This window comes from Pseudophryne corroboree, chromosome 8 (genome assembly GCF_028390025.1).
Source record: "Pseudophryne corroboree isolate aPseCor3 chromosome 8, aPseCor3.hap2, whole genome shotgun sequence".
Lineage (NCBI taxonomy): Eukaryota > Metazoa > Chordata > Amphibia > Anura > Myobatrachidae > Pseudophryne > Pseudophryne corroboree.
Window position 1 is genome coordinate 117,704,058 of NC_086451.1, and position 576,716 is coordinate 118,280,773.

Consider the following 576,716-nt stretch of genomic DNA (forward strand, 5'->3'; position numbering starts at 1 on the left):
GCTGGGTGGTGAGACGCAGCGTCCGTGACCTATGATATCACACCGCCGCGTCTTCAAGGCATAGGTCACGGTCAGAGCACGACTGATCCTCTAAGAAGAGCCCGGGCCAACAGTTCACTTTGAAGGTGTAGGAAGCTGCTCTGGCTCCGCGGCACACCTTGCAACTGGTTGCGGCACACTAGTGTGCCACGGCATTCTGGTTGAAAAAGCCTGCTCTACCTGGATCACGCTGCTGTGCACATAGGACATGTGACCTTGCTCTCTAATCACACTCTGTATGAGGCTGCCTCTGTTCTCGCTCCACATGCATAACCAGTGCTGGCTTCTGTGATCCTGTCAGCAGTGCACGTGGGTCCTCTCTCTCTCTGCAAAACAGAGCAGGGTCATATATCACCTCCCTCTGTCCAGGCCAACATTCCACATCCAGGGTTCCCGCTCTTGGAGGAACCAATCAGGTGCAAGTGAGGAGACCTGTGCCTGTTCAGCAGTATAACACTGTTAGCTTCATTAACCCATGCTTTCCCTGCAGTTCCTCCTAGGGGAAAGGCTGTGCTGGGTTATATACAGCCTGCCCCAGCAATTCTCAAGCAGACATGCTGTGATCTGTAGTTCCACAACTGTGGGGTGCCCCAAATAGACAGTGTCCAGTTAGACAGTCAATAGACACCATATGTTACACAGACATTAGGTCGACAGGGTCAAAAGGTCAACATGAAAATGGTCCACATAAAAAAGGTTGACACAGGTTTTTTTCAATTTTACATGTTTTCGGACTCTTCATACCTTCTCTATCCATGTCTGCATAGAGTTGGTTATAAACCTTGTAGCGAGCGCAGCAAGCCCCGTGAGGGGATGCCTTTCTACAATTGGGGGTCCTAGATGAGAAAACTATTCACACAAACCCCAAAAATACAAAAAAATGGTGTCTACCTCTTTTATGTTGACCATTTTCATGTCGACCTTTTGACCCTGTTGACCTTTTGTACTGTGTACTTTTTCATGTTGACCTTTTCACTGTCCAACATGTGGCGTCTATCTATTGACTGTCTCTAACTAGACACTATCTATTATACCACACCCGCCCAACAGTATAGGCCACAGGCTGAGCTCACTGCAGCTGCAGTCCCCTACCCTACCCCTGTCCTCCCCAATCACTCCACCTCTCCCAGGCAGTACCTCAGCAGCAGAGATGGATGATCCTTCAACTTTAATAGTTTTACATAGTAAAGCTGTTTTTGTTTTCTTTTAATGGGTATGGGTCATTGGGTTGACCCAACTTAGGTCGACACTCATTAGGTCGACCACTGAAGATCAACATTGCCCTTAGGTCGACATGCATTAGGTCACTTTGAACGTTAGGTCGACATGTACTAGGTCGACAGCTCAAAAGGTTGACATGAGTTTTTTGAGTGTTTTTGGTGTCGTTTTCTCCGTAAAGTGACGGGGAACTGAAATTAGTGCACCGTGTCCCCTCGCATGGCTCGCTTAGCTTGCCATGCTTCGAGCAAGGTGCCTCGCTCCGCTACTGCTTCGCTCGGCACAGGTTACCGTTCCAATCGTAGTCCACGTGGATCGTTAAGTATAAAAAAATCCCAAAAAAAAATAAATAAAAAAAAAAAAATGAAAAACTCATGTCGACCTTTTGACCTGTCGACCTAGTACATGTCGACCTAGCAGCCATGTCGACATAATGCATGTCGACCTAATGGCAATGTCGACCTAATGAGTGGATACCTAAGTTGGGTTGACCGAACGACCGTATCCCCTTTTAACAGTACAACAATTTTTTACAAAATATGTAAATTAATTAGCAAGTTATGTAAATGATACCTATATAGTCTTGTTTCAGTAGAATTTTATATCAAATTAGCATATCTGTTTAAAACATACTGAATAAGGTTTAATAGCTATTATTATTTATATAAGTTGTTAATAATAAAAGACAAGGGCCCTCATTCCGAGTTGATCGCTATCTGCCGTTGTTCGCTGCGTAGCGATCAGTAAAAAAAATGGCAAAACTGCACATGCGTATGCACCACAATGCGCATGTGCGGCGTATGGGTACAAAGAGCATCGTGGTTTTGCACAGGTTCTAGAGACGCTTTCAATCGCACAGCCGATCGCAAGGAGATTGACAGAAAGAGGGCGTTTGTGGGTGGCAACTGACCGTTTTCGGGGAGTGTTTAAAAAAACGCAGGCGTGGCCGGGCGGGTATCTGACATCATTACTGTGTTATTCGTCGCAGCCATCATCGCACAGAAAAAGTATCTACAGGGCTGGTCTTGTTCTGCACAAAATGCGTTTGCAGCTGCTCTGCTGCAGAGGCGTTCGCACTCCTGCAAAGCAAAAATACACTCCCCCGTGGGCGGAGACTATGCGTTTCCACGGCTGCTAAAAGTAGCTAGCGAGCGATCAACTTGGAATGAGGGCCAATACTGGAAAAAAAATTGGAATAAATATTAGCCAGTTAAGTGTTAAAGTGCCTGATGCTGAGTTGGTAAAAACCTGTTGCAATGAAAGGTGTGCAAACACATCTACTTTATTTGCATGCTGGGTAAATACTGGCTGCTTTTGCATGTAGCCCATAAATACTGGACAGCTTTACATTTACACAAAATTTTGATTTGAGTTTGCACACACTCCTCTCCCATCTAAGCCTCTCTGTACATATTACTTCTGCTCAACCTGCAGTGCAACATGGTTTTGCCTAGGTGCAGTGTTATACCCCTTTTTCACTGTCGCTAAAACCCAGGTTGTTGCTGTGATAACCCAGGTCATGGCTCAATTGAAACGAATCCCTAAATAAAACAAATCCAGGTAATGACCAGTGTTGGGCCTGGGTTATCTGCAGTGCAAACGGGTAACTGGGGTCCAGTTTACAGCATGGGGAGAGACGAATTTCCTGCCGCTTGGAGATGACATCACCTCCAAGCGCTGGCAGAAGACCCAGGAATAACCTTGCCTGGAGCTACAGTGGGAACGGAGTCTGTCCCAGATTGGAACCTTGTTTGTGATGGTGACCACCTATTTAATATTTATGTCCTCTTCTGCGCTATGAGTGGGGAGGGAAATAATAAATAGTTTCCTATACTCTAGTGACACATGCAGCACAGCTTTTTTATTAAACTGCACACAACAGCCTTATTAAAATATGTAAAAAAATCTGAACTTTTGAAAACCCGTTAAAGTAAATGTATTCCGATCTGCCCTGTGCTGTTTGATACAAGTGTTTGTGAGTCAGTCACTACGTAAAGGAAAACAAAATGCTTTTATTTTATTATCATTCTTCATGCTTCAGTGTTTTCAACAATATAAACCATGACGTAAACATCTGCAGAAAAACATAACTTTACCTTCAATGGAAAAAAATAAATGACACATATCTGCTTTACTTGTAACAAGCATGTGCTATTCTAGTAGGTGTAATAGGTGTACACAGTACAATAATGATTGCTTCTGCAAGTGTGCTATAGGTATGACGAGAAATTTAAAACCAGAATATAGTAACTGACAACTACTGTATGTAGTCGGGATGTGAAATGTATCAAGAAAATAAAGCACAGTGTAGTAAAATTGCTATAAAAATAATAGAATCCATGTAACAAGACACAACCATAAGTAAATAAACATTTTAAATATACTTCTGCAAAGTTGGGTAATGGACTTCCATTATTTACAAATAAATGTTATTTTCTGAATTCATTACTTTTCACTAGAGAATCAAGTTTCCTCTTTGCGATTAATCTGCCATTACCATAGTATAGGCTTCCTTACCTGCTGTTCACGTTTTAGTTGCTTGTAAAATAAGACTGAACATGTATACGTATATATGTACAAAACACAAAAGCCACCTGTCAATATTGTAATATATGTTCAAGAAAGGAATCGTTTTGGAATATTCTGTATTTTTTGCTTATAGCTGCAATCCCTGGAAAATGTGTGTTTTTTTGTGTGTGTGTGTGTGTGTTTTTTAATAGCATTCACTGCTAATCGTGCAGTTTTTTAAGTATCTTCTGATTACAATGGCAATCAGAGTCACATGGTATGTTATGTATAGAACAGAGAGGATTTGGAATACCCCGCCTCATGCACAGAGTATCTTTCCAATCCTCATTCCTTTGGCATAACATGTGGAATGAAGGCTCTGATTATGTGACCCTTTCCTTGGGAACAAGCTTGAGTGTTGAAATGCAAAAATGCAAATGAGTTCCACCCAAGAGGCACTACTACCCTGCAGTTACAGCCATATCAGTCTCCCCACAAATAGATTTTGCAAAGGGGAAGACTGAGAAATAGGAGAACATACTAAACATACAACTCACTTTCACTGTAAAGAGAAACAAAACATGCTGTTAATAAACTGGGCAAAAAACATCAATGTGAGATTGCAGCTTTAAATCATCAATTTTTCAGGTACTAATGGTTGACCAATGACAAGGTTTGAGGGTACAAATTATGAGCACACATCAGCCATTCACAAGACACCCAAAAGAACAATACTCCACCGATATATATATTGCTTCAATTACCTGTACATTCACTATGACATTGTAAAATCAAAGGCTGTAGGTCCTATGCCCACAAGACGAGTCACAGCTTCACAAAATTAAATAGTAGAAGTACATATTTTTTTTCTCTGTTCATTTTTTTTCTTTACACTACGTGCAGCATTGTTTAGTTCATTCAAGTTCCTGGAGAAAGACAAGAAATGGTGCCACATCCAGCAAGAGAAAATGTTTAGGTTTTGAAGAAAAAGGAATATTCAGGTTTCATATGGAGCGGAGTAAAAGCTTTAAAAATCGTTTATCACTGTTGTATATGAAACGTGCTAGACCTAAACCCAAGACATATCAGTCAGGCCTGACATTGGAATGGAATCCTGAGTCATAGCAGCTAATGTTAAGCCACCATCCAAGAAAAATACTAGCCATGGAGAAATGAGGCCTGGAGATACTTGAAGTTAGGTGTCACAACATTCCTCAGGAAAACAGGCTGATGGTAATAGACTTGTCGCCACTGTCCGTAAGTAGATTGTGAGCTAGGTTAGGAGACACATCCACTCAACAGTTCTTTTGGTTCAACAAGAGCATTCTTCAGACGAGACGTAAATGAAGTTGGTAATAAAATCTATTTGGGTATATGCGTGATATGTGATACACCATATATTATTAGTCTCCAGTTAAGTGAAAGCTCCATGTAACCGCAATGTTACTACATGGGACTGGTGATGTCTTTAATACCCTGTAGAATCCTCTTCATATGGCCAACTTTGGCTATCCCCAAATCCTATAAAGCAAAGCAAGTATGTTAATATAAATATGCGCAGTATGACAACTGCATTTTACATAGTATTGGGAATATGAAGATGAGGTGGAAAGCAAAACTAGAACACTCTTCACTTTGTGATTATCAGTCTTTCTATGGTGATAACTAACTTACTGGAAAACCAAAAATATAATGTAAGACTGAAGATCCTACAGAAGAATAAGGAGAACATTTTTCTAATGGTCACTTATGTCACATAGTACATTGGGGGGGATGGTATGAATTTGTTTTGCTTCATAGGAGACATGATGATCATGAGTTGATGATGTGGAAAGGAGACAGTGGCTGAAGGAGGTTTAAGACCCCTTGCAGGGTACCTTGAGATCTCTCCTTTCCAGTAACACCAGCTCTGAGCCCTGGATGTCATGGCGGATAAAAATGTCCTTGTACTCCCCCAAACCCAAAACGTCAAGCCAGGCTGCCACTTCCTCTGTGCCCCATTTATCCACTAGCAGAGAGATGAGGGGAGAGAGAAAAGAATAAATGAAACAAACAAACAAACAAACCAACAAACAAAATAAACAGAACAAATGAGAGAACAAAGAAAGATCTGAGGATGAGACATCAAGCAACAAAGCTTTTCTAGAAAAAAATAATAAGAATTCTCGGTGTCTTATGAAAACCAGACTTTGGACAGGTATTTCAGCTCGGTCAGCCAAGCGAGTGCTGACACCCATCTGTACACTAGCCCCTTGTTACTAGGTGGTAACAATGTACCAGGTCATAGAAAACATATGCTTCTATTATTCTTGCTATATTCATTTTGACCCAATTAATACAATTCTAGAAAGTAATTAGATACATTAAAATACCCCTTTTCCACTAGTGATGCGGGGTCTCAGCCAGGAACCTGACACGGGTGCTACTCGGCTGCAACCCGCATCAGAGCCCCCTTTCCCACTGCACTCACCAACCCGGCATATTGCCCGGTTGGTGACGCTGCTGGTGACGCGGCAGGGGCGGCGCTGGGAGATCACATGATCTCCCAGTGCCGCCCTTCCATACACTGTGAACAGGAGCCGTGTCGCATTGACACGGCTTACCTTTACACTGCACAGGTTACCGGGTTGAACTTGTGCATTTACCCGTGTTTTTTGAGATTTTGGAAAACGGGTATAAGTGACTAGATCTAAGTATAGGGATATAAGTTATTTGCATTTGGCTCAGGTCTTCGCTGTATACAGTAATCAGGAGACCAGTAGGGGTTTGTAGCCACTTTTTCGTCGGGATTCCGGCGGCGGTATTTTACAGCTAGTTGGGATTCCAGGGTAAGCATTGTGATGTCCGGGATCACGACTAGAGGTATTGTAACCACACCCCATCAGAACATGTCTTACTGACAGACAAATTCCTGTGGCTGCTCACTGCAGGACTTGTCCAGGACAACCAGCTGACATTGTTATTAGCTGGGGACAAAGTCTGGTCATCACCGCCATAAATCTAAAGTGGTCAAATGGGAACAGTTTAACTAGCATATGAAGATGAAAATGAAAAATAGATAAAGTTGTTAGTAACCAGCTTGTAGGCAGCACAAAGATACATGCACTATTACATATTCCTTTGTCACTAAAGAAAAAAAACGTCTAATTATTCAGTAATTGTGGCGAGTATGAATCCTAAATGACTTTATTTGTGACCTTTGCACAACTAATATACTGTTCATGCCTTTGCCCCAGCAAATTAAAATATTACTTCTTTACCCATTTCTATGTTTAGGGCCTTATCCAGGTTTGATAGCAAACCAAATAAGCACACTAAGGGGCAAAACCATATGCACTGCTGTTGGGGCAGATGTAACATGTGCAGAGAGAGTTAGATTTGGGTGGGGTGTGCCCAAACTGTAATCTAAATTGCAGTGTAAAAATAAAGCAGCCAGTATTTACCATGCACAAAAACAATGTAACCCACCCAAATCTCACTCTCTCTGCACATGCAATATGGTTTTGCCCATTATTGTGCTTTTTGGTTGCTATCAAACCTGAATAATCCCCTATATTCTATGTTACTGCCTCTAACACTATTCTATCTTTCTCATTTTTGTTGTCTCTTACTAACATATGAGCCACCAAGATATTGTACACGTCTATTGCTCATCACAATATGAGTACTAAAGGGGCATTGTATTAAACCTCGGAGAGAGAGAGATAACAACCAATCAGATTCTGTAATTTATCTCTGCATAGTCTCTGAAATGACAGAAGGCTTGATATCCAAAGACCCCATTCCCAAACACAGTGAGGGGGTGTCATGTAGTGTCTACTATTCTTTGCACAGTCTTTATAGCTGTGTATCGCGGTGTTTACCTGTTAAGGAGCTGTTGGATTTCTGCTTTTGACACTTTTCCTTTTCCTTTCTTGGTTTTGAAATAATTCTGAGTTTGAAGCTTCCTTTGCTGGTCTCAACGCCACTTTCCTAAAGGTAGGCAAATGCATTTTCTGTGACTAGCATTACTAATATTAATGTGCATTTAAAAAAAAAAAATGTTACTACATATAGGCCCTCATTCCGAGTTGTTCGCTCGCAAGCGGATTTTAGCAGATTTGCTCATGCTAAGCCGCCGCCTACTGGGAGTGAATCTTAGCATCTTAAAATTGCGACCGATGTATTCGCAATATTGCGATTACACACCTCGTAGCAGTTTCTGAGTAGCTCCAGACTTACTCGGCATCTGCGATCAGTTCAGTGCTTGTCGTTCCTGGTTTGACGTCACAAACACACCCAGCGTTCGCCCAGACACTCCTCCGTTCCTCCGGCCACTCCTGCGTTTTTTCCGGAAACGGTAGCGTTTTTTCTCACACGCCCATAAAACGGCCTGTTTCCGCCCAGTAACACCCATTTCCTGTCAATCACATTACGATCGCCAGAACGATGAAAAAGCCGTGAGTAAAATTCCTAACTACATAGCAAATTTACTTGGCGCAGTCGCAGTGCGGACATTGCGCATGCGCATTAAGCGGAAAATCGCTGCGATACAAAGATTTTTACCGAGCGAACAACTCGGAATGAGGGCCATAATACGTAGTGTGAGAATTAGGCAGTATGTAAACATTCCAGAGGAAAGCAGCGCAGCAGTGCCCTAGTAACAGTTTTCAAAGTGTCATCTTCCAAGTGCAGAGCATGTACAGGCGTTGGAGATGATAGTGGTCATTCCGAGTTGTTCGCTCGTTGCCGTTTTTCGCAACCCAGCGATTAGGTGGAAAATGCGCATGCGCATGGTACGCAGAGCGCATGCGCTAAGTTATTTAACACAAAACTTAGTAGATTTGCTGGTGTTCATGCGGCGCTTTTCAGTCGCACTGCTGATCGGTGAGTGATTGACAGGAAGTGGGTGTTTCTGGGAGGTAACTGAGCGTTTTCCGGGGAGTGTGCTAAAAAAACGCAGGCGTGCCAGGTAAAAACACAGGAGTGGATGGAGAAACGGGGGAGTGGCTGGCCGAACGCAGGGCATGTTTGTGACGTCAAACCAGGAACTAAACGGACTGAGGTGATCGCTGTCTAGGAGTAGGTCTGGAGCTACTCAGAAACTGCAGGAAATTATTTAGTAGCAGTTCTGCTAATCTTTCGTTCGCTATTCTACTAAGCTAAGATACACTCCCAGAGGGCGGCAGCCTAGCGTGTACAATGCTGCTAAAATCAGCTAGCGAGCGAACAAACTCGGAATGACCACTGTCAAAGTCAAAAATATTACATAAAGAGAACATACAAACTACACACATTTAAGTCGCTATACTTGCAAATATGCGCAGCGAGCACAGCAAAATATGGTAACACACGCATTTACATGGACATGCCACAGAGATGGATTCGACACTTATTTCATACAGTACATAATTATAATAATATCAAGCGCCAGACATCATGATGATTTAAAATTACCTAATGAATTAATGTCATGAATGTGTATTATTTGAACGGAACCAGATACACCTGTCATGTTTACTATTAAAACAAGCAGATTGGTGTGTAGATTAATTTGATACTTGTTATTAAGTTGTAGGACATTGCAGCGGATAATTATGATTGAATGTATAAAAGCTAAAATCACTTTTATTTGAACAATAGAAGTTCCAAACAGGAAACTCAGGCTAGCCCCTTTGGATGTCCCCAAGGGCTGAGCATGTTCAGCACATACAAAGAAACTAGTGACTCAATCATGAATGAGAGAGAGAGACCCCTCCCCCAGAAACTAGTTAACACATTTTGCTGGTCACACAGGAAGGTAGTTCCTGTTTTTTGGTCTCAGAGTTAGTTGCTTTTTGGTCTCAGAGGAAGATGAAGTCTCAGCATGATATTACAGAGGAAAGAGAGAGAGAGAGAGTCATATGGAGGGACAAACTTATATGAGAAAGATATGGTATTGTATCGCTGGCATGTAATTGAAACTGCATATAACTGTATGTAATTGTATGTTCTAACTGTTTACTGTGTGAGTTGTATTCATGTAACTATAGGTATACTGTACTTTGTAATATATATTGAATCCATATCCTTTTAACAACAAATATATACATCAATGAGCTTTGGAACTCAGATAATGTGTGGGTGTATTGTTTTCTCTTATGGGATACAGTGTTTTGCGATGTACAGCGCACTTTTATCGTATATGGTAGTAAGAGGTGCAGGCATTTACAATATATATTAGAGCGGGCATTTTAAATATTTGTGAGAAATCAATTTGGCATTCTTACCACCGATGTGTGGGGACCAAGGGCAGAGTGAGTGTGATGGCTGGGCTCCACCTAATGTGAAAGCCACCAGATGCCTGTAATACAGGAACTCCCAAGATCTGCCTGGTATGTGATGTAAACAAGAGCTAAGCTTACTTAAACCACCAGATTGCTCTCACTACATCTGGAAAAAGGAAGACGGGAAAGGATCTGTTTTCGGTGCACTAGTAGGTTAAGATATAACTTTTATTTGTATATTTAAAATTCATATATATTCTCTCAAAAAAGATTATTGTGAAATATTAAAAAAACATATAATTAGACAATGTGAATGACACAATAAAGGGAAAAAAAGAAAACTGGTTTAAAAAGCTGAGTGTCTGTCTTTGTGGTATCCGTTCAGATGGTCGACCATGTTATGGTCGACAGTCATTAGGTCGACCACTATTGGTCGACATTGACATGGTCGACATGGACACATGGTCGACACATGAAAATGATTGACACATGAAAGGTCGACATGAGTTTTCCACATTTTTTTCTTTTGTGGAACTTTTCCATACTTTACGATCCACGTGCACTACGATTGGGAACAGTAATCTGTGCCGAGCGCAGCGAGGCACCTTGCCCGAAGCATGGCGTCACTGTACGCAAAAAACGACACACAAAAAAAACCTCATGTCGACATTTTCATGTGTCGACCTTTCTCGTGGCGACCATTTTCATGTGTCGACCATGTGTCCATGTCAATGTCGACCAATAGTGGTCGACCTAATGACTGTCGACCATAACATGGTCGACCATTCATACCGGAACAGTCTTTATTTGTCTTTGTAATTCTTCTGTGACGCTATATTCAAGGATATTTTGTATCCATTTCAGTAGTTACAAATGTTGCAGTTCTTCCAAGGCATGAACCTTATGGGCCCCACACACAGCAATTACACTGAAAGATATGAAAGATCTCGTTCATATCTTTCAGTGTGTAGGCACCAACTAGGAACGATACGCAGGGCTATGGGGCTGGGTGATGGGGAGTGAAGAAACTTCCCCCCCCGCCACCCCACCGTCAGTGTTGCTACAGTATGCTACTTATCCAGTTCAGCACAATTTCTATACATAAATTCTTAGCAGTCTGCTAGCTGATCTCCTGTGCCTACAATCTGGGTTTATTAATTATGTCTATTCAATACAGATCCCCAGATTATAACTATTACATATGGGAGTATTGGTTTGATAATATCATATATTCTACATAAATGTGCATACACAGTATAGGTGTGAATAAATTAATCACTCGACACTATAGGTAAGAGGATAAAGTATTTTTAGAGTGAGTGTTATACATTACAATTAGACCTGAGCGCACTGTATTAGCGTAAGTGTGCTCTAGACATATAGGGGGAGATTCAAATGTTTGAAAAGTCAGTTGGGAGTCTGTTTTTTCCCCCCATCTAATAGACAGGAAAAAACAGACACCCAACCGACTTTTCAAACATTTGAATCTCCCTCATAGAATGTAAGTACACAGTTATTATGAGCGTTAGTACATAGTATAAATATTAGTGTATCTTCCGATTTATCCTATCACCTATAATGTCAGGTATTTTTAGGGTGGATGCGAGGTTACACTAATAAATGACTGGACTTTAACAATTTTATATATATATATCAGTGTCTCTATGTATCTATCTCAGAGAGCTGATGGTGATCGCAGCCTGCTTTTCTCCTACTGTCCTGCATGCATAGCGGTCATTAGGATCGTATTATGCTACTCAAGTTAGTGTATCAAACTTATTATTATTGTGGTAGTATTCACATAGGTCTACATATAGCACTGTCACCAGTACATTTAAATGTCAGGTGCCACAGAGATCTGCATTCACAGTAACCGCAGCTATTTGTATCCTACAGTCCCTCATTCACAGCGGTTACAGGGATCGTACTGTGTTAGCTAAACTATGGTGTCACACTTAATAGCCTGACAGTAACATTCATATGGGTTTTTTGCAAAATACTGTCCCCTATATATTTATCAAGCATCACAGAAATTTCTGATATTCAATTATGCGGACATGTGAGACATTCAGCTACAAATCATTACGTACGTTTCGCATTTTAGCTTTATCAAGGTAACCACCAGAGCCTGAGTTCACGAAGTCCTTTTATTACTGTTGTGTCCAATCAGGGTAACCCGCAGGTCATGCAAAGTCAATTTAGGCGCGAGTGTCCGTTGGGATCGAACAGCTCTGTGCTCTCGCAATAACCTGGGCTTCTTCTATACATATGACTGCAGTGCGGGATCTACTTTATGCCCCCGGCTTTCAGCAGGTATACATCGATCCAATCGGAAATCCTATTTTGTGTCCTGGATGTTTTGATTACATCCACTCCCATATAGGGCAATCAATTGGTTTGGTCCTTAAGATTACATAACGTGGAGCCGAAACAATGCAGAAAAAACAGGATTTTAATATCAACCGGTAAATCCTTTTCTCGTAGTCCATAAGGGATATTGGGGAATCTAGTATGATGGGGACGTACCAAAGCTTCCAGAACAGGCGGGAACGTGCAGAGACTGCTGCAGCACCACCTGCCTAAACTGGGTATCAAATTTGGCCAGGGTATCAAATTTGCAGAACTTCACAAAGGTGTTCTTCCCCAACCAGGTAGTAGCTTGGCATAGTTGCAAGGCCGAGACTCCTTGGGCAGCCGCCCAGGAAGAGCCCACTGATCTTGTAGAGTGGGCCTTCAGAGACTTAGAAACAGGTAAGGCTGCCGACACATAGGCCTGTTGGATAGTAAGCCTAATCCAACGAGCAATGGACTGCTTTGAAGCAGGGCAACCCTTTTTCTGCTCATCACAGAGCACGAACAAGGAATCAGTTTTTCTGACCCGAGCTGTGCGCTTGACATAGATCTTCAAGGCATGCACAGCATCCAATGCCTCCGGAGGATCAGAAGCATCAGAACTGGACTGAACCACAATAGGTTGATTCAGGTGAAACGCGGAGACAACCTTTGGCATGAACTGCTGTCTAGTCCGGAGCTCCGTTCTGTCCTTGTAAAAGACCAAGTACGGACTTTTACACGATAAGGCCCCCAATTCTGAGACACCTCGAGCAAAATCCAGGGCCAGTAACATCACTGTCTTCCACGTGAGGTACTTGTATTCTACCGTCATCAGAGGTTCAAACCAGGAGGACTGTAGAAATGCCAACACTACATCCAAATCCCGGGGTGCCGTAGGCGGCACAAAAGGTGGTTGTATGTGGAGTACCCTTTGCAAGAAGGTCTGAACTTCTGGCAACACTGCCAATTTCTTCTGGAAGAAAATGGAGAGGGCTGAAATCTGGACCTTAATGGAACCCAGACATAAGCCCTTATCCACACCAGCCTGCAGGAAACGTCCCAAGTGAAACTCTGCAGGCGGATATGTGCATTCCTCGCACCAAGAGACATATATCCTCCAGATATGATGATAGTGTTTTGACGTCACGTGTTACCTGGCCTGAACCATGGTAGCAATAACCTTCTTGGAAAGGCCCTTGTGAGCTAGGATGCTCCGTTCAACCTCTATGCCGTCAAATGAAGTCGCCGTAAGTCCGGGTAGATGAATGGTCCTCGTTGAAGAAGATCTCTTCGTAGTGGTAGAGGCCAAGGGTCTAAGAGCAGACATATCCAGAAGATCCGCGTACCATGCCCTCCGAGGCCAATCCAGGGCAATCAGAATTGCCTGGACACCTTCATTCCTGATCTGCTTTAGCACCCTTGGGAGCAATGGAATCGGAGGAAACAGGTAGACCAGCCGGTACAGCCAAGGCGACGCCAGTGCGTCCACTGCCCTCACCTGAGGGTACCTGGTCCGTGAGCAATACCAAGGAAGTTTCATGTTGAGATGAGAAGCCATCATGTCTATTTGTGGGCAACCCCACTGGTCATGATCTGCTGGAACACCAGATGGTGGAGCCCCCACTCCCCCAGGTGGAGATCGTGACGACTGAAGATTGCTGACATTGCTCTTGCATTTCTTTCCACCCAGAGGGGTATCTTTGACACCTCTCGCATGCAGGCTCTGCTTTTTGTCCCTCCTTGACAATTGATATACGCCACTGCCGTGGCGTTATCCGACTGTACCTGGATCGTGTGATCCTTGTGCAGAGGAGAGGCCTGAAGCAGAGCATTGTAGATCGCCCGAAGTTCCGGAATGTTGCTCGGAAGGAGGGCCTCGTGGGCTGACCACCTGCCCTGGAACGGCACCCCTTGGGTGACAGCTCCCCAACCCCCGTAGACTTGCATCCATCGTGAGGAGGGTCCATTCCTGAATCCCTAAACTCCAGCCTTCCAGGAGATTGGAGGACTGTAGCCACCACCAGTGCCAGATTAAGGTTCACATGGGCCTGGAGCTGAAATTTATGAAGGGCCTATTGTATTGTATCTACTCTACAGCAGTTGTGACCAACATTTCAGGGGTGTGACTACTGATATGGGGGAAGGTAATCAGTGCTTTTGGGGTGTGGTCAACAAACCCCAAAAAGATCTGTGGGGTGTAGCACAGTAGAGGGCATAGCTACCGTCTACCTTCAACTATCTCAAACGCCCTCTCCTCCTAGCTTATATAAAGTATACAGAATCTGTTATATTGTTGACCATTGCATACAAAACCCCCCCACAAACTATAGTTTATTAAAAAATGAAACTATTTTTGATTATGAAGTGCTTTACCACAAACAAACCTGAACATTTTAGATTTTTCCAATATTTACCTTTGAACCAAGTGTAAGGTGCAGAACATGAATACATAATAATACTAAATAAATATTAAATAAAAATAAAATATGTAGTTTGCACTTTATGCAAATGCTGCTACAAAGCCCTTCCCTGTGTAAAAGTGTGCATCCGAATGTGTGGGGACTGAGACGCCCACTTTCATTGTCTATAGCAATGGTTCTCAAACTGTGTGCTTTGGCATCCTGGGGTGCCTCAGGACACTTGCAGGGGGTGCCTCAGGACACTTGCAGGGGTGCCTCAGGACACTTGCAAGGGGGTGCCTCAGGACACTTGCAGGGGGTGCCTCAGGACACTTGCAGGGGGTGCCTCAGGACACTTGCAAGGGGGTGCCTCAGGACACTTGCAGGGGGTACCTCAGGGCACTTGCAGGGCTACCTCAGGGCACTTGCAGGGCTACCTCAGGGCACTTGCAGGGCTACCTCAGGGCACTTGCAGGGGTGCCTCAGGACACTTGCAGGGTTGCCTTGGATTGGTGGTTCAGGACCAATTCAAACTATTTATAATCAATGTAATAGGCAAAACCAGTGCTGGTGGCTGCCAATCATATAATATGTGGACAAACAGAAGCAAATCTTGTCCCTCACCCACAATTAAACCTAGTGATGACATATAAATAAAATTTATGTAAACATTTCTTAATTTCATAATAAGATACTTTTGGCCTAGGGGTGCAGTGAAAAAAAATAATGATGCTCTAGGGCGCCACGATTCAAAAAGTTTGAGAACCACTGGACTATAGACTCTTATACTGCCTGGTGCATCTTTAGATGCCACCATTGGTCACACCATCAAATCTTGCACCAGTCCTTGCAGATTTTCATTCTGAGTGTAGCCTCCATGTGTACAATAAAGCATGTGTACACAAATACTTTAATAGCCACCTCCCAGTCATTGCCCAGGAACACCCAGCACAATTCCAAGATATTTTTGATATTGTGCGTCTCAACTACAACTGCACATCTGTGCATACACACCAAACATCAGCACAACCAACTGAATAGCTCCAGCACCTTACCTGGGAGCTACATCCCCATGATGCTAATTGACTGTACCCCATTGCGTTCTACAACTACCTTAAACACATCAATATGCACTTCAAAAGTACCAAAAAACATACAATGAGCACACCGTATTACACACAAACGTTATCACGTTTACATGCAGGGCACACAAGCATTTAGTTACAATTCAACAACCAAAGGCCTGCCACCCCCACTGCCAAACTTCCACCCTCATCGCCCCAGACAGCAGCTCTTGCTAATCCGCTGCCTACAGATGATTCTCGGCTGCTGCACCCCGTTCCCCCTTTCCCGAATATCTGCAGCATAACAAACCTGGAGCCATTACATTCACTACCCTGGCGTCTTCTATGCAGGATCAGGGGTTATTTGTGCAGTGCCGGCCCAAGCGTAATTATTTTTGTAAGCGAATATAGATTTTGGCACCCCTTGATGGCATCAAATTCTTAAAGGGACAGCTTGCTCCAAAGGGTTGCGCCACAAAAAAAAGGGGTGTGGACTCACAAGGAAGGGGCATGGTCACAAAATAGTACTCCCAAGGGTACAGGATGATAGTGGATGACGGGGAGATAGTGGGTGACTGGGGAGACAGTGGGTGACTGGGGAGGCTGATGTGATATGGAGATAGTGGGTGACTGGGGAGGCAGGGGTGACATGGAGATAGGGGGTGACTGGTGAGGCAGGAGTGACATGGAGATAGTGGGTGACTGGGGAGGCAGGGGTCACATGGAGATAGGGGGTGACTGGGAAGGCAGGGGTGATATGGAGATAGGGGGTGACTGGGGAGGCAGGGGTGACATGGAGATAGGGGGTGACTGGGGAGGCAGGGGTGACATGGAGATAGGGGGTGACTGGGGAGGCAGGGGTGAGAGGCATAAAGTGTCATGGAGCTGTGTCCAAGTTAGTTTAGGTAAATGAAGCCTGGCAGCGGAGGGGTTACTGTGTGTGCAGGTCCCGAGTGCAGTGCAGGCAACATGTGTGGGTGAATATGTCCCCAGGCTCCAGCTCTCACTCTGAGACAGAGGAGGGGGAATTGGTGGTGCGTACACAAGAGGATGCCGGGGAGAGAATCACTGCATCTGCATGGGAACATCCGAGCACACACAGCTAACAAAGCATTGCTTCCCCATCACCCCGAAGCCAGCTGAGACACCAGCCAGCACGGCAGCAGCAGTCCCCCCACCTCGATGAAAAAGTACCTCTGCGCTGCACGTGTCCTTGGAGCAGCACCTTCATGTGGTCAGTGAGGCCCAGGAGCCAGGAGGCAGCAGAGCCACGTATAATCTGACCGGCAATGGGACATGGCACCCTTGCAGGCCTGTATGCTGTACACGCATGCATACTTTGCCTAATGGGATGGCCGGACATGGATTAGTGTCTCCAACTCACAGCCTGGGTACCAAAGCCCTCAGTTCTATGTGCCCTGATCAACGTCTCCCTCTCCTCAGTGGTGCAGAGCCTGCTCGCCATCTCCCCCAGTCACATAGGCTTGGGCTGGGGGATCCATCCACATACCCGGCACCACCAATATACTGTGTATATGTGTATACACAGTATATGTACATTCACATATCCCCCATATATACATACTTTTCCCATATGCACATAACCCCCAATATACTTATATGCTCCCCTCCTGTACATGCGCATACCCCCTATATGCATTTATACAACACTCTGTACATACACATTCTCTCTAAAATACATATATACACACCTAGCCCTCCCTAATAAGCATATATACACCCTCCCATACATACACAAACACCCAATATACAGTACATACTGTATATATACATACACCCCCCCAGAAGGCACTCCAGGGACTTCTTCTAGTGCAAGTACAGTACTATTCAATACCATAGGAGTGCTGAACCTATATATATATATTCTCCATCCTCAGAATGCCACGGTGCACACTATTTGCTGTGCATATAGTACGGGATGTGGCGCTCTGCAGACTCTTGAATCAAAAATAATATGTAGACAATTTTGCAACTTTAATCAACCCGTCATCAGGCAGCTCAAACACATAGTAGAAAATGTTGATGACGGACTGACTAAAGGCCGAAACATTGCAAAAGTATTATTGATTCAAGAGTCCACAGAGTGCCACATCTCGTAATATATATATATATATATATACAAATGGATGTGCGGCACTCCAGACGACTTGAAGTAACGAGACTCAGGCAGTAAATGAAAGCAACGTTTCAATGTTTAACACATCGTCTTCAGGCCTGTGACGATGTGTTAAACATTGAAACGTTGCTTTCATTTACTGCCTGAGTCTCGTTACTTCAAGTCGTCTGGAGTGCCGCACATCCATTTGTATCTATTGAACTATATCTTGCGGGCACCCGGCGCGGGTGTACAGCTGATGGGAGAGCCGGTACTTTCTGTTTTTATATATATATATATATATATATATATATATATATCAGCAAAGCGGGTGGCATTCCAAGGGTATTTATGGCACCCAGATATACATGCTACCAGTGCATAAGTGGACACCATGACCCACCCACACGGTCAGCAGCCAGAAGCACAGTAACAGGAGAAGACAGACACCAATAAGAGTCACCTCGTCTGAGCTGGGTCGCCTCCGTGGAGCAGTGTTGGGTGGTGTGGTAGTATCTATGTGGCTTCATATGGAGGCTACAACACACTAGTATGCAGCGTAGGAAGAACACCTGAATTCTTCACCTTCCACTGCGCTGCCACAAACTGTGCTGGGGTTCGATCCATGCGGGGCCTCCGGCTTCTGTATTGAATGCTCCAGCGGCTGCCATGGTAGAAGGCGGGTCACCGGCTTCTGCACTGATAGAGGACGGGGGGCCTCCGTTTGCTGCACTGGCAGAGGGGATAGTGATTCAGCGGCTGCCCTAGCGGAGGAAGGCAGCACTAACCGGGCGGCTGCACTGATAGAAGACGGGGTAGGGTCGAGGGAGTGCTCCGGTGGCTGCGCTGACGGGAGAAGTGTGGTCTCCGGCGGCTGCGCTGACAGAGGGAGGGTCAGGGGTGCTGTGTCTCCGGTGGCTGCGCTGGCAGGAGGGGGTAATAGAAGCTGCTGTATCAGGGGAAAAAAAAGCCTATATACACCAGCACAGCAGAATGCTGTGGGCCTATTTTGGTTGAGGGGCCTGGAGCTGCAGTTCCATTAGCCCCATTGTTAATCCTGCCGTGGCCACCACAGGAGGGAAATCCTGGCCTGAGGTGACAGCCGAATCATCCGGTGCATCTATAGATGCGATCCGGACCACTTGCTCAGGACATCCAACTGAAACATTCTGGCATGGAACCTCCCATACTGGATCGCCTCGTATGAGGCAACCATCTTTCCCAACAATCGTATGCAAAGATGGACGGACACACGAGTAGGTCTGAGCACCATGTGGACCATCTCCTGAAGTGTATTCGCCTTGTCCTCTGGTAGAAACACCTTCTGGGCCACAGTATCCAGCAACATCTCCAGGAACAGGAGCCTCTGAGTTGGTTCCAGGTGGGACTTCTGTAAGTTGAGGATCCACCCATGGTGTGACAGAAGGTGAATAGTGCGGTCGATATGGAGCAATAATAGCTCCCTGGATCTTGCTTTTATCAGAAGATTGTCCAGGTAAGGGACAACATTGACCCACTGGACCTGGAGTTGGAACATCATCTCCGTCATCACCTTTGTGAATACCCTCGGAGCTGTGGACAGGCCGAAGGGCAGGACCTGGAACTGATAGTGATCATCCAGCAGGGCAACCCTCAGGTACCTTAGAAGGAAGGTTATCCAGCGCTCATGTATTTGAGTATTTAGATTGTCCTAAGGCTGCTACCTATTTTCAGAAGTACCTCAAGTATCAATATAGATATAGTACAATACAGGGTTAGGTGCGCCAAATGGACAATTTCTTTTGGTGCAAAAAGGATGATGATGTTGTTATAATAACACTCAGACTAATTATTTTAAATGTCAAAAATGTCTTTTATTTAGGCTAAAAATATGTCTTCATTTACTGCACGCACTAAGAACTTAAGCAGTTCTATGAAGGGTTGTGATATTAGAGATTGGGGAAGGGGACTGGATGGTGAGGGATGTTGGAGGGGGGGGGGGGGGGGAGAAGAAAGAGATATCCGTGTGCTTTGGATATATAACAAGTCTGTTACTGTAAAGGAGTGGAGACACTCAGGTCGGTGGCATCCCACCTCTGTAGTGCCTATAGTCCTGTTGGAATGTCCAGAGCCTATGATCAGTATTTATGATTTGTCCAATTGGAAGAGGTTTCGAAACAAAAGGGGTACCCCCGGAGGGTCGGTGCGGCAAGGGATCCTAATGGTTGCTAATAGTCAGGTAGTGAGGGCTCCGGACATACCGTCCACCCCTGTGCTCTGACAGTTCACGGTGTCGTTCTTCTGAGCGCACCGTGGTTGTCTGTGCGAATGGGGAAGCGGTCACCGTCTTGGAGAGGGAGAAAGATAACTGCTTCTAGCCCTGCTGGGCTGTCTGCCGTGTCTTTTCCTCTCCTACAGAGTCCCTTACCTTATCCTCGTAGCTCCGTCTTGTACCCTCTTGCCGGCGGCCTGCTCCGTTCTCCTTCAGCGGCGCTGTCCTCCTCTTGCTTCCGGGTTGTCCTGATCACGTGTTTAGGTTACGAGGTCGCGACGTTCTCCTTCAGTGAAGCGGCTGTTCTCCCTCGTCCGTCTTCGTTTCTATGTCTCTTAAGGCTCTGTTGGAGTTAGAGTAATTGATTATAGTAGTGGGTAGGAACTTCGTCAGGGATTCCCTGACGAAGGCCGCAACGGGCCGATACGCGTTGGAAATACACCACCAAGTTCCTACCCACTACTATAATCAATTACTCTAACTCCAACAGAGCCTTAAGAGCATTAATGTTCCCCATCTCCTTGAGAGAATCACAGAGGACACGTGTAGTGTCCTGAATGTGTTTTAGGAGGGTTACCATAGTAACTAAGGGCATATCCCCCGAGAGGCCCCCCTCATTTTGAGTGGCCAAGGAATGAATGGCATGGGTCATCCAGCAACCCGCAATGCCTGGCCTTTGTGATATACCGGCTGCCGTGTATATAGACTTTAGGGTAGTCTCTATCTTCCTATCCCCAGGATCCTTCATGGTAAAGGAGCCCAGGGCAGGCAGCATCGCCATTTTAGACAGGCGAGAGACGGATACATCTACCCCAGGGGGTTCCTCCCAAAATTTTCGACCTTCAGGAGCAAATGGGAAAGTGCGCAAAAACTTTTTACAGACTTGGAATTTTTGTCTGGATTTTTCCAGGCCTGTTTGAATAGGTCATCTAACTCTGTAGAGTCAGGAAAAGTGACATTGAGCTTGTTTTGTACAAAGAAAAACGACTGCTGTGATGCAGCGTCCTCTAGAGGGAGCTAACACGTCCCTTATAGCCAAAATTAGGGGTTCAATACCAAGAGCATAATCAGGATCTCCACTAACGGGATCCAGGTCATCCTCATACTCCTGTATATCATCATCTGTATCAGAGAGTAGAGCAGGTAAACCACGCTTCTGTGGTCCTGCATGAGAGAGGGGGGACTGTGCTTCTGCCCTAGCAGCTAAATCTGCAACAGCTTGTTGTAGTAGCAGAGTCTTCTGCACATTAGCAGTGAGCTGGGATGACATATCTGACATCATAGTCTTAAGAGACCCTAACCAGTGGGGCTCTGGACCCTCTCCCCTAGCCCCTTCACTGATTTGTGAAGATTGACTGCATTGTTCACATGATTCAGAATCAGTAGATAATGGAGAGAATCTAGTGTGACATACACTCTACAGCTTGTGTTTACCAATGTTAACAGTAAGCACAAAACATACACATACACACAGACAGTTATATTGCAAGCCTGCCCTACTGTATGTGAGAGGAGACACAGAGAGAGAGGACACACCCTGAGCTGCACAGCCCCAGTGAGGCTGCCAGCTCCATATAATACAGTAAACACTAACAATTTTTGTCCTAAATAGGATCCAGAAAGTGTACACAAGTGGCTCTCCTCCTTTGCTATACCCTGTCCCAAATATCCAGTGTGGCTGTGTGTGCTGTATATGGCTGCAGTAAGAAGAGGAAGACGCCAAACGCCTTAGGTCCCGCTCTGATGTAGCTCCGCCCCTTCCATGGGTGCCGGAGTTACACTAATATATTATATTGGCAAAGTGTCCTTTTTAGCTCAAAACATCACAACAAGTGCTAGTCAAGCCTTTTGTCCCGTACGCTGCGCCCGTGGTCAGCCACGCTTTGAACCGGGGCCCTCCGGTTTATACTCACCACCGATGTCACCTTCAGGCAGCGTTAGGATTGTGTGGTGTGCTGCGGCTGTGACAGCCAAGGCTCAGTGCCCCGCTGATCAACAACCCCTCAGGACGGTGGTCCTGCCACAGGGAATCGGCTCTGCACCTCGTAGGGCCGGTGACCGCCCCCCCTAACTCCCACGGTGCAGGTATGTTGTTGCCCAGACAGCATACCGAAAATAACAAACATAAAAAAGAAATTGAAGAAAACTCTGGAGCTGCAGAGATATGCATCCTCTCCTGATGGCACTAATTTCTAAACTGCCTGTGGGAGGGGGCATAGAGGGGAGGAGCCAGCACACCCAGTTGAAGAAATTTAAAGTGCACTGCCTTTGGACCCAGTCTATTCCCCATCGTACTAGATTCCCCAATATCCCTTATGGATGCTAGAGAAATAATTAAAAATCAAAATACTAATAGTAACGGAAGACATTTTTTTTCTTTCCTTTTACCGTGACTTGTTATCTGTATCCTATTCAAAGGCTATTATTATTAGGTTAAGCCTTTGTACCATTTATTCTTTTTGTATCGGGATTGGCTTACCTCCTTGCTGATTTTTTTTTTTTTTAATATATAGTCCCATACAGCTCTCATTACGTGATTTAAAGTAGCATACTGGATTAGTAATATAATTTCTACGTGTCCATTTATATGACGTGCAGCATATTGAGTGCAACCAAAAATAATAAAATATATCAATATATATATGCATGTGCGTCTCATTATTAGATTAGTGTATAGACAAATTATTAAAACATATATATATATATATATATATATACAGTATATCTATCTATCTATCTATCTATCTATCTATCTATCTATCTATCTATCTATCTATCTATCTATCTATCTATCTATCCGGGTGTTGGTTCGGCACTCCTCGTCTGAGACCACCATGTAATACATATATCAAGTGATATTAGTGATTGTGTTAAATCAGGCTTGTCCAACCCGCGGCCCGCGGGCCGCATTCGGCCCAGGTCGGCTAGTAATGCGGCCCAGTGCAATTTTTTATTTTTAAAGAAATTCTATACTAAAGTTTTCTACAGTTTCAAGTTTGGGGAGACAGCAGCACTAGACGCGGCTCTCTGTGCTTCCGGGATGCGGGTGCAGGCACATCGCTCGTGTGACATCATGACGTCGCACGCGCACGTGCATGTGCATGTGACGTCACACGTGTGCACCCGGCTAGAGAGAGCACGGAGCTGGAGGCGGGAGTCTCTGGCGCCGGCAGCCGCGGCTACACTAGCTAATCCTGGCTAAAAAAAGTAGGTGCGTGCTGCGGGCGGCTACCTCCCACACTGTGGACCACTGCTGGCTGCAGAGTACACAGCACTGAGGGGGGAGCTTAATAAATATACACTCACTGGCTCACTGACATGTGACATTTTTTTTAAACCAGTATCCCACATTAATATATATATATATATATATATATGTGTGTGTGTATATATATATATATATATATATATAATATATTTTATATTATATATACAGTATGTGTATATATATGTATATGTATTATACTGTATGTGTATATATGTATATGTATATATATATATATATATATATATATATATGTAATGTCTATTTTTGTATAAATCCTAGTTTCGGCCCTGACAAAAGTGACGCCAGCACGCCAGCTTCACCTGCCCCCCGTCCATTTTAGAAGCTCCTACAGGCCACATCTTGCTGCTTGTGCGGAGTGTAGGTGAGCCGGTTGAACTGTATTGCGCTGCGGCCATCACTATCTCGCAGTGCTCCCCCACTGTTTTGCAGGGTCGGACTGGCCCACCGGGGACCTAATGAAACACCCGGTGGGCTCCGACCTGCAATAAATTAGCTCATTTTTGCCGTGATTGATGGCGGCTTTTAACTGCTGCGTAGGCCGCTATCTCTCTGCAGGATTTATTATTCCCCGTATACAATGTCCGCAGCCCTGTTCCTCCTCTGTCTCCTCTGCAATGTTGTGGCCCTTATACCCCATTACTGTCTTACCTTGTACATTATCATACCAGGCACACATCTACGCACAACAAGAGGCAGCATCCTTAACGGCAGTCCTCACTGCAGCATCCATAAAGGCAGACAGTCCTCATCCCAGCATCCGAACTCTCAGGTAAGCCACTTTCTGGTAGTCTTCTGTCATTCTCCACCCACATAGCTCCATATTTAACCAAGATCTTCTCTCCCTCCAGGCATCCATTACTTCAGGCCTCATACCAGCATCCATCAAGGCAGACAGTCCTCGTACCAGCATCCATCAAGGCAGACAGTCCTCGTACCAGCATCCATTAAGGCAGACAGTCCTCATCCCAGCATCCGAACTCTCAGGTAAGCCACTTTCTGGTAGTCTCCTGTCATTCTCCACCCACATAGCTCCATATTTAACCAAGATCTTCTCTCCCTCCAGACATCCATTACTTCAGGCCTCATACCAGCATCCATCAAGGCAGACAGTCCTCGTACCAGCATCCATCAAGGCAGACAGTCCTCTTACCAGCATCCATCAAGGCAGACAGTCCTCATCCCAGCATCCGAACTTTCAGGTAAGCCACTTTCTGGTAGTCTCCTGTCATTCTCCACCCACATAGCTCCATATTTAACCAAGATCTTCTCTCCCTCCAGGCATCCATTACTTCAGGCCTCATACCAGCATCCATCAAGGCAGAAAGTCCTCGTACCAGCATCCATCAAGGCAGACAGTCCTCGTACCAGCATCCATCAAGGCAGACAGTCCTCATCCCAGCATCCGAACTCTCAGGTAGGCCACTTTCTGGTACTCTCCTGTCATTCTCCACCCACATAGCTCCATATTTAACCAAGATCTTCTCTCCCTCCAGGCATCCATTACTTCAGGCCTCATACCAGCATCCATCAAGGCAGACAGTCCTCGTACCAGCACCAATCAAGGCAGACAGTCCTCGTACCAGCATCCATCAAGGCAGACAGTCCTCGTACCAGCATCCATCAAGGCAGACAGTCCTCGTACCAGCATCCATCAAGGCAGACAGTCCTCGTACCAGCATCCATCAAGGAAGACAGTCCTCGTACCAGCATCCATTAAAGCAGACAGTCTTCATTCCAGCATCCTAACTCCAGGTAAGCCACTTTCTGGTAGTCAGGAGACTAAGGCTGGGTTCACACAACGGATTTTGACACAAAATTGGCTGTGGAATTCTGCATCAAAATCCAATTGCATTCCACTTCCCATTAATTTGAAAGGGAAATCTGTAGCATAATGCACATAGTAATCACATTGATTATTAAACCAAGCTTTCTAAAAGTCCTTTTTTTTTACATTCCAGCATGGCTTCTGAAATGTCAAAAAATAAAAACAAACACAAAAAAAGAAAAATTATAGATGAAGGAAGAGTGTTCCAAGAAAAGTGGACAGATGAATACTTTTTTGTTGAGTCCAATAGTAAGGCAATCTGCTTAATTTGCAAAGAATTAGTGCCAGTTTTCAAAGACTACAATTTGAAAAGGCATTACATGACAAGACATGCTGAGAAATTTGCTGTGTATGAAGGAATGTGTCGTAAAGACAAAATCGCTGAACTGAAAAAAATTCTATCATCTCAACAAAATTATTTAAAAAAAGTATTGATTCAATCAGATTCTATTGTCAAAGCCAGTTATGTGGTTGCAAACCGTATTACGATGGTGAGTTTATTAAGGAATGCATGGAAACCGTGGCTGATATAATTTTCCCGGATAAAAAAGGGGACTTTTCAAAAATCAGTTTGTCTCACCAGACTGTAGCCAGGCGAATTGAAGATATAGGAAAATCCATCGAAAAAGTTGTGAAGAGTAGAGCGGCTCATTTTAAATTTTATGCTATGGCGATAGACGAAAGTACAGATGCTACAGATACAGCTCAATTGGCAATTTTTATTAGAGGCATTGATGACAAATATAATATCATTGAAGAAATGGCTGCTTTAGTTCCACTGAAAGACACAACTAAAGCAAGAGATTTATATGAAGCTGTGAAAAATACATTACAGCGATTTTCTTTGTCATTTGCTAACGTATCTGGCATAGCTACTGATGGTGCCCCTGCAATGATAGGTAACAGAGATGGACTTGTAAAATTAATAGAAGACAATGCAATTGCCTCCCAAAATTTCAGTATGATGAAATATCACTGCATAGTACACCAAGAAAATTTATGTGCAAAAGCTTTAAAGATGGCTAACGTCATGCAGATTGTCATCAAGGCTGTAAATTTCATAAGGTCCAAGGGATTGAATCATCGCCAATTCCAGGAATTCCTAAAATGTATGGATGCTGAGTATGGGGACATCATTTACTTTTCTGAAGTAAGATGGTTAAGTCGAGGGAAAATGCTTGCAAGATTTTATGATCTGAGAAATGAAATCAAGTCATTTATGAAATCTAAAACAAAATGTGTGCCAGAACTTGACGATGAAAACTGGCTCACAGATTTGGCATTTTTAGTCAACTTGACCACTCATTTAAATGAGTTAAACATGCGTCTTCAAGGTGAAAACCAATTGATCAGCACAATGTTTCAAACTATAACAGCGTTCGAAATGAAACTGAAACTATGGCATTCTCAAATGAAGGCAAAAAATTTGATGCATTTTAGCACATTGGCTAAACACGCCTCTGTGAACACGGAAAAATATGCAGCCTTGCTTTTCAATTTGGTACAGGAATTTGAGAACAGGTTTCAAGATTTTAGAAAAAATCAGCCATCTTTTCTGATGTTTGCAACTCCATTTTCAGTGGACATTAATATATTACCTGCCAATTTGCAAATGGAATGCATAGAGCTCTAATCTGACATTCAACTGAAAGAAAAATTTGACCATGGCCCTCATTCCGAGTTGATCGGTCGCAAGGCGAATTTAGCAGAGTTACACACGCTAAGCCGCCGCCTACTGGGAGTGAATCTTAGCTTCTTAAAATTGCGACCGATGTATTCGCAATATTGCGATTACTAACTACTTAGCAGTTTCAGAGTAGCTCCAGACTTACTCTGCCTGTGCGATCATTTCAGTGCTTGTCGTTCCTGGTTGACGTCACAAACACACCCAGCGTTCGCCCAGGCACTCCCACCGTTTCCCCGGCCACTCCTGCGTTTTTTCCGGAAACGGTAGCGTTTTCAGCCACACGCCCCTGAAACGCCGTGTTTCCGCCCAGTAACACCCATTTCCTGTCAATCACATTACGATCGCCGGAGCGAAGAAAAAGCCGTGAGTAAAATTACTTTCTTCATAGTAAAGTTACTTGGCGCAGTCGCAGTGCGAACATTGCGCATGCGTACTAAGCGGATTTTCACTGCGATGCGATGAAAAATACCGAGCGAACAACTCGGAATGAGGGCCCATGTCTCTTTAATGGACTTCTATAAGATATATGTTCCCAGAGAAAAATATCCTTCACTTCACAATCATGCCTTATTCATGTCATCGCTATTTGGAAGCACCTACATTTGTGAGCAGCTATTATTTAAGGATGAAGCACACAAAGAATAAAACTAGAACCAAAATATCTGATGAGCACCTTGAGCACTCACTGAGAATTGCAACAAGTTCCATCGAAGCAAATATGGATGCATTGGTGGCTGAGAAACAATGTCAAACATCTCACTAACTTCATTTCCAAGTAAGTTTAATATGTTAACTATGTTTTATATATTTTTTTTGGATGATCAGGTATCGTTACTGTTATTTTATTTTATGTGCGGCCCAAACCAAATTTTCATCTTCTAATGTGGCCCAGGGAAGGTGAAAGGTTGGACACCCCTGTGTTAAATGTTTGTGACAAAAAAAGGGGGAAGGAGGAAGTATGATGTGTGTGACACAGCAAAAGAAAAAACGTTTGTGATAAATAGTTGATTTGAAAAAAGAAGATAAATTAAAAAGGTGAGTAAATGAGAGATAAGGACATTTAAGAAAAGCATTAATTGAAGGTGGTTCTAATCAAAATATTAGCTTTGGGTCTATCCTTTTAATATATCCAATTGATTATATAATATAATAATATTTCTTTTTTCCTTCTCACTAAATCTGGACATGGGCAAAGAGAATGGAGACATTTCTTATATCATTGTTGCCAAAGGCCTGAGAGGATGTAGTAGACAAAACCCCCATCAACTTAAGACAAGCTGTTGAGTGAGTGAATGATTTTGTGACAGTACGGTCACAGCATCACTTCAGCCAGCACCTTTAGCTGGTCTCCACATGGTCCAGAGTAGCCTCCATCGCCTGTGACTGCTCACATTCCATGCCAACCAACAGCATGCACTCAGATCCCATAGCATGTTAGCAGTGCAGCTGACTAGAACATTCAGAATTATTACTCTGCATTAAGATGAATAATTCCGCAGAGCAGCCAATAGGAGATTGAAGGAAGTCAGGGTAACAAAGACACGTCACAGTGCTGGAATCTGGTATGGAGCTGGTGACTAGTATACAGCGATGGACACTCCAACACGGTTCCAGTATGAATGGTCGACCATGTTATGGACGACAGTCATTAGGTTGACCACTATTGGTCGACATTGACATGGTTGACATGGACAAATAGTCGACACATGAAAAGGTCGACATGCTGTTTTTTACTTTTTTGGGTGTCGTTTTCTGCGTATAGTGACCCCAATTAGTGCACCGCGTCCCCTTGCTTCGCTCGCCATGCTTCGGGCAAGGTGCTTCGCTACCACTGCCCTCGGCGCAGTTTACCGTTCCCAATCGTAGTCCACGTGGATCGAAGAATGGAATGAAATGGAAGAATCTGGGCTTACTTTGAGACGTATTCAGAGATGTACGCTAATGCATTCGCAGCTGCACCTTTGTACGGAGCGACTGTGCATGGAGACACCCACTGGTGGCTTTGTGAGTCCCAGCAGCAGGTCAGCTGATTACCTCCCCTAAACTCTCCCTGCCTGTCATTAAATCCTCTCTACGAACGCCACCGCAAGACCATCACAGCACATGTGCAGTGTGAATTAATCAGGGGTCTATGTACTAAGCGTTGGAGGGAGATAAAGTAACAGCCAATCAACTCCTAACTGCCATGTTACAGGTTGTGCTTGACAAATGACAGTAGCTGATTGGTTGGTAATTTATCTCTCTCCAAGGCTTAGTACATAGACCCCTTAAATGCATGCACAGACCACTGATCGTTGCTCAACTGTGAATAAATTGGGTTTGCGTAGAACTTTGGATCAGACACCGTGTGCATGGAAAATAGAATGTATTCTCCCACATAGTAAATCGTATATCTGTGTGTGCCTGGCTTTCTAATAGTTATCAGTATCAATGCGCACATACCCTATACATGGTGCAAACAATGCGCCCCCTAACAGGCATGTTTCCTCTAATGTCCAACTTTGCATGACCTGCAGTCACAATGTAGGATAAAAAGACAAAATACAGGTCTGATATTACTGGCGCACGCCATGTATCATTATGCTGAATCTGCGACTTTATTTCAGATGTTACGGACTGTGGGGGTCATTCCGAGTGGATCGTAGCCCTGCAAAATTTTGCAGGGCTACGATCATGACGATAGACATGCGGGGGGATGCCCAGCATAGGGCTATCCCGCCCCGCATGTCAGCGCCGGCCCCCCGCCAGCAGAAGTGCAAAAGCATACTAACAGCGGCGATGCTTTTGCACTTTAGGAGTAGCTCCCGTCCAGTGCAGCTTTAGCGCGTTGGCCGGGAGCTACTCGTCGCTCCTCAACCCGCAGCGGCTGCGTTTGGCGGACCGCGCCCATGAAACGGTGGCCAACGCCACCATTTCGCCCCCCCCCCCCTGCTCAGCAACCGCCTCTGCCTGTCAATCAGGCAGAGGCGATCGTACTGCAGCGACGGCCTTCGTCCGTCTGGAATGCGCCGGCGCTCTGCGGCACCGGCGCATGCGCAGTTCTGACCCGATTGCACTGCTGCGATAAACTGCAGCATGCGATCGGGTCAGAATGACCCCCTATATCCCAGTGTTATTAACCCTTTCATGCATGAATTACGATAACCTAATTTTAGATTTAAAAAAAATGTTTTTACTGGTCTTCAGGGTTTAAAAAACGCAAAAAAGTTGTATTTTTTTTAAACTATAGAACGAAAGAAGCTATACACATATTCACTTGAGTGGACAGCATGCATCTGTGACATTAAACATTGCCCTATTATGATGGAATGGTATTTGAACCATGAAAGTTTTTTTTTCTATCTGCAAAAAAGTAAGGTAAAATAATAAAACAAATGTCTGGTGTGGTTACATTTTGTTCGTATCATGGGGATCATTCAGAGTGCTCGTTGCCGATTTTCGCTATGCTGCGATTTGTTGCTAACTGCGCATGGTACGCAGAGCGCATGCGCTAATTTATTTAACACAAAACTTAGTAGATTTGCTGGTGTTCGAGCTACGCGTTTCAGTCGCACTGCTGATCGGTGAATGATTGACAGGAAAGGGGCGTTTCTGGGTGGTAACTGAGCGTTTTCCGGGAGTGTGTTAAAAAACGCAGGCGTGTCAGGGAAAAACGCGGGAGTGTCTGGAGAAACGGGGTAGTGGTTGGCCAAACGCAGGGCGTGTTTGTGACGTCAAACCAGGAACTAAACGGACTGAGCTGATCGCAATCTGTGAGTAGGTCTGGAGCTACTCAGAAACTGCAAAGAATTATTTAGTAGCAGTTTTGCTAATCTTTCGTTCGCAATTCTGCTAAGCTAAGATACAGTCCCAGAGGGCGGCGGCCTAGTGTTTGCAATGCTGCTAAAAGCAGCTAGCGAGGGAACAACTCGGAATGAGGGCCCATGTTGCTTATTGTATTTTTTCTCACACAAGAAGAAAACAAAACATTTTTTATGCCTATTTATGGAAATGTTCATCCAGAAACAAAGATGTCCTCAGTATTTATAACACAAATATTTCCATTTACTTCTGAGTTAGCTTCATACCTAGAAAGTTAGTCTTATTCACATCCTGTCACACTGCCTTGAGGAAAGGAAATAGGTTCCCAAAACACGTTGCAGCAGAGACAGGAGTGCTAACTGTATATGTATATTGCAGCAGATCCAGATCCTAGTGAAAGAGACTGGTTCTGGAGCCTATATTATACCTGTTTGGCCCACTTTACATGTGAATCTGGTAAACCTCCAACCAGATTGTTAGTTGTTTATTCTGATTATTGTGAAGAGAATACATTTATGTTACGTTACTATTATATACATATTTTGAGAAAGCTATGAAGCAAAACAGAGACCCACAGAAACGTTTGAGGAACGTTTTGTTTTTATTTCAGTTCAATATAGTCACAGCGCACCTTTCTGATCTACCTTTTGATTTAATATGTTCCTATTTTGGTTAGAGGGGTGCCACCTCGATGTATTGGGATGTATTTAATTTGCCGGTGGTCAGGACACTGACGCCAGAATTCTGGCGTAACCCACTCTTGGGTGTTCACGATACCCATAGAGTGGGAATAGATCCAAGCCCGTAACACAGCAAGCACATCAAACCCGCAAGGGGACTCTTAGCGCTCACCCCGCTGCCGGCATTCTGTCGAGCAGAATGCCGCTGTCGGGATACTGACAGCCGGCATCCCGTCCAGTGGTAAAACATGCTGTATCCGATGTATTAGGTGCTGGAATAGCTATTTCTTGACATCAGCACCAGTACTCTCCTTAATCCCATATTTATTGTTTATACTTGCTCTGATAACTTTGAGTCAAAAGATTTTGCAGAAATCCATGAAGTGCTCGGTGCTCTTGAACTTTTCTCAGACATTTTATTTTGACCTCATTGTTTTTGTAGGAATTAAAAACTGCTACTAGGTGGCATACTTTTTGATAGAACTACTAAGAAGAGGAGACAATGCACAAGTGATGTTAAAAGATAGTTCCTATAGGAGATAGTGACTTAAAAACAGCTGTCCACTGTAGTGGCCTCCATGCATGAAAGGGTTAAGTAAAATTGGACATTTTTATGCCTGGTTTGGTGGTGTGGAAGCTGGAAACAACTCTGTATTAATACAATAGATAACATTAGATAACATTCAGTGCTCAATTAACCCAGTCCCACCCAATGCCCTTACCTCTTCAGCTGGTTTAATGATGTGGCTGATCCAGTGGACATCAGACATTTTCAGCAAGTCTTGACTCACTGCATTGAGAGCACAGAGCAGCCCTTCCTCCTCCTGAGGAGATTCCCAGTGCTATTTACACAAAGGATGAAAACACATAGATGAAAAATAAGCAAATGAGGCCATCATATAGATTCACAGGTCCCACCCCTACACCAGGAAAAAGAAGTGTCACACACAAACACCATATATTTAACTCCATACGTAACAACAGTAACTAACTTCTTGTATCCCCCACTGCATTTCATGATTATGTTCAGCTGTTGTTCTTTTTCTTTCTGTTGATCTCCAGTGTAGGGATGGACATTGACCATCAATGATTCAAAATCATCGATGGTCTCTGTCCGACATTGAATAATTTAGCCATCGATGGGGGAAAACCAGATGGTTTCCTACCATCGATGGTAAAGAAACACCAGATAGGTTTTTTCCCTCTACAATGTGTCGGGACACGGAGCATAGCTCTAACCCCTGACACCCAAGAAGCTCTGCCCCCAGTCACTGATTGGCCCGCAGATCACTCCATTGTAAAGCAGGGATGACCATCGGTCGGTGAAACCATCAATGGTTCCCTTGTAGATGGTTTTATATCATCAATATCCATCGATAGTGTACAAATGTGACTTAATATAAATTATTTGAAAGCCTGTGGTTCTCTAAAGTGAGTGAGAGAGAGACAGAGAGAGGCTGTATACAAAATTCTATGTACTGTAAACAAAATCTAACAATAGTCTCCATCTAACGGGGCAGCAGTGACAACAGAAACCTGTTGATGAGAAGACATGACAGGTAAGACCAGTGCTGAAAGTAGGGTGGTACGGGGTGGTACGGAGTACCATTAAGAAATATGGTGGTGGTACGCACTGGGGCATAATTTGTAAGGGGCATTTTTGTGTGCGGGACATAAAATTGTGTCAGTGACATAACTGTGTGTGGCATAATATGTAATAGGCATTACGGTGTGTGGTATAATCTGTAAGGCATTACGGTGTTTGGCATAATGTGTAATGGGCATTACGGTGTGTGGCATAATCTGTAATGGGTGTTACTGTGTCTGGCATAATGTGTAATGGGCATTACGGTGTCTGGCATAATGTCTAATAAGCATTACGGTGTGTGGCATAATGTGTAATGGGCATTACGGTGTTTGGCATAATGTGGCCATGCCCCTACTGTCATGTAGCCACTCCCCTAGTTTCATGTGACCATGCCCCCTCATGACACGTGACCACGTCCATTTTTACTATCAGTATCACTAAGAAAAAAATTCTGCTTGCACCACTGGGTAAGACTAGCAGGAAATACAAATACAGAAAAAAAATCAATGATAAAAGGAAGCCACATCTGTCAAGTGCAGTGTTTTGTTTTTTGTTTTTACATCAGACAATAATATAATAGTGAATGGTGTCCTGTCTCCATCATGTGCATTGGCAGCTGGAGATTGAATCTACACCACTTAGGGGTTAATTCAGATCTGATCACTAGGAAGCGATTTTTGCTGTCCTGTTCAGATAGTCGCCAAATACATGGGGAGTGTATTTTCGCTGTGCAAGTGTGCGAACGCATGTGTAGAAGAGCTGCACAAACTGATTTTGTGCAGTCTCTGCGCAGCCCAGGACTTACTCAGCCGCTGCAATCACATCAGCCTGTCCGGGACCGGATTTGACGTCAGACACCCTCCCTTCAAACGCTTGGTCCTGCCTGCATTTTTCCAGACACTCCCTGAAAATGGTCAGTTGCCACCCACAAACGTCCTCTTCATGTCATTCTCCATGCGAACGCCCATGTGAATGGATCCTTTGCACAAACCCGTCGCTGTCCGGCGATCCCCTTTGCAGCCGTCTGTCACGCCTGTGCATTGCGGTGCATACGCATGCGCAGTTCGGATCTGATTACCCGCTGTGCGAAAATGCACAGCAGCGATCAGATTTGAATTCCCCCCTTAGTGCATATGCCCCCACTGCTGGGACATGCAGACAAAATATAGAAGGAGATGCTCATCTGATGTCACCATACAGAAGTATGGCCTTGTGTAAAGCTGTGAATTATGGGTCTAATATAGTAGTTAAACATATACTAACTTGCAATTTACATTTTTTTTTAGAGAAATGAATATAATAAAAATAACCAGCGCTACAAATGTATTAGTTATAAAGAACAACAGCCAGTTGTTAGTGCAGTTGGAGCGGGTTACGGTCGTTAGGTCGACACAACTTAGGTCGACACTCATTAGGTCGACCACTGAAGGTCAACAATGCCATTAGGTCGACATACATTAGGTCGACATGGCCGTTAGGTCGACATGTGCTAGGTTGAAAGGTCGACATGAGTTTTTCACAATTTTTTTCCATTTTTTGGATTTTTTCATACTTACCGATCCACGTGGACGATTGGAATGGTTATCTGTGCCGAGCGAAGCTAGGCACCTTGCCCGAAGCATGGCGAGCAAAGCAAGCCATGCGAGGGGACATGGTGCACTAATTTGGGCTCCCCGTCACTTTACGGAGAAAACGACACCAAAAACATTTAAAAAACCTCATGTCGACCTCTTGACCTGTCGACCTAGTACATGTCAACCTAACGCTCATGTCGACCTAATGCATGTCGACATAATGGCAATGTCGACATTCAGTGGTCGACCTAATGAGTGTGGACCTAAGTTGGGTCGACCCAACGACCCATACCCGTTGGAACTATGAGGCCTGTAAAGCCTAATAATTTGAACCATTGGACCTTCCAGAGCTGATCTTCATTTAAACCTCAGTGAATACATTACATTTTACCCATCAGGTACACAGTTTTAATTCAAAGTGAGAACTAAAAAAAGACATAAAACAACTATGCTGCATCTGAAATAAATTATATCAATGTGCTGCATGTCTCGTAAGTCCGGAGAAAGCTGTACAATATTGGTCTCTATTTCAACCAGCAAAGTTGAAAGTGAAAGATATGAATTAACTTGGAATTTCTTATCTGTGCTAATTATGCCTCCACAAACGTGTTTCGCCAACCACGTACTATGCTTCTTTAGATCTCACACATCACACATGTAAATACTTCTGTCAGCCAATGGAAAGGCTAATCAGTTTAACTACTTTTAAACAAGTTGCATAAATGTGTATCTGATTACCTTAAGCTCTAGTATTCACTAAGTTTAGATTAAGAACAACGCTTGTAGAATTTTTGTGGACCTGTTTTTCTGTTAGTGAAAGGGATAGATTAATTTGCTATATACAGAACAATGGGGGTAATTCCAAGTTGATCGCAGCAGGAAATTTTTTAGCAGCTGGGCAAAACCATGTGCACTGCAGGGGAGGCAGATATAACATGTGCAGAGAGAGAGAGATTTGGGTGTGGTGTGTTCAATCTGCAATCTAAATTGCAGTGTAAAAATAAAGCAGCCAGTATTTACCCTGCACAGAAACAAAATAACCCACCCAAATCTAACTCTCTCTGCACATGTTATATCTGCCCCCCCCCCTGCAGTGCACATGGTTTTGCCCAACTGCTAAAAAAATTTCCTGCTGCGATCAACTTGGAATTACCCCCATTAGCTGGTTTATGTCCTCGGATTCTTGCGTAACTGAAAAATAATCCTATAAGGAAAAACCCTTCATGTAATTTGAAAGGTTGCTCTAAGAATTGGATGCTGTCATTCACACTAAGCCCAAAAAAGCAAAAAAAAGTGAGTTGATAATTTTTGTGTCGACCATTGCCATGTCGACATTTTGACAACCTTTTTGTCCATGTCGACCTTTTCCAGTGTTGACCTTTCATAGGTTGACCTTTTGTCAATATTGAACTTTTGTCAGTCACCCTATTGTGAGTCAACCATATGGGGTCGACCTAATGACTGTCGACCTAGACATTGTAGATAATCTATACCACACCTGTTAATTGTATTTTTACAAAAACTAACCATAGAGTGTATAAACGTGGTAGGGAATTTTAACTGTACACTCCACTGGCCAAGTATTCTCTGTAAACAGCTATGGAATATGTGTGCGCTATATAAATGACTGTTATTAATAATAATAATAATAATAATAATAAATAATAATGTTGCAATGGGTGTGTGACAAACAGGGCCAGATTACAGACAGGATGGACGGGGCGGTCGGTGGTCTCCCAGGGTTCCACACCCACTTTGGCAAACATTGCCCCAACCGGGCCTCTCTGTACCTTCCCTGTCCAGCTCCAACCAGTATCGCAGGCGCAGCCAGTGATGGATGATACAGTATTTAGCTTTTGAAATGGAGACAGCACTACTGACTTTTAAATCCCTGCCCCCTCACGGACCTAATGCTGCAATTCACGGGTGGTTTTTGAAAGGGGTGCGGCCTAATGCAATGAAGTGCCCGTCACATCAGAGAACTCATGCTGCAACATGTAGTGTCTCTCCACTAGCTTTCCTCTCTCTCTTCCCTCCCTCTCTCTTCTCTATTGCTCTTCCTCCCTTTCTCTCTCCTTTACACCCTTTCCCTCTCCCTATTCCCCTTTAGCTTCCCTCTCTATCTTTCTCCCTCCCTCCCTCCCTCCCTCCCTCTCTCTCTCTCTCTCTCTGTCGTTCTCTCTATCTCTCCCTGACACCTTCCCCCCACTCTCTCTCCTAGACTCTTTTTCTCCTGCTCAGTATCTCTCTCTCTTTCTCTCCCTGACTTGCTCCTCTCTCTTCCTCTTTCTCTCTCCAATACCCTCCCTCTCCCGTTGGCTCCTCTTCCCTCTCTCTATCATTGACACACACTTTCTCTCTCGCTCCCTGACACCCTCTCTCTCTTGCTCCCTGACACCTTCTCTCTCTCTCTTTGTCATTCCCCAACACCTCTATTTCTCCCCTGACATTCTCTTTCTCACTCCCTGATACCCTACTGCTCTCTGGCGCTGCCCGACACCCATCCCCTCTCTTTCTTTTTTTTTTTTTAAATTCTTTATTTTTCATTTTGTAATATAAAACATTTTCCAAATATGTCAATATACATATCATAGAATAGAACGTAGGCAACAGTCTCACGTCTTATCAACTGTAGTTATATGTATCAATAAATGTTTGCATATATATATATAAAAAAAAAGGAATCAGCAGGTTCATCTATCTTTTCTTAAACTGTGCAACGTTCGGTAGAATTTACAAAGTCTGGAATCAAGAATAGCCTCATTACGATATCGCTTAATAACATAGCTTTTATAGAAAATGTGAGGCAGTAAACATTTGGAAACAAATAGATAAAGAGGAAGACAAAGGGAAGAAGGGGGAGAGGGGGGAAGCAGAACGGGGAGGGGAGTAAATAGGCCACAAATGTAACACATATAGAAGCTAGGGCGGGGGCCCTAATAACCTCCGTCATCAATGTATAGTCAGGGTGCATAATCAGAATAGGTGTTAGTGGTCTTGAATTCAATCCAAGGGAGCCAAGTAGCTATGTAATCTGAGTATTTGTCTAAGGCGGCATAATAAACATCCTCCATATGCATATAAAAGTCAATGCGCTGGAACCACTCCCATATTGTCGGTGGGTTAGTGGATCTCCAACGTACCGGGAGTACAGCTCTTGCTGCGTTATTTAAGTGTTTAAGGAGGGATTTCTTGTAACGAGAAAGGGGTATGTCTGAATGTGATAATAGCCAAAAATCCGGGCCCGGCGGGACAGGGCCACCTAAAATCTTTGTGGATAGATCCATGATCGTATTCCAAAATGGGGTAATTGACAGACAGTCCCACCATATGTGGATCAGTGTGCCCGTATCTCTACCACATCGCCAGCACAGAGGGGAAACCGAGGGGTAAAATTTATGCAGAAGAGACGGGCATCTATACCATCTTGTCAGTAATTTGTATTGCGTTTCCACAATGTCCAGACTAGTGGAGCATTGTGCCATAACCTTGCAGTGCGTATCCCAGTGGATCTTGATTCCCCGGTGTATGAAATCTTTATCCCAAGCGTCACAAAAGGAGGGGACAGTAGGAAAGTAACCCTGCTGAAGAATCTTGTAGATTCCCGACACTACATGTATGGGGGTCATCTCTTGACTGCACATGGATTCAAAGGGCGTAAGAGTTTTATACAAGTCTATCGTCTCTCGTTGCGAGGTAACAAAATGGTGTACCTGAAGGTAGAACCAGTAATCTTTAGTGGGAATGTCGCCCGCTCTCTGTATTTCAGGGAACGTTTTGAGTTTGCCATGTGCAAGCAAGTGACCCACCCTAGTCACACCCGCCTCCTCCCATCTAGAAGCAATCCTATTAGATCCTCCCGGGGGGAACAACGGGTTGTCGAAGATAGGCATAAGGGATGTTCGCCTAGACGAGATTCCCATCTTATAGCGAAGCGTCCGCCATAGAGCTAAAGTAGGCCCCACAGTGGGGTGTGATGAGCGTTTAAATCTAGGGAGCCAGGGCACTGTTTGTAGGTTAAGGCTGGTAGAAGATGACTCCAGTTCCACCCATTGCTTCCTATGTGAGATGGGACGGGACCAGTCTACAACTCTATGCAATAATGCGGCGTGGCAGTATGCAGAAATCATAGGCAACTGCTGTCCGCCTTGGGATTTCAGTCTAGATAAGTGGCTATGTTTGAACCTAGGTTTCCGACCACCCCAGACAAAATGGCTTATCGCCTTGTGTGCTTCAGCTAAAAATTGAGGTGGAAGTTTTAAAGGAATGGTTTGAAAAAGGTATAGTAACCTGGGGAGAATGTTCATCTTTACTATATTTATACGGCCTAGCCATGAAAACCTCTGCGTGAGCCAGTGCCTCATCTCCTGTCTCAGCTTGCGGAGTAGTGGGGTATGATTGATAGTAGTTATAGTGGTGAGTGTCGCTGGAATCTGGATTCCCAGATACGTAATATGGGATTTTTGCCATGTGAATTGGAACGATTGTGATAGGAGGGATGCCGTGGCAGACGGAAGCGTGACATTCATCGCCATAGATTTTGAATAATTAATTTTAAAATTCGACATATCTCCAAACCGAGCGAATTCCATCATAAGGTTGGGTAGAGAGATCAATGGATTCGTTGTGACTGCCAATAAGTCATCGGCAAAGAGGGCCAAGCGATGGTCGGTGTTGCCTACCCGCAGTCCCGCAATGTTAGGGTTGCATCTGATCGCACGCGCCAGGGCTTCCATGCATAAAACAAAGATTAAGGGTGACAGCGGGCAACCCTGGCGTGTGCCGTTTGTGATTGATATGGGCTCCGAAAGGACGCCGTTCACCCTAATCCGAGCGGACGGGGCCCTATATAATGAGAGGATTTTTTGTAAGAAAACATCCCCCAGACCCAGTCGTCGAAGCACTGCCTCCATAAAATCCCAATCCACCCGATCAAAGGCCTTTTCTGCGTCTGTGGAAAGGAGCATAAGAGGCGTATTCGTCATCTGCGCGTGCGCTATTAGGTCGATGACTCTAATAGTATTGTCTCTGGCCTCCCTGCCCATAACGAAGCCGACCTGATCTGGGTGGATTATATCTGGCAGTAGCGATTTAAGGCGATTAGCCATGAGTTTTGCAAATCATTTTACATCTACATTTAATAGCGATATCGGCCTATAGCTAGAAGGGAGCGTCGGGTCTTTGGAGTCTTTTGGAATGACAGTAATATGGGCGCTCAATGACTGTTTCGAGAAAGGGGCCGTTGGTGATATGGCATTGAAGGCCTGTAGGAGAAGGGGGCTGAGTTTATCCTGAAAGGCCTTATAATATGTGACTGGGAAACCATCTGGCCCCGGGCTTTTACCATTGGGAGTCGCCTTTAAGGCAGCCAGCAGTTCTTCCCCAGTAAAGGGGTCATCTAGTGCCCGAGTAATGTCCGGTGGGAGAGTCGGGAAAGAGATTTCATCCAAAAAAAATTGTATGTTGTGTTTGTGATCGGCTTGTGCAGTTGTTGTCCGCTTAGAGTTCAGGTTGTATAAGGCTGAGTAATAAGTATGGAAGATCGCTGCTATCTCTGTGTCAGAGGCCCCTCTCTTTCTTGCACCATGACACACTCTCTCTCATTCTCTTCTCTCTCTCTCTCTCCCCCCCTCTTCCTCTCTGTCTCTCACTCCCCTCACTCTCTCTCCTGCTCCCCTAAGGGGCATAGTCGTGGCAGCGGCGGGGGGTACAGACAATTTTTAATTTGTGGGGGCCCCCACAACTTAGTTGCTCCAGGGCCTTTACTAGCCTGAATCTGGTCCTGGTGACAAATAAATAGTGATTTAGAGAAAGCACACTTGCCAAAAGTCTGGAATGTTTAAATCATACAGATGTTGAATGCATGATAAATGGTAAAGTACTGTAAATAGAAATAGAGGAAAGGGACATATGACCTATTGCTGGTTATAGTGAGAGCTATATTTAGCACCCCACACCTCCACCCTATGAAAACACACATAACATTAGAAAAATATGTAGTGGAAGACTGAGCTGTACACACTGCCATTCTCTGCTGTCACATTTAATGTTTCTATATGTAATTGTACAAATATGAAAACAGCACTTGGGTGTCAGAAATGACTGAACAGACACCTACCTGCTTGCTTCCCATGAAAGCTCTTGTCTCTGTGTACAGAGCCTTGACACTAATGGCCACATCAACAGCAGAATTTCTACTCAACAACTGCTGAAAGAGAAAAAAGATTTTGTTAGTTACTAATTCTGTGTTAGTAGTTACAATGTAGGAAACTACCCAAACATGCTATTCAACTGTACCCCAAATCAGTATTATTATGTGAGATCTTCTCTCTCCTTTGCTCGCAGGCAGTGTTTAATGCCACTGTATATGGCACAGCAGAAATAGGAGACAGAGAATGAGAAAGATCAGAATAAGCATAAAGAGGGGGGAATGAGAACGTAAATGTGCCCCCACAACAAGGGTTGTGTCTATGTTCCAACTTCCCTTCGTGATCAGGACCAGGAAGTGACAGCATGAGGGCAGTAGATAACTTCTGCCCTTACAGCACCTAAATATTTAATCCATTCTCCGTTTGTCTGAGGTTGTTTTGTTTTATCTCTGCACCATTGTCCCCTTGTGGGCTCGCTTCGATCGCCATACTTTGGGCTCTGTGTCTAGCTCCGCTTCGCTCGCCATAGGTTACTATTCCAAATAGTTTAGGACATGGACCCAGGGGTTTATGGGAAAGGTCCTCTCCACGAAGGGTAACTAGACGCTACCCCACAACAAGGGCATGAGAGAAGGTAGCTACAGTATATACAGTACTTTCATTACATTTTATAAAATACAGACAGCTAAACACATTCGTAATCATAGCTCTTCCTTCTCCTTACAATGAGGGATTTCAGTAATATCATCATGCTCATGGTGTTCAATACCTTCTGCAGTGAGTATTCACTCTCATCATGTCCCTCCTTTACCTGAGATGGAATATACTACTGCTATTATAAAACAAAATACGTGTCAACGAAGGAAGAAAAAAGGAAGGCTCTTGTGTGGGCGCACTCTTAATTAGTTGAAATAAAGTTCAAATAAATTTAATTATACATGGTAGTTAATAAAATATAACTTTTAATGGATATACATTAAAAAGAATATCTCATGATTACCCATTAAACAGGATAGGATCCAACAACTAAATGTGATTTAAAATGCATATTAAATTGAAAAAAATTTTTTTTGAAAGAAATTGTTTTAAAAAAATGAAGGAATGTTCTGGTCCTGTCTCACAAGATGTGATAAGAAAGGATGTAGACACTTTGCTGTTCTACATCCGTTTCAGCCCGACCAGCACAGAAAATATGTATTGTTGAGACCAGAATATGGTCAATTGCCAAATATGAAAGAGCTGGACAGGTCCGGTAATGGATAGTGAGACATTACCCACTTTCCACCAGTCACCAACCAAATGCACTGTGTAGTTTATTTATAAATAAGAGCTCAGAGGGTCTTAAATCATTGTATAAACAGAGTATGCATACAAAGGGTAGAGATAATTGAAAAAAGAATGAAATCAAGTGGTGATACTGTTGTTGGTGTCAGATAACGCACATCGCAAGGATAAAGAGTCTACTACACTGTGTATTCCCTGTGAGTCTCCCCCTCAGGTACTGACACAGCCCAACACTGTATAGCTTCCAAGATCGGACGAGATCGGGCACTGGCAGTGTGGTATGGTAGTAGACAAATAGGTGGGTTAGACGCCAATGAGAGTGCACCTATATACCAGAGAGCATGTGACAATGGGTCACAGAAAGGTGTGGATCTGCTTTGTACGTTAGGCTGGAAGCAGTAAGTCCCACATAGGTGGTACTACGCGGTTCTTTCTTCGTTGACACATGTTCCTTCTGGCTCTGGGCGCACCACCATACTGGACAGAGATTTGATAATTTATGAAAATATATCTTAATTGTCCGAATTCTGGTTTATCATCATCTGTTATTTCATTTACACTGAGACCAGTGCCGGGTCGCCCTTGTTCTTTTCTCATAAAACAAAATACTTCAGATTTCTTTCCATATTCCAGATTTTCACCCCCTTCTCTCTGCGTGTTGCAGCTATCTATCGCCCTCCTGGGCAACCTAAACAACAATTTCTAGAAGATTTTTCTGCCTGGCTCCCACACTTCTTATCTTCTGACATCTCCACCATCATTATGGGCGATTTCAATATAGCTCTTGACAGTCCACAATCTGTTCATGCATCCAAACTCCTCTCTCTAACCTCCTCTCTTGGCCTAACCCAATGGTCCGACTCCTCTACTCACCAGGAGGGCCACTGCCTTGATCTTGTGTTCACCAGGCTCTGCTCAGTTTCCCAACTCATTAACACTCCTTTCCCTCTCTCTGATCACAACCTGATCACCTTCACAATCTCTTCCATTACTTTAAATTCTAGGACACTAAAACCAAGCAAGCCTCCTCTAACACGCAGAAATACTAACAATATAAATTTTCAACAACTTTCCACTTCTCTGCAACAACGTCTCTCACCAATCTCTACATTCACCACACCTGACACTGCTGTATCCCACCTGCACCAGACCCTAGAGAGTGCCCTTGATGAAGTTGCTCCAGCTACCCATCACACTCCACGTAGGCTTAGATGCCAACCATGGCACTCTAAATCAACAAGACACCTACAAAAACTGTCACGTAAGGCAGAACGTCAGTGGCGGAAATCTCAGAATCCAAGTGACTTTCTCACATATAAGACTACCTACCACTCCTATCGTCAGGCCCTGGACACTGCCAAACAAACATATTTCCAATCTCTCATCTCTTATCATGCCACCAACCCCAAACGACTTTTTAATACATTCAAATCACTTCTTTACCCTCCCTCACCTCCCCCACTAGCTACTATCAGTGCACAAGAACTTACTTCCTACTTCAAGGATAAGATTGATAAAATCTGAGATGAAATGGTATGCTCTAACTCAGCCAGTGACCTGCTCAAATCCCTATCTGAACCCTCTGGCACTTTCTCTTCATTTGATCCCACAAGTGAAGATGAAGTATCAACACTCTTTTCATCCTCCTACTCCACTACCTCTCCTCTTGATCCTATACCCTCACAGGTCAGCAAAAGTTTGTCTCCTGTGCTTATCCCAACCTTAACTAAAATCTGTAATCTCTCTCTCTCTACTGGCATCTTTCCATCTCTGTTTAAACATGCAGTGATTACTCCCATTCTGAAAAAACACAACTCTGACCCAAACACACTCTCTAACTACCGTCCCATTTCTCAGCTACCCAGTCCCTCCAAGCTACTTGAGAGACTTGCCTACACTTGCCTTACACACTTTCTTAACTCCCACAACTTACTGGACCCACTTCAGTCAGGCTTTCGTGCCCAACACTCCACGGAGATGGCACTGACCAAAGTAGTGAATGATCTGGTCACTGCTAGATCAAAAGGCCATTACACACTACTTATTCTTCTAGATCTCTCTGCTGCTTTTGACACTGTTGACCACTCTCTTCTCATACAAACACTAGAGTCCCTAGGTCTTCAGGACACAGCCCTTACTTGGTTCTCATCCTACCTATCTAATCGATCTTTCAGTGTTCGGTTCTCTGATTCTACCTCCTCTTCTCTACCTCTATCAGTTGGAGTACCGCAAGGCTCAGTCTTAGGTCCTCTGCTTTTCTCAATCTATACCTCCTCTCTTGGTAAACTAATCAGCTCCTTCGGATTTCAGTATCATTTGTACGCTGATGATACTCAAATCTACCTATCCTCCCCAGATTTATCACCATCTGTATTGGCTCGTGTCACTGGATGCCTGTCTGCCATTTCATCTTGGATGACATCTCGCCATCTCAAACTCAACATTTCCAAAACAGAATTAATTATTTTCCCACCAGCTAAGGGTAGTTACCAACCTGATATTGCCATAACTGTTGACAATGCAACTATCCACCCTACCCCACAAGCTCGCTGCCTAGGTGTCATCCTTGACTCTGAACTGTCGTTTGTTCCACACATTCAATCTGTCTCTAAATCATGTTACATGCACCTTAAAAACATATCCAAATACGCCCTTATCTTACACAAGACACTGCAAAAACTCTGATCCATGCACTCATCATCTCCCGCATTGATTATTGTAATAGTCTCCTTACTGGTCTTCCCAAACATAGGCTCTCACCACTTCAATCCATTTTAAATGCAGCTGCGAGGCTAATCTTCTTCGCCAGACGTTCTTCGTCTGCTGATCCGCTCTGTCAGTCCCTCCATTGGTTACCGGTATTCTACCGTGTCAAATATAAAATACTTTTACTTACATACAAGGCTATTACCCAAACTGCACCATCATACATCTCCTCACTCATCTCAAAATATCTCCCTACCAGACCCCTCCGCTCTGCACAAGATCTGCGTCTCTCATCCAGATGTATTACCTGTTCCCACTCAAAATTACAGGACTTTACCCGGGCTTCACCCACTCTGTGGAATGCCCTCCCACGCACAGTAAGACTCTCCACTAGTCTCCAACCTTTAAACGTTCCCTGAAAACTCATCTCTTCAGACAAGCCTACCAAATTCCTGATCCACACACATAACCTTCAATGCTTCCCTATCCAGTTACATTCCCTCTGCACAGTCCCCATAACCTCACATTTTGTCTTCCAACATTCCTGGGTGATCATATCACATACAACCCACTAAGAAGCTAGCAATCTGGGGAACCATTATGTGACAGGTAGCATCTATCCTTGTGTATCAATGCCTATTTCCCTATAGATTGTAAGCTTGCGAGCAGGGCCTTCCTACCGCTATGTCTGTCTTTGCCCTGTTTTGTTCTATAACTGTTGTTCTAATTGTAAAGCGCAACGGAATATGCTGCGCTATATAAGAAACTGCTAATAAATAAATAAATAAATATTACCTTTGTATATATCATTTACCATTGTCACCGCACTGACAAGAAGTGGAGTGCCAAAAGTTTACTGATTTGGAATTAAGGTCCTTAGAAATAGAATAGCTAAGCAGTAACAATAACTTCTTACTGTTATCAGGCAGAACACAAACAGCAAACGGTGGGGTAAATGTATGAAGCAGTGATAAGAGTGGAGAAGTGAGCCAGTGGAGAAATTGTCTGTATTATGGTGGTCATTCTGAGTTGATCGCAGCAGGAACTTTGTTAGCAGTTGGGCAAAACAAGGGTAGTAATTCCAAGTTGATCGCAGCAGGATTTTTGTTAGCAATTGGGCAAAACCATGTGCACTGCAGGGGAGGCAGATATAACATGTGCAGAGAGAGTTAGATTTGGGTGTGGTGTGTTCAATCTGCAATCTAATTTGCAGTGTAAAAATAAAGCAGCCAGTATTTACCCTGCACAGAAATAAAATAACCCACCCAAATCTAACTCTTTCTGCACATGTTAAATCTGCCTCCCCTGCAGTGCACATGGTTTTGCCTAATTGCTATCAAAAATCCTGCTGCGATCAACTTGGAATTACCCCCAATGTCCACAGCAGGGGAGGCAGATATAACATGTGCAGAGAGAGATAGAGTTGGGTGTGGTGAGTTAAATCTGCAATCTAAATTGCAGTGTAAAAGTAAAGCAGCCAGTATTTACCCTGCACAGAAACAAAATAACCCACCCAAATCTAACTCTCTCTGCAAATGTTATATCTGCCTCCCTGCAGTGCACATGGTTTTGCCCAACTGCTAAAAAATTTCCTGCTGCGATCAACTTGGAATTACCCCCTATATTTCTGTATCTGAGAAATTTTTCTGGTTCCAGGATAGAAGACTGGCGTAAGTCATTTCTAGTCTGTTCATCTGGGTTCACTACGATATGCCAGCGGTCGGGCTCCCGGCGACCAGCATACCGGCGCCGTGAGCCCGACCGCCGGCTTACCGTCAGTGTGGCGAGCGCAAATGAGCCCCTTGCGGGCTCGCTGCACTCGCCACGCTACGGGCACGGTGGCGGGCTATGCGCGCCACACTATTTTATTCTCCCTCCAGGGGGGTCGTGGACCCCCACGAGGGAGGATAAGTGTCGGTATGCCGGCTGTCGGGATCCCGGCGCCGGTATACTGTGCGCCGGGATCCCGTCAGTCGGCATACAGAAGACCACCCATTCATCTAGTTGCAGGTAACTCAATTCAATTATGTACTTCAGTATCTAGATCTTTTGTTATATATATCTCTACTTTGGGACATATGTATTTTCTCACCACTCATGTACTCATGACCATTTAAAGGTAAACGTCATAGTTTTTCTGCTCCACTGTGTTCAGCAAGATCTATGGACTTTATTGTCTAGATTTTAAAAGATTTTTGCCTGAATGTGAGGAAGAATCAACCTCAACATTCATCAAACCAACAATCATGATGTCCACCACTTTGGCAACTTGTTTGGGATCCCTTCTCCTGAACCTTCACAATGGCCTTCACATCATCTAACCTTCAGCTAACAGGGTGAGCAGTTTGGGATTCTATGATCTTCATAGGTCTTATTTGTTTCATCATTGTTGCTGTGTCTACCCTGCATGATATAGACAGGTTTTGCCATTCTGTGTAGGAGCCTGCAGAAAAATATTGCACTTGATAATGGACTGATTTTTACAAACATGTATGGACTATGCAGTAAGGAGTTTCTACTATAAGTGATGTAGTATTGAAGTAGCCAGTAGATGTCTCCTGAAAACTTTTACCTATCTGGGACTCAATGTAAGACTACCATCTTGATGTCTTACACATGACTTCTGGTTTATGTTTAGATGCTGAATATTTGTATTGACCTGAGTGGTGTTAGGGGCATTACTGGCCTCTTCAGCAAGCAGCCCACCCAGTAATAGTGGATGCACTTGTATCAGCTCTTCTAATGCAGCTCTTCTCACTCCAGTGAAGCTGTACACTGCCTGGTTTTGGCCATGCTGAATTCCAGACCTGCAGCTGATCCTTTTTGGACACAGATGGCTCCTGAAAGGTTCCAGGTCTGGCTAGTTGTGTAAGTGTAGCTATGTGACCTCTGTTACGACAGACAGTTTGGCAGTACAAAAGCAGTTTGCAGTCTCATCATTTCTACACCTTTCACTGCGATCCTCCAGGCCTACCCTAATGGGACTGTAATTGTTGCCTCAGTGCTGGGTTAAACTGACCCTTCAATTTCCAAAGCGTCTTGTGACCAAGTGTGGTATCTCTTGTGTCGTAAACGGAGATGCTTATTCACACCATCAATACAGTTTTCCTGGTAGTTTTGCAATGGCATGAAGCTGTTACAAAAACTTCCAGTGTTCAGGATTTATCAGTTCATTCTATAGGTCCTGAAAGATTCGGAGTCACATTGCAATTGTCACTGTAGCACAATGCTGTTCCAAAAATTAACTTGTCAACATGTTTGCAATATTAAAACAGAGTTCTTTGTATCAAGAATCAGTTCCAAACCCATTTAACTGACACCACATGTAGCAGGAAAGTAATGGGGTGGGGGTCTGAGGGCATATTAAAATAAAAGCAGGTTTATTTCAATGTCTGAGCTAGGGGAATACTTAAATACAGCTTCTCTTCAGCATCAAAAACAGATGGTTAACAGCACCTCTGTGATACAGTTTTATTTTTTTCAGGTTGGAAGTAGAACCTTTGTTGAGTGAGGTAACACTCCTTCCTGTCCTTTCTAGTTGTTATAAAGGAACTCAGAATAATACTAAGAGGTCTCCAAGAGACTCCATCCACCTCAAAGAAACAGAGGTGAGAAAAAAACAGGAAGAGATAAGCAGACCTGCAATTGACCAAATGATTGTAAAATAAGCAACCGAATAAGAAGTTGGCATTTCTGCTGTTGATGAGCGGGTATAATAAGTTTAACAAATTTACAATCTTGATATGAAAATACTTTTCTACATGTAATAATCTGATTCTCACCTCGGCTGAATTGTTTGATTTGTTGGAGAAGGCCTCATTCAGTACCCCAAAGCTGCCATTTACAGCATGGGCCAGTTCTTGTTCAATTGCCTTGTGAGTTTTGGCTGCATCCCGGATTCTGCATGAGGTTGAAACATAACTAGGATCATACACATAACATGGGTGTGTGCACAAATGAAATATATTCAGACAGCTTAGAACATTAGACCAGTCATACAGTGTAATGAGTGGAGAAGTGGACCAGTGATAGCAACCAATCAGCTTTGAGGTACCATTTATCAAGTTAATTCTGTAAAATGACTGGTAAAAGCTGATTGCTCTGGGAAACTTCTCCACTCTTTTCTACTGCTTGACACATCTCCCCCTCGGTCTTTTAGCAGCACATATTCAGTAACATACAACAGAGTTCAGTTATCTTGGCCAGTTCACTTTTTAAGGTGCATTTAAATAGTGTTCTTAACTAGTGTTCTTTATCTCCTGTTCATCCATTATGGATGAGTATAGAAAAGACAGTACTTGGTGGTCTTGTGAGAGGTGGTGGTTATGGGGTCTATGTACTAAGCCTTGGGGAGAGATAAAGTGGATGGAGATAAAGTACCAAATGACAGGAGCTGATTGGCTTGTTCTGTATCTCCGGCCACATCAACTCTCTCCAAGGCTTAGTACATATACTCCTATGTCATTACAGGCAGGAATGCATCTGACAGGGGCATTGTCATGATTTGGGGAGGAGAACGGAGGTAACAGGAAGCCGAAGACTTAGAATTACATAGTGCGTAGCAGGGTTCCTTAACAAGACAGATGAGTGATATAAGGCTCCTGCCAAACTTATTCTGGAACAAAGTTAATATATATCCAACTTGGTAAAACCCATTTCTAGGGAACAGGGGAGACCTTTGTGTGAGAGACATCATTAAGCTGCCATGGACCACTATAAAAAGTCTATTTGAGCACCTAGTGCCGTCTGCTGGCTGTTAATGACAGATCCCAGTACGTCCTTGTACGTAGAAATGAACGGCATTGTGGATGAACATCTATGAGAAACAGAATGGAAAGTCTGTATTTCAAACTGGACACCAGTAATGGGTCTTTATTTCACATTAGCCACAAAATAGATGGTTTGTATTGTATTGTGTTGTGCTATTTTACTATTACTAGAAGCAAGAAATGTTTTGCTGCTCTTCTGTAGAACTACATTCCTTCATGAGCATCAGGTAGCCATTAGCTGGATATACACCAATAAGCTATCATAAACAGTAAGCTATGCGATGGATGTTATAACTTATATAGCCATGGTGTCTGACATTGCTATACGTTACCTGCTGATGAGATTCTCTGCAGAATTTGCAAGCTGCTGCAGCTGGGTGAACTCCTCCTCGGTAAGGTACTCCATTGATTGTTGGGAATGAAGTCGTGGTCGGGGCATAGCCCTATAATTCTCCCCTTTTCTCTTGTCCTCCCATGATTTCAGGGTGCTCTCAAATGCCTGCCAGAACCAGTGCAGATAAAATGAGTGCTTTATCCAAAATGCCTGTTAACAATAACTTTTCTACTGATTAATATGATTGGGATTTCATTCTGCATAAGGAACATTTCTAAACCACAAAAAATAAGATTTTAAACCTACCGGTTAATCTTTTTCTCCTAGTCCGTAGAGGATGCTGGGGACTCCGTAAGGACAATGGGGTAAAGACGGGCTCCGCAGGAGACACGGGCACTCTAAAACTTTAGATGGGTGTGCACTGGCTCCTCCCTCTATGCCCCTCCTCCAGACCTCAGTTAAAGAACTGTGCCCAGAGGAGACGGACAGTACGAGGAAAGGAATTTTGTTAATCTAAGGGCGAGATACAAACCAGCCCACACCATCCACGCCGTACAACTTGGAATATACGAAACCAGTCAACAGTATGAACAAACAGCATCAGCCAGAGACTGATCTCAACTGTGACATAACCCTTATGTAAGCAATAACTACATACAAGCCTTGCAGAATTTGTCCGCACTGGGACGGGCGCCCAGCATTCTCTACGGACTACGAGAAAAAGATTTACCGGTAGGTTTAAAATCTTATTTTCTCTTACATCCTAGAGGATGCTGGGGACTCCGTAAGGACCATGGGGATTATTCCAAAGCTCCAGACCGGGCGGGAGAGTGCGGATGACTCTGCAGCACCGATTGAGCAAACATGAGGTCCTCATTAGCCAGGGTATCAAACTTGTAGAATTTTGCAAAAGTGTTTGAACCCGACCAAGTAGCTGCCCGGCAAAGCTGTAATGCCGAGACGCCTCGGGCAGCCGCCCAAGAAGAGCCCACCATCCTAGTGGAATGGACCTTTACCGAATTAGGTAACGGCAATCCAGCCGTAGAATGTGCCTGCTGAATCGTGTTACAGATCCAGCGAGCAATATTCTGCTTAGAAGCAGGAGCGCCAACCATGTTGGCCGCATTCAGGACAAACAGTGCCTCTGTTTTCCTAACTCGAGCCGTCCTGGCTACATACATTTTTAAGGCCCTGACTACATCAAGGGATTTGGAATCCTCCAAGTCACCCGTAGCCACAGGCACCACAATAGGTTGGTTCATATGAAACGACGAAAACACCTTAGGTAGAAATTGAGGACGAGTTCTCAATTCTGCTCGATCCACATGGAGAATCACATAGGGGCTCTTGTGAGACAAGGACGCCAATTCGGACAACCGCCTCGCGGATGCCAAGGCCAACAACATGACCACTTTCCAAGTGAGAAATTTTAATTCAACCGTTTGAAGAGGTTCAAACCAGTGTGACTTAAGGAACTGTAACACCACGTTAAGGTCCCATGGTGCCACCGGGGGCACAAAAGGAGGCTGGATGTGCAGCACTCCTTTAACAAAAGTCTGGGATTCTGGGAGAGAAGCCAATTCCTTCTGAAAGAATATAGATAAGGCCGAAATCTGCACCTTAATGGAGCCTAACTTTAGGCCCATATCCACTCCTGTCTGTAGAAAACGGAGAAAACGACCCAGCTGAAAATCTTCCATAGGAGCATTCTTGGCTTCACACCAAGAAACATATTTCCTCCGGATACGGTGATAGTGCTTCGCCGTTACCTCCTTCCTAGCTTTGATCAGAGTAGGGATAACTTCCCCCGGAATACCTTTCCTAGCTAGGATTTGGTGTTCAACCGCCATGCCGTCAAACGTAACCGCGGTAAGTCTTGGAACACACAGGGCCCCTGTTGCAACAGGTCCTCCCTGGGAGGAAGAGGCCACGGATCTTCTGTGAGCATCTCCTGAAGATCTGAATACCAGGCCCTTCGAGGCCAATCTGGAACAATGAGTATTGTCTGCACTCTTGTTCGTCTTATGATTCTCAATATTTTTGAGATGAGTGGAAGTGGAAGGAACACATAGACCGACTGAAACACCCACGTGTCACCAGGGCGTCCACTGCCACTGCCTGAGGGTCCCTCGACCTGGAACAATACGTCCGAAGCTTTTTGTTGAGGCGTGACGCCATCATGTCTATTTGAGGAAGTCCCCAATGACTTGTTATCTCTGCAAAGACTTCTTGATGAAGTCCCCACTCTCCTGGATGGAGATCGTGTCTGCTGAGGAAGTCTGCTTCCCAGTTGTCTACTCCCGGAATGAAGACTGCTGACAGATCGCTTACATGATTTTCCGCCCAGCGAAGAATCCTGGTGGCTTCTGCCATTGCTGCTCTGCTCCTTGTCCCGCCTTGGCGGTTTACATGCGCCACGGCTGTGACGTTGTCTGACTGAATCAGAACGGGTAGGTTGCGAAGAAGACTCTCCGTTTGTTGTAGGCCGTTGTATATGGCCCTTAATTCCAGCACATTGATGTGTAGACAAGCCTCCTGGCTTGGCCATATTCCCTGAAAATGTCTTCCTTGTGTGACTGCTCCCCATCCTCGGAGGCTCGCGTCCGTGGTCACAAGAACCCAGTCTTGAATGCCGAACCTGCGACCCTCTAGAAGGTGAGCACTCTGAAGCCACCACAGGAGAGATACCCTGGCCCTGGGGGACAGGCTTATCCTCTAATGTATTTGTAGATGGGACCCTGACCACTTGTCCAGAAGGTCCCTTTGAAAAGTTCTTGCGTGGAACCTGCCGAACGGAATGGCCTCGTAGGCCGCCACCATCTTTCCTAATACTCGAGTGCAGTGATGAACTGACACTCTTTTTGGCTTTAGCAGGTCCCTGACCATGTTCTGGAGTTCCTGGGCTTTTTCCGTTGGGAGAAAAACCCTCTTTTTTTCCCTGTCCAGAACCATGCCCAAAAATGACAGCTGAGTTGTCGGAACCAACTGCGACTTTAGTAGATTTAGAATCCAGCCGTGTTGTTGTAGTACTGTCAGGGAGAGAGACACGCTTCTCAGTAACTGATCTCTTGATCCTGCCTTTATCAGGAGATCGTCCAAGTATGGGATAATTGTGACTCCTTGCTTGCGCAGGAGCACCATCATTTCCGCCATTACCTTGGTGAAAATCCTCGGGGCCGTGGAAAGCCCAAATGGCAACGTCTGAAACTGGTAATGACAATCCCGTACAGTGAATCTCAGGTACGCCTGATGAGGGGGATAAATGGGGACATGAAGGTATGCATCCTTTATGTCTAGTGACACCATAAAATCCCCCCCCCTTCCAGGCTGGAGATCACTGCCCGGAGAGATTCCATCTTGAATTTGAACCTTTTCAAATACAGGTTCAGGGATTCTAGATTCAGAATGGGTCTGACCGAGCCATCCGGCTTCGGGACCACAAATAGGGTTGAATAATACCCCTTCCCCTGTTGCATTAGGGGAACCTTGATGATCACTTGCTGTTGACACAGCTTTTGTATGGCAGCTGAAACTATTTCCCTCTCTGGGGGAGAAGCTGGCAAGGCCGATTTGAAAAATCGGCGAGGAGGCACTTCTTCGAACTCCAGTTTGTAGCCTTGGGATACAACTTCGACCGCCCAAGGATCCAAATCCGACTGAACCCAGACCTGGCTGAAGAGTCGAAGACGTGCCCCCACCGGTGCGGACTCCCTCAGCGGAGCCCCAGCGTCATGCGGTGGATTTTGTAGAGGCCGGGGAGGACTTTTGTTCTTGGGAACTAGCCGTAGCAGGCGCTCTTTTCCCTCTACCTCTACCTCTGGCGAGGAAGGAAGAGCCCCGACCCTTTCTGAACTTATGCGACCGAAAGGACTGCATCTGATATTGAGGTGTTTTCTTTTGCTGTGGGGGAATGTAAGGCAAAAAAGAAGACTTACCCGCGGTAGCTGTGGAAACCAGGTCCGCGAGGCCCTCCCCAAATAAAACCTCCCCCTTGTAAGGTAAAATCTCCATATGTCTCTTTGAACCGGCATCACCTGTCCATTGGTGGGTCCACAGGGACCTTCTAGCCGAAATTGCCATGGCATTGGCTCTTGAACCCAACAGCCCAATATCTCTCGCAGCCTCTCTCATATATAACGCTGCGTCCTTAATGTGACCCAAGGTCAACAAAATGCTATCTTTATCTAGGGTGTCAATGTCAGATGACAAGTTATCTGCCCACGCTGCAATTGCGCTACCCACCCATGCCGACGCTACTGCCGGTCTGAGCAGGGCACCCGTATGTGTGTAAATTGATTTTAAGGTAGTTTCCTGCCTTGGATCAGCAGGATCCTTGAGGGCTGCCGTGTCTGAAGACGGTAGCGCCACCTTTTTGGACAAGCGCGTTAAAGCCTTGTCCACCGTGGGAGAGGATTCCCACAGTAACCAGTCCTGTGAGGGGAATGGATACGCCATAATAATTCTCTTGGGAATATGCAGTTTCTTGTCTGGAGTTTCCCAAGCTTTTTCAAATAAAGCGTTCAGCTCATGAGATGGGGGAAACGTTACCTCAGGTTTCTTTTCCTTAAACATGCAGACCCTCGTGTCAGGGACAGAGGGGTCCTCAGTGATATGCAAAACATCTTTTATCGCAATAATCATATAATGAATACTCTTGGCCACCCTTGGGTGTAACCGTGCATCATCATAGTCGACACTGGAGTCGGAATCCGTGTCTGTACAGCGCTTTTTATATATATATATATATATATATATATATATATATATATATATAGTGTACAACCACACCATGAGGCTCCAGCAGGGGCTATGTTGCAGAAGAAACCAGCACTCCTTGTATATTCAGACGTCTTTATGCCATTATTTAAGCAACATGACAAACTTTTTGTGCAAAATCAGCAGCTGGGAAACAAATTCATCAATGGTACAGATCTCACATATCCTAGGTCATGCTGGGGATATAGATCCAACCCAGCAGGATCTCCCAACAGCTGTTTCGGCTGGCGCCGTCTTCAGGGGAGTAGTTAACACCAATGTGCCAAGCTTGTACTATTTATACCCACTAAATAACCAAAGTGTGCTCACCTGTCCCAATCGTTCAACCGAACTCCGTCAGGTGTTGTTAAGAGGCGTGTGTACACAGTTACCCGGACGCCGGGATGCCAGCCTGTGACGTCATCTAACATCGCCCATCGCTCTCCACGAGCGGCTCCCGGCCTCCCGGCCGTTTCCATGGTATCGTCGGCTCCGCCTCCTCACGCCATCAAACGCATCGATTAAAACCTTCATGCGGTTGGTGAGGATGGATACGATACCAATTCTACGAAAGAATAGGATTAAATATTCTAATTTAGAGAATGAGGAGTCGTTAGCAATAAAAACTTTGAATAACAATGCCAATATTGTAATACGCCCCGCCGATAAAGGCGGTGGCATTGTAATAATGAACAAAAGTGATTATGTTGACGAGGTAATGAGACAGTTTGTTAGGCGCCGAGGGTCCGCCCGTCAGTGCGGCCCGGCGCCTAGCAACTAGGGACGCCGCATGCGGACAGCCGCCGGCTCCCTAGCAACGCTAGACGCCGGGCGCACGGAGCCGCTCAGACCCTAGCAACGGGGACGCCACTGTCGGACCGCGTTCCCCGTTGCTGGGTCTAGATTAATCACCTCATTGGTATCCTGGCCGTGCAGCATGCAGCTGCACGGCATGATTGTTAATTACCCTGTCTGGCTCCTGATTGGAGAGCTCCCAGTTAAAAGCACTCTCTGGACTTCTCACAGACGCCGGTAATAGCTTCCTGTTTGCTGTGTCTGTTGCAGAGAGTTTTCCAGTCCTGTCTATCCGGTCGTTCCTGTCCTCAGTGGTCCAATACTCGGAAGTTGTCATCTTTTCCTGGAGTCCTGACCGAGCACCTTTAACATCCTGTGGTGTTCGTGAGTCGCGGCGTAGCCGTGTGTTGCGGCTTGACCGCTTACTATTTATTATTTGGTTTTATTGTGTTTCGGAGCTTTTGCGGAGGATTCCGCTCCCACAAATCCACTCTGGTATCCAGCGGTGCTGGATAGGAGTAACGGATTCGTGGATTTTTGGTTGTCCTTTTCCCTGGCGGTTTGTCCGCACATACTTCTGGTTTAAGTTAGTTAGCTTGTAGCCCCTGGCCTGGTTGCTTAGTCAGAGGGCCCCTTGTTATCACCCTGTCTCGGATTTCCCTTTGTCTCCCATTAAGACCTGAGGGGGCATCGGAGTTGGGCAGACATAATCCGCCCTTCAAACGCGGCTGCCATGGGCTCAAGCAACCATAGTCTCGCAGGGGATTTCTGATAACACGGGCGAGACAACGGAGTTAGGGCGCCAGGGGTTACTAGGCTTTCCTGCTCCCGTATCCAGCATTCCATTCCAGTACTCTGACCTCCGTCATAAGATCTCCTCTGGTCAGACGTACTGGTATCATAACATTATTACCGGCCAGACTAAAATTTAAAATTAAACAGGGTTTGATTTTTTTCCCTTATTTCGGTTTGGAAGATTTGTCGGCCTCATGAATCCCACTGGTGTAGGGCCAAATCCTGGCCAGCTTCTAGTTAGTCAGATTCAAGAACTTACTCAGATGGTTCAGGATCTATCCCTTCGGGTGAGGTCACAGGAAGATCTGTTATGGACTTCCCCGAGGGTCGTTCCTGAACCAAAAATGCATTTGCCTGACCGTTTTTCTGGGGATAGAAAGCAGTTTTTTAATTTTAAAGAGTCTTGTAAACTTTATTTTCGTTTAAGACCAGTCTCCTCAGGTACGGAATCTCAGCGGGTCGGAATTATTATTTCTTTACTTCAGGGGGATCCCCAGACCTGGGCTTTTGGTTTAAGAACAGACGATCCGGCATTGTTGTCTGTAGACGCCTTTCTGGGGTCTTTAGGGCTATTGTATGATGACCCTGATAGAGAGGCATCCGCCGAGAGTCATTTGCGTGCTCTCAGACAGGGTAAGAATCCCGCAGAGATTTATTGTACGGAGTTTCGCCGTTGGTCGAACGACTGTGGATGGAATGACCCAGCCCTGCGCAGTCAGTTTCGCCTCGGCTTATCTGAGTCTATAAAAGACAGTCTCCTTCAGTATCCCGCTCCTGAGACTCTTGATAAACTCATGGAGCTTTCTATTAAGATTGATCGTCGTCTCAGAGAGCGGAGGGCTGAAAAAGGAGCATCTGTCGGGTCTACTCCTGGTGTTTTTTCCATTCCTGTGGACATAGAGGAGCCCATGCAGATAGGTCTCTCCAAGCTGTCTCCTGAAGAAAGAACCAGAAGGCAAAATTCTGGTCTTTGTTTGTACTGTGGGAGTAAGGGACATTTTGCCCGTAATTGTCCGAACAAGTCGGGAAACGCCTCGACCAAGTGAATTGTGAGGGGGTTCACTTTGGTCTGCAGCTTATCTCCTCAAATAATTCACTGTTAGTCCCAGCTAAAGTTTCCTTTGGCAGCCTCCGTTCCTCGGTGTCGGCTTTTGTTGACAGTGGAGCTGCAGGGAACTTTATGGACTTAACGTGGGCCAAGGCCTTAGGTATTCCTCAGTTAGCCTTGGGTAGGTGTATCACCATGCATGGTTTAGATGGGAGTCCCTTGTCCAATGGGGTTATTTCTCTCTGTACACCTCCTGTACTATTTTCGGTAGGAGCTCTTCATTCCGAAAAAATTGAATTTTTCCTTACCCATTGCCCAGCAGTTCCAGTGGTTCTGGGTCACCCTTGGCTGGCCTTTCATAATCCCATCATTGATTGGCAGTCGGGGGAGATCTCACAATGGGGTACCATCTGTAATAAGGAATGTATTACGCTTCCCATCAGAATAGCTGCTGTCATTCACGCACCCATTCCTGTGGAATACCAGGATTTTGTTGATGTATTTTCCAAGGGCAATGCGGACATTCTGCCTCCCCATCGGCCTTATGATTGTGCTATTGAGCTAATTCCTGGTGCCACTTTGCCTAAGGGAAGGTTATATGCATTGTCCGGACCAGAAACTGTGGCCATGAATGAATATGTTAAAGAAAGCCTAGGGAAAGGATTTATCAGGCCATCTAAATCCCCTTTAAGTGCAGGCATCTTCTTTGTGGAGAAGAAGGATGGATCACTCAGACCTTGCATTGACTTTAGAGCCTTGAATAAAATATCAGTAAAAAATACTTACCCTTTGCCGCTGATTTCTGTCCTCTTTGATCAGCTACGTTCGGCTGTGATTTTTTCTAAGATTGACCTGAGAGGAGCATATAACCTCATCCGAATCAAGTCAGGGGATGAGTGGAAAACGGCATTCAGTACTCAGTCGGGTCACTATGAGTATCTGGTTATGCCATTCGGCCTGTCTAACGCTCCGGCAGTTTTCCAGGATCTCATTAACGATGTGCTCCGTGATTTTCTTGGAAGATTCGTAGTAGTCTATTTAGACGATATCTTGATATATTCTGACTCTATTGAACAACACGTTACCCAGGTGCGTCAGGTTCTAAAAAAATTACGTGAAAATCACCTATATGCCAAGCTGGAGAAGTGTGAATTTCATGTCACGGAGGTATCCTTTTTAGGGTACATTATTTCCCCTCGGGGATTCTGTATGGAACCGAAGAAGCTCCAAGCCATCCTTAGTTGGGCGCAACCCACCAACTTAAAAGCAATTCAGCGCTTTTTAGGGTTTGCAAATTATTATAGAAGATTTATTCACTCTTTCTCCGACCTAGTTGCTCCCATTGTGGCACTGACTAAGAAGGGAGCGGATCCAACCAACTGGTCACGTGAAGCTGAGTTATCTTTTCAGGCCTTGAAACAAGCCTTTGTCTCAGCCCCAGTCCTCAGACATCCCAACCCAGAATTGCCTTTCATTGTTGAGGTTGATGCCTCGGAGGTTGGAGTAGGGGCTATCCTATCTCAGAAGGATCCGGATTCTCTAGAATTACATCCTTGTGCCTTTATGTCCAGGAAATTCTCATCTGCTGAATCCAACTACGATGTTGGTAACCGGGAATTACTGGCTATTAAATGGGCTTTCGAGGAGTGGAGGCATTGGCTTGAGGGAGCAACACATACCATTTCAGTTTTGACTGATCACAAAAATCTTCAGTACATTGAATCAGCTAAACGGCTGAATGCCCGGCAAGCTCGTTGGGCTTTATTTTTTACTCGTTTCAAGTTTATTATCACCTTCAGGCCAGGTTCCAAGAATACCAAGGCGGATGCCCTGTCACGCAGTTTTCTTCCAGTTCATGATAACAGTCCTGTTACTCCCATACTTCCGTCTTCAGTCATTCGGGCAGGCCTCACACAAGATTTATTTACCCAGTTAAAGCAGCTTCAACATCAAGCTCCTGGAAATACTCCTGCTGGTCGTCTTTATGTCCCTGAGTTTTTGAGAGCAACTGTTTTGACGGAGTTTCATGATAGCAAAGTTGCCGGGCATCCGGGATTCGCTAAGACTTTGGAATTAGTCTCCCGCTCAGTATGGTGGCCTGGTCTTTCCAAAGACATTAAGGAGTTTGTTTTTTCGTGTCAGGTCTGTGCACAGCATAAAGTTCCCCGTTCCTTGCCTATCGGTCAACTTATGCCCTTGAATGTTCCTCTCAGGCCATGGTCTCATATTTCCATGGATTTTGTGGTGGACCTCCCTCTGTCAGCCGGATGCCGAGTCATATGGGTGGTAGTTGACCGTTTTAGCAAGATGGCCCATTTCATTGCTCTTCCCCGATTGCCATCTGCCCAGGGATTGGCAGTTTTGTTCCTCCGCCATGTTTTCAGACTCCATGGGTTACCCACTGATATTGTTTCTGATCGGGGTCCACAATTCATTGCACAATTTTGGAAGTCTTTTTGTGCCTCTTTAAAGATGAAATTGTCTTTAACATCTGGCTACCATCCCCAATCCAACGGGCAGACTGAGCGAGTTAATCAATCATTAAAACAAGATTTGCGTTTGTACTCGGCCAAACTCCAAAATGACTGGTCCGAGTTTCTTCCGTTGGCGGAGTTTGCTTACAACAATGCCTGTCATTCCTCCACCAATGTGTCTCCATTTTTTACAGTTTTTGGTTTTCACCCCAGAGCTAATTCCTTTTTTCAACATTCCTCTGTCTCCTCACTGACCTTGACCGCTCATCTCAGACTCAAAAAGTGCACCTTGCTCTCAGAAAAGCGGCATTTCGGGAGAAAAATTTTTCTGACAGGCTCCGGCGGCCGTGCACTTTTAAAGTTGGAGATAGGGTGTGGTTGTCGACTCGCAATATTAGACTTCGACAAACCTCAGCCAGATTGGGCCCTAAATTTATTGGACCATTTCATATTATAAAAAAAATCAATCCAGTTGCTTTCCGGTTACGTTTACCAAGAACTCTCCGGATCGGAAATACCTTCCATTGCTCCTTGTTGAAACCATACGTTTCTTCCAGTAGATTTCCTCGGAAGAACTCTCAGGGGAAATCACCAATAGATGTACAGGGTCAGCAGGAGTTCTTGGTGGAGAAGGTTCTCGATTCCAAGTTGTCCCGGGGTCGGCTTTATTTTTTGGTACATTGGAGAGGTTATGGTCCAGAAGAAAGGTCTTGGGTCCTGGATGAGGATCTCCATGCCCCGAGGCTCAAAAAAGCATTTTTTCGAGAATTTCCTCAGAAACCTGGCCTTAGGGGTTCCTTGACCCCTCCTCAAGGGGGGGTACTGTTAGGCGCCGAGGGTCCGCCCGTCAGTGCGGCCCGGCGCCTAGCAACTAGGGACGCCGCATGCGGACAGCCGCCGGCTCCCTAGCAACGCTAGACGCCGGGCGCACGGAGCCGCTCAGACCCTAGCAACGGGGACGCCACTGTCGGACCGCGTTCCCCGTTGCTGGGTCTAGATTAATCACCTCATTGGTATCCTGGCCGTGCAGCATGCAGCTGCACGGCATGATTGTTAATTACCCTGTCTGGCTCCTGATTGGAGAGCTCCCAGTTAAAAGCACTCTCTGGACTTCTCACAGACGCCGGTAATAGCTTCCTGTTTGCTGTGTCTGTTGCAGAGAGTTTTCCAGTCCTGTCTATCCGGTCGTTCCTGTCCTCAGTGGTCCAATACTCGGAAGTTGTCATCTTTTCCTGGAGTCCTGACCGAGCACCTTTAACATCCTGTGGTGTTCGTGAGTCGCGGCGTAGCCGTGTGTTGCGGCTTGACCGCTTACTATTTATTATTTGGTTTTATTGTGTTTCGGAGCTTTTGCGGAGGATTCCGCTCCCACAAATCCACTCTGGTATCCAGCGGTGCTGGATAGGAGTAACGGATTCGTGGATTTTTGGTTGTCCTTTTCCCTGGCGGTTTGTCCGCACATACTTCTGGTTTAAGTTAGTTAGCTTGTAGCCCCTGGCCTGGTTGCTTAGTCAGAGGGCCCCTTGTTATCACCCTGTCTCGGATTTCCCTTTGTCTCCCATTAAGACCTGAGGGGGCATCGGAGTTGGGCAGACATAATCCGCCCTTCAAACGCGGCTGCCATGGGCTCAAGCAACCATAGTCTCGCAGGGGATTTCTGATAACACGGGCGAGACAACAGAGTTAGGGCGCCAGGGGTTACTAGGCTTTCCTGCTCCCGTATCCAGCATTCCATTCCAGTACTCTGACCTCCGTCATAAGATCTCCTCTGGTCAGACGTACTGGTATCATAACACAGTTGTCAGATGCAACCTGTTATAAAAGACTTCAATTTGATCCAACGCTCAATTTTAAGAAGGCGATAGATTCCATCATCCAGCTCGGTTCTAATAATGGTTGGATAGATGAGCAAACAGAAAAATTTCTCATCCAAGACTACCCGAGGATCCCGCTCTTGTACATCTTACCTAAGGTGCACAAGAGTCTGGTGGATCCTCCGGGTAGACCGATTATTTCCTCTAGAGGCTCATTAGGGCAACCACTGTCTCAGTATGTTGACTACCACTTACAACTGGTAGTTCAACATACTCCCTATTTCATTGAGGATACATCGGACTTCATTAATAAATTAGAACTGTTTGGGCAGCCGCCCAATGATTGTCTTTTAGTGACTCTAGACGTTTCTAGTTTGTACACTAGCATTGACCACACGGAGGGTATTGAATCAGTCAGGAGGGCCATCACCACAGTCCACACTATGAGGGTCCACCAGTTGATTTTTTATTACTACTTATTGAGATCATTCTACATAAAAATTATTTTTTGTTTAATAACTCTTTTTATCTTCAACTTCATGGGACGGCGATGGGGTCAAACATGGCCCCATCATACGCAAAATTATTTATGTATGATTTTGAACAGAATAATATCATGAGTGACTTGAATTTTGTTAAATTCATACCGTTCTACGTTAGGTTCATTGACGACCTTTTCATGCTGTGGACTGGTGGTGAACAGGCATTAGTACAATTTGTTGAGGGATTGAACAGCAGGCCTGGATCCATTAGATTCACCTACCGGTACAGTAGGATGAATATGGAATTTTTAGATGTGATGGTAGGAATTGAGGAAGGACGGTTCACAACTAGCATTTTTAGAAAACCAACAGACAAAAATACGCTTCTTCTTGCGTCAAGTTTTCATCCACAACCTTTAAAGAAAGGACTTCCTTACTCCCAACTAGTAAGGGTGACACGTATTACCTCGGACCACACCAAATTGCCAGAGGCTCTAGCAAATATGGGGCAGAATTTCATTGATCGGGGTTATGATCCTATGGAAGTGAAAAAAGCAATGACCAAATGCCTTGGGTTAAAACGTGAGGATCTTCTGGTTCCAAAGATGAAAAGTGCTGAAACGGAGCGTCTAGTATTTACGAGTACCTATGCCATCACGTCAGGTCTGGTTAAAAAGTCAATACTGAAACACTGGCACATTATCCAGACGGATCCATCATTAAGTAGATTCTGCGCCTATACACCCCTCTTTAGCTATAAGAGGAGCTAGAATCTAAAGGAACGGATCTCACAATCTGACATTAGTCCTGGAGTGATGTCGAATACAAATTGGTTGAGCTTACAGAGGGGAGCTTTCAAATGTGGTGGTTGTGCCAATTGTACCTTCATGATGACTGGTAAAGAATTTGTGCATCCTACGCAGGGTGACAAATATGTGTTGAGATACAGAATGACCTGTGATACTCGGTACGTGACTTACATCATTGTATGTCCCTGTAAAAAATTATACGTGGGCAAGACGATTCGTATGCTAAAAGAAAGAATATCTATGCACCATTCGTCAATTAAAAAAGCACTTCAAATAGTGGAACCAAGTACACCACCGGTGGCCAGACATTTTGCAAGTTGTGGTCATAAAATAAGGGACTTTAAATTCATGCCCTTGGACCATGTGCCTCCGCTTAGGAGAGGTGGCGATCGGAATAAGCAGTTACTTAAGCAAGAAAGCCGATGGATATATTTATTAAATGCTATGGCCCCACGAGGGCTGAATGAGGAACTAATTCTTTCCTGTTTCCTATAAAATATAGCATTTGGTATCAGGTCTGCTGTTCTTACCCCAATGTAGTCTTATAGTGGATACCTTCTCCACACATTTCTCCTATTCTTGTTTATATTTTTATTTGCTGTTTGTTAGATGTATGTACAGTTTGTGCCAAGTAGGTGTGAAGGCTGAAGATTGTACTATTATGATAGTGACCAATTTACAGTTACCCCTGGTGATATGTTTGCACTGGTTAGACCAGGTTATAAATTAATTGATTAATGAAGAAGCATGAGAGGGAGGCTCTGTGTAAAATGTTGGTCACTCACATAGGTAAATTAGAAGATCTTTTGGCTCGCTCACACAAGTGATGAGAAGCAATTTCTGTGGCATACTATGCAAGCAATTATATGTAGGTTTGTGCACTGACGTTTGTTCGATTCTGCCGCTATAGGTGAGTGGAGGTGTTGTGGCCGGGTTGCTAAGAGACAGGGAAGCCAGCTAAGGTACGTCATATTCAGCAGGCTGACCGTTTGGAAGTGCAGGCCTATCGGCGAGCCGCTGTTTGTCAGGAGGGCGGAGGACGCTGTACACACGTCGCGGTCACGTGGCGTGAGGAGGCGGAGCCGACGCTACCATGGAAACGGACGGGAGGCCGGGAGCCGCTCGTGGAGAGCGATGGGCGATGTTAGATGATGTCACAGGCTGGCGTCACAGGCTGGCGTCCCGGCGTCCGGGTAACTGTGTACACACGCCTCTTAACAACACCTGGCGGAGTTCGGTTGAACGATTGGGACAGGTGAGCACACTTTGGTTATTTAGTGGGTATAAATAGTACAAGCTTGGCACATTGGTGTTAACTACTCCCCTGAAGACGGCGCCAGCCGAAACAGCTGTTGGGAGATCCTGCTGGGTTGGATCTATATCCCCAGCATGACCTAGGATATGTGAGATCTGTACCATTTATGAATTTGTTTCCCAGCTGCTGATTTTGCACAAAAAGTTTGTCATTTTGCTTAAATAATGGCATAAAGACGTTTGAATATACAAGGAGTGCTGGTTTCTTCTGCAACATAGCCCCTGCTGGAGCCTCATGGTGTGGTTGTACTCATATATATATATATATGAATACACCTCTTTGCGCCAAATAAATGTGCCCCCTCCTCGTTTTTGCCCTCTGTTACTTGGTTCAGCAGGGGAGAGACAGGGAGCAGCTTCTCTGCAGCTTGCTGTGGAGAAAATGGCGCTGGTTAGTGTTGGAGAATCAAGCCCCGCCCCCTCGACGGCGGGCTTCGGTCCCGCTCAAATTTTTTATACTGGCGGGGGTTTTATAATATACTGCATCTGCAGTATCTGATACCTGTGCCAGTGTTAGTGAGGTAATTATTGCTGCCCAGGGCGCCCCCCCTGCGCCCTGCACCCATGCTGTGCCTTGTGTGTGTGTGTGTGTGTGTGTGTGTGGGAGCAATGGTACCTCAGTGAAGATCTGAAGTCTTTTGCCGCCTGTGAAGTCTTCTTTCTTCTTATACTCACCCGGCTTCTATCTTTCGGCTTTGTGAGGAGGACGGCGGCGCGGCTCCGGGACGAACAGCGAGGACGACACCTGTGTTCTGACCCTCTGGAGCTAATGGTGTCTAGTAGCCTAAGAAGCAGAGCATATCAGTTAAGTAGGTCTGCTTCTCTCCCCTCAGTCCCACGATGCAGGGAGCCTGTTGCCAGCAGTGCTCCCTGAAAATAATAAATCTAACAAAAGTCTTTTCAGAGAAACTCAGTAGAGCTCCCCTGCAGTGCATCCAGTCTCCTCTGGGCACAGGATATAACTGAGGTCTGGAGGAGGGGCATAGAGGGAGGAGCCAGTTCACACCCATCTAAAGTCTTAGAGTGCCCATGTCTCCTGCGGAGCCCGTCTATACCCCCATGGTCCTTACGGAGTCCCCAGCATCCTCTAGGACGTAAGAGAAATAAAATAGCAAAGAAAAAAATGAAGCCTGCCTAGAAATCCAGCTCGCATGCCATTCTGGGTTCATGGTCCCTAAATACCCATATAATAGTGAATAAATGTCTCTATGTGGCTATCCCTTCAGGCCCAGACAGCAAGCAAAGCCGCCATGCCTACCCAACCTGTCCCTACTGTGGCCCTATCATTGCTGGCCACGCCCTGCCAGGCTCAAAGATGCGCATCCTCAGAAGCCAGTCTCCTCCTGAATAACTTAGCAAATGTAAGCTCTAGCACTCATGGCCAGAATGCACTGACATGGTAACTGGGGCAGAGTGAAAGAAGTCAATCCCAAAATTTTAAAGATGCAATCATTAGAAAGAGAAAACCTTTTGGCGTTTACATTAATGTTACTTTAAAACATTTATCGCCGATGCCCGCAGTTCACAGGTTATTACAATAACCGCATGGAGTTCTGTCACAGTACTGGTTGGGGATCACCGTTGCACAGGTCTTGTATAAGGAAGGGCTTTGTGACTGAAAAAGCTCACACAATCTGTCCTAGGGCCCGATTCAGACCCTGATCACTGCTGTGCATTTCCGCACAACGGGCGATCAGCTATTAACTGCGCACAGCCATTCGCATGCTGATTGACAGGAGCAAGTCGTTTGTGGGTGGTAACAAATGTTTTCTGGGAGTGTCAGGAGAAACGCAGACGTTCCCAAGCGTTTTCAGGGAGGGTGTGTGACGTCAGCTCCAGCAACGAATAGCCCGCTCTGAGCACACTGTAGGAATAAGTCCTGGTCTGCGCAGAGACTGCACACACAGAGCAAATCATTCACTGGTGAGTGAAGTGCGAACGGCTTTGCAGCTGTCCACTGATTGAGGGTTTTTTTAGCAGCTTGTCGTACACATGCGATCGCACACTTGCAAGGCGAATATACACTCCCCTTGGGCGGCGACTATCTGATAGCAGGGTTATAATTTTAGCAGCCTAGCGATCAAATCTGAATCACCGCCCTAGTCTGCAAAGATGTGTGCCCACTTACAGCAAGTTACCATCTGAGCTGAACCACTACGATATCAGTAAAAGAGAGAATCGGCTTTGGACTTTACAGGCTTAGAGAGACCAATAGTTTGTAAAGTGATAGGCATATTAGTATTTATGGATTTTTTTAAAATAATCCTCCCTCCTGGTATCACTGCACACACCCTGTCTCTTGTAAGCATCTGAGCTCGGTTCTTGTGCTGGATCTTCAGAATTCCAGGGGGTTGCACCCACGCTTCTCCATCCACTTGTACAGGGACCCCTTCCTCTCCCAAAATAGTGATCTTTACTACACGGCACTGATAATAGAAAAGAAATGTTTGGGACCATTATGGCAAGTGTGAGTGAAAGCAGCAAACAGTACAGGAAAAGTAATAGCTTTCATTTTATTTGATCTTACTATGACTAACACTAATGTTGTAAAATATATGTAAGTGCAAAATAGAAGTGCAATTTGCTGTCTTTTGTAATTCATCAAAATAGGATCCAAGTGAGACCTTGCTCCTCACTCTACTCTTGATACACTTACAGTTCTTCCCTGTGTTGTATCTCATACATATATTGTGATCTGAAAAATTGATTTGAATATGTTTAATAGCTTTATCATGTTCCTCTATGTTTAGTGGTGTTGATGAGCATGTGAATATTACCTGAGCAATGCGGTGGTGTTGCAGGTTGATGACTCTGGACATAGCCATCTGAATGCTACCAAAAACAGCAACCACTTCTAGCTTCTTGTCATCAAAAGAAGGGGCCCCGAAATTCTGCAGCATGCAATTGAGACAAATCAATAGTTTGCCATATAGCGTTAGTTTTGGAACATTTAATGAGGCGGTTGTATGCTCAGTCATCACTTACATTGTCCTCTTTGGTTCCTCCCCAGAAGTTAATGCCTCCAGCATAGCTAGGAATGTTTAGAACCGCGATACCCTGCAGACTGGGCAGGGAGATGGTCACCCCATCACACTGAAAGAACAAGTAGCATCTACATTTCAAAAGCACATAACATACTGCCAGTATTATAATAAGCAGGGGTGTATCTACCCCTTGGCCAGGATGGCACTGGCCACGGGCGCCGGTATTGCCACCCACGGCCAGGAGGTAGAATCACATAGTAACATAGTAACCAAGGTTGAAAAAAGACAACTGTCCATCGAGTTCAACCTATCTGTGGTCCCCCATGCAGTCTTATTATAGGACTAGTTATTTTTATGTTAGGACTAGTTATATTAACTATAATGCGTGCCCACGCACCATAACCCTGAATATCTTTATCCAATAGGAATTTATCTAACCCATTCTTAAAGGTGTTGACTGAGTCCACCATTACTACTCTCTCAGGCATGGAATTCCAAACACGTATTGTCCTTACTGTAAAAAAAACCTTTTCGCCTCAATGTGCGGAAACTCCTCTCCTCTAACCTAAGCGAGTGACCACGTGTTCTCTGTGCTGATCTTATAGAAAACAGGTCCCTCCCAAGCTCTGTGTATTGACCCCTTACATATTTGTAGATGTTGATCATGTCCCCTCTTAGTCTCCACTTTTCCAATGTAAACATGCCTAGCCTTGCAAGCCTTTCCTTGTATTCCAGCGTCCCCATGCCCTTGATTAGTTTGGTCGCCCACCTCTGAACCTTTTCTAGCTCCAGGATATCCTTTTTGTAATATGGTGCCCAAAATTGCACACAGTATTCAAGATGAGGCCTCACTAGTGATTTATATAATGGGAGTATAATACTCTCGTCCCTTGCATCAATTCCCCGTTTTATGCATGCTAATATCTTATTAGCCTTCTTTGCTGCACTCCTACTTTGGGTACTGCTGCTTAATTTGTTATCTATGTGAACCCCTAAGTCTTTTTCCAGTACAGAATTCCCTAATATTACCCCATTTAGTATGTTGGTGTTATTTTTGGTCTTGCCCCCACAGTGCATTACCTTACACTTGTCTGTGTTGAATCTCATTCTCCATTTTGCTGCCCATGCTTCCAGTTTAGTTAAGTCGTTCTGAAGAGACTCAGCATCCCCCTCCGTATTTATAACCTTACACAATTTGGTATCGTCTGCGAAAATTTATGCCATGCTCTCTAGACCTACTGTTAGGTCGTTGATGAAAATGTTGAACAAAAGTGGTCCAAGTACAGACCCTTGTGGCACACCACTTAGTACTTTAGTCCAATTTGAAAATGATCCATTGACCACAACACGTTACTCCCTATTATCTAACCAATTACTGACCCAAGTGCATATTGTGCTTCCTAGTCCTATTTCTTGTAGCTTGTAGATAAGACACATGTGTGATACAGTGTCGAAAGCTTTGGCAAAGTCTAAAAAGATTATATCCACCTCCTTACCCTGATCCACATTCGCACTTACTGTTTCATAAAAGCCAAGTAAGTTGGTCTGACATGATCTGTCCTTCACAAATCCATGTTGGTTCCTTTTAATGACCTTATTTGCTTCAAGAAACTTTTGAATACTGTCCCTTAGAATACCTTCCAATACTTTCCCCACTATAGATGTAAGACTAACTGGTCTATAATTACCTGGTTCAGCTTTGCTCCCCTTTATAAATATCGGCACTACCTCCGCTATATGCCAGTCTTTGGGAACCATACCCGATTTAACCGAATCCATGAAGATCAAAAATAGAGGTCTTACTAGTTCAGCGTGCAGCTCCATAAGAACCCTCGGGTGAATTCCATCGGGACCAGGTGACTTACTAATCTTTAACTTTTTTAATCGGTCACAGACTACCTCCTCACATAAATAAGCATTTAGCAGTGGGACATTATCTTTGTTGAGATTTTGTATTAGACCTAGCATTTGGTCCTCTCTGGTAAATACCGTTGAAAAAAACTTGTTTAGTTTGTTTGCTATGTCATTATCATTTTTGATTAAGACTCCCCTCTTGTCCTTTAAAGGGCCTATACTCTCCTTCTTTAGTCTCTTGCTGTTGATGTACTTAAACATTTTTGGGGGATTCGCTTTGCTTTCCTTTGCTACTAGTTTTTCAGTTTCTACTTTAACCGCTCTTATTCCTTTTTTGCATATTTTGTTACAGTCCTTATAGTGTTGAAATGACTCCGCATCCCCCTCAGATTTGTATTTTTTAAATGCTCGTCTTTTTTTGTCCATTAATTCCTTTATATTTTTGTTAAACCACATAGGTTTGGGATTTTTATTCCTTTTTTTGCTGCTGGTGGGAATAAATTTACGAGTATTATTATTTAGCAGTGATTTTATTACATCCCATTTCTCTGTAGTATATTTTCCTTGAAACAGAATTTCCCATTCAATGTCCCTTAACGCTTCCTTCATCATGTCAAAGTTGGCTTTGCTAAAGTTTAGAGTCCTAGTTGAGCCAGTATACTGCTTATGAAAACTGATATTGAATGTGACCATATTGTGGTCGCTGTTACCTATAGGCTCTCCTACTTCAATATTTGATACCAATTCCCCATTGTTAGTTAATACCAGGTCTAAGATTGCATTGTACCTAGTTGGTTCCTCGATTAATTGAACTAAGTAATTATCATTTAGCGTGTTTAAAAACATATTGCCCCTAGCAGTATCACATGAATTGATTTTCCAGTTTATCTCGGGATAGTTAAAGTCTCCTATCACTACTATGTCTCCTACTCCTGCTGCTCTTTCAATATGGCTCAGTAACAATTTATCGTCAGACACATAAATACCAGGCGGCCTGTAGCATAACCCCAATAATAACTTCTTTATTCCTTTACCCCCGCATGCAATTTCTACCCATAACGTCTCAATAGTATTTACAGTCCCTTCTTGAATATCTTCCCGTATAACAGGTTTTAGAAATGGCTTTACGTAAAGACATACCCCTCCACCCCGTTTATTTAGTCTGTCTCTCCTGTACAGTAATCCTGTCTAGGGAGTCCTGCAAACCCTGTTCTCTCAGCCTCGCACTTCCCCCAACTCCTCCCTGGCAGAGCAGCAGAGACTTGTCTTCTCTTCGTGTCTTGCTTCCGCTAGCCGTCCAATCACAGCGGGCCCATGAATGACAGCCGACCAATCCCTAGCTTGGAGGAGGGCCCTGCAGCACCTGTGCGTGCTTATTTGTTTGTTTTACCACCTCAGCTTGGCTGATGGCACTGGCTTTATACCATGTTTGTGATCTAATCCGCTTGTTATTGCGACAGTTCTGGAACGAATGTGCCCGGATCGCACTGACTCTACGTGTATGCTGCAGACTGCTTATATAGGACATATTACATGATTGCTGCCGATGTGCCACTAATTATTCACAATAAATAATGACACTCATACAGGTTAAGGTAATTTTAATACAAATGATAGTAGTTTAGCTGTTTCTGCCCCATGTGCATTGCTGCAAGGACGCACGCAAGCCTTCGAAATTTTGATTACAAAAAAGTTTATTACGATAAACATACATACACAGTGCAAGTATGTTTATCATAATAATTAAGCCCAGGGCATAATCCGCAAGGGGCACTACTACTGTGGGCATAATGTGCGAGGGGCACAGGACTCTGGGCATAATATGTAATATGTTGCCATGGTTACCCTGCGATAGGTACAGCAGACTGCCGTCTCCATGTATCAGTCTGCTGTACCTATCGCAGGGTAACCATGGCAACGACCCTATTCATGTGTTGTATCATGTTTTGTTGGTTGTGTGGATTAAGTAACGGGCCATGTGACATCCTTAGGCTAGCCGGGCCGTGGAACGCAGACGCGTGCACGGCATTGGTGTGACGAGGATAGTCACGTGCTGTACCCGGAAATCCCCAGCGCCGTGGAACGCATGCACGTCCCGGCTTACATCCGCTGTATAGCGTTGGCTGACACATGCGCGGTGAGGTGAGATGCACGCCGTGGGCAGCTGTGTTGATGAGTTTGATCAGCTGCAGTAAGTAATATGTATTTAGTGGGTTATAAAGTTGGTTGTGTCTGTTGGGTGTCTGCTTGCAGATGGCTCTGGATGGTGGAAGGTGACTGTTACTTGGTGTGCGAGTATTGAACGGTCCACATGGGACCGAGGTCGACGGACGTACTGGTTTGATCTTTTTCACATCCTCTTTATAAGCAAAACATTTGTTTACCAAAAAGCACTTTATGATGCTGCATAAGCTGTATTTTATTCAAGAGTTTTTGCTGAGCCACCACCATCAATGTGATTCCACCTGAAATGCCCGTTGTTGGGTGAAAATAAAATTTATAAGACTTTTTTTTCATATACCATGATTGATTGAGTGCCTCTTTTCCATAGTATATTTTTACTGGACCATCAAGGAACAGATTATAGGGAGCACCTGGATATACTATTTTTCAAAAGTGTGCAAATGTTTATATATAGCTTTATATATATATATATATATATATATACTGTATATATATATAAAATTAAAGATTGATTACTGAGAACAGCCTTTATACTATAGGGGGATAAGTTTTTTTATTTTTTTTATTTCAACACTATAATCACCTCCAACTTTACACGCTGCTCCAGATTCTTGTATGTCTTCTGCAGAAGTTCCTTGGTCCCCAGAACTCCATACCACATCATGTTTCGAGTCCGGCTACTACAGAGTAATAGAAGGTGCACAGTATTCTAGAAGCTTTTTGTATGAATTGGATAAATAACCAAATGCTCAAAGAGCATTTAAATAGGAATTCATGTTTCCAATGCTAATTTATAGATAATTGCCGACACTGACAGTTAATGTTTCAAGCTTAAGCCGACCTGTCGCCAGATCCAATAATGACATTTTATGCTTTACAGCCTTGTGCACAGAAAGCATTGTTCCTCTAGAATGCTTATCTGGGAGAGAGATTTCGCTCAAGCCGGAGAGGGAGAATAATGCAGTATTAAAGCTCAGTTAAGTAAGCAAGTCAGACTGTCAGAGTAGACAGCTGGCTTCCACTATCCCTAAGCACTCATGCTGTGTAGGCTGGAGGAAGCCTTCCCACGATAAAGCATAGCACGTAATGTTCTCTGCATGACCATTATTTCTCCTTACTACACAGACACCGTATAGTGAAAATGACAAATAACATCACTGGACCAGAAGACAGATCCACTATAATTATCTCCTTGTAAATGACACTCAGTAGAATTTAAATGGAATACACGGTCAATAATTGCATGCAATGAAAAATCTTGACTATGGGGGTAATTCCAAGTTGATCGCAGCAGGATCTTTGATAGCAATTGGGCAAAACCATGTGCACTGCAGGGAAGGCAGATATAACATGTGCAGAAAGAGTTAGATGGGTGGGTTATTTATTTCTGTGCAGGGTAAATACTGGCTGCTTTATTTTTACACTGCAAATTAGATTGCAGATTGAACACACCACACCCAAATCTAACTCTCTCTGCACATGTTATATCTGCCTCCCCTGCAGTGCACATGGTTTTGCCCAACTGCTAACAAAAATCATGCTGCGATCAACTTGGAATTACCCCCTATAAACCATGACAAACACATTACAGGCATGAAATGTTTAGAGGAAAACAGCATAAAAGCAATACTAGTACATTGGGCAGCATGAAGAATGGAGAAGCATAGAAAGCATTAGCCGCAGGCAAAGAGAAAATGATGGAAAACAGATAAATACCTGCATTTTTTGGGGTGTTCGTCCCTCTTGTTATTAAACTCTAGGGAAATTTTGGCATCCAGGCCAATCCCAAAGTAATTATTCATAGTGCATCTCTCTGAAAATTGTCTGAAATGGAAAGAATGAATAAAATAATGAGCTACAGGGATACAATACATACACAATACAGGCAGGACCGCAGACTGCACAGCTGGAGACATATAGAATAACATTGTATTTTTTCCTTTTTCTCTTATGTCCTAGAGGATGCTGGGGTTCCATTTAGTACTATGGGGTATAGACGGGTCCCTTGGGAGCCATGGACACGTTAAGAGTTTAATAGTGTGGGCTGGCTCCTCCCTCTATGTCCCTCTTACCAGACTCAGTATAGAAAATGTGCCCGGTGGAGCCGGTCACAGCTAGGGGAGCTCCTAGGAGTTTTTCTAGTTTTATTGTTTTTTTAATAGAGTTAGGTACAGGGAGGCTGCTGGCAACAGCCTCCCTGCTTCGTGGGACTTAGGGGGGGGGAGTATGATCCAACCCTAGAGGTTAATGGCTCCTAACTCCACTGACAGGGCACTGAGCTCCTGAGGGTGATGATCGCAAGCCCACGAGGCAACCGCTCACTCCCGCAGCACGGCCGCCACCCCCTAACAGAGCCAGAAGATGGAGTAGTGAGTATGACGCCGGCGCCCCGGTAAGCGGGACACCGGCGGGAATGGCGGCACAAGTGTGGGAGCGCAGCTCTGACAGGCTGCGCTCCGGAGGGCTCAAGAGGCACCCTGTATATGGCGCTGTGAGGGGCGTCCTGAGCCAGCGCAAGCACCCTACACTGGTCACAGAAGGCTACCAGGGACTTATCCAACTGTTAGCTGCAAATTACCTCAGGCCAGTATAATACAATAAGTACGGGAAGACGTGCCATTACAGGGGGCGGGACTTCTCCTCAGAGCAGGATCCAGCACTCACAAGCGCCATTTTTCCCTGCAGACACACGCTGACAGGGTGCACTGTCCTCCATATACATATACACTGTGGGCACAAGGTTTTATAAACAAGGGGGGAGAGTGAAGTATGTACTAGCTATCCTGTTAAGGTTAAGCTAGTCAGCAGGTTTTTTTTATCATAATAAAAGCCTACAAGGGCGCGCTGTGGCTGGCTTCTTGTACTCTGTGACTCTCTGAATATATTCTGGGGGGAAACTGTGTTGATACTTTCCTGTGTGTGTGTGTAACATATTTAAGGGACTTTGGTGGTCATTCCGAGTTTTTCGCTCGTTGCCGATTTTCGCAACGGAGCGATTAAGGCGAAAATGCGCATGGTACGCAGTGCGCATGCGCTAAGTATTTTAGCACAAAACTTAGTAGATTTACTCACGTCCGAACGAAGAATTTCCATTGTTGAAGTGATCGGAGTGTGATTGACAGGAAGTGGGTGTTTCTGGGCGGAAACTGACCGTTTTCTGGGAGTGTGCGGAAAAACGCAGGCGTGCCAGGATAAAACGCGGGAGTGTCTGGAGAAACGGGGGAGTGGCTGGCCGAACGCAGGGTGTGTTTGTGACGTCAAACCAGGAACGAAACTGACTGAGCTGATCGCAATGTAGGAGTAAGTCTCGAGCTACTCAGAAACTGCTAAGAATTTTCTATTCGCAATTCTGCTAATCTTTGGTTCGCAATTCTGCTAAGCTAAGATACACTCCCAGAGTGCGGCGGCCTAGCGTGTGCAATGCTGCCAAAATCTGCTAGCGAGCGAACAACTTGGAATGACCCCCTTTGTCCTGTACTACAGAATATCTTTTCCTGGGGAGTCTATACTATGCCCAAAACTGTACAAACTCTCAGGCTTCAGTGGCAGATCCAACTGGGGTGGCCTCCATAAGGTGTACTTTAAAGTATATGTTTTCAAATATAACCCATACTGGGTAGAAGCTGCAGTTTTGAGTGTGCCTCTCACCCCAATTACGTACCCTATCAAGCGTACACTTGCCCATATACTACATGACATATATAGGGGTCAACATATGTTTGAGGCTATTAGGGATGAGGAATATTATATATATATATATATATATATATATATATACACCTACCTAATAAAAGCCTTCCCACTGTTTAGGACGTTAAACTCCTTATTTGGGAACACCTGAGTACACCCAGAGATTTTATCCACATCCCCAACGAAAAAAGGTTGTGTTACCTGTCCCAGGTACAACCTCCATAAAGCCTGATCGCAGATTGAGACAAATCTCTAACATTGTACACTGCTGCCGGTGTGACTCGGAGGCCCACTATTACGTAGATCTTTGGGGATATTGTAACGTGGTCAGGCTCCTTACTTGATGATTTAGATTCTATGTGTAGAAGTGACATGTACTTGTTTCTATGTCATATACACAATTCTACTGGCTTCACGGCTGGACGCCATGAAGGAGATTGGCCTGCTTAATGCAGTTACCACTGCTCTGGCAGTTTTGACACGCAGGGGGCGGTGGCTACACCAGTGGACTGCGGATACATAATCCAAGTAAGGTATGGTGAATCAGCCCTTCAACAGGTGAGGCCCTTTGGGATGCTCGGGACACGGGAATATCTGGGGATCAAGCAGGTGGGAGAGAGGCTAAAAAGATTTCAGTAAAACATCTAGGTGATATCCTGCCTAGTCCCCTGGTAAACGTTAGGCGGCCCAGGGGTGCAGACTGGAGTTTCTAGTACTCCCGCCTCACAGATTCTCCAAATCATGCTTACTGGCTTTTCAGGCTGAAAGTACAATACTGCTGGAAGCTATGATAACATTTGTCGAACACATGTCATTATTCCGGCTCCACTTCATTTATGTAACAGGGGTTACTATTCAAACATAAGGTCATTGGACCCCTACTGGTGGGTGTTCAATTCAGGAGGGAGTCTGGGAGCGGTGATTTCTGGTTGAGATATAGGGGAATTCATGGTATCCCGGGACATCAGGGGTGTGTACCTTCACATTCCAATCTGGCCAACTCTCTAGACCTATCTAAGGTTGCACTACAACTATATCACTTCTAGTTCCAAACACTGCACTTGGCTTCTACGCAACACCGGGGGAGTTCATCAAGGCCATGGCGGTGATTGTGCTCCTACTCCACAGACCAGGAGTGGACATAATTCCATCTCTGGACGACCTTAACATCCTCCAGGGAGATGTTGTTACGGAGTATTGCTCTCTAACATCAACTGTCCCGGGATCTTGGGTGGATCCTGAAGCTTCCAATTTCACATTTGGAACTGACGAGGAGGCGTTCCTTCCTGGAGATGATTCTCGACATGGAAGTGCAGAGGGTGTTTCTACTGGTGGAGAAAGCGTTGGTGATCCAATCAATGTTCCGGGATGTCCTGAAGCCAGCCCGGATATTAGTTCAGCAGTGCATTCCCCTTATGGGGAAGATGGTTGTCTCTTACGAGGCTTAACAGTACGGAAGGTTCCTTGCATGGTCTTTCCAACTGGTTCTCCTAGTCAAATGATAGGGATCTCATCTTCGCATGCACCAGCAAATACACCTGTTGCGGAAAGCCAGAATTTAATTCTTCTGGTGGCTGCAAACTTCTCACCTTCTCGACAGAGGTTGGGGAGCTGTCACCCAAGGGGAACACTTCTACGGAAAGTGGTCATGTCTGGAATCCATCCTTCAGATAAACATTCTGGAGCTAAGGGCCTGGTTCAATGGCCTTCTACTAGCGGCACATCTTCTTCAAGGTCAGGCCATTCAGGTTCAGTCGGACAATGTAACGGCGGTGTCCTACATAAACCGACAGGGTGGAACGAACAGCAGAGCTGTAATGTCAGAGGTGACAAGAATCCTCCTCTGGGCAGAAAATCACGCGGTGGCGCTGTCAGCAATCTTCATTCCGGGAGTGGACAACTGGGAAGCAGACTTCCTCAGCAGACTCGATCTCCTTCTAGGAGAATGGGGCCTCCATCTGGAGGTATTCGTAGAGGTCACAGGCCGTTGGGTTGTACCTCAGATAGGCATAATGGCCTCTTGCCTCAACAAGAAGCTTCGGATGTACTGTTCCAGGTCGAAAGACCCACATGCAGTGACGGCGGATGCCCTGGTAACTCCGTGGGTGTTCCAGTCAGTGTACCTGTTCCCTCCATTTCCACTCATCCCAAGGACTGGCCCAGAAGGGCTTGGTATGCAGATCTTCTAGACTTACTGCTGGAGGATCCGAGAGCCTCTTCCTCTTCGCGAGGACCTATCACCTATCAAGACTTTCCACGGCTACGTTGGATGGCATGGAGGTTGAATGCCTGATTTTACCTCGGAAGGGCATTCCGAGAAAGGTCATTTCTACCCTGATACAGGCTAGGAAGGTAGTAACATCTAAACATTACCATCGGATTTGGGAAAAGTATGTGTCTTGGTGTGAATCCAAGAAGTTTCCTATGGTGGAGTTTCAACTGGGACGGTATCTCCTCTTTCTGTAAGCAGGTGTGGATGTGGGCCTACGCTTGGGCTCCATAAAAGCCCAGATTTCGTCCCTGTCCATTTTCTTCCAGAAACAATTGGCTGCTCTCCCTGAGGTTCAGATTACTTGAAAGGGGTTCTGCACATCCAACCACCTTTTATGCCTCCTACGGCACCGTGGGATCTTAATGTGGTGCTGCAGTTCCTGCAATCGGAATGGTTCGAACCTCTTCAGGAGGTTGAGGTCAAGTTTCTTACTTGGAAGGCTGTCACACTGTTGGCATTGGCATCTGATAGGCATGTGTCAGAATTGGGGGCATTGTCCTACAAGAGCCCTTACTTGATTTTCCATGAAGATAGGGCAGAGCGCAGAATGCGTCAGAACGTGTCCTTTATGATCCCAACAAGGTTGGGTGTCCTGCTTCTAAGCAGGCGACTTCTCGTTGGATCAGGTTTACTATTCAGCGTGCTTATTCTACAGCAGGATTGCCGTGTCCAAATTCTGTGGAGGTCCACTCTACCCGTAAAGTGGGTTCTTCCTGGGCGGCTGCCCGGGGTGTCTCGGCTTGGCAGCTTTGACGGGTAGCTACTTGGTCAGGGTCGAACACATTGGCTAAGTTCTTCAAGTTCGATGCTTTGCCCTCTGTGGACCTTAAGTTTGGTCAATCTGTTCTGCAGGAGTCTCAGTGCTCTCCCTCCCGTACTGGGAGCTTTGGTACATCCCCATGGTACTAAATGGAACCCCAGCATCCTCTAGGACAATGTTTCCCAACCTCGGTCCTCAAGACACACCAATAGTGCAGGTTTTAGTGATATCCAGGCTTGAACACGGGTGACTTAATTAGTACCTCAGTTATTTTGATTTAACCATCTGTGCTGAAGCCTGGATATCACTAAAACATGCACTGTTGGTGTGCCTTGAGGACCGCAGTTGGGAATGCCTGCTCTAGGACATAAGAGAAAATGGGATTTTAGTTACCTACCGGTAAATCCTTTTCTCGTAGTCCGTAGAGGATGCTGGGCGCCCGCCCAGCGTTTCATTTTCCTGCATTGTTACTTGGTTAAGTATTGGTTCAGCTGTTGCTGTTCCTCTTTCCTGCTGATTAGCATGGTTTCTTCATGTTGCGTGCTGCTTAGCATGGTTTCTTCATGTTGCATGATGGTTAACATGGTTTCTTCATGCTGCATGCCGGTTGGCATGGTTTCTTCATGTTTCATGCTGGTTCGCTTGATTTCTTCAAGTTGCATGCTGGTTTGCATGGTTTCTCCATGTTGCATGCTGGTTTGCATGGCTTATCCAAGTTGCATGCTGGTTAGCATGGTTTCCCCATGTTGCATGCTGGTCAGCATGGTTTTTCAACTCGGTGTGAGCTGGTGTGAATCTCACCACTATCTGTGTATTTCCTTCTCTCGAAGTATGTCCGTCTCCTCGGGCACAGTTTCTAGACTGAGTCTGGTAGGAGGGGCATAGAGGGAGGAGCCAGCCCACACTATTAAACTCTTAAAGTGCCCATGGCTCTCAAAGGACCCGTCTATACCCCATGGTACTAAATGGAACCCCAGCATCCTCTACGGAATACGGGAAATTAATTTACCATAAGGTAATTAAAATCCTATTTTCATGTTACTCCTATTGGCTTACACTGATCAGATGCAGTCCGCAGAAACATCTATAACAGGAGTATGTGTTTACACTATGACTCTTTTATTCCTTACTATTCCATTTTTTAAATTAAAGCTGTACAGTATAGTATGTTATTATGGGGCCCTTTTCACCATCTGATGTGGGCCCGTTCACATGCAGAAAAACAAATTTCCGCAGGTTATAAGTTTATTAATTGGGGCCTGAGGGGGCCGCCTAGTACTCAACAAGCCAGTGGGAACCAACGCCATTTTTAGTGGTAAGTAACACTGCTACTTCAGTAGTAGTGTTAGGGCCTATTCATTGATGAATAGGCCTCTATGTCAACAGGGATTGCTTAAGTGTTGCAAATGAGTAAGCAGACAAATCACACATTGCACTGTACAGCCCTGTCTGTCTACCCCTCACCTTTAGAATGTAAGCTCTCACGAGTAGGGCCCTATTCCCTCATCCTTTCTCTTACTTTAATAATCTTCAACTGCATCAACTCCAGCAGTCTTCTACCACCTGATACTTATTCCAGTGTCATCTGTTGATGCAGATATGTTTATTTACCCTGTATTTGTCCTATATTGTCTTCAACTGTAAGTTGCTGTTTTCCTGTTTTGATTATTTGTTTATGTACTCTGTAATTGGGCGCTGCGGAACCCTTGTGGCACCATATAAGTAAAGGATAATAATAATAATAATAATAATAATAATAATAATAGCTGGATATGTAGAACACACTTACACAGAGTTGGGATCCTCATTGAAGTGCAGAGGACTGAAAGCGTAGGGGCGGTCCAGAATTATAGAAGATGTGGTCGATGAAACAGTTCCACGTCTGTATGCTGGAAATATATGTCTTATGTATTTGTACATTTTCCTCAGGCATTACTCAGAACACAATAACAGAGCAGTGTACAATTACTAACAGAGCAAACATTTGTTCATGGTGATTTAGGGCATATTAAACAATATATATGTGCAGTATAGGTGGTTTATTTCCGTGTTTTCTGTGGGCAATCTTAGGTTTTGCGGATTTTTCTTTGGAAATGTTGGTGTCTGATAATAGGACTTATTAACAGCATTGCATTGATGAGCAAAAAGAAAACCCTTTTGGTGCGTTTACTGTATAAGAAACTATAAAGTGGCATATGTAACAGTCCGAGTTTGCTGGAGGTGCGGGATGCCGACCGATCTCAACATTTGTTTTAAAGCGGCAATCATTTACAAGGCATGGTTTTAACCCTAACCCTTGTAAATGATTGCTTCTTTAATAAAACCTCTGAGCTCGTTTGGCATTACGCACCTCTGGCAAACTCGGACCCTATTACATATGCCCCAACATCTCTTCAGTCAGCGATTAGAACTCCAAAACTATAACACAATGCAGGGCACCATGCAATACACTAGGATCATGGTATCATATTGCATTCAGGAGAGAACCCATCTGTTTGCCCTTTCCTAGAAGGCAAACATTAGGACACAGTGTAAATTTCACAAGGCAGATAAAACAACGCCATCATTGGTTGCTGTGGTTCAGATCAAATTCTACATTTAGCGGTCAAGTTAGCAAACAAGCTGCCAATATTTGGAAACCTCCATCTAAGTGCTCAATTCAGTTAGGCCTAGCTATGTCACCCCTATGAGTTAGTGCGGCTATACAGTATGCCACATTCATAGTACCGCCCTACTTGTGGACTTTTGTTTACAGCCCCATAGGACTGAGTATATAAATCAACAAGTCTGGGGCAAGATAGGAACGTGAGGGGGACGAGTTCCGCTGCTGCTGACGGTCAGCTCTCCCCCCTCACTCCTAAAATTAACCCCTAAAAAGCCTGTGTTTTCCCATGGATAACTAGTAAGTTTTGATGGTTAATTTTAAATAGTGTAGATCATGTTATCTAAGTTATACAAAATACATTAAGTTGCCCAGTTTAAGGTACAAATGGTAATTTTTTTATACTTTAGCAAAGGAAAACGAGAGATCTCATATATTGTAATCAATTAAGCCATATAGGGGAACGGATGTGGTATAGACCCAATTCTGCGCTATAAGTGAGCTACAACCTTTTGACGTACTCTCTGTTAGCTGGAGTACAGAAATAGGATACAAAACACAGAATGTCTAAGGGAGCTGAATGTCTTAATGTGAATGGAATACTCTTCCAGATTCTGACCACAATTTAAAAAAAACGTTCAATTTATTTACATATTATCCATGTACAATGCACTTTTAGTAAGCATAAAATGCTACATACAATTCAAGCGGCAAACATATTTACAATACAGATTCCAATTTTGTAAAAGACATGATACAATCAAAGTGTTCCATCCAATGATGTCTTTTAAAGGATGTCTGATGTTTTCACAGCTAATCAATACCCGACGCGTTTCGTCCCGAAGGACTTCATCAGGAGTTCATATCAATAGATATTGGAAGAGTTATGGGGTAAATAACCGATTTAAATGTTGTTCCCACATGTAAAATTAATATATTAAAATCAAATGATAATAACGCTGAGTACACCAGTATTCACCGTTGGTCAAGCCCTCTTAAAAGTGCAAAAAAGGGGAAATTGTTCCGCTGTATTTGCTATCGGCTATAACCACACTTATAATGATCAGGCTTTGTGAATTGACAGGCTCTCCTGAACAGAATATATAGGGGAATATGTATAAGTCTTGGAGAGCGATAACATGGATGGAGAAAAAGTACCAACCAACCAGCTCCTGTCATTTTGCAAACAAAGCCTGTAAGATAGCATCTAGGAGCTGATTGGCTGGTACTTTCTCTCCGTCGACTTTATCTCTCTCCAAGGCTTAGTACATAAACCCCCTAATAATAAATTGTTATTTATAATAAAATAATGTGTCTTATTGCCTTACCTAGCCTCTCAGCTTCCTTAAGGAATTCTTCAGAGTTTTCTTTCTGGAGCGGAGATGTCGCAGAGCTACTGAACACTTGAGTGTGTTTGTTCTGCTCATCCACAGCTATGTTTAAAGTAAAATTATAAACTGGGATGAATAACTAAACTTTGTCAATTGCCCTCAATTATTTTAAAATAAAATCAGGCACGTGTCACCTTTCTCCGCTTGCTCAATGATTTGCCTCAAAGCTTTCTTTAGGCTATTGGCCCTCAGCATAAGCTGCTCCTTAGATTTGAACATTGTTGCTACGTCATCCAAATGGTCCCCCTTCTCATTCACTTCTTTGCTGTTTTCCTTCAGTGCAGAGTCAGGGTGGAGGTTCCGAGAGGAGGGGGTCAGTAGTGCCAATGACTCTTCATTAAGAGCCCTAACTAACGAATCCAGCTTTTCATTAAGCATTGAGCACTGTAAAAGATTAATAAAACACTCTCAGATAAATAGATGGGCGTTTAGATGCAGTTTCACACATACATCCACTTTCATATTTTCATACAAGACAGAAAATCAACTAACATCACATTCTGGAGCAAATTTTGCATTGAACTTTGATCTAATTAGTTGTATGTTAGACAATTGTACCAAGTGATTATTTGATTAATACAGTATAGTACAGTTTTTGTACTTAATGTAATGTTAGTAAATGCGCCCTACATTGTACAGCAGTGCATTGCTCCTGCCTGATCCCTCACAGTTACAGAGAGTTATGTATAACTACCATGGCCACATGTTTGCATTCATTAATATATTTAATTCATTCTCTGCTATTAAGAAACAAGGGATGCTACAAATCTCTAGGTGTTATAGCAGAAACACCCGGAGTATTCTCTAAATAGCAGCCACTTTGAAATGCTTGTTAAAGAAGCACAGGCACATTTAACGATAACATAGATGAAATTAAAAGGCAAATACAACAATGTTTCAAATCAACCCAATGATATGAACCCCCCCCCCCCCCCCAATTGTTTACACTAGCGACAGTGATGGTGTGAGGCCTGGGTGTGCATGACCCATCCATCCTCCCTCTTTCTTTCTTTCTTTCTTTCTTTCTTTCTTTCTTTCTTTCTCTCTTTCTTTCTTTCTTTTTCTTTCTCTTTCTTTCTTTCTCTATCTTTTTCTTTCTCTTTCTTTCTTTCTTTCTTTCTTTCTTTCTTTCTTTCTTTCTCTCTCTTTCTTTCTCTCTCTCTCTCTCTCTCTCTCTCTCTCTTTCTTTCTTTCTCTCTATCTTTCTTTCTTTCTCTTTCTTTCTCCTCATCTTTTCTTTTTCATTCCTTTATTCTCATTGAAGTCATAGTTATACACTGTTGACTTAATAATGGTTCGAAAATATGAAAATGGAGCTGAAATCTTTGGTCTGTCAGCATGTACTGGAAATAAGCGCCTGCTACCTGGATGAAAGTGGACTATCTTAAAAACTTACTGTGTCTTAGTTTACTTTTTTGTCATATTTTTGAAAAACAAAACAATAACATAGATTAAAATATATTTATATTTTATTACATTCTCAATATGAATATTATGTGACTCTAAGCCACTCCCCCAAATTACCGACCTCCGAAATCCCAACCGTTCTTACAGTGGGACGGGTTGGTCGGGGGGGGGGTTCAGGTTAGGTTTAGGCACAAGATGGAGGGTTAGGCTTAGGGTGCAGGGATGGGAAGGTTATGGTTAGGTACCAAGGAGGGGGGGGGGGTTAGGGTTAGGCACTTGGAAGGGGAGATTAGGGTTAGGCACCACCAGGGAGGGTTAGGATTAGGCACCAACAAGATCCATTGCATCCAGATATGATTTCAGTGTAATACGGATTGTTGAGGACTAAGGAACCTAGGAGTCTGGGGGTATGGTTCTGCAAGATTGGCAAAATCAAAATCCAAGGTGATCTGACCACGCAGCTGTTGGCATGCACAGCTTCTGCAGAGGACCACCCCCTCACATCACTGTCTAGTACAGGGGCCCATATGATCTCTTGGAGATCCTGTCCAATGATATGACAAGGCTGATTTTATCTCTGAATCAAAAACTCTCTTATTCCCACAATTTATCAAAATATGGATGCGGAAGCTGATTAATACTCAAGTCACCCCGCTTAATACTGACTGAGACCAGTATGGATTAATTTAAAGCTTTGCAGAGCCGGTCTCTGCTGATGTGTGCATGCATGAAGCGACTCGGAATCCTGCGCATGAGAATGGAACTGAAAGGCTAAATAAAAAAATATTCTAAAAAGGAATAAAGTATTTTATTTTATGGTTTTCATATATTATTGCTGTCCTGAAACCCTGTTTACCTGTTTGACTGTACTGGACAATGACTGATTTTCCTTCTTTTATTTGCAGCTTATTACTATGATGTCATATGTCTTGTGGCAGTGATCAATCATTTATGTTGTTTACATGAGTTTTATAAACATTTCATCTTTTCATCTTTGTTTACCCAGAGGACAAGTGCAAGGAGTGTAGTGATGCGGTTTGCACCAATGGCCCCTCTAACTTTTTGTGATCTGTTGTTTTACCTGCCTGCACCCTCCCATTGTCGCTTTTTTATACCAAGCATGGAGTTGAAGCCTATTTAACCTCTAGCTCCAGCTTCTTAACATTCATGCTTTCAGATTTTCATCAGCTAAACCTTTTACTCTGTGGCCCGATCTTTTCAGAGAACCCCACTTTTCTATACGCAAATGTCATGAATATAGCAATTGTATTACCTTTCTAGTCATGTTGTCAGCTTCCTCATGATTTTCGGCAGCTCGCTCATATGCCTTCCCCACTTCTGTGACAAAATCATTTACAGAAAGGCACAGGAACCTGTCCAGAAGTAAATGGAACACTGCAGTAATTTACCTTAAAGTAAAACCAAGCCCCCTGTTTTAATGACATGGTTTACATATATAATATGATACAATAAGTTAAAAACAACAGCCGGCAAATTTAACGTATACCGGATTCAGTATCGTTAATATAGGAATCTGCTCCTTCCACTTTCCCAATCCCTGCCCGGATGTTTCTACGGGATGTAGTTATGTGTCTCCTGACCGCCGGTCAAATACCCCCCCCCCCCCATCCTGCCCCTGCAAAATCCCGCTTGTCGGCATGCCGACCAACAGGGACTATGTCCACGATGCCCACAGAGTGGGAATAGAACCTGCAGCTACCGCAGGCCGCCATCAAGCCCGCAGCGTGTCGAGCGCAGTGAGCCCCCAAGGGGCTTGTTGTGCTCGCCATCCCCGCCGGTATTCCGTTGCCGGGATACCAGCTGAGGTATGCTGACCGGAGGTCTCCTGACCACCGGTCACGCATACCACACCCACACTATTGCAGTTATGTGTTGGATGCATCATTTGTTGGCGAAACCATTTTTCCTTGATGTACTATCTCACCATGTTTTATTTTGTACCAACTGTATTTCTTATATCACTGTAGTCTGCTCGCAAAAGCCAGAGGCGTATCTAGGGTAGGGCGAGCGGGGCACGTGCCCTGGGTGCCTTGGCTGGCCCAGGAGAGGGGGGCGCCGCCGGCGGCCAGGGCTTTATGCCCCACTTGCCCCCGTCAACCCTAAATGTGAGGGGAGGAGAGCGCAGCGTCTCTCACTCCCCTCACCGCCGCTGCCAGCACTAACAGCGCTGCCAGCAGCGCTTCTGTGTCCGGTCTCCGGCGTTAGCCAATCAGAGCTTGCGGACCGGCTCCTGATTGGCTGCCGGTCCGCGAGCTCTGATTGGCTAGCGAACTGGCGCCAGACACAGCCGCCGGAGACGGGACGGGAGACCTGGACGGAGCGGTGAGGAGAGAGGCCCTGCGCTCTCCTCCCCTCACATAAGCAGCAGGTAAGTGAACGGGGGGGGGGGGGGGCACGGGCACAGGCACAGTGGGGCATGTATCTGGCACTGAGGGGCATGTATCTGGCACAGTGGGGCATGTATCTGGCACTGAGCGGGGCCTGGCACTGTGGGGCATGTATCTGGCACTGTGGGGCATGTATCTGGCACTGTGGGGCATGTATCTGGCACAGTGGGGCAATGTAACTGGCACTGTGGGCCATGTATCTGACACAGTGGGTCAATGTAACTGGCACTGTGGGGCATGTATCCGGCACTGTGGGGCATTGTATCTGGCACTGTGGGGCAATGTAACTGGCACTGTGGGGCATGTATCTGGCACTGTGGGGCATGTATCTGGCACTGTGGGGCAATGTGACTGGCACTGTGGGGCATGTATCTGGCACTGTGGGGCATGTATCCGGCACTGTGGGGCATTGTATCTGGCACTGTGGGGCATTGTATCTGGCACTGTGGGGCAATGTAACTGGCACTGTGGGGCATGTATCCGGCACTGTGGGGCATGTATACGGCACTGTGGGGCATTGTACCTGGCACTGTGGGGCATTGTGTCTGGCACTGTGGGGCAATGTAACTGGCACTGTGGGCCATTTTCAGTGGCCACACCCCTTCTGGAGCGTGGCCACACCCCTTCTGGTGTGTGACCACGCCCATTTTTCCGACACGCGCACATGCTTCTTTTTGTGTGCTTTTTTTTGGGGGGGGGGGGGGGCGCCATTTTACATCTTGCCCTGGGCTCCAAAAACCCTAGTTACGCCTCTGGCAAAAGCACAATCTACAGTAGCTAGTAGCATCACTTACTTGGCAGAAGAAATTACATCACAGTGCTTGTCTGACTCCAGGATCTTAGCTAGGTGGAAAGCAACAGAATCCGCATATTGAGAAATCTGTACCTGCCAATAAAAAAATAAAAGCATGGGAAATTAAGAAAGGAGACTGGAGTGTACAGGTCCCTATAGCTAAAAAGTTTTGCAATGATACAGTCAAACTGTGTGGTAAATATAATAGCCTGCGCAAAGTAGGCATCAGCGAGTCTGCCCGATATTTTAAACAGGCAATTATTTAAAAGGAAAAACCAGGTGTTGCCTTATAAATGATTGCCCCTTTAAAATATTGGCCAGACTCACTGGGAACTCGTCTGATGCCTGCGTCACTCAGGCTATTACATTTACCCCTCTAGGTGGTTTCCCAGATGCTATAGGATTCATGCAGAACATACAACCTTTGGCCATGACTAAGGTGAGAAAATTTAATTATTTTAGTGAGCATGAGCTCTCCATGAATATCTGGCATAGCTGTAGTTACCTGAATCCTGGGCTCTCCATTTTCATCTTCTCTGATTGATGGTGGTGAGTGTTTTGGGGATTCATATGTGAAAATGCTCCACCTAAGGGTTATAAAGAATGTAGATAACACAGCCCTAAAATGGTAAATACATATACCTTTTGTAAAGTGACCAACAAATAGCAGGATTCCAGACATGTTTATCCAAAAACCCTTCTTTCCCACTACATAGTACTTCCCTGGTGCACATCCATGCGTGATGCTACATAAACCTTCCCTGGTGCACATCCATATGTGCCACTACATAGTCCTTCCCTGGTGCACATCCATGCGTGATGCTACATAGTCCTTCCCTGGTGCACATCCATGCATGCCGCCACATAATACTTCCCTAGTGCATATCCATGCAAGCAAAGACTGAATGGTGGGTATTTAGATGCACCATCGGTTGCACCATCGAAACTTGCACCAGCCCTATGGCAGTTTATCTGACCAAGTATGGCCTCCTATGTGAGAGGTTAGGTGTTTATAAATGCAACCGCTTTCAGAGACATGCCCCCCAACACTCACATAATGTCACACATCCGGCTCTGAGCAGGGTCATATTAACCCAGGGTTAGGCCCTAGGCTTTCAGGCATTTTGGGCCCCCTTCAGGATTTCAGTCTTTCACCCTACTACAGCTGACATTTGAGAAGCAGAGCTTATGCTATTATTTACACTTTCAGTATTCACACGGACACCGATACCCAGGTGAAATAAAGTCTGTTGACCTTTTTTCTCGCAGGACAATCGTTCTTACTTCTCTTTTCTCTTTGAAAATAGCGATAGTGCACTATTGGTCTGCTGTCTCCCCCCTTCCCTCATTGTCTCAAAATAAACCTCAGCTGACTACGAGTATGCTTTGCTACAGCGCAGTGTGTAAAGTGCCTTTCACCATTGGAGTCCTAGCGCTTCAGCACAAATATTGACAAGTCCCTAGTAGACCCAACTGCTTGGATTTGACTCAGATTTTCCAGCCAAATTCGATCTCAAAATGAAGCAAAACATCTTTTCCTGCTTAACCGTCAGCTTTGTCCATGGATGATTATTCATTTTGGCAGGAAAACATCATCCTCCATGGACAACGATTACATTTTTGGTGGGAGAAGATGATGTTTTGCCTCGTTTTGAGATCTGATTTTGGCTGGAAAATCTGAGTCAAATCCGAGCTGCACATCGCTAGTCCGTAGTCAAGGGGGAACCCTCGGCTTCAGTCTAGTCAGATTTATGAATGATACTGCCCTGGCTTTGAGACCCTGTTACCTGACCCGCACTGCTGCTTTGCCTCCTGGGGATCTCTGCTGGTCACCGCAGCAGTCCCTGAGATTTGTATTTGTTTATCCTTCTAATGGTTGACGCCCTTTCCCGGACCCAGCGCTGTTGGTTCCAGTCAACTGACCCCGGCTTCTCCATTCAGAGGTTGCTTTCCTTCCAGCAGACTAGTGCAGCTAATATGTATCCTGAGCACCCTATATAAACCCCTCTAGGACAGCAGTACAGTGCCAGAACAACTTCAATTGTGACCTATTTCCTGGCTCCAGTTCCAGCAGCCTTTAGCATCCTGAACTCAGTTTTTTTCCAGTGCTATTCAGCCATCTCTGCAAGCCTCAACATTCGAACTGCTTACCACTCTCTCCTGAGAACACATGTGCCGCAATCACCAAGCATCAGCAAGTTCATCCATAGTGCACTCTCTCCAAAGAACACCAGAGCTTCTGTGTAGTACTATTAACAAGGGCCAACATTCCACCCGTGGTACTGTACACTCTCTCCTAAGTGCTATGGTGCAGAAGCTAGCTAAAGCTAGTCATATATAGGCCTACCGTACTATCCCTTTAAACCAAGACTCTAATGAATTACACTGGTTCTGTGGCTGGCTGACGTCAAGCCTGCATTTCACTTGGTTTTAATCAGCCATAGAACCTGTGTAATTTATGTATGACCCGATTTAAAGGTATAATATCGTTAGCCTAGTCATACGCCTGCTATGCTTTTCTCGTATATCATCCACTCACCAGTATGTATACCAGCTCACCAAAAACAGTGCACTTCTCAGCTGGTCCTGCAGGTGTCAGCTTCCTTTCTGCAGTACATCCCTCCAGTTAATCCTATTGTCCCTGTTTCTACATTGTTTCTACAGTTTCGTTCGAAAGAGCATAATCAGACCACCTAACTTCATATATGCCGCACCAGCCAGACAAACCCAGCAGTTCCTGACCAGAGCCCAAATAAAACCCAGATCATGACACTTACAACTCCCATAAGATGGACCATCTCTGTGAGTCTGATAAGCCACCTCCCTGTCACTGCCCAGGAACGCCCAATACATTTTCAAGACATGTCTGAGACTGTGCATCTGCCGTGCGCCTCAATCACAACTCCAACTGTGTGCTGATGCTACCTGGACACACGCGCAGTGCGACTTAGGTGCACATGAGGAAGAGAATACATCGCTCCACTGCGTCTGACATCGGCTGTGTGTGCGATTTAGAATGAGGTCCTTTAAATCTTGGACAAGCTTCTAGTAAGGTGGCTCTCCAAGTTTTTCATTTTTGGTGCCCTAATTATATTAATAACGAATGCTGAGTGATTTACATAAAGGGTCACTCATTACCTATCCAGCATTTTGGTTGTGGCACGTTCTAGCTTCTCAAGTATTTGGAGCAGCTGCGCATCATCATCACACAGACTTCCCCATCCCAGGACCCGAGCCAAGTCATTCCCTGTGCCAAGCGGCAATACCCCTAGTTGGCACTGATAAAAAAGAAGAAATAAAACAATACAAAAGTAAAAACAAGCAATACAACTTAGTTCACAATACAAAACAATAGTTCAAACAACCATTTCTAGTTTTCTACCTGTTTGTGAAGCCCCAACTTGTCTATTTCAGAAAGAACCCATCCAACACTGCCATCTCCCCCACAAGCAAGGATACGAAAAGTTGAGAACTTTTGGAACAGACGAAGCCTTAGAAAAATGAGGAAATGTAATAATCAACCAGAATCTCAGTATTTTTCTCTATTATGTATTGTATTACTTTTCCAAGAAAAAAGAACTATTTAAAAATATCTCATAGATGCCCGTGGGACAGTTTCAGGGACCGGAGAGATACAGTAGTGACAATTTTGGGGTATTGTGGTTCCGGTACGGCTCCGACAGGATGCTTTCATGATTTCACGGACAGTTGGGAAGTATTTCCCTCTCTTTACTTCCTTTACATGCAGTGCGAGGGTAGACGAAGGTGGATGTGTGGCAGGCAGAGTTTACTAGGTCTAACCTCATTCCCATGACACTGCAAACACTACCTTGGGTGGCAATAGCAAAAGGCTCATTGCAATTTCCACCTATAAGCCCCTGTGACCTTTAATCTGGCTCTCCCATTACATGAATCATTCGAATAAGAGGGGCAGTGCTCCCCTCTTTACACATTAACATTTCACGGGTCTCCTGGAAATTGGTCAGCAAATATGAACCAGATGGATGAAGTTATTACACAAATATCATTATTTTATTTTACATCTATTCATAAAATAGTCCTGGCAATTTGTACAAGTTTTTCACTCTTCAAATCTGTATTTAAACCATATCTACATTTTCTTTTTACATAACTAACTTTCCAACACTTTACGTTATAATAACTGCTAAACTAATTCAAAATGAAGATGAAATATTAATCAATACGTATAACTACTTAAAAAATAACAATAACAATGGAATACTCACCCAAGCTGCGGACCCCCATTCATGAGGTCAAACACCTGAGCTGGATTCAAAAACTGCTTGAATTTGCGCAGGAACTTCACGCCTTGGTTGTCTCCACTTTTAGAGTTCACAAATACAAGTAGAGGACTGGCACAGGAGACAGGGGATGTAGCTTTCCAAAAACCTAAAACAGCAGATGGAATAAGCTCTGAAACGCACATCACAGCGCTGCTCACATACACGTTATTTTATATTTTTGAACTAACACTAACAATAGAATTTCTCTAATAGATTTTGGCCATTTACAATGCAATAAATAACAGTCTGAACGAACAGATTGTAGTGTATGTTAAGAGTGTTTTAGCGACATCAGATCCTGGAGGAGAGGTAGAAGTGGGAGTTGCCGGGGGAGGGGGCAGCATGACGGCACTGTCCCCACTGTACAATACTGTTGGAAGTTGGTGAGATTCTGGAGGCTGATCTACTCTTCCATGAGTGTGGATGAACTGCCCAGAATTTGTGAGTGTCGCTAATGTTGTGGGTGAGCCGGCAGGTATAGATTAGAGATCCATATATAGCATTATTAAAGACAGGTTTTTTAGTAAGAGAAATAGACATCCTATTCAATGCTTAAAAAAACACAGAATGCAGCCTGCCAGATAATCTAGTTCGGTCTGATGACTCCCCCATAACTTGGAGGCACGCAGCAAAATTGCAACCAAAGACCTATGGCAGGGTGCATGCCGGTAACATGACTAGCACAGCCTGTAACATGGCATTTAGGAGCTGATTGGTTGTAGATTATCTCTCTCCACATTATCAGTCTCCAAGGCTTAGTACAGCTGCCCTTATACGAGAGGAAAGATCAATTTATATACCATCCACAGAGAGATGATACTGAAATCCAAAGGAGTTTATTATTTTTCCAAGAGAAGTGGCATAAGACAGACAGGAGCAGAGAGCCTAGGATCAAGCATTATCATATAAGAAGCAGAGAGAAGTTGGATCCAGACAAATGAACAGCAGAAGCGCAATACGAAGGATAAGAGCAAGAATAAGAACAAGGATAGGACATAGGAATTTGTATGAAAAGTGAGCAGTCAACAGTGTCCAATGCATCAGAGAGGTTCGGGAGGATTACGAGTGAGTAATTGCCTTTTGATTTAGCAGTGGTGAAATTACCGACTACCTTAGTCAGTTTCAGGACAAGGGGGCTGACAGATTTGTGAGGGCATGACCTCAAGTAGAGTACACAGACACGTAGAAGAGTATAAATAATAGAAGAGAGTTAGCATAAAATCACCATTTTGGATGAAATGTAGAGTTGTCAGAAAATGATGAATCAAGCTATGATACCATTTCCTGCTGGACTGTATCATTTAAGATCTTGGCCAACTCTGGGAGGATGGTGTGGGACAGCTCAGAAGAGATTTAAATGTATGAAAAAAGGCATCTGGGTTTGAAGCTTACTGTGTGTACAGTTATGACATTGGGAGTATATTTGTTGTTATTTGTCAGTTTCTAATTTATTTTTATAGGATTGATAGATAGCAATATATTTGATAAAGTCATTAGAAGCATAATACATTTGCCAGTGTTATTCTGCTTTGAAGTGTGCCACAGCTGAGATGGTGAACGATGCAGAGAATAAAGAGTAGTTGGAGCCCCTTGATCAAGGCCTGCTTCTTGGGTTTGGTTATAATGTGGCACCTGTATGCTGTATACTATTCACTGAATAGCTATGTTTTACATTTAATATGAGCATGATTCCTTCCATCCATGCTCTGAGTAAAGACAAGTTGGAGCATGTGTTCAATACACATTCAGTTTATGCATAGCTTTATACTAGACACTCACCATCAGAGTCAATGCTATTTAGTGCAGTGGGTGGGATTATAGAGACTCTGCAGGCTCCAAGGGGGCATATTTTCCCCAATTGCTCCTTACAGGAACTGTGCACCTAAAGAAAGACACAGGCAGCATGATTGTAATGCTAAGCTTCACATTCATCTTCTCAACCTGCAGCGATGCTACAGTACATACCCCTTAGAAAAATGCATAATAAGACAAGCACAGTTTATCATACAGTTCAGTAAGTATACTATACTATAATACTTTGATAAATACCCGCCAAAGGGCACCAATGTGAACTTTTTTGCTATTTTCCAATCATTCTTTTGTTGAGACATTTTGTGTGCATATTTGTACCGTTGTGATTTGTATTGCCATATACATGGGTTAGCGCATTAAGGTGCAGTATTATCAGTTACAGGAGATGCAAAATGTCCTTTTTCAAGTTATAGTGATTAGCCGAGGCAGATTGAGACAGTCTACAAATATTTCAGAGTAACGCAAGTAATGCGACTAATTCTGTTCTCAAAAGCATTATTTTATTATGAAATCATCCTGAAGTGGAGGCTGAACATTCCAATGGCATTGTTGGTTTAGTACATATCCTTTTGCATATGTAAAATAAACTGACTTGGCAGAGATAAATGGGAGATAATATACAAACATGGAAGTACAAGTTTTTATGCATATACAAATGTAAATAAAACTTTAAAATTTAATCTCATAACTCAAGACAAATTTGAGACACAAACAAGAGGGAAAAAGCTAGTTTATAACATATAAATGAGGGGTCAAAACACGATTACTTACATTACTTTGAGGGGATGTTTTTACCTTTGACAGCAAGCGCTCAGAAATGTATGCAGGGCAATTTTATATATATATATATATATATATATATACACACACATATATATATATATATATATATATATATACACTGCTCAAAAAAATAAATGGAACACTAAAATAACACATCCTAGATCTGAATGAATGAAATATTCTTATTAAATACTTTGTTCTTTACATAGTTGAATGTGCTGACAACAAAATCACACAAAATTGTCAATGGAAATCAAATTTATTAACCCATGGAGGTCTGGATTTGGAGTCACACTCAAAATTAAAGTGGAAAAACACACTACAGGCTGCTCCAACTTCGATGTAATGTCCTTAAAACAAGTAAAAATGAGGCTCAGTAGTGTGTGTGGCCTCCACGTGCCTGTATGACCTCCCTACAATGCCTGGGCATGCTCCTGATGAGGTGGCAGATGGTCTCCTGAGGGATCTCCTCCCAGACCTGGACTAAAGCATCCGCCAAGTCCTGGACAGTCTGTGGTGCAACGTGGCGTTGGTGGATGGAGCGAGACATGATGTCCCAGATGTGCTCAATTGGATTCAGGTCTGGAGAACGGGCGGGCCAGTCCATAGCATCAATGCCTTCGTCTTGTAGGAACTGCTGACACACTCCAGCCACATGAGGTCTAGCATTGTCTTGCATTAGGAGGAACCCAGGGCCAACCGCACCAGCATATGGTCTCACAAGGGGTCTGAGGATCTCATCTCGGTACCTAATGGCACTCAGGCTACCTCTGGCGAGCACATGGAGGGCTGTGCGGCCCCCCCAAAGAAATGCCACCCCACACCATTACTGACCCACTGCCAAACCAGTCATGCTGGAGGATGTTGCAGGCAGCAGAACGTTCTTCTTGGCGTCTCCAGACTCTGTCACGTCTGTCACATGTGCTCAGTGAGAACCTGCTTTCATCTGTGAAGAGCACAGGGCGCCAGTGGCGAATTTGCCAATCTTGGTGGTCTCTGGCAAATGCCAAACGTCCTGTACGGTGTTTGGCTGTAAGCACAACCCCCACCTGTGGACGTCGGGCCCTCATACCACCCTCATGGAGTCTGTTTCTGATCGTTTGAGTAGACACATGCACATTTGTGGCTTGCTGGAGGTCATTTTGCAGGGCTCTGGCAGTGCTCCTCCTGTTCCTCCTTGCACAAAGGCGGAGGTAGCGGTCCTGCTGCTGGGTTGTTGCCCTCCTACAGCCTCCTCCACGTCTCCTGATGTACTGGCCTGTCTCCTGGTAGCGCCTTCATGCTTTGGACACTACGCTGACAGACACAGCAAACCTTCTTGCCACATCTTGCATTGATGTGCCATCTTGGATGAGCTGCACTACCTGAGCCACTTGTGTGGGTTGTAGACTCCGTCTCATGCTACCACTAGAGTGAAAGCACCGCCAGCTTTCAAAAGTGACCAAAACATCAGCCAGAAAGCATAGGAGCTGAGAAGTGGTCTGTGGTCACCACCTGCAGAACAACGCCTTTATTGGGGGTGTCTTGCTAATTGCCTATAATTTCCACCTGTTGTCTATTCCATTTGCACAACAGCATGTGAAATTGATTGTCAATCAGTGTTGCTTCCTAAGTGGACAGTTTGATTTCAAAGAAGTGTGATTGACTTGGAGTTACATTGTGTTGTTTAAGTGTTCCCTTTATTTTTTTGAGCAGTATATATATATATATATATATATATATATATATTTATATTTATATCTAATAGTACCAGTATACTATACTATACAGTACCGAAAATACATAAAAGGTTAGAGAACCCCCCGGGAAGATGCATTATATCTGCCCGGGGCTCTCTTTACCAACCCATATCAGTTTACTTAGATTCACTCTTAAATCCATGTGTACAACAGACCAGTACCTACTTGTAGGACACTACAGATTTATTGTTAAAACTAGAGAAACTGGGCTCCTTACCTCAGGGTACTTTGTTATGTAGTGCAGACGTAAATAGTCTGTATACTTGTATCCCACACATAGACGGATTGAGGGCTGTGGAATTATTAATTACTGATAACCCATATTACAACGGCCCACCGGTATCACTATTTTTGCAACTGCTTAATTTGATCTTGACACACAATTTCTTTATGTATGATGCACGTTTTTACCTACAATTGGCGGGGTGTGCGATGGGGTCGAATGTGGCCCCATCGTATGCCAACGCCTTCATGATAATGGTCGAAACACAATTATTTTTGTCTAAACCTCAAATTATGCCCAATTTACCGCTATATGTAAGATATATTGACGATCTCCTATTAATCTGGACAGGAAGTGAGATACAACTGAATAACCTGTTTGAAACACATAACATCACGAAAAGGGATGCAGTCAATTTACCGACAATCAAAATCCCGATGGTCAAAATACCGACAGCAATTGACCGACAGTCAAAATCCCGACATAATCAAAATACTGACATTTAAAATACTGACAAGGTCAAAACACTGACATTTATAATGTTGACAGGTCGACAGGTCAAAAAGTCAACATACGTTCTTCATGATTTTTTCATTGAAACAGACTTGTTCATACTTTACCATCCCAGTGGACCCGGAGGGGGAATATAATAGTGTGCCGAGCGCAGCTAGGCACCGTGCCCGAAGCATGGTGAGCGCAGCAAGCCATGCGAGGGGACACGGGTTATGTGGTGTCCATGTCGACCTATGTCGACATACACGTGAAAAGGAAAAACTCGTGTCTGCATTTTGATCTGTTGACATTTCACATGTCAGTATTTTGACCTTGTCGGTATTTTAAATGTCGGTATTTTGTCCATGTCGGGACTTTGACCTTGTTGGGGTTTTGACCGTCGGTCAATTGCTGTCCGGATTTTGACTGTTGGGATTTTTATTGTAGGTATTTCATACCGATCCCCACGAAACACGCTGTGCAAGTTGCATATAAGATCTCTCCAGAGACAATCAACTTCCTAGATGTAAAAATTATGCTCAAGTCAGGAATGATGGAAACATCAATCTATGTGAAGGACACCGATAGAAATACTATCTTGAAACATGATAGTTTCTACCCACAACCGCTAAGGGATGGGCTACCTTATTCCCAAATGTTGCGAGTAAGGAGGATTACTAGTGACCCAGTCCAAACAATACAAGACATGACTGAAATGGTTAATAAATTTGTAGAGAGGGGCTATACACGCAAACATCTAGAAAAAGTTAGAGATAAAGTATTAGCTATCCCTAGGGAGGATATGTTAAAAACTACTAATAAAAGACCATCAGTGACATCTACCCTGCCCTGGGTGAATCGTTATAACACTAGAAGCAGAAATACCACAAGGGCTGCAAAAACCTTCTGGCCAGTAATTAATATTGACTAAAATCTACCAGCTCTGAATGGAGCCCGACTCCTTCCTTGTTACACGAGAGGTCATAATTTGGGCGACCAATTAGTAAAACATGACATCACTAGACGTAAAAAATAATCACTACAGCACCATTTCCTATCCCAGAAAGCAGGCTGTTATCGCTGCCTAGGATGTACGACCTGTAGGTCCCTCATACCAGGTGACACCTTTACCAATCCTTACTCTGGGAAGAAATATTCTATCAGATACGCACTAACATGCACAACCAAATTTGTTGTGTACATTCTGTCCTGTCCCTGCGGATTAAGCTATATTGGCAAGACGAAACGACAGTTCAGGGATAGAATGGCTGGCCACAGGTCTGCAATTAAAGCGGCACTTGAGTCAGTCGATAGTAATCAGCCAGTGGCGCAACATTGCGCACAGGCTAAACACAGCATAGCCAGTATTAGATCTAAACTTATTGACCATGTGCCTGCCACAATTAGAGGTGGAGACCGAGGTAAAGAATTACTTCAAAGGGAAAGTAGATGGATTTTCCAGCTTGATGCTATTGCCCCGAGGGGTCTTAATGCCACATTAGGTCTCAAATGTTTCCTGTAAGGTTGTAGAGGTATGCATCAGGTTAATGGTAAATGATATACATGAATTTTTCTCCTTTAAGCAGTATATAATATACATTATTAAATACAGATCACTAAATGAGTATCTTCTCTTATACTGCAACATTGCACAATAGTTTGCTCTATAATATAAATCAATCCACATCACTGTTTATTGTTACATATTAGTAACGTTTTTATCTCGTTTTTAAAAGTATGTGTTCGTTTTTTAGTCTGTCTACTGTTGCTATGGTGATTTCCTGCAGATCACTGACTGGCCCGTCTGGGCGGACACACCCGGAATACGTCACTGAGTGGGACAGAGCAGCGTTCCCGTCGCACGCCCACACAGCAGCCGGAGTCCGTAGAAGTGACGCTCAGCGGGACCCAGTCAGGTAATCAAAGCGGGGGTATGTGGGGGTATTTATATGTGTCATTTTCACTTTGTTATCCTTATGCTGTCCTGACGATGGACGCATGCCCGAAACGTTCAATTAAAAGCAAGTTCCACTTATTATTGATGGAGACTCTGAGTGCCGCCATTCAGGTTACAAATGTATGGGGACGCTAATCCCATGGAGGGTACCGGCGAAAGTATTTTTCTTTCATATAACTAGTGCCGGATGATTGCTTTGGCTTATATATATACTGTGTATATATATATATATATATATATATATATATAGTGGGGCTGTGCTATATTGTATGTACTCACTGACTGACATAGGCAAGTTATTTTTTCTTAAATTCATACCCTTGACCCATGCACTATATCCACATTAAGCATCTCAATTTATTTATTGATGTTTCTTCTTAATTTTCTGCTTTATGACATTTTTGCCCAAGTCACTGGTATATGAGAAAATGTAATAAAAGAAAAATCAATACATACAGTATATATTTACATACATACATACATACTGGGCTAGATGCTTCATCGCTTTGAAAGTGATAAAATGGAGAGTGAAAAAGTGCCAGCCAATCAGCTTCTAACTGCCATTTTTCAAACACAGCCTGAGGTAGGTAGGACCTGATTGGCTGGCACTTTTGCACTCTCCATTTTATCACTTTCAAAGCGATGATGCATCTAGCCCACATACATAAAATGACATCACAATAAAACTAAGAGTACTGTCCCACTGACAAAATACGGTGCCTCTAAAGCTGGGTACACACTTCTATCTCAGTAATAAAGCCGGTACATTGTTTGGATTTAGTCAAAATGTAGGCCAAACATCTATGGACCGGTTCCCCGTTATGCAGATCCGATCCACCAATCCGCAATACGATTTGCCGTTCGGTGGCCATCAATGATTGGCAACCAGGAGCAGATTGGAGAGACACACCATGTTAAAAGGAAAAAATAAGATTTTACTTACCGATAAATCTATTTCTCGTAGTCCGTAGTGGATGCTGGGACTCCGTAAGGACCATGGGGAATAGCGGCTCCGCAGGAGACAGGGCACAAAATAAAAGCTTAAGGATCAGGTGGTGTGCACTGGCTCCTCCCCCTATGACCCTCCTCCAAGCCTCAGTTAGGATACTGTGCCCGGACGAGCGTACATAATAAGGAAGGATATTGAATCCCGGGTAAGACTCATACCAGCCACACCAATCACACCGTACAACTCGTGATCTGAACCCAGTTAACAGTATGATAAACGCAAAGGAGCCTCTGAAAAGATGGCTCACAACAATAATAACCCGAATTTTTGTAACAATAACTATATACAAGTATTGCAGACAATCCGCACTAGGGATGGGCGCCCAGCATCCACTACGGACTACGAGAAATAGATTTATCGGTAAGTAAAATCTTATTTTCTCTGACGTCCTAGTGGATGCTGGGACTCCGTAAGGACCATGGGGATTATACCAAAGCTCCCAAACGGGCGGGAGAGTGCGGATGACTCTGCAGCACCGAATGAGAGAACTCCAGGTCCTCCTCAGCCAGGGTATCAAATTTGTAGAATTTAGCAAACGTGTTTGCCCCTGACCAAGTAGCTGCTCGGCAAAGTTGTAAAGCCGAGACCCCTCGGGCAGCCGCCCAAGATGAGCCCACTTTCCTTGTGGAATGGGCTTTTACTGATTTTGGCTGTGGCAATCCTGCCACAGAATGTGCAAGCTGAATTGTACTACAAATCCAACGAGCAATCGTCTGCTTTGAAGCAGGAGCACCCAGCTTGTTGGGTGCATACAGGATAAACAGCGAGTCAGATTTTCTGACTCCAGCCGTCCTGGAAACATATATTTTCAAGGCCCTGACAACGTCAAGCAACTTAGAGTCCTCTAAGTCCCTGGTAGCCGCAGGTACCACAATAGGTTGGTTCATGTGAAATGCAGAAACCACCTTAGGTAGAAATTGAGGACGAGTCCTCAATTCCGCCCTGTCAGAATGAAAAATTAAGTAAGGGCTTTTATATGATAAAGCCGCCAATTCTGACACACGCCTGGCTGAAGCCAAGGCTAACAGCATCGACACCTTCCATGTGAGATATTTTAAGTCCACAGTGGAAAGTGGTTCAAACCAACGTGACTTTAGAAAACTCAACACAACATTGAGATCCCAAGGTGCCACTGGAGGCACAAAAGGAGGCTGTATGTGCAGCACCCCTTTTACAAATGTCTGAACTTCAGGTACTGAAGCCAGTTCTTTCTGGAAGAAAATCGACAGGGCCGAAATTTGAACCTTAATGGACCCTAATTTTAGGCCCATAGACAGTCCTGTTTGCAGGAAATGAAGGAAACGACCCAGTTGAAATTCCTCTGTAGGGGCCTTCTTGGCCTCACACCACGCAACATATTTACGCCAAATGCGGTGATAATGTTTTGCGGTTACGTCCTTCCTGGCTTTGACCAGAGTAGGGATGACTTCTTCTGGAATGCCTTTTTCCCTCAGGATCCGGCGTTCAACCGCCATGCCGTCAAACGCAGCCGCGGTAAGTCTTGGAACAGACAAGGCCCCTGCAGTAGCAGGTCCTTTCTTAGAGGTAGAGGCCACGGCTCGTCCGTGAGCATCTCTTGAAGTTCCGGGTACCAAGTCCTTCTTGGCCAATCCGGAACCACGAGTATAGTTCTTACTCCTCTCCTTCTTATGATTCTCAGTACTTTTGGTATGAGAGGTAGAGGAGGGAACACATACACTGACTGGTACACCCACGGCGTTACCAGAGCGTCCACTGCTATTGCCTGAGGGTCCCTTGACCTGGCGCAATATCTGTCCAGTTTTTTGTTTAGACGTGACGCCATCATGTCCACCTTTGGTTTTTCCCAACGGTTTACAATCAGGTGGAAGACTTCTGGGTGAAGTCCCCACTCTCCCGGGTGAAGGTCGTGTCTGCTGAGGAAGTCTGCTTCCCAGTTGTCCACTCCCGGAATGAACACTGCTGACAGCGCTATCACATGATTTTCCGCCCAGCGAAGAATCCTTGCAGCTTCTGCCATTGCCCTCCTGCTTCTCGTGCCGCCCTGTCTGTTTACGTGGGCGACTGACGTGATGTTGTCCGATTGGATCAACACCGCCTGACCCTGAAGCAGAGGTTTTGCTTGACTTAGGGCATTGTAAATGGCCCTTAGTTCCAGAATGTTTATATGAAGAGATGTTTCCATGCTTGACCACAAGCCCTGGAAATTCCTTCCCTGTGTGACTGCTCCCCAGCCTCTCAGGCTGGCATCCGTGGTTACCAGGATCCAATCCTGAATGCCAAATCTGCGGCCCTCTAGTAGATGAGCACTCTGCAGCCACCACAGGAGAGACACCCTTGTCCTTGGCGACAGGGTTATCCGCTGATGCATCTGCAGATGCGATCCGGACCATTTGTCCAGTAGATCCCACTGAAACGTTCTTGCATGGAATCTTCCGAATGGAATCGCTTCGTAGGAAGCCACCATTTTTCCCAGGACCCTCGTGCACTGATGCACTGAGACCTGGCCTGGTTTTAGGAGGTTCCTGACTAGCTCGGATAACTCCCTGGCCTTCTCCTCCGGGAGAAACACCTTCTTCTGGACTGTGTCCAGAATCATTCCTAGGAACAGTAGACGTGTCGTTGGAATCAGCTGCGATTTTGGAATATTTAGAATCCACCCGTGCTGACGTAACACTACCTGAGATAGTGCTACTCCGACTTCTAACTGTTCCCTGGATCTTGCCCTTATCAGGAGATCGTCCAAGTAAGGGATAATTAAAATGCCTTTTCTTCGTAGAAGAATCATCATTTCGGCCATTACCTTGGTAAAGACCCGAGGTGCCGTGGACAATCCAAACGGCAGCGTCTGAAACTGATAATGACAGTTTTGTACTACAAAACTGAGGTACCCTTGGTGAGAAGGGTATATTGGGACGTGGAGATAAGCATCTTTGATGTCCAGAGACACCATATAGTCCCCTTCTTCCAGGTTCGCTATCACTGCTCTGAGTGACTCCATCTTGAATTTGAACCTTTTTATGTAAGTGTTCAAGGATTTCAGATTTAAAATTGGTCTCACCGAGCCGTCCGGCTTCGGTACCACAAACAGCGTGGAATAATACCCCTTTCCCTGTTGCAGGAGGGGTACCTTGATTATCACCTGCTGGGAATACAGCTTGTGAATGGCTTCCAAAACTGCCTCCCTGTCGGAGGGAGACTTTGGTAAAGCAGACTTCAGGAACCGACGAGGGGGAAACGCCTCGAATTCCAGTTTGTACCCCTGCGATACTACCTGTAGAATCCAGGGATCCACTTGCGAGTGAGCCCACTGCGCGTTGAAATTCTTGAGACGAGCCCCCACCATATCTGAGTCTGCTTGTAAAGCCCCAGCGTCATGCTGAAGACTTGGCAGAAGCAGGGGAGGGCTTCTGCTCCTGGGAAGCGGCTGCACGGTGCAGTCTTTTTCCTCTTCCTCTGCCCCGGGGCAGAAAGGAGTGGCCTTTTGCTCGCTTGTACTTATGGGAACGAAAGGACTGAGTTTGAAAAGACGGTGTCTTTTTCTGCTGATGTGAAGTGACCTGGGGTAAAAAGGTGGATTTCCCAGCCGTTGCCGTGGCCACCAGGTCCAATAGACCAGCCCCAAATAACTCCTCCCCTTTATACGGCAATACTTCCATGTGCCGTTTGGAATCCGCATCCCCTGACCACTGTCGCGTCCATAACGCTCTTCTGGCAGAGATGGACATAGCACTTACTCTTGATGCCAGGGTGCAAATATCCCTCTGTGCATCACGCATATATAGCAATGCCTCCTTTAAATGTTCTATAGTTAACAAAATATTGTCCCTATCCAGGGTATCAATATTCTCAGTCAGGGAATCCGACCATGCGACTCCAGCACTGCACATCCAGGCTGAGGCGATTGCTGGTCGCAGTATAACACCAGCTGGTTCTTTGAGGGTGGCCGTATCAGGAGACGGTAACGCTACTTGTTTAGATAAACGTGTGAGCGCCTTATCTACCCTAGGGGGTGTTTCCCAACGCGCCCTAACCTCTGGCGGGAAGGGATATAATGCTAATAATTTATTAGAAATTAGCTGTTTTTTATCGGGGGAAACCCACGCTTTATCACACACCTCATTTATTTCCTCTGACTCAGGAAAAACTATTGGTAGTTTTTTCACACCCCACATAATACCCTTCTTTGTGGTACTTGTAGTGTCAGAAAGGTTCAATGCCTCTTTCATTGCCGTGATCATGTAACGTGTGGCCCTACTGGACATTACGTTTGTCTCGTCACCGTCGACACTAGACTCAGTATCTGTGTCAGGGTCTGTGTCGACCCACTGAGGTAACGGGCGTTTTAGCGCCCCTGACGGTGTCTGAGACGCCTGGACAGGCACTAATTGATTTGCCGGCTGTCTCATGTCGTCAACAGTTTTTTGCAAATTGCTGACATTATCACTTAATTGTTTAAATACAATCATCCAGTCAGGTGTCGACTCCCTAGGGGGTGACATCACCAACACAGGCAACTGCTCCGCCTCCACATCATTTTCCTCCTCATACATGTCGACACACGCGTACCGACACACAGCACACACACCGGGAATGCTCTGATAGAGGACAGGACCCCACTTAGCCCTTTGGAGAGACAGAGGGAGAGTCTGCCAGCACACACCCAGCGCTATATATATACAGGGATAACCTTATATAAGTGTTATTCCCTTATAGCTGCTGTTATTATCGTTATTTGCTGCCAAAAATGCCCCCCCTTCTCTTTTTTACCCTGATTCTGAAGCAGGACTGCAGGGGAGAGTCAGGGAGCCGTCCTTCCAGCGGAGCTGTGAGGGAAAATGGCGCTTGTGTGCTGAGGAGATAGGCTCCGCCCCTTCACGACGTCCTTATCTCCCGCTTTTTTGTGTAAAAATGTCAGGGGTTAAAATACATCCATATAGCCCAGGAGCTATATGTGATGTATTCTTTTTGCCACCTAAGGTATATACTGTTATATTGCGTCTCAGGGCGCTCCCCCCCAGCGCCCTGCACCCTCAGTGACCGGAGTGTGAAGTGTGCTGAGAGCAATGGCGCACAGCTGCGGTGCTGTGCGCTACCTTAGTCTGAAGACAGGATGTCTTCTGCCGCCGATTTCACCGGACCTCTTCGTCTCTTCTGGCTCTGTAAGGGGGACGGCGGCGCGGCTCCGGTGACCCATCCAGGCTGTACCTGTGATCGTCCCTCTGGAGCTAATGTCCAGTAGCCTAAGAAGCCCAATCCACTCTGCACGCAGGTGAGTTCGCTTCTTCTCCCCTTAGTCCCACGATGCAGTGAGCCTGTTGCCAGCAGGACTCACTGAAAATAAAAAAACCTAAACTAAACTTTTATTCTAAGCAGCTCAGGAGAGCCACCTAGATTGCACCCTTCTCGGCCGGGCACAAAATTCTAACTGAGGCTTGGAGGAGGGTCATAGGGGGAGGAGCCAGTGCACACCACCTGATCCTTAAGCTTTTATTTTGTGCCCTGTCTCCTGCGGAGCCGCTATTCCCCATGGTCCTTACGGAGTCCCAGCATCCACTAGGACGTCAGAGAAAAAATAAAAATTGCCGATCCTGACCATTATATATATATATATATATATATATATATAGATAGGGTTGAAATCGGCGTCACTCAGCAGACTGTTGATATGGTTTAAAAGATGCCTTTATTCACACCTACGTTTCGGGCATACACCCGTCGTCAGGGCAGTCCTGCCCTGACGACGGGTGTATGCCCGAAACGTAGGTGTGAATAAAGGCATCTTTTAAACCATATCAACAGTCTGCTGAGTGACGCCGATTTCAACCCTATCTATGTGGAGCAAGCAAGCTCACGGATGGCACCGCAGCAAGTAAAGTCATATCCCACTAAGAGTGCCGGACGTCTGGGTGAATATATATATATATATACTGCAACTGTCCATCCTCAGCACATATTGGCTGTCATCAGCAATTGATATAATATAGCATAGTCACTCGTTTCCAAACAGTAAACATAATTATATAACAGATCCTTGCTGTTCATCAATGTCAGCTGTTGAGTAGTTTTTCTTGAAGTTCTGGGACCAGGGGCTGGATGTAATGCAGAGCGAGATGTCCGGAGTGTCGAGATTCCGGCCGAACTTGTTGTTTTTTTAAAGCAGCAATCATTTACAAGGCAAACCCAGGTTGGTTTTGCCTTGTAAATGACTGCCGCTTTAAAAAAAAATCTGTATTACTTCCGGCCCCAAATGTTAGATACTAAAAGTGGTAAAAATACGGGTTCATAGCAAGAAGGCAGCACAAACTAAATATCCGGCTTTCCAAACAGCAGCTGATTATACACAATGGACTATAACTGACGTGTTTCAGTGCATATATTTGCAGCTTCTTCAGAGAGATCAGCATTGTGTTGGACACCTTACTCTGATTATTATAATAACTTTAGAATTCACACTAACTTACTATAGCTTTGCACCACAGGCATCTCCAGTCTTGAAGTCGCCGAACACTCCCACAGGTTTTATCACAAACAGCACATTTAGCACTGACTGGCAAGTTTCCTTCTAACCACTGGTGAGGCATCGTCACCTAAATGAAAGCATAATAGGAGGACAGTGATGCTGAACAACCTGTTTTGATGACAAAGAATATTTAAAGGCTAACAAACCATCGGTGACATTGAAAAAATAAAGTAACCTGACATTAAAAGCCGTTGTAGAGGTCATTGAAAAAAAACATTGATATGGGATGGGTAAGTTTGGATTGCTGGATGAAGTCTGTTTCATATTAACAATAACCTGTTATAGAAATATATCAAAGAAACTGTAAAATGCATTCTGTACTGCTAACAAACAATGTAAAACCTAGGATAAGCAATTAGCCAAACAAAGGACCAGACATAAACAAGGTCTATCAGAGAAGCCCTGTACTGGCAGGAGTGTGATCTATGTTAGCAGCAGTGAAATACCAGAGAGTAGTTTGGTGTTAAGTGGTTTCTTACACCAGGCCTGTTTTCAAAAGCTAGCAGCAAATTTGAATCAGAAAATATTCTGCAGACACATAATTACGAGGTTGGCTATTGCAGAGGCACAAAACAGAAGCGAAGTGACCAATATTGCGATCACTTCATTTCTTACACAATTGCAGGGACGAGTGCCTTTCGGAGTCCTTGTCCTGCAGGTGTTTTTTAATATATTTATGCAAATGTTAAGTTTTTAGAAACATAGAATTTGACGACAGATAAGAACCACTTGGCCCATCTAGTCTGCCCCTTTTTTATACCTGCTGTGAAGGCTTTGAGGGTGAAAGGGAGATAGAGGGAGGTAGTGGGTGACAGGAAGAGGCAGTGGGTGGCAGTGGGTGACAGGGAAGAGGCAGTGGGTGACAAGGAGAGGCAGTGGGTGGCAGCTGATGACGGAGAGGCAGAGGGTGGCAGGGAGAGGCAGTGAGAGGCTGGGAAGGCAGTGGATGACAGGGAGAGGCAGTGGGTGGCAGGGAGAGGCAGACGGTGGCAGGGAGAGAAAGGTTTAGGCAGTGGCTGGCAGGGAGAGGCAGACGGTTACTAGGAAGAGGCACTGGCTGACAGGGGGAAGCAGACAGGGGATGGCAGAGGATAACTAGGGAGAGGCAGTGGGTGACAGGTTGCCAGAGAGTGATGGCGGTGGCAGAGGGTGACCAGGGAGAGGCAGATGGTGACAAGGGAGAGACAATGGGTGACACTGTGACAGGGGGAGTGGCAGAGGGTGACAAGGGGGATTGTACTTACCCCATCCTCATCCTCTATTATGTCATTTGCCACAGATGCTAGGGTGGTCCATTTGCAATTATTCGTGGCTCTCACTGCACAGCGCTTATGAGCTTTGAACTTGCAAACTAAAGAGAAGAAAATAAAGTATACAATCACTGACAATTACAATTTGGTTACATGCAGTGAGGTATTTACACATGTCAAGTATTTTTATAGTACTAGCTAACCTCAAACCCCTCCCCCCCAAAACAAAAAACAAAAACAAAAAAAAACTAGGACGTGTTGAGTCAAAATTTACAGCAAACTGGTAGAGCAAATGTATTATGTCTCAGTGTTACCATTAAAAATTAATGATCAGCATTGCTTATTTTTACAGTGACTAATTACTCTCTGGCAGAAGCTGCATGATTTCTAGAAGACTTTAGCCTGCACAGTGCCAACTGTTGGTGACCTTTTGATTAAGGTGTAAGCCTGTACCTGTCAGATAAGTTTTATATTTACAGTACAGTAAGTATTACATGCATTTGTGTATATTTGTTGGGTCACTGCCAATAATTCTTATAGCATGCATACAAATAAAGCATTATACCAAATACTGGCTTCATACACAAATGTTTTCTCTAAGGATACTAATGGATCAAGATATTCAGGAAGGACAGGAGGAAACGAGCAGCAAGTTAAAGAGTATAAATAAAATGACTTATGGATTGAGTGCTAAGAGGCATATTTATGAATCAATATTTGCAGGATATCACCCCAGATGTCCCTCCATTTCCGACCGCACATGCAGCCCTATTATGTGTCTATGGAGGCTGCTATGCAGTCGTTTTTACCAAGCTCCGGAATGTACTGTATAGCATCAACAAATGGCGTCAGCCTATAGTAGTCTATGGCTACTATATTGCAATTTTTTTTAAATATATTTATTTATTGAAGCAATGTGTTGAACATCAAACATGGTACATTAGGTCTTATAGAGTTTGTACATATCAGTAACATCACAATAAACTTAGAAATTTGATGCACTTAGCTCGTCCTTGTTTGTAATTTGCGGGTTCAATAAGAGGTAAATGTAAGAACTACCAATTTAGACAAATCTTCTGTGTCACATACAAGTGCTAGTATAACAGTACATTAAAACGGTTGTCTCTTCTAGTTGACAAAAATTCCCAATACACACATTAGTAAAAAAGAAAAAAGAAAAAGAAGAGATAATAGAAATAATGACTGCGCTCGTCTCCGCACCCCCCAGGACACCCAAGAGAAAGGCATCACAGAACAATGGGTGGGTCACCTCCCAGCACCCTGGTCATATACCACAGAGTATTCGTTAAAGATTCATGTAGTTGTGATTTTATAGGTGTAGACAGTGTGGCCACATAGCTCTCCCACACATCAAAGAACTTTTCTGCTTTTTTGTCCTTCTCTAATATCACTCCATTCTGAATAGGTAAAATAACTTTGATTTAAATAAAGTCAGTGACGGAGGTTCAGGGTGGATCCATACTTGTAAAATGGATTTCAGAGCTGCAGCACTTACTGCTAAGAGCAATTTTTTGCTGCCTTTGGACACTACTTGATTGTCTGGGAAAATGCCAAAAAGTGCCCATTCTGGTGTTAAATGTAAATAATTTACTAAATGGTTCACAACATATCTACGGATCTACACCCAAAAACCCCTAATCAGAGGGCAAAGCCATAAACAGTGGTAAAGATCCGCCTGGGCTCCGCCACATTTCCAACAGTTATGAGAGGAGGAAAGACCAATCCGGAATCTCTTATGGGGAGCGAGGTATGTTCTGTGTAGTATATTAAGAAACATTTCTTTGTATCTCGCAGAAGAGAGGGTCACACATGCCATTGTGTGGGCCTTTAAAATCTTATCTAGTTCTATGTGTGGGAAATATGTTTTCCAGGCCACTAAGCCCTCTGATCTTGCTGAAAAATCTAGAACCAATCGGAAGTGTTTGTAGGCTATTGAAATGGCCTTCTTAATCATAGGGGCCTGCTTGAGCAGGTCATCCACCGGGTTATGCCAGTCTATTAGAGACAAATGTCTAACCATGTTCCTAACATAGTGCTGAGCTAATAAGAATGCAATCGGGTATGGCTCTACCACTGGAAATTTATCAGCCACCTCCCGGAACGTCAAGGGTCTCCTATCCTGAACGTTGACCAAGTTTCCAATATTAAGAATCCCTCCCGTTCTCCAAATGTTATACGGGAAACGTGCGTTTCCTTCCTGGAAATCTGGGTTGTCTATAAATGGGAGGAATAGAGATTTGTGTGCATTCACGTTATGATTGTGCCTCATACCCACCCACAGTTTTTTTTAACATACCATAAAAACGGGTTATCTCTGATTTGGGCTGAGATTTCTCGGTCATGTGTATGCAAAAAGCTAACCAGGTCGCTACCTTGTAAAAATTCTCTTTCCAAATCTGTATTAGCATAATTTTCCTGGTTATGTAACCAATCACAAAGATATCTCAGTTGATCAGCTTGAGAATACCAAACCACATTGGGAAAATTCAAACCGCCATTACTATTTGTTTGTTACTATATTGCAAATTTTAATGGAGATCTTTTGGATCCCTCCCCGTCTCCCCTGACGGCCGTGCATGCGCATTATCTGCGGGGTAACTGACCCAGGAAGCAGAGTTTTAGCATACACAATCACTCTGCTTCCAGCTCTTCTCCTGGACAGCCCATCTCCTGGTAAGAGAAACAATAAAATCATGTGGAAATATTTTCATAAAGCAACTTTAGGGAAATACATTTTCTGTCACATCCGCATTAAAACTGTGGCTTGTGATAAATATGCCCTTAAACATTAGAGGAAATGATTTGAATCAAGAATCAACCATTTACACTGCCCTGCACTCTAAGCCTCAGAGACCAGTACATTCCCTAGAGTAGGGCATTAAGAAAGTCCAATCATATGAGTATCTTATGTAATCACAACACAATTTTACAAGGCAGCTGTGGACATGACGTCTTCAGAGAATTTCACTGAATGAGGATCTTCCTTCAACAACCCGTGACTCAAGATGGACCTACAGTATGGCAATTGAATCAGTTTCTTTGCACTTTAGCTAGACGAAAAATCATACAGTAAATCATGACTGCTCAAAAATCTAAAAAGTCACCTCTGCAGCTGGTATAGACTTGGGGCCTGATCCAAAGTTACAAGCAAAAATATAAAAATTAAATTAAAAAAAGGAGCAAAAAAGGGAACAATTTGCACTTTGGCAAAACCATGCTGCACTGCAGGTGGGGCAGACTGTAAATGTGCAGAAAGATTTAGCTGTGGGAAGCGATGTGTCCTAACTTAAATTCTGATTGGCTGCCGATCCGCAGTAGATTTGAACTAGTAGCGCCGCGGTCACAGGAGCTCGATGCGGAGGCAGGGATAATAAAGCCAGCCTGGTCCTAGATCCGCTGCAGCTGGGAGTCTGGGACCAGGGCTCCCAGTGGGGCGACGGCGGCGGAGGAGGAGGGAGGGCGGGTATCAATCATTCACTCTATAGCGCCGCCCACCCACCACCACATTAATCACCGCACCGGTGGGCGGCACATAGGGAAACCCTGAACTTGTGGTCAGCCTCACCTCCTATTGCCGGATTCTTTCCGGCAGCCCGAACCCGGCACTTCAAGCCTGCCACTTCAGCCTAAAAGCCCCAGAGCCTAGTCCGAGAGGACTGTTAAGTCCTCCTTTAGTTTATTTATCGATAGCCTGTGATTGTGTTTAAACCTATTAGTTAAGGTGGGCAGGAGGAGGCGGAACTGGTTCCGCCTCCAATTTGAGGTGCCGGAACGCAGTTCCGCCCCGTTCCGGCCCACTTTAACCCCAGGGTATATGAATGAGCTCAGCTACTAAGGACCAGGGATAATTCCCTAGTAATTTCCTGACATGTCAGCTCAGTGCAATTATGTTTATATTAGAGAGTATTGAACAGTAAAGCCAATTATAGTGAATATTTATTGATCAAAACAATTGTAATGTAAAAGCACTGATAAAAATGTAGCGGGATGTAGTTATGTGACCGGCTGTCACAATACCTACGCTGGGATCACACCCCCTCACAATCCCGACAGTCGGAATGCTGACTAACAGAGACTATTCCCACTCGTGGGTGTCCATGACACCCATAGAGTGGGAATAGAACCTGTGGCGAGCGTGTTGTGGCGAGAGTCCAGATATTGCTGAATTCTCTGAGTAAGAGAAAACGCATCAGAAGGAGCCTAAAAATTATACAGAGCCTTATTATTATTATTATTATCATCATTTATTTATATGGCGCCACATGGGTTCCGCAGCGCCCAGTTACAGTGTACATAAATAATCAAAACAGAAAAACAGCAACTTACAGCTGAAGACAATATAGGACAAGTACAGGGTAAATAAACACAGCTACATCAGCAGATGACACTGACGTAAGTATCAGGTGGCAGAACACCATGGGATTTGGTGCATTTGAAGACTATTAAAGTAAGAAATGCCTGCACTCTCCAGCTCATAGCACTCCAAGCACTCTCCAGCTCATAGCTCTCTGTCCCACTCACAGATTTCATTCAATCTGTCACTCCTGCTCAAAGGTGAGCTCTTTCTATGCTTTTGGCCTGTTCTAGGATTTGTTGTTCCCCAGTTCTATACCTCAGTAACCCATAGTTATTAACAGCTTCTGTGGGTTCTCAAACACAGCCCTCTATGATCTCAGTGGGCTGGTCTTATTCCAAACTCCTTATCTCTATGCCCCTGCCTCTTAGACGGACTCCTTTATACATCAACACTGCTGCAGACCTGGACCATAGTTTTGAAAATTGTGCCTCTCCCTTCCTCAGCCATGGCTTTCCACTCTTTGGGGGATTCTATCTTAGTGCAGAAACCTCTGCCACTCTGGAGCTTGTAGTGCACAGTCCCGTTCGTCCCCGTCTGGAGGGGGTAGATTACAGCCTACTACCCGTCTAGGGATGGGGTAAAAAGCGGAATGGTCCAGACCATACGGGGAGGCTGTAATCTCTACCTTTCCATATCCCTGGTGACAGTACAAGTCCCCCTACCCCCTGAAAGAACACCCCCAGTACAAGCTGCGGAATGGCAGAGTTGGTAACAAGAAGCCGGCCTGATGTTGCAGGGTCCAGATGGTTCCGGTTTATCCCAATCCCTCAGTGTGGTATTCCTTATAATGACTAGGATCCCATGCCATGCATGAAATTATATTCCAGCTCATCCATTTTGCACTTTGAAAATCATTTCTTTTTTTTTCAAAAATGTTTTTATTTCGATTTTTCATTTAAACATTTTAAATTACAATGCCAACAAAGCAGTACTTGAAAAGTAGTTGAGAAACGTTACATTACAGAATGACTGTAATATAGGACATTGTATTCGTAATATTAAATATACAGAATATCAGCAAGATATTTAACCAATCATGAAAGAGCAGTTTCTTCTGAGAGAGAGAATAGAGAACGAGAAACAAGAGAAAAGGGGAAGAGAAATAGGTATTTAAAAGTAGGAAGAGGGAGTGAAGGAGTGGACGAGGGAAAGAAAGAGGAGGGAGAAAGAGAAAGAAAAAAAAAAGGGTGGGGTGGGGGGGGGATGGGAAGAGGACGGATCGCCTGCAGCCCAATAACTCCCAACATTCAACTCAGTCGAATGGGGGGTTCAGATAGAAGTGTTGTAGTCTCATACCATAAAGTTGTACGAAAACAATTATGAATCTGTTTCTTTATTGAAATGTTTAAAGTATCAATAAAGGATTCCCAAACATCAAAAAATTTCTCAATGCGTTGTTCTTTGTGAAGGGAAGTCTCCATCCAATCCATTTTGAATACATAAAATAATTTATCCTTGAACATTTGTAATGAAGGAGGGGATGGGTGTATCCATTGTTGTAAGATACATTTTTTTGCCACGGCTGAAAGAATCAGCAATAATTTACGACATCCCGGGGAAATTCTAGAGGTGGTTGATAGTATACCAAAAATGGCCCATTCCGGGGACAACGGTAAAAAATTTACTAGTTCTGCAATGGCAAATTGTTTTATCTGAAGCCAGAATTTTTTTATATGAATACAATCCCACAGACAGTGAAAAAGAGTAGCTTCAGGTCGTGTGCATTTTAGACATGTCGAAGTGGAAGATATCCCCATCAATTGACATCGAGAGGGTGATAGATAGCCCCTATAAAAAATTTTGAAAAACATTTCTTGGTACATAATAGTTGGGAGAGTGCGATTGGAATGCAGAAGCGCTTTTAGAATGACTGCTTCGCTAAGATCAGGAAAGTGTCTCTGCCATCTAGTAATACCAGTGTCGTAGTGGCCTCCATAATACGGTGTTCGCAATATTTTGTAAAACATAGAAATAGCTCCTCTAGTATTAAATGTAGACTGAAGGGCAATGTCCAACCGGTTCACCCAGTCCATGGGAGAAAGATAAGAAATCACTTTGGAAACATAATGTTGTGCTTGCAATAAGGCTAGATTATGAATTTGTAAAAAGGAAAATTTAGAATGAGCCTGAGAAAAGGTGAGGGTACGTTGTGTATTTGCATTAGTAAGCTGACGAACCGTCGTAAGTCCTCTTTTAGCCCACAAAGTGAAGGGAGCAGAAGCCAATCCGTGTTGGAAGTTTACATTACAAATAAAGGGAAGAAACAAGGAATATGGGCCCTCATTCCGAGTCGTTCGCTCGTTCTTTTTTTTCGCATCGCAGTGAAAATCAGCTTAGAGCGCATGTGCAATGTTCGCACTGCGACTGCGCTAAGTAATTCTGCTATGAAGAAAGGATTTTTACTCACGGCTTTTTGTTCGCACCGGCGAACGTAGTGTGATTGACAGGAAATGGGTGTTACTGGGCGGAAACACAGCGTTTTATGGGCGTGTGGCTGAAAACGCTACCGTTTCCGGAAAAAACGCAGGAGTGGCCGGAGAAACGGGGGAGTGTCTGGGCGAACGCTGGGAGTGTTTGTGACGTCAAACCAGGAACGACAAGCACTGAACTGATCGCACAGGCAGAGTAAGTCTGGAGCTACTCTAAAACTGCTAAGTTTTTTTTGTTCGCAATATTGCGTAAACTTCGTTCGCACTTTTAAGATGCTAAGATACACTCCCAGTAGGCGTAGACTAAGCGTGTGTAACTCTGCTAAATTCGCCTTGCGACCGATCAACTCGGAATGAGGGCCATGAAGCGTTGAGTTTCCACTTATTGCGGATCGTATGCCAAACTGACCATGCTGACATTAAGAGAGGGTTATCTAGTATTTCTGGCGGGACATCGGATTTCTGAAAATGCAAAAAACAAACCAAATCTGTATTGGTAAGAAAGGATTGTTCCACTGAAAAATTGGAATATAATTCAGAGTGTGAAATCCAATCTTTGATGTGTCTACATATAGCAGCATGGTTATATATTTCCATATTTGGAAAATTAATGCCTCCTTCGGATTTAGTTCTTTGTAACAACCGAAGACTAAGGCGAGGTTTTGTTTTTTTCCAAATGAATTGTCGAAAAGCCGCATCAATTCGTTTAAGATCCGTCTTAGTAAACAAAAGTGGCAGAACCTGAATGGGATATAGCAGTTTCGGAAAAGTAATCATCTTTATAAGGTTAGCTCTTCCCAGATAAGATAATCGTAAATGTTGCCAACCATCCAGCTCCTTAAGAACTGTATCAATAGTACTTTTTATGTTAATAGTATATAGATCATAAATATTTCTGGGAAGGCGAATCCCTAGGTAAGAGATATAGGTATCTGCCCACTTCAGATCACCAACCTGTAACGTACCCCTACGAAAGGAGGCGTTTAAGGCCATAATAGTAGATTTGGAGTGATTGATAGTGAAACCCGATATCTCACCAAAGTCTTCTAGTTTAGAGAGAAGGGGCAATAAGCACTCATGGGGATTAGAAATAAAAAGAAGAAGATCATCAGCAAAGGCGGCTATCTTAACTTCTGTACTGCCATAGGATATACCTCGGAAAAGGGGCCAGGATTGGAGAATTCTTAGCAGGGGGTCTAATGCAAGATTGAAGAGTAAGGGCGACAGAGGGCATCCCTGTCTAGTTCCCCTAAACATTTGAATGGAGTCGCCTAAGAGACCATTGATTAACAATTTTGTCTTGGGGGAATTATATAAGTATTTAATTAAATTAATGAAGGAAGAATCAAACCCTCTCTTCTGCAATACAGCATATAAATGGGGCCATAAAATTTTATCGAATGCCTTTTCGGCATCTAGGCTTAGTAATATATTAGAAGATTGATTCTGAGTTGCTGAAGAACATAAAGCCGCTACCGCCACTCGAACATTACGAACCATGTTCCTACCATGGGTGAAACCAGATTGGTGGGACGTTAGGAGGGAAGGAAGGATTGTTTGTATTGAAAATCATTTCTGCATAGTCTGGTTCATAATATGTTCTGTTATTACCATAAATTGAGTAATGTTAAACTGTACATCAATGTTATTTGTTGACCTGTACAAGTTCATGATACAGTTAATGTACAGTATGGAGTTTTGAATATTAAATGTCCTATTTTGCTGGATATGTCCAGTGGAAAGCGTTTGGTGAGGACAGGTCAGACAAGCAAGCAGTCAGGGCAGAAGATACAAAGATACACGTTCTCCTATACACACAGTGTAATTGTGAGGGAATTCAGCGGTCTTCTGGGTACATAATGATAGAGTAATAAGAAAAACTTTTTAGTGGTATGGTGCGATGTGCACAAATTGCGTTATTCTTTCTGTGATTGTGGTGAGCAGGACTTTTCTGAAAGGATTTACGTCTCTTTGTTTTACATATACCATCTGTTATAGATTACAAATAGTAATATAGATAAATGGATGGGAGTTCGGTCAATTTAATATTAATTTATCTGACTGATATTATAAGTAGACTGTTACAATTCTCCTTCTCATAGAAATGTGAAAGTGCAAGTGTAGGCTAATAACCCTTCTAGATATAGTACAGGATGGGCGCTTTTTAATAATCCTTCTAATTGTGAAGGATTATGTGATTACTGGAAGAACAGAAAACTGGATACAATAATAAAGTAGTTATCGCACCGAGAATTGTAGGCTATTACTGTCTAATTGTAATGGATTATATGATTACAGGAGGAGTAGAAACTGGACACAAAAAAATAACATTTATTTAGCCAATTAGTGGGAACAAAGAATATTTGTGTGGTCATTTGTTCAAGCTAACATTAATTCTATACCCAATGGTTCCTCTTTCCTACAGCATGCATAATTAAAACAGGACGAAAACATTTATTACTTTAGCCAATAGATGGCAGCAGAGTCACCTTTAACATATACCATTAACTTGGAAGATACAGATATACAGTACTTGAAGTCAAGTGGTCATCCCTGATAGATAAGCATCTGGCTAAACCACACTTCATTAGAATATAACACACAGGGGTAAATTTACTAAGGTGGGAATTTGTCCTTTCTGAAAATATTGCCTCATAGTTGGAGAATTTCACTATCAGCAATTTAACTGCATGCAGTTGGCTTTATTTGGCTGTACAAAATGTGGGGTAAATTTACTAAGGTGGGAGTTTTTTTTTTAGAACTGGTGATGTTACCCATAGCAACCAATCAGATTCTATCTATTATCTTATAGAAGCAGTTAGATAAATGTTAAATAGAATCTGATTGGTTGCTATGAGCAACATCACCAGTTCCAAAAAAAACTCCCACCTTAGTAAATTTACCCCACAGTTTGTACAGCCAATTAAAGTTAACTGCATGCAGTTAAATTGCTGATAGTGAAATTCTCCAATTATGAGGCAATATTTTAAAAAAGGACAATGAGTTAATTAAGAAAAGTTACTAGTTACAACTGGATGCAGATTCAAACACATTTTATACATGAGACAATGGGGGTAATTCCAAGTTGATCGCAGCAGGATATTTTTTAGCAGTTGGACAAAACCATGTGCACTGCAGGGGGGTGCAGATATAACATGTGTAGAGAGAGTTAGATTTGGGCGGTGCGTGTTCAAACTGAAATCTAAATTGCAGTGTAAAAATAAAGCAGCCAGTATTTACCCTGCACAGAAACAAAATAACCCATCCACATTTAACTCTCTCTGCAAATGTTATATATATCTGCCACACCTGCAGTGCATATGGTTTTGCCCAACTGCTAAAAAATGTTCTGCTGCGATCAACTCGGAATTACCCCCAATGGGCTTTAATTTATAGCCAGCACTTTTCAAATCTGTCACATCTTTGGTGGGTTTGGCTGCTGGATTTGAAGGGGCAATTACCTTAAATATGAAACGGCTTTAAATCCAGTGGCTGAAACCGACAGAGATGTACAGTAGCAGTGCTGTTTAGTGAATTTAACCCAACGTGTTTGAAAGAGATTTTATTTTAAACTAATTAAAATTATCCATTATTTCAAAGTAACTTAAAATACAGTACATATATATGTCTATATACGTATAAAGATAATATAATAATATGTAAAAATGAAAAGTTCCTAACACAGCAGCAATGGCTTTCCCTGTGCTCGCATCTTTCCTCTACCTTCCTAAATTTAGAGGGAACTAGCGCAAGCTGGTTACATTGAAGCTATTTTAAGCTTTCACATTATTATGCTAGGATCTCTAGACAGGAACATGTACAGTCATAGACTCAGGAAACATCAAAAATTAAAGAGTGAGAATAAATTCATACCCTGCATATAAATCAGGATTTAATTAAGGGAGAGATGTACTAAGCAGTGATAAAAGTGAAGTGAGCCAGTGGAGAAGTTATCCATGGCAACCAATCAGCATTGACGTAACATTTATAATTTGCATACCATAAAAGTATACAGAGCAGCTGATTGGTTGTCATGAGCAACTTCTCCACTGGCTCACTTCACTTTTATCACTACTTAGTACATCTCCCCTGCTCTACAAAATAACCACATTTCAAACTTATCCTGATAAATAATATAACACAAATTGTGCCAAACACATACCTCACAACTTTTGTTGTCTGTACTTCGGGACTCGTGTGTCATAGGCCTCCCTGAAAAGGATGTGTGGCCTTGGATGGATGGGAGCGTAACTTTAGGTGGGGGCGTGGGTTTGGGCGAGTGGGCATGGCCTATAATCACGTTATCCCATTTTCATTATTTTGGGGGCGTGCCCAGTGCTTCCTGAGCAGCTGGGCAGTCCCCAGCTCACCTCCCTGCACTGTTTAGATGCCGTGCGATTCAGGACTCACTCACTGCTTTGCAGATCAAAGGCTCCGCAACCGTCTCCCGGACACTGCAGTCTGCGGATGGGACAGCGGGATGGTGTCTGAATTGCAGGAATGTCCTGCTGGAATTGGAAGTTGGTAGGTATGCAAACACAGAAACTTCATGTAATCTGGCCTGCAGGAACTAGTTATTCTGCCACTCAAATGGGAGACTGTGCTCCCTACTGTACATATTACATTACTACCACTTGTATGCTATTTGCTTATAGTCCAAGGACGCAGCAGTGATGCAGAAATATGAAAGAGGCACCTGAGAGAAAAAGACGCCCAACCCCGGCATCACAGATACAAGTGCTGCGTCCGAAGATGCAGCATCGGATTCCCATTGGTCAGTCTTAGATTACTGTAGAATGGCTGCAGAACTCTGCAGCAAGGCCAGTAAATATCTGTTGGAAGACGCAGACTCTAGCCTTGGCGCGCCATGAAAAAGGGGCCGTTACATCCCCATTTTCTAAAACAGCAACCCTCCCTGCCCCCAAACGGTTGCAGCCTTTCAATCAATCTGTGGTTTCCTCGACACTGCGACGGGAGCAGCAGCTGCAGTGCAGCACGTGCACACACTACAGCTTCGGCACATGCTCAGTCCACCCGCTATCGGAGCTGTACGCAAACTAGAGATGAGCGGGTTCGGATTTACTCGGTTCTTTAACCCAGAATTATCGCCATTTCTTATTTTCTGGATTTTTCTTATTGGATAACCAAAACACGTGACGTTCGAATAAGGAGATTCGGGTAAATCCGAGTAAAACCGAGTAAATCCGAACCCGCTCATCTTTAATGCAAACTAGGTTAGCTTAGAACTCTGAATCAGGCCCAGTTGAGAGGCCTATTTATCATTGCCGTTATAAGACTGATTTTTTTTCCTATTGTTGTGGTACTATATAAAAAATAATAGTCACTGTGGCAGCAGGGCGATAGTTTAGTGCTTCGCTAGGCCAGTCTCCGCAGATGTGTGCATATATAGATGTGTGTCTTCTGCCACTGCCTTGCCCGGTCCTGCTTCTTAATCTGTATAACGTCCCTTATTATAATTGCTTTACTAAACTATCTGTATTGCCAGTGGATGACTGGCAATGATTTAGCTTTTGGAAAGACTACAAAAAACCTGCCCACACATGACACTACACAAACAAGCAACTGCTAATTTTTACAACACATCAATCTTCTAAATGCAATCAAAATGTACATTTGATAAAAACTAATAAAACATATATATATACAGTATGCAATTTGTTTTGCATGCATGGTAAAGAGAGAGATGGATCTGAACACTTTTCAGACTTAAATAAATGAGTTGTCATTTTCTAGGATTTAGGCAGGATATAATAATGCATAGGTATGTTTCATTTATGAGATGAGTGAAGAGCGAAAGTCATTTCAAAGACTGTCCTAGATAGTTAGAAGTTGATTTATTGATTTGAGCAACTTCTTCACTTTATCTCTCTCCAAGGGCAAGAAGTAACAGAGTCAGTGATCGTCGGACGTTCTCAGACGTTTTTCCAAAAAGGTAATCACGTACAAGGCAAAACCATGCCTTGCAAGTGATTGCCCCTTTAAAGAAATGTCTGAGATTGGCCGTCACTTCTGGCGATCTCGAACCCTATTAGATCTTGTCCCATGGTTTGAAAAATCTCCCTCCTAAGTGATTGGAATTTTAACATTCTGCTTTCAATGTATAATTGCTAATTCCTTTTTTTTTACGCCTAGGAAAACATAATTTGAGTTGTGTGTAAAATATTGAATTCTTCTACATAATGCGCTGTTTTATCATTTTCTTTTGACAAAATAGTGATTTCCATATGTAAATAGATTACCTTCACAGGAGAGTCCATGGGAAGTAACTCCGGATAGTGCCTCCCTGCACACGTTGCAGAACGTAGGTCTGGCGTGTGAACAGGCGTACCAGTTATGCATTCCCGAAAAATGTTCCATGTTAAACTGAGTCGGCTGGAAGCAAAAATGACAATTACTACATGTCCACTAGAGGCTTTTTTATATCCAGAATTACTCCTCAAAACAATAAAGGGCTGCAACACACTATCATAAAACCCATTGCACAGAAGATAACGCCATTGCATGACATCACTGGCTGCATGCCTATATTCTACTGATTGAATTATCATGAAGAATTGATGTACCTCATTAAGCTCCCACTTCTGGACAGATTTCAGGGCTCCGATCCAGTCCTCCATCTCTTTCCTATTCTCGGCACACAAGATGAGCTTGCGGAATGGAGTGATAACCTGTGTAGTAGAGGACAAGAAAGTCACAGACTGTATCTATCTCCTTGCATGTCTCTCTCAAACTTCGATTTTTTACCGTCTAGCTTTCTCTGTCTCCACTCCCTACATCATATATTTCAGTGTGGGAATTGTACTGTCCTAGAGTGAGTTCAGCAATCTATAAAATGCATTGATCAGGCAGAGAACTGGGAAGGATAATGGAACAGAGATGGGGAGGGGGGAGGGAAAGAGAGATAAATATAGAAATACCCATACATAATCTATTCGGAGGATGCACTGAAATAAGAAAAGCAAGGGTTTAAAAGGCAAAAGATATGAAAGATAATATCAGTAAAAAAATATATACTGATTAAGCAAAATAGAATGCAGTTAAAATATCATACAAATAGATAGGCATAGCTAACATATGCAAGTGATCCAGTAACTATGGGGGTAATTCTGAGTTGATCGCAGCAGGATTTTTGTTAGCAGTTGGGCAAAACCATGTGCACTGCAGGGGAGGCAGATATAACATGTGTAACAGAGAGAGATTTGGGTGTGGTGTGTTCAATCTGCAATCTAAATTGCAGTGTAAAAATAAAGCAGCCAGTATTTACCCTGCACAGAAACAAAATAACCCACCCAAATCTAACTCTCTCTGCACATGTTATATCTGCCTCCCCTGCAGTGCACATGGTTTTGCCCAACTGCTAACAAAAATCCTCCTGCGATCAACTCAGAATTACCCCCTATATGAGGCTTCATGAAGTATGGCAACACCTGTACAGAATCATCTTGAAATTAAATTAATTAGAAAATCAATTAAAATTGTAATTCTTAAGTAGCTTTGCTACAACTGACAAAGTGACGCTTAAGTATTGTAGGTAAAATGCAGAAAGAATCCAGATTTGCCTCTATATTTATAGAATTTTGGGGTCAATTTATCATTATAAACATAGGCGTCGAGGACATGTCTGTTTTTTTCCTGCTGCTTATTGCAGTGAAAAATAAATCAGTTATCCCCTAATTGAAATGAAATATTGCTGTGGTGGCTGGGCAGTAGTGGCCTGGAGGAGTAAGTGCTAACTAGCTGCTACGCAAAGCAAAGCGAAAACAAGTCCTATTACAGCAAAAGGGGCTCTTTATCCAGTGGTACAGTACATATGCCCCAGGAACATAAAATACCATCTATGGTGTGCTCGGGAGACCATAGTAAGTTCCTTACTGCCGCTATATTGGCAGAATGATGTAGATTAGAGGTTCTCAAACGCGGTCCTCAAGGCACTCAACGGTCCAGGTTTTAGGTACATCCATGGCTCAGCACGGGTGTGGTTCATCAAATCGACAGTATCTAGGTCGACAATGTTTAGGTCGACCACTATAGGTCGACAGTCACTAGGTCGACATGGATGGAAGGTCGACAGGGTTTCTAGGTCGACATGTGCTAGGTCGACAGGTCTAAAGGTCGACATGAGGTTTTTTTTTTTTGTGTCGTTTTCTTCGTAGAGTGACCGGGATCCCAAATTAGTGCACCGCGTCCCCTCGCATGGCTCGCTTCGCTCGCCATGCTTCGGGCATGGTGCCTTCGCTCCGCTACCGCTTCGCTCGGCACACTTTACCGTTCCAATCGTAGTCCACGTGGATCGTGAAGTATGAAAAAATTCAATAAAAAAAAAAAACTCATGTCGACCTTTAGACCTGTCGACCTAGCACATGTCGACCTAGAAACCCTGTCGACCTTCCATCCATGTCGACCTAGTGACTGTCGACCTATAGTGGTCGACCTAAACATTGTCGACCTAGATACTGTCGATCTTCAGACCGGATCCCCTCAGCACATATGGTTAAATCAAATTGACTGGCGTGCTAATTAAGTCACCTGTGTCCAAGCATGGATAAACTGAAAACCTGAACTGTTGGGGTGCCTTGAGGACCGCATTTGAGAACCTCTGATGTAGTGACAATTCCCACATATCGCCAATACAGGATTCAGGGGCAGATTTATTAAGCTCGGTGAAGTGATAAAGTGGAAGGTGATAAAGGACCGGCCATTTAGTAAATGTACCCCTTTGTCTCCATGTTAGCTTGTTTGGAAAAGGTAATTGGGTTCTGTACTAAAACTGAATTATCAAAAGGCTACTTTAGCATAAAACTGTTTGTACCGTGAAGCTGTTGTTGATGTTCTTGGTACTGGTTTCAGCCACACTGGCATCAGAAAGGTCTACTTCATCAAAAATCAAAGACTGCAGAAAAAAGTACAATGTTTACTGGGCATGGAATGCTTAATGTACTAACATTACTAAAAGTAGAACTCATTGCCGAGCAGTAGGTTTAGTGCTATAATGTATACAGAAATATATGAAAATGAAGACCTTTGAATCCTTGGCATAGTACAAGGTTCTTCCTCGGAGCTTGAAGTAACGTCTCTTCCATCTCTGAAAGGAGCTGGTCTGTTTCAGTAGAATTCCTTCCTTCACACTTTTCTGCAAATAACACAATACACAGGCTGGATGTGATTCTCAAATAAAATCCAAGTCTTTCAATAAAATACAAGGTAAGGGCATTGAAAAAGTCCCTCTATATGTCTTTGGGAGTACAGAACACTATGTCTAAAATAGGGCCTGATTCATAGATGAACGTACATACATTTGTACACAGACACTGTGTGAACATATGCAAATGCCGCAGTGGCCTGGATATGTATTGTGACGCCCACTGTTGGCTTTGCACATCCCAGATGCTGTGTACAAAGGCACTGCATCCGTCACAGATTAGTCAGTTATCAAAGTTCTGAGTACAGATGTAGCCGGGCTCAGCTCAGTGCGTGCATCTGTACGCACGGTAGCACGCACTGCGGATCTGTAGCTCTATGATGACGCAGCATGGCCACAGGAAGTAAGGTGTTGCAGACCTTGTGCTGCATACGGGATCACAGTTACAGCCTCAAATATGCGATAAGACGGTTGCGACACTCCTATGTTTTTGCCGCCACTTCCCATTACCTCCCCCAAACAGACCCTGGTCAATCACTTTGCAAAGGATTCCTTTCTGTGTCTGTTGTAACACCATTGTGGCACACGCGCAGTGCAAGTTATCTTATAGTCCCTCAACTGCTATAAAACTGGGTACATCTATGAATCAGGCCCATACTCTATGGTTCAAAATGATTAAGTGGAGAGGAAAACATGTTGTTGGCTGGTAAATTACTAAAAAAAAATAAAAAATGTTTGTAGTAGAATTCTGGATTTTTCTGCCAGACAGCAAATGGTGTGCTGAAATGTAACAGCTTAATTAACTGGAAACTGTTCCTCTATATACATGCAATGCCTGTTGTTGACATGCCCACTCACAAACTTTCTATCATAAATCTATAATACATTTTATGACAGCTTGATTTAATGACTTAGTATTAGTCATTCAAAAGAAGTCTATAAATCATTATGTAATAGATTAATGTAATATATGTAAAGACAACGCCTGTCACTTTCAATAGAGCGATAAGCCACACCAACAAACTATAGTACATATATATATATATATATATATATATATATATACCCACACACACATATACCCAGAGTTTCGCACTCCCATCATATGTCCAACCCTGGGGTGCACTGTACCGGTCACACTCCACCGTGTCACGATCCGGGTATCTGGACGCCATTTCTTACCCATCAGATGCCTCCTAAGGCTGGCTCAGCGCTCCAGGACCGGATTCCATCTGTTATCCTGATGTGTACATTCCTGTATCCTCTCCTGTCACTCTGGGACGCTGTCACAGTAAACGCCATATTACACCTGGCATGGCGTCTCCCGCGGCCTCCGCCGCCGTCCCTGAACTTCTGCATGCAGAGTGTCTGAGTGGCGATTACGTCAGCCGCGGCCTCCGCTGTGTCCGCGTGGTTGGATGTGCATCTGTCAGCCTGGTGCCTCCTGTCTCCGGTGGCCGGCGCCGCCATTACTGTTTTCATTACCACATGGATTACAAACCAAACTTCCCTCCAAGTGTCTGCATGGGCGCAGCCATCTTGGATTCTGTCAGCTGATCATTTCCACCAATCTGTTCTCAGTATTGATAATCTGCATAATTGCCTAGCCAATCCCTTCCTTGCTGCAGGTATAAATACACTGTGCCTGAGCAAGGAAGGCGTCAGTGCTTTGGTTGTCAAACCTAGTTCCTGTTTGTCTCTCTCCTGTGATTGTCTTCCAGGTTCCAGCTCCTGTCTCAAGACTTCCACCATAGAGACCCGCACCAGCATTCCACCTGCGGTGTAGCCTGACTCTCCAATCCATTGTGGATTCATCTGTTTCCAGCTACAACATTACCTGCTTCCAGCTCAGCTTCCAGCAGAGTACAGCTTCCCTTAAAGGGCCGGTGTCCTTTCTACACTTTACCACTCTCCACCGGTATTATTATTTCTCCGCTCTCAAGTTCTACATTTCAGTTCATATTTCATCGCTCCCAAGTTCATTTATTATTTAACTGGTTCCAGCCAGTATCCACTCCGTGCTAACAACAGTCTGGTTCCAGCCAGTATCCACAGCAGCTGTTTTATCTTCAGCAACCCAGCTTTTCCTGGAACACCAGCTGGCACAATCCTGGGTTATCTCCATTGCTACAGTCGGGCCTGGTAAGGACTTTCCATCTAGAAGATCATAAGAACTATCTCACACTACCAGTGCCCTGTGGCTCCTGCCATCCTGTAGTACCCAGGAACTGTATTTATTCTTTGCTGACTTTTACGTTTTCTTTTACTGCTGCTGTGTTGCGGAGTTGTCATAATAAACATCATTGACTTTTATCCAAGTTGTCGTGGTCACGCCTTCGGGCAGTTATTATTCATGTTACTTACATGTCCAGGGGTCTGATACAACCTCCCAGGTTCCGGTACATCTCAGCCCCTACAACTGAGGCTGCCTCCCGTCATCTCAGGCCCTCAGTTGTGACAGTAAGCACTGACCTAATGAATCCAGCCGGAGACCAGGATCAAGCGGCCAGGCCGATGCAAGAACTGGCAGCCCGACTAGAACATCAGGAGGCTGCACAGGGCCACATCATCCGCTGTCTCCAGGATCTCTCTACTCGGCTGGATGGGATTCAGACAACTCTCCGTGGATCAGGCGCGTCTGGTGCGTCAACCACAGTGACTCCAGCTATAACCCCACCCACCTTACCCATTTCTGCTCCACGTCTTCATCTTCCAACGCCAGCAAAATTTGACGGATCTCCAAGATTCTGCAGGGGATTTCTCAACCAGTGTGAGATTCAGTTTGAGCTACAACCTGGCAATTTTCCCAGTGACCGTACAAAAATTGCCTACATTATTTCTCTTCTCAGTGGCTCAGCCCTTGATTGGGCATCACCGTTATGGGAGAGGTCCGACACCCTGCTATCTTCCTACACTGCCTTCGTGTCAACATTCAGGCGCATCTTCGACGAGCCAGGCCGGGTAACCTCAGCTTCATCCGAGATTCTCCGTTTACGCCAGGGGTCACGTACTGTAGGACAATATCTGATACAGTTCCAGATCCTGGCATCCGAACTGGCATGGAACGACGAGGCCCTGTATGCTGCATTCTGGCATGGCTTATCTGAGCGTATTAAAGATGAGTTAGCTACCAGAGACTTATCTTCTAAGTTAGATGAGCTAATCTCACTCTGCACGAAAGTTGATTTACGTTTTAGAGAGAGAGCAACTGAGCGTGGAAGATCATCTGCTCCAAAATCTTCTGCTCCTCCTCCTCGTCAACTGTCACCATCTAAAGATGAGCCCATGCAACTTGGCCGTTCCCGTTTAACTCCTGCTGAGCGCCGAAGACGTCTCTCCGAGTTTCTCTGTCTCTATTGTGCAGCTCCGTCTCACACCATTAATGCCTGTCCCAAACGTCCGGGAAACTCCAAATCCTAGCTCGCCAAGGAGAGGGCCGGCTAGGAGTAATGATCTCCTCTCCATCTCCTCAAGATTGTAATCTCCCAGTCTCGCTTCAAGTTGCTCAACGTTACCGGAACGTCATTGCCCTCCTTGATTCCGGAGCAGCTGGGAACTTTATTACCGAAGCCTATGTTAAACGGTGGTCCCTACCCACCGAGAGACTTCCTTCGTCCATTTCTTTAACTGCCGTGGATGGCAGCAAAATTTTTGATGCAGTTATTTCTTTAAGGACTCTACCAGTTCGTCTGAGAGTGGGAGTTCTTCATTCCGAACTTATTTCTTTTTTAGTGATTCCAAGAGCCACACATCCTGTGGTCCTGGGCCTTCCATGGCTCCGTCTTCACAATCCTACAATTGATTGGACGACTACGCAAATCCTGGCATGGGGTTCCTCCTGTGCTGAGACATGTTTGTTTAAAGTATTGCCTGTCTGTTCTTCCTCCCCCAGGTCGTCTGATGTTCCACCTCCTCCATATCAAGATTTCACGGATGTGTTCAGTAAAGCTTCTGCTGATATCCTTCCTCCTCATAGAGAATGGGACTGTCCAATTGATCTCGTTCCAGGGAAGGTTCCACCTCGAGGCCGAACTTATCCGTTGTCTCTGCCTGAGACGCATTCTATGGAGGAATATATTAAAGAGAACCTAGCAAAGGGGTTCATTCGACCTTCTTCTTCTCCAGCCGGCGCAGGCTTCTTTTTTGTAAAAAAGAAAGATGGTGGTCTGCGGCCGTGCATCGACTACAGAGGTTTGAACGACATTACCATCAAGAACCGTTATCCTTTACCCCTGATTACTGAGCTCTTTGACAGAGTTAGCGGAGCTACCATCTTTACAAAGCTGGACTTGCGAGGTGCATACAATCTCATCCGGATCCGTGAGGGTGACGAGTGGAAGACCGCCTTTAACACCCGTGACGGACATTATGAGTACCTCGTCATGCCCTTCGGATTGAGCAATGCTCCAGCTGTCTTCCAGCATTTTGTCAATGAGATCTTCAGAGACATTCTATACCGTCATGTCGTGGTCTATCTAGACGATATCCTAATTTTTGCCAACGATTTAGAGGAACATCGTTTTTGGGTTAAAGAGGTTCTGTCCCGTCTCCGTGTCAATCATCTCTATTGCAAATTAGAAAAATGCGTCTTTGAAGTCAAGTCCATTCCGTTTCTAGGGTACATTGTGTCCGGTTCCGGACTAGAGATGGATCCTGAGAAACTACAAGCAATCCAAAATTGGCCGGTACCCTTAACCCTCAAAGGGGTCCAGAGGTTCTTAGGGTTCGCCAACTATTACCGAAAGTTTATACGAGACTTTTCCACCATTGTGGCGCCTATTACTGCTTTCACTAAGAAGGGTGCTAACCCGTCCAAGTGGTCTGAAGAAGCCATGCAAGCATTTCATCTTTTAAAACAAAGGTTCATCTCTGCGCCTGTTCTGAAACAGCCTGACATCGACTCTCCTTTCATCTTAGAGGTGGATGCCTCCTCCGTTGGATTAGGAGCGGTGTTATCTCAGAGGGCTAAAGATGGCCATTTACACCCTTGCAGTTTCTTCTCCCGGAAGTTCTCCCCAGCTGAGCGCAACTATGCCATTGGCGACCAGGAGTTGCTAGCCATCAAGCTCGCTCTAGAAGAGTGGAGGTATCTGTTGGAGGGAGCTTCTCATTCAATCACCATACTTACAGACCACAAGAACCTTTTATACCTGAAGGGCGCACAATGTCTCAACCCTCGTCAGGCCAGATGGGCACTTTTCTTTTCCAGGTTCGACTTTAAACTCCAGTTCTGTCCGGGCTCTCAGAATCGCAAGGCCGATGCCCTTTCCCGCTCATGGGAGCAAGAAAATGAGTCAGAGTCTTCAGACAAGCATCCTATTATAAATCCGTTGGCATTCTCCACGGTAGGGATGGACTCTACGCCCCCATCAGGGAAAAGTTTTGTGAAGCCGATGCTAAGGAAGAAGCTCATGCATTGGGCCCATGCTTCCCGTTTTGCCGGACATACAGGTATCCAAAAAACCCTGGAGTTTATCTCTAGGTCCTATTGGTGGCCAACTCTGAAAAAGGACGTCTTGGAGTTTATTGCATCTTGCCCAAAGTGTGCCCAACATAAAGTATCCCGCCAGTCGCCTGCGGGGCAACTGGTTCCACTATCCATTCCCCGTCGACCATGGACCCACTTGTCGATGGATTTCATTACAGACTTACCCATGTGCAACAAGTTCAATACCATCTGGGTGGTAGTTGACCGGTTCACCAAGATGGCACACTTCATTCCTCTCACCGGTCTTCCGTCAGCTTCCAAGTTGGCTCAAGTATTCATACAAGAGATCTTCCGACTCCACGGTCTTCCTGAAGAAATTATCTCAGATCGAGGAGTTCAATTCACAGCCAAATTCTGGCGAAGTTTATGTCAAGTCCTCCAAGTCAAGCTAAAGTTTTCCACGGCTTACCATCCTCAGACCAATGGTCAAACCGAGAGGGTGAATCAGGACTTGGAGGCCTTCCTCCGCATCTATGTGTCCTCCTCTCAAGATGACTGGGTTCAATTACTTCCCTGGGCCGAGTTCTGTCATAACAACCAGTATCATTCTTCATCTGCTTCAACACCATTCTTCACTAACTTTGGATTCCACCCTAAAGTCCCTGAGTTCCAACCGCTTCCAGCAACTTCTGTTCCCGCAGTGGATATCACCTTGCATCAGTTTGCCAATATCTGGAAGAGCGTACGATCAGCTCTGCTCAAGGCATCGTTCAGGTACAAGAAGTTTGCGGATAAGAAGCGTCGAGCAGTTCCTGCTCTCAAGGTGGGTGATCGGGTATGGTTATCCACGAAGAATTTGAGGTTAAGAGTTCCCAGTATGAAGTTTGCACCTCGCTATATCGGTCCTTTCAAGATTGAACAAGTCATCAATCCTGTTGCTTACAGACTCCAGTTGCCTCCCTTCTTAAAAATACCCAGGACATTCCATGTTTCCCTGTTGAAACCGCTGATCTTGAATCGGTTTCATTCCTCACTTCCTCCAACTCCGAAAGTCCAAACTCAACGAGGCGTTGAGTATGAAGTGGCCAAGATCCTGGACTCACGTCACCGTTACGGTCAACTACAATATCTTATTGACTGGAAGGGTTATGGTCCTGAGGAACGTTCATGGACCAATGCTTCTGATGTCCATGCTCCTGCCTTGGTCCGGAGATTCCATTCCAAGTTTCCTCAAAAGCCAAAGAAGTGTCCTGGGGCCACTCCTAAAGGGGGGGGTGCTGTCACGATCCGGGTATCTGGACGCCATTTCTTACCCATCAGATGCCTCCTAAGGCTGGCTCAGCGCTCCAGGACCGGATTCCATCTGTTATCCTGATGTGTACATTCCTGTATCCTCTCCTGTCACTCTGGGACGCTGTCACAGTAAACGCCATATTACACCTGGCATGGCGTCTCCCGCGGCCTCCGCCGCCGTCCCTGAACTTCTGCATGCAGAGTGTCTGAGTGGCGATTACGTCAGCCGCGGCCTCCGCTGTGTCCGCGTGGTTGGATGTGCATCTGTCAGCCTGGTGCCTCCTGTCTCCGGTGGCCGGCGCCGCCATTACTGTTTTCATTACCACATGGATTACAAACCAAACTTCCCTCCAAGTGTCTGCATGGGCGCAGCCATCTTGGATTCTGTCAGCTGATCATTTCCACCAATCTGTTCTCAGTATTGATAATCTGCATAATTGCCTAGCCAATCCCTTCCTTGCTGCAGGTATAAATACACTGTGCCTGAGCAAGGAAGGCGTCAGTGCTTTGGTTGTCAAACCTAGTTCCTGTTTGTCTCTCTCCTGTGATTGTCTTCCAGGTTCCTGCTCCTGTCTCAAGACTTCCACCATAGAGACCCGCACCAGCATTCCACCTACGGTGTAGCCTGACTCTCCAATCCATTGTGGATTCATCTGTTTCCAGCTACAACATTACCTGCTTCCAGCTCAGCTTCCAGCAGAGTACAGCTTCCCTTAAAGGGCCGGTGTCCTTTCTACACTTTACCACTCTCCACCGGTATTATTATTTCTCCGCTCTCAAGTTCTACATTTCAGTTCATATTTCATCGCTCCCAAGTTCATTTATTATTTAACTGGTTCCAGCCAGTATCCACTCCGTGCTAACAACAGTCTGGTTCCAGCCAGTATCCACAGCAGCTGTTTTATCTTCAGCAACCCAGCTTTTCCTGGAACACCAGCTGGCACAATCCTGGGTTATCTCCATTGCTACAGTCGGGCCTGGTAAGGACTTTCCATCTAGAAGATCATAAGAACTATCTCACACTACCAGTGCCCTGTGGCTCCTGCCATCCTGTAGTACCCAGGAACTGTATTTATTCTTTGCTGACTTTTACGTTTTCTTTTACTGCTGCTGTGTTGCGGAGTTGTCATAATAAACATCATTGACTTTTATCCAAGTTGTCGTGGTCACGCCTTCGGGCAGTTATTATTCATGTTACTTACATGTCCAGGGGTCTGATACAACCTCCCAGGTTCCGGTACATCTCAGCCCCTACAACTGAGGCTGCCTCCCGTCAGCTCAGGCCCTCAGTTGTGACACACCGTACATTTATCAATCCATTAACAGGCACTCTCCTTATAACTTTAGATATACACAAATTTTAATCAGTATATGCTTACAAACACATGGAAATACGCGACGTTTCGGTCATATCCAGACCTTTTCAAGCAGATAAACAACAGCTTTTGTAGACTTTTAGTAAATGCAGACCATATTCCAAATGGGCATTACCTCTGTTTGACCACAGATTTCTTTACAGGTCTTTGAGTTCTTTAATGAGATTCTTGGAAGATGAAAGGGCCTAATTCAGACCTGATCGTAGATGTGCTAAACTTAGCACATCTACAATCAGCTTCCCTGCCATGCGGGGTGACGCCCAGCACAGGGCTAGTCCACCCCGCATGTCAGGCCCTACCCCGCCGCATAATTGGCAATGCATTTGTACTTGAAGAATAGCTCCCTACCAGCGCAGCTCCTGCGTGCTGGCAGGGAGTTACTTATCACTGTCTGGGTCGCAGCGGCTGCGTGTGATGTCACGCAGCTGCCGCGGCCTGCCCCCCGCATGGTCCGGGCACACCTGCATTGCCTGGACCACACCCCTAAACGGCAACCAAACGCTGCTGGCCCGCCCCCTCCTGCCCTCCTGCGACTGCCTCTGCCTGTCAATCAGGCAGTGGACAGGGGTGGACACATAGAAAAAGCCAATCTGGGTATCCCGGGATTGACCATTTTTCAATCCCGATACCTGCCACTAAAATATTTGGTGACAAGTAGCAAATGTATTAGGTGCCTGGACTACTGGCGCTATAAGCATGGTGTAAGTACAATAAGTAACATTGATAATGATGATGACTGAATGGTGGCAATGTTAAACCATACCTATTTATGCAAACACACTGAAAATGCTTCAATTACATTTTAAAAGTCACTTTATATTGTAGTGCACCATATTTGACTACTCTCCTGGACCGTCTGGTAGGCTCCCATAAATGTGGTGGCATTCCTGGATGCCGGAAAGAGGAGACAAGACTCCCTGAGGTACATGCCACTCACCTGTTGCCGTTCACTTCCTGAATGAAGTGGACCGTCTGGGTGCAACCCCCGCCTCCCTTTGACCCACTTCATAATGGCGGCAATCACAATTGCGCCATTATGCCCCTCACTTCTGTAAAACCCCTCCGGAAGGCAGTCCAAATGTCAGCAATGATGCAGTGCACACTCATTTTACACAATTAAAGATTGGCTCATACTCAGATGGGGAAGGGGAAGCATGAACATATACCTTTATGAGGCAGATTTAATTAGCCCCGGTAAAATCTTTGTATACGGCGACTTGAATTAGTGCGCATATAACAAAGTAATTTCACTTATTGCCTCTAAGTGCGCTCACGCTTAATGTGCTATTCAATTGGAAAAGGCTTATCCCAGTGGTCACACAATATTTTTCTATGATGTCATTTCAGTAACATTTAGCCATGTTAATCCATGTAAATGGGTCAGTGAGGCTAATTGAATGCCCTATATATATATATCTCCTATATATTAGGCCAAATCTGTGACTCTGTGCCTGGCCGTAATGATGGGCGGAGTCACAGGGCTGGGCAGAGTCACCTGCTTCTGACCAGTGGCAGCACAGCACTACCTACATGTAGCCAGGTGGACAGCCACACAATCCGCCCACCATCATCCGAGGGAAACACCACTGGACGGACGCTCCACCGTGCACGGTACCACCCTATAGACCCCTCCCTTGGTTTTCTCCGCAACACACAGCCACCCACACCCCCCATGACACCCGCACCTCACCGAAGCCTCCTTCCCCAACAACCTGCCCACTTGCTCCCACTGACACCCGCACCACCACAGCCTGCCTGGCCAACACCCCGTCCCCAGCTCCCACCTCCAGCCGCACACATGAAGCGCTGGACGGGAGCCGGCTGTACCCCCATCACCACAGCCTGCCTCCGCTAGCCCCCTCCCCAGCTCCCACCTCCAGCCGCTCACATCAAGCGCAGGACGGGAGCCGGCTGTACCTGACCCACCGCAGCCTGCCTCCGACACCACCCTCCCCAGCTCCCACCTCCAGCCGCACACATCAAGCGCAGGACGGGAGCGTACCCCCACCACCACATCCTGCCTCCGCTAGCCCCCCTGCCCAGCTCCCACCTCCAGCCGCACACATGAAGCGCTGGACGGGAGCCTCCGTCCACAACATGGAGTAACAGTAACACTGCCCATAGCTGTACATGCGGCATCACCCTGACAGCACGCCGCACCTGACTCTGTACCAGCGTTATCTCTCTCGCCGCTGCTGCCCCCGGACCCGACGACACCGCTGGATGTTTGGAAACAGACAGATTCGTCGGGTCCGGGGGCAGCAGCGGCGAGATAGATAAAGCTGGTACAGTCAGGTGCGACGTGCTGTCAGGGTGATGCTGCGCCGCATGTACAGCTATGGCCAGTGCTACTGTTACTCCGTGTGGCACACATACCACAATGCAGACAGCGCCCTCTCCCAACCACTCACATACGGCGGGCCCCCCTTATCACCAAGCCCCACTCTCACCCCGTCCATCACAAGGGGGGAAACAAGTCCATCTTAGAGTAGCTGTCATTTACCGCCCCCCTGGCGTTGCTTCCAAATTCATCGACAACTTTGCTTCCTGGCTTCCTCACTTCCTCTCTTCTGACATTCCTTCCATTATCCTAGGCGATTTCAACATCCCTATTGACATCCCCACACAATCCCCTGCCTCTAAACTCCTTAACCTCACCTCTTCACTTGGTCTCTCCCAGTGGACCTCCTCACCCTCCCATGTGAATGGGAGCTCACTGGATCTGGTCTTCACTCACCGCTGTGATATTTCTGATTTTTCCAATTCCCCATTTCCCCTCTATGATCACCACCTGCTCTCCTTTAACCTATCTCTCTCGACTTCCCCATCCCTACCTCCCAAGGCTACCATCACTAAGCGTAACATTGAGGCTATTGACACCACATTCCTTTCCTCCGTTTGACTCACTTCTCTCTCCTATTCTCTCTCTCTCATGCCCTGAACAAGCCACTTCCATATACAATGCATCCGTTACGTCTGCTCTTGACTCTGTTGCTCCACCAACCACTATTCACCATCGCAAATTAACACCTCAACCCTAGCACACCAAATGCACCAGATATCTGCAAAAATGCTCACGTACTGCTGAGCGACACTGGAGGAAATCACGCTCTAAGGCAGACTTCCTCCATTTCAAACTTATGCTATCATCCTTCAGTGCTGCCCTTTCTCTTGCTAAACAGTCATACTTCAAGAACCTCATCTCCTCCCAGTCTTCCAACCCCCCAGCGCCTCTTTGCCACTCTCAACTCACTCCTCTGCCCACCTCCACCTCGTCTCCCTTCCTCACTCTCTGCTCTTGACTTTGCCACTTACTTCACATCCAAAATTGACTCCATACGTAAGGACATCACATCACACCAGACCATCAGTAACCAGCTTTCCCCCATCCCTTACCACCCCTCCCCATCCCTCCCACCTACACTGACCTCTTTCTCCCATGCAACTGGAGAGGAAGTCATGGCCCTCATTCGTTCCTATCCCCTCACCACCTCCCCACTTGACCATATCCCCTCCCGCCTCCTCCGCTACCTCTCTCCTTCTGCTTGTTCCCATCTTTCCCACCTTCTCAATCTCTCCCTCTCATCACTGTCCCCTCTGCCTTCAAGCATGCACTCATCTCTCCTATTCTTAAAAAACCTACCCTTGATCCAAACACTCTCTCCAACTACCGACCCATCTCTCTCCTCCCTTTTGCCTACAAACTCCTTGAGCGTATTGTCTACAACCGCCTTACTTCCTTTCTTTCCTCACACTCACTACTTGACCCATTCCAGTCTGACTTCCATCCTCTCCACTCCACTGAAACTGCCCTTACAAAAGTATGCAATGACCTCTATGCTGCTAAATCTAAGGGACACTACTCTCTACTTATTCTACTTGATCTCTCTACTGCTTTTGACACTGTGGACCATCCTCTCCAACTGCAAATCCTTCACTCCATTGGTCTGCGCGACACTGCCCTCTCTTGGCTGTCTTCCTACCTCTCTGACCGTTCATTCTCTGTCTCTTCTCATGACTCCACCTCCCCCTCACTTCCACTAACTGTAGGTGTACCCCAAAGTTCTGTCCTTGGTCCTCTCCTCTTCTCTCTCTATACATCCTCACTAGGTAAGCTCATTAGTTCTTTTGGTTTCCAATATCATCTCTATGCTGATGACACCCAAATCTATCTTTCCTCTCCAGACCTCTCCCCTGCTCTCCTCACTCGTATCTCCAACTGTCTCTCTGCTACCTCTTCCTGAATGTCCCAGCGCTTTCTTAAACTTAACATGTCTAAGACCGAGCTGATCATCTTTCCTCCCTCCCGCATAACCTCACCTCCTACAATCTCATTATCTATTGATGGCACTACTATCTCCTCTAGCCCCCAAGTGCGCTGTCTTGGAGTAATCCTTGACTCCTCCCTCTCCTTCAAACCACACATTCAGCACCTCTCACAAACCTGCCGTTTTCATCTAAAAAATATTTCCAGGATCAGACCCTTTCTGACCCAGGATGCTACTAAGACTCTTATCCACTCACTGGTCATCTCCAGACTGGATTACTGTAATCTCCTCCTGACTGGCATTCCTGACAAACACCTCTCTCCACTCCAATCTATCCTCAACGCTGCTGCCCGGCTCATTTTCCTCACCAAACGCACTACGTCTACCTCTCCTCTCTTACTAGACCTTCACTGGCTCCCCTTCCCTTTCAGAATCCATTTCAAGCTTCTCACACTCACTTACAAAGCCCTCACCCACTCCTCTCCCATCTACATCTCTGATCTTATCTCCCTTTACACTCCCACCCGTCCTCTTCGCTCTGCTAATGCACGACGACTTTCCTGCCTACGGGTTACCTCCTCCCACTCCTACCTCCAAGATTTTTTGCGTGCTGCACCACTTCTCTGGAATTCCCTACCTCTCCCCCTCAGACTCTCCACCTCTCTACAAAACTTCAAACGGGCTCTCAAGACCCACTTCTTCACCAAACCCAGCCAAATCTCATCCTAACCCTCTGTTCTACACTCTCTATGTACCCCATCTGTGTCACCCCTGTCTGTCTACCCCTCCCCTTTAGAATGTAAGCTCTCACGAGCAGGGCCCTCTTCCCTCATGTGCTTATCCTTTCTTACTTTAATAATCTTCAACTGCATCAACTCCAGCAGTCTTCTGCCACCTGATACTTATTCCAGTGTCATCTGCTGATGTAACTATGTTTATTTACCCTGTACTTGTCCTATACTGTCATCAACTGTAAGTTGCTGTTTTCCTGTTTGATTATTTACGTACTCTGTAATTGGGCGCTGCGGAACCCTTGTGACGCCATATAAATAAAGGATAATAATAATAATAATAATAATAATAATAATAAAGTAGCAGCCTCATGGCCCCAAATATACCATCACCTATCACCACACACACTGCAACCACTTCTACCTTACACACACACACACACACACACACACACACACACACACACACACACACACACACTCTTCCCCCTTCCCCTCTTCCCCCCTTACGAGCTTTGAGGCCATACACATGGCAACATTATCATCTGACCAAGGGACCGACTGGTTGGATAGACTAAAGCAACAGATCGCAACATATAAAAGAGATTTGCTGCAGTTTAAAAAGGAGAAACTAAGCAAACTCGAGTCGGATTATGAAAGGCATATGGTCTACAGGTGGCTCTCTGGAGGGCAAGTGAGGACCACAAACAGCCTTTTTTTAGGAGAAACAAAACAACGTAATTTTAGGAAAGCTGCGCGCTTTGACACGGACTCTTCACCAGATAATATGAGTTCTAACAGCGAACTGGATCAAACTTCCTCAACTTCAGGCCCTTTGGGGGCACGTACCGGGCAGCACAACAGGGGTTTACCCAAGGAGAAAGGGGAAATTCACGCGGCGGGGGAGGCAGTCAGAAAGGCAGAAGGCGAGTAGGTCGCCCACCCCTTGCCAAAAGGACCTAATTTTTTATTTATCTTCTTATGAACTCTCAAAAGGTGAAGTCAGTTTACTGTCAAAAGGACTGTCGTTTGTCCCCTCTGTGGGATTTAAGGATTTACCATGGGCTATGGAAAAGCAAGAACCGGCCAGAAGTATTAGATTAAAAGAGTTTTTTGGTAAAGAAAGTGGGTCCCACATAGGATCCAAATCGGACATTCCACTCCAATTAAAAAAGTTTGGTCCACGCTCTAACTTTGATCCAGTATCTAACAATGCTAGCATAAGAACTTTTTTTAGATTACTTGATCAGGAAGTTGATGCAGTAATGTCCCGGCATGGTCCAACACATCCCAATTTGTCTGTGGCAGAACGTCAGGCGTTAAAAACACTGACTGCTAATAGATCGTTAGTAATCCACCAAGGTGATAAAGGCGGAGGTATAGTTCTGCAGGATGTGTTGGAATATGATAGGGAGGTAATGCGTCAACTTAATGATGTTACTACATATCAATTATTGCCTAGAGATCCCACCAATGTTTGCAAAAGAGAGTTGTTCCAATTGTTACAGTTAGCATGTGATATGCATTTCATTTCTGAAAACATTAGAGAAATTCTATACCCTAAATTTCCATTGGTACCGATTTTTATACCATCCCCAAAGTACATAAAGGGGTGAACCCACGCCCGGACCGCCCTATTGTATCGGCCCGTGGGTCATTATTTCAACCCTTAGCAACTTATTTGACACAACTTCTTTTCTTACTCGGTTGAATGCCGTCACTGAGATTCCTGATGATTGCTGTTTGGTAGTGATAGATGTTGTTAGCCTGTATACATCTATCCCACACACCATGGGGTGAAATGAGCGACCTGCTAGATTGGCCTGCACGGCAGGCCAATCTAGCACCAGCGATAGCGATGCACGGGGTTGCGCATCGCTATCGCTCTGGGGGCTACACACGGAGCGATCCTGCTTAAAATCTAAGCAATCTAGTTAGATTGCTTAGAATTTAAGCAGCAATCGCTCCGTGAGTACCCCCCTTAAAAGTGACCATTCTAATGAGGTGATTGAATTGATTTTACAAATGTTTGAACTTATTTTACATAATAACTTCTTTTTGTACGACAACGGGTTTTATTTGCAAACAAAAGGGTGTGCGATGGGGAGCTCGATGGCTCCGTCGTACGCAAATGTTGTTATGTTCTTAATTGAACAATTGGTATTTTTTTCAGATGAGGATATTTCATCTAAAATCCTCATGCTTGTCAGGTACATAGACGACCTATTTCTTTTGTGGAGAGGTGATGTGCAGATTCTAACAGAGGCTATTGACCTTCACAATAATTCAGATAATCCGATTAAATTCACATATAGTCATAGCCGTGATAACATTCACTTTTTAGATGTTAATGTATCTATTAAGGATAAATGTTTACACACCAAACTCTTCACAAAGGAAACTGATAGGAATATGTTACTAAAACTGCAAAGCTGTCACCCCAGGTCACTGATAAACGGTCTACCATATTCTAGAGATGAGCGGGTTCGGTTTCTCTGAATCCGAACCCGCCAGAACTTCATGTTTTTTTTCACGGGTCCGAGCGACTCGGATCTTCCCGCCTTGCTCGGTTAACCCGAGCGCGCCCGAACGTCATCATGACGCTGTCGGATTCTCGCGAGGCTCGGATTCTATCGCGAGACTCGGATTCTATATAAGGAGCCGCGCGTCGCCGCCATTTTCACACGTGCATTGAGATTGATAGGGAGAGGACGTGGCTGGCGTCCTCTCCATTTAGATTATAAGAGACTGAGAGAGATTTACTGGAGCTGACTAGGAGGAGTACTGTTACTGTAGAAGTGTAGAGACTGAGTGGAGAGAGTTTACTAGTGAGGACAGTGCAGTTTACTTTATAATCCGTTCTCTGCCTGAAAAAAGCGATACACAGCACACAGTGACTCAGTCACATACCATATCTGTGTGCACTGCTCAGGCTCAGGCCAGTGTGCTGCATCATCTATTATCTATATATAATATTATATATATATCTGTCTGACTGCTCAGCTCACACAGCTTATAATTGTGGGGGAGACTGGGGAGCACTACTGCAGTGCCAGTTATAGGTTATAGCAGGAGCCAGGAGTACATAATATATTATATAGTGAGTGACCACCAGACACACAGTGCAGTTTATTTAATATATCCGTTCTCTGCCTGAAAAAAGCGATACACACAGTGACTCAGTCAGTCACATACCATATCTGTGTGCACTGCTCAGGCTCAGGCCAGTGTGCTGCATCATCTATATATATTATATATCTGTCTGACTGCTCAGCTCACACAGCTTATAATTGTGGGGGAGACTGGGGAGCACTACTGCAGTGCCAGTTATAGGTTATAGCAGGAGCCAGGAGTACATAATATTATATTAAAATTAAACAGTGCACACTTTTGCTGCAGGAGTGCCACTGCCAGTGTGACTAGTGACCAGTGACCTGACCACCAGTATATATAATATTAGTAGTATACTATCTCTTTATCAACCAGTCTATATTAGCAGCAGACACAGTACAGTGCGGTAGTTCACGGCTGTGGCTACCTCTGTGTCGGCACTCGGCAGCCCGTCCATAATTGTATATACCACCTAACCGTGGTTTTTTTTTCTTTCTTTATACATACATACTAGTTACGAGTATACTATCTCTTTATCAACCAGTCTATATATTAGCAGCAGACACAGTACAGTGCGGTAGTTCACGGCTGTGGCTACCTCTGTGTCGGCACTCGGCAGCCCGTCCATAATTGTAAATACCACCTAACCGTGGTTTTTTTTTCTTTCTTTATAGTCATACTAGTTACGAGTATACTATCTCTTTATCAACCAGTCTATATTAGCAGCAGACACAGTACAGTGCGGTAGTTCACGGCTGTGGCTACCTCTGTGTCGGCACTCCGTCCATAATTGTATATACCACCTAACCGTGGTTTTTTTTTCTTTCTTTATACATACATACTAGTTACGAGTATACTATCTCTTTATCAACCAGTCTATATTAGCAGCAGACACAGTACAGTGCGGTAGTTCACGGCTGTGGCTACCTCTGTGTCGGCACTCGGCAGCCCGTCCATAATTGTATATACCACCTAACCGTGGTTTTTTTTTCTTTCTTTATACATACATACTAGTTACGAGTATACTATCTCTTTATCAACCAGTCTATATATTAGCAGCAGACACAGTACAGTGCGGTAGTTCACGGCTGTGGCTACCTCTGTGTCGGCACTCGGCAGCCCGTCCATAATTGTATATACCACCTAACCGTGGTTTTTTTTTCTTTCTTTATACATACATACTAGTTACGAGTATACTATCTCTTTATCAACCAGTCTATATTAGCAGCAGACACAGTACAGTGCGGTAGTTCACGGCTGTGGCTACCTCTGTGTCGGCACTCGGCAGCCCGTCCATAATTGTATATACCACCTAACCGTGGTTTTTTTTTCTTTCTTTATACATACATACTAGTTACGAGTATACTATCTCTTTATCAACCAGTCTATATTAGCAGCAGACACAGTACAGTGCGGTAGTTCATGGCTGTGGCTACCTCTGTGTCGGCACTCGGCAGCCCGTCCATAATTGTATATACCACCTAACCGTGGTTTTTTTTTCTTTCTTTATACATACATACTAGTTACGAGTATACTATCTCTTTATCAACCAGTCTATATATTAGCAGCAGACACAGTACAGTGCGGTAGTTCACGGCTGTGGCTACCTCTGTGTCGGCACTCGGCAGCCCGTCCATAATTGTATATACCACCTAACCGTGGTTTTTTTTTCTTTCTTTATAGTCATACTAGTTACGAGTATACTATCTCTTTATCAACCAGTCTATATTAGCAGCAGACACAGTACAGTGCGGTAGTTCACGGCTGTGGCTACCTCTGTGTCGGCACTCGGCAGCCCGTCCATAATTGTATATACCACCTAACCGTGGTTTTTTTTTCTTTCTTTATACATACATACTAGTTACGAGTATACTATCTCTTTATCAACCAGTCTATATTAGCAGCAGACACAGTACAGTGCGGTAGTTCACGGCTGTGGCTACCTCTGTGTCGGCACTCGGCAGCCCGTCCATAATTGTATATACCACCTAACCGTGGTTTTTTTTTCTTTCTTTATACATACATACTAGTTACGAGTATACTATCTCTTTATCAACCAGTCTATATTAGCAGCAGACACAGTACAGTGCGGTAGTTCACGGCTGTGGCTACCTCTGTGTCGGCACTCGGCAGCCCGTCCATAATTGTATATACCACCTAACCGTGGTTTTTTTTTCTTTCTTTATACATACATACTAGTTACGAGTATACTATCTCTTTATCAACCAGTCTATATATTAGCAGCAGACACAGTACAGTGCGGTAGTTCACGGCTGTGGCTACCTCTGTGTCGGCACTCGGCAGCCCGTCCATAATTGTATATACCACCTAACCGTGGTTTTTTTTTCTTTCTTTATAGTCATACTAGTTACGAGTATACTATCTCTTTATCAACCAGTCTATATTAGCAGCAGACACAGTACAGTGCGGTAGTTCACGGCTGTGGCTACCTCTGTGTCGGCACTCGGCAGCCCGTCCATAATTGTATATACCACCTAACCGTGGTTTTTTTTTCTTTCTTTATACATACATACTAGTTACGAGTATACTATCTCTTTATCAACCAGTCTATATTAGCAGCAGACACAGTACAGTGCGGTAGTTCACGGCTGTGGCTACCTCTGTGTCGGCACTCGGCAGCCCGTCCATAATTGTATATACCACCTAACCGTGGTTTTTTTTTCTTTCTTTATACATACATACTAGTTACGAGTATACTATCTCTTTATCAACCAGCCTATATATTAGCAGCAGACACAGTACAGTGCGGTAGTTCACGGCTGTGGCTACCTCTGTGTCGGCACTCGGCAGCCCGTCCATAATTGTATATACCACCTAACCGTGGTTTTTTTTTCTTTCTTTATACATACATACTAGTTACGAGTATACTATCTCTTTATCAACCAGTCTATATATTAGCAGCAGACACAGTACAGTGCGGTAGTTCACAGCTGTGGCTACCTCTGTGTCGGCACTCGGCAGCCCGTCCATAATTGTATACTAGTATCCAATCCATCCATCTCCATTGTTTACCTGAGGTGCCTTTTAGTTGTGCCTATTAAAATATGGAGAACAAAAATGTTGAGGTTCCAAAATTAGGGAAAGATCAAGATCCACTTCCACCTCGTGCTGAAGCTGCTGCCACTAGTCATGGCCGAGACGATGAAATGCCAGCAACGTCGTCTGCCAAGGCCGATGCCCAATGTCATAGTACAGAGCATGTCAAATCCAAAACACCAAATATCAGTAAAAAAAGGACTCCAAAACCTAAAATAAAATTGTCGGAGGAGAAGCGTAAACTTGCCAATATGCCATTTACCACACGGAGTGGCAAGGAACGGCTGAGGCCCTGGCCTATGTTCATGGCTAGTGGTTCAGCTTCACATGAGGATGGAAGCACTCAGCCTCTCGCTAGAAAAATGAAAAGACTCAAGCTGGCAAAAGCAGCACAGCAAAGAACTGTGCATTCTTCGAAATCCCAAATCCACAAGGAGAGTCCAATTGTGTCGGTTGCGATGCCTGACCTTCCCAACACTGGACGTGAAGAGCATGCGCCTTCCACCATTTGCACGCCCCCTGCAAGTGCTGGAAGGAGCACCCGCAGTCCAGTTCCTGATAGTCAGATTGAAGATGTCAGTGTTGAAGTACACCAGGATGAGGAGGATATGGGTGTTGCTGGCGCTGGGGAGGAAATTGACCAGGAGGATTCTGATGGTGAGGTGGTTTGTTTAAGTCAGGCACCCGGGGAGACACCTGTTGTCCGTGGGAGGAATATGGCCGTTGACATGCCAGGTGAAAATACCAAAAAAATCAGCTCTTCGGTGTGGAGGTATTTCACCAGAAATGCGGACAACAGGTGTCAAGCCGTGTGTTCCCTTTGTCAAGCTGTAATAAGTAGGGGTAAGGACGTTAACCACCTCGGAACATCCTCCCTTATACGTCACCTGCAGCGCATTCATAATAAGTCAGTGACAAGTTCAAAAACTTTGGGTGACAGCGGAAGCAGTCCACTGACCAGTAAATCCCTTCCTCTTGTAACCAAGCTCACGCAAACCACCCCACCAACTCCCTCAGTGTCAATTTCCTCCTTCCCCAGGAATGCCAATAGTCCTGCAGGCCATGTCACTGGCAATTCTGACGAGTCCTCTCCTGCCTGGGATTCCTCCGATGCATCCTTGCGTGTAACGCCTACTGCTGCTGGCGCTGCTGTTGTTGCCGCTGGGAGTCGATGGTCATCCCAGAGGGGAAGTCGTAAGCCCACTTGTACTACTTCCAGTAAGCAATTGACTGTTCAACAGTCCTTTGCGAGGAAGATGAAATATCACAGCAGTCATCCTACTGCAAAGCGGATAACTGAGGCCTTGACAACTATGTTGGTGTTAGACGTGCGTCCGGTATCCGCCGTTAGTTCACAGGGAACTAGACAATTTATTGAGGCAGTGTGCCCCCGTTACCAAATACCATCTAGGTTCCACTTCTCTAGGCAGGCGATACCGAGAATGTACACGGACGTCAGAAAAAGACTCACCAGTGTCCTAAAAAATGCAGTTGTACCCAATGTCCACTTAACCACGGACATGTGGACAAGTGGAGCAGGGCAGGGTCAGGACTATATGACTGTGACAGCCCACTGGGTAGATGTATGGACTCCCGCCGCAAGAACAGCAGCGGCGGCACCAGTAGCAGCATCTCGCAAACGCCAACTCTTTCCTAGGCAGGCTACGCTTTGTATCACCGCTTTCCAGAATACGCACACAGCTGAAAACCTCTTACGGCAACTGAGGAAGATCATCGCGGAATGGCTTACCCCAATTGGACTCTCCTGTGGATTTGTGGCATCGGACAACGCCAGCAATATTGTGTGTGCATTAAATATGGGCAAATTCCAGCACGTCCCATGTTTTGCACATACCTTGAATTTGGTGGTGCAGAATTTTTTAAAAAACGACAGGGGCGTGCAAGAGATGCTGTCGGTGGCCAGAAAAATTGCGGGACACTTTCGGCGTACAGGCACCACGTACAGAAGACTGGAGCACCACCAAAAACTACTGAACCTGCCCTGCCATCATCTGAAGCAAGAAGTGGTAACGAGGTGGAATTCAACCCTCTATATGCTTCAGAGGTTGGAGGAGCAGCAAAAGGCCATTCAAGCCTATACAATTGAGCACGATATAGGAGGTGGAATGCACCTGTCTCAAGTGCAGTGGAGAATGATTTCAACGTTGTGCAAGGTTCTGATGCCCTTTGAACTTGCCACACGTGAAGTCAGTTCAGACACTGCCAGCCTGAGTCAGGTCATTCCCCTCATCAGGCTTTTGCAGAAGAAGCTGGAGGCATTGAAGAAGGAGCTAAAAGGGAGCGATTCCGCTAGGCATGTGGGACTTGTGGATGCAGCCCTTAATTCGCTTAACAAGGATTCACGGGTGGTCAATCTGTTGAAATCAGAGCACTACATTTTGGCCACCGTGCTCGATCCTAGATTTAAAGCCTACCTTGGATCTCTCTTTCCGGCAGACACAAGTCTGCTGGGGTTGAAAGACCTGCTGGTGACAAAATTGTCAAGTCAAGCGGAACGCGACCTGTCAACATCTCCTCCTTCACATTCTCCCGCAACTGGGGGTGCGAGGAAAAGGCTCAGAATTCCGAGCCCACCCGCTGGCGGTGATGCAGGGCAGTCTGGAGCGACTGCTGATGCTGACATCTGGTCCGGACTGAAGGACCTGACAACGATTACGGACATGTCGTCTACTGTCACTGCATATGATTCTCTCAACATTGATAGAATGGTGGAGGATTATATGAGTGACCGCATCCAAGTAGGCACGTCACACAGTCCGTACTTATACTGGCAGGAAAAAGAGGCAATTTGGAGGCCCTTGCACAAACTGGCTTTATTCTACCTAAGTTGCCCTCCCACAAGTGTGTACTCCGAAAGAGTGTTTAGTGCCGCCGCTCACCTTGTCAGCAATCGGCGTACGAGGTTACATCCAGAAAATGTGGAGAAGATGATGTTCATTAAAATGAATTATAATCAATTCCTCCGCGGAGACATTGACCAGCAGCAATTGCCTCCACAAAGTACACAGGGAGCTGAGATGGTGGATTCCAGTGGGGACGAATTGATAATCTGTGAGGAGGGGGATGTACACGGTGATATATCGGAGGGTGAAGATGAGGTGGACATCTTGCCTCTGTAGAGCCAGTTTGTGCAAGGAGAGATTAATTGCTTCTTTTTTGGGGGGGGTCCAAACCAACCCGTCATATCAGTCACAGTCGTGTGGCAGACCCTGTCACTGAAATGATGGGTTGGTTAAAGTGTGCATGTCCTGTTTTGTTTATACAACATAAGGGTGGGTGGGAGGGCCCAAGGACAATTCCATCTTGCACCTCTTTTTTCTTTTCTTTTTCTTTGCATCATGTGCTGATTGGGGAGGGTTTTTTGGAAGGGACATCCTGCGTGACACTGCAGTGCCACTCCTAGATGGGCCCGGTGTTTGTGTCGGCCACTAGGGTCGCTAATCTTACTCACACAGTCAGCTACCTCATTGCGCCTCTTTTTTTCATTGCATCATGTGCTGTTTGGGGAGGGTTTTTTGGAAGGGACATCCTGCGTGACACTGCAGTGCCACTCCTAGATGGGCCCGGTGTTTGTGTCGGCCACTAGGGTCGCTAATCTTACTCACACAGCTACCTCATTGCGCCTCTTTTTTTCTTTGCGTCATGTGCTGTTTGGGGAGGGTTTTTTGGAAGGGCCATCCTGCGTGACACTGCAGTGCCACTCCTAGATGGGCCCGGTGTTTGTGTCGGCCACTAGGGTCGCTAATCTTACTCACACAGCTACCTCATTGCGCCTCTTTTTTTCTTTGCGTCATGTGCTGTTTGGGGAGGGTTTTTTGGAAGGGACATCCTGCGTGACACTGCAGTGCCACTCCTAGATGGGCCCGGTGTTTGTGTCGGCCACTAGGGTCGCTTATCTTACTCACACAGCGACCTCGGTGCAAATTTTAGGACTAAAAATAATATTGTGAGGTGTGAGGTATTCAGAATAGACTGAAAATGAGTGTAAATTATGGTTTTTGAGGTTAATAATACTTTGGGATCAAAATGACCCCCAAATTCTATGATTTAAGCTGTTTTTTAGTGTTTTTTGAAAAAAACACCCGAATCCAAAACACACCCGAATCCGACAAAAAAAATTCGGTGAGGTTTTGCCAAAACGCGGTCGAACCCAAAACACGGCCGCGGAACCGAACCCAAAACCAAAACACAAAACCCGAAAAATTTCAGGCGCTCATCTCTACCATATTCCCAAATGATCAGAGTGGTCAGGATTAACAATGATAGACGGATTGCAGAGGAGCAATTAGATGTGATGATTAAAAACTTCTCTGAGCGAGGCTACAAACATAATTTGCTACTTGAGTGTAAGGATAACGTTTTAAAACTGGACCGCACAAAGTTATTAATTAGAGGAGACACTACAGATTCCAAGGGTACAAAGAACAAACTCCCTTGGGTGAGTCAATATAATGACATGTCATCGGTCATTATAAATAAGGCAAAAAAAACTATGGCCCATTATTCAGTGATGATAAGATACATTTACAGGATTATAGGCTGATGCCCAGTTTCTCGAGGGGTAGAAACTTAAAAGACTCACTCATTAAGACTCTAACTACTGTACGTACTAATAGAAAAACAACCTTTTTATCTAATACTCGAGTGGGATGTTTCAAATGCACTTGCACTACATGCCAGTTTCACCTTACGGGGGACGTCTTTTTCCATCCCCACTCGGGAAAACAATTAGGCATTACTTTACATGTAACTCTACTTTCATTATATACCAAATTTTGTGCCCATGTGGCCTGTCGTATATCGGCAACACCGAGAGCAAATTTAAAGAGCGCATGGGTAACTCTAGAGCAGCAATACGGGCAGCTATTGCATCTGGGACAAGCGATCAGCCCGTAGCCCGGCATTTTGCACTTTTCAAACACCCTCTGACTAGTCTCCGATACCGTATGATTGATACGGTCCCGTTCAGTATCAGAGGTGGAAATAGGTCCTTACAATTATTGCGCTGTGAAGCGCAATGGATTCACCGCCTCAATGTGATTGCCCCAAAACGGTTGAATGAAAATATTGCTTACGCAGCATTACGCTAGTACGTCGGTGTGTTAGATTTATCATTATTATATTCATAATCTGTTAGTGCTATGAATACGCTTTGAATATAGATAGAATTGCTTGAATTGTATTGTGCTCTTTTGTATTCAGGGCTGGCTTGTTGCCTAGGTGATGACACACTGGACGTTCAGGACGCAGGTCTGTGACATCTTTTTTCAGCGTGGCAACGGGATGGGTGAGCGGTCCCGCGCCCGACGCCGGCATTCACGTGGTGATGGTTCCTTTTAAAGGTATGTTTCTGTTTGTAAGCTTTTATCCCGATGACAATATAAATAAATATTGAAACGTTGATATCCACATGGGAGTCCACACCTGCCTTCGTTCTTTAAGGTGAACCAGCGTGCCGCATCCTTGGTAGTATGTATATGTATATATATATATATATATATACTATATATGCATCTGCTTTCCTAAGAATTCTAGATGTCCCCCCAATCTACTTGGGTACTTGGTATTACTATTATTATTAACATTTACTTATACAGTGACATCATATTCTGTTGCGTTTTACAACCGGAAACAAAACACTAATAATTCAAGACTTAGTAATAATAAGACAAGCAGACAAACAGGTAAAAGGGCCCTGCTCACATGCATTGGGGGGAATTCAATTATTTCCCCCCCCCCCTGGCTGCCACTACATGGCACCCCATTGGGCAATTCAATTGTTGCTCCGTTCGGGCAGGCATACAACAGGGGGTGGGGCATATTTCAGCTCGCAGCCTCCTGAGGTGTGAGCAGAAATGTGCTAAAACACCATGGTTTGGATGCTGAAACAGTAGTTTGAGCACCCTCACCAGGACTTTAGATGGTACTAATGGGACGCATGCATGGAATGTGTCCCCAAGTGGAACATTTGAATAGCTTCGGTGTCCCCACAAATTTGCCTGTAATATAGAGTGTATGAGACTACAGTGTTGGCATAATGGCTATAAGGTGACATGTATATGTATTTTAATGTCTGGGTATACTGTGCATGTATGAGCATACTGGCACAGAAGATGCACAGAAAGCTAGTACATTTATAGCCATACACTGAGTCAGACACATCTGAAGACAAGCCCAGCTCTATACTACTAACATATGTCGCGGATATATATCAGATCAACACAATCTCATCACGTTGCACTAGGCCTTGTAGATCTGAAATGTGTGTGCCTTGCTCTAGCTCTGGTGCCCTCGTTTGTAAGGTTGATACACCCCCCGGTTTCTTTATATAAAACTGATCATTGAGCTTTTGGCTCTCCAAAATACTCTAACAGCTGGCAGAACCAAATCACCTCTTAGCTAGCATAAGCAGCTTACACATATTCTGCCTCTGTAGCCTATAATGCAATTGACACTTGTTTTCTCCTGGATCAGGAGCGTGGTCTTTTCCCTAATTTAAAAAAGTAACCACTTGTCTGCCTGTTTTTTTTTAAAGCAGCAATTATTTACAAGGTAAAATCACCTGGTTTTGCCTTGTAAATGACTGCTGCTTTAAAAAAATGGGCAGACTCGCAGAAAGTCCCGCACCTTCGGCAACTCTTCTGAAAGGTCCCTATTTTTAAACTGATTGTTTTGACCTTTACTTTGTGATTTTATTATTGTTTTTATTGTGAGATAAGTAATCTGCTTCTGTTAAGAATTCCATGCTTTGTAGCAATGCTGTCCATGTAAAGTGATTTCTACAACTTGCTTCTTTTTCTAGCATAAACTTCAGGTCGTGACGTGTACAACTCCATTTCAACGCCGCCATTGAGCGTGGCGGTTTTTATTTTTGTTTTATTTTTTCATGTTTACTTTTAATCTTATGTATGTTTTTTGTTTAGCAACACCAGTAAAAGTGGCGTCGTCATTTTCACCCTATTTTTGCAAATATCTCCTTGCAATCTACCTTGAACATGTGAATGTCAGAGTTCCACATGATCTGCTTGCATCCAGATGCATGGTAGTCAGGAGGTAACTTGGTGAGTTCCCAGTTCTGGAGCTGGATGAACAGCTTTATTCCACTTCTGCTTCTCATTGATAGCCAGTTTGTGCACCTCTGTGGTGCTGGTGAGAGCACGTAGAAAATGTGTTTGGCAGGAATTTTCTGAACCTTCTCACTCAATGGGCCTAATTCAGATCTGATCGCAGAAGCAAATTTGTTAGCTAATGGGCAAACCCATGTGCAGTACAGGTGGGGCAGATATAACATGTGCAGAGAGAGTTAGATGTTAGAGGAGGTAACACTCTTTACTATGTACTTATATAACCAGACTGATTCATTACATTTTGATATCGTTTTGTTCAATTGCCAACGAGATACTTTGTGCAACACTGTGTGTGTGTTGGGGATGGGTGGTGGGGGAGTCGAGCATTGCGCTGGCTCAGTGCATCAAATTGTGGTATATCACGGCAGATGACTTTTAAAGCATATTATGTAGCTAAAATTTTATGAAAAAATCTAACTGCCAGAATCCCATCCTTTGTATGAGGTTCCCACATGGTGTTACTCTTTCAACATTTGCATAGGCCTTGCTTCCAAGTATTTTAATATGTTGCAGCTCAACTTTCTTTATGTTGCATTGCTGATATGAAGCTCTCTTTGAAGGGTATAACTGCAATATACTATTTTGGAGAACAGAAGATGTCATGATGTCAACCCAATTTGGAACTTGCATATACTGTACACTCCAAAAAGCATCTGTTTCTGAGATCCTTCTTAAATAATAAAGTCCTTGATCTCTTGGTCTGCGCGATATTATTCTGTATTGGGGTGCATAGTACTGGAACACAGTTCTGTTCCTCATTCAGATACCTGGTAATACTTATATATTCAGCCCATGTATCTGCACGGGTGTAGTATGGGTGACCGGCGGTCTCCTGACCGCCGGTCACCGTACCGACGCCGGGATCCCGGCAGCATACCGACGCCGGGATCCCGGCGGGGAGGGGCGAGTGCAGCAAGCCCCTTGCGGGCTCGCTGCGCTCGCCACGCTGCGGGCTCGGTGGCGACCTGCGGTCGCCACGGGTTCTATTCCCACTCTATGGGTGTCGTGGACACCCACGAGTGGAAATAGTCCCTGTTGGTCGGCATGCCGACCATCGGGAGAGTGAGCCTTCGGGCTCACGGAGGAGGTCATGTGACTGTCGGTCAGCCGACCGGCGGTCACATGACTACCACCCATCTGCACAGTATGTAGTGGCTTTGGCATCTTGTCAAACTTGTTCCTTATCTGAGCATTACATTTCCACCAAGTACCTCTTGCTGTGAAGCAGGCTGACTACTGACGAACATAGAAAAATACTTCTTCCTTCTTTGGGTGTCAATGCTCATAGGTCTACACAGGTTCATGTATATCAAGTCTATAGACTAATACCCTTCTGTCAGCTGATAATGGTGGGAATGTAATAGGGTGTGAGAATCAGAAAGTTAGATTTTTTTTGTATTTTTTTTTTGTATCCACATACAATGCACTGATAAACCTGTATCCGCATAAAATGCACTGATAAACCCGTATCCACATAAAATATACTGATAAAACCGCATCAACATAAAATACACTGATAAAACCGCATTCACATAAAATACACTGATAAAACGGTATCCACATAAAATACACTGATAAACCCGTGTCTACATGAAATACACTGATAAATCCATATAAAATAAACTAATAAACCCATATCCACATAAAATACACTGATAAACCCGTGTCTACATAAAAGACACTAATAAAACGGCATCTTCATAAAATACACTGATAAAGCTGCATCCACATAAAATACATTGATAAACTCGTATCCACATGAAATTTACTGATAAACCCGTACCACATTAAATACACTGATAAACCTGTATCCACATAAAATACACTGATAAACCAGCATCCACATAAAATGCACTGCTGAAGCTGCATCCACATAAAATGCACTGATAAACCCGTATCCACATAAAATGCATTGATAAACCCGTATCCTCATAATACAGTATACACTGATAAACCCGTATCTACATAAAATACACTGATAAAACAGTATCCACATAAAATACACTGACAAAGCCATATCCACATAAAATGCACTGATAAATCCGTATCCACATAAACTGCACTGATACATTCACCTAAAGTACACTAATAAAGCCGTATCCACATATAATGCACTAATAAACCCGTATCCACATAAATACACTGATAAAACCACATCTACATAAAATACACTGATAAAGCTGCATCCACATAAAATATATTGATAAACTCATATCCACATAAAATGCACTGATAAACCCGTCTCCACATGAAATACACTGATAAACCTGTATCCACATAAAATACACTGATAAAGCTGCATCAACATAAAATGCACCGATAAAGCTGCATCCACATAAAATACACTGATAAAGCTGCATCCACATAAAATACACTGATAAACCCGTATCCACATAAAATGCACTGATAAACCCGTATCCACATAAAATGCACTGATAAACCCGTATCCACATAAAATACACTGATAAAGCCATAGCCACATAAAATGCACTGATAAAGCCGTATCCACATAAACTGCACTGATACATTCACATAAAATACACTGATAAACCTGTATCCATATAAAATGCGTTGATAAACCCGTATCCTCATAATATACACTGATAAAGCTGTATCCACATAAAATACACTGATTAAACAGTATCCACATAAAATATACTGACAAAGCCGTATCCACATAAAATGCACTGATAAAGCTATATCCACATCAACTGCACTGATACATTCACATAAAATACACTGCTAAAGCCGTATCCACATATAATGCACTAATAAACCCGTATCCACATAAATACACTGATAAAACTGCATCTACATAAAATACACTGATAAAGCCTTATCCACATAAATTACAGTGAGAAAGCTTTATCCACATAAAATGCACTGATAAACCGTATCCACATAAAATGCACTGATAAACCGTATCCACATAAAATGCACCGATAAAGCCATATCCACATAAAATACACTGATAAAGCTGCATCCACATAAAATGCACTGATAAAGCCGTATCCACATAAAATACACTGATAAAGCCGTATCCACATAAAATACACTGATAAAACAGTATCCACATACAATGCACTGATAAAGCCTTATCCACATAAACTGCACTGATACATTCACATAAAATACACTGATAAACTCGTATCCACATAAAATGCACTGATGAAGCCGTATTCACATAAAATACACTGACAGAACAGTATCCACATAAAATACACTGATAAAGCCATATCCACATATAATAGACTGATAAATCCACATAAAATACACTGATAAAGGCGTATCCACATAAAATGCAATGATAAAACCATATACACATGAAATACACTGATGAAGCAGTATTAACATAAAATACACTGATAAACCCATATACACAAAAAATGCATTGATAAACATATATCCACATAACATGCACTGATAAACCCGTATCAAGATAAAATACACTGAAAAAATAAAACAAAACACATCCAGAGAATACACTCAGCCCCCTATGTGTTACTACAACACCCCTATTTGTCAGTGCAGCCAGCCCCCTCCTATGACAGAGTGGTTGTGAAAAGTGCTGGTATTTAGTATGATTATATTAAATTCAAATCCTTTTGTTTTATTAAAACTCACAGTTATGACAACACATATATTACATTAAAAAAAATATACATATAATAATAAACATCACCTGCCAGGGATACCTATAAAACAATGCAGTACAATTATTCTTTAAGTAGTTCCCTATTCAAGGGATACACAATAGAACTTGATTCCAAGTAGCAGCTGAAACAGTGTGTCTCTTACTTCAATATTACTTTGTAGCCTGATGTTATAGTGAAAAATGCAGTTAAGGGGGTACACATGGAGAGATCTGTACTTAAGCTTAGAAATTAAGCACAGATCTCTCTGTGTGTATGCCCCATAGCGATAGCGCTATCGCCGGTACTAGATTGGCCTGCATGCAGGCAAAATCTAGTAGATCATTTACTTCACCGCTGTGTGAAATGAGCGCCTCCCTCGCTCAGCACACATCGTGCTGTGTGCTGAGCAGGGGGAGAGATGTGTGCTGAGAGACTGGTGTTTCTATAATGGGTGCAGTGTGTGTGGTGCACAGGAGCCCCTGAGTCCAGAGGGGGTCCCCACCGCACACATTTGTAAAATACTTACCATTCCGAAGTCCGGCGCCGGCATCCGCAGCGCCGCTAGAACACAGTGAAAATGGTGGCCAAACTAACTGCTTTTTTCACTGTAACATCAGGCTACAAAGTAATATTGAAGTAAGAGACAGATTGTTTCAGCTGCTACATGGAATCAAGTTCTATTGTGTATCCCTGGAATAGGAAACTACTTAAAGAATAATTGTACTGCATTTTTTTATGTAATATATGTGTTGTCATAACAGTGAGTTTTAATAAAACAAAAGGATTTGAATTTAATATCATTGTCTTACTAAATACCAGCGCTTTTCACAACCACTCTTTTTTTATTTTATTTTGGTTGGGTATACCCGTTGAAAGGCGGCAGCTATTTGGTTACTAATAGGCGCTGGGCTATATCTATTTAGTTTTTTCCCTCCTATGACACTCCAGCACTTCACCCTCGCAATGTGTCACTCTAGCCTCCTCATTTGTCACTCTACCCCCCAAATGTCACTCCTGCCCTCTCATGTGTCACTCCTGCCCCCTCATGTGTCACTCCAAACCACATGTGTCACTCCTCTCCATCGTGTGTCACTCCACACCCCTCCCTATTTTTCACGCTGCTCCTCCCCCCACAATATGTTTCTACAGCCCCTTCATTTGTCACTTCAGACCACTTATGTGTCTGCCAGCCAGCCCCCCCCATGTCATTCAAGGCCAGAAAATTACCATCCCCCATTCCTCCCGACCGTACACATCATTCACTCACGGAGTACACTTGTGGCAATGTAGTTGCAGGGAGAGCGCATTGACACCGGCACCACAATACAGTGTTTAAAGTTAAAATAAATGACAGCTCCCAGCAGCCCTTCATAGTGTAAGGACTCATCTCATATATGCACCCGCATTGTGGTTGATGAGCCCCACTCTTGCCTCCCTGCCATAAATGAGCTTGTCTTCTCCTGTCCAGGTGCAGCTACCGGTGTTGAAAGCAGAAGTGCCCGTGGTGCACACAAGTGTATCAGCATCACTATTGTAAAAATAAATAAATAATGAAAATGGTGAGAGGAGGGCCTTTAAATCCCTCTATCACCCCCACCATATGACCTCTGGACATTTTAAATCTGCCCCACCTGCATGGTGTTACCAAGGTGCAAAGTTACTTGCTCTTTTTATGTGTTGCTCCTAACTCAGAATCAGTCATACATCCTGGGAATTTGCCTTATTGCCTATTTTAGGGCCAGGAAGGTGACTTCTGTAAAGCTGCCTTTGCCAACTGTGACACTGGGTGGTTTATTTTGCTTTCCTTGAATTAATACAATTATACTTATGAAGGAGAGAATGTGATGGATATATGACTTTTGTAACCTTTCCAACAACGTAGTAGAGCTCCCTACTTTACTGTCCGTGTTATAGACTGTTTGCTGTGTAAAGGCTTTAATACAGTGTATAACATATTAACATGTATTTTGCACAATCCCGTAGTGTAAAAAAAAACTAATAAAAAAAGAAAACAATTACTAGAAATGTCATGTCTGAGACAGTTTATTTGCCCAAGTTATTAGTGATAATTTCCATTGTAATTATTAAAGTGGTGGCAGTTCTACAAATTCCCAGATGCTTTTCCAGTGCTATGGTCAGCTGTTGCCTCCACTGTTTGTAGTCACAGGATGGGTGGGTGGGTGGGTGGCTGTCTGTATGGCATTATATAAAGAGAATGGAGAAAGATGAGCTGGATGTGCTAAAATGTTTAACCTGTTCTGTACTTATCTGACAATCAAAGCTGAGAACTACAATTGCACTTTGTAACAACTGTACCTGTATCTCTCCTGCATCTAGAGGATAGGGCCTCCTTTGAGTTCTCCTTTAAATGTTCCAAAACCTCATATATTATCCTTTACATCTCAATAGTCATTTTCAGTGTTTTCTTTATAAATTAACACTTCTTGTACCTGTTATCATTATAATTAAGATGTAGCTTGATGACATCATAATTGGTTCAGTTCACCTGTGAATTGGTAATGAGGTTCTACTTGAAATATAAATTCACTCCCTTTCTAGTATTAGTACTTAAGGTGTTGAGAAACTTTGATCTTGGTTCTACAAGGTATAATGCATATATGGTGAAAAGTATTACAAATACACACTTCACACAGGGCCTCTGCATCATTCAATGGTTTCAGCTGCAATTTTTCGGCTGCAACGTTCTAGTAGTGCCTATCCTTGCTCAGATCGTAAATTTCATTGAATTTGGATGGCCTTGTTCCATTCTTACATGTCTCAGATCAGTGGCGGAACTAGCGAGCGGTGGGCCCAGGTGCAACATAATGCTTTGCCCCCCCCCCATCCAAGTCCACCCCCTCACCTCTGGAGAGGATCTGGTGAGGGGGACCTGCTCAGGGCCAGAGAAATGGATACCTAGCAACAGTGCCGTAACTAGTCATTTTAGCACTGTGTGCAAGAAACGGCATCGGAGCCCCACCCCTGCATGGGCAGTGCGCGCCATAGGCGCGAGCAAAAATACATAATGGCGTGGCTTCGTGGGGAAGGGGTGTGGCCACAAAATAATACCAATTCATAAAACGGTGCACAGTAGTCTCCATTATTCAAATGACGCCGCACAGTAGCACCACTACACCAGGTAGAGACCCTTTTACACCTTACGGCGGACAGATTCCCCTTTTTACACATTACGGCAGACAGCGTCCCCCTTTTTACACATTACGGCAGACAGCGTGCACTTTTTACACATAACGGCAGACAGCGTCCCCTTTTTACACATAACGGCAGACAGCGTGCCCTTGTTACACATAGCGGCAGACAGCGTACACTTTTTACACATAACGGCAGACAGCGTGCCCTTGTTAAACATAGCGGCAGACAGCGTACACTTTTTACACATAACGGCAGACAGCGTGCCCTGTTTACACATAACGGCAGACAGCGTCCCCTTTTTACACATTACGGCAGACAGCGTGCCCTTGTTACACATTACGGCAGACAGCGTTCCACTTTTTACACATTACGGCAGGCAGATTACCCCTTTTTACACATCACGTCAGGCAGATTCCCCCTTTTTACACATTGCGGCAAAGATTCCCCCTTTTTACACATTACGGCAAAGATTCCCCCTTTTAACACATTACATCAGGCAGATTCCCCCTTTTTACACATTGCGGCAGGCAGATTCCCCTTTTTACACATTGCAGCAAGCAGATTCCCCCTTTTTACACATTGCGGCAGGCGGATTCCCCATTTTTACACATTGCGGCAGGCAGATTCCCCCTTTTTACACATTGCGGCAGGCAGATTCCCCATTTTTACACATTGCGGCAAGCAGATTCCCCCTTTTTACACATTGCGGCAGGCAGATTCCCCATTTTTACACATTACGGCAGATAGTCCCAAGAAAGAAAGAAAGAAAGAAAGAAAGAAAGAAAGAAAGAAAGAAAGAAAAGAAACAAAGAATTATACTTACCCTCTCCGCTGGCTCAGGCTCCTCGGTGCAGCTTCTGGTCACGATTCCCGGGAAGGAGAGGAGGAGGAGGAGGGAGGTGGAGGAGGGAGCCGCAGCAGCGCTGTGTTATTGGTGGATGCGCTGCTGCTGCTGTCCCTCTGCTTCACTATAGGCTGTTCTCGGAAGACAGCCTATAGTGAAGCAGAGGGACAGCAGCGCATCCACCAATAACACAGCGCTGCTGCGGCTCCCTACTCCACCTCCCTCCTCCTCCTTCTCCCCCGTGGCCGCTGCAGTGCGCTCCTCTCCTCTCCGGGCGGCTGTGTGCTGCGGGCAGCTGTTGCCTACAGCACACAGCGGCATGTAATGAATCAGTTTTGACTCATTACATGCTTTGGGCCCCTGGACAGAGGCGGGCCCCAGTGCAACGCACTGGTTACACTGGCGGTAGTTCCGCCTCTGTCTCAGATCCTGAACACTGACATGATACATGTCTTGTTTGTTTTAAGTGTTTAGACTTTCCATAGTTTGATAATATCAGCCAAATAAAACAGCTTTATTAGACCACATTGGTTCATCTCGGCATTCTAAATGCTGGAATAACTTAACACAAGTAACAATTTAAATCTCCAAAATAAACAAAAGCCTGCAGTGTTCCCTGTTGCATTACCTGGTATCACAAATTTTAGTGATGAGCGGGTTCGGTTTTACTCGGTTTTACTTGGTTCTCAAAACGGCATCTTATTGGCTATCCAAAACACGTGACATCCGTGATCCAATAAGATGCCGTTTTGAGAACTGAGTAAAACCGAGTAAAACCGAACCCGCTCATCACTAATCACAATGAGCTTTTGAATCTTAAGCCCTGTACACCCTGGGTGACATTCCCCTAATGAGCGACTAGCGCTATATTTCTGAACGCTATACTATATCTTTCTGCAGTATAGCGTATACACATTGAACGATATTACTGAACAATATCGTTCAGTGACATTGGCCCTCATTCCGAGTTGTTCGCTCGGTATTTTTCATTGCATCGCAATGAAAATCCGCTTAGTACGCATGCGCAATGTTCGCACTGCGACTGCGCCAAGTAACTTTGCTATGTAGAAAGTAATTTTACTCACGGCTTTTTCATCGCTCCGGCGATCGTAATGTGATTGACAGGAAATGGGTGTTACTGGGCGGAAACACGGCGTTTCAGGGGCGTGTGGCTGAAAACGCTACCGTTTCCGGAAAAAACGCAGGAGTGGCCGGAGAAACGGTGGGAGTGCCTGGGCGAACGCTGGGTGTGTTTGTGACGTCAACCAGGAACGACAAGCACTGAACTGATCGCACAGGCAGAGTAAGTCTGAAGCTACTCCAAAACTGCTACGAGGTTTGTGATCGCAATATTGCGATTACTTCGGTCGCACTTTTAAGAAGCTAAGATACACTCCCAGTAGGCGGCAGCTTAGCGTGTGTAACTCTGCTACATTCGCATTGCGACCGATCAACTCGGAATGAGGGCCATTATCCCCACGTTTGTTGAACATACAGCTCAACAATGTAGTCAAAGTTGAGCTGTACGTTCGAAAGACCATAGAAAAACGTGAACGACCCATAGGTGCATGCACCGTTCACTGTTCAGGCATACACACTGGACAATATGAATGATAGATCTTTCAAAAAAGATTGTTATCGTTCATATTGTCCAGTGTTATCGCCCAGTGTGTACAGGGTTTACACTATGTGCCAGGGGGGTAGAAAAATCTACTTGGCTTCCTGTTCTGTGATAGTCCTTTTAGACTTACATATTGCCTCAATACACCATGCAGCACAAGATGCCTGGAGTGAGTAAGCTACCAGGTCCCGTGCAACTCTGCTAAAGTCAGGCATCTTTTTGTGCAGAAAATGCATCTTAGTCACAACAATACAATGCAACTAGAATGTACTGTGCTGATATAAACCGTTTTTACACCAAGCAGAAAACCGGCGTTATTGTCGGGTCAACCCCCGGTTGGCCGTCAGTGTAAACACCCCCCTCCCCCCCCAAAAAAATATATATATATATAGTTGATTTACCAGGCAGTCCAACCCGGGGTTTCAACCAGGGTTGAACACTGGTTGGCCCAAAGTCCGCCAGCAGTGTAAACTGTCTAGCTGTGGTAGACTTGTCGAGACATCTATGCTTATGCAGATGACATAAAGAAGATAATTCTGTCACCTAGGACCTGAATGGTCCTTCACATAATCCAAATAGCTCACAATAAAATAAAACAAAACTGTAGAAATTGAACTTATCCCAGAAAAGCAGAAATTAAATAAAGTTATAGCAAAGTATATGAAAGTATGGGAACACATGTTGACCTGGCAATGGGGAATTTGTCACCGAGCAAAATGTAGAACATGTACAAGAAAGAAAAGCAGAAAATAAACAGTAACAAGAACTGTGCAAAGCAATAAATAGACCTCAAGACTTTGAGAAAAATCTATTGCTAAAGAATACAAACCGCAATAAAAAGTACTGTACCAGAAGTGGAAAAAAATCCTTGGTAGATGTGGTACTGAGTCCATATAACTGCAGACAGCAGGTTCCACCACGTGTGCACGTCTCTGAGCACAGGAAGCACAGGAAACTGAAGTGCGCCCGCAGGAGCAGTAGATCCACACAAGCACCACTCCTAACAGAGGATGGTACTGTACTCTGTATGGTTAGGACCACTCTGAGCATGCAAATGAGAATCCATGGATGTGATGGGCATCTTCTGGAGAGATGTTATATCCTTGGGGCTCCAGTAAAGAATCAGCAGCGGGCAGGTCTACATAGGTGTATTGCTGCATTGCCTGTGGCTGGAATGGTGGAGTGATTGTCTGGTTGTCTGCTTTCTCCCAGGAAATGCTGGCATAAAATGGGTCCTGGCGTATGTTTCCATATCATCCAAAGCGACTGTGCAGTTCCTTTTTGAACAATTTAGCCAAGATATCTAGAGCCTCAATGCTCAGCTCTTTTGAATATCTGGGTTCACTTCTCAATAACAATATTTTTATTGTTCGAATTGAATCCGCATCAAATGGAAAGTTTTCTGTTAATAATCTGTAAAGGATGACTCCAAAAGCCAACCAGTCTGCAGCGTTCCTGCAACTCCAGTAATTGTTTTTGCTCAAAAAATTTTTTTTCTACTGCCAGACCAAAATCTAAAAATCCTGAAGTGTCCTTTTCTGTCAATGATGATATTTTCCAGTTTAAGGTCTCTGTGGATTATTCCCAGATTATGTAAGAATTCAATCCCACACACAATCTCAGCAGTAGATATTAATGCAGTGGTATTGTCCAGGGAGCCCATACTAGTTATTTGTTGTTCTTGAGCTCTGCCACGTAGGTGTTCCATTACTACAAAGACATATTTGCTGATCTGAAAAGTGGCATAACAGTTATAGAGGTACCAGGGACGTTTCAACAGAGAAGGGGCCTCGAGAGCACCTCCGGATGAGCGCCCTCCTCTATACGACGCTGTAGATTCCGGCATTGTGCCGGAGTCTACTACGCATGCGCAGGTCTCCAGAAACATAGCAGTCACCATGATCCAGGGACCAATTTGGCTACCGCGCATGCGCTGCAGCCATTTTGATGGTGATTTCCACCACGATAGCAGCGTCCGACGCTGGACACCAGAAAGGTGAGTATTAAAATGGGTGCAGTGTGTGCGTGTGGGCCCCCCCTGGACCCAGGGGCCCGTGTACACTGCACACATTGCACCATTATAGAAACGCCAATGTGAGGTACAGTTTCCCAGATAGTACCTGCAGTATGTGTTTTTCTCTGAGCAAGCTGTTCATTCTTTCCTTGAGAATAGCTTTGACAGCTACATGGTGTGGATGCCAGCATCACGCTCCTGAATGCACCTTCGCCAAGCACTTGGTGGAACCGGTACTGGGATGCAATAAGTGGAAGAGGCTATCACAGGGTTTTGGCTGCTTCAGTCTCAGGCTTTGCTTTTTTTCTGTCTTCCTCATGATTAGTATCACTCTCTAGCTTTCTTTTTCCTAGTATAGGTCTTTTAGATCTCTCCGTGTATGTTCTGCCCTCGCTGTGTTTCTCTCCCTTGTTTTTTACCTTCTGGAGACATATGGTTTCTATACCATCCTCTGTCTCTCTGCAACACTTTTTTGTTACAGCACAAAGATAATTTCCATCATTACATACATCTCTCTTCCTCTTTACGCTTGCTTTCTGCTCATCACTACATACATTCCTCCTACTCTTTACGATTTCTCTCCGTCCATCAGTACATACATCTATGCTCCTCTTTACCGTACCTTTCTGTCCATCACTACATACATCTCTGCTCCTCTATACAGAACCTTTCTGTCTATCAGTACCTACATCTCTGCTCCTCTCTATGCTTCCTCTCTGACCATCAGTATATACATCTAAGCTCCTCTGTACAGTACCTTTCTGTCCATCAGTACATACATCTCTGCTCCTCTGTACAGTACCTTTCTGTTCATCAGTACATACATCTCTGCTCCTCTGTACAGTACCTTTCTGTCCATCAGTACATACATCTCTGCTCCTCTGTACAGTACCTTTCTGTCCATCAGTACATACATCTCTGCTCCTCTGTACAGTACCTTTCTGTTCATCAGTACATACACCTGTTTATGCTTTCTTTCGGTCCATCATGGCTTTGTTTTTTTTTTTTGTTTTTTTCAAGGCCATAACTCCTCCTGTCTTCTCCAGGGAGTAGCTCTTTGATGCTCTTAGATGTTCTGTCATCATTGCTACACTTTTTCATTTTCATTCTCCAAGCTACATCATTGTATGCTCAAAGTCCAACATCCACAGTAGGAATTAACAAATGTTCTGAATGTTCACTACTTGGATATGTCCTAAACACCAGTAATGTCATAGATGAGCTCTGTTTGGTGCTTCAGTCAATCAGATCCTGTCATGTGTTTGAAAAATGACAGTTGGGAGCTGATTGGCTGGATCACCATTTATCATACACAAAAAGTTTTTTTTATAATCGTTTATTAGACATTTAGGTACTTAGAGTAGTACATAAAAGGGATTAGAAACATAACCTTCAAAACAATATGATACAGAAGTAGCAGCATAAACATGTTCATGAGAAGGATTGGACATCGATAAAGTGATGTGTTACAGTATATGTTAAGAGTCCTACTGATTCATGTGAAGGTAGGTGAAACAATTGAATAGATTAAACTAGTTAAGTAAATAACAACAAAACAATTACCAGACATGAAGGAAGAGTATGAAAGAGAAGGAAGGATAAGGGACCTTTCCTCCCCTGACATCTCCCCTGCTCTCCTCACTCGTATCTCCAACTGTCTCTCTGCTGTCTCCTCCTGGATGTCCCAGCGCTTTCTTAAACTTAACAAGTCTAAGACTGAGCTAATCATCTTCGCTCCCTCCTGCATAACCTCACCTCCCACAATTTAATTATCCATTGATGGCACAACTATCTCCTCTAGCCCCCAAGTACGATGTCTTGGAGTAATCCTTGACTCCTCCCTCTCCTTCAAACCACACATTCAGTACCTCTCACAAACCTGCCATTTCCATCTCAAAAACATCTCCAGGATCAGACCCTTTCTCACCCAGGACGCTACTAGGACCCTCATCCACTCACTGGTCATCTCCAGATTAGACTACTGTAATCTTCTCCTATCTGGCATCCCTCAAAAATGCCTCTCTCCACTCCAATCTATCCTCAATACTGCTGCCAGTCTCATCTTCCTCACCAAATGTACTACATCCACTTCCCCCCTCTTGCAAGAGCTTCACTAGCTACCCTTCCCATTCAGAATCCAATTCAAGCTTCTCACACTCACCTACAAAGCCCTCACCCACTCTTCTCCCTCTTACATCTCTGACCTTATCTTTCCTTACATTCCCACCCGTCCTCTTCACTCTACTAATGCACGCTGTCTTTCCTGTAAACTGATTACCTCCTCCCGCTCCTACCTACAAGATTTTGCACGTGCTGCTCCCTATCTCTGGAATTCTCTATCTCTCCGCATCCGACTCTCCACCTCTCTACAAAACTTCATACGGGCTCTCAAGAACCACTTCTTCGCCAAACCCAACCAACTCTCCTCCTAACCCTCTTCTCTATGCTCACTGTCTACCCTTTCTGTGTCACCCCGGTCTGTTAGCCCTTCACCTTTTAGATTGTAAGCTCGCAAGATCAGGCACTTCTTTCCTCATGTGCCTTTCCTTTTCTTACTTACACTATCTTATACTCCATACTCCCTTTGATGGCACCTAAACCCTGGTTCTCTATACCTGCCCTATATTGTATTGAACTGTAAGTGCTGTATTCTTGTTTACTCATTTGATTATGTACTGTGCAATGGGCGCTGCGGATCTCTTGTGGCACCATATAAATAAAGGATAATAATAATAATAATAATAATAATAATAAAGGTAGGGGATTGGATAGCGAGTCTGGGTTGGGAGGGTAATGGGGAGTAGATAGAATTTGTATGAAGTGGATCGTATCATTTAAGGCCTAGGAGAGGTATATCACGATGAGCTTACAAAGGATACCACACTGAATTAAATTTCTTAGCAGTGTTTTTTTGTAGGCTAGTAATGTATTCCATCTTTGCGATGAACCAGATTCTGTTTAATAGTTCCTGCCAACTAAGAGCATTTACCTTCCATTTGTGGGACATTTGTTTTTTGGTTGTGCATAATATATGGAGAACCATTTATTGGTTTCTTTAGAAATATGCTGAATTAGAGCAGAAAGGAGCAAGTTGATGGGGGATGGAGTGGTTGGGTGGGTAGCAACACAACAAGTTTTTAATAGCTAAAACTAAATACTGATAAATATATACATTGGCCCTTTTAATATACTATATAAACGAGTTCCTCATATTTTAGCTTAACTTAAAAAAACATTTGTTTTGTCTTCCTTATTGCATATAGAGGTGGACCCATTTAGGCCTTAAGCAAGATACCAATTTAGAGCCCTCCTCCCTCAAACAATCCATAGCACTATAGTTTAATTTCTGGTTTATGCCCCTTACATTATTTTAGTTTTTTCTCCTTATATTCTATTACACTATATTACTTTCCCCTTCACTGATTGCACCATCTCTAATTTCCATTATTACACCACTCAGTTACTGCATTTTAGACCAGTGCTCCTGAATGTAGCAGGTCCCCATAACCTATTATTACACCCTCACTCACTGACTGCATTGTAAATGAGTGACCCAGGTTTTCTGATTGTAGCAAGCCCCATCAACTAAAATACTCATTATTATCCCCCTCACTCACTGATCGCATTTTATATCAGCATTTTATAATACACATAACACCCCCCCCCCCTCACCCAGTCAGGTACTGCATGGATTATATATCAGTGCCCCCTCTCACTGATTATATTGCCTGCTACAATCAGTGAGAAGGGGGACAGGGAGGCATTGATACATGAAGTCACACTAAATGCACTGACGTATAATCAATACAGTCACTGACTGAGGTGTGCAATAATGGGTATTATAAGGGATGGGGGACCTGCTAATTGGGGATAAGGGACGTGCACCAAATCAGTGGGGGGGGGGGGGGGGCACTAATATATAATGCAGGCACCCATACTTTATAAAACTTATAATTACACCCCATCCCTTGTAAGAACCATTATTACACCCCTCAGTCATTGTGACTGTACTGATTGTATATCAGTACCCCACTGATTGTAGCAGGCGTCTCCTATACATGGTAGTACTTAAAATATAGTATAATTGCATATTGATATATTACCGGCCAGTCTGTGTCAACCCCCCAGCCATGATTGTAGCAGGCGGCCGTTATACACTGTACTTAAAATAACTCTGCGTGTCCCGGTTCCTCTTTCTGCGTGTCTGACATCATACACGTGTGTCAGCATGGGTCACACGCATAATACTGCAGGACTGGAAACACAGGCATGCACTGGAGTGGACACCCAACAGTTGTCTAATCACTGATAGCTACCAGGAGTATTTACCCAGCCCTGCTCTCTGACAGTTTCGGTGGCGCTTGCGGTCCACCAGAAATGCCCTTTATACAGCCTAGTCGGTGAGCCCCTTGAGAACAGCAGTCCCTTCTGGGTCCCACTGGGCCCTAAGCAGCCGCTTTGGTTGCCTTGTGGTAAATCCACTAATGAGCATATGTACACAATTTGATCATCACCTACGGTACGGTTGATAGATGTTACTGTGGGCTTTTAGATCTTTCTATAACTTGATGGCTTACGGACATTAGGTCGACAGTCATTAGGTCGACCACTATTGGTCGACGCGCACTAGGTCAACATGGTAATTAGGTGGACTTGAACAGGGTCGACATGGAAAAATTTCGACATGAGTTTTTCCAAATTTTTTTTTATTTTTTTTACTTTTTCATACTTTACGATCCACGTGGATTACAATTGGGAATGGTAACCTGTGCCGAGCGCAGAAGTAGCGGAGTGAGGAACCTTGCCTGAAACATGGCGAGTGAAGCGAGCCAATGGAGGGGACACGGTGCACTAATTGGGGTTCCCCGTCACTTTATGAAGAAAACGACGCAAAAAAAGTGAAAAACTCATGTCAACCTTTTTCCATGACGATCTTGTTCATGTCGACCTAATAATCATGTCAACCTAATTACCATGTCGACCTAGTGCATGTCAACTAATAGTGGTCGACCTAATGACTGTCGACCTAAAATAGGATTTGAATTACCTACCAGTAAATCCTTTTCTCGTAGTCCGTAGAGGATGCTGGGGTCCACATTAGTACCATAGGGTATAGACGGGAACACTAGGATCCACTGGCACTTTAAGAGATTGAGAGTGTGGGCTGGCTCCTCCCTCTATGCCCCTCCTACCAGACTCAGTCTAAAAACTGTGCCCGAGGAGACAACATACTTTGAGAGAAGGATTTTACACAGATAGTGGCGAAATTCACACCAGCTCACACACAAGGCAAACCAAGCTAACTAGCTTGAAACATCAGCAACGGCTGAACAATATTTACTTACCAAGTAACAAAACAGTACTTAACCAAGAACTAAGCAGTACTGAACTAAGTAACCACTGCAGGATCACGAAGCGCTGGGCGAGCGCCCAGCATCCTCTACGGACTACAAGTAAAAGAATTTACCGGTAGGTAATTAAAATCCTATTTTCTCTTACTACCTAGAGGATTCTGGGGTCCACAATAGTACCATGGGGATGTGCCAAAGCTCCCAGAACGGGAGGGAGATCGCGGAGGCTCCTGCAGAACTGATTGACCAAACTTCAGGTCCTCAGCGGCCAAAGTATCGAACTTGTAGAACCTTGCAAACGTGTTCGACCCAGACCAAGTAGCCGCTCGGCAAAGCTGTAAAGCCAAGACACCCCGGGCAGCCGCCCAGGAAGAACCCACCTTACGAGTAGAGTGGACCTTAACAGACTTAGGACACAGCAATCCTGCAATAGAATACGCATGCTGGATAGTGAACCTGATCCAGCAAGAGATCGTCTGCTTAGAAGCAGGACACCCAAGTTTCTTGGGATCATACAGGACGAACAGAGAGTCCGATTTTCTGTGACGAACAGTCCTCTTCACATAGATTTTCAGAGCCCTTACAACATCCAAGGACTTTGATGAAATTGAGGAGTCAGTAGCAAATGGCACCACAATAGGTTGGTTGATATGAACTGCAGACACAACCTTCGGAAGGAACTGCTGAGGTGTCCTGAGCTCAGCTGTATCTTCATGGAAGATCAAGTAGGGGCTCTTACAAGACAAAGCCCCCAGCTCTGACACACGTCTAGCAGAAGCTAAGGCCAACAAAGTGACAGCCTTCCATGTGAGAAATTTGACCTCAACCTCCAGTAGAGGCTCTAACCAATCCGATTGGAGGAACTGTAACACCACGTTAAGATCTGAAGGCACCGTAGGTGGCACAAAGGGAGGCTGGATGTGCAGAACCCCTTCCAGAAAAGTCTGAACCTCAGTGAGGGAAGCCAACTGTTTCAGGAAGAAAATAGATAGGGTCGAAATCTGGACCTTTACGGATCCCAACCACAGGCCCCTATCCACACCTTGCAGGAAGAGGAGAAACCGTCCCAGTTGAAACTCCACCATAGGAAACTTCTTGGACTCACACCAAGATACATATTTTTTCCAAATACGATGGTAATGTTTAGACGTTACTCCATTCCTAGCCTGCATCAGGGTAGGAATAACCTTGTTCGGAATGCCCTTCCGAGCTAATATCTGGCGTTCAACCTCCATGCCGTCAAACGCAGCCATGGTAAGTCTTGATAAGCGAACAGCCCCTGCTGCAGCAGGTCCTCCCGAAGAGGAAAAGGCCTCGGCTCTTCTAGCAGTAGATCCAGAAGAACCGCGTACCAAGCCCATCTTGGCCAGTCTGGAGCAATGAGGATTGCCTGAACTCTTGTTCTCCTTATGAGATCCAGGCCAGACGACACCCATACGTGTCTGAAACGTCTGAGTCTCGCACCCACCAGCCCGTCCTCCAGGCTTTGAGGCCCACCGTCATGCTGAGGATTTTGAGGAACCAGAAGCAGGTCCCTGGTCCTGGAAGCCTGCGGGAGCAGGCTTTTTGGATTTTGACCGACCACCTCTAAAGAAAGTGGTAGGAGGCTTGGACATTTTTACCTTAGCGGTCCGAAAGGACTGCAGCACAGATGAAGAAAATGGATTCTTCGTAGACAGTGTAGCAGAGGGAAGGAAAGGTGACTTACCCGCGGTTGCCGTGGAAATCCACACATCCAACGCTTCCCCAAATAGAGAATGACCTGTGTAGGGTAGGTTCTCCACACGTCTTCTGGTTTCCGCGTCTGTAGACCATTGGCGTAGCCAGAGTCCCTTGGCGGGCTGAGACCGACATGTAAGATATCCGTGCAGTCAGCATCCCCAGGTCCTTCATGGATTCCACCATGAACCCCGCAGAATCCTGTATGTTACGTAAAAACAATTCAATGTCACTTCTATCCATTGTATCCAAATCCTCTAGTAATGTGCCTGACCACTGTACTATTGCTGTAAAAATCCATGCACAGGCAATAGTGGGTCTTAACGCCACTCCTGAAGCAGTGTAAATGGATTTGAGCGTAGATCCAGGGACAGCTAAAACCACCCTTTTAGACAGTCTGGAAACAGATGCGTCCACAATGGGTGGGTTAACCCATTTTTTCCTATCTTCCTCAGGGAAGGGAAAAGCAACCAGAACCCTTTTTGGGATCTGGAATTTTTTCTCCGGAATTTCCCAGGATTTTTCAAATATAGCGTTTAATTCTTTAGACGCAGGGAAGATTAGCGAGGCTTTCTTATGGTCAGTGAAGTAAGCCTCCTCAACCAGCTCAGGCGTGGTGTCATTAATATTTAACACATCTCTAATGGCCTCAATCATGAGCTGCACCCCCTTAGTAAGGGATGCTGCCCCCCTCAGCACCTCCCATCACCGTCTGCAGTATCAGAATCGGTATCTGTGTCATCTTGCTAGTAGATTTTGCAGGAATAGGGACAGAGCCTGACCAAACTGCCATAGACTTCTTCAACACCTGAGTTTCAGTCTCAGTATTAGCTTCAATGATGGGGATCTGAGACAAAGCATTACAATCCTGTGTACATGGAATGGATTCCTCCTGAGAGAAAACATCTTCTGCAGCATAGGGCCAGATGTATTAACCTGGAGAAGGCATAAGGAAGTGATAAACCAGTGATATGTGCAAGGTGATAAAGGCAGCAGCCAATCAGATCCTAACTGTTAATTTACATATTGGAGCTGATTGGCTGGTGCCTTTATCACCTTGCACATATCACTGGTTTATCACTTCCTTATGCCTTCTCCAGGTTAATATATCTGCCCCAATGTCCCTAGACATGGCTATGTGAGATAGTAAACACACACACACACACACACACACACACACACACACACACACACACACACACACACACAGAAATGTCAGACACAGTTACCCACCCAAGTATGCCACAGAGAGACACAGAGATTGGAGCCAACCCAAACACAGCACCTTTTAAGGTAGACCTAATAACACTACGAGCGCTGTCTGTGTACCTTAATAGGCTACACAGATTTTACACAACCTCCCCCCCCCTTCTACAACCCCCTGGTACCGTACAAGGCAGCTGGAGTTGATCTGGAGGGACAGCTCTCCCTGTCAGCGCTTCTGCAGGCAGGAAAATGGCGCTGTACGCTGTTGGGTCCGCTCTGAGGAGAAGCTCCGCCCCCTTTCATGGCACTGTCTTCCCGCTCTTCTGAAGATTATACTGGCCTGAGGAATTGTGCTGGCAGCGATCCTGGGACCCTGACAGGCTTGCTGGACAGTGTAGGGTGTAGGCGCTGGCTCAGGGCGCCCCTCACAGCGCCGCACCATGTACCGCTGATCCCAGGAGCGCAGTTAATACTGCGCTCCCTACCATGTTGCCGCCATCTTCTAACCGGCTCCCCGCTTGCCAGGGGGGCAGGTGACTTACTCGCCACTGATCTTCTGGCTCTGTAAGAGGGTGGCGGCATGCTGCTGGGGTGAGCGATCCCCTGTGGCGGCGAACGTTCGATCCCCTCAGGAGCTCAGTGTCCTGTCAGCGGAGATAGTGGCTCAGACCCCGCAGGGCGGACACTACTCCCCCCCTTAGTCCCTCAAATCAGGGAGGCTGTTGCCAGCAGCCTCCCTGTAAAATAATAAACTCTAACAAAATTTTTTTTACTGGAGAGACTCTGGAGACTTCCCCTAGCTGTGACCGGCTCCTCCGGGCACATTTTCTAAACTGACTCTGGTAGGAGGGGCATAGAGGGAGGAGCCAGCCCACACTACAAAATCTTAAAGTGCCAGTGGCTCCTAGTGGACCCGTCTATATCCCATGGTACTAATGTGGACCCCAGCATCCTCTAGGACGTAAGAGAAATCTTGTCAACCTAATGACCCATACCCAACTAGACAGAGTGGAAGTGGTTTGGACTCTTGTGTAAATTTTAGCATACCTTTCGTTATTAGAGGCACTTCCACTTTAAATCTCCATGATTGTACTAGTTACCAACCTGTCAAAATGACGGAACAACAGAACAGTAATGTCAGCGCCAGTGGGTGTGCAAGTCTGACCGCAGCAACACTTGAATTGCTCCATCAGGTGCCATCTATTGGGCTCCTGCACATAAAACACTTGAATTCTCCCCAAAGAGGTGAGGCGCAGCATTAGCCTTTTATTATATAAGATATGTTCTTCCTACTCTCGCTGTTGTCTTGTGTTGAAATTAAATATACAGTCTGGTTCTTCCATTGCAGCAACATATGTATCATCAACTGTTAGGGTCTAGATTCCTGTCTTGTAACCTTTTTTTAATCTTTATTACAACTTAAGAAACTCAAATAAATACACTACAGTATATGTCACAGCAAGTATATAAATAAACATAATTCTATCAAAAGCTTTATAGTTCTAAACTATGAAATATGGAAATGTTATTTAAATAAATGATGATAATAATAATGATTCACCCAAACAATTACCCGGAAGGAACACGGCTTTCACTCTGGCCTGACTGGAATTTTACTCTTTCTAGTTATGTGAAGAAGAGACTTAACTATATTTCCTTTTTTTTTTTTTTTTTTTGCAAGTGTTTGCACAAGCAGACTGTCAGTAACCCAGCTTCTCAATAAACGCCCTAGCAGCAGATATCAGTAGCCTATCAACCATGTAGTACAGCATAACAATATAACATAATTTAGCTAGGCATAAAACAAGGACAACCATAGTTGGAGTTTAAAAATGTTGGCTTATTACATTAACATAAAGTATGGTGACAAAGGAAAGTTGATCAATGACCGCTAGTCTTAATGCAAGCTGAGATCTTCAGTTTGAAAGAGCTTACGGCCTTTCCACAACTGCAAGCAAATACAGTAGGTATCTGACTCCCGTGCCATTACACTCTGAGGCCCCCCAGAATGATAGTGCTACTGAGTTGACCCCAGTAGGGTAAAATCAGCCTAATCGGTATGTTATATGCCATGCCATAAAAAACCAACACAGATAAAGTGGGGAAGAGAGGGAGTGGAACATACAGCAAAAGAGGCATACCCAGTGGCAGCTGCAGACTCCACATCGTGCAGGGGGGAGTGGGTTAACACATATGAACACACATGCAGGGATGTATATAACATATGTGCTGGCTGCAGGTCCCCGGGGATCGGCAACGCTGCGTGTCTTACAGCTGCAGCTGAACTCAGGACTCAGCATTTGGGATAAATCCTCCACTCTCCTGCTAAGCCCTCTCCCAGGCTCCCATTGGCTAGTTTTCACAAGAGTCTGGGTGTGAGCTTTGAATGAGAATGGAGCCAAATGCAGTGTCCTGGGTTCAGCGGGCCACTGGGCATAACCCTGTCTGTACAAGCACTAACAGGACCCCAACTCCACCACTAGAAACAAGAACATGCACCCTATTGGCTGGCACCTAAACCTCACTACCAGAATTAAATCCTAACTGTCCTTCAACTAGTGCTACCAAACTAATCCTTATGTGAATAGAATATACAAGTAGACTCTGCTGATTAAAATGATATGCAGCATGCCTATATTAAATGTGCAACCACTCCTGGTCCTGCATACGAAATGCTACGTTACAGTGTTTTCTAGGAAAAACACTGTAGCATAGCTTTTCATATTCAGATACAGCCATGGTCGCACACAGAATATAAGCAGGAAAACACTGTAGCGTAGCATTTTGCATGCATATGCAGACATGATCGTACACAGAATATAAGCAGGAAAACAGTGTAGCATAGCATTTTGCATGCAGATAAAGCCATGGTTGCACACAGAATATAAGCAGGAAAACACTGTAAGCGTAGCATTTTGCATGCAGATGCAGCCATGATCGCACACAGAATATAAGCAGGAAAACTCTGTAGCGTAGCATTTTGCACGCAGATACAGCCATGATCGAACACAGAATATAAGCAGGAAAATACTGTAGCGTAGCATTTTTTTATGCAGATACAGCCATGGTTGCATACAGAATATAGGACTTAATTCAGACCTGATCATTGCAGCGACAGCGTACGCAGGCCGAAACCCTTTGCAGTGTGCGCATGCGCAGCATCCGCACTGTGTCTGCGCACACGGTGACATACTATGGCTGGGCGTGTCGCCTGCGTTGCAGCAGTGTTTTGGGGGCATGTCCAGACCGTTTGACATCACACGCAGCCACTGCAACCCTAAACATGGCTGCATAGGTGTGAAAGCATCGCCGCTGTGTTAAGCCTTCACATGTCTATGGGGAGGGGAGGCGCGCAGGACCCATCATGCGGGGCGGACTTGCCTTGTGCTGGACGTACCCTCACATGTCAGAGACTCTGATCGTAGATGTGCATTTTCTCGCACATCTATGACCAGGTCTGAATTAGGCCCATACGCAGGAAAACACTGTAGCGTAGCATTTTGCATGCAGATACAGACTCAGTCACACACAGCATATAATTGTAATCAGCATAAGATGCTTGTATGTCCTGTTTGCACAATTTTGTGAATAAGACACATTTTAATAGAAACAACTGCACGAAGAGACGCACGGTGCTACCAAATTATGCAGCGGCATGGTGTGACTAGAAGGGCTGTTTCATATGCCAGGAGGCTAGATGTAGGTTGACTCATCTGTACTTGCACAATTCTAATGAGAAAAAACCCTGAAATCAATAACATTTATCATGGCTTATTCTACATGTATTGGGGCTGACATAGAGTGGTACCTATGTCAGTTTGCATTATGTAAAATATGGAAGTTGGCCCTGCACCCAGAAAACAAAATGCTTATGTGGATGCAGATTTGCGCAAATATGACTGCTGGTAAATGGAAAAGTGTGAAAGGTCAGGGAAGAAATGGCCTAACATACATAGGATGAGTACAGTAAGAGTGTGCTTGCATACTTGCAGAGATGTGCCCATCCAGGCCATACCAACTGTGGGTGTTTGAGGGCTGTTGCAAATACAGACTGATGATTGGCGGCTACTGATGATTGCCATCACTAGCTACCCACCTCAGATTGCCTGATTGTTAAATCACCATTGACACTGATAGGTGCTTTTTGTTCTGTTTGTGCACACAGGATACACAATCATAACAGTGATAAACACTACATGAACCCCGGAACACAGGCACTGGGGAATCAACAAAATTAAAGCATTTCACAAGCGTCGGCAGTACAACTGGTTAAGCACCATACTTACAGTTGTACAGGCGGTTCGTATGAAATGCTTTTTAGCAGAATTTCACATTTATTTCCCAGTGGCTGCGTTCCGGGGGCCACATAGTGTCTGTAACCATTATGACTGTGGTCCAGCCAATTACATACTGTGCCTATGTGATATGATTTTGTAAAGGAATTGAAAAAAAAAGAAGAAAAGTATTCTTTAAGTCGTACACAACAAAAAGAGTTGTACTGCTGTATTCAAGTGTTTGTTGTTTTATTTTTATTCAACTATAGTAATTAATGCATACTTATGTTATATAACATATGCAAAAGTACCTCCTACGTATGCCTAATGTGAGCCTGACACATACACTACAAAGGCAGACCTGCACATAACCTGTGATTGTTGCATTTTGATTCTGCACGTGTGTGCTTTTTATGTTTTAGTGGTCCACGTATATAAATGTATACAGTTTGGTCCCATTCAGTAAGTTCATTTGTGTGTTCAACCACTGAAATTTGGGGATGGGGCTCAAAGGTGCATAAGTTACTCATAGTGACGGCACACTCTGCAAGTGCCAAAGGCGCATGCACCCAAAAGGGGGCGTGGCCTCTTGGAAAGGATCTGCATCACTATGGAGGCATGGAAGACCCCTTTCTACATCAATCAGGCCCTCTTTCTACATCAATCATCAATCAGTCACGCGCACCCAAAATGCTTGAAAGTGCGATCGCTGCCATTGCAGTGATCGCCTCTGAATTAGGTCTATAGTCCCCATTATTATAAAAGACTGAGATCTGTAGCACTAATTAGCCTGCTTATGTGCAATCTCCTGCATCACACTATGGGGGTAATTCCAAGTTGATCGCAGCAGGATATTTCTTAGCGGTTGGGCAAAACCATGTGCACTGCAGGGGGGGGGGGGGGGGCAGATATAACATTTGCAGAGAGAGTTAGATTTGGGTGGGTTATTTTGTTTCTGTGCAGGGTAAATACTAGTGATGTGCACCGGACATTTTTCGGGTTTTGTGTTTTGGTTTTGGATTCGGTTCCACGGCCGTGTTTTGGATTCGGACGCATTTTGGCAAAACCTCCCTGAAAATTTTTTGCCGGATTTGGGTGTTTTTGTTCTCAATAACCATAATTTCCACTAATTTCCAGTCTATTCTGAACACCTCACACCTCACAATATTATTTTTAGTCCTAAAATTTGCACGAGGTCGCTGGATGACTAAGCTAAGCGACCCAAGTGGCCGACACAAACACCTGGCCCATCTAGGAGTAGCACTGCAGTGTCAGACAGGATGGCACTTCAAAAAAATAGTCCCCAAACAGCACATGATGCAAAGAAAAAAAGAGGCGCAATGAGGTAGCTGTGTGACTAAGCTAAGCGACCCAAGTGGCCGACACAGACACCTGGCCCATCTAGGAGTGGCACTGCAGTGTCAGACAGGATGGCACTTCAAAAAATAGTCCCCAAACAGCACATGGGCCCTCATTCCGAGTTGTTCGCTCTGTAAAAATCTTCGCATCGCAGCGATTTTCCGCTTAATGCGCATGCGCAATGTTCGCACTGCGACTGCGCCAAGTAAATTTGCTATGCACTTAGTAATTTTACTCACGGCTTTTTCATCGTTCTGGCGATCGTAATGTGATTGACAGGAAATGGGTGTTACTGGGCGGAAACAGGCCGTTTTATGGGCGTGTGGGAAAAAACGCTACCGTTTCCGGAAAAAACGCAGGAGTGGCCGGAGAAACGGAGGAGTGTCTGGGCGAACGCTGGGTGTGTTTGTGACGTCAAACCAGGAACGACAAGCACTGAACTGATCGCAGATGCCGAGTAAGTCTGGAGCTACTCAGAAACTGCTACGAGGTGTGTAATCGCAATATTGCGAATACATCGTTCGCAATTTTAAGATGCTAAGATTCACTCCCAGTAGGCGGCGGCTTAGCATGAGCAAATCTGCTAAAATCCGCTTGCGAGTGAACAACTCGGAATGACCTCCTTGATGCAAAGAAAAAAAGAGGCGCAATGAGGTAGCTGTGTGACTAAGCTAAGCGACCCAAGTGGCCGACACAAACACCTGGCCCATCTAGGAGTGGCACTGCAGTGTCAGACAGGATGGCACTTCAAAAAAATAGTCCCCAAACAGCACATGATGCAAAGAAAAAAAGAGGCGCAATGAGGTAGCTGTGTGACTAAGCTAAGCGACCCAAGTGGCCGACACAAACACCTGGCCCATCTAGGAGTGGCACTGCAGTGTCAGGCAGGATGGCACTTCAAAAAAATAGTCCCCAAACAGCACATGATGCAAAGAAAAAAAGAGGCGCAATGAGGTAGCTGTGTGACTAAGCTAAGCGACCCAAGTGGCCGACACAAACACCTGGCCCATCTAGGAGTGGCAATGCAGTTTTCTAGCGAGAGGATGAGTGCTTCCATCCTCATGTGAAGCTGAACCACTAGCCATGAACATAGGCCAGGGCCTCAGCCGTTCCTTGCCACTCCGTGTCGTAAATGGCATTTTGGCAAGTTTACGCTTCTCCTCAGACGCTTTTAATTTTGATTTTTGGGTCATTTTACTGAACTTTTGTTTTTTGGATTTTACATGCTCTCTACTATGACATTGGGCATCGGCATGGCAGACGACGTTGATGGCATTTCATCGTCTCGGCCATGACTAGTGGCAGCAGCTTCAGCACGAGGTGGATGTGGATCTTGATCTTTCCCTATTTTTACCTCCACATTTTTGTTCTCCATTTTTTAATGTGTGGAATTATATGCCAGTATCAATAGCAATGGCCTACTACTATATATACTGCGCACAACTGAAATGCACCACAGGTATGGATGGATAGTATACTTGCCGACACAGAGGTAGGTAGAGCAGTGGCCTACTGTACCGTACTGCTATATATTATATACTGGTGGTCAGCAAACTGCAAAACTGAAATGCACCACAGGTATGGATGGATAGTATACTTGACGACACAGAGGTAGGTAGAGCAGTGGCCTTCTGTACCGTACTGCTATATATTATATACTGGTGGTCAGCAAACTGTACAAAACTGAAATGCACCACAGGTATGGATGGATAGTATACTTGACAACACAGAGGTAGGTAGAGCAGTGGCCTACTGTACCGTACTGCTATATATTATATACTGGTGGTCAGCAAACTGTGCAAAACTGAAATGCACCACAGGTATGGATGGATAGTATACTTGACGACACAGAGGTAGGTAGGGCAGTGGCCTACTGTACCGTACTGCTATATATTATATACTGGTGGTCAGCAAAATTATGCACTGTACTCCTACTATATACTACAATACAGCACAGATATGGAGCGTTTTTCAGGCAGAGAACGTATAATACTGGTGGTCACTGGTCACTGGTCAGCAAAACTCTGCACTGTACTCCTCCTATATAATACTGGTGGTCCCCAGTCCCCACAATAAAGCAGTGTGAGCACAGATATATGCAGCACACTGAGCACAGATATGGAGCATTTTTCAGGCAGAGAACGTATAATACTGGTGGTCACTGGTCAGCAAAACTCTGCACTGTACTCCTCCTATATAATACTGCTGGTCCCCAGTCCCCACAATAAAGCAGTGTGAGCACAGATATATGCAGCACACTGAGCACAGATATGGAGCGTTTTTCAGGCAGAGAACGTATAATACTGGTGGTCACTGGTCAGCAAAACTCTGCACTGTACTCCTCCTATATAATACTGCTGGTCACCAGTCCCAACAATAAAGCAGTGTGAGCACAGATATATGCAGCACACTGAGCACAGATATGGAGCGTTTTTCAGGCAGAGAACGTATAATACTGGTGGTCACTGGTCAGCAAAACTCTGCACTGAACTCCTCCTATATAATACTGCTGGTCCCCAGTCCCCACAATAAAGCAGTGTGAGCACAGATATATGCAGCACACTGAGCACAGATATGGAGCGTTTTTCAGGCAGAGAACGTATAATACTGGTGGTCACTGGTCAGCAAAACTCTGCACTGTACTCCTCCTATATAATACTGGTGGTCCCCAGTCCCCACAATAAAGCAGTGTGAGCACAGATATATGCAGCACACTGAGCACAGATATGGAGCGTTTTTCAGGCAGAGAACGTATAATACTGGTGGTCACTAGTCAGCAAAACTCTGCACTGTACTCCTCCTATATAATACTGCTGGTACCCAGTCCCCACAATAAAGCAGAGTGAGCACAGATATATGCAGCACACTGAGCACAGATATGGAGCGTTTTTCAGGCAGAGAACGTATAATACTGGTGGTCACTGGTCAGCAAAACTCTGCACTGTACTCCTCCTATATAATACTGCTGGTCCCCAGTCCCCACAATAAAGCAGTGTGAGCACAGATATATGCAGCACACTGAGCACAGATATGGAGCGTTTTTCAGGCAGAGAACGTATAATACTGGTGGTCACTGGTCAGCAAAACTCTGCACTGTACTCCTCCTATATAATACTGCTGGTCCCCAGTCCCCACAATAAAGCAGTGAGCACAGATATTTGCAGCCACCTGAATAAAACTGAGATGACGCCAGCCACGTCCTCTATCATTTCCAATGCACGAGTGGAAAATGGCGGCGACGCGCGGCTCCTTATATAGAATCCGAATCTCGCGAGAATCCGACAGCGGGATGATGACGTTCGGGCGCGCTCGGGTTAACCGAGCAAGGCGGGAAGATTCGAATCTGCCTCGGAACCGTGTAAAATGGGTGAAGTTCGGTGGGGTTCAGATTCCGACGAACCGAACCCGCTCATCACTAGTAAATACTGGCTGCTTTATTTTTACACTGCAATTTAGATTGCAGATTGAACTCACCACACCCAAATCTATCTCTCTCTGCACGTTATATCTTCCCCCACCCTGCAGTGCACATGGTGTTGCCCAACTGCTAAAAAATGTCCTGCTGCGATCAACTTGGAATTACCCCCTATGAGTATACAGCAATTAATAAAATTATGCAGAAAAGAAACTGCTGTCTCAACATAATTTTAGGGAAAAAAAGCTTGATAAATAGGCCCTTCCGTACTCTGCACATAATAACTCTGAGACCAGACTTCTCCTATATTCTGCCTTAAACAATGCGGATGTACTGAATTATTTGTACAGCAAGGCAGGAGGTGCTGGTACCTGCTTGTTATTATAATGTTGTTAATAATAATAATAATAATAATAATAATCATCAGATTCTCTATGTGTATTTGTTTAATGTTATTATAATCATGAGCAACAAAGTAATTTTTTGTCGCATATCTCCATATAAATACATAAATATTGTTTTTGACAAACATTTACAGACTAAGTTATCTACTTAATGCACTAATATTGATGTACAATTTATTTTTGTTTGTTCTAAACAAAATCTAAAATTTGTACCAGTTAATCAACAATATTTTTTTGAAGATATTTTAACTTACTTTCACTTAAATTACACTTGCATATAATTGTTTACAGATAATTGGTGGACTCCAATGATTAGCTCTTAATTTTAGTGACTACAAGTTTTAGATTCAGAATCTTGTCATAAATTGAGCAGTTGCTGTCCAGGACCATGTTACCGAGACTGCGGCAATAGCCCCTTTTACAGAGACTGCGACAATAGCCCCTGTTACAGAGACTGCGGCAATAGCCCCTATTACAGAGACTGCGGCAATAGCCCCTGTTACAGACAGAGACTGCGGCAATAGCCCCTGTTACAGAGACTGCGGCAATAGCCCCTGTTACAGAGACTGCGGCAATAGCCCCTGTTACTGCGGCAATAGCCCCTATTACAGAGACTGCGGATATAGCCCCTGTTACAAAGACTGCGGCTATAGCCCCTGTTACAAAGACTGCAGCTATAGCCCCTGTTACAGAGACTGCGGCAATAGCCCCTGTTACAGAGACTGCGGCAATAGCCCCAGTTACAGAGACTGTGGCAATAGCCCCTGTTACAGAGACTGTGGCAATAGCCCCTGTTACAGAGACTGTGGCAATAGCCCCTGTTACTGCGGCAATAGCCCCTATTACAGAGACTGTGGCAATAGCCCCTGTTACAGAGACTGCGGCAATAGCCCCTGTTACAGAGACTGCGGCAATAGCCCCTATTACAGAGACTGCGGCTATAGCCCCTGTTATAAAGACTGCGGCTATAGCCCCTGTTACAGAGACTGCGGCAATAGCCCCTGTTACAGAGAATGCGGCAATAGCCCCTGTTACAGAGACTGCGGCAATAGCCCCTGTTACAAAGACTGTGGCAATAGCCCCTGTTACAGAGACTGCGGCAATAGCCCCTGTTACAGAGACTGCGGCAATAGCCCCTGTTACAGAGACTGTGGCAATAGCCCCTGTTACAGAGACTGCGGCAATAGCCCGTTACAGACACTGCGGCAATAGCCCCTGTTACAGAGACTGCGGCAATAGCCCCTGTTACAGAGACTGTGGCAATAGCCCCTGTTACTGCGGCAATAGCCCCTGTTACAGAGACTGCGGCAATAGCCCCTATTACAGAGACTGCGGCAGTAGCCCCTGTTACAGAGACTGCGGCAATAGCCCCTGTTACAGAGACTGCGGCAGTAGCCCCTGTTACAGAGACTGCGGCAATAACCCCTGTTACAGAGTCTGCGGCAATAGCCCCTGTTACAGAGTCTGCGGCAATAGCCCCTGTTACAGAGACTGCGGCAATAGCCCCTGTTACAGAGACTGCGGCAATAGCCCCTGTTACAGAGACTGCGGCAATAGCCCCTATTACAGAGACTGCGGCTATAGCCCCTGCTACAGAGACTGCGGCAGTAGCCCCTGTTACAGAGACTGCGGCAATAGCCCCTGTTACAGAGACTGCGGCAATAGCCCCTGTTACAGAGACTGCGGCAATAACCCCTGTTACAGAGTATGTGGCAATAGCCCGTTACAGAGTCTGCGGCAATAGCCCCTGTTACAGAGACTGCGGCAATAGCCCCTGTTACAGAGACTGCGGCAATAGCCCCTGTTATTGCGGCAATAGCCCCTATTGCAGAGACTGTGGCAATAGCCCCTGATATAGAGACTGCGGCAATAGCCCCTGTTACAGAGACTGCGGCAATAGCCCCTGTTACAGAGACTGCGGCAATAGCCCGTTACAGAGACTGCGGCAATAGCCCCTGTTACAGAGACTGCGGCAATAGCCCGTTACAGACACTGCGGCAATAGCCCCTGTTACAGAGACTGCGGCAATAGCCCCTGTTACAGAGACTGTGGCAATAGCCCCTGTTACTGCGGCAATAGCCCCTGTTACAGAGACTGCGGCAATAGCCTCTATTACAGAGACTGCGGCAGTAGCCCCTGTTACAGAGACTGCGGCAATAGCCCCTGTTACAGAGACTGCGGCAGTAGCCCCTGTTACAGAGACTGCGGCAATAACCCCTGTTACAGAGTCTGCGGCAATAGCCCCTGTTACAGAGTCTGCGGCAATAGCCCCTGTTACAGAGACTGCGGCAATAGCCCCTGTTACAGAGACTGCGGCAATAGCCCCTGTTATTGCGGCAATAGCCCCTATTACAGAGACTGTGGCAATAGCCCCTGTTACAGAGACTGTGGCAATAGCCCCTGTTACAGAGACTGTGGCAATAGCCCCTGTTACTGCGGCAATAGCCCCTGTTACAGAGACTGCGGCAATAGCCCCTGTTACAGAGACTGCGGCAGTAGCCCCTGTTACAGAGACTGCAGCAATAACCCCTGTGACAGAGTCTGCGGCAATAGCCCCTGTTACAGAGTCTGCGGCAATAGCCCCTGTTACAGAGACTGCGGCAATAGCCCCTGTTACAGAGTCTGCGGCAATAGCCCCTGTTACAGAGACTGCGGCAATAGCCCCTGTTACAGAGAATGTGGCAATAGCCCCTGTTACTGTGGCAATAGCCCCTGTTACAGAGACTGCGGCAATAGCCCCTATTACAGAGACTGCGGCAGTAGCCCCTGTTACAGAGACTGCGGCAATAGCCCCTGTTACAGAGACTGCGGCAGTAGCCCCTGTTACAGAGACTGCAGCAATAACCCCTGTGACAGAGTCTGCGGCAATAGCCCCTGTTACAGAGTCTGCGGCAATAGCCCCTGTTACAGAGACTGCGGCAATAGCCCCTGTTACAGAGACTGTGGCAATAGCCCCTGTTACTGCGGCAATAGCCCCTGTTACAGAGACTGCGGCAATAGCCCCTATTACAGAGACTGCGGCAGTAGCCCCTGTTACAGAGACTGCGGCAATAGCCCCTGTTACAGAGACTGCGGCAGTAGCCCCTGTTACAGAGACTGCGGCAATAACCCCTGTTACAGAGTCTGCGGCAATAGCCCCTGTTACAGAGTCTGCGGCAATAGCCCCTGTTACAGAGACTGCGGCAATAGCCCCTGTTACAGAGACTGCGGCAATAGCCCCTGTTACAGAGACTGCGGCAATAGCCCCTATTACAGAGACTGCGGCTATAGCCCCTGCTACAGAGACTGCGGCAGTAGCCCCTGTTACAGAGACTGCGGCAATAGCCCCTGTTACAGAGACTGCGGCAATAGCCCCTGTTACAGAGACTGCGGCAATAACCCCTGTTACAGAGTATGTGGCAATAGCCCGTTACAGAGTCTGCGGCAATAGCCCCTGTTACAGAGACTGCGGCAATAGCCCCTGTTACAGAGACTGCGGCAATAGCCCCTGTTATTGCGGCAATAGCCCCTATTGCAGAGACTGTGGCAATAGCCCCTGATATAGAGACTGCGGCAATAGCCCCTGTTACAGAGACTGCGGCAATAGCCCCTGTTACAGAGACTGCGGCAATAGCCCCTGTTACAGAGACTGCGGCAATAGCCCCTGTTACAGAGACTGCGGCAATAGCCCGTTACAGACACTGCGGCAATAGCCCCTGTTACAGAGACTGCGGCAATAGACCCTGTTACAGAGACTGTGGCAATAGCCCCTGTTACTGCGGCAATAGCCCCTGTTACAGAGACTGCGGCAATAGCCTCTATTACAGAGACTGCGGCAGTAGCCCCTGTTACAGAGACTGCGGCAATAGCCCCTGTTACAGAGACTGCGGCAGTAGCCCCTGTTACAGAGACTGCGGCAATAACCCCTGTTACAGAGTCTGCGGCAATAGCCCCTGTTACAGAGTCTGCGGCAATAGCCCCTGTTACAGAGACTGCGGCAATAGCCCCTGTTACAGAGACTGCGGCAATAGCCCCTGTTATTGCGGCAATAGCCCCTATTACAGAGACTGTGGCAATAGCCCCTGTTACAGAGACTGTGGCAATAGCCCCTGTTACAGAGACTGTGGCAATAGCCCCTGTTACTGCGGCAATAGCCCCTGTTACAGAGACTGCGGCAATAGCCCCTGTTACAGAGACTGCGGCAGTAGCCCCTGTTACAGAGACTGCAGCAATAACCCCTGTGACAGAGTCTGCGGCAATAGCCCCTGTTACAGAGTCTGCGGCAATAGCCCCTGTTACAGAGACTGCGGCAATAGCCCCTGTTACAGAGTCTGCGGCAATAGCCCCTGTTACAGAGACTGCGGCAATAGCCCCTGTTACAGAGAATGTGGCAATAGCCCCTGTTACTGTGGCAATAGCCCCTGTTACAGAGACTGCGGCAATAGCCCCTATTACAGAGACTGCGGCAGTAGCCCCTGTTACAGAGACTGCGGCAATAGCCCCTGTTACAGAGACTGCGGCAGTAGCCCCTGTTACAGAGACTGCAGCAATAACCCCTGTGACAGAGTCTGCGGCAATAGCCCCTGTTACAGAGTCTGCGGCAATAGCCCCTGTTACAGAGACTGCGGCAATAGCCCCTGTTACAGAGACTGCGGCAATAGCCCCTGTTACAGAGTCTGCGGCAATAGCCCCTGTTACAGAGACTGCGGCAATAGCCCCTGTTACAGAGACTGCGGCAATAGCCCCTGTTATTGCGGCAATAGCCCCTATTACAGAGACTGTGGCAATAGCCCCTGTTACAGAGACTGTGGCAATAGCCCCTGTTACTGCGGCAATAGCCCCTGTTACAGAGACTGCGGCAATAGCCCGTTACAGACACTGCGGCAATAGCCCCTGTTACAGAGACTGCGGCAATAGCCCCTGTTACAGAGAATGTGGCAATAGCCCCTGTTACTGTGGCAATAGCCCCTGTTACAGAGACTGCGGCAATAGCCCCTATTACAGAGACTGCGGCAGTAGCCCCTGTTACAGAGACTGCGGCAATAGCCCCTGTTACAGAGACTGCGGCAGTAGCCCCTGTTACAGAGACTGCAGCAATAACCCCTGTGACAGAGTCTGCGGCAATAGCCCCTGTTACAGAGACTGCGGCAATAGCCCCTGTTACAGAGGCTGCGGCAATAGCCCCTGTTATTGCGGCAATAGCCCCTGTTACAGAGACTGTGGCAATAGCCCCTGTTACAGAGACTGCGGCAATAGCCCCTGTTACAGAGACTGCGGCAATAGCCCCTGTTACAGAGACTGCGACAATAGCCCCTGTTACAGAGACTGTGGCAATAGCCCCTGTTACTGCGGCAATAGCCCCTGTTACAGAGACTGCAGCAATAGCCCCTGTCACAGAGACTGCGGCAATAGCCCCTGTTACAGAGACTGCGGCAATAGCCCCTGTTACAGAGACTGCGGCAGTAGCCCCTGTTACAGAGACTGCGGCAATAACCCCTGTTACAGAGACTGCGGCAATAGCCCCTGTTACAGAGTCTGCGGCAATAGCCCGTTACAGAGACTGCGGCAATAGCCCCTGTTACAGAGACTGCGGCAATAGCCCCTGTACTGCGGCAATAGCCCCTATTACAGAGACTGTGGCAATAGCCCCTGTTACAGAGACTGCGGCTATAGCCCCTGTTACAAAGACTGCGGCAATAGCCCCTGTAACAGACACTGTGGCAATAGCCCCTGTTACAGAGACTGTGGCAATAGCCCCTGTTACTGCGGCAATAGCCCCTATTACAGAGACTGTGGCAATAGCCCCTGTTACAGAGACTGCGGCAATAGACCCTGTTACAGAGACTGTGGCAATAGCCCCTGTTACAGAGACTTTGGCAATAGCCCCTGTTACTGCGGCAATAGCCCCTATTACAGAGACTGTGGCAATATCCCCTGTTACAGAGTCTGCGGCAATAGCCCCTGTTACAGAGTCTGCGGCAATAGCCCCTGTTACAGAGACTGCGGCAACAGCCCGTTACAGAGACTGCGGCAATAGCCCCTGTTACAGAGACTGCGGCAGTAGCCCGTTAGAGACTGCGGCAATAGCCCCTGTTACAGAGTCTGCGGCAATAGCCCCTGTTAGAGTCTGCGGCAATAGCCCCTGTTACAGAGACTGCAGCAATAGCCCCTGTTACAGAGACTGCGGCAATAGCCCCTGTTACAGAGACTGCGGCAATAGCCCCTGATACAGAGACTGCACCAATAGCCCCTGTTACAGAGACTGCGGATATAGCCCCTGTTACAAAGACTGCGGATATAGGGGGTCATTCCGAGTTTTTCGCTCGTTGCCGATTTTCGCAACGGAGCAATTAAGGCAAAAATGCGCATGCGCATGGTTTGCAGTGCGCATGCGGTTAGTATTTTAACACAAAACTTAGTAGATTTACTCACGTCCGAACAAAGATTTTTCATCGTTGAAGTGATCGGAGTGTGATTGACAGGAAGTGGTTGTTTCTGGGCGGAAACTGGACGTTTTCTGGGAGTGTGTGCGGAAAAATGCAGGCGTGCCAGGGAAAAACGCGGGAGTGTCTGGAGAAACGGGGGAGTGGCTGGCCGAACGCTGGGCGTGTGTGTGACGTCAAACCAGGAACGAAACGGCCTGAGCTGATCGCAATCTGTGAGTAAGTCTCGAGCTACTCAGAAACTGCTAAGAAATTTCTATTCGCAATTCTGCTAATCTTTTGTTCGCTATTCTGCTAAGCTAAGATACACTCCCAGAGGGCGGCGGCTTAGCGTGTGCAATGCTGCTAAAAGCAGCTAGCGAGCGAACAACTCGGAATCACCCCCATAGCCCCTGTTACAGAGACTGCGGCAATAGCCCCTGTTACAGAGACTGTGGCAATAGCCCCTGTTACTGCGGCAATAGCCCCTGTTACAGAGACTGTGGCAATAGCCCCTGTTACTGCGGCAATAGCCCCTATTACAGAGACTGTGGCAATAGCCCCTGTTGCAGAGACTGCGGCAAAAGCCCCTGTTACAGAGACTGCGGCAAAAGCCCGTTACAGAGACTGCGGCAAAAGCCCCTGTTACAGAGACTGCGGCAATAGCCCGTTACAGAGACTGTGGCAATAGCCCCTGTTACTGCGGCAATAGCCCCTATTACAGAGACTGTGGCAATAGCCTCTGTTACAGAGACTGCGGCAATAGCCCCTGTTACAGAGACTGCGGCAATAGCCCCTGTTACAGAGACTGCTGCAAAAGTCCCTGTTACAGAGACTGCGGCAAAAGCCCCTGTTACAGAGACTGCAGCAATAGCCCCTATTACAGAGACTGCAGCAATAGCCCCTGTTACAGAGACTGCGGCAAAAGCCCCTGTTACAGAGACTGCGGCAAAAGCAACTGTTAGAGAGACTGCGGCAATAGCCCCTGTTACAGAGACTGCGGCAAAAGCCCCTGTTACAGAGACTGCGGCAAAAGCCCCTGTTACAGAGACTGCAGCAATAGCCCCTGTTACAGAGACTGCGGCAATAGCCCCTGTTACAGAGACTGCAGCAATAGCCCCTGTTACTGCGGCAATAGCCCCTGTTACAGAGACTGCGGCAATAGCCCCTGTTACAGAGACTGCGGCAGTAGCCCCTGTTACAGAGACTGCGGCAATAGCCCCTGTTACAGAGACTGCGGCAAAAGCCCCTGTTACAGAGACTGCGGCAAAAGCCCCTGTTACAGAGACTGCAGCAATAGCCCCTGTTACAGAGACTGTGGCAATAGCCCCTGTTACAGAGACTGTGGCAATAGCCCCTGTTACAGAGACTGCGGCAATAGCCCCTGTTACAGAGACTGCGGCAATAGCCCCTGTTACAGAGACTGCGGCAATCGCCCCTGTTACAGAGACTGCGCCAGTAGCCCCTGTTACAGAGACTGCGGCAATAGCCCCTGTTACAGAGACTGTGGCAATAGCCCTGTTACTGCGGCAATAGCCCCTATTACAGAGACTGCGGCAATAGCCCCTTTTACAGAGACTGCGGCAATAGCCCCTGTTACAGAGACTGCGGCAAAAGCCCCTGTTACAGAGACTGCGGCAAAAGCCCCTATTACAGAGACTGCGGCAAAAGCCCCTGTTACAGAGACTGCGGCAAAAGCCCCTGTTACAGAGACTGCGGCAATAGCCCCTGTTACAGAGACTGCGGCAAAAGCCCCTTTTACAGAGACTGCGGCAAAAGCCCCTATTACAGAGACTGCGGCAAAAGCCCCTGTTACAGAGACTGCGGCAAAAGCCCCTGTTACAGAGACTGCGGCAAAAGCCCCTGTTACAGAGACTGTGGCAATAGCCCCTGTTGCATGTGTGTATGCACTTGCTGATGCCTGGCCTTGCACCGGGTCCGGTTGTGTGCTATGTCGCTGGGTACACAGTACACATTCCGAAGTGTGTACCCAGCATTACAGAGACTGTGGTGATAGTTCCTGTTACAGAGACTGTGATAGGCAAGTGTAATTTAACACATTCTTTTTCAATGAATTGTTGTCTAGCAGGTTATGTCCCCTTCATGTCATCAGGGGCGGATTTAGGGCTGAGGGCGCCCCTAGGTACAACAGTAAAGGCTACCCCATGCCTTCCTAACTTTATTATTTTTATTGTTTGGTGATAAGCCCTCATTTGATGATTGCCAATTTAAAAGAATAATAATAAAAATAAGAATTTACTTACCGATAATTCTATTTCTCGGAGTCCGTAGTGGATGCTGGGGTTCCTGAAAGGACCATGGGGAATAGCGGCTCCGCAGGAGACAGGGCACAAAAAGTAAAGCTTTACGATCAGGTGGTGTGTACTGGCTCCTCCCCCTATGACCCTCCTCCAAGCCTCAGTTAGGATACTGTGCCCGGACGAGCGTACATAATAAGGAAGGATTCTGAATCCCGGGTAAGACTCATACCAGCCACACCAATCACACTGTACAACCTGTGATCTGAACCCAGTTAACAGTATGATAACAGCGGAGCCTCTGAAAAGATGGCTCACAACAATAATAACCCGATTTTTGTAACTATGTACAAGTATTGCAGATAATCCGCACTTGGGATGGGCGCCCAGCATCCACTACGGACTCCGAGAAATAGAATTATCGGTAAGTAAATTCTTATTTTCTCTATCGTCCTAGTGGATGCTGGGGTTCCTGAAAGGACCATGGGGATTATACCAAAGCTCCCAAACGGGCGGGAGAGTGCGGATGACTCTGCAGCACCGAATGAGAGAACTCCAGGTCCTCCTTAGCCAGGGTATCAAATTTGTAGGATTTTACAAACGTGTTTGCCCCTGACTAAATAGCCGCTCGGCAAAGTTGTAAAGCCGAGACCCCTCGGGCAGCCGCCCAAGATGAGCCCACCTTCCTTGTGGAATGGGCATTTACATATTTTGGCTGTGGCAGGCCTGCCACAGAATGTGCAAGCTGAATTGTATTACACATCCAACTAGCAATAGTCTGCTTAAAAGCAAGAGCACCCAGTTTGTTGGGTGCATACAGGATAACAGCAAGTCAGTTTTCCTGACTCCAGCCGTCCTGGAACCTATATTTTCAGGGCCCTGACAACATCTAGCAACTTGGAGTCCTCCAAGTCCCTAGTAGGTGCAAGGCACCACAATAAGCTGGTTCAGGTGAAACACTGACACCACCTTAGGGAGAGAACTGGGGACGAGTCCGCAGCTCTGCCCTGTCCGAATGGACAAACAAATATGGGCTTTTTTGAGAAAAAAAAAAAACCCACCAATTTGACACTCGCCTGGTCCAGGCCAGGGCCAAGAGCATGGTCACTTTTCATGTGAGATGCTTCAAATCCACAGATTTGACTGGTTTTAAACCAATGTGATTTGAGGAATCCCAGAACTACGTTGAGATCCCACAGTGCCACTGGAGGCACAAAAGAGGGTTGTATATGCAATATTCCCTTGACAAAGTTCTGGACTTCAGGAACTGAAGCCAATTCTTTCTGGAAGAAAATTGACAGGGCCGAAATTTGAACCTTAATGGACCCCAATTTGAGGCCCATAGACACTCCTGTTTGCAGGAAATGCAGGAATCGACCGAGTTGAAATTTCTTTGTGGGGCCTTCCTGGCCTCACACCACGCAACATATTTTCGCCACATGTGGTGATAATGTTGTGCGGTCACCTCCTTTCTGGCTTTGACCAGGGTAGGAATGACCTCTTCCGGAATGCCTTTTTCCCTTAGGATCCGGCGTTCCACCGCCATGCCGACAAACGCAGCTGCGGTAAGTCTTGGAACAGACATGGTACTTGCTGAAGCAAGTCCCTTCTTAGCGGCAGAGGCCATAAGACCTCTGTAAGCATCTCTTGAAGTTCCGGGTACCAAGTCCTTCTTGGCCAATCCGGAGCCATGAGTATAGTTCTTACTCCTCTACGTCTTATAATTCTCAGCACCTTAGGTATGAGAAGCAGAGGAGGGAACACATACACCGACTGGTACACCCACGGTGTTACCAGAACGTCCACAGCTATTGCCTGAGGGTCTCTTGACCTGGCGCAATACCTGTCCCGTTTTTTGTTCAGACGGGACGCCATCATGTCCACCTTTGGTATTTCCCAACGGTTTACAATCATGTGGAAAAAACTTCCCGATGAAGTTTCCACTCTCCCGGGTGGAGGTCGTGCCTGCTGAGGAAGTCTGCTTCCCAGTTTCCATTCCCGGGATGAAACACTGCTGACAGTGCTATCACATGATTTTCCGCCCAGCGAAAAGTCCTTGCAGTTTTTGCCATTGCCCTCCTGCTTCTTGTGTCGCCCTGTCTGTTTACGTGGGCGACTGCCGTGATGTTTTTCCCACTGGGTCAATACCGGCTGACCTTGAAGCAGAGGTCTTGTTAAGCTTAGAGCATTATAAATTTACCCTTAGCTCCAGTATATTTATGTGGAGAAAAGTCTCCAGACTTGATCACACTCCCTGGAAATTTTTTCCTTGTGTGACTGCTCCCCAGCCTCTCGGGCTGGCCTCCGTGGTCACCAGCATCCAATCCTGAATGCCGAATCTGCGGCCCTCTAGAAGATGAGCACTCTATAACCACCACAGGAGAGACACCCTTGTCCTTGGATATAGGGTTATCCGCTGATGCATCTGAAGATGCGATCCGGACCATTTGTCCAGCAGATCCCACTGAAAAGTTCTTGCGTGAAATCTGCCGAATGGAATTGCTTCGTAGGAAGCCACCATTTTTACCAGGATCCTTGTGCAATGATGCACTGTTTTTAGGAGGTTCCTGACTAGCTCGGATAACTCCCTGGTTTTCTCTTCCGGGAGAAACACCTTTTTCTGGACTGTGTCCAGAATCATCCCTAGGCACAGCAGACGTGTCGTCGGGATCAGCTGCGATTTTGGAATATTTAGAATCCACCCGTGCTGTTGTAGCAGTATCCGAGATAGTGCTACTCCGACCTCCAACTGTTCCCTGGACTATGCCCTTATCAGGAGATCGTCCAAGTAAGGGATAATTAAGACGCCTTTTCTTCGAAGAAGAATCATCATTTCGGCCATTACCTTGGTAAAGACCCGGGGTGCCGTGGACAATTCAAACGGCAGCGTCTGAAACTGATAGTGACAGTTCTGCACCACGAACCTGAGGTACCCTTAGTGAGAAGGGCAAATTTGGGGCATAGAGGTAAGCATCCCTGATGTCCCGGGACACTATATAGTCCCCTTCTTCCTGGTTCGTTATCACTGCTCTGAGTGACTCCATCTTGATTTGAACCTTTTTAAGTGTTCAAAATTTTTTAGATTTAGATTAAGTCTCACCTAGCCTTCTGGCTTCAGTACCACAATATAGTGTGGAATAATACCCCTTTTCTTGTAGTAGGAGGGGTAATTTAATTATCACCTGCTGGGAATACAGCTTGTGAATTTTTTCCCATACTGCCTCCTTGTCGGAGGGAGACCTTGGTAAAGCAGACTTCAGGAGCCTGCGAAGGGGAAACGTCTCGACATTCCAATCTGTACCCCTGGGATACTACTTGTAGGATCCAGGGGTCCTGTACGGTCTCAGCGCCATGCTGAGAACTTGTCAGAAGCGGTGGAACGCTTCTGTTCCTGGGAATGGGCTGCCTGCTGCAGTCTTCTTCCCTTTCCTCTATCCCTGGGCAGATATGATCTTATAGGGACGAAAGGACTGAGGCTGAAAAGACGGTGTCTTTTTCTGCAGAGATGTGACTTAGGGTAAAAACGGTGGATTTTCCAGCAGTTGCCGTGGCCACCAGGTCCGATGGACCGACCCCAAATAACTCCTCTTCCTTTATACGGCAATACACCTTTGTGCCGTTTGGAATCTGCATCACCTGACCACTGTCGTGTCCATAAACATCTTCTGGCAGATATGGACATCGCATTTACTCTTGATGCCAGAGTGCAAATATCCCTCTGTGCATCTCGCATATATAGAAATGCATCCTTTTAAATGCTCTATAGTCAATAAAATACTGTCCCTGTCAAGGGTATCAATATTTTTAGTCAGGGAATCCGACCAAGCCACCCCAGCTCTGCACATCCAGGCTGAGGCGATCGCTGGTCGCAGTATAACACCAGTATGTGTGTATATACTTTTTATGATATTTTCCAGCCTCCTGTCAGCTGGTCCTTGAGGACGGCCCTATCTATAGACGGTACCGCCACTTGTTTTGATAAGCGTGTGAGCGCCTTATCCACCCTAAGGGGTGTTTCCCAACGCGCCCTAACTTCTGGCGGGAAAGGGTATACCGCCCATAATTTTCTATCGGGGGGAACCCACGCATCATCACACACTTTATTTAATTTATCTGATTCAGGAAAAACTACGGTAGTTTTTTCACATCCCACATAATACCCTCTTTTGTGGTACTTGTAGTATCAGAAATATGTAACACCTCCTTCATTGCCCTTAACGTGTGGCCCTAATAAGGAATACGTTTGTTTATTCACCGTCGACACTGGATTCAGTGTCCCTGTCTGTGTCTGTGTCGACCGACTAAAGTAAACGGGCGTTTTAAAACCCCTGACGGTGTTTTTGAGACGTCTGGACCGGTACTAATTGTTTGTCGGCCGTCTCATGTCGTCAACCGACCTTGCAGCGTGTTGACATTATCACGTAATTCCCTAAATAAGCCATCCATTCCGGTGTCGACTCCCTAGAGAGTGACATCACCATTACAGGCAATTGCTCCGCCTCCTCACCAACATCGTCCTCATACATGTCGACACACACGTACCGACACACAGCACACACACAGGGAATGCTCTGATAGAGGACAGGACCCACTAGCCCTTTGGAGAGACAGAGGGAGAGTTTGCCAGCACACACCAAAAACGCTATAATTATATAGGGACAACCTTATATAAGTGTTTTCCCTTATAGCATCTTTTTTATATATTTCTAACGCCAAATTAATGCCCCCCCTCTCTGTTTTAACCCTGTTTCTGTCGTGCAGTGCAGGGGAGAGCCTGGGAGCCTTCCCTCCAGCCTTTCTGTGAGGGAAAATGGCGCTGTGTGCTGAGGAGATAGGCCCCGCCCCTTTTTCGGCGGCCTCGTCTCCCGCTCTTAACGGATTCTGGCAGGGGTTAAATATCTCCATATAGCCTCCGGAGGCTATATGTGAGGTATTTTTAGCCAAAATAGGTTTTCATTTTGCCTCCCAGGGCGCCCCCCTCCCAGCGCCCTGCACCCTCAGTGACTGCCGTGTGAAGTGTGCTGAGAGGAAAATGGCGCACAGCTGCAGTGCTGTGCGCTACCTTTAGAAGACTGAGGAGTCTTCTGCCGCCGATTCTGGACCTCTTCTTATTTCAGCATCTGCAAGGGGGCCGGCGGCAAGGCTCCGGTGACCATCCAGGCTGTACCTGTGATCGTCCCTCTGGAGCTGATGTCCAGTAGCCAAGAAGCCAATCCATCCTGCACGCAGGTGAGTTCACTTCTTCTCCCCTAAGTCCCTCGTTGCAGTGATCCTGTTGCCAGCAGGACTCACTGTAAAATAAAAAACCTAAGCTAAACTTTTCTAAGCAGCTCTTTAGGAGAGCCACCTAGATTGCACCCTTCTCGGCCGGGCACAAAAATCTAACTGAGGCTTGGAGGAGGGTCATAGGGGGAGGAGCCAGTACACACCACCTGATCGTAAAGCTTTACTTTTTGTGCCCTGTCTCCTGCGGAGCCGCTATTCCCCATGGTCCTTTCAGGAACCCCAGCATCCACTAGGACGATAGAGAAAAGCCACTAACTATGACATTTTTTATACCCATTTACACTCCATTCAAGATAGTATATGGTACAGTAGAGTGGATATATTTTCCAGTTACTGGTACTTTTTGGGCTGACAGTACCAACACAAGCTCCCAAGTGCCGCCCCTAGGCACGTGCCTCATGTGCATGATGGGAAATCCGCCACTGCATGTCATACATTGCCACAACCCCTCCTTCACTCTTAACTGAACTGTTAAGCTTAGATATTAGGTAACAGCAGATATCTGACTTCTCTGTTTCTATCTCAGAAATCAAATATTTTTTAGTAATGTTACTGTAATAATGTCATATACAAATTTTCAAAACTCACATCACCTACACCGATCGCCTACACCAAGCAAGACTTGTCAGGCAATTCTCAATGTCAGATCTCGTGTGGAATCATGCACACTGCACCCACCTATTGGCAATGTAAAATCATACAGTATAACATGATTATAATGCTTCTCTCATATCAGACCTGGTCAAGGTTTCTCTCCAACATGATGAAATAGCTGTCCACACCATTAGCGATCCCCCGTTCCCTGGTGACTTCAGAAGAGTAACGGTCCGTCTCCCAGAAATATAAACGTATAACTGTCCTCAGTTGTTCTCAACACCTGTCTCAGAAGCATATTGGTCTTTTAATTCATAGTGGATTGCGCGCTGAGATGAGTAATGAAACCACGGCAGCTCTGTGGTGTATAGTGGCTCACTACTCTGGAGAGCATGAAAGGCAGTACAGTTCTTCATCCATAGTTGCCAAATATTGCTGTCACAATTACTGTCATTGATATTCATAGTACCGTTAAAAGTTTAGCCAGACCAGGAGTATATTAGTCTCCCATCCCTAGATCAGTCCACACTGATAACATGATATACAGTAAGTAGCATTTGTCTATTCTTCTTTCCCTCTGACAGTAGAATGAGCTGCTGCAGTCTCTGGCTCCACCTGCTTATTGAAATGACCTGGCAGGTAAACAGGGAAGTTGTACAAGGGAAGGCACAGGTGTGGTAGCTCTAAAAATAGATGTCTGAGGTGAAAGAGTATATTGAGCAGTCAGACCAGATAGACCAGAATAGAAACATGATGGACTTCTGTCATCCAAATACAAGAACCTTACTGGCAGATGTTTTAAAGTATATATTACTGTGAAATTAACAATTAACTTTTTCTGCTTAAGTTTTACTGCTGCAAACCACTTGTGGTACCTTAGAAATAAAATGTAATAATAATAATATATACACGGTGGTCCCTTAGGTAGGGAGTATAACAGGCGGCACTCCACGAATTTGGTTAGAGCAATATACTGTGCATAAATAAACCAATGTTTTAAGCCCACTTAGGGTTTTTTCATTAGGGTGGTCTTGAAATCGCCTATTCCTTATAACGGGGGCTATTATGCTCCACTCCTAAGGGACCACCACATATTGAACCTCAAGTGTCCAGAGTGCCAAATGTTGCAACTTTATTATATATATATATATATATATATATATATATACTGCTCAAAAAAATAAAGGGAACACTAAAATAACACATCCTAGATCTGAATGAATGAAATATTCTTATTAAATACTTTGTTCTTTACATAGTTGAATGTGCTGACAACAAAATCACACAAAACATTTCAATGGAAACCAATTTTATTAACCCATGGAGGTCTGGATTTGGAGTCACCCTCAAAATTAAAGTGGAAAAACACACTACAGGCTGATCCAACTTTGATGTAATGTCCTTAAAACAAGTCAAAATGAGGCTCAGTAGTGTGTGTGGCCTCCATGTGCCTGTATGACCTCCCTACAATACCTGGGCATGCTCCTGATGAGGTGGTGGTTGGTCTCCTGAGGGATCTCCTCCCAGACCTGGACTAAAGCATCCACCAACTCCTGGACAGTCTGTGGTGCAACGTGGCATTGGTGGATGGAGCGAGACATGATGTCCCAGATGTGCTCAATTGGATTCAGGTCTGGGGAATGGGCGGGCCAGTCCATAGCATCAATGCCTTCATCTTGCAGGAACTGCTGACACACTTCAGCCACATGAGGTCTAGTATTGTCTTGCATTAGGAGGAACCCAGGGGCAACCGCACCAGCATATGGTCTCACAAGGGGTCTGAGGATCTCATCTCGGTACCTAATGGCAGTCAGGCTACCTCTAGCGAGCACATGGAGGGCTGTGCGGCCTCCCAAAGAAATGCCACCCCACACCATTACTGAACCACTGCCAAACCGGTCATGCTGGAGGATGTTGCAGGCAGCAGACGTTCTCCTTGGCGTCTTCAGACTCTGTCACGTCTGTCACATGTGCTCAGTGAGAACCTGCTTTCATCTGTGAAGAGCACAGGGCGCCAGTGGCGAATTTGCCAATCTTGGTGTTCTCTGGCAAATGCCAAACGTCCTGCACGGTGTTGGGCTGTAAGCACAACCCCCACCTGTGGACGTCGGGCCCTCATACACCCTCATGGAGTCTGTTTCTGATCGTTTGAGTAGACACATGCACATTTGTGGCTTGCTGGAGGTCATTTTGAAGACCTCTGGCAGTGCTCCTCCTGTTGCTCCTTGCACAAAGGCAGAGGTAGCGGTCCTGCTGCTGGGTTGTTGCCCTCCTACGGCCTCCTCCACGTCTCCTGATGTACTGACCTGTCTCCTGGTAGCGCCTCCATGCTCTGGACACTACGCTGACAGACACAGCAAACCTTCTTGCCACAGCTCGCATTGATGTGCCATCCTGGATGAGCTGTACTACCTGAGCCACTTGTGTGGGTTGTAGGGAGGTCATACAGGCACGTGGAGGCCACACACACTACTGAGCCTCATTTTGACTTGTTTTAAGGACATTACATCAAAGTTGGATCAGCCTGTAGTGTGTTTTTCCACTTTAATTTTAAGTGTGACTCCAAATCCAGACCTCCATGGGTTAATAAATTTGATTTCCATTGATAATTTTTGTGTGATTTTGTTGTCAGCACATTCAACTATGTAAAGAACAAAGTATTTAATAAGAATATTTCATTCATTCAGATCTAGGATCTATTATTTTAGTGTTCCCTTTATTTTTTTGAGCAGTGTATATACTGTGTACACACACATATATATATTATATATATATATATATATATATATATATATATATATCTCTCTATAAATATCGTAGTAAGCCGCACTCACTGCAGCAAATGCTCAATGCTGGGGTGCATCCTCCGTATAGCAGGGTAGAGTTCATTGCTTACTTAAATATTGTAAATAGAGAACTTACCATATTGCAAAGGCAAAAAGTAGTTGTAGTTTTTTTTTTTTTTTTTTACATACCAACAATGTTCTTACAAAGCACGTAAACGACGCTGGAATGCATGCCAGACAGCAGGAAGTCACAGTCCTATATACATATGGATCCCATCTCCCTCCCTCTGTCTCTCTCTCTCTCTCTCTATATATATATATATATACTCGTATATCTATATCAGAAGTTTGCTTCCTGCATGCCGGCATTTATTACTGAGGCTTCCTGCACTGGCCTGATGAGAGGTAAGAGTACCATTACCACTGCCAGTCAGTATCGCCATGGAGATGAGGATCACTCAGCTGCCACGGTGACATTTTGGGTGAAACTCTGTGGCAATTGGAAATTTGCTTTATCACCCTGGCTAATAATGAGATAATTTAATCTATACATGGAGGCAAAATAAAGCAAATTAATACCAATGCATTAGATAGCTACTGTAAGAACGTGCTGGGTACGGGAAACTGGCAGTGAGGAATCTGGTAGTAAGAATATCGATGCCAGCATCCCAACTGCCAAAATTCCAAAGCCTAACCCTAAACCTCCTCGGCATAATTACGTTTGGGATTCCTGCTGTCGGGATTCCGGCTGTCGGGATTCTGGTGTCGGCATTCTGACAGGTGACGAGATTCTGGCACTGTATTCTGACTGCCGGCATTCCATCCATCGGGATGCCAACTACATCCCATAGGAACAGTTATGAGAATGCACGGTAGGCACATAGCTAGCCTGAAACTTCTCTGCACAAATGCAATGTTCATAATGCTGGCTAGGGGGGGAAAAAAGCATAATTGGTTATCAGATTCAGTTTTGTTCTGTGGGAGGATACTCAGCTGTCTGTAATGGTTTAGGAAAGAAATACTAAAACACTGAGGCATATTTATTAAAGTACATTTGGGGGATATCCCTTGAAGCCTAAGGGGGCTGCTACAGTGTTATATTGACAAAGTTCTGGGATGCTTCACTTGATACTGGCAGCTGATGCCATCTTCATTGAAACTTATGGGCAACAATACGCAAACAGTGTTGATATGTGTGTACCAGTGGTGTTTGGTCAAGTGAGGTAGGTGAGGCAGAGCCTCTCCTGTCATACTCCAGTATACTCCAGAGTAGGCTAATACTCAAACAGAAATTAGCCCCTAGTTTATTCATAAGAAAACCTAATGATGTTATTGCAGATAATGGAGAGAACGCATTTAGATTACCACCAAAACCTAATGGTTTCTTTAAATGTGGAAAGGATAGGTGTGTAACCTGCCTTTTTGCTGAAAATAAGTGCACCAGAATGAAGTCTTTCAGTAGACCAGAAGAGTATGAGATTAAAAGTTTTATGAACTGCAGGACAAATTTTGTCATTTATGTTATTCAATGTAACTGTGGGTTGCAGTATGTAGGCCGTACTATTCGCCCTCTCCACGAAAGGTTCATGGAGCATAAGAGAAATATCATGAAGAACATCAAAACCCACAGTTTATTGAATCATGGGGGTCATTCCGGGTTGATCGTAGCTGTGCTAAATTTAGCACTGCTACGATCATGTTTCCAGACATGCGGGAGGATGCCCAGCACAGGGCTACTCCGCCCCGCATGTCAGTGCCGGCCCCTCCCCCCGCACAAATACAAAAGCAGCCTTTGTATCTGTGGAGTAACTCCCGGCCAGCGCAGCTCCTGCGGATGGCCGGGAGTTGAGTGTCGCTGCCGCTGGCCGCAGCGGCTGCGTGAGACGTCACACAGCCGCCATGCCACGCCCCCCCAACATTCCGGCCTGCGTTGGCCGGACCGCGCCTACTAAACGGCGGCTTAACGCCGCCGTTCAGCCCCCTCCCGCCCAGCGACCGCCTCTGTCTCAGAGGCGATCGCTGGGCACCGACGACTGCCATGCACTGGCGCACTGTGGCACCGGCGCATGCGCAGTTCCGACCCGATCGATGTGACAAACTGCAGCGAGCGATCGGGTCGGAATGACCCCCCATGTCTCCATCTGTCAGAAGGGTAAATTGAGTGGTTTAACCATTAGAGCAGTTGAACAAATAACTATAAGAGGAGGGGACAGATACAGAAGGCTTTGCATGCGCGAAGCCTTCTCGATCTTTCAACTACATACCTTGAGCCCACACGTCTTAATGACACTGTGGAGCTCAATGCAATTTAAATTGGTTCTTTATTAGAGATGAGCGGGTTCGGTTTCTCTGAATCCGAACCCGCACGAACTTCATGTTTTTTTTCACGGGTCCGAGCGACTCGGATCTTCCCGCCTTGCTCGGTTAACCCGAGCGCGCCCGAACGTCATCATGACGCTGTCGGATTCTCGCGAGGCTCGGATTCTATCGCGAGACTCGGATTCTATATAAGGAGCCGCGCGTCGCCGCCATTTTCACACGTGCATTGAGATTGATAGGGAGAGGACGTGGCTGGCGTCCTCTCCGTTTAGAATAGATTAGAGAGACACTTGATTTACTAATTTTGGGGAGCATTAGGAGTACTCAGTACAGTGCAGAGTTTTGCTGATAGTGACCACCAGTTTTATTTATAATCCGTTCTCTGCCTGAAAAAAGCGATACACAGCACACAGTGACTCAGTCACATACCATATCTGTGTGCACTGCTCAGGCTCAGGCCAGTGTGCTGCATCATCTATTATCTATATATAATATTATATATATCTGATTATCTGTCTGACTGCTCAGCTCACACAGCTTATAATTGTGGGGGAGACTGGGGAGCACTACTGCAGTGCCAGTTATAGGTTATAGCAGGAGCCAGGAGTACATAATATATTATATAGTGAGTGACCACCAGACACACAGTGCAGTTTATTTAATATATCCGTTCTCTGCCTGAAAAAAGCGATACACACAGTGACTCAGTCAGTCACATACCATATCTGTGTGCACTGCTCAGGCTCAGGCCAGTGTGCTGCATCATCTATATATATTATATATCTGTCTGACTGCTCAGCTCACACAGCTTATAATTGTGGGGGAGACTGGGGAGCACTACTGCAGTGCCAGTTATAGGTTATAGCAGGAGCCAGGAGTACATAATATTATATTAAAACAGTGCACACTTTTGCTGCAGGAGTGCCACTGCCAGTGTGACTAGTGACCAGTGACCTGACCACCAGTATATATAATATTAGTAGTATACTATCTCTTTATCAACCAGTCTATATTAGCAGCAGACACAGTACAGTGCGGTAGTTCACGGCTGTGGCTACCTCTGTGTCGGCACTCGGCAGCCCGTCCATAATTGTATATACCACCTAACCGTGGTTTTTTTTTCTTTCTTTATACATACATACTAGTTACGAGTATACTATCTCTTTATCAACCAGTCTATATTAGCAGCAGACACAGTACAGTGCGGTAGTTCACGGCTGTGGCTACCTCTGTGTCGGCACTCGGCAGCCCGTCCATAATTGTATATACCACCTAACCGTGGTTTTTTTTTCTTTCTTTATACATACATACTAGTTACGAGTATACTATCTCTTTATCAACCAGTCTATATATTAGCAGCAGACACAGTACAGTGCGGTAGTTCACGGCTGTGGCTACCTCTGTGTCGGCACTCGGCAGCCCGTCCATAATTGTATATACCACCTAACCGTGTTTTTTTTTTCTTTCTTTATACATACATACTAGTTACGAGTATACTATCTCTTTATCAACCAGTCTATATATTAGCAGCAGACACAGTACAGTGCGGTAGTTCACGGCTGTGGCTACCTCTGTGTCGGCACTCGGCAGCCCGTCCATAATTGTATATACCACCTAACCGTGGTTTTTTTTTCTTTCTTTATACATACATACTAGTTACGAGTATACTATCTCTTTATCAACCAGTCTATATATTAGCAGCAGACACAGTACAGTGCGGTAGTTCACGGCTGTGGCTACCTCTGTGTCGGCACTCGGCAGCCCGTCCATAATTGTATATACCACCTAACCGTGGTTTTTTTTTCTTTCTTTATACATACATACTAGTTACGAGTATACTATCTCTTTATCAACCAGTCTATATATTAGCAGCAGACACAGTACAGTGCGGTAGTTCACGGCTGTGGCTACCTCTGTGTCGGCACTCGGCAGCCCGTCCATAATTGTATATACCACCTAACCGTGGTTTTTTTTTCTTTCTTTATACATACATACTAGTTACGAGTATACTATCTCTTTATCAACCAGTCTATATATTAGCAGCAGACACAGTACAGTGCGGTAGTTCACGGCTGTGGCTACCTCTGTGTCGGCACTCGGCAGCCCGTCCATAATTGTATATACCACCTAACCGTGGTTTTTTTTTCTTTCTTTATACATACATACTAGTTACGAGTATACTATCTCTTTATCAACCAGTCTATATATTAGCAGCAGACACAGTACAGTGCGGTAGTTCACGGCTGTGGCTACCTCTGTGTCGGCACTCGGCAGCCCGTCCATAATTGTATACTAGTATCCAATCCATCCATCTCCATTGTTTACCTGAGGTGCCTTTTAGTTGTGCCTATTAAAATATGGAGAACAAAAATGTTGAGGTTCCAAAATTAGGGAAAGATCAAGATCCACTTCCACCTCGTGCTGAAGCTGCTGCCACTAGTCATGGCCGAGACGATGAAATGCCAGCAACGTCGTCTGCCAAGGCCGATGCCCAATGGCATAGTACAGAGCATGTCAAAACCAAAACACCAAATATCAGTAAAAAAAGGACTCCAAAACCTAAAATAAAATTGTCGTCGGAGAAGCGTAAACTTGCCAATATGCCATTTACCACACGGAGTGGCAAGGAACGGCTGAGGCCCTGGCCTATGTTCATGGCTAGTGGTTCAGCTTCACATGAGGATGGAAGCACTCAGCCTCTCGCTAGAAAACTGAAAAGACTCAAGCTGGCAAAAGCACCGCAAAGAACTGTGCGTTCTTTGAAATCCCAAATCCACAAGGAGAGTCCAATTGTGTCGGTTGCGATGCCTGACCTTCCCAACACTGGACGTGAAGAGCATGCGCCTTCCACCATTTGCACGCCCCCTGCAAGTGCTGGAAGGAGCACCCGCAGTCCAGTTCCTGATAGTCAGATTGAAGATGTCAGTGTTGAAGTACACCAGGATGAGGAGGATATGGGTGTTGCTGGCGCTGGGGAGGAAATTGACCAGGAGGATTCTGATGGTGAGGTGGTTTGTTTAAGTCAGGCACCCGGGGAGACACCTGTTGTCCGTGGGAGGAATATGGCCGTTGACATGCCAGGTGAAAATACCAAAAAAATCAGCTCTTCGGTGTGGAGGTATTTCACCAGAAATGCGGACAACAGGTGTCAAGCCGTGTGTTCCCTTTGTCAAGCTGTAATAAGTAGGGGTAAGGACGTTAACCACCTCGGAACATCCTCCCTTATACGTCACCTGCAGCGCATTCATAATAAGTCAGTGACAAGTTCAAAAACTTTGGGTGACAGCGGAAGCAGTCCACTGACCAGTAAATCCCTTCCTCTTGTAACCAAGCTCACGCAAACCACCCCACCAACTCCCTCAGTGTCAATTTCCTCCTTCCCCAGGAATGCCAATAGTCCTGCAGGCCATGTCACTGGCAATTCTGACGAGTCCTCTCCTGCCTGGGATTCCTCCGATGCATCCTTGCGTGTAACGCCTACTGCTGCTGGCGCTGCTGTTGTTGCCGCTGGGAGTCGATGGTCATCCCAGAGGGGAAGTCGTAAGCCCACTTGTACTACTTCCAGTAAGCAATTGACTGTTCAACAGTCCTTTGCGAGGAAGATGAAATATCACAGCAGTCATCCTACTGCAAAGCGGATAACTGAGTCCTTGACAACTATGTTGGTGTTAGACGTGCGTCCGGTATCCGCCGTTAGTTCACAGGGAACTAGACAATTTATTGAGGCAGTGTGCCCCCGTTACCAAATACCATCTAGGTTCCACTTCTCTAGGCAGGCGATACCGAGAATGTACACGGACGTCAGAAAAAGACTCACCAGTGTCCTAAAAAATGCAGTTGTACCCAATGTCCACTTAACCACGGACATGTGGACAAGTGGAGCAGGGCAGGGTCAGGACTATATGACTGTGACAGCCCACTGGGTAGATGTATGGACTCCCGCCGCAAGAACAGCAGCGGCGGCACCAGTAGCAGCATCTCGCAAACGCCAACTCTTTCCTAGGCAGGCTACGCTTTGTATCACCGCTTTCCAGAATACGCACACAGCTGAAAACCTCTTACGGCAACTGAGGAAGATCATCGCGGAATGGCTTACCCCAATTGGACTCTCCTGTGGATTTGTGGCATCGGACAACTCCAGCAATATTGTGTGTGCATTAAATATGGGCAAATTCCAGCACGTCCCATGTTTTGCACATACCTTGAATTTGGTGGTGCAGAATTTTTTAAAAAACGACAGGGGCGTGCAAGAGATGCTGTCGGTGGCCAGAAAAATTGCGGGACACTTTCGGCGTACAGGCACCACGTACAGAAGACTGGAGCACCACCAAAAACTACTGAACCTGCCCTGCCATCATCTGAAGCAAGAAGTGGTAACGAGGTGGAATTCAACCCTCTATATGCTTCAGAGGTTGGAGGAGCAGCAAAAGGCCATTCAAGCCTATACAATTGAGCACGATATAGTAGGTGGAATGCACCTGTCTCAAGTGCAGTGGAGAATGATTTCAACGTTGTGCAAGGTTCTGATGCCCTTTGAACTTGCCACACGTGAAGTCAGTTCAGACACTGCCAGCCTGAGTCAGGTCATTCCCCTCATCAGGCTTTTGCAGAAGAAGCTGGAGGCATTGAAGAAGGAGCTAAAAGGGAGCGATTCCGCTAGGCATGTGGGACTTGTGGATGGAGCCCTTAATTCGCTTAACAAGGATTCACGGGTGGTCAATCTGTTGAAATCAGAGCACTACATTTTGGCCACCGTGCTCGATCCTAGATTTAAAGCCTACCTTGGATCTCTCTTTCCGGCAGACACAGGTCTGCTGGGGTTGAAAGACCTGCTGGTGACAAAATTGTCAAGTCAAGCGGAACGCGACCTGTCAACATCTCCTCCTTCACATTCTCCCGCAACTGGGGGTGCGAGGAAAAGGCTCAGAATTCCGAGCCCACCCGCTGGCGGTGATGCAGGGCAGTCTGGAGCGACTGCTGATGCTGACATCTGGTCCGGACTGAAGGACCTGACAACGATTACGGACATGTCGTCTACTGTCACTGCATATGATTCTCTCAACATTGATAGAATGGTGGAGGATTATATGAGTGACCGCATCCAAGTAGGCACGTCACACAGTCCGTACTTATACTGGCAGGAAAAAGAGGCAATTTGGAGGCCCTTGCACAAACTGGCTTTATTCTACCTAAGTTGCCCTCCCACAAGTGTGTACTCCGAAAGAGTGTTTAGTGCCGCCGCTCACCTTGTCAGCAATCGGCGTACGAGGTTACATCCAGAAAATGTGGAGAAGATGATGTTCATTAAAATTAATTATAATCAATTCCTCCGCGGAGACATTGACCAGCAGCAATTGCCTCCACAAAGTACACAGGGAGCTGAGATGGTGGATTCCAGTGGGGACGAATTGATAATCTGTGAGGAGGGGGATGTACACGGTGATATATCGGAGGGTGAAGATGAGGTGGACATCTTGCCTCTGTAGAGCCAGTTTGTGCAAGGAGAGATTAATTGCTTCTTTTTTGGGGGGGGTCCAAACCAACCCGTCATATCAGTCACAGTCGTGTGGCAGACCCTGTCACTGAAATGATGGGTTGGTTAAAGTGTGCATGTCCTGTTTTGTTTATACAACATAAGGGTGGGTGGGAGGGCCCAAGGACAATTCCATCTTGCACCTCTTTTTTCTTTTCTTTTTCTTTGCATCATGTGCTGATTGGGGAGGGTTTTTTTGGAAGGGACATCCTGCGTGACACTGCAGTGCCACTCCTAGATGGGCCCGGTGTTTGTGTCGGCCACTAGGGTCGCTAATCTTACTCACACAGACAGCTACCTCATTGCGCCTCTTTTTTTCTTTGCGTCATGTGCTGTTTGGGGAGGGTTTTTTGGAAGGGACATCCTGCGTGACACTGCAGTGCCACTCCTAGATGGGCCCGGTGTTTGTGTCGGCCACTAGGGTCGCTAATCTTACTCACACAGCTACCTCATTGCGCCTCTTTTTTTCTTTGCGTCATGTGCTGTTTGGGGAGGGTTTTTTGGAAGGGACATCCTGCGTGACACTGCAGTGCCACTCCTAGATGGGCCCGGTGTTTGTGTCGGCCACTAGGGTCGCTAATCTTACTCACACAGCTACCTCATTGCGCCTCTTTTTTTCTTTGCGTCATGTGCTGTTTGGGGAGGGTTTTTTGGAAGGGACATCCTGCGTGACACTGCAGTGCCACTCCTAGATGGGCCCGGTGTTTGTGTCGGCCACTAGGGTCGCTAATCTTACTCACACAGCTACCTCATTGCGCCTCTTTTTTTCTTTGCGTCATGTGCTGTTTGGGGAGGGTTTTTTGGAAGGGACATCCTGCGTGACACTGCAGTGCCACTCCTAGATGGGCCCGGTGTTTGTGTCGGCCACTAGGGTCGCTTATCTTACTCACACAGCGACCTCGGTGCAAATTTTAGGACTAAAAATAATATTGTGAGGTGTGAGGTATTCAGAATAGACTGAAAATGAGTGTAAATTATGGTTTTTGAGGTTAATAATACTTTGGGATCAAAATGACCCCCAAATTCTATGATTTAAGCTGTTTTTTAGTGTTTTTTGAAAAAAACACCCGAATCCAAAACACACCCGAATCCGACAAAAAAAATTCGGTGAGGTTTTGCCAAAACGCGGTCGAACCCAAAACACGGCCGCGGAACCGAACCCAAAACCAAAACACAAAACCCGAAAAATTTCAGGCGCTCATCTCTATTCTTTATGTGTTTTTCTTGGTCTCCGCAGTGGCGGTTGGAAGGACACCCTTGTTCCCAAGGGGTCATGGTCCAGCTGTCAATGGTGAGAACCCATTTGTTAATGTATTGTGGGGTTAGTACCAATACCACCCTTGTTAATACTAGAGGGATTTGGATAGTAGGTTGGTATCCATCATCTGCAGGCATGATGAGTTTAAATATCTCTCTGGTTCTGGTTTGATGGTGGATTCACCTACTTACCTTGTCCAGCTCTTTTTTTTTTTCTTCTTCATTTTCTTCTTCTCTGTCTAATAGTATACTGCTCAAGATATCAGATTGGTATTTCTTATCTGTGAGGTCAATTTATGTTCTCTCTGCAAAAGATCAGGATTTTTCCTTTTTTGCCCCTTTCCTTTTTCTATGTTTTAAATTTATTAAATTTAATTTAAATTCATTTGACTGATCCCTTTATTTATTTATTTTCACTTCTCCTTTCTTCTGTCTCTCTTTTTGGATAGAATTAATGAGAGGAGATTAATAATGGTATTCTTAATTTAATTATGTATTATTATTATTATTATTATTATTATTATTCTCATAATGATTATTTTATGTCTATTCAAATCAAATTTTATTTGTATTCCAATTTTTATATTTTAACTGTCTCCATTAGAAAGATATTAACATTGACCTTTTTTGTAGTCACAATTCAAGTAAATGATTATCAATTCATTCATCTATATATATATATCTGTCTCCTCAGAAATTCATTTATTTATCTATTTATTCACTTAATAATAATTTAATAATTTATTTGACTACTTATTTAGTTATATATTTATATTTGAATGTCTTTAATCTGCCATATGTCATACAGATTGTATATGTTATATGTCTAACCATTTTACATTTGCATGTTTAAACTAGTAGATTTTTATATACACACTTTCTTTAGTACTTAGCCGAACAGGTGTATTTTCAGGTGATTGCACTAATGGTTTAATAAGCTTCGGTCTCTATAAGAACGGAGACTGGGAAGGAAGTGACCATCTTTTTTTCCCTCTGATGAAACGACCAGTGCCTATCGGTCGAGAAACGCGTCAGGCCTCAGGACTTGGGATCCCCGTACTTTCCACAGACATTACTTTAATTTGCTCAGTCCGGAGCCACCGGCAGTGGTCTTCCCTGCTAAACGGAGACCGTGGCTATCAAACATTCGACCAGCGAGCAAGCGGCATAGCCAGCTAGTGCACGGTGATCATCAGCGCCGCCCGTCTGAACTCTCCTGGAAGCGATAAGCCGCAGTCAGTATAGACGCCTCTTCCAGCACGGTACACACAGAGCGGCAGACGGAGCCGCTGCAGTGTTCAGTTTTACACATTGTGTTTCAAGTCTACATCTAGGATAAAGCAACAATAGATGCCCTAGTCAGTAGTGCATTTACAACATTTAAAAAGGTTCAGTACTCCAGTTCTTTATTGATTAAAGGGCAAGCATCCTCATAAATTGATATAAGAAACATTTCTTTGGAACACGGAGCAAATACCCTTTGGAGAAATTCAAATATCTGTTAAAATTTTCAAACACCATTTGATGAACTAATTTGTTCTAACAAAGGAAAATTATACCATCCAATTGGGTATTTCATTATTGTGTCCAGTTCCATGGAATTATTAGTGGATTATAGTTTGGAGGATTCCATCTAATCCAATTCAACATTCAATGTTTTTTTTTGTTTTTGTTTTTAATTATATGTATGCAATCTAACTGGTTAATAATATTTTTAACAATAAGTGTTTATCCTGTTTATGGAAGTTTTTAATATAAAATTAAATATCTGTTAATACTCTAGTCTGTTTGCGCTCTCTATATTCTCTCATTTTAATACTTCACTTGACACTGGCAGCTGATGCCATCTTCATTGTAACTTATGGGCAACATTACGCAAATAGTGTTGATATGTGTGTACCAGTGGTGTTTGGTCAAGTGAGGTAAGTGAGGCAGAGCCTCCCCTGTCATACTCCAGTATACTCCAGAGTTTTGACTATAAAAATGATTACAATAATAAAAATAAGATACTTCTTCTTTGTACTTTTAATATATTTTTAATAGTCAAAACTCTGGAATATACTGGAGTATGACAGCAGAGGCTCTGCCTTACCTTGCCCCATGTCACTCGTGTGTACTATAGTGCGGTGTACAGATGTGTCCCCATACATCCTTGCCCGCGATAAGGATTCCTGGTATACCGTGGTGTTGGCAGTTGCGTGTGAAGGCGAAGTACGAGTTAAATGAGGTTTTCCACGACAGTACGCACACATATGTGATTAATAGAAGACAATAGGAAGTATTGTAATTAGAGCAAAGATGTGTGAGGACACATCTGTACACAGTTAGTAAATAACAGACACTAATGGAAACAAGTGTTGTAGACACACCAGCTGCATACACTTTACCAGAAGCTTGGGTTATTGCAGTGCACAGATTTGTACTCACAGTCATATAGACAAATAGCGGAGAAAGAGCAGAGCATACAGAGGATGCAGGATATTGCAGAGTCCCCCAGAGAGCACTACACATTTGAATACTACACAGTGGCACTCAAACTAAGTGGCAAGATGGTGCCATGCATGCGCAGACTAGTAAAAGTTGGCCATGTACAGGGTAGACGCTTCATGTTATAAAGCATCATGGAGGTATCACAGTAGCACACTACATACACAAACAAAAAGTACAGAGAGGGGGTTCCTCCGGATCCTGTCCCGGCACTAACCACTTGCACGTGTAGTCAGCAGTCCACACATACACATTAGAGTACCAGAGTCCAGTCACTGAGGGTAAAGTGGTCGCCTCAGCAATCGCTATACTTTTACACATCTCAGGAGCCAGACTCCTATCAGATGTGATTTTGAATACTGTAACAGGGTCAGGGGAAAAGGTACCATCTCCTGGGGTAGATGGCAGGATGCAGCAGATGAGAGATCCCACGTCCATTGGTTTGGTGCAACTGGCCTCAAACAGTTTTATTGTGCAGAAAAAAAAACAAAACATCAAAATAAATATTTGCCGTCCGGCGCTAACTATACACAGGATAATCCTAACTCACTAAAAAAAGTTTTTACCAGGCAGAGCTCACTGTATTTCAAGAGCAGGTTTCTCTCACAGAGACTCCATAATCTCTCCTTTTCCCCAAGCTGTGTGAGACAGCAATGATCAGGCTGACAGCCTTTTTACCACACCCATACAGCTGAAAGTTCTAATTAGCCTCCTGTGAGGCTAATAGCCCAAAGACCCGAACTGGGTCTAAATGGATGGAGAACCCGCCCTCTCTTCTCACATATAACCCCAGCAGAACCAACACAATATTCCTGGGGTTCTAAAACACATAGGTAAGAAACCTGAGGTAAATATACCGGGTGTGGATCATAGGGTCGACCACAGTTAGACCGACAGTCATTAGGTCGACCACTATTGGTCGACAGTGACTAGATCAACACCTGCAGTAGGTCGACACGGTCATTGGGTCGTCATGAACAAGGTCGACATGAGTTGCTATTTTTTTTAAATATTGTCGTTTTCTTGGTAAAGTGACCGGAAACCCAAATTAGTGCACTGTGTCCCTCACATGGCTCGCTTCGCACAGCTTACTATTTCCAATCGTAGTCCATGTGGATCGTAGAGTATGAAAAAGGCAAAAAAAGGAAAAAAATTGTGAATAATGCATGTCGACTTTTTTCTATGTCGACCTAGTACGTCAACCTAGCGACCATGTCGACATATAGACCATGTCAACCTAATGCATGTCGACCAATAGTGGTCAACCTAATGACTATCGACCTAGAGACCAGATACCAATATACCTGTCTTCCACCACTATTCCAGTGATCTCGTCACAATATATTGCGGCAATCTGTAAATGTGCCATTCCACTGTCACTTAAAATAAAATAAGAATGTAATATCAAATTGTATAACCAGGCTTATTTTATTGGTATAAAAAACAAGCCAAGCCCACCACCGTTTTGTAAAGGAAACTTCAATTTGATAATTCCTCTCAACTCCAAGTTTTAGAGCCTGTTTTATTTTTTTATGAAAACCAATGAGAAAATAGGATTTTAAATACCTACTGGTAAATCCTTTTCTCGTAGTCCATAAGGGACCAAATACGGACTTTTATACGATAAGGCCCCCAATTCTGAGGAACGTCTAGCAGAAGCCAGGGGCAGGACTGTAGAAATCGTAATACCACATCCAAATCCCGAGGAACCGTAGGCGGTACAAACGGGGGTTGGATGTGAAGCACCCCTTGCAAGAAGGTCTGAACTTCATGCAGTAGAGCCAACTTCTTTTGGAAGAAGATTAAAAGAGATTAAATTAGAACCTTAATGGATCCCAGATGTAAGCCTTGGTCCACTCCAGCCTGTAGGAAACAAAGGAATCTTCCCAAGTGAAAATCGGCAGATGGATATGTGCGTTCCTCGCACCAGGAGACGTATCTCTGCCAGATATTATGATAGTGTTTTGACGTCACAGGTTTCCTGGCTGCGGCCATAGTGGCAATGACCTTTTTGGAAAGTCCCTTCTGAGCTAGGATGTTCTGCTCAACTTCCATGCCGTCAAACAAAGCCGTCAAAACGGGCCTTGTTGAAGAAGATCCCTTCTGAGTGGTAGAGGCCAAGGTTCTTCGACGGACATGTCCAGAAGATCCGTGTAGCACACTCTCCGGGGCCAATCCGGGCAAGCAGAATTGCTTGTACTCCTTGATGCCGGATCCGCTGGAGCACCTTTGGGATCAACGGAATCGGAGTAAATATGTAGACCAGCTGGTAAGACAAAGGCGATGTCAGTGCATCCACTGCGCACGCCTGAGGGTCTCTGGTTTGCGAGCAATAGGAGCGGAGTTTCTTGTTGAAGCGAGACACCGACATGTCGATTTGGGGACAACCCCACTGGTTAATGATCTATTTAAACACTTGAGTATGTAGGCCCCACCCCCTGGGTCGAGATCGTGGCGACTCAGGAAGTCCGCTTCCCAATTATCCACTCCCGGAATGAAGATTGCGGACAGTGCTAGTGCATTTCTTTCCGCCCAGAAGAGTATTCTTCATACTTCTCGTATGCAGGCCCTGCTTTTTGGCCCTCATTGTCGATTGATGTACGCCACAGCCGTGGTGTTGTTCGACTGTACCTGGATTGCTTGATTCCAGAGCAGAGGCCTGAATCCGGGCATTGTAGATAGCCCGAAGATCCAGGATGTTGATCGGAAGTATGACCTCTTGGGCAGACCACCTGCCCTGGAACTGCACTCCTTGGGTGACAGCCCCCCATCCTCTCAGACTCGCATCCGTCGTGAGGAGAATCCAATCCTGAATGCAGAAGCATCAACCTTTCTGGAGATTGGAAGACTGCAGCCACCACAGGAGTGAAATCCTGGCCCGGAGTGACAGTTGAATCATCCGGTGCATCTGAAGATGGGATCTGGACCACTTGTTCAGGATGTCCAGTTGAAAGGGTCTGGCATGGAACCGTCCATACTGGATGGCCTTGAACAAGGCTACCATCTTTCCCAACAATCTTATGCAAAGATGAATGGAAACTCGAGTCAGTCGGAGAACCATGCAAACCATTTCCTGGAGAGTTCTCACTTTTTCCTCTGGGAGGAACACTTTCTGTGCTACAGTATCCAGTAGCATTCCCAGAAACAGGAGTCGCTGAGATGGCTCCAGGTGGGACTTCTGTGAATTGAGGATCCACCCGTGGTGTGACAGAAGCTGTAGAGTGCGATCTATATGGAGCAGTAGGAGCTCCCTGGAACTCGCTTTTATCAGGAGATCATCCAGGTAAGGGACCACTTTGACCCCCTGGACTCTGAGCTGGAACATCATTTCTGCCATCACCTTCGTGAATACCCTCGGAGCTGTAGATAGGCCAAAGAGTAATGCCTGGAACTGGTAAAGATCGTTCAGCAGGGCGAACCTCAAATAGGCCTGATGAGGAGGCCAATTTGGGATATGGAGGTAGGCGTCCTTGATATCCAGGGACACGAGGAATTCCTGTTGTTCCAGGTATGCGATCACTGCTCGCAAAGATTCCATCTTGAATTTGAAAACCTTTAGGTAAGGATTCAAGAACTTCAGATTCAAAATTGGCCTTACAGGCCCGTCCGGTTTTGGCACAACAGACAGACTGGAGTAATAGACTTGTCCTTGCTATTGCAGGTGTACTGGAACAATGATTTGGAACTGGACCAAGTTTGTGATGGCCTGTAGTAGCGTAACACGCATATTTTCCAAAGCTGGTAAGCTTGATTTGAAAAATATTCGGGGAGCAGCACCGTCGAACTCCAGCTTGTAACCCTGAGAAATAAGATCCCTTACCCAGGCGTCCTGGCAGGAACTTTCCCAAATGTGGCTGAAGTGACGTAACTGGGATCACACCTCAAGACCCTCCCGGGGTGGGCGGGCACCGTCATTCTGATGTCTTTGCAGAAGCTGAACTGGTGCTCTGTTCTTGAGAGCCGGCAATGGCTGGTTTCTTAGGTTTACCCCTGGTGCCTCTAGCTACATCTGATGCACCTCTGGCCCTAGATCGAAATCTGGTGGACCGAAAGGACTGAGTAGATGGTCCCGGGTAGGTATGTCTATTGGGCGGAGCCCCTGAGGGAAGAAACGCAGATTTCCCAGCAGTAGATTTGGAGATCCGTGCGTCCAATTCGCCTCCAAAGAGCCATTCACCTGTAAAGGGAAGAGATTCCACATTACGTTTGGAGTCAGCGTCTGCAATCCACTGACGCAACCATATGGCTCTGCGTGCTGACATAGCCATAGCAGTGGTTCTAGCATTAATATTGCCAATCTCTTTTAGGGAGCCACAGAGGACTCTTGCCGTGTCCTGAATGTGTTTTAGGAAAGTCCTCGTATTAACTAGGGTCATGTAACCCGAGAGACCCTCCTGAATTTGAGAAGCCCAGGTGTGAATTGCATGTGTCATCAAGTAACCTGCAATGACCGGTCTTTAAGATACCCCTGCAGCAATGTAGATAGATTTCAGTGTGGCCTCAATTTTACTATCCCCCGGGTCCTTTACCGTAAAGGAGCCCAGAGTTGGGAGTACCACCTTCTTAGAGAGGCGAGAGACCGAGTAGTCTACAGCCGGAGATTCTTCCCAGAACTTTCTACCCTCAGGGGTCCAGGGGAATGTATGCAAAAACCGTTTTGACACCTGATATTTTTTATCTGGATTCTTCCAGGCTAGTTTAAATAAATCATCTAATTCCTTAGAATCAGGAAATGTGACAGTCAGTTTGTCTTGAGGGAGGAAAAATGACTGCTGATTTGCAGCGTCCTCTAGGGGGAGCTTTAGCACATCCCTTATAGCTAAAATGAGGGGTGTAGGAGTGGATTCCCCACCTATGGGATCCACATCGTCCCCATCATCCTGTATATCATCATCAGAGTCTGACAGAAGTGCAGGTAAAGTACATTTATGTGGACCTGCAGTAGAGGGGGGGGGGGCATGGGGAACATCAGCCCTGGCAGCTAGATCTGCTACTGCTTTTTGTTGGCATTTGCAGTGAGCTGAAATGACATATCAGACATCATCGTTTTGATAGCCCCCAGCCAGGTGAGCTCGTGACTCTCCCCCTCATTATCCTCAGCAATTTGTGAGGACTGACTACACTGCTCACATGATATGGAACCAGATGAGAGAGAGGGGAGAATCTGGCATTACGTACACTGCATAACTTTTGTTTTACCATAATGAAAACACCACCCACATACAACACAGACTGATTACAATGCAAGCCTGCCCTACTGCATGTCAGAGGAGAGGAAGAGGAAGAGAGGACCCAGCACACCCAACACTGCAGTGCCCCAGTGAGGCTATCAGCGTTTGTACATAACAGTGAGAACTACTTATACAATGTAATTCCCTCAGAGGAATAATATCTGTGCACAATTAGCGGCTCTCCCCCTAATTAACACCCTGTACCAGTGATCCAGCGTGTGACAGTCTGGAGGAGCTTTGTGAGGCTGCTGCTGATTATGCAGAGGAAGGTGCCAAAATGCAGCTGAGTACGTTCTGATGTAGCTCCGCCCCCCGTAATGGCACCGGAGTTACATAGTTATATTTAAACTGGCCCTGTCTCCTAACTATGCTGTAGCCTTACATGAATGCTTGGTACAGCCATCGCTAGTCAGTCTCACGAAGGGGTACAGCGAGTCTGTATGCTTCACTCGCGCTTCTGCCACACCAAGAACCGGGGACTTCCCTAGCGGGGTCCCCGGTGTGTACTCGCCACCGACGATCACCTTCAGGCAGTGTTAGGGCTTGCTGCGGTTGTGACAGCCAAGGCGCAGTGCCCCGCTGAACAAACAACCCCTCAGGATGGTGGTCTTACAGCGGGGAAGCACCTCACAAGGCCGTGACCGTCCCTTCCCCTAACTTCCATGGTGCAGGTATGCTGTTGCCCAAACAGCATACCGAAATAAACAAAAGTTTAAAATAAAATGAAGAAAACTCTGGAGCTAGCAGAGTGCAACCTCTCCTGAGGGCACTTTTTTCTAAACTGCCTGTGTGAGGGGGCATAGAGGGGAGGAGCCAGCACAGCCAGTGAAAGAAATTTAAAGTGCACTGGCTCCTTTGGACCCCGTCTATACCTCATCGTACTAATGTGTCCCCAATACAGTGTCACGTATGGGACATTTTTTGTCATTTTTATAGAATGGCCAAATTAAGAAATTATGATTATCGAGCCTAAAACCTGATAAATTATAAAAAACGTCCCTTTTGCTTTTAGTGACTTATCGGTTAAACACTGAATAAAGTAAGTGTGTATAGTTACCTGAATCGACCGCTTTGTCGGGTCTAATACCATGTCTGTCTGGTGTGTACCCAGCCTTACTTGTATGACTTATTTAAGATGTAAATGTAAAACAATTTACAACAAGCAGTGATTTTAGTTTTTTATTAACGTTTAAATTTACTAAGCTGCTGATCCAGAAGTACTGTAACATTAACAGGGTCAGATTTACTGCTCTACAGCCTGTATGAACACAATGCAAGCCCCAACTATCAACTGACCAAGCTTTCTTCATTTCACCAACGTAAGTAGCATGTCCTGCATTTGGGCACCACATAAAAGCAGAAAGTGAATGTGAAGTAGGGATGTGCACTTGAAATTTTTCGGGTTTTGTGTTTTGGTTTTGGGTTCGGTTCCGCGGCCGTGTTTTGGGTTCGACCGCGTTTTGGCAAAACCTCACCGAATTTTTTTTGTCGGATTCGGGTGTGTTTTGGATTCGGGTGTTTTTTTCAAAAAACCCTAAAAAACAGCTTAAATCATAGAATTTGGGGGTCATTTTGATCCCAAAGTATTATTAACCTCAAAAACCATAATTTCCACTCATTTTTAGTCTATTCTGAATACCTCACACCTCACAATATTATTTTTAGTCCTAAAATTTGCACCGAGGTCGCTGGATGACTAAGCTAAGCGACCCTAGTGGCCGACACAAACACCTGGCCCATCTAGGAGTGGCACTGCAGTGTCACGCAGGATGGCCCTTCCAAAAAACACTCCCCAAACAGCACATGACGCAAAGAAAAAAAGAGGCGCAATGAGGTAGCTGTGTGAGTAAGCTAAGCGACCCTAGTGGCCGACACAAACACCTGGCCCATCTAGGAGTGGCACTGCAGTGTCACGCAGGATGGCCCTTCCAAAAAACACTCCCCAAACAGCACATGACGCAAAGAAGAAAAAAAGAGGCGCAATGAGGTAGCTGTGTGAGTAAGCTAAGCGACCCTAGTGGCCGACACAAACACCTGGCCCATCTAGGAGTGGCACTGCAGTGTCACGCAGGATGGCCCTTCCAAAAAACACTCCCCAAACAGCACATGACGCAAAGAAGAAAAAAAGAGGCGCAATGAGGTAGCTGTGTGAGTAAGCTAAGCGACCCTAGTGGCCGACACAAACACCTGGCCCATCTAGGAGTGGCACTGCAGTGTCACGCAGGATGGCCCTTCAAAAAAACACTCCCCAAACAGCACATGACGCAAAGAAGAAAAAAAGAGGCGCAATGAGGTAGCTGTGTGAGTAAGATAAGCGACCCTAGTGGCCGACACAAACACCTGGCCCATCTAGGAGTGGCACTGCAGTGTCACGCAGGATGGCCCTTCCAAAAAACACTCCCCAAACAGCACATGACGCAAAGAAGAAAAAAAGAGGCGCAATGAGGTAGCTGTGTGAGTAAGATAAGCGACCCTAGTGGCCGACACAAACACCTGGCCCATCTAGGAGTGGCACTGCAGTGTCACGCAGGATGGCCCTTCCAAAAAACACTCCCCAAACAGCACATGACGCAAAGAAGAAAAAAAGAGGCGCAATGAGGTAGCTGTGTGAGTAAGCTAAGCGACCCTAGTGGCCGACACAAACACCTGGCCCATCTAGGAGTGGCACTGCAGTGTCACGCAGGATGGCCCTTCCAAAAAACACTCCCCAAACAGCACATGACGCAAAGAAGAAAAAAAGAGGCGCAATGAGGTAGCTGTGTGAGTAAGCTAAGCGACCCTAGTGGCCGACACAAACACCTGGCCCATCTAGGAGTGGCACTGCAGTGTCACGCAGGATGGCCCTTCCAAAAAACACTCCCCAAACAGCACATGACCAAAGAAGAAAAAAAGAGGCGCAATGAGGTAGCTGTGTGAGTAAGATAAGCGACCCTAGTGGCCGACACAAACACCTGGCCCATCTAGGAGTGGCACTGCAGTGTCACGCAGGATGGCCCTTCCAAAAAACACTCCCCAAACAGCACATGACGCAAAGAAAAATGAAAGAAAAAAGAGGTGCAAGATGGAATTGTCCTTGGGCCCTCCCACCCACCCTTATGTTGTATAAACAGGACATGCACACTTTAACCAACCCATCATTTCAGTGACAGGGTCTGCCACACGACTGTGACTGAAATGACGGGTTGGTTTGGACCCCCACCGAAAAAGAAGCAATTAATCTCTCCTTGCACAAACTGGCTCTACAGAGGCAAGATGTCCACCTCATCATCATCCTCCGATATATCACCGTGTACATCCCGCTCCTCACAGATTATCAATTCGTCCCCACTGGAATCCACCATCTCAGCTCCCTGTGTACTTTGTGGAGGCAATTGCTGCTGGTCAATGTCTCCACGGAGGAATTGATTATAATTCATTTTAATGAACATCATCTTCTCCACATTTTCTGGAAGTAACCTCGTACGCAGATTGCTGACAAGGTGAGCGGCGGCACTAAACACTCTTTCGGAGTACACACTTGTGGGAGGGCAACTTAGGTAGAATAAAGCCAGTTTGTGCAAGGGCCTCCAAATTGCCTCTTTGTCCTGCCAGTATAAGTACGGACTGTCTGACGTGCCTACTTGGATGCGGTCACTCATATAATCCTCCACCATTCTTTCAATGGTGAGAGAATCATATGCAGTGACAGTAGACGACATGTCCGTAATCGTTGTCAGGTCCTTCAGTCCGGACCAGATGTCAGCATCAGCAGTCGCTCCAGACTGCCCTGCATCACCGCCAGCGGGTGGGCTCGGAATTCTGAGCCTTTTCCTCGCACCCCCAGTTGCGGGAGAATGTGAAGGAGGAGATGTTGACACGTCGCGTTCCGCTTGACTTGACAATTTTGTCACCAGCAGGTCTTTGAACCCCAGCAGACTTGTGTCTGCCGGAAAGAGAGATCCAAGGTAGGTTTTAAATCTAGAATCGAGCACGGTGGCCAAAATGTAGTGCTCTGATTTCAACAGATTGACCACCCGTGAATCCTTGTTAAGCGAATTAAGGGCTCCATCCACAAGTCCCACATGCCTAGCGGAATCGCTCCCTTTTAGCTCCTCCTTCAATGCCTCCAGCTTCTTCTGCAAAAGCCTGATGAGGGGAATGACCTGACTCAGGCTGGCAGTGTCTGAACTGACTTCACGTGTGGCAAGTTCAAAAGGTTGCAGAACCTTGCACAACGTTGAAATCATTCTCCACTGCGCTTGAGACAGGTACATTCCACCTCCTATATCGTGCTCAATTGTATAGGCTTGAATGGCCTTTTGCTGCTCCTCCAACCTCTGAAGCATATAGAGGGTTGAATTCCACCTCGTTACCACTTCTTGCTTCAGATGATGGCAGGGCAGGTTCAGGCGTTTTTGGTGGTGCTCCAGTCTTCTGTACGTGGTGCCTGTACGCCGAAAGTGTCCCGCAATTCTTCTGGCCACCGACAGCATCTCTTGCACGCCCCTGTCGTTTTTTAAAAAATTCTGCACCACCAAATTCAAGGTATGTGCAAAACATGGGACGTGCTGGAATTTGCCCATATTTAATGCACACACAATATTGCTGGCGTTGTCCGATGCCACAAATCCACAGGAGAGTCCAATTGGGGTAAGCCATTTCGCGATGATCTTCCTCAGTTGCCGTGAGAGGTTTTCAGCTGTGTGCGTATTCTGGAAACCGGTGATACAAAGCGTAGCCTGCCTAGGAAAGAGTTGGCGTTTGCGAGATGCTGCTACTGGTGCCGCCGCTGCTGTTCTTGCGGCGGGAGTCCATACATCTACCCAGTGGGCTATCACAGTCATATAGTCCTGACCCTGCCCTGCTCCACTTGTCCACATGTCCGTGGTTAAGTGGACATTGGGTACAACTGCATTTTTTAGGACACTGGTGAGTCTTTTTCTGACGTCCGTGTACATTCTCGGTATCGCCTGCCTAGAGAAGTGGAACCTAGATGGTATTTGGTAACGGGGGCACACTACCTCAAGAAATTGTCTAGTTCCCTGTGAACTAACGGCGGATACCGGACGCACGTCTAACACCAACATAGTTGTCAAGGCCTCAGTTATCCGCTTTGCAACAGGATGACTGCTGTGATATTTCATCTTCCTCGCAAAGGACTGTTGGACAGTCAATTGCTTGGTGGAAGTAGTAAAAGTGGGCTTACGACTTCCCCTCTGGGATGACCATCGACTCCCAGCAGCAACAACAGCAGCGCCAGCAGCAGTAGGCGTTACACGCAAGGATGCATCGGAGGAATCCCAGGCAGGAGAGGACTCGTCAGAATTGCCAGTGACATGGCCTGCAGGACTATTGGCATTCCCGGGGAAGGAGGAAATTGACACTGAGAGAGTTGGTGGGGTGGTTTGCGTGAGCTTGGTTACAAGAGGAAGGGATTCACTGGTCAGTGGACTGCTTCCGCTGTCGCCCAAAGTTTTTGAACTTGTCACTGACTTATTATGAATGCGCTGCAGGTGACGTATAAGGGAGGATGTTCCGAGGTGGTTAACGTCCTTACCCCTACTTATTACAGCTTGACAAAGGCAACACACGGCTTGACAAATGTTGTCCGCATTTCTGGTGAAATACTTCCACACCGAAGAGCTGATTTTTTTGGTATTTTCACCAGGCATGTCAACGGCCCTATTCCTCCCACGGACAACAGGTGTCTCCCCGGGTGCCTGACTTAAACAAACCACCTCACCATCAGAATCCTCCTTGTCAATTTCCTCCCCAGCGCCAGCAACACCCATATCCTCCTCATCCTGGTGTACTTCAACACTGACATCTTCAATCTGACTATCAGGAACTGGACTGCGGGTGCTCCTTCCAGCACTTGCAGGGGGCGTGCAAATGGTGGAAGGCGCATGCTCTTCACGTCCAGTGTTGGGAAGGTCAGGCATCGCAACCGACACAATTGGACTCTCCTTGTGGATTTGGGATTTCGAAAAACGCACAGTTCTTTGCGGTGCTTTTGCCAGCTTGAGTCTTTTCAGTTTTCTAGCGAGAGGCTGAGTGCTTCCATCCTCATGTGAAGCTGAACCACTAGCCATGAACATAGGCCAGGGCCTCAGCCGTTCCTTGCCACTCCGTGTGGTAAATGGCATATTGGCAAGTTTACGCTTCTCCTCCGACAATTTTATTTTAGATTTTGGAGTCATTTTTTTACTGATATTTGGTGTTTTGGATTTTACATGCTCTGTACTATGACATTGGGCATCGGCCTTGGCAGACGACGTTGCTGGCATTTCATCGTCTCGGCCATGACTAGTGGCAGCAGCTTCAGCACGAGGTGGAAGTGGATCTTGATCTTTCCCTAATTTTGGAACCTCAACATTTTTGTTCTCCATATTTTAATAGGCACAACTAAAAGACACAGAGGTAGCTACAGCCGTGGACTACCGTACTGTGTCTGCTGCTAATATAGACTGGATGATAATGAGATGAAATCAATATATATTATATCACACTAGTACTGCAGCCGGACAGGTAGATATATTTATTATGTAATGACTGATGACGGACCTGCTGGACACTGTCAGCTCAGCAGCACCGCAGACTGCTACAGTAAGCTACTATAGTAATATGTATAAAGAAGAAAGAAAAAAAAAAACCACGGGTAGGTGGTATACAATTATGGATGGACGAGCGACTGCCGACACAGAGGTAGCTACAGCCGTGGACTACCGTACTGTGTCTGCTGCTAATATAGACTGGATGATAATGAGATGAAATCAATATATATATATAATATCACTAGTACTGCAGCCGGACAGGTATATATATTTATTATGTAATGACTGATGACGGACCTGCTGGACACTGTCAGCTCAGCAGCACCGCAGACTGCTACAGTAAGCTACTATAGTAGTATGTATAAAGAAGAAAGAAAAAAAAAAACCACGGGTAGGTGGTATACAATTATGGATGGACGAGCGACTGCCGACACAGAGGTAGCTACAGCCGTGGACTACCGTACTGTGTCTGCTGCTAATATAGACTGGATGATAATGAGATGAAATCAATATATATATATATATATAATATCACTAGTACTGCAGCCGGACAGGTATATATATTTATTATGTAATGACTGATGACGGACCTGCTGGACACTGTCAGCTCAGCAGCACCGCAGACTGCTACAGTAAGCTACTATAGTAGTATGTATAAAGAAGAAAGAAAAAAAAAAAACCACGGGTAGGTGATATACAATTATGGATGGACGAGCGACTGCCGACACAGAGGTAGCTACAGCCGTGGACTACCGTACTGTGTCTGCTGCTAATATAGACTGGATGATAATGAGATGAAATCAATATATATATATATATATAATATCACTAGTACTGCAGCCGGACAGGTAGATATATTTATTATGTAATGACTGATGACGGACCTGCTGGACACTGTCAGCTCAGCAGCACCGCAGACTGCTACAGTAAGCTACTATAGTAGTATGTATAAAGAAGAAAGAAAAAAAAAAACCACGGGTAGGTGGTATACAATATTATATATATATTATATACAATTATATATATATATATATATATATTTATATATTAAACTCACTGGTGGTGATTATTAAACTGGTGGTCAGGTCACTGGTCACACTATCAGCAACTTGCAAGTAGTACTCCTAAGCAGACAATCACAATATATACTGGTGGTCAGTGTGGTCACAATGGCAGTGTGGCACTCTGGCAGCAAAAGTGTGCACTGTACGTTATATGTAGTACTCCTGAGTCCTGCTCTCAGACTCTAACTGCTCCCCACTGTCAGTGTCTCCCCCACAAGTCAGATAATACAGTCACACTATCTATCACTTCAGCAAGTAACTACTAGTACTCCTCCTAATGCTCCCCAAAATTACTACTGTGTCTCTCTCTACTGTCTCACTCTCTTCTCTATAAACGGAGAGGACGCCAGCCACGTCCTCTCCCTATGAATCTCAATGCACGTGTGAAAATGGCGGCGACGCGCGGCTCCTTATATAGAATCCGAGTCTCGCGATAGAATCCGAGCCTCGCGAGAATCCGACAGCGGGATGATGACGTTCGGGCACGCTCGGGTTAACCGAGCAAGGCGGGAAGATCCGAGTCGCTCGGCCCCGTGTAAAAAAAACTGAAGTTCGGGCGGGTTCGGATTCCGAGGAACCGAACCCGCTCATCCCTAATGTGAAGTAATGTTTGCATTATGGGCCTGTTTCAGAGATGCACACACGAGTTGATCGCACAAAGCTACTTTTTGCTGCTCGTGCGATCAACTTGAACTCGCCTATGGGGGAGTGTATTTTACCATAGCAGGGCTGCGATCGCTTGTGCAGCCCTGCTATGCTAAAACGTTTCCTGCAAAACAAGACCAGGGTCAGACCTAGTTACCCTGTTCGACGGATCCAGCGACGAAGGTCCCGGGATTGACGTTAGACATCCGCCCTCCAAACGCCTGGATGCGCCTTCGTTCGGATCTCCACGCCCGGAAAACGGTGAGTAGACGCCACAGAACGCCTCCCCGCTGTCAATCTTCTTGCGATCGTGCAAGCGATCACTTTCTTCTTTATTCTGCACGCTGCCCGGTGACGGCTGTCACCGGGCAACGGCGCGCGTGCGCATTGCGGCCGCTGCGCATGCGCAGTTCCAACCCGTTAAATATTTGCAGCTTATTCCCCCAAAACGACTTGTGCAAATTTGCATAGGGGCTGGGCCAAAATGATTTCCTCTGAGAAACATCACTAAGCCCCGCCCCCTCCCCAAGGACTTCGGGAGTCTCTATATTAATCTCCCCATTCTGCCCACTTCACCAGGAAGTGGGTGGGATGCGGGAGGGTTGCCCACTCTTCTGGGGCTGCTGGGGACTACCCAAAAAACCACAGATTCCAGGAGAGTAGGCAAGTATGAGATAGATAGATAGATAGATAGATAGATAGATAGATAGATAGATAGATAGATAGATAGATAGATAGATAGATAGATAGATAGATTGATTAATTACACAAAAAGGTGTCTACTAATTTTGGTCAGTACAGGACTAAATGCCTCAGTTTGGTAAGGAGGAAGGAGAGGGACATTAGGTCTCTACCTCCATTTTAGATCATTTAGATTTAAATACCATGGTTAGGCTCTCCAGGTATGTAGTGAGGCATATATTCCTGACCTGATTTTCAAGTTTTCACTCATTGTTACTGTAGTTTTGTTAAAAGCATAATTATTATTCTACCTGTTGTTCTGCTTATCACTCTGCCACAAGAGGAACTGGCTTTTTTCTGTTTATTTCTTCTTGATGTATAACTTATAGCTGGAAAAAAGTTACCAGGTCACTCCTGGAACTGACAAATGATCAGGGGTCGGAAATGTGGCAGTAAATCCAGTGCTAGTATACTGACATAGGTTTGCTAAAGGTCAGTAGAGAGAGACAATTGTTTGAGTTGGGTGTTGTAAATATTAAAGAGTCTCACTATAGTTGTCCAAAGAGCACACAGTACTTACTATTAGAATATACATTGGATAAATGCTTGTATTTGTGCAAACCTACTCCTTAATCAGCTAGTTCTTTATATATCATACCTGTATATGTATATGTATCTATATATGTATACCTCCTCTCCTGAATCAGCCGTGAGGCTCCTAAAAATCGTGTGGTGCTCCCAGAAGGGTAGGCAAGTCTCCCAGAGCTGGCATCACCCTCCCACAGCCTCCTGCACCCCCTCAACCTCTGCATAGCCATTCTTTAAAGTAGGCGATATGGGGAGGCGATTCAGCATCGTAGCCCCGCACCCCCGCTTTTCAGTGCCGGTAAATCGGGAATTGAAAACTGGAGGCGGGGCCACGATGACATGTTCGCAAGTCTACGCACATGCTTTGCCCACCGATGCTGAAGCCAGGACCCCTGCTGTTCCGACCTGGCTGCACCCTCCCGCATGGGGCAGACAGAAAGTCGGTAAGTATGGCATACAATGCAAAGTATACTGCTAACACACAAAAAATACTCCTGCATTGGACCTTTTTGCCCTTGAGTATGATGCCACCATTTTCTTATGATAACACAGCCCAACAGGTGTTTTGGAGCTGATTTTATGTACATTTGGTGTGCTGATTTCAAATATAACATAACATAACGTATCAGCTCTAATTTTTGAGATATAAACATCGGCTGATATGTGTTACCGGATTTCATATTAGGCCTATGATTCACATAATAAAACACAAAACGTTTTGGTGCAGAGGATTTATATATATAACATACATTATAATGACTAAAGAAATGCTCAAAAGGTTACTGATGAAATGCAAAATGTAGGTGTAAAGAAAAAAAGTTACGTCGTTCCACTGATGGCTTTAAACATCGATGGTTCATACATATCCATCCCAGCACACCGTACGAGCCTGAGCCGGAGCCAGGGGGCGGGGCTTGGTTGTTGACTGACAGCTGAGCTCAGGCTGTCAAGTCAGCGAGGTAGGCAAGCCCATTCTGGCACACAGTCACACACACTGGTTGTATGTGTGTGTATGCTGGGTTTGACGGAGGGCTGCTGGCTGAGAGCCTAGTAACCCTGCCATAGGCGTGCGCAGCACATTTTATTAGGGGGTGCACGACTGGAGTGGCGTGTCTAGCCCCGCCTACTGGGTGTGCCTAGCCTTGCCTACTGGGCGTACCTAGCCCCGCCTACTGGGCGTGCCTATCACCATATATTAGCAGTCAATGCAAACTAAATAATAAAGATATGGCACACTCAGAGTCTCATATCCACCACCAGACAACATTTCAGGACATTCTCTTTTAAAGACAGAACATGTGCCTTACCTTAATGTAGTCTTGCAAATCTTGTGCCTTCTAGTCTGCCGTGCGTGAATGAGCCCCAACGGCGTCCCATGGAGATAACGTGACACGTCTACAAGAATATATATATATATATATATATATATAGATATATATATAGATATATATATATGGGATATATATATATATAGATATATAGATCCATAAATAACTGGCACTCAGAGACAGCATAATGAATCAAAAGCAACATGTAATATATATTCTTGACATGGATATTACATATTGCTTTTGAATCATTTTGCTGTCTGAGTGCCAGTTATTTATGGACATATATATTAGTAATAATAATAAACCTTTATTTTATTGTGCCAAATTTTATCCCAACCCCCACCCCCGCCTGGCCTGAACTTTGCCCTGGTGCACACAGAGACTGAGAGACAGTGAGTGAGTCTCTCACTCACATTCTGAAGGGCAGGCTCAGGCAGGATGAAAACGTCAGGGCCGGGCGGCAGGGTGGCAGAGCAGGGCACACACTTGAAATTAGCACGGGCGGGAGCCGGGAGCCAGGACTCGGAGGACAGCCGGCAGCGCAGCTACTCAGACAGGGCGGGAAGGGAGGGAGGGCGCGTGGTGTAACGTGCTGACGTCACACTCACACCGTGAGGCAGTCGGCTTATGACAGTGGCGGTGGGTGGGGTGGGCTGTGTGCGTCCAGCCCACCCGTCCAGGAAGAGGCCGCACAGCTGACAGGCAGCTGTGTGTGAGTGTGACCGTTGGGCCGCGGCAGCGCTGTGGGACTCGGGAGGGGGTGAATCAATGCTGTCAGGGCAGCGCAAGCGATGCAGCCAGGAGGAGGTTATCCGATCATCGCTGTATCAGTGTGTTACTGCAGCAGCACACAGACAACGATGATCGGCGTGATGTGCTGGAGGTGCCGGACATTAGGGGGTGCCTGTGCGCACCAGGCACCCCCCATGCGCACGCCTATGAACCCTGCACAGCAGCTGCAGCACTCTGTCTGCAAGCTTTAAAAAAAAATAAAAAAAAAAATTGACTCACAGCTACTGTACCATTGATGGTGGGAGACTATCTGTATCTCCGCCATTGATGGTAAAATATTTAATACTGGCTGGCGACCATTGTTGGTTTCTAATCATCGATAGTCTATGGTCAACCCTAACTGTGACTTTCCATCCGTTCTAAAACATCAAGCCCCAGGCTGGCAGGCTACCAGCTATCTGGCAGAACATGCTGGAGCTTGGTGTAGAGAAATGCTCAGGAGGTCATTAATAAAGCCAAAAGGGCAGGTGCACAGAACAGATGTAAGTTTGGACCTGCCACATGCCTTGATTTGCAGAAGCGTGTCTAGACTTTAGTTTGCAGATTTGTGAAGCAAAATGAATGCAAAAAACACAAATTTGCATAGGCAAAAAGTATAGAGTCACACTGATGCCACCATGGAGAAATAAGATTTCACTTTGCATAGTAAGATGATTACATTTTTCTTTTTAGACAATTGTATATTCAAATTCAGTATCAATACAGAACCTAAAACATGTACAGTCAGGCTGGTCCTGAGTTGAGGGCAAATCAAGAAAAAAAAAGAAAGGACAAGCCATGTTGCAATATAAGGGGGGTAATACATTTCCTTTTTTTTATGCAGGGTAAATACTAGCTGCTTTTAGATGTAGCCCACAAATGCTGTCAGGGCCGTAACTAGTGGTGTGCGTCAGATGCCACTGCACAGAATGCCTAGCTCTGTGGGCGGCACAGTTGAAGGCCCATGGTCCTTGGTTCTGGCTAGTAGGGTGCCTGGAATGGCTTTCTGCTGCCAGTAACATTGGCTAACCTGTAGCTCATAAAGCTGTTATGAAACTACACATCCCAGCATGTCCTGCCACAATTTTAGCATTTCCTAATAGCAAAAGTGTCGCTGGGCATGCTGGGACTTAAAGCTTCACAGCAGCTGGAGAGCCACAGGTTGGCCAGACCTGCTCTAGATACTCCTTTAGCATCCCCTTACCAAAATAAATGTATCAGACTTATAACTTCAGCTGCAATCTCATATTACTATTTTGTGGAGGCAACCTCATGATCCTACTATCCACAATATCACATCTTAGCTTTGGCACACCTGATTAATGGAGTTTAGAATGAGTATAATTTGAAATTCCTCTTAAGCCCCTTTTAAGTTCTATGAAACGTGGGTACACTTGCGGATTCACCTAGTCACTGCAGGGTTGCACCTTTCCCAGTAAAATCTGCCATCCCCGTAACTGCATAGCAGTGGCAGTAACTTCCCATTGAAAGCGCTCCCTGATAATCACAGTCTGGACTGCTATAGCAGAGAACGCTTCCCATGGCCACTAAAACATACTTGCCTACTTTTGAAAAAGCATTTCAGGGATGGTGTGAAAGCAACACCAATGAGCACAGTGTTTACATGGATGCAGAGGCGGATCCAGACGAAAATTAAAGGGGGGGGGGGTGGCACCATGAGAGGGGAACGGTAATAGTTATATTTACGTGCACCTAAGGCACGCGTGTTCCCAGATAAGGGGTGTGGTATCACAGGGTGTGTGGCCTCAAAAAATACGCCATCAGGTAATGATTGGTTGTAGGAGCGCATCCTGGTTTATTGCCAATGTTTCACCCTAATGAAAAGGCTGATTGGGCCTTGAAATGTTGGTCACCTGTTCCATTAGTTATGGGAGCCTGGAAGGCACCACAGCACAATATAATTATTAAAGTTTTTAGTTGGTGGTGGCAGGTGCAGCATACCTTGTTTTGGGCACTGCACTGAGGCTCAGACTGCAGGACACAAACTGCCCATCTTTGATTAGCAGAAGCAGCCAGCTGGATCTCCAACAAGCAGCATAAGACATCTGCAGGACAGCCCTGTCACAATCACTAGTGATGAGCGGGTTCGGTTTCTCGGAATCCGAACCCGCCGAACTTCAGCTTTTTTTACACGGGGCCGAGCAGGCTCGGATCCTCCCTCCTTGCTCGGTTAACCCGAGTGTGCCCGAACGTCGTCATCCCGCTGTCGGATTCTCGCGAGGCTCGGATTCTATCGCGAGACTCGGATTCTATATAAGGAGCCGCGCGTCGCCGCCATTTTCACACGTGCATTGAGATTGATAGGGAGAGGACGTGGCTGGCGTCCTCTCCGTTTATAGAGAAGAGAGTAGAGAGTTAGAGACACTATTTACTAATTTTGGGGAGCATATTAGGACTGGAGTACTACTACTTGCTGATAGTGTGACCAGTGACCATTGACCACCAGTTTAATTAATCCGTTCTCTGAGTGCTCACTGCTCACACAGCTTAATTGTGGGGGAGACTGGGGAGCAGTTATAGCACACTTTTGCTGCCAGAGTGCCACTGCCAGTGTGACTGACCAGTGACCACTGACCACCAGTATATTGTGATTGTCTGCTGACCACCAGTATATTGTGATTGTCTGCCTGAAAAAGTTAAACACTCGTCGTGTGGTGTTTTTATAAACGCATTCTGCAGACAGTGTCCAGCAGGTCCGTCATTACATAATATATACCTGTCCGGCTGCAGTACTAGTGTGATATATATATATTTTAATTTTATCTCATTATATATACCTGTCCGGCTGCAGTACTAGTGTGATATATATATATTTTAATTTTATCTCATTATCATCCAGTCTATATTAGCAGCATACACAGTACGGTAGTCCACGGCTGTAGCTACCTCTGTGTCGGCAGTCGCTCGTCCATCCATAATTGTATACCACCTACCCGTGTTTTTTTTTTTTTTTCTATCTTCTTGATACTAGTAGCTTACTTTAGGAGTCTGCAGTGCTGACAGACAGTGTCCAGCAGGTCCGTCATTACATAATATATACCTGTCCGGCTGCAGTACTAGTGTGATATATATATATTTTAATTTTATCTCATTATCATCCAGTCTATATTAGCAGCAGACACAGTACGGTAGTCCACGGCTGTAGCTACCTCTGTGTCGGCAGTCGCTCGTCCATCCATAATTGTATACCACCTACCCGTGGTTTTTTTTTTCTTCTATCTTCTTGATACTAGTAGTTTACTTTAGGAGTCTGCAGTGCTGACAGACAGTGTCCATCAGGTCCGTCATTACATAATATATACCTGTCCGGCTGCAGTACTAGTGTGATATATATATATATTTTAATTTTATCTCATTATCATCCAGTCTATATTAGCAGCAGACACAGTACGGTAGTCCACGGCTGTAGCTACCTCTGTGTCGGCAGTCGCTCGTCATCCATAAGTATACTAGTATCCATCCATCTCCATTGTTTACCTGAGGTGCCTTTTAGTTGTGCCTATTAAAATATGGAGAACAAAAATGTTGAGGTTCCAAAAATAGGGAAAGATCAAGATCCACTTCCACCTCGTGCTGAAGCTGCTGCCACTAGTCATGGCCGAGGCGATGAAATTCCATCAACGTCGTCTGCCAAGGCCGATGGCCAATGTCATAGTACAGAGCATGTAAAATCCAAAACACCAAATATCAGTAAAAAAAGGACTCAAAAATCTAAAATAAAATTGTCGGAGAAGCGTAAACTTGCCAATATGCCATTTACCACACGGAGTGGCAAGGAACGGGTGAGGCCCTGGCTTATGTTCATGGCTAGTGGTTCAGCTTCACATGAGGATGGAAGCACTCAGCCTCTCGCTAGAAAAATGAAAAGACTCAAGCTGGCAAAAGCACAGCAAAGAACTGTGCGTTCTTCGAAATCCCAAATCCACAAGGAGAGTCCAATTGTGTCGGTTGCGATGCCTGACCTTCCCAACACTGGACGTGAAGAGCATGCGCCTTCCACCATTTGCACGCCCCCTGCAAGTGCTGGAAGGAGCACCCGCAGTCCAGTTCCTGATAGTCAGATTGAAGATGTCAGTGTTGAAGTACACCAGGATGAGGAGGATATGGGTGTTGCTGGCGCTGGGGAGGAAATTGACAAGGAGGATTCTGATGGTGAGGTGGTTTGTTTAAGTCAGGCACCCGGGGAGACACCTGTTGTCCGTGGGAGGAATATGGCCATTGACATGCCTGGTGAAAATACCAAAAAAATCAGCTCTTCGGTGTGGAAGTATTTCAACAGAAATGCGGACAACATTTGTCAAGCCGTGTGTTGCCTTTGTCAAGCTGTAATAAGTAGGGGTAAGGACGTTAACCACCTCGGAACATCCTCCCTTATACGTCACCTGCAGCGCATTCATAATAAGTCAGTGACAAGTTCAAAAACTTTGGGCGACAGCGGAAGCAGTCCACTGACCAGTAAATCCCTTCCTCTTGTAACCAAGCTCACGCAAACCACCCCACCAACTCCCTCAGTGTCAATTTCCTCCTTCCCCAGGAATGCCAATAGTCCTGCAGGCCATGTCACTGGCAATTCTGACGAGTCCTCTCCTGCCTGGGATTCCTCCGATGCATCCTTGCGTGTAACGCCTACTGCTGCTGGCGCTGCTGTTGTTGCTGCTGGGAGTCGATGGTCATCCCAGAGGGGAAGTCGTAAGACCACTTTTACTACTTCCACCAAGCAATTGACTGTCCAACAGTCCTTTGCGAGGAAGATGAAATATCACAGCAGTCATCCTGCTGCAAAGCGGATAACTGAGGCCTTGGCATCCTGGGTGGTGAGAAACGTGGTTCCGGTATCCATCATTACTGCAGAGCCAACTAGAGACTTGTTGGAGGTACTGTGTCCCCGGTACCAAATACCATCTAGGTTCCATTTCTCTAGGCAGGCGATACCGAAAATGTACACAGACCTCAGAAAAAGAGTCACCAGTGTCCTAAAAAATGCAGCTGTACCCAATGTCCACTTAACCACGGACATGTGGACAAGTGGAGCAGGGCAGGGTCAGGACTATATGACTGTGATAGCCCACTGGGTAGATGTATGGACTCCCGCCGCAAGAACAGCAGCGGCGGCACTAGTAGCAGCATCTCGCAAACGCCAACTCTTTCCTAGGCAGGCTACGCTTTGTATCACCGGTTTCCAGAATACGCACACAGCTGAAAACCTCTTACGGCAACTGAGGAAGATCATCGCGGAATGGCTTACCCCAATTGGACTCTCCTGTGGATTTGTGGCATCGGACAACGCCAGCAATATTGTGTGTGCATTAAATCTGGGCAAATTCCAGCACGTCCCATGTTTTGCACATACCTTGAATTTGGTGGTGCAGAATTATTTAAAAAACGAGAGGTGCGTGCAAGAGATGCTGTCGGTGGCCAGAAGAATTGCGGGACACTTTCGGCGTACAGGCACCACGTACAGAAGACTGGAGCAACACCAAGAACGCCTGAACCTGCCCTGCCATCATCTGAAGCAAGAAGTGGTAACGAGGTGGAATTCAACCCTCTATATGCTTCAGAGGTTGGAGGAGCAGCAAAAGGCCATTCAAGCCTATACAACTGAGCACGATATAGGAGGTGGAATGCACCTGTCTCAAGCGCAGTGGAGAATGATTTCAACGTTGTGCAAGGTTCTGCAACCTTTTGAACTTGCCACACGTGAAGTCAGTTCAGACACTGCCAGCCTGAGTCAGGTCATTCCCCTCATCAGGCTTTTGCAGAAGAAGCTGGAGACATTGAAGGAGGAGCTAACACAGAGCGATTCCGCTAGGCATGTGGGGCTTGTGGATGGAGCCCTTAATTCGCTTAACAAGGATTCACGGGTGGTCAATCTGTTGAAATCAGAGCACTACATTTTGGCCACCGTGCTCGATCCTAGATTTAAAACCTACCTTGGATCTCTCTTTCCGGCAGACACAAGTCTGCTGGGGTTCAAAGACCTGCTGGTGAGAAAATTGTCAAGTCAAGCGGAACGCGACCTGTCAACATCTCCTCCTTCACATTCTCCCGCAACTGGGGGTGCGAGGAAAAGGCTCAGAATTCCGAGCCCACCCGCTGGCGGTGATGCAGGGCAGTCTGGAGCGACTGCTGATGCTGACATCTGGTCCGGACTGAAGGACCTGCCAACGATTACGGACATGTCGTCTACTGGCACTGCATATGATTCTCTCCCCATTGAAAGAATGGTGGAGGATTATATGAGTGACCGCATCCAAGTAGGCACGTCACACAGTCCGTACTTATACTGGCAGGAAAAAGAGGCAATTTGGAGGCCCTTGCACAAACTGGCTTTATTCTACCTAAGTTGCCCTCCCACAAGTGTGTACTCCGAAAGAGTGTTTAGTGCCGCCGCTCACCTTGTCAGCAATCGGCGTACAAGGTTACTTCCAGAAAATGTGGAGAAGATGATGTTCATTAAAATGAATTATAATCAATTCCTCCGTGGAGACATTGACCAGCAGCAATTGCCTCCACAAAGTACACAGGGAGCTGAGATGGTGGATTCCAGTGGGGACGAATTGATAATCTGTGAGGAGCGGGATGTACACGGTGATATATCGGAGGATGATGATAAGGTGGACATCTTGCCTCTGTAGAGCCAGTTTGTGCAAGGAGAGATTAATTGCTTCTTTTTCGGTGGGGGTCCAAACCAACCCGTCATTTCAGTCACAGTCGTGTGGCAGACCCTGTCACTGAAATGATGGGTTGGTTAAAGTGTGCATGTCCTGTTTATACAACATAAGGGTGGGTGGGAGGGCCCAAGGACAATTCCATCTTGCACCTCTTTTTTCTTTAATTTTTCTTTGCGTCATGTGCTGTTTGGGGAGTATTTTTTTGAAGGGCCATCCTGCGTGACACTGCAGTGCCACTCCTAGATGGGCCAGGTGTTTGTGTCGGCCACTAGGGTCGCTTAGCTTACTCACACAGCTACCTCATTGCGCCTCTTTTTTTTCTTCTTTGCGTCATGTGCTGTTTGGGGAGTGTTTTTTGAAGGGCCATCCTGCGTGACACTGCAGTGACACTCCTAGATGGGCCCGGTGTTTGTGTCGGCCACTAGGGTCGCTTAGCTTACTCACACAGCTACCTCATTGCGCCTCTTTTTTTCTTTGCGTCATGTGCTGTTTGGGGAGTAGTTTTTTGAAGGGCCAGCCTGCGTGACACTGCAGTGCCACTCCTAGATGGGCCAGGTGTTTGTGTCGGCCACTTGGGTCGTTGAGCTTAGTCACACAGCTACCTCATTGCGCCTCTTTTTTTCTTTGCGTCATGTGCTGTTTGGGGAGTGTTTTTTGGAAGGGCCATCCTGCGTGACACTGCAGTGCCACTCCTAGATGGGCCAGGTGTTTGTGTCGGCAACTTGGGTCGTTGAGCTTAGTCACACAGCTACCTCATTGCGCCTCTTTTTTTCTTTGCGTCATGTGCTGTTTGGGGAGTGTTTTTTGGAAGGGCCATCCTGCGTGACACTGCAGTGCCACTCCTAGATGGGCCAGGTGTTTGTGTCGGCCACTTGGGTCGCTTAGCTTAGTCATCCAGCGACCTCGGTGCAAATTTTAGGACTAAAAATAATATTGTGAGGTGTGAGGTGTTCAGAATAGACTGAAAATGAGTGGAAATTATGGTTTTTGAGGTTAATAATACTTTGGGATCAAAATGACCCCCAAATTCTATGATTTAAGCTGTTTTTTAGGGTTTTTTGAAAAAAACACCCGAATCCAAAACACACCCGAATCCGACAAAAAAAATTCGGTGAGGTTTTGCCAAAACGCGTTCGAACCCAAAACACGGCCGCGGAACCGAACCCAAAACCAAAATACAAAACCCGAAAAATTTCAAGTGCACATCCCTAACAATCACACGGGCCGCCTTCTCAAAGCTGAGTTTGACTGCACCTAGCATGGTGGTAAAGGAAGTGGAGGTGGAAGCGTTGGGATACTGTGTGGTGCAATGAGGACTAATGAAGCCTTCTGCGCCATCATAAGTAACAGTCTTACTCGATGCTGGCATTTGAACCCCGCGCCTGGGCTGGACTCTGGTCGGTTGGCAATGTGGGAGGTAGGTTGCGGTGCGAGCAGGGGGAGGCTGGAGCTGCAGCTCCAGCCTCCCCATTGGTCACCACACGGACTTGCTGTTAGAGCCGCAGTGGGTCCTAGTGCCTGCCGGCTCTCTTATCAAATCTGACTGACGGAAATAGCAGTAGTGCTGCTGCTGTTCAACCTCTGAAAAAAAGAAGTCAGAAACGACAGGGGGGGCACGGGCCCGAGTGCCCCTTCCCTGGATCCGCCTATGCGTGGATATATACTGATCTGCCTGAGCATTGTTGCTCAGTAAGATCCTAGATTTTTTTACAAAAGTACATATAGATACATTTCAGGGCTTGTTCATGTATTGTGTTCTACCCACATGTGGTCCATATAAGTGGCCAAGAGAAACCTTATTTGAAAATGCATGCAGCCATAGGGATCAGTGTGCCTTATAGCCAATGTATGGAAATGGCACCGATGATCCCATTTGAATGTATATATCTCTGATTTATTTTTTCCCCAAGTACATAACAGCTAGATAATGGGGGTAAGGTGCAACCAGGGAGATTGCTAGACTCTTCAGGGAGTCAGGAAGATTGCTGCTATTTCAGGAAGTCTCCCTGACATTAAGGGAGAATTGGAAAGTATGTACTAAAATGGCGGTCCATGCAGTCAAGCCGGACAAGATTGCAACCGCACGTCCCGCAATAATGCAATCCTGCACATACAGTACACCAGGCTTGATCTGGCGGAAGGGGAAAATACTTAGGAGAAGGTGTACTATAAATACGTGTCCTGCCAGGAAGTGAGGTTAGGGCAGCTGTCATTGTCTCGTCAACCCCTCAAACAACAATTAGAAACATCAGGAGACATTAAGAGCACTAGACTAGAATACCAGTGGTATAAAAAATAAGATTTTACTCACCGGTAAATCTATTTCTCGTAGTCCGTAGTGGATGCTGGGACTCCGTAAGGACCATGGGGATTATACCAAAGCTCCCAAACGGGCGGGAGAGTGCGGATGACTCTGCAGCACCGAATGAGCAAACTCTAGGTCCTCCTCAGCCAGGGTATCAAACTTGTAGACTCTTACAAAAATGTTTTAACCCGACCAAGTAACAGCTCGGCAAAGTTGTAAAGCCGAGACCCCTCGGGCAGCCGCCCCAGAAGAGCCCACTTTCCTCGTGGAATGGGCTTTTACAGATTTAGGGTGCGGCAGTCCAGCCGCAGAATGTGCAAGTTGAATCGTGCTACAGATCCAGCGAGCAATCGTCTGCTTAGAAGCAGGAGCACCCAGCTTGTTGGGTGCATACAGGAGAAATAGCGAGTCAGTTTTCCTGACTCCAGCTGTCCTGGAAACATATACTTTTCAGGGCCCTGACTACATCCAGTAACTTGGAATCCTCCAAGTCCCAAGTAGCCGCAGGCACCACAATAGGTTGGTTCACATGAAAAACTGATACCACCTTAGGAAGGAATTGGGAACGAGTCCTCAATTCCGCCTTATCCATATAAAATACAGATAAGGGCTTTTGTATGACAAAGCCGCCAATTCTGATACACGCCTGGCCGACGCCAAGGCCCACAGAATGACCACTTTCGACGTGAGGTATTATAGCTCCACGGATTTAAGTGGCTCAACCCAATGCGACTTCAGGAAATCCAACACCACGTTGAGATCCCACGGTGCCACTGGAGGCACAAACGGGGGCTGACTATGCAGCACTCCCTTAACAAAAGTCTGAACTTCAGGCAGTGAAGCCAGTTCAATTTTGGAAGAAAATCGATAGAGCCGAAATCTGGACCTTAATGGAACCCAATTTTAGGCCCATAGTCACCTCTGACTGTAGGAAGTGCAGAAATCGACCAGGCTGAAATTTCTCCTTTGGGGCCTTCCTGGCCTCACAGTACGCAACATATTTCCGCCATATGCGGTGATAATGGTTTGCGTTCACTTCTTTCCTAGCTTTAATTAGCGTAGGGATAACTTCCTCCGGAATTCCCTTTTCCTTCAGGATCCGGCGTTCAACCGCCATGCCGTCAATGCAGCCGCGGTACGTCTTGGAACAGACAGGCCCCCTGCTGCAGCAGGTCCTGTCTGAGCGGCAGAGGCCATGGGTCCTCTGAGATCATTTCTTGGAGTTCTGGTTACCAAGCTCTTCTTGGCCAACCCGGAACAATGAGTATAGTTCTTACTCCTCTCCTTCTTATTATTCTCATTACCCTGGGTAAGAGAGGCAGAGAAGGGAACACATACACCGACTGGTACACCCACGGTGTTACCAGAGCGTCCACAGCTATCGCCTGAGGGTCCTTGACCTGGCGCAATATCTTTGTAACTTTTAGTTGAGGCGGGACGCCATCATGTCCACCTGTGGCCTTTCCCAACGGTGTACAATCATTTGGAAGACTTCTGGATGAAGTCCCCACTCTCCCAGGTGGAGGTCGTGTCTTCTGAGAAAGTCTGCTTCTCAGTTGTCCACTCCGGGAATGAACACTGCTGACAGTGCTAACACATGATTTTCCGCCCATCGGAGAATCCTTGTGGCTTCTGCCATCGCCGTCCTGCTTCTCGTGCCGCCCTGTCGGTTTACATGAGCGACCGCCGTGATGTTGTCTGACTGGATCAGCACCGGCCGGTGTTGAAGCAGGGTTCTAGCCTGACTTAGGGCATTGTAAATGGCCCTCAGTTCCAGAATATTTATGTGTAGGGAAGTCTCCTGACTTTTCCATAGCCTTGGAAGTTCCTTCCCTGTGTGACTGCCCCCCAGCCTCGAAGGCTGGAATCCGTGGTCACCAGGACCCAGTCCTGTATGCCGAATCTGCGGCCCCCTAGAAGATGAGCACTCTGCAGCCACCACAACAGCGACACCCTGACCCTTGGAGACAGGGTTATCCGCCGATGCATCTGAAGATGCGACCCGGACCACTTGTCCAACAGATCCCACTGGAAAATCCATGCATGGGACCTGGCGAATGGAATTTCTTCGTAAGAAGCTACCATCTTTCCCAGGGCTCGCGTGCATTGATGCACCGACACCTGTATACGTATTAGGAGGTCTCTGTCTAGAGACAACGACTCCTTGGACTTCTCCTCCGGGAGAAACCCTTTTTATCCTGTTCTGTGTCCAGAACCATACCCAGGAACAGTAGACGCGTCGTAGGAACCAGCTGCGACTTTGGAATATTCAGATTCCAGCCGTGCTGTTGTAGCACTTCCCGAGATAGTGCTACTCCGACGAACAACTGCTCCCTGGACCTCGCCTTTATAAGGAGATCGTCCAAGTACGGGATAATTATTTTGGCCATTACCTTGGTAAATACCTCGGTGCCGGGGACAGACCAACGGCAACGTCTGGAATTGGTAATGACAATCCTGTACCACAATATTGAGGTACTCCTGGTGAAGAGGGTATATAGGGACATGCAGGTAATCTTCCTTGATGTCCAGTGATACCATGAAATTCTCCAGGCTTGCAATAATCGCCCTGAGCGATTCCATTTTGAACTTGAACCTTCGTATATAAGTGTTCAAGGCTTTCAATTTTAGAATGGGTCTCACCGAACCGTCTGGTTTTGGTACCACAACATTTTGGAATAGTAACCCCGGCCCTGTTGAAGGAGGGGTACCTTGATTTCACCTGCTGGAAGTACAGCTTGTGAATTGCCGCCAGTACTACCTTTCTCCGAGGGCAGCAGGCAAGGCTGATGTGAGGTAACGGCGAGGGGGAGTCGCCTCGAACACAAGCCTGTATCCCTGTGATACTATTTGCAGACCCTAGAGATCCACCTGTGGGCAAGCCCACTGGTCCCTGAAGTTCCCGAGACGCGCCCCTACCGCACCTGTCTCCACCTGTGGAGCCCCAGAGTCATGCGGTGGACTCAGAAGAAGCGGGGGAAGATTTTTGATCCTGAGAACTGGCTGCTGGTGCAGCTTTTTCCTTCTTCCCTTGTCTCTGTGCAGAAAGGAAGCGCCTTTGACCCGCTTGCTTTTCTGAAGCCGAAAGGACTGTACCTGAAAATACGGTGCTTTCTTAGGCTGTGAGGAAACCTGAGGTAAAAATTTTTCTTCCCAGCTGTTGCTGTGGATACAAGGTCCCAGAGACCATCCCCAAACAATTCCTCACCCTTATAAGGCAGAATCTCCATGTGCCTTTTACAGGCAGCATCACCTGTCCACTGCCGGGTTTCTAATACCCTCCTGGCAGAATGGACATTGCATTAATTCTGGATGCCAGCCGGCAAATATCCCTCTGTGCATCCTTTATATATAAGACAACGTCTTTAATATGCTCAATGTTAGCAAAATATTATCCCTGTCTTAGAGTATTAATATTATCTGACAGGGTATCAGACCACGCTGCAGCAGCACTATTTATGCTGAGGCAATTGCAGGTCTCAGTATATAACCTGAGTGTGTATATACAGACTTCAGGATCGCCTCCTGCTTTTTATCAGCAGGTTCCTTCAAGGTGGCCGTATCCTAAGACGGCAGTGCCACCTTTTGACAAACGTGTGAGCGCCTTATCCACCCTAAGGGATATCTCCCAACGTGACCTATCCTCTGGCGGGAAAGGGTACGCCATCAGTAACTTTTTAGAAATTACCAGTTTCTTATCGGGGGAACCCACGCTTCTTTACACACTTCATTCATTCATCTGATGGGGGAACAAAACACTGGCTGCTTTTTCTCCCCAAAAATAAAACCCCTTTTATGTGGTACTTGGGTTCATGTCAGAAAATGCGTAACACAATTTTCATTGCCGAGATCATGTAACGGATGTTCCTAGTGGATTGTGTATATGTCTCAACCTCGTCGACACTGGAGTCAGACTCCGTGTCGACATCTGTGTCTGCCATCTGAGGTAACGGGCGTTTTTTGAGCCCCTGATGGCCTTTGAGACGCCTGGGCAGGCGCGGGCTGAGAAGCCGGCTGTCCCACAGCTGTTACGTCATCCAGCCTTTTATGTAAGGAGTTGACACTGTCGGTTAATACCTTCCACCTATCCATCCACTCTGGTGTCGGCACCACAGGGGGCGACATCCCTTTTATCGGCCTCTGCTCCGCCTCCACGTAACCTTCCTCATCCAACATGTCGACACAGCCGTATCGACACACCGCACACACACAGGGAATGCTCTGACTGAGGACAGGACCCCACAAAGTCCTTTGGGGAGACAGAGAGAGAGAGTATGCCAGCACACACCAGAGCGCTATATAATGCAGGGATTAACACTATAACTGAGTGATTTTTCCCCAAATAGCTGCTTGTATACATATATTGCGCCTAAATTTAGTGCCCCCCCCCCCCCCCCCCCTCTCTTTTTAACCCTTTGAGCCTGAAAACTACAGGGGAGAGCCTGGGGAGCTGTCTTCCAGCTGCACTGTGAAGAGAAAATGGCGCCAGTGTGCTGAGGGAGAAGCCCCGCCCCTTTTTCGGCTGACTTTCTCCTGCTTTTTCTGGAATACTGGCAGGGATAATTTTACATCTATATAGCCTCTAGGACTATATATGATGTAGATTTGCCAGCCAAGGTGTCATATATTGCCCTCAGGGCGCCCCCCCCAGCGCCCTGCACCCATCAGTGACCGGAGTGTGAGGTGTACATGAGGAGCAATGGCGCACAGCTGCAGTGCTGTGCGCTACCTTGGTGAAGACCGAAGTCTTCTGCCGCCGATTTTCCGGACTCTTCATGCTTCTGGCTCTGTAAGGGGGACGGCGGCGCGGCTCCGGGAACGAACACCAAGGTCGGGTCCTGCGGTCGATCCCTCTGGAGCTAATGGTGTCCAGTAGCCTAAGAAGTCCAAACTACCACCTGTTAGGTAGGTTCGCTTCTTCTCCCCTTAGTCCCTCGCTGCAGTGAGTCTGTTGCCAGCAGATCTCACTGTAAAATAAAAAAATAAGAATTTACTCACCGGTAATTCTATTTCTCGTAGTCCGTAGTGGATGCTGGGAACTCCGAAAGGACCATGGGGAATAGCGGGCTCCGAAAGAGGCTGGGCACTCTAGAAAGATTTAGGACTACCTGGTGTGCACTGGCTCCTCCCACTATGACCCTCCTCCAAGCCTCAGTTAGGACACTGTGCCCGGACGAGCGTACACAATAAGGAAGGATTTTGAATCCCGGGTAAGACTCATACCAGCCACACCAATCACACCGTACAACTCGTGATATGAATCCCAGTTAACAGTATGAAACAACTGAGCCTCTCAACAGATGGCTCAACAATAACCCAATTTAGTTAACAATAACTATGTACAAGTATTGCAGATAAACCGCACTTGGGATGGGCGCCCAGCATCCACTACGGACTACGAGAAATAGAATTACCGGTGAGTAAATTCTTATTTTCTCTAACGTCCTAGTGGATGCTGGGAACTCCGAAAGGACCATGGGGATTATACCAAAGCTCCCAAACGGGCGGGAGAGTGCGGATGACTCTGCAGCACCGAATGAGAGAACTCCAGGTCCTCCTCAGCCAGGGTATCAAATTTATAGAATTTTGCAAACGTGTTTGCCCCTGACCAAGTAGCTGCTCGGCAAAGTTGTAAAGCCGAGACCCCTCGGGCAGCCGCCCAAGATGAGCCCACCTTCCTAGTGGAATGGGCATTTACTTTTGGCTGTGGCAGGCCTGCCACAGAATGAGCAAGCTGAATTGTACTACAAATCCAGCGAGCAATAGTCTGCTTAGAAGCAGGAGCACCCAGCTTGTTGGGTGCATACAGGATAAACAGCGAGTCAGATTTTCTGACTCCAGCCGTCCTGGAAACATATATTTTCAGGGCCCTGACAACGTCTAGCAACTTGGAGTCCTCCAAGTCCCTAGTAGCCGCAGGCACCACAATAGGCTGGTTCAGGTGAAACGCTGACACCACCTTTGGGAGAAATTGGGGACAAGTCCTCAATTCTGCCCTATCCATATGGAAAATCAGATAAGGGCTTTTACATGATAAAGCCGCCAATTCTGACACACGCCTGGCTGAAGCCAAAGCCAATAACATGACCACTTTCCACGTGAGATATTTCAGATCCACGGTTTTTAGTGGTTCAAACCAATGTGATTTTAAGAAACTCAACATCACGTTGAGATCCCAAGGTGCCACAGGAGGCACAAATGGGGGCTGAATATGCAGCACTCCTTTCACAAATGTCTGAACTTCAGGTACTGAAGCTAGTTCTTTTTGAAAGAAAATCGACAGAGCCGAGATCTGTACTTTAATGGAGCCTAGTTTTAGGCCCATATTAACTCCTGCTTGCAGGAAATGCAGAAATCGACCTAGTTGAAATTCCTCTGTTGGGGCCTTTTCGGCCTCACACCATGCAACATACTTCCGCCATATGCGGTGATAATGATTTGCTGTAACCTCTTTTCTAGCTTTAATAAGCGTAGGAATGACTTCCTCCGGAATGCCCTTTTCCTTCAGGATCCGGCGTTCAACCGCCATGCCGTCAAACGCAGCCGCGGTAAGTCTTGGAACAGACAGGGCCCCTGCTGTAGCAGGTCTTGTCTGAGCGGCAGAGACCACGGGTCCTCTGAGATCATCTCTTGAAGTTCCGGGTACCACGCTCTTCTTGGCCAATCCGGAACCACGAGAATTGTGTTTACACCTCGCTTTCTTATTATTCTCAATACCTTTGGTATGAGAGGTAGAGGAGGGAACACATAAACTGACTGGTACACCCACGGTGTCACTAGAGCGTCCACAGCTATCGCCTGAGGGTCTCTTGACCTGGCGCAATACCTCTCTAGTTTTTTGTTTAGGCGGGACGCCATCATGTCCACCTGTGGACGACCCCACTGATTTACAATCATTTGGAAGACTTCTGGATGAAGTCCCCACTCTCCCGGGTGGAGGTCGTGCCTGCTGAGAAAGTCTGCTTCCCAGTTGTCCACTCCCGGGATGAACACTGCTGACAGTGCTAGTACATGATTTTCCGCCCATCGGAGAATCCTTGTGGCTTCTGCCATTGCCATCCTGCTTCTTGTGCCGCCCTGTCGATACACATGGGCGACTGCCGTGATGTTGTCTGACTGGATCAGCACCGGCTGGTGTAGGAGCAAGGATTTTGCTTGACTTAGGGCATTGTAAATGGCCCTTAGTTCCAGAATATTTATGTGAAGGGAAGTCTCCTGACTTGACCATAGTCCTTGGAAGTTTCTTCCCTTTGTGACTGCCCCCCAGCCTCGTAGGCTGGCATCCGTGGTCACCAGGACCCAGTCCTGTATGCCGAATCTGCGGCCCTCCAAAAGATGAGCACTCTGCAGCCACCACAGAAGAGACACCCTGGTTCTTGGAGAATCCAGCCGTGCTGGCGCAGCACTTCCTGAGATAGTGCTACTCCCACTAACAACTGTTCCTTGGATCGTGCCTTTATTAGGAGATCGTCCAAGTATGGGATAATTAAAACTCCCTTTTTTCGAAGGAGTATCATCATTTCCGCCATAACCTTGGTAAATACCCTCGGTGCCGTGGAGAGTCCAAACGGCAGCGTCTGGAATTGGTAATGGCAATCCTGTACCACAAATCTGAGGTACTCCTGGTGAGGATGGTAAATGGGGACATGCAGGTAAGCATCCTTGATGTCCAGGGATACCATGTAATCCCCATCCTCCAGGCTTGCAATAACCGCCCTGAGCGATTCCATCTTGAACTTGAATTTTTTTATGTATATGTTCAAGGATTTCAAATTTAAAATGGGTCTCACTGAACCGTCCGGTTTCGGCACCACAAATAGTGTGGAATAGTAACCCCGGCCTTGTTGAAGTAGGGGTACCTTGATTATCACCTGCTGGGAATACAGCTTGTGAATCGCTGCTAGCACCGCCTCCCTGTCTGAGGGAGCAATCGGCAAGGCAGATTTTAGGAACCGGTGGGGTGGAGCCGCCTCGAATTCTAGCTTGTACCCCTGAGATACTATTTGAAGGATCCAGGGATCCACCTGTGAGCGAGCCCACTGATCGCTGAAATTCATGAGGCGGGCCCCCACCGTACCTGGCTCCGCCTGTGGAGCCCCACCGTCATGCGGCGGACTTGGAAGAGGAAGCGGGGGAGGACTTTTGCTCCTGGGAACCTGCTGTTTGTTGCAGCCTTTTTCCCCTACCTCTGCCTCTAGAGAGAAAAGACCCTCCTTTTCCCCGCTTGTTTTTCTGGCTCCGAAAGGACTGACCTGATAAAATGGCGCCTTCTTAGGCTGTGAGGGGACATGGGGTAAAAATGCTGACTTCCCAGACGTTGCTGTGGAAACTAGGTCGGAGAAATGCCCCCCCTCTCTCTTTTTTACCCTTTTCTGTAGAGTAGTCTGCAGGGGAGAGCCAGGGAGCTTCCTTCCAGCGGAACTGTGAGGGAAAAATGGCGCCCAGTGTGCTGAGGGAGATAGCTCCGCCCCTTTTCCGCGGCCTATTCTCCCGCTTTTTTATGGAATCTGGCAGGGGTATTTACCTCATATATAGCCCCTGGGGCTATATATTGAGGTATTTTTGCCAGCCAAGGTGTTTTTATTGCTGCCTCAGGGCGCCCCCCCCCAGCGCCCTGCACCCTCAGTGACCGGCGTGTGAAGTGTGAGAGGAGCAATGGCGCACAGCTGCAGTGCTGTGCGCTACCTTGGTGAAGACTGATGTCTTCATGCCGCCGATTTTCCGGACCATCTTTTTGCTTCTGGCTCTGTAAGGGGGACGGCGGCGCGGCTCCGGGACCGAACATCAAGGCTGGGCCTGCGGTCGATCCCTCTGGAGCTAATGGTGTCCAGTAGCCTAAGAAGCCCAATCCGGCTGCAAGCAGGCGAGTTCGCTTCTTCTCCCCTTAGTCCCTCGCTGCAGTGAGCCTGTTGCCAGCAGGTCTCACTGAAAATAATAAACCTAAGACTATCTTTCTTCTAAGAGCTCAGGAGAGCCCCTAGTGTGCATCCAACCTCGGCCGGGCACAAAATCTAACTGAGGCTTGGAGGAGGGTCATAGTGGGAGGAGCCAGTGCACACCAGGTAGTCCTAAATCTTTCTAGAGTGCCCAGCCTCCTTCGGAGCCCGCTATTCCCCATGGTCCTTTCGGAGTTCCCAGCATCCACTAGGACGTTAGAGAAACCTAAATATACTTTCTTTCTAGGAGCTCAGGAGAGCCCCTAGTGTGCATCCAGCTCAGCCGGGCACAAGAATCTAACTGAGGTCTGGAGGAGGGTCTTAGTGGGAGGAGCCAGTGCACACCAGGTAGTCCTAAAGCTTTCTTTAGTTGTGCCCAGTCTCCTGCGGAGCCGCTAATCCCCATGGTCCTTACGGAGTCCCAGCATCCACTTAGGACGTCAGAGAAATTTACAGCTACAGACGTGTTTTCTAGAATTTAAAAAAAATCTGAAACATAGAGGGTTTCTCCGAAGCCTCACACCCATTCAAGTTCATGAGGGTTTTAGTACACTGAACAGAGGAGTTGAGCTCATCATAAATGATAAAATTAAGCTTTCAAATGGATGTTTGTCATAGACAAAGTAATTCTGTTTTGTAGAAGGGTCTATTTTTTTTTATGTCCTGTTTGATTGAATTTAAAAAAGTGCCTGATTTCAAGGAACTGGTAAAAGAGGTTATTAGGGAGTTGAAATATAGATTGGAAGTCTGGAAAGGAGGGGAATGCCTGGAAGCGCATAAGATCAGTCAGCCAGAATTTTTTAAAGGGACACCATCTCAATGCTTCTAGAGAGACACCTCTCTCCACAGCGTTTGTTCATTTTATGCCTCACAATAGTGCCTTATTTCATTTTATGAACATAGTTGTGCCATTTTAATGTTTTTATACCCTGCAGCAGAGTTTCCCTAACTCCGCCATTACAGTCCAGGTTTTAGCAGGCTTGAGCAAGGTGACTTAATTAGTACCTCAGTCAGTTTGATTTAACCATGTGAGCTCAAGCATGGATATCCTTAACACCTGGACAATATTTTTGACACTCAGAACAGCACTGACACAAAATTTTAAGTTTAATTGTACTCAAACTCTCCTTACATACCTTGGAGTCTTCCTTACTAACCGCTACTCTCAATTGTACAAAGCAAACTGTCCGGGGCTATTTTGCATTGTTGCCAGGAATCTCCCTAACTGGTCTTCTCAACTTATTTCCTGGAACGATTGGGAAAATGTTTATAAAATGAACATCGTACCTTTACTTTGTTTTTCAAGCACTTCCAGTAAATAAATATTCCTTTCTTCATTCACATGGGGCTTCAGTGAAAATGTACTCTCTTCCTATGGACAAGGAGACCTAGAGTATGGCTGAAGGTCTTGCATAATCCAGCTACGGAGGGTGGATTGGGTGTCCCCAATCTAAAGGGGGGTACACACGGAGAGATCCGTGATTAAAATCTAAGCAATCTGACTAGATTGCTTAGATTTTAAACACGGATCTGCCGTGTGTATGCCCCCCAGCGACAGCGATGCGCGGCCCTGCGCATCACTATCGCCGGTGCTAGATTGGTGTGAAGTGAGCAGCCCCCCGTCCGTCCCCCTCCTCGCTCAGCACATCGCACTGTGCTGAGTCGGGGGGAGAGATGTGTGCTCAGCGGTCTGTGTTAAGATCGCTCAGCACACATCTCCCCCGTCAGTACCCCCCTTTAGGTTCTACTTTTATGCAGCAAACCTTGCCCAGGGATTAACTTGAATCCCAGCGGCCACAATCTGTATCTATTTCTTCTCTACTATGGGCTCCACGGTCTTGAAGGAATGCTTCTGTTCTAAAGTTCCCTACAATTGCCTTTACAGTTGCGGTCTGGGATAGGACTACAAAAGCTTTCAATCTTCTCCTCCCTCCCTTCACCCTTAATCGGATAATCCAAATTTCCCTACTGGTTTTAGCCATAGGGCTTTCCATCATTAGACCAGACAGAGTCTACTGTTTTTATCTAATACTGAGCCATTACGACCCTTTCCCTCGTTCCCTGAAATTCGTAATACAGTTGGTTTGGGATTCCCTTCCATTGCTTTTATCAGGATCTACAGTCCATCCGGAAAGTATTCACAGCGCTTCACTTTTTCCAGCCTTATTCGAAAATGGAATATATTTATTTTTCCCTCAAAATTCTACACACAATACCCCATTATGACAACGTGAAAAAAGTTTTTTATTTTAGATTTTTGCAAATTGATAAAAAATATAAAACTAAGAAATCAGATGTACACAGCCTTTGCCATGAAGCTCAAAATTGAGCTCAGGTGCATCCTGTTTCCACTGATTATCCTTGAGATGTTCCTACAGCTTAATTGGAGTCCACCTGTGGTAAATTCAGTTGATTGGACATGATTTGGAAAGGCACACACGTCTATATAAGGTCCACACTTGACAGTGCACGTCTGAGCACAAACCAAGCATGAAGTCAAATGAATTGCCTGTAGACTTCCGAGACAGGATTGTCTCGAGGCACAAATCTGGGGAAGGGTACAGGAAAATATCTGCTGCTTTCAAGTTCCCAATGAGCACAGTGGCCTCTATCATCCATAAATGGAAGAAGTTCAGAACCACCAGGACTCATCCTAAAGCTGGCCGGCCATCTAAACTGAGCCATCAGGGGAGAAGGGCCCTAGTCAGGGAGGTGACCAAGTATGCCCCATAGTAGTGCCCTAGATCACACTACCCCACATAGTGACACCAGATCATGTTTTGCCACATTGTAGTGATGCCAGTACATATTACTGTATGTCACACAGTGCCCACAGTTCACATTATGCCACAGTGTCCCCAGCACATATTATGCCACAATGAAGAGCCCCTGATTTATATCATGCCATACTGTAGTGCCCCCAGTTCTCATTATGTCACATTGTATTGCTCTCAGTTTATACTATGCAATATTACAGTGCCCCAGTCTATATGCCATAATACAGCATCCCCATTGCATACTGTGATAGAAGCAATGGTAAAGTGATAGACGGTAGATATGTTTGTCCCAGGTTTCTGTCCTATGTATTTTAAACCCCTAGGAAATGTCTGTTTTGCCAAACAGACTTGATTAGAGTTTGAGCTTCTAGTAAAAGCTGGAAATGGGTCCTGGGCATGTGGATGTGAGAGAGAAAGGAGGGCTCCATCAACAAGGCTCATTTCAGGTCTTTAGGCCTGCAGCCTGAGAGCAGGATAATTTAGTGGTTTACACATTACCAATAAATAGAAAACTGTGGATTATGGCCTATTGCTGTACCGCCGCAGGGACAAACGATCAGAGCAGCAGGTGTAGATCTCAGGACCAGCTTCTTCTCCCATGGGCAGCTTTACGTTGCTTGCTCACGAGTTAGTAGCCTCAAGCATATTTTTTAGTTAATTTCTGAAGGAAAAACTGCAAATACTGTTTACAAAGACATTTTGTGATCAATGTGTACAATATAAAATATACATTACAATATTACATGCCACTACTGTCTTTGTAAAATTAGTTCCGCTGAACAATAGCACACATCCACGTGAACAAAGCCGCAGGCAATCAATAGTGTCTTAAAATAATGAGAGGTTAGTCCAACTGGGATGAGAGCATTAGACGAATTTAAGGACTTTATAGCGACATGGGCCTACTCAGTTGTAATATCTGCGTTAAGATAGTTGCAATGTGTGCTGGAATGTTTGAGAAATAAGATAGTCATCTTGCTCAGAATCCGATATAGTAGTGAGGGGAGAGGACTTGGGTAGTTTGTAGAAGGATCTGTAACAACCAGAGATTTCTCTACATTGTCAGTAGTGTCCAGGGATGGTAAACTAGCCCGGAAAATTTATGGAAGCCCCCTAATGGGGTGTGGTCTGATGAGGGGGTGGGGTCTGTTGAGGGGGTGGGATCTGTTGAGGGGGGTGGGATCGCTCCTCATAGGGCCTGACTGTACGCAATTAAGACCAGGGGCGAATTGGGAACTAAAAGTGGCCATGAAAAATTTTGTAGAAGTTGCCCGACATGGGCAGCACAAGAGGTATAACATACCGTGTAGTCATGGCAGCATCACTGGATGGCAGAGTTGCTGTACTGCAGAGATGTAATAACAGAATGAATCGGGACAATGCAGTGTAAAGAGTGCGGTGGGCTGCCTAACAACACCCAAAACAGACAAGTCAGCATACCAGGAATCTTCTTGGTGAGCCCTATGGCCAATCCGCCCCAGGTAGTGGCATAGCAGATCATGATAGAGGAGTTGGTATTTTCATGATTCTTATCACAAAGTTGATCTACTGTTTAAAATAATAATTATTTTGCCATATAGCTTACTGCAGAGTCTTTATTCAATTATACCACACATGTGAGGTTTTGGTGAAATTGATAGAAACTTACAGATATACTATACATACTGATATACCTACAGATATACTCACTGATACATTGTTTTGTTTTTTTCAAATCTCCTACTTGCACCCTCCTTGTTTCCTTTGCTACAGAGACTAGCATGATCAATTCTGACCTTACCTATCAGGAAGTGGACTTCCAGGTCAGAAATGGACTTAGGAGGTCATTCAGACCCATCAGCATCAGCAGCCCGCAGCACAGTTTGCAGATGGCAGCCAATGGCTCATGCGCAGTGACTGCACAGCAACACATATTGCGGTCACATCCCTGATGGGTGCGACAGCAATGTAATTGACAGCTGCGGGCAAGGCGGAGTGGTGTTGGGGGAGCAGGGTGGGGCGAACGGGTGCGGGCCGGGAGGATTTCACACGCATCCGTTCCGAAAAAAAATATGGAGGCTGATCGCCTGACACCAGGGGATAAATTTACTAACATGGGAGTTCTATTTAGGATGGGATGTTGCCCACAGCAACCAATCAGATTCCAGGTATTATCTTCTAGAAGGTGCTAGAAAAATGAGACGTAGAATCTGATTGGTTGCTATGGGAAACATCCCATCTTAAATAGAACTTCCATCTTAGTAAATTTACCCCCAGGAGTCATCCAATTAGATTGCAGATGCATCGGGAAATTTCCTCATACATGCTGGGAGGCCTTGCTCCGTGCTGAGCGGCCCCCATGTGCAGAGATGAACGCAGATCTATCTGCAGCAATCTGCATTCATCTCTGAATAACCCACTTAGGGGGTAATTCAGAGTTGATCGCAGCAGCAAATTTGTTAGCAGTTGGGCAAAACCATGTGCACTGCAGGAGGGACAGACACAAAATTTGCATAGAAAGTTAGATTTGGGTGGGTTATTTTGTTCCTGTGTAGGGTAAATACTGGCTGCTTTATTTTACACTGCAATTTAAATTTCAGATTGAACACACCCCACCCAAATCTAACTCTCTCTGCACATGTTACATCTGCCCCACCTGCAGTGCAAATGGTTTTGGCCAAATGCTAACAAATTTGCTGCTGCGATCAACTCAGAATTACCCTCTTAACCCGAACCAGGACCACTCATATGACAAATTCTGGTCCTGGGCCCTCTCTACTTGAGAGACTGAAATTATTTTATATCCCACACCTTAATTTCTAAAAAAAAAATATATAACGTTATTTAAGTAAAAAATAAAAAAAATAAAATAAATAAATAATATATATATATATATATATAAAACTACTACTACTACTACTACTACTACTACTACTACTACTAATAATAATAATTTATTTATTTTTTGTGAGAGTTGCCTAAGGACCTAATTCAGCATGGGTTGTAGTTCCGCAAAAAATCGCACAACTACAACCTTTTTCTCTAACATGTGGGGGAAGGGCAAGTCCACCCCGCATGCCAGGTCCTGCCCGCTCCCTAGTATGCGAGCACATCGCTATACAGTGATGTGCTCGCATGATTAAAGTTGCCCCTGCCTATGCAGGGTGGGACCTGCCTGATAGTGTTTTTGCCTAGCCTTTGGAAGGACTGGACCTGGACCAAGCCCCTGTTTATGGATTTCGAACATTTGGACCCTTAAAGAACTTTCTACTATACCGTGAAGGATTTACATCTACCACCCTCTGAGGAACAGCCTTTTGCGGACGCAGATTCGCCTAATTACCTCAAGGGACGCTGGTGGTAACTATAACTCACGGATAGGACATTGGGTCCTTAAACCCAAGGGGACTTTTATAGGAACAGGCTCCATACAATACTTACCTCCTATAAGGATTTATAATACTAGGAAAAACACTAATTCTGATTAATACTTGATTCCATGTGGCAGTTGCCACTTATGTGCACTTGATTCAATTATTATTATTTATCTTTTAAATATACTCAAACTATATGTTTTAATAAAACGAAGAATTTTATATGTTACCTGTTTTTGCATATGTGACCAATTAGGCGCTGTACCTCTTTGTTTACATATTGTTTGGGGGTCTGACCAACCCCTTTTTGTTTAGCTGCTGTAGGGAACCACCCATCTAGCGCCTGGGTTTAGTAATACCTTTGGGTATTTCTTTTTCGTTTTTTCTTGCCCCTGCCTATGCAGCCTAGCTGTGAAGACAGTTGGAAGACATCCATCTTTTGGGTCGCAGTGGCTGTGTATGACATAATGCAGCTGCCGTGGCCCAACCTGCAAACATTCTGGACATGTCTGCGTTGTCCGGACAATGCCCGCCAAACAATGCGTCAATGCCCACAAAACGCTGCATTGATGCCCCGTCACCATCACCCCCCCCCCCCCCCCCCCTGCCGGATCTTAAACTGAAATCACGTGCGATCAAAGTTTAAGACAGCAGAAAGTGCAGAAATTGGCAAATAGCAATTTCTGCACTTCTGCGGGGCTTGCTGAATTAGCCCCTAAATACCTCTTACCATCACTAGAGAGATAAAGCCCAACTAGATTCAGAGCATAAAGGAAAATTGCATCTCTAATGAAGAAGTGCTGTACCTCCCCATCAAAGGAATTCTATAGAAGTTTTATTGTAATGCTATAGCTTTCCCCTTGTTATAGCTATTATTAACCATAATGTTCTGATTTTAATATTCAAATTTTATATGTTTTAGTAAAAGTTATTCAAAAAATGGTTGAGACGCTAGAATGTGAGAATGTACATGAATGTTTATAATGTGAAAAAAAGGTGAGCATGCCAGTGACCATGCTTCAAAGTCACAACAGTCCCTTAGAGTCGGTATAAGCCACAAGGACAAATGGTCTAAGCGTAGAGGGACCAGCTGACCTCACACAGTGCCAGTGAGTCCTGCGCAGTGAAGGAGAGGGGAGTTCCATGTTGGAATGCTGCTCAGTGGCAACACAACACTAGCAACGGCTGAGAATGCCAGCGAAATGCTCAGCACACATCTCTCCACCCGCTCAGCACAGCGCGATGTGTGCTGAGCGTGTGGGTGGGGACGGGGGGCCACTCATTTTACCCAGCGGGTGAAATGAGCGACCTGCTAGATTGAGCCTGCATGCAGGCCAATCTAGCACCAGCGGTAGCGATGCGCAGGGATACGTATCGCTATCGCTGTGGGGGGTACACAAGGAGAGATCATGTTTAAAATCTAAGCAATCTAGTCAGATAGCTTAGATTTTAGGCTGGGATCGCTCCGTGAGTACCCCTCTTAACAGTCCAGTTTAAGGATTAAAGTGATGACTAAAGTAGCACTATCTGTGCTGAAGCATAGCTTTACTTAAAACCTGGACTAATAGGGTGCCATTGAGAATTGAGGGGTCTAATTATGAAGCATTGAAAAGTGTGGAGAAGTGAGCAAGTGGAGAAGTTGCCCAGGGCAACCAATCAGCTGCTATGTATAATTTTATAGAATGCACTTTATAAATGTTACCTCAACACTGATTGGTTGCCCTGGGCAACTTCTCCACAGGCCCTTGTCTCCATTCTTTCACTGCTTCATGAATAGACTGCTTCATGATTTTTCACAACAGAGCGATTATCAGACTGCACATGTGCCGCGATTGCAGTGCGCACGTGCCAATTTACCTTCCGCTCACACTGACATGTTATACGCATGGTGACTGGCAGGAAGAGGCTGTTTGGGGGAGTGAACGTGGGAATGACACCAAAAGTGCAAATGTGTCATGGCTGTTTTCGAGGCGTGTAACTGCCTTCAGCTGCAATCATGCACAAAGAGAAACATGGCACCAGCCTCACTACTGTGCGCCAGTCTGCATAGCCATAGGTCAACCCTAGAAGTTGACGTTCTTCATTATTGCGTCGGTGATACGTATGAGTAAGCAACTGTGGAGGAGTTTGTGAAGGCTTCTGTGGGCGACTACCTTTCTTCCTGGGCAGCAGCTTCAATGCGATGATTAGCAGTTCTGTAACCTAGAAAAACGCAGCTGCGTATGCATTTGGGCAGTATGGATATAATGGTTAACAAATTACTGCCTCACAGCAATGAGGTCATGGGTTCCATTCGCAGCATGGCCCTAATTGTGTGGAGTTTGTATATTCTCCCCGTACTTGCGTGGGTTTCCTCCAGTTACTCCGGTTTCCTACCACAATCCAAAAATATACTGGTAGGTTAATTGGCTCCCAACAAAATTAACCATAGCGTGAATGTATGTGTGTGTACATGTTGCAGGGAATATAGATTGTAAGCTCCACTGGGGCAGGGACTGATGTGAATGGCCAAATATTCTCTGTATAGCGCTGCGGAATATGTGCGCGCTATAAATAATTTCCTGCAGTTTCTGAGTAGCTCCAGACCTTCTCCTAGATTGCGATCAGCTCGGTCCGTTAAGTTCCTGGTTTGACGTCACAAACACACCCTGCGTTCGGCCAGCCACTCCTCCGTTTCTCCAGACACTCCCGCGTTTTTCCCTGACACGCCTGCGTTTTTTAGCACACTCCCGGAAAACACTCAGTTACCACCCAGAAACGCCCCTTTCCTGTCAATCACTCACCGATAAGCAGTGCGACTGAAAAGCGCCGCACGAACAACAGCAAAACTGCTAAGTTTTTAGTTAAATAACTAAGCGCATGCGCGCTGCGTACCATGCGCATGCGCATTTAGCAACATATCGCAGTATAGCGAAAATCGGCAACGAGCGAACAACCCGGAATGACCACCAAAGTTCTAATGTTAGCTCACTCTTATTTAGCTAAGACATAAATTAGGCAGTATTTTAGGGCAAATATTTTTTTTTCTTAAAATGGCGGTACAAAAGGAGTAAGAGGTTGGCCTTTAATATAATGTTTACACCTTTCCACAATTTGTCATTTACTGTATACAGAATAATGATTTGCATGAAGAAAAAAAAAAAAACACAGAAACAAAGCAAAAACAAACAGAAGAAATGAGATGAGAATGATCATAATATTTGTGACTATCTGTCATCTCCTTTATTAATTATGACATACAGCTTCCTTTATTTACTTTAGCACGCTTTGTTTCATCAGGCAGTGGTAAAAACAAAGTACATCTGGAATGAAGAGCGAGTGCAAATCGCGCAAGCGAGCATAAACTTCTAGGCCGTTAGGACTGCATGGGCTTTGCACAATGAGTAGGTTATCAAACAGTTAATAGGCTTGGGGGGTTGGATTTAATTAGAATAGTGGTAGTTTAGGGAGGAGCTAGCGGACATTTTGAGGAGACAGTAGCTTCATTCTGTCTCTTTTTCTCAGGATTTTCCTACCCTCCCCCCCCGAGTCACCTTTTTTCCCAACCCGTTTTTCTTTTTCTTTGCCGGTTGGGGTTTGTCAACCAATATTCTGTGGCGGGAAAGAACGGCAGATACAGTGGCTATTGCGCCGCTGTTTTTTGGGTGCGCTCTTTGCCCAATACATTGTATACTCTGGCACTCCTTATCGGGGGTCATCGGGCTTGGCTGTCTGGCCGGCCCTATTATGGTGTATTGGGGAGAGAGTTGGAGACTCAGCATTTATTGGCGTAGCCAATTAAATAAATAAAGTCATGTCGTGGACATGCGTAGCGGCAATAAGTCGTAATGTCACTGCTGATCTGGCCGTTCTTTCTTATTGCCACCATACTTAGTTTAAATATTATAATTAAATAAATAACGGTTGACCGATTTTAATGGCATTTCAGTGGTCTGTGTCGTTATTTCTAGATAAGTTAAGTTAGTTTATATTTAGTAGTAAGGTTATTGTGCAATGATGTCGTGCGGTCTGACATCGGCCGATAGAAAGTTTATGACAATTAAGTTATTGCTGGCTTATGCAGAACCAAGGCCCAGTAGGTAATATACATTGGCATATCTATAATGGATGTAAGGTGTGCGGTGCACACAGGCCCGTTGGTCCAGGGGAGCCGGCACGCACACCCTGCACCAATATAAATATACCTACCCCCATAAAGTGTCACGGCCGGCCAGCCAGCCAGAGTGGCCTGGTGGCCATTTTCCCATTGATTCACATATGCGCAGTAGAGATGTCCCTGGTAACAAGGTGCGGGTACCATATAATAAAATACAAATAAACTTGTAGCCAATTAATGCTTCTCTCAGAGTTGGTTAGTCGTTAGGCTTATCTTCAAATGGAATGTGATCTAGTTAGTGTGATCATCATTAAATTATTATTATAGTGTAATTTCAAAGATTCCAAAAAAGTCCAGACACAGGTTCTTTACTATCAGTATTATTGTTATCACGTGTTGTCATCACCATTAGGTTCTATAATTCACAAAAATAAATCATAATAATAATTACAAGACCCAGCAACGGTGCTAACTGCGTTCATCTTTGAATCAGGTCCCTGTCTGCAATTAATCTATGGTGGGAGATCTACTGTATGTAATATGTATCACACCCCCTAAACTAAAGCTAAATTGAGTATAAAACTGTGACCAGTGCAAGGAGTCAGATTCAGTGACTGATTTAGGCGAAATACCAAAGAAAGCTACAAATGGGAATTGGTACAGTTGCAGTAGCTTACAGCGGCATTCACTGTCCAGGGGAAGGTGGTAGAATACCGTGGTAATAAATCCATGTCATAGACAAAGAAACCTAAAGCCGCATACACACTGGCAGATATTAAATAACGATATGAACGATAACGATACGATGTGATCGATATATCGTTCATTTTGACCAGTGTGCATGGATGAATGATGAATGATGCACGCACCCGCGGGTCGTTCTCGTTCATCCATCATTTACCAAATATACAGCTCAATGTTAACAATATCTTTGAGCTGCAAATTCGGGGAGTGAGGGGGATGACGTCACTGAACGATATCGTACATCGATATCGTTCAGTGTGTATGCACTGGCGATCTCCCCTAATTAGCAATCAGCAATATAGTGCTGATTGTTAACTAGCTAAGGACGCCCAGTGTGTATCCGGCTTAAGTACTATTCCATTAGCAAACATACAAGAGAAAGAAATGTACTTTGCAGCAAAATTGAAATACCATCCCTACACCTACCCAAATTCAATACTCTTGCAAACCATATTATAAGGAATACTAGTTATATCATATTTTAAACAATTTATTTTGTCCTGCTTAACAATTTTTCTATATTTTAATTTTGCTGCATTTAAGAATAATAAAACATAATTGTAAATGTTAATGCATACCAATAAAGGTTGTGTATTACAGAAAGATAACCTCCGTGATGCAGCAGGGAAAGTTCATACTAGGGGCCCGGGGGTGAGTTGATGGAGACCCTCTCCCACCATTCACTACCAACACCCCGTCCCAGCAGCACCCAGACACACACTCAATTCCAGTCCTGTGGCCGCGCCTCCACCCCCATGTCGTGAACATCTCAGCTTTGCTTGCATACTGCCATCAGGCTACCTCCCGCTTGCCTGCACCTCTTGTCATCTGACTGTCGCCCATCCCCACTAGATTGTTAGCTCTTCAGAGCAGGGCCCTCTTTCCTCTTGTTATCTAATCCCTCGTCTCGACACATTTCACTCGCAGCTCTCCCCTACTTAACGACCATCTTTACCCTGCTAGTAAAGGCTCATCTCCATCTATGGCCACCAGCCTCTAGTAGTACGATGATCACTCCATCAATACTTACATCTTAGCTGTATTATGTCTTGAGAACGTGTGGTGCTCTGTTACCTGTACTCTATTTCTGTTATTTATTTACTGTAATGCTATGTTTTGTCTCCCTGTACTGTCCTTTGTACGGCGCTGCGAAACACATGTGGCGCCTTATAAATAAAATGTAATAATAATAATAATAATAATAAAAATAATAATAATAATAATAATAATAATAATCCAGGGGCACTCAGATGGGGTGGGGTACTAATTACCTAGCTTGGGCTTGTTAGAAGTGTCCCCTCCGTGCGGCTGGCTGTGCTCCCTGCACAGCAGCAAGGAGGGGACGTTAGGGTGGGGGGAGTGGGCACTCAAGAGGAAATCTCTCCCCACAGGTGCCAGCTGCTGTGGGAGGAGCTGTGGGAAGGGCCCTCCCTACTGCAGATCATATTCACCCTCCACATTCACTTCCAGCAGCACCCAGACAGGGAAAGGGAGAACCGCGGCACATGACCCACGAGCTTGATACTTATTCTTGCTCTGGAGCGCATAAAGCAAAACCTGGAGCAACGGAGACGGCAACTGTCTTCCATTGTCTCCTGTATTTACGACCCTGCCTTGAGACACCCCAACAAATGCCCAACTACCCTGTTCTCTGTTTTGTAATACATACGTTTATTAGGTGAAGTAATACACCATCAATGAATAAAGGGACATCTGTATATGCCAAAAACCTAACCAAGTGGAGATGACCACCATATACTCTACATATCCCCTATACAGGTTGAGTATCCCATATCCAAATATTCCGAAATACGGAATATTCCGAAATACAGACTTATTTGAGTGAGAGTGAGATAGTGATACCTTTGTTTTTTGATGGCTCAATGTACACAATCTTTGTTTAATACACAAAGTTATTAAAAATATTGTATTAAATGACCTTCAGGCTGTGTGTATAAGTTGTATATGTAACATAAATACATTCTGTGCTTAGATTTAGGTCCCATCACCATAATATCTCATTATGGTATGCAATTATTCCAAAATACGGAAAAATCCCATATCCAAAATACCTCTGGTCCCAAGCATTTTGGATAAGGGATACTCAACCTGTATAACAAATGTACGGTATATGTTCTGGTGCAGCCTAGCTTTCCTTTTCTTCTACGAGTGTTTGCTAAGTTTGGACCAGAGATCAAATACCTTTTTTTTTTTTTTTTTTTTAGCTAGAGCAGCAATTAAACTACAGTATGTGTAGCAGGATCAATACAACTAGATGCTGCCCTTGTAAAAACAATGATCAAGGTCAAGGTGAATAAGCAGACGATGATGATGCAGATGCACTGGTCTGATAGGTATAGGAGTGACACAAGTTAATAAGTGACATCTGATGACGATGAAACACTGATGGAAGATAAAGTAGTAAGTGGTGGCACACACTTATGCTGATAGTCATTCAAACTGACAAGTATATTTGCTTTGCATTGAAAGTGGAAATTGGGGATTATTTTCTACTTCAGAAAAGTTTTAATTGCTTACACAGGGTCTGCAAACATTCAGAGAGCAAGTATAGAGAATGTACCAGCGAAAGCATCAGTGCAGTCACACAACCGGAGGGTATTTAGTGTATTATTAATGAGTTTACCTAAACTCAATCTGCAATCTATGCAGAACGATCTACAGTATATTGGAAGGGAAGATGTAGAATTAGAAAATCTATTGTACTATAACCTTAAAAAACAGAGCTGGAAGTGACAAATGCATTCTGCCTTGTGTTCCACTATAACCCCAGTGCTTAATTCACTATGTTTTCCACCAAATTTTGGGTACTACCAAGGAAGTTGGGATACCACTCACAGAACAGCTAGGTACAGGGAGAGATCTGGCCTTTTTTTTTTACAGGTAGTGTCATCTTTCCTCTTCAAATACAATTTTTTTTTTATTCCATAATGCACAGCAGAGGATCAGGACCCTTGGCAGTCCCGGGGCAACAGTGAAAAGTGACACTATTGCCCCGATAGTCAGAAGCTCCAGGAGGAGTGGGGAGCAGGCACAAAATACCAGGGAGTATTGCAATCCCAGGCACCTACACACTGAGCTTGTGCAGGTGCCTGGTATTGCAGGGTAGGTGTAACCACACCCCCATCTTCCTATGATGCCTCAACCATGTTCCCCAGTACACATGCTACCGCTTTGTGTACCATAGGTATCTGTACATACACCTCCAGTGGCCAAGCCCTCAGCACTCAGGTCAGTCCTAAGTTTTGACATCTCTGCCGAGACATGCTCTCGGGCCAAGAGCTTGTAAAAAATGTTCTCAATTTGAGAAAGTCACACAGGTTCAGAGGCGTCACTCACCTCTTGGACACCCGGTGCGTCGGCAAAAGAGGGGGCGGGGCTTCGCGAGAAGGGGCGGGGCTTCACGGGCTGGCATCCGTTTTCACTGCTTGAATGACTGGAAAGGGGCGGTGCTTTCTGAGAAGGGGCGGAGCTTCGCATCCCGACACCCATTTTTTTTGTCACTTGGGGGGTTTAGGAGGTGTAGGCTCACTCCCGGGGAGTGCTGTGCTTGCAGTGCTGGCTCCTACAGAGTGACAGGAGCCGAGTGCTGCACATAATGTAACAGTGCAGCACCCAGCTCCTGTCTCTAAGCAGGTGCTGGCATTTTGGTGTCACCCCTCGGCGGGTGACACCCGGGAGCGGGCCGCACCCCCCTTGTGACGCCACTGCACAGGTTCGACCATGTTCGCATACGTCAGAACCGTCTTGAAGAAAAAAAATTTAAAATGCATTTTCAACATCTTATTTAAACAGTTTAAGAATTTAAAAAAAAAATAACAAAAAGATGTAGTTCAAAGAAAACTAAGAACTGCAAATACAAACCATACATTTTCAAACAGATTCTCATCAGGGTGAGTCTCTTGGCAATTTCCAAAACATTCAACCATCTCTAGTTACACAGATAGGAAACTCACCTGCTTATTTCTTTATCTCAGGAAACTGGAAACATTCAACCTAATATACTGTAGTATTAAATGAAATGGCTCTGAAAATTTTCAGAATCTGGAAAGTTCCCCAGCAGAAGTGGCTAATTTCCACTTAAAGAAATGCACAACAATATTGGGACAAGGCTCATCCATGTCTACCCAATATCCCCAGCCACAGAACAGTACTAAAGAGGAGTGCATGGGTCGAAATACATAGCATCGAGCAGCATTAAGGGCCTAATTCAGGGTTGATTGCAAAAGTAAGATCTTTCTCTAATGGGCAAAACCATGTGCATTGCAGGTGGGGCAGATATAACATGTGCATAGAGAGTTAGATTTGGGTGGGTTATATTGTTTCTGTGCAGGGTAAATACTGCCTGCTTTATTTTTACACTGCAATTTAGATTTCAGTTTGAACACACCCCACCCAAATCTAACTCTCTCTGCACATGTTACATCTGCCCCACCTGCAGTGAAACATGGTGTTGCCCATTAGAGAAAGATTTTGCTTTTACGATCAACCCTGAATTAGGCCCTACTGTTGCAGCCATTATTACCTGATTACAAGCTACTAGCTCCCTGTAACTGCAGGAAGGAGCAATTATTTACCATTCTACTATCTACATGATATGCTGCACATATATAGAATTGCATTGCTATGTGGTTACATTGGGGGCTAATTATATTCTGCATATATACAAATACATACAAAATATAGTACTTATTATTCTGTATTTGATCACGTTTTTGCAAATTTAGAACAGAATAATATGTATGTGGTAGCCCACTAGTATTAGGTATGCAAGATCTGCAGTCACTGTGTATAGTACATCACCCTTACCTTGCCCCGGCTGGTCATGGGTTCAGGCACAGCTACCAGAGGGTCCCCTGAAGAATCAGGTCTTTAACTACAAGTACATTGTGGGTGTGGACTACAGGTGTCGGTGCAGCGCATAAAGAATTGGGCGCCAGGCCATCCCAGATAAACAGCATAAAGTTTATTTAAACATCAAACAGGGATATTGCAGGGATAACTTGTGAACTTATGAACACTCCTCCAGCACAAAGCATAAGTTACAGTGGATCACACATCAGGGCACCTCCTCCAGCGCATCGCTTAGTCGCAGCGGCAGATACATGGCAAACAGCATTACGTACCAGGGCATTCTGTGACCAGTAGTGCTACACATCAGGTGACCGTCTCTCTCTCTCTCTCTTACTTAGCGAGGATTCTTTTCCTTGGGGGCGCTTACTCACGCCGCGTGGCTTTCCGACCACTTCACCCAGATACCTCTCGAGATACTTTTCCATGGGGGCGCTTACTCATGCCGCGTGGCTTCCAACCACTTCACCCAGATACCTCTTGAGACTCACACCATTAGCACACTTTTCTCCTGGCATCACCCTTTCACTGGATTCTGCATACTGCTGCTCTCACACTGCGATCACTCCCCACCTAAACATGTGGGGAGCCCTCACTGGGGCTACATCTTTCTGGCTAAATCCACCTCACTGTCTGCTCACTCTCCTCACTGACTGTCCTCTCCCTAGGCTGCTGCAGGACAACCTTTTTATAACCCTGCATTCCCAGGTACACATTCTATCTGGGATTTCCCGCTCTGTGTTTCCCGCTCTCAGTTTCCCGCTCTGAGTCTGCAAATGAGTGAGTCATGCCCTTTGCATTTTGCAGACTAATCTGTATAGCTATGAGCTGTGCTGTTAACTCCTTCTGTGCTGCAAGCCGTAGGCTGCTGGCACAGTGCTATGCAACTCCAGCAAACATTTTACTTTTATTAAAGTCATGCTGGCACCTGTAGTGCCACAGTTGATTTGGGCTGCAGTTTCAGGGTATCACATGTACACACTAGCAGGGGCGGATTGGGATGGAAAATCAGCCCGGGAAATTTATAGGAGCAGCCATAATGGGGACGTGGTCTGTTGAGAGGGGTGCGGTCTGTTGAAAGGGGCGGTATCCATTGTCATGATGTCTAATTCTTATCTGATTCAGTTGCAGCCTTCTATGCAAATTTTGCTGCATTTGATTCTGTGACTTTATGCTAATAGTGTTCCCAACAGAACGATGGCAGGGGACTGATGGGTGAGGAGTTACTTTTCTGCGTGCCGAAGGCACGCGCGCTCCCAAAAAAGGGGCATTACAGACTGGAGAGCGGGCCACGGTCCTGTCAGCAACACACTTGGGAGTGTGACCAGCAAAAAAGATAGTGTGATAAAAGCAGAAAATCTGAGTATATTCATTTAATAGATAAATTAACACAAAGTGGGTAACTATTCGGACAAATAGCCCTATACACCAAGAAAAATTGAAATAGGCAATATTATCATACATATAGCTTTAATAACAGTGTGACATAACCTCTAGATTGTTTGCCCCCCATCTTTTTCTGGAACATCTGCAGGGTAGCTCTTTTCCGCATATGTCAGTGCTGCTTGCTTGGAGACATTCTCACTTTACAATTCCCAACAAAATATCAATATTATAAAAAAGGAAGAAAAGTGGGAGCGCTGAGAGAGTCTAATTATTGAATTTAATAATGAAACAGTGTTTCAAATAACACATAAATTACGATAAAATAACCTAGTGGAAAATACATACAGTTTATTTGATAAAAAACATATTAAGACAATGTTAGATACGGCTGCAATGTATCACCTGAAATAAATAATACATAAATAAAAAGTATTTATGGACTGAAGTGAATAGTGAAGCAACACTTCATATAAAACGGTATTTCGGCTGTGCGTCCACGGACTGAAATATATTATAGGTGGGAGACTAGTGAGAGGTACCTCTTACTGTAATCGCTGCTGTTAGAATGAATGAAGTCTCTCCTCTCCTTATGCGCATATGAGCCGTTGTGATGTTAGAGACGGCTCGACTTAGCCGAGCAGGCAGCGTCTCAGTGCTGGAATCATGGACGCTGGCACTGGGCTAGTCATATAGTGCTGGTTAAAAAGGGCTGATCTCTCCTGTTATGCGGTGTCCGATGGAAAGAAATTTTCGATTGTAGACGCTGTACTGAGCCGGGTATACAGCGGCTCGATGCAGTAGGTGTACAGACAGTTGCACCGCTGGTAAATTGTCCGTGAGTAGCGGTAAAAATCCAATCGGAGGATATCGGGTGAATATGCAGTCAAACAGAGTCCTTCAGTAAAGTTCCTTAACGCGTTTCTCGGCCTATAGCACTGGCCGTTTCATCAGAAAGAAGTTTCACTGAGACGCTGCCCGTTCGGCACTGTGGAGGCACCCATTTTTTTGCGTTTTTATATGTATGTGGCACTGTACTGGGGCATTATATGTATGTGGCATTTTACAACATGACTAAAAACAGGGTATGACACAAGGTCATACTCCTACAAACGTCATACGTAAAGGTGTGCACACAAAAATGGGGTGTGGCTTTGTGACAACTAGCCCACGCCCCCATTTTTGTGCGCGCGCACATGATAGTGGCTCTTTCCCTTGACTACAGCTCTTTTCTGGCTCTTTGCCTTTGACTGGTTGGCCACCCCTGCACTATACGATGAATCAATAAAGATAAGATAAAATTATATCTTACAGGGCTGTAGTTGTTTTTAAGGGAGTACAAGAACGAGAAGGACGGTCCAGGCTAACATCAATGTCCTAAAATCGTATTGTTGTATGTACACACTATCTCATAGTGTGTATGCAGCCTCAGGTTTGCACTCTTAATGAAAGCTATAAATACCATTCTATTTATATTAAGTGGGGTTATAATAAATAAAGGTATTTGTTGAAAACTCCTTATAACACTGGGTTACAGATGTCCTTGTATTTTCACATACTAAAGCTGTTCTAAATTAATAAATATTTTAAAGCAAAATGAAGACTGCATTGCTCTAGGACACAGTCATTTAATAAACTAATATCACTATAATACCCCTTTCACACCAGCAGCTTTGAACACAGGTTATTGGCACATGAGCGCGCATAACTCGTGTTCCTGTGCGGTGTGAAAGGTACCAGACGCAATATACCGGGTTGAGCGACCCGGTGTTTCAACCCTGCTAGTGAGAAGGGTTGAACTCGTGTTAAACCCGGTTCGCTGTGCGGTGTGAACGGGAGCCGGGTCAGTGCGACCCGTTTCCCGTTCACAGTGTGTGGACGGGCGGCGCTTGGAGATCATGTGATCTCCCAGCACCGCCCACGCCACGTCACCACAGACGTCACCAACCCGGCAATATGTCGAGTTGCAGTCTGTGGTGTGACAGGGGTACTGAGGCGGGTCGCACACTGGGAGCTCCCGTGTGAGGCTCCCGGATGCCACCCACCTCAGATGGTGTGAAAGTGGTATAAGCATCAAAATGGAATTGTCTTTAAGACACTAGCATGATTTTGAATTGGTCCTAAAATGTGTTTTAACAGCTTGGACAAAACCACAGGTTGTACCAAAAATGAGTACTGATTGTTTCTAGTTCTAAATATAACTTTAGGTTTTTGATATATCATTATATGTACAGTATACTAGACTTCCGGATGAGTGCAGAGAAGAAAGACATAAAACGCCTCAAATAACCACATCCCTTCTAAGAATCACTCAATGTGCTGAAAAAAAAACAACACTTAGCTTAAGAAATAGACACATTATTAAAACTAAGAGCTAAACATAGAATGGTTAAATATAGAGCTGTCATTAACAGGGCACACCCAATTCAGTTCTAGAGCAGCACATAACCAGGTCATATCCAGAATAACAAGAAACAGATTATTACTCATGCATTTGCATATATAGGTCATATAATCTGTATGCTATTAAATCAGAGTACCATTTCCAGATTAAGATGCCATGGGCGATGTGAGGAATTTTGAGAACAGTGTTGGGGCGTGGCTATGCTACATTGGTTTGTGAGTTCTTTGGGGGCATGCTGCACTAAGCTATCCCGCTATGTCCCTACAAATAAGACTCTGCACTGATGTGTGCACCATTAGCAGGTGCTAAGTACAGCCATCAGTGGGTCAACCATTGATAGTCACCATCGACGGTACAATTGGTGGTAAACCTTGATGGTATGAAACCATCAACAGGGGAACCATTGATGTTTCACCCAAATGATGGCCATCCCTGCTACACCTAGGCAGTGTGCCAATCAGAGGTGGGGGCGGGGCTTCATGGGTCACCAAGGGGCTAGGCTCTGTGTCCCAACACCAACTAGATAAAAAAAAAAAAATTTAAACGGGGCTTTGGGCAGTTGATGGCTTAGAACCATTGGATCGCCATCATCTATGGCAATACTATTGATCAATGGTGGTTAACCTTAAATTGTTAACCACTGATGGTCGATGGTCATCTCTAGCAGGTGTGCATGGTGATGAATGAAACATCCTCCCAGAAGTTGCACACTACATAGGCCGATCTGGATTGCTGTACTTTTCAACCCCTCTTCTCAGTTCCTGGCCAAAGATCCTTATGCAAGATACATATTGACTAGTGCTCCATTGCCCCTTTCTCTGATCCATCCATATCACTATTTACTTGCCCTATACATGCACCTAACATAATTTCTCCTTTTTACTCCCCATAGTCAACATCGTCACACATATATACTTGTTATAATATGCTAAATTGAATAATACACAATGGGGGTAATTCTGAGTTGATCGCAGCAGGATTTTTGTTAGCAGTTGGGCAAAACCATGTGCACTGCAGGGGAGGCAGATATAACATGTGCAGAGAGAGTTAGATTTGGGTGGGTTATTTTGTTTCTGTGTAGGGTAAATACTGGCTGCTGTATTTTTACACTGTAATTTAGATTGCAGATTGAGCACAGTGACATTAACACACGACAGTGTGTCAGGCAAGTGAGGACCATTTGTGTACTAACCCTCCACAGCTCATCTCTGTCAGTTTTATTTACACCTTGCCTGCCATCTGCATGCACCTTGCATGTAACGCTGAACTGTACTTCTAGCACAACCTAGCTATTCTGAGCCACCTGAACTAATATAATCTGCATCTACCAGCTGTGCTTAAAATCTTATGGCTTTGATTGGACACTGCTTTTACTTGCACCCTCAGTGATCCCTGTTGCTGCCTGTATGCTTATAGACTTCAGCTAGGCTTGTCAGCTCTTGCGTGCTCCCTTTATTAACCGAACAGTGAGAGGATTTTGCATGCGATATTTCGCTTTCACTGAACTGCTTGCCTTAAAACTGTGCAGCTGCTGCCGCCACTCTGCTTTTATGAACTGTGCTAAATTCTGCTATTGACTTTCAATTATTAGCCTTACCTGCTACCTTTGGACTGTGGATTATGAAGGGTTCATAATCCTAGTAGTTGAATTAACTATTTAGCTGCCCAGGTTTTATTGCTGCACTAGGTACACGACTCAGATACTAATACAGGTTGAGTCTCCCTTATCCAAAACGCTTGGGACCAGAGGTATTTTGGATATGGGATTTTTCCGTATTTTGGAATAATTGCATACCATAATGAGATATCATGGTGATGGGACCTAAATCTAAGCACAGAATGCATTTATGTTACATATACACCTTATACACACAGCCTGAAGGTAATTTTAGCCAATATTTTTTTTTACTTTGTGCATTAAACAAAGTGTGTCAACATTCACACAATTCATTTATGTTTCATATACACCTTATACACACAGCCTGAAGGTCATTTAATACAATATTTTTAATAACTTTGTGTATTAAATAAAGTTTGTGTACATTGAGCCATCAAAAAACAAAGGTTTCACTATCTCACTCTCACTCAAAAAAGTCCGTATTTCGGAATATTCCGCATTTCAGAATATTTGAATATGGGATACTCAACCTGTAGTTTATTGTGACAACTGAGGTTATACAGTCACCAGGGGTGGGGTGCATTATAATAGTGCAAGTTACTAGTATGTTAATGCCTTTGTAAAGGGTATCTTGATCTGTTCGAATATACACTGTGACATCATTTGATTATTCATAACAGTATTGTATGTTTTGAAAAGCCTCGTTTTCTTTATATGTGAATCTGTATTTGCTCTTTAACCAATTAATCTCGCAGTGGTGATCAGTTTGTTTCCCGAATAATAAATCTTATGTCACCGTCCTAATGTGTGGTGACTATTGCGTTGGGTCCTTAGAGGTTGGGGTTCTTTGTCCCTCTGCCTAGGGTTCCAGTAGTGAGATCCGGTCCAAGACGTGATCCCCGGTGAAGAATCCAGGTACGTCCTCCGACACCAGCACTTGCACTGACCTTCCCACAGATCATACCTGTTACATATGTATCAAACAATTTCACAATATTTGCCTACTTTTTGGAACTATGGAGCAAGTTTAGAAGGTGTGATGGAGTTCAGTCTTGAGGCCCCACCCCTGCAGCTCACCGAAGAGCTTTAAAACAGGCTGGGCCTGACGACCTGAATGGTATCATGTCACAAGAAAGAGGAGTGGGATTACCAGAGGGTGGCTGCAGGTTATTATAAAACACACTGCAAACAATAATGTCACAAAATAATTTCATTATGTTAACTTTTTACGCATTGTACTACAGCTGGGTGATAGCAAAAATTCCACCACAATAATGATATTATTATACCACTGAACAAAAAATAAGAATTTACTTACCGATAATTCTATTTCTCGTAGTCCGTAGTGGATGCTGGGGACTCCGTCAGGACCATGGGGAATAGCGGCTCCGCAGGAGACAGGGCACAAAAAGTAAGCTTTAAGGATCACATGGTGTGTACTGGCTCCTCCCCCTATGACCCTCCTCCAAGCCTCAGTTAGGTACTGTGCCCGGACGAGCGTACACAATAAGGAAGGATATTGAACCCCGGGTAAGACTCATACCAGCCACACCAATCACACCGTATAACTTGTGATCTGAACCCAGTTAACAGTATGACAAACGTAGGAGCCTCTGAACAGACGGCTCACAACAAATAACAACCCGATTTTTTTGTAACAATAACTATGTACAAGTATTGCAGACAATCCGCACTTGGGATGGGCGCCCAGCATCCACTACGGACTACGAGAAATAGAATTATCGGTAAGTAAATTCTTATTTTCTCTAACGTCCTAAGTGGATGCTGGGGACTCCGTCAGGACCATGGGGATTATACCAAAGCTCCCAAACGGGCGGGAGAGTGCGGATGACTCTGCAGCACCGAATGAGAGAACTCAAGGTCCTCCTCAGCCAGGGTATCAAATTTGTAGAATTTTGCAAACGTGTTTGCCCCTGACCAAGTAGCAGCTCGGCAGAGTTGTAATGCCGAGACTCCCCGGGCAGCCGCCCAGGATGAGCCCACTTTCCTTGTGGAATGGGCCTTGACAGATTTAGGTTGTGGCAAGCCTGCCACAGAATGTGCAAGTTGAATTGTGCTACAAATCCAACGAGCAATCGTCTGCTTAGAAGCAGGAGCACCCATCTTGTTGGGTGCATACAATATAAGCAGTGAGTCAGACTTTCTGACTCCAGCCGTTCTTGAAATATATATTTTCAATGCCCGGACCACGTCCAACAACTTGGAATCCTCCAACTCGTTAGTAGCCGCAGGCACCACAATAGGCTGGTTCAGGTGAAACGCTGACACCACCTTAGGCAGAAAATGAGGACGCGTCCGCAGTTCTGCCCTGTCCGTATGGAAAATCAGATATGGGCTCTTATATGATAAAGCCGCCAATTCTGATACTCTCCTGGCTGAAGCCAGGGCCAGTAGCATGGTTACTTTCCATGTAAGATACTTCATCTCCACCGATTTGAGCGGCTCAAACCAATGGGATTTTAGAAAATCCAAGACTACATTAAGATCCCACGGTGCCACTGGGGGCACAACCGGTTGCTGTATATGTAGTACTCCTTTTACAAAAGTCTGGACTTCAGGAACTGAAGCCAATTCTTTCTGGAAGAAAATCGACAGGGCCGAAATTTGAACCTTAATGGACCCCAATTTGAGGCCCATAGACAATCCTGTTTGCAGGAAATGTAGGAATCGACCCAGTTGAAATTCCTCCGTGGGGGCCTTCCTGGCCTCGCAACATATTTCCTCCAAATGCGGTGATAATGTTGTGCAGTCACCTCCTTCCTGGCCTTTACCAGTGTAGGAATGACCTCTTCCGGAATGCCTTTTTCCTTTAGAATTCGGCGTTCAACCGCCATGCCGTCAAACGCAGCCGCGGTAAGTCTTGGAATAGACACGGTCCCTGCTGAAGCAGGTCCCGTCTTAGAGGTAGAGGCCACGGATCCTCCGTGAGCATCTCTTGAAGTTCCGGGTACCAAGTTCTTCTTGGCCAATCCGGAGCCACTAGTATCGTTCTTACTCCCTTTTGCCGTATAATTCTCAGTACTTTTGGTATGAGAGGCAGAGGAGGGAACACATACACTGACTGGAACACCCACGGTGTTACCAGAGCGTCCACAGCTATTGCCTGAGGATCTCTTGACCTGGCGCAATACCTGTCCAGTTTTTTGTTGAGGCGGGACGCCATCATATCCACCATTGGTTTTTCCCAACGGTTCACAATCATGTGGAAGACTTCTGGATGAAGTCCCCACTCTCCCGGGTGTAGATCGTGTCTGCTGAGGAAGTCTGCTTCCCAGTTGTCCACTCCCGGAATGAATACTGCTGACAGTGCTATCACATGATCTTCCGCCCAGCGAAGAATCCTTGCAGCTTCTGCCATTGCTGTCCTGCTTCTTGTGCCGCCCTGTCTGTTTACGTGGGCGACTGCCGTGATGTTGTCCGACTGGATCAACACCGGCTGACCCTGAAGCAGGGGTTTTGCCAGACTTAGAGCATTGTAAATCGCTCTTAGCTCCAGTATATTTACGTGAAGAGACATCTCCAGGCTTGACCATACTCCCTGGAAGTTTCTTCCTTGTGTGACCGCTCCCCAGCCTCTCAGACTGGCATCCGTGGTCACCAGGACCCAGTCCTGTATGCCGAATCTGCGGCCCTCTAACAGATGAGCACTCTGCAACCACCACAGAAGAGACACCCTTGTCCGTGGCGATAAGGTTATCCGCTGATGCATCTGCAGATGCGATCCGGACCATTTGTCCAGCAGATCCCACTGAAAAGTTCGTGCGTGGAATCTGCCGAATGGAATCGCTTCGTAAGAAGCCACCATCTTTCCCAGGACTCTTGTGCATTGATGCACAGACACTGTCCCTGGTTTTAGGAGGTTCCTGACAAGTTCGGATAACTCCCTGGCTTTCTCCTCCGGAAGAAACACCTTTTTCTGAACCGTGTCCAGAATCATTCCCAGGAACAGCAGACGTGTCGTCGGGGTCAACTGAGATTTTGGAAAATTCAGAATCCACCCGTGTTGTTGCAGCACTAGTTGGGTTAGTGCTACTCCGTCTTCCAGCTGTTCTCTGGATCTTGCCCTTATCAGGAGATCGTCCAAGTAAGGGATAATTAATACGCCTCTTCTTCGTAGAAGGATCATCATTTCGGCCATTACCTTGGTAAAGACCCGAGGTGCCGTGGACAATCCAAACGGCAGCGTCTGAAACTGATAATGACAGTTTTGCACCACGAACCTGAGGTACCCTTGATGTGAAGGGCAAATTGGGACATGCAGGTAAGCGTCCTTTATGTCCAGGGACACCATAAAGTCCCCTTCTTCCAGATTCGCTATCACTGCTCTGAGTGACTCCATCTTGAACTTGAATTTTTGTATGTACAGGTTCAAAGATTTGAGATTTAGAATAGGTCTTACCGAGCCGTCCGGCTTCGGTACCACAAATAGCGTGGAGTAATACCCCTTTCCCTGTTGTAGGAGGGGTACCTTGACTATCACCTGCTGAGCAAACAGCTTGTGAATGGCTTCCAATACCGTCGCCCTGTCCGAGGGAGACGTTGGCAAAGCAGACTTTAGGAACCGGCGAGGGGGAGACTTCTCGAATTCCAACCTGTAACCTTGAGATACTACCTGTAGAATCCAGGGGTCCACCTGTGAGCAAGCCCACTGTGCGCTGAAATTCTTGAGTCGACCCCCCACCGTTCCTGAGTCCGCTTGTAAGGCCCCAGCGTCATGCTGAGGGCTTTGCAGAACCCTGGGAGGGCTTCTGTTCCTGGGCAGGGGCTGCTTGCTGCCCTCTCTTACCCCTTCCTCTGCCCCGAGGCAGATATGACTGTCCTTTTGTCCGCTTGTTCTTATAGGAACGAAAGGACTGCGGCTGAAAAGACGGTGTCTTTTTCTGTTGGGAGGGGGTCTGAGGTAAAAAAGTGGATTTTCCGGCAGTTGCCGTAGCCACCAGATCCGATAGACCGACGCCAAATAATTCCTCCCCTTTATACGGCAATACTTCCATATGTCGTTTGGAATCCGCATCACCTGACCACTGTCGCGTCCATAAACTCCTTCTGGCAGATATGGACATCGCATTTACTCTCGATGCCAGAGTGCAAATATCTCTCTGCGCATCTCGCATATAAAGGAAAGCATCCTTTAATTGCTCTATAGTCAATAAAATACTGTCCCTATCCAGGGTATCAATATTTTCAGTCAGGGAATCCAACCAGACGACCCCAGCACTGCACATCCAGGCTGAGGCGATGGCTGGTCGCAGTATAACACCAGTATGAGTGTATATACTTTTCAGGGTAGTTTCCAGCCTCCTATCAGCTGGATCCTTGAGGGCGGCCGTATCAGGAGACGGTAACGCCACTTGTTTCGATAAGCGTGTGAGCGCCTTATCCACCCTAGGGGGTGTTTCCCAGCGCGCCCTAACCTCTGGCGGGAAAGGGTATAATGCTAATAACTTTTTTGAAATTAGCATTTTTCTATCTGGGTTAACCCACGCTTCATCACATACATCATTTAATTCCTCTGATTCAGGAAAAACTACAGGTAGTTTTTTCACCCCCCACATAATACCCCTTTTTGTGGTACTTGTAGTATCAGAGATATGCAAAGCCTCCTTCATTGCCGTGATCATATAACGTGTGGCCCTACTTGAAAATACGTTTGTTTCATCACCGTCGACACTAGATTCAGTGTCTGTGTCTGGGTCTGTGTCGACCGACTGAGGTAAAGGGCGCTTTACAGCCCCTGACGGTGTCTGAGACGCCTGGGCAGGTACTAACTGGTTTGCCGGCCGTCTCATGTCGTCAACTGATTTTTGTAATGTGCTGACATTATCACGTAATTCCATAAACAAAGCCATCCATTCCGGTGTCGACTCCCTGGGGGGTGACATCACCATTATCGGCAATTGCTCTGCCTCCACGCCAACATCGTCCTCATACATGTCGACACACACGTACCGACACACAGCAGACACACAGGGAATGCTCTTATCGAAGACAGGACCCCACTAGCCCTTTGGGGAGACAGAGGGAGAGTTTGCCAGCACACACCCAAGCGCTATAATATATATGGGAACAACCCTATATAAGTGTTGTTCCTTATAGCCGCTTAAATATATAAAAATATCGCCAAAATATGCCCCCCCTCTCTGTTTTACCCTGTTTCTGTAGTGCAGTGCAGGGGAGAGTCCTGGGAGCCTTCCTCACAGCGGAGCTGAGCAGGAAAATGGCACTGTGTGCTGAGGAGAATAAGCCCCGCCCCCTATTCCGGCGGGCTTTTCTCCCGGAGTTTTAGACATTTGGCATGGGTTAAATACATACATATAGCCTTAATGGCTATATGTGATGTATTCTTTTGCCATAAAAGGTATTATATATTGCTGCCCAGGGCGCCCCCAGCAGCGCCCTGCACCCTCCGTGACCGTCTGGTGTGAAGTGTGTGACAACAATGGCGCACAGCTGCAGTGCTGTGCGCTACCTTCATGAAGACTGAAGAGCCTTCTGCCGCCTGTTTCCGGACCTTCAATCTTCAGCATCTGTAAGGGGGGTCGGCGGCGCGGCTCCGGGACGAACCCCAGGGTGAGACCTGTGTTCCGACTCCCTCTGGAGCTAATGGTGTCCAGTAGCCTAAGAATCCAATCCATCCTGCACGCAGGTGAGTTGAAATTCTCTCCCCTAAGTCCCTCGATGCAGTGAGCCTGTTGCCAGCAGGACTCACTGAAAATAAAAAACCTAAAAAACTTTTTCTAAGCAGCTCTTTAGGAGAGCCACCTAGATTGCACCCTGCTCGGACGGGCACAAAAACCTAACTGAGGCTTGGAGGAGGGTCATAGGGGGAGGAGCCAGTACACACCATGTGATCCTAAAAGCTTACTTTTTGTGCCCTGTCTCCTGCGGAGCCGTTATTCCCCATGGTCCTGACGGAGTCCCCAGCATCCACTTAGGACGTTAGAGAAACATATCTTGCCCTGATATAATACAACTGACCTGATAAGGGTAAGGTCTCAGGGGCACCTCCTTTACCCAGGGATGGATCTGCGTCGGCTGCACATCCCCCTGTACATGAAAAGGAGGGCACACCATGGTCATGCTGCCTATTGCTGAAGTACATGGCCCCTGCCCTCTCTGTGTCCCCCTCACAGATGCCAGCGAGACTCTCTTGACTTACATCATGGCTGTACTTTGTGACAGCAGCATAGACAGGAAAACTAGATCAGCAACAGGCGAGTGAGTAGGAGGGAAAAAATAGTTATTAATGAGGAAAGTTACAGATATGAATAAAGGGTTAATTGTGTTTGATTATGAGGGTAAAGGGCCAAATGCTTTTAACAGGGTTAAATAAGATGAAGGGGGTCTTTAGATGAGACTGATGATGTAGTTAGGGGTAATGTATATACAAAGAATTGTGTTTGGCAGTTACAAAAATGCAACAACGAAGTCCCAGCGCTTCCAAGCCACCAAGCTTAACCAATTTTTATATAATTATAATTGTAATGCCGCTCCCAATTTAGCAGTACTGTCCTGCCAATAGTATACAAAAAAAAAAAATATAATAAATAAGATCAATAGATCAATTTATCAAGTGTGCGTATTAGCAATTTATTATATCAATAAATTTCCATAAAAATTACACAGTTTAAAATACACACACGCACAGTAAAAAATTACATACAATATTACTCTGTAATGGCAATAAAAACTATAGCTCCTATAATGACTAAGGAGTGCTTATACTCATCATTTGCTTATAAATTGCTTAATTCAGCTGGATCCAATCCTTTTGATGTGCATAAAAGGGCTAATTGTTAAATGCTTGTAACAAACAGTATACCGTTCACATCTCCTTTAGGGTACACCTGTTATTGACATGTTGAATCCCTGGTGCTAGAATCAATGAGCACTGTCCATCTTATAACGCTTTCCCATCTCTGCAGAATGCTGCTGCACTTACATGACAAGTGCAGCGGCATTCTAAAGACATGGGTTAAGCATAACGCTGTGATTTCCAGTGCTTACAGAGTCCTCCCTGCCCTGCCTCTTAAGCGCCCTACACATTAGGCGATGTGCGGCCGAGGTGCCCGACGGCCGATACGGCCGACGGGCGACCCGGCGGCGGGGGGGCAGTGACGGGGGGAGTGAAGTTTCTTCACTCCCCCTGTCACCCGGCTCCATAGACGTGCAGGCAAATATGGACGATCTCGTCCATATTGGCCTGCATGCACAGCCGACATGTCACCAGCGATGAACGAGTGCGGGGCCGCGCATCGTTCATCGCTGGTGACTCCACACTGCACGATATGAACGTTATCTCGTTCATTAATGAACGAGATCGTTCATATCGTGCAGTGATATCGGCATGTGTGTAGGGCCTATTAGAGACATTGTGCCTAATTCTGAGTTGATCGCAGCAGCAAATTTGTTAGCAGTTGGGCAAAACCATGTGCACTGCAGGGGAGGCAGATATAACATGTGCAGAAAGAGTTAGATTTGGGTGGGTTATTTTGTTTCTGTGCAGGGTAAATACTGGCTGCTTTATTTTTACACTGCAAATTAGATTGCAGATTGAACACACCACACTCAAATCTAACTCTCTCTGCACATGTTAAATCTGCCTCCCCAACTCAGAATTACCCCCATTATCTGACCGCAATCAGGGCTTTGAATCGTACTACACTGTGTGTCTCCTCATCACATATAGGTGGTCATTCCGAGTTGATCGCAGCCAGCAACTTTTTGCTTCTGGTGCGATCAACTAGTCCACGCCTATGGGGGAGTGTATTTTAGCATAGCAGGGCTGCGAACGCTTGTGCAGCCCTGCTAAGCTAAAAAAGTTTTGTGTAAAAGAAGACTAGCCCTAGACCTACTTACCCTGTGCGACGGCTCCAGCGATGCAGGTCCCGGCTTTGACGTCAGACATCCGACCTCCATTCTTCTGGCCACGCCTGTGTTTTCTCCACCACTCCCCGAAAACTGCTGCCAACGGTCTGGTGACGCCCAGGAAAGCCTTCTTTCTGTCAATCTTCTTGCGGCCTCCGCTGCGACCACTTTCTCCATAATCCACGCCGTAACCCGGCAACCCCTGTCACCGGGTAACGACGCGCATGCGCATTCCGGACCCGTTTGCACCGCAATGACAAACCGCTGCGTGCGAATGGGTCCTAATGACCCCCATAGTCCTTCTGTGCTATTACCTGTGAAAGCGTTATAAGATGGACAATGCTCATTATGCTTATACTGTATGCAATTTTGAAAGGTTTATAAGAAAAACAAATAAAGTATAATCAAAGAGATGTCAAGTATCTGGAAGAAAGCAACTTTAAAAGTGTGAGCTGAGAGCTGTGATTCTCCCTCATATATAACTGCGAGGTCCTCTCTCCTCTATATATATTAATAGTACCACATATGAGTGTGAGCTGAGAGCTGTGTTATTTCCCCTCATATATCACTGTGCGGTCCCCTCTCCTCTATATATATTAATAGTACCACATATGAGTGTGAGCTGGGAGCTGTGTTATTCCCCCTCATATATCACTGTGCGGTCCCCTCTCCTCTATATATTAATAATACCACATATAAGTGCGAGCTGGGAGCTGTGTTATTCCCCATCATATATCACTGTGCGGTCCCCTCTCCTCTATATAGTAATAATACCACATACTGTTTGAGTGTGAGCTGGGAGCTGTGTTATTCCCCCTCATATATCACTGTGCAGTCCCCTCCCCCTATATAATAATACCACATATCGGGATGCGGTCAATTTACCTACAATCAAAATCCCGACGGTGAAAATACCGACAACCATTGACCGACGGTCAAAATCCTGACAAGTTCAAAATCCCGACATGGGCCCTCGTTCCGATTGAACAAATGGCGGTGGGCCAAGTACGGTTGCAGCCGCTGGGTGGCCTGGTCAACATGCTGGGAGGTCTTGCCCTGCCATGGGTGGCCCCCAGCATGCAAATAAAAAGGATTGCAGAAATGGGCTGGTGCTCCTTTTTATGACAACAGTCATTTGATGGGATGCATTCAATATCCTGGTTGTCGGGATCCTGGCACTCAGCCGGGATCCCGACACCTATTCTCCATCTTGGGGTGTCCATGACACCCCTGGAGGGAGAATAAATAGTGTGGCACGCTCGCCCCACTGCCGGCATTACGGATTCTGACTGCCGGGATGACGAGTGCCGGCATATAGATACCAACCCCATTTGATCTGTATAGTAAAACCTGTAATGTCCTATATTTGGCTTGTTTTTCAAACTTTCACATTCCAACCTACAAAGCTAAGACTATAAATTCAATGAGCTGGCCCAGTGAAGGTAAGTTCACTTTTACTAAGTGGCATTCACTAGAGACATGAATCCAAATGACCAATAAATAGTTTTGCTCCCACAGAGTGTAAGCTCTGTATATGCCTTCAGGTATGTACTTCAGGTGCTGTCCTTTAGTTGGTAATCTTATGATACTGATAAAACCAATGCGTGCCGCATCTTGCATGTATAGAGACTAGAGATGAGCGGGTTTGGTTCCTCGGGATCCGAACCCCCCCGAACTTCACCGATTTTACACGGTTCCGAGGCAGCCTCGGATCTTCCCGCCTTGCTCGGTTAACCAGAACGCGCCCGAACGTCATCATCCCGCTGTCAGATTCTCGCGAGATTCGTATTCTATATAAAGAGCCGCGCGTCGCCGCCATTTTCACTCGTGCTTTGGAGATTGAACGGAGAGGACGTGGCAGCGTTCTCTCCCTGAAAAGCTCTGCAATCTGTGCTCAGTGTGCTGCAAATAAACTGTGCTCAGTGTGTTGAAAATATCTACGTTCTCTGCCTGAAAACGCTCCATATCTGTGCTCAGTGTGCTGCAAATATCTGATCAGTGTGCTGCATTGTGGGGACTGGGGACCACCAGTATATAATATATACTTTTCTATAGCTTCTATACTGCTTGTCAGGACACACATGGGTCACAGTTACACCGCTCTGTACTGATATATACAGTAATATATATACTTTTCTATAGCTTCTATACTGCTTGTCAGGACACACATGTGTCACAGTTACACTGCTCTGTACTGATATATACAATAATATATATACTTTTGTATAGCTTCTATACTGCTTGTCAGGACACACATGTGTCACAGCTACACTGCTCTGTACTACTACTGATATACAGTAATATATATACTTTTCTATAGCTTCTATACTACTTGTCAGGACACATGGGTCACAGTTACACTGCTCTGTACTGATATACAGTAATATTATATATACTTTTCTATAGCTTCTATACTGCTTGTCAGGACACATGGGTCACAGTTACACCGCTCTGTACTACTACTGATATACAGTAATATATATACTTTTCTATAGCTTCTATACTACTTGTCAGGACACATGGGTCACAGTTACACCACTCTGTCTGTACTCATATATACAATAATATATATACTTTTCTTATTTTCTATAGCTTCTATACTGCTTGTCGGGACACGTGTCACAGTTACACCGCTCTGTCTGTACTGATATATACAATAATATATATACTTTTCTATAGCTTCTAGTATTACAGTGCAGCATTTTGGTGACTAACAGTATATAGTTGTACAGTAGGCCACTGCTGTATCTTGCAGCTCTGTGTCACTACAAGTATCCATTCCATTTTCTTCCAGTGATTTGGACCAATAATACCATTGATTAGAATAAATAATTCCAGTGATTTTGTCATTTTCTTCCAGTGATTTGGACCAATAATACCATTGATTAGAATGAATAATTCCAGTGATTTTGTCATTTTCTTCCAGTGATTTGGACCAATAATACCATTGATTAGAATGAATAATTCCAGTGATTTTGTCATTTTCTTCCAGTTATTTGGACCAATAATACCATTGATTAGAACGAATAAATCCAGTGATTTTGTCATTTTCTTCCAGTGATTTGGACCAATAATATCATTGATTAGAACGAATAATTCCTGTGATATTGAGGTGTTTGTGTCGCTTAGCTTAGCCGTCCAGCGACCACAGTGCACCTCTTTTTCTCTTTTCTTTGCATCATGTGCTGTTTGGGGACTATTTTTTTAAGTGCCATCCTGTCTGACACTGCAGTGCCACTCCTAGATGGGCCAAGTGTTTGTGCCGCCCTCTTGGGTCGCTTTGCTTAGTCATCCAGCGACCTCGGTGCAAATTTTAGGACTAAAAATAGTATTGTGAGGTGTTCAGAATAGACTGGAAATGAGTGGAAATTGTGGTTATTGAGGTTAATAATACTATAGGATCAAAATTACCCCCAAATTCTATGATTTAAGCTGTTTTTGAAAAAAAACCACCCAAATCCAAAACACACCCGAATCCGACAAAAAAAAAATTTCAGGGAGGTTTTGCCAAAACGCGTCCAAATCCAAAACACGGCCGCGGAACCGAATCCAAAACCAAAACACAAAACCCGAAAAATGTCCGGTGCACATCTCTAAAGACCCTTACTGGTAATAATAGGTTGTGACTTTCTCTGTGTGCTGCTCCGGAATGTGCGTCTTTTGTAGTACTGCGGAAGCAGTGCAACAGCATAAGTTTCAACATCGTCAATGCTGAAATAGTGAATGACAACTTGGTGAATGCAAAACCTGTCTGGCAGCCTATTATACCGTGTACACAGTCAGCCCTATGGCTGGACATGCTCAGTACAAACACCTCCTTCGCTACTGCGATTAACAAACAGTGACAGAGGTCTTCTCACTGGGACAGACTGCTATCGGGATTGCTGTCCCAGCATGACTTCAACGGTAAATGTCACCATTAATTAACTTGTTAGAGCCGTGAATAGCAGATCCTACTTAATGGGGTTTTTAGTGGCTGTTAATAAATTGGTTCCTTGACGAGGTCCTTTTTGCTTAATTTATTCTTTCTGCTAAAATTAGGTAGGCAAAAAGCATCCAAATTAAAACCGTAGGCAACACTACTTCTGATATAGTATTTATTACATTAATTTGTACCGCTTTCCAATACCTTAAAGTATGTTATTGTCACCCATTATAGCTGATTTAGGAGGGTATCCAATTAGCCTTGGTTAATTACCGCAGCTAATTGTCCCGCTGGAGCCCAGTAAAGCCACGGCTCGCGCCAGCTTATCAGGGATTTGGATTCACCTGGCTAAGGTAGGTGAAACCAAATCCCCCTAAAAAGTACATTTTCATCCGAAAACTAGTCTGTTTCTACCGAAACACAGAGGTTTCACTAAGCCTGTGTTTTAGGGAGATAATGTTTTTTTTAAATGCGACCAAATTGTATAGCCTGTAAAAAAAAAAATTAGGGGTAAAACAGCAGGTAACATTGCAAAACACTTCCAATGTATTTTCACCTGTAATTGGATACCCCCTTAACATCCCCAGGCACTAAGAATAATAAGAATTTACTCACCGGTAATTTTATTTCTCGTAGTCCGTAGTGGATGCTGGGAACTCCGTAAGGACCATGGGAATAGCGGGCTCCGAAGGAGGCTGGGCACTCTAGAAAGATTTATGACTACCTGGTGTGCACTGGCTCCTCCCACTATGACCCTCATCCAAGCCTCAGTTAGGACACTGTGCCCGGACGAGCTGACATAATAAGGAAGGATTTAGAATCCCGGGTAAGACTCTTACCAGCCACACCAATCACACCGTACAACTCGTGATACTATATCCAGTTTGACAGTATGAAAACAACTGAGCCTCTCAACAGATGGCTCAACAATAACCCTTTAGTTAACAATAACTATTTACAAGTATTGCAGACAATCCGCACTTGGGATGGGCGCCCAGCATCCACTCCGGACTACGAGAAATAGAATTACCGGTGAGTAAATTCTTATTTTCTCTAACGTCCTAGTGGATGCTGGGAACTCCGTAAGGACCATGGGGATTATACCAAAGCTCCCAAACGGGCGGGAGAGTGCGGATGACTCTGTAGCACCGAATGAGAGAACTCCAGGTCCTCCTCAGCCAGGGTATCAAATTTGTAGAATTTTGCAAACGTGTTTGCCCCTGACCAAGTAGCTGCTCGGCAAAGTTGTAAAGCCGAGACCCCTCGGGCAGCCGCCCAAGATGAGCCCACCTTCCTTGTGGAATGGGCATTTACAGATTGTGGCTGTGGTAGGCCTGCCACAGAATGTGCAAGCTGACTTGTACTACAAATCCAGCGAGCAATAGACTGCTTAGAAGCAGGAGCACCCAGCTTGTTGGGTGCATACAGGATAAACAGCGAGTCAGATTTTCTGACTCCAGCTGTCCTGGAAACATATATTTTCAGGGCCCTGACAACGTCTAGCAACTTGGAGTCCTCCAATTCACTAGTAGCCGCCGGCACCACAATAGGCTGGTTCAGGTGAAACGCTGACACCACCTTAGGGAGAAATTGGGGACGAGTCCTCAATTCTGCCCTATCCATATGGAAAATCAGATAAGGGCTTTTACATGATAAAGCCGCCAATTCTGACACTCGCCTGGCTGAAGCCAAGGCCAATAACATGACCACTTTCCACGTGAGATATTTCAGATCCACGGTTTTTAGTGGCTCAAACCAATGTGATTTTAAGAAACTCAACATCACGTTGAGATCCCAAGGTGCCACAGGAGGCACAAACGGGGGCTGAATATGCAGCACTCCTTTCACAATGTCTGAACTTCAGGTACTGAAGCTAGTTCTTTTTGAAAGAAAATCGACAGAGCCGAGATCTGTACTTTAATGGAGCCTAGTTTTAGGCCCATATTCACTCCTGCTTGCAGGAAATGCAGAAATCGACCTAGTTGAAATTCCTCTGTTGGGGCCTTTTTGGCCTCGCACCATGCAACATATTTCCGCCATATGCGGTGATAATGCTTTGCTGTAACATCTTTCCTGGCTTTAATAAGCGTAGGAATTACTTCTTCCGGAATACCCTTTTCCTTCGGGATCCGGCGTTCAATCGTCATGCCGTCAAACGCAGCCGCGGTAAGTCTTGGAACAGACAGGGCCCCTGCTGACGCAGGTCCTGTCTGAGCGGCAGAGGCCATGGGTCCTCTGATATCATTTTCTGAAGTTCCGGGTACCAAGCCCTTCTTGGCCAATCCGGAACCACGAGTATCGTTCTTACTCCTCGCCATCTTATTATTCTCAGTACCTTTGGTATGAGAGGCAGAGGAGGGAACACATAAACCGACTAGTACACCCACGGTGTCACTAGAGCGTCCACAGCTATCGCCTGAGGGTCCCTTGACATGGCGCAATATCTCTTTAGCTTTTTGTTGAGGCGGGACGCCATCATGTCCACCTGTGGCCTTTCCCAACGGTTTACCAACAGTTGGAAGACTTCTGGATGAAGTCCCCACTCTCCCGGGTGTAGGTCGTGTCTGCTGAGGAAGTCTGCTTCCCAGTTGTCCACTCCCGGAATGAACACTGCTGACAGTGCTAGTACGTGATTTTCCGCCCATCGGAGAATCCTTGTGGCTTCTGACATTGCCATCCTGCTTCTTGTGCCGCCCTGTCGGTTCACATGGGCGACTGCCGTGAGGTTGTCTGACTGTATCAGTACCGGCTGATTTTGAAGCAGGGGCCTTGCCTGACTTAGGGCATTGTAAATGTCCCTCAGTTCCAGAATTTATATGTAGGGAAGTCTCCTGACTTGACCATAGGCCCTGGAAGTTTCTTCCCTGTGTGACTGCTCCCCAGCCTCGAAAGCTGGCATCCGTGGTCACCAGGACCCAGTCCTGTATGCCGAAACTGCGGCCCTCTAGAAGATGAGCACCCTGCAGCCCCCACAGTAGAGACACCCTGGTCCTTGGAGACAGGGTTATCATTTGATGCATTTGAAGATGCGATCCCGACCACTTATCCAAGAGGTCCCACTGGAAAGTCCTCGCATGGAACCTGCCGAATGGAATTGCTTCGTATGAAGCCACCATTTTTCCCAGGACTCGTGTGCAACGATGCACCGATACCCTTTTTGGTTTTAGGAGGTCTCTGACTAGAGATGACAGCTCCTTGGCTTTCTCCTGCGGGAGAAACACTTTTTTCTGTTCTGTGTCCAAAATCATCCCCAGGAACAGTAAGCGAGTGGAAGGAACCAGCTGTGACTTAGGAATGTTCAGAATCCAGCCATGCTGTTGTAGCACCTCCTGAGATAGTGCTACTCCGACCAGTAACTGCTCCCTGGACCTTGCCTTTATAAGGAGATCGTCCAAGTATGGGATAAATAAAAACTCCCTTTTTATGAAGGAGTATCATTATTTCTGCCATTACCTTGGTAAACACCCTCGGTGCCGTGGACAGTCCAAACGGTAGTGTCTGGAAATGGTAATGGCAATCCTGTACCACAATCTGAGGTACTCCTGGTGAGGAAGGTAAATAGGGACATGCAGGTAAGCATCCTTGATGTCCAGGGATACCATGTAATCCCCCTCGTCCAGGCTTGCAATAACCGCCCTGAGCGATTCCATCTTGAACTTTGTTATGTAAGTGTTCAAGGATTTCCATTTTAAAATGGGTCTCACCGAACCGGCTGGTTTCGGTACCACAAACAGTGTGGAATAGTAACCCCGTCCTTGTTGAAGTAGGGGCACCTTGACTATCACCTGCTGGGAATACAGCTTGTGAATTGCCTCTAGCACAGCCTCCCTGCCTGAGGGAGTTGTCGGCAAGGCAGATTTGAGTAAACGGCGGGGGGGAGACGCCTCGACTTCCAGCTTGTACCCCTGAGATATTACTTGAAGGATCCAGGGATCCACCTGTGAGCGAGCCCACTGATCGCTGAAATTTTTGAGGCGGCCCCCCATCGTACCTGGCTACTCCTGTGGAGCCCCCGCGTCATGCGGTGTACTCAGAGGAAGCAGGGGAAGAATTTTGATTCTGGGAACTGGCTGCTGGTGCAGCTTTTTTCCTCTTCCCTCGTTTGACCCGCCTGCTTTTTTGAAGCCGAAAGGACTGTACCTGATAATACAGTGCTTTTCTTAGGCTGTGAGGAAACCTGAGGTAAAAAATTTTCATCCCAGCTGTAGCTGTGGATTCGAGGTCCCAGAGACCATCCCCAACCAATTCCTCACCCTTATAAGGCTCTATGTGCCTTTCAAAGTCAGCATCACCTGTCCAGTGTCGGGTCTCCAATACCCTCCTGACAGAATGGACATTGCAATAATTCAGGATGCCAGCCGGCAAAATATTCCTCTGTGCAATCCTCATATATAAGACGACGTCTTATGTTCGCAAAATAGTATCCCTGTTTGAAAGGGGTACAGACCACGCTGCAGCAGACTGCAGGTCTCAGTCTAGTACCTGAGTGTGTAAATACAGACTTCAGGATAGCCTCCTGCTATTTATCAGCAGGTACCTTCAAAGTGGCCGTATCCTAAGACGGCAGTGCCACCTTGACAAACGTGTGAACGCCTTATCCACCCTAGGGGATATCTCCCAGCGTAACTTATCCTCTGGCGGGAAAGGGTACGCCATCAGTAACTTGTTAGAAATTACCAGTTTCTTATCGGGGAAACCCACGCTTTTTCACACTTCATTCACTCATTTGATGGGGGAACAAAACACTGCCTGCTTTTTCTCCCCACACATAAAACCCTTTGTTTTTAGTGGTACTTGGGTTAATGTCAGAAATGTGTAACACATTTTATATTGCCGGGATCATGTAACGGATGTTCCTAGTGGATTGTGTACATGTCTCAACCTCGTCGACACTGGAGTCAGACTCCGTGTCGACATCTGTGTCTGCCATCTGAGGGAGCGTTGATGGCCTTTGAGACGCCTGGGCAGGCGCAGGCTGAGAAGCCGGCTGTCCCATAGCTGTTACGTCATCCAGCCTTTTATGTAAGGAGTTGACACTGTCGGTTAATACCTTCCACCAATCCATCCACTCTGGTGTCGGCCCACAGGGGCGACATCTCATTTATCGGCATCTGCTCCGCCTCCACATAAGTCTCCTCATCAAACATGTCGACACAGCCGTACCGACACACCGCACACACACAAGGAATGCTCCAATGAGGACAGGACCCACAAAAGCCCTTTGGGGGGACAGAGTGAGAGTATGCCAGCACACACCAGAGCGCTATACAGGTTGAGTCTCCCTTATCCAAAATGCTTGGGACCAGAGGTACTTTGGATATGGGATTTTTCCGTATTTTGGAATAATTGCATACCATAGTGAGATATCATGGTGATGGGACCTAAATCTAAGCACAGAATGCATTTATGTTACATATACACATTATACACACAGCCTGAAGGTCATTTTAGCCAATATTTTTTATAACTTTGTGCAATAAACAAAGTGTGTCTACATTCACACAATTCATTTATGTTTCATATACACCTTATACACACAGCCTGAAGGTCATTTAATACAATGTTTTTAATAACTGTGTATTAAACAAAGTTTGTGTACATTGAGACATCAAAAAACAAAGGTTTCACTATTTCACTCTCACTCAAAAAAGTCCGTATTTCGGAATATTCCGTATTTCGGAATATGTGGATATGGGATACTCAACCTGTATAATGCAGGGACTAACTGAGTTATGTCCCCTATAGCTGCTTTTATATAATTTATACTGCGCCTAAATTTAGTGCCCCCCCTCTCTGTTTTAACCCTGTTCTGTAGTGTAGACTGCAGGGGAGAGCCAGGGAGCTTCCTTCCATCGGATCTGTGAAGGAGAAATGGCCCCAGTGTGCTGCAGGAGATAGCTCCGCCCCTTTTCCGCGGACTATTCTCCCGCTTTTTTCTGGATTCTGGCAGGGGTAAATTCCACATATATAGCCTCTGGGGCTATATATTGTGGTTATTTTTGCCAGCCAAGGTGTTATTATTGCTTCTCAGGGCGCCCCCCCCCATCGTCCTGCACCCTCAGTGACCGGAGTGTGCAGTGTGTTTGAGGAGCAATGGCGCACAGCTGCAGTGCTGTGCGCTACCTTGGTGAAGACTGATGTCTTTTGCCGCCGATTTTCCGGACCTCTTCTTGCTTCTGGCTCTGTAAGGGGGACGGCGGCGCGGCTCCGGGACCGAACACCAAGGACTGGGCCTGCGGTCGATCCCTCTGGAGCTAATGGTGTCCAGTAGCCTAAGAAGCCCAATCCGGCTGCAAGCAGGCGAGTTCGCTTCTTCTCCCCTTAGTCCCTCGCTGCAGTGAGCCTGTTGCCAGCAGGTCTCACTGAAAATAAAAAACCTAAATCTATACTTTTTTCTAAGGGCTCAGGAGAGCCCCTAGTGTGCATCCAACCTCGGCCAGGCACAAGATCTAACTGAGGCTTGGAGGAGGGTCATAGTGGGAGGAGCCAGTGCACACCAGGTAGTCATAAATCTTTCTAGAGTGCCCAGCCTCCTTCGGAGCCCGCTATTCCCATGGTCCTTACGGAGTTCCCAGCATCCACTAGGACGTTAGAGAAAAATAAATAAATGGCTTTTACTATTCCAGCATGGTAGCCAGCACATAGTTGCAATTACCGATCAGATTATCCCAAAACCAAGGCTGCAAATCAGATTATTTCAGGTGAAAATGTTTTGGGTTTTTTTGCTGCTCTATTATTTAGCACCACGAATGCTACACCACGGCTTTTTAAAGGTCATAATATAATGCATATATGCAAAAGCAATTTAGAAAAAGACAGATCTATAAAATGTTGGATACTAAATACTGTTTTTATAAAATGAAAGAGCAAATGAATGTTATTGTTGCAATACATAATATGTTTGGGTCATAAAAATTATACTTTGATAAGTGCTGCATGTCAGTGGCAGCGAAGGGTAGCTGGATCTATTAGTACTGTGCGAACAAAACCTCAGAAGCTTCCTGTGTATGTAACAAGAGCCATATATAGACTACTGTGATCTAACAGAAAACAGGAAAAGAACAGGTCTGTGTGTCAGCCACTGAGACAGAAAGGACTCTGGGTATTCAGTCCACTGATAATTATAGGAATACATATTTATTACTCTAATAGATGATATATAATATACAATTGCTATGGAGATTTAGGGGGTATACAATAACACGGTTTCGCGATATTTTATCGCATTTGCGATAACTTGGTATTCAATTAGCTGTGAAAAGTTATCAGTGATAAGTCTCCATAGGGTTTATCGCACGTCTCTTTGACATCTCTGAGTAGGTGATAAGTAGTGCAACATTCCTATTTTAAGTAAAAAATGTGGGGATTTGGTTCAGAACTCCTGGGACACCCCCCCTGAATGACAAATTAGGCACTTAGAAGTTTTTAATGATTTTTAATTGGCCTATAATGACATGTCATTTTTGGGGACAAAAAATGCAAAGTGATGGAAATTGGGGTGCAAGGTATGGGGTGTGGTATGGAAGGTCGACCACATTTATGTTGACAGTGTCTAGGTTGACCAGAATTGGTCAACAGTAACTAGGTCGACAGGATTTCTAGGTCGACATGTTCTAGGTCGACAGGTCAAAAGGTAGACATGAGGGTTTTGTTTTGTTTTGGGTCGTTTCCTCCGTACAGTGACCGGGAACCCCAATTAGTGCACCATGTCCCCTCGCATGGCTCGCTTCGCTCGCCATACTTCGGGCAAGGTGCCTCGCTTTACTATTCCCATTCACAGTCCACGTGGATCGTTAAGTATGAAAAAAGAAAAAAATTGTGAAAAACTCATGTCGACCTTTTGACCTGTCGACCTAGAACATGTAGACCTGGAGATCCTGTTGACCTAGAAACCCTGTCAACCTAGTTACTGTCGACCAATAGTGGTCGACCTAGACATTGTCGACCTAGAGACTGGATACCCAAGGTATGGGACAGGTATATTGGGGTGCTTTATGAGTAGGACAAGTGTTTTTAGGCTTGCAGGTGGGAGTTATCTGTCCATTTCCACTTTTTTTTAAGTCCCCTAAATTAACCCAATTATATGCTTATACAAATTTTTATGTACCCCAAATTTAATGAGCACTTATTTTGCTGTAAAAAAATAACTTTCTATCGTTTTTTTTCCACATTTTAATAAAAATGGATATAACAGCCATTTGACACAATTTAATTACACCAAATACTTTTATTATGGCCACTAATAGACTTCTATAATGTTTTCCTATATTAGTTTGGCTTTTTTGGGGGGAACAGGCAGATTTCCCCAATTTCTCCTATACTTAGAATTATCGCGCAAATCCCGTTATCGCCATTTTGAATTAGGATGGGTGCAATAAAAACGCTGGCTGCGAAAAGATGATTTTTCGGGAGATATGTGCGATAACCATAGCCATGGTTGCGGATCGCATTATCGCGGCTAATTGGATACCTCCTTAATAGGAATCCTACAATAAGTTCAGTGAATATTTTGAAAGGCAACTGAGGAAAGACGGAAGTATACATAGGGGCATATTTATGTACCGTAGTTATTTTGCGGGAAACAACCCAAAAATAGCCATTTTTTAATGGGATCCCCACAAAAGCTAAGTATTCCCTAGATGTAACAAGAAGGGACCACGGCACCTATTTCCAATATCTGAAAAAATAAGATTTTACTCACCGGTAAATCTATTTCTCGTAGTCCGTAGTGGATGCTGGGAACTCCGTAAGGACCATGGGGAATAGCGGCTCCGCAGGAGACTGGGCACAACTAAAAGAAAGCTTTTAGACTATCGGGTGTGCACTGGCTCCTCCCACTATGACCCTCCTCCAAGCCTCAGTTAGGATACTGTGCCGGAAGAGCTGACACAATAAGGAAGGATTTTGAATCCCGGGTAAGACTCATACCAGCCACACCAATCACACCGTATAACTTGTGATACTATACCCAGTTAACAGTATGATAACAACTGAGCCTCTCAACAGATGGCTCAACAATAACCCTTAGTTAGGCAATAACTACATACAAGTATTGCAGACAAACCGCACTTGGGATGGGCGCCCAGCATCCACTACGGACTACGAGAAATAGATTTACCGGTGAGTAAAATCTTATTTTATCTGACGTCCTAGTGGATGCTGGGAACTCCGTACGGACCATGGGGATTATACCAAAGCTCCCAAACGGGCGGGAGAGTGCGGATGACTCTGCAGCACCGAATGAGAGAACTCAAGGTCCTCCTCAGCCAGGGTATCAAATTTGTAGAATTTTGCAAACGTGTTTGCCCCTGACCAAGTTGCAGCTCGGCAAAGTTGTAAAGCCGAGACCCCTCGGGCAGCCGCCCAAGATGAGCCCACTTTCCTCGTGGAATGGGCTTTTACTGATTTAGGATGCGGCAATCCAGCCGCAGAATGTTCCAGCTGAATTGTGCTACAAATTCAGCGAGCAATAGTCTGCTTAGAAGCAGGAGCACCTATTTTGTTGGGTGCCTACAGGATAAAAAGCGAGTCAATTTTCCTGACTCCAGCCGTCCTGGAAATATAAATTTTTAAGGCCCTGACTACGTCCAGTAACTTGGAATCTTCCAAGTCCCTAGTAGCCGCAGGCACTACAATAGGTTGGTTCAAATGAAAAGCTGATACCACCTTAGGGAGAAACTGGGGACGAGTCCTCAATTCTGCCCTATCCATATGGAAAATCAGATAAGGGCTTTTACATGACAAAGCCGCCAATTCTGATACACGCCTGGCCGAAGCCAAGGCCAATAACATGACCACTTTCCACGTGAGATATTTCAAATCCACAGTTTTAAGTGGCTCAAACCAATGTGATTTTAGGAAACTCAACACCACGTTGAGATCCCAAGGTGCCACAGGAGGCACAAAAGGGGGCTGAATATGTAGCACTCCCTTTACAAATGTCTGAACTCCAGGCAGTGAAGCCAGTTCTTTCTGGAAGAAAATCGACAGATCCAAAATCTGGACCATAATGGAACCCAAGTTTAGGCCCATAGTCACTCCTGACTGTAGGAAGTGCAGAAAACGACCCAGCTGAAATTCCTCTGTTGGGGCCTTCCTGGCCTCACACCACGCAACATATTTTCGCCAAATACGGTGATAATGGTTTGCGGTTACTTCTTTCCTGGCTTTTATCAGCGTAGGAATGACTTCCTCCGGAATGCCCTTTTCCTTTAGGATCCGGAATTCAACCGCCATGCCGTCAAACGCAGCCGCGGTAAGTCTTGGTACAGACAGGGCCCCTGCTGTAGCAGATCCTATCTGAGCGGTAGAGGCCATGGGTCCTCTGATATCATTTCTTGAAGTTCTGGGTACCAAGCTCTTCTTGGCCCATCCGGAACCACGAGTATCGTTCTTACTCCTCGTCTTCTTATTATTCTCAGTACCTTTGGTATGAGAGGCAGAGGAGGGAATACATAAACCGACTGGTACACCCACGGTGTCACTAGAGCGTCCACAGCTATCGCCTGAGGATCCCTTGACCTGGCGCAATATCTAGTTTTTTGTTTAGGCGGGGCGCCATCATGTCCACCTGTGGCCTTTCCCAACAGTTTACCAACAGTTGGAAGACTTCTGGATGAAGTCCCCACTCTCCCGGGTGTAGCTCGTGTCTGCTGAGGAAGTCTGCTTCCCAGTTGACCACTCCCGGAATGAACACTGCTGACAGTGCTAAGACGTGATTTTCCGCCCATCGGAGAATCCTTGTGGCTTCTCCCATCGTCATCCTGCTTCTTGTGCCGCCCTGTCGGTTTACATGGGCGACTGCCGTGATGTTGTCTGATTGGATCAGTACCGGCTGGTTTTGAAGCAGAGGCCTTGCCAGACTTAGGGCATTGTAAATGGCCCTCAGTTCCAGAATATGTATGTGTAGGGACGACTCCTGACTTGACCAAAGTCCTTGGAAATTTCTTCCCTGTGTGACTGCCCCCCAGCCTCGAAGGCTGGCATCCGTGGTTACCAGGACCCAGTCCTGTATGCCGAATCTGCGGCCCTCTTGAAGATGAGCACTCTGCAGCCACCACAGTAGAGATACCCTGGTCCTTGGAGACAGGGTTATCAGCCGATGCATCTGAAGATGCGATCCCGACCACTTGTCCAAGAGGTCCCACTGAAAGGTTCTTGCATGGAACCTGCCGAATGGAATTCTGCTTCGTAAGAAGCTATCATTTTTCCCAGGACTCGTGTGCAGTGATGCACCGATACCTGTTTTGGTTTCAGGAGGTCTCTGACTAGAGATGACAGCTCCTTGGCTTTCTCCTGCGGGAGAAATACTTTTTTCTGTTCTGTGTCCAGAACCATCCCCAGGAACAGTAGGCTTGTGGTAGGAACCAGCTGTGACTTTGGAATGTATAGAATCCATCCGTGCTGTTGTAGCACTTCCCGAGATAGTGCTACTCCGACCAACAACTGCTCCTTGGACCTCGCCTTTATAAGGAGATCGTCCAAGTACGGGATAATTAAAACTTCCTTTTTTCGAAGGAGTATCATCATTTCTGCCATTACCTTGGTAAAGACCCTCGGTGCCGTGGACAGTCCAAACGGCAGTGTTTGGAATTGGTAATGGCAATCCTGTACCACAAATCTGAGGTACTCCTGGTGAGGATGGTAAATGGGGACATGTAGGTAAGCATCCTTGATGTCCAGGGATACCATGTAATCCCCCTCCTCCAGGCTTGCAATAACCGCCCTGAGCGATTCCATCTTGAACTTGGATTTTTTTATGTATGTGTTCAAGGATTTCAAATTTAACATGGGTCTCACCGAACCGTCCGGTTTCGGTACCACAAACAGTGTGGAATAGTAACCCCGTCCTTGTTGAAGTAGGGGCACCTTGACTATCACCTGCTGGGAATACAGCTTGTGAATTGCCTCTAGCACAGCCTCTCTGCCTGAGGGAGTTGTCGGCAAGGCAGATTTGAGGAAACGGCGGGGGGGAGACGCCTCGAATTCCAGCTTGTACCCCTGAGATACTACTTGAAGGATCCAGGGATCCACCTGTGAGCGAGCCCACTGATCGCTGAAATTTTTGAGGCGGCCCCCCACCGTAACTGGCTACGTCTGTGGAGCCCCCGCGTCATGCGGTGGACTCAGAGGAAGCGGGGGAAGAATTTTGATTCTGGGAACTGGCTGACTGGTGCAGCTTTTTCCCTCTTCCCTCGTCTCTGTGCAGAAAGGAAGCGCCTTTGACCCGCTTGCTTTTCTGAAGCCGAAAGGACTGTACCTGATAATACAGTGCTTTCTTAGGCTGTGAGGAAACCTGAGGTAAAAAATTTTCTTCCCAGCTGTTGCTGTGGATACGAGGTCCCAGAGACCATCCCCAAACAATTCCTCACCCTTATAAGGCTCTATGTGCCTTTTAAAGTCAGCATCACCTGTCCAGTGTCGGGTCTCTAATACCCTCCTGACAGAATGGACATTGCATTAATTCTGGATGCCAGCCGGCAAAATATCCCTCTGTGCATCCCTCATATACAAGACGACGTCTTTAATATGCTCTTATGTTCGCAAAATAGTATCCCTGTTTGACAGGGTCACAGACCACGCTACAGCAGCACTATCTGCAGGTCTCAGTCTAGTACCTGAGTGTGTAAATACAGACTTCAGGATAGCCTCCTGCTTTTTATCAGCAGGTACCTTCAAAGTGGCCGTATCCTAAGACGGCAGTGCCACCTTTTTTGACAAACGTGTGAGCGCCTTATCCACCCTAGGGGATATCTCCCAGCGTAACTTATCCTCTGGCGGGAAAGGGTACGCCATCAGTAACTTTTTAGAAATTACCAGTTTCTTATCGGGGGAACCCACGCTTTTTCACACTTCATTCACTCATTTGATGGGAGAACAAAACACTGCCTGCTTTTTCTCCCCACACATAAAACCCTTTTTTAGTGGTACTTGGGTTAATGTCAGAAATGTGTAACACATTTTTTATTGCCGGGATCATGTAACGGATGTTCCTAGTGGATTGTGTATATGTCTCAACCTCGTCGACACTGGAGTCAGACTCTGTGTCGACATCTGTGTCTGCCATCTGAGGGAGCGGGCGTTTTTGAGCCCCTGATGGCTTTTGAGACGCCTGGGCAGGCGCGGCTGAGAAGCCGGCTGTCCCACAGCTGTTACGTCATCCAGCCTTTTATGTAAGGAGTTGACACTGTCGGTTTATACCTTCCACCTATCCATCCACTCTGGTGTCGGCCCCACAGGGGGCGACATCTGCTCTGCCACCACATAAGCCTCCTCATCAAACGTGTCGACACAGCCGTACCGACACACCGCACACACACAGGGAATGCTCTGACTGAGGACAGGACCCCACACAGCCCTTTGGGGAGACAGAGAGAGAGAGTATGCCAGCACACACCAGAGCGCTATATAATTTAGGGATTAACACTATATTGAGTGAATTTTTCCCAATAGCTGCTTGTATATACAATATTGCGCCTAAATTTAGTGCCCCCCCCTCTCTTTTTAACCCTTTGAGCCTGCAAACTACAGGGGAGAGCCTGGGGAGCTGTCTTCCAGCTGCACTGTGAAGAGAAAATGGCGCCAGTGTGCTGAGGGAGATAGCTCCGCCCCTTTTTCGCGGACTTTTCTCCCGCTTTTGTATGGATTCTGGCAGGGGTATTTATCACATATATAGCCTCTGGGGCTATATATTGTGATATATTTGCCAGCCAAGGTGTTTTTATTGCTGCTCAGGGCGCCCCCCCCCCAGCGCCCTGCACCCTCAGTGACCGGAGTGTGAAGTGTGTATGAGGAGCAATGGCGCACAGCTGCAGTGCTGTGCGCTACCTTGGTGAAGACTGATGTCTTCTGCCGCCGATTTTCCGGACCTCTTCTTGCTTCTGGCTCTGTAAGGGGGACGGCGGCGCGGCTCCGGGAATGAACACCAAGGCCAGTTCCATGCGGTCGATCCCTCTGGAGCTAATGGTGTCCAGTAGCCTAAGAAGCCCAAGCTAGCTGCAAGCAGGTAGGTTCGCTTCTTCTCAACTTAGTCCCTCGATGCAGTGAGCCTGTTGCCAGCAGGTCTCACTGTAAAATAAAAAACCTAAAATAAACTTTCTTTCTAGGAGCTCAGGAGAGCCCCTAGTGTGCATCCAGTTCGGCCGGGCACAGAAATCTAACTGAGGCTTGGAGGAGGGTCATAGTGGGAGGAGCCAGTGCACACCAGGTAGTCTAAAAGCTTTCTTTTAGTTGTGCCCAGTCTCCTGCGGAGCTGCTATTCCCCATGGTCCTTACGGAGTTCCCAGCATCCACTAGGACGTCAGAGAAAGCAGATAGATACTAATTTGGGGTCAATTCAATTTGCCGACAGTTGAATAGCGCCGGGAATTAGCACCCGTCGCTATTCAATACAGCACCGTGGGATTCCCGCAAAAGCTAAATATTCCTAGATGTAACAAGGAGGGACCACGGCACATATTTCCAATATCTGCAAAAGCAGACAGATACTCATTGGGGTCAATTCAATTTGCCTACAGTTGAATAGCGCCGGGAATTAGCTCCCGGCACTTTTTAATACAACGCCATGTGACACTTAATTGTCAGGAATTCTTCTCTCACTCCCGGGGCGTTGCGAGCAGAAATACAACAAAAGTGCTGGCGCGCAGCTGGCGCGAGGCTGATTCTGTCGAGAATCAGCATCACGCCGGGCAGTTAAGTCGGAGAATGCCCGTTCTCCCAACAAATCAACTTGTTAAGTCTGGGAGAACGGGCATCCAACTTAACATGAACAGAATTGAATAGTGACGGGAGCTACTTCCTGGCGCTGTTCAACTGTCGGCAAATTGAATTGGCCCCAGTGTGATTCACCAAGCTCTGGAATGTCAAGATGGCATTAGCCTATAGTATCACCATCACTTTGCTTCTACGCCTTTGCCAGAACAACACTTTGTCAGTTGCTCTGTCTCGGCGCCCTCAAATATAAAAAATTAAGTTACCATAGACAGTGATCGCGCTGAGCATAAAAATATGTGGGTCCCAGGGGACTCATTACTTTAAAAAATTGGGGTCCTACTTCCCTGTTTCGGGGGTCCCATCATACTTTATGCTTTTAAGCTCACCATGTGCCTCCCAACATGCCCTTAAATGCCAATCTGATCCCACTACATAGCATCAGACCACTCAACATGCCCCTTAAATTAGTGTGTGAACAGTCAGACACCATGCACACTCTTCTGCCACAGAACACACACACTTCTCTGCCATACAGCAGTCACAACACACACTTATGTCCATCCGTAAATGCAAAACACATACTTGCCTTTATCCATACAGGCACAACGCACACTCCTCTCCCAGAGAACAGACAGCAAAGCCCTTTATATCTGCAGCCATACTGGCGCAACTGGCTGTATGTGCGGTCCGCCGACTGCCCATACACTCGATGCAGGGACCGCTGGTGAATGACATCTCAACTGGGTGGGCATTTAAATGACCACCTACATGTGACATCGGGCACAGCACATTGCGGGCGGTGGGGGGGGGGGGGCATTGGTAAGTGTATATGCCCTTCCTAATCCTATATAATAAAGGGCTAATGCTGCTCCTCACCTCTATGGTGGGAACTCAAATGTTCTGTGTGCTGGTGGACACTAGATGGCATCCGACGGAGTAAGTCGACTGTAGCTCCGTTGCCACCAGCACGGACATTACTGTTATGAGATGTTCTGTCTTTTTGACGGGGTGGTAACTAGTTGTTAGATAAGTCGGCGGGCCAGCCAGGTGTGTACCCAGCTTTACTGTACATCTTTTCCAGAAACACTTCCCCATATAACACCATTATATTCACTGGCTGTGCAGACAGTAACTACATCTCTTCCAAATATACAGCACTTCCCCATCCCTATCTGCTGTAAGTAACATTATGAAAATATCCGCTGGCTGCATAGAATGGATCACTAGTGCAGCGATTGCTGGCTGGGACCATACAAATGAGTGTGTTATGACCCTGCTAGCCTGAATGCATACCTGAATTGCCAAATACAGCTGTTAGGAACCCACTTCATGGCAACCAGATTTTAAGTGAGAGTTCTTTAACTGTAGTGTAAAAAAAACCCAAAACACACACAGTTTACACATGCATACAGCCACATACATATTCACATGTACATACAGTATACAAAACATACTTATTATAAGTGCACAAACATAGACACACATGTATACAGAGACACACACAAACACACTACACAAGCTGCCCGGGTCTACTACGTTATGCTGGCTGTCGGGATCCCATTGGCCAGCATACTGGTGCCGGGATTTCGACCGGCTGTTTTTGGCCCTAAATCCCGGTATCCCGCCAATCCTGATCCGAGATTGGCCACCATACTCCAACCTCCCTGTCTTTCAGTGACTGGAGGAATCTCACACTAACATGGCAGCACCGCACCGATTTGAAGTGGAGGCAGCAGGATTACACTGGTGGCGATGCGCAGCGGTCATTACAGCGCGTCCTGTGGGACCGACTGATTTTTGAAAACTGGGTCCCTTACTGCTTATAGGGGGTCATTCCGAGTTGATCGCTCACTAGCTAGTTTTAGCAGCCGTGCAAACGCTAAGCCGCCATCCACTGGGGAGTGTATTTTAGCTTAGCAGAAGTACGGACGCATGTGCAGCCGAGCTCTGCAAAAACAGTTTGTGCAGTTTCAGAGTAGCTCTGAACCTACTCAGCGCTTGCGATCAATTCAGCCTATTCGTTGTCCGGATTTGGCGTCATACACCCGACCAGCGAATGCCCAGCCACGCCTGCATTTTTACAAACACTCCCTGAAAACGGTCAGTTGACACCCAGTAACGCCCCCTTCCTGTCAATATTCTTGCGGTCGCCAGTGCGAAAGAAAAATTCGCTAGAACCTGAGCACAACCACAAAGAGCTTTGTACCCGTACGTGCGTAAACTACGCGCTATAGTGCATTTTTGCGATCACTGATAGAAATAACTGATCTCTGTTAAGCCATCTTTCCATAGTGGATGATGGAATAGGAATAGGAAAAGTAGAAGTAGAACATGTTTCACTTTTCCTTGTCCCTTATCTGTCATCTGCTATGCTAAGTAGTCCTCTATGCCTCAGTGCATCTCAATTGAGACTAAGGATCAGTAACTCAACTTTTGCTCTAAGCTTTCATTTTCTTTCCTATTACAAACCCAGACTTCCGTATCTGTTACTTTTTCAATTATATGTTTAATGGCTATTGCCTAAACTACTTATGTACAGTCAGTAGCGGCTCTTGCCGCGGGCAAGCAGGTTTTTTGCCTGGGGTGCCGCATCCTGAACGGCACTGCCGCCGCTGCGCCGCCTGACCCTCCCAGCTCCCACATGCTGCCGTGCGGTGCGCCTGAAGTCATCACGCACCGCATGGCATTGAGGGAGCGGCCACAGACGCTAGAGGTCCTAATTGACCTCTACTGTCTGTGCGGCGCTATAGGAGAGACGTCATGATATCTCTCCCATAGATCCAAGGAGCGGTAGCAGAGACGGCTGCAGCGGTCGGGAAGCAGGAGCGGGGCTGGTGAGTATTTTTTTTTAAGTGCCGCTACTAGGGGCATAACTACAGGGGGCACAGCTATGGGGGGCAAAACCCTACAGGGGGTACAACAACTCTACTGGGGGTACAGCTACAGGGGGCAAAACTACAGGGTGCACAACTCTACTGGGGGCACAGCTACAGGGGGCACAACTCTACTGGGGGCACATCTACAGGGTGCAAAACTACAGGGGGCACAACTCTATTGGTGGTAAGGCTACAGGGGGCAAAACTCTACAGGGGGCACAGCTACAGGAGGAAAAACTGTACAGGGGCCAAAACTCTACTGGGGGTACAGCTACAGGGTGCAAAACTACAGGGGGCACAACTCTACTGGGGGTACAGCTCCAGGGGGCAAAACTCTACAGGGGCACAACTCTACTGGGGGCACAACTAAAGGGGGCACAGCTACAGGGGGCATAACTGTGGCCCACCGGGGTTCCTGGTGCTGTTATAGAGCTGACAAGGGCAGTATGATTCTGTTACTCTGATGGATTCAGCACATACTTAGGTCAAGATAGGAGGGACTTGGGGTAAGGTATTACAAATCACATCATTGTAGACACTACCGCGCAATAGCGGCATTGCAATGTAAGGTGACTGATCATGTGATCAGGCCCCCTGCTCGGCCCTGCCCACTTCACAAATTAAATTTGGGCTTTCAGTTAAACTGATGTAAAAAAAATAAAAAAGGAAATGGTTAAACAATATATTTGATTAAAATACTATTGTTACTACTACTACTACTACAGGTGTAGTACGGGTGACCGGCGGTCTCCTGACCGCCGGTCACCTTACCGACGCCGGGATCCCGGCAGCATACCGACGCCGGGATCCCGGCGGGGAGGGGCGAGTGCAGCAAGCCCCTTGCGGGCTCGGTGGCGACATGCGGTCGCCACGGGTTCTATTCCCACTCTATGGGTGTCGTGGACACCCACGAGTGGAAATAGTCCCTGTTGGTCGGCATGCCGACCATCGGGATAATGAGCCGTCGGGCTCACGGAGGAGGTCATGTGACTGTCGGTCAGCCGACCGGCGGTCACATGACTACCACCCTACTACTACTACTACTACTAATAATAATAATAATAAAAGTTATAACATCTATATACACACTAAACAGTTCCTAAGCTCTATAGTAACAGAATCCCTACACAGACCAGTAAACCCATACTTTGCTCTATGCAGGGGCGTTTTAAGAGAGGAGGGGACCCACGTGCTGCCTCTGTTGTGGGCCCCCTCCTCTCCGGCAACAGTAGACTCTGGCCCTACTGTGCATGTGCAGGTCTCCGGGAACATGGCGCCCGCACATTGTTCCCGGGGACACCTCCAGTGCGCATGCGCAAATTACTTGGAAATGGCCGCAGTGGACATTTTTCGAGTGATCTGTGCCCGCACAGCAGGGCCTCCGTTGTGGGACTCCGGTGGGGTAAGTATATTATATGGGAGCAGTGTGTGCGGTGTGGGCCCACTGGACCCAGGGGCCTGTGTGCACCGCACACACTGCACCCATTATAGAAACGTCTATGGCTCACTGGCTCCCAGTACCTACACTGGCCTCTAACCTCCTTATATGTTAAAGTTTAGCACTCACTCCCTAAGCCATACCTCCCAGGTTTTAGTCCCCAAAAATCCAGACAATAGATCTGATGCTGAGTTGGCTGCAAGTGATGCCCAACGTGCAAAAGCAAATTGCATTAAATAAAAAAAAGGTGCAATTGTGTGCATACACAAAGAAGCAACTGCCAGCTACTGAAGGAGGCATGGCAAATCCAGGTGACCACGTCACCTATGGGAAAAGAAATGGAAAGTACTATGCATAGTGTCAGGAGGCAGCAACATGTTCTGCAAAGGGGAACATCTGTCCCCCTCAGGAGAGTGTCCACTGTCCTGGCATGCTCAGAGTTAAATAGTACAATTTAAGTTATGATAACTAGCACTCTACATCAGCTCTAATGTGCAAACACTGCCTCTACATAGCGTTGTGACCACTTCCGTGTGTCCAGCGCTTTCAAAGTCCCCCCCCCCCCCCCCCAAACCCCACCCTTATTACAGCAGGCACCACCGCTGGTATGCACGGTATTTAAGGCACCCCCGCTATAGGGCATATACTTTAATTGTCTTGGAAACCAAACTGATGTACAGCACTGGTAAACTGGTAGGCTGGGCCGTACATCCAAACTGGGACTGACCTACCTAAATAGTGGCAGTAGGGAGGTATGTCTAAAATTGAGACCATAGTTGGTAACGCATTTAAATAATTTACAGGGACACTGAGCCAGTGTTTCTAAGCTTGGCGTAAGAGGCACCATCTAAGAAAATCTAAAGTCAAATTAACTTGTTTTAGAAGCCAGCATAAAACACCCACGGGTCAGATTTACTAAGCAGCCCCATCTTCAGCAGTTTCGGCTGATTAATTTATCGAGGCAATAATATTAACTGCAAAACATACCTGGTTTTACATTGACTATTATTGCCCCTTTAAAACCAGTAAACGAAAACAAAAGTAAAGCCTAGTAAATTGCCCCCTTCTCCCGAAGGCCCGACAGTCACATCTCAGACGTTTTTAACTTGATACACATCACACCCAGTGCACTTTGTAAATTACCTCCAGAGGGTGAATATATTAGATGGTGATGTTGTGTTGTGAAATGAGTATTACTATATGCCTACAAACATTTTACAAGATCTTTTTAAACTTAACATAGAAAATAAATTCATATTACGAAGTCACCACTGCATGATGCTCCAGACTCTGGTCACAGAAATAATAATCAAATGGGTCCTTTGTATTGTAACATGTATATAATCTGTTTCTGGTGGTGCAGCTAGGTGGTGCTATGTGCTCAAAGAGATAATAATATTCCTGTAATGTCTATGGTACCCTTAAAATGAAAGTGATAGGGATTGGGACAAAGTTTTGCTTAACTGCAAACTCACTTCTACAGTGAAATACTGTATCTCTGTGTGTCCCACATTTTACACTGACAACTCAGCCCACGTCAGAGAAGGGAGCCAAGGACTTGCACCATAACTCAACTTTTTCCATTTGTTATAATCTCATTTGTTTTGCATTTTAACTTCTCCACTTCCATGAATATACATGTGAAGCCCTGAATATATGAAGAGCAGTTAAGAATTGTATGCTTTATACAAAATAAGTATAATTATATATTACACTTATTGTTAGAAAATAGGCACACTTCTAGGGGTCAAAAGTTTCCAGCAAATCTTAAAAAAATGGCACAGTGCCTGGAAATTAGAGTCAGTTGGTAATTAAAACATTACAAGAAATATAATTTACAAATCACAAAAAGCACAGACCGGCAACTCTTATTTATATGAATCGATCTGTTAACGTATCAAAATGAAAAGTGCATGCAAACGGCATGATCATTGTCTCCCAGATTCTGAGTCTGCAGCTATGCATGGTGAAAATTTAATTCTGGGCAAAATGTAATAGAGTGCAGGATTTTGAAATTGCAGAGATTCCGTTGGGTTAGCAGTCAAATTTAAAGTGCAATATTTAGTTCAACAAAGCAAGTTAGCTATTGCATTACTAAACATTAGTGTTTTAAATATGAGTGCTAACTTGCCGAAACCTCAGTAGTTTCAGAATCTAGCACCCTATAACATTTGGCCCTTTGAGGCTTAGCCAATAAACACTCTTTATTTAAACATTTAAAATGCTCTCCAATCACTGCTCAAGCTAGCTTATTATATAATTACATTTTTTGTGGTTAGTTATCCGAGATGGTTGGGTGAGCCACCCCTTTGCCTCACCTGTTCCAGCAGCTAAGGCACCCAGTTTGGGAACCACTGCCTTAGCTGAAGGTCCTATGCCTTTTTCCCTGATCAGACGTAGACCTGAACTAATGTTGTTATTCACATTAACTAGAGGATGAGCGGAATCTGAAACTTTCTTAAGTGGCTGAAAAACATAAAAGAATAGGACCAAAATCTTGTCCATGTGAATTATTTAGTACTGTACTTTAGCTTTTTCTTTTTGCTCATTTCAGTAACCTTGCTCACTAGGTGTCACGAACCGATCTCTCACCTCTACGGGTTCTGGGGTTCATCCGTTGCCGGTGCGGTTGCTCGCGGTGCTGTGCGGCCGTGTGGGGACGCGGCGTGATCAGGGGCACAGGTGATGCGGGATCTAGGAGCTGGGAGTGCGGGGACCAAATGGCCAAAGGCACCGCTGTGTGTCTGCAGTATAGGAGGCGGCCATGTTGGAGACCAAATAAGCAATACAGAGCACTTGTGAAAACACCTGTGGGTAAGTGTAAGCCAATCCCGTGCTTGTGCTGCCTTTAAGTAGGCTGGGATTATGCTACTCTGGGCCAGTGCTTTGTTGTATCTACTCTATGCCCTAGCTCTGTGCTCTCTCCGTGCATTCCTGTGTGATTCCCGTGGTCCAGATATCGCCTCCGCTCCCAGAGGTCCGTCTGCAGCCTTCACTGCTAAAGATCCTCCAGCTCCCTGCTGTGCTGTCAGTCAATCACTCTCCCAGTGGCAAACAAGTGGATTCCCAGAGTCTTGCAAGAGGTTACCCTGTCTGCCTGTCTCAACCACACAGACTTTGGAGGATTCTACTAACATCAGCTGCTCGTTTGCTCTGCTCTAAACTTAACCCATTCATCACCATTGTCGTCTGCTGCAGTTTCACAGTGATCTTCAGAACTCGCAAGTAACCCATTTCAGTACTGTATTTTCTGTGTTGCTACAATCAAGGACAATTCTTCACAGCCTTTCAGTTAAATCTCTAAACTTCATTACAAATCTCTACAGTTACTTATTTATGTCTGCATTATCCAGTTAACACAATTTACAGTTCAGCATCAAATCTTGTTTCTTTTGGACAATTCATCATTCATTCACAAGCCTGCTTCAACTCAGTTCTATGAACATTTCCTCAATGTATCTTTAAGATTGTTCCTGCTTATCATATCTACCACTTTATGCAATAGATCAGTTTATATATGGTGATTAATAATTTGTCATTTAACTCCTTACTGGAATTGTTGCATACAATAAATATATGAAACTGAACTTTCTTCGTCCTCCCTGCTTTCATCATACCCCAGCACCTACACCTTTGGTTGGTCCAGGGTTAACGGATTCACAAAAACACCCGGCCCTGACATTAAGCACTGGCCACATGGATCCGTCAGGTGACCAATTCGCAGGAGGCGGTGCTACGACAGACATCCTTTCCCGTCTGGAAAATCAGGAGTCTATACAGACACAAATAGTTCAGTTTATGCAAACTATGGCAGATCGTTTGGAGGTTCTTCATACGGCTATAAAGACGTCTCAGGTCCAAGTTCCAACTCCGGTTGTTTCGGCTACCACAACGGTTTCTCCTGTGACGCTGCCTCAGTTACCCTCTCCGAGTAAGTTTGACGGGACTCCAAACCTTTGCAGAGGATTTCTGAACCAATGCGAGATCCAGTTCGAACTGTTGTCCGCTAGTTTCCCATCAGCCCGTTCTAAGGTCGCATATATTATTGCCCTCCTGTCCGGTCAGGCTTTGGAGTGGGCGTCGCCACTATGGGAGAGGGGAGATCCTATTCTCTCTAATTACAAAGAGTTCGTATTATCCTTCCGGAAAATCTTCGATGAACCAGGCAGAACTACTTCAGCATCTTTGGAGATTCTCCGTCTACGTCAAGGTTTACGTCCTGTCAGTCAATATATTATTCAGTTTCGCACGTTGTCTTCAGAGTTAAACTGGAATGAGGAGGCCCTGATCGCGGCGTTTTGGAATGGACTTTCAGAGAAAATCAAGGATGATTTAACCATTGGGATGTGCCAACTAAGCTGGATGAATTGATTTCCATCTGTAATAAACTTGACCTACGCTACAGAGAGCGATGTTTAGAGAAATCCAAGGCAGAGCGATCTAGTCCGCGCTATCATCCTAGACCGCGACAAGATTCTTCATCTCAGTGTCCTGTAACGACAGAAGAACCTATGCAGATCGGGCGCTCTCGCCTCACAGAGGAGGAACGAATTCGTCGTCGACAGGTAACCTCTGCATGTACTGCGGGTCCTCCGAACATTTAGTTAAGTCTTGCAAACTCCGGCCGGGAAACTCTCGCTCCTAGCTTATTCAAGAGAGGTTAAGCTAGGAGTTACTTTGGAATCACGTTCTGGGAAAGAGCCGACTTTGCCTATTCATTTAGAAGTTCCAAGTTCTACAGTTAAAGTTTCAGCTCTCCTAGATTCCGGTGCAGCCGAGAACTTCATCACCTCAGCCTTTGTCATACGATCTAAAGTTCAAACTATGCCTCTGGGAGCGGCAGTTGCTGTTACAGCAGTGGATGGAAGTCGAATTCCAGATGGTATAATTACTCATCGAACCGTATGTCTCAAGATGAAAGTAGGTGTGCTCCATTCCGAATATATTTCCTTCTTCGTGATTCCCAAAGCCTCTCATGATGTGATACTTGGATTACCTTGGCTACAGAAACATAATCCACAATTTAATTGGCAAACCATGGAAGTTCTTTCGCGGGGTAAATCCTGTACCAAGGACTGCTTAGCTTCGATTATACCTCTCCGGTCAGTTAGTCTTCCCGACTTACCCTCAGTCTATCAATCCTTTGTGGATGTTTTCAGTAAACAAGTGGCAGACTCCTTACCCGCTCATCGCGAATGGGACTGCCCAATCGTTTTGGTACCAGGCAAAACACCTCCTAGGGGGCGAATTTATCCGCTATCCATCCCAGAGACTCAAGCTATGTCTGATTATATACAAGAGAATTTAACCAAAGGATTTATCAGACCATCTTCTTCACCTGCAGGAGCCGGATTCTTCTTCGTTAAGAAGAAAGATGGTGGGTTACGACCATGCATAGATTACCGTGGACTTAATGAGATCACTGTGAAAAACAAGTACCCATTACCATTAATTCCAGAATTATTTGACCGGGTAAAGGGAGCTACTGTGTTTACAAAATTAGATCTTCGAGGGGCCTACAATTTAATCCGCATCCGTGCAGGGGACGAATGGAAGACTGCCTTTAATACCCGGGATGGGCATTACGAATACCTTGTAATGCCTTTTGGTCTTTGTAATGCGCCTGCAGTTTTCCAAAGCTATGTGAATGAACTTTTCCTTGATCTTCTCTACAAGTGTCTAGTAGTGTACTTGGGTGATATCTTAATATTCTCCAAGGATCTGAAGTCTCACCGTCACCAAGTTAAAGAGGTACTGACACGTCTGAGGAAAAATCGACTATATTGTAAGTTGGAGTAGTGTACTTTTGAAGTATCCTCCATACCGTTCCTTGGTTACATCATTTCCGGATCAGAGCTATGTATGGATCCTGTAAAGGTACAAGCTATCCGAGACTGGTCCACTCCTATGACTCTCAAGGGGATTCAGCGATTTCTTGGCTTTGCTAATTTCTATAGGAGATTCATTAAGAATTACTCTACGTTGGCCGCTCCCATCACAGCCTTGACTCGCAAGGGAGCAAATCCTATGAACTGGTCTTCTGAAGCAATCAAAGCCTTCTCTGATTTAAAACAAGCCTTTGTGTCAGCCCCCATTCTTCGACAGCCAGATTTGAACCGTCCCTTTCTTCTGGAGGTGGACGCATCTACGGAAGCAGTAGGAGCTGTGTTGTCACAAGTCTTTGAAGATAAAAAAGTCCATCCCTGCGGATATTTCTCCCGTAAGTTCCTACCGGCTGAACGTAATTATGCAATTGGGGAGCAGGAATTACTTGCCATCAAGTTGGCATTTGAGGAGTGGAGATACCTTCTAGAGGGAGCACAACATCCCATTACAGTATATACCGATCATAAGAATCTTCTATATCTGCAGTCAGCTCAGTGTTTGAATCCACGACAAGCTCGATGGGCGCTTTTCTTCACACGATTTAATTTCAAGCTCACCTATCGTCCAGGGTCTCAGAACAAAAAGGCAGATGCCATTTCTCGGTCCTTCAATTCTTCTGAATTAAATGATGCTACCACGAATCAAGCCATTGTGAGTCCTACGTCCTTTTTAATGACTCGAACTTCTCCGGTTCCTCCGCCTGGCAAAACCTTTGTCGCCACAAATCTTCAAAAACGACTGCTTACTTGGGCTCACTCTTCATCCTTCATGGGTCATCCTGGGGTTCTAAAGACTCTCAAATTTATTCAACAGTCTTACTGGTGGCCACGTCTTAAAGCCGATGTTCAAGAGTTTATAGCAGCATGTCCTAAATGTGCCCAACATAAGAGTCCAAGGGGTTCTCCGCCAGGTTTGTTACATCCATTATCTATACCCAAACAACCCTGGACTCATATCTCAATGGATTTCGTGACCGATTTACCTCCATCAAAAGGGCGGAAAACCATTTGGGTGATAGTGGATCGATTTTCGAAAATGGCGCATTTCATTCCATTAACTGGATTACCATCAGCCCCTTCATTAGCCAGATTGTTCATTTCTGAGATCTTCAAGTTGCATGGCCTTCCTCGAGAGATCATCTCTGATCAGGGAACACAGTTTGTAGCCAAGTTTTGGAGGTCGCTTTGTTCATCTTTAAACATTAAGTTGAATTTTTCTTCGGCATATCATCCTCAGACAGATGGACAAACTGAGAGAGTAAATCAAGATCTTGAAACCTTTCTCCGACTATACATATCGTCCTCACAGGATGATTGGGTTGACTACCTTCCATTGGCAGAATTCGCTCATAATAATCTCTTTCATTCGTCTTCAGAATCTACGCCATTTTATACTAACTTTGGTTTTCATCCTCGTGTGCCAGAGTTCCATCCGTTGCCAGCCCTAGAGGTTCCAGCAGCAGATCAAGAGCTTCAATGTTTACCTAGAATCTGGAGTTGTGTGCGCAAGTCGTTGGTCAAATCTTCTGCTCGTTATAAATCTTTCGCAGATAGAAAACATAAGGCTGTACCAAACTACAAGGTAGGAGACCAAGTTTGGATTTCTACTCGCAATCTTAAGTTCAAAGTTCCTTCTAAGAAATTTGCTCCCAAGTTTATTGGCCCATTTCCCATTGTAAAGGTACTCAATCCTGTGTCATACAAAGTCAAGTTGCCACCGTCTTTGAAAATTGCTAACGCCTTTCATACATCGTTATTGAAACCTTTGATTCTCAATAAGTTTCGTACTACCCTGTCCAAACCTCCTAAAGTTCACTCTTTGCAGGATGAGGAATTTGAGGTTAAGGAGATTGTGGACTTACGTCGCTGATATGGACGTCTGCAGTTTTTGGTCGACTGGAAGGGTTATGGTCCAGAGGAGAGGTCCTGGGTTTTTGCCGAAGATGTTCATGCTCCAAGACTGGTACAGAAATTCTATTCCAAGAATCCTGATAAAGTTCAAAGGTGTCCGGAGACCACCCTTAAAGGAGGGGGTACTGTCACGAACCGATCTCTCACCTCTGCGGGTTCTGGGGTTCATCCGTTGCCGGTGCAATTGCTCGCGGTGCTGTGCGGCCGTGTGGGGACGCGGCGTGATCAGGGGCACAGGTGATGCGGGATCTAGGAGCTGGGAGTGCGGGGACCAAATGGCCAAAGGCACCGCTGTGTGTCTGCAGTATAGGAGGCGGCCATGTTGGAGACCAAATAAGCAATACAGAGCACTTGTGAAAACACCTGTGGGTAAGTGTAAGCCAATCCCGTGCTTGTGCTGCCTTTAAGTAGGCTGGGATTATGCTACTCTGGGCCAGTGCTTTGTTGTATATACTCTATGCCCTAGCTCTGTGCTCTCTCCGTGCATTCCTGTGTGATTCCCGTGGTCCAGATATCGCCTCCGCTCCCAGAGGTCCGTCTGCAGCCTTCACTGCTAAAGATCCTCCAGCTCCCTGCTGTGCTGTCAGTCAATCACTCTCCCAGTGGCAAACAAGTGGATTCCCAGAGTCTTGCAAGAGGTTACCCTGTCTGCCTGCTTCAACCACACAGACTTTGGAGGATTCTACTAACATCAGCTGCTCGTTTGCTCTGCTCTAAACTTAACCCATTCATCACCATTGTCGTCTGCTGCAGTTTCACAGTGATCTTTAGAACTCGCAAGTAACCCATTTCAGTACTGTATTTTCTGTGTTGCTACAATCAAGGACAATTCTTCACAGCCTTTCAGTTAAATCTCTAAACTTCATTACAAATCTCTACAGTTACTTATTTATGTCTGCATTATCCAGTTAACACACTTTACAGTTCAGCATCAAATCTTGTTTCTTTTGGACAATTCATCATTCATTCACAAGCCTGCTTAAAACTCAGTTCTATGAACATTTCCTCAATGTATCTTTAAGATTGTTCCTGCTTATCATATCTACCACTTTATGCAATACGTCACTTTATATATGGTGATTAATAATTTGTCATTTAACTCCTTACTGGAATTGTTGCTTACAATAAATATATGAAACGGAACTTTCTTCGTCCTCCCTGCTTTCATCATACCCCAGCACCTACACCTTTGGTTGGTCCAGGGTTAACGGATTCACAAAAACACCCGGCCCTGACAGTAGGTAAGGGGTATGGGCTTTCTTACTTGAAGAGCACATTTTCTCTGTCCTTGGCCATCTTCTCTGGTAATGAAGGGTAATATTGGGATTTCTATGGATACAAACCAATACCCCAAACATTTACTGTGTGTCTGGAATATTTATAATAATCCTTACTAATTTCCTGTCTTCTTAATCATGTATCCTTGGCTTCTTTCATATTATACCTCTCTGTACCGGATGTGTTTTGCAAGAGATATTCAACAGAATTTTGCCTGCTCATTAATTCCTGTCTGTAAGACTGATCTGATTCCAGGTTATATTTGTGCCTGGGGATCTGTGAATTCTCCTCTATTTCTGTAACTAACGTGACTCAATGCAAGAGTATATATTTAGAATCATCCTTTAGGGCTTGTTTGCCTTTCTAATTCCCCAGTGGGTGCTATCTTATTTTTCAAAGCCAAAAATGATGCAAACCTGAAACTGTCTGGCCAGCAATAAAATTACAAGTGAAAATCTTTATCTCTGAACTGTTTGATGAGATAACAGGAGCCCAATTCTATATATATATATAAGTTCGATTTCAGAGACCTTAGAACTTAATCAGGATTTAGAGGAAGATGACTTATGTCTTTGAGGACCATGTGATATCTTCTTAGACTGATTTTGTAAAATATGTGGCAGTCCATTAGTTCTGATATTTTCATAGTCTACTGATACCCATCGGCCAATGTGTGTGGTTATCTCTCGTCCATACTAACAGATCCTGTGGGATCTGCCCAGAGCAGCCCAATTTAGCAGTTTAGCCAACACATATACTGTATATGGCCAATCTAAGAAGTGATACAGTAATTCAGTGCTTGGGCTGAGTGGCAGGGTGACCTTAGGTTAATATTTGACATAGCTGCCTTTTGATCTTTAAATCATGATAAATTAAAAGATCAAATACTTTAACAGGTTGTACATTCATGGGATGTTTATCCTGATCTGCATCCATGAAGGATATTCATTAATAGAGGCGTTTAATACAAAGAAATTAAAGTATATAAATAACATTTTTCAATCTGATGGTAATATTTATGATTGCTGCCTGACAAGATATTTTCCTCTTTACAGTATTATCGGTATACCCATCACACTGTGCAACAACTACTTTAACAATGAATGCAGAACTGGAGACATGCAAGTTTGACGTTATAAAAGCATCATATTTGGCTACTTGATTTCTTCTGAAGGTATATAATGAACCCTACCATGCATTTTTCACCAAAGAGCCCTACAATGAGAGAAGAGGTCACATCCCTCAAGGCTATCGCCAAGAGGCTGTAGGTCCCTGGGAGAATTTATAAATTAGTTGGTCTGAAAACTGAAGCATCTGGTGCAGGTAGGATGGAATCACAACAGAGCCGATAAGTTCAGGTCTACCAGATAGGCAAGAAAAAGCCAACTTTGTTACTTAGGAAGAACAACAGGCAAGGGGTAGAAAGAACTCAGAGACGTATAGAGAATAATGAGTAATCAGCAACTGGATGTATTCACACATAACATGTAAAAGCACCTGAATAGGAATATTACAAATTACAGATACGGTCGCTTGCATCTGCCTAAGAAAAATACTGTACAAATAGGAGTCTGCCTGCCTCCTGAATAGGTACTCTGTACCGAAAGTACTATAACGGAGAAACAAAAATAACAAGCAGGATGTAACATTTTACTAATTATTACAATCTATTGAGACTCTTTCATTAAAATTGCCTCATAGTGAAAAGGTTGCTCAATCACTGTCACCTCTACCGTGCCAATCTCTTCCACAGAACTTCGGGCCTGCAAGTCTAGTCACTAGCACAATACCTATATTTATAATTTTCTTTTCTGTACCTTGTAATATTGTTTCAACTGACTTAAAGGGAAGTTCACTTTCTTAACCTGGTTCGCCCAGAACTTTCCCAAACCTAGTTACCTGAATCTGCAATGAGCTATCTGTGTGATATGTTTGCAGCTGGGGAGCCAGAGTCTATCTAGCCTACTTCCATGTAGCTCAGTAGTGGCACTGAAATGGCTGGTAATTAGCAAAGAGAGAAAGGTGGTACGTTTTCTCTGCAAAACACGGACATATTCCCATTCTCTTCCTTTGTTTGGTCAGCCAGTGGTAGTCCATGTGATGGTGTTTTTGGAGATGTGTGTATCAAGACTCAGAGGAGTTGCAGCAAAAGAAAATGTTCATTTGGGCTATTTATCAAACAACGGTCAACAAGCAGCTGTGTCCCTGCCATGACTGGTTCTGTATGCATTTTGCTCAAGCTGCAACTTTTCATCTTATTCTATGTTCATGTTTGCCATACCTGTGATGCAGATATCACCAGCAAAATGACACAGGTGCCATGTTTCTGGAGATCTGTGCAGTATAAAAATGACCGGGAAAATGAAGCCCACACCATTTTCCCGGAGATTGGCATATGCACAGCAGACTCCTGGCACTTGCCAGAAGGCTACAGCAGGAAAAGCCAGTGAGAGAGAGGGGGGATGTGACAGAGGCTGTACACGCAAAGGCCCTTCTCTCTCTTATTCAATTGAAGTCAAAAGCTGCCGTCTGTCGAAAAGACGGCAGTTTTCGACTTTTTTACGTCGGAAGGGGTTCCGACCTATTCAATCTAACTTTAAAATATTTGACAAGTCGAGGAATTCGTGGATCGGCGGAATAGCTGCCGATCCGCGTGCTTGTGTCGAAAACAGAGCCAAAACCTACAGGTTTTGGCCCCCTTTTCGACCATCTCGACTTTAAAAAAAAAAAAAGTCGAAGTGAGATGCGGGAACAGAGATGGAGAGAGCCGCGGGCAGACGGGGGAGAGCAGCGCCAGAGGATGTGTCACAGCCGCGTCCACCCATCTCCAGCGTCCACCCGGCGGCTGTTATGCGGGAGGGGGAGGGGAGATGGGGGAAAGCAGCGCTACAACAGCAGGCAGCGTAGCCGGAGGATGTCACAACTGCCGCTCACAGCAGCGTCCACCTGACTCCAGCAAGCGCTGGAGCCGGGTGGACGCTGCCGTGAGCGGCGGCTGTGACATCCTCCGGCTACGATGCTGTAGCTGCTGCTGTAGCGCTGCTCTCTCCCGTCTGCCCGCGGCTCTCCCCCGTCTCAGGTCCCGCATCTCAATTCGACTTTTTGTAAAGTCGAATTGAGATTGCATTGAATAACCCAGGTCGGATCCATTCCGACAAATGAATGTCGGAATGGATCCGACTTCAATTGAATATACCCCTTAATCTGCCCCTGCCTGTCTGCCATGTCTTACTGCAAATCCTTCTGGCTGCTGGTTGAAACTGCATCCATTCATTCTTATAGTGATTACTTGTAGTTATCATTATGTTGCCGTGTTTTCCCCTGTCTTTCACTTATCGTTCAATGTTACTGCAATGCTTTAGTGTTTGTCCTGTACATACGCTATGGCTAGCTGCTATGTATTGTGTGCTATATAACAGGTTTCAAAATTAAAAAATCCCATACCTGTATGTATAATCCTACTATGTGTAATAGCCTGCATTGCCTGACTTTAGTATATTCTTATTTGGGTTTGGATTCATTTGCCGGCAGTTGGGATGCCGGCGGTCAGAATACCGACCGCAGCATCCCGATGATCAGAATCTCGACAGGGGAAGGTAAATATACTTACCTCCCCCCCCCCCCCCCCCCCCCAGCCCCGTAAATCTAACCCTCCCTCTCCATGGCCTAAACCTACCCCCCCCCCCCACAGCCTAACCCTAACCCTCCCCGGTGGTGCCTAAACCTAACCCCTCCTCCTCGCAGCCTAAACTTAAACGCCCCTCCCCCCCTTCTCACAGCTTACTTCTTCAGCTGGATGCTCATTCGGCATCCCGGCTGTCGGGATTCTGGCGCCGGGCTGGAGACCCTATTTGGAATGCCGGTGTCTGCATTCAGAAATAATCCCGACCACTGGGATCCCGACTGCCGGCATCCTGATCAGATCCCTTTTATTTATATATATATAAACATCCATGGTTTGCTGGCACTCAGTGGTAAGAAGCAGCGTGCTCTGGTGCACTTATATCATACCAACATATCCTCCATGCAGTAAGGCACTCAGAAACATATTTGAACTTACAAAAATATGTTTATATATATATAAACAAATCTAGAAAACCACAGCACTCGCCACCCCAGAAGCGGGGTGCACTATCTGCACTCATAGGGTGGGGTGCATGCAGCCCTTGGCCACCAGCCCAAATATATACAAACAGAAAGTTCAGCACTCACCATAGCAAGCTCACTTATCCTCACAACATCAATAAATAAATGATGGGGGTTTAGTTAGTGAATTGGCCAATGCACGGAAGCCTGCATACCGCTCGCCAAGGTACCCCACCTTCATGCAGGTCCTACACTATCACAAAGTCTCATAAATTAAAACCTGGCAACTGTATCACACATAATATACTGCACACATGCCTACTAGGTTTAATGTGTATCTGCCATGCATCTTATGGCTTTTAAAGGTACACTAGTCACCTGACACTGGCTGATAAATTACTAAGGATATATTACTAAGGATATATATATACACACACACACACACACACACACACACACACACACACACAGATCCAAATGCGGAACAATAAAGGCACTCCAGAGGCTCAGCATAGATGAAAAAAGGGTATAATTTGACATTTCAGGGCAGAGCCCCTTCCTCAAGACATACTCCGAAACGTCGAATTATACCCTTTTTTTCCATCTATGCTGAGCCTCTGCAGTGCCTTTAATGTTCCGTCTTTGGATCTGTATGTATTCTTGGATTATGGCACCGGGGCAAGTTGGCATATAATATTGAGTGCCGGCTGATTTGTATGCTTTATATATATATACAGGTTGAGTATCCCATATCCAAAATGCTTGGGACCAGAAGTATTTTGGATATTGTATTTTTCCGTATTTTGGAATAAGTGCATACCATAATGATATATCATGGTGATGGGACCTAAGTCTAAGCACAGAATGCATTTATGGTTCATATACACCTTATACACACAGCCTGAAGGTCATTTTAGCCAATATTTTTAATAACTTTGTGCATTAAACAAAGTTTGTGTACATACACACAATTCATTTATGTTCGATATACACTTATTACACACAGCCTGAAGGTCATTTAATACAATATTTTTAATAACTTTGTGTATTAAACAAAGTTTGTGTGCATTGAGCCATCAGAAAACAAAGGTTTCACTATCTCAGTCTCACTAAAAAAAATCAGTATTTCGGAATATTCCGTATTTCGATTTCAGAATATCTGGATATGGGTTTCTCAACCTGTATGTATATATATATATATATATATATATATATATATATATACACACACAAATTGGTAATTTTCGTAGACAATGACATGTGGCCACCATGTACAGAACTATATAAGTGCTCTCTGCCACATTCACAGCCAGGTTTAATAATGTAGGTCATTATTTAAGAAACTTCTTTAAACATTTCATTTTAGACAGTCCCATTTTATTACCTTTTCACATATAAAAGCATAAGCATTTCAAAAATGTATACTTTATTATTTAGATTAATGTTTGTATATTGATATTCTGGTAAATAATGTACTGTAAGTATATGCTGAATAAGTATATATACACTGATAATAAAGACGTACAATTATACTCTATAACGTCCATAATGAACATTGATACTAACATGCTGTACTGTATAATGCTGAATATAACTGTGCTCAGTAACTGAAAAAAGAACATGCCAGATTAAAGTTACATCCGCCATAAAATAATTCTTTTTTGAGACAGGATTACAGGCCTGTTAACTATTCAATGTCACAACAAAACAAAATGTCATAATAAGGAACATAAAAAGGGCAAAGGACATAGAATCCTTTCACTAAGTAAAAAATAAATAAAAACATTCCAATGTAAAAGATGACGGACTTCGCATGTCCATACTCTACCGTTTTCCTCTCCACAATGGCACCGATTTTCATGACTCAAGTGATTTGTAGTAGATAAGCTGCTGGAATCATTCTCGCATATGTATAGACCGACATGTACATGGGGTTCAGGCAAGCCAGTCTATCAACAGCACAGAAATATATGCAATCTGACATTCAGACCCAAAACAGACGAAAAACATGATTATTTACAGAATATGAACTCTAAAGAATATTCCTACAACTAGCAAATTTTAAGAGACAAAGTATTCACAATATTTCCACCATATTTTCCAACCAAAAGATAGTCTATGAGCAACGTCACCTAGGGTTTCCTCTCCCGGGCTGGGCGGTCAGCGGCAGTGCATACACACTGAGCAATATGACGACCATATTGCTCAGTGACGTCACGCCGCGGCTGGGTTGTGTCGAAATTAAGTCTAAATTAAGCTGCATCCACGGCCAACAGCGAGGGTCATTAATGACCCACGGGGCCACACATCGCTCGTCGTCGCCGGCATACACACTTGCCGAGAAAGTGAACAAAGTGGAAGGGTGAAAATGGGCGACGTCGTTCATTTTCTCGGCAAGTGTGTATGCATCTTAATACATCATAACAGATTGACAGAATATAAGAATGTACTATTACAAATATGCAATAAATCAATAATATAAAAGCAACAAAATAAATTCAACAAAATAAAACCAACAAAAGAAAGTTAAAGGGAATTGCCTTAATTGTTACAAGCTCAGTAAAATAAATACTGTATGTTGCCTATACAGAATGAAAATATACTGTGAAGCTCTGGACAAAAGAGCTGGCACCTTTTGAATCATTGATTCTTGACTACAGTGCCTGCGGCCTTTGACCCATCTTCAGTCATATTAAACTGTTTTTAGCTTTAAGTGATGTAAAAAATATCTGATTCTGAATTGAATAGGTAATGTATTATTTAAAACATATGAAACTATTGCAGGGTTCCTTTTGATAAAGTTTTATAAAACTGAAAAGTACTTCCTTTGGCAAGAGGATTTCTGAACCCAGACAACTTGCTCATAAATATTTCAGGTATTTCTATCAGTTCTCGCTATTTGGAACATGATACAATTAATAGCACTTTTATATGCAATACAGCATTATTGGGCAGCATTTATTTTATCAATCCACATATTTTTATTAACTGATATATACTGTAAATATAGACGTGTACTCTTATATTGCTGCTGCGGGAGGCAGTGTACCTGGCACTGCCGCAATGCATACCACCGCCTCCTGCAGCCTCTAGCTCCCCATTGTACTGCTATTAGTAGCAGGTACGTGTGTACACACGTTCCTGCTATCGCTTCTGTGTACTGTTAAAAAACTATGGGTAACGGGAACATAGCTCCTGCTACCCCCTCTGAATAACCTCCGCCCGCTCCCCCGTCCACTTGAGGGTAGCTGCAGCATCGCTCCTCCGCTACCTGTGCCTGCTTCTGAGAGATATGCTTTACCATAAGCTATGCGCGATGCACAAAATTGTAAATGGACACACACATCCATGCAGGTCCGGTCCAGGTGTTGGAGCAAGCGCTCCCAGCAATCAGGCACACCTGTGCCATACTTTTATAAAGCTAAGGGTAAGCGCTCAGGGCTCCTGATGCCAACAAGTGGCCGGGCGATAGAGGGTGGGCCATTGGGTTAGAGACAGGGAGCCTGAGATTTGTGTATATGCTGTTTGTGAAACGGTGCCTGGTTAAGGATCTGTGAAGGTCCAGATTTCTCTGACGTCCTAGTGGATGCTGGGAACTCCGTAAGGACCATGGGGAATAGACGGGCTCCACAGGAGACTGGGCACTCTAAAAGAAAGATTAGGTACTATCTGGTGTGCACTGGCTCCTCCCTCTATGCCCCTCCTCCAGACCTCAGTTAGAATCTGTGCCCGGCCAGAGCTGGGTGCTCCTAGTGGGCTCTCCTGAGCTTTCTAGAAAGAAAGTATTTGTTAGGTTTTTTATTTTCAGTGAGATCTGCTGGCAACAGACTCACTGCTACGAGGGACTGAGGGGAGAGAAGCAAACCTACCTGCTTGCAGCTAGCTTGTGCTTCTTAGGCTACTGGACACCATTAGCTCCCGAGGGTTCGAACACAGGGCCTGACCTCGATCGTCCGTTCCCGGAGCCGCGCCGCCGTCCCCCTTGCAGAGCCAGAAGACAGAAGAGAAGCGATGAAATTGGCGGCAGAAGACTCCTGTCTTCATTAAGGTAGCGCACAGCACCGCAGCTGTGCGCCATTGCTCCCACAGCACACCACACACTCCGGTCACTGTAGGGTGCAGGGCGCTGGGGAGGGGGCGCCCTGGGCAGCAATAAAAATACCTTTGGCATAAAAATACACATAATACAGTCTGTGACTGTATATGTGTAAAACCCCCGCCATTTTTAGTCAGAAACAGGACAGAAGCCCGCCGCTAAGGGGGCGGGGCCTTCTTCCTCAGCACACCAGCGCCACTTTCTCTTCACAGCTCCGCTGGAAGGAAGCTCCCCAGGCTCTCCCCTGCAGTATCCTGGTACACAAAGGGTGAAAAGAGAGGGGGGGGGACACATAAATTTAGGCGCAAAAATTGTATATACAGCAGCTACTGGGTAAACACTGAGTTGTAGTGTAATCCCTGGGTTATATAGCGCTGGGGTGTGTGCTGGCATACTCTCTCTCTGTCTCTCCAAAGGGCCTTGTGGGGGAACTGTCCTCAAATAGAGCATCCCCTGTGTGTGTGGTGTGTCGGTACGCGTGTGTCGACACGTCTGAGGTAAAAGGCTCCTCTAAGGAAGTGATAGAGCGGATATGTGTGTGAGAGGGTGTCTCCGTCGACAACGCCGACACCTGTTTGGATATGTGTAAGTGCTAAGGTGAATTTATTGCACAAATGGTTAGGGAACAGACAGGAAATCTACCCATGTCTGTCCCTATGTCACAGAGACCTTCAGAGTCTCACAATGCTCACTATCCAAAATAACAAACACTGGTATCGACACGGAGTTTAACTCCACTGTCGACTACGATAATGCAAAGTTACAGCCAAGATGGCTAGAAGGTATTCAATATATAATTATTGAAATAAAAGATGATTTGCATATCACTGATGACTCATCTGTCCCTGACACGAGAGTACACATGTTTAAGGGGAAGAATGCTGAGGTAAATTTCCCTCCTCTCATGAGGAAAAAGAGCGGGAATCTCCAGACAAGAAACGGCAGCTTCCCACAAGAGAATTCTCAGGCTGTATCCTTTCCCCACTAGGGCCAGGATGTGTTGAGAATCTTCCCCTAGGGTGTCCTGTTTGCACAGACGGTAGCACTTGCTATTCTCAGGGATCCTGCAGATAGCGTGCACATTCTAGTATACTACCCAGACCGGCGATTGTGTCGGCATGGGTTTATAGCGCTGTGGCAGCGTGGACAGGTACCTTATCAGCAGAGATTGAGACCCTAGTAAATATATTAAAGATGCTGTCTTAAGTGATAGATATATAGTTATAAAGCATGCCCAAAGAGACATGAGTATACTGGGTCCTAGAATCAAAGCTATGTCGATCTCCGCTTGACGTGTCCTGTAGAATATGCATTGGACAGATGATGCCGACTTAAGAGGCATATGGAAGGCTGAGGATTGTGTGAGCTATAGCTGGTAATTCTGCTAGTTTGCCTTATATTCCTGCACAGCCTAAGAAAGCACGACATTATTAAATGCAGCCTTTCGAATAAAGAAACAAGAAAGTCTGAGGTGCGTCCTTTCTTGACAGAGCCGGGATCAACACAGCTAGTTCCCAGGAACAGAAGTCCTCCCCGGCCCCTACAAAAATCCACCTATGCCGCTGAAGCTCCACAGGCGGAGCTAGGCCCGGTGGGGACACGCCTTCGTAAGTTCAGCCACAAGTGGGTTCACTCCCTGTTAGGTCCCTGGGCAATAGATATTGTGTCTCAGGGATACAAGCTGGACTGTGAGAAGATGCCCCTCACCGACGGCCCTGCGGGCCTCCACCCAAAAGAGGGGGCCAGTGTTAACTGCAATTCACAAATTGTATCTTTAACAGGGGGTGGTCAAGTGTCCCCTCCTTCAACAAGAGGGTGTTATTATTCGACCATGTTGTAATCCCGAAACCAGACGGTTCGGTCAGACCCATATTGAACTAAAAATCCCTGAACATATACCTGAGAAGGTTCAAGTTCAAGATGGAATCGCTAAGAGCGGTCAGGGCAAGCCTAAAAAGGGGGAGACTTTATCGTGAATCGGGACATAAGGGATGCATACCTTCATGTCCCCATTTATCCACCTCATTAGGCGTACCTCGAAATTGCGGTACGGGATTGTCATAACCAAGGTAATGGCTGATATGATTGTGCTCCTGCGGAAGCAAGGTGTCACTATTATCACGTACTTGGACGATCTCCTCATAAAAGCGAGATCAAGAGAGCAGTTGCTGAACAGCGTATCACTTTCTCTGGAAGTGTAACGGCAACACGGCTGGATTCTATATATTCCAAAGTCGCAGTTGTTTCCTACAGCTCATCTGCCTCTCCTAGGCACGATCCTAGACACAGACCAGAAAAGGGTTATCTCCCGATAGAGAGAGCTCAATAGCTCATGACACTGGTCAGGAATCTATTAAAACCAAAACAGGTGTCAGTGCATCACTGCACTCGAGTCCTGGGAAGGATGGTGGCATCATACGAGGCCATCCCCTTAGGCAGGTTCCATGCAAGGACCTTCCAATGGGACTTACTGGACAAGTGGTCCGGATCACCTCTTCAGATGCATCGGTTAATCACCCTATCCCCCAGGGCTAGGGTGTCTCTGCTGTGGTGGCTGCAGAGTGCTCACCTTCTCGAGGGCCGCAGATTCGGCATTCAGGACTGGATCCTGGTGACCACGGATGCAAGCCTCCGAGGGTGGGGGGCAGTTACACAGGGAAGAAATTTCCAAGGTCTGTGGTCAAGTCAACAGACTTGCCTTCACATCAATATCCTGGAACTAAAATCCATATACAACGCCCTAAGTCAAGCGGAGATCCTGCTTCGCGACCAACCGGTTCTGATCCAGTCAGACCGCAGGGGTTCATGTAAACCGCCAAGGCGGCACAAGGAGCAGGGTGGCGAGGGTAGAAGCCACCAGAATTCTTCGCTGGGCGGAGAATCAAGTAAGCGCACTGTCAGCAGTGTTCATTCCGGGAGTGGACAACTGGGAAGCAGACTTCCTCAGCAGGCACGACCTCCACCCGGGAAAGTGGGGACTTCATCAGGAAGTCTTCACGCAGTTTGCAAATTGATGGGAACTGCCTCAGGTGGACTAGATGGCGTCCCACCTCAATAAAAAGCTAAAACAGGTTTTAAGCCGGGTCAAGGGACCCTCAGGTGATAGCTGTGGTCGCACTAGTAACACCGTGGGTGTTCCAGTCGGTCTATGTATTCCCTCCTCTTCCTCTCATACCCAATGGCTGAGAATTGTAATAAAAGGAGGAGTGAGAACAATATTCTTTGCTCCGAATTGGCCAAGAAGGACTCGGTACCCGGAGCTGCAAGAAATGCTCTCAGAGGACTCAGGGCTTCTGCCCCTCAGACAGGACATGTTGCAACAGGGGCCCTGTCTGTTCTAAGACTTACCGCGGCTGCATTTGACGGCATAGCGGTTGAACGCCGGATCCTAGCGGAAAGGGCATTACGGATGCAGTTATTCCTACACTGGTAAAGGCTAGGAAAGACGTGACAGCAAGACTTTTTCACTGTATATAGCGAAAATAGGTTGCTTGGTGTGAGGCCGGGAAGGCCCTACAGAGGAATTCCAGCGGGGTCGATTCCTGCACTTCCTACAGTCAGGAGTGACTATGGGCCTAAAATTAGGATCCATAAAGGTCAAGATTTCGGCCCTATCCATTTTCTCTCAAAAAGAACTGGCTTCACTGCCTGAAGTTCAGACGTTGTTCCGGGGGTGCTGCATATTCAGCCTCCTTTTGTGCCACCGGTGGCACCTTGGGATCTTATCGTTGTGTTGGATTTCCTGAAATCCCACTGGTTTGAGCCACTTAAGACCGTGGAGCAAAAATATCTCACGTGGAAAGTGGTCATGCTATTGGCCTTAGCTTCGGCTAGGCGTGTGTCAGAATTGGCGGTTTTGTCATGTAAAAGCCCTTATCTGATCTTCCATATGGACAGGGCAGAATTGAGGACCCGTTCCCACTTTCTCCCTAGGGTGGTATCATCGTTTCATTTGAACCAGCCTATTGTGGTGCCTGCGGCTACTAGGGACTTGGAGGATTCCAAGTTGCTGGACGTAGTCCGGGCTTTGAAAATTTATGTTTCCAGAACGGCGGGTCAGAAAGTCTGACTCGCTGTTTATTCTGTATGCAGCCAACAAGGTTGGCGCTCCTGCTTCGAAGCAGACTATTGCTCGCTGGATCTATAGCACGATTCAGCTGGTTCACTCTGCGGCTGGATTGCCGCATCCAAAATCAGTCAAAGCCCATTCCACAAGGAAGGTGGGCTCTTCTTGGGCGGCTGCCCGAGGGGTCTCGGCTTTACAGCTTTGACGAGCTGCTACTTGGTCGGGGTCAAACACGTTTGCTAAGTTCTACAAGTTTGATACCCTGGCTGAGGAGGACCTTGAGTTTGCTCATGCGGTGCTGCAGAGTCATCCGCACTCTCCCGCCCGTTTGGGAGCTTTGGTATAATCCCCATGGTCCTTACGGAGTTCCCAGCATCCACTAGGACGTCAGAGAAAATAAGAATTTACTCACCGGTAGTTCTATTTCTCGTAGTCCGTAGTGGATGCTGGGCGCCCGTCCCAAGTGCGGACTCTCTGCAATACATGTATATAGTTATTGCTTAACTAAAGGGTTATTGTTATGAGCCATCCGTTAAATGAGGCTCAGTTGTTGTTCATACTGTTAACTGGGTATGGTTATCTCAAGTTGTACAGTGTCATTGTTGTGGCTGGTATGAGTCTTACCCTGGATTCCAAATCCTTTCCTTGTTGTGTCAGCTCTTCCGGGCACAGTTTCCTTAACTGAGGTCTGGAGGAGGGGCATAGAGGGAGGAGCCAGTGCACACCAGATAGTACCTAATCTTTCTTTTAGAGTGCCCAGTCTCCTGTGGAGCCCGTCTATTCCCCATGGTCCTTACAGAGTTCCCAGCATCCACTATGGACTACGAGAAATAGAATTACCGGTGAGTAAATTCTTATTTTCAGCCCTATCCATTTTCTTTCAGAAACAATTGGCTGCCCTCCCTGAGGTTCAGACCTTTTTGAAGGGAGTTCTGCATATCCAACCTCCCTTTGTACCGCCTACGCCGCCTTGGGACCTTAACGTGGTGTTGCAGTTCCTCCAGTCGGATTGGTTTGAACCTCTACAGGAGGTGGAGGTCAAATTTCTTACATGGAAGGTGGTCACTCTGTTGGCCTTGGCTTCTGCTAGGCGTGTGTCCGAGCTGGGGGCTTTAACCTGTAAAAGCCCTTTCTTGATCTTCCACGAAAATAGAGCTGAGCTCCGGACTCGTCAGCAGTTTTTTCCGAAGGTTGTGTCGGCATTTCATATCAACCAACCTATTGTGATTCCAGTGGCTACTGACTCCTCAATTACTTAAAAGTCCATGAATGTTGTGAGGGCACTGAAGATATATGTTGGACTCTCTGTTTGTCCTATATGATCCTAAGAAAATTGGGTGTCCTGCTTCTAAGCAGACTATTTCTCGCTGGATTAGGTTCACTATCCAGCACGCTTATTCTACGGCAGGACTGCCGTGTCCAAAATCTGTTAAGGCCCACTCTACTCGTAAGGTGGGGTCTTCCTGGGCAGCTGCCCGGGGTGTCTCGGCAGTGCAACTTTGCTGAGCTGCAACTTGGTCTGGGTCGAACACGTTTGCAAAGTTTTACAAGTTCGATACTTTGGCCTCTGATGATCTGAAGTTCAGTCAATCAGTTCTGCAGGAGCCTTCACGCTCTCCCTCCCATTCTGGGAGCTTTGGTACATTCCCATGGTACTAATGTGGACCCCAGCATTCCTCTAGGACGTTTTCCTGCAATTGTTATTTGGTTCAGTACAACGTCGTTTTAGTTGAGTACTGCATTGTTACTTGGTAAGTAATGTTTCAGCTGTTGCTGAGTAGTTCGAGCTAGTTGTCTTGACGTGCCTTGTATGTGTGAGCTGGTATGAATCTCACCACTATCTGTGTTAAGTTCTTCTCTCGAAGTATGTCGTCTCCTCCTGCACAGTTTTTAGACTGAGTCTGGTAGGAGGGGCATAGAGGGAGGAGCCAGCCCACACTTTCAAACTCTTAAAGTGCCACTGGCTCCTGGTGGACCCGTCTATACCCCATGGTACTAATGTGGACCTCAGCATCCTCTACGGACTACGAGAAAAGGATTTACCGGTAGGTACCAAAATCCTATTTTTGCACATAATAATCATCAGATTTCTTCCCTTAAATGTAAGTTCACTGACTGCGTGCCACCATCTGTCAGGGGGAGGGACAGAATTCATCTTCTCAAGAAAAAAGAATGTTACTGGATACACAGGTTTGATACCATCACACCACGTGGCCTCAATGAAAACAACCCTTATTCTATCTTTTTGGGACATGTGGGTTAAGTTCTGTACGGGTACCCTTTTCTTTATAATCTGCTCATATGGTTACTTATGTTGCAAATTTTACTTATAGTGATAATTTGAGGTGTCCATGTGACTGTTTTAGTCATGAGATATGTATATCTATAACCAGTGAGTTGAGTGGTCTTATGTTCATTCGTTCACATTATTAGTGATTGACTGACTAGTCCCTTCTTTGAATGAAGGTTTCACTTCACTCTATGCAGTAGTAACACTAATGAATATTGCAGCATCCTGTTTAAGATATGTGTTCCAACATATAAATGTCATAAACTTTTATGGTATAATCTTGCCCTGTGACTTTTTTTTTGATAACTCCTAAAGAGTAGATGCACTTATTTATATTTGCATGTTGGTCTGGATCCCCGTTTGTGATTGTGCAGTATGGATTATCTTTATACTTGTTGGAGAAGTCTGTTTAGTATTGGACACTGCACATGATGCCACACTTTCTTTTCTCACCATTTAATGTCCAGCTTGCCACACTTCCGGTGACGGCTCACATACACGTAGGCTGCCCCACTTCTGGGTTTATCTTCTTTCTTGAGTGCCACACTTCCGGTCGCGAATCAGTGCGGCCAGTACAGCACCTCTGGTGATTTCTACATAATACACTGGGCACGTTTTAAATGTCCGGCAGGTGTTAATTTTATTGGTGATAGTTTTAAACTAATATTACATCTTTAACATCACTTTTTTGTTTACTTCCGGTACGGATTGGCACTTCCGGCAGCGGACCTATGTAGTTACTGTATCCTGTGTCAGCTGGCTATCAAGCATGCTTGTGTATGCCAGGCTGACACGGATGATAGTAAGTAAATAGTACACTTTGCTTTTATGTTTTACTTCATGCACTATGTTTATGCTGCACGTATTACTTATTCAAAGTCCAGCAACAGTATGCTTTTTTATAGCTATGCACTTGCTGCAATGAATTATGCCGTCCTAGTATATGCTTAATATGTTAGCCCTACAGTATATCGAGTTCTCACCACTACAATTGCTTTTTTTGTTACTGATATGGAGTTTGATCAGTTGATATGTCACTAGAATAAGCATCATGTCTTTATGGGTTTTATTGTTATAAGATCCTTGTTTTCATTATGTGTACACAGGCTTGATTATTAGCACTACAGGTTGAGTATCCCATATCCAAATATCCGAAATACGGAATATTCCGAAATACGGACTTTTTGAGTGAGAGTGAAATAATGAAACTTTTGTTTTTTGATGGCTCAATGTACACAAACTTTGTTTAATACACACCGTTATTAAAAATATTGTATTAAATGACCTTCAGGCTGTGTGTATAAGGTGTATATGAAACATTAATGAATTGTGTGAATCTAGATACACTTTGTTTAATGCACAAAGTTATAAAAATCATTGGCTAAAATTACCTTCAGGCTGTGTGTATAAGGTGTATATGAAACATAAAAGCATTCTGTGCTTAGATTTAGGTCCCATCGCCATGATATATCATTATGGTATGTAATTACTCCAAAATACAGAAAAATCTGATATCCAAAATACCTCTGGTCCCAAGCATTTTGAATAAGGGATTCTCAACCTGTATTACTTAGTGGGAATATTTATAGTGACACTTGAGACTATTTTAGAGATATTAGTCAGATAGATGATTTTTTTTTTTTATCTTTTTGTTGTGATAATGGTTGAACCTACCATCTAGAATATCATTGTTCTGAACATATTTGCCCATATAACATAGTTCTATGATTAGTAACAGATACACTGCTTTAATACATATGTGGCAAACTGGTTTTTGGTACACTTGATTTTAGTTGGGTGGTGCATCATTATACACTGCACATACTTTGATATAATGAGAGTTTTCGTTCCTCTATTAATAGTACTATAGGAGGTGTGATCTGCATATATGAGAATGTGGTGAAGCCATTCAAGGACAATGTGGAAAATACACATTGCATGGGCCAGTCAGGCTCTTATGCGGCTGTACGCTTATTTATCTAGTAATCTTTATATTTTTTCTGAGATGTTGTTATTTGTTTTTAATCCCATAGTGTTGTATTATGCCTTGATAAAGATTCCTTAATGGAATCGAAACGTCGGCAAGATTTATTGAATGGATTTCAAGTATGCTAATCTGAATAAAGTGGACTTTTGGATTAAATGGAGAGTATCTTTTTCCTACATAGTAGGAATACACCTATCTATCTATCTATCTATCTATCTATCTATCTATCTATCTATCTATCTATCTATCTCATTCAATTGAGGCAGCACTCCTGGCGTCTAAAACACACGAGTCTTCAGGCACAAGTCACTAAGGCAACGTTTCAGTGCCGTTTATTGTTGTGGCACTTTGGTCATGTATCAAAAAACAATATACAAGCACTTACCTATATACCACCAAACACCCGTGACACGCGTCAGTTCGTAGGCGGGACAGACTCCCGAACGGTCAGCGCGGCTGAAGTGACGTCATCCGCAGATGAGTCATCACTGTGCTCCCCGTCACCATAGCTACAAGGATACACATAATAGGAACACAGCAGTGTATTACATGACAGATGGGCACATCGTACTAATAGTTGTAATTATAATGTATATAGATAACCAACGGTTATTACTTAGTAAATAAACGGTAAATGACCTAAAAAATGTGTCAATCAACAAGAAGACCATAGATATCACGCTAAGGGGCGTCGCTTAACTTGCACTATATTGAAGTTATATAATATTAAACACTTTATAAGTAACAACTTAGACCAAGATGGTCATTAAGACCTCTGGGTATCAAAGTGCCAAGCTGACGTATCCATCGCGTCTCCATTTGGAGTAACTTAAGGCCTCTATTACCACCCCGTATAGAAGGAGGCACACAATCAATCATACGATAGCTCAATGAGACCAGCGGGTATCTGGCTTGCATAAAATGCCTGGCTACCGGCTGATCACTTTGTCCCGTATTAATGGCTGCCTTAATAGCCGACCTGTGAACTGCCATATGTTCCTTAAACATATGTTCAGTTCTGCCCATGTATGACAGCCCACAGGGGCATATTAGTTGGTAAATGACAAATTTTGAACTGCATGTCAGAATATGTCGGATGTAAAAGGTTCTACCTGTTAATGGATGTTGGAATTGGTCCCCCGCTATGAAGTACTGGCAGGTGGTGCAAGTACATCTAATACACCCATTATTACTGCCCAAAAAAGTTATTACATCTCTGGTGCTAGTGACATCATTCTGTCTCTCAAATTTCTATTTCTAGTGTAGCAGCACATGATCCTGGTCTCATTAAGATGTAAATCAACATAAGACTGTACTTTTGGCCAGAGTTTATGTATAGTTTGTTGTATTCCTCTGCTCAATGGGTTGTATTGATTCACCCATGGCATAATGGTTCCTACTTCTTTGTTGCTTCTGGGGGCGAGTCATTTTAGGCGACGCTTACAACGTACAAAAGATTTGGAGTCATCTAATGATCACACACCTACTACTAGTGATTCAGAGACCATACAGAGTTCCCAAGGCAATCAGGGCCCTTTAGGGGAAGCCACACGCGCTCGTGTACGCGACGATGGTGAGCCAATACTCGAAGAGAGCATCAGTGGTGAAGGGAAAAGGCAAGTAGGGCGACCACCAAAGAACCCGAAAACCAAGTAATCAATCTATCGGACCATGACCTTAACCCAGTGTAGGAATGGGTCCTTGCAAAAGGCCTATCGTTTGTGCCGACTAGTACGATTAATTCTCTCCTGAGACTGAGGTATACAAGTTGGATCGACAAATGAAAGGAATATTTTGCAAAAAATCCGATATCAGGACCTATCAGTACTATAATACCTACACAGTTGCAGAAGATCTTGCCTAGATCCTCATTCGAGCTGCAATCTAATAACTCCTCAATTAAAACTTTTATGCGACTCTTGGAACAATGAACTGGCCAGAAAAGCAATTAAACGACGCTATAATCTATCTAAAGTGGAAGCTCAGGCATTGGACCAACTGGCTAGCAATAACGATATAGTGTTCAGACCGGCTGACAAAGGCGGAGCTTTAGTCATCCAAAATATGAATGACTATAAAGCGGAGATATATAATTAACTGAGTGACACAGAGACTTACCGGCTCCTTCCTAAAGATCCTACTATAATGTTTAAAAAAGCGTTTTCTGATTATCTAGATCAGGTGGTTGCATGTGGCATTATTACAGATACTTTGCGTAAGGCGTTAATACATAGCCACCCATTGGTCCCACTGCTTGACACTACCCCAAAGATACATAAGTTATTGGTACGGCCACCTGGCCGACCGATCATATCAGCCAATCTTTATTTCAACCAATCTCACTGTACCTAGATTTGTTGTTTCAACCATGTATTCAGAGGCACCCTAGGTATCTGCTTGATACTAGTATGTTACTTAGAAAAATCAATGATTTAACCATCTTACCAGATCAAACACTACTTTGTAGTAAAGATGTACAAAGCCTCTACACTATAATTCCAGATGACATAGGCTTGGCGGCCACTAAGAGGTTCTTGAATAATAATCCGGCATATGCCGGTCCTGAATTAGATTCTGTATGGATTTGCTTCAAATGACCCTAACAAAAAACGTCTTTATATATGACGGTAAATTTTACCTACAGTACAAGGGGTGTGCAATGGGGTCCAGTGTGGGCCCATCGTACTCTAACATGTACATGTTTGAAGTGGAACAGGATATGTTTTTTGTTGATCCCGTGAAATGTGAGAAGATCACGTTTTATTATAGATATATAGACAACTTGCTTATATTCTGGCAAGGATCTAAGGAGTCGTTTATTGAAGTGATCAATAACCATAACAGCAGACCGCATCCAGTCAAATTCACATATACCATTAGCGAGTACACTATTAACTTCTTGGATGCGCAAATCAGTCTTCTCAATGGACCACCTCTCTATACTCAAAACCCACAGATAGAAATAACCTACTGCATTATGAGAGTTGTCATCCTGAGCCGTTGAAACGGGGGCTCCCGTATTCACAGCTTTTACGGATCAGGCATATTACGTCTGATCCTATATTGGCTGAGGCACAAATGGATGCTATGATATCTAAATTCAGTGAGAGAGGGTATAACCTTGATCTTTTACATGTAGCCAAACAAAAAGCATTAGCAATGGATCGACAACAATTACTTGCCCCCAGAAGCAACAAAGAAGTAGGAACCATTATGCCCTGAGTGAATCAATACAACCAATTGAGCAGAGGAATACAACAAACTGTACATAAACTCGGGCCAATAGTGCAGTCTGATGTTGATTTAAATCTTAATGAGTCCAGGATCATGTGCTGCTACACTAGAAATAGAAATTTGAGAGACAGACTTGTTAAAGCTGATGTCACTAGCACCAGAGATGCCACAACTTTTTTGGGCAGTAAGAAAGGGTGTATTAGATGCACTTGCACCACCAGTACCTCATAGCGGGGGAACAATTCCAACATGCATTAACAGGTAGAACATTTTACATATGACATAGACTGACATGCAGTTCAAAATTTGTCATTTACCAACTAAGATGACCAGCTGCATTTCTAGAGAGGAGGGGACCTGTGTGCAGGCTCCATGTGTGGGCCCCCTCCTCTCCTGTAGCCGTCACCGCCGCTGTTACCGCTCTCAGCGCTGAAACTCTGGCACAGTGCCAGAGTCTACAGCACACGCGCAAGACTCCGGAAAATGTCTGACGCGCCATTTTTTTGGAGTTCTGTGCATGCGCTGTAGACTCTGGCACTGTGCTAGAGTCTCTAGCGCTCAGTGCGCTAGCAGCAGTGATGACGGCTATGGGAGAGGAGGGGGCCCACACACAGTCACCGATGGATGCCGGAAAGGTAAGTATAGAAGAAATGGGTGCAGTGTGTGTGGTGTGGGCCCCCTCTGGACCCAGGGGCCTGTGTGTACTGCAAATACTGCACCCATTATAGATACGCCAGTGAATATGCCCCTGTGGAATGTCATATGTGGGCAAAACTGAACGTATGTTCAAGGAGCATATGGCAGATCACAGGTCGGCTATTAAGGCAGCCATTAATATGGGACAAAGTGATCAGCAGGTAGCCAGGCATTTTATGGAAGACAGACACCCGCTGGTCTCATTGAGATATCGTATGATTGATTGTGTGCCCCCTTCTATACAGGGTGGTAATAGAGGCCTTAAGTTACTCCAAATAGAGATGCGATGGATACATCAGCTCGGTACTTTGACATCCAGAGGTCTTAATGACCATCTTGGTCTAAGTTGTTACTTATAAAGTGCTTAATATTATATAACTTCAATATAGTGCAAGTTAAGCGACGCCCCTTAGCGTGATATCTATGGCCTTCTTGTTAATTGACATATTTTTTAGGTCATTTACCGTTTATTTACTAAGTAGTAACCGTTGGTTATCTATATACATTATAATTACAACTATTAGTACGATGTGCCCATCTGTCATGTAATACACTGCTGTGTTCCTATTATGTGTATCCTTGTAGCTATGGTGACGGGGAGCACAGTGATGACTCATCAGCGGATGACGTCATTTCAGCCGCGCTGACCATTCGGGAGTCTTTCCCGCCTACGGACTGGTGCGTGTCACGGGTGTTTGGTGGTATATAGGTTAGTGCTTGTACATTGTTTTTTGATACCTGACGAAAGTGCCACGACAATAAACTGCACTGAAACATTGCCTTAGTGACTTGTGCCTGAAAACTCGTTTGTTTTAGATGCCAGGAGAGCTGCCTCAATTGGATGTGTTGTGAATTATGGATGCGGGCACCCGGCACAGTAAGCATTACACACACACACACACACACACACACACACACACACACACACACACACACACACACACACACACACACACATGCAGTGATCAAAAGTACATTTTGCACTTAAGGGCTGGACTTATGTTCAACTAACATGAGCCCAATATTGAGATGTTTTCTCCATATTCATACTCATATATAATGACATATAAATATATCTTAGCAATTCAATTGTTCCAGGCGTCCATTAATTATTGCGCTCGTTGCTCCCAGTTAGAATGGGTTTAGCAGCGTATAACGGCTAAATCTGTCAAAACTCCTGGTTAAAACACTCAAATAGCTGATAGCACACACAAACCACAGAGTTTTCAAACATGTATGCTCATCACCTCAGGAGACTACTAGCACTCGTGCCCGAACGGAGTAACAATTTAATTGATACGTTGGGTGCCATCTAGTGGCAGCTGTGGGGAAAAACAATTGAATTCCAGCATTAAAGTCACATCGACCTTGACCTTCTTTTGTAATCCTGCCACTAATTGTATTTTCATCATCTGTATGGAAACATTGTTACTGAATGATGTAGGATAAAAGAGGCAGAGGCACAAACAAAAGATTTGGACAACACAAGAATGGAGGGGTTATTCAGAGGTGGACACTGCAGCCAGTCGATGTGCTGTAGGAGGCGTCTCAAGTAAAAACACACCCACTGTGATCTACTGCTGTGTCCGAATCAGATAATCAGCATCGGATTATCTGCAAGAACATTGGACATCTGAGTAACCCTGAGGTGAAATAACGCTGCCGGAGCGAGTGAAATTACATTCAACGAAGCTGCCACTAGCTTTGACACGCCCACAATAAAAGGGCTGAGGCGCCGCCGCTTTCTCTACTGCCTACTGATGCCTCCAAATGCCAGCAGCATGTCAATCATGCTGCGACTATGAGCAACAGATGCTAAGACATCGGGGAAATGTGAAAACATCGAAATATCATCCACCTCTAAATCAGCCCCAAGAGCAGAATACTTGAGAACTTGTGTACAGAGAATCAGAGTAATTTCAGGATATGTTTGTGATTTCCCACAGCTGCTCAGACACTATACAAATACCAGAAATAATTCAAAGTTGTTCAAAAGTCATTTTCTGGGGATCAACAAAATACAGCACTACACTAAATATATATTTTGCATTAAGGCATCAACAGATAAAGCAGATTATTTTGGGAGCTGCATTAAAGGCACTTGAGGGATAAAATATAAAAAGGCAAAGAGCTTTCTTAATCTGCTTGCAAGAGAGGGCGACACGGCTAAACCCTCACATTCACAAAAATACTCATTTACATAATAATACATAAAATACTCTTTTCACTCATTTTCACAATTTGCACCGAACCACAGAAACTAATCAGCAATCTTTCACATACAGTACAGGTACTGATGGTGAATCCGTGTGAGCAACAGACCTAGAGAGTTCTGTATCCTTTTCTTCACTGTAAATTCAGTCTCAGAATTCCATAGTTGTCCACCTATAATTTATAAACATTTCAGCAGACTATTTTCTTAAAATAATTAGTGATCGGACCCATGGATCTGATTCAGAGGTGGCTGCAAATCCTGTAGGCTGAGGTTCTGCGAATAGATGTTAATGCCACAGCCTCTGGGATTTTTACAGCGATGCTTGCTGATAGTGTCTCTAATCCGCTGCTTATGTACAAAAGACGCACAATCGGCAACATCAAATTTCTGAATGACTGTTGGAACTAAGGGCGTTATTCAGACCTGATCGCAGCAGCAAATTTGTTAGCAAATGGGCAATACCATGTGTAGCGCAGGCCGGGGGGGGGGGGTTGACAGGGGCAGATATAACATGCAGAGAGAGTTAGATTTCAGTGGGGTGTGTTCAAACTGAAATCTAAATTACTGTGTAAAAGTAAGGCAGCCAGTATTTAGCCTGCACAGCAGGGACGTGCAGTCAGGGGAGGCAGGGGAGGCAGTGCCTCCCCTGTCATGATTAAAATAATATAAAGAAGATGCAAATATCACATTCTACTTTGTATTATTTTAATCATTTAATCATTTTTACCTGACACTGCAGCTAAATCTGTATGGGAGGCAGCGCTCTCGCTGCCTCCCAGTGACAATGATAAAGTGTCTGAAGAGGGGGCGGGCAGGGGGCGGAGCCAAGTCACGGGCTGGAAAAGCCCATTGAAAAATGACGGGACAGCGGCACCAGCACAGTTGCCTCATTGACAGGGGCTGTGCCTTCAGGCTACATGAAGGCACACCCCTGGCAATCATTGGACAGCGGCAGGGGGTGGGCTGGGACGGACGTGCAGGGAGCCAGTTGCCTCCATTCCGTTTGGGTGCATGTCCCCGCTGCTCACAGCCGCTTCTCGCTTAGCAGGATCCGACAAGCGGGAGCTTCTGTGTGCTGCGCTCCCGCGCCCCCCCCCCCCCCCCGCCGCCGCTCCTGTTTTCTCAGCCCCGGCCCTCTGTCTTGGTCCCCCCTGTGCTGGACAGTCTGACTTCCCTCCTGGCTGGCCCCCGTGCTGATCTCCAGCGCCCCCCCCCCCCCGCTCCTCTTGGCCTGCAGTCAGTGTACAGACATGGAGCACCGGGTCAGGAGCCTGCAGCAGCGGCGGAAGATGGAATCATGCAAGTGGCTGCACTAAGTTACACTACATTACAGTACACTATACTACACTACATTACACTACATTACACTACATTACAGTACACTATACTACACTACATTACAGTACAATATACTACACTACATTACAGTACACTATACTACACTACATTACAGTACACTATACTACACTACATTACACTACAGTACACTATGCTACACTACATTACACTACATTACAGTACACTATACTACACTACATTACAGTACACTATACTACACTACATTACAGTACACTATACTACACTACATTACACTACAGTACACTATGCTACACTACATTACACCCTAAGGGTAGAGGGGGGATGTAAAGTGCTCTACCTGCCGTTATGTGTAAAAAAGAGATACAGGCTGCCGTAATGTGTAAAAAGGGGAAATCTGTCCGCCGTAGTGTGTAAAAAGGGGACGCTGTCCACCGTAATGTGTAAAAAGGGGACGCTGGCTGCCGTAATGTGTAAAAAGGGGACGCTGTCTGCCGTAATGTGTAACAAGGGGGGCGCTGTCTGTCATAATGTGTAAAAAAGGGGACACTGTGTTCCGTAATGTGCAAAAGGGGGACGCTGTCTGCCGTAATGTGTAAAAAGGGTATGCTGTCTGCCATTACGTTTAAAAAAGGGGTCGCTGCCTGCCGTAATGTGTAAAAAAGGGGAATCTGTCCGCCGTAATGTGTAATAAGGGGGACGCTGTCTGCCGCAATGTGTAAAAAGGGGAATGCTGTCTGCCGTAATGTTTAAAAAGGGATCTCTACCTGCCGTAATGTGTAATAGGAGGCTGTACCTGCCGTAATGTGTAAAAGGGAGCTCTGCCTGGCGTAATTTGTCTAAGTGGCGCTACTGTGCAGCGTAATTTGACTAATGGAAGCCCTGGACAACAAAATTGCATTCATGTCCTCCTCCCACTCCCAGTCCCAAACATTTATTATTATATTTTTTTCTATAAAAATGTACAATATATCCCAAGTATGATGAGCAGGCAGGCAGCGGGCATTGGCGGTAGTGGCGGCATCGGACTGAGATGCAAATTAGTGGCGGAGGACTGGGTCAGTTGATGGTGGGCGAGTTTGTAAGCCATTGGCGGTGGCAGCAGGCATCGGCGCAGGGGCAGTAGCGGGCATTGGCTCAGCGGCGGTAGGGGTCATCGTCAGGATTCGGCGGACATTATTGCTGTAGTGCCTCACCAGCCACTGACCTCACCGCACGCCACTGCTGCACAGAAACAATATAATACACCCAAATGTAACTCTCTGTGAATATTATATCTGCCCCCCCCCTTCCCCCGCAGTGCACATGTTTTTGCCCATTTGCTAACAAATTTGCTGCTGCGATCAGGTCTGAATTAGGCCCTAAGACACTGGGGTCAGTACAGCTGTTAATGAAGACGCAGTTGCTGACTTGGATACACCCAGAAAATACCCGTGTTAGACAAACCACCCTGTTACCTCCCATAAACTCACACACTGACTGTCAGTCGCTTTGCGTACAAATTCTCACTGTGAGTGGGGGGTGTTATGGGTATTAGAAAATGCTGTTGTAAAATGCGGTTAGTGAGGGGGGATAATAATGAGTATTTTAGGTAATGGGGCTTGCTACAATCAATAAGCCTGAGCATGATGCAGCCAAATCCCTGTGAAGGCCTCTTGCACTTATTGCATCCCAGTACCGGTTCCACCAAGTGCTTTGCAAAGCTGCATTGGGGAGTGTGATGCTGGCATCCACACCATGCAACGACATATCCTAGTAGCTGTCAAATTCTCAAGGAAAGCACAAACAGCTTGCTCAGAGAAAAACACATACTCATACCTCCCAACTGTCCCGATTTTCGCGGGACAGTCCCGTTTTTGGGGGTCTGTCCCGCCGTCCCTCCCGCGGGCTGCAGTGTCCCGCGGTGAGGGGGGGGGGGCAGTTGGGAGGCTCCTGATCACTTGCTGCTCTGCTCAGTTCAGAGCAGAGCAGCGGAGAATAATCTATTCCAGTGAGGGAGAGGGACTGGGGGCATGGCCAGCGGCTCACAGAGTGCTGGCCGTGCCCCCACTGTGACAAAATTTGGAGGCGTGGCTCGCCATGTGAAGCCATGCCCCCTTTCCATTAGACCACGACCCCTTTTGGCGCCGTGCAACATAGCCGCGCGAACAGCCCCTCCTTGCAACACCAGAATTGTAACTGTTATGCCACTTTTCAGAACAACAAGCATGCTTTTATAGTAATGGAACACCTAAGTGGCGGGACTCTAGAACAACAAATAACTAGTATGGGCTCCCTGGACAATACCACTGCATTAATATCTACTGCTGAGATTGTGTGTGGGATTGAATTCTTACATAATCTGGGAATAATCCACAGAGACCTTAAACTGGAAAATATCATCATTGACAGAAAAGGACACATCAGGATTTGTGATTTTGGTCTGGCAGTAGAAAATGTTTTTGGGGCAAAAACAAATTACTGGAGTTGCAGGAACGCTGCTTTACATGGCACCAGAAATAGTGGATCATGAACCATATGGCTCTTCAGCAGACTGGTGGCCTTTTGGAGACATCCTCTACAGATTATTAACAGAAAACTTTCCATTTAATGCAGATTCAATTCAAACAATAAAAAGATTGATATTGAGAGGTGAACCCAGATACCCAAAAGAGCTGATCATCGAGGCTCTAGAAATCTTGCCTAATCTGCTAAAAAAGCAATCATCTTGGATGGTATGGAAATATTCGCCAGCACCCATTTTATGCCAGCATTTCCTGGGAGAAAATAGAAAACCAGACAATCATTCCACCATTAAAGCCACGGGCAATGCAGCAATCCACCTATGTAGACCTGCCTGCTGGCCATTCTTTTTTAGAGCCCCCAGGATATAACATCTCTTCAGAGGATGCCCATCAGTTCCCTGGACTCTCATTTGTATGCTCAGAGTGGTCCTATCCATACAGAGTACAGTACCATCCTCTGTTAGGAGTGGTGCTTGGGTGGATCTACTGCTCCTACGGGCGCACTTCAGTTTCCTGTGCTTCATGTGCTCAGAGACGTGGACACGTGGTGGAACCTGCTGTCTGCAGCTATATAGACTCTTCTACTTCAGGTACAGTACTTTTTATTCTGGTTTGTATTCTTTTCCAATAGATTTTTCTCTAAGTCTTGAGGTCTCTTTATTGCTTTGCACAGTTCTTATTACTGTTTACTTTCTGCTTTTCTTGTACATGTTTTACATTTTGCCTGGTGACAAATTCTTTCTGCCCCATTGCCAGGTCAATCACGTTTTCCTATACTTCCATATACTTTGCTATAAGTTTATTTAATTTCTGCTCTTCTGGGATAAGTTTAATTTCTTTAATTTAATTTTTCTTTTCTTTTATTGTGAGCTATTTGGGCTATGTGAAGGACCATTCAGGTCCTAGGTGACTGAATTATCTTGCTTTATGTCATGTGCGTAAGCGTAGATATCTCGACAAGTCTACCACAGCTAGAAGAGGCAAATCTACATCATCTAGGTCATCCCAACTGTCAATTCCTTCTTCTCCCTCTGTCTTTAGAGGCCTTCGGATGCCCTCACTCCACTGGTGTATTTACAATGGGTGCAGTGTGTGCGGTGCAAACCCTGCACCCATTAATTTAAATAAATACCCTCGAGTCCCACGGCGCAGCAGCAGCACTGCCGAAATTACTGGGAAAATGGTGTCACGTAATTTTCCTGGTGATTCACGCATGCGCAGTAGGAAAATCACTGGGAAATTGGCCGCCCCTAGTGCCCAGAACTGTATAACGCTACCGGCTAGAGAGGAGGGGGCCCAGAAGGAGCCCGCACACGACCCTCCTCCTCTCTAGAAACGCCCCTGCCCCACTCCCAGATAACCAGTATTATTCTACAGTTGCAGCTGCTATCCAGGAAATTTCTGCCACCCTCTTCCCAGTGTCTGAAAAAACGTGTCTGTGGCCTTCTTTGTGGTCAAAGTCGAAGCTAATACTAAGCGACTCACATCAGTGGAAAGGAGATGTAGTGATGTGAAGGACAGAAATAGGGATCTTACAATTAAACATGCCGACAAAGGGGGGGGGGGGGGGGGATTGTAATCATGGACATCACTAAATATAATGATGACATTTTACAACAGTTATCAAAAGGATACATTACTCAGGATAGTATGCTTTACTCAGAGATAACCCCAGTGACAGAGGTTAACATGATATAATTGTATACAGATATGTCCTTCATACATCTTTGCTGCAGCCACACCAAACAGCCCCTCTTGGCACGCCAGGTAAAGTGAGAATCATCTAGTGTTAGGCATCTTTTTTGCTGAACTGTGTCTTAGTCGCAATGAAATGCGACTAGTACATGAGGAGACTGCTGAGGTATATGACACTTGCATACCTCCCAACTTTTTATTGTTGTGGGGATGGGACAAGCTGCCCCAGGCGCTGCCAGAAAGGGTGGGGCCTCCAGTGGAGGGGTGGGGCCTAGCACCGCGACCCCCGTTTTCGTCATTTTGTGGGTGTGCACGGGACCTATTAAGTGATCACCGGCTGCTTTGCAGAGCAGAGCAGTGGTGATCACTGGCTCTCCCAACCAGGGCCGCCATCAAGGGGGTGCCCTGTGTACACTTGTCCCGGGCCCGGCCACTCTGACAGAGAGTGGAGGGCCCGGGCTGCTCAAACATCCCGCTGTCACTATTCCCAGCAGTGGTGGGACATAGACGGGGCGATCAGGGCAAATGCCCCCGTAACATACAGCCTAAGCCCCGCCCACTTGCTGTTGACTCGGGAGTCCCCAAGCACAGCACAGCCCGCAGTCCCAGCCCTCCGCTCAGAGTCAGACCTGTATCAGTAAGTGCGGGGCAGGCGGCGGGATGAGTGGAGATGATTGCCGGCCTGGGACTGCAGGGGGTGTGCAGGCTGCGCCTGCACACAGGAGCTGCTGCCCGATCAGAAAGTCACCTGCACCGGGAGTGCCAGCCCTGACGGCTGGTATTTATACTGGGTGCACTGGGCAATGACGCCTGATCCCTGGTCAGCTCAGGTCACTGACCCTGCAGCCAGACATCGTTACACTGCCCATCTTCTCACCTAGCTATTTCTGTAATGCTGCCCCATCACTGGCAGTCCTACCCACTGACATGACATCATGGGCGGCAGCAGCAGCTCTGAGCCTGCACATATGCCTCTGCACGGGACTACTTACCATGCCCGGCTCCCTGCCCTCTGCAGCTGGCACTCAGGCTGCATGCAGTGCCACAGGTGCATGCTGTGCAATAGAGGAAGCTTCGGGGCTACTTCCACTACCCCCTGCTGCCTCCTTAGTGCTGCCTCACAGTGTAGAGTGATCCGTGGCAGCTCTTACATACAGACAGGGAGTGAGTGCAGGGGACAGGAACGGGGTGACTGGGGGGGTGCAGCATTCACTCAAGCATTGAATGCAGCCAGGGAAACATGTGACCCCCAGCTATAGAGACGCCCTGGGTGAGGCTCCTGTTTCCCCCCTCTGTGATCGGGATCTGAGCTACAGGTAAGACAGTGATACATGATAGCAGCTTCTAGTGTTACATGGTGTGTCTGCTTGTATCTACTGTATAGTGCTACATGGTGACTGCTTCTATCTGTGGCATTACATGCTAGCAGCTTCTATAGTGCTACATTGTGAGTGCTTCTATATGTAGTTCTACACTGTATCTGCTTCTATCTAAAGTGTAGTGTGTGCTTCTATCTGTAGTGTTACACGGTATCTGCTCCTATCTATAGTGTAGTGTGTGCTTCTATCTGTAGTGATACACTGTACCTGCTTCTATCTATAGTGTAGTGTGTGCTTCTATCTGTAGTGTTACACGGTATCTGCTCCTATCTATAGTGTAGTGAGTGCTTCTATATGTAGTTCTACACTGTATCGGCTTCTATCTAAAGTGTAGTGTGTGCTTCTATCTGTAGTGTTACACTGTACCTGCTTCTATCTATAGTGTAGTGTGTGCTTCTATCTGTAGTGTTACACGGTATCTGCTCCTATCTATAGTGTAGTGTGTGCTTCTATATGTAGTTCTACACTGTATCTGCTTCTATCTAAAGTGTAGTGTGTGCTTCTATCTGTAGTGTTACACTGTATCTGCTTCTATCTAAAGTGTAGTGTGTGCTTCTATCTGTAGTGTTACACTGTATCTGCTTCTATCTATAGTGTAGTGTGTTCTTCTATCTGTAGTGTTACACTGTACCTGCTTCTATCTATAGTGTAGTGTGTGCTTCTATCTGTAGTGTTACACGGTATCTGCTTCTATCTATAGTGTAGTGTGTGCTTCTATCTGTAGTGTTACACTGTATCTGCTTCTATCTAAAGTGTAGTGTGTGCTTCTATCTGTAGTGTTACACTGTATCTGCTTCTATCTATAGTGTAGTGTGTGCTTCTATCTGTAGTGTTACACTGTATCTGCTTCTATCTATAGTGTAGTGTGTGCTTCTATCTGTAGTGTTACACTGTATCTGCTTCTATCTATAGTGTAGTGTGTGCTTCTATCTGTAGTGTTACACGGTATCTGCTCCTATCTATAGTGTAGTGTTTGCTTCTATCTGTAGTGTTACACTGTATCTGCTTCTATCTATAGTGTAGTGTGTGCTTCTATCTGTAGTGTTACACGGTATCTGCTTCTATCTATAGTGTAGTGTGTGCTTCTATCTGTAGTGTTACACTGTATCTGCTTCTATCTATAGTGTAGTCTATCTGTAGTGTTACACGGTATCTGCTTCTATCTATAGTGTAGTGTGTGCTTCTATCTGTAGTGTTACACGGTATCTGCTTCTATCTATAGTGTAGTGTGTGCTTCTATCTGTAGTGTTACACTGTATCTGCTTCTATCTATAGTGTAGTGTGTGCTTCTATCTGTAGTGTTACACTGTATCTGCTTCTATCTATAGTGTAGTGTGTGCTTCTATCTGTAGTGTTACACTGTATCTGCTCCTATCTATAGTGTAGTGTGTGCTTCTATCTGTAGTGATACACGGTATCTGCTTCTATCTATAGTGTAGTGTGTGCTTCTATCTGTAGTGTTACACGGTATCTGCTTCTATCTATAGTGTAGTGTTTGCTTCTATCTGTAGTGTTACACGGTATCTACTCCTATCTATAGTGTAGTGTGTGCTTCTATCTGTAGTGTTACACGGTATCTGCTCCTATCTATAGTGTATTGTGTGCTTCTATCTGTAGTGTTACACTGTATCTGCTTCTATCTATAGTGTAGTGTGTGCTTCTATCTGTAGTGTTACACTGTATCTGCTTCTATCTATAGTGTAGTGTGTGCTTCTATCTGTAGTGTTACACGGTATCTGCTTCTATCTATAGTGTAGTGTGTGCTTCTATCTGTAGTGTTACACTGTATCTGCTTCTATCTATAGTGTAGTGTGTGCTTCAGTTCTATCTGTAGTGTTACACTGTATCTGCTTCTATCTATAGTGTAGTGTGTGCTTCTATCTGTAGTGTTACACGGTATCTGCTTCTATCTATAGTGTAGTGTGTGCTTCTATCTGTAGTGTTACACTGTATCTGCTTCTATCTATAGTGTAGTGTGTGCTTCTATCTGTAGTGTTACACTGTATCTGCTTCTATCTAAAGTGTAGTGTGTGCTTCTATCTGTAGTGTTACACTGTATCTGCTTCTATCTATAGTGTAGTGTGTGCTTCTATCTGTAGTGTTACACTGTATCTGCTTCTATCTATAGTGTAGTGTGTGCTTCTATCTGTAGTGTTACACTGTATCTGCTTCTATCTATAGTGTAGTGTGTGCTTCTATCTGTAGTGTTACACGGTATCTGCTTCTATCTATAGTGTAGTGTTTGCTTCTATCTGTAGTGTTACACTGTATCTGCTTCTATCTATAGTGTAGTGTGTGCTTCTATCTGTAGTGTTACACGGTATCTGCTTCTATCTATAGTGTAGTGTGTGCTTCTATCTGTAGTGTTACACTGTATCTGCTTCTATCTATAGTGTAGTCTATCTGTAGTGTTACACGGTATCTGCTTCTATCTATAGTGTAGTGTGTGCTTCTATCTGTAGTGTTACACGGTATCTGCTTCTATCTATAGTGTAGTGTGTGCTTCTATCTGTAGTGTTACACTGTATCTGCTTCTATCTATAGTGTAGTGTGTGCTTCTATCTGTAGTGTTACACTGTATCTGCTTCTATCTATAGTGTAGTGTGTGCTTCTATCTGTAGTGTTACACTGTATCTGCTCCTATCTATAGTGTAGTGTGTGCTTCTATCTGTAGTGATACACGGTATCTGCTTCTATCTATAGTGTAGTGTGTGCTTCTATCTGTAGTGTTACACGGTATCTGCTTCTATCTATAGTGTAGTGTTTGCTTCTATCTGTAGTGTTACACGGTATCTACTCCTATCTATAGTGTAGTGTGTGCTTCTATCTGTAGTGTTACACGGTATCTGCTCCTATCTATAGTGTATTGTGTGCTTCTATCTGTAGTGTTACACTGTATCTGCTTCTATCTATAGTGTAGTGTGTGCTTCTATCTGTAGTGTTACACTGTATCTGCTTCTATCTATAGTGTAGTGTGTGCTTCTATCTGTAGTGTTACACGGTATCTGCTTCTATCTATAGTGTAGTGTGTGCTTCTATCTGTAGTGTTACACTGTATCTGCTTCTATCTATAGTGTAGTGTGTGCTTCAGTTCTATCTGTAGTGTTACACTGTATCTGCTTCTATCTATAGTGTAGTGTGTGCTTCTATCTGTAGTGTTACACGGTATCTGCTTCTATCTATAGTGTAGTGTGTGCTTCTATCTGTAGTGTTACACTGTATCTGCTTCTATCTATAGTGTAGTGTGTGCTTCTATCTGTAGTGTTACACGGTATCTGCTTCTATCTATAGTGTAGTGTGTGCTTCTACCTGTAGTGTTACACTGTATCTGCTTCTATCTAAAGTGTAGTGTGTGCTTCTATCTGTAGTGTTACACTGTATCTGCTTCTATCTATAGTGTAGTGTGTGCTTCTATCTGTAGTGTTACACTGTAGCTGCTTCTATCTATAGTGTAGTGTGTGCTTCTATCTGCTTCTATCTATAGTGTAGTGTGTGCTTCTATCTGTAGTGTTACACGGTATCTGCTCCCATCTATAGTGTAGTGTTTGCTTCTATCTGTAGTGTTACACTGTATCTGCTTCTATCTATAGTGTAGTGTGTGCTTCTATCCAGGGGCGGATCCAGAAAAAAATCACAGGGGGGGCACCATAAGGGACGTGGCTTCGTTGGAATGGGCGTGGCTTCGTTGGAATGGGCGTGGTATTGCAGGAAAAGACTACCTTATACCCCAGTTTTGCAACCTGCATGCCCAGACGTTGGCCACCACAGAAAAGAAAAATAATCCTGATTCATGCCCCTTACATTATTTGTCATTTTTCCTCCTTATAGTAATGCCCAGTATACATTATTCCACATACTGCAATGGCCCTTAGACATTATTCCACACACAATAATGCACATGACACAATATGCACACACTGTAATGCCCCAGACACATTATGCCACACACCGTAATGCCTGTGACACATTATGACAGGAATCGCAATGCCCGTTATACATTATGCTACACACTGCAATGCCCCTGATACATTATAGCACATACAATGTCTGGGACACATTATGCCACACACTGCAATGACCTTGAGACATTATACCACAATGCCCGTGATATAGTATACCATACACCGTAATGCCTGTGACACATACCGCAATGCCCGTTATACCCTATGCCACACACCGCAATGCCCGTTATATATTATGCCACACTGTAATAACCCTGAGACATTATACCACATACCACAATGCCCGTGATATAGTATACCACACACCGTAATGCCTGACACATTATGACACACACCGCAATGTCCGTGATACATTATGCCACACACTGCAATGACCCTGAGACATTATACCACATATCACAATGCCAGCGATAGAGTATACCATACACCGTAATGCCTGCAACACATTATGACACACACCGCAATGTCCGTGATACATTATGCCACACACCGTAATGCCCATTACACATTAAGTCCTACAGTAAGGCTTCTAATTACTTTTCAAATACCTGCTCGTTGTCAGGGGTTTCATGCACTGGGTGTCATGCTCGTTGCCAGGGGTTTCATGCTCTTGGTTCCATGCACGGTGCCAGGGGTTTTCATGCTCATGGTGTCATGATCGTTGCCAGGGGTTTCATGCACTGGGTGTCATGCTCGTTGCCAGGGGTTTCATGCACTGGGTGTCATGCTCGTTGCCAGGGGTTTCATGCACTGGGTGTCATGCTCGTTGCTAGGAGGTAGTCCTTGTTGCTAGGGCTGTGCTCCCAGTGCCACATATGTCCCCAGTGCCAGATATTCCCCCACGGTGCCAGGTACTCACATGCCCCCAGTGCCAAATATAGCCCCCCCCATGTGCCAGGTACACATATACCCCCAGTGCCAGATATTCCCCGACAGTGCCACATATGCCCCCAGTGCTATATATGCCCCCATTGCCACATATGCCCCAGTGCCAGATATTCCCCCCCCCAGTGCCACATATGCCCCCAGTGCCAGATATCCCTTCCCTGCCAGTTATTCCCCCCCAGTGCCAGATATCCCCCCCCAGTGCCACATATGCCCCCAGTGCCAGATATCCCCCCCCCAGTGCCAGATATGCCCCCAGTGCCAGATATTCCCCCCAGTGCCACATATGTCCCCAGTGCCAGATATTCCCCCCCAGTGCGTCCCCCGTCCCCCCCCTTCCTCCGCCGCCGCCGCTGCTCCCCCCGCTCCCCTGCTGTTAGGAGGGACACGGAGGGCACAGTGCACGCCTCCCTGTGTCCCTCCTGGGTCTCCGGCGGCCGCGGGTCACTGTAATAAAGGAAGTGCTCACGAACGGCACTTCCTTTATGAGACCAGCGGCCGCCGGAGACACAGGAGGGACACAGGAGAGGCGCGCACTGTGCCCTCCGTGTCCCTCCTAACAGCAGGGGACGAAACGAGACCGCAGACTGACATGCGGACACTCGTCCGCATGTCAGTCTGCACTAAAAATGACAGGGGGGGCACGTGCCTTGGTGCCCCCCCCCTAAATCCGCCACTGCTTCTATCTGTAGTGTTACACGGTATCTGCTTCTATCTATAGTGTAGTGTGTGCTTCTATCTGTATTGTTACACTGTATCTGCTTCTATCTATAGTGTAGTCTATCTGTAGTGTTACACGGTATCTGCTTCTATCTATAGTGTAGTGTGTGCTTCTATCTGTAGTGTTACACGGTATCTGCTTCTATCTATAGTGTAGTGTGTGCTTCTATCTGTAGTGTTACACTGATACTGCTTCTATCTATAGTGTAGTGTGTGCTTCTATCTGTAGTGTTACACTGTATCTGCTTCTATCTATAGTGTAGTGTGTGCTTCTATCTGTAGTGTTACACTGTATCTGCTCCTATCTATAGTGTAGTGTGTGCTTCTATCTGTAGTGATACACGGTATCTGCTTCTATCTATAGTGTAGTGTGTGCTTCTATCTGTAGTGTTACACTGTATCTGCTTCTATCTATAGTGTAGTGTGTGCTTCTATCTGCAGTGTGACACGGTATCTGCTTCTATCTATAGTGTAGTGTTTGCTTCTATCTGTAGTGTTACACGGTATCTACTCCTATCTATAGTGTAGTGTGTACTTCTATCTGTAGTGTTACACGGTATCTGCTCCTATCTATAGTGTAGTGTGTGCTTCTATCTGTAGTGTTATACTGTATCTGCTTCTATCTATAGTGTAGTGTGTGCTTCTATCTGTAGTGTTACACTGTATCTGCTTCTATCTATAGTGTAGTGTGTGCTTCTATCTGTAGTGTTACACGGTATCTGCTTCTATCTATAGTGTAGTGTGTGCTTCTATCTGTAGTGTTACACTGTATCTGCTTCTATCTATAGTGTAGTGTGTGCTTCTATCTGTAGTGTTACACTGTAGCTGCTTCTATCTATAGTGTAGTGTGTGCTTCTATCTGCTCCCATCTATAGTGTAGTGTTTGCTTCTATCTGTAGTGTTACACTGTATCTGCTTCTATCTATAGTGTAGTGTGTGCTTCTATCTGTAGTGTTACACGGTATCTGCTTCTATCTATAGTGTAGTGTGTGCTTCTATCTGTATTGTTACACTGTATCTGCTTCTATCTATAGTGTAGTCTATCTGTAGTGTTACACGGTATCTGCTTCTATCTATAGTGTAGTGTGTGCTTCTATCTGTAGTGTTACACGGTATCTGCTTCTATCTATAGTGTAGTGTGTGCTTCTATCTGTAGTGTTACACTGATACTGCTTCTATCTATAGTGTAGTGTGTGCTTCTATCTGTATTGTTACACTGTATCTGCTTCTATCTATAGTGTAGTCTATCTGTAGTGTTACACGGTATCTGCTTCTATCTATAGTGTAGTGTGTGCTTCTATCTGTAGTGTTACACTGTATCTGCTCCTATCTATAGTGTAGTGTGTGCTTCTATCTGTAGTGATACACGGTATCTGCTTCTATCTATAGTGTAGTGTGTGCTTCTATCTGTAGTGTTACACTGTATCTGCTTCTATCTATAGTGTAGTGTGTGCTTCTATCTGTAGTGTTACACGGTAGCTGCTTCTATCTATAGTGTAGTGTTTGCTTCTATCTGTAGTGTTACACGGTATCTACTCCTATCTATAGTGTAGTGTGTGCTTCTATCTGTAGTGTTACACGGTATCTGCTCCTATCTATAGTGTAGTGTGTGCTTCTATCTGTAGTGTTATACTGTATCTGCTTCTATCTATAGTGTAGTGTGTGCTTCTATCTGTAGTGTTACACTGTATCTGCTTCTATCTATAGTGTAGTGTGTGCTTCTATCTGTAGTGTTACACGGTATCTGCTTCTATCTATAGTGTAGTGTGTGCTTCTATCTGTAGTGTTACACTGTATCTGCTTCTATCTATAGTGTAGTGTGTGCTTCTATCTGTAGTGTTACACTGTATCTGCTTCTATCTGTAGTGTAGTGTGTGCTTCTATCTGTAGTGTTACACGGTATCTGCTCCTATCTATAGTGTAGTGTGTGCTTCTATCTGTAGTGTTACACTGTACCTGCTTCTATCTATAGTGTAGTGTGTGCTTCTATCTGTAGTGTTACACTGTATCTGCTTCTATCTATAGTGTAGTGTGTGCTTCTATCTGTAGTGTTACACTGAATCTGCTTCTATCTATAGTGTAGTGTGTGCTTCTATCTGTAGTGTTACACTGTATCTGCTCCTATCTATAGTGTAGTGTGTGCTTCTATCTGTAGTGTTACACTGTATCTGCTTCTATCTGTAGTGTAGTGTGTGCTTCTATCTGTAGTGTTACACTGTATCTGCTTCTATCTATAGTGTAGTGTGTGCTTCTATCTGTAGTGTTACACGGTATCTGCTCCTATCTATAGTGTAGTGTGTGCTTCTATCTGTAGTGTTACACTGTATCTGCTTCTATCTATAGTGTAGTGTGTGCTTCTATCTGTAGTGTTACACTGTACCTGCTTCTATCTATAGTGTAGTGTGTGCATCTATCTGTAGTGTTAACGGTATCTGCTCCTATCTAAAGTGTAGTGTGTGCTTCTATCTGTAGTGTTACACTGTATCTGCTTCTATCTATAGTGTAGTGTGTGCTTCTATCTGTAGTGTTACACGGTATCTGCTTCTATCTATAGTGTAGTGTGTGCTTCTATCTGTAGTGTTACACGGTATCTGCTTCTATCTAAAGTGTAGTGTGTGCTTCTATCTGTAGTGTTACACTGTATCTGCTTCTATCTATAGTGTAGTGTGTGCTTCTATCTGTAGTGTTACACTGTATCTGCTTCTATCTATAGTGTAGTGTGTGCTTCTATCTGTAGTGTTACACTGTATCTGCTTCTATCTATAGTGTAGTGTGTGCTTCTATCTGTAGTGTTACACGGTATCTGCTTCTATCTATAGTGTATTGTGTGCTTCTATCTGTAGTGTTACACTGTACCTGCTTCTATCTATAGTGTAGTGTGTGCTTCTATCTGTAGTGTTACACTGTATCTGCTTCTATCTATAGTGTAGTGTGTGCTTCTATCTGTAGTGTTACACGGTATCTGCTCCTATCTAAAGTGTAGTGTGTGCTTCTATCTGTAGGGTTACACTGTATCTGCTTCTATCTATAGTGTAGTGTGTGCTTCTATCTGTAGTGTTACACGGTATCTGCTTGCTCTTTTGATAAAGTTTGTTGGAGCCGGATGTAGCGCGGCGTGACGTCATGACGTCACGCCGCACCAGTCAGTGAAGCGAAGAGGAGCCGCAGCTCAGGACAGGAGCAGCAGACACAGACAGAGTAGGAGAGAAGACGCTCAGGAGGATGGATTAGTAAGTATGTAATATATGTGTTTGTGACTTTGTGTGATTGTTGTTGCTGCGTGTCTAAATAGAAATTTTATTTTTGATTTTTTTTAAATGTATATTTATTTTTATTTAACTCACCCCCCCTTTTCCTGAGGGGGTAGGGTAGGGTGGGGGTGGGGGGGTGTGTGTGTGTGTGTGTGTGTGTGTGTGGGGGGGGGGGGGGGCCCTGCCTATTTTGTCAGTCCCGGGCCCCACTATCTCTGGCGGCAGCCCTGGTCCCAACTGTCCCCATCCCCCCGCCCACCCGAAGGACACTGTGGCCCATGGGTGGAACAGCAGGATAGTGTCCAATTAACAGGACTGTCCTGCTGTATTCGGGACAGTTGGGAAGTATGCACTGTGCGAATGATTCTCTGAATCTGTATACAAATTGCTACAATGAAGCATACACAGCTTTTCTCCTAAACAAGTTCTGTTCTGTTCCGTTTACAGACAGCCCTTTTATACCAAAGTCCCAGGTTGGACCTTGGAATTTGAACACTGGACAATCCTGGGTCAGACCCGGCTTCAAGCACCGTTTATACTGCACTTCAACCTTGGTTGTTCCCAGGTCAGCCCCATTTACACTTAACTGGGGTCAGTCATGCTTATTCCTATGTTTACTCTCTCCTCTCACTGAAGGGCACAGATAGACTACATCATCTGCCAGTGCCCCAGAAGCTCCTATCAGCATGTAGAAGCGTGACCTGAATCCCTAAACTGGGTTGCATCCATTTGCACTGCTGCATGACTTGTGACCTACCTGTGTTCTAACCTGGTTGATACCCAGGTTGGATTGCTGGGTAAATCAACCCACGTCATTTTTTTTGGAGCCGATTACACTGACAGCCAACCCGGGGTGACCTGACAATAAGCCAGGTTTTTTGCTTGGTGTAAAGGGGTATAAATCAGCACAGTATCTTAGTACGTTTTAGTTGCATTGTATTGCGACTAAGATGCATTTACCGCACAAAAAGATGCCCAAAGTTAGCAGAGTTGCTTTGGACCTGGTAGCTCACTCACTCCAGACATTTTGTGCTGCATGGTGTATTGAGGCTAGGTATGATTTGCCAATGAATGGTATTCCGTCCATCCGAATCCTGACAGCCCCCCATTAAGCCCAATAACCCTCACCTTTACCCCACCCTAACCCTCCCTTGTGGGTGCCTAACCCTAATCCTTGCCGGTGGTGTCTAACCATAACCCTCCTCGCTTGGTGCCTAACCCTAACCCTCCCTTCCCCGCAGCCTAAACCTAACCCTTCGTGCAACGTGCCTAACCCTAACCCTCCCTGCTAAGTGCCTAACGCTAATGCCCTCTCTGACGGCTAAACCTAACACACACACACACACCCATGGCGGCACATAAGGTGAAAGAAGGATCGGATTCCAGGCATCGGTATTTAAACGTCGGGATTCCGAGTCCTGTCTGGATGTTGACACCGGTGTTCCAGCTGCGGACAGGATTCCGGCGTCGGCATTTCGAGTGTCGGGATCCCGTCCATCGGTATCCTCACTGCATCCCTTGAGGCTACGTGTAAGTCTAATGGGACTTGTAAGTCTAATGGGACCATCACAGATCAGGAAGCCAAGTAGATTTTTCTTTCCCCCTGGCACATAATGTAAGATTCAAAAGCTCAGTGTGATACCAGGTAATCCAACAGGGAACACCGCAGGCTTTTGTTTATTTTTGTGATTTCAATTGTTACTTGTGTTAAGTTGTGTTATGTTTTCAAAACACTGCAGAAAATGACCAACATACACAGGAGTTGCTTAAACATGCTCAATCTTTTATGGTCATGATCGTGGAACCTTAAGCAATTTTCTGCAATAATTAATTTTATCACATAAACAAATACTATGTACATTTTCCAAAAGCTATTCTTGTTTTATACTGTCTATAGGCACTTTATTGAGGCATGAGAATGACGCAATGTCATTGACCTAGATATAAATATTGAGGTATAAAGGATAATATATGAGGTTTGGAACATTTAAAGGAGAACTCAAAGTTTTAATATCAAATTGTGTCTCTTCTCTCAGGTCACTACAAAGGAGAGTACTATCCCCCAGATGCAGGAGAAATACAGGTAGTTACAAAGTGTAATTGTAGTTCTCAGCTTTGATTGTCAGATAAGTACAGAACAGGTTAAACATTTTAGCACATCCAACTCATCCTTCTCCATCCTCTTTATGTAACTCCATACAGACAGCCATGCGCCCACCCACCCTGCGGCTACAAATGGTAGAGGCGACATCTGACCATCGCACTGGAAAAGCATCTGGGAATTTGTAGAACTGCCACTCCCTGAATAATTAGAATGTAGATTATCACTAATAACTTGTGCAAATAAACTTTCTCAGACATCACATTTCTAATATTTGTTTTCTTTTCGGGATTGTGCAAAATATATGTTAATATGTTATACACGGTATTAAAGCCATTACACAGCAAACAGTCTATAACACGGACAGTAAAGTAAGGAGCTCTACTACATTGTTGGAAAGGTTACAAAAGTCATATATCCATCAAATTCTCTCCTTCATAATTATAATTGTATTAATTCAAGGAAAGCAAAATAAACCACCCAGTGTCACAGTTGGCAAACTCATAGGCCCTACACAGTATGCAATACCACTGAAAGATATTAACGATCTTGTTCATTAATGAACGAGATATCGTTCATATGTTTCAGTGTGTACTGTAAGCTCCAACGATGAACGATGCGCGGTCCTGCGCTCGTTCATCGTTGGTGCCGGGTCGCTTATACATGCATGCCAATATGGACAATCTTGTCCATATTAGTATGCTGGACTATGGGGCCGGGTGACGGGGGGAGTGAAGAAACTTCACTCCGACCGTGACCTCCCGCCCGCTGGCCGTATTGGCCGTCTGGCACCTCGACGGCCAATCACCAGGTGTGTAGAGCCCATTAGCCTCACAGAAGTCAACTTCCTTGCCCTAAAATAGGTAATACAGCAAATTCCCAGGATGTATGACCACGGAGTGGGGCTGATTTTCAGTTGGGAGCAATGCATAAAAAAAGAGCAAGTAACTTTGCACCTTGGTAACACCATGCTGCACTGCAGGTGGGGCAGATTTAAGTGGTGGAGAGAGATTTAAAATGTCCAGAGGTCATATGATGGGGCGATAGAGGGACTTAAAGTCCCTCCTCCCACCATTTTCATTATTTATTTTTTTATATATTTTATGTGGATACAACTTTTTTCAATGTAATTTATGTGGCTGCAGCTTTTTTTGTGTATTTTATGTGGATGCGGATGGGGGGATTTGGCATACACTGACTGGGGAAGGGGATTGTTTGAGTAAGGGGGGCCCCAAATCGGTCTTGCTGAGGGCCCCATGAGGTCTAAATCCTCCCCTGGTGCAAGCCCTGCTTTACGCATGCACAGAACTGGTCTTTCGATGTCGCTTGCGGCCCCTGTCATCCTCACCTGGCCACCACTCTTCAAAATGAGGGCATGATGCCAACATTTTGAAGGCATGATGGGTCCAGGTTCTGCGTCACTGGACGCAGACTTCCTAGACCCAGGTGTCTGGATCCTTACAACATGAATCAAGCCCATAGTTCGCTTTTTTCAGATGGTTCTCTTTCTCCAGGGATAGATCTGGTGCTAGTGCACACTGATAATGGTGATAATGATTTCTATTTCACTGCAAAGTGTACAGGATGCCAGGGGGTGACCCACTCTGACGGAAGTCTGTGCGACTCCCCAACAAGTCCTACCCATAAAAGCTTACAATCTTAGGGGTGTAGTGTAAAAAGAAGAGTAGGCCACAGCTGTATGGTGACATTTACAGTAAGTCAACAAGTACACCACCGCCCTGGCCACTCAGCTGTCACAGAGGTATGTGATGCTTGCAAAATTAAATGTCATCGCCTACATCATGCAGATATGTGCTCCTGTGGAAGAAATACTTGTTCTCTTGGGAGTCAGGAAACCAACCCATTCATTCTGAAATCACCTGGACATAACAGGAGACTAGGCAACTATTGTTATAATGCAGTCAACTGCAGCCTAAAAACATGACACAAAATGTCACATTTCACACACTGAAGGTGCAAAAGCTGATTCAGAGATGGGCGTAATCAATGTCGATGTTGTACACAGTAGGGAAATGTTTTGCCACTGCACATGTGTGGGAGTCGCAGTGCACATGTGCCGCAATGGTCTTACAACCATATATATATATATATATATATATTTATTTGCAAAGTGATTGACAGTCAGGGACAATTTGTGAGTGGTGATGGAGGAATGGCGCCCCAAACGCAGGTGTGGCGCGACTGTTTCTGAAGCATGTCACTGCCTGTGACTGCAATCCCATACTCGGTCAGAATGGCTCTGGCGTCTCAGTTCCATGTGCAGTGAAAGACTAACTCAGAAGGTCGTGTCTGACCGATGGTTGTGTCATTGTACACAAGCAGCGGATATGAAACGCCTCCAGTGAGCGTCCAATACAAATCCCAGTGGCTGCGACACTTGCATACTGTCGCACAGCAGCAGCGATGTAAGCATTTGCGTACATCGCTGAGTCCGGCTCAAAGATGTACATGCATGTGCAATCAGAGGGAAATACTCATATGAAAACAAGCACGGAACCGGGGCCCGGTTAAACATGGTAAATAAGAAAAACTTTTGTTATATAAAATGCACACTGATATCATATGCATGGACCAAAAATAATCTGTTTCAACTACCTGGGGAGACAATCAGGGTAAGTTCATGTAGTAGGCTGATATGATAAATCTTCCCTAGGCAGAAGATTTAGCAAAGCTTCTAAAGCGGACAAGTGGAAATGTTGCACTCAGCAAGCATTCAGATTCTATCATTTGCTAGTACATTCTATAAAATGATTGATTGGTTGTATGAGCAACTTTTCCACTTGTTCGCATTAGTAAGTTTTATACATCTTCACCTAGTTCTGGTGTAAACGTCACGTGTTTATAATCATAACAGCACCAGCACATACACCCTTGAGCCAAAACATTATGACCACTCTCTTGTGAAGTGAAAGATGCTAAGCTAACATTAGGTACTGCAGTCAATGTGTTTAATGCAGAAGATATGGGGAGGTTTAAAGACCTGATTTACTTTGATAATGGGCAAGTCATTATGGCCAGAGCATTTCAGAAATGTCAAGGCATGTGGGGTGTTCAAGAACAGACACTGTGAGTGCCTGCTGACAGTGGTCTGATGAGGAAAACCCAAGAATGACTGTCATGGCGCTGGGTGGACAAAACTCATTGATATGAGAGGGTAATTATTAAGGCTGTCACATCTGGGATAGTACTGCACAAAGCACAGGAAAGTTTAATGATAGTGACAGGAAAAATATGTCACAACACATCAAACCCTGTGGGTAGCAGCAGGACAGCCAGAGCGTCCCTGTAAACCACCGCTGAAACCACCTACAATGGGCATCTGAGCTGGACCTTAGATTACTGCAGAGGTTCCCGAACTGTCTGCCTAGGTACCAAGGGGTGCCGCGAGGCTCTTGCAGAGGTGCTACGGGTTCGTGGTCCAGGACCAAATCAAATTATTTATAGTCAAAGTGAGAGGCAAAATCAGTGCTGGTGGCTGTCAATCAGAAGCCCAACTGTACACCACCACATAACTGAACCTAAGGATGACAAGAAGGTACAATTTCCTTAATTTAATAATTTTTCCCAAATATATCAATAAAAAACTTTTATCGTAGGGGTGCCATGAAAAAATGCTAATACTCTGAGGCACGGTGATTCAAGAAAGTTAGTAAACCACTGGGTTAATGGAAGAAGGTTGTCTAGTCCGATGAATCCCATTTTCTGTTGCGTCATGTGGATGGCTGGTTGTGATGGCACCAGGATGTACTGTAGGAAGAAAACAATGTTTTCCTGAAAAACACTGGGTCCAGACCTAATACATATTTACATGGCAGCGGCTTTCTCAGATGTGAGAAGCCTCTTTCAGCAGGATAATACACCTGCCACACTGTACAGATAGCTTAAGAATGGTTTAAGTAACACGATGACTAGTTCAAAGTGTTGCTCTGTCCCCCAAATTCTCCACATCTTAATCCTTTTGTGCATCTGTGGCTTGAATTAATTTGGTCAGGAGCCACAACATATTAGGTAGGATGTCCAATGTTTTGGCTTATCAGTATATTTTAACAGTGTTATAAAAAGTGGCGGTTTTAAGTTCGGGATAGCAGGGCGGCTGCTCAGGGTGCTCCTGCCTAAGGGCGTGGCCACAGTCAGCCCGAACTCTCCCACACAACACTGCACGCTTAGGTCTCCGGTGGACACTTCCCGATACTCGGAATTAGGGGGTGTGGCCTTGTGTATGGGGCGTGGCCTGAAACATCAGCACATTCCGCAAGGCCATGCCCCATACCCCATTTTTGCCTGCCGAGAACTCTGTGAGCTGCTGGCATGCCCCGTGTCCCTCTCTCCCCTGTGCATAATCTATTCACTGCTGCTCTGCGGGTGAGAGAGGGACTGGTGGGAGGTATGCTGCTGCGGTCGGGGACGGGACAGGCTGGTGAGTGACCACACACACACACACACACACACACACACACACTCACTCTCACTCACTCTCTCTGTCTCTCTATGGAGGGGCTCTATCTGGCATAATCTGTATAAGGGGCTCTACCTGGCATAACATGCATAAGAGGCTCTACCTGGCACAAACTGTATAAGGGGGCTCTACCTTGCGCCACGTGTATAAGAGGCTCTACCTGGTACAACGTATGTAAGGAGCTCTACCTGGTGCAAAGTTTATAAGGACCCTACCTGGTGCAACATAAATAAGGGGCTCTACCTGGCATAATGTGTGTAAGAGACTCTACCTGGCGTAACGTTTATAAAAGGGGCTTTACCCGGCGTAATGTGTATAAGGGGCTCTGTTCTACTGTGGGGTAATGTGCGTAAAGGTCTTTAACATGGCATAATGTGTATAAGGGGTACTACTGGGCGGTGTAATGTGTGATGTGGCTGACAGACACTACTGTGCAGTATAATGTAAATTAGTACTATTCCATGGACACACCCCTATATTTTTGTTGTGCGTCCCTGTTTTCAGTGGGGGGCACCAAAGGAAACTTTCGCCCTGGGCACTACAAGGTTTACAACTGGTCCTGGTTATAAATACTAATAAGAAGGAATATAGGAGGTAATTCAGACCTGATCACTAGGGTGCATTTATTGCAGCCCTGCAGTCAGATAGTCACCGCCTACAGGGGGAGGGGTAAAGCCTGTGCAAGTGTGCGTTCGCTTCTTTAGCAGAGCAGCACAAACATCAGTTTGTGCAGTCTCTGCGCAGCCCAGGACTTACAAAGCTCAGCCACTGCAATGTATTCCTGGTGATCAGGCCGGAGCTGACTTCAGACACCCTTCCTCCAAACGCCTGAGCCCGCCTGCGTTTTTCCAGAACCTCCTGCAAAACGGTCAGTTGACACCCACAAATGGCCACTTCCTGTCAATCACCTTGCAATTGTTTTTTTTTACACCATCCCGTCGTTAGGTACCGATGCCCGGTGCTGTTGTGCGATGCGTCGGTGCATTCAGGTCTGAATTACCCCCATAGCTCCTCAAATCAATCACCAGCAATACAGCCTGGGCATGGTACTCACTGAAGCTGGGGGACCATGGGCAGGATGCATAATGCATTGCATTGTGAATGCAATGCATCCCGCCAGTCATCAAATGCATGAAAATTTACGGAAGGACATCTCTCCTGATGACAGACGCACTGCTGGTGGTGCTGGGAGGGAACTGATTGGATCCCTCTCAAGGGGAAAAATGAAAAGCAGCCCACCGCATCCAAGCATCGGAAAGTATCGCATTCTGGAGATTGGTGCATATGACAAAAGCGGCCAAACCTCCAAAACCTGCATTTTTGGAGGTTTGCCAAAAGTTTTGATATTGCTGCATCCGCCCAATGAGTGCTAGAATCTAAAGTCCCCTTCATAGTATCACACTGGGGAAAACCACAGCACAGGGTCACACTGTCAATGTGAAACAGCTGCGCCTTTTTTAGAAATGGTCTGCAGTCTCTCAGGAGGGGCGATGTGCTAAAAACAGATGAGCAGCGCCCTCTTAGAATAGCAAGCACTGTGCTATATAGGGGGGCTCTTTCTGGCACCACAAGTGAGATGGTAACTGCAAAACATAGGGAATACTAGAGTAGCAAATATACTATCCCATTACAATAGTCCCAGATACTGTGACACACCATGTTTCAGTAATCCCTGATAGTTTGTGCATGCTGAAGATTGGGGAACTACATGAACCAGTAAGGACATGGCTGCAGGTGGACATTGTTTAGCAGGTAGATCAATGATTGCTGTAAAATAAAAAATAACAAGCTGCATGAATACGGTTGGAAAAAAAAAATTATATATATATATATATATATATATATATATAAAAAAAAGGGGGGGATGGGGGCGCCAGCGACCAATGGTGTCTAATTGTTTTTAGATAAAATATGAAGAAATGGCTGGATACGTACAGATAAAATTATAAAATTCAATTTAATTTATAAAAGAAAGGGGTGGGATAAAAGTTTACAAGCATAGGGTAATATTTAGGAATACATCAAGAAGATTTTTAAGAAACGGATACACAAAATATGAGGATAAAAAATATATGAGGATAAAAAATATATATAAAAAATATCAATATTCTAAAAAGATAAAAAACACAATGCTTATCTTTTAAAATGGAGGGTCAGTTTAGAGGTACACCCAACGCGTTTCGTCCATCAGACTTCATCAAGGGGTAGGGTGCTAGTGAACAAGGGTAGTATTTATAGCTGGTATCATGTGATCATAGGTAATTATGACATCACTTCCTGTTAAGAGTCTAAAAGGCATAACGCTACACAATTCTCAATATAAATATAAGTGTGCTGAGGAGGCAGTGGAAGTGTGTCCTATAATGTAATTTTGTACAAAAAACGAGTCTTAGAAAGCTGTATTATCGATCTGAAGAGTCCAGGACGCGTCCCGCGTCATTTCTGCCCCGCTTCCGGCGTCCGCAGAGACGATGTGCGCATGCGCGTCAGGCCGCTCTTCCGGTATCGGTGTTTTTCACGAGCGCGGGACGCGACAAAGATAATTATACAGTACCAGTGCATGGTATAATTAAGTTATAAATCTCTCCATTTTCATAAGACACCAGTATTATATAAAGCTCACATTGCTTTTTAGTTAACAAAACAAACGCAGGCTCTAACCTTTGTTTTTATTTATATCTTTTATTATGTATGGTTCCCATGGAGACTGTGGTCATCCCCATACAAAATGTGTCTGCAGCTGTAACAAACTCCATGAAAATGACCGCCGCAATGAGTGACAGCCTCCCCTTCCAATGAAACAAAGGAAGCAGCCGAGTTAATCCACATAGGAAGTGGGGCAGCTTCCATTAGAAGTAAAGGACGGAAGTGGGGAACATCCAGCGCGCTCGTGAAAAACACCGATACCGGAAGAGCGGCCTGACGCGCATGCGCACATCGTCTCTGCGGACGCCGGAAGCGGGGCGGAAATGGCGCGGGACGCGTCCTGGACTCTTCAGATCGATAATACAGCTTTCTAAGACTCGTTTTTTGTACAAAATGACATTATAGGACACACTTCCACTGCCTCCTCAGCACACTTATATTTATATTGAGAATTGTGTAGCGTTATGCCTTTTAGACTCTTAACAGGAAGTGATGTCATAATTACCTATGATCACATGATACCAGTTATAAATACTACCCTTGTTCACTAGCACCCTACCCCTTGATGAAGTCTGATGGACGAAACGCGTTGGGTGTACCTCTAAACTGACCCTCCATTTTAAAAGATAAGCATTGTGTTTTTTATCTTTTTAGAATATTGATATTTTTTATATATATTTTTTATCCTCATATATTTTTTATCCTCATATTTTGTGTATCCGTTTCTTAAAAATCTTCTTGATGTATTCCTAAATATTACCCTATGCTTGTAAACTTTTATCCCACCCCTTTCTTTTATAAATTAAATTGAATTTTATAATTTTATCTATACGTATCCAGCCATTTCTTCATATTTTATCTAAAAACAATTAGACACCATTGGTCGCTGGCGCCCCCATCCCCCCTTTTTTTATCTTAAATTATAGACCGCTTATCACTGCCTAAATTGTTTGGGGGCTAGCTGACACCTTATACTTATAAAGGAGTGTCTACGGTTGGGTCTATTGTTATAACCCTATATATATTCTACCTTCACAAACCTGTGGCGCCGTACTACCACTATTTCATCATATATATATATATATATATATATATAGAGAGAGAGAGAGTAAAAAAAAGATATATATAGGGGCATATTTAATAAAGTGCAGGTTTATAGAAGTGGGGATGTTGCCCTTTTCTACTTATCATTTATCTAGCACCACATAGAAGATAATAGCTTCTGCCAAATCTGATTGGTTGCTATGGGCAACATCTGCACTTGTATAAACCCGCACTTTAGTAAATATACCCCCAGACCGCTGACGCAGCAATGTTTATAGACCATGCCCCTCAGTTGAGTTGATCGCTCGCTAGCTGCTTTTAACAGCACTGCACACGTTAGGCCGCTGCCCTCTGGGAGTGTATCTTAGCAGAAGTGCGAACGAAAGATTAGCAGAACTGCTACTAAATAATTTGCTGCAGTTTCTGAGTAGCTCCAGACCTACTCCTAGACTGCGATCACCTCAGTCCGTTTAGTTCCTGGTTTGACGTCACAAACACGCCCTGCGTTCGGCCAGCCACTCCCCCGTTTCTCCAGCCACTCCTGTGTTTTTACCTGGCACGCCTGCGTTTTTTAGCACACTCCCTGAAAACGGCCAGTTTCCGCCCAGAAACACCCACTTCCTGTCAATCACACTACGATCACTCGAGCGATGAAAAAACGTTGCTCGAGCTTGTGTAAATCTACAAAGTTTTGTGTGAAAGTATTTAGCGCATGCACATTTTTGCAGTTTTTTCACTTGATCGCTGCACTGCGAAAATCGCCAGCGAGCGAACAACTCGGAATGACCACCCATGTCCATGCAATATTCTGTACTGTAAGTCACTTTTTGCTTTTTTGTTCATTCTGTTTTCCGTTTATGTACGAGCTGCAGAACCTTTGTGGTGCCATATAAATAGAGGAAAATAATAATCATGTATTAGAATAATAATTTTTATTCCTTATGTTGTCCAAGTGAGAAGAGAAAACCATATAAAATGCAATTACCACTTAGAAACATGATGATATAGAACTTAATGGACCTGGACAAGTCTCTGCATCTCAGCCAATCATAAGCAGTTTTCCTATGATGGCCGCTTGCGATTGACTGGAAAGTGTGAAAACTGCTTTTGGCTGAGTGTCAAAGACCTCCGCAGGTCAAGTTTTGATGTAGGAATCAATAACATACAGAAACAATTTACAACACAGCTTGCACTCTGGTGTCAGTACATTAACAGGTCCCTAGTAGGTATCCATCAGTGACTGAGAGTCATGCTGAAACAATATCACATCTCATGTAGCAATTGATGTAGGGGAAATTAAGACATTTGTCCTCTTTTGCAACTGCTCTTGACAAGCATATACTAATATTTACTTAAAGGTACAGGCAGTTATATAAAATACAAATTTTACAAATATAACCTATCTATGCACCACTTGTAGAAACATTTGCACTCGCAATTATACCATAATCAAAGCACAGTTAGTATTAATGTCTTGTATTTTTTCTTAACAATAGATACAGTACAGGATAAAATGCCCACCGTCTACGTTTTGAGTCCTGTAGGACAGGACCGGACTGGCCATCTGGCACAAGCCAGAAGGGCCGCTGGGCAGGTGGGCCGATCCGGTCTCTTAGAGTGCCGGGAAGGCCGCGTGCAGGGCAGCTTCCTGCTCTCTGGTTCAGCCGCCCCCACTGGTCTCCATGGAAACCCCCAGCAAGCTGCGCCATGGTAATGGGGGCGTGCCACTAGTACATGGCCCTATGACTTGCGGCACACCCCCGTACATCGTGGCGTGTGCGCACTCACAAATCCCCGGGCCGTTTTTGAGCCCCAGACTTTTTCACTGTTCTATGGCTATATTACAACAATATGTGCATTCTCTCCATGAAGAGATCCTCAGCCAGAAAGATAATCCTCAAGTAAGAGTCCCCAAAATCCCCAGCTCCCGAGAGAGCACATCAAATGATCTATTTCTTGCCTTCAAGTATCACATAAATATAAAGTTTCAGTAGGGAGCAGAGAGGTTGCAGCTTCCAGTATTGGTCTGGGGAACCACTGCTACTGCCTCATGGTGGCACGACTGATTGCCTTACAGAGTCAGTCACACACAATATACAAGTGTCATATATCAAATTAATCAGCACAGTCTTCTTGTCTTCGGCAAAAGATGTCCGACATTAGCAGAGTTGTACGGGACTTGGCAGCTCACTCACTCCTGGCATCTCACGCTGAATGGAGCACTGAGGCTAGATGTATGAGGACACATCTGAAACAGGCAAGTATAATGCAGGACAGAAGCCGAGTGGATCCTGTGGGGCACACCTGACACTGCCTACAGCATACTCATTCTCATAAGAGCCCCAGATTCAGGTGTATGGAGGTGGAGGAAGATGGCCTAGCCGGTGTCTGCCTTGTATTTTGTTGTGCCTTGGTAGCTGGTCCCTCCCAATTGACCAACCCCCTATTAGCTGTGATTTTCTAATGCCAGACCAGCCTCCTCTCCTCATACTCCCAAGAGTCAAAGGTGAAGCAATGAAATCATCAGATATGAGTGTCCACCCCACACAGTCACACACTCAATGAGTGTTACAGACTGCACTCCGCAGCAGTGCATACTGAGCTTACTGGGCAGCAGGGGGGCCCTGACAGATATATGATAATTATAATACCCTACAATGAAGGGAAACCTCACATCCCTGTGTGCAAAATATAACTTTTGTTCCACTAATACTCCTATTTGTCATACTGGTAACCTAAAGAAAAGTTCATGTGTTTAAAATGTGTGTAAACAGTTCGAAAGAATTGACTCGGATCACACCTTACCCCACATAACCAGTAATTTACAAACCTTTACACTACCCTCTGCTGCAAGTAAAGATTTTGTCATACCATTGCACCATTTTGCACTTAAAAGACTGTGGCGTCCCAAGTGCTGAAATCCAAAAGTCACTATTACAACCAGTTCTGTGTACACTTTCCTTCCTTTAAAGATTTCTACAGCCCACTGAATCTCAGATACAGTATCTGCTGTGGACACCCTAGATACATCGCTGGGATGCTTAATATTTGTGGGATCATAACATTATAAGGCATTTTGTCACATGGAAGCAGTGACAAGGGGATGTGGGTACAGAGCATTGCCGTTTCCTTTATTGTTTACTGACTAGGGTGAGTTTGTGCGCTTTGAAGGGAACCCCTTCAAAATGTTGCTAAATGGCCCACAAATTTCTAGTCCACGCATGTTATGCTTGCTGTGATTGGATGCGTCAAGCAATCACAGATTGGTTTTTGGTCTTATGGGATCTGGCTAATAGGGGATTCTCTATTAGAATCTCCCATAATTTATTTGGAGGTCAAGCTTTTAGCTATGCGGCTCCGACTCTATGGAACTCACTTCCCCGCACAGTTCAAGAGGCCCCTGGAACTGTCAAACATAGACTCAATACTTACCTGTGTACTCAAGCATTCTCTTAATGTCCCTTTAGTATCGCCATGCTCTCTGTATTTTATGAAAAGCTTTTCTGTTCTTGTTTCTATACTGTATTATGTTCATTGTATTTGTCAAGCGCCTTGAGTCCTATTGGAGAAAGAGCACTATATAACTACAATTATTATTATTGTTAATTATTATTATTATTATTTATTTTAACAGTTTAAAGTGAGCTCTGTTTTTTTTTTTTTTTTATTGTTGGCAAATCTGTAGTAGAATATATTGTTTTATGCCACATTAGTAATCCTTGTATTATTTATGTTTACATATAGAGTGGGACTTAAGGTGGGTACACACTAGTAGATATATCTGCAGATCAGTTGATCTGCAGATATATCTATGGACGGATCGGGCAGTGTGCTGTGCATACACACTGCCCGATACGTCGGGGACTGACGTCATGAACTGGGCGGGCGGCCGCCGCAGCATGTGTACGGGCGGTCGGCTGACTGCCCCGTGCACACACAGCGACGCGCCAATATATCGGTAGATATATTGGCCGTCGGCTGTGCTGCGCGGTCGACGCGATACGTCTGTGAACGACGGAGTTCACAGACGTATCGACCGTACACACTGCCCGACGGTCCCGCGATATATCGGCCGTTCAAGAGAACGGCCGGTATATCGACCAGTGTGTACGGGCCTTAACTACATTTATTATATAATGTTTATTATTTATCATAATCCCTTTGGTGTATGCTGGTCACCAGAATGATCTTTGTATAGTATATTGGTCGCTAGTGCTCTGTATAATATTTAGGGATCACTAGAATGGTCTCTGCTTTGTCCAGATGGGTTTGATAGGTGTTATATTTATAACTGTGTTTTATTTAATTAATTGGCTATTCAAACTACTTTCACATTAGACAGAATATGCCTACAGTTTATTTTGTCACATTCGGTTTCCCATTGCAATGCATTGATAGAAAAGTCAGGGCCACTTATTTGAATCGGCCCCCTAGGCCGACAATTGACAGTCAGCCCCTGGATGAGGGTTTTAGTAGCATCCAAGGTGAGAAAGGGTCTGATCCCGGAAATATTTTTGAGATGGAAACAGCAGGACTGCGACAGGTACTGAATGTGTGGCTTGAAGGAGATGGAGGAATCAAGGATAACGCCAAGAGAGCGTACTCTTCCCTATTCAAAAGAAGACACCAATGGAACTACACTGAAATCATCTCAGAGTATCCCATGAAAGTGCTTACACTAATTTCCGGTTATTATCATTCAGTCTGTACCAGAAATGCTGGAATGTGAATCTAACCACACAGGAATTCGTTTTACATATGTATAAAGTCGCAGATGAAGCAAAACGGAAATGTTACAACTGATGAACATTGTTTCCGAAGGGTCTGTGGTCTCTCAAGATCTTCTGGGCAGTGACACTTTTACACTAGAGATGTGCACCGGAAATTTTTCGGGTTTTGTGTTTTGGTTTTGGGTTCGGTTCCGTGGCCGTGTTTTGGGTTCGAACGCGTTTTGGCAAAACCTATCCGAATTTTTTTTGTCGGATTCGGGTGTGTTTTGGATTCGGGTGTTTTTTTCAAAAAACCCTAAAAAACAGCTTAAATCATAGAATTTGGGGGTCATTTTGATCCCAAAGTATTATTAACCTCAATAACCATAATTTCCACTCATTTTCAGTCTATTCTGAACACCTCACACCTCACAATATTATTTTTAGTCCTAAAATTTGCACCGAGGTCGCTGGATGACTAAGCTCAGCGACCCAAGTGGCCGACACAAACACCTGGCCCATCTAGGAGTGGCACTGCAGTGTCACGCAGGATGGCCCTTCCAAAAAACACTCCCCAAACAGCACATGACGCAAAGAAGAAAAAAAGAGGCGCAATGAGGTAGCTGTGTGAGTAAGCTAAGCGACCCTAGTGGCCGACACAAACACCTGGCCCATCTAGGAGTGGCACTGCAGTGTCAGGCCGGATGGCCCTTCCAAAAAATACTCCCCAAACAGCACATGACGCAAAGAAGAAAAAAAAGAGGCGCAATGAGGTAGCTGTGTGACTAAGATAAGTGACCCTAGTGGCCGACACAAACACCTGGCCCATCTAGGAGTGGCACTGCAGTGTCACGCAGGATGGCCCTTCCAAAAAATACTCCCCAAACAGCACATGACGCAAAGAAGAAAAAAAAGAGGCGCAATGAGGTAGCTGTGTGACTAAGATAAGTGACCCTAGTGGCCGACACAAACCATCTAGGAGTGGCACTGCAGTGTCACGCAGGATGGCCCTTCCAAAAAATACTCCCCAAACAGCACATGACGCAAAGAAGAAAAAAAAGAGGCGCAATGAGGTAGCTGTGTGAGTAAGATAAGCGACCCTAGTGGCCGACACAAACACCTGGCCCATCTAGGAGTGGCACTGCAGTGTCACGCAGGATGGCCCTTCCAAAAAAACACTCCCCAAACAGCACATGACGCAAAGAAAAATGAAAGAAAAAAGAGGTGCAAGATGGAATTGTCCTTGGGCCCTCCCACCCACCCTTATGTTGTATAAACAGGACATGCACACTTTAACCAACCCATCATTTCAGTGACAGGGTCTGCCACACGACTGTGACTGAAATGACGGGTTGGTTTGGACCCCCACCAAAAAAGAAGCAATTAATCTCTCCTTGCACAAACTGGCTCTACAGAGGCAAGATGTCCACCTCATCATCATCCTCCGATTCATCACCGTGTACATCCCCCTCCTCACAGATTATCAATTCGTCCCCACTGAAATCCACCATCACAGCTCCCTGTGTACTTTGTGGAGGCAATTGCTGCTGGTGAATGTCTCCATGGAGGAATTGATTATAATTCATTTTAATGAACATCATCTTCTCCACATTTTCTGGAAGTAACCTCGTACGCCGATTGCTGACAAGGTGAGCGGTGGCACTAAACACTCTTTCGGAGTACACACTTGTGGGAGGGCAACTTAGGTAGAATAAAGCCAGTTTGTGCAAGGGCCTCCAAATTGCCTCTTTTTCCTGCCAGTATACGTACGGACTGTCTGACGTGCCTACTTGGATGCGGTCACTCATATAATCCTCCACCATTCTTTCAATGGTGAGAGAATCATATGCAGTGACAGTAAACGACATGTCCGTAATCGTTGGCAGGTCATTCAGTCCGGACCAGATGTCAGCATCAGCAGTCGCTCCAGACTGCCCTGCATCACCGCCAGCGGGTGGGCTCGGAATTCTGAGCCTTTTCCTCGCACCCCCAGTTGCGGGAGAATGTGAAGGAGGAGATGTTGACAGGTCGCGTTCCGCTTGACTTGACAATTTTCTCACCAGCAGTTCTTTGAACCCCTGCAGACTTGTGTCTGCCGGAAAGAGAGATCCAAGGTAGGTTTTAAATCTAGGATCGAGCACGGTGGCCAAAATGTAGTGCTCTGATTTCAACAGATTGACCACGCGTGAATCCTTGTTAAGCGAATTAAGGGCTCCATCCACAAGTCCCACATGCCTAGCGGAATCGCTCAGTGTTAGCTCCTCCTTCAATGTCTCCAGCTTCTTCTGCAAAAGCCTGATGAGGGGAATGACCTGACTCAGGCTGGCAGTGTCTGAACTGACTTCACGTGTGGCAAGTTCAAAAGGTTGCAGAACCTTGCACAACGTTGAAATCATTCTCCACTGCGCTTGAGACAGGTGCATTCCACCTCCTATATCGTGGTCAGTTGTATAGGCTTGAATGGCCTTTTGCTGCTCCTCCAACCTCTGAAGCATATAGAGGGTTGAATTCCACCTCGTTACCACTTCTTGCTTCAGATGATGACAGGGCAGGTTCAGGCGTTTTTGGTGTTGCTCCAGTCTTCTGTACGTGGTGCCTGTACGCCGAAAGTGTCCCGCAATTCTTCTGGCCACCGACAGCATCTCTTGCACGCCCCTGTCGTTTTTTAAATAATTCTGCACCACCAAATTCAAGGTATGTGCAAAACATGGGACGTGCTGGAATTTGCCCATATTTAATGCACACACAATATTGCTGGCGTTGTCCGATGCCACAAATCCACAGGAGAGTCCAATTGGGGTAAGCCATTCTGCGATGATCTTCCTCAGTTGCCGTAAGAGGTTTTCAGCTGTGTGCGTATTCTGGAAAGCGGTGATACAAAGCGTAGCCTGCCTAGGAAAGAGTTGGCGTTTGCGAGATGCTGCTACTGGTGCCGCCGCTGCTGTTCTTGCGGCGGGAGTCAATACATCTACCCAGTGGGCTGTCACAGTCATATAGTCCGGAGTCTGCCCTGCTCCACTTGTCCACATGTCCGTGGTTAAGTGGACATTGGGTACAACTGCATTTTTTAGGACACTGGTGAGTCTTTTTCTGAGGTCTGTGTACATTTTCGGTATCGCCTGCCTAGAGAAATGGAACCTAGATGGTATTTGGTACCGGGGACACAGTACCTCAATCAAGTCTATAGTTGGCTCTGCAGTAATGATGGATACCGGAACCACGTTTCTCACCGCCCAGGATGCCAAGGCCTCAGTTATCCGCTTTGCAGCAGGATGACTGCTGTGATATTTCATCTTCCTCGCAAAGGACTGTTGGACAGTCAATTGCTTGGTGGAAGTAGTAAAAGTGGTCTTACGACTTCCCCTCTGGGATGACCATCGACTCCCAGCAGCAACAACAGCAGCGCCAGCAGCAGTAGGCGTTACACGCAAGGATGCATCGGAGGAATCCCAGGCAGGAGAGGACTCGTCAGAATTGCCAGTGACATGGCCTGCAGGACTATTGGCATTCCTGGGGAAGGAGGAAATTGACACTGAGGGAGTTGGTGGGGTGGTTTGCATGAGCTTGGTTACAAGAGGAAGGGATTTACTGGTCAGTGGACTGCTTCTGCTGTCGCCCAAAGTTTTTGAACTTGTCACTGACTTATGATGAATGCGCTGCAGGTGACGTATAAGGGAGGATGTTCCGAGGTGGTTAACGTCCTTACCCCTACTTATTACAGCTTGACAAAGGCAACACACGGCTTGACAAATGTTGTCCGCATTTCTGTTGAAATACTTCCACACCGAAGAGCTGATTTTTTTGGTATTTTCACCAGGCATGTCAATGGCCATATTCCTCCCACGGACAACAGGTGTCTCCCCGGGTGCCTGACTTAAACAAACCACCTCACCATCAGAATCCTCCTTGTCAATTTCCTCCCCAGCGCCAGCAACACCCATATCCTCTTCATCCTGGTGTACTTCAACACTGACATCTTCAATCTGACTATCAGGAACTGGACTGCGGGATTTTTGAGGTTTTTTTTTACTGATATTTTGTGTTTTGGATTTTACATGCTCTGTACTATGACATTGGGCATCGGCCTTGGCAGACGACGTTGATGGAATTTCATCGTCTCGGCCATGACTAGTGGCAGCAGCTTCAGCACGAGGTGGAAGTGGATCTTGATCTTTCCCTATTTTTGGAACCTCAACATTTTTGTTCTCCATATTTTAATAGGCACAACTAAAAGGCACCTCAGGTAAACAATGGAGATGGATGGATACTAGTATACTTATGGATGACGAGTGACTGACGACACAGAGGTAGCTACAGCCGTGGACTACCGTACTGCGTCTGCTAGTATAGAGATGATAATGATATAAAAAATATATATATATCACTACTGCAGGTATATATAATATAATGACGGACCTGCTGGACACTGTCAGCAGACTCCTAAACTACTAGCATGAAGAAGATAGAAAAAAAAACCCCACCACAGGTAGGTATACAATTATGGATGAGCACTGACTACACACAGAGGTAGCTACAGCCGTGGACTACCGTACTGCGTCTGCTAGTATAGAGATGATAATGATATAAAAAATATATATATATCACTACTGCAGGTATATATAATATAATGACGGACCTGCTGGACACTGTCAGCAGACTCCTAAACTACTAGTATGAAGAAGATAGAAAAAAAACCCCACCACAGGTAGGTATACAATTATGGACGAGCACTGACGACACAGAGGTAGCTACAGCCGTGGACTACCGTACTGCGTCTGCTAGTATAGAGATGATAATGATATAAAAAAAATATATATATCACTACTGCAGGTATATATAATATAATGACGGACCTGCTGGACACTGTCAGCAGACTCCTAAACTACTAGTATGAAGAAGATAGAAAAAAAAAACCCACCACAGGTAGGTATACAATTATGGACGAGCACTGACGACACAGAGGTAGCTACAGCCGTGGACTACCGTACTGCGTCTGCTAGTATAGAGATGATAATGATATAATATATATATATATATCACTACTGCAGGTATATATAATATAATGACGGACCTGCTGGACACTGTCAGCAGACTCCTAAACTACTAGTATGAAGAAGATAGAAAAAAAACCCCCACCACAGGTAGGTATACAATTATGGACGAGCACTGACGACACAGAGGTAGCTACAGCCGTGGACTACCGTACTGCGTCTGCTAGTATAGAGATGATAATGATATAAAAAATATATATATATCACTACTGCAGGTATATATAATATAATGGCGGACCTGCTGGACACTGTCAGCAGACTCCTAAACTACTAGTATGAAGAAGATAGAAAAAAAAAACCCACCACAGGTAGGTATACAATTATGGACGAGCACTGACGACACAGAGGTAGCTACAGCCGTGGACTACCGTACTGCGTCTGCTAGTATAGAGATGATAATGATATAAAAAATATATATATATCACTACTGCAGGTATATATAATATAATGACGGACCTGCTGGACACTGTCAGCAGACTCCTAAACTACTAGTATGAAGAAGATAGAAAAAAAAACCCCACCACAGGTAGGTATACAATTATGGACGAGCACTGACGACACAGAGGTAGCTACAGCCGTGGACTACCGTACTGCGTCTGCTAGTATAGAGATGATAATGATATAAAAAATATATATATATCACTACTGCAGGTATATATAATATAATGACGGACCTGCTGGACACTGTCAGCAGACTCCTAAACTACTAGTATGAAGAAGATAGAAAAAAAAAACCCACCACAGGTAGGTATACAATTATGGACGAGCACTGACGACACAGAGGTAGCTACAGCCTTGGACTACCGTACTGCGTCTGCTAGTATAGAGATGATAATGATATAAAAATATATATATATATCACTACTGCAGGTATATATAATATAATGACGGACCTGCTGGACACTGTCAGCAGACTCCTAAACTACTAGTATGAAGAAGATAGAAAAAAAAAAACCCACCACAGGTAGGTATACAATTATGGACGAGCACTGACGACACAGAGGTAGCTACAGCCGTGGACTACCGTACTGCGTCTGCTAGTATAGAGATGATAATGATATAAAAAATATATATATATCACTACTACAGGTATATATAATATAATGACGGACCTGCTGGACACTGTCAGCAGACTCCTAAACTACTAGTATGAAGAAGATAGAAAAAAAAAACCCACCACAGGTAGGTATACAATTATGGACGAGCACTGACGACACAGAGGTAGCTACAGCCGTGGACTACCGTACTGCGTCTGCTAGTATAGAGATGATAATGATATAAAAAATATATATATATCACTACTGCAGGTATATATAATATAATGACGGACCTGCTGGACACTGTCAGCAGACTCCTAAACTACTAGTATGAAGAAGATAGAAAAAAAAACCCCACCACAGGTAGGTATACAATTATGGACGAGCACTGACGACACAGAGGTAGCTACAGCCGTGGACTACCGTACTGCGTCTGCTAGTATAGAGATGATAATGATATAAAAAATATATATATATCACTACTGCAGGTATATATAATATAATGACGGACCTGCTGGACACTGTCAGCAGACTCCTAAACTACTAGTATGAAGAAGATAGAAAAAAAAACCCCACCACAGGTAGGTATACAATTATGGACGAGCACTGACGACACAGAGGTAGCTACAGCCGTGGACTACCGTACTGCGTCTGCTAGTATAGAGATGATAATGATATAAAAAATATATATATATATCACTACTGCAGGTATATATAATATAATGACGGACCTGCTGGACACTGTCAGCAGACTCCTAAACTACTAGTATGAAGATAGAAAAAAAAAACCCACCACAGGTAGGTATACAATTATGGACGAGCACTGACGACACAGAGGTAGCTACAGCCGTGGACTACCGTACTGCGTCTGCTAGTATAGAGATGATAATGAGATAAAAAATATATATATATCACTACTGCAGGTATATATAATATAATGACGGACCTGCTGGACACTGTCAGCAGACTCCTAAACTACTAGTATGAAGAAGATAGAAAAAAAAACCCCACCACAGGTAGGTATACAATTATGGACGAGCACTGACGACACAGAGGTAGCCACAGCCGTGGACTACCGTACTGCGTCTGCTAATATAGAGATGATAAAGATGATAGAGATGAACAAAAAAAATATAACACTACTGCAGGTAAATATTTATATAATATAATGAATGACGGACCTGCTGGACACTGTCAGCAGAATGCGTTTATAGAATAAAAAAAAAAAACACCACAGGAGTGTTTAACTTTTTCAGGCAGACAATATACTGGTGGTCACTGGTCAGTCACACTGGCAGCAAAAGTGTGCACTGTACTCCTGCTATAACTGCACCCCAGTCTCCCCCACAATTCAGCTCAGCACAGTCAGATATACATATAGATGATATTATCATGCAGCACACTGAGGCTGAGCATAGATATGGTATGTGACTGTGTATCGTTTTTTTTCAGGCAGAGAACGGATTATATTAAATAATAAATAAAACTGGTGGTGGTCAGTCACTAGTAACTATCAGCAAAACTCTGCACTCTGAGTACTCCTAATGCTCCCCAAAATTACTAAGTAATCAACTCAAGTGTCTCTATCTATTCTAACGGAGAGGACGCCAGCCACGTCCTCTCCCTATCAATCTCAATGCACGTGTGAAAATGGCGGCGACGCGCGGCTCCTTATATAGAATCCGAGTCTCGCGATAGAATACGAGCCTCGCGAGAATCCGACAGCGGGATGATGACGTTCGGGCGCGCTCGGGTTAGCCGAGCAAGGCGGGAAGATCCGAGTCTGCCTCGGACCCGTGTAAAAAGGCTGAAGTTCGGGGGGGTTCGGATTCCGAGGAACCGAACCCGCTCATCTCTATTTTACACCCTGGGTTAAGACTTGTAGAACTCACCAGCAGGTCTTCTTGCCTATAATAGCCGCTTTTCCCATAAGGTGTGATGTGCCTACCGTTACTGGGATGCCACCAGGATTTACGCTACTTGTGTTAGTACGATCTTAACCCCAAGTGACCCGAGTCAATGCCGATAGACCCAAAGAAGAGAGGTAAAACCAGGAGATTCGAAAGAAGTAAAGACTACAGTGTGAGGACGAGGACAACACAGAAGAAACAAGGTCTATGATGCAATGGGGATATGAGAGCACACAACAGGGAGAGCTCAGAACCAGCAAGTGGAATTACTGGAAATAGTAGCACAGGAGAAAGAGAACACAGAAAAACACAAAACACTACTAAAAATTGACGGGTGGTAGACTGAAAACAATTAACGTGACAGGTTGTGCAACTGGCACAGGGCTTGACATAGGAACTCCGCAGGAGACATTAGTAAGGTAACCAGGCAGAGGAATCCACAAGCTTGTTCTAAAACCAACTGACAAAGGCTCCCGCTGCAGGCACGAACTATGACCAGCAAGTAATGTCAGTTTTTCTTAATTATAAGGAGGATTTCTCTTTTTCATGCCTCAACACAACATATGTTAAAATAATGACCACAGTTACATAGATCATATACAGATGAAGTTTGGGTGTTACACACCCCACATGTTCTTATACTCACACAAAATAATAGGAATAGAGAACATACATTCAATATTCCATATGAGCTTAGTGCTATCCTGATCCGTGGATAGAAGTTTCAAGTTTTTCAGCCAGTAACAGCATGTGTTCTAATCTCCAAAGAGTTTTAATGATTCTTCCACCGATAATTCCTGTCGGCCTACAGGAATCGTAGGGAATATTGTGTGAGTATAAGAACATCTGTATATGATCTATGGAACTGTGGTCATTTTTTTGAACATACAGTATGTTGTGTTGGGGAATGAAAAAGAGAAATCCTCCTTATAATTAAGAAAAACGGACATATCTTAGCGCTGTCTCCTGATTAGCGCTTTTGGACTAGAATTATTTTGTATTATTATGACCAGCAAGGAATGAGAGGCAGACACCGGCTATAAAGGCAGCAAGAGCCAATAACAGATTGAGCCCAGCTAAGCTTCCCTTAATTGCTTATTCTGTGCAGCTGCCCCACTGCACGTTCCACAGGTCCCTGTCTCCCCAGCAACTCTGACCTCCACACTGGCCCAGTGTCCTGTTACCATGGAGCCGGCAACCGGGGAGGGGAAGTTTGGTAGCAATAACCAGACACTGCGGAAGTCACGGGCCACGGCGGCTCGTGACAGAAACTTGGCATGAAAAAAAAAAAGCTGCATCCGATGTGTTGTAGCACTTCGTATACAGATTCAAACTCAATCGCACACAGATGTACAAGTGTCACACATCAAATTAATCAGTGTGAAGCTGGTTTGTTGCATTTTGTGAAGTGTTCTTGTTGCATTGCATTGCTCAGAGGAACATTCTAATAATGGAGAGTCAATTTAGTTCATTAAACATCACATTAAGTCTAAACTTTAAGGTGTCATTTTCAGTCTCCAAACACAAGGTGGTCCCTTCTGCCTGCCAATTATGGACATAATGTAAGGTATCTTGTACAATGTGATCATTATATGGGGAGATGTACAGATGTGTCCTCTTACAACTTTGCTCTATGCGCTACTGTTATTATCCGGAGTAGATACCTGGACTAAGTGATGCAGAAGTCTGGGTATGAGACGGTTATAGTGGGTTGGCTAGACACGTGGAACAATTGTAATGATTCAGGGTTGGTGCAGTGGCTATTACGAGAACTTCCAGGTGGTAGCAGGTGGCGCTCAGATGATTAAACTTGCCCAGCAGTCTTTTAGCCTCCTGCAATGTTAGGCTTCACCTTTAGCAGCCGCCTTTCCAAGGTGAAATAGGTCCACCCCGTACTTATATGCCCGCAGGACTTATGGATGGATGAGGTGACTGTTAGAGGCTGGGCAAGAGTAAGGTACAAGTGCAGGGAAACACTCGCTGGATACAACCTTGAATAAGCTGCCCAATTCACAAGCTGAGATAGTAACAGAATGTATGTGAGTATAACAATGCACAGGATGGTATTAGCAACTAAACACAAACTGTAGGTGAATGCAACAATGCACAAGATGGTGTTAGCAATTAAACACAAAATGTATGTGAATGCAACAATGCACAAGATGGTGTTAGCAACTAAACACAAACTGTATGTGAATGCAACAATGCATAAGGTGGTATAAGCAACTAAGTACAAGCAATGAATAACTTAGCTGTGGATCCCTTAAGGAACTTGTCAGAGCAAACCAAGGTACAGATAATGAGATAACTTATCTGCAGGAGTCCCCTGGATTCCAGGTAAGTAAAGGCATGGTAAGACTGGAACTGGAGCTGTCTGAATGGACTCTGTAGCGCCTAGCATCTTTTTTACCCATCTTAGATGCAACGTAATGATTAAAATGATATGCAGTATGCCTATATTCTGTGTTTGACTGTGACTGTATTTGCATACAAAATGCTATACTGGAGTGTTATCCTGGAAAACACTGTTAAGTGGCATTTCAGATGCAGACAGAGCCGCAATAACACACAGAATATAGGCATGCTGCATATAATTTTCGGGCAGAAGACGAAAAAAAAAGGCGCTCAGCACTACCGAGTCCCGCCACGGCATGGTGTGACTTGAAGGGCTATTTAACGTGACTGCAGCAAGGATGTAAGAAGACACATCTGTACTAAGCCTTGGGGAGAGATAAAGTACCAGCCAATCAGCTCCTAACTGCGATGTTACAGGCTGTGTTTGAAAAATGAGGAGCTGGTACTTTATCACTCTCCAAGGCTTATTACATCTGCCCCTATTTACTGTATGTTACAAGTGTTATTAATACATTTTTATATTGCTTGATCAAGAATCATTATAGCACCATGTAATTTTGCTATTTTGAACATTATTATATGGTGTTTAGGTAATGGTTTTATGTAGCTGTCTGTAACAAACCAAACTCAATTAACAATTAAGCCAACACTAAATGTATCTCCTCAAATGAGCTGTCAAATTGTTTGTCTGATGAAGTGAACTTTGCTACACAAAAAGCATAAGAAGTGGTTAGAGAAACAAGAACACACTCACTACAGTACATTCAGCTACATCGTGATTTACTGCAGCTGGAGACTGGAGTTACATTATACTCCCATTTGATTTTGACATGCTACATACACAATGTGAGTGATTCCAAGAAATTCTTCTTTCTTTAAAGTTCATTTCACATTATTGTTATAATTGTTTTTTAAATAAAGTGACTGAATATAAAGATGGAGCAACACTACTCACTAGTGGCAAAATGTCAAGACAAATACAAATATAATATGAATGTGCAAAATATAAAGAAAAATACATAATTACAAAAAAATGCAGGTATACCAAATTGCAAAAATACAAAATATGTGTCAGTCAGTGTAGAAGGTGATTTGCAATAACGGATAGGGAACTATACTGTTAACCACAATTTAGCATTGGCTGCATTATTTTATTCACAAACACAATCATAATAAGCTGTTAAAAGAAACGAAAAACATCAGTTGTGGCTTGGAAAAGCGAAAATATAGCTTGTAGATGAATCTATGGATACTATGTATTCAGAAGGGTTGGGACTGAAATGCAGATGCCAGCGGTCAGAATACCGACCACAGCATCCCGCTGTTTAGAATCCTGATCAGGGTCGGGAAGCAAGCTGCCCCTCACCCCCTTACCACCTAATCATAACCCTCCCCGCAGCCTAACCCTAACACTCCCCCATCACAGCCTAACCTTAACCCTCCTCAGTGGAGCCAGCCCTAACCCCCCCTCCCATAACTTAACCTTCCCCCCGCAGTCTAACCCTAACTCTCCCCGGGTGTGCGTAACCCTAACCCCCCCTCCCCGCAGCCTAAACCTTCCCCCCGCAGCCTAACCCTAACTCTCCCCGGGTGTGCCTAACCCTAACCCCCCCTCCCCGTAGCCTAAACCTAACCACCCCACTCCCCATCCCGGCAGTCAGTCGATCGGGAACCCCTGCTGTCAGGATTCCGGCGTCGGCATTGTGATTCTATTTGGGATGCCGGTGCGGCATTCTGATGAATGTCGGGTTTCCGCGTCGAACTTTTGACAGCCGAGATGCCGACCGCCGGGGTCCTGACCGGATCCCATTCAGAATATTCAGATATAATATATAAAATTTATAAAGTATCCATGTGGCGCACTATAACTGAAAGGTACTCTGGAGATTCATGTGTTTGTGGAGGGATATAGGTGCCTATAAGTCTACAGAGAAGTAAACCTCAAAGATCATTTCAAAAGGGAAAAAACCCTATTAAAGGAATTTGCAGCCAAATCTGAATTAGGCCCTAAGTTAACAGATGTTTCAGTGTGGAAAAATTGCTGCTTTTAGGGCCTGATTCAGGTTTGTAAGCAAAGCAAAAAAACACACAACTGGGCAAAACCATGTTGCATTGCAGGTGCGCAGATGTAACATGTGCAAAGAGATTTCGATGTTAGCAGGATGTATCCAAACTGAAATCTAAATTGCAGTGTAAAACTAAAACTAAAGGGGGGTACTCACGGAGCGATAATCTAAGCAATCTGACTAGATTGCTAAAATTTTAAGCATGATCGCTCTGTGTGTACCTCCCACAGCGATAGCGATGCGCAGACCCACGCATTGCTATCGATGGTGCTAGATTGGTCTGCATGCAGGCTCAATCTAGCAGATCGCTCATTTCACCCGCTGGGTGAAATGAGCGCCCCCCCTCCATCTCCCCCCGCACTCTCAGCACACATCGTGCTGTGCTGAGCGGGGAGAAAGATGTGTGCTGAGCGGTTCGCTCAGCACACATCTCTCCCCAGATCTGCCCGTGAATACGGGCCTTAACATTTGTAAGCTACATCCAAACGCAAGTATTTACCATGCACAGAAAAAATATAACCCAACCAGATCTAAATCTCTCTGCACATGTTACATCTCCCCACCAGTTGTGTGCTTTTTTTGCTTTGCTTACAAACCTGAATCAGGCCCTTAGTTTGCACCTCTATAGATAATAACAACTATGAAAAAGTCCTAATTTTAATGTAAGAATGTCAGAAAATAGGGCCTAATTCAGATCTGATCGCAGCAGCAAATTGTTAGATAATGGGCAAAACCATGGGGGTCGTTCAGACCTGATCGTTTGCTAGGGGTATTTTGCACTGCTGCGAGCAGATAGTCGCCGCCTATAGGGGAGTGTATTTTTGCTTTGCTGAGTAGCCCAGGACTTACTCAGTCTCTGCGATCACTTCAGGCTGCCGGCGCCCGTAATTGATGTCAGACACCCGCCCTGCAAAAACGCTTGGGCACGCCTGCGTTTTTACAACCACTCCCAGAAAACGGTCAGTTGCCACCCACGAACGCCTTCTTCCTGTCAATCTCCTTGCGATCGGTTGTGCGAATGGATTCTTCATTAAACCCATAGCACAGCAACGATCCGCTTTCTACCCGTACGACGCGCCTGTGCATTGTGGTGCATACGAATACACAGTTCTGACCTGATCGCAGCACAGTGAAAAAACCTAGCGTGCGATCAGGTCTGAATGACCCCCCATGTGCACAGCAAATTTGTTAACTAATGGACAAAACCATGGCCCTCATTCCGAGTTGTTCGCTCGGTATTTTTCATCGCATCGCAGTGAAAATCCGCTTAGTACGCATGCGCAATGTTCGCACTGCGACTGCGCCAAGTAACTTTACTATGAAGAAAGTATTTTTACTCACGGCTTTTTCTTCGCTCCGGCGATCGTAATGTGATTGACAGGAAATGGGTGTTACTGGGCGGATACACGGCGTTTCAGGGGCGTGTGGCTGAAAACGCTACCGTTTCCGGAAAAAACGCAGGAGTGGCCGGGGAAACGGTGGGAGTGCCTGGGCGAACGCTGGGTGTGTTTGTGACGTCAACCAGGAACGACAAGCACTGAAATGATCGCACAGGCAGAGTAAGTCTGGAGCTACTCTGAAACTGCTAACTCGTTTGTAATCGCAATATTGCGCGTACGTCGGTCGCAATTTTAAGAAGCTAAGATTCACTCCCAGTAGGCGGCGGCTTAGCGTGTGTAACTCTGCTACATTCGCCTTGCGAGCGAACAACTCGGAATGAGGGCCCATGTGCACTGCAGAGGGGGCAGATATAACATGAGCAGAGAGAGTTAGATTTGGGTGGGGTGTGTTCAAACTGAAATCTAAATTGCAGTGTAAAATAAAGCAGCCAGTATTTACCCTACACAGAAACAATATAACCCACCCAAATCTCACTCTCTCTGCATATGTTATATCTGCCACACCTGCAGTGCACAGTTTTGCCCATTAGCTAACAAATTTGCTGCTGCGATCAGATCTGAATTACCCCCTGTGAGAGCTGCATCTCTCTCAAACTACTGAGTCACTCCGATAATGATCAGAGCAAGGGGTCAGACTAGCATGTGCTGAGCTCTGCTTGAAGCTGGTTATCTGATTTCTGGAGTTCAGCAACTGAGCAGCCACATGGGAGTGTGATGGCATGTGTGGGGTCTGATGGCATGATTTTAGGGTTGATGGCATGTGTGGGGTCCGACAGCATGTGTGGGATTCTGATATGTTGTGTGAGGGTTCTGATGATAGGAGGTTTGATGGCATGTAACAGCATGTGGATATATCTGATGACACGTAAGGGTCATCTGGGGATGCCTTAATCACTTGCCTGGCATGGTCGCATCAGAAGTGTCTTATCTGACCTTGTCGCACAGGATGCGACCAGTCAGATAAACAGTGTTAGCAGCGGCAGGAAAGGGAAACTTCCCTCCGCTGCTGCTCTCAGAGGGACTGGAATGTCCCGCTGCCTCATTGCTGATCAGCATGCAGGACCCCCCCACCCAGCAGCTGCAGACAATGGCAGCCACTGGGAAAGTGTAAAACAACCCCCCCTCCCCCCAAGCCACCCCCAGACCCGCCCTGTGTACCTAGCATTTGTCTTAAGGGTAAAAAGTAACGTTGCGATGGTCGCGATGTTACCGATCTTCCCGATTGATGTTCCGATGTTTGATAAAAATTATTGTTAGAAACATTTTTTTTTTTCAATTTTTGGGATAAGGTTAAATTCATGTTCTTCACCTAATTCACTCATTGAAAAAAAAAAAAATTTTGTAGCTGTTTTTGGTAAAAAAAAAATTGTCAGTTATGTGGTTAAGCATTTAGAAATGACTGACAGCATGTGTGGGGCTCTGATGATCATGTGATATGCTTCTCAGTATAGAATGGCTGAGTGGATCTGCTCCGTACACAGGTAACTGAACTCATAAAATATACTGTATTTTATTCTGTAACTCAAGAGTTTCCCAAACTACCTTTATTATCACCCACATATTGGAGGTGACCAGGCTCCATTGTTACAAGTTACAGCAGAGTTTCTCAAACTCCGCTATTACAGTCAAGGTTTTAATGGCATCCATTGCTTGAGTACTGGTGACTTAATTAGTACCTCAGCCAATCTGATTATTTGATTTAATCACCTGGTATCAAGCATGAATATCGTTAAAACCTGGACTGTAATAGCGGAGTTTGAGAAACTCTGCTGTAACTTGTAACAATGGAGCCTGGTCACCTCCAATTTGTGGGTGATAATAAAGGTAGTATATTGTTCTTCTGTGTTTGTGTTTCTAAAATTTAGTTATCACATCTCTGTTTATTCCTTTTAGCAAATTTAATGTGATTTTTAAACAACATTTTGCTTTATTGAAGCATAATTGAATTACAGAAGTCATATCCAAATAGAAAATCAGTGACAAAGGTAGAAAATGTAGATACATTCAGTGGTGGCTGCTGCCCCTGGGCTGCAGCGCTGACCAAAGACTGCAGGGGGGAATCATCAGCACATATAAAAATACATGTCAAGTTGTTGTAACACATGTGCTGGTTTCCTTACCCAGGGATCAGCAGCCGTCAAAGCACACATGGGACACTGGAACACAGTGCTCAGCCTATCTTAAATAAGTCCGCCCCCAGACTCCCATTGGCTGATTTCACAAGAGCCCGGGGGCTAACTTATTGACGAGAGACAGGCTGAGCACTGTATGCCTGCGTCCCGTGTGTGCTGTGGCGGCTGTAGATCCCAGGGTAAGGAAGCCAGCACATATGTTACATATAGTACAACTTGACATGTATGTTTATATGTGCTGGCCGGCTCCTCCCTGCAGTCTTTGGTTGGCGCTGCCGCTCAGGGGATGCAGTGCCGCTGGATACATTGAAACAAATCATGTACAGTGTGGTACAGAAGGATAATTACACGATACATGACGTATCACAAAACATAATCTCAAAAAGATTCAGAGAGAAATTGTCAGGTCCTGTAAATACATACAAGTCTCATACCATAGAATGGTATGGAAACAGTGGAGAATTCACTATTAATGTTTTGCAACTACATATATTACCATGACCTGGATATTAAGCACATTCACACCCTGTGCTAACAAATGTTTTAGCACTAAATGCTCTATAGGAAAGCAGCTTTAGGTTTCCAGAAGGTTCACACCAAGACATCACCAACATAACCTGTGTTACAGAGAGCCCTGAAAGTGTGAGCTCATAGTGATCACTCTGTATGTACTCAGGAAGCGACTCAGTAGGAAACATTTACTATTTGTGAGAATGTGCTTCACGCAACATGAGGATGTAAAATTGGTGCATACAGCCCTCTGAAAACAGAGGGACATAGACAGAAACTACAATCCATTAAAAATGTTTATGAGTATAATGTCCTGACCTGGAAAGTGATTTCAAGATCATTTTACCTTTGTCAGATTGGTGTTTCTGCCATAGGGCACATAATGGCATTTGTACACAAATCTTGCACCCAAGGCCATAAAACACCTCTAGTTGCCAGTAAGCCCTGTATACTGTTCTGGTTATTACTACTCATACTGTATATAATATCTAGCAGTCTCCATACACATTGTCTTTTCTTCTCCCCCGCCCCCCATTTCACAATGTTGTTCCATGCTGGATTCCTCCTCTTTGTTATTTTGATGACATAGGAGGTTTTCCTCTTTTCTCTATGTTGTTGAGGAACGTGTTCTCTTTTTCTCATGCAGTATTATGATTCCGATTGTGATTGATTGTATGAATATAGTTGCAGTATTCTATTATTCTTTCCAAGATCATTACATTGTGGAAATATCACTGAATGTTTACATTTGCACTGTATGGAACTTGTTATACTTTCAAAACAAAATAAAGACTTTATAAAAAAAAAATTACCAGTGAACATGCACATTATACAAGAAGTGGCCCAACATACAGTATAAGCACATTGACAACACTCAACATAGCTATGTCGCATCCAACTCCTGAAGTTAAATTTAGTACAATGATCCCTTATACCCTTTCAGACTGCAAATGGCGGGTCGCAACTGTGAGCCGTACAGGGGTGCTTCCCGGGTGCGGTCCGCCTGAGTCCCTTTCACAGCACTGTCCCCAGCCTGGCATATTGCCAGGTTGGTGACGTCAGTGGTTAGCCGCGCGAGGGCGGCGCTTGGAGATCAGATGATTTCCAAGCGCCGCCCGTCCATACAGTGTGAATGGGAAACAGGTCGCATCAACCCGGAAACCAACATTTCCTGGTGGTTGCAGTACAATACAGAGATCATTCTCTGAAGATCAGTGTACAGTATGTACACCTTAAGGCCTTTTCCTTGTAGACAATTTGCAATATAAAGCCCCTTCTATTATGACCACTGTACAATACAAAGTCAATTTGCTGGTGACCAGTATCTAATTTACAGTTCATTTCTTAGCAGCTGATATACAATAAATAACTTACACCATAAAGATCAGCATGCCAAACGGAGCCCATGCCCTAAGATACAATTAGTAACCCATTCTGTCATGTTCAGTGAACATACAAAGACCAGTCCTTGGTGGACAAGAGTAAAGTATGAAGCTAATACCATGGCTACTTAATGTACATTTTAGGACACATTCTCTGGCGGGGTATGGGTCATTAGGTCGACCACACTTAGGTCGACAGTAATTAGGTCGACCACTATTGGTCGACATGCATTAGGTCGACATGGTCACTAGGTCGACGTGACCATTAGGTCGACATGAACAAGGTCGACATGTAAAAAGGTCGACATTCTTTTTTTTTACTTTTTTTGGTGTCATTTTCTTCGTAAAGTGACGGGGAACCCCAATTAGTGCACCGTGTCCCCTTGCATGGCTTGCTTCGTGCAAAGTGCCTCGCTCTGCTGCGCTCGGCACAGGTTACTTTTCCCATTCGTAGTCCACGTGGATCGTAAAGTATGAAAAAGTTCAAAAAAATTACTCCTTAAAGCAGATACGTCACAAGGTCTTATTATATTAGTATTGTTCCACAGCAAAAAAAAAAAAAATTGGGTTTTTAGAAGCACAAAACTAATTTAAAACAAAAAAGTTCTAGTAATAATCACTACACTTAATAAACATCAATAAAACAACATGATGCAATGTGTTGCAGCTGACATACTCAGACATGTAAGCATGAATGCACCTGCAGGTGTAAATTTACTAAAGGGTTTAAAAATGAAAAGTGGTGATGTTGGTCATAGCAACCAATCAGATTCTGTCTGTCATTTCTCTATTGCATCACCACTTTTCATTTTTAGAACCTCTTTTTCTAAGTTACCCTGAAGGATTAAGCTGCAGCCTACAGTAATCAGCAAGCCTACCTACCTTACTCCGAATCTGTCCTGATGTGGAAACCTTGCGTATGAGTTTGTGGGAAATACCCTCCTGTTCTCCTTCACTGTCAGAAGATTCTTCTCCAGCAGTCTCTGCTGTGGGCAGTTTGTCTGAGTCAAGCGAGGAAACCGAATCCCGAGTCCGTCTCTCAAACACATCACCTGGAGACAGCTTTTGAGCCATGGTCTGAGAACATAGGTTTTATCTATAATATAGTAAAATCAATGTCACTTACCTTTCAGAAATTAGTATTACATTATATTATCTCTCAAATGTGACAGAAGAATTGTCTACTATTTATTAAATACAAAAAAAACAGGAATTATCTATAGTATGTACAGTATATACTTCTACGTGCACAGGTATTCATGGTTTCTCAAGTATCCCCGCTCTAATTTAAGAAGACAATTGTACTACCTTAGGCACAATGCACATGCCAATAACGACTGTTCAATGTTATGTGGCCACTAGAGGGGAGATTTATCAAAGTCTGGAGAGGAATAATGTGGAGAGAGATAAAGTACTAACCAATCAGCTTCTGACATTTTATAGGCTGTGTTTGAATAATGGCAGAGGCTGATTAGTTGGTACTTTATCGAAACTATGGTGTTCATCTTTTGAATGTCTAAAGGGCATCTGTGGTGGCTTTCCCTGGTCCAATCCATTCTGCCGATCCACCCATCAAAAACGCTTATTGGCAGCCATCAATGATCGGTGATCAATGGGGGAATCTGGGAAATTCTGCATGTTAAAATTACCTGAGCCAAATGTACTAAGCCTTGAAAATTGATATATTTCACGGTGATAAAGTACCAGCCAATCAGCTCCTAACTGCCATGACACAGGCTGGGTTTGAAAAATGACTGTTTGGAGCTGGTTGGCTGGTACTTTATCATTGTGAAATTTATTTTATTTATTACCAGTTATTTATATAGCGCACACATATTCTGCAGCGCTTTACAGATAATATTTGCCCATTCACATCAGTCCCTGCCCCGGTGGAGCTTACAATCTATATTCACTACCACATGTACACAGACACATTCATGCTATGGTTAATTTTGTTGGAAGTCAGATAACCTACCAGTATATTTTTGGGTTGACGGAGGAATCCGGAGTACCCGGAGGAAACCCACGCAAGTACGGGGAGAATATACAAACTCCGCACAGGGTCATGGTGGAAATCGAATACTTGACCTCAGTGCTGTGAGGCAATAATGCTAACCATAACACCGTCCGTGCTGCCCCTAAATTTATCACTTTTCAAGGCTTAATACATCTCCCCCCTGATTTGCAGATCCTGATAATTTTTTGGTTTGGACTGGCAAATCGGGGAAATTCAACAGGTCACAAATATCTCTGATTCCCCAACCCAGGCATCCTGGTATTGAGGAATTGCCACAATAATCACAGATGTATGGGGTCCTCAAGTTATAACTGTCTGAATTTTGACTACATCCCCTTTATCTCTATACACTTTATATCCTAGCTGTGATAAATCTCCCCCTGGGTTCTGTGTTGATTGATATCTGGGAGAAACTACCTGAGTGTTTTATATTTTCAATATATGTAAATGCAATAGTTGCTTACAAACATGTTAATATAAACAGCAATTATGCTGGAAACATTTGGGAGAGCAAACATACTGGGTATAAAAGAGATGCATGACTGCATAGACAAAAATCACAGCATCCTCAGAGATCATGAAATACGCAATGTGCCAAAATGATTTTTACAATGGCAATTTGTCAATAAAGAGACACCTGTAGAAGGGAGCAATATCATTTCACAGATCAAGAACACAGATATAAAACACACATTTGGTAATATTTCATTTTACATTAATGCCAATTTAAATCAACGTAATAACTATAATGAACAATTCTTAATGATTATAAGTACAGCATGTACTATAGGTCAGGGGTAATGAATAGATTCCAATTACTTGATGCTCTTCTCAAAAGAAGAAAGATAAGTTATTACTGAAAAAGATGGATATTGTCTGCCTGTGGAAAGGATATGCAGGCTTCTCACAGAGACAGAAACTCCTACCAGCAGGCACGTTTGTCAGGAGTTGAGAAGGGGTGATGTTCAGGTGTCCATGCAAAGATGACAACCTACTGTATGTCTAGTTTACAAAAATGATTAAAAAAACAAACGTAAAATGTGTAATTAAAAATGTTTTATAGGTATAATAACTCATCTCCATATTGTATACAAAATGCAGTCAACAAGAGAACACATTTGACATGATTAAAATATTGTGTGCTTTTCCTATATGATTGCTTGAAATGGGTATTATTCACTTTGGGGGGGGGGGGGAGAGAGAGAGAGAGAGAGATGGAAATGACATAGATACAGTAGGTAGATAGACATTTTGTTTAGAATCTTCAATGTTTTACACTTGTATGAATGGATGGATGGATAGGTAGATAGATAGATAGATAGATAGATAGATAGATAGATAGATAGATAGATAGATAGACAGACAGACAGACAGACAGACAGACAGACAGACACATAATGTACGTAACAATTTCTGAATTCTTCTGAATTTAATTTTGTAATGATCCATATCTTTGACATTCCAGTAGATTGACAAATGCAGTCATGCATGTATGTTCAAATGAGAAGACATCATTTTAATATATGGAAATATGTATGTGCGCGCACACACACACACACACACACACACACACACACACACACACACACACACACACACACACACACACACACACACACACATAAATGTGTGTGTGTGTGTATGTATGTATATATATATATATATATATATATATATATATATATATACATACATAGAAAGGAAGAGAGAGAGCACACACACACCTACCTACCTACCTACCTGTCTATGAAATGAGTGCAGTCATGATGAAGGGGAACCTTCCGCAGCCAGATGTTCCCTGGTGCAATGACCTCCTGAATGGCAGCGGCTCCCGTGCACAGCCCTGTTGCTATTGGTGGTCACCCGTTAGGTTATCAGTCGACCACCCCATGCAGCCATTTCCATCCCTCACCCCCAGCAGAACGCAGCCTCCTCCTTCCTCATCATCATCCTGACTGAGGCAAGACTCTGCATTGCTCAACTATAGAGATGTGACACGGCGGCGGCTCCCCCTCCCCTGCACTGTCACAGCAACACAGTGACACGGCTACTCTGCCAATGCTGTGCCCTATATCTACTAGGCACCGTATTTACCATACACCATATCTAGGCTATGCAGTTCTCCCATAACCATGGCAGCGGCAGTTCCCTGCGGCAGCGAGCTGGATACTGACACATGCTGGAAACCATTGACTTCCCCTTGTATTTCCCTTCTCTAGCTTCATGACACAGTATTTTCTTCTGCTCAGTGATATTAGTTTCCTATCCCCTTGCCTGTGATAAGAAAGCGTCAATCACTAGTATGCAGCGCCTGTCACCTCCCCTCTGCTGACTGACAGTCTCTATCGCTCCATTTTTCTTGCGGCAAGAGTCTGATTGCCCTCCCTCGCCATATACACTGTAATAACCACTGCATTAGATTTAATCGGCAACTGATTGCTTCTCCACTGCTTGCTTTCAGAATATTTCCCTCCAATCTCAAATATCTTCTTCCCCATTGCAAGTTTACTTTCTGCATATTTTCTGCCCTTTTACTGTTTTGCCTTTCCTGTGTTTTTGTGCTTTTAATCTATTCAGAACTGTTGTTATTTATTAAGCTGGTATTATTTATTATTAATCATAAAATATTAAATCCCCATGCCAATATTATAGTAATGACCTTGTATTTTACTTAGTTTGCCGGTAAACGTCTTCTCACCTTTGCGCTGAGACCATATTTCCACATTTGCGCTGGTCAAGTTCCAAGGTATGATGCCAGGGGGTAGATTTACAGTACTAACATTTCTAAACATAAAAAGTGGAGATGTTGCCCATAGCAACCTATCAGATTCTAGCTATCATTGCTCTATTGCACAGGTTCTCAAACTCGGTCCTCAGGACCCCACACGGTCCATGTTTTGCAGGTCTCCTGTAGATTTTTAAAATGTGACAGTTGGTGATACACGGTGCAGCTGCTGGGTGACATGGAAGCCGTGAACCGTGTGGGGTCCTGAGGACCGAGTTTGAGAACCACTGCTCTATTGCATTCTAGAAAATGATAGACATAATCTGATTGGCTGCTATGGATAACTCCACCACTTATCTGTTTAAGGGGCCCATGTTTCATTGATCACATATTGAATGCCATCTCTGCATTACCGCCTAGGATCGCATTGCAATATGCGATCTCTTCGTCTGGATGTAACATCCAGCAACTGCAGGGACAGGGGCTTCAAAAGGAGCCCGTCCCTGTGATGTGCTCAGACGGCTGCCGGGGAGTCTGCGTGTGTGACCGCGCTGCACAGAGGCCGCTTCTGCCTCTGCCCAGCCACAAGTGCGGTGAGTAGCCCATAGACTACAATAGGCTACCGCAATCTTCAGGCGGCTGTAGCCCCGGTGACCAATATTCGATAAAATTGGCAGCATCGCATGCCCCATAGAAAGCTATGGGGGATGCCGCTGCAGATGGCAATGGAGGGACTGCAACAGGCATCGGAGATTCAGGATATATCTTATATTTGCGGCAAACCCCCGAAAACACCCGTTAACCAATAAAGCTGCAAATATACTTTGATAAAATAGAAGCTTTGGTAAATCTACCCCTGACTGTTATGCACCCCACTCCTCCCCCCCCCCCTCCCCCCGAAAACGCCCATTACCCGATAAAGCCGCAAATATACTTTGATAAATGAAAAGCTTTTATTAAATCTATCCCTGATTGTTATGCACACACAGGTGGTCATTCCAAGTTGATCGCACGTAGCAACTTTTTGCTGCTCGTGCGATCAACTTGACGCCGCCTATGGGGGAGTGTATTTTAGCATAGAAGGGCTGCGATCGCTTGTGCAGCCCTGCTATGCTAAAAATGTTTCCTGCAAAACAAGATCAGGGTCAGACCTACTTACCCTGTGCGACGGATCCAGCGACGAAGGTCCCGGGATTGACGTCAGACATCCGCCCTCCAAACGCCTGGACACGTCTGCGTTCGGATCTCCACTCCTGGAAAACGGTGAGTAGACACCCCGGTACGCCTCCTCCCTGTCAGTCTTCTTGCGATCGCGCTAGCGATCACTTTCTTCTTTGTTCTGGGGCAATGCTGCACGTGCGCAATGCGGCCACCGTGCAAGCGCTGTTCCGACCCATTGGCACCGCAGCGAAGAACCGCTGCGTGCGAACGGGTCGGAATGACCCCCACAATCACCAGTAATCAGTATCAGAGTGAGTTTGAGTTTCTTTCTGCTTGTCTGCAGTTTGTTTTATATGAGAACGAACAGTGCCTCTTGTTAAAATAATGTAGTAGTAATACCCATTATAGCAGGAATACCCTTGATTTAATAATGAAATATTGGTTCCATAACTAATTATTAAATGCTGGCAGCAAATTAAATACTTACTATAAATCTACCATAAACCAATATTTTAATCTGAAAGAAAAAGATGAAAAGTGAAACCCTGCGGAATGGAGAGCTACTCCTGAGGAGCATAAATTGCACATTGATTCAATTTCCAGTAAGCCCATCTAGATAATACCTGAGCAACCAATCAGGGGCGGCCTCCTGTACCACTCGGTAGTCACATAGAGATGCAGGGTGCCCACCTTCTCTGTTTGGTATAATTTTTTTGGTTGACACTACTGTGAAACATGCTGTTTGGTTACTCTTATTATGCATTGGATGATTTTTCCTGGTGTGTGTGCTATACTATAATACTGTATAAAGAAAACGTTGCTTAAAAAAAAACAAAAAAAAAAACTTTACATGTGTTTTATATCTTTTCTACCATTGGTTACAAAGGGGTACTTTTCCTTGGTGCCTGTAATATATCTAGTTATGACTCAGGAACTCCTCATTGTACTGTGGTATAAAATGAAATGGAGGGCACCATAGTGTGGCATAATATGAGCTGAGGACACTGACATGACATCATTGAAACTGGGGACACTATATGTCATAATATGAATTGGGGGTACTGTGTGGCATAATGTGTACGGACAGCCATACAATTAAACATAACGTGAAGTCGTGAACTAGGGCACTACTATGGCTATAGAATAAACTAGGGCTCTACTGTGGGACATAACATTAAATAAAATACTACTATGGTTCAGAAAATGAACTAGGGCACTCATGGGGCATTACATTTGCAGCAGATACAGTATGTGTCTTTATAAGCATTGGGACATGGGTCCCTTCAAAATGTTGCTAAGGAGCCCACAAAATTCTGGCTACACCCCTGCCCTTATGTAAAGAGCTGTGCCTAATGAGGGAGGGCACTTGAGTTTTTTCTTTTAGTTTAACCCTTTGTGACGTGATGCGGGTTGAGCTATCATGGCTGTTACAACCAAGTCTTTTATTTTTATTACTCAGCTGCAGCGTGCCATACAGCTTTGTATCTAAGCACGGTCTCCAAATGGTAACTGTAATGCTTACCATACACTTGGTTGATATCGTGTACAAATACACAATATCGACCCATCGCATGCACCGCTCCGCGGGTCGTACGTACATCGCATCAACTTATCATATGTTCTGCACATGTGATCAGTCGATCCCAGCCGCCGGCAATTGCAGAGGTACGATAGATCATACGGGCTAAAGCACCGTACAATCTATCGCATGGCTGGCAGGGGGTATCGTAGTATAATATAATGTATGGCCAGCATTAAATTGGTAACTGTTGAGACTTTACAGGCACCCAATGTGGGTAAGGCAAAATTGCTTCTAATAGGAGGATAAATATAGTGATGAGGCTGGACAGGAAAGGGCTGCTGTGTCAGAGACCTGTGCTCTGAGATTAGACTGAAGGGAAGCTGGGTAGAGCAGAAGATAGCAAGAGCTGGTAGACTGGAGAATTATGTTATGTAGTGTGAAGTCTTGATGTCAGTAGACAGATGAAAAATAATATGCTTTCTGCAGTGTAAAGTATCATTTAGAAATTGTCCTGTGCACATCATGGTTGGAAGTCATTATACATGGAGGAGATTACCGAAGTTTTGGATGCAGTAATGCAGAGTTTAGAGATATCTTATGCATATATGTGTGTGAGTGTTTATGGTGGAGATGTATCATATCCAGTGTCGGATGCAGATGTGGGGAAAGGGAAGCCACACCAACCAATATTGGTAGTGTCACACATGAAACACCGTTTCCTTGATATGGTGGTCTATGTAGGTGTCCTTAATGGAATATTTGTTTCTCAACATCCACCGTATATAGGGGGTTATAGGGGGTTATTCAGATGTGGAAGCAAGACAGAAAAAGCACATACGTTTGTATCTGAAACAAACCATTTTGCAATGCAAGGGGAGCAAATACATTTATATTGTTTCTGTGCAGGGTAATAACAGTCTACTTTTGCATGTAGCCCACAAATGTTAGAAAGCATTATTTTCACACTGCAATTTAGATTTCAGTTTGAACACACCCCATCCAAATCTAAATATCTGCACGTTACATCTACCTCACTTGCAGTGCAACATGGTTTTGCCCAGTTGCTTTCTTTTTTGATTTGCTTCCATATCTGAATACCTCCATAATCCAAAACCAGACAGGGGTATAGTAAATTTAAAAAAAATGATTCCAAAAACATAAACTCCTAGATGTCAGGCTTGGTCTGATTTGTGGATCCGAACTAGGTGATATTGTAGGAGCAGAGTGTGAAGGTTTGTTTGGAAGCTAGGCGGCTTGATGTAATTCCTCCTAATGCAGAATAGGTGAGCAAAGAGAGATGGATAGGGTTGACAATTACTCGATACTGGGATTGAGAACAGAACCAGTTATTCAGGATCACTGGGATTCAACCAGCTACTTAAGTACTAATGCTGGCATGCGGAGCAGGAAGAGCTTGCAGGGTTGCCGGGATGCGGAGTATTACCGGCTATTTAGACTGATGCTGGAATGAGGAGCAGGACCAGCTATGCAAAATTACTGGGATTATGCAGTTTCAGACAAGAAGGAGTACTGAGATATTGCAGTACCAGCTATGCAGAATTACTGGGATTATGCTGTTCCAGATAATCAGGAGCACTGGGATAGTGCAGCACCAGCTATGCAGAATTATTGGGATTATGCAGTTCCAGATAAGCAGGAGAACTGGGGTATTGCAGTACCAGCTATGCAGAATTACTGGGATTATGCAGATCCAGATAAACAGGAGCACTGGGATATGCAGTACCAATTAGGCAGGATTGCTGGGTTGATGCAGTTCCAAATAAACTAGAGCACTGGGATGTGCAGTACCAGTTTGGCAGGATTGTTGGATCGATGTAGTAAAAAATAAGATAGAACACTGGCATGTGCAGTACCAACTAAGAAAATTTACTGGAAAGAATAAGTGCCAAAGGTTGTAAGTGCACTGGAGTCAAACATCTGAACGTTTAGCCAGAGAGATACTCAGCGTGGTTCTCAGCAGGTATGTACAACAAAGCACTGACAACAAGAAGTGCTTCTGATGGGACTTTATATGCCCGGGTCTCTGGCGATTGGTTTCGTACCGCTGATGCCGCTTCCTGTATCATCCCTTTGGTGGACTTGGTGTATGCATCAGTAACTAAGATGGCAGTGCTGGCTCCAGGTGGGACGCTGATTGCCGTGGTGGGGATGACTGAGTTTGGAGGTGCAGCTGCTGTCCATCTTGGGCAGAAGGAGCGTCCGTAGTGGGAGAGGTGAGGGATTGCCCGGCAGGACAGAGCAGACTATGCTTGCTTCGTGACAGCACCCCCTCCTTTGGGAGGGATCCCAATCACTCCTTAGGTTTTCTAGGAAACTTGGAATGGAACTTCTTGATAAGAAGTGGAGCATGAACGTTCTCAGAAAATATCCAAGACCTCTCTACTGGTCCATATCCGATACAATCAATTAAACACTACAGTCTTCCAAAAAGAAGTCAGGAATCCAAGTTTCTTTCTACCTCATATTTAGTACCCCTTTTAGACCAAAAGGCCCCTTGGGAATCAAGGTTTGGAAGTGGTTATGAACTAATGATTTTAGTAGAGAGATGGGAAAGGTATTGGAGATCTGGAGAGAAGAAGGCAAAGAGAGTTGGTATGCCACTGGATTGAGGACTTTGGAAATGGTGAAGGGTCCAAGGAATCTTGGAGCGAATTTCATGTAAGGAACTCTCAACCGTAGATCTTTGGTAGAAAGCTAGACTTAATCACTGACATGTAAAGAGGAAACAGCAGAAAATTTGCAAACAGCAAATACTTTGTATCAATGAGAGGACCTCTTTACAGTTTGATGAACCTTTTTCCAGATTTGGGTAAAGCTTTGAACAGTCACTTGGGCTGCTGGTACATCAAGGGCTAGAAGTGAAGAAAACTTTGGAACTATGAGATAATGACCATACACGGCATGGAAAGAAGTTAGTTGTGATGAATGGTGGATGTTGTTGTGAGCGGACTCCACCCAAGGAAGCAAATCTGTCCAGTTATCTTGAGATAAGGATATGCAAAGCCTCAGAAAGGTCTCCAAGTCTTGGTTAACTCGTTCTGTTTTGCCGTTACTTTGGGGATGGTAGGCTGATGAGTATTTAAGCTTGAATTTGAAAGAAGAACAGAGTGATTTCCAGAAGCGAGTTACTGTACAAACTGAACCCCCTTGTCGGAAACAATCACGGCCGGCATACCCATACAGCATGAATAGCTAAGAAAAATATAAGTGACTCAGCTGAGGTGCTGATAGCAAAACTTTCAATGGAACAAAGTGAGCCATATTTGAAAATCTGTTCACAATCACCCATATCGTGGTGAATCCTCTGGATGCCAGTAAATCGGTGATAAAGCCCATTGAGATATGAGACCATGGACGGTGTTGAATTGGGAGAGGATGAAGTGGACTAAGAGGAGCTCTATGACAAGTCTTGTGCTGCGTGCATTTGGTGCATGATGCTACAAAGGCTTGAGTGTTGGCCCACATAGTTTTACCCCAATATGACGCTGGATGAACTATAAGGTCTTCTGAGATCCCATGTACCCTGCAAAACAAGATGCATGAGCCCACTGAATCATTTTTTTCCAAATCTGCAGAACCACAAAAGTCTTCCATGAAGGAGAATTCAGTGGAACTTTAGTGGATGCGAAAACTGCAGGATTGAGGATCAAGTAGACCTCTTTAGCGTCTTCCTCTTCATTCTGCGAAAGAGAGTGAGATAGGGCATCTGCTTTGGTGATTTGATGACCCGGACAATAAAAAGTTTAAAATCAAAACGAGCAGAGAACTGAAAGCTTGACGAGGGTATTGGCAATGTCCAGATTTCAGGAACAAGAGATTTTTATGATCCGTATACGTGGTAATAGGAAATTGTGCTCCCTCTAACAAGTTACGCTATTCCTAAAAGGCCAACTTTATAACTAGTAATTCTTTCTCTCTTATGGGATACTTCCTCTCTGCGGAAGAGGTTTTTTTAGAGGAGATCCCAGAATGATGAAACTTGTTGTCTGAAGCCTACTGGGATAGGACAGTCCCCACCCCTTCAGATGATGCATCCACTTTCACAAAGAAAGGTTTACTAGTGTCCAGTTGGTGTAACACTGGAGCTGAAATAAAAGCTTCATTTAAGCAATTGAAAGCTGCTTTGGATTCAAGAGGCCACAGAGACAGATTTGCTCCCTTGTGGGTGAGCACAGTTATTGGAGCTACTAGAGTAAAGAATCCCTGGATGAATTTGCGATAGTAATTTGCAAATCCTAAAAATCACTGGGTGGCTTTCAAAAGGATGGCCCGGATCAAGAGGTACAGTAATTGCTGTTACTTTATCCGGATCCATTTGGAGATTTGTGCCAGAAATAATAATCCCAACGAAGGAAGTAGACGGAACCTCAAATACAGAATTTTTAATTTAGCAAAAGATATGATGTGCCTTCGCACACATGTTGACGATGGAGAGAAATATCTGGAGAGAAAATAAGGATATTATCCAAGTACACAACAATGGCTATGTAGAGAAGATCTCGGAATATCTTTATTACAAAGTGTTGCAAAACAGCTAGGGCATTACTGAGACTGAAAGGCATGACAAGATATTCGTAATAGCCATCTCTTGTATTGAATGCTGTTTTCCATTCGTCTCCGGCTCTGATGCGTATTAGAGTATACGCTCCCCTGAGATCCAATTTGGTGAATATTGTGGCCTCTTTAACATGGTCAAATAAATCTGTAATCAAAGGTAGAGAACATAAATTCTTGATTGTAATGTCATTAAGACCTCTATAATCAATGCAGTGGGCTAGAAAGTTTGTGAACCCTTCAGAATTTTCTATATTTCTGCTGAAATCTGGCCTAAAACTACCTCAGCTTTTCACACAAGTCCTAAAGGTAGATAAAGAGAATCAGCTCAAACAAAGGAGACAAAAAAATTAGACATGCTAATTTTTTATTGAGGAAGATGATCACCTTTAGGCTTAGCAGATATTTTGAAGGTGAAATTAGAGTCAGGTATTTTCAATCTATGGCATGACAATCAGGTGTGAGTGGGCAACCTATCTTTTTAAAAGAACAGAGATGGGTTTAAACACCCCAGTCAAAAGGAGAAAGATTCTCTCCTATCTTAAACGTTTAAAGCCTGACATAGTTTTCTTACAAGAGACTCATTGGAAAAATGCAGACCCTAATGTTGTGAGAGATTCCTGGATAGGGGAATTCAAATCGGCCTCTTATTCAGCCAAACGAAGGGGTGTACTGATTCTTTTTAATAGACGCCTCACATATCAAATAAATGATAGTCTCAGTGACCCTGAAGGCCGCTATTTATTTATAAAAATCACTATTTTCGGTGTTCTCTACACCATAGCTACTGTCTACGCACCTACTGGTCCTAACTCACTCTTTTTTTCTAAAATTTATAATAAACTGCAAGAATGGGCGGAGGGGGAGATTATTTTAGGCGGAGACTTTAATACTGTCCAGTCTCCGGGTTTGGATAGATCCACCTCTGCTAGATCGCATATTTCTACACCGCCCCAATCCCTGTCCTTATTAACCGACTCACTGCGGCTCTGCGACCCCTGGAGATGCCAACACCCTGACTCCCGAGAGTACACATTTTACTCTCATCCACATCACTCCTCTTCTCGCCTCGACTATTAGCTAATCACTGACACCCTATTACAGCGCGTGGCTGAAACTAAAATAGAACCCATATCATTGTCTGACCATGCCCCAGTTTGGTTTACCCTAAATCTACACTCCCCTATCTCTCAGTCATATAATTGGAGGTTTCCAGCCTATCTTACAAAATCCTCTGATTTTTGCACCCACCTAGAACAAACGTTTCGTAATTATGTAGCAGACAATAGTACTCATATGGAAGACATCAATTTGTTTTGGTCAGCTTCGAAGCCAGTGATTCGAGGACATATTATGGAGTATGTTTCTAGGAAACGTAAACTACTCGCTATCCAATTACGGGACCTTGCTTGTAACCTGACCAAAACCTATGACGCACTTTTGTTGAGGGACTCACCCGACAACCGACAGGCCTATCTTGCTGCTAAGCAACTATATGACTCATTACATACGGAGCGGGCGAGATTTTCATACGATTTACAACGGAATAGATTTTTCAGAGGGGGAAATAAATCCGGGAGATTGTTGGCAAATCTGGTTCGGTCGTGCTCCGCCCCTTCTCGTATTCCCCAACTACTCACAAATTCGTCTGCAGCCATCTTTGATACCCCCTCAATTTCTGAGGCCTTCTTACAATATTATAACACTCTCTATAAAGCCCCCTTGGATCATCCGACTCTTGGAATGCAATTCCTTGAGAGGGCAAAATTACCTGTTCTAACGGAAGAGGAAAGGAAATCCTTAACAGAACCGGTCACAGAACCGGAATTACTCTCTTTGATTAAATCACTGCACAATGGCAAATCTCCTGGCCCGGACGGGTTTGCAGCGGAGTATTACCGAATCCTGGCCCCCCATTTGTCACCCCATTTATTATCTCTTTTCAATGCACTGCTAGAGGGTAAACCTCCCCCCGCGGGATTTAGTGAAGCCAGAATTGTGCTGTTTACGAAACCGGGAAAAGATCCCCGATATACTCAATCTTATAGACCTATTTCATTATTGAACCAGGACGTGAAGCTTTTTACAAAACTAATTGCAACAAGACTCCAACCAATTCTGAATGGAGTTCTGCATCCTGCTCAAACAGGGTTTGCTAAAGGTAGAACCTCAGTTCATAATATACGTACGCTAATTGCAGCAATGTATAGTGCGCAACAATCTCCCTGCCCAAACGCTCTTGTTGTGAGCTGTGACGCCGATAAGGCGTTCGATCGCGTCTCCTGGTCTCATTTGCTACGTATTTTTCATGTCCAGCAATTTGGTGAGGAATTTATTCATCTATTCGGAATGTTATATACATTACCTCAGGCGCATCTGACTATAAATGGTTTAAACTCGTCTGCCTTCACGTTAGGTAGAGGGACCCGTCAGGGATGCCCTCTTTCCCCCCTGCTATTTAATTTGGCCCTAGACCCTTTGATACGTCATTTTATACTAGATCCTACTTGGCAAGGTATTATGGTAGGCAACAACGAAGTCAAGGTGTCTGCTTTTGCTGATGACCTGTTACTATATTTTACCAACCCCAAACAGGCATTTCCATCGTTACTAACCACACTGCATGATTTTAATTTAATTTCCGGATTTCTCATTAATTTTGATAAGACAGAGGCGCTGGCATTGGGAGGAGAGGCGGCACAGGATTGGGGCGACACATTTCCCTTCAGATGGGCCCACCGATATTTAAAATATCTAGGCCTCCGTATCCCGCCACTCCTCACTGACCTATATACAGTGAACTTTTCTTACCACATCACTCAAATGACGAATGACTTTTTGAAGTGGCAACATCTCCCGATCTCTTATCTGGGTAGGTGCCACTTATATAAGATGGTTTCCTTCCCTCGACTACTTTATCCAATCCAGATGCTCCCATTCATATTGTCCAAACGCGATGTCCATTCTATTAATAAGGCCCTCACTAAATTTATCTGGGCAAACAAACGTCCCCGCATTGCACTTTTTAAGTTACAACAACCCTCGGCACTTGGAGGTATTAATCTCCCCTGTCCTGAAGACTACTCCCTTGCCGCCAACTACAGATACGCTCTGGATTGGATAGGGGATAGTGACAATTTTGTTAATAGAGCTTTGGAACAGGCTTTCTCACCTCAACACACTTTAGTACATTTGTTGCATTTTGCCGCGGTCCCTCCTCAACATGATAGGCTCCATAATTCGTTATTACATGCCCCATGTACAGCTTGGCGTAAACTTAGGAAACGTTTAGACCTCTCCCTAACGGATTCTCTATTTCAGCCTTTATTGTGTAATCCACAATTCCAGGGTGGAGAGGATAATGGGATTGTTCGTGGCTGGCATCTCCAGGGCCTATCCTTCCTATATCAATTTCTGAATGTGGAATGCTCTGCGATATTAACTCTAGCACAACTAAAAGTAAAATACCCCACTCTTCATTTTCCTCTGTTTGCCTATTTCCAAATTCGTAGCTTTGTTACTAGCAAATTGTCACGATTGCACCCCTTGGACCTCACCTTTCCTCTTGATGGCCTGGTACGACAGTCTCCAGGAGCCCCATATAACACTTCATTAATCTATTCCCATACTAGGCGAAGGTTGGATCTGTCTAAGCTCACAACAGGGATGGCCAAATGGACAGACACCCTCCCTGACACCGATCTCCTGACAGTGATTCGGTGGTGTGGTGTGCTAAATAAACAACTAGTTTCATCTTCTTATGCAGAGATGCACTTTAAAATACTACACAGAGCTTACTACACCCCTAGACTTAGGTTCCTCACTGGAGTATCTGACAACTCTTTATGTTTTAAATGTAATTCTCCCGAAGCCGATATTATTCATTGTCTCTGGGCATGCCCGTTAGTACAAACATTTTGGACAGCAGTCCAAACGTATATTAATGTGGAACTTCGCATTTCTTTTAATAATACTATGGTCTGGGCTTTCTGGAACTTCATAAATACTCAGGATCCCCCGTATTCCAAAGGGACGAAATTACTGTTGGCTCGTGTGGCTGCTGCAGCAAAGAAAACCATCCTATCCCAATGGATACATTCGGAGCCGATACCCCTTTCCCTCATGTTACCACGTTTAACATACCTATATCAAATGGATTGGGTTGATTGTGCCCTGGACGCAGAGTCGCGCTCGCAAAAGTTTTTTGCCATTTGGTTACCCTACCTGCTCACGCTACCGCCTACCGCCAGGGAATATGTGCGCAAAGTAGTTAGATTGACAACATGGTATAATACAGAATCCCTCATTAAAGGCTCACCACCCTTTTAATTTAAAAAAATGTTTTTTAATAGACTGATGTTACATTCTCCGGCTTGAACTATATGGTTGATTGTCCTCATAACCCTGTTTATACTATTCAAAAGTGTTTGTTCAACTTTTTTATTGGCACTTTCTGTACCTTGCAGTGGTTGACTGTTTTCTCACAAGCAATGTGACATACGACTTGTATTTTATTTTATTTTATTACATGTTTCTTCTCAATAAACATATATTTAAAAAAAAAAAAGAACAGAGATCTTTCAAAGTCTGATGTTCACAAGACATGTTTGTGGAAGTGTGTCATGTCACGAACATACACAGTTATTGCTGCACAAGTAGGCCACACCAGATACTGAAAGCAAAAGTGCACCTACTTTTGCCACTCACAAAAATGTGATATTGGATCATTTTCCTCAATAATAAAATGAGCACGTCTATTTTTTTTGTCTCATTTGTTTGATTTCGTTCTCTTTATATACTTTTAGGACTTGTATGAAAATCTTAGCAGAAATCTAGAAAATTATGAAGGGTTCACAAACTTTTAAGCACAACTGTACATGGCGGCAAGCCTCCATCCTTCTTTTTAACAAAAATGAAGACCGCTCCCTCTGGCGAAGAAGATTCTCGGATAAACTCTTTAGCCAGGTTTTATATCATGTACTCTGACATAGTCGCCATTTCAGGGAGTGACAGCGGATAGGTCCGTCCTCGTGGAGGAGTTTTCCCGGGGACTAAATGAATATATAGGAAAGTCCCAATCATGATGCAGAGGAAGTTGATCTGCGCCGCCCTTGCTGAACACATCCTGAAACTGATGATATTGAAGAGGTAACTTTTGAAGTAGGTGTGAGTTGGAAGATTGGAGCGGAATAACCCTCTGAAGCAGGGACATAGCCAGAACTTTGTTGGCCCCATAGCAACATTTTGAAGGGGCTCCCATCCCAATGCTTCTAGAGATACACTTCACTGCAGCAGTTGTACATTTTATGCCCTATAATAGTGCCCTACTTCATTTTCTGAACCATAGTAGAGCCTTATTAAATGTTATGCCCCATAGCAGTGCCCTAGTTTCTTTCATGAATCGTAGTAATGTTTAAGTTCACCCAATGTCACATTTCAGAGCTGCCAGTACACATTATGCCGCACCGTACCCCCATTCACATTATGATATATAGTGCTCCCCGTTCATATTGTGCCTCATTACAGTTCCCCTGGTTCATATTATATAATATTAAAATGCCCTCCAGTTCATTTTATACCACACTACAATGAGCAGGTCCAGGGGCCTACCTAGATATATTGCAGGCCCCAAGTAAGAAGTTTAAAAGGACCCCTACGTACCACAGAGTGGCAAAAAATGGATATAATGTAACTTTGACAGGGAAGGTGGGCCCCTCTCAGCTTTGGCCCCATAGCAGCTGCACTGCCTGCACCTATGGTAGCTATGCCCCTGCTCTGAAGACAAGAAGAAAAGCAATCCTTGACCCAAGACAATACATGCATTTTTGACAAATCCAGATGGGGGTTATGGTGCTGAAACCAGGGGAGGCCCAAGACCAAGGTGTGTGACACTTTAGGAATGACTAAAAAGGAAATACTCTCTGAATGCAGATCATCAATACATAGCTTGAGAGACATGGTTCTAGAAATAATTTTTACCTAATTTTTTTTACCTGATCGCTGCGCTGCGAAAATTGGCAGCGAGCGATCAACTCGGAATGGCCCCCTGTGTGCCTCTGTTTTAGGAAACAGAGGCCATTGCTACCACCAAACGTTTGCAGACCGTCAATCTCTTGACATCTGCAGCAGTAATGCATCTGCCAATGCAGGACCCATTCTGCACATGTGCAGCATTGGTCCTGTACATGCGCAAAGTACCAGCCATCTGTAATGTGCATCACATACCACAGATCCATTGAGAAATAAATCAAGCCCATTGTTTTAATTTACTGTCATGCATTTCAGAATGAGGATTGCCCCAGCTTTTCAAAGGACTGCGGACCACCCCCAAGGGCTCCAACATTTTACCTGGATGACATTGTACATAAGTAAGGCAGAAGTGACTATTCACCACAAAGTCTAATGAGCAAGGCAGAGAGTTTATAACAGTAAAAAATTGAGCCACCAAATTTGAGGTCCTCCTAATCTTGGCTTTGTCCTTCCTACCAAAATCAAGTATATGTTCCTGTTATAGTGTTATCACCAAACCCTGAGTGAGTTGATGGCCAATTATGCTTGACAGATGACCTGGTTACCACAGTGCAAGTACCTCTTCAGCCAGTTAATGATCACATTAAGGCCATTCCATGAAAATGAGTAGAAACGTCCCGTAAGTGACACTGTAAAAAGACATCCGTAGCTGTTGTGAGAAGATCAGGATAAGGGAGCCTTCTGCTGGTCACCTCCAAACACATAGCAACCAGGAAAACAGCACACCAATCCAGGGTTTTCATGCAATCTAGCCATGGCTAATTTTATTGTGCGGTACAAAAATAAAACAGAAAAATAAATCCTAGCCCATCTGGGCACTAACTAAACATAACAGATTCCCTCTCTGAGTGGTAGGACCTAATGATCCTACCACAAACACAGGCATAAGCACAGTACTTACAGTCAGTAAATCACAGTGTCTCATAATAGGCCTGCTGTATGTTTTCCCAGGTTGTAAAACCCTGAGCCATGCCCTGACACAGCTTATATCTGCCTGGAGGCACTAATTATGTTGCTCTCAGGCTGAAAGCCTAAAAACCCGAATTTTTTATGAGTGGAGCCCTACCTCTCTCACACCCATACCCCCAGGACCCTTTATCCAACTTTTAGAAAAAGCCCAAACTCTAATCAAGTCTGTTTTACATAAGAGGCATTTCCTGGGGGTTTAAAACACATACCGTAAGTCAAAAACCTGGGGCAAACCTATCTCCTGATTATTACGTTACCAGTGCTTTTATTACACTGTGTATCTTTAGAGTTTTCAATGTAGGTTGACAAGTTACATTCTAACGTTTTCTCATAGGTTTTCATAAAACATAACATATACTTTAAATTTGGAGTTGAGGGGAATTATCAAGTAGAAGTTTTCTTTACAAAACAATGGTGAACTGGGCTTGTCCCATCTGTGACAACTATATTTTGAGATATGGGCTCTCATTCCGAGTTGTTCGCTCGCTAGCTGCTTTTAGCAGCATTGCACACGCTAGGCCGCCGCCCTCTGGGAGTGTATCTTAGCTTAGCAGAATAGCCAACGAGGGGGCGTGGCTTGGTGAGCTGAGGAGAGGACGTGCTCAGGCAGTGCTCCTCTGTAAAATAGCGGCCTTTCTCCCTGATTTGCGGCACTGATAGCCTCCTCTCCATCCCAGTGTTCTTTATTGTTGGTCCCCCAGCCCTGGACGAGCACCTTACACGACTGCTGGGCCGGCGGAAGTGGCCGCTTCACCCCGCAGTCTGCGGCCTAGACGTCCTCCGGAAGCCGGGACCTGGAGTTTCGGGCGCGGCCGGACGGCGGGCTCTGTGGCGCGTACATTGCGGTGGACGCTCCTTACTGCGCCCCATCACACAGGCGGACACTATAGACCCTGCAGCAGACAGTGGGGTTGAAGAGCACCTCGAGGATCTCCTGCAAAGACTGGGAAATACAGGTACTTACCCTCCTGGTGCCCCAGCCCCTCACTGCGGTGGCCATCTTGCCTGGCCCCCTTTAAACTTGAGCTGTTCTCTGGCTGTAGTACTAAGGGGTGACTCTAGGGAGTGGGGCTGTCACAGCCTTCACCCTACACTGACACCTCTGTCTGATACAGTGGGTCATACTCCTGCTATCTCACAATAACCATTACGCAGGACAGACCCAATTGTAAACCCTGTGCTGCAGCTTTAAAGAATACTCCCTCTGGTGACCATCTTGGGGAAAATCCATCTGAGATGTGCATTCCTGCTCAAATATAAGAATCCGATTTTCAACCACGTCAGACGATCGGTGCCAAACCATTGTCTCCTGATGAATTCTTTTCTAACCCGCTAAGACGTCCCAGCGGTTTTGTGCTATGGATGTGTGCTACGCAAGCCTGCCGCTGCCATTGATACCGTAATGAACTGTTGACGCCACCCCACAGGGAGCTAACCCGCTGAAGGCATCCTTCTGTGAGTTATGCAAACTTAGTTCACCTCGTTATCCTGACCTTAGTGAATCTAAGCTCCTCGATGCTAATTGAGTGATGCCCAGGAACAAGAAATCTTCTCAAAAGACCGGTACACCACCTCCACGGGGGACCATGTCGCAGTCCGCCATGAGACCATTCTTACAACCCACTCCGCCCGCATTTACAGAGAACCCTCCTGCTTCAAACCCTCCCCTCTCCCCGCCTACCTCTCATCCATCCCCCTCAGGTGCAGATGCACCACATATCTGCCCTCCAGGAGGTAGGGATTTACAAGATATCTTGGCCTATATGAAAAATCTCCCCACTAAACAAGATCTACAAGATACTGTGAAACGTGAACTGGCTACCATGAGACAGGACATTCCCCATCTCTCCGACTGGATGTCGAATCTGGAGGATTTCCATGCCTCTTCCGACATGTTCCTGAAGTCATTGACGAATGTCATTGAAGCTCAGTCGACAGAGATCCGCTCTCTCCAAACACGGCTAACAGATTTGGATAACAGAGGGAGGAGAAATAACATCCGTGTACGGGGTTTGCCAGAAGACGTCCCTCAAACAGGCTTGATTGATGCTCTTACAAAAATCTTCAACGAGATACTGGGTAATGATCCCAATGACACTATCACCTTCGACAGGGCCCATCGTGCTCTGAAACCAAGAGGTCTCTCTGCTGACAGACCACGTGATGTCATCTGCAGATTGTATTATTTTTCTCAAAAAGATGACATTATGCGCAAGGTACGCCTACTCGACGGAGTCGATTTTAACGGTTCAATAATCCATATCTACCAAGACTTGTCCTGGCACACCCTCCAACAGCGGAAAGCCCTCAAGCCCCTAACAGATGAGCTCCGTAAACGCCAACTGAAATACCATTGGGGCTTTCCCTTCAATCTCCAAGTCTCCTCTTCGGGGAAAACCCATATTCTCAACTCCCACTCTGATCTCCCTATGTTCTGTAATGGTCTTGGACTACCGAAACTTGACTTACGCGACTGGGACTTCCCTACTCCAGCATTGCCATCTCTCCGGTCCCCGAGTACTGGAATCCCCTGGCAGGAGGTGCGGAACGCTGGGAGGAAAAGAATCGACGATTCCCCCTCTGACAATGACTCAAATGCTACCTGATTGATAACCTGTGATCATTTGTTTGTTCATGTTCCTCTTGCGCTGTCCCTCTAGGTTACAGTATGATACTATTTCTAACCGCTAATGAGTCTTAATCTAATATCTTATTGTCGACGGGGCTAAACCCCTCCCATTATATATTAGGCCGTTGATTGTTAGCTCCTGTTTCTCGACTATGAGATTTCTTTCATCCTACCATTTGAAGATTTCTTCCTGTTAACGAGGTTTACAGTTAGTTAAAACTATGTATGTGTAATGATTTTTGCATTATTTTTTCCCATTTCTCAATATGCCTCTGGCGGTGGCTACCTCACTCGCCCCTTACCCGCTCCTGGCTGTTTTGCCTCTTGGGTTTCTGATCCTTAGATGGATCAGCTACCCCATTGCGGGTTTTTTGACTGTTATTGTTGTTTTTTCTACTTGCTCTGTTTCTTTCTCCTTCCTACCTGTTCCTTTCCTCTTTCTGACCATTCCGGGCCCACCGCCTCCTACTATGACTTATGCCTCCCATGACATCCCCTAGTAGACTCATAATATCATCGATCAACGCAAAGGGCCTTAATGTACCGGAGAAAAGGGCCTCCCTTTTACGGTCTCTCTGGGCCGGTAGAGTAGATGTCACATTGGTCCAAGAAACGCATTTTAGAATCTCAGCTCGTAGCCCCTCCCTGACTAACTACCGTTTCCCCCATGCCTTTTATAATAACAACCCAGACTCTAAATCAAAAGGTGTAGCGATATTATTCTCTAGGACCCTTCAGCTGTCTGACATATCAGTTCATAAGCCGATCCCGGGTTGGCTTCTGGTAGTGCGTTGTAAAATATGAATGTGCCCTTACACATTTGTTGCACTTTATGCCCCAAATAGGGACCAGGTTCCATTCTTTCGTTCCGCCCTTTCCCAAATAGAACCTTCTTGCGGTTGTTGTTGTTTTGGGGGGTGATTTGAATTGGATAATGGATCCATCCCTAGACTCTTCTTCTAATGCTCCCCGGACCTCCCAACGCCAGTACTGACAAGTGAGAAGACTGTTCCACGATCTCCAGCTGGCTGAATCCTTGAGGGTCCTTCACCCCTCCGATAGAGACTACTCATTCTATTCACCCCCCCACAAAGCTTACTCTCGTCTTGATTACCTATTCCTTAGTCACAGACATCTCCCCTTACTGATAGATTCTTCCATTGGCACGATAACCTGGTCTGACCACACCCCGGTGTCTATGACTCTTTCAACCCCCAAACTTCCCCAGGTCAATGGACCTGGCATCTTAATGAATCCTTATTACAGGACCAATACTGCAGGGGAGAAATAGAGAAGGCCCTGACTGAATTTTTCTCCATAAATGATACCAACGATGTCTCTAAGATTATCCTGTGGGAAGCGCATAAATGCACCATACGGGGTAAACTTATACAGTTGGGTACATTTTTGAAAAAACAGAGGTCAGCACTAATCACCAAATTATTGCAGCGACTCCACTTTCTTGAATCCTCGCATAAAACGTCTCTGTCGGAGACCGATTACTTAGAACTTCTTGACACGCGGGCTCAACTTAAGAAAACCCTCACTGACAGTATCCAGCTTTCAGTCCATAAATGCAACTCCAAGTACTACCAGTGGGGCAATAAACCTGGTCGCCTCCTGGCCCAGGCACTTAAGGCCCAACGCTCTTCACTGTTTATAAATAGTGTGAAGTACCCCGGGGGCACTCTCCATTTCAAAACCCCTGAAATAGCTGCATGCTTCAAACAGTATTATTCTCTTTTATATAACCTAGAGAACCGACCCGATGGCGCCACCCCTCTTTTTGACATTCTAAAGGCGAAGGCGTATTTAGAAAAGGTGTCTTATCCCGTCCTACCTCCTTCAGATAGGGAAGCTTTGGAATTACCTTTTACCCCGCAAGAGCTGGAAAAGCGCTATGACCTCGACACCCTCTGGTAAGAGTCCAGGGCCGGACGGCTTCACGCTTACTTACTATAAACAATTTAAAGGTATCCTTTCCCCTTATCTCCTCCAGGCCTTTAATTCCATCTCCGCAGATACCCATTTTTCAGGCCAGTCCTTAGAAGCCCACATTTCTGTTCTTCCTAAGCCCGGTAAAGACCCCTCGGTGTGCCCCAGTTATAGGCCCATATCTCTTCTAAATGTCGATGTCAAACTTTTCGCAAAACTGATGGCGAACAGACTGAATGTATTACTGCCTTCTCTAATTCACAACGACCAGGTGGGCTTTGTCCCAAACCGTGAGGCTAAGGATAATACCACCAAGGTTTTGAGCCTAATACACATAGCGTCACAGGGTAACTCCCCCACTGTGTTACTATCCACTGATGCCGAAAAGGCCTTTGATAGAGTCAGTTGGGGTTTTATGAGGTCTGTACTGGGGCACATCGGATTGGGCCCCCTAGCACTTGGTAGGATTATGGGACTTTATAGATCGCCCACAGCTCGGGTTCGAGTTAACGGATCCTTATCCGATCCCTTCTCCATAGGTAATGGGACACGACAAGGCTGCCCACTGTCCCCCTTACTCTTTGTCCTTTGTATCGAAGCTCTTGCTAGAGCTATCAGGGCCAATGATTGTATTACTGGTCTGAGAGTTGGTGATACAGAGCACAAACTTTCCCTGTTTGCAGACGATTTATTAGCTACAATAACGCACCCGGTTTCCTCCCTACCCCATCTTATGAAAGAGCTGTCCAATTTCGGTTCACTTTCCAATTTTAAGATCAACATGTCCAAATCCTGCGCCTTGAACATTTCCACCCCTCCCGATACAGTGGCTAAACTTAAACAATCTTTCCCCTTTACTTGGAATACCTCCCATTTGTCCTACTTGGGAATACAATTACCGAGCGATCTCTCCCGTTTGGTTTCATTGAATTTTATGCCCCTTCTCCGAACTCTCAGGGCCGACTACAGTAGATGGTACCTCAAACCACTTTCCTGGCTGGGGAGGGTGAATGTTGTGAAGATGAATACTCTCCCTAAGCTACTCTATAAACTTCAGGCTCTTCCCATACGGATCCCAGACTCCTGGTTCAAGTCCATTCAACTCTTGATACAACAATTTGTCTGGTCCCGGAAACGGCCTAGAATTAGTCGGTCCACTATGATTCGCCCCACCCGATGCGGTGGTTTCCAGCTACCTGATATCAGAGGCTATTATTGGGCAATCCTGCTTAATAGGGTCTTGGATTGGACGAGGAATCGGGACACAAAGCAGTGGGTAGTTCTGGAGGGGCTTTATATGCAACAATACCCTGAGATCTTCCCTTGGCTCCCTTCCCTCCCCAAGCCTCCCTCCCTTCACCCAACTGTCACCGCGACCCTTTCCTTTTGGAAAAAAGCGCGCCGCTGGCCCTTCCTCTCTTCTGATTTTGGCCCGTTGACCCCTTTTCTAGCCAACCCTGACTTTCTACCCGGCTTAACACTCTCTCACTTTCGTGATTGGGCTCTTGAAGGGCTCTTCAGGGTAGGCCAGCTGGCGATCTCCTCAGGAGTCAGACAGTTCTCGGAAGTGCGATCTAAATGGGAGATTCCACAACACAACTTTTGGAAATATTTACAGCTTAGACATTTTTTGCATTCCAAACACAGATATCTTCTAGCCTCTAGGGAACTAACACCGTTTGAGAGACTGTGTGTCTCTACGTGTAACCCCCAGCATACTGTTTCCACACTTTACAAATTATTACAGAGTCCCGCCGCTCAGGCGCCTCCACCTTACCAGTCAGCTTGGGAGAAGAACCTCGGGTTTCAACTATCAGACAAAGATTGGCGGATTATATTCCTCAAATCCCATAATAGTTCAGTCTGTATACAAGTTAGGGAAACCCAATATAAACTTTTAATGAGATGGTACAGACACCCCTCCCTCCTCCACTTCATGTACCCCGGACAGACAGGTAGGTGCTGGAGATGTCTTAAAACCACTGGTTCCCTACTGCACATCTGGTGGAATTGCTCCTTACTTCGGCCATACTGGGTTGATGTAATCTCTATTTCCCAAGACATACTTCATACCCCCATCCCCTCCGACCCGGCCTTCTGGTTGCTTTCCCACTCTTCTATGTCACTGGCTCAGTATAAAACATCACTACTCCGCCATCTGTCTAATGCAGCACGGGCAGTTATTCCCACTCTATGGAGGTCATCATCCCCACCCACAAGGAAAACATGGTTCACTAGAATTAACTATTATATGAATATGGAGAACATCCTCCTGGTCTCCAGAGATAAACTTCCAGAATTCATGGCCACTTGGTTACCTTGGATAGAATATACGTCCTCAAAAGAGTACAAAGACTACATTTGTGCTACTAAATGATTTGAGTTTCGCAGTTGATTGATTAAAGAGATTGCAATCCCTTTCCCCTTTGTCTGATGGCCCCCCAGGTTTGGTCACACTATGTTTATCTTCTACTCTTTCCTTCTCTTCAAATCTTGCTCTTTTCTATAGTTCTTCTATTGTGTTACATATGTTACTATGATTGCACTCACTGTTTAGACAAATAACGAGTAGGTATTGCGATGATTCCATAGAACACCCTATCAAGGTCTGCGTTTGCACTGTCTTCCAGTGTTCAGGGTGGCAAGTTATCATGCTCCTTATGGCTAATATGCAATTGACGTTAATTATGTGTCTTGAAGCTCTTTTGTCTAATGTGATGTAATCTTTATATTTCCTAAATAAAAACAGATTATACAAAAAGAATAGCGAATGAAAGATTAGCAGAACTGCTACTAAATAATTCTTTGCAGTTTCTGAGTAGCTCCAGACCTATCACAGATTGCGATCAGCTCAGTCTGTTTAGTTCCTGGTTTGACGTCACAAACACGCCCTGCGTTCGGCCAGCCACTCCCCAGTTTCTCAAGACACTCCCGCGTTTTTCCCTGGCACGCCTGCGTTTTTTATCACACTCCCGGAAAACGCTCAGTTACCTCCCAGAAACGCCCCTTTCCTGCCAATCACTCACCGATCAGCAGTGCGACTGAAAAGCGCTGCAGAATCCACAGCAAATCTACTAAGTTTTTAGTTAAATAACTAAGCACATGCGCCCTGCGTGCCTTGCGCATGCGCATTTTGCAACAAATCGCAGCATAGCAAAAATCGTCAATGAGCGAACAACTCGGAATGACCCCCATTGTGTTGGGTATAACAGAAAAAAATTCTACCTAAAAAAATCAGCCTACTTGGGCACTTTGATATTACATCCATATATTTTTTTTTACTTTGTGTTACATTTTATTGATATGTTAAAACTTGTACAAATGTCCCATATGTGACAGTGGAATGGCCCTTTAGCTCAACCGTTAATATTATGTTCTATGGCAGACTGATGTACTGGGTTGTGGCAGAGGACCAGTCTTGTCTCTCTCAGAAGCTAGTGGACAAGGTGGCTAGTGGACAATGGCATATTCCAAAATTGATAGAGAATACCTTTCTATAGTACTTTATGTACACCTCCCAACATCGTTAGGCAGGCACACGGGACTTCCCTGTGCTGCGTAGCCACCCAAAAAGGGGTGTGGCCTCTAGGGAAAGGGTGTGTGTCTTTGATGGAATGCCACGATCGCGAGCCATGCCCCGATTTTCGTCACTATGGAGGCATGGCCATCATTCTATAAGCTGCTGGCCATGCCCCCTGCTCCTGTATCTCCCATGAATAAATGCTCCTCTAATCAGAGCAGCAAGTTACAGGAGCCTCCCAACTGCCCTACTACCACACCACTGCAGGACACTGCCACCTGCGGGTGGGACAGCGGGACAGTCCCCCAAAAATGGGACTGTTAAGCAAAAATTGGGACAGTTGGGAGGTATGCAGTATGCCTTCATAAAGCTCAAACCATACCTGTATGAGATGGATGTTTAAGCAGTGATTGACAATAATTCCATAAAATGGCTACAGAGGACCTACACAGTTGCTTATGTAGAATCTGTCTTTAGAAGACTATAATTTACATTTCAAAGGACAGGGAGTGGTCCTGCACAGGAATAGAAATAAATAGAACTGACTGACTTTTAAACCGACATATAGTATGGGGCCAAAATAATCATCAGGGGCCGGATGGCTCCGATGATTAAGTATCCAACTCGTCATTAGTTGCGGAGGTGAGTTCTTAATTACCAGAGTAATTTAGCATTGCACCACTGTGGGGACAGCTGCTCTGAAATGCAGGTATCCCCGTAAACAGCAACTACAGTAGCAGTAATACTTACCGGAGCCGCGTCTTCCCAGTGTACATGCGTGACCTCACTGTGGAGGGATCCGCTTGGATTCCTCTTCACAACCCCAGACCTTCTTCCCATAGAAAGAAGCGGTGTGCAGGGAATCAGCACCAAGATGGCATTGACTCTCGCAAGCAAACTCTAGGTTTGCTGAATATTAGGCGGCCCTATGGAGCCCCTAATAATGTATGGGCTTCTTGTCACATAGAGGAGACACAAAAAGTTAGCTAGTATAGACAGACTTAGATTATTCATAATGAAATGGTTAAAGTTAAAAGAGAGCTTTTATTAGTACACCTCTATAGAAAAAAAAGGGGGAAGGGGAAATATTCAGAAAAAAAGGAAGTGGCTCCGGCTATCCATCACACTCCACGTAGGCTTAGATGACAACCGTGGTGATATTTACTCAAGATACAATGTGTTTTATTCAACATCTACATTGTACCATGGTGGTCATTCCGAGTTGGTCGCTATTTTTTTCGTTCGCACAAGGTATGAGCAAAATTGCGAACATGTTGAAAAATTGCGAATATCCGCCCCCAACGTATTTTTGCCAATTTGTTCGCAGTATTACACAATGTGGGCGTACGCCAAATGACATCGCAGCAATGCGAAGGCATCGCATTAACACAAACGTCAACGTAAAAATACTAAGTTTTAGTAGATTTACACATTCTTCTTAAAAGTGCACACTTTTGTGGAAAAACGCACAACAATGGTTTTTTTTTCTATTAAGTGAAATTACACCTTTCAGTTTAAAGTCCACAAGCCCTCCTCAATTACGAATCCAATTAGTGTAATGAATGATAATGTTCATGACCAATTAAGTCTTCAAAAAAATACCTGAAGAACACTTTGTAGGCATAACTGGCCATCAACATTTAAATGTTTAAATTATAAATATAGATGTTTTAAATGTGCCTGGTCTAATTTTTTTTGTTTTTGATTTTTTGTGTAGAGGTTTAGTTTGTGAATGAAGGTGTTTACATGTTTATTTAGACAATAACCTCCTAACTGTATTTTTGCTTTTTAAATAAATCTTACGTTAGATGTGTGAAATGTTTAAGGTAATCAATTTCTGCTAGGCAATCTGCTGTTCCTTTATTGCATTAATAAACACAACACCCGCTTAACTTGAAATATATAGTTTTTATTGTTTGTCATATATTTTTTTTTTTAAACTGAAAATATAAAATGTTTATAAATAAAAATTATGCAAATTTTTGCAGCTGGTCCACATTAGCCAGCAAGGCTTCGAGATTTTGCCGCATGGTGGCCAGAATGCCCGCAAAAGTTGTGGGATCTCCAACTGCAACATCTGAAATTAAGAGGCAACATAAACATTACTAACTTACTCACATTACTTATTTTACAAGCAAGGCACAAAGCACACTTTAATGCAGGCATGTCCAAACTGAGGCCCTCCAGCTGTTGGGAAACTACATATACCAGCATGTCAAGACACAGTTTTGGGGTCAGAGAATGCAAAACTGTGTCAGGGCATGCTGGGATGTGTAGTTTCTCAGCAGCTGGAGGGCCGCAGTTTGGACAGGCCTGCTTTAATGCCTAAGTGACTACATCATGTCTGTTTTAAGGATAAATCAGTAGCAGAACAACACAGAAGCCTGCTCAGCAATGTTTGTTTTTAACTATTATTTTTTTAAAAAGTGTACCACACCATGGGGTAAATTTACTAATATGGGAGTTCTATTTAAGATGGGACGTTGACCATAGCAACCAATCAAATTCAACATATTATCTTGTAGAAGGGGCCACAAAAATTACAAGTATAATCTTATTGGTTGCTATGGGCAACATCCCATCTTAAAGAGAACTACCATCTTAGTAAATGTAACACCATGTTGGCATTCATTCACATCTGGAGTGAAGCCGACTTATCTTTTTGTGGATTGGCCCTGCATCATCACACTGCATATCAACATCTTCAGAAGGACAACATATCGTAGCATACCCACACTCCCTGAAAGCCTGCCTTACTTACTACATAAGGTCCAACATGTTTTTAAATTAAATGTTATTTATTTTTGAGTGTAAATTTCACAACAAAAATCACTGTGTCCTTAGCCAGCCTAACAAAGTGAAGCATGCGAATTCAATGTGCAAATATTGGAATACCCAACCACAAGTGTAAAAGTCCAACAACATACTACACTCCACTCACGTCTAACTGTTTAGCAGATAATGTTGCACATACAAACCCTGTTGTCCTGGGCAACCCTGTCGACATAATGAGTGTCGACCTAGAGTGGGCATCCTCAACATTGCAGACGTAGACACTGTACATCTAATGTTCCTCACACAAATGTAAATGCAACATCCATACCATGATGAAGAAGACAAACATTTTACCTTGGCAAAAGATTTTACCCAGTACAACACTGCATTTATTAGAATGTGTAGTTAAATTCGGTTAAAAATTAAATGTCAATGAGTGTCAACTTACTGTCCTGTGCCACTTGATCACCTCCCAGAAGTGCCTCCGGGGCCTCTGCTGCCCATTCCGAAGGTGGGGATGGCGGCTGGATGGGGGATGGCGGCTGGATGGGGGAAGGAGGCTGGATGGGGGAAGGAGGCTGGATGGGGGTAGGAGGCTGGATGGGGGAAGGAGGCTGGATGGGGGATGGCGACTGGATGGGGGAAGGAGGCTGGATGGGGGAAGGAGGCTGGATGGGGGTAGGAGGCTGGATGGGGGAAGGAGGCTGGATGGGGGTAGGAGGCTGGATGGGGGAAGGAGGCTGGATGGGGGAAGGAGGCTGGATGGTGGAAGGAGGCTGGAAGGGGGAGCTTGGTACAGAGGGTGGGTCAGATTGAGAGGGGGAGGGTGGCGGAGAGGTGGGTTGGGTCACAGAGGGGGAGGGGGCCAGAGAGGGGGAATGGGAAAGAGAGGGTGAGGTGGGCGGAGTGGTGCTTTGTCCTACAGAGGTGGAGGGGGACAGAGAGGGGTATTGGTAAAGAGAGGTGGAGGGGGGCTGAGAAGGGGACTGGGAAGGAGAGGGGGAATTGGTGACAGAAGGGGAGGGGGGCTGAGAAGGGGACTGGGAAGGAGAGGGGGATTGGGTGACAGAAGGGGAGGGGGGCTGAGAAGGGGACTGGGAAGGAGAGGGGGAATGGGTGTGAGAAGGGGAGGGGGGCTCAGAAGGGGACTGGTCGGGGCTCCCAGCAGCATCAGCTTGCCGTTGTGCTCGGCCTAGAATGACATATGTAATATTTTGGTTGTAGCATGAAAATTTTTAACAACAGCATTTTTCTATTACTCTGTTCTGTCCCATGTTAAAGACACAGGGGTAACATTAATAGGTTTTTCTTATTTTGAAACTGGTGAGGTTGCCCATAGCAACCAAACAGATTATATGTAACATTTATTAAGCTGCTTCTAGAATATAATAGATTGAATCTGATTGGTTGCTATAGGCAACATCACCAGTTCTAAAAAAAACACACCTTATTAAAATTACCACACTGAGCAAGTTATTGGGTTCAGTTGACAGCCTGTGTAGCAACTCTGTACAACAGCATGCACTTTTTCAGAAGCACCTTGCTACACAGTCAGTACTGCTTGCCCTACCCACACACACTCATGTTTATTCTACAAGTTTATTGTTAGTGTGCTAATTTACACACTCTCACTTAGTGAAAGTATGCAAAGTATTTGCTAAAAATCTGTTATGCACTGTAATATTTTACTTACTGCGCCTACGTAGGGTACGGATTTGTTGGCGGAGCTCCGCCAACAGGTCCGGCGTACGCCTGCGGAGGTCGCTCCAGCGCCTCTCCAACTGTATAACGGTCCTCCGGCTGCGGACGCGGGTCCGCAATAAGCGCCGGACCTCCGCGTAGACCTCGCGCTTCACCCTATTTGGGACAAAGGGCCCTGTGCGGCCTACGCGGCGGTCCATCACTGCCACTAGTACACGCAGCTTGCGGCGTGTGAATGCTGCTGCGCGCATCATGGCAATGGCGTTTTCCATATATGGGCTTATATTTATAGTTTGTGGTTGCATGTGATTGGTTGGAAATGTATGGTGTCATCTGTAATCAACTTTATTGATATGTGTACATTGATGTGCAGGACAGTTTGTATAGTTCTCATGGGCGGAGATTCGCACATGCGGACACACACACAAACACACACACATATTATTAAAATATGACTTCACATCATAAACATATTAGTCTTCACACATATATAAAATAAACCCAGTACTATACAAACTCCTTCTGCTACCCAGGAGTTAGGAGTGAATCCCCTGCCAGACATAGCTAGTGGGGAAACTGAGGGGGATTCTGGACTAGCAGCTCAAACACAAACTACACAAGCAGCTAGTGAAGAGGAAGATGGTGATGAAGGTCAGGATGATAGCTCACAGGCTACTTCCAGAAAAAAAAAAGACAGCCCGCATTCACTAAGAGGGAGTTACGGATTTTGGTCACACAGGCCATGCAAAAAATACATCGAGGACCCAAAAACATGGGTGCTGCAACCAAAGACAGAATTTGGAGGGACATCACTAATTCTATTAATGAAGTCGGCTCAATAGTCCGCACCTCGCAGGAAGTTCGAAGACGGTAAGTGTATATTGCCAGTCCATTTTCTGTGCCAAGTATTATTAAAAAGTAACTTAGATGTGATGTTGCCTATAGCAACCAAATGCATAGCATGTGTACTATATATAAAAGCAGGTTTCCAAAATTTAACACTACCTTGCCCCTGTTTTTCACCACATATGTAGTTGGGCCGACTTCAAATCCCGCCTAAAGGGCAAGAGGTCTGCGGAGTGGAATGCCCCGAGGGCAACAGGGGGAGGACCAGCTGCCACTGTGGAATACACAGATCTGGTGGAGATAGCGATGGACTGTGTGAGCTACGAGGAGGGGGTTGGGGTGTCTTATATGGACACGGACCTGCCTGAAATACTCCATGCACATGACTTGCCAGGTAAGTTTACACACATTTTTTTTTTAAATTTAAACAAAAATCTCATATTGTTTTTATCTACGCTTTTTCCACTCATTCTTCTATTTGCTTTGCACATAACACAGCACAGGGGGGTAGGCAGGTTGAGTCACAGGAGGGTTATGTGGCTGAGGCTGAGGTGGAGGGACCTAGTGTGTCTGGCAGTGTGGGACCACAAATCCCACCCATCCAGATTCCAACTGCCCCCCCCCCCCACCCAACCCTCTGCTATCCCGGAAATCCTGACTGAAATAGCCAGGTATGGTGAGAGCCTGAATGCTTTTCAGGACAGGATGCTCCGGGAGGTAAGCCAGATACCTGTCCGGCTCACTGAGCACAGAACCAGTGTGGAGCAAGGTGTAGCTCAACTCTGCCAAGGTCTGGCAGAGATCAGGCAGGGACAAGATCAACTCACCTCCTCCTTCCATGAACTTGCCAATTCCATTCGGCAAGGGCTCCAGGACATCGCTGTCTCCCTTGCCCACAGTGGCAGAGAGCCAGCCACATCAGCTCCCTCCCCTCCCCCTGACCAGGAAGAACATCCCACTGGGCAGGGCCCTCGAAGGTCGCTCCGCAGACCAAGCCAAGAAGAACATCATCAGGCGGGGAAAAAAGAGAGAAAGTGATGTCTCTCCAGATGGGCAGCACCCATGTTTTACATGTTACCTCGATGTATTTTTTTATTTTGGCTTGTGTGGCCAGAATGTAGAACTCCCTCAAAGTGAAATGTTTTGTTTAAATTGTAGCCTGTGAGTTATTTGTGCCTACACCTGAGCCATCTTCCTCTTCCTAGCGTGCTGTGTATGTTTGTGTTTGTGTGTTTGTTCCGGAATCTACCTCAGTTCCCCTAAAAGTTTAGTCTGGCTGGGGGTTCACTTACTTAATTGGAAAAAAAACAAATTCTGGCAGAATAAGGGGTTACCATAGTACTGGGTTCTGCTATGTGCATTTGCCCAATGCCATCTGCTTGCTGCTATGTCCATCTCTGTATGTGATGCTCATTTGTAGCCATGTTGTGTTGATTTTGAACTTTATTTGAAGTAAAAAAAACTTACTTTACAATTGTTTGTGTGTTTTATTAAAGGTTATGCACTCATGAAAACTGTGCCCTGTAAACTTGAACATGGCATATTGACATTTGTGGAACAAGGGAACAATCAGAATATTAAGACAAACATTGCATAGTGTAATTTCAAATCTGTATGCCTTGCACAACACTTAAATTAACATATACAAAAAAATTAACCAAAAAAAAAAAAAACTTGGGTTACTAGGGGCAACATGCCATAGTATTAGATATGGACACATATTTTTTTTTATTTTTTTATTTTTTTTAAAGAATAAGTCACATTAAATGTAGGCTGCATTATGGTGCTCATGTTATTTGGTATGTACAAAGGAATATGTCTATGTTGAGAAGATTTAGCTGATGTAGTTTATTAGTTAGTTTAGTCACATTTGAGATTATAAAACAAATAATTTAAACATGCATTTAACATCAGTTCATTTTTATTGGTTCAAAAAATACAGTGCATTATTTGTGAGTGTGTCAGATTTGTCTGTGCTAACAATACAAATATGAAGTGGCCATATAATTGCTGCTTGTATTATTTTGTAAGAGCAGTGTTTTGCAAGTAAATACTCAACAGGTGAATTCAGTTGCTAATTAATTGCTAATTAGAGCAGACACACACTTGTAACAGTACTTTGCAAGTGCTGAGTAGCTGCAGACTCACTCTCTGCTGCGTGAAGATAGCGAAAATTTGTTATGTACTTTTAACATAGGATACGCATTTTTGCCAAAAACACGCCTACTGCTGGATGCATACTCCCACACTAGCCGCCCACTTTCACGCCCATGTCGTAGGATTGCGAAGCCGTGCCTCTGCCACGCCATACTTGCCTAACTGACCCTCTCCATGAGGGAGAAAATGCTCTGTTCCTGGAGTTTCCTGGTAATGTATGATTGCCATCCCCTGTGGTGAGCTAGTTAATTGATAAGAAAGGTGTTTCACCACAGGTGATGGCAATCATACATTACCAGTGTCAAAGTCGAAAAATATCACGCTACACGTTGCCATATATTCACCCCATGTGCTTGCCCGCTGCACGTGCACATTCTCTCCCGTGCGTGCGGATACTCGCAGCTGCGTGATGGCACTTCCTCGGCCATGCGCTCGAGCGCGTGGTATGTGCATTTACGGTAGAGTTTGTGTGCGTCTAGTCGGCGACTCAGTCGTTACATAGTAAAACCAAATAGTATGTTTTATAGGTAATGTTCCCCTTAATAATAACTGTAAGTCTGTTTAGTGTAACTGGTCGCTGGACAAAGGAATTCCTCTTTGTATGATACGAAGGGTCAGACAGGGTTTGAGCAGTTGTGTTTGGTACCTAACTAAAGAACATTTTATTAGAAACAAACCGGTGCTGGTTAGGTAAAGATTAATCGCTCCTGCGTATAGTTATGTCTATTAGTAGTTTCTGAACATTTACTATATTTGCGGTTCATTATCCATGCGGCGGGAATCCTGAGATTCCCTCCCACCTGAGCAGTTCGATATAGTCACAGCCCACCTGTTCAAACTAACCTATGACCTTTTGTTATAGTGCGAGGAGACATTCCTGTGTACAATGAACAATGAGATTATAGGACCCTTTGTAGTGCACTGTATATTGTGTATATAAGGGTCACTGTCCCCAGACCGGCCAGTACTCTCTCTCATCAACATTTATCTCTGATAATTGGAGGACTGGATCCGGTTGCGCTAGCGAGTGTTCCCCGTATGGTATGTTTCTCTGTGGCCACTTTGTTACCCATATAATGTTAGCCGTTCATTCTTAGTCTATGTATTTGTGTTTGTGATTGTGCCGCTATTGTATATTCACGTGTAGTTATTCTGTTAGATATTTATGTTAGCCTGTAGTGTATGAACTGTTAACTGTTTTTCCTTTTTCACTTAGCTAAATATTGTTAGTAAAGGTGTTGGAACCTTAGCAAGGTATTGTGTATTTATTACATTGCTGAGGGTAATCGGAGCGTTTCAATCGCTCAAGCAGCTTTTATATTAGCAAGGTTAAGCAGCGTTATATCGCTACAGTATTTCAGTAGTAAGGTTTACAGTACAAACTCAATCTTTCAGTGTGTTGCATACAAGGTTTACTGAGTGTCATCCCGTGAGCGTCTGCGCCGCTCGTGTTCCCCTCGTGGTCACGAGCGTCCGCTACGCTGTTTGCGTAGCATTACGGTAGTCGGCCGCCTATAGCGTGCTCGACACCAAGCGTTAAGCTGTGAGCGAGCGTGCCGCATGTGAGTCTCGACCACGGCTGAGCGTCTGCTACGCTAAGTGCGTACCCTTACGGTACCCCATACGCCAATTGCGTACTGAGTCTCTTACCCATATATATTGAATTTTATAAGGTAATAAATCGGCATTATCAATTGGGGGCTCAATTGGGGCCTCGTCCGTCCTCCACATATCCACACTAGTGCACACAGACTTTATCTGTCAGCAAAGGGTGGGAAAGCAGTATCCTTTCGTATCCGTATTGGTGGTGAGGGATACAGTGGTGCTGACTAGATAAGCGTCTGTTACGCTACGCTGTAGGAGTGCTGGGGTGGAATCCGGAACCGGAAGGTAGGAAGGTAAGAACAATACGCTACTATCTTTTAAAACTGTTTATTTCTGTTTTGCGTACACACGCACACACCTGCATTTCTTTTCATTTGTACATTGTTGCATCTCACTCTCTTGTTGCCATTAGAATCGATTATTAGACACGTGCCGAGGAAATCTGGTGCTATTTAGTTGAGATTATAAAGGATAATTTTTAAGGGAATAATTGTAAAGGACACGCACACAGCATAGCAAATACTGTGTGGTGTACGGTAAGCGATTACAGTTGAACATCGTTTACATTTATAGAAACGTGTTAGTTGTGTTTCTGTGGACATATCTGGCCTGCGTACACGTGTCCCTAGCAAAGGGTGGGACTAGCGTACGTGACGCGAGGGTCGACGCACGGAGCGTATATTACGCAACGGAGCGTACGGATACGCCCACCGAAACTCAAATCACACAATAGCATTGTCTTTGGTGTGGGCGGTATAGTATAGCCACCTGATAATAGCACAGGTTTGTTCAGTTTCCAAAAAGCTTAGTTAAAAGAGAACCTTTTTCTATTTGCAATACTCAGGGATTGGACTACTGCTTGTATGAAAGGAATTTCTGTACAGAAAGATCAGTGTGCACATGAGTAAATAGGAGTGAGTGTGGAAATAAAGGTATTATTTTGTGAACCCAGAAATCGGGATCCCGTCGGAGACCACATCAGGTGAGTGGACACTTGGTGGCGTGGGACTGGCTTGCCCGCGTTAACATTATACAAGGTAAAAGGAGCAAGTAGTATCCGCAGACAAAAGGACTGCGAAGGTTTAAGCGCAGCCCGGGGGGTTTTGCGTAGTACCCATATAGACAAGTTGAGCTCCGGCTGAAGGTTTTGCAGCCTAAACAACCGATTCCGTTGGTCATACAGCGTATAAATATTAAGTTACTTATGCGCAGTGCGACTGGACCGCACGTAATTGTGTGCATTAGTTTGTTACCTTGATACCCATTAAAATTTACTGTGGGATCAGAAACGCTATTTGTACATTCTAACGTGATTTGTGTAGGTTTTTGTTATTTTAAGGGAGTTTCGCTGTTCACTCAGGAAATCTCCAACAACCAATACTTACTGGGGAGGGTAGCATACTCCCACACGCCCCAGTAAATAGAGGTTACAAAAAGATCCCGCGAATTGGGTACGTCCAGTGGTGGGCACATTGCTGGAACTCGTATTGGCCAATTGGGGCGTAAAGTGAGTGAAGGCACTAGTTGAACTTTCACCGTCGCCTTACCGCGGGCAACTTGGTTTGTTTTGTAAGAATTCGCTGAGACAGCAATATCTGCAAACAATGGGGGCCAATTGCTCAAAGAAGGGACGTCCAACAAGGGTTCACGTTGGTATTTGTTGGTAGAAAGGGTCAGCACGGTATATAATGTGTGAAAAATACGGATCACACACACAGGTATTATGCAAAGAATGGGAACGAATGACAGAGGATGATGGGGAACAGTTTCCCCGGGTAGGCAGTTTGAACCCTGAGATATTGCAAAATCTAAGAAGAAGGATAGGTCTAATAAAATCTGCAAAGCAGAGGATTAGACATTACGATTGTTTACAGGTATGGCAACAGGAAAGTGAAATACAACAGGAGTTAGCTCAGAAAGCAAATTCAAATCCTGATAGACGTCTGATAGCAACGGCACCACCACCGTATATAGTAGGGGAAAAAGTGGCTGCAGAGAATGGCATGCGGGTGTTCGATAAGGGTGCACTTAACCAATGTAGTAGTGATAAGAATAAAATTAAAGTTAATGCAAATGTTGATACTAACGCTAACCCATGCAAGTTGTATCCCATTTTAAACTTCCCCCAGGAATACGACCAGGAAGATGAGCCCACTACGATTTCAGCTCTCTCTCTAGCGGCCACCATAAACGATACTTCAGTGGGTACCGCCCAACCAGTAAGAGTGGTATCAAAGGCCCATAGTTCAGGGACAGGTGAGGTTGTGTCTAAAGGTAAGTACGGCACTGTACAATATGCTGAAACTGTTGCACCACATACTGTAGAATCAACCCAGAATGAAGTAATTAATCTTAATCCTGTTAGAGTGATAGCGGTCCCCAATGGGAAGACCGACACAAATGGGGTCACACCCATCAGGAATATTGCAATGCACTGTCCCTGGTCCCGAGCAGAATTAAGAACAATTTTGTCTGAATTCCCTGATCCCAGAAAAGATTTAGCCGCATGTCAGAGGTTCATTAAGGACCTGGGTAACTCCACTGAACCTAACAACAAAGATTGGCGGACACTACTGCGGGCATGCCTGCCCTCTAGTATTGACCCTGTGAAATTTATAGCTGACTGTAAATTAGACGAAGAGGTACCCCTTACGGATGAGTATAATCAAGATAATGTAACCAGAATCAATCTGCAGCTGGGAATATACTTCCCAGCTGTGGTAAAATGGAACAAAATTTTCTCCATCAAACAAATGGAAGGAGAAACTGCCTCTGACTATTTCCACCGGGCACTGGAGGAAATGGCTAAATATACTGGGATCGTGGACATTGAGGCAAATATACACCATAGAGAGGTAGCGGTGTCCGTCTTGATGGACGGTTTAAAGGAGGTATTAAGGAATAGGGTACAAACCACTCACCCTAACTGGAGAGGCATGTCGGTGGCCGCCTTAAGAGAGACTGCTGTTGGGCACGACAGGAACATCACAAGACGCAGGGAGTCACAGAGTGATAAACTGATGGCTATAAGTATCCAAGCCCTTACAACAAGGCCGCCTCAGTCTAAATCTCAGACCCCTGGTGGTAAGCCGTATATGGTAAAATGTTACAATTGTAGCAGGGAAGGACATTTTGCACATAACTGCACCAGTAACCCACACAATGCATATAAAAACCCTAGTCAACGACATGACATACGAGATTGGGATCAAGGACCGCAGAGACGGAGTTATGAGCCACACGCAGGGGAAACAAGAAGGTATCCCCCAAGAAGAGACTGGCAAGTCTCTGATAGTTCCCATTTACCCCCTTCACAGGTAATGGCTGCCAGCGCAATGCAGGGAGGTCACCACGCACCATAGGGGTGGGGCCACACCTGTAATCTGCAGCCAGTGAAATTAATTGCGAGCCTTGGAAGTGAACCCGAGGTCACAATTGATGTAGCTGGTAAATCTCTAAATTTCCTTGTAGATACGGGGGCGGCCAAGTCAGTGATAAACTCGACCGTGGGCATGAGAACCACTGGTAAAACAATTCCAGCCATGGGAGTAACAGGAGTAGTGCGACAATATCCTTTAAGCAAACCAGCAGAGATTATGATAGGGCCTTTGCACACCAAGCATTCTTTTCTGCTGGCTGCATCGGCTCCGACTAATCTCCTAGGGAGAGATTTACTGTGCAAAATGGGATGCGTCATATATTGTACTCCTGAAGGTGTGTTCTTGGATATACCCGAAAACCACGCTCAGGAAGCGCAGGATATGCTAGACTCCCAAACAAGATTAATGTCACACTCTGTTATTGTAAATAGGTGTCCGTCCAAGGTAGAAGAAATGACTTCCCAGATACTGGAGTCACTTTGGACCAAGGACGGACAAGACACTGGATTAATGGCAAACGTAGCCCCAGTAGTTGTGCAAGTAAAAGATGGTAGGATAGCTCCAAAAATCCCACAATACCCTCTGAAGCCAGAGGTGGAGTTAGGAGTTTACCCTGTAATAGAGCGCTTGCTACAACAGGGCATTCTGGTAAGGACGTCCAGCACTGCCAATAGTCCCATCTTCCCTGTTAAAAAGAGTGGGGGGAGGGGTTACAGATTAGTGCAGGATCTAAGGGGGATCAACAAAATAGTTGAGAGTCAATTCCCTGTAGTGCCAAATCCAGCTGTCATCCTTATGCAAATCCCTCCCACTGCCAAATTTTTCACTGTAATTGACCTCTGCTCCGCCTTCTTCTCGGTACCTCTGCACCCTGACAGTCAATACTTATTCGCATTTACATACAGAGGAGTTCAGTACACCTGGACTCGCTTACCACAAGGTTTCATTGACAGCCCAAATATTTTCTCTCAGGCCTTGCATGATTGTTTACAGTCTTTCTAAACTGAGAGTGGATCAGTATTAATACAGTACGTGGATGATTTACTGCTGTGTTCTGATTCACTAGAAGCGTCCCTGAGAGATACGAAACAACTCCTGTTTCATCTTTCAGACACAGGACACAAGGTTTCCAAAGATAAGTTACAGTTATGCCAGACCAGGGTGAAGTATTTGGGACACTGTCTGACACAAGGACTGAGACACCTCACCGCTGATAGAATTCAAGCAATTCGTGACATGACCCTGCCACAAACCCAGCAACAGATTAGAACGTTTTTAGGAATGTGTGGGTATTGCCGTAACTGGATCCCAAGTTTTTCCATACTGGCCCTACCTTTACAGGAGATGGTCTCATCAAGCAAACCTGATCGGATTTCGCACACAGACGAGTCTGAGATGGCATTTGAGAGACTTAAACAGTGCCTAACGCAGGCACCAGCATTAGGTATGCCAGATTATGGAAAACCCTTTGAACTGTACGGAACAGAGAGTGCTGGGTGCGCAGCAGGTGTCTTAACCCAGAAGCATGGTGATGCCAGCAGGCCGGTAGCCTACTATAGCGCTCAGCTAGATACGGTAGCGCGATCCCTCCCCACATGCTTGCGAAGTGTTGCAGCGATAGCATTGCTAGTAAGTAAAAGCGAAGATGTAGTGCTAGGACACAACCTCACAATTCATATACCACATGCAGTGTCAGCTTTACTGAATTCTGCCCAAACCAGGCACGTCTCATCAGCGCGGTTTACAAGATGGGAATTGGCATTGATGGCCCCCGTAAACATCACCATAAGGAGATGCAGCGCATTAAATCCTGCAACGTATCTCCCAGGTGTGCCTGGACAGGCACAAAGGGTGGAGGATGAGAGTGATGGTGAAGGAGGATTTAATACAGGGGATGACACGCATGATTGTATGGAATATTTGACCCAAAATTTCACGGCAAGGCCTGACATCAGTGACAACCCACTGGAAGATGTAGATTTTACTTTCTACATTGACGGTAGTTTTCACAGACAGACGGACTCGGGAGACTTGTGTACTGGATACGCAGTCGTAGATGACCAAAGTACCATAGAAGCAGAACCGCTAGGCACACCACACTCAGCACAAGTTGCTGAACTGGTTGCCCTAACCAGAGCATGCGAATTGGCTAAGGGCAAGTCAGCCAATATTTACACAGATTCTAGGTACGCCTTCGGAGTAGTCCATGATTTCGGGGCCCTATGGCGCCTCAGAAACTTCATGACGGCAGCTGGCACACCCGTAGCGCATGCAGCCCACATCAAAAGACTTCTAACAGCGATACAGGAACCCGACAGAGTGGCTGTTATCAAGTGTAAAGCTCACACATATAGCCAAGACCCGGTATCACTTGGTAACAGCCGAGCAGACGAAGCTGCTAAATCAGCAGCCGGTAACCCCATACAAACAGACAGTACACAACTAATGGTATTTAATGCTGTAAACACACAGAAATTATGTGAAATGCAAAACTTGTGTTCCCCACAGGAAAAGGCAGTTTGGAGGTCAAAAGGATATGGCCAGGAGTCCTCAGGACTCTGGACAGATGGACAGGGTAAGCCAGTGGCACCCAGAGCATACCTTCCAAGTCTAGCGGAAGCGGCACATGGGCTGACTCATCTAGGCAAAGAAGGAATGTGTAAGTTGGTAAGAGCTTATTGGTGCGCCCCAGGATTTTCTTCCCATGCGGGTAAAAGAGCCATGACATGTCTCACCTGCTTGAGGAAGAATATCGGAAAGGCAATACCAACAGAGCCATCCCATATCCCTCCGACAGACGGCCCTTTTCAGGTAATACAAATTGATTTCATACAATTGCCACCTTGTAGAAATTTAAAGTATGTATTGGTCTGTATTGACGTGTTCTCAAATTGGGTTGAAGCATTTCCCGCGGCCACAAATACCGCTGTGTTTACTGCAAAGAAAATTGTGCAGGAATTTGTGTGCAGGTATGGTATCCCTAGAATCATTGAGAGTGATAGGGGTACCCATTTTACAGGTGAAGTCTTTCAAACAATGTGTAAGTTGATGGGAATTAATAGTAAGCTGCACACTCCGTACCGCCCCCAGGCGAGTGCGAAGGTGGAAAGAGTAAACAGCACTATTAAAAATAAATTGAGCAAGGTAATGACTGAAACAGGACTGTTATGGCCTGAAGCTTTGCCAATCGTATTATACAGCATCAGAACCACTCCCAGGTCCCCTCTTAATCTGTCTCCTTTTGAAATTCTGTTTGGTCGACAACCCCATGTTATGATTAACCCCCAGTATGATTTGAAATGTAACAATGAAGTAACCGTAAAGTACTTGGTTAAGATGAGTAAGCAATTGAGGAATCAGAATGATAATCTAAAGTTGGTGATTCCTGATTTGCCAGACAGTAATTGTCATGACATTGAACCTGGGGATTATGTAATGATACAGAATTTTCTACGCTCAGGTTGCCTTATTGACAGATGGGAAGGTCCATATCAAGTCTTATTGACCAGCACAACTGCATTGAAGGTTGCCGAGAGGGAGACTTGGGTCCATTCGTCTCATTGTAGAAAGGTTGCTGACCCAGAGAGGTCCCGTGATAAAGAACAGACGGTAGAGGTTGTATCACTAGAGTGTCTGTTCAGGGAGGATTGAGACGACACCTGAGCGCTGAGAATAATAAGACCAGAGGCGTTTGTCGAGCCGGATTTCTTTTTCCCTTTTGTTATTTTCTCTAGTTCCCATCTCCCTCCTATTCTCCTCCCCCCCCCTTCTTATTTTTCTCCTTTTTACTCCTCTAAGATGGACTTGCCCCAAGAGACTGTGATCTGGATTTTCCTGTTGACCATGATGTTGACCAGAGCAGTCTGTTTCGGTGAGAGTACCATGGAGGTCGAGGAAGGATCGGGAATGGGTTCTGATGACCAGGATGGAGGCGTAAATTTCCAAGAACAACATAATCACTGAGTAAAGGCGAGTATCAAAAAACAGAACTGGTTCAGCATAGGATGATTCTCAATTTCCTCACAGCTGTGACAGGCGGGTATTGTGTTACCCTAGCAACTCAATATGGAATAAAGTGCTGCACGTACATTACAAACAGTACGGAGGACCCAGCCGAGGTCATAGACCAAAAGATGGATGACATTTTACAATTAAAGTGGGAGTTTCGAAGGAAACACAATCTCACACTCGCTGCTGTGGGTAACGAGCTGACCAGTTGGGTGTCATGGTTGAACCCACGAAATTGGTTCTCTGGTTTAGGAGAATGGACCCAAGGTATTATAATGGATGTAGGAAAATTTCTCTTGTGTATTCTGGGAGTCGCCATATTGGTTGGCCTGATATTTAGATGCGTTCGGACTTTAACGAAGTGTAAAGGTAGTACCAGAGTGATGAGTCTGATGAGCGAGGACACTGTAATAACAACAACTAATTTGATTTATGACCCAACGATAGAGACAATGTTGTGATGAAAATGTGATTCCACGGTCCGTTTCTTTCACCCGTTTCTCCTTTGTTTTCCTCCAAGGTACAAAGACATCCGCTTGGAAGAAGAATTTGACAACCTCTTGTATACAGACCATTGATGGACTATGCCACAGACCCCCAATATCCCTAGTGACTTTAACTTTTACGATAGCCCAATACTTTAGAGACTGTAACTTTATGGACAATGGAAAAGCTTTTGCTCGCTATTTATAGCAAAAGCACCGAGAGACATCAGACAACATGTACATCAAGACAAGACATCAGACAAGACCTCAATCGGCGACTGTTTATTTAAACTCACATAGTTTACGACTGCATTTATAACGATTGTTTCTTATCTTCATCTCTACAACCTCCAGGTAATGACACACATAGTCGACAGGGAATATAGACACATATATCAGCATTCACATGTCCCCCCCTTCATGTATCATCAACTAAATGTGCTCCCCATTTGTTGCAACCAAAAGCCGAAAAGAGCTCGGTAGAGTTTGACAGCCCATCCACAGATCCCTGATAAGGGATAAGAAGGATTCAAATGTATACTTCGCAATACCTCGAAGCTTGATTTAAAACACGTACGGCACGATGATACATGACCCCTCAAACATGGATTCATACACACATGCTTCTACTATCTCACTAGGTCATACCTTTTTCCCACCTTCTCCTCTCCTCCCTTTACCCAATCATAAAATGGTATTTACATGATGACATATATTTTTCTTTTTTGAACTGTTTTAGGAAGTAGCAGTTACTGATGACTGCCAAAGGGTGGACTGTCAAAGTCGAAAAATATCACGCTACACGTTGCCATATATTCACCCCATGCGCTTGCCCGCTGCACGTGCACATTCTCTCCCGTGCGTGCGGATACTCGCAGCTGCGTGATGGCACTTCCTCGGCCATGCGCTCGAGCGCGTGGTGTGTGCATTTACGGTAGAGTTTGTGTGCGTCTAGTCGGCGACTCAGTCGTTACATAGTAAAACCAAATAGTATGTTTTATAGGTAATGTTCCCCTTAATAATAACTGTAAGTCTGTTTAGTGTAACTGGTCGCTGGACAAAGGAATTCCTCTTTGTATGATACGAAGGGTCAGACAGGGTTTGAGCAGTTGTGTTTGGTACCTAACTAAAGAACATTTTATTAGAAACAAACCGGTGCTGGTTAGGTAAAGATTAATCGCTCCTGCGTATAGTTATGTCTATTAGTAGTTTCTGGACATTTACTATATTTGCGGTTCATTATCCATGCGGCGGGAATCCTGAGATTCCCTCCCACCTGAGCAGTTCGATATAGTCACAGCCCACCTGTTCAAACTAACCTATGACCTTTTGTTATAGTGCGAGGAGACATTCCTGTGTCCAATGAACAATGAGATTATAGGACCCTTTGTAGTGCACTGTATATTGTGTATATAAGGGTCACTGTCCCCAGACCGGACATTACTCTCTCTCATCAACATTTATCTCTGATAATTGGAGGACTGGATCCGGTTGCGCTAGCGAGTGTTCCCCGTATGGTATGTTTCTCTGTGGCCACTTTGTTACCCATGTAATGTTAGCCGTTCATTCTTAGTCTATGTATTTGTGTTTGTGATTGTGTCGCTATTGTATATTCACGTGTAGTTATTCTGTTAGATATTTATGTTAGCCTGTAGTGTATGAACTGTTAACTGTTTTTCCTTTTTCACTTAGCTAAATATTGTTAGTAAAGGTGTTGGAACCTTAGCAAGGTATTGTGTGTTTATTACATTGCTGAGGGTAATTGGAGCATTTCAATCGCTCAAGCAGCTTTTATATTAGCAAGGTTAAGCAGCGTTATATCGCTACAGTATTTCAGTAGTAAGGTTTACAGTACAAACTCAATCTTTCAGTGTGTTGCATACAAGGTTTACTGAGTGTCATCCCATGAGCGTCTGCGCCGCTCGTGTTCCCCTCGTGGTCACGAGCGTCCGCTAAGCTGTTTGCGTAGCATTACGGTAGTCGGCCGCCTATAGCGTGCTCGACACCAAGCGTTAAGCTGTGAGCGAGCATGCCGCATGTGCGTCTCGACCACGGCTGAGCGTCTGCTACGCTAAGTGCGTACCCTTACGGTACCCCATACGCCAATTGCGTACTGAGTCTCTTACCCATATATATTGAATTTTATAAGGTAATAAATCGGCATTATCACCAGGAAAGTCCAGGAACAGAGCATTTTCTCCCTCATGGAGAGGGTCAGGTAGGCAAGTATGTGCCACGCCTCCGTCACTCCCCGTTTTCGTTTGTGTATTACGAGCAGTTTTCTTTGTAGTAATTCTGCACAAGTGTCGTAACGCTATGCTTGCGCATGCGTATTTCCGCTTTTACGCATGTGCAGTTTGTGGGCTTCCTGCCGTTTGCGATGCGATGATCCGCTGCGAACAACTCGGAATGAGGGCCCATGAGTAAATATCACCAAAGAAATTTGTTGTACTGAATTCAAACTGGACGAATACACTTCTACTATCTGTGAAAGGGTGACTATCTGTGAAAGGGTGATCTTCAGTTTACCGGCGGCCGGGCTCCCGATGACCAGCATACCGGTGCCGGAATCCTGACCGCCGGCATACCGACAGCTTTTCTCCCTCTTGGGGGTCCATGACCCCCCTGGAGGGAGAATAGATAGCGTGGCAGGTGTAGTGCGCCACCGTGCCCGCAAGGGGCTCATTTGCGCTTGCCCAGCTGTCGGTATGCCAGCGGTCGGGTTTTCGGCAACGGTATGCTTGCCGCCGGGAGCCCGACCGCTGGCATAACATACTACACCCCTGTGAAATTGTAACAACAGATGTCTATGTATTATTGTATGTGTTAGTCATTTTATTGTGAATAAATGTTTACACTTGAGAAATAATTTTTTATTGGAAAATATTTCTGTAACACTAAGGGATTTGAAAAGTCAGTTGGGTGTCTGTTTTTTCCTATCTAGTAGACAGGAAAAAACAGACACCCAACCGACTTTTCAAACAATTGAATTCCCCCCTAAGTGTTCAACTGTGGATGGTTTAAACTAGGATTATTAGTTTTAGCACCCTCAGATCTTTGTGGTATTTTATATATTTATATATATCTATATATATCTATATATCTATATATCTATATATATATATATATATATATACCGTATATACTCGAGTATACGTCGACCCGAATATAAGTCGAGGCACCTAATTTTACCACAAAAACCTGGGAAAACTTATTGACTCGAGTATAAGCCTAGGGTGGGAAATGCAGCTCTACCCGTACACAGACCTCATAATGCCAGATATGCGCCACAGTGCCAGATGTGCCAGATATGCCCCACAGTGCCAGATGTGCCAGATATGCCCCACAGTGCCAGATATGCCCCACAGTGCCAGATGTGCCAGATATGCCCCACAGTGCCAGATGTGCCAGATATGCCCCACAGTGCCAGATATGCCCCACAGTGCCAGATATACCCCACAGTGCCAGATGTGCCAGATATGCCCCACAGTGCCAGATGTGCCAGATATGCCCCACAGTGCCAGATATGCCCCACAGTGCCAGATGTGCCAGATATGCCCCACAGTGCCAGATATCCCCCACAGTGCCAGATGTGCCCCACAGTGCCAGATATGCCCCACTGTGCCAGGTGTGCCAGATATGCCCCACAGTGCCAGGTGTGCCATATATGCCCCACAGTGCCAGGTGTGCCAGATATGCCCCACAGTGCTAGATACTTACCCTCCGTCGCTCTCGCGCTGTCTTCTGAAGGAGGGACACGGAGAGCGCAGGGGTGTTCAGCTCTTTGAGTGATCTATCAGTCATGTCCTCTGATCCTTTTGTGTTTTTTGTTTTTTTTTATTGAGTTTATATGTACTCCAGAGTTTATATGTACTCCACAAGGTTTATGTGCATCTCGTGATGCGACTTTTCCTTGTGGTTTTTTATAGGTTTTGGGGATCTATGTTTAGCACTATGTTTAGTTATTTTTAAATGTATATACTTGCAATGCCCTGATGACTATTCTGATGGGTGCCTGTGTGCTATTGGTGAGCCCGCCTGTTAATCATACTATCGATTGTGACATTCCTGTTTATTTTGGTAGTAAGGGGATAGGGTTGGTTCTTGCTGACCCTTACGTATGTTTGCTATATATTGGGGGAGTTCAACAGCCGTGTACATTTATGCACAATGTTTTTTCAATCTGAGGTTAACGTAATTTGTGTCAGCAACTGGGTATTTGTTGCCTGGCTACAAGCGACCGGAAGTGATGCGGTATAGAAATCCCTGTGGCAGCTCGAATACCACAGGTTGCTAGGTAATCAATTGATTTATCCTGATTATATATCTGGCCTATATGAGGATCTGTAGTGGATACTGTGGTTGTTCACTCCGATGTGGTTTACATAAGCTAATATGGTCTGCTTTACTCACGGCGCCGGTACTTGGCAACGCCGGACGGGAAGTGATGCGCGGCTCACAGGTAGTGCTGTGCGTGTCACTGTACCGGCGTGCGTTCCACACACGATGTTAGACTCATTGTGTGGCCACAATGAGTTGTTTTAAAATCAATTTATGTGTGTGTCCGGTTTGTGCTGTGTATATGTATTTGGCCTTATCCTGTGACAGCTGGCTGATATTAGCTTAATGATGGCCTGTTTGTTCATGCTGCTAATTGGATGATTGGGGTGTGTGGCTGCACCAAGGGTATATATGGTTTCACTATTCAGAGCAGTGCTAGGGAGATGGCAATCTGGTAATCTGGTCTTGACAAAGGCTCTGCTGTGAGCCAAAACGTTGACCTTCTGTTTGTGAGTATGTGCTGTCTGGATTAAAATCTATCAATTTCACCCTGGAGAAGTCTGGTGAGTGCATCCTTATTTGTGCACATGTATCGTGGAACTTTGTTCTGATAGGACCTGTTCCTGGATTTTGCACCCCAGCAACTGTAATTATTAACGACATGTGAGTGCGGCTCTTCTACAATGGATATATATATATATATATATATATATATATATTATCTATCTATCGTATATACTCGAGTATACGTCGACCCGAATATAAGTCGAGGCACCTAATTTTACCACAAAAACCTGGGAAAACTTATTGACTCGAGTATAAGCCTAGGGTGGGAAATGCAGCTCTACCCGTACACAGACCCCACAGTGCCAGATATGCCCCACAGTGCCAGATATGCCCCACAATGCCAGATGTGCCAGATATGCCCCACAGTGCCAGATATGCCCCACAGTGCCAGATATGTGCCAGATATGCCCCACAGTGCCAGATGTGCCAGATATGCCCCACAGTGCCAGATGTGCCAGATATGCCCCACAGTGCCAGATATGCCCCACAGTGCCAGATGTGCTAGATATGCCCCACAGTGCCAGATATGCCCCACAGTGCCAGATGGTGCCCCACTGTGCCAGGTGTGCCAGATATGCCCCACGGTGCCAGGTGTGCCAGATATGCCCCACAGTGCCAGGTGTGCCAGATATGCCCCACAGTGCTAGATACTTACCCACCGTCGCTCTCGCGCTGTCTTCCGAAGGAGGGACACGGAGAGCGCAGCGCGTGGCTCTCCTGTGTCCCTCCTGCGTCTCCGGCGGCAGCGGCGTGTGTTAAAGGAAGTGCCGGTTCGTGCACTTCCTTTACCACACAGACGCCGGTGCCGCAGGAGATGCAGGAGGTACACAGGAGAGCCGCACGCTGTGCTCTCCGTGTCCCTCCTAAAGCTGACTCGAGTATAAGCCGAGGTGTTTTTTTCTGCACAAAAAAAAGTGCTGAAAAAGTCGGCTTATACTCGAGTATATACGGTGTGTGTGTGTGTGTGTGTGTGTGTGTGTATGTATGTGTATATATATATATATATATATATATATACACACACCTCTCCCTGCACATTGCAGCCTCATTGATCTACTCCCCTCTTATTAACACTCATGAACTTTTAACTTATCTATATACACTGACTGTAACATCCTCAACCTGTCACCATAACAACTATCACACACCTCCTACAACTACACTTATCTCTCTCTCTTTCTACTTCTACTAGCTGGTGATGGGATATGGTCCATACTGTAGGTCGACCTCACTTAGGTCAACAATCATTAGGTCTACCACTATTGGTCAACATGTACATTAGGTCGATGTGGCAAAGGTCGACACATGAAAAGGTCAATATGAGTTTTTCACAATTTTTTTTAACTTTTTCATACTTTATGATCCACGTTGACTATAATTGGGAATAGTAATATGTGCCGAGCGCCACGGTAGCAGAGCGAGGCACCTTGCCTGGAGTATAGCGAGCCTCAGAAAGGTCTCCAAGTCTTGGTTAACTCGTTCTGTTTTGTTAATTTGGGGATGGTAGGCTGATGAGTATTTAAGCATGACTTTAAACGAAGAATAGAGTGATTTCCAGAAGCGAGTTACTTTACAAACTGAACCCCCTTGTCGGAAACAATCCGGCAGGCAAACCCATGCAGCATGAATAGCTAAGAAAAATATAGCTGACTCAGCTAAGGTGCTGATAGCAAAACTTTCAATGGGACAAAGTGAGCCATATCTGAAAATCTGTCCACAATCACCCATATCGTGGTGAATCCTCTGGATGCCAGTAAATCGGTGATAAAGCCCATGGAGATATGAGACCATGGACGGTGTTGAATTGGGAGAGGATGAAGTGGACTAAGAGGATCTCTATGACAAGTCTTGTGCTGCGTGCATTTGGTGCAGGATGCTACAAAGGCTTGAGTGTTGGCCCACATAGTTTTACCCCAATATGACGCTGGATGAACTATAAGGTCTTCTGAGATCCCATATACCCTGCAAAATAAGATGCATGATTCCACTGAATCAGTTTTTTCCAAAGCTGCAGAACCACAAAAGTCTTCAGTGAAGGAGAATTCAGTGGAACTCTAGTGGATGCCAAGACTGCAGGATTGAGGATCAAGTAGACCTCTTTAGTGTCTTCCTCTTCATTCTGCGAAAGAGAGTGAGATAGGGCATCTGCTTTGGTGATTTGATGACCTGGACAATAAAACGTTTAATTCAAAACAAGCAGAGAACTGAGATCAGCAAGCTTGACGAGGGTATTGGCAATGTACAGATTTCAGGAACAAGAGATTTTTATGATCTGTATATGTGGTAATAGGAAATTGTGCTCCCTCTAACAAGTTCCGCTATTCCTTAAAGGCCAACTTTATAGATAGTAATTATCTCCTCTAAAAAAACCTCTGCGGAAGAGGTTTTTTTAGAGGAGAACCCACAATAATGAAACTTGTTGTCTGAAGCCTACTGGGATAGGACAGTCCCCACCGCAATTGAAAGCTGCTTTGGATTCAAGAGGCCACAGAGACAGATTTGCTCCCTTGTGGGTGAGCGCAGTTATTGGAGCTTTCAGAGTAAAGAATCCCCGGATGAATTTGCGATATAGTAATTTGCAAATCCTAAAAATCACTGGGTGGCTTTCAAAAGGATGGCTCAGATCAAGAGGTACAGTACCGGTAATTGCTGTTACTTTATCCGGATCCATTTGGAGATTTGTGCCAGAAATAATAATCCCCATGAAGGAAGTAGATGGAACCTCAAATACAGAATTTTAATTTAGCAAAAGATATAATGTGCCTTCGCACACATGTTGACGATGGAGAGAAATATCTGGAGAGAAAATAACTATATTATCCAAGTACACTACAATGGTTATGTAGAGAAGATCTCGGAATATCTTTAATACAAAGTGTTGCAAAACAGCTAGGGCGTTACTGAAAGGCATAACCATAGGTGTGCGCAGGGGGGGGTACGTGGTGCGCACAGGAACCCCCTAATGTCCGGCACCCCGATCTCACATGCATGATGCAGCGATCACCGAGCAGGCTGATTACTGTCCCCTCTGCGCTACACCCTCTCAGGACTGCATTACTGACCGGACGCCTGGGTTAATCAAGGGAGCCACTGCCACCGGCTTTCAAACTCCCGGCTCCACCTCCATGTACAAAAACAGCGTGATGTGACGTGATGACGTCATGCTGCTCACACGCCCACCCGTCACACGCCCACCTCTCTCCTTCTATTCTATGCCAACGCTAGCCACTGATGAGGAGCAGCATGCAGACAGCATTCAATACTGGCAGGCGGTCGACAGCAGCATTGACACGTCACTCGTTTTTCCAGCAGTAGTACTAGTCTGCGACTGTCAGTGTCAGTTAGTTACTGCAGCTTGCAGGGGAAAGAGAGGGGGAGCCAGACCAGGCTGAGGAGGAGCACTGTAATTGCAGAGAGTGCCATCAGGGGTGTTTGGTGCACACCCACTGGCGTATCTATAATGGGTGCAGTGTGTTAGATGCACACGGGCCCCTGAGTCCCGGGGGGGCCCCCACCACACACACTGCACCCATTTCTTCTATACTTACCTTTCCGGCGTCCATCGCTGACCGTGTGTGGGCCCCCTCCTCTCCCGTAGCCATCACCGCTGCTGTTAGCGCACTGAGCGCTAGAGACTCTGGCACGCTGCCAGAGTCTACAGTGCATGTGCAGGACTCCAGAAAAATGGCACGGCGGGCATTTTTTGGAGTTCTGCGCATGCGCTGTAGACTCTGGCACTGTGCCAGAGTCTCAGCACTGAGAGCGCTAGCAGCAGCGTTGACGGCTACAGGAGAGGAGGGGGCCCACACACGGAGTCTGCACACAGGTCCCCTCCTCTCTAGAAACGCTGCTGTGCACACCACAACATCTGACAATGCATCTGCATTATTAGGATTGGTACAAGGGTGGATATTTTATATTGCGTTGACCGTCAATGGTGCTAGACACACCCAAAAGGCGGTGCTAGACACACCCCTCCAACAGTGCACCCCCTAATAAATGTGCTGCGCATGCCTATGGGCATAACAAGGTATTCGTAATGGCCATCTCTTGTATTGAATGCTGTTTTCCATTCGTCTCCGGCTCTGATGCGTATTAGAGTATATGCTCCCCTGAGATCCAATTTGGTGAATATTGTGGCCCCTTTAACATGGTCAAATAAATCTGTAATCAAAGGTAGAGAACATAAATTCTTGATTGTAATGTCATTAAGACCTCTATAATCAATGTAGTGAAGTAGAAAGTTTGTGAACCCTTCATAATTTTCTATATTTCTGCTGAAATCTGGCCTAAAACTACCTCAGATTTTCACACAAGTCCTAAAGGTAGATAAAGAGAATCAGCTCAAACAAATGAGACAAAAAAATTAGACATGCTCATTTTTTATTGAGGAAGATGATCCAATATCACATATCTTTGAGTGGCAAAAGTATGCGAACCTTTAGGCTTAGCAGATATTTTGAAGGTGAAATTAGAGTCAGGTATTTTCAATCTATGGCATGACAATCAGGTGTGAGTGGGCAACCTATCTTTTTAAAAGAACAGAGATCTATCAAAGTCTGATGTTCACAACACGTTTGTGGAAGTGTGTCAAGTCACGAACATACACAGCTATTGCTGCACAAGTAGGCCACACCAGATACTGAAAGCAAAGGTGCACATAATTTTGGCACTCACAAAATTGTGATATTGGATCATTTTCCTCAATAATGAAATGAGCATGTCTATTTTTTGTTGTCTCATTTGTTTGATTTCGTTCTCTTTATATACTTTTTGGACTTGTATGAAAATCTTAGCAGAAATCTAGAAAATCATGTGAGGGGACACGGTGCACTAATTGGGGTTCCCAGTAACTTTACGAAGAAAAACCCTACTACTAAAAAACAAAACAAAAAAAACCACCAAAAAACATGTCAACCTTTTTCCATGTCAACCTTTTCCATGTTGACCTGATGACCATGTCGACCTTTCCAGGTGTCGACCTAGTGCCCGTCGACCAATAGAGGTTGACATAATGAGTGTCGACCTAAATAGGGTTGACCCAATGATCCCATTCCCTGGTGACATATTCCCAAATCCAGGTCCCATCCACAAACCTCACTCATATTCAGCTGATTCACTACAGAGTGTAAATCCAACAAACCTTATAAACATCGTGTGTCTCCCATCTTCCTCGAAGTCACTGAAATGTGCCTGATGGAATGCACGCTCTGTTTGCAACAAATTAAAATCTATCCATGACCTTTTCATTTTAAAAAAACTCAACCTGCTAGCTATAACAGAAACATGGCTCACACAATCAGACACAGATTCCCCTGCAGCACTGTCACATAGTGGTCTCCACTTCAGGCCTGGTAATAGCAAAGGAGGTGGGGTTGGAATATGACTGTCCCAACTTTTGTAACATACACCACAGGTTCCATCACTCACATTCACATCTTTTGAAGTACATTCTTTCAGGATTTACACTCCTTACTCTACGCATGTTGCAGCTGTTTATCACCAACACGGGCAACCCAAACAATTTCTGTAAGATTATGGGTGATTTCAATATTGCTATTGATAGTCCACAATCTCCCCATGCATTGAAACTACTCTCTCTAACCTCCTCTCTTGGGCTCTCCCAATGGACTTGTAAGAGGCACGGGGGTGGGGTCCTGCGGATAGCAAAAGCGGGGACCACTTACCAGGCCTGCGTACCTCACGCCTCCCGTCCTCCACCTTCAGTCCATCGAGGTAGCTCAGACGATACCGGCACACGTCCAGACACGGAGAAGAACTTCCTGGGGTGACCTGAAAAGAATGGGGGACACACTACGCAGGGGTGGCCTACACTGGGCTCAGTGAAGGGTCATCATTGGCACTTGTGGCCTCAGACTGGGTGCCCCCGTAGTGGTGCGAAGCACCAGGGGCGACCCTGAACGAAAACGCCCAAAGGGGAGGTGGGGGAGGGGGCAACATACACTACAAACACACACGAAACACCTTTATGCTCACCAGCTATATACTCGGGTTCCGCCAGACGACTGACCCTTCTTCCTTGCTCCTGTAATCGACACCCGATGCGACCCACGGGGCATGATGTTGCCTACGCGAGATGACTGAGAGACATTTATATCGAGGTTATGACACAATACGTTTATACCGCTCCAACCTTGTGGTACGCACCAGCGCATAGCGTCCGACAACCCACCTTTCGTGGGGGTCTGGCTGTGGAGACAACAGAGAACTTACCACACCTGCGGCGTAGCGCCGACTTCAGCGACCTGCGGCCTAGCGCCGACTTCAGCCACCTGCGGCGTAGCGCCGACTTACACACCCTGCGGCCTAGCGCCGGATCAAGAGATACCACGGCCTAGCGCCGAGTTACAACACCTGCAGCGTAGCACCGACTTCAGCGACCTGCAGCCTAGCGCCGACTTCAGCCACCTGCGGCGTAGCGCCGACTTACACACCCTGTGGCCTAGCGCCGGATCAAGAGATACCACGGCTTAGCGCCGACTTACCACACCTGCGGCGTAGCGCCGACTTCAGCGACCTGCGGCCTAGCGCCGACTTCAGCCACATGCGGCGTAGCGCCGACTTACACACCCTGCGGCCTAGCGCCGGATCAAGAGATACCACGGCCTAGCGCCGACTTACCACACCTACGGCGTAGCGCCGACTTCAGCGACCTGTGGCCTAGTGCCGACTTCAGCCACCTGCGGCGTAGCACCGACTTACACACCCTGCGGCCTAGCGCCGGATCAAGAGATACCACGGCCTAGCGCCGACTTATCACACCTGCGGCCTAGCGCCGACTTCAGCGACCTGCGGCCTAGCGCCGACTTCAGCCAACTGCGGCGTAGCGCCGACTTACACACCCTGCGGCCTAGCGCCGGATCAAGAGATACCACGGCCTAGCGCCGACTTACCACACCTGCGGCGTTGGGCTTCCTTGCCCTCGATGCCCCCTGCCTATGGCTGCCTATCTGGGGGGTAATGGGGGCCCAGCGCCCTCTGCTGCTCAGGCCGTGGGCCTGCCTAACTGTGGGGGGTAAGGGGGGGCCTAGCGCCCTCTGCTGCTCAGGCCGTGGGCCTGCCTAACTGTGTGTGTGTGGGGGGGGGGTAATGGGGGCCTAGCGCCCTCTGCTGCTCAGGCCGTGGGCCTGCCTAACTGTGGGGGGGGGGTAATGGGGGGCCTAGCGCCCTCTGCTGCTCAGGCCGTGGGCCTGCCTAACTGTGGGGGGTAAGGGGGGGCCTAGCGCCCTCTGCTGCTCAGGCCGTGGGCCTGCCTAACTGTGTGTGTGTGTGTGTGGGGGGGGGTAATGGGGGCCTAGCGCCCTCTGCTGCTCAGGCCGTGGGCCTGCCTAACTGTGGGGGGGGGGCTAATGGGGGGCCTAGCGCCCTCTGCTGCTCAGGCCGTGGGCCTGCCTAACTGTGGGGGGTAAGGGGGGGCCTAGCGCCCTCTGCTGCTCTGCCTATGTTGCCTCAGGCCTAGTGCCTGTTTTGCCCCACGGGCCTAGTGCCCGAATACCTGGTTGTCTAGGGGGAGAGGGGCGCCACCTGTACTTACCCCTCCTAAGGGTCGCGGCTGGATCAAGCCTAGCCCGGCCACGCCCACCGCGTTGTCTTCGCCGGAGGCAGGGCGGCTCCCACCACCTCCGGGCTTCCTGAGGGCTTCACCTGGGCAGCGGTGGCCTGTGCAAGCTCTTTTGCGTTGCACACCGCTGGCCCAGGGCTTCCGACGTCTTCACCCGGCGGGCGGCGGCGTGTAACAGCTCTTTCACAACTGCCGCCGCCCTCCAGGACTTCCGGCGCCGTCTTCTTGCTGCCGTCTTCAGGAGCTCTTCTCTGCTCCCTCTCGCCCGACGAACTCAACTCCTCGCGCCTGGCGCTGGCTAATACAAGCCAGTGCCAGGGGGCGGGGCTATGATGCGGCGTGCCAGGATTGGCTCGCCGCCGCCACTCCTGATTGGCTGCCAGCTCACGAGCCGCGATTGGCTCGCGGCTGGCGCCAAATTAAAAAAGCTGCGCTGTGATTGGCGGGGCCTGAGTCCCGGAGGATGCAGGCCCGCCGCCATCACCCGCGTGGAGCGGCGGTGGATATGCACCGCCGCCCCCACGCCCGCTGCCGAACTCTGCATTCAGCTGGGCGGGTGGAGACCGGACCAGGTCCGGCCCCCAGCGCCGCCTGATGCCAGCGCTACCTCCGGCCCCATGCCTCCCCAGCAGTGCACATGGTTTTGCCCAACTGCTAACCAAATTCCTGCTGCGATCAACTTGGAATTACCCCCTTAGTTAGCAATTGGGCAAAACCATGGGGGTCATTCTGAGTTGTTCGCTCTGTAAATTTTTTCGCATCGCAGCGATTTTCCGCTTAGTGCGCATGCGCAATGTCCGCACTGCGCCAAGTAAATTTGCTATGCAGTTAGGAATTTTACTCACGGTTTTTTCTTCGTTCTGGTGATCGTAATGTGATTGACAGGAAGTGGGTGTTTCTGGGCAGAAACTGGCCGTTTTATGGGTGTGTGCGAAAAAACGCTACCGTTTCTGGGAAAAACGCGGGAGTGGCTGGAGAAACGGAGGAGTGTCTGGGCGAACGCTGGGTGTGTTTATGACGTCAAACCAGGAACGACAAGCACTGAACTGATCGCAGATGCCGAGTAAGTCTCGAGCTACTCAGAAACTGCACAGAGATGTCTTTTCGCTATATTGCGAATCTTTCGTTCGCAATTTTAAGAAGCTAAGATTCACTCCCAGTAGGCGGCGGCTTAGCGTGTGTAAAGCTGCTAAAAGCAGCTTGCGAGCGAACAACTCGGAATGAGGGCCCATGTGCACTGCAGGGGAGGCAGATATAACTTGTGCAGAGAGAGATAGATTTGGGTGGGGTGTGTTCAATCTGCAATCTAATTTGCAGTGTAAAAATAAAGCAGCCAGTATTTACCCTGCACAGAAACAAAATAACCCACCCAAATCTAACTCTTTCTGCACATGTTATATCTGCCTCCCCTGCAGTGCACATGGTTTTGCCCAATTGCTAAAAAAAATCCTGCTGCGATCAACTTGGAATTACCCCCATGGTTTTGCCCAATTGCTAAAAAAAATCCTGCTGCGATCAACTTGGAATTACCCCCACTGTCACAGAGCACACTGCTGTATTTTTTCACTTTTTTTTTTAAATAAATCTGGTCAGATTGCATTTCCTATTATAAGTATGGGGAATGCGATGTGGCTTATTAAAAAAAAGTGAATTAAAGGGTTTGGAGCAGTTTTTCATGAAATACATTCAGGTGATACTAAAATAATGTGAAAAGGGTGTGAAAACACCCTTTTTCACAATATTTTAGTAAAAATAATGTTAATAAATAGGCCCCTAAGTATCTACACTTTTCTCTTCTGCCTACTCTACTACGTCTCCTCTTGATCCTATACCCTTACGAATAAGTAAAGCATTGTCTCTTGTGCTTATCCCAACCTTAACTAAAATCTGTAATTTCTCTCTGTCTACTGGTATCTTTCAATCCCTGTTTAAACATGCACTGATTACTCCCATTCTGAAAAAAAAAATTCTAATCCCCAACTCTCTCAAATTACCATTCAATTTCTCATCTCCCATGCCCCTCCAAGATACTTGAGAGACTTGCCTACACTCTCCTCAGTGCAGTTGCCCTGAGGGCACAATTACTCGCATCCCCAAAGTCTGAGGCATTGTAATGAGTCAGACTAACTCATTACATGCTGCATGTACTGTGTGTGCTGCAGCCGGAGCGAGCATCCAAAGGGGAGGTGATGTTTGCAGTGTGCCTGCCTCCTGACCCCTGCCTCCTGATCCCCCGCTGCCCGGCTCCTGCCTCCTGATCCCCCGCTGCCCGGCTCCCGCCTCCAGTCCCCTGTTGCCCGGCTCCCACCTCCTGATTCCCCTGCTGCCCGACTCCCGCCTCCTGATCCCCCCGCTGCCCGGCTCCTGGCTCCTGCCTCCTGTCCCCTGTTGCCCAGCTCCCGCCTCCTGTCCCCAACTGCCCGGCTCCCGCCTCCTGATCTCCCGCTGCCCAGCTCCCGTCTACTGTCCCCAGCTGCCTGCCTCCTGGCACTCCGGCTGCCTGGCTCCCGCTTTATGACCCCCCGGGTGCACGGATCCCGCACCCACTCTCCGGCTCCTGCCTTCTTACATGCAGGCAGAGGCAGGTCCAGCAGCAGCAGCGGCACCCGCCCGCAGAGGCGGCCCAGCAGTGGCTGCAGCCATGAGGAGGACTGACAGGGGTGAGTGCTGGGGGTTCTGCCTCTATATGAGTACATGTGGCTGTGTGTTTGTTTATATGTGGCTGTGTGTGTGTGTGTGTGTATGTATGTGGATTGGTGTGTGTGTGTGTGTGTGTGTGTGTGTGTGTGTGTGTGTATATATATATATATGTGGCTGTGTGCACTGTGCATATATGTGTGTGTGTATATATATATATATATATATATATATATATGTGGTTGTGCATATATGTGTATATATATGTGGTTGTGTGTATATGTATATATGTCCTGTGTAAAATGGGGACTCTGCTGTAATGTGTAAAATGGGAACTCTGTCTGCCGTAATGTATAAAAAGAGGGACTCTGTCATAGAGCCGGCCTTAGCTATAGGCAGGCTAGGCATTTGCCCAGGGCATCAAAGCATGTCTAGGGGCATCCAATCATGTCCCTGCAGTATCTTTTGCTGGGAGGGACAGTCAGCAAACTATCTGTTACTTTCTAAATCTATTCAATCAGTACTTGTATACATTTGTCAAATAGAATGCACACTGTCACTTGATTTCCCGCCGACATGCTTGAATGCCCCTGACTTTTGAGAGTTCAGACAGCAGAATCCCAGTAACTGCAATTCCTGGACCTGTGACATTTTCACTGACTATATAAGGTTATTACTGGATGGCTCCTTATAATACCACGTGTATTTTGGAAGACTGCTCCACATAAATCACCTATACTGCTTGTGCACATGGGGGAGAGGGACCCTGCTATCCTGTGTCCCTTATCCCTGTGCAAACCCCAGGTGTCTGCAGGGATATAACATGGGCAGTGTTCTCCCCACACTTTATTTCTCAGTCAGTCCATGCCGTAAAATTCCCCTGCCATCCAACACTGTAACGTGGTCAGTAAGTTGCATTGAGCTATTCCTATATGAAACATCAGTACAGCGTGACTTTCAGATGCCTCAGACTGGAGAGCAGAGCATATTGCTCCTGTAGTATAAAATAAAGGTCATGCAGTTGCCGGTAGTAACAGACACCAGCAAACACACTGAACAGTGAAGAGAATGGACAGTTGCTACATGTCTGGTCAGTGGCGTAACTACTGCCCCTGCAGTCCTCGCGGTGGCTTGGGGGCGAGGGGCTGTGGGGGCACCACTGACTTTGCACAGATTGACATGCGGACGAGCGTCCGCATGTCAATCTGCGGTCTCCCTCCCTGCTGTAAGGACTTGGAGGGACACGGAGCGCATAGCGCGTCTCTCCTGTGTCCCTCCTGGCTCTCCCCCGGCCGGTCTAATAAAGGAAGTGCCGTTCGTGAGCTCTGATTGGCTCACGAACCGGCACTTCCTTTATTAGACCGGCCGGGGGAGAGCCAGGAGGGACACAGGAGAGACGCGCTATGCGCTCCGTGTCCCTCCGACACAAAGGTGCGGGGGGGGGGGGAGAGCAGGCACTGGGCACATATACCTGGCACTGGGGGCATATACCTGGCACTGTGGGGGAAGATCTGGCACTGGGGGCATATACCTGGCACTGGGGGCATATACCTGGCACTGTGGGGGTAGATACCTGGCACTGGGGGAATATACCTGGCACTGGGGGCATATACCTGGCACTGTGGGGGAAGATCTGGCACTGGGGGCATATACCTGGCACTGTGGGGGTAGATCTGGCACTGGGGGCATATACCTGGCACTGGGGGCATATACCTGGCACTGTGGGGGAAGACCTGGCACTGGGGGCATATACCTGGCACTGGGGGCTTATACCTGGCACTGTGGGGGAAGACCTGGCACTGGGGGCATATACCTGGCACTGGGGGCATATACCTGGCACTGTGGGGGTAGATCTGGCACTGTGGGCATATACTTGGCACTGTGGGCATATACTTGGCACTGTGGGCATATACCTGGCACTGTGGGCATATACCTGGCACTGTGGGGGAAGATCTGGCACTGGGGGCATATACCTGGCACTGGGGGCATATACCTGGCACTGTGGGGGAAGATCTGGCACTGGGGGCATATACCTGGCATGTGGGCATATACCTGGCACTGGGGGCATATACCTGGCACTGTGGGGGAAGATCTGGCACTGGGGGCATATACCTGGCACTGGGGGCATATACCTGGCACTGTGGGGGAAGATCTGGCACTGGGGGCATATACCTGGCACTGTGGGGGAATATCTGGCACTGGGGGCATATACTTGGCACTGTGGGGGAATATCTGGCACTGGGGGCATATAACTGGCACTGTGGGGGAATATTTGGCACTGGGGGGGAGCAGGCACTGAGGGGGCATATGTGGCACTGTGGGGGAAGATCTGGCACTGGGGGCATATACCTGGCACTGGGGGCATATACCTGGCACTGGGGGCATATACCTGGCACTGTGGGGGAAGATCTGGCACTGGGGGCATATACCTGGCACTGTGGGGGAAGATCTGGCACTGGGGGCATATACCTGGCACTGTGGGGGAATATCTGGCACAGGGGGCATATACCTGGCACTGTGGGGGAGCAGGCACTGAGGGGGCATATGTGGCACTGTGGAGGAATATTTGGCACTGGGGGTAGCAGGCACTGAGGGGGCATATGTGGCACTGGGGGAGGGGTATATTTGGCACTGGGGGCATGTACCTGGCACTGGGGGCATATACCTGGCACTGTGGGGGAATATCTGCCACTGGGGGCATATGTGGCACTGGGAGCACGGCACTAGCAACAAGCACTACCCCCTAGCAACGAGCATGACACCCAGTGCATGAAACCCCTGGCAACGAGCATGACACCCTGAGCATGAAAACCCCTGGCACCATGCATGGAACCAAGAGCATGAAACCCCTGGCAACGAGCAGGTAATTTAAAAGTAATTAGAAGCCTTACTGTAGAACTTAATGTGTAATGGGCATTACGGTGTGTGGCATAATGTATCACGGACATTGCGGTGTGTGTCATAATGTGTCGGGCATTACGGTGTGTTGTATACTATATCACGGGGATTGTGGTATGTGGTATAATGTCTCAGGATCATTGTGGTGTGTGTCATACTGTGTCACAGACATTGTATGTGCTATAATGTATCAGGGGCATTGCAGTGTGTAGCATAATGTATAAAGGGCATTGCGATTCCTGTCATAATGTGTCACAGGCATTACGGTGTGTGGCATAATGTGTCGGGGGCATTACAGTGTGTGCATATTGTGTCATGTGTATGGCATAATGGCTAAGGGCCATTGCAGTATGTGGAATAATGTATACTGGGCATTACTATAAGGAGGAAAAATGACAAATAATGTAAGGGGCATGAATCAGGATTATTTTTCTTTCCTGTGGTGGCTAACTTCTGGGTGTGCAGGTTGCAAAACTGGGGTATAAGGTAGTCTTTTCCTGCAATACCACGCCCCTTTACGCGAAACCACGCCCATTTTAACGAAGCCACACCCCTTTTTGGCGACGCGCGCCGTAGGCGCGCACATATTTGTTCCTTTGCTAATGCCAATTATGGGGGGTATGGGGGGGGGGGGGGGGGGCGCCGAAGGATTTTTTGGCTTGGGGGAGGAAAATTTCTAGTTACGCCACTGTGTCTGGTACTGGTCTTTTTGTATAACCAGCAAGTATGGCAGTATCTGGACTTTGCTGCCATCTGTGTCCAACCAGCAAGCTAAAATAAAGGATGAGGCTTGCAAGGGACGGCATACCCTGTGAGGTCACATCCCTTGTACGGCTGCCCCTTTAACGGGTGCGAGCGCAAGCACTCACCCATCCTGCCACCCCCACCAAAACGCAGTCACGGATCTAGGGAGCTGCATGGGCACACACACTGACTGCAAGCACACCAGCAAGCAAAATTAAATTTTATTTAAAAAAAAGCTTCTAGCATTACTAATGTGGGGCATATGTGTAAGGGGAATTGCTGTGTGGAATTGTGTATTATGGACATTACTAATGTGGTTCATATGTGTAAGGTGCATCATTGTGCGGAATTTTGTGTATTATGGGCATTACTAATGTGGTTCATATGTGTAAGGTGCAATATTGTGTGGAATTTTATGTGTATTATGGGCATTACTGTGGGGCATTATGCAGGGTTGAACTGGCCCACAGCCCCCCCACCCACCCGGTGGGCCCCACTACCTGAGTGTTGCTGGGTCAGATGCAGAACAAGCGGCGGTGCTAGGGGGCGCCAGCCAGAATTTTGTCTGGGGCATTAAATTGGCTAGGGCCGGCTCTGCTCTGTCTGCTGTAATGTGTAAAAAGAGGGACTCTGCCATGCTGTGTAAAAAGAGGGACACTGTCTGCCGTACTGTGTAAAAAGGCGGACACTGTTTACGTACTGTGTAAAAAGAGGGACACTGTCTGCCGTACTGTGTAAAAAGGGAACTCTGCCTGCAGTACTGTGTAAAAAGGGGACTCTGCCTGCTGTACTATGTAAAATAGGGACTCTACTGTAATGTGTAAAATGGGGACTCTGTCTGCCATAATGTGTTAAAAGATGGACTCTGTCTGCCGTACTGTGTAAAAAGAGGGACACTGTCTGCCGTACTGTGTAAAAAGGGAACTCTGCCTGCTGTACTATGTAAAATAGGGACTCTGCTGTAATGTGTAAAAAGAGTTACTCTGTCTGCCGTACTGTGTAAAAAGAGGGACTCTGCCATACTGTGTAGAAAGAGGGACTCTGCCTGCCGTACTGTGTAAAAAGAGGGACTCTGTCTGCCATACTGTGTAAAAAGAGGGACACTGTCTGCCATACTTTGTAAAAAGAGGGACTCTGTCTGCCGTACTGTGTAAAAACGGACTCTGTCTGCCATAATGTGTAAAAAGAGGGACTCTGCCTGCCGTGCTGTGTAAAAGGGTCTCTACCTGGTGTAGTGGCGCTACTGTGCAGCGTAATTTGAATAATGGAGACTACTGTGCAGCTTAATATGAATTGGTACACCCCTTCACCATGAAGCCACACCCCTATATTTTTTAAGCTCGCCTACGCGCACACTGGCTCTATTGTTAATAGGGGGGGCGCCAATGCTTTTACGGCACTGACTCTCCTATCATACTTTCTTAAATCACACAACTTACTGAATCCACTTCCATCAGACTTTCGTGCCCAACACTCCAGAGACAGCACTAAGGTAGTGAATGATCTGGTCACTGCTAAATCTAAACTCACTTATTTTTCTTCTTGACCTCTCTGCTGCTTTTGACACTGTTGACCACTCTCTTCTCATACAAACACTACAATTCCTAGGTTTCCAGTGTACAGCCCTTTCTTGGTTCTCCACGTACAGTACCTATCAATCTAATCGCTCCTTCAGTGTTTGCTTTACTGAATCTACCACCTCTGCGCTACCTCTTTCAGTTGGAGTTCCGCAAGGCTCAGTCTTAGGTCCTCTGCTTTTTCTCAATCTATATCACATCTCTTGACAAACTAATCAGCTCTTTCCGATTTTAGTGTCATCTGTATGCTGATGATGATCAAATCTACCTATCCTCCCCAGATCTTTCACCATCTGTTTTGGGCTGTGCCTTTCTGCCGTTTCATCTTGGATAACATCTCGGCACCTCAAACTTAATATTTCCAAAACAGAATTAATTATATTTCCACTGGCCAATAATAGTTACCAACCTAATGTCTCTATCACTGTTGATAACACAACAATCAGCCCTACCCCACAAGCTCGCTGCCTAGGTGTCATTCTTGACTCTGAACTGTCCTTTGTTCCCCACATTCAATCAGTCTCAAAATCATGTTACATACATCTAAGAAACATATCCAAAATACAACCATATCTTACAGATGACACTGCAAAAACTGTAATGTAGGTACTCATTATTTCCCGCACCAATTATTGTAATAGTTTCCTTACCGGTCTTCCCAAAAATAGGCTCTCCCCACAACAATCCATTTTGAATGCAGCTGCAAGGCTGATTCTCCTTGCTAGATGTTTCATCGTCTGCAGATCCACTCTGTCATGCCCTTCATTAGATACTAGTATTCTACCATATTCAATAAAAAATAGTTTTACTAGGACTTCCACTTCTGGCCCCGCCGATGTGAGCCGCGCATCTGTGCAGCTCTGCTAAAGCCGCAAAGCTCATACTTTCACGGCTGCTTGTACAGCCTCCACACTTCCGGGACCCGCACCCATAACCCCTCTGGACTCCATTGTGGTGCATGGACCACTTTTTACTCCCGGCGATGCCCCGTAATAAGAATAAAAATGCCAAGGAGGGGCGTTCCAAGATGGTGCCTGGAGCTGACTGCTTGCAGCCCCCAGCATCTATCTCTGCTGACAGACATGCAGGATCACCTGTTGGAGGTGAGCGTGTTCCCCAGGCCCCTGCTTGGTGCATTTCACCACACTATCCTGATGCTGCAGACCCTCAGCAATTAGACACCCCTGTGACATACCATGAAATGGTGACCGCTATTAAAGAAGCTATAGGCTATAGGCTTGATAAGCTGACTCACAGAGTTCAGGAAACTGAGCAGAAACTGGGTGCTATATTCTCAGATGTTGCTGACCTCCAGACCTCTAATGCTAAGCAAAGAAATCTTCAACACACCGTTTTCAATAAGCTGCAAGAATTCGAAAATAGATCACGCATAAATAATTTGAGGGCTGTTGGAGGAGGTCAAAGGTCCCGCTCTCTATGACTTTCTGAAAACTACCCTCCCAGAACTGTTACAGACCTCTGATCAGTGTCAAGATATGATTATTGAGAGGGTGCACCGCCTGGGTCCATTGCGCACTCAGCCGGGTGCATGACCACATGTTGTAATATTCCGGGTCCTCAACTATGCACATAAAAATTTGTTATGGGTAGCATCCCGCAAGCTTAGATCCCTGAATTGGAATGGTAATAAACTACTCCTCTTCCAGTACCATTCTGCAGAATTGACAGCAGGCAGAAAATCATTTTTTCCTGTATGTTCCCAACTGATTAAGAAGGGGAAAAGGTTTGCTTTATTATATCCAGCAAGACTCTGCATATATGATGGTTCATCGCACGCTGATTTTACCACAGTGACTGATGCACAACAGTATTTGGAAGAATTGCAGGCTGACTTAGATGATCAATCTTCGCATGATACAGAGTGATTTTTCAGTTACTCCATACTCCTTTTACTATTGTTGCTGCATTACTTTTATGGATCGTATTTCTCGATCTTTACACTGCCTCGGACATGTTTCTCATATGAACCCACTGCTTCAGGTTATTGGAAGTCCTTGCACGATTTGACTGATTATGTCCCTGTTATAACCATTTTCTATAACCTATATCACAGGTTCTCAAACTGTGTCCTCAGGACCCCACACAGTGCATGTTTTGCAGGTCTCCTCACAAAATCACAAAATAAATAATTAGCTCCACCTGTGGACCTTTTTAAAATGGGTCCGTGAATAATTAATACACCTGTATACCTGCTGGGTTACCTGCAAAACATGCACTGTGTGGGGTCCTGAGGACCGAGTTTGAGAACCTGTGACCTATACCTTGGCAATGCCTGCATTGGAGTACCAACCCTCTCCCTGTTCAGTCCCCCCCTCTCACTATCCCCCCCCCCCCCCTCCCCCACGTATCCCTCCTCTCCAGCTGGCCAATTAACACCATCCACCACAGTTATCTTTTAAGCCTTGGTGGCCCTTAGGAGTGACTCCTCGCTCCTTTAGTTATTTATTTTTGCTCCTAGCAAAGGAAGTCCGTTTATCCAAGACTGCGCACTACAGTGGCGGTCAGTTCTGCCTCGGATAGAAATAAGCCGGAGGCCTGTCCACTGATTGATGCTCTCTGTTTTGTTCTATGTTTACATGTTTTGTATGTTTGTATTGTTCTTTTCCCTGAACTAGATCTGCCCCCGATCTGCTTCTGTCCTTCTTCCACTTTGTCATAAGATTTATGCAATGAGTGCACAATATTCTTTTTGTTGCTATACTCTCTGCTGTGTTGTGATGCTTACGAAATGTACGCCTCTCTTTTTACATGATGGTATTGATTAAGATTGGTTCACTAAATGTGGGTGGTATTAACTCACCCCAAAAACGAAAAAGATTTTACTCTATTTGACTAAACAAAATATTGATATTGGCTTTCTTCAAGAGACACACCTTGTACCCTCTGAAGTTTTAAAACTACAACTTCTTGGTTGGAGGGTTTTGCGGTCTGCCTCTTTTAACTCAAAAAAGAGGGGTGTAGCCATTCTAGTTAGAAGGCATGTTAATATTGAACTGCTATCCTCTGAGATAGACCCTGATGGGCGTTATGTATTAGTAGAGGTAAAAATTGACATGATGACGTATGTTTTTTGTAATTTATATGCACCTAATAACCCTTCTAAACGTTTCTTTACTGCTATCTCCACTGTTCTCCAACAATATACTCACCTACCCATGCTAGTATGTGGTGACTTTAACATGTATGTTTCTCCTTATTTGGACAAACAAATGGCTAATGCTAAATCTCACCCGGGTCAGAAATATGGCATCCCTCTGCTTCTGGACAGACTCCATTTGCTAGACAGTTGGAGAACTCATCATCCGACTGATAAAGTCTATACGTGCCTATCAGCAGCCTATGGTTTGCTGTCCAGAATCGATTATATCTTGGTTTTGGCTTCTTTGTTTTCCAAAATAGATGAGGTTGATACCTCCCGCGTTTGTGTGTCGGACCACGCCATGGTATGGCTGATGCTATGCACTACTGTGGACTTAGTCCCATATATTATGTGGAGATACCCCACCTCTTTCTCCACCTCCATCAAATTTCGCAGCAAAGTCCAGGCCGCTTGGGCAGACTATGAATTACTTAATATAGAGTCTTTGAACACTGATCCCCTGTTATTCTGGCAGGCATCTGAGCCGGTTCTCAGAGGAATGATTATTACTTATGTACATTCTTTTAAAAAGACGATTGCGAATGACTACCTAACCCTACAAACTCACTTGACAGACGCCTATCAACTTTTTGTATGTGACCCTTCCCCTTCCAACAGAACAGCTTACTCTCTCACTACAACACACTTTGATGCTTTACTTACTAAATTAGAAACCGTAAAGACCATCTTTTTTTCAAATTTGGAAATAAGGTTGGGAAATTATTGATGAACCTTCTACATAGCCAATCTCCCCCTATGGTGGTACACCTATTGAAACTTTCTGATGGATCCTTAGAATCTTGCAGCGCCCACTTTGTAGATATTATGACACATTTCTATACCACTTTGTATTCAGTTTCCTTGAATGATAACACTGATCATGAATCTTTTTGGGACATCCTGACTATTCCCCAAGTTTCCTCTTCAGCTGCCGGCCTCCTCACAACTCTGATAACTGAATTGGAAGTTAAGACCGCTATCACTAATTTGAAGTAGAGATGAGCGGGTTCGGTTTCTCTGAATCCGAACCCGCCAGAACTTCATGTTTTTTTTCACGGGTCCGAGCGACTCGGATCTTCCCGCCTTGCTCGGTTAACCCGAGCGCGCCCGAACGTCATCATGACGCTGTCGGATTCTCGCGAGGCTCGGATTCTATCGCGAGACTCGGATTCTATATAAGGAGCCGCGCGTCGCCGCCATTTTCACACGTGCATTGAGATTGATAGGGAGAGGACGTGGCTGGCGTCCTCTCCGTTTAGACACTTGATTTACTAATTTTGGGGAGCATTAGGAGTACTCAGTAGTGTACAGTGCAGAGTTTTGCTGATAGTGACCAGTGACCACCACTTTTATTTATAATCCGTTCTCTGCCTGAAAAAAGCGATACACAGCACACAGTGACTCAGTCACATACATACCATATCTGTGTGCACTGCTCAGGCTCAGGCCAGTGTGCTGCATCATCTATATATATTATATATCTGTCTGACTGCTCAGCTCACACAGCTTATAATTGTGGGGGAGACTGGGGAGCACTACTGCAGTGCCAGTTATAGGTTATAGCAGGAGCCAGGAGTACATAATATTATATTAAAATTAAACAGTGCACACTTTTGCTGCAGGAGTGCCACTGCCAGTGTGACTAGTGACCAGTGACCTGACCACCAGTATATAATATTAGTAGTATACTATCTCTTTATCAACCAGTCTATATTAGCAGCAGACACAGTACAGTGCGGTAGTTCACGGCTGTGGCTACCTCTGTGTCGGCACTCGGCAGCCCGTCCATAATTGTATATACCAGTGACCTAACCGTAGTTTTTTTTTCTTTCTTTATACATACATACTAGTTACGAGTATACTATCTCTTTATCAACCAGTCTATATATTAGCAGCAGACACAGTACAGTGCGGTAGTTCACGGCTGTGGCTACCTCTGTGTCGGCACTCGGCAGCCCGTCCATAATTGTATATACCACCTAACCGTGGTTTTTTTTTCTTTCTTTATACATACATACTAGTTACGAGTATACTATCTCTTTATCAACCAGTCTATATATTAGCAGCAGACACAGTACAGTGCGGTAGTTCACGGCTGTGGCTACCTCTGTGTCGGCACTCGGCAGCCCGTCCATAATTGTATATACCACCTAACCGTGGTTTTTTTTTCTTTCTTTATACATACATACTAGTTACGAGTATACTATCTCTTTATCAACCAGTCTAGATATTAGCAGCAGACACAGTACAGTGCGGTAGTTCACGGCTGTGGCTACCTCTGTGTCGGCACTCGGCAGCCCGTCCATAATTGTATATACCACCTAACCGTGGTTTTTTTTTCTTTCTTTATACATACATACTAGTTACGAGTATACTATCTCTTTATCAACCAGTCTATATATTAGCAGCAGACACAGTACAGTGCGGTAGTTCACGGCTGTGGCTACCTCTGTGTCGGCACTCGGCAGCCCGTCCATAATTGTATATACCACCTAACCGTGTTTTTTTTTTCTTTCTTTATACATACATACTAGTTACGAGTATACTATCTCTTTATCAACCAGTCTATATATTAGCAGCAGACACAGTACAGTGCGGTAGTTCACGGCTGTGGCTACCTCTGTGTCGGCACTCGGCAGCCCGTCCATAATTGTATATACCACCTAACCGTGGTTTTTTTTTCTTTCTTTATACATACATACTAGTTACGAGTATACTATCTCTTTATCAACCAGTCTATATATTAGCAGCAGACACAGTACAGTGCGGTAGTTCACGGCTGTGGCTACCTCTGTGTCGGCACTCGGCAGCCCGTCCATAATTGTATATACCACCTAACCGTGGTTTTTTTTTCTTTCTTTATACATACATACTAGTTACGAGTATACTATCTCTTTATCAACCAGTCTATATATTAGCAGCAGACACAGTACAGTGCGGTAGTTCACGGCTGTGGCTACCTCTGTGTCGGCACTCGGCAGCCCGTCCATAATTGTATATACCACCTAACCGTGGTTTTTTTTTCTTTCTTTATACATACATACTAGTTACGAGTATACTATCTCTTTATCAACCAGTCTATATATTAGCAGCAGACACAGTACAGTGCGGTAGTTCACGGCTGTGGCTACCTCTGTGTCGGCACTCGGCAGCCCGTCCATAATTGTATATACCACCTAACCGTGTTTTTTTTTTCTTTCTTTATACATACATACTAGTTACGAGTATACTATCTCTTTATCAACCAGTCTATATATTAGCAGCAGACACAGTACAGTGCGGTAGTTCACGGCTGTGGCTACCTCTGTGTCGGCACTCGGCAGCCCGTCCATAATTGTATATACCACCTAACCGTGGTTTTTTTTTCTTTCTTTATACATACATACTAGTTACGAGTATACTATCTCTTTATCAACCAGTCTATATATTAGCAGCAGACACAGTACAGTGCGGTAGTTCACGGCTGTGGCTACCTCTGTGTCGGCACTCGGCAGCCCGTCCATAATTGTATATACCACCTAACCGTGGTTTTTTTTTCTTTCTTTATACATACATACTAGTTACGAGTATACTATCTCTTTATCAACCAGTCTATATATTAGCAGCAGACACAGTACAGTGCGGTAGTTCACGGCTGTGGCTACCTCTGTGTCGGCACTCGGCAGCCCGTCCATAATTGTATATACCACCTAACCGTGGTTTTTTTTTCTTTCTTTATACATACATACTAGTTACGAGTATACTATCTCTTTATCAACCAGTCTATATATTAGCAGCAGACACAGTACAGTGCGGTAGTTCACGGCTGTGGCTACCTCTGTGTCGGCACTCGGCAGCCCGTCCATAATTGTATATACCACCTAACCGTGGTTTTTTTTTCTTTCTTTATACATACATACTAGTTACGAGTATACTATCTCTTTATCAACCAGTCTATATATTAGCAGCAGACACAGTACAGTGCGGTAGTTCACGGCTGTGGCTACCTCTGTGTCGGCACTCGGCAGCCCGTCCATAATTGTATATACCACCTAACCGTGGTTTTTTTTTCTTTCTTTATACATACATACTAGTTACGAGTATACTATCTCTTTATCAACCAGTCTATATATTAGCAGCAGACACAGTACAGTGCGGTAGTTCACGGCTGTGGCTACCTCTGTGTCGGCACTCGGCAGCCCGTCCATAATTGTATACTAGTATCCAATCCATCCATCTCCATTGTTTACCTGAGGTGCCTTTTAGTTGTGCCTATTAAAATATGGAGAACAAAAATGTTGAGGTTCCAAAATTAGGGAAAGATCAAGATCCACTTCCACCTCGTGCTGAAGCTGCTGCCACTAGTCATGGCCGAGACGATGAAATGCCAGCAACGTCGTCTGCCAAGGCCACGGAGTGGCAAGGAACGGCTGAGGCCCTGGCCTATGTTCATGGCTAGTGGTTCAGCTTCACATGAGGATGGAAGCACTCAGCCTCTCGCTAGAAAAATGAAAAGACTCAAGCTGGCAAAAGCAGCACAGCAAAGAACTGTGCATTCTTCGAAATCCCAAATCCACAAGGAGAGTCCAATTGTGTCGGTTGCGATGCCTGACCTTCCCAACACTGGACGTGAAGAGCATGCGCCTTCCACCATTTGCACGCCCCCTGCAAGTGCTGGAAGGAGCACCCGCAGTCCAGTTCCTGATAGTCAGATTGAAGATGTCAGTGTTGAAGTACACCAGGATGAGGAGGATATGGGTGTTGCTGGCGCTGGGGAGGAAATTGACCAGGAGGATTCTGATGGTGAGGTGGTTTGTTTAAGTCAGGCACCCGGGGAGACACCTGTTGTCCGTGGGAGGAATATGGCCGTTGACATGCCAGGTGAAAATACCAAAAAAATCAGCTCTTCGGTGTGGAGGTATTTCACCAGAAATGCGGACAACAGGTGTCAAGCCGTGTGTTCCCTTTGTCAAGCTGTAATAAGTAGGGGTAAGGACGTTAACCACCTCGGAACATCCTCCCTTATACGTCACCTGCAGCGCATTCATAATAAGTCAGTGACAAGTTCAAAAACTTTGGGTGACAGCGGAAGCAGTCCACTGACCACTAAATCCCTTCCTCTTGTAACCAAGCTCACGCAAACCACCCCACCAACTCCCTCAGTGTCAATTTCCTCCTTCCCCAGGAATGCCAATAGTCCTGCAGGCCATGTCACTGGCAAGTCTGACGAGTCCTCTCCTCCCTGGGATTCCTCCGATGCATCCTTGCGTGTAACGCCTACTGCTGCTGGCGCTGCTGTTGTTGCCGCTGGGAGTCGATGGTCATCCCAGAGGGGAAGTCGTAAGCCCACTTGTACTACTTCCAGTAAGCAATTGACTGTTCAACAGTCCTTTGCGAGGAAGATGAAATATCACAGCAGTCATCCTACTGCAAAGCGGATAACTGAGTCCTTGACAACTATGTTGGTGTTAGACGTGCGTCCGGTATCCGCCGTTAGTTCACAGGGAACTAGACAATTTATTGAGGCAGTGTGCCCCCGTTACCAAATACCATCTAGGTTCCACTTCTCTAGGCAGGCGATACCGAGAATGTACACGGACGTCAGAAAAAGACTCACCAGTCTCCTAAAAAATGCAGTTGTACCCAATGTCCACTTAACCACGGACATGTGGACAAGTGGAGCAGGGCAGGGTCAGGACTATATGACTGTGACAGCCCACTGGGTAGATGTATGGACTCCCGCCGCAAGAACAGCAGCGGCGGCACCAGTAGCAGCATCTCGCAAACGCCAACTCTTTCCTAGGCAGGCTACGCTTTGTATCACCGCTTTCCAGAATACGCACACAGCTGAAAACCTCTTACGGCAACTGAGGAAGATCATCGCGGAATGGCTTACCCCAATTGGACTCTCCTGTGGATTTGTGGCATCGGACAACGCCAGCAATATTGTGTGTGCATTAAATATGGGCAAATTCCAGCACGTCCCATGTTTTGCACATACCTTGAATTTGGTGGTGCAGAATTTTTTAAAAAACGACAGGGGCGTGCAAGAGATGCTGTCGGTGGCCAGAAAAATTGCGGGACACTTTCGGCGTACAGGCACCACGTACAGAAGACTGGAGCACCACCAAAAACTACTGAACCTGCCCTGCCATCATCTGAAGCAAGAAGTGGTAACGAGGTGGAATTCAACCCTCTATATGCTTCAGAGGTTGGAGGAGCAGCAAAAGGCCATTCAAGCCTATACAATTGAGCACGATATAGGAGATGGAATGCACCTGTCTCAAGTGCAGTGGAGAATGATTTCAACGTTGTGCAAGGTTCTGATGCCCTTTGAACTTGCCACACGTGAAGTCAGTTCAGACACTGCCAGCCTGAGTCAGGTCATTCCCCTCATCAGGCTTTTGCAGAAGAAGCTGGAGGCATTGAAGAAGGAGCTAAAAGGGAGCGATTCCGCTAGGCATGTGGGACTTGTGGATGCAGCCCTTAATTCGCTTAACAAGGATTCACGGGTGGTCAATCTGTTGAAATCAGAGCACTACATTTTGGCCACCGTGCTCGATCCTAGATTTAAAGCCTACCTTGGATCTCTCTTTCCGGCAGACACAGGTCTGCTGGGGTTGAAAGACCTGCTGGTGACAAAATTGTCAAGTCAAGCGGAACGCGACCTGTCAACATCTCCTCCTTCACATTCTCCCGCAACTGGGGGTGCGAGGAAAAGGCTCAGAATTCCGAGCCCACCCGCTGGCGGTGATGCAGGGCAGTCTGGAGCGACTGCTGATGCTGACATCTGGTCCGGACTGAAGGACCTGACAACGATTACGGACATGTCGTCTACTGTCACTGCATATGATTCTCTCAACATTGATAGAATGGTGGAGGATTATATGAGTGACCGCATCCAAGTAGGCACGTCACACAGTCCGTACTTATACTGGCAGGAAAAAGAGGCAATTTGGAGGCCCTTGCACAAACTGGCTTTATTCTACCTAAGTTGCCCTCCCACAAGTGTGTACTCCGAAAGAGTGTTTAGTGCCGCCGCTCACCTTGTCAGCAATCGGCGTACGAGGTTACATCCAGAAAATGTGGAGAAGATGATGTTCATTAAAATGAATTATAATCAATTCCTCCGCGGAGACATTGACCAGCAGCAATTGCCTCCACAAAGTACACAGGGAGCTGAGATGGTGGATTCCAGTGGGGACGAATTGATAATCTGTGAGGAGGGGGATGTACACGGTGATATATCGGAGGGTGAAGATGAGGTGGACATCTTGCCTCTGTAGAGCCAGTTTGTGCAAGGAGAGATTAATTGCTTCTTTTTTGGGGGGGGTCCAAACCAACCCGTCATATCAGTCACAGTCGTGTGGCAGACCCTGTCACTGAAATGATGGGTTGGTTAAAGTGTGCATGTCCTGTTTTGTTTATACAACATAAGGGTGGGTGGGAGGGCCCAAGGACAATTCCATCTTGCACCTCTTTTTTCTTTTCTTTTTCTTTGCATCATGTGCTGATTGGGGAGGGTTTTTTGGAAGGGACATCCTGCGTGACACTGCAGTGCCACTCCTAGATGGGCCCGGTGTTTGTGTCGGCCACTAGGGTCGCTAATCTTACTCACACAGTCAGCTACCTCATTGCGCCTCTTTTTTTCTTTGCGTCATGTGCTGTTTGGGGAGGGTTTTTTGGAAGGGACATCCTGCGTGACACTGCAGTGCCACTCCTAGATGGGCCCGGTGTTTGTGTCGGCCACTAGGGTCGCTAATCTTACTCACACAGCTACCTCATTGCGCCTCTTTTTTTCTTTGCGTCATGTGCTGTTTGGGGAGGGTTTTTTGGAAGGGACATCCTGCGTGACACTGCAGTGCCACTCCTAGATGTGCCCGGTGTTTGTGTCGGCCACTAGGGTCGCTAATCTTACTCACACAGCTACCTCATTGCGCCTCTTTTTTTCTTTGCGTCATGTGCTGTTTGGGGAGGGTTTTTTGGAAGGGACATCCTGCGTGACACTGCAGTGCCACTCCTAGATGGGCCCGGTGTTTGTGTCGGCCACTAGGGTCGCTAATCTTACTCACACAGCTACCTCATTGCGCCTCTTTTTTTCTTTGCGTCATGTGCTGTTTGGGGAGGGTTTTTTGGAAGGGACATCCTGCGTGACACTGCAGTGCCACTCCTAGATGGGCCCGGTGTTTGTGTCGGCCACTAGGGTCGCTAATCTTACTCACACAGTCAGCTACCTCATTGCGCCTCTTTTTTTCTTTGCGTCATGTGCTGTTTGGGGAGGGTTTTTTGGAAGGGCCATCCTGCGTGACACTGCAGTGCCACTCCTAGATGGGCCCGGTGTTTGTGTCGGCCACTAGGGTCGCTAATCTTACTCACACAGTCAGCTACCTCATTGCGCCTCTTTTTTTCTTTGCGTCATGTGCTGTTTGGGGAGGGTTTTTTGGAAGGGCCATCCTGCGTGACACTGCAGTGCCACTCCTAGATGGGCCCGGTGTTTGTGTCGGCCACTAGGGTCGCTAATCTTACTCACACAGCTACCTCATTGCGCCTCTTTTTTTCTTTGCGTCATGTGCTGTTTGGGGAGGGTTTTTTGGAAGGGACATCCTGCGTGACACTGCAGTGCCACTCCTAGATGGGCCCGGTGTTTGTGTCGGCCACTAGGGTCGCTTATCTTACTCACACAGCGACCTCGGTGCAAATTTTAGGACTAAAAATAATATTGTGAGGTGTGAGGTATTCAGAATAGACTGAAAATGAGTGTAAATTATGGTTTTTGAGGTTAATAATACTTTGGGATCAAAATGACCCCCAAATTCTATGATTTAAGCTGTTTTTTAGTGTTTTTGGAAAAAAACACCCGAATCCAAAACACACCCGAATCCGACAAAAATAATTCGGTGAGGTTTTGCCAAAACGCGTTCGAACCCAAAACACGGCCGCGGAACCGAACCCAAAACCAAAACACAAAACCCGAAAAATTTCAGGCGCTCATCTCTAATTTGAAGGTGGAGAAAGCTCCGGGTCCTGACGGTCTGACGGCCAAATATTATACGCTTTTAGCTCCTTCTATTGTCCCTGTCTTAACGGTACTGTATAACCTGGTCATCACCACTAAAACCCTCCCAAGGTACTTTAATTCAGCCATAATTAAATTAATCCCTAAGCCGGGAAGAGATCTTGGCAACCCAGCATTTTACCGGCCAATATCTCTTCTTAACTTGGATTATAAAATCCTAACAAAAATCTTGGCTGATAGGCTGAAACTGATACTCCCTTATATAGTCATAGAGACCAGTCAGGATTTATTGCTGGACGCCATTCCGTCACTAATCTTCGAAGAGTCTTCTCGGCTATCTATGCTATGTCCCAGGTGGATTCTCCTTCCCCTAGTGCTATTTTATCCCTAGATGCCGAGAAGGCCTTCGACATGGTGCTCTGGACCCATCTTTTTAACAGTATAACCAAGTTTGGCTTTCCAGAGGAATTCATGTCAATTGTAAAAACTCTGTACTCATCGCCCCTTTCCTAATTATCATGTAATGGTTATCGGTGAAACCCTATATCCATATTGCGAGGTACAAGACAAGGCTGCCCTTTATCCCCCCTACTCTTCGCTATTGCACTAGAACCTTTGGCGATAGCGCTTCGCAGTTCGCCCCTTTATCAAAGCATCCAAATCAGTTCTGTTGATCTAAGAGTTTCTTTATTTGCAGATGACATGCTTTTGTTTTTATCCCATCCTGAACATTCCTTACCGGTAATACTAAACGTTATTGCCCGGTTTAGCACGTTCTCAAGTTATAAAATAAATATAAATATCGACAAATCAGAGATTTTATTCTTGTCGGGATCTCTTGATTTTATGCGAACTGACCCATCCTTAAATGCTATGACCATAGTTCCCTCACATTTTAAATATTTAGGGATACAAATACCCACTAAAATTTCTGACTTATATGCCTTAAATTTTACCCCTTTGCTTTCACAAATTTCGAAGACGTTAGAAGGCTGGACTTCTCTCTTTCTTTCATTGTTAGGTAGAGTGGCGGTAGTGAAACACATTATTTATCACATGCAAATGCCCCCGAGCTGAATGACAGACTCAGACTTTAAACTTCTATAAACTATTTTTCTGAAATTTCTTTGGAAGGCTTGCAGGCCCCGCATAGCGCAGAAGAACTTGCAGATGTCTTGAATACATGGAGGCCTTGGCCTACCTAACCTATTGCTTTATACACATGCAATTTTCTTTTGCTGTGCCTCTGACTGGCTGTTAGAAAAGTGTATATACACTGACTATGAGTTGGATTCAGCGTTATTACACCCACTGTCACCTAATGCCCTCCTTCCCACTCCGAAAGCCAAAATACCCCCAAAATATTTTCTAAACCCGCTCTTCAAAGATATTTACACTTCCCAGTTGGCCATTGATAAAAAATGAAAACATAATCATGGTTACACTAAGTATATATCTTTATGGGGTAACCCCCTTTTTGAGCTGGGTAGGGACTCTCTATCATTCACAGACTTTTCTCAAAAGGTATCCGAGCTACTTCAGACGTATTTGACCCTGGCGGGAAACTGTACCCCTTCTCTTCTCTTCAAGAGAAATATGGCCTTACGCCTCAATATATTTACTCCTATTTACAGATTCAACATTTTATCTCTTCTTTTGCTAATTCCGCACCATCCAGAAACACCCCTGATGAGATGGACATGCTTTTAAAGTTCTTAGGTCACAACACCTTTAGACTGAAATATCTTTACCTTCCCTTACTGTCCCTTTATAAGGACAAGATCTGTTCCTCAGTGGTCTCTCTATGGTCTAATGATCTTCCTTTGGTGGATACTCCTGCAATTGTTTTCCAACATTATGATAAGACTATGCGGATACTACGCTCCTGCTTATTGCAAGAGGTACACACCAAGACTGTGCATAGAGCCTATATTACTCAAATGCAGTGGAAACATTTTGTACCCACTGAACTTAAGAGTTGTTTAAAATGCTCTATTGCCTCCATTACATTTATACATTATGTGTGGCACTGTCATAAGATTAGAAAATTTTGGAATAAAGTCTTGAATTTCATTAATAATACTTTTACTTTAAAATTAAAGTTAGATCCAATCCCTTAAGTTGACTCGTTCTAAAATTTTCAAACTTTATGAAAATACTGATTGGTGGCATTATAAGAGACTAGCAGATCTTGCCTAACACGAACACTAGCTCCGGCTGTTTCAGATGAACAGCTGACTTACAAACTCTTCCCCCCCCCCCCAGCCCTTACTGAGATTTTGTAACCACAATGACAGTATTTCAACACCAGAACCCTCCTCATTGCTGTTTCTATATATTGCCAATTAAGCACCTCCCCCCCCCACCCCATAGTCTTGTAGAATTTTATGCTCTATTTTTCTAAGAGAGAAATCTGTTTTTACGAAGTTGATACAAACATTTGGAAAGAAGTATACAGTCTTTAACTATTAATGACTTTTTTTCCATCACTTGTTATATATACAATGACTTTATATTTTTCTGATGTTTAATTTCTGTGACCACTGATATGTCGATATCTTGTAATGCTTTGCTTAATTCCTTGGTATTTACTGTCAGATGATATCGGCTTCACATGATGATTGTACGCTATATTTTTTTGTACAACTTCTTTTGTGATTGGTCTCTGTCTCTCTTACCATGTCACGAATGTTGTTATCCTGAAAGAAAACCCAATAAAGATATGTTAAAAAAAAAAAATACTTTTACTTACATACAAGGCTATTAACCATACTACACCAACATACAGCTCTTCGCTCATCTCAAAATATTTCCCTACCCAACATTTCCGCTCTGCAGAAGATCTCTGCCTCTCATCCACATGCCGTACTTGCTCCCACTCAAAATTACAGGACTTTTTCTGGGCTGAACCTACTCTGTGGAATGTCCTCCCACTCACAATAAGACTCACCTCTAGTCTCCAAACCTTCAAGTGTTCCCTGAAAACTCACCTCTTTATCTAATTCCGGACTTTAATGCCTCCCTATCTAATTACATCCCCTCTGTACAGTCCACACATAACCTCACATATTTTGTCTTTCATCACTTTCACATCCTCCTGACCCTTGCCGAAATTGCTGGGTGACCATATCATACAAACCATTAAGAACCTTTGCAATCTGGTAGGACCATTATGCAATAAGTAGCCCCTCTCCTTGTGTATCAATGTCTATTTTCCTATAGATTGTAAGCTTGCGAGCAGGACCTTCCTACCTCTATGTCTGTCTGTTATATTACCCAGTTTTGTTCAGGACCTTCCTACCTCTATGTCTGTCTGTTATATTACCCAGTTTTGTTCTATTACTGTTGTTCCAATTGTAAAGCGCAACGGAATACGCTGCGCTTTTTAAGAAACTGTTGATAAATAAATAAATATATACAGTATGTAGGAATACATTACAGACACACACAATACACTCAGTGGGATCAGTGTACAATACCAAAACATACTGCCCTGTTATGTAAAGTAATCTCTTACCTCTCCTGGATGCTTTCTTCTGAGGAAGACATGGAGAGCCCTGTAATTATACTGTTATGTGTGTGGAATGATGTATGAGGTAATGGATGACACTTCATGTCTATGTCTGTCTCTGTGTAAGCTATAAACATACACTTTTCATGTCATGGTGCGTCTTCTGTTTGTAATGTGTGCTACTGTCATCTATAATAATGATATATATCATATATACTTATATGCTGCAACTGGCAACCGTGCCCTCTCTATAGACTGCTCTTTAGTTGCCTTATAAGCTTATATTAGGGGAATCCTGATTCTTCTTCATGATGAATAAGTACATCTCACCCCAACTGTACATTGTACCTAGAATTAGAAGATAGATCATCTATTACATAATTGTGTATTGTGTTAAGGAGTCCATACGTCAGCTATCTATCGGGGAAATCACCCTATCTCTCGATGCCTGTGTTGAGTGATCCTCAAAATACAACATGTTGGACAATCTCGATTCACAGATTTCGATCCCAAAATGATTGAAACCCGTGTTTAACCCTTCTTTTAACCCAGGTTGAAATGCTGAGTTGCTCGACCCGGGTTATTCACTTCTGCGATTTCACATTGCACCTCGACCCGGGTCGACTTGGCAACAACCCAGCAATAACCCGGGTTATTTTTGCAATGTGAAAGGGGTATAACAGTTGGAAATCCTGAGGAGGTTCATTGTCAGAGCTATTCGACCAACAAAAGATGCTGGCACACACACACCCACTATTCTTCCCATCTGCTCACCTTTTGGGGATCTTCTCCCTATTGGACCAAAACTCCACATCTGTATTATGGGGGTCATTCCGAGTTGATCACTCGCTAGCAGTTTTTAGCAGTCGTGCAAACGCTAAGCCGTCTCCCTCTGGGAGTGTATTTTAACCTAGCAGAAGTGCGAACGAAAGGATCGCAGAGCGGCTACAAAAAAAAATTGTGCAGCTTCAGAGTAGCTCCAGACCTACTCCTAGCTTGCGATCACTTCAGACTGTTCAGTTCCGGATTTGACGTCACAAACACGCCCTGGGTTCTCCCAGCCACGCCTGCGTTTTTCCTGGCACCCTGCGTTTTTCCAAACACTCCCTGAAAACGGTCATTTGACACCCAGAAACACACACTTCATGTCAATCACTCTGCAGTCAGCAGTGCGACTGAAAAGCTTCGCTAGACCTTGTGTAAAACTGCATCGGCCGTTGTGAAAGTACGTCACGCGTGCGCATTGCGCCGCATACGCATGCGCAGAAGTGCCGTTTTTTTGCTTCATCGCTGCGCAGCGAACATTTTCAGCTAGCGATCAACTCGGAATGACCCCCTATGTCGGCTGCACTGCACATGCCTGTGTGACGCAGGCAGATGAGGGCCCTGTGTTTTTTTAAATTTAATAATGGAGTAAAGAAATGATGCTGGATGGGCTGATAGTATTGACACATGGAATTATTGCCATATTGTGGATGGGAGTGACACTGTATTTATGAGTGGGAGAAGCACTCCATTAATTAACACAAGGTTGATGAGTTGAGTAAGGTTAAGTAACACAAGGCTGATGAGTGAGAGTGACATTCTCTTATGTCTACTCCCCATGACCTAAATTTATCCCCCTCCATAACACTCTCGTTCTCCATGCCAGAAGAGAGGGGACAGACATGACAGAGAGCTAGGGGAAGGACAGACATAAGAGAGAGCAAAAAACAGGGGGTGGGGGGTGGGGTTGAGGGGCAGAGATAAAAGAGAGATGGGGAGCGGGACAGAGATGAGAGACAGACAGATGGGGGAAACAGATTTGAGAGAGGTAGACAATGGATGGAGGGGGAACAAAGATGGCAAGGTGGGGTAAAAGAGAGGAAAAAAACATGCAACCCTGGAGATGATAACTGGGGAACCGCTGAATGACAGGTTCAAAATAGTAATTTATATATAGATAGATATGTGTGTGCTATGTTTAAGTATAAAGTGTAATTACAGAAGATGAAAACAGGACTTGGTGTGAGAAACAGCAATGGCCTCTGCATTGTAGCACTTTCTAAACAGATACAGGGGAGGATACAGAGGGAGGTGTATCAAGCATTAGGAAGAGATAACGTGGCGAGAGATAAAGTACCAACAAATCAGATTCTGACATTTTTTAAGCACATCTTCTAAAACTGATTGGATTGGTATGGAAAAGAAGCTGATTGGCTGTTACTTTATCTCTCTCTCTCTCTCTCTCTCTCTCTCTCTCTCTCTCTCTCTCTCTCTCTCTCTACTTTATCTCTCTCCAAAGCTTGATACACTTCCCCCCACTGACTCATGTGAACACAGATGTACAATTGTCACACATCAAATTGATCATTGTAGTCTACCACAGTAGTTTTGTTGCTCCCAGTTCTTTTATGTGTGCGAACAAGACACACATTTTGAGATTAAAAAGATGCTTGGCGCGGCTGAGTTACATGGGACCTGGCACACCAAGAGGTGCTGTTTGGGGCAACTGAATCTGCTGTGTATGAGGACACACCTATACAGTATAAAACAAAGTAATCATTTTTTGGTGTGCTGTTCTAGATAACCTTATCATCGCCTGTGGGTAGCACGGATGGTGTAATGGTTAGCGTTACTGCCGTACAGCACTGAGGTCATAGGTTCGATTCCCATCACTGCCCTAACTGTTTAGAGTTTATATATTCTCCCTGTGCTTGTGTGGGTTTCCTCCGGGTACTCCAGTTTCCTCCCACTAGGGGCGGATTGGGATGCCGGATCAGTCCCTGGTCGGCCGGCCGGCCCCCGTGCGGCAGTTTTGTGGGGCACCTGCCCATGTGCAGGTTCTGTCTCGTCCCGCCTCTTTCATGCTCCAGCCCCGGCAACCCCACCGCTAGCTGCAGAAGTCCATGTGCATGCCCCGCCCCCCTCCAGCCGCAGTATCTCCTGGTGGCTAATGAGTCACTCCCAGACCCCAGTTTCCCATTACCACAGTGCCCAGCAACCACGAGGTCCGCAGTGTTTGACTGGGGGGAGGGATGTGGGTGGGTGGAGGAGAGAGTTAGCCCGCCAAGTCTCCAGCAGCAGCATCAGATTTCAACAGGTTGGAGTGAAACAGCAGCAGTGACTCTGGTAAGACACATCTATCTGTCACTGTCACAACTGTTTTGTCCCTAATACCAATCTCTCCCGTGCCCTGTGTTCTGTCATGGCCCTGTCACCCCTATCTTGGCCCTGTCACCCCTATCTTGGCCCTGTCACCCCTATCCTGGCCCTGTCACCCCTATCCTGGCCCTGTCACCCCTATCCTGGCCCTGTCACCCCTGACCTTGCCCTGTCACCCCTATCCTGGCCCTGTCACCCCTATCCTGGCCCTGTCACCACTATCCTGGCCCTGTTATTTATGTCCGGGTCCTGTCACCACTATCCTGGCCCTGTCACCCCTGTCATTTCTGTCCTGGCCCTGCCACCCCTATCCTGGCCCTGCCACCCCTGTCACCCCTATCCTGGCCCTGTCACCCCTATCCTGGCCCTGTCACCCCTATCCTGGCCCTGTCACCCCTATCCTGGCCCTGTCACCCCTATCCTGCCCCTGTCACACTTATCCTGGCCCTGTCACCCCTATCCTGTCCCTTGCACCCCTTTACTGGCCCTGTCACCCTTATCCATTCCTGGCCCTGTTACCCTTATCCTAGCCCTGTCTTCCCTGTCCTTGCCCTATCACCCTTTTCCTGGCCCTGTCACCCCTGTCCTGGCCACGTCACCCCTATCCTGGCCCTGTCACTCCTATCCTTGTCCTATCACCCCTATACTTGCTCTGTCACCCTTATCCTGGCCCTGTCACTCCCGCTGCGGCCCTGTCACACCTGCCCTGGCCCTATCACCCCTGCCCTGGCCCTATCACCCCTATCCTGGCCCTGTCGCCCTTATCTGCCCCTGTCATTTCTGTCCTGGTCCTGTTGCCCCTGTCCTGGCCCTTGCACCCCTATCCTGGCCCTTGCACCCCTATACTGGCCCTGTTACCCTTATCCTGGCCCTGTTACCCTTATCCTAGCCCTGTCTCCCCTATCCTTGCCCTAACACCCTTTTCCTGGCCCTGTCACCCCTGTCCTGGCCACGTCACCCCTATCCTTGTCCTGTCACCCCTATACTTGCTCTGTCACCCTTATCCTGGCCCTGTCACTCCCGCTGTGGCCCCGTCACCCCTGCCCTGGGCCTATCACCCCTGTCCTTTCCCTGTCACCCCTATCCTGGCCCTGTCGCCCTTATCCTGCCCCTGTCATTTCTGTCCTGGCCCTTTCACCCCTGTCCTGGCCCTGTCATTTCTGTCCTGGCCCTGTCATTTCTGTCCTGGCCCTGTCATTTCTGTCCTGGCCCTGTCACCCCTCTCCTGGCCCTGTCACCCCTATCCTGGCCCTGCAGTGTCAGACTGGGGCATGTAAGGCCCACCGGGGGAATGCAGTGGTAGAGGCCCATGTTAGGGATGTGGTCAGTCTGCAGGGGGTGTGTGGCCTGCCACCTCATTGGTTTGACTAACCATTAGAGACGTCTGGGCCCCTTCATAAATATAAAAAGTAAATTCAGCTGCTGCATGCATGATAATGTGCCAGATTAAGAACAGATTAATAACAGCAATGCATTGTAGAAAATACACCATAGTCCGGTATAAAATAACATTGTATAATTCAAGTGCACAGACTGGAACCTGATCCTTAGAGCAGGAGGTGGACCCCCGGGCAGTGGGGCACACCGATGGTTTCCCCTGTACCCCTGTGGGCCAGTCCAAGCCTGTGGCCCTGTCACCCCTATCCTGGCCCTGTCACCCTTATCCTGGCCCTGTCACCCCTGTCCTGGCCATGTCACCCCTATCCTGGCCCTGTCACCCCTGTCCTTGCCCTGTCCCCCCTATACTTGCCTTGTCCCCCCTATACTTGCCCTGTCACCCTTATTCTGGCCCTGTCACCCCCGCCGTTGCCCTGTCACCCCTGTCCTTTCCCTGTCACCCCTGTCCTTTCCCTGTCACCCCTATCCTGGCCCTTTCACCCCTATCCTGGCCCTGTCATTTCTGTTCTTGCCCTGTCACCCCTCTCCTGGCCCTGTCACCCCTCTCCTGGATCTGTTATTTCTGTCATGGTCCTGTTGTCCTTATTCTGGACCTGTCATTTCTGTCCTGGTCCTATCGCCCCTATCCTGGCCCTGTTACCCCTGTCCTGGCTCTTTCACCCCTATCCTGGCCCTGTTGCCCTTATCCTGGCCCTGTCATTTCTGTCCTAGTTCTGTCGCCCCTGTCCTGGCCCTTTCACCCCTATCCTGGCCCTGTCATTTCTGTCCTGGCCCTGTCACCCCTCTCCTGGATCTGTTATTTCTGTCATGGTCCTGTCGCCCTTATTCTGGACCTGTCATTTCTGTCCTGGCCCTGTCGCCCCTATCCTGGCCCTGTCACCCCTGTCCTGGCTCTTTCACTCCTATCCTGGCCCTGTCATTTCTGTCATGTCCCTGTCACCCCTATCCTGGCCCTGTCACCCACGTCCTGGCCCTTTCACCTCTATTCTGGCCCTGTCATTTCTGTCCTGGCCCTGTCATCCCTCTCCTGGCCCTGTTATTTCTGTCATGGTCCTGTTGCCCTTATTCTGGCCCTGTCATTTCTGTCCTGATCCTGACGCCCCTATCCTGGCCCTGTCACCCCTCTCCTGGCATACGGGCAGCGATAGCTGCGAGAGGAGTCTAAGGGCTGCAGCTGTTGAGAGTGGAGGAGGCAGCACTACCATTCCCTGACTTTCTGTATCCCCACTTCTTTGCAGTTATGAGGTCCCAGAATTGTGCTTGGAGAAGGGTGCTGGGTCATAGGCGAAACTAGCGCTTGTGCTAGGGCGGCACCAGCCAAAATCTTGCCTAGGTCATAAAATTGGCTAGGGCCAGCTCTTCTGGGGAGGATGTGAAGGAAGGATTAGAGAGCTGCTAGTGAGTGCTGGGGAGGATGTGAAGGGGGGATTAGAGACAGCTAGTGTGAGTGCTGGGGGGGATTAGAGACAGCTGCCGGGTGACTGCTGGGGAGGATGTGAAGGGGAGATTAGAGACAGCTTCCGGGTGAGTGCTGGGAAGGATGTGAAGGGGGGATTAGAGACAGCTGTCTGGTGAAAGCTGTGGAGAATGTAAAGGGGGGGATTAGACACAGCTGCCGGGTGAGTGCTGGCGGGGGGATTAGAGACAGCTGGAGAGTGAGTACTGGGGTCTGCAAATCCCTTGCTACAAAATAGGGTTGGATGTATAGTAATCTGTGTCATAGTGGTAGTAGCATAACCTGACCATTAAATGTAATCTCCTATTTGATGGAATTACTCTTGGTCCTATAAGAGCCCTGTCATCAACAAACATTTGCAGTTTTAGTTTTGTAACAGCTCTTTCATCTGAGTTCTGCCCTCTCAACAGACCCTGCCCATCACCAGACCCCACCCCCTCAACAGACCCCACCCCCATTAGGGCTGCTTCCAGAAGTTTCCCGGGCTGGTTTTCCAGCCCAATCCGCCCCTGCCTCCCACAATCCAAAAATATACTCGTAGGTTAATTGGCTCTGACAAAATTAACCATAGCGTGAATGTGTGTGTGTGTGCATGTGGTAGGGAATATAGATTGTAAGCCCTTCTGGGGCAGGGACTGATGTGAATGGCCAAATACTCCCTGAAAAGTGCTGTGGAATATGTGTGCGCTATATAAATAACTGGTAATAAATAAATAAATAAATTATTTGTCAGTTTATCCTGTAAACAGCATGACAGCAATATATAGTCTTGAGTACCCGGATGTTCCAACTTGCACACATGGGAACCATTGAGTCAAAATGGCTGTGCAATAATTGATCCACTTGTATATTTAGTAATCCACTTGTATATTTAGATCTACTTGTACATTTAGTAATTTGGCAGATGTCCTTCTTTTTTACACTGTGTAAAATTAATTAAATTGAGAATTGATGCTTTGTAGTCAGAATCCAGTAGATTATCAATACTCGTAGGTGTCGTGTGTTCCTTTTACAGTATATTACAGTGACCATAATAGAGATGTCAGTTCTTTTAGACAGAATCCCATGTTCCATATATTTCAGTAAGCTAGTTGTTTCATTAGTCTTTTTGTAAAAATGCTCTAAAACATATACTGTAGGTAACATAAAAATATAAATAATATAATAATCCATATATATATAAAAGGCAAATACCACTGACTCATCACAACATCTCCTGAACCATAAGGACTCCTGAACCAAAGGACTAGGAACTTGACATTTGGACAGTAGCTTTCTTTTGTGACATAGGCACCCACTAAGAAGGGATTTTTTAAAATTCCACCCACAAAGGGGTTAAAAGCGGTGTGATGTTTATTGGGAATTTCCCCCTCACAGAGGAAAGTTAAGACAGCCCACCCAGTGGGGGCTATAAAGATTGCATGGTGTCGGCGATACCAAGGCGCGGAGGGGGGAGGACACAATGCTCTGTTCCTGGACTTCCTTGCCAGTGGCAGCTGCAGAGCAGTCCATTATTCAAATACGTGAGCCATATCAGCTACCACCCCTAAACTCTGTCAAACATCACTGGGTGTGGCTCCCCTATTTGATTGAATAATGGACTGGTCTGCAACTGCCACTGGCAAGGAAGCCCAGCCTTATGGTTCAGGAGATTTTGTGATGAGTCAGTGGAATTTGCCTTTTATATATGTTCTGGGTTCCATGCTCATTGCCAGAAGGTTCATGCTCATTGCCAGGGGGTTTATGCGTGTTGTCAGCGGTTTACATGGGAGAAGATGCATTTGTGCTCCCACCATCAGCGTTCCTGGTGCTGTTATACGCTAGAGGTCAAGTAGGGCCTCTAGCGTATGTCTCCCTGCTCTTTTCCAGAGGTCAAGTAGGACACCTAGCATCTGTCTCCCTGCTCTCCTCCAGATGCTAGAGGTCAAGTAGCATCTCTGGTGTATGTCTCCCGGCTCTCCTCTTTGCTATTGGCTGCAGGCATGCACCCACGCAGCCCTGTTAGCCCGCACCTAAAACCGTCACTGGTTATTTGTGACTGTAAAAGGCAGACTTAGGTTAGTTATGGTTCATAGAAATTGTGTATACAAATTTTGCATATGAGCTATATAGCAGTTTATATTGGGTCCTGTGCTGTGTTGCACTTAACATGAAAGATGCTGTAAACAAATAATATAACAGTACAAATACTGTTACAAAGCAAGTTTTTTTTCCACTGTGTACTGTCTCACGTAAGTATAAATTCCTCTGTTGCCTTACATAAAGATGCATGCTGAACTGCTGTTGTGTGGAATAAATTCCCATAGTGATGTTTAATGTTTTTCATTTCTCATGGTAGTGATTCTGGTCCTGGAAATTGCTGTCTTAAGGCTGTGACTAGGGTGGCCAATTCCGGGATCGGGATCTGCGGGATCCCGGGATTTTGGCCCAAAAATGCCGGGATTTGAATCCCGGGATTGGAGCCTCCAATCCCGGGATTCGCGGGATTAAATTGAGCATGCTCAGTGTTGCTGGGCAGCACTGAGCACTTGGTTCAAACGCTGCCTGGCTGTGCGGCTCGGTGGTAGAGGGGTATATGGAGCTGCCATGGACACACTGCAGGCAGCAATAGACACACTGACCTGACGGCGGCATTTCAAATGTAGTGCCGGCCGCCAGCCAATCGGAGCTGGCGGACCGGCAGCCAATCAGGGAAACAGCTTCAGCTGCGGCTCTGATTGGCTGGAGGCTTCGTTTGAAATGTTGCCAGAACTGTCTGTGACGTGTATCTATGGCTGTCCATCCCGATACCATGGTGGTGACATGCACTGACTGTGACCCGAATAGGCTTCAGTTTGCGCTGCTGACGGAATGCCCACCCTTAACCTAATATAAGAAGGGCTGATACACATGCAAGAGAATGCTGGCTTTAAAACGGAGAGCCATGATCCTGCAACCAAAACCTCTCCTTAATGGGACACACGTGGAAAGGGGACAGGAGACTCCAAAGCAGGTACACAATACGCTCCCTGCTCCCACCCTCCCTGCTCCCACCCTCCCCACTGCTCTCTACTTACATCCTCCCTCACTGCTCTCTACTTACATCCTCCCTCTCTGCTCCCTACTCCCGTCCTCCCTCACTGCTCCCTACTCTCAATCCTCCCTCACTTCTCCCTACTCCCATCGTCCCTCACTGCTCCCTACACTCACCCTCACTTGCTGTTCCCTACACCCTTCCTCACTGCCCTCCACAACCACTCTCCTTGCTTCATACACCAATCCATACGCAATCCCGGGATCCCGGGAATCCCGGGATTGAGTGTTTTTCAATCCCGAATCCCGGGATTGAAAAAATGGCCCGGGATTGGCCTCCCTAGCTGTGACCTCTTTTTCTTAAATTAAGCAGATGTGTCCTTATACACAGTGGTTCAGGGCACGCCAAATACTTGGTGAACTAGGCTCATTGCAATTTACCTGCGGCAAGCATCCTTTCTTATAAAGTTGTGTCTTAAACATACTGCTAATAATGGCAAGAAGTTACCAAACTACATTGCTAGCATTCACTGATTACTGGGGCTCATGGTACTTGTGCATCTGTGTGCAATCAAGTCGCAAATCTATGTAAAAAGAGTTCTAAAGTGAATGGCCACATGTTTGTACATGTTTGTACTCATGTATTCCTTTGTGACAAAAGTCGCAAACTAGTGTCTCTGGTACACTGTGAGTGGCTTTCAGCACTATATAACATCTATACAGTTACATTATTGTGTGTTTATTATTTCATATAATCTATGGAACTCAGGAGCGAATTTAGGGTTCAGGCCGCCTCTAGGCACAACATTATCAGTCACCCCCCATCTTGTCACTGCCCTCTATGTGTTAGGGCTTCTTGACTGCCAAAGCAGTAACAACCTCACCCCCTCTCCACCACCACACTTACAATTTAAGTGCTCCTCTTCCTTCACCCGTTACAAAATGACTGTCTATCTAGACACTGTAGATCTTCAACACACCTGTGATGATCTAGGAAATAGAATGAGATGATAGCGCCATCTAGTGTAGCAAATGTATATATAAAAATAGTAAAACACCCAAACTGCCAAAAAATATAGATAAATCTCTATCTTTTTCCTGAAGTTTATCAGCTCTCCAAGATCCATCAGTTGCATCAGTGACACCCCTCAATAAGTGGGTTGCTTACTTGCATGAGAGCCCTGCTAGGCCAATGGCCAGAAGAGGCCGGGTGATTCTTTTTTTTTTTGTCATTCTGACTTTTTTTGTTCTTAGGTCGGCATGCATTAAGTCGAGAGGGACAAAAGGTAAACAGGGACAGAAAGTCTACAGGTAAAAGGTAGACAGTGGGTAAGGTCGACAGGTACAAGAGGTCGACAGGGTCAAAATGGTTGACATGACAATGGTCGACACAGAAATGATTGAAACAAGTTTTTTTGTTTCTTGGGTGTCATTTGTATGTTTGATAATCTCTGATGAAGAGGGAGAATGGCGACGTAACATCCTCCAGTTTGCTGGCAGTCCGCGAGAGGGAATGGCTTTCCGCTCTAATATTTATTTGGAACATTGGTTCGGTGTAACCCGCGGATGGAGGTTTTTGTCCCTAATCCAGTTTTCTTCAGCTGCCACTTGTCCCTATACGTTTATTTTGACACAGCTGTGTGTGACGGCTGACAGCCCAGTTTACCCTTCTGCCCACTTTCGAGGGACTGTCATTTGGCTGGATTACTTTGTTCCAGACTGATTTTGCTCACCTTGGGACTGGGAATCATTTCATTGGCTGCTGAGACCCTTACTGTGCTCTGTTCTGTATACTGATTCTCGTTAGCTACTGCGTAATTTCATATTGTTTGTACATCCTTTCAAAGCTCCAGTTGTATTATACTGCTATTCTTGTGCTCATTCTAAATAATTATTTGCATACAACTAAATATTTTCCAAGAGAATTCTGCTCTAATGTTTAAGGCCATTTATTTAGCGCTATTGTCACTTATATAGATATCCGTCTGTTTTCTGGCTCAGTGTATCTAAACTAGTGATGTGCACCGGACATTTTTCTGGTTTTGTGCTTTGGTTTTGGATTCGGTTCCGCGGCCGTGTTTTAGATTCGGACGCGTTTTGGCAAAACCTCCCTGAAAATTTGTTGGATTCGGTGTTTTTTTTTACAAAAAACCCTCAAAAACAGCTTAAATCATAGAATTTGGGGGTCATTTTAATCCCATAGTATTATTAACCTCAATAACCATAATTTACACTCATTTCCAGTCTATTCTGAACACCTCACTCCTCACAATATTATTTTTAGTCCCAAAATTTGCACCGAGGTCGCTGGATGACTAAGCTAAGCGACTCAAGTGGCCGACACAAACACCTGGCCCATCTAGGAGTGGCACTGCAGTGTCAGACAGGATGGCACTTCAAAAAATAGTCCCCAAACAGCACATGATGCAAAGAAAAAAAAGAGGTGCATCAAGGTCGCTGGATGACTAAGCTAAGCGACCCAAGTGGCCGACACAAACACCTGGCCCATCTAGGAGTGGCACTGCAGTGTCAGGCAGGATGGCACTTCAAAAAAATAGTCCCCAAACAGCACATGATGCAAAGAAAAAAAGAGGCGCACTTAGGTAGCTGTGTGACTAAGCTAAGCAACCCAAGTGGCCGACACAAACACCTGGCCCATCTAGGAGTGGCACTGCAGTGTCAGACAGGATGGCACTTCAAAAAATAGTCCCCAAACAGCACATGATGCAAAGAAAAAAAAGAGGTGCACGAAGGTGTTATGCACACCAGTGCCTGCAGGAATGTACTGGTGTCTGACCTGTTATGCACACCAGTGCCTGCAGGAATGTACTGGTGTCTGAACTGTTATGCACACCAGTGCCTGCAGGAATGTACTGGTGTCTGAACGGATAGGGATGCAAAACAAATGAACTCACAGACAGAGTGGGGAATATGACATTACGTACACAGAAGGTGATAGGGTAACAAAATAAACACAAAGTGAACAGAGAAGCCCAGAGGCTAAGAAACTGGGTGTTTCCCTATTATTAGGAATGCTCAGATGAAAAAAGCAAGATGTTGTGTTTTAATACGTAGAGAACCCGAAATGCTGTTGCTAAGGGCAACAGCAAAACCCTAAAGGGTTACCAACGGGTGTGGCAGTAAACTCCTTGGTCAGAGATGGAATGATAGACACAAGGAGAGTCTCCACAATCCTAATCCTCACTTGCAGTGCACAGGTTCAGCTTACTGCCACTAAACTGAATACCTAAACAACTTGCACAGTGAGACAGGATTTAGGCAGGCAGTCTGAGAATACAGCCGCAAACCTGCTAAGTTCACAGAGTAGCAAAAGAACCCCAGCAGGTTAAACGACTGACTCCAGTCTTACTGCTAGGTCTGGATTGGCAGAGTGTAGTACCAAATCCCCAGGCCTATTTGCAGTAAGCAACAACAAATACAAAGCTACACAGTACTGGCTAACTTTCAGGAACTGACTAACCAACAAAGATTCAGCAGCATCTGCTTAACCTGAGAAGAGGCCTTATAAAGCAGGTGCTGTCCACGCCCCACTCAGACCTCACAGACTGTGAGCACAAAAACCAGCACCGGATCCCCTGCCGTGCACAGAGCCTGTAACCACTGCACAGCAAAAGACCCGAACCGAAGTATCAGCTGCGCTCAGGTTACTCCGCTAGCACTTGTCTCCCGGTTGCCATGATGACGTGGCAGCACAGGGCAGGAGACCCTAACAGTACCCCCCCTCTGACGAGGGGTCAAAGAACCCCTACCACCGGGTTTATCGGGGAACTGCGAGAAGAAAGAGCGTATCAGTCTGGGGGCATGAAGATCACAACTGCGCACCCACGACCGCTCCTCCGGGCCATACCCCTTCCAGTGCACCAAAAATGACAGCCGACCCCGAACCATCTTGGAGTCAAGAATCCTTTCAACAACAAACTCCTTCTGGCCACGTATCAGAAGAGGAGAAGGTCTTCCACTGGAAGAAGGATTACTAATCGCCCGTTTTAAAAGGGAACAATGAAATGTTTTATTGATACCCAAAGAACGGGGCAGGTCTAACTGAAATGCCACCGGATTGATTACCCTGGTGATCTTATAAGGGCCGATGAACCGGGGGCCTAACTTATGAGATGGCTGTCTCAACTTCAAATTCTTGGTAGACAACCAGACGAAGTCTCCTAATTTGAAGCTGCAGGGTCTTTTCCGCTTATCAAAAACCCTTTTGGTCACTAATGACACAGACACAAGGGCTTTCTTCACTTTCCTCCAAATACCTCTAAGGACAGAAACCACAGAGGAACCACCAGGCGTGGAGTCCAGGGGGTCAAAAGAATTGGCCTTAGGATGATGCCCATACACACAAAGGAAGGGAGAGATCCCTGTAGCAGAGTGAGCCGCGTTGTTATAGGCAAACTCCGCCATGGACAGATGAGCAACCCAGTCAGTCTGACACTTGGAGACATAACACCTGAGGAACTGCTCCAAGGACTGGTTCACCCTTTCAGTCTGCCCATTAGACTGCGGATGGTAGCCTGACGACAAGCTGACAGAAATCTGGAGATCGGAACAAAATGCCCTCCAGAATTTGGCCACAAACTGGGATCCGCGGTCAGAGACCACATCAAGTGGCAACCCGTGGAGACGCACAACATGCAGCATAAATAATTCAGACAGGCGTCTGGCCGATGGCAGCCCAACCAGTGGAACTAAGTGCGCCATCTTCGAAAACCTGTCAACGACAACCCAGATGGCTGTCATCCCCGAGGATTTGGGCAAGTCCACCACAAAATCCATTGAAATGTGGGTCCATGGCTTAGATGGGATAGAGAGTGGATGTAATGGGCTAACAGGAACCCCTCTAGGAGTCTTATTTCGGGCACAGATGTCACATGCCCGAACCCACTGATCCACATCCTTAGCCACCGAGGGCCACCACACCGCCCTAGATAGCAACTCCCGAGTTCTGGCAATACCCGGGTGACCTGCCGACTTCTTGGCATGGAATTCCAGGAACACTCGCTGTCTTAACCTAGGAGGCACAAACAAAAGACCTACCGGAAGGTCTGGAGGAGCCTGCTCCTGTGCTCTAAGGACTAATGACAAGAGGTCCTGGGTAATGCCCACTTTAATACATGATGGGGACACAATGGGCAACGGCTCCTCGGTGGTCTCCTGGATTGGAGCAAAACTCCGCGAGAGCGCATCAGCCTTGATGTTTTTTGACCCAGGGCGATATGTTATCAAAAAATTAAAGCGAGCAAAAAACAAAGCCCATCGTGCCTGCCTGGCATTGAGACGCTTCGCTGACTCTAAATATGCCAGATTCTTATGGTCGGTGAGAATTGAGACCACAAACTTAGCCCCCTCAAGCCAGTGTCTCCACTCCTCGAGTGCATCCTTAATAGCCAACAATTCCCGGTTACCCACGTCATAATTCATCTCGGCAGGCGAAAATTTACGGGAAAAGTAAGCACAGGGATGAAGGCGATTATCAGACACTCCCATCTGAGAGAGCACTGCCCTAATACCCATCTCAGAGGCATCCACCTCCACCACAAAAGGACGCTCTGGATCTGGGTGTCGCAGCACCTTGGCCGAGACAAATGCCCTTTTGAGACGGGCAAAAGCCGCTTTAGCCTCACAAGACCAGTGAGCAACATCCGCCCCTTTCTTAGTGAGTGCCACCAAGGGCGCCACTATAGATGAAAATCCAGCGATAAATCGTCTATAAAAATTTGCAAAGCCCAGGAAACGCTGAAGCGCCTTCAAACTAGTGGGCTGCACCCAATCCAGGACTGCCTGTACCTTGGAACCCTCCATTTGGAAACCTTCTGGGGAGATAATATATCCTAGAAATGCGATTTGCTGAACTTCAAATTCGCACTTCTCCAGCTTCGCCCCAAGCCGGTGGTCTCTGAGTTTCTGGAGGACTAAGCGTACATGCTTCCGATGTTCCTCCAGGGAATGGGAGAAGATTAGGATGTCATCTAAGTATACAACTAAGAATCTATCCAAATATTCCCTGAGTACATCGTTCATGAAATCCTGGAAGACTGCCGGGGCATTACAGAGCCCAAAAGACATCACCAAATATTCATAATGCCCTGAGTGGGTATTAAAGGCAGTCTTCCATTTATCCCCCTCTCTTATTCAGATTAGATTGTACGCCCCGCGTAGGTCAATCTTAGAAAAAATGGTGGCAGTACGAAGCTGGTCAAACAAGACCGAAATGAGAGGCAGTGGGTATGAGTTTTTAATCGTGATACGGTTCAATTCCCTGAAGTCGATGCAGGGTCGCAACGAACCGTCCTTTTTACCCACGAAGAAGAACCCCGACCCAACTGGAGACTGTGAAGGTCTGATAAATCCCTTAGCCAAGTTCTCCTGAATGTACTCTGCCATAGCCTGAGTCTCAGGACGTGACAGGGAGTACAACCTGCTCTTGGGAAGCTTAGCATTTGGCAACAAATCAATGGCACAGTCATAGGGGCGATGGGGAGGTAGTACCTCTGCAACTTTTTTGGAGAACACGTCCGCAAAATCTGCATAACACCCTGGCAATCCTGGCAAACTTAGCTGCGAGAGCCTGACTGGAAGGCTCAAGCAACTCCTGAAACAATCAGTACCCCAACTAAGAATCTCCCCAGAGACCCAGTCAAATTGAGGATTGTGGGCCCTTAACCAGGGTAACCCCAACACCAATGGGGCAAAGGTACAGACAGTCACATAAAAGGACAATTTTTCAGAGTGTGTGGCTCCAATAAACAAAGAAATCTGGCTAGTGCAAGAGGTAATTTTACCTTGGGATAATGGTTCCCCGTTTAACCCACAAATCTCAATTTCCGATGCCAAGGGTACTAAGGGAACAGAGTGTTTCAGGGCGAATTGGCGGTCCATAAAAACCCCGTCGGCCCCACTGTCCACAAAGGCCTCAGTCTTGACAGTTTGACCGAGGATCTTCAAGGTCACCGGAATGATAAAAGTCTTCTTGGGAAAATCTGACTTCTGGCCTGACAGGATATTTCCCATCACCCTCAGGCCCTGAAGTTTTCCGGCTTTTCTGGGCATGATACTACCACATGACCTTTATTCCCACAGTACAAACACAACCCCTGCTGTCTCCTCCGCGTCTTCTCACGCGAGGAGAGGCGGGTAGCCCCAATCTGCATAGGCTCCTCGGAAAATTCCTCAGAGTCTGAGGTTCCCTTGGGAAAGAAGGAAACATCGGTCTCCCTTTCAAGCCTACGCTCTCTCAGCCGTCTATCCACCCGGATGGATAACTGCATGAGCTGATCCAGGCTATCAGGCAAGGGATATTGTACCAGTTGGTCTTTTATCTGGTTAGAAAGACCTCTTCGGTACTGGTGTCTCAGGGCAGGGTCATTCCACTGGGTATCATGGGCCAACCTCCAAAACTCCGTACAGTAAACCTCAACTGGCCTTCGCCCTTGCTTAAGGATCGAAATCTGAGCCTCGGCTGAGGCCGTCTTGTCAGGGTCATCATACAACATGCCCAGTGCCGTAAAAAAAGCATCAACACTTTTAAGCGACGGACAGTCAGGCTGCAACCCATATGCCCAGACCTGTGGGTCTCCTTGTAGCAAGGAAATCACTATGCCCACCCGCTGAATCTCCGACCCTGAAGACTGAGGCCTAAGCCGGAAGTACAGCTTGCAGCTCTCCTTGAAACAAAAGAACTGCGAGCGATCTCCAGAAAAACGATCCGGGAGATTTACTTTCGGCTCCTTAACCCCTGAAGGTGCTGCTGCTGCGGGAGTTCTGCCAGCGGCCTGGGAGGTGTGCATTTTAATGGACAAATCATTAAATTGTCGAGTCAGGACCTGCACCTGATCGACCACCTGTTGCAACGTATTTTGAGGGGTATGCTCCATATTCCCACAAAATTTCAACAGGAGTATTAGGCTGCTGAATATGTTATGCACACCAGTGCCTGCAGGAATGTACTGGTGTCTGACCTGTTATGCACACCAGTGCCTGCAGGAATGTACTGGTGTCTGAACTGTTATGCACACCAGTGCCTGCAGGAATGTACTGGTGTCTGAACGGATAGGGATGCAAAACAAATGAACTCACAGACAGAGTGGGGAATATGACATTACGTACACAGAAGGTGATAGGGTAACAAAATAAACACAAAGTGAACAGAGAAGCCCAGAGGCTAAGAAACTGGGTGTCTCCCTACTATTAGGAATGCTCAGATGAAAAAAGCAAGATGTTGTGTTTTAATACGTAGAGAACCCGAAATGCTGTTGCTAAGGGCAACAGCAAAACCCTAAAGGGTTACCAACGGGTGTGGCAGTAAACTCCTTGGTCAGAGATGGAATGATAGACACAAGGAGAGTCTCCACAATCCTAATCCTCACTTGCAGTGCACAGGTTCAGCTTACTGCCACTAAACTGAATACCTGAACACCTTGCACAGTGAGACAGGATTTAGGCAAGCAGTCTGAGAACACAGCCGCAAACCTGCTAAGTTCACAGAGTAGCAAAAGAACCCCAGCAGGTTAAACGACTGACTCCAGTCTTACTGCTAGGTCTGGATTGGCAGAGTGTAGTACCAAATCCCCAGGCCTATTTGCAGTAAGCAACAACAAATACAAAGCTACACAGTACTGGCTAGCTTTCAGGAACTGACTAACCAACAAAGATTCAGCAGCATCTGCTTAACCTGAGAAGAGGCCTTATAAAGCAGGTGCTGTCCACGCCCCACTCAGACCTCACAGACTGTGAGCACAAAAACCAGCACCGGATCCCCTGCCGTGCACAGAGCCTGTAACCACTGCACAGCAAAAGACCCGAACCGGAGTATCAGCTGCGCTCAGGTTACTCCGCTAGCACTTGTCTCCCGGTTGCCATGACGACGTGGCAGCACAGGGCAGGAGACCCTAACAGAAGGTCGCTGGATGACTAAGCTAAGCGACCCAAGTGGCCGACACAAACACCTGGCCCATCTAGGAGTGGCACTGCAGTGTCAGGCAGGATGGCACTTGAAAAAAATAGTCCGCAAACAGCACATGATGCAAAGAAAAAAAGAGGCGCAATGAGGTAGCTGTGTGACTAAGCTAAGCGACCCAAGTGGCAGACACAAACAACTGGCCCATCTAGGAGTGGCACTGCAGTGTCAGACAGGATGGCACTTCAAAAAATAGTCCCCAAACAGCACATGATGCAAAGAAAAAAAAGAGGTGCATCAAGGTCGCTGGATGACTAAGCTAAGCGACCCAAGTGGCCGACACAAACACCTGGCCCATCTAGGAGTGGCACTGCAGTGTCAGGCAGGATGGCACTTGAAAAAAATAGTCCGCAAACAGCACATGATGCAAAGAAAAAAAGAGGCGCAATGAGGTAGCTGTGTGACTAAGCTAAGCGACCCAAGTGGCAGACACAAACAACTGGCCCATCTAGGAGTGGCACTGCAGTGTCAGACAGGATGGCACTTCAAAAAATAGTCCCCAAACAGCACATGATGCAAAGAAAAAAAAGAGGTGCACCAAGGTCGCTGGATGGCTAAGCTAAGTGACCCAAGTGGCCGACACAAACACCTGGCCCATCTAGGAGTGGCACTGCAGTGTCAGACAGGATGGCAGATTTAAAAAATAGTCCCCAAGCAGCACATGATGCAAAGAAAAAAAGAGGTACCTGACTTAAACAAACCACCTCACCATCAGAATCCTCCTTGTCAATTTCCTCCCCTGCGCCAGCAACACCCATATCCTCATCCTGGTGTACTTCAACAGTGACATCTTCAATTTGACTATCAGGAACTGGACTGCGGGTGCTCCTTCCAGCACTTGCAGGGGGCGTGCAAATGGTGGAAGGCACAACCTCTTCCCGTCCAGTGTTGGGAAGGTCAGACATCGCAACCGACACAATTGGACTCTCCTTGGGGATTTGTGATTTAGAAGAACGCACAGTTCTTTGCTGTGCTTTTGCCATCTTAACTCTTAAGTTTTCTAGCAGGAGGATGAGTGCTTCCATCCTCATGTGAAGCTAAACCACTAGCCATGAACATAGGCCAGGCCCTCAGCCGTTCCTTGCCACTCCGTGTCGTAAATGGCACATTGGCAAGTTTACGCTTCTCCTCAGACGATTTTGATTTAGATTTTTGGGTCATTTTACTGAGCTTTATTTTTTTGGATTTTACATGCTCTCTACTATGACATTGGGCATCGGCCTTGGCAGACGACGTTGATGGCATTTCATCGTCTCGGCCATGACTAGTGGCAGCAGCTTCAGCACGAGGTGGAAGTGGATCTTGATCTTTCCCTATTTTACCCTCCACATTTTTGTTCTCCATTTTTTAATGTGTGGAATTATATGCCAGTAATATATCAATAGCAATGGCCTACTACTATATATACTGTGCACAACTGAAATGCACCACAGGTATGGATGGATAGTATACTTGACGACACAGAGGTAGGTAGAGCAGTGGCCTTCTGTACCGTACTGCTATATAGTATATACTGGTGGTCAGCAAACTGTATCAAAACTGAAATGCACCACAGGTATGGATGGATAGTATACTTGACGACACAGAGGTAGGTAGAGCAGTGGCCTTCTGTACCGTACTGCTATATAGTATATACTGGTGGTCAGCAAACTGCAAAACTGAAATGCACCACAGGTATGGATGGATAGTATACTTGACGACACAGAGGTAGGTAGAGCAGTGGACTACTGTACCGTACTGCTATATATATAGTTATACTGGTGGTCAGCAAACTGTGCAAAACTGAAATGCAACACAGGTATGGATGGATAGTATACTTGACGACACAGAGGTAGGTAGAGCAGTGGCCTTCTGTACCGTACTGCTATATAGTATATACTGGTGGTCAGCAAACTGTGCAAAACTGAAATGCACCACAGGTATGGATGGATAGTATACTTGACGACACAGAGGTAGGTAGAGCAGTGGCCTTCTGTACCGTACTGCTATATAGTATATACTGGTGGTCAGCAAACTGCAAAATTGAAATGCACCACAGGTATGGATGGATAGTATACTTGACGACACAGAGGTAGGTAGAGCAGTGGACTACTGTACCGTACTGCTATATATATTGTTATACTGGTGGTCAGCAAACTGTGCAAAACTGAAATGCACCACAGGTATGGATGGATACAGACCCGGCCCTAACCAATATGATGCCCTAGGCAAGATTTTGGCTGGTGCCCCCTAGCACCGCCGCCTGTGACCCTGCACCCCTTTCCCAGCACCATTACCCCCCACCCATAGCAGTCCTTTTTTTTGTTTTCCTATCCCCTGTAATTTAAATAAGAACAGTGTGCACATTCGGCGCACAGCCCAAAAAGGTATGTGTTTTTGCTGGCAAGGGGCATGGCCACACAATAGTACCCCCAATTCAAATTATGCCTCACAGTAGTGCAACTTTATTCACAATGTATAATGCGATAGTGTCCCTTATTCACATTACATCACACAGTAGTACCACTTTACCTTATATACGTTACTCCTCACAGTAGTGCCCCTCATTCACATAACATCATACTGAATTGCTCCTTATTTACATTACACCACACCATATTGCTCTTTATTATCATTACACCACACCATATTGCACCTTATTCACATTACACCATACCATATTGCTCTTTATTCACATTTGACCACACAGTAGTGCCCTTTCTATACGTTACGCCACACAGTAGAGCAACTTATACACATAATGCCACACATTGGTAATGCATTTATACACATAATACCACACAGTAATACCCCTTACACATATGACACACATTATTAATGTCCTTATAAACATAATGCGCCTTACACATTATGCCAATCCTTATTAATGCCCTTATACACGTAATGTCCCTTACACATATGCCGCACATTATTAATGCCCTTATACACGTAATGTCCCTTACACATATGCCGCACATTATTAATGCCCTTATACACATAATGTCCCTTACACATATGCCGCACATTGTTAATGCCCTTATACACATAATGACACACATAATGTCCCTTACACACATACCGCACATTATTGGTGCCCTTATACACATAATGGCACACATAGTGCCCCTTACACATATGTTACACATTATTAATGACACATATAGTTCCTGGCGTGAGTCAACTGGCAGCTCTGCTAACATCGGGTGCCTATTTTTTATGAAAATGCATCTTATTTGCATTGCATGTGGCTAGGATGCACAAGTAGCTACTGCTGATTAAAATGATATGCGGCTAGCCTAGATACTGTGTGCGACTGTGGCTGTATCTGCATACAAAATGCTACACACAGAATATAGGCATGCCGCATATCATTTTAATCAGCAGAAGCTGCTTGTGCCCCTAGGCATACCAGATGCCCTAGGCAATTGCCTAGTTTGCCTATGCCTATGGCCGGCTCTGGATGGATAGTATACTTGACGACACAGAGGTAGGTAGTGCAGTGGCCTTCTGTACCGTACTGCTATATAGTATATACTGGTGGTCAGCAAACTGTGCAAAACTGAAATGCACCACAGGTATGGATGGATAGTATACTTGACGACACAGAGGTAGGTAGAGCAGTGGCCTTCTGTACCGTACTCCTATATATTATATACTGGTGGTCAGCAAAATTATGCACTGTACTCCTACTATATACTACAATGCAGCACAGATATGGAGCGTTTTTCAGGCAGAGAACGTATAATACTGGTGGTCACTGGTCAGCAAAACTCTGCACTGTACTCCTCCTATATAATACTGCTGGTCCCCAGTCCCCACAATAAAGCAGTGTGAGCACAGATATATGCAGCACACTGAGCACAGATATGGAGCGTTTTTCAGGCAGAGAACGTATAATACTGGTGGTCACTGGTCACTTGTCAGCAAAACTCTGCACTATACTCCTCCTATATAATACTGGTGGTCCTCAGTCCCCACAATAAAGCAGTGTGAGCACAGATATATGCAGCACACTGAGCACAGATATGGAGCGTTTTTCAGGCAGAGAACATATAATACTGGTGGTCACTGGTAAGCAAAACTCTGCACTGTACTCCTCCTATAATACTGCTGATCCCCAGAATAAAGATATTTGCAGCCCCCTGAAAGTTCTGAAACAAAGTGAGAGGACGCCAGCCACGTCCTCTCACTATCATTTCCAATGCACGAGTGAAAAATGGCGGCGACGCGCGGCTCCTTATATAGAATCCGAATCTCACGAGAATCCGACAGCGGGATGATGACGTTCGGGCGCGCTCGGGTTAACCGAGCAATACTGGAGTATCCGAGTATGCCTCGGACCCGTGTAAAATGGGTGAAGTTCGGGGGGGTTCGGATTCCGAGGAACCGAACCCGCTCATCACTAATCTAAACCTACTGTATGTGCATTTTTCACTGTTTTGCAGGAGCAACTTCCCATATATAGGTTGTGGTCATTTATTTTAATGCCGCAGCCACTTCTGTTTATATTATGTCTGTTCTTTACACTCAGTTATCTTGGTATTTGCATAATACTTTACTATTCTATGGGTATAACCTGCTCTATTTCGTTTATGGTCTTTTACTTAATTACCCTTGTCATTTACAGTATATCTTGTGCTTATCCTGTAGCTACAGTTTTGTTGTTCTGCTATCCTCGTGCTCATTATAGCTAAATATTTGCGTGCAACACTTTCCGAGAGAATCCTATTCTAATGCCCCTTTCACATCGCACAAATAACCCGGTATCGACACGGCATATTGCCGTGTCGACACGGGTCAGTGTGCGATGTGAAAGCACTCTGCCGGAATTAGCGGGTCGCCTGACCCGGCAATTCAACCAGGTATAAAAGAAGGATTATACCCGGGTTGAATACCGGGTCAGGTGCAGTGTGAATGGAAGCCGCGTCGATGCGACATGGTTCCCATTCACAGCATAGGGAGAGGCGGCGCAGGAGATGAGCTCATCTCCCAGCGCCGCCTCCAACCCCGCCCTGCTGCTGCTGCACCCCACCGCTGCTATGGCAACCGACCCAGTATATTGGCGGGTCGGAAAGCCACCATAGCAGAGCAAATGCCGGATCCCACCCGGTAAGGACACGCTTCTCTTACCGGGTAGGATCCGGCATTTGTGATCTGAATGCGGTATAACTGGTGTATGGCCATTTATTTAATGTTACATAGATATTATGTCTGTTTACCAGCTCCTTGTATCTAAGAACGTGTGCACTTTACCATTTTGTGAGAGAAGCTTGCCATATTTAGTCTATGGTCGCTTGTTTTAGTTCCACAGCCATTTATATTTATATTCTGTCTTTAAGCTCAGCACCTCAGTATTTGCATACTACTTTACTATTCTGCGGGTATAACCTGCTCCACTTAGTTTATGGCCATTTATTTTAGCTGCCCCTGTCAATTATACGGTATACTTATCCTGTGTTATGGGGTTGGGGGGTGGGGGGATGTTAGGCATTTAGATGTAGTGTAGTCAAGGATGGGGTTCTTATGAGGATCCAGGTATGCCTAGGTTCGGGTTAGGTTATACAGGGTGGGGGGTTCTTGGGAGGTTTGCTTTGGGTGTGTTTATTTTATTTTGTGTATTTGTTTGGTTTGTAGGTTAGGGCATATTGGGTGGGGGGGGGGGGAATGTGAGGCTTTTTGTTTGGATATTCTGATGGATGAGTTTTTTTATATTTTCATTTATGGTATGTCACCTATATGCCCCATTATAAATCTGGTTCTCTCATGTGTACACCCGAATGGCGCCTTCGGGTGGCAATTAAGCTATCAGTGTTTGATTTGGGGTATTCTGTATGTCATTGTTTTTAATATATCCCGCTATTTTTCCATTTCTCATGTCAGATCGCTTGGTGGCTGATCTTTATTTTGTCATTTATACACTGTTTATGCCTTCCTGTATTATTCCTCATGTTTGACTTACTAATCATATGCCTCTTTAATGTCTGGGTGTAACTTTTTAAATTTCCAATAAAAATGACACAATAAAAAAAAAAGACTTTGGGGCATCTTGAATAAAGACCCATAATTAAGGGATATCTTGGAACACCGCCCATGTTTGTTTACAGGAAAGCTAGAAACATAAAGGATCAAAACGTAAATAGTGCTATACATATCCCATTAACGCATAACAACATTAAATCCAAGGGTTTCTATCGCTGGAGTATGCAGTATGTGCAGAATATGTAAAAGCAAGGAGTTGAAGGTGACACATTATAGATCAACACAGATTAAGAAGGGTTTTGCTATTGACGATTTTATAACTTTTAATACTAAATACTGTAATTATGTACTTGAATGTACGTGTGGTAAACAATATGTGGGGAAAACCACTCGCATGCTGAAGAAGAGACTATCTGAGCGTGTGAGAAACATTAAAAAGGGTTTGGAGACCCATAATGTATCCCTACATTTTAAACAAGTACATCAGTGCAATATTAACTATCTAACCTCATTTTGTGGGATATGCAATAAAACCCCATTGCAGAAGTGGGGATAAGGATAGGAGGTTGGCTCAAAAAGAAATGAAAACTATTTATACATTGAGAACATTGATACCGAAGGGTCTAAATGTAGACTTTGAGATTAAGTGGTTTTTATGAATTGATATACTATTATTTTATGCTGCTTGCTCCATGGGGATTGTGTATTAATCTTTTCTTATTTTGTTTGTTCTTTATGTGTCATCCGGAATTGTGGACTGTATAAGAGACCTATCCATTGTGGTGCTGTAACTTATTCTGTCTCCGCTGCATCATAATAAGGACAAAATAGGCTTTTGTACTCCAAAAAGGTGCTTTCCAGATTTGCCTTCCACTGGACCGGGAGTGGGCATCGCAGCTTCCTGTTTGCGTTCCAAAGACCGGAAGTTGCCACGAAAAGCCACTGGATGTAATATAAACACACTAGGGACATAGATCATTAGCGTTTTGGCGCCAAGAATCACTCCAAAGATGGATAGAAGACATGTTCTGGAGTTAATGTGATGTTTATGTATATGTATTTTAATGAAAAAAATGCCCAAAAACGATATTCTGTGAAGTGTATTAGAATGACCTATGTAATGTTTTTAATAGGTGTATATGTATTTGGCTTTTTATTTGGTTTAAATTATGAGACTGACCATGTTTTACGATAAACCATTGTGCAATGTGTTGCCCACCCTAAGCATGTGACCTATAGGTTGAGTATATATATGGTGATTAGAGTGCTCTCCTGCACACCCTGAGGAAGGACCTTGTGTCAGAAACGCGTTGCTAGTGGAGGGGAACTCTCTGATGCACATGGACTAACCAAATACCATCTGGGTTTTGAACACCATACACTCCTCTCAGTCCGGGTGAGAAAGAGAAGTGGTGTTGTTTTGTCCTTATGTTTTTTTGGAGAGTAATTTTTCTCTGTTTTTTAACCATTGTTTGTGGATACCTTGAATAAATGTTTTTAATTTTTTGGATCAATCATGAACTTTTAAAGACTGTACTTTGGAATAAATGTTACATTTTTCTGAAGAATACGTATTTCCTGATTCATTAAGGGAGGAATACCCCAGGGAGAGTGAAGCCGCCACAAAGATACCTTTTGAGGAACATTTACACCTGGTCCCGGGTGAGTGTCTAATTTGAGGGGTTATCGTATGGGTGGACCTGTATCCTTGGTGTTTTCAATAAGAAATATTCCCATTGCAAAGAAACCTTTATGTGCATGCATCTCACTTCTTTGAGGTGAGTGTTTGGTGGATAATTGACATTATCAACAGAAATTCCTCCTCGATTTAATATATTGTCTTGTTCCTTCTCTTGCTTCTGAGAAAATGGTGGACACCTATCAGGAGTGAGCACTAGAGAAAGATTAATTTTCTACTTGTCAAGAGACAGCGCTTTCTGGACCAATCTTCTTGTGTATTGTATGCAACACTGTGGCCTGTGTGTGGGACAGTGGGACAGTGCCTGAAAAATCTGGGCTGTCCTGCCAACAGATACTTCCAGACATCAAAACCTTGTGCCGCAGCCGACCTGAGGACATGAACTCAGAACCAGTTGTGCTGATGAAGACCGCTGAATTGGAGCAGAGGCCAGTAGTAGTCTGACATTTACTGTATATAATGTATTGGTGGATGGCTCATAGTAGTGGGCCCCATATCAGCACCTTGTTAAGTCCGCATGGGTTCTTAATCTGGCCCTGGTTATACAAATTAGAGGGCAGGGGCACTAGTGGCAGAGAAAACAGAAAACTAATGTACAGTACCTGGTTATCTTTGCACCATGGAAGTAAACAATAGCACCCAGCACAAACACATGTAAGCACACAGGAGCATATTCATCACAAAAAAATTGTGAAATGAAAATTTTTAGTTTGAAATTCTCACCTTTTCATTTCACAAGTATCTCACTACTCATCATACTCTCCAATAAAATATCAGTTCCGAAAAACTGTTTTCCTGCCAGCCTCGGATTCCAAAATGAGGCAAAACTGTGATGCAGGAATATTGCCCAGGTGCTTCCGTGTGTCAGGCACTGATGCAGAGGAACAAGATTCTGCCGTGTCACCTAATCATAGAAAACCTCAAGAAGTAAGCTAACTAGACGTAGAAGTAACCAATAATAAGATACATTTTACTTGTATTACAATGTATATATTCAAATCTGATGAAAATTAGGGGCTGACATTGCCTCCTGCTAGATCCCCCCCTCCCTGGTCAGGCACTGTGGCTACTGGAAGTGATCCATAGCAGTGATACACTGTCTACAGTAGAATGTAGCCCATTGTATACTGTCAGCATTTACACTGCTCTATTAGGACTATAGGTCTCTATGGAACAGTCGCTGCTCCTAAAGCAGTCACTGCACTTCTCCTTCAGGACCAGTGGCGGATTTCCAATTAGACACTTGAGGCACATGCCTAGGGGCGGTACTTGGGTGCTTGGGTGCTTGTGTTGGTACTGTCAGCCCAAAAAGTACCAGTAACTGCAAAAGGGTCTGGGATTCCAGGTCGACACCAGAAAGATCGACACACTTTAGGTCGACGCCAATTGGTCGACACACCTTAGGTCGACATGGACAAAAGGTCGACATGAGTTTTTAAATGTTTTTTGTCGTTTTCTTCGTAGAGTGACCGGGAACCCCAATTAGTACACCGCATCCCCTCACATGGGCAAGGTGCCTCGCTCCGCTACCGCTGCGCATTGCACAGATTACTGTTCCCAATCGTAGTCCACGTGTATCGTAAAGTATGAAAAAGTTAAAAAAATGAAGAAAAAGTTAAAAACTCATGTCGACCTTTGTCCATGTCGACCTTTTGTCCATGTCGACATAAGGTGTGTCGACCAATTGGTGTCGACCTAAGGTGTGTCGACCTTTTTGTTGTCTACCTGGAGTCCAGATACCCTGCAAAATATATCCACTGTACTGTACCATATGCCGTCTTGAATAGAGTATAAATGGGTAGGACATGCACATACTGTATCTCCTCTGTAAGCTGTCCTACTTAGTAAATATGGATATATAATTAAAAAAATTCATAGTTAGTTGATTTTACTTTATTATTCTATTAAAGTGGCTATCATCAAATGAAGGCTTATAACCAATCAATAAAATGAATAAAATTAGGCAGCCGGGTAGCGGCCATAACTGTTGCGCCTAGGGGCATCCTCACCCCTAAACCCGGTCCTGTTCAGGACCCCGCAGCAGTACTGTGCATGTGCAGCGGCTATTGCTTGGAAGGGTTCCTATGGAATGCTCTCCCAGTAATTTAGTTAAAGTGTAGCCCGTAGGCTACAGCGGCTAATGCCGCATTCCAAAGCTTGGTAAATCTGACAGCCTAGCAGCCCCCACACCTATGGGTGCTGCTTCTGCTGTCGAAGTTGGAGGGACTGTGACAGATATAAGAGATATCTGCAGCAGTCCCTCCCTGTTACATTTGGGGGATACTTAGGGGGTTATTTACGGGATGCAGTCAATTTACCGACAATCAAAATCCCGACGGTCGAAATCCCGACAGCAATTGACCGACGGTCAAAATCCCAACATGGACAAAATACCAACATTTAAAATACCGGCAAGGTCAAAATACCGACATGTAAAATGTCCACAGGTCAAAATGCTGAAATGAGTTTTTCATGATTCTTTCATTGAAACCGACTTGTTCATACTTTACCATCCCAGTGGACCTGGAGGGGGAATATAATAGTGTGCCGAGCGCAGTGAGGCACCGTGCCCGAATCATGGCGAGTGCAGCGAGCCATGCGTGGGGACGCGGTACACTTATATGGTGTTCATGTCGACCTATGTCGACATACACAACCCAAAAACTCATGTCGTCATTTTGACCTGTCGACATTTTACATGTCGGTATTTTAAATGTCGGTATTTTGCCCATGGCGGGATTTTGACCTTGTCGAGATTTTGACCATCGGTCAATTGCTGTAAGGATTTCAACCGTCAGGATTTTGATTGTAGGTATTTCATGCCGAACCCTTATTTACAGTTTAACCACTTAAGTGAGATTTTTTCCCTTCAAAACTGTTCATAAATTTGTTGTTTTTTTTTAAATTTAATATAGTTTAAAGAGCAGCTGATTGGTTGCCATGGGCAACTTCTCCAATGGCTCACTTCTTCTCTCTTTTCACTTCTTATTACATCTCCCGCTGGGTGGTCTTCAGTTTGCCGGCTGTCGGGATCCCGGCGCACAGTATACCAGCACCGGAACCCTGACAGCCGGCATACCGACACTTTTTCTCCCTCTTGGGGGTCCACAACCCCCCTGGAGGGAGAATAAATAGCGTGTAGCGCGCCACCTTGCCTACAGCGTGGCGAGCGCAGCGAGCCCGCAAGGGGCTCATTTGCGCTCGCCATGCTGTCGGTATGCCGGCGGTCGGGACTCCGGCACCGGTATGCTAGTCGCCGGGAGCCCGGCCACCGGCATACCATACTACACCCCTCCAGCTAAACATTATATTATGCACATCTACAGAATGGATCTCATTGTCAAAAAACTAGGGGGACACAGTGGGGTGGCGCGGTCACATGTGATCTGACCATGCCAGTTATGTTGTGAAAAGGGCAATAATTTCACTAGCAAAACAAGGCTACTAAAATCATTGCTCTTTTAATTTAAGAGCATCAACATGATCAGAAGGGCAGGGTTTTACCGCCTGCTGCTTTGTAAATAAACCCTATAATATTTGCAGGCATTCCCTGAAAAGGGCTGTTTTCCGGGGATAGCCTGAAAATATTATTTGATAAATAGGCCCCTATATGTCTCCCTATTTTCTGTGATAAAGAATTGTTATATATACAGTATGTGGCTTTAATAAATAATTGTATATTTATACAACTTCATGCCCTAGTTCATTGATTAGAGATATTACATTTTACATAACAAGCGCTGTTTCAAATTAATGTTTTGTTCTTTTGAAGGTTTTGCGATTTTTCTGAAAAAACGGTGATAAATATGACCTGAAGAAGGAACCGGTAACCAGTGTACGCAGGGACCCTGCTGGAGAGATTACAGAATGCAGGCTGCTGATACTAATAATGAAAATAAACATGAATTTACTTTTACTCGCCTGCCTGTATACTGCAGTAATTACTGAGATACCAGCACAAGTGACCTCACGTGTTTCACTTCTCATTTACACCTATGTGAGCCTATTGTGTTAGTAAGCAGGATGAAGTTCATTGGCTTAGACTCTGGTACCCCCAGGGCCGGCTCTACCATTAGGCAGCTGTAGGCGGCTGCCTAGGGGCGCCAGCTCCTGGAGGGTGCCACTGAATTCATCTAGCAAAAAACTAAAGAATGTCTCTGTATGCGGCCTCCTCCTTTTACACTGCGCTGACTGCTGTTGCGGGTCTAATCAGGTGCAGCTACCACTATCAAGCTGTACCACATAATGCCTCAGCGCTTCCTATGTGCCGACATGAGTAACATCAAGTCATGTGAAGGCACATAGGAGGCGGATGTAACTATGGTTCCCGAGTGGCGCCCCCACAGCCGCTCCTCATAGCCCTGATGCACCTCCTGCAGGGGGGTTGCAGGTTAGGGGGCACCAGGTTGAAGCTTTGCCTAGGGTGCATAGAGACCTTGCACCTGCCCTGGGCAGAGGTGGAACTACCGCCAGTGCAACCAGTGCGTTGCACTGGGGCCCGCCTCTGTCCAGGGGCCCAAAGCATGTAATGAGTCAAACTAACTCATTACATGCCGCTGTGTGCTGCGGGCAACCGCTGCCCGCAGTACACAGCCACCCGGAGAGGAGCGCACTGCAGCGGTACGGGGGAGAAGGAGGAGGAGGGAGGTGGAGGAGGGAGCCGCAGCAGCGCTGTGTTACTGGTGGAGGCGCTGCTGCTGCCCTTTTGCTTCACTATAGGCTGTCTTCCGAGAACAGCATATAGCGAAGCAGAGGGGCAGCAGCAGCAGCGCCTCCACCAATAACACAGCGCTGCTGCGGCTCCCTCCTCCTCCTTCTCTCCTGCCCGGGAATCATCAGAAGCTGCACCGAGGAGCCTGAGCCAGTGGAGAGGGTAAGTATAATCTTTCTTTCTTTCTTTCTTTCTTTCTTTCTTTCTTTCTTTCTTTCTTTCTTTCTTTCTTTCTTTCTTTCTTTCTTGGGACTGTCTGCCGCAATGTGTAAAAATGGGGAATCTGCCTGCCGCAATGTGTAAAAAGGGGGAATCTGCCTGCCGCAATGTATAAAAATGGGAAATCTGCCTGCCGCAATGTGTAAAAATGGGGAATCTGCCTTCCGCAATGTGTAAAAAGGGGGAATCTGCTTGCCGCAATGTGTAAAAAGGGGAATCTGCTTGCCGCAATGTGTAAAAAGGGGGAATCTGCCTGCCGCAATGTGTAAAAAGGGGGAATCTGCCTGATGTAATGTGTAAAAAGGGGGAAATCTGCCTGATGTAATGTGTAAAAAGGGGGAATCTTTGCTGCAATGTGTAAAAAGGGGGAATCTGCCTGACGTGATGTGTAAAAAAGGGGGAATCTGCCTGACGTGATGTGTAAAAAGGGGGAATCTGCCTGCCGTAATGTGTAAAAAGGCGGACGCTGTCTGCCGTAATGTGTAACAAGGGCACGCTGTCTGCCGTAATGTGTAAAAAGTGTACGCTGTCTGCCGCTATGTGTAACAAGGGCACGCTGTCTGTCGTTATGTGTAAAAAGGGGACGCTGTCTGCCGTTATGTGTAAAAAGTGCACGCTGTCTGCCGTAATGTGTAAAAAGGGGTACGCTGTCTGCCGTAATGTGTAAAAAGAGGAATCTGTCCGCCGTAAGGTGTAAAAGGGTCTCTACCTGGTGTAGTGGTGCTACTGTGCGGTGTAATTTGAATAATGGAGACTACTGTGCACCGTTTTATGAATTGGTATTATTTTGTGGCAACACCCCTTCCCCACGAAGCCACGCCGCTATGTATTTTTGCGCGCGCCTACGGTGCGCACTGCCTCTGTTTTGCATGCAGGGGTGGGGCTCTGATGCCGTTTCTTGCACACAGTGCTAAAATGACTAGTTACGGCACTGTTGCTAGGTATCCATTTCTCTGGCCCTGAGCAGGTTCCCCTCACCAGATCCTCTCCAGGGGTGAGGGGGTGGACTTGGATGGGATGGGGGGGGGGGGGGGCCAAAGCATTTTGTCACACCTGGGCCCATTGCTCGCTAGTTCCGCCACTGGCCCTGGGTACCCCTTTCACACCGGACAAATAACCCGTATCGATCCAGTATTGCCGGGTCGACACGGGTCAGTGTGCAGTGTGAAAGCGCCATGGTCAAAATCCTGGGTCGTCTGACCCAGTAATTCAACCCGGGAATAAAGCAGTGTTATTCCCGGGTTGAACACTGGGTCAGAGGCAGCGCGATCGGGTTCCGGGGTCCATGCGACCCGGGAACCGTTCACTGCATAGGGTAGAGGCGACGTGGCGCTTAGCTCATCTCCCAGCGCCGACTCTGCTGCTGACTCCGCCCCCCCCCATCGCTATAGCAACCCATCCGGCATATTGCTGGGTTGGGAAGCCAGCAACTTAGGTCCAATGCCGGATCCCACCCACGAAGGACCCGTTTGCAATTCCCGGGTGGGATCCGGCATTGGCAGTGTGAAAGGGGTATACGTAGATTATTTTTGCTTCTCACCTATTCTCTATTATGAGGAAGTAAGGGTCAAACTGGGTCATGGTAGTGGGAAAATGTCACAGGTTGGGCACAAGAGTAATTTAAATGGCAAAAGAAGTTCATAATAAAAATCAGATTGGGTGTTGTCACCTTTGCAAAGTAATATAGGTAAAAGATGTTAAGAAATATTTAAAGTAAGAATACACATGACATTTCTAGTATAGGTGATAGTGATGTCATACTCCTCCTTCACACAGCCATTGCTGGCAAATGGATTAATTAAACCACCTTGGATTAGTGGCAGAGAGGGATATGAGCCGGGGACCAATCACAAGCCTTGATTTCTTCCAGGGCTGTTGAAGCAATGGAAAAGTCATCGGCAATGTGGCTGCACAGAGCAGGCCCTGTGGTCCACCTATGGGAGGGACCTGCCTTTTCAGTCATTAATAGGTTAATCTTAATATTATTCCAGTACTTAGCATCCTTCATATTTGTCCTATGTATTGTCATTTGCAATCATATTTTAATATTTAGATCCCATGTGAGGGGAAAACTCAGAGCAGGGCCGTAACTACGCGTGTGCCAGGTGTGCCTGGCACACAGCGCAGTTGCCCTGAGGGCGCAACGGCCAGCGGCATGTAATGAGTCAAATTGACTCATTACAAGCCGCCTCTGCTGAGTAAAAAGGGGGACACTGTCTGCCGTAATGTGTAAAAAGGGGACGCTGTCTGCCGTAATGTGTAAAAAGGGGACGCTGTCTGCCGTAATGTGTAAAAAGGGGGGCGCTGTCTGCCGTAATGTGTAAAAAGGGGGGCGCTGTCTGCCGTAATGTGTAAAAAGGGGGACGCTATCTGCCGTAATGTGTAAACGGGGGATGCTGTCTGCCGTAATGTGTAAAAAGGGGGACGCTGTCTGCCGTAATGTGTAAAAAGTAGTGATGAGCGGATTCGGTTTTACTCGGTTCTCAAAGCGGCATCTTATTGGCTATCCAAAACACGTGACATCCGTGAGCCAATAAGATGCCGATTTGAGAACCGAGTAAAACCGAGTAAAACTGAATCCGCTCATCACTAGTAAAAAGTGGGACTGTCTGCTGTAATGTGTAAAAGGGGCTCTACCTGGTGTAGAGACGCTACTGTGCAGCGTAATTTGAATAATGGAGACTACTGTGCACCGTAGTATGAACTGGTATTATTTTGTGGCCACGCCCCTATATATTTTTCGTGCGCCTACGGCGCGCACTGCCCCTGTCTTGACAATGCAGTTTCTTGCACACAGCGCTAAAATGCCTAGTTACGGCACTGACTCAGAGGGACTGTAATTACTCTCCCTACCAGCCCTACCCCCTCACCTCCTGCCCTCCGGCTGAGCCATTGTCTTGAATTATGATCACAATTGCAGGAGTATGTCATATTATTTTACTAGAGCCATGGCAGCAACATGCAATATAAGGGATGGAACGGAGCTGCTGCACATGCCCAATAGCAGCAACTACTCCTACAAATTCTGCTGTGTGTGTGGATCTTTGCTCTCAATCGGTGCAATAGACTAGAGAGCAGCTGCCAGCAATAAGAGACCGGCTTCTTTCCATGAAGTGGCAAAATGTGTGCTTAGAAAGCTCCATTCTGTCTGCTACTAGTTATATTCAGGGATGCCGACAGCTTTGCCGGACCCAGTAATGAGAGGGGGTGTGCACAAAGAAGGGAGGCGTGGCTAGACCACTCTATTCAAAATATAAAAAAATGTAATACGTGTGCTACCCATAAGATGCACGGTGCAGGGGTGTTTGGGTGTCAGTACTGGTGGGCGGCAGTGGTGGTGGGTGCGAGCGCTCATCATGCAGGAAGAAAGGACTGGCTGCCGCTACAGCTGCCTCTCTTCCCAGTACACACAAGCGTGTGGTGTGTGCTGGGCTGGGAGAGAGGCTGTTGCAGCAGCAGTCAGTCCTCTCTCCCCACTCGACATGCGGCTGTCAGCAATGGGGAAGGGGCAGGGCAGTGGGACCTAGGCCCCCAGCAATGGGCCTGGGCCAGGGTAAACAGCACCCGTTCCTCCTCCCCTCTCAGCGTCACTGGTTATATTATGCATGTAAATCATGGATTTAATTAACTTGTCCGAACGTCTATATTCATCCGATTTCCTGTGGTTCGGAGCAAAGGGATTATTTTAATTTGCTCTTATTCATTAACAGATTTGTTTGTTCTAATCAGCCAGCTGGTTGGCTGGTTGGAATCATAGGACCACTTTTAAGCATACTTGCCTACTCTCCCGGAATGGCCGGGAGGCTCCCGAAAATTGGGTGACCCTCCCGGCCCCACGGAAGAGCAGACAAGTCTCCCGGTTTTTCAGTTTCCCCCTGCCCGGCCGTCCACTTTGAGAGTAAAGTGTGCGGTCCGGACAGTAGATGACGCGATTCTTGTTGAATCGCGTCATCATAGTCACGCCCCCTGCTGTAAAATTCCGGTTATAGCGGCATTACAGAGCGGGGGGAGTGATTTAGACGATGTGACGCTATAACCCCGCCCTCGTTCCGCCTCTGCACCTCCTTCGCCAGGCCCCGTTCCGCCTCCCCCACGCATCATTGTCCAGCCCAGCCCCTCCACTGAGCCGTCCTGGCAGCTCTCTCCTGGAGAGAGCTGCCCGAAAGTAGGCAGGTATGCATTCAAGTTGGGAGATAAGCAAAGTACCTGTGCACCTTGTCAAAACCAAGTTGTACTGCAGGTGGGGCATATTTAAAATTTGCATAGAAATTTATATTTGAGAGGGGCGTGTCCAAGGGTGGATTTGCCATGGGGCTTACCAGGAATATTCCTGGTATGCTGACTTGTCTGTGGGGCATGTTTTATGTGTTGAAATGACAGGCAGACTACTGCACTCAGTACCCTGCATTGTTCCCATTCATTCTGTTATACCTGTTATACAATCTCTGTAGTACAGCGACTCTGCCATCCAGTGATGCTGCCATGGCTACACGGTAAGTTATGCCCCTTGTGCTGCCTATATTTGACAGGGTCACTTTTAGTTCCCAATCCGCCCCTGGTCTCTGACACAACTACAGCAAAAGACACAAGGAAAGATGCAATTGTGTACAATCAGGCCCTATGAGGGGGGATTATGGCCCCCTCAACAGACCTCACCCCTTCATCAGACTGCACCCCCATTAGGGCTGCTTCCATAAATTTCCCGGGCTGGCTTTCCATCCCAATCCGGCCCTGACTGTGCCACACCAGTACTGGTCATACTCCACTGAATACCTGGGTTCCCAGACAAATTCACGCTTATTTCCTTTTAGAGTATACAGATCTAAACCCTAGAAGACGAGGGTTAACTGATTGGAAGAATTGAGATAGCTACAATTTGTTATTATTATTATTATTATTATTATTATAAATAATAATAATAATAATAATAATAATAATAAATCTGCAGGCCCACTGCCTATGGTCATACAATAACCTCCTAGCAGCCCTATAATTTCAGGTAGGGAGCCCTTTTGTGATCAGCCTTCTACAATATGGGGCTGGACATTATGATAGCCAAGTTCGACACCCATGTGGGATTCCAGCCAAAGTCAGACATTTTTAAAAAAAAAAGGCAATCACTTACAAGGCATGGATTTGGCTTGTAAGTGATTTTCTATTTTAAAAAGTCAGAGTTCGGCCAGCAACCCACACGGCTGCCGAACTCCGGCGTCATTACATCTGGCCTATGAGCTGATTCTTAGTTGCAACTTGCAAGTAAAGTGGATATACTGCTCTGTCTAAGACCATCTCCAAATTGTGTTTATAATAGGTCACCATTAGCAGCAGGAATTACCAGGCAATAATGTAGCACTAGTCTTTCAGCAGTAGATGGATATAAAGAATTGCTGAAGGAGTAGTCCAGGCAATATTGAACGTTAAATTGTTTCCCAGTGGAGAGATACAGGGGGTCATTCCGAGTTGATCACTAGCTGAATTTGTTCGCAGCACAGCGATCAGGCTAAAAATTAGCAGTCCTGTGCATGCGTATGCGGCGCAATGCGCACGCGCAACGTACGGGCACAACAAACGATGTAGTTTTGCACAGGGTCTAGCGATGCATTTCAGTCGCACTGCTTGCCACAAAGTGATTGACATAAAGTGGGCGTTTCTGGGTGGCAACTGACCGTTTTCAGGGAGTGTGTGGAAAAATGCAGGCGTGCCAGGAAAAACGCAGGCGTGGCTGGGCGAACGCTGGGCAGGTTTGTGAGGTCAAATCCGGAACTGAATAGTCTGAAGTGATTGCAAGCGCTGAGTAGGTTTTAAGCTACTCTGAAACTATACAAAAAAAATTTGTAGCCGCTCTGCGATACAACCGTTCGCACTTCTACTAAGCTAAAATACACTCCCAGTGGGCGGCGGCATAGCGTTTGCACGGCTGCTAAAACTAGCTAGCGAGCGATCAACTCGGAATGACCCCCACAGTCCAAATAATACCAAAGCAAGAATCTCAGGAGTCCAGATGGCAAAAAAGTAAGCTTTCTCAGGCTCAATGCATTTAAATAAACACCCAGCTTCATCAGTAGTATATGGGGCCTAATTCAGATCTGATTGCAGTAGCAAGTTTGTTAGCAAATGGGCAAAACCATGGGGGGTAATTCAGACCTGATCGCTCGCTAGCGTTTTTTGCAGCGCTGCGATCAGGTCAGAACTGTGCATGCATATGTACCACAATGCAAAACGTTGCACAGGTACAAAGCGGTTCACCGCTCAGCGATGGGTTTGTGCGAAGAATCCATTCACACGGGCAATGGCAAGGAGATTGACAGGAAGAAGCCGTTTGTGGGTAGCAACTGACCGTTTTCTGGGAGTGGTTGGAAAAAACGCAGGCATGTCCAAGCGTTTGCAGGGCGGGTGTCTGACGTCAATTCAGCCCCGGACAGGCTGAAGTGATCGCAGCGGCTGAGTAAGTCCTGGGATACTCAGAGACTGCAGAATGGGGGTCATTCCGAGTTGTTCGCTCTGTAAATTTTTTCGCATCGCAGCGATTTTCCGCTTAGTGCGCATGCGCAATGTCCGCACTGCGACTGCGCCAAGTAAATTTACTATGCAGTTAGGAATTTTACTCACGGTTTTTTCTTCGTTCTGGTGATCGTAATGTGATTGACAGGAAGTGGGTGTTTCTGGGCGGAAACAGGCCGTTTTATGGGTGTGTGCGAAAAAACGCTACCGTTTCTGGGAAAAACGCGGGAGTGGTTGAAGAAACGGAGGAGTGTCTGGGCGAACGCTGGGTGTGTTTGTGACGTCAAACCAGGAACGACAAGCACTGAACTGATCGCAGATGCCGAGTAAGTCTGGAGCTACTCAGAAACTGCTAAGAGGTGTGTGGTCGCAATTTTGAGAATCTTTCGTTCGCAATTTTAAGAAGCTAAGATTCACTCCCAGTAGGCGGCGGCTTAGCGTGTGTAAAGCTGCTAAAAGCAGCTTGCGAGCGAACAACTCGGAATGAGGGCCAATGGGGGTAATTCCAAGTTGATCGCAGCAGGAAATTTTTTAGCAGTTGGGCAAAACCATGTGCACTGCGGGGGGGCAGATATAACATTTGCAGAGACAGTTAGATTTGGGTGGGTTATTTTGTTTCTGTGCAGGGAAAATACTGGCTGCTTTATTTTTACACTGCAATTTAGATTGCAGATTGAACTCACCACACCCAAATCTAACTCTCTCTGCAAATGTTATATCTGCCTCCCCTGCAGTGCACATGGTTTTGCCCAATTGCTAAAAATATTCCTGCTGCGATCAATTTGGAATTACCCCCAATATCTGTTTGTACAGTTCTGCTACACATGCATTCGCACACTTGCAAAGTGAAAATAGACTCCCCTATTGGCGGCGACTATCTGATCGCAGCAGTGCAAAAAACCCCTAGTGAGCGATCAGGTCTGAATCAATCCCCATGTGCACTGCTGGGGGGGCGGCAGATATAACGTGTGCAGAGAGAGTTAGATTTGGGTGTGGTGTGTTCAAACTGAAATCTAAATTGCAGTGTAAAAATAAAGAAGACAGTATTTACCCTGCACAGAAACAAAATAAGCCACCCAAATCTAACTCTCTCTCTGAACATGTTATATCTGCCCCCCCCCCCTGCAGTGCACATGGGGGGTCATTCTGACCTGAACGCTTGCTGCAGTTTTTTGCAGCGTTCAGGTCAGAACTGCGCATGCGCTGCGCCACGGTGCGCCGGCGCATGGCTGACAGCCGACGGCTGTCGGTGCCTAGTGATAACCTCTGCCTAATTGACAAGCAGAGGCGGTCGCTGGGCGGGAGGGAGCAGCACGGCGGCGTGTGGCCGCCGTTTTGTGGGTGCGGTCTGGCCAACGCAGGCGTCACACGCAGCCGGTGCGAGCTGGGCAGCGATGAGTAGCTCCCGGATAGCACACAAAAGCTGCACTGGCCGGGAGCTACTCCTGAAGTACAAAAGCATTGCCGCTGTGCGATGCTTTTGTACTTCAGCAACGGGGCAGGAACTGACATGCGGGAAGGGGGGGGGGGGGCTAGCCCTGTGCTGGGCGTCCCCCCGCATGTCTGTATTCCTGATCGTAGCTGTGCTAAATTTAGCACAGCTACAATGAAGTCGGAATCACCCCAGTGGTTTTACCCATTAGATAACAAATTTGCTGCTGCAATCAGGTCTGAATTAGGCCCATTATTACTACTGTGTCTATCTGTGAGTCAGGCCCTATGTACGTAAACCTATTTGTGCTTTTCAATGTGTCAGGCAGACATTTGCTTAGTGTAGCTTGCACTGAGGATGATAAAAGCTAATTGCTGACTAGTTATTGTGGTTAAGTGCAAAGTTTACACCTGAATGCAGTGTTAGCAAATAAGCTTTATTGATTGTCAGCAGTAAACAAGTTACAAGCCATATAAAATGTTCTCTTTGCTGCCGTCAAAATAAGTTGTTCTTCTCTAAGTACCTCATCTGTCCCTGTATTATAGGGCTGAGTATGACATGCCGGCAGTTGAAGTGCTGGCGGTCAGAAGACAGACCGCAGCATCCCGATGGTGAGAATCCCGACAGGGGCTAGGTAAGTAGCCCCAATGGCCCCCTAAACCTAACCTTTTCCCCTTTCCGCAGTCTAAACCTAACCCACCCTCCCCTGCATTCTAACCCTAACCCTGCCTGCACAGCCTAAATCTAACACTCCTCCCGGCTTTCCTGTCCACCGTTCGGGATCTCGGGGGTCTGGGTTCTGGTGCTGGGATTGTGATCCTGTCGGAATGCCAGTGCCAGCATTCCAAGCAGGGTTTGGATTCCAGCATCTGTATTTTGACTGCTGCGATCCTGGCTGGATCCCGTCTCATATACAGTATGTCCTTGCTATTACAGACCTGTAGACTATTATTATATGGTAATTGTTATTAAAAAAAACTTCTTTCTTCCTCTTCTTAGGCGGGATGTACTAAAGCCAGAAATGTGGTTAAAATCCAGAAAATAGGATTTTGGTTACCTATCGGTAAATCCTTTTCTCGTAGTCCGTAGAGGATGCTGGGGTTCACATTAATACCCAGGGGGTCTAGACGGGTCCACCAGGAGCCATTGGCACTTTAAGAGTTTGAGAGTGTGGGCTGGCTCCTCCCTCTATGCCCCTCCTACCAGACTCAGTCTAGAAACTGTGCCCGAGGAGACGGACATCTTCGAGAGAAGGACTTAACACAGATAGTGTCGAGATTCATACCAACTCACACATACAAGGCACATCAAGACAACTAGCTTGAAAAACTCAGCAACTGCTGAAACATTACTTACCAAGTAACAATGCAGTACATAACTAAACAAAGTTGTACTGAACCAGATAACGGTTGCAGGAAAACGAAGTGCTGGGTGGGCGTCCAGCATCCTCTACGGACTACAAGAAAAGGATTTACTGGTAGGTAACCCAAATCCTATTTTCTCTTACATCCTAGATGATGCTGGGGTCCACATTAGTACCATGGGGATGTACCAAAGCTCCCAGAATGGGAGGGAGAGCGCGGAGACTCCTGCAGAACTGATAGACTAAACTTCAGGTCCTCAGAGGCCAAAGCATCGAACTTGTAGAACTTAGCAAACGTGTTTGACCCAGACCAAGTTGCCGCTCGGCAAAGTTGTAACGCCGAGACACCCCAGGCAGCTGCCCAGGAAGAACCCACCTTACGAGTAGAGTGGGCCTTAACAGATTTTGGACACGGCAATCCAGCCGTAGAATAAGCATGCTGGATAGTGAACCTGATCCAGCGAGAGATCGTCTGCTTAAAAGCAGGACACTCAATTTTCTTGCGATCATACAGGACAAACAGAGCGTCCGATATTCTGTGACGAGTAGTCCTCATCACATAGATCTTCAGAGCCCTTACAACATATAAGGACTTTGAAGAATTTGAGGAGTCAGTAGCAACTGGCACCACGATAGGTTGGTTGATATTAAATGCTGACACAGCCTTCGGAAGAAACTGCTGATGTGTCCGAAGCTCAGCTCTATCTTCATGGAAGATCAAGTATGGGCTTTTACATGGCAAAGCCCCCAACTCCGACACATGTCTAGCTGAAGCTAAGGCCAACAAAGTGACAGCCTTCCACGTAAGAAACTTGACCTCTACCTCTTGTAGAGGCCCAAACCAGTCAGATTGTAGAAACTGCAACACCACGTTAAGACCCCATGGCACCGTAGGCGGTACAAAGGGAGGTTGGATGTGCAGGATTCCTTTTAAAAAGGTCTGAACCTCAGGGAGGGCAGCCAATTGTTCCTGGAAGAAAATGGATAGGGCCGAAATCTGGACCTTTACAGATCCCAACCTCAGGCCCATATCCACACCTGCCTGAGGGAAGAGGAGAAAACGTCCCAGTTGAAACTCCACCGTAGGAAACTTCTTGGACTCACACTAAGGCACATATTTTTTTCAAATACGATGCTAATGTTTAGACGTTACTCCTTTCCTAGCCCGTATCAGGGTAGGAATAACCTTGTTCGGAATGCCCGAGCTAGTATCAGGCGTTCAACCTCCATGCCGTCAAATGTAGCCGTGGTAAGTCTTGAAAGGCGAACGGCCCCTGCCGCAGCAGGTCCTCTCGAAGAGGAAGAGGCCACAGCCCCGGAGGCTTGCATCCATGGTTAGAAGTATCCAGTCCTGAATCCCGAACCTGCGGCCCTCCAGAAGGTGAGTTAATCAGAGCCACCAGAGGAGTGAAATCCTGGCTTTTGGCGACAGACGAATTCTCAGGTGCATGCAGATGAGATCCTGACCACTTGTCAAGGAGATCCAGCAGGAAAACCTAGCATGAAACCTTCCGTACTGGAGGGCCTCGTAAGAGACCCCCATCTTCCCCAGAAGGCAATTGCAGTGATGAACCGACACCCGGGCAGTCTTCAGGACATCCCGGACCGATGTTTGCATCACCAACACTGTTTCTCGTGGAAGAAACACCTGCAACACTTCCGTGTCGAGGATCAATCCTAGAAAGGACAACCTCCTGGATGGTTCCAAAGTGATTTTGGAATGTTCAGAATCCAAACGTGGACTCTGAGTAGATGGGACGTGAGTGCCATGGACCGCAACAGCTTCTCCTTCGACGATGCCTTTATCAGCAGAACGTCCAGATATGGAATCAAGTTCACCCCTTGTGTGCGGAGGAGAACCATCATCTTTGCCATCACCTTGGTGAATACCCTCAGTGCTGTGGAGAGGCCGAATGGCAGGTCCTGGAACTGGAAATGACAGTTCAACAGAGCGAATCGGAGAATTGCTTGGTGCGGCGGCCAAAACGGAATGTGGGGTTATGCCTCCTCGTTATCCAGGGATACCAGGAAAACCCCTTTTTCCGATATTACCGCCCTTAGAGACTCCATTTTGAACTTGGGTTTTTTCGGTATATGAAAATGTTCGAATGGAAACCTTTGTTTTGCATATGAGATGGTACTGGCACAAGAACCTGTGCCTCCACCAACGTCTGGACGGCGTCCTGCCGGACAATCCTGTCTGCCAGCAGAGCTGGCAAGCCTGAATTGAAAATAGTTGAGGAGAGAAATGAAATACCAGCCTGTATCCCTGGGACACAGCATATTGCACCCAGGGATCCAGGTCGGACGACACCCAGACATGACTGAAACATCTGAGCTGCGCTCCTACCGGCCCCACTACCGGGGCGTGCAGTCAACCGTCATGCGGAAGACTTTACTGCACCTGAAGCAGGCTTCTGTTCCCGGGAACCTGCAACAGGTTTTCTGGATTTCGGCCTACCTCCCCGAAAGGAGGCGTTGGATGGCCTGGCTTCTCTGGTTTGGCAGCCCCACAGGGCTGTGATGCAGTGGAAGAAAAGGGTTTCTTCGGAGCAGGCGAAGCTGAGGGAAGAAAAGGTGACTTACCCGTTGTAGCCGTGAAGATCCACGCATCTAGCGCTTTCCCAAAGAGAGCCTGGCCTGTATAGGGTAGGGTCGGTAGGGTCTCCACACTTCTCCTGGATTCTGCGTCGGCAGACCACTGATGTTGCCACAGTCCACGATGAGCAGAGACAGACAGAAATTCCTGCAGACATGGAACCCAGGTACTTCATGGATTCAGCCAGAAAACCTGCCGAACCCTGAATGTTACGCAAAAACAATTTAACATAATTTCTCATACGTCCTAGAGGATGCTGGGGATGACATCAAGACCATGGGGTATAGACGGGATTCGCAGGAGACATGGGCACTCCAAAGACTTTTGATTGGGTGTGAACTGGCTCCTCCCTCTATGCCCCTCCTCCAGACCTCAGTTTTAGAAATGTGCCCAGGTCGACTGGATGCAATCTGAGGAGCTCTACTGAGTTTCTATGAAAAGACTTATGAAAGTTTTTTTATTTTCAGGGAGATCTGCTGGCATCAGACTACCTGCTTCGTGGGACTGAGGGGGCAGAAGCAGAACCAACTTCCTCAGAGTTTCATGGCTCTGTTTCTGGCTGACAGGATACCATTAGCTCCTGAAGGGAACTGAACGCTAGCCGTGTCTAGATGCTCACTCCCACAGCACGCCGTCACCCCCCTCACAGAGCCAGAAGACAGGTGAGTATGAGAAGAATGATCTTCAATCAAGTAAGTGACGGCTGAGGTGTGGCGCGGCTGGTGGGAGCGCAGCGCGCCATTGCTGCCCACACACACAGGCACTGCAGGGTGCAGGGCGCGGGGGGGGGGGGCTCCCTGGGCAGCAAGAAAAATACCTCAGAGCTTCTTCCTCAGGCAACCAGCACACTACTCAGCACCATTTTCTCTCTCTCCTCAGGCTGCAGAGAACACGCTGGTCCTCTCCTCCACTTCTGACAAGTACAGGGTGATATAAAGGGGGGGCACAAAGCGATTGTGGTGCATTTGATAGTGTATATTAGTATTTAAAAGCGCTTTTGGGCTGTGGACATACTGTGTTCACAGGCAATACTGGCGCTGGGTTTGTGAACTGGCTGCTCCTATCCTGTGTCCCTCTGACAGATTTTACTGTGGGTCTGTCCCCAAAATAAGTCCCAGTGTGTCTGTGAGTGTGGTGTACACGTGTGAGGCATGTCTGAGGCAGGGAGTTCCTCAGGAAGCCATTTTAGGGACACAGAGGCCCTCATTCCGAGTTGTTCGCTCGGTAATTTTTTTCGCATCGCATCGATTTTCCGCTAATTGCGCATGCGCAGTGTTCGCACTGCGACTGCGCCAAGTAAATTTGCTAAGAAGTTTGGTATTTTACTCATGGCATTGCGAGGTTTTTTCTTCGTTCTGGAGATCGGAGTGTGATTGACAGGAAGTGGGTGTTTCTGGGCGGAAACTGGCCGTTTTATGGGAGTGTGTGAAAAAACGCTGCCGTTTCTGGGAAAAACGCGGGAGTGGCTGGAGAAACGGAGGAGTGTCTGGCGAACGCTCGGTGTGTTTGTGACGTCAAACCAGGAATGACAAGCACTGAACTGATCGCACTGGAAGAGTAAGTCTCGAGCTACTCAGAAACTGCACAGAGAAGTCTTTTCGCAATATTGCGAAACTTTCGTTCGCAATTTTGCTAAGCTAAGATTCACTCCCAGTAGGCGGCGGCTTAGCGTGTGCAAAGCTGCTAAAAGCAGCTTGCGAGTGAACAACTTGGAATGACCACCAGAGTTGTAATGTGGTGACGCTACCGGCACACCAAGAGCCTGCATGGGTGAAAGTATGCATCTGATTAACCGTACATTAGATAAGTCTGAATCTAAGGCTGCATGCTGGAGAAAATCTGTGGAAGATGTGAATTTTCAGGATGCTGTTATTCCTTATGCGGGTGGCCCCTCTGGGTCACATAAGAGACCATTTGCAAATGTTGTAAACACTGATACCGACACGGATTCTGATTCTTGTGTTGACAATAGTGAATCCAGAGATATAGATCATAAATTGGAAAAAAGTATACAACATATGATTGTGGCTATAAGGGACGTGTTGGAGGTTACAGAAAGCACTCCTGTACCTCAGGAGAAAGCTTATTTATGTAAGGAAAATAAATCCAGGGTCACGTTCCCTCCTTCACATGAACGAAATGCTCTGTTTGAAGGGATGTGAGTGAATCCTGATAAAAAAAATTGTATTCCCAAAAGGATTCATATAGCTTATCCTTTCCCGGTTGAAGACAGGAAAAAATGGGAGTCACCCCCTGTGTTAGACAGTGCACTTTCCAGGTTGACAAAGAAGGTAATTCTCCCTGTTCCTGGCACGGCTTCTCTTAAAGATCCGGCAGACCGCAAAATGGAAACGACATTGAAATCCATTTATGTTACAAATGGTACACTGCTCACAGAAAGCGTGTCATCAGAAATTGACACGATTGATAAAGATGAGATACTCCTTAAGTTAGGGAATATCAAGGATGCTGCTGCCTGCATGCTGGAAGCAATGAAGGATATTGGACTCTTGAGTTCACAAGCCGCTACCATGGCAGTACCGGCTAGGCGGGCGTTACGGATTCGCCAGTGGAACGCGGATGCAGATTCCAAAAGAAACATGGAGGCTCTCCCATATAAAGGTGAGGCCTTATTTGGTGGTGGCCTGGATGCGTTAGTCTCGGCGGCTACCGCAGGTAAGTCAACATTTTTGCCCTCTGCGCCTGCACCGGCAAAAAAGACCTATTACCCGCAAATGCAGTCCTTTCGGCCCAATAAATACAAAAAGGCGAGAGGTTCCCCCTTCTTTGCAGGTAGGGGAAGGGGAAGGGGAAAGAAGCCCACACTGGCTCCAGGTTCCCAAGAGCAGAAGTCTACCCCTAATTCTGCCAAATCCCCAGCATGACGCTGGAACTCCCTTGCAGGAGGCTGCTCGGGTGGGGGCACGTCTCAAACTCTTCAGCCAGGATTGGATTCTGTCTGGCCTGGATCCCTGGGTGTTGCAAATAGTATCCCAGGGATACAAACTAGATTTTCAAGACGTTCTCCCATGCCGATTTTTCAAATCGACCTTGCCAGCTTCTCCGCCAGAGAGAGAAGCAGTAACAGCGGCAATCCCAAAATTATGTCAAGACCAGGTTATAGTCCTGGTACCGTTGTCACAACAAGGGCGGGGTTTTTATTCAAGCCTCTTTGTTGTTCCAAAGCCAGACGGCTTGATCAGACCGATCCTAAATCTAAAAGATCTGAATTTCTTCCTGAAAAGGTTCAAGTTCAAGATGGAATCACTTCGGGCGGTGATTGCCAGTCTGGAGGAGGGGGACTACTCAGTGTCGGTGGACATAAAGGATGCTTACCTGCATGTTCCCATTTATCCTCCTCACCAGGCTTATCTGAGATTCACGATTCAGGATTGCCATTACCAATTCCAGACGTTACCTTTTGGTCTCTCCACGGCGCCAAGGGTATTCACCAAGGTGATGGCGGAGATGATGGTCCTCCTTCGTCAGAAAGGAGTCAATATAATCCCTTATCTGGATGACCTCCTGATAAAGGCGAGATCCAGGGAGCAGTTATTACAAAACATATCCCTCTCCCTGTCAATACTCCAACAACATGGGTGGATCATAAATTACCCAAAGTCACAGTTGGAACCGACGACAAGGTTGTCTTTCCTCGGGATGATTCTGGACACAGAAGTTCAGAGAGTATTTCTTCCGCTGGAAAAGGCTCTGGAAATCCAGAAAATGGTAAAACAGATATTGAAACCATCAAGTGTGTCGATCCATCAATGCATTCGGTTGTTGGGGAAGATGGTGGCGGCCTACGAGGCCATACAGTTTGGCAGGTTCCATGACAGAGTATTCCAGTGGGACCTGTTGGACAAGTGGTCGGGGTCACACCTACACATGCACAGAAAGATAATCCTGTCGTCAAAAACCAGGATTTCGCTCCTGTGGTGGTTGCACAGCTCTCACCTGCTAGAGGGACGCAGGTTCGGGATTCAGGACTGGGTCCTAGTAACCACGGATGCAAGTCTCCGAGGCTAGGGAGCAGTCTCTCAGGGAGAAAACTTCCAGGGACGTTGGTCACAACAGGAAGCCTGCCTTCACATAAACGTTCAGGAGCTAAGTATATAGACGAAGGGTGAATGGCGCTCGTGTCTCTGGATAATTTGTTTGGGCTGCAACCTATGGATGAAGCACCTCCAAAAGTACTTCACTTGGGTAATATTGGTAAAAAGGTTTTCACAGGTGCGCCTGATGTGTGAAGTATGTGCAAAATTTGATTTTGATGCCTTAAACAATAAACAGTTTGATAACTTGACCCTAATAAAACAAATTGCAATATACAGTATTGGAATGAAGAAAAAAAACTGTCTTTATTTATAGAAAAAATTAATTAATATATAAATATATAAATACTCGTGTGGTCAAAAAAAGGGGGGGGGGGGAAGAGGGAAAAATGGGGTACGAGGTTGTTATCAGAAGCAGTATGGAATACTTCGTAGTCAAGGTATAAGTTGTTTCTAAAGTTGCTGGTCACTCCAGAATGGTGGCGTCCCACCTCTGAGCGAATGATGGAATGTGTGCAAAAACAAAAGTCCAGAGCTTCAAGCAAACTAATATAAAATATATGTGATATTAAAAATTGTCTTTGAATCCGGAAAAGGGGAAAAAAGGAAAACAATGAGAAAAATATTTGGGGTACCCCTGGATTGCCGCTGGCGATGAGGGTCGGGGTGTGGTGAGTGCTAGGCAATTAGGACTCCTGGACAGGCTGTGTCCCTCTAAACCCTGGTCCACCCTGCTGTCGCTCTATGAGCGCAACACGGTGCCCTGGACAGAAGGGGAACAGTCATGAGTCTTGGAGAGGGAGGTAGGGGCTGCTTCTAGCACAGTTAGTGCTGTCCGCCGCGCCTTCTCCTCTCCTACAGGGTCCCTTACCTTATCGCTCCTGCTCCGTCTCCTCGTTCCTCCGCCAGCGGTCTTCTCCGTCTCGGCCGCGGCCCGGCGATCCTCTGCACTTCCGGGTTGGGTCACGTGACCAGTCTCGGATGCCTCCGGGTCCCGTCTACCTCTCGTCGTTCTCTTTTTCTCTCTGTCCTCCGTCTTAAGGTTTCAAGCTCTGTCGGTTAGATGGTCGGAAAAAATAGTGTAACAAGGCAATGTTGTGTTTGCTCCAACGCGTATCGGCCGGTATTGGCCTTCGTCAGGGAGTCTGTTTCCGCCATCTTTAGTGTGGGCTTTTTATGCCCACATCCAGCGGGAGTGGTTTTGATTAATTGTTCCAGATTGGGAACACACGGAAGGGGGAGGGGCTGGTTGATTGGATAGGAAAATAGTGCTGAATGAAGGAAAAAATTACATACAAGGGGAACAACTAATGGTCTATTATTCCTTTGTGTCCCTAATTGTGTATGTCACAATTATTATTGTTTGTCGGAAATATTGTACAATATTGTTGCATGTACAAAGACAGTGCAATTGGTTGAATAATGAAAAAAATATATATATAAAAAAATATATATATAAAAAAAATAAATTAAATTAATGATAATTTTGAACTGCAGTATTGAAAGGGTGAAAACTGATAATTCTAATAATAGTAATAAAATAATAGAATAATAATATTAATAATGATCAAAAAATTAATAAATATTAATGATAGTAATAAAGTTAAGAATGATAATAATGAAGATAGGGTGAATGGTAAATTATCGGGAAATTGAATGCAATATAATAAATAGGTAAACAATATAGGTGTGTATAGATAAACAGTTAGTGGTCTGTATTATTCATAAATTCGGGCTTTATTGCTTAATATACACATAAAGTTGTTTAGGGCTGTTCCTAATGGGCATTTTTATGGACTTATTGGTTGAATGATCTCTCCTACATGTGAGAGTAAATGTTAAATTCATGTACTTTGTGGAGTCTATTGTTCCTGCTGCATGTACGATATCGTCATTTGCCTGTGATGATTGTCCTTACCTCATTGTCTAAATTTAGCCCGTGCGGTTTTAAGGTTTTTAATGTAAACATCCATTTTAGCTCTTCTTTGTTTATTGTCCTTAAAAAATCCCCTCCTCTCCAATTCTGTTTAACCATTTTTATGCCTAACAATTTCATCCCTTCTGGGTTCTGTTTATGTTTTTCTCTAAAATGGTTAGAGAGACTGTGTGTTTCTAGGCCTTTCTTTATGTTCCTTATATGCTCTGAAATTCTAGTTTTCAGGGGTCTTGTTGTCCTCCCTATGTATTGTAAGTGACAAGGGCACTCGATCAGATAAATGACACCCTTGGATTGGCATGATATATGTTCCTGGATTTCAAATATTTCTTGTGTGACATTCGATTGAAAGTTTGTGGTGCCTTTGGTGGAAACGTGATTCATTTTACAATATTGTCAGGAATTGCAATGGAAGAAACCCTTACTTAAAGTAGTACCTAAAATGGTGGTCTGTACCGTCTCTCTCTTGTGCAAATGACTATGTGTTATTTTAGACTTGAGGTTGGGTGCCTTCCTGTATATTACCTTCGGTTTGGCTGGTAATATGTCCCCTAAGGTTTCATCTTGTAAGAGGATGTGCCAATGATTTTGAATGATTTTTTCCAGTTTTCTATTCTTGTTGTTGTATTGAGTTTGAAAAGTTTGAAAATTAATTTTTTCTATAAATAAAGACAGTTTTTTTTCTTCATTCCAATACTGTATATTGCAATTTGTTTTATTAGGGTCAAGTTATCAAACTGTTTATTGTTTAAGGCATCAAAATCAAATTTTGCACATACTTCACACATCAGGCGCACCTGTGAAAACCTTTTTACCAATATTGTTCAGGAGCTAAGAGCCATTTACAATGGCCTTCAACAAGCGGTACATCTTCTTCAAGACCGTCCCGTGCAGATCCAGGCGGACAATGTAACAGCAGTCGCATACATAAACAGGCAGGGTGGAACGAAAAGCAGAGCGCCAATGGCAGAGGCGACAAAAATCCTCTGCTGGGCAGAAAAACATCTACAAGCTCTGTCGCAATATTCATTCCGGGAGTAGACAACTGGGAAGCAGACTTCCTCAGCAGACACGATCTCCATCCAGGAGGGTGGGGCCTCCACCAAGAAGTCTTCGCAGAGGTGACAAGTCTTTGGGGAGTTCCTCAAATAGACATGATGGCGTCTTGTCTCAACAAGAAGCTTCAGAGATACTGTTCCAAGTCGAGAGACCCTCAAGCAGTAGCAGTGGATGCACTGGTGACCCAGTGGGTGTTTCCGTCAGTGTATGTTTTCCCTCCACTTCCACTGATCCCAAAAGTACTCAGGATCATAAGAAAGACAAGGGTTCGAGCAATCTTCATTGCCCCAGACTGGCCAAGAAGGGCTTGGTACCCAGATCTTCAGCAGTTACTCATAGGAGATCCTCAGCCTCTTCCTCCTCGGGAGGACCTGCTGCAGCAGGGGCCGTGTGTGTACCAAGACTTAGCGCGGCTACATTTGACGGCATGGCTGTTGAGCGCCGTATCCTAACCAGGAAGGGTATTCCTAAGGAGGTCATCCCCACCCTTATTCAGGCCAGAAAGTGAGTAACGTCAAAACATTACCACCGTATTGGAGAAAATATGTGTCCTGGTGTGAATCCAAGAAAGCTCCTACGGAAGAGTTTCACGTTTTCTCCATTTTTTGCAGGCTGGTGTGGAGATGGGCCTACGATTGGGATCAATCAAGGTCCAGATTTTGGCCTTGTCAGTGTTCTTTCAAAAACAATTGGCCTCTCTTCCAGAGGTTCAGACCTTCGTGAAAGGGGTTCTGCACATCCAGCCTCCATTCGTGCCTCCAGTGGCACCATGGGACCTTAACGTGGTATTGCAGTTCCTTCAATCGGATTGGTTTGAGCCTTTACAAAAGATAGAGTTTAAGTTTCTCACTTGGAAAGTGGTGATGCTTTTGGCATTGGCATCTGCAAGGCGGGTGTCGGAATTGGGGGCCTTGTCTCACAAGAGCCCTTACCTGATTTTCCATGAAGATAGGGCAGAATTGCGAACTCGCCAACATTTTCTTCCAAAGGTGGTTTCTGCTTTTCACATAAACCAACCTATTGTGGTGCCAGTAGTTACTGACACATTCACTGATTCAAAGTATCTAGATGGGTCAGGGTCAAAAACATTTGCTAAGTTCTACAAGTTTGACACCTTGGCCGATGAGGACCTCAAGTTTGGTCAATAGGTGCTGCAGGGTCATTCGCACTCTCCCGCCCGTACTGGAGCTTTGGTATAGACCCCATGGTCTTGATGTCGTCCCCAGCATCCTCTAGGACGTATGAGAAAATAGGATTTTGATAACCTACCGGTAAATCCTTTTCTCCTAGTCCGTAGAGGATGCTGGGCGCCCGTCCCAGTGCATACTTTACCTGCAGTTTAGTTATTACAGTTACACAAGTTGTGTTATCTTGGTTTCAGCATGTTGCTGCAATTAGTTCATGCCTGTTGGCGTGTGTTATGTTGAATGCCATGTGTGCGGCATGGTTGAGGGTGTGAGTTGGTAGATATCTCACCACTAGTTAAGTAATTCCTTTCCTCGAAATGTCAGTCTCCCTGGGCACAGTTCCTACAACTGAGGTCTGGAGGAGGGGCATAGAGGGAGGAGCCAGTTCACACCCAATGAAAAGTCTTTGGAGTGCCCATGTCTCCTGCGGATCCCGTCTATACCCCATGGTCTTGATGTCGTCCCCAGCATCCTCTTCGGACTAGGAGAAAAGGATTTACCGATAGGTTATCAAAATCCTATTTCTCTAACGTCCTAGTGGATGCTGGGAACTCCGTAAGGACCATGGGAATAGCGCGGCTCCGAAGGAGGCTGGGCACTCTAGAAAGATTTATGACTACCTGGTGTGCACTGGCTCCTCCCACTATGACCCTCCTCCAAGCCTCAGTTAGATTTCGTGCCCGGCCGAGGTTGGATGCACACTAGGGGCTCTCCTGAGCCCTTAGAAAGAAAGTATAGTTTTAGGTTTTTTATTTTCAGTGAGACCTGCTGGCAACAGGCTCACTGCAGCGAGGGACTAAGGGGAGAAGAAGCGAACTCGCCTGCTTGCCGCCGGATTGGGCTTCTTAGGCTACTGGACACCATTAGCTCCAGAGGGATCGACCGCAGGCCCAGTCCTTGGTGTTCGGTCCCGGAGCCGCGCCGCCGTCCCCCTTACAGAGCCAGAAGCAAGAAGAGGTCCGGAAAAACGGCGGCAGAAGACATCAGTCTTCACCAAGGTAGCGCACAGCACTGCAGCTGTGCGCCATTGCTCCTCATGCACACTTCACACTCCGGTCACTGAGGGTGCAGGGCGCTTGGGGGGGCGCCCTGAGCAGCAATAAAAACACCTTGGCTGGCAAAAATACCACAATATATAGCCCCAGAGGCTATATATGTGGTAAATACCCCTGCCAGAATCCAGAAAAAAGCGGGAGAATAGGCCGCGGAAAAGGGGCGGAGCTATCTCCCTCAGACACACTGGCGCCATTTCTCCTTCACAGATCCGCTGGAAGGAAGCTCCCTGGCTCTCCCCTGCAGTCTACACTACAGAACAGGGTAAAAACAGAGAGGGGGGGCACTAAATTTGGGTGCAATATATATATATAATATAAAAAGCAGCTATAGGGGACATAACTCAGTTAGTCCCTGCATTATATAGCGCTCTGGTGTGTGCTGGCATACTCTCACTCTGTCCCCCCAAAGGGCTTTTGTGGGTCCTGTCCTCATTCGGAGCATTCCTTGTGTGTGTGCGGTGTGTCGGTACGGCTGTGTCGACATGTTTGATGAGGATAATGATGTGGAGGCGGAGCAGATGCCTTTAGAAGGGATGTCACCCCCTGCGGGGCAGACACCTGAGTGGATGGGCTTATGGAAAGTAATGAGTGCACGTATAGACTCCTTATATAAGAAAATCGACGACATGCCAAATGTGGGACAGCCGACTTCTCAGCTCGTGCCTGCCCAGGCGTCGCATGGGTCGTCAGGGGCTCTAAAACGCCCGCTACCTCAAGCAGACCCAGATGTCGACACTGATACTGACACCAGTGTCGACGACGATGAGTCAAACCTGATGCCCACCAAGGCCATTCACTGCATGATTGAGGCAATGAAAGAGGTGTTAAACATTTCTGATATAACTACAGGTACCACTAAAAAGGGTATTATGTTTGGAGAGAAAAAACTACCCGTAGTTTTTCCCCCATCAGATGAATTAAATGAAGTGTGTGAAGAAGCGTGGGCTTTCCCTGATAAATAATTGGTAATTCCTAAGAAAGTACTAATGGCGTTCCCTTTCCCGCCAGAGGATAGGTCACGTTGGGAAACACCCCCTAGAGTGGATAAAGCGCTCACACGTTTGTCTAAAACGGTGGCACTACCGTATCCGGATACGGCCGCCCTCAAGGAACCTGCTGATAGAAAGCAGGAGGCGATCCTGAAGTCTGTATATACACACACAGGCATTATACTTAGGCCAGCTATTGCGTCAGCTTGGATGTGCAGTGCTGCCGCTGCGTGGTCAGATAAACTGTCAGAAAATATTGACACATTAGACAGAGACACGATCCTGTTAACCATAGACCATATAAAAGACTCAGTCTTATATATGAGAGATGCACAGAGGGAAATCTGCCGACTGGCATCTAAAGTAAGTGCATTGTCCATTTCTGCTAGGAGAGGCTTATGGACTCGCCAGTGGACAGGAGATGCAGATTCAAAAAGCACATGGAAGTGTTACCATATAAGGGTGAGGAATTATTTGGGGATGGTCTCTCGGACCTAGTTTCCACAGCAACGTCTGGGAAGTCAGCATTTTTACCCCATGTCCCCTCACAGCCTAAGAAGGCGCCGTTTTATCAGGTTCAGTCCTTTCGGACCCAGAAAAACAGGCGTGGAAAAGGCGGGTCTTTTCTGTCCAGAGGCAGAGGTAGGGGAAAAAGGCTGCAACAAACAGCAGGTTCCCAGGAGCAAAAGTCCTCCCCCGCTTCTTCTTCCAAGTCCGCCGCATGACGGTGGGGCTCCACAGGCGGAGCCAGGTACGGTGGGGGGTCGCCTCAAAAATTTCAGCGATCAGTGGGTTCGCTCACAGGTGGATCCCTGGATCCTGCAAATAGTATCTCAGGGGTACAAGCTGGAATTCGAGGCGTCCCCACCCCACCGGTTCCTAAAATCTGCCTTGCCGATTGCTCCCTCAGACAGAGAGGCGGTGCTAGCGGCAATTCACAAGCTGTATTCCCAGCAGGTGATAATCAAGGTACCCCTACTTCAACAAGGCCGGGGTTATTATTCCACACTATTTGTGGTACCGAAACCGGACGGTTCGGTGAGACCCATTCTAAATTTGAAATCCTTGAACACATACATAAAGAAATTCAAGTTCAAGATGGAATCGCTCAGGGCGGTTATTGCAAGCCTGGACGAGGGGGATTACATGGTATCCCTGGACATCAAGGATGCTTACTTGCATGTCCCCATTTACCATCCTCACCAGGAGTACCTCAGATTTGTGGTACAGGATTGCCATTACCAATTCCAGACGCTGCCGTTTGGACTGTCCACGGCACCGAGGGTATTTACCAAGGTTATGGCGGAAATGATGATACTCCTTCGAAGAAAGGGAGTTTTAATTATCCCGTACTTGGACGATCTCCTAATAAAAGCGAGGTCCAAGGAACAGTTGTTGGTGGGAGTAGCACTACCTCAGGAAGTGCTGCACCAGCACGGCTGGATTCTGAATATCCCAAAGTCACAGCTGGTTCCGACGACACGGCTACTGTTCCTGGGTATGATTCTGGATACAGTCCAGAGAAAAGTGTTTCTCCCGGAGGAGAAAGCCAGGGAGTTGTCATCTCTAGTCAGAGACCTCCTGAAACCAAAACAGGTATCAGTGCATCGCTGCACGCGGGTCCTGGGAAAGATGGTGGCTTCTTACGAAGCAATTCCCTTCGGCAGGTTCCATGCCAGAATCTTTCAGTGGGACCTGTTGGACCAGTGGTCCGGATCGCATCTTCAGATGCATCGCTTAATAACTAGAGATGTGCACTTGAAATTTTTCGGGTTTTGTGTTTTGGTTTTGGGTTCGGTTCCGCGGCCGTGTTTTGGGTTCGACCGCGTTTTGGCAAAACCTCACCGAATTTTTTTTGTCGGATTCGGGTGTGTTTTGGATTCGGGTGTTTTTTTCAAAAACACTAAAAAACAGCTTAAATCATAGAATTTGGGGGTCATTTTGATCCCAAAGTATTATTAACCTCAAAAACCATAATTTCCACTCATTTTCAGTCTATTCTGAATACCTCACACCTCACAATATTATTTTTAGTCCTAAAATTTGCACCGAGGTCGCTGGATGACTAAGCTAAGCGACCCTAGTGGCCGACACAAACACCGGGCCCATCTAGGAGTGGCACTGCAGTGTCACGCAGGATGGCCCTTCCACAAAACACTCCCCAAACAGCACATGACGCAAAGAAAAAAAGAGGCGCAATGAGGTAGCTGTGTGAGTAAGATAAGCGACCCTAGTGGCCGACACAAACACTGGGCCCATCTAGGAGTGGCACTGCAGTGTCACGCAGGATGGCCCTTCCAAAAAGCACTCCCCAAACAGCACATGACGCAAAGAAAAAAAGAGGCGCAATGAGGTAGCTGTGTGAGTAAGCTAAGCGACCCTAGTGGCCGACACAAACACCTGGCCCATCTAGGAGTGGCACTGCAGTGTCACGCAGGATGGCCCTTCCAAAAAACACTCCCCAAACAGCACATGACGCAAAGAAAAAAAGAGGCGCAATGAGGTAGCTGTGTGAGTAAGATAAGCGACCCTAGTGGCCGACACAAACACCGGGCCCATCTAGGAGTGGCACTGCAGTGTCACGCAGGATGGCCCTTCCAAAAAACACTCCCCAAACAGCACATGACGCAAAGAAAAAAAGAGGCGCAATGAGGTAGCTGTGTGAGTAAGATAAGCGACCCTAGTGGCCGACACAAACACCTGGCCCATCTAGGAGTGGCACTGCAGTGTCACGCAGGATGGCCCTTCCAAAAAACACTCCCCAAACAGCACATGACGCAAAGAAAAAAAGAGGCGCAATGAGGTAGCTGTGTGAGTAAGATAAGCGACCCTAGTGGCCGACACAAACACCTGGCCCATCTAGGAGTGGCACTGCAGTGTCACGCAGGATGGCCCTTCCAAAAAACACTCCCCAAACAGCACATGACGCAAAGAAAAATTAAAGAAAAAAGAGGTGCAAGATGGAATTGTCCTTGGGCCCTCCCACCCACCCTTATGTTGTATAAACAGGACATGCACACTTTAACCAACCCATCATTTCAGTGACAGGGTCTGCCACACGACTGTGACTGAAATGACGGGTTGGTTTGGACCCCCACCAAAAAAGAAGCAATTAATCTCTCCTTGCACAAACTGGCTCTACAGAGGCAAGATGTCCACCTCATCATCATCCTCCGATATATCACCGTGTACATCCCCCTCCTCACAGATTATCAATTCGTCCCCACTGGAATCCACCATCTCAGCTCCCTGTGTACTTTGTGGAGGCAATTGCTGCTGGTCAATGTCTCCACGGAGGAATTGATTATAATTCATTTTAATGAACATCATCTTCTCCACATTTTCTGGAAGTAACCTCGTACGCCGATTGCTGACAAGGTGAGCGGCGGCACTAAACACTCTTTCGGAGTACACACTTGTGGGAGGGCAACTTAGGTAGAATAAAGCCAGTTTGTGCAAGGGCCTCCAAATTGCCTCTTTTTCCTGCCAGTATAAGTACGGACTGTGTGACGTGCCTACTTGGATGCGGTCACTCATATAATCCTCCACCATTCTTTTAATGGGGAGAGAATCATATGCAGTGACAGTAGACGACATGTCCGTAATCGTTGACAGGTCCTTCAGTCCGGACCAGATGTCAGCATCAGCAGTCGCTCCAGACTGCCCTGCATCACCGCCAGCGGGTGGGCTCGGAATTCTGAGCCTTTTCCTCGCACCCCCAGTTGCGGGAGAATGTGAAGGAGGAGATGTTGACAGGTCGCGTTCCGCTTGACTTGACAATTTTCTCACCAGCAGGTCTTTGAACCCCAGCAGACTTGTGTCTGCCGGAAAGAGAGATCCAAGGTAGGTTTTAAATCTAGGATCGAGCACGGTGGCCAAAATGTAGTGCTCTGGTTTCAACAGATTGACCACCCGTGAATCCTTGTTAAGCGAATTAAGGGCTCCATCCACAAGTCCCACATGCCTAGCGGAATCGCTCCGTGTTAGCTCCTCCTTCAATGTCTCCAGCTTCTTCTGCAAAAGCCTGATGAGGGGAATGACCTGACTCAGGCTGGCAGTGTCTGAACTGACTTCACGTGTGGCAAGTTCAAAGGACAGCAGAACCTTGCACAACGTTGAAATCATTCTCCACTGCGCTTGAGACAGGTGCATTCCACCTCCTATATCATGCTGAATTGTATAGGCTTGAATGGCCTTTTGCTGCTCCTCCAACCTCTGAAGCATATATAGGGTTGAATTCCACCTCGTTACCACTTCTTGCTTCAGATGATGGCAGGGCAGGTTCAGGCGTTTTTGGTGTTGCTCCAGTCTTCTGTACGTGGTGCCTGTACGCCGAAAGAGTCCCGCAATTCTTCTGGCCACCGACAGCATCTCTTGCACGCCCCTGTCGTTTTTTAAAAAATTCTGCACCACCAAATTCAAGGTATGTGCAAAACATGGGACGTGCTGGAATTTGGCCAGATTTAATGCACACACAATATTGCTGGCGTTGTCCGATGCCACAAATCCACAGGAGAGTCCAATTGGGGTAAGCCATTCCGCGATGATCTTCCTCAGTTGCCGTAAGAGGTTTTCAGCTGTGTGCGTATTCTGGAAAGCGGTGATACAAAGCGTAGCCTGCCTAGGAAAGAGTTGGCGTTTGCGAGATGCTGCTACTGGTGCCGCCAATGCTGTTCTTGCGGCGGGAGTCCATACATCTACCCAGTGGGCTGTCACAGTCATATAGTCCTGACCCTGCCCTGCTCCACTTGTCCACATGTCCGTGGTTAAGTGGACATTGGGTACAGCTGCATTTTTTAGGACACTGGTGACTCTTTTTCGGAGGTCTGTGTACATTTTCGGTATCGCCTGCCTAGAGAAATGGAACCTAGATGGTATTTGGTACCGGGGACACAGTACCTCCAACAAGTCTCTAGTTGGCTCTGCAGTAATGATGGATACCACGTTTCTCACCACCCAGGATGCCAAGGCCTCAGTTATCCGCTTTGCAGCAGGATGACTGCTGTGATATTTCATCTTCCTAGCAAAGGACTGTTGGACAGTCAATTGCTTGGTGGAAGTAGTAAAAGTGGTCTTACGATTTCCCCTCTGGGATGACCATCGACTCCCAGCAGCAACAACAGCAGCACCAGCAGCAGTAGGCGTTACACGCAAGGATGCATCGGAGGAATCCCAGGCAGGAGAGGAATCGTCAGAATTGCCAGTGACATGGCCTGCAGGACTATTGGCATTCCTGGGGAAGGAGGAAATTGACACTGAGGGAGTTGGTGGGGTGGTTTGCGTGAGCTGGGTTACAAGAGGAAGGGATTTACTGGTCAGTGGACTGCTTCCGCTGTCGCCCAAAGTTTTTGAACTTGTCACTGACTTATTATGAATGCGCTGCAGGTGACGTATAAGGGAGGATGTTCCGAGGTGGTTAACGTCCTTACCCCTACTTATTACAGCTTGACAAAGGCAACACACGGCTTGACAAATGTTGTCCGCATTTCTGTTGAAATACTTCCACACCGAAGAGCTGATTTTTTTGGTATTTTCACCAGGCATGTCAACGGCCATATTCCTCCCACGGACAACAGGTGTCTCCCCGGGTGCCTGACTTAAACAAACCACCTCACCATCAGAATCCTCCTTGTCAATTTCCTCCCCAGCGCCAGCAACACCCATATCCTCCTCATCCTGGTGTACTTCAACACTGACATCTTCAATCTGACTATCAGGAACTGGACTGCGGGTGCTCCTTCCAGCACTTGCAGGGGGCGTGCAAATGGTGGAAGGCGCATGCTCTTCACGTCCAGTGTTGGGAAGGTCAGGCATCGCAACCGACACAATTGGACTCTCCTTGTGGATTTGGGATTTCGAAGAACGCACAGTTCTTTGCGGTGCTTTTGCCAGCTTGAGTCTTTTCATTTTTCTAGCGAGAGGCTGAGTGCTTCCATCCTCATGTGAAGCTGAACCACTAGCCATGAACATAGGCCAGGGCCTCAGCCATTCCTTGCCACTCCGTGTGGTAAATGGCATATTGGCAAGTTTACGCTTCTCCTCCGACAATTTTATTTTAGATTTTGGAGTCCTTTTTTTTACTGATATTTGGTGTTTTGGATTTTACATGCTCTGTACTATGACATTGGGCATCGGCCTTGGCAGACGACGTTGCTGGCATTTCATCGTCTCGGCCATGACTAGTGGCAGCAGCTTCAGCACGAGATGGAAGTGGATCTTGATCTTTCCCTAATTTTGGAACCTCAACATTTTTGTTCTCCATATTTTAATAGGCACAACTAAAAGGCACCTCAGGTAAACAATGGAGATGGATGGATACTAGTATACTTATGGATGGATGAGCGACTGCCGACACAGAGGTAGCTACAGCCGTGGACTACCGTACTGTGTCTGCTGCTAATATAGACTGGATGATAATGAGATGAAATCAATATATATATATATATAATATCACTAGTACTGCAGCCGGACAGGTATATATATTTATTATGTAATGACTGATGACGGACCTGCTGGACACTGTCAGCTCAGCAGCACCGCAGACTGCTACAGTAAGCTACTATAGTAGTATGTATAAAGAAGAAAGAAAAAAAAAAACCACGGGTAGGTGGTATACAATTATGGATGGACGAGCGACTGCCGACACAGAGGTAGCTACAGCCGTGGACTACCGTACTGTGTCTGCTGCTAATATAGACTGGATGATAATGAGATGAAATCAATATATATATATATAATATCACACTAGTACTGCAGCCGGACAGGTAGATATATTTATTATGTAATGACTGATGACGGACCTGCTGGACACTGTCAGCTCAGCAGCACCGCAGACTGCTACAGTAAGCTACTATAGTAGTATGTATAAAGAAGAAAGAAAAAAAAAAAAACCACGGGTAGGTGGTATACAATTATGGATGGACGAGCGACTGCCGACACAGAGGTAGCTACAGCCGTGGACTACCGTACTGTGTCTGCTGCTAATATAGACTGGATGATAATGAGATGAAATCAATATATATATATATATAATATCACACTAGTACTGCAGCCGGACAGGTAGATATATTTATTATGTAATGACTGATGACGGACCTGCTGGACACTGTCAGCTCAGCAGCACCGCAGACTGCTACAGTAAGCTACTATAGTAGTATGTATAAAGAAGAAAGAAAAAAAAAAACACGGGTAGGTGGTATACAATTATGGATGGACGAGCGACTGCCGACACAGAGGTAGCTACAGCCGTGGACTACCGTACTGTGTCTGCTGCTAATATAGACTGGATGATAATGAGATGAAATCAATATATATATATATAATATCACACTAGTACTGCAGCCGGACAGGTAGATATATTTATTATGTAATGACTGATGACGAACCTGCTGGACACTGTCAGCTCAGCAGCACCGCAGACTGCTACAGTAAGCTACTATAGTAGTATGTATAAAGAAGAAAGAAAAAAAAAAACCACGGGTAGGTGGTATACAATTATGGATGGACGAGCGACTGCCGACACAGAGGTAGCTACAGCCGTGGACTACCGTACTGTGTCTGCTGCTAATATAGACTGGATGATAATGAGATGAAATCAATATATATATATATATAATATCACACTAGTACTGCAGCCGGACAGGTAGATATATTTATTATGTAATGACTGATGACGGACCTGCTGGACACTGTCAGCTCAGCAGCACCGCAGACTGCTACAGTAAGCTACTATAGTAGTATGTATAAAGAAGAAGAAAGAAAAGAAAAAAACGGGTAGGTGGTATACAATATTATATATATATTATATACAATTATATATATATATATATATTAAACTGGTGGTGATTATTAAACTGGTGGTCAGGTCACTGGTCACACTATCAGCAACTTGCAAGTAGTACTCCTAAGCAGACAATCACAATATATATTATACTGGTGGTCAGTGTGGTCACAATGGCAGTGTGGCACTCTGGCAGCAAACGTGTGCACTGTACGTTATATGTACTCCTGAGTCCTGCTCTCAGACTCTAACTGCTCCCCACTGTCAGTGTCTCCCCCACAAGTCAGATATACATTATACAGTCACACTATCTATCACTTCAGCAAGTAGTAGTACTCCTCCTAATGCTCCCCAAAATTACTACTGTGTCTCTCTCTACTCTAGTCTCACTCTCTTCTCTATAAACGGAGAGGACGCCAGCCACGTCCTCTCCCTATGAATCTCAATGCACGTGTGAAAATGGCGGCGACGCGCGGCTCCTTATATAGAATCCGAGTCTCGCGATAGAATCCGAGCCTCGCGAGAATCCGACAGCGGGATGATGACGTTCGGGCGCGCTCGGGTTAACCGAGCAAGGCGGGAAGATCCGAGTCGCTCGGCCCCGTGTAAAAAAAAAATGAAGTTCGGGCGGGTTCGGATTCCGAGGAACCGAACCCGCTCATCTCTATTAATAACCCTGTCTCCAAGAACCAGGGTGTCTCTACTGTGGTGGCTGCAGAGTGCCCATCTTCTAGAGGGCCGCAGGTTCGGCATACAGGACTGGGTCCTGGTGACCACGGATGCCAGCCTTCGAGGCTGGGGGGCAGTCACACAGGGAAGAAACTTCCAAGGACTATGGTCGAGTCAGGAGACTTCCCTTCACATAAATATTCTGGAACTAAGGGCCATCTACAATGCCCTAAGTCAAGCAAAATCCCTGCTCCTACACCAGCCGGTGCTGATCCAGTCAGACAACATCACGGCAGTCGCCCATGTAAATCGACAGGGCGGCACAAGAAGCAGGATGGCGATGGCAGAAGCCACAAGAATTCTCAGATGGGCGGAGAATCATGTACTAGCACTGTCAGCAGTGTTCATTCCGGGAGTGGACAACTGGGAAGCAGACTTCCTCAGCAGACACGACCTCCACCCGGGAGAGTGGGGACTTCACCCAGAAGTCTTCCAGATGCTGGTAAACCGTTGGGAAAAACCACAGGTGGACATGATGGCGTCCCGTCTCAACAAAAAGTTAAAAAGATATTGCGCCAGGTCAAGGGACCCTCAGGCGATAGCTGTGGACGCTCTAGTGACACCGTGGGTGTACCAGTCGGTTTATGTGTTCCCTCCTCTGCCTCTCATTCCAAAGGTATTGAGAATAATAAGAAAGCGAGGAGTAAACACAATTCTCGTGGTTCCGGATTGGCCAAGACGAGCGTGGTACCCGGAACTTCAAGAGATGCTCTCAGAGGACCCATGGCCTCTACCGCTCAGACAGGACCTGATACAGCAGGGGCCCTGTCTGTTCCAAGACTTACCGCGGCTGCGTTTGACGGCATGGCGGTTGAACACCGGATCCTAAAGGAAAAGGGTATTCCGGAAGAAGTCATTCCTACGCTTATTAAGGCCAGGAAAGATGTTACGGCAACGCATTATCACCGCATATGGCGAAAATATGTTGCATGGTGCGAGGCCAATAAGGCCCCAACAGAGGAATTTCAACTAGGTCGATTTCTGCATTTCCTGCAAGCAGGAGTGGATATGGGCCTAAAACTAAGCTCCATTAAAGTACAGATCTCGGCTCTGTCGATTTTCTTTCAAAAAGAACTAGCTTCAGTACCTGAAGTTCAGACTTTTGTAAAAGGAGTGCTGCATATTCAGCCCCCGTTTGTGCCTCCAGTGGCACCTTGGGATCTCAACGTGATGTTGAGTTTCTTAAAATCACATTGGTTTGAGCCACTTAAAACCGTGGATCTGAAATATCTCACGTGGAAAGTGGTCATGTTATTAGCCTTGGCTTCGGCCAGGCGAGTGTCAGAATTGGCGGCTTTATCATGTAAAAGCCCTTATCTGATTTTCCATATGGATAGGGCAGAGTTGAGGACTCGTCCCCAATTTCTCCCTAAGGTGGTGTCAGCGTTTCACCTGAACCAGCCTATTGTGGTGCCGGCGGCTACTAGTGAATTGGAGGACTCCAAGTTGCTAGACGTTGTCAGGGCCCTGAAAATATATGTTTCCAGGACGGCTGGAGTTAGAAAATCTGACTCGCTGTTTATCCTGTATGCACCCAACAAGCTGGGTGCTCCTGCTTCTAAGCAGTCTATTGCTCGCTGGATTTGTAGTACAATTCAGCTTGCACATTCTGTGGCAGGCATACCACAGCCAAAATCTGTAAAGGCCCATTCCACAAGGAAGGTGGGCTCATCTTGGGCGGCTGCTCGAGGGGTCTCGGCTTTACAACTTTGCCGAGCAGCTACTTGGTCAGGGGCAAATACGTTTGCAAAATTCTACAAATTTGATACCCTGGCTGAGGAGGACCTGGAGTTCTCTCATTCGGTGCTACAGAGTCATCCGCACTCTCCCGCCCGTTTGGGAGCTTTGGTATAATCCCCATGGTCCTTACGGAGTTCCCAGCATCCACTAGGACGTTAGAGAAAATAAGAATTTACTCACCGGTAATTCTATTTCTCGTAGTCCGTAGTGGATGCTGGGCGCCCATCCCAAGTGCGGATTGTCTGCAATACTTGTAAATAGTTATTGTTAACTAAAGGGTTATTGTTGAGCCATCTGTTGAGAGGCTCAGTTGTTTTCATACTGTCAAACTGGATATAGTATCACGAGTTGTACGGTGTGATTGGTGTGGCTGGTAAGAGTCTTACCCAGGATTCTAAATCCTTCCTTATTATGTCTGCTCGTCCGGGCACGGTGTCCTAACTGAGGCTTGGAGGAGGGTCATAGTGGGAGGAGCCAGTGCACACCAGGTAGTCATAAATCTTTCTAGAGTGCCCAGCCTCCTTCGGAGCCCGCTATTCCCATGGTCCTTACGGAGTTCCCAGCATCCACTACGGACTACGAGAAATAGAATTACCGGTGAGTAAATTCTTATTTTTTTGTCCATTTTATCCAAATCTTCAAGTAACGTGCCTGACCACGTTATTCGGGACTTGGCAATACATGTACTGGCAATAGTGGGACTTGACATTGCCCCTGAAGCCGTGCACACTGATCTAAGCGTATTATCAATCTTACGGTCAGCCGGCTGCAATACCGGTCAGGTTTCCTACTCAGTCCTATCCTCCACAGGGAAAGGAAAAACCACCTGGATCCTCTTAGGGATCTGGAATTTTTCGCAGGATTAACCCATGCCTTTTCAAACATAGCATATAAAGCCTTTGACGCAAGGAAGGTTAGCGAGGTTCCCTTAAGTTAACAGTAAAGGAAGCCTCCTCAACCTGCTCAGGTGTTGTATCAGAAATATTAACCATATCTCTAATGGCCTCTATCATTAACTGCACTTGTATAAGATATGCAGTCCCCCCAAACATATCCCCATCAACATCCGCAGTGTCAGAAACGGTACCCGTGTCAACCTGCCTAATCTGTGCAAGAACACGTGTTTGGGAACATACAGAGGAGGGCCCTGAGGTGACAGAACTGGGCCAGACTGCCATAGAGTCCTGTAAAGCCTAAAGTGCAAATTCAGATTGTGCAGCTCTATTAGAAGACTGAGAAATCACAGATTCAATAGAGGAAAAACACTCAGGTTCCCTTGCTGGTATCTGTGCTAAGCCAGTGCTATCCTGATTACATGGAATGGGATCATCCTGAGAGGACATATGCTATGCAGCATATGACACAAAGACCCTGGACATTGCTTAATGGAGACCACAGACACACACACACACACACACACACACACACACACACACACACACACACACACACACACACACACATAGCTGGAGTTGTTGTGGAGGGACTTGCTTCTTCCTGGATAGCGCTCTGCAGGCAGGAAAATGGCGCTGAACGCTGCTGGGTCCGCTCTGAGGAGAAGCTCCGCCCCCATAATGGCACTCTTCATAAGATTATACTGGCCTGAGGTTTGATGCTGGCTGAGATCCTGGGACCCCGACAGGCTGTGTGACCAGTGTAGGGTGTAGGCGCCGGCTCAGGGCGCCCCTCACAGCGCCGCACAGTGTACCGCTGAGCCTCCTGGAGTGCTCCTACCCTGATGCCACCATCTTCACACCGGCTCCCTGCTTGCTAGGGGGGGTCGGTGTCTCACTCGCCACAATCTTCAGCTCTGCAAGGGGGTGGCGGCATGCTGCTGGGGTGAGCGAGCGATCCCCTGTGGCGGGGAACGATCTATCCCCTCTGGAGCTCAGTGTTCAGTCAGCGGAGACAGTGGCTCAGACCCCGCGCAGGGCGGACACTGCTCCCCCAAGTCCCTCGCTGCAGGCCAGCAGCCTCCCTGTAAAATAATAAACTCTAAAATATTACTTTTACTAAGGAAACTCTGGAGAGCTCCCCTAGCTATGACCGGCTCCTTGAGGCACATTTTCTAAACTGAGTCTGGTAGGAGGGGCATAGAGGGAGGAGCCAGCCCATACTCTCAAACTCTTAAAGTGCCAATGGCTCCTGGTGGACCTATCTATACCCCCATGGTACTAATGTGAACCCCAGCATCCTCTAGGACGTAAGAGAAACTCCCATTTGTTTTGGGGTTTTTTACTGCATTTTCATATGTAACAAGCTCCAGTATATGATGAATTCCAGAGCTTGGACCCAATGGGTAATGCCATATTTGGTGGCATTACCCAATAGAAGCCTGTGGGTTTCTTTTTGTGATTTACCCTGATCCAAAAATATAATTATGTGAGCTTGAAAAAAATATGCAACAATATTAGTGTCAGTTGTAATTGTGGAAACAATGTGACTTTTTTTGTGGAAGTTCAACAAGGGAGACTTGTGGGATTGTTGAAGATATTCACCAAGGAGAGGGTTGTGCTTGATTGTGTAGTAAGGTAAACAATTATTGAAGGGGTGCTGTTCCCTTTAAGTATATGTGTCTGATCTTGAGCTTATACACTGCTTGGAGTTCAAGTCCTGGCGACAGCCAAATACCAGTGAAATATTGTAGTTCCGGGAAAGTGGGCTGTTGTAGGTGAAGCACTCAAGTGGGTTCTGTAAATTCAAGTTCACGGTAGGCACTCATTACAGGTGTTTGACAAAGGGTGGTCGGAAGAGATTGTTAAAAATGTTTGACATATTGTGGAAGTTGTTTGATATGTGCAGTGTTGGGTAGGATTGTATTTTGGGCGTCATTCCGAGTTGTTCACTCGTTATTTTTTTTTCGCAACGGAGCGATTAGTCGCGAATGCGCATGCGCAATGTCCGCAGTGCGACTGCGCCAAGTAAATTTGCTATGCAGTTAGGAATTTTACTCACGGTTTTTTCTTCGTTCTGCTGATCGTAATGTGATTGACAGGAAGTGGGTGTTTCTAGGCGGAAACTGGCCGTTTTATGGGTGTGCGAAAAAACGCTACGTTTCTGGGAAAAACGCGGGAGTGGCTGGAGAAACGGAGGAGTGTCTGACTGTCTGGGCGAACGCTGGGTGTGTTTGTGACGTCAAACCAGGAACGACAAGCACTGAACTGATCGCAGATGCTGAGTAAGTTTGAAGCTACTCAGAAACTGCTAAGAGGTGTGTAATCGCAATTTTGAGAATCTTTCGTTCGCAATTTTGATAAGCTAAGATTCACTCCCAGTAGGCGGCGGCTTAGCGTGTGCAATGCTGCTAAAAGCAGCTTGCGAGCGAACAACTCTGAATGAGGGCCCTTATTTCACAATTTAAGAATGGGGTGGCATTATGGAAAATGTCCGTCAAGGGGTAGGGTTGAGTAGCTTTGCCAAAAATATTCACCTAGGAAAATTAAAGTAAAATAATGTAAACACAGAAAAAAATGCAATGTTATCCAAACACAAAAGCTGGTGTAAAGCAGTGCAGAGGATGCAATTTCTATGGGGCTCAGCCGCTCGGGGGGCCCGAAGGCCCGAAGGCCCAGCAAGCATTTTTTTAATTAGTATTGCTGCGCGCTGGGTTCGGGGCCTGGCAGTTTAGAGGGAGTGAGGCAGGCGGGAGGTGGGGTGCACAGTGCAGAGCCGCCCTCGATGTGTGATCGGAGCCACGGCTTGTTAAAGGGAACAAGGAAGCATGCCTGCAGTAGCGTCGGCGATGTGTGGCTGACCATCCGTGTCACACACTCCCGCTGTTAGTGAGCCTCTCTCTCCCCTACCATCTATCGGTCTTTCTAAGCCCCCCCATCCATCTATGTCCATCAAATTCATTGAACTACACCCCCCTGTCTCAAACCCGGAACCTCCGATTCACTGCAAGACGGATGTGTTATTAGACCTTTGCTCCCGGTTAAGAAACGCAGCACAAACCAATTTACATGGACGGAAAAAGACAAAGGACCCGCTGACATGTTTTACATCATAGACTTTTGCTGCCAAACTCCTGTCGGGAAGACATAAGTGCCCATTTACCAGCACTACTCTGCATTACCTATTAGAAGGAGGACTCTATATCACCACTAACCACCTATGCTGTTCTCTCTCCAAAGGAGAACTTAATTTTTTTTCAAATGTATTTATTAAGAACGTACACACATATTATAATAAACATATAGTACAGAAAATCATAAAATACCTGTCAGCCAGAGGCGGATTGGCCATAGGGTTTACAGGGAAGATTCACGGTGGGCCGACGCACCCGTGGGGCCTGTTTTGTTTGAGGACATGTGGTCCTTTTTATAGACATAATGAATAAGATGCAAAATAATCACTTAGCCTGTGATTGCAGATGATCTAGTGTATGCTCTGTCTGCCTGCTTGGCTGACATATAAGATTGAGTGAATAGTGATTGGGTTACGGTTGGTGTAATAAGCAAGAAAATATATCTTTCTAAAGAATTATATAGTTTCCTAAATTCTGAAGGTGTATCATATAATGTGCTCATAATATTTAATTTTATTTCTTTTTAACTTCCCCCTTGATGCTGGACATGCCCACTATCTGGAAAGTCTTGGGGGGAGGGTGCTGCTCCCATGGTCCATAGCTAGACCTTATACCTCTGGTGCTGCCCATGCGGGGCCACTAGTACAAATTTTTCCAGGGCCGCTTTTTGTTCCCAATCCGCCCCTGCTGTCAGCATTCGGAGTCTTACCTCCGGTTCTGGTACCGTCGGCCTTCCTGTTAGCTGGCTATTGTGGCTGCGGTGGATAGGAGCTGTGGCAGTGAGGTCCTCCAGTATGGCTGCCGGACGTCTGGAGGCCGGGGTCCGGGTCCTGGGGAGCGGAGCATGGCAGCCGGAGGTGTCTGTTTCCAAGTGTCCTGTTGCTGGTGTGCGGCATCTGGGAGGCTGAGGCCAGAGGTAGTGGCTGTGTGCTGGTTCCACATGTGTCCTCTGTGCAGGGAGCCGTCATGTTGGAGACCAAGCCAAGCCAATAGGTATCCCAGTTCGCGTCCAGCCAATCCGGTGCTGTTTTCCCTTATAAAAAGTGCTTGATGCTTAGCTATGGTGCCAGTGCTTCAAGTTACTTGCTGCTGTAAGGTGCTCAAGGTTAACTCCTGGTATCCTGGTTCTGTGGAGGCTGTCCGGTGGTCAGTTCTGTTATTGCAGTCCTATACTTCCAGTCCACCTGCCCTTGTGGTTCAACTGTTGGGTCCTCTATCTGGTAGAGGGTCTCTGTTTGCAGTCAGTGCTCTCAGTGATCCTCTCTTCAACATTGTTCTTCAAGTCATCTCATCATTCACTGTTCTTCAGCATCGTTTACAAATCACAAGTCATCTCTTCATCCAGTGAATTTCAGCATTGTTTACAAATCACAAGTCATCTCATCATTCACTGTTCTTCAGCATCGTTTACAAATCACAAGTCATCTCTTCATCCAGTGAATTTCAGCATTGTTTACAAATCACAAGTCATTTCCTCATTCAGTGTTCTTCAGCATTGTTTACAATTCACAACTCATCTCCTCATTCAGGGTTCTTCAGCATCATTCACAAGTCATCTCTTCATTCAGTGTATTTCAGCATCGTTTACAAATAACAAGTCACTTCTCCATTCAGTATTCTTCAGCACTATCTACAAGTCACGAACGTTTTGTTCTTCAGAACTCACTCGGACTTATCTCCTAGTTGTGGTGTATTATTGAAGTCTCATTAAAACTGAATTAATCTTTCTTCAGTGTATCATTCTCAGTCATTGCCCTCATTGCTTACCCCTCTTCATCTTCGGGCTAACTCTTCAATCCACAAGTAAGAACTATATTCAGCCACCTCGCTTCCTTCCTTTGCCGAAAGCTGCTCCCTCAGTCAATTGTAAGTCGTCAGATCCTCAACTCAAGCCGAGCGTGACAATACCACTGTATCAACAAAATACAGACTAGGGAAGAACAGTACAAGAAACAGTTTGACAAGTACAGGTATGAGCCTCGATTGTTGAAAGAAGACTAGCAAATAAACAGTGTTAATGACATAAGTAAACTGATTAGAAAGGCAGAGAACCCAGTGTAAGCTTTCCCATGTTATACCACGTAGTGAGTCTGACCTCTTAACATATAAAACCCCTGGTGGGCAATGGTAGGATAACAATATAAGGCAGCCATATATCAAAAAATTTAGAAGAGTGGAATTCAGCGTCTAAAGAACAATCCACCCAGTCCATTTGATATAGATAAGACAGGCGGGGAAACATTAGGGTAATGGATACAGGGTCTTTAGGTATCCATTGAGACAATATAGTTTTTTTTGTGGCTGCTGCTATACGAGCTAGCAACAATTTTGTACCCTGGGACAATGAAAAGGAGTGGGTATCATAATGGTTCCAAAAAGCCCAAGCTAGAGTGGTAGTAAAACGGATATGCTAATTCACATTAATATAATCAAATCTAACTCTCTCTGCACATGTTATATCTGCCCCCCCCCCCCCGCAGTACACATGGTATTGCCCATCTGTTACCAAAGTTGCTGCTACGATCTGGTCTGAATTAGGCCCGATGTCAGCATTAGGTGAGGAACATTTGAAACAGACAGAATTATCAGAAATACCACTAATGGGCCCTACACACATACCGATCTGCCGCCGAGCTGCCCGACGACATATACGGCCGACGGGCTACCTGGCAGCGGGGGAGGCAGTGACGGAGGGAGTGAAGTTTCTTCACTCTCCCCGTCACCTGGCTCCATAGCAGTGCAGGCAAATATGGACGAAATCGTCCATATTGGCCTGCATGTACAGGCGACGGGGCACCAGCGATGAAGGAGCACGGGGCCGCGCATCGTTCATCGCGGGGCCTCCACACTGAAAGATATGAATGGTATCTCGTTCATTAATGAACGAGATCGTTCATATCTTTCACTAAAATTGCGCAATGTGTAGGGCCCTTAAGAAATCTAAGGTGAGAGGTATAATATGCCCTATGCAAAAATTTTAAATGCATTTCAGTATATGAGGAAGAAACCAAGCATTTGTTAAGCATTGCATATCATCGAAGTACAGTATGGATCTCCATTTCCGGCAGAGTATCTTAACATTTAGCAAACCAGTAGATAGCTTGGACAGATCTAATCTACGTCTTGGTATATGTATATATAAGGGACGTGGAGTGTAAAGAGTGGAAATGTAGTCACATCTGATTATCTAGGGGAAAGGCAAAATCAACTGGCGGTAATTGTGAAATCAAGTGTGTTGCAAAACTTCTCACTTGAAAGTAAGCAAAAAGGGGGAAATGAAAAGTTGGATGTTTTTGTTTAAGTTGAAACATGGTAAGGACCGCAAAGCAGTCAGCATTTAGAAACTGAAACACCAAGTGTAAGCCTTGATTGAAGCCTTGATTAAAGGGGTCCCCACTCCCCCAGGGTACCCCGGCCAGGGGTGACTAGTTGGATATTTAATGCCACGGCCGCAAGGCACTGTATAAAAGTGACCCCCGGCTGTGGCATTATCTGTCCAGCTAGTGGAGCCCGATGCTGGTGTATAAAATACGGGAGACCCCTACTCTTTTTGTCCCCCGTATTTTTTAAAAATACGGGGGATCCCATGTCAATTTTTCCCCCGCATTTTTAGAACCAGGACCAGCTCGATGAGCCCGAGGCTGGTTATGCTTTGGAGGGGGGACCCCACGCCATTTTTTTCCGGGATTTTAACATTCCATGTAAAAAAAATAAAAAAATAAAAAATATTATTTTAAAAAATATATAAATAATACTTGTGCCTCCAAAAAAGACAAACCAAGTATCTAATCCCTTCTAATATAAATAGATATGCTATTATCAATAAAAAAAACACAAAAAAAACATGTTTTACATTTTTTTTATTAGTTTCACCCACCAAAGTGTGGCGGATTGAAAAAGTCGAATTTACTGTCTAAAAGCACTGTTGTCGAATTTCCAAACTTCAATTGAATATACTTTGGTCGAATTGCAGCACTTGTATCATTGCAGAAAAGTCGAATTTGACAAAAGTCGAATTTCAAAAAGTCGAATTTTGAAAGTCCGTTTTTTGGACGGAAAGTACTGAATTGCATTGGCGATTTTTTTTTTTTGGTCGAAAAAGTCCCGAAATTCGACAATTTCGGGAATTCGACCGCAATTGCATATACCCCACTAGCTTTTAACAATTTAATCGGTTTCCCCACCCTGAAACGCATGATTGTACAAAAGAGGTTGGAATAAAGAGTGCGCCGCAGTGAGGCGCATACGCTTCCATAATCGAATCCATGCTCTATGAGGATAATACAATAATGGATTCAAACATAAGGAAGCCGATACAATGGGATCAGGGAAGTGTAAAAGAGACAATAAATCACCATCAGCATAGATTGATCAAGTGCGGTATTAACATAGTTGTCAGAGCCCCCCCACCCTGTCCATAGCATATCTGTAATTGGCCACCAGAGAGTAATCTTCCGGACAAGGCAGATTCACAACCCCCAATAACGTCGGTTGTTTCAGTTTAAACAGTTCAATGCGTGGGCGTTTGTTTTCCCAGATAAATTTAGTAAGGCCTTTATTGATCGTGTGAATATCGTGAATATCTTGTTTAGTTAATAAGAACAGAAGTATCTGGATCGGGTACAGTAGGCGGGGAAAGGAGACCATTTTGTATAATTGGCATCTACCCAAATACGAAATCGGTAAACGTTGCCATCTAGCAAGATCGTCCATCATTTTGTTAATAAAATAAAAATAAGTAAGTGAGTTTAGAGGTAAAGCGTAAACTCAAATACGTTATATAATCATTAGCCACTTAAACAGAAACCTGGATCCCCAGTCCTTTTTCACCCCGGGGCCCATTGCCAATGCCTCCGTCTTATAAAAAAACTAGAAAGCCAGACACCAAATTGTAATCCTTCACTATAGTTAATAAAGAAGGAAATGCCGTTACTGGGTCATTGAAGTAAATCAAGAAGTCATCTGCAAAAGCAAAGACCGTAACAGAGTATGGCCCTACTCCAATCCCTGTCCAGGAATCTTCCTGAATACAGGTACGAATCAAGGGGACAAGGGTCAAGATAAATAGCAGGGGAGAAAGGGGACAACCCTGATGTGTGCCACTGTCGAAGTCGAAAATATTATACCCACACGCATCACGTGCAAACACCACATAGAGTGGCCTCCGTGCATGTGCTTCTGCCGTGCGTGCGCATATCCGCACGCTGCATACATTGGCTCACGAAGTCCTGCGTATTGGCACGTGGTATGAGTAAATACGGTAGCATATGCATATCTGATATTAATCCACATAGCACATAATTTACACATAATCTACATGCACCACACCAGCAGTTACATTTACTTTGGAAGTAGATAAGCTGAAGGCTGCATAAGCCTGAGGCCATATAAGCGATCAACTTTTTGTGATTGGTTGTTAAATGACTAAGCAGTTGCTAGGCAGATCAGTTTTCCCGGTTGGTTTTTCCTATTGGATTAGAGGGTTGTGCATCAGGATGAAGAGGAGGGTCTTAGGTTAGTATATAGGGGGTGGCCATTTTGCTAGACTCCCTCTTGCCTTTCAGTTTATGCCCGCCCGCCCTCCCAGAATGCGTCTACGTTTTTTGTTCTTGCTGTGGGCTATTGAAAGCCAGATTGGCGGGAAATCGCTGCCAACCAGCTGTCACACAGGCATAAGTGGTCATTGTGGGGCTCCCTCTTTAGAAGGACGGCAGGTGTGTCCTTTTCTTGCGGTTGGACATTTAGACGTTCCCCTGCGGGAACCGAACGTTTGCCAGAGAAAGAGGGGTAAGGCCAGCACAATGCGGGTTATGCGGGAAGGAGGCGGGGTATGTGTACTCCCCTCCTTGGTTTGGTGGTTTTCATCTAGGTGACGGGTGCTGGTGTTTGGCAGCGGTTTTCTGTTTGCCATCCTCCAAACTAAAGTTAAATATATATTCAATTCAATTCTAATTCGGCCTCAATTATTAGTTTAAAGAGTTGGTCAGCGATTAATAAACATCGTCTGACCTTTAACTCCAGCTACTGTGTCCGTGTCTTTATTTCAGTGTGTGGTGTGGTTTTATTTAGTGATAAGCTAGCTTAAATAAAAGGTTTATGTAATCACAATAAAGTTATGAGCGGCTTATAGCAACAGAGGGATTCAACTTTACAGGATATGAGGGGACAGAATTAGGTTAAGACGTGGTGTTTGGTATCCAGATGTACCGTATTTCAAGGGCAATATTCCGATGGCAGTTTGCAGAAAGTAGAATACTCCTGCGCATAGATATGCACAGGAATACAATATTAATATCACACTGTATTTACTGTACTCCTGATATTCGTCAGGAACCCAGTGGAGGACACCTGCAAGTGCACCTGGACCAAGTATCGCCCACCTATTCAAACCAACCTATGACCCCTCATGTACTGTAAATGACCAGCCCTTTGACCTATGAATGAAGAGATTACAGTTTCCATTGCACTATGTTTTGGACTATTGTATAAAGCCCAAGCCTCCTGACCGGTCCCAGTCTAATTCTCTGGAGGTCATCTTGTTAGACTGACTGAGGACCGGATCCGGGTGGCGCAGGCGAACAAACGTATGTATCCATTGGTTGCAGCTTTTCTCTTATATTGTTGTATTTCTGTTGTACCCCCTTTTAAGTAAATATTTGTTGCTGCGTTGGACCACAACATAACATATACAATTGGTGTCGCATTCCTTTCCTGTTAGGGATTTTAAAGTGTATTCCGCCGCACCTGTAGCTACTTTGTGCTTACAGCGTGACGGCGTGCTTACGCAACATGTACTCAATTCATAGAAGTTTATCACACACACGCTTAATGGTCGCAGCAGCCTGAACATTTGTGTATGAAGGTATTGCTTTTTCCTGAAAGTTAAACGAACTTAACAGTTGGGAGCTCGCCCGGTTCGCCACATACTTACGGACTTGCAGGCCATAACAGACTTTGGTCTACCAACAAAGGGTGGAGATACGTCTTAAGTAATTTTGTATTGTGTTTAAAACCATCTTGTGTTGTTAGGCCACGTCTGTTCTGTATAGTCTTAGATGTGCTGGTGTAACCCGAGGGACAAACAGGAAAAAAGCTGTTTATTATTTGTGTGTAACTTTTGGCATAAAAGCGTACACAAAGCGTACCGATACTTTGCATACATTTTCACATATTGTTGACATATGTTATAATAGTCATTATAGATCTGTGTAAAGTCGGATACCCTTATTTGCTATATATTCGAGTTAGTGTGTTAAGGGAGTAATTATAAAAACACGAAACGCAGTTCCGGCCTAAACGTTTAGGTATACACTTAAAAGAGGATTACCTTTGGGGGTAACTTCCGGCGATTGTGTGTTGTGTAAGTGAGCAGTAGTATTTTGTTGCTCACATTTATCGTGATATAGGTGGTCATTCCGAGTTGTTCGCTCGCTAGCTGCTTTCAGCAGCCGTGCAAACGCTAAGCCGCCGCCCTTTGGCAGTGTATCTTAGCTTAGCAGAAGTGCGAACGAAAGGATCGCAGAGCGGCTGCAAAATAATTTTGAGCAGTTTCAGAGTATCTCCAGACCTACTCAGCGCTTGCAATCACTTCAGACCATTCAGTTCCTGTTTTGACGTCACGAACACGCCCTGCGTTCGGCCAGCCATGCCTGCAATTCTCCTGGAATGCCTGCGTTTTTTCGAACACTCCCTGAAAACGGTCAGTTGACACCCAGAAACGCCCTCTTTATGTCAATCACTCTGCGGCCAGCAGTGCGACTGAAAAGCTTCGCTAGACCTTGTGTGAAACTACTTCGGCTGTTGTGAAAGTACGTCGCGCGTGCGCATTGCGCCACATACGCATGCGCAGAAGTGCCACTTTTTTGTCTAAATGCTGCGCTGTGAACGAAAACAGCTAGCGAACAACTTGGAATGACCACCATAGTGTGGTTTATTGAGTTGCGAACGCACATTGTACACGTGGTATGGTATGTGAGGAAAGCGGATAGGAGCGTGCACGTGGCGCAGGGACGCGCACAGTTGCGTGTTTACGCAAGGTTGTGTGAATTTGCGAGCGCAAGTTATAACCGCACAATAGCAGTTCAATTTAACGCAGGATAGAAGACATTTATACAATAGCAAATAACTATCTGATTTTAAAAGCAGATTATTATAATACTTTGTTTAAACTGTACTACCTCTGGGATAGGCTATCAATCAAAGGGAGTGATATTTTTCTGTACAGAAAAACATTGTGTATTTGTGTGGGCTGAAAGTAGGAGTGGACGTATTGAACCTCGAAAAACCGTGATTCCGTGGACAAAACGCTTGAGCTAGAAGGGGCTCAGCTGCGAGAAGGGTCGCAACCTAGCGCATTTTACAAAGTTGTCACTTACTACAACGTGTTGGAGGAGCATAATAGATTGTGATTTGTGAAGTGTTTTAGTGTTACGCTCAGGCTGAGGAGCGCAGCTTAAAATCGACTCCCATGATCGTAGGGCATATAGATAACTAGTATCTATAGGCCGTGCGATTTGACCGCACGTCCGTATGTTATACGCAGCGCAAAGTGATACCATTTGCGTTATTTTGCGCAGGTGTGTCATATGCGCTTTGTAAAGCATACGCAAACAAGGGGTTTTTCGCTGATCTTCTTCAGGAAATCTCCCTAGTGGACATTCACTGGAAAGGGTGATCGATAAGCTGTTTCTCATCCTACAAAAATTCCAGTGGAAAGATACTGAAAAGGAATTTATCGTTGGCCCTCTCAGGAAAATATTCCAACAGAACCTCCACTGAAAGAAATTACGGTGCTGAAGGGTCTGATAGCAGTCCAAAGGTTGGGTACATCGTGATCCCACTAGTTACAGTGGGTCATAGTACAGGCCAGCAGGGACTGGAGTGAGTGAAAGCACTCAGTAAGAACTTTCACCGCTTTTCTTTGTGTATTTGGTGTTTGTGATAAAAAGCCCACAATGGGAGCCAAGTGCACAAGTGAGAGGCGTACGGCGGCCAGGGTTCAAGCTGGAAGAGAAGTTCCAAAAGGGTCCGCAATGTTAGTAATGTGTGGTAAGTATGGTCCACACGCAGAGGCTTTTGTGATGAATGGGTATGTATGACTGCGGGGGATAAGGCATCATTTCCTAGGATGGGTAGTTTTAAACCAGAGGTATTGCAGAATGTAAGGCAGTGATTTTCAACCTTTTTTTACTCGCGGCACACCGAACAATATTTTAAAATTGACAAGGCACACCATCAGTTCCTCACAGGAAAAAAAAACACACACATTCGCCCTCACAGTAAAAAAAAAAAATCCATACATACATTGGCCTACGCAGAAAAAACTATCACATTGCTCCCACATAAATCCTGTTGCTCCCCACATGAATTATTCGCATTATTCCCCCCATGAATCCTTATTCTCCACACATAAATCCTCTTGCTCCCCACAGGAGAAATAAAATAACAAATATTAGCCCCTACCAGTCAGCTGTCCTCCTCCCTGTCCCTCAGTGGTGGGGGTTGTTCATAGTGGAGTGCTGCGAATACTGAGCAGCGGGCGGTCGGGCAGGTGTGGGCATGGGTGGGCAAGGAAAGCTGTGGATGTAGGCGGGAACTGGAATATGTGTATGCAGGTGGGTGGGCTGGCTGGGTGTGAGACGCAGCAGCTGTGACCTATAATTTCACACCACCGCGTCTTCAAGGCATAAGTCACGAACCGATCACAACTGATCCTCTAAGAAGAGCCCGAGCCAACAGTTCATTCTGAAGGTGCAGGAAGTGGCTCTGGCTCCACGGCACACCTTGCAACTGGTCGCGGCACACTAGTGTGCCACGGCACACTGGTTGAAAAAGCCTGATGTAAGGAATAGAATATGTCGGATCAAGTCTAAGAAACAAAGGATCAGACATAACGACTGTTTAAATATATGGCAACAAGAGGGAGATGTGCAAAGGGAGCTGGCTCGCACAGCAAGTTCCAAACCAGACAGGAATGTGATTGCGAGCGCACCACCACCGCCATATGTCGATGGAGAGAAACCAGCTACAACCAATGGTACATCGGGAAATGATAGCAAAATGCATAATCAGTGTATTAACCCTAATCCCTGCAAGATGTATCCTGTTTTGAATTCTCCCCAAGGTTGTGAGGAAGATGACGAGCGTAGCATGATATCAGCACTCTCCCTAGCAGCTACCATGCAGGACACTCAGGTGGGCACGGCCCAACCGGTGAGAGCAGTGGCGATGCCCCCCAGTGGAGGGGCCAGTGAGGTCGTGTCCACCGGTAAGTATGGAACCGTCCATTGGGGGTCATTCCGAGTTGTTCGATCGTTGCCGATTTTTGCTATGCTGCGATTTGTTGCTAAATGCGCATGCGCAAGGCACGCAGGGCGCATGCGCTTAGTTATTTAACTAAAAACTTAGTAGATTTGCTGTGGATCCTGCGGCGCTTTTCAGTCGCACTGCTGATCGGTGAATGATTGACAGGAAAGGGGCGTTTCTGGGTGGTAACTGAGCGTTTTCCGGGAGTGTGCTAAAAAACGCAGGCATGTCAGGGAAAAACGCGGGAGTATCTGGAGAAACGGGGGAGTGGCTGGCCGAACGCAGGGCGTGTTTGTGACATCAAACCAGGAACTAAACGGACTGAGCTGATCGCAATCTAGGAGTAGGTCTGGAGCTACTCAGAAACTGCAAATAATTATTTTGTAGCAGTTCTGCTAATCTTTCGTTCGCAATTCTGCTAAGTTAAGATACACTCCCAGAGGGCTGCGGCCTAGCGTATGCAATGCTGCTAAAAGCAGCTAGCGAGTGAACAACTCGGAATGAAGGCCATTATGCAGAGACAATAGCTCCCCGTATTATAGAGACAAACAGAAATGAAGTGGTTGAGTTAAACCCAGCCAGGGTGATTGCAGTCCACAATGGGAAGACTGATAATCAGGGAGTAACCCCCATCAGGAACATTGCAATGCATTGTCCTTGGTCCCAAACAGAACTGAGGTCAATTATGTCAGAATTCCTCGATCCCAGAAAATAACTAGTCGGATGCCAGAAATGTATTAAAGAATTGGGCAATGCCCATTAGCCCACAAACAAAGATTGGCGGACAGTGCTAAGAGCGAGTCTACCCTCTAATATTGACATCCCAAAATTCATAGCTGATTGTAAACTAAATGTAGAAGTGCCTCTCACTGATGAGTACAGCCAGAAGAATGTAAGGCAAATTAATATACAGTTAGGATTGTATTTCCTTACTGTTGTTAAGTGGAACAAAATTTTCTCCATAAAGCAGAGGGAAAGTGAAACGGCATCCGAGTATTTCCATAGAGCACTACAAAAAATGGCCAGATACCCTGGTATAGAGGATATAAAGGAAAATGCCAACCACAGGGAGGTAGCTGTCTCTGTACTAATGGACGGATTAAAGGAGGCATTGAGGACCAGAGTGCAGACCTCTCTGCCAAATTGGAGAGGTATCACGGTAGCTGCACTGAGAGAGTCTGCAATTGAGCATGACCAAAATATCACTAAGCACAGGGAGTCGCAAGGGGATAGGTTGATGCTGGTAAGTGTACATGCGCTGGAAGGGATGTCCAACCAACCTAAACCCCAGACCCCTGACGATTGGAAAAGGTCAATAACATGTTTTAATTGCAGGAGGAAAGGGCACGTGGCCAGGGATTGTAGGAGTAATGGGACACATACTAAATATAGACCCCCTAGACCAGAATATGAACCACAGTACCAAACACATAGACGGGATCAGGGAACACATAGGAGGGATTATAAGCCGCATAGAGGGGAAACAAGGAGGTACCCACCGAGGAGGGACTGGCAGACCCCCAAAAACCCACAGTTATCCCCCGCACATATTGTAGCTGCCAATGCCCTGCGGGAGGGTCCAACAACACAATAGAGGTCAGGTCACACCTGTAGTCTGCAGCCGGTGAAATTGATTGCTGGCCGTGGAAGTGAACCTGAGGTCATGGTCAATGTAGCTGGCATACCACTTCCTTTTCTTGTAGATACAGGGGCAGCCAGATCAGTGCTAAATTCCACCACAGGTGTAACAACCACAGGTAAAACGATTTCAGCAATGGGAGTAACGGGAAAGGTGCAGCAGTACCTTTTGAGTAGACCTGCAAAGATTACGATAGGGCCGTTGCATACCAAAAATTATTTCCTGTCGGCTGCATCGGCTTCGACTAATCTACTTGGCAGAGATTTGTTGTGTAAAATGTGGTGTGTCATTTACTGTACCCCTGAGGGTGTGTTCTTAGATATTCCTGAGAACCATGCACAGGAAGTACAAGATATATTAGACACCCCTCAAAGGCTAATGTTACACTCCACCGTTATAGACACATGTCCATCGCAGGTAGAGTAAATGATCTCGCAAATACCGGGACCAAAGATGGACAGGACACTGGATTGATAGCGAATAGAGCCCCAGTAGTAGTACAAATAAAAGGTGGCAGGATAGCTCCAAAAATCCCCCAGTACCCTCTGAAACCAGAGGTGGAATTAGGAGTATACCCCGTCATAGAATGGCTGCTACAGCAGGGCATCCTAGTCAGGATGTCCAGCACAGCCAACAGTCCCATCTTCCCTGTGAAAAAGAGTGGGGCGAGGGGTTACAGGCTAGTGCAGGATCTAAGGGGGATAAACAAGATAGTTGAGAGTCAATTGCCCATAGTGCCCAATCCAGCCGTCATCCTCATGCAGATTCCCTCCACCTCTAAGTACTTCACTGTCATTGACCTCTGTTCTGCATTCTTTTCTGTCCCTCTTCACCCTGACAGCCAATACCTCTTTGCTTTCACCTACAGGGGAGTACAATATACCTGGACCCGTCTCCCCTAAGGTTTTATTGACCGCCCAAGTATTTTCTCCCAGGCCCTACATGACTGTTTGCAATCCTTTCAACCTGATAGTGGGTCGGTGCTGATACAATATGTTGATGACTTGTTGTTGTGCTCTGACTCATTCGAGTTGTCCCTGGAAGACACTAAACAGCTTCTGTTTCATCTCTCCCAGACAGGACAAAAGGTTTCAAAAGATAAGTTGCAGTTGCGCCGGACTAAGGATAAATACTTGGGACACTGCTTGACGCAAGGACTCAGGCACCTGACCACTGACAGAATACAGGCCATCCGCGACATGACTCTGCCACAAACTCAGCAACAGATCCGCACTTTCCTGGGAATGTGTGGGTACTGTCGAAATTGGATTCCGTGGGTTCTCTATTCTGGCACTACCTTTGCAAGAAATGGTCTCTTCGAACAAACCAAAACAGGTCTCTCATACAGAAGAGTCCGAACTGGCATTTAAGAGACTAAAACAGTGTTTGTCACAAGCGCCAGCATTGGGGATGCCGGATTACGAGAAGCCCTTTGAATTGTATGGTACCGAAAGCCCTGGGTGCGCGGCAGGGGTCTTAACACAGAAACATGGTGATGCCAGTAGACCGGTAGCCTACTACAGTGCACAGTTGGACACTGTAGCACGGTCTTTCCCCACTTGCCTACGAAGTGTTGCAGCCATAGCTTTGTTGGTAAGTAAAAGCGAAGACGTAGTGTTAAGACACGACCTGACCATTCATACACCACATGCCGTATCAGCCTTGCTAAACTCTGCCCTAACCAGACATGTCTCATCCACTCGGTTTACAACGTGGGAACTATCACTGGTGGCCCCTGTAAACATCACCATAAAGAGGTACAGCACACTAAATCCTGCAACTTACTTGCCGAGTGTGCCTGGTCATGCACAAAGGGTGGAGGATGAGAATGATGGTGAAGGAGGATTTAGTGCAGACACTGATATGCATGATTGTATGGAATACCTGAACCAGACTTTCACTGCGAGACCTGACCTCAGTGACAACCCACTGGAAGGTGTAGACTTTACCTTCTACGCTGACAGTAGTTGCAACAGACAGACGGACTCGGGAGACCTGTGCACCGGATACGCAGCTGTAGATGACGAAGGTATCATAGAAGCTGAACCCCTTGGTCCACCTCACTCAGCACAAGACGCTGAGCTGGTAGCACTGACCAGAGCATGTGAGTTGGCAAAGGGTAAGTTAGCTAATATATACACGGAATCTAGGTATGCCTTTGGAGTGGTGCATGATTTCGGGGTCCTGTGGCGCCTCAGAAATTTCATGATGGCGGCTGGCACACCTGTAGCGCATGCGTCATACATCAAGAGGCTTCTGACAGCCATACAGGAACCGGACAGAGTGGCTGTTATCAAGTGTAAAGCACACACTTACAACCAAAACCCAATTTCACTTGTAACAGCAGGGCGGACGAAGCTGCAAAATCAGCAGTAAGCACCATCATACAAACTAACATCACACAACTGATGATATTCAACACGGTAAACATGCAACAATTAATCAAAATGCAAAATTTGTGTTCCCTACAGGAGAAGGTGGTCTGGAAGGTAAAGGGATATGGTCAGGAGTCCTCAGGACTCTGGAGAGATAGACACAGTAAGCCAGTGGCCCCCAGGGCATATCTCCCAAGCCTAGCTGAAGCGGCACACTGTCTGACTCATTTGGGCAAGGAAGGTGTTTGCAAATTGGTAAGAGCCTACTGGAGTGCACCAGGGTTCTCTTCTCATGCAGGTAAGAAAGCAATGACATGTCTTACTTGCTTGAGGAAGAATATTGGTAAGACAATACTAATGGAGCCATCCCATATCCCTCCTACAGATGGACCTTTCCAGGTAATACAAATCGACTTCATACAGTTACCACCCTGTGGAAATGTAAAGTATGTATTAGTATGTACCGATGTCTTTTCGAACTGGGTAGAAGCATTCCCTGCTGCCACAAATACTGCCGTGTTCACTGCAAAGAAAATCGTGCAGGAATTTGTGTGTAGATATGGTATCCCTAAAATGATTGAAAGTGATAGGGGTACCCATTTTACAGGTGAAGTCTTTCAGGTCATGCGCAAACTGATGGGTATTAATAGAAAGCTGCATACTCCATATCGACCACAGGCCAGTGCGAAGGTGGAGAGAATGAACAGCACTATTAAGAACAAGCTGAGCAAAGTGATGGCTGAAACTGGACTGTTGTGGCCAGAAGCACTGCTACTAGTGTTGTACAGCATCAGAACCACTCCCAGGTCACTGCTTAACTTATCACCCTTCGAAGTTCTTTTTGGATGACAACCCCATGTAATGATAGACCCCCAGGATGATTTGAAGTGCAATAATGAAATGACTGTGCAATATTTGGTTAGGATGAGCCAGCAACTGAGAAACCAGCAAAGGAATCTAAAACTGGAGATTCCTGACCTACCAAACAGTAATTGTCATGACATTGATCCTGGGGATTATGTGATGATTTGAAATTTTCTACGCTCAGGTTGCCTCATTGACAGGTGGGAAGGACTGTATCAAGTTTTGTTGACCAGCACGACAGCACTAAAGGTTGCCGAGAGAGAGATTTGGGTCCACTCGTCCCACTGCAAGAAGGTCGCTGACCCGGAGAAAACTCGTGACAAAGAGCAAGGCGAAGAGAACCTTGTATTACTATAGAATCTATTCCAGGAAAGCTGAGAGGCAGGACTGTTGGACGACACCTGAGCGTGGAGAACAACAAAATCAAGGACGGTTGTCGTATCATTTTTCTTTTTTCACCCCCACTGCATTTTTCTTTTTTTTCCCCCTTCCTATTTTTATCCTTAACGAAATGGATCCACACCAAGAGACTGTGTTCCGGCTTTTTCTTGTGACTCTGTTTTTGATCAGGACAATTTGTTTTTGTGAGGGCCCCTGAGACGTCGAGCATGGATCTGGAATGGGTTCTGATGGAGAGTACGGATTCGTAGGACCCCAGGATCAGCCCATCACTTTGGTCAAAGCTGGTATCAGCAAGAGATCTGGTAGTCACGGAGCTCGGAGGCAATGTGAAGGGTTATTGTCTGATTAATACTGCATATGTAGGTATTGCGAAAACATAGTCGAAGATGGGTGCATCCAGAGATGTCAGTCAAACAATACTATTGACATAAGCGGACATCCTTTGAGTGATTACCACTCATTAGTGGGTACGGTCTAAAACCAAACAGAATGCTGGGTGTGCTCACAAGTACCTCAAGGACAGAGTAAGTCGGGATTAGTGCCATACCCTTTAACAGTAGATGAGGTACTCGAATTATAGGGGGGAGACCAGTGGACAAGAAATTCAACATATCTAGGCCCCCTAGCTTGAAGCTCCACCAGTACCACGTAGATAGGTCACTGTTGTGCTTTAATGTGTCCAATTTCTGGAAACCAGGAAATTGGGAAGTGACATGAAATAACCAGACAATGGCCTTCTCACATAGAGCTGATAAAGTACCCATCAACTCCGAACTTGTACGTAAGATACCCACAAGTGGGAGGTATTTCCGATACAGGTATACACGTGGGATCAAAACCATGTGGGCTGGAAAAGTGTTGCAGGGGTATTGTGCCCACATCATCCAGCCCGATACTTGTACTGAACAAATGGGAGAACTGGGAACTGGTTTCTTTATAAGAAAAATCTGTGATATGGTTTTGTTGCATTTTGTCCCTTATGTTCTTCCAGACGATGCCTACTTCATATGTGGAAGGAAAGCGTACAAGTGGCTTACTCCGAGCTCTGAAGGGTTGTGTTACATTGGCAGAGTACTACCAGAGGTTATGACCATTGCACATGACAGAATTAAAGATATTCACCGCAACGCTCAGACTCCTTATTCTCATACACATTATGAACACATTGTCAAGAGACACCTCATAGATAGGACAGAGCCCGCAGCCTCTAATTTGATCCATGAATCCACCGGGATTCAAATTCTTCTCGCATTAGATGTCACCCATACTGCCAGAGGAATTATAAATTATAGGTACATCGATGCGCTGGCGAACTTGATAGGTAATATCACTGAGATGTATGATGACACCTTCAGGTATACGGGTATGGAGCTACAGGCCAACAAGAAGGAGCTGGTCCAGCATAGAATGGTCTTGAATTACGGCACGGCGGTGACAGGTGGGTACTGTGTTACACTGGCAACTCAATATGGTGTGAAGTGCTGTACGTATATTATGAACAGCACCGAAGACCCAACGGAGATCATCAATCAAAAGATGGATGAGATCTTGCAGTTGAAGTGGGAGTTCAGAAGGAAGCACAACCTTACCTTGACAGCTGTGGGTAATGAATTGACTGGCTGGGCCTCATGGTTGAACCCACTCAAATGGTTCTCTGGGTTAGGAGAGTGGGCCCAAAATGTAATTGCAAGTGTGGGAAAGTTTCTCCTCTTTATCCTGGGTGTCGTCATAATTATTGGTCTGATATTCAGATGTGTTAGAATTTTGACGCGGCGCAAACACAGGACAAATTTGATGAGTCTAAGGAGCGAGGGCGTTGTAACAGCGGCAGATTTGATTTATGACCCATCTGTAGGAACAGTGTTGTGATAAGGATTGTAAATGAATTTCATGGCCTGTTTCTTTCACCATTTTTCTGTTTTCCCCTCTACCCAGAGACATCCAACCGGAAAAGACTTCAGTATACCCAAATTTATGTAAATGTATTTTTATATGTCTTACCCTCCTCTCTGCAATCTTCAGTTAATAACACACATAGTCGATAAATGTTATCCACACATAATAGCATACACATACATCTCCCCCAAATGTATCATCAGATAAATGTACTCCCCATTTGTTGGTATAAGAAGCCGGAAAGGTGGGGGCTAATGGCTTTTGCCTAGAAAGAGCTCGGTAGTGTTTGTTTGCCCATGTACAGACCCTTAATACGGGATGAGAAGGATTTAATGTATACTTCGCAGTACCTCAAAACTTACTTAGAACATATACGGCATAATGATACATGCCCCTCAGACATATACTCATACATACATGCTTTTTCCTATCCCACTAGGTTATAAAATTCCCACCTACAACTCTTCCCCTGTTACCCGATCTTTGTACATATTGTAAATGTAATATTTTCAGTATTATTAGTTATGTGTGGCAGTTATTGTTTACTGCCAAAGGGTGGACTGTCGAAAACAGGATTTTGATACCTACTGGTAAATCCTTTTCTCCTAGTCCGTAGAGGATGCTGGGGTCCACTTCATGACCATGGGGTATAGAGGGTTCCGCAGTAGCCATGGGCACTCTTAAGACTTTTCAATGGGTGTGAACTGGCTCCTCCCTCTATGCCCCTCCTCCAGACCTCAGTTATAGGAACTGTGCCCAGGGAGACGGACATTTTGAGGAAAGGATTTACTTTAATACTAATGGTGAGATACATACCAGCTCACACCTCAACCATGCCGCACAACATGGCATTCAACATAACACACGCCAACAGGCATGAACCAATTACAGCAAACATGCTGAAACTAATAAAACACAACATGTGTAACTCTAATAAACAAAACTGCAGGTAAAGTACACACTGGGATGGGCGCCCAGCATCCTTTACGGACTAGGAGAAAAGGATTTACCGGTAGGTATCAAAATCCTGTTTTCTCATACATCCTAGAAGATGCTGGGGTCCACTTCATGACCGTGGGGTTTATACCAAAGCTCCAGTACGGGCGGGAGAGTGCGGATGACCCTGCAGCACCAATTGACGAACTTGAGGTCTTCATCGGCCAAGGTGTCAAACTTGTAGAATTTTGCAAATGTGTTTGACCCCCAACCAAGTAGCTGCTCGGCAAAGTTGCAATGCTGAGACCCCCGGGCAGCCGCCCAGGATGAACCCACCTTCCTAGTGGAATGGGCCTTCACCGACGTAGGTAACGGCAAAACAGCCGTAGTATGAGCATGCTGAATCTCACTTCTGATCCAACGCGCAATAGTCTGCTTGGAAGCAGGACACCCAATCTTGTTGGGAGCATACAGGACAAACAAAGACTCTGTTTTCCGTATTCGAGCTGTTTTAGCGTCATAAATCTTCAAAGCTCTAACCACATCTAGAGACTTTGACTCAGTGAACGTGTCAGTAACTACTGGCACCACAATAGGTTGGTTTATGTGGAAAGATGAAACCACCTTTGGAAGAACATGTTGACGAGTTCTCAACTCTGCCCTATCTTCATGGAAGATCAGGTAAGGGCTCTTGTGAGACAAGGCCCCCAACTCAGACACCCGCCGTACGGATGCCAATGCCAAAAGCATCACCAATTTCCAAGTGAGAAACTTCAACTCTATCTCTTGTAGAGGCTCAAACCAATCCGATTGAAGAAACTGCAACACCACATTAAGGTCCCATGGTGCCACTGGAGGCACGAATGGAGGCTGGATGTGCAGAACCCCTTTCACGAAGGTCTGAACCTCTGAAAGAGAGGCCAATTGTTTTTGGAAGAACACTGACAAGGCCGAAATCTGGACCTTGATTGACCCCAATCGGAGGCCCTCCTCCACACAGCCTGCAGAAAATGGAGAAAACGTCCCAACTGAAACTCTTCCGTAGGAGCCTTTTTGGATTCACACCAAGACACATATTTTCTCCAAATACGGTGGTAATGTTTTGACGTTACTCCTTTCCTGGCTTGAATAAGGGTGGGGATGACTTCCTTGGGAATACCCTTACGGGCTAGGATCCGGCGCTCAACAGCCATGCCATCAAACGTAGCCGTGGTAAGTCTTGATACACGCATGGCCCCTGCTGCAGCAGGTCCTCATGAAGAGGAAGAGGCAGAGGATCTTCTATGAGCAACTCCTGAAGATCTGGGTACCAAGCCCTCCTTGGCCAGTCTGGGGCAATGAAGATTGCTCGAACTCTTGTTCTCCTTATGATCCTGAGCACCTTTCGGATTAGCGGAAGTGGAGGGAAGACATACACTGACCGGAACACCCACTGGGCCACTAGCGCATCCACTGCTATTGCTTGAGGGTCTCTCGACCTGGAACAATATTTCTGAAGCTTCTTGTTGAGACGAGATGCAATCATGTCTACTTGAGGAACTCCCCAAAGACTTGTCACCTCTGCGAAGACTTCTTGGTGGAGGCCCAACTCTCCTGGATGGAGATCGTGTCTGCTGAGGAAGTCTGCTTCCCAGTTGTCTACTCCCGGAATGAAAATTGCCGACATAGCCTTTACATGTCTTTCTGCCCAGAGGAGGATCTTCGTCACCTCTGCCATTGCCGCTCTGCTTTTCGTTCCGCCCTGCCTGTTTATGTACGCGACTGCTGTTACATTCTCCGACTGGATCTGCACGGAATGATCTTGAAGTACCGCTTGTTGAAGGCCGTTGTAAATGGCTCTCAATTCCAGCACGTTTATGTGAAGGCAGGCTTCCTGACTTGACCATTTTCTTTGGAAGCTTTCCCCCTGAGTGATAGCTCCCCAGCCTCGGAGACTTGCATCCGTGGTAACCAGGACCCAGTCCTGAAACCCGAACCTGCGTCCCTCTAGTAGGTTAGAACTGTGTAGCCACCACAGGAGTGAAATCCTTGCTTTTGACTACAGGATTATCTTCCGGTGCATGTGTAGGTGGGATCCCGACCACTTGTCCAACAGGTCCCACTGGAATACCCTGGCATGGAACCTGCCAAACTGTATGGCCTCGTAGGCCGCCACCATCTTCCCCAACAACCGAATGCACTGATGGATCAACACACTCGATGGTTTCAATATCTGTTTTACCATTTTCTGGATTTCCAGAGCCTTTTCCACTGGAAGGAATACTCTCTGAACTTCTGTGTCCAGAATCATCCCGAGAAAAGACAATCTTGTCATTGGTTCCAACTGTGACTTTGGATAATTTATGATCCAACCGTGTTGCTGGAGTATTGACAGGCAGAGTGTGTTGTTTTGTAACAACTGCTCCCTGGATCTCGCCTTTATCAGGAGATCGTCTAGATAAGGAATTATATTGACTCCTTTTTGACGCAGCAGAACCATCATCTCCGCCATCACCTTGGTGAATACCCTCGGCGCCGTGGAGAGACCGAAAGGTAACGTCTGGAATTGGTAATGGCAATCCTGAACCGCGAATCTCAGATAAGCCTGGTGAGGAGGATAAATGGGAACATACAGGTAAGCATCTTTTATGTCTACAGACACCATGTAGTCCCCCTCCTCCAGACTGGAAATCACTGCCCTCAGTGATTCCATTTTGAACTTTAATTGTTTCAAGTAGAGATTCAGATTTTTTAGGTTTAGGATCGGTCTGACCGAGCCGTCCGGCTTCGGAACTACAAAAAGGCTTGAATTAAACCCCTCCCCTTGTTGTGACAAAGGTACCAGGACTATGACCTGATCCTGACATCATTTTTGGATTGCCGCTGTTACTGCTTCCCTTTCTGGAAAAGAAGCTGGCAAGGTCGATTTGAAAAATTGGCATGGGGGAAGTCTTGAAACTCCAACTTGTATCCCTGGGACACTATTTGCAACACCCAGGGATCAGGCCAGACAGAATCTAACCTTGGCTGAACAGTTTGAGACGTGCCCCCACCCGAGCGGCCTCCTGCAAAGGAGCCCCAGCGTCATGCTGAAGATTTGGCAGAAGTAGGGATAGACTTCTGCTCCTGGGAACCTGAAGCTGCTGTGGACTTCTTTCCCTTTCCCCTTCCCCTACCCGCAAAGAAGGGGGAACCTCTCGCTTTTTTGTATTTATTGGGCCGAAAGGACTGCATGTGCGGGTGATATGTCTTTTTTGCCGGTGCAGGCGCAGAGGGCAAAAATGTCGACTTACCTGCGGTAGCTGCCGAGACTAACGCATCCAGTCCATCGCCAAATAAGGCCTCACCTTTATATGGGAGAGCCTCCATATTTCTTTTGGAATCTGCATCCGCGTTCCACTGGCGAATCCACAACGCCCACCGAGCCGATACTGCCATGGTAGCGGCTTGTGAACTCAAGAGTCCAATATCTTTCATGGCTTCTAGCATGCATGCGGCAGCATCTTTGATATTCCCTAACTTAAGGAGTATCTCATCTTTATCAATCGTGTCAATTTCTGATGACACGCTTTCTGACCATTTTTCAATAGCGTGACTCACCCACGCGCAAGCAATTGTGGGCTTGAGCAGCGTACCATTGGCAACATAAATGGATTTTAATGTAGTTTCCATCTTTCGGTCTGCCGGCTCTTTTAGTGAAGCCGTGCCAGGTGCAGGTATAATTACCTTCTTTGTCAACCTGGACAGTGCACTGTCTAACACAGGGGGTGACTCCCATTTTTTCCTGTCCTCCACCGGGAAAGGATAAGCTATCTGAATTCTCTTGGGAATACGAAATTTCTTTTTGGGATTCACCCACATCCCTTTAAAGAGTGTATTAAGCTCGTGGGAAGGAGGGAAAGTGACCTTAGATTTCTTTTCTTTATAGAAATAAGCCTTCTCCTGAGGTACAGGAGTGGCTTCCATGACTTCCAGAACTTCCCTTATAGCCACAATCATATATTGTATATTTTTTGCCAATTTATGATCTATTTCTCTGGAGTCACTATCGTCGACACAAGAATCAGTGTCCGTGTCGGTATCAGTATTCACAATATTCGCAAATGGTCTCTTATGCGACGCAGAGGGGTCGCCTGTGGATGGAAGAACAGATCCCTGAGAAATCACATCCTCCACAGATTTTCTCCAGCACTCAGCATGAGATTCAGACTTATCTAATCTCCTATTGATATGATGCATACTATCACGTATTTCTTTCACCCATGCAGGCTCTTGGTGTGCCGGCAGCACCACCACATTACACTTCTGTGTCCCTAAAATGGTTTCCTCCGGGGAGGAACTCCCTGCCTCTGACATGTCTTACACACGTGTACAACACACACACACAGACACACTGGGACTTATAGGGGACAGACCCACAGTAAAATCTGTCAGAGGGACACAGTTTAGGAGCAGCCAGTTCACAACCCCAGCGCCAGTATCTAATGCCTGTGAACACAGAATGCCCACTGACATGCAGCGCTTTTTACACAGTAAAACACACTTGTAAAGCACCAAATTCACTTGTGCCCCCCCCCCCCCCCCCCCCCCCGTTTTTGCACCCTGATACTTGTAGTCAGAAGTGAAGGAAGACCGGCGATGTCTCTGCAGCCAGAGAAAGAAAATGGCACTGAGCAGTGTGCTGGCTGCCTGATGAAGAAGCTCCGCCCTTTTCACCTCAGAAACTTTTCATAATATTTATACTGGCGGGGGTAGGGCTGTGCCTGGGCATCTTATGCCCCCTTTTTGCCAGTTTATAGAGGTGTTTTTTCGCTGCCCAGGGCGTCCCCCCCCGCGCCCTGCACCCTGCAGTGCCTGTGTGTGTGGGCAGCAATGGCGCGCTGCGCTCCAGCCAGCCACGCTGTACCTCAGCCGTCACTTTTCTCGATATAAGATCTGTCTTCTTCTACTCACCTGTCTTCTGACTTCTGGCTCTGTGAGGGGTGTGACGGCGTGCTGTGGGAGTGAGCATCTAGACACGGCTAGCGTTCAGTACCCTTCAGGAGCTAATGGTGTCCTGTCAGCCAGAAGCAGAGCCATGAAACTCTTCAGGAAGTTGGTTCCTACTTCTGCCCCCTCAGTCCCATGAAGCAGGGAGACTGTTGCCAGCAGTTCTCCTTGAAAAAAAAAACCTAACATAAGTCTTTTCAGAGAAGCTCAGTAGAGCTCCCTTAGAGTGCATCCAGTCTGCCTGGGCACATTTCTAAAACTGAGGTCTGGAGGAGGGGCATAGAGGGAGGAGCCAGTTCACACCCATTGAAAAGTCTTGAGAGTGCCCATGGCTCCTGCGGAACCGTCTATACCCCATGGTCATGAAGTGGACCCCAGCATCCTCTAGGACGTATGAGAAAATTTTATACCCACACGCATCACGTGAAAACACCACACAGAGTGACCTCCGTGCGTGTGCTTGTTCTGCCCTGCGTGCGCATACCCGCACGCTGCGTACATTGGCTCATGCAGTCCTGCGTATTAGCGCATGGTATGAGTAAATACGGTAGCATACGCATTTGCATGGAAAAGCCACAAAGACATTTCTGATATTTAATCCACACAGTGTATAATTTACACATAGTCTACACGCACCACACCAGCAATCTTACATTTACTTTGGAAGTATAGCAACAGAGGGATTCAAGTTTACAGGATATGAGGGGACAGAATTAGGTTAAGACGTGGTGTTTTGTATCCAGATGTACAGTAGTTCAAGGGCAATATTCTGATGGCAGTTTGCAGAAAGTAGCACACTCCTGCACATAGATATGCGCAGGAATACATTATTAATATCTCACTGTAATTACTGTACTCCTGATATTCGGCGGGAACACAGTGGAGGACACCTGCAAGTGCACCTGGACCAGGCATCACCCACCTATTCAAACCGACCTATGACTCCTCATGTACTGTAAATGACCAGCCCTTTGACCTATGAAAGAAGAGATTACAGTTTCCATTGTACTATGTTTTGGACTATTGTATAAAAGCCAAGCCTACTGGCCGGTCCCAGTCTAATTCTCTGAAGGTCATCTTGTTAGACTGACTGAGGACCGAATCCGGGTGGCACAGGCGAACAAACGTATGTATCCATTGGTTGTAGCTTTTCTCTTATATTGTTGTATTTCTGTTGTACCCCCTTTTAAATAAATATTTGTTGCTGCGTTGGACCACAACATAACATATACAATTAGTGTTGCATTCCTTTCCTGTTAGCGGTTTTAAAGTGTATTCCGCCGCACCTGTAGCTACTTTGTGCTTACAGCGTGACGGCGTGCTTACACAACGTGTATGCAATTCATAGAGGTTTATCACACACACGCTTAGCGGTCGCAGCTGCCTGAACATTTGTGTATGAAGGTATTGCTTTTTCCTGAAAGTTAAACAAACTTAACACCCCGAAACAATGTAAAAGTGGATGAATTTAGTCCATTTATTGTAAGATGGGCCTGTGGGTTGGCATAAAGCAATCTGAATACCCTAATAAAATCTACTCCAAAGTGTTGTGTATGAAGAACTCTAAGCAGATGAGACCACAAAACCCAATCAAACACTTTATCAGCGTCACAGCTGACTACAAGGTCCTTGGTAGCAGTCAAAGCAGTAGAACTGTGTATGGCCGCCACCAGTGTGCGAACATTATGCACTGATGTTCTAGATTTTACAAATCCAGTTTGAGCAGGATGCAAGATACGTTGTAATACTAACTGAAGGCGAGAGGCCAGTAATATTGTGAATAATTTCAAATCCTGATTCAGGAGGGAGATGGGCTGATAACATTGAACAAATTTGGGGTCTTTACCAGGCTTTGGGAAGACAACAATTCTTGCATCCATGAAACCTGGGGGCGTAGGTTTCCTTTGTAATAATGAGTTGAACAGATGGGGCATTGAGTGAGGAGCCAATATTCGATAATACTCTGCCCCAAACCCATCAGGGCCAGGTGATTCCCATTATGCAATGATTTAATTAAAACTAACAATTCCGGTTCCGTTGTCAGCACAGGTAAACCAGCCTTTTTCGAGAAACTGCATACCCTCAACAGGATGGTCTAGGGGTGCTGTATATAGGGTTTAATAGCGTGGGAAGGCTTCAGAAATACAGTAGCTTGTGTATCCATAATCAAGGAGTTGGGGCCAGTGCATAAATGGGTGACGCGAGATGGAGCAGAGTATGATCGGACTAAATTAGCCAGTAATCTACCCGATTTATTGCCTCCACGGAAAAACGTATTCTGCTGCAAATCATAGGAGAAACTCGTCTTTTCAGTGCCTAATGAGTCGTAGAGACGTTTAGCATCAGTATAGGTCTGTCTATTGTCAGGGGAGTCATGTAACACCACGGCATTATAGGCTTCTGTCAGTGCTCGACTAAGGTCACGTAACTGGGCATTCAACAATTTACGTTTTCTAGTGACATATTCTGTGATCTGCCCACAAACTACCTGCTTAGAAGCAGACCAAAACAAATTAATATCATCTACATGTGCAAAATTATCATTAACATAATTAAGGAAAGCTTGTGTGAGAAGTGAACGAAAATCTGAGGAATGTTCCAAATAGGCAGGAAACCGCCAATTATGAGATCGGAGTATAGTGGTGTCTAGGGTAACAGTAATCCAAATTGGGGCATGATCAGACAGTAAGATAGGTTCCATCCTAGTCTCAACCACATGGGGCAGCAATGTGTCAGAAACCAATCAAAAATCCAATCTAGAGGAGGAGTGGTGGGGGTGTGAATATAATGTATACTCACGAGAGTCGGGGTAGCGGAGCCTCCATGGGCCAAAAGCTTTAGAGAAGAGGTCAACAGTGACAATGAAGAGGAAGTGGGAATACTAGACGAACCAGGCGTAGCAGATCTGTCCAGACCCACAAACTGAACACAGTTGAAGTCTCCACCTAAAATAATTTCCCCTTTTGCCCATCACAGCATTTTAGAATATGTATCAGAGAAAAAGGATGCATAAGAGTCAGTAGGGGCATAAATATTGGCAATAGTATAAATGGTACTATGAATCTTCAGCTTACAAAAAAATAATGGCCTTCTGGGTCCACTAAGCTATCAAGTACAGACGAAGGGAGAGATTTATGGAGGATCGTTACAACCCCTCTAAGCTTAGCCGTATAAGAGGCTGCCCTATAGTTCCCAATCCAGTAGTCTCTCAATACGTTAGGCTCAGACACCCTCCAATGGGTTTCCTCTAAGAGGCCTATATCAGGCTTCAAACGTTTCAAATGAGTGAGGATCTTTTTCCTTTTGATAGGAGTATTTACTTAGCCCTTAAAAATTCCAGGATATTAACTTAAATTTTGTCTGTACCATTGTAGTAGAAACAGGGGCTGGAAACATTTAACCTATTCCCGCCCTAGGCCAAATCCCAGTGACATTGTATCAAAAGAACTGTCCCCAATCTGATCCCAAAGAGCGGACTGTGGAGGGACAATATAATATAAAGGCTGTTGGAGGCTATATCGAATTCTGTACTAAACAGTGGAACATGCGTGTGAAAATTAAGTAAACAATCTATCAAACACCAGAACAATATTAACTTTGTAAGAACCCAGGGAGGTGCAACCCGGAGTCGCATCAACACCCAAAGAGGACCTATCAAAGTGTGCGGGAATAAAAATAACAGATGCAAGTCTGCAGAGCACCATATCCAAATATAAAACAATGAATGATAAGATAGGAAGAAAAAAAAAAAAAAGGGAGAGAAGCTGCAGTAGAAAGAGAAATAGGAAAAGGAGGAAGAAGAAAAAGAGCAAAGAAGAGCAGATAGTAAGATACCAAAGAAAATACAAGCACGTAGTGGCCGGTGTCAAGCACCAGGCAACATCATGAACAGACCCATCAGACGGTGGGTCATATAGATATAGAAAACTAAACCTGCAAACCAGAAAAAGAAAAGCTGTGGCGGCACAAATATAAGCTACCACCTGAGGAGTCTGTGGGTCTCCTTGGATATACAAATAATTTACAAAGGAAGGTGGCGCTTAGGGTTAAAGGATAGAAAAAAACAATTATATACTGCGGTTCAATTAAAACATATCACAATTTATTAAAACATTCCACATATAATATGAGTAAATAAAAAAGCTCTGACAGCATCACAGGAAATCCATCTTGTGGCAGTCTCTGAATTCAGTGATTCAATCAAATATTTAAATGACAGCACAATCTGGATACTTTAAAGTTCAGAGAGCTGTATTCGGTCCTTTTAGGACAAGCAGGCACATAGGAAATGGTTCAAATGTATGCAAAGTGTAAAATCCGGAATAATACCCAGCAATCAGGAGATGAAATACCCAGTCAGAGATATGCTTTCTGTACAGTTCGTTTTTCACTTGGTGCCGGTAATCTGGTATGACATGGGATTAGGTAATTTTCTCCACGATTTTCTCAAGTTGGTCTAAAAGTAAAGTGCAAAATCCAAAAGTCCAGAAGTGTTGTCTAAAATGTTTAAAATGGCTCAATGCGTTTCCGTGTGGAACACCCCACACCTTCATCAGGAGCATATGTCAAGTGTAGCCCAGAGCTACCATTTATACTTCCTTAATTAGGTTATTAATTGCAGGTGAGTAACTATCTTTATACTAATCCGCAGTACAAATGAACTTGTTTCAAATTCACAGAAGGCAAGCATATCATTATAGAGCACCAAAATGCAGAGATCTACAATAAAATTATACTTTTATTATCATGCATCCTTTTATACACAGCTGACAGAAGCAGTGTGACCGGGAGATATATGTGTTTCACTCCCTGATTATTGCTTACAAAGATCCATTGTTCCAAGATATATTGTAATCCTATTAACAATCAGAGCAGTTTTTCCACAGTGCATTATGTAGTACTAAGGATCTTACTGCTATAATTAAGGAGGAGGAGAACCGGGTAATATTGTATTTGCCTTAATTCATTATGCAGTGCAGTCATGTGAGCGCACCATGCTGTGCTGGAAATGGTTAAGTGGGATTGGATAAGCGGGAGCACATGGATGCTCTTACATAGTCATGATCTAAGGTTGCTAAGCATGAAATAGACGCATTTAGTGTCTATCGAGTAATTTAAATAGTGCGGTCATGTGAGCGCAATATACTAGAATTTTAAATAAGTTGAACATGCTGAAATAGACAAGGACACATGATTCTTCTGACATAGTGATCATACTAGAAGTTGCTAGTGGGGCAATAAGCTTCTCCATTAAGAGCAAGTGTCCATATTTATTTGTTGGAAACAATCATGTTATCCTCTAACTGTAAACATGAAGAATAAAGGTAGCAATTCGTCATGGGTGTTAAATTATGATAGTAAACATATAGAGGTGTATTGGGAAGCCCTTAAATGTTAGCTGTATTTCTGTAAAGAGGACAGCTAAAGGAATCCATGGAATAAGGGAATATGTGTCTCAAGTGGCACACATATTTTTAATAAAGCTTCACTCTGAATACTGATTAATCTTCATAGGAATAAGAGAGGGTAGGATAATATCAATATGAATAAAGGACATAAGAAGGTACAAAAGTCAGTCTCTTAATGATGTTTAGAAAGAAGAGGCATCTGGTATAGCTAGATAACATACTGGATTGGCTCAGATAGCTCATGTGACTACAATGAAGAAGAAGAGTTCAGGCATCCCATGCAGAGACTCTGTGACGGGGAACCTATCTACCATCTCTGGATGGGGTGTCTTTTTCATAGTAACATAGTATCTAAGGTTGAAAAAAAGACAACTGTCCATCGAGTTCAACCTATTTGTGGTCTCCTATGCAGGATTAATTGTTCTAAAATTTTGACTGATGCTGATGACAGCCTTTGCGTTTTATCCCTCTATTTATAGTAACTATAGTGCGTGACTATGCACCATAACCCTGGATATCTTTATCCATTAGGAATTTATCTTTCCCATTCTTAAAGGTGTTGACTGAATCCGCCATTACAACTCCCTCAGGCAGGGAATTCCAAACACGTATTGTCCTTACCGTGAAAAAGCCTTTACACCATATTGTGCGGAATCTCCTCTCCTCTAACCAGAGCGAGTGTCCACGAGTCCTCTGTATTGATCTAACCTAAGACAGTACCCGCGCAAGCTCTGTGTATTGTCCCCTTATATATTTGTAGATGTTGATCATGTCCCCTTTTAGTCTCCTCTTTTCCAGTGTAAACATGCCTAGTCTTGCAAGCCTTTCCTCGTATTACAGCATCTCCATGCCCTTAATTAGTTTGGTCGCCCGCCTCTGAACCTTTTCTAGCTCCAGGATATCCTTTTTGTAGTATGGTGCCTATTATCAAATATCAGAGTTTAATTCAACAGATTCGTTGAGGCCTTCTGGATGTAATGACCCCATTTTAAACATTCAGTAGACCACACGTTTGCATAAATTACGGAATCTATCACCACCTCGAACCGTGAAAGGAATGTGCATACCAGTTCTACAAGCAACCTGAATGTTCAATATGAAAGGGGTAAGTAGCCAACAAAAGGATATAAGAGGTCAATCAGCATCATCCATTCCAGATGAACATGTCTCCACAAACGAGTCCACATAGTTCAAAGAAATAGGATTTTCCATTGTGGGAGACTCGCAATTTAGCAGGATAAACAATGCAGAACGATGACCCAGTTTAAACAGGCGTTTACAGATCGGTGAGAACTTTCTCCTTTTCGCAGCAACCAGATATGAAAAATCCTGGAACAACAGAATCTTAGTGTCTTGGTACCGGAGATCAAGATGTTTACTATAGGCTTCTAGACCGTATCAGCGTAATTAAGTATTCTCATGATGACTGGTCGAGGCCTATCTCTGGTGGATTGGTGGTCAGGGCCAATATGGTGACCAAGTTCCACCAGAATGGAGCCAGTGTCAGAGACAAGGCCAAGTTCCCAAGGAAGCCATTGGGAAACAGATTCATAAGGTCGTATGGTTTCACAGACTCAGGAGACCCAATAAGACAAACCTTGTTCCATCTATTTCTGTTTTCCAGATCTTCAAGCTTGTCTTGAAGGGACATTATTAATTTTTCCTGGTCAGCAAGGGAAGTTTCAGCCGCGGTCAAATTCGGCCTCGGTGATGTGTTGATCATGATTAGTCAATTGAGTAAGAGCCGAGTCCCGAGAGTCCTTTTGATCCAGCAATGACGAGAGTATGTCCGTGATCTTGCTGGTAGATAATGATTTAGCAAAGTCCATTATAGTAGGAAGTGAGGATTGACCACGAGGACTGGAACTCTGGCTACGTGCCGGAGAAGGAAGGTTGCTGTCGGTAGGATAATCAAACCCCTTGCCTTTACCAGAGTGGTACCTCTGAGGTTCCGAGGAGTTTTAGACATGAATTTGTCCATAGTAAGGATAATACTCCAACAATAAATCAATTATGTGACGTGCAGGATAATTCAATGCAATACAGTAGTCACAGCATGATGGGCTGCCAGAGAAATGAGTCTGTGTTAATGCAGATGATGGCAAAAATCCAAATTGGCAGGTCCACACAGAGTTTTAGGCTTCCAGGCGCCAAATAAAAATAAAAATGGTGCAAGGTGTTTAAAATAATAAAAAGAAACAAACACTATACACAAATCCACACTGAGCATTATAGGTGCAGAGGATAAAAATGTAGGGAGAGATATGCAGCAGAGATGGAGGTGGACAAAGCATGTTCCAGGACTCACCACCTTCCCTATGGTGTTCCAAGCAGGGGGAAACCAAAGGCCACTGATGAAGTCTGTGTCCATGGCTATGGTCCAGGCATTAGCCACTGAGAACCAGCAGCAGCTGTAGCAATAGATTCTCAGCGCCTGAGAGGAATCCTAAAAATGGCTGCCGGGAGGAGAGTGAGGAGGGCGTCCCGGAGCTGCGGACGTCGGAGGACCAGAAGGCGCAGATAGGAAAGCCACTGGCTGGAGGAGTCTATCGGGAGGGAAGAGACCAGAAATGGGGAGTTCCGTTCCGCCGCCCTGGAGAGGCAGTTCCCCAGCTAATGTGAGGTTCCAGTTTGCGAGGGGCTGAAGGGCCGCAACCTGCAGAGACGTGAGTAACGTCTCCTGGCTCCGCGAACCCTGCACCTCAAGTCCCGGTCCCCGCCAGGAATATGTAGGGTGGGTAATTAGGGCTAAGCAGGCTGAAATTTAGAAGGTAGGCTATTAAAAAGCAGACACCAAGCAGGAGGTGAGCCAGGGAACGTCTTCTCCCTCAGCCTGCCAGGCCTGGAGAACTGAATTTTATCGTTTATATGCACATTATTTTCTCAATTTTGTTTTTTCTCTAATATTCAGTTATATATGACTATATGTTATATTTGTAAACCGAACTATTTCTATGCCACATGTGTACCATTACCAGCATACTCTAAATAGACATCAATTTAACCAATAAACAATTACTTTTACTCATATCTTCCTGCGCCCTAGGTTATTTTTTTCCCTTTATCTATCCATGTACAGTATGCCCCCATATGGTGCTCTGTCCATCTATTCCCTTCCGCCTGTACATCTATGCTCCCCATCCATCTGTCCATCTATGCCCCCCTGTGCTGTAGTCCGATATACCGCTTTCAGATCGCTAATGCCGGTTCGCACCCAAGAATTGGAAACGGATCCTTCCCAAATGCAAACGGATCCTTCCCGGCATTTGACCCTAAAAACTGGCTTCCCGACCCGGCAATATGTCATCAGGAGCGGGGACTGCGGCGTCATCAGGGGAGATCATCTTTGCGCCGCTTCTCCCTATGCTGTGAACGGATACCAGGTCGCATCGACCCGGGAAACCCGTTCACACTTCACCTGACCCGGTAATAGTCCAGGAATAACCCTTCTTTATTCCCGGGTTGAATTACCAGGTCAGACGACCTGGAAATTCGGGACTGACCCTTTCTCAATGGGTTGATACCAGGTTATTTGTGCAGTGTAAAAAGGGGTATTAGTGTCTCTCGCTCATTCCTCCTCCAGCTCTCTCTCGCTCTCTCTCCCTAACACTCTCTCTCTCTTGAACCTCTCTCTCTCTCCCTGACACTGTCTGTCTCCCTCCCTCACTCTCTTACCAACTCTCTCTCCCTGACACTGTCTATCTCTCTCTCTATGACACTCTCTCTCTCTCTGTCTCTCTGGCATTGTCTCTCACCCCATCTCTCTCCCTAACACTGTCTCTGTATCATTCTCTCTCTCACTGAACCCTCTTTCTCTCCCTGAAACTCACTCACTCCCTCTTGCTCCCCACTTTCTCTCTTCCTCCCTCCCTGACACACTATCTCTCTACCTCCTGCTCGCAACCCTCCCTGACATTCTCTCTCTCTCACTCCTGCTCGCACCTTTCCCTCTCTCTTGCTCCTTCTTCATTTCTCTAACACTCTCTCTCTCCCCTCTTATCCCTTTCTCCCTGACTCCCTCTTTCCTTCTCTCATTGCCTCTTTTTTTCATGAAACCCTCTTTCTAGCTCCTCTCTCTCTTTCTATCTCCCCCCTTGACACCCTCCTTGTCTCTCACTCCCCTCTCTTTCCTGCCCCCCTAAGGGGCATTGTAGTGAGAACTGTTGGGGAACCTTTCAAGATTTTTCTATGGGGCCCCACAAAGTTTTAGTTACGCCCCTTGTGTAAAGTAAACCATATACCACAACAATGGTAATTTAGCAAGTGCAAAGGAATCCAGACAGATGAACAGAAAAATGAGAAAAGTAATATAGTAATCCAAACACAGAATCAGGTGCAAAGTAATCCAAATGCAGAAAGAGACGCAAAGTAATCCAAGCATAGAAACAGGTGTAAAATAATTTAGCATGTACAAAGCAATCCATAAACAGAAACAGTTGCAAAGTCATTTAACAAGTGCAAAGGAACCCTGACAGATGATCAGGTACAAGGATACCTTATCAAAGAAAAAGATGCAAAGTAATCCAGCAATTAAAAAAGCAATCAACAAAGGAACTAATACAAAGTAATCCAAGTACAGAAATATGTGGAAGTTGTTTGATATGTGATATTGGGTAGGATTGTAAATTCATTGTCAATTCTTAACAAAGAATATTGAGAAAAAGTGATATAATTATTAAAACACAGGAACAGATACAAAGTGATCCAAATAAAGAAACAGGTGCAATATTCTTTAAACACAAAGGGGCTATTTCATACCTGATCGCTGCTGTGTGTTTTTGCACAGCGGGCGATCAGGTCTGAACTGCGCATGCACCGCAGTGCCATGTGCATGCCAGAGATGCGATCGGCATCTCAGTGCATGTGATGCCTCTCATTGACAGGCAGAGGCGTTCACTGGGGGGGAGGGGCGAGCCGGTGGCGTTCGGCCGCCGTTTTGGGGGCACGGCCCGTGCAACGCAGGTGTGCCCGGACCGTGTTGGGCTTGGGCCGCGGTGGGTGTGTGACGTCACACGCAGCTGCTGCAACCTTGGACGCGGCAAAAAGTCACCTACCAGCACAGCAATGCTGCGCAGGTAGGCACTTACTCACCAGGTGCGATAGCATCGCCGCCGTGCAAAACTATCAAACCCGTGCGGCGGAGGGAGGGTCAGACATGCCCCGCATGTCAGGGTGGCTGATCGTAGCCGTGCAGCTACGATCAGGTCTGAATTAGCCTCAAAGATACAAAGGAATCGATACACAGAAAAGGTGCAAAGTTGTGATTGTTGATGGTGTTCCACAAGAGGAAAATTCTGTAGGATTAGAAAAATGATTCAACGTAGGGAAGGGTTTGGTGTTGTTTTTACATTTTTTCAACTTTGGTGGAGCTGGATGGTCTTGTGTTAAATAAGGGGAGGGTTGGTGCATTTGTTATTCAAAATAACAAATAATAAATTAATCAGATTGTGGAAGAAACATAAAGGTAGAACACAGTAAGATGTAGAAGGAAAAGAAAAATCAGTTATCCCTATGGGGGTGGACAGAGACAAAGGGGTATATTTACTAAGCTCCCGATTTTGTCAGAGATGGTGTTTTTTCTTCAATGTGTCATCTCGGGAATTTACTAAACTCAAATCACGGCAGTGATGAGGGCATTCGTATTTTTATTACGGCTGTGTAGTAAAAATACGAATGAATACACCATCGGTCAAACGCGGCTGTTTAGGTATTGAACACGGTCATTTACTAACCATTCGTATTTGAAATCTCTTGCGTGAAAATGCATGTGCGGCCGTGTAAAAATACTAATCGTACAAAAAGCCTAAAAAAAGTAGACCTGCTTTTGAGAAGCGTGTTTACATGTGTTGCCAATTCTACATTAGTCACACTTGACTTTTTGGACCTTTAAAAGGGGCCCCAACACATTTTTCACCACTCTCAATCTGAAATGGCTGCTACTGTGTGTAGTACTGCTATCTTGTTTGCTGGGGGATACCTGACACTGCTCCATGAGGCTACAATAAACCCAGGCCAGGAAAATCAACAGGGTAAGCAGGTTGTACATGTTCCGCGTAGGCTGGCCATGGCTTGTTGTTTTAGTGGCCGTTTAAACCATAACAAATTTGCTGATGAACATGTTATACAGATGCTCCGACTAAATGTAATTAACATTTTCCCTCTGTATGACCTTGTCAAACTGAACCTAGACCCTGAGACAGCATGCTCTCGCTCTGTCTCAGGCCTGCACAAACTCCTGCCTGTGTTGCACTTTATGGCTACTGGCAGCTTCCAGCCTGTGACTAGCGATGTCATTAGTATCTCACAGGCCACCTTTTAGAAATATGTAATTCTGGTGAGTTAAAACATACATACACGTCTATGTCTAAGTGGTGCTTCTGTAATGTTCTGTAGAACACAGTATTGCATTGATTACAGGTCATGACACTCACCTTTAATTTTGGAATGTCCACTCAAGTTTTGGATGTCTTGGATGGCCACATAGATGCCCCTCTCTGCTTCCCTACCCTGGAGTCGTAGTGGCATGCAGTCAGGGTAGCTTTATATGATCTTGCTGCCATGGCCAATGTGCTGGGTGCCATAGATTAGACACACGTTGAGCTGAGGACACCTAGGGGCAGGCAATATATTTATACCAATACACATCTGGCCCAAGACACTAATGTGGCGGTGGTTTGTGGAGCCAATTAAACAATACACATATTCCGTGTTAACTATTTATTTATTTTAACACACAAATTTATGAAAAAAACAAAAAAACATTTTATTGGTCACCATATTCTGTGCACACATTATTATTATTATTATTATTATTTTTGTGTGCTGGGTGCCGAGGATTGTGCTGGCTCGTTGGTGCGTGATCGACTTGAGCGTCGAACTGGGGATTGAACTGGGGTGTGGCTTGGTGTAGTTGTCCCCGAGCTCGATGTCACATGGTGTGATGCCAACACACTTAGGCTTTGACTTAAAATGTTCAAGCTTGCTGTGAGCTGCAAATTCGCAGCAGTGTTGTTTGCTATCATTCGTGATAGGTTCTCATTTATCATTTGGTTATGTTGGATGATCTGGATGAGTGATTGTTGCTGCCGCTGTTGTTCATCCAAGATGCGTTGGAGGTTTGACTGCATTTGGCTGTTGTCTGCCCTCATCTGCTCCATGGAGTTTGCGATTCTGCCCACCTGCACTTTAAGTCTGCCTGAGTTGCGACTCAGTCTAGGCAGATGATGGGGCAGACTTGACAGGTATTGGCTGTGGGTGTTGAGGCTTGCGCAGTATTGCGCCTGTTGTGTGGACCAACGGGTCCAAAACTCAGGGCCCATTTGTGTGTCCACTTGTGTTGTGGTCAATTGGGGGCTGTGTGATGTTTGGGGTGGTTGGGGTATGTCCTGCGGCGTGGTTGGCTGGGTCGGATCGACGGGCTGCAGGTGGAGTGTGAAGGTCTCCTGGTCACGTTCCTGCTGGGCATCCTCGGTGATGATGGCTGGGTCTGTATGGGGTTGAAGACAGCCACTATTTAGTAAATATGTAGCATTGGTCTTACTATAGTGTTATGCACACCAGTGCCTGCAGGAAAGTACTGGTGTCAGAACTGTTATGCACTCCAGTGTCTGCAGGAATGTACTGGTGTTTGAACTGTTATGCAAAACAAATGGACTCACAGACAAACTGGGGAATATGACATAACGTACACAGAAGGTGATAGGGTAACAAAATACACACAAAGTGAACAGAGAAGCCCAGAGGCTAAGGAACTGGGTATCTCCCTTGTATTAGAACTGCTAAGATGGAAAAAGCAAGATGTTGTGTTTTAATACGTAGAGAACCCGAAATGCTGTTGCTAAGGGCAACAGCAAAACCCTAAAGGGTTACCAACGGGTGTGGCAGTAAACTCCTTGGTCAGAGATGGAATGATAGACACAAGGAGAGTCCCCACAATCCTAATTCTCACTTGCAGTGCACAGGTTTTAGCTTACTGCCACTAAACTGGCCCCTGACACCTAGCACAGTGAGACAGGATTAGACAGGCAAGTCTTAGAATACAGCCGCAAACTTGCTAAGTTCACAGAGTAGTAACAGAACCCCAGCAAGCTAAACGACTGACTCCAGTCTTACTGCTAGGTCTGGATTGGCAGAGTGTAATACCAAATCCCCAGGCCTATTTGCAGTAAGCAACAAACAAATACAAAGCTACACAGTACTGGCTAACTTTCATGAACTGACTAACCAACAAAGATTCAGCAGCATCTGCTTACCCTGAAAAGAGGCCTTATAAAGCAGGTGCTGTCCACGCCCCACTCAGACCTCACAGACTGTGAGCACAAAAACCAGCACCGGATCCCCTGCCGTGCACAGAGCCTATAACCACTGCACAGCAAAAGACCCGAACCGGAGTATCAGCTGCGCTCAGGTTACTCCACTAGCACTTGTCTCCCGGTTGCCATGACGACGTGGCAGCACAGGGCAGGAGACCCTAACAGTACCCCCCCCTCTGACGAGGCGTCAAAGAACCCCTACCACCGGGTTTATCGGGGAACTGCGAGAAGAAAGAGCGTATCAGTCTGGGGGCATGAAGATCACAACTGCGCACCCACGACCGCTCCTCCGGGCCATACCCCTTCCAGTGCACCAAAAATGACAGCCGACCCCGAACCACCTTGGAGTCAAGAATCCTTTCAACAACAAACTCCCTCTGGCCACATATCAGAAGAGGGGAAGGTCTTCCACTGGAAGAAGGATTACTAATCGCCCGTTTTAAAAGGGAACAATGAAATCTTTTATTGATACCCAAAGAACGGGGCAGATCTAACTGAAATGCCACCGGATTGATAACCCTGGTGATCTTATAAGGGCCGATGAACCGGGGCCCTAACTTATGAGATGGCTGTCTCAACTTCAAATTCTTGGTAGACAACCAGACGAAGTCTCCTAATTTGAAGCTGCAGGGTCTTTTCCGCTTATCAAAAACCCTTTTGGTCACTAATGACACAGACACAAGGGCTTTCTTCACTTTCCGCCAAATACCTCTAAGGACCGAAACCACAGAGGAACCACCAGGCGTGGAGTCCAGGGGGTCAAAAGAATTGGCCTTAGGATGATGCCCATACACACAAAGGAAGGGAGAGATCCCTGTAGCAGAGTGAGCCGCGTTGTTATAGGCAAACTCCGCCATGGACAGATGAGCAACCCAGTCAGTCTGACACTTGGAGACATAACACCTGAGGAACTGCTCCAAGGACTGGTTCACCCTTTCAGTCTGCCCATTAGACTGCGGATGGTAGCCTGACGACAAGCTGACAGAAATCTGGAGATCGGAACAAAATGCCCTCCAGAATTTGGCCACAAACTGGGATCCGCGGTCAGAGACCACATCAAGTGGCAACCCGTGGAGACGCACAACATGCAGCATAAATAATTCAGACAGGCGTCTGGCTGATGGCAGCCCAACCAGTGGAACGAAGTGCGCCATCTTCGAAAACCTGTCAACGACAACCCAGATGGCTGTCATCCCCGAGGATTTGGGCAAGTCCACCACAAAATCCATTGAAATGTGGGTCCATGGCTTAGATGGGATAGAGAGTGGATGTAATGGGCCAACAGGAACCCCTCTAGGAGTCTTATTTCGGGCACAGATGTCACATGCCCGAACCCACTGATCCACATCCTTAGCCACCGAGGGCCACCACACCGCCCTAGATAGCAACTCCCGAGTTCTGGCAATACCCGGGTGACCTGCCGACTTCTTGGCATGGAATTCCAGGAACACTCGCTGTCTTAACCTAGGAGGCACAAACAAAAGACCAACTGGAAGGTCTGGAGGAGCCTGCTCCTGTGCTCTAAGGACTAATGATAAGAGGTCCTGGGTAATGCCCACTTTAATACATGATGGGGAAACAATGGGCAACGGCTCCTCGGTGGTCTCCTGGATTGGAGCAAAACTCCACGAGAGCGCATCAGCCTTGATGTTTTTTGACCCAGGGCGATATGTTATCAAAAAATTAAAGCGAGCAAAAAACAAAGCCCATCGTGCCTGCCTGGCATTGAGACGCTTCGCTGACTCTAAATATGCCAGATTCTTATGGTCAGTGAGAATTGAGACCACAAACTTAGCCCCCTCAAGCCAGTGTCTCCACTCCTCGAGTGCATCCTTAATAGCCAACAATTCCCGGTTACCCACGTCATAATTCATCTCGGCAGGCGAAAATTTACGGGAAAAGTAAGCACAGGGATGAAGGCGATTATCAGACACTCCCATCTGAGAAAGCACTGCCCCAATACCCATCTCAGAGGCATCCACCTCCACCACAAAAGGACACTCTGGATCTGGGTGTCGCAGCACCTTGGCCGAAACAAATGCCCTTTTGAGACGGGCAAAAGCCGCTTTAGCCTCACAAGACCAGTGAGCAACATCCGCCCCTTTCTTAGTGAGTGCCACCAAGGGCGCCACTATAGACGAAAATCCAGCGATAAATCGTCTATAAAAATTCGCAAAGCCCAGGAAACGCTGAAGCGCCTTCAAACTAGTGGGCTGCACCCAATCCAGGACTGCCTGTACCTTGGAACCCTCCATTTGGAAACCTTCTGGGGAGATAATATATCCTAGAAATGCGATTTGCTGAACTTCAAATTCGCACTTCTCCAGCTTCGCCCCAAGCCGGTGGTCTCTGAGTTTCTGGAGGACTAAGCGTACATGCTTCCGATGTTCCTCCAGGGAATGGGAGAAGATTAGGATGTCATCTAAGTATACAACTAAGAATCTATCCAAATATTCCCTGAGCACATCATTCATGAAATCCTGGAAGACTGCCGGGGCATTACAGAGCCCAAAAGGCATCACCAAATATTCATAATGCCCTGAGTGGGTATTAAAGGCAGTCTTCCATTCAACCCCCTCTCTTATTCGGATTAGATTGTACGCACCGCGTAGGTCAATCTTAGAAAAAATGGTGGCAGTACGAAGCTGGTCAAACAAGACCGAAATGAGAGGCAGTGGGTATGAGTTTTTAATCGTGATACGGTTCAATTCCCTGAAGTCGATGCAGGGTCGCAACGAACCGTCCTTTTTACCCACGAAGAAGAACCCCGACCCAACTGGAGACTGTGAAGGTCTGATAAATCCCTTAGCCAAGTTCTCCTGAATGTACTCTGCCATAGCCTGAGTCTCAGGACGTGACAGGGAGTACAACCTGCTCTTGGGAAGCTTAGCATTTGGCAACAAATCAATGGCACAGTCATAGGGGCGATGGGGAGGTAGTACCTCTGCAACTTTTTTGGAGAACACGTCCGCAAAATCTGCATAACACCCTGGCAATCCTGGCAAACTTAGCTGCGAGAGCCTGACTGGAAGGCTCAAGCAACTCCTGAAACAATCAGTACCCCAACTAAGAATCTCCCCAGAGACCCAGTCAAATTGAGGATTGTGGGCCCTTAACCAGGGTAACCCCAACACCAATGGGGCAAAAGTACAGACAGTCACATAAAAGGACAATTTTTCAGAGTGTGTGGCTCCAATAAACAAAGAAATCTGGCTAGTGCAAGAGGTAATTTTACCTTGGGATAATGGTTCCCCGTTTAACCCACAAATCTCAATTTCCGTTGCCAAGGGTACTAAGGGAACAGAGTGTTTCAGGGCGAATTGGCGGTCCATAAAAACCCCGTCGGCCCCACTGTCCACAAAGGCCTCAGTCTTGACAGTTTGACCGAGGATCTTCAAGGTCACCGGAATGATAAAAGTCTTCTTGGGAAATTCTGACTTCTGGCCTGACAGGATATTTCCCATCACCCTCAGGCCCTGAAGTTTTCCGGCTTTTCTGGGCATGATACTACCACATGACCTTTATTCCCACAGTACAAACACAACCCCTGCTGTCTCCTCCGCGTCTTCTCACGCGAGGAGAGGCGGGTAGCCCCAATCTGCATAGGCTCCTCAGAAAATTCCTCAGAGTCTGAGGTTCCCTTGGGAAGGAAGGAAATCTCAGTCTCCCTTTCAAGCCTACGCTCTCTCAGCCGTCTATCCACCCGGATGGATAACTGCATGAGCTGATCCAAGCTATCAGGCAAGGGATATTGTACCAGTTGGTCCTTTATCTGGTTAGAAAGACCTCTTCGGTACTGGTGTCTCAGGGCTGGGTCATTCCACTGGGTATCATGGGCCAACCTCCGAAACTCCGTACAGTAAACCTCAACTGGCCTTCGCCCTTGCTTAAGGATCGAAATCTGAGCCTCGGCTGAGGCCGTCTTGTCAGGGTCATCATACAACATGCCCAGTGCCGTAAAAAAAGCATCAACACTTTTAAGCGACGGACAGTCAGGCTGCAACCCATATGCCCAGACCTGTGGGTCTCCTTGTAGCAAGGAAATCACTATGCCCACCCGCTGAATCTCCGACCCAGAAGACTGAGGCCTAAGCCGGAAGTATAGCTTGCAGCTCTCCTTGAAACAAAAGAACTGCGAGCGATCTCCAGAAAAACGATCCGGGAGATTTACTTTCAGCTCCTTAACCCCTGCAGGTGCTGCTGCTGCGGGAGCTCTGCCAGCAGCCTGGGAGGTGTGCATTTTAATGGACAAATCAGTAAATTGTCGAGTCAGGACCTGCACCTGATCGACCACCTGTTGCAACGTATTTTGAGGGGTATGCTCCATATTCCCACAAAATTTCAACAGGAGTATTAGGCTGCTGAATATGTTATGCACACCAGTGCCTGCAGGAAAGTACTGGTGTCAGAACTGTTATGCACTCCAGTGTCTGCAGGAATGTACTGGTGTTTGAACTGTTATGCAAAACAAATGGACTCACAGACAAACTGGGGAATATGACATAACGTACACAGAAGGTGATAGGGTAACAAAATACACACAAAGTGAACAGAGAAGCCCAGAGGCTAAGGAACTGGGTATCTCCCTTGTATTAGAACTGCTAAGATGGAAAAAGCAAGATGTTGTGTTTTAATACGTAGAGAACCCGAAATGCTGTTGCTAAGGGCAACAGCAAAACCCTAAAGGGTTACCAACGGGTGTGGCAGTAAACTCCTTGGTCAGAGATGGAATGATAGACACAAGGAGAGTCCCCACAATCCTAATTCTCACTTGCAGTGCACAGGTTTTAGCTTACTGCCACTAAACTGGCCCCTGACACCTAGCACAGTGAGACAGGATTAGACAGGCAAGTCTTAGAATACAGCCGCAAACTTGCTAAGTTCACAGAGTAGTAACAGAACCCCAGCAAGCTAAACGACTGACTCCAGTCTTACTGCTAGGTCTGGATTGGCAGAGTGTAATACCAAATCCCCAGGCCTATTTGCAGTAAGCAACAAACAAATACAAAGCTACACAGTACTGGCTAACTTTCATGAACTGACTAACCAACAAAGATTCAGCAGCATCTGCTTAACCTGAGAAGAGGCCTTATAAAGCAGGTGCTGTCCACGCCCCACTCAGACCTCACAGACTGTGAGCACAAAAACCAGCACCGGATCCCCTGCCGTGCACAGAGCCTATAACCACTGCACAGCAAAAGACCCGAACCGGAGTATCAGCTGCGCTCAGGTTACTCCACTAGCACTTGTCTCCCGGTTGCCATGACGACGTGGCAGCACAGGGCAGGAGACCCTAACATATAGCTTTACGTCAACATGCATTACTTCTTAATATTAATGTTGTAATTGCTAAATAGATTGTGGCCTCAACTTAACTATGTTGTTCACCTTTTTATAAAAATATGTGGCTTCTAACATCCACTACTCATTTGTTTTAAGTTTGTGGGAATAGTTGGATTCTGAGCCATAATTAATGTTTAAACACGAAGAACTCTAACAAATACAAATTAATACATTTACATATTGGGTATGAAGCTTCCTTTGGAACAACACACACAATACAATAAATGTGTTGACCAATACACTCATACATTGTTCAAGTTAGTCAGTGGTCTGCCCAAAACGCTTACAAATATAGTTGTTTAAAATGTACACATTAACAATGGGTGAAAAAGTATTAAGGTGGCCTATGTTTAGAACTGGTGATGTTGGCCATGCCAAACAATTGGATGAGACTTAACATTTATGTTGGTTATTTTAGGCAAAAATTATGTCAAACAAATGTGTTGATATGGCCAACATCACATCTGACAATTAACCATCTAAAAATACCTTAACACCATGTGGTTGTTGTTGTTGATTATTGCATGGATCACTGGTCATTTGTGTTACATTTTTTGCTCTGCACTAACAGTGGTGCAGATGTATAAACCTGGAGAAGGCATAAGGAAGTGAAAAACCAGTGATATGTGCAAGGTGATAAAGGCACAAGGCAAACAGATCAAATATGGAAATTAACATTTGTGTTTCTTTTATACTGCTGCCTTTTTCACCTTGCACATATCAGTGTTTTTTCACTTCCTTATGCCTTCTCCAGGTTAATAAATCTACCCCACTGTTTGTTAACTTATTTCCACGTAATTGTTATGTTTACTCACCAGACAACTGAGGGGATTGTGGCTCCTCACTTTGTGGGCTGACCAATAGAGCTAGTGGTGGCATGGCCGACACTGCGGAGATGCGCCGTTGGGGTGGTGATGCTGGTGCTGGAGCTTCTGCCTCAAGACGCCGTCTCTTGGGTGGCCTCGTAGCCACAGTAACCGAGCCCTGTGATGGGCGCCTTAGTGGAGGGGGATTTGCCGAAGAAGAGCCTATGTGATAATATAAACATTAACATTTTGTGTTTCTATGTGTTTGCAGAATATGTGTTTACAGTAAAATCTTACCTGCATTGGCACCATCTGCATCTCTTGGCAGTGTGGGATGAGGCCTGGCTGTGCTGCTTCTCTGGCGTACTGTAGAAATATGAAGAATGTCCTTATGAACATACTATTTTGTTGATATGTTTATGCAAATTCCTTATTGTGATGTAAACATATGTGGTACCTGATGAGAAGTAAACTAAACAATGCTTATGCTTTTCTGCCTGACTTCATTGGGTGTGAATCATTTAAATTTGAGTAAAATTTGCAATATAATCCATAGACTAACGCAAATAATTGTTACAAAAAAAATACTTAAAACCAAAACGACGTAGCTTGACACAACCACAATATTGCACGCTAAGCACCCAAATTTTGATGCTAACAATAAAACACTAGCCACAAATATCTGCGAAAACTTGCAAACGTCACAACCAAATATGGCTGAAAAAACACATGAAGCACACAAAGGACAACCCAGAACAACACACAATAAACATAAATGCCATGAAATGTAACTTATAAAAATAAAAAAAATACACTTCTTAAAAATATACCTACAAACATTTAATTTTGGCATAAAACTCCAGAAAAAGGACAAGGCAACCACAAAAAAACAACTATACAAAAGTTTAAGAATTACATAATTGAGAATAACACTACATCAGGCCTGGCCAACCTGTGGCTCTCCAGATGTAGTGAAACTACACATCCCAGCATGCCCTGCCACAGTTTTAACATTCCCTAATATCAAAACTGTGGCAAGGCATGATGAGACTTGTAGTTTTACAACAGCTGGAGAGCCACAGGTTGGCCAGGCCTACACTACAACACCAACACATAAGAATAATGAACAAACTGACAACCACAATTACCTACAAGACATTTCAGTCAACTAAGGACAAAGCACTGATGTTGTTTTTAAATATTAAATAGTAAAAAACTCACCATCCGGCCTTGGCTGATCCGAATCCCGGACATAAGTGGCCCCAACCACTTCTGGCGGAATGAGTGCACGCACAGGTTCCTCCCAATCACGGTAAGATGCACGGAAGGGGTGTCCACCCCCCGGTTTGGCGGGCTGATTTAGCCTCCTTGGCCATCTTCGCCTTGACACGGCTCTTTATGTCGTAGAAACGCTTACGACACGTGTCCTCGGTCCGCCTCACCACACCCTCACTATTCACAGCCGCAACTACCTTCCCCCACAGAACACTCTTCCTGCGTGACGACACCTTTGCAGCATCATGGCCAAACAACTGCCGATGATGCCTCATCAGCTCCCGCACCAAAGCCATATTTTCAGCGTAGCTGAATTTAACATTGCGGCCAGTCTTTGTAGTGGTGCGTGGCTGCGGAGCCACAACACCATCACTATCACTGGAGGCCGCAGCAACAACCTCCCCCTCCTCCTCACTAACCTCCTCCACCTCACTAACCTCCTCCCTCTCACTCACCTCCTCCACCTCACTCACCTCCTCCACCTCACTCACCTCCTCCACCTCACTAACCTCCTCCCTCTCACTCACCTCTGACTGGGACATAATCAGGACAAACACCAAATAACACTGAGAAAAAAAAAACAGTAAACACACTCCTCCACTACCACTACACACCACACAGCAAACACACACACACACACACACACACACACACACACACACACACACTCACAAACAATGACAATAGACGTGAAATAAAAAACAATGACAAAAAACTAGACAGACTTTAAAATAACTACACAAGTATGACAAGACTACTTACACACACAGTACAGCACTCAACAATCACAAAGAACCTCCTCAAAACCACCAAAAACTCCAAACTACTCACTAACTCCTAACACACCTTCCTCTCACCTCTCCACTAGCTAAACCCACGAGGTTCGGACGGTTTGGGGCGTTTTTATAGTAATGTGCACAGACACTCCTCCATCACGAAACAAACCAATCACGGACGAGTGACAAAAACGAAACTTAGGAAAAAAAACGCGTTTGTGAACGGACAAACACTACCGTAACCAAAATTTGACGCAGTCGTAAAAAAAACGCATAACACGGCCGCAAAACCACTAAATCGGCCGCATTCTACCTTACAAAACCACGAATGACATCGACATCGTAAAACACGAAAAATACAAATACGACAGCTTAGTAAATGAGGCGTAAAAAATTCAAAAAGTTGCAAATACACACATTCGATGTCATTCGTGATGAATCTCCCTCCAAATCGGGACTAATACGAATTTTAGTAAATATACCCCAAGGTGTGTGGTTTTTATATGGTGGTCAAAACATTCAAGGTGGGTGGTCCAATAAGAGTATTAAGCCATTTGCGACCACCTGGAACTTCCGTAATACGACGGGTGCATTATCAGGCTCAAAAATGCTCTATTTTTTTTAAACAATTGTACCACCCAACCTATAGAATCTGATTCTATAGGCAATGGCTGGTTTCCCCCACATATTTTATGCAGGTATATTGTTAGGACCCTTGAGACGTTAAGCAGCTGCACTACAGAAACAAACCACTACCTGACCTACCTATACTGCTGCCCCTCTTCTGCCTGTCCAGGGGTAGCAATCATGCTGATCACCGCCCCCCACCATTGCCCAATGATTAGCCCCCGGCTGAGGGGTTCATGGGGCCCCCCTTTTCCGTGAAAATATTTATTGTATAAAAGTTTTATTTTTAAAGGGGCATAACCATGCCACCTGCGATTAAGACATGCCCCCTCATTACCAGGGACTGGCCAAGCTCTCTAAGGCCCTGCCTTTACTTAAAGAAATATTACAGAGGGGAAGAGAAGAAGCTTAATTATATACTATATAGCGTGCGTTGTAGAAGCACAATGGTTAGCATTTTTGTTCCATAGCACTAGGATACTGAATTCGATTTCCAAAAGGGAAATAATGGTGGAGTTTGTATGTCCTCCCCGTATTTGGATATGTTTCCTCAGAGTTTTTTCGTTTTCTCCCACAAAACTACAAAGACATACTGGTAAATTAATGGGATTCAGACTAAAATGGACCCTAGAATGTATGTGTAAGTGCTAGTGAATTTACACTGTAAGCGCCAATGAGCAGGAACTGATGGGAAACCACCTCCTGCAATAAGTGTAATGTGCTTAATGTCCTATTGGGACAAATATTATTCTTATTAACTGACTCCACCTAGCTTAGAAGAGAAGCTACCCATTGTAAGGACTACCAAAGGTACAAAGAGGAAAAATAAATTGTAATCATAGAAAATGTTGTTGTTTTTTAGGATTTTTTAGGGCCTTATTCAGAGACTATAAAAATGATTAGAATAATAATAAAATATTTATAATGTCTTCTTTGTATTTTTCTTATTTTTTTTGACAAAATTCTGGAGTATGTTGGAGTATGACCTGTCTGTGATACTGGCGGCTGTTGGCGCTGTCAGGGAAGGATGGAGGAAGCCGCCTGCCACTGAGTAACACTGTTAGCACTAGAGGAGTCCGTGTCCCTGCAGCACTGCTATACAAATCTGGACACTGCAGCACTGGCACAAACGGTCCAGTCCAGCATACTGACACCGGGATCCCACCCGCCTGGATGCCGGCAGGGGGCGAGCCCAACGCAGCCCCTTGCGGGCTCAGTTGCTCACTGTGCCTGCCATAGGTTCTATGCCCACTCTATGGGTGTCGTGGACACCCATGAGTTGGAATAGCCCTGGGCACCCTGCCGGCATCCTGGCAGCCGGGATCCTGCGTGTTGGTATGCTGACTGCCGGGATGCCGAACGCCGGTCACCTGACTACATCCCCACATATACTGTACCTGATTAAAATTGTAGTGACTTATATAATGAACATACATTTGCCAATACATAACTAATATAACTTATTTTTCCTCAAATTTTACACTGAATTTTCAACTGAACAAAAGAGGCAAATATTTGAGATGCTGTAGACATTGCTATAATATCCCTATAATCCGGGACACCTTTAATTTACACAAGTTCTGTGGCTGGCTAAATACAAGCCTGCATTTCACCTGGTTATAATCAGGCACATAACTTGCATAAATCATAGGTGTCCCAGATTAACCCTCCATCAGGCACACTTTTGGGACCCCCAGATTCAGGCGCAGTGTGTCTGACATGCGCCTTTTAGAAAATCGTCATTAACACTTAACTAACTCAATTCTAACGCTCATAAAGTGATTAGTGACCTTTATTAGGACGTGCAAAGAGAGAAATCGTAGGTTTTACGGGACAATTCAGCAGAAAATGTGAAACAGAAGTGTCGAAGTAAAAAATATTACACACACAATCCACGTGCAAACACCACACAGAGTGGCCACTGGTCGTGCGCATTCTCACCATGCGTACGCATACATGGACACTACGTACACTGGTTCGCGAGCCTTGCGCATTGGAGCCTGGTGGGTTGTATATACGGTAAAAGGCGCAATCACCGAGAAACGCCATAAAGACGCACACAGAGACTTATTTCATACAACACATAAATTACACATAGATAAAACATGTCAAGCACCAGACGTTATATGGTATTTATAAATTTGAGTGTAAAACCAGATATATATGTATTATTGGGATGGAACAAGTTAATTATATCATGCTTAGTGTCAAAATGATCAGGAGAATGTGTGGATTAATTTGATGGCAGTGGGTAGGTTGTAGCACATTGCAACGATTAGTTATGATTGAATGTAGGAATATGAAGCCACAATTCTAATGAGAACAAAGGACATTCTTGAGAAAGCATGTGGGGAGGATCCTAGTGGCCAACCCTTATGATGTCATCCTCAAGGCTGGACGTTGCTTGCATATGAACTGACCATAGATAGCAAACTAAACAGCAGTTCCCAAAGTAGGATGGCAGCAAAAAAGGCTAATAAGATACTAGCATGCATAAAAATAAGAATTTACTTACCGATAATTCTATTTCTCATAGTCCGTAGTGGATGCTGGGAACTCCGAAAGGACCATGGGGAATAGCGGCTCCGCAGGAGACTGGGCACAAAAGTAAAAGCTTTAGGACTACCTGGTGTGCACTGGCTCCTCCCCCTATGACCCTCCTCCAAGCCTCAGTTAGGATACTGTGCCCGGACGAGCGTACACAATAAGGAAGGATTTTGAATCCCGGGTAAGACTCATACCAGCCACACCAATCACACCGTACAACTTGTGATCTGAACCCAGTTAACAGCATGATAACAGAGGAGCCTCTGAAAAGATGGCTCACAACAATAATAACCCGATTTTTGTAACAATAACTATGTACAAGTATTGCAGACAATCCGCACTTGGGATGGGCGCCCAGCATCCACTACGGACTATGAGAAATAGAATTATCGGTAAGTAAATTCTTATTTTCTCTGACGTCCTAGTGGATGCTGGGAACTCCGAAAGGACCATGGGGATTATACCAAAGATCCCAAACGGGCGGGAGAGTGCGGATGACTCTGCAGCACCGAATGAGAGAACTCCAGGTCCTCCTCAGCCAGGGTATCAAATTTGTAGAATTTAGCAAACGTGTTTGCCCCTGACCAAGTAGCTGCTCGGCAAAGTTGTAAAGCCGAGCCCCCTCGGGCAGCCGCCCAAGATGAGCCCACTTTCCGTGTGGAATGGGCTTTTACAGATTTTGGCTGTGGCAGGCCTGCCACAGAATGTGCAAGCTGAATTGTACTACAAATCCAACGAGCAATAGTCTGCTTAGAAGCAGGAGCACCCAGCTTGTTGGGTGCATACAGGATAAACAGCGAGTCAGATTTTCTGACTCCAGCCGTCCTGGAAACATATATTTTCAGGGCCCTGACTACGTCCAGCAACTTGGAATCCTCCAAGTCCCTAGTAGCCGCAGGTACCACAATAGGCTGGTTTAAGTGAAACGCTGAAACCACCTTAGGGAGAAATTGAGGACGAGTCCTCAATTCTGCCCTGTCCGTATGAAAAATTAGGTAAGGGCTTTTATAGGATAAAGCCGCCAATTCTGAGACACGCCTGGCTGAAGCCAGGGCTAACAGCATTACCACTTTCCATGTGAGATATTTTAAGTCCACAGTGGTGAGTGGTTCAAACCAATGTGATTTTAGGAACCCCAAAACTACATTGAGATCCCAAGGTGCCACTGGAGGCACAAAAGGAGGCTGTATATGCAGTACCCCCTTGACAAACGTCTGAACTTCAGGAACTGAAGCTAGTTCTTTCTGGAAGAATATTGACAGGGCCGAAATTTGAACCTTAATGGACCCTAATTTTAGGCCCATAGACAGTCCTGTTTGCAGGAAATGCAGGAAACGACCCAGTTGAAATTCCTCTGTAGGGGCCTTCCTGGCCTCACACCACGCAACATATTTACGCCAAATACGGTGATAATGTTGCACAGTTACATCCTTCCTGGCTTTGATCAGGGTAGGGATGACTTCATCCGGAATGCCTTTTTCCTTCAGGATCCGGCGTTCAACCGCCATGCCGTCAAACGCAGCCGCGGTAAGTCTTGGAACAGACAGGGTCCCTGCTGTAGCAGGTCCTTTCTTAGAGGTAGAGGCCACGGGTCCTCCGTGAGCATCTCTTGAAGTTCCGGGTACCAAGTCCTTCTTGGCCAATCCGGAGCCACGAGTATAGTCCTTACTCCTCTCCTTCTTATGATTCTCAGTACCTTGGGTATGAGAGGCAGAGGAGGGAACACATACACTGACTGGTACACCCACGGTGTTACCAGAGCGTCCACAGCTATTGCCTGAGGGTCCCTTGACCTGGCGCAATATCTGTCCAGTTTTTTGTTGAGGCGGGACGCCATCATGTCCACCTTTGGTTTTTCCCAACGGTTCACAATCATGTGGAAGACTTCTGGGTGAAGTCCCCACTCCCCCGGGTGGAGGTCATGTCTGCTGAGGAAGTCTGCTTCCCAGTTGTCCACTCCCGGAATGAACACTGCTGACAGTGCTATCACATGATTTTCCGCCCAGCGAAGAATCCTTGCAACTTCCGTCATTGCCCTCCTGCTTCTTGTGCCGCCCTGTCTGTTTACGTGGGCGACTGCCGTGATGTTGTCCGACTGGATCAACACCGGCTGACCCTGAAGCAGAGGCCTTGCCTGACTTAGGGCATTGTAAATGGCCCTTAGTTCCAGGATATTTATGTGAAGTGACGTTTCCATGCTTGACCACAAGCCCTGGAAATTTCGTCCCTGTGTGACTGCTCCCCAGCCTCTCAGGCTGGCATCCGTGGTCACCAGGACCCAGTCCTGAATGCCGAATCTGCGGCCCTCTAGAAGATGAGCACTCTGCAACCACCACAGGAGAGACACCCTTGTCCTTGGAGACAGGGTTATCCGCTGATGCATTTGAAGATGCGATCCGGACCATTTGTCCAGCAGATCCCACTGAAAAGTTCTTGCGTGGAATCTGCCGAATGGAATCGCTTCGTAAGAAGCCACCATTTTTCCCAGGACCCTTGTGCATTGATGCACTGACACTTGGCCTGGTTTTAGGAGGTTCCTGACTAGGTCGGATAACTCCCTGGCTTTCTCCTCCGGGAGAAACACCTTTTTCTGGACTGTGTCCAGAATCATCCCTAGGAACAGCAGACGTGTCGTCGGAATCAGCTGCGATTTTGGAATATTTAGAATCCACCCGTGCTGTCGTAGTACTACTTGAGATAGTGCTACTCCGACCTCTAACTGTTCCCTGGACCTTGCCCTTATCAGGAGATCGTCCAAGTAAGGGATAATTAAGACGCCTTTTCTTCGAAGAAGAATCATCATTTCGGCCATTACCTTGGTAAAGACCCGGGGTGCCGTGGACAATCCAAACGGCAGCGTCTGAAACTGATAGTGACAGTTCTGTACCACAAACCTGAGGTACCCTTGGTGAGAAGGGCAAATTGGGACATGGAGGTAAGCATCCTTGATGTCCAGAGACACCATATAGTCCCCTTCTTCCAGGTTCGCTATCACTGCTCTGAGTGACTCCATCTTGAATTTGAACCTTTTTATGTAAGTGTTCAAGGATTTCAGATTTAAAATAGGTCTCACCGAGCCGTCCGGCTTCGGTACCACAAACAGCGTGGAATAATACCCCTTTCCCTGTTGTAGGAGGGGTACCTTGGTTATCACCTGCTGGGAATACAGCTTGTGAATGGCTTCCAATACCGCCTCCCTGTCGGAGGGAGACGTTGGTAAAGCAGACTTCAGGAACCGGCGAGGGGGAGACGTCTCGAATTCCAATTTGTACCCCTGAGATACTACCTGCAGGATCCAGGGGTCCACTTGCGAGTGAGCCCACTGCGCGCTGAAATTCTTGAGACGGGCCCCCACCGTGCCTGAGTCCGCTTGTAAGGCCCCAGCGTCATGCTGAGGACTTGGCAGAAGCGGGGGAGGGCTTCTGTTCCTGGGAAGAGGCTGCCTGCTGCAGTCTTTTTCCCCTTCCTCTGCCCCGGGGCAGATATGAGTGGCCTTTTGCCCGCTTGCCCTTATGGGGACGAAAGGACTGAGCCTGAAAAGACGGTGTCTTTTTCTGCTGAGAGGTGACCTGGGGTAAAAAGGTGGATTTCCCAGCCGTTGCCGTGGCCACCAGGTCCGATAGACCGACCCCAAATAACTCCTCCCCTTTATACGGCAATACTTCCATATGCCGTTTGGAATCCGCATCACCTGACCACTGTCGCGTCCATAACCCTCTTCTGGCAGAAATGGACAGCGCACTTACTCTTGATGCCAGAGTGCAAATATCTCTCTGTGCATCTCGCATATATAGAAATGCATCCTTTAAATGCTCTATAGTCAATAATATACTGTCCCTGTCCAGGGTATCAATATTTTCAGTCAGGGAATCTGACCAAGCCACCCCAGCACTGCACATCCAGGCTGAGGCGATTGCTGGTCGCAGTATAATACCAGTATGTGTGTATATACTTTTTAGGATATTTTCCAGCTTCCTATCAGCTGGTTCCTTGAGGGCGGCCGTATCAGGAGACGGTAACGCCACTTGTTTTGATAAGCGTGTGAGCGCCTTATCTACCCTAGGGGGTGTTTCCCAACGCGCCCTAACCTCTGGCGGGAAAGGGTATAATGCCAATAATTTTTTAGAAATTAGCAGTTTTTTATCGGGGGAAACCCACGCTTCATCACACACTTCATTTAATTCATCTGATTCAGGAAAAACTACGGGTAGTTTTTTCACACCCCACATAATACCCTTTTTTGTGGTACTTGTAGTATCAGAAATGTTCAAAACCTCCTTCATTGCCGTGATCATGTAACGTGTGGCCCTACTGGAAAATACGTTTGTTTCCTCACCGTCGACACTAGAGTCAGTGTCCGTGTCTGGGTCTGTGTCGACCATCTGAGGTAACGGGCGCTTTAGAGCCCCTGACGGTGTTTAAGACGCCTGTACAGGTAATAACTGATTTGCCGGCTGTCTCATGTCGTCAACAGTCTTTTGTAAAGTGCTGACACTATCACGTAATTCCTTCCATAAGACCATCCAGTCAGGTGTCGACTCCCTAGGGGGTGACATCACTATTACAGGCAATTGCTCCGCCTCCATACCATTATCCTCCTCATACATGTCGACACAACGTACCGACACACAGCACACACACAGGGAATGCTCTGATAGAGGACAGGACCCCACTAGCCCTTTGGGGAGACAGAGGGAGAGTTTGCCAGCACACACCAGAGCGCTATATATATAAAGGGATAACCTTATATAAGTGTTTTTCCCTTATATAGCTGCTGTATATATTTATCTGCCAAATTAGTGCCCCCCCTCTCTTGTTTTACCCTGTTTCTGTAGTGCAGGACTGCAGGGGAGAGTCAGGAAGCTTCCCTCCAACGGAGCTGTGAGGGAAAATGGCGCCAGTGTGCTGAGGAGATAGGCTCCGCCCCCTTCTCGGCGGCCTTTCTCCCGCTTTTTTATGGAAAAATTGGCAGGGGTTAAATGCATCCATATAGCCCAGGAGCTATATGTGATGTATTTTTTGCCATCTAAGGTGTTTTTATTGCGTCTCAGGGCGCCCCCCCCCAGCGCCCTGCACCCTCAGTGACCGGAGTGTGAAGTGTGCTGAGAGCAATGGCGCACAGCTGCGGTGCTGTGCGCTACCTTATTGAAGACAGGACGTCTTCTGCCGCCGATCTTCAGTCTTCTGGCTCTGTAAGGGGGCCGGCGGCGCGGCTCTGGGACCCATCCATGGCTGGGCCTGTGATCGTCCCTCTGGAGCTAATGTCCAGTAGCCTAAGAAGCCCAATCCACTCTGCACGCAGGTGAGTTCGCTTCTTCTCCCCTTAGTCCCTCGGTGCAGTGAACCTGTTGCCAGCAGGATTCACTGAAAATAAAAAACCTACTTAAACTTTTTCACTAAGCAACTCAGGAGAGCCACCTAGTGTGCACCCTTCTCGTTCGGGCACAAAAATCTAACTGAGGCTTGGAGGAGGGTCATAGGGGGAGGAGCCAGTGCACACCAGGTAGTCCTAAAGCTTTTACTTTTGTGCCCAGTCTCCTGCGGAGCCGCTATTCCCCATGGTCCTTTCGGAGTTCCCAGCATCCACTAGGACGTCAGAGAAACAGGGAATTGATGCAAGGGATGAGGGTGTTATACTCCCGTTATATAAATCACTAGTGAGGCCACACCTTGAATACTGTGTACAATTCTGGGCACCATACTACAAAAAGGATATCCTGGAGCTAGAAAAGGTTCAGAGGAGGGCGACTAAACTAATTAAGGGCATGGAGACGATGGAATACAAGGAAAGGCTTGAATGATTTGGCATGCTTACATTGGAAAAGCGGAGACTAAGAGGGGATATGATCAACATCTACAAGTATATAAGGGGACAATACACAGAGCTAGCACGGGACCTGTTTTTGGCTAGATCAACACATAGGACTCGTGGACACTCGCTCAGGTTAGAGGAGATTCCGCACAATACGTCGTAAAGGCTTTTTCACGGTAAGGACAATACGTGTTTGTAATTCCCTGCCTGAGGGAGTTGTAATGGCGGAATCTGTCAACACCTTTAAGAATGGGTTAGATAAATTCCTAATGGACATGGATATCCAGGGTTATGGTGCATAGTCATGCATTATAGTTACTACAAAAAGGGATAAAATGCAATGGCTGACAGCATCAGTCAGAAATTTTAGTCAAATCATCATGCACAGGAGACCACAAATAGGTTGAACTCG

At 45.5% G+C, this 576,716-nt stretch overlaps 1 protein-coding gene, 1 long non-coding RNA gene and 1 pseudogene across 5 annotated transcripts; all 3 read right to left on the bottom strand.

The window, feature by feature from the left end:
• Nucleotides 1–3,954: 3,954 nt before the first annotated feature.
• Nucleotides 3,955–378,866, bottom strand: LOC134948713 (diacylglycerol kinase eta-like). Of its 4 annotated transcripts, none has more exons than XM_063936893.1 (30): nucleotides 378,753–378,866; nucleotides 375,878–376,091; nucleotides 122,410–122,520; nucleotides 122,200–122,280; nucleotides 119,954–120,058; nucleotides 119,630–119,762; nucleotides 106,557–106,663; nucleotides 105,254–105,379; nucleotides 92,575–92,677; nucleotides 90,739–90,901; nucleotides 89,874–89,982; nucleotides 89,630–89,769; nucleotides 86,997–87,078; nucleotides 86,493–86,584; nucleotides 84,564–84,663; nucleotides 82,018–82,267; nucleotides 81,821–81,925; nucleotides 79,680–79,779; nucleotides 72,885–72,992; nucleotides 71,752–71,848; nucleotides 67,132–67,239; nucleotides 66,924–67,037; nucleotides 66,438–66,572; nucleotides 49,859–50,025; nucleotides 48,540–48,657; nucleotides 40,737–40,823; nucleotides 32,179–32,298; nucleotides 7,629–7,737; nucleotides 5,643–5,773; nucleotides 3,955–5,286 (listed from the first exon to the last, which is right to left on the bottom strand). In XM_063936893.1, the coding sequence occupies exons 2-30, from the start codon at nucleotides 376,067–376,069 to the stop codon at nucleotides 5,212–5,214; spliced, it is 3,468 nt and encodes a 1,155-aa protein (XP_063792963.1). In that variant the 5' UTR covers nucleotides 376,070–376,091; nucleotides 378,753–378,866; the 3' UTR covers nucleotides 3,955–5,211. The 4 variants fall into 4 exon arrangements, with proteins under 4 accessions (XP_063792963.1, XP_063792962.1, XP_063792964.1 ...); XM_063936892.1 differs by having other exon boundaries at nucleotides 40,737–40,826; XM_063936894.1 differs by lacking the exon at nucleotides 5,643–5,773 and having other exon boundaries at nucleotides 40,737–40,826.
• On the bottom strand, nucleotides 42,225–42,343 carry LOC134953267 (5S ribosomal RNA; annotated as a pseudogene).
• A 25,105-nt stretch (nucleotides 378,867–403,971) lies between the features above and the next one.
• LOC134947546 (uncharacterized) lies at nucleotides 403,972–405,513 on the bottom strand. Its single transcript, XR_010182608.1, has 2 exons — nucleotides 405,302–405,513; nucleotides 403,972–404,155 (listed from the first exon to the last, which is right to left on the bottom strand). It is a non-coding gene; the product is annotated as an uncharacterized LOC134947546 (long non-coding RNA).
• Between the last annotated feature and the right edge of the window lie 171,203 nt (nucleotides 405,514–576,716).

Coding starts and splice junctions, on each gene's coding strand:
- LOC134948713 (XM_063936892.1), bottom strand. CDS start 376,069: ATGGCTCAAAAGCTGTCTCCAGGTGATGTGTTTGAGAGACGGACTCGG. Junction 82,268..84,563: donor CTGACAACATGACTAGAAAG/GTAATACAATTG, acceptor AATCTTTTACAG/TGCTCAATGCTTAATGAAAA. Junction 81,926..82,017: donor CATTGAGCAAGCGGAGAAAG/GTGACACGTGCC, acceptor CTTTAAACATAG/CTGTGGATGAGCAGAACAAA.